At 54.9% G+C, this 489,886-nt stretch overlaps 136 protein-coding genes across 136 annotated transcripts; 70 read left to right on the top strand and 66 right to left on the bottom strand.

Annotated features, from left to right (window-relative positions):
* Positions 1 to 6,036: 6,036 nt before the first annotated feature.
* Positions 6,037 to 10,215, top strand: CH63R_09075 (Fucose permease; the record flags this gene model as incomplete). The annotated part of the gene is made up of 5 exons (XM_018304049.1): positions 6,037 to 6,043; positions 6,101 to 6,145; positions 6,654 to 7,089; positions 7,222 to 7,498; positions 7,585 to 10,215. The coding sequence occupies 5 exons, from the start codon at positions 6,037 to 6,039 to the stop codon at positions 10,213 to 10,215; spliced, it is 3,396 nt and encodes a 1,131-aa protein (XP_018156072.1).
* Positions 10,216 to 10,417: 202 nt separating this feature from the next.
* Positions 10,418 to 11,485, bottom strand: CH63R_09074 (Dihydroorotate dehydrogenase; the record flags this gene model as incomplete). Its single annotated transcript, XM_018304048.1, has 1 exon — positions 10,418 to 11,485. The coding sequence occupies one exon, from the start codon at positions 11,483 to 11,485 to the stop codon at positions 10,418 to 10,420; it is 1,068 nt and encodes a 355-aa protein (XP_018156071.1).
* A 6,195-nt stretch (positions 11,486 to 17,680) lies between these two features.
* CH63R_09073 (uncharacterized protein) lies at positions 17,681 to 18,365 on the top strand (the record flags this gene model as incomplete). The annotated part of the gene is made up of 2 exons (XM_018304047.1): positions 17,681 to 18,067; positions 18,120 to 18,365. 2 exons carry the CDS (start codon positions 17,681 to 17,683, stop codon positions 18,363 to 18,365), a joined length of 633 nt encoding a protein of 210 aa, XP_018156070.1.
* A 1,008-nt stretch (positions 18,366 to 19,373) lies between these two features.
* On the top strand, positions 19,374 to 19,972 carry CH63R_09072 (uncharacterized protein; the record flags this gene model as incomplete). Its single annotated transcript, XM_018304046.1, is given in 2 exon segments — positions 19,374 to 19,898; positions 19,904 to 19,972. Coding segments are annotated over 2 exon segments (594 nt in total).
* Positions 19,973 to 22,578: 2,606 nt separating this feature from the next.
* CH63R_09071 (Developmental regulatory protein) lies at positions 22,579 to 24,828 on the top strand (the record flags this gene model as incomplete). The annotated part of the gene is made up of 1 exon (XM_018304045.1): positions 22,579 to 24,828. One exon carries the CDS (start codon positions 22,579 to 22,581, stop codon positions 24,826 to 24,828), a length of 2,250 nt encoding a protein of 749 aa, XP_018156068.1.
* Positions 24,829 to 26,386: 1,558 nt separating this feature from the next.
* On the bottom strand, positions 26,387 to 26,575 carry CH63R_09070 (uncharacterized protein; the record flags this gene model as incomplete). The annotated part of the gene is made up of 1 exon (XM_018304044.1): positions 26,387 to 26,575. One exon carries the CDS (start codon positions 26,573 to 26,575, stop codon positions 26,387 to 26,389), a length of 189 nt encoding a protein of 62 aa, XP_018156067.1.
* Positions 26,576 to 27,052: 477 nt separating this feature from the next.
* CH63R_09069 (uncharacterized protein) lies at positions 27,053 to 27,523 on the top strand (the record flags this gene model as incomplete). The annotated part of the gene is made up of 1 exon (XM_018304043.1): positions 27,053 to 27,523. The coding sequence occupies one exon, from the start codon at positions 27,053 to 27,055 to the stop codon at positions 27,521 to 27,523; it is 471 nt and encodes a 156-aa protein (XP_018156066.1).
* A 1,507-nt stretch (positions 27,524 to 29,030) lies between these two features.
* Positions 29,031 to 29,720, top strand: CH63R_09068 (uncharacterized protein; the record flags this gene model as incomplete). Its single annotated transcript, XM_018304042.1, has 2 exons — positions 29,031 to 29,158; positions 29,222 to 29,720. 2 exons carry the CDS (start codon positions 29,031 to 29,033, stop codon positions 29,718 to 29,720), a joined length of 627 nt encoding a protein of 208 aa, XP_018156065.1.
* Positions 29,721 to 31,944: 2,224 nt separating this feature from the next.
* Positions 31,945 to 34,301, bottom strand: CH63R_09067 (Transient receptor potential ion channel; the record flags this gene model as incomplete). The annotated part of the gene is made up of 2 exons (XM_018304041.1): positions 31,945 to 31,978; positions 32,035 to 34,301. 2 exons carry the CDS (start codon positions 34,299 to 34,301, stop codon positions 31,945 to 31,947), a joined length of 2,301 nt encoding a protein of 766 aa, XP_018156064.1.
* Positions 34,302 to 36,577: 2,276 nt separating this feature from the next.
* CH63R_09066 (uncharacterized protein) lies at positions 36,578 to 37,015 on the top strand (the record flags this gene model as incomplete). Its single annotated transcript, XM_018304040.1, has 1 exon — positions 36,578 to 37,015. The coding sequence occupies one exon, from the start codon at positions 36,578 to 36,580 to the stop codon at positions 37,013 to 37,015; it is 438 nt and encodes a 145-aa protein (XP_018156063.1).
* Positions 37,016 to 39,107: 2,092 nt separating this feature from the next.
* CH63R_09065 (uncharacterized protein) lies at positions 39,108 to 41,702 on the bottom strand (the record flags this gene model as incomplete). The annotated part of the gene is made up of 1 exon (XM_018304039.1): positions 39,108 to 41,702. The coding sequence occupies one exon, from the start codon at positions 41,700 to 41,702 to the stop codon at positions 39,108 to 39,110; it is 2,595 nt and encodes an 864-aa protein (XP_018156062.1).
* A 4,274-nt stretch (positions 41,703 to 45,976) lies between these two features.
* Positions 45,977 to 47,386, bottom strand: CH63R_09064 (Tat pathway signal sequence; the record flags this gene model as incomplete). Its single annotated transcript, XM_018304038.1, has 2 exons — positions 45,977 to 46,719; positions 46,771 to 47,386. 2 exons carry the CDS (start codon positions 47,384 to 47,386, stop codon positions 45,977 to 45,979), a joined length of 1,359 nt encoding a protein of 452 aa, XP_018156061.1.
* Positions 47,387 to 50,178: 2,792 nt separating this feature from the next.
* On the top strand, positions 50,179 to 51,122 carry CH63R_09063 (SUR7 protein; the record flags this gene model as incomplete). Its single annotated transcript, XM_018304037.1, has 2 exons — positions 50,179 to 50,441; positions 50,519 to 51,122. 2 exons carry the CDS (start codon positions 50,179 to 50,181, stop codon positions 51,120 to 51,122), a joined length of 867 nt encoding a protein of 288 aa, XP_018156060.1.
* An 814-nt stretch (positions 51,123 to 51,936) lies between these two features.
* On the top strand, positions 51,937 to 52,808 carry CH63R_09062 (Short chain dehydrogenase/reductase family protein; the record flags this gene model as incomplete). Its single annotated transcript, XM_018304036.1, has 2 exons — positions 51,937 to 51,966; positions 52,041 to 52,808. The coding sequence occupies 2 exons, from the start codon at positions 51,937 to 51,939 to the stop codon at positions 52,806 to 52,808; spliced, it is 798 nt and encodes a 265-aa protein (XP_018156059.1).
* A 995-nt stretch (positions 52,809 to 53,803) lies between these two features.
* CH63R_09061 (Thiol methyltransferase) lies at positions 53,804 to 54,031 on the bottom strand (the record flags this gene model as incomplete). Its single annotated transcript, XM_018304035.1, has 1 exon — positions 53,804 to 54,031. One exon carries the CDS (start codon positions 54,029 to 54,031, stop codon positions 53,804 to 53,806), a length of 228 nt encoding a protein of 75 aa, XP_018156058.1.
* Positions 54,032 to 56,256: 2,225 nt separating this feature from the next.
* Positions 56,257 to 56,673, top strand: CH63R_09060 (uncharacterized protein; the record flags this gene model as incomplete). The annotated part of the gene is made up of 1 exon (XM_018304034.1): positions 56,257 to 56,673. One exon carries the CDS (start codon positions 56,257 to 56,259, stop codon positions 56,671 to 56,673), a length of 417 nt encoding a protein of 138 aa, XP_018156057.1.
* Positions 56,674 to 59,377: 2,704 nt separating this feature from the next.
* Positions 59,378 to 60,368, top strand: CH63R_09059 (Mitochondrial outer membrane protein; the record flags this gene model as incomplete). The annotated part of the gene is made up of 2 exons (XM_018304033.1): positions 59,378 to 59,584; positions 59,670 to 60,368. The coding sequence occupies 2 exons, from the start codon at positions 59,378 to 59,380 to the stop codon at positions 60,366 to 60,368; spliced, it is 906 nt and encodes a 301-aa protein (XP_018156056.1).
* Positions 60,369 to 61,151: 783 nt separating this feature from the next.
* CH63R_09058 (SPRY domain-containing protein) lies at positions 61,152 to 63,687 on the bottom strand (the record flags this gene model as incomplete). The annotated part of the gene is made up of 6 exons (XM_018304032.1): positions 61,152 to 61,303; positions 61,360 to 61,863; positions 61,913 to 62,066; positions 62,122 to 62,214; positions 62,448 to 62,802; positions 62,855 to 63,687. 6 exons carry the CDS (start codon positions 63,685 to 63,687, stop codon positions 61,152 to 61,154), a joined length of 2,091 nt encoding a protein of 696 aa, XP_018156055.1.
* A 2,213-nt stretch (positions 63,688 to 65,900) lies between these two features.
* On the bottom strand, positions 65,901 to 66,793 carry CH63R_09057 (Duf1711 domain protein; the record flags this gene model as incomplete). The annotated part of the gene is made up of 2 exons (XM_018304031.1): positions 65,901 to 66,306; positions 66,366 to 66,793. The coding sequence occupies 2 exons, from the start codon at positions 66,791 to 66,793 to the stop codon at positions 65,901 to 65,903; spliced, it is 834 nt and encodes a 277-aa protein (XP_018156054.1).
* A 3,524-nt stretch (positions 66,794 to 70,317) lies between these two features.
* Positions 70,318 to 71,223, top strand: CH63R_09056 (uncharacterized protein; the record flags this gene model as incomplete). Its single annotated transcript, XM_018304030.1, has 1 exon — positions 70,318 to 71,223. One exon carries the CDS (start codon positions 70,318 to 70,320, stop codon positions 71,221 to 71,223), a length of 906 nt encoding a protein of 301 aa, XP_018156053.1.
* Positions 71,224 to 72,615: 1,392 nt separating this feature from the next.
* Positions 72,616 to 74,257, top strand: CH63R_09055 (Indoleamine 2,3-dioxygenase; the record flags this gene model as incomplete). The annotated part of the gene is made up of 3 exons (XM_018304029.1): positions 72,616 to 72,906; positions 72,960 to 73,114; positions 73,222 to 74,257. 3 exons carry the CDS (start codon positions 72,616 to 72,618, stop codon positions 74,255 to 74,257), a joined length of 1,482 nt encoding a protein of 493 aa, XP_018156052.1.
* Positions 74,258 to 74,462: 205 nt separating this feature from the next.
* Positions 74,463 to 76,421, bottom strand: CH63R_09054 (major facilitator superfamily transporter; the record flags this gene model as incomplete). The annotated part of the gene is made up of 4 exons (XM_018304028.1): positions 74,463 to 74,721; positions 74,825 to 75,516; positions 75,579 to 75,937; positions 76,007 to 76,421. 4 exons carry the CDS (start codon positions 76,419 to 76,421, stop codon positions 74,463 to 74,465), a joined length of 1,725 nt encoding a protein of 574 aa, XP_018156051.1.
* A 1,793-nt stretch (positions 76,422 to 78,214) lies between these two features.
* CH63R_09053 (Glutamate-5-semialdehyde dehydrogenase) lies at positions 78,215 to 79,636 on the top strand (the record flags this gene model as incomplete). Its single annotated transcript, XM_018304027.1, has 2 exons — positions 78,215 to 78,515; positions 78,588 to 79,636. The coding sequence occupies 2 exons, from the start codon at positions 78,215 to 78,217 to the stop codon at positions 79,634 to 79,636; spliced, it is 1,350 nt and encodes a 449-aa protein (XP_018156050.1).
* A 1,306-nt stretch (positions 79,637 to 80,942) lies between these two features.
* On the top strand, positions 80,943 to 82,595 carry CH63R_09052 (Duf124 domain-containing protein; the record flags this gene model as incomplete). Its single annotated transcript, XM_018304026.1, has 5 exons — positions 80,943 to 80,964; positions 81,031 to 81,045; positions 81,106 to 82,265; positions 82,319 to 82,492; positions 82,548 to 82,595. 5 exons carry the CDS (start codon positions 80,943 to 80,945, stop codon positions 82,593 to 82,595), a joined length of 1,419 nt encoding a protein of 472 aa, XP_018156049.1.
* Positions 82,596 to 83,712: 1,117 nt separating this feature from the next.
* On the top strand, positions 83,713 to 84,033 carry CH63R_09051 (uncharacterized protein; the record flags this gene model as incomplete). The annotated part of the gene is made up of 1 exon (XM_018304025.1): positions 83,713 to 84,033. The coding sequence occupies one exon, from the start codon at positions 83,713 to 83,715 to the stop codon at positions 84,031 to 84,033; it is 321 nt and encodes a 106-aa protein (XP_018156048.1).
* A 2,213-nt stretch (positions 84,034 to 86,246) lies between these two features.
* On the bottom strand, positions 86,247 to 87,355 carry CH63R_09050 (Amidohydrolase; the record flags this gene model as incomplete). The annotated part of the gene is made up of 2 exons (XM_018304024.1): positions 86,247 to 86,644; positions 86,713 to 87,355. 2 exons carry the CDS (start codon positions 87,353 to 87,355, stop codon positions 86,247 to 86,249), a joined length of 1,041 nt encoding a protein of 346 aa, XP_018156047.1.
* Positions 87,356 to 88,547: 1,192 nt separating this feature from the next.
* On the bottom strand, positions 88,548 to 89,450 carry CH63R_09049 (GTP-binding protein EsdC; the record flags this gene model as incomplete). The annotated part of the gene is made up of 1 exon (XM_018304023.1): positions 88,548 to 89,450. One exon carries the CDS (start codon positions 89,448 to 89,450, stop codon positions 88,548 to 88,550), a length of 903 nt encoding a protein of 300 aa, XP_018156046.1.
* A 3,045-nt stretch (positions 89,451 to 92,495) lies between these two features.
* Positions 92,496 to 93,140, top strand: CH63R_09048 (HD domain-containing protein; the record flags this gene model as incomplete). The annotated part of the gene is made up of 1 exon (XM_018304022.1): positions 92,496 to 93,140. The coding sequence occupies one exon, from the start codon at positions 92,496 to 92,498 to the stop codon at positions 93,138 to 93,140; it is 645 nt and encodes a 214-aa protein (XP_018156045.1).
* A 218-nt stretch (positions 93,141 to 93,358) lies between these two features.
* Positions 93,359 to 94,018, bottom strand: CH63R_09047 (uncharacterized protein; the record flags this gene model as incomplete). Its single annotated transcript, XM_018304021.1, has 1 exon — positions 93,359 to 94,018. One exon carries the CDS (start codon positions 94,016 to 94,018, stop codon positions 93,359 to 93,361), a length of 660 nt encoding a protein of 219 aa, XP_018156044.1.
* Positions 94,019 to 95,976: 1,958 nt separating this feature from the next.
* On the top strand, positions 95,977 to 96,927 carry CH63R_09046 (F-box domain-containing protein; the record flags this gene model as incomplete). The annotated part of the gene is made up of 1 exon (XM_018304020.1): positions 95,977 to 96,927. The coding sequence occupies one exon, from the start codon at positions 95,977 to 95,979 to the stop codon at positions 96,925 to 96,927; it is 951 nt and encodes a 316-aa protein (XP_018156043.1).
* A 563-nt stretch (positions 96,928 to 97,490) lies between these two features.
* Positions 97,491 to 98,865, bottom strand: CH63R_09045 (Fasciclin domain-containing protein; the record flags this gene model as incomplete). Its single annotated transcript, XM_018304019.1, has 4 exons — positions 97,491 to 97,710; positions 97,767 to 97,913; positions 97,971 to 98,183; positions 98,237 to 98,865. 4 exons carry the CDS (start codon positions 98,863 to 98,865, stop codon positions 97,491 to 97,493), a joined length of 1,209 nt encoding a protein of 402 aa, XP_018156042.1.
* Positions 98,866 to 101,205: 2,340 nt separating this feature from the next.
* On the top strand, positions 101,206 to 102,051 carry CH63R_09044 (Collagen-like protein mcl1; the record flags this gene model as incomplete). Its single annotated transcript, XM_018304018.1, has 2 exons — positions 101,206 to 101,448; positions 101,503 to 102,051. The coding sequence occupies 2 exons, from the start codon at positions 101,206 to 101,208 to the stop codon at positions 102,049 to 102,051; spliced, it is 792 nt and encodes a 263-aa protein (XP_018156041.1).
* Positions 102,052 to 102,664: 613 nt separating this feature from the next.
* Positions 102,665 to 103,308, bottom strand: CH63R_09043 (Glutathione-dependent formaldehyde-activating enzyme; the record flags this gene model as incomplete). Its single annotated transcript, XM_018304017.1, has 3 exons — positions 102,665 to 102,745; positions 102,871 to 103,079; positions 103,188 to 103,308. 3 exons carry the CDS (start codon positions 103,306 to 103,308, stop codon positions 102,665 to 102,667), a joined length of 411 nt encoding a protein of 136 aa, XP_018156040.1.
* A 2,528-nt stretch (positions 103,309 to 105,836) lies between these two features.
* On the bottom strand, positions 105,837 to 107,804 carry CH63R_09042 (uncharacterized protein; the record flags this gene model as incomplete). Its single annotated transcript, XM_018304016.1, has 2 exons — positions 105,837 to 107,156; positions 107,238 to 107,804. The coding sequence occupies 2 exons, from the start codon at positions 107,802 to 107,804 to the stop codon at positions 105,837 to 105,839; spliced, it is 1,887 nt and encodes a 628-aa protein (XP_018156039.1).
* Positions 107,805 to 109,358: 1,554 nt separating this feature from the next.
* CH63R_09041 (Nicotianamine synthase) lies at positions 109,359 to 110,513 on the bottom strand (the record flags this gene model as incomplete). Its single annotated transcript, XM_018304015.1, has 3 exons — positions 109,359 to 109,869; positions 109,958 to 110,139; positions 110,214 to 110,513. The coding sequence occupies 3 exons, from the start codon at positions 110,511 to 110,513 to the stop codon at positions 109,359 to 109,361; spliced, it is 993 nt and encodes a 330-aa protein (XP_018156038.1).
* A 2,067-nt stretch (positions 110,514 to 112,580) lies between these two features.
* On the top strand, positions 112,581 to 113,703 carry CH63R_09040 (Membrane protein; the record flags this gene model as incomplete). The annotated part of the gene is made up of 2 exons (XM_018304014.1): positions 112,581 to 113,219; positions 113,293 to 113,703. The coding sequence occupies 2 exons, from the start codon at positions 112,581 to 112,583 to the stop codon at positions 113,701 to 113,703; spliced, it is 1,050 nt and encodes a 349-aa protein (XP_018156037.1).
* Positions 113,704 to 115,316: 1,613 nt separating this feature from the next.
* CH63R_09039 (Multiprotein-bridging factor 1) lies at positions 115,317 to 116,019 on the top strand (the record flags this gene model as incomplete). Its single annotated transcript, XM_018304013.1, has 2 exons — positions 115,317 to 115,472; positions 115,714 to 116,019. The coding sequence occupies 2 exons, from the start codon at positions 115,317 to 115,319 to the stop codon at positions 116,017 to 116,019; spliced, it is 462 nt and encodes a 153-aa protein (XP_018156036.1).
* A 654-nt stretch (positions 116,020 to 116,673) lies between these two features.
* CH63R_09038 (uncharacterized protein) lies at positions 116,674 to 118,212 on the bottom strand (the record flags this gene model as incomplete). The annotated part of the gene is made up of 1 exon (XM_018304012.1): positions 116,674 to 118,212. The coding sequence occupies one exon, from the start codon at positions 118,210 to 118,212 to the stop codon at positions 116,674 to 116,676; it is 1,539 nt and encodes a 512-aa protein (XP_018156035.1).
* A 1,147-nt stretch (positions 118,213 to 119,359) lies between these two features.
* CH63R_09037 (uncharacterized protein) lies at positions 119,360 to 119,596 on the bottom strand (the record flags this gene model as incomplete). The annotated part of the gene is made up of 1 exon (XM_018304011.1): positions 119,360 to 119,596. One exon carries the CDS (start codon positions 119,594 to 119,596, stop codon positions 119,360 to 119,362), a length of 237 nt encoding a protein of 78 aa, XP_018156034.1.
* A 6,261-nt stretch (positions 119,597 to 125,857) lies between these two features.
* Positions 125,858 to 126,463, top strand: CH63R_09036 (Pisatin demethylase; the record flags this gene model as incomplete). Its single annotated transcript, XM_018304010.1, has 3 exons — positions 125,858 to 125,944; positions 126,123 to 126,319; positions 126,394 to 126,463. 3 exons carry the CDS (start codon positions 125,858 to 125,860, stop codon positions 126,461 to 126,463), a joined length of 354 nt encoding a protein of 117 aa, XP_018156033.1.
* Positions 126,464 to 127,630: 1,167 nt separating this feature from the next.
* On the top strand, positions 127,631 to 128,725 carry CH63R_09035 (Glutathione S-transferase; the record flags this gene model as incomplete). Its single annotated transcript, XM_018304009.1, has 2 exons — positions 127,631 to 127,744; positions 127,799 to 128,725. 2 exons carry the CDS (start codon positions 127,631 to 127,633, stop codon positions 128,723 to 128,725), a joined length of 1,041 nt encoding a protein of 346 aa, XP_018156032.1.
* A 4,542-nt stretch (positions 128,726 to 133,267) lies between these two features.
* CH63R_09034 (BZIP transcription factor) lies at positions 133,268 to 135,039 on the top strand (the record flags this gene model as incomplete). The annotated part of the gene is made up of 2 exons (XM_018304008.1): positions 133,268 to 133,352; positions 133,451 to 135,039. The coding sequence occupies 2 exons, from the start codon at positions 133,268 to 133,270 to the stop codon at positions 135,037 to 135,039; spliced, it is 1,674 nt and encodes a 557-aa protein (XP_018156031.1).
* A 1,121-nt stretch (positions 135,040 to 136,160) lies between these two features.
* Positions 136,161 to 137,789, top strand: CH63R_09033 (Mis12-mtw1 family protein; the record flags this gene model as incomplete). The annotated part of the gene is made up of 4 exons (XM_018304007.1): positions 136,161 to 136,251; positions 136,310 to 137,083; positions 137,136 to 137,301; positions 137,354 to 137,789. 4 exons carry the CDS (start codon positions 136,161 to 136,163, stop codon positions 137,787 to 137,789), a joined length of 1,467 nt encoding a protein of 488 aa, XP_018156030.1.
* A 1,018-nt stretch (positions 137,790 to 138,807) lies between these two features.
* CH63R_09032 (Tpr repeat protein) lies at positions 138,808 to 139,620 on the top strand (the record flags this gene model as incomplete). The annotated part of the gene is made up of 2 exons (XM_018304006.1): positions 138,808 to 139,042; positions 139,148 to 139,620. The coding sequence occupies 2 exons, from the start codon at positions 138,808 to 138,810 to the stop codon at positions 139,618 to 139,620; spliced, it is 708 nt and encodes a 235-aa protein (XP_018156029.1).
* An 834-nt stretch (positions 139,621 to 140,454) lies between these two features.
* Positions 140,455 to 141,515, bottom strand: CH63R_09031 (Endoplasmic reticulum vesicle protein 25; the record flags this gene model as incomplete). The annotated part of the gene is made up of 4 exons (XM_018304005.1): positions 140,455 to 140,473; positions 140,534 to 140,837; positions 140,985 to 141,111; positions 141,300 to 141,515. 4 exons carry the CDS (start codon positions 141,513 to 141,515, stop codon positions 140,455 to 140,457), a joined length of 666 nt encoding a protein of 221 aa, XP_018156028.1.
* Positions 141,516 to 142,066: 551 nt separating this feature from the next.
* On the top strand, positions 142,067 to 142,995 carry CH63R_09030 (U1 small nuclear ribonucleoprotein C; the record flags this gene model as incomplete). The annotated part of the gene is made up of 6 exons (XM_018304004.1): positions 142,067 to 142,076; positions 142,135 to 142,140; positions 142,204 to 142,305; positions 142,376 to 142,516; positions 142,592 to 142,657; positions 142,727 to 142,995. 6 exons carry the CDS (start codon positions 142,067 to 142,069, stop codon positions 142,993 to 142,995), a joined length of 594 nt encoding a protein of 197 aa, XP_018156027.1.
* A 549-nt stretch (positions 142,996 to 143,544) lies between these two features.
* On the bottom strand, positions 143,545 to 146,643 carry CH63R_09029 (uncharacterized protein; the record flags this gene model as incomplete). Its single annotated transcript, XM_018304003.1, has 1 exon — positions 143,545 to 146,643. The coding sequence occupies one exon, from the start codon at positions 146,641 to 146,643 to the stop codon at positions 143,545 to 143,547; it is 3,099 nt and encodes a 1,032-aa protein (XP_018156026.1).
* A 4,160-nt stretch (positions 146,644 to 150,803) lies between these two features.
* Positions 150,804 to 152,381, top strand: CH63R_09028 (Agmatinase 1; the record flags this gene model as incomplete). The annotated part of the gene is made up of 8 exons (XM_018304002.1): positions 150,804 to 150,944; positions 150,994 to 151,090; positions 151,144 to 151,234; positions 151,288 to 151,371; positions 151,424 to 151,653; positions 151,706 to 152,008; positions 152,066 to 152,181; positions 152,247 to 152,381. The coding sequence occupies 8 exons, from the start codon at positions 150,804 to 150,806 to the stop codon at positions 152,379 to 152,381; spliced, it is 1,197 nt and encodes a 398-aa protein (XP_018156025.1).
* Positions 152,382 to 154,912: 2,531 nt separating this feature from the next.
* Positions 154,913 to 155,768, top strand: CH63R_09027 (uncharacterized protein; the record flags this gene model as incomplete). The annotated part of the gene is made up of 2 exons (XM_018304001.1): positions 154,913 to 154,974; positions 155,051 to 155,768. The coding sequence occupies 2 exons, from the start codon at positions 154,913 to 154,915 to the stop codon at positions 155,766 to 155,768; spliced, it is 780 nt and encodes a 259-aa protein (XP_018156024.1).
* Positions 155,769 to 156,447: 679 nt separating this feature from the next.
* Positions 156,448 to 157,827, bottom strand: CH63R_09026 (GPI anchored protein; the record flags this gene model as incomplete). Its single annotated transcript, XM_018304000.1, has 2 exons — positions 156,448 to 157,199; positions 157,257 to 157,827. The coding sequence occupies 2 exons, from the start codon at positions 157,825 to 157,827 to the stop codon at positions 156,448 to 156,450; spliced, it is 1,323 nt and encodes a 440-aa protein (XP_018156023.1).
* A 1,066-nt stretch (positions 157,828 to 158,893) lies between these two features.
* Positions 158,894 to 160,738, bottom strand: CH63R_09025 (SpoU rRNA methylase; the record flags this gene model as incomplete). Its single annotated transcript, XM_018303999.1, has 1 exon — positions 158,894 to 160,738. One exon carries the CDS (start codon positions 160,736 to 160,738, stop codon positions 158,894 to 158,896), a length of 1,845 nt encoding a protein of 614 aa, XP_018156022.1.
* Positions 160,739 to 161,311: 573 nt separating this feature from the next.
* CH63R_09024 (SNF2 family domain-containing protein) lies at positions 161,312 to 161,941 on the top strand (the record flags this gene model as incomplete). Its single annotated transcript, XM_018303998.1, has 2 exons — positions 161,312 to 161,908; positions 161,933 to 161,941. 2 exons carry the CDS (start codon positions 161,312 to 161,314, stop codon positions 161,939 to 161,941), a joined length of 606 nt encoding a protein of 201 aa, XP_018156021.1.
* Positions 161,942 to 163,017: 1,076 nt separating this feature from the next.
* CH63R_09023 (SNF2 super family protein) lies at positions 163,018 to 167,324 on the top strand (the record flags this gene model as incomplete). The annotated part of the gene is made up of 3 exons (XM_018303997.1): positions 163,018 to 165,045; positions 165,098 to 166,717; positions 166,776 to 167,324. 3 exons carry the CDS (start codon positions 163,018 to 163,020, stop codon positions 167,322 to 167,324), a joined length of 4,197 nt encoding a protein of 1,398 aa, XP_018156020.1.
* Positions 167,325 to 168,707: 1,383 nt separating this feature from the next.
* On the top strand, positions 168,708 to 170,110 carry CH63R_09022 (Chromatin remodeling complex subunit; the record flags this gene model as incomplete). The annotated part of the gene is made up of 3 exons (XM_018303996.1): positions 168,708 to 169,160; positions 169,379 to 169,844; positions 169,896 to 170,110. 3 exons carry the CDS (start codon positions 168,708 to 168,710, stop codon positions 170,108 to 170,110), a joined length of 1,134 nt encoding a protein of 377 aa, XP_018156019.1.
* Positions 170,111 to 170,368: 258 nt separating this feature from the next.
* On the bottom strand, positions 170,369 to 171,814 carry CH63R_09021 (Dihydroorotase; the record flags this gene model as incomplete). Its single annotated transcript, XM_018303995.1, has 7 exons — positions 170,369 to 170,770; positions 170,970 to 171,012; positions 171,070 to 171,099; positions 171,152 to 171,200; positions 171,258 to 171,309; positions 171,372 to 171,537; positions 171,597 to 171,814. The coding sequence occupies 7 exons, from the start codon at positions 171,812 to 171,814 to the stop codon at positions 170,369 to 170,371; spliced, it is 960 nt and encodes a 319-aa protein (XP_018156018.1).
* A 1,306-nt stretch (positions 171,815 to 173,120) lies between these two features.
* Positions 173,121 to 174,698, top strand: CH63R_09020 (COP9 signalosome complex subunit 3; the record flags this gene model as incomplete). Its single annotated transcript, XM_018303994.1, has 3 exons — positions 173,121 to 173,270; positions 173,329 to 173,538; positions 173,601 to 174,698. 3 exons carry the CDS (start codon positions 173,121 to 173,123, stop codon positions 174,696 to 174,698), a joined length of 1,458 nt encoding a protein of 485 aa, XP_018156017.1.
* A 583-nt stretch (positions 174,699 to 175,281) lies between these two features.
* On the bottom strand, positions 175,282 to 177,277 carry CH63R_09019 (Replication factor-a protein 1; the record flags this gene model as incomplete). Its single annotated transcript, XM_018303993.1, has 4 exons — positions 175,282 to 175,378; positions 175,433 to 176,866; positions 176,924 to 177,178; positions 177,240 to 177,277. The coding sequence occupies 4 exons, from the start codon at positions 177,275 to 177,277 to the stop codon at positions 175,282 to 175,284; spliced, it is 1,824 nt and encodes a 607-aa protein (XP_018156016.1).
* A 528-nt stretch (positions 177,278 to 177,805) lies between these two features.
* CH63R_09018 (Dienelactone hydrolase) lies at positions 177,806 to 178,995 on the top strand (the record flags this gene model as incomplete). The annotated part of the gene is made up of 4 exons (XM_018303992.1): positions 177,806 to 177,983; positions 178,033 to 178,082; positions 178,158 to 178,848; positions 178,901 to 178,995. 4 exons carry the CDS (start codon positions 177,806 to 177,808, stop codon positions 178,993 to 178,995), a joined length of 1,014 nt encoding a protein of 337 aa, XP_018156015.1.
* Positions 178,996 to 187,195: 8,200 nt separating this feature from the next.
* On the top strand, positions 187,196 to 187,840 carry CH63R_09017 (Mmc protein; the record flags this gene model as incomplete). Its single annotated transcript, XM_018303991.1, has 3 exons — positions 187,196 to 187,348; positions 187,513 to 187,595; positions 187,651 to 187,840. 3 exons carry the CDS (start codon positions 187,196 to 187,198, stop codon positions 187,838 to 187,840), a joined length of 426 nt encoding a protein of 141 aa, XP_018156014.1.
* A 3,662-nt stretch (positions 187,841 to 191,502) lies between these two features.
* Positions 191,503 to 193,784, top strand: CH63R_09016 (AMP-binding enzyme; the record flags this gene model as incomplete). Its single annotated transcript, XM_018303990.1, has 4 exons — positions 191,503 to 191,884; positions 191,949 to 192,478; positions 192,534 to 193,275; positions 193,342 to 193,784. 4 exons carry the CDS (start codon positions 191,503 to 191,505, stop codon positions 193,782 to 193,784), a joined length of 2,097 nt encoding a protein of 698 aa, XP_018156013.1.
* Positions 193,785 to 195,611: 1,827 nt separating this feature from the next.
* On the bottom strand, positions 195,612 to 196,536 carry CH63R_09015 (BRCA1 C Terminus domain-containing protein; the record flags this gene model as incomplete). The annotated part of the gene is made up of 2 exons (XM_018303989.1): positions 195,612 to 195,756; positions 195,812 to 196,536. The coding sequence occupies 2 exons, from the start codon at positions 196,534 to 196,536 to the stop codon at positions 195,612 to 195,614; spliced, it is 870 nt and encodes a 289-aa protein (XP_018156012.1).
* A 684-nt stretch (positions 196,537 to 197,220) lies between these two features.
* Positions 197,221 to 198,288, top strand: CH63R_09014 (uncharacterized protein; the record flags this gene model as incomplete). Its single annotated transcript, XM_018303988.1, has 3 exons — positions 197,221 to 197,384; positions 197,464 to 197,933; positions 197,984 to 198,288. The coding sequence occupies 3 exons, from the start codon at positions 197,221 to 197,223 to the stop codon at positions 198,286 to 198,288; spliced, it is 939 nt and encodes a 312-aa protein (XP_018156011.1).
* A 2,082-nt stretch (positions 198,289 to 200,370) lies between these two features.
* CH63R_09013 (uncharacterized protein) lies at positions 200,371 to 200,664 on the bottom strand (the record flags this gene model as incomplete). Its single annotated transcript, XM_018303987.1, has 1 exon — positions 200,371 to 200,664. The coding sequence occupies one exon, from the start codon at positions 200,662 to 200,664 to the stop codon at positions 200,371 to 200,373; it is 294 nt and encodes a 97-aa protein (XP_018156010.1).
* Positions 200,665 to 212,658: 11,994 nt separating this feature from the next.
* CH63R_09012 (uncharacterized protein) lies at positions 212,659 to 212,850 on the top strand (the record flags this gene model as incomplete). The annotated part of the gene is made up of 1 exon (XM_018303986.1): positions 212,659 to 212,850. One exon carries the CDS (start codon positions 212,659 to 212,661, stop codon positions 212,848 to 212,850), a length of 192 nt encoding a protein of 63 aa, XP_018156009.1.
* Positions 212,851 to 218,711: 5,861 nt separating this feature from the next.
* CH63R_09011 (KilA-N domain-containing protein) lies at positions 218,712 to 220,950 on the top strand (the record flags this gene model as incomplete). The annotated part of the gene is made up of 3 exons (XM_018303985.1): positions 218,712 to 219,366; positions 219,431 to 219,563; positions 219,615 to 220,950. The coding sequence occupies 3 exons, from the start codon at positions 218,712 to 218,714 to the stop codon at positions 220,948 to 220,950; spliced, it is 2,124 nt and encodes a 707-aa protein (XP_018156008.1).
* Positions 220,951 to 222,555: 1,605 nt separating this feature from the next.
* On the top strand, positions 222,556 to 224,659 carry CH63R_09010 (uncharacterized protein; the record flags this gene model as incomplete). Its single annotated transcript, XM_018303984.1, has 2 exons — positions 222,556 to 222,939; positions 222,998 to 224,659. 2 exons carry the CDS (start codon positions 222,556 to 222,558, stop codon positions 224,657 to 224,659), a joined length of 2,046 nt encoding a protein of 681 aa, XP_018156007.1.
* A 5,766-nt stretch (positions 224,660 to 230,425) lies between these two features.
* CH63R_09009 (Protein kinase) lies at positions 230,426 to 234,074 on the top strand (the record flags this gene model as incomplete). The annotated part of the gene is made up of 3 exons (XM_018303983.1): positions 230,426 to 232,379; positions 232,626 to 233,254; positions 233,313 to 234,074. The coding sequence occupies 3 exons, from the start codon at positions 230,426 to 230,428 to the stop codon at positions 234,072 to 234,074; spliced, it is 3,345 nt and encodes a 1,114-aa protein (XP_018156006.1).
* Positions 234,075 to 235,492: 1,418 nt separating this feature from the next.
* CH63R_09008 (Spc97/Spc98 family protein) lies at positions 235,493 to 238,249 on the bottom strand (the record flags this gene model as incomplete). The annotated part of the gene is made up of 2 exons (XM_018303982.1): positions 235,493 to 238,022; positions 238,104 to 238,249. The coding sequence occupies 2 exons, from the start codon at positions 238,247 to 238,249 to the stop codon at positions 235,493 to 235,495; spliced, it is 2,676 nt and encodes an 891-aa protein (XP_018156005.1).
* Positions 238,250 to 238,939: 690 nt separating this feature from the next.
* CH63R_09007 (Transcriptional co-activator) lies at positions 238,940 to 240,477 on the top strand (the record flags this gene model as incomplete). The annotated part of the gene is made up of 3 exons (XM_018303981.1): positions 238,940 to 239,174; positions 239,233 to 239,703; positions 239,756 to 240,477. 3 exons carry the CDS (start codon positions 238,940 to 238,942, stop codon positions 240,475 to 240,477), a joined length of 1,428 nt encoding a protein of 475 aa, XP_018156004.1.
* A 743-nt stretch (positions 240,478 to 241,220) lies between these two features.
* CH63R_09006 (AMP-binding enzyme) lies at positions 241,221 to 242,982 on the bottom strand (the record flags this gene model as incomplete). Its single annotated transcript, XM_018303980.1, has 2 exons — positions 241,221 to 241,295; positions 241,360 to 242,982. The coding sequence occupies 2 exons, from the start codon at positions 242,980 to 242,982 to the stop codon at positions 241,221 to 241,223; spliced, it is 1,698 nt and encodes a 565-aa protein (XP_018156003.1).
* A 2,231-nt stretch (positions 242,983 to 245,213) lies between these two features.
* CH63R_09005 (NADH-ubiquinone oxidoreductase 24 kDa subunit) lies at positions 245,214 to 246,326 on the top strand (the record flags this gene model as incomplete). The annotated part of the gene is made up of 3 exons (XM_018303979.1): positions 245,214 to 245,339; positions 245,483 to 245,773; positions 245,952 to 246,326. 3 exons carry the CDS (start codon positions 245,214 to 245,216, stop codon positions 246,324 to 246,326), a joined length of 792 nt encoding a protein of 263 aa, XP_018156002.1.
* A 351-nt stretch (positions 246,327 to 246,677) lies between these two features.
* CH63R_09004 (Kelch domain-containing protein) lies at positions 246,678 to 248,399 on the bottom strand (the record flags this gene model as incomplete). The annotated part of the gene is made up of 1 exon (XM_018303978.1): positions 246,678 to 248,399. One exon carries the CDS (start codon positions 248,397 to 248,399, stop codon positions 246,678 to 246,680), a length of 1,722 nt encoding a protein of 573 aa, XP_018156001.1.
* A 3,914-nt stretch (positions 248,400 to 252,313) lies between these two features.
* CH63R_09003 (C2H2 finger domain-containing protein) lies at positions 252,314 to 254,155 on the bottom strand (the record flags this gene model as incomplete). The annotated part of the gene is made up of 1 exon (XM_018303977.1): positions 252,314 to 254,155. One exon carries the CDS (start codon positions 254,153 to 254,155, stop codon positions 252,314 to 252,316), a length of 1,842 nt encoding a protein of 613 aa, XP_018156000.1.
* A 2,238-nt stretch (positions 254,156 to 256,393) lies between these two features.
* CH63R_09002 (uncharacterized protein) lies at positions 256,394 to 257,245 on the top strand (the record flags this gene model as incomplete). Its single annotated transcript, XM_018303976.1, has 1 exon — positions 256,394 to 257,245. One exon carries the CDS (start codon positions 256,394 to 256,396, stop codon positions 257,243 to 257,245), a length of 852 nt encoding a protein of 283 aa, XP_018155999.1.
* A 3,542-nt stretch (positions 257,246 to 260,787) lies between these two features.
* CH63R_09001 (C2H2 type zinc finger domain protein) lies at positions 260,788 to 263,479 on the bottom strand (the record flags this gene model as incomplete). Its single annotated transcript, XM_018303975.1, has 5 exons — positions 260,788 to 260,931; positions 260,996 to 261,626; positions 261,679 to 262,512; positions 262,567 to 262,839; positions 262,902 to 263,479. The coding sequence occupies 5 exons, from the start codon at positions 263,477 to 263,479 to the stop codon at positions 260,788 to 260,790; spliced, it is 2,460 nt and encodes an 819-aa protein (XP_018155998.1).
* Positions 263,480 to 268,893: 5,414 nt separating this feature from the next.
* On the bottom strand, positions 268,894 to 269,704 carry CH63R_09000 (Cytochrome b5-like Heme/Steroid binding domain-containing protein; the record flags this gene model as incomplete). Its single annotated transcript, XM_018303974.1, has 4 exons — positions 268,894 to 269,075; positions 269,133 to 269,190; positions 269,243 to 269,280; positions 269,614 to 269,704. 4 exons carry the CDS (start codon positions 269,702 to 269,704, stop codon positions 268,894 to 268,896), a joined length of 369 nt encoding a protein of 122 aa, XP_018155997.1.
* A 468-nt stretch (positions 269,705 to 270,172) lies between these two features.
* CH63R_08999 (TPR domain-containing protein) lies at positions 270,173 to 271,893 on the top strand (the record flags this gene model as incomplete). The annotated part of the gene is made up of 4 exons (XM_018303973.1): positions 270,173 to 270,513; positions 270,574 to 271,256; positions 271,335 to 271,439; positions 271,523 to 271,893. The coding sequence occupies 4 exons, from the start codon at positions 270,173 to 270,175 to the stop codon at positions 271,891 to 271,893; spliced, it is 1,500 nt and encodes a 499-aa protein (XP_018155996.1).
* A 6,997-nt stretch (positions 271,894 to 278,890) lies between these two features.
* On the top strand, positions 278,891 to 279,725 carry CH63R_08998 (bZIP transcription factor; the record flags this gene model as incomplete). Its single annotated transcript, XM_018303972.1, has 3 exons — positions 278,891 to 279,031; positions 279,087 to 279,272; positions 279,393 to 279,725. 3 exons carry the CDS (start codon positions 278,891 to 278,893, stop codon positions 279,723 to 279,725), a joined length of 660 nt encoding a protein of 219 aa, XP_018155995.1.
* A 5,008-nt stretch (positions 279,726 to 284,733) lies between these two features.
* Positions 284,734 to 285,078, top strand: CH63R_08997 (uncharacterized protein; the record flags this gene model as incomplete). The annotated part of the gene is given in 3 exon segments (XM_018303971.1): positions 284,734 to 284,747; positions 284,756 to 284,937; positions 284,993 to 285,078. Coding segments are annotated over 3 exon segments (282 nt in total).
* A 3,915-nt stretch (positions 285,079 to 288,993) lies between these two features.
* On the bottom strand, positions 288,994 to 290,232 carry CH63R_08996 (uncharacterized protein; the record flags this gene model as incomplete). The annotated part of the gene is made up of 2 exons (XM_018303970.1): positions 288,994 to 289,860; positions 289,912 to 290,232. The coding sequence occupies 2 exons, from the start codon at positions 290,230 to 290,232 to the stop codon at positions 288,994 to 288,996; spliced, it is 1,188 nt and encodes a 395-aa protein (XP_018155993.1).
* An 819-nt stretch (positions 290,233 to 291,051) lies between these two features.
* Positions 291,052 to 292,343, bottom strand: CH63R_08995 (CFEM domain-containing protein; the record flags this gene model as incomplete). The annotated part of the gene is made up of 3 exons (XM_018303969.1): positions 291,052 to 291,556; positions 291,609 to 292,281; positions 292,313 to 292,343. 3 exons carry the CDS (start codon positions 292,341 to 292,343, stop codon positions 291,052 to 291,054), a joined length of 1,209 nt encoding a protein of 402 aa, XP_018155992.1.
* Positions 292,344 to 292,490: 147 nt separating this feature from the next.
* Positions 292,491 to 292,804, bottom strand: CH63R_08994 (CFEM domain-containing protein; the record flags this gene model as incomplete). Its single annotated transcript, XM_018303968.1, has 2 exons — positions 292,491 to 292,713; positions 292,767 to 292,804. 2 exons carry the CDS (start codon positions 292,802 to 292,804, stop codon positions 292,491 to 292,493), a joined length of 261 nt encoding a protein of 86 aa, XP_018155991.1.
* A 1,402-nt stretch (positions 292,805 to 294,206) lies between these two features.
* On the top strand, positions 294,207 to 294,899 carry CH63R_08993 (breast carcinoma amplified sequence 2; the record flags this gene model as incomplete). Its single annotated transcript, XM_018303967.1, has 2 exons — positions 294,207 to 294,243; positions 294,310 to 294,899. 2 exons carry the CDS (start codon positions 294,207 to 294,209, stop codon positions 294,897 to 294,899), a joined length of 627 nt encoding a protein of 208 aa, XP_018155990.1.
* A 334-nt stretch (positions 294,900 to 295,233) lies between these two features.
* CH63R_08992 (cAMP-dependent protein kinase regulatory subunit) lies at positions 295,234 to 296,479 on the bottom strand (the record flags this gene model as incomplete). Its single annotated transcript, XM_018303966.1, has 2 exons — positions 295,234 to 295,935; positions 295,994 to 296,479. 2 exons carry the CDS (start codon positions 296,477 to 296,479, stop codon positions 295,234 to 295,236), a joined length of 1,188 nt encoding a protein of 395 aa, XP_018155989.1.
* Positions 296,480 to 299,798: 3,319 nt separating this feature from the next.
* CH63R_08991 (LEM3 family/CDC50 family protein) lies at positions 299,799 to 301,452 on the top strand (the record flags this gene model as incomplete). The annotated part of the gene is given in 7 exon segments (XM_018303965.1): positions 299,799 to 299,898; positions 300,035 to 300,051; positions 300,120 to 300,266; positions 300,271 to 300,664; positions 300,720 to 301,061; positions 301,115 to 301,277; positions 301,338 to 301,452. Coding segments are annotated over 7 exon segments (1,278 nt in total).
* Positions 301,453 to 302,410: 958 nt separating this feature from the next.
* CH63R_08990 (FACT complex subunit SPT16) lies at positions 302,411 to 305,797 on the bottom strand (the record flags this gene model as incomplete). Its single annotated transcript, XM_018303964.1, has 5 exons — positions 302,411 to 303,522; positions 303,577 to 305,182; positions 305,239 to 305,360; positions 305,423 to 305,507; positions 305,618 to 305,797. 5 exons carry the CDS (start codon positions 305,795 to 305,797, stop codon positions 302,411 to 302,413), a joined length of 3,105 nt encoding a protein of 1,034 aa, XP_018155987.1.
* A 642-nt stretch (positions 305,798 to 306,439) lies between these two features.
* CH63R_08989 (Carboxymuconolactone decarboxylase) lies at positions 306,440 to 307,682 on the top strand (the record flags this gene model as incomplete). Its single annotated transcript, XM_018303963.1, has 3 exons — positions 306,440 to 307,471; positions 307,530 to 307,575; positions 307,630 to 307,682. 3 exons carry the CDS (start codon positions 306,440 to 306,442, stop codon positions 307,680 to 307,682), a joined length of 1,131 nt encoding a protein of 376 aa, XP_018155986.1.
* A 608-nt stretch (positions 307,683 to 308,290) lies between these two features.
* On the bottom strand, positions 308,291 to 309,055 carry CH63R_08988 (uncharacterized protein; the record flags this gene model as incomplete). The annotated part of the gene is made up of 1 exon (XM_018303962.1): positions 308,291 to 309,055. The coding sequence occupies one exon, from the start codon at positions 309,053 to 309,055 to the stop codon at positions 308,291 to 308,293; it is 765 nt and encodes a 254-aa protein (XP_018155985.1).
* Positions 309,056 to 310,891: 1,836 nt separating this feature from the next.
* On the bottom strand, positions 310,892 to 311,501 carry CH63R_08987 (Mismatched base pair and cruciform dna recognition; the record flags this gene model as incomplete). Its single annotated transcript, XM_018303961.1, has 2 exons — positions 310,892 to 311,134; positions 311,205 to 311,501. The coding sequence occupies 2 exons, from the start codon at positions 311,499 to 311,501 to the stop codon at positions 310,892 to 310,894; spliced, it is 540 nt and encodes a 179-aa protein (XP_018155984.1).
* A 1,321-nt stretch (positions 311,502 to 312,822) lies between these two features.
* On the bottom strand, positions 312,823 to 314,549 carry CH63R_08986 (cysteine desulfurase IscS; the record flags this gene model as incomplete). Its single annotated transcript, XM_018303960.1, has 2 exons — positions 312,823 to 313,245; positions 313,449 to 314,549. 2 exons carry the CDS (start codon positions 314,547 to 314,549, stop codon positions 312,823 to 312,825), a joined length of 1,524 nt encoding a protein of 507 aa, XP_018155983.1.
* A 1,080-nt stretch (positions 314,550 to 315,629) lies between these two features.
* CH63R_08985 (BAR domain-containing protein) lies at positions 315,630 to 317,112 on the top strand (the record flags this gene model as incomplete). Its single annotated transcript, XM_018303959.1, has 3 exons — positions 315,630 to 315,665; positions 315,776 to 317,021; positions 317,090 to 317,112. 3 exons carry the CDS (start codon positions 315,630 to 315,632, stop codon positions 317,110 to 317,112), a joined length of 1,305 nt encoding a protein of 434 aa, XP_018155982.1.
* A 1,753-nt stretch (positions 317,113 to 318,865) lies between these two features.
* On the bottom strand, positions 318,866 to 321,092 carry CH63R_08984 (F-box domain-containing protein; the record flags this gene model as incomplete). Its single annotated transcript, XM_018303958.1, has 3 exons — positions 318,866 to 320,737; positions 320,856 to 320,967; positions 321,016 to 321,092. The coding sequence occupies 3 exons, from the start codon at positions 321,090 to 321,092 to the stop codon at positions 318,866 to 318,868; spliced, it is 2,061 nt and encodes a 686-aa protein (XP_018155981.1).
* Positions 321,093 to 322,394: 1,302 nt separating this feature from the next.
* CH63R_08983 (uncharacterized protein) lies at positions 322,395 to 322,732 on the bottom strand (the record flags this gene model as incomplete). Its single annotated transcript, XM_018303957.1, has 2 exons — positions 322,395 to 322,572; positions 322,656 to 322,732. The coding sequence occupies 2 exons, from the start codon at positions 322,730 to 322,732 to the stop codon at positions 322,395 to 322,397; spliced, it is 255 nt and encodes an 84-aa protein (XP_018155980.1).
* A 1,101-nt stretch (positions 322,733 to 323,833) lies between these two features.
* On the top strand, positions 323,834 to 325,547 carry CH63R_08982 (MOSC domain-containing protein; the record flags this gene model as incomplete). Its single annotated transcript, XM_018303956.1, has 2 exons — positions 323,834 to 324,053; positions 324,127 to 325,547. 2 exons carry the CDS (start codon positions 323,834 to 323,836, stop codon positions 325,545 to 325,547), a joined length of 1,641 nt encoding a protein of 546 aa, XP_018155979.1.
* Positions 325,548 to 325,921: 374 nt separating this feature from the next.
* Positions 325,922 to 326,863, top strand: CH63R_08981 (Meiotic recombination protein DMC1; the record flags this gene model as incomplete). Its single annotated transcript, XM_018303955.1, has 1 exon — positions 325,922 to 326,863. One exon carries the CDS (start codon positions 325,922 to 325,924, stop codon positions 326,861 to 326,863), a length of 942 nt encoding a protein of 313 aa, XP_018155978.1.
* A 2,363-nt stretch (positions 326,864 to 329,226) lies between these two features.
* Positions 329,227 to 331,744, top strand: CH63R_08980 (Beta-1,3-endoglucanase; the record flags this gene model as incomplete). The annotated part of the gene is made up of 5 exons (XM_018303954.1): positions 329,227 to 329,624; positions 329,690 to 329,756; positions 329,812 to 330,004; positions 330,066 to 330,104; positions 330,165 to 331,744. 5 exons carry the CDS (start codon positions 329,227 to 329,229, stop codon positions 331,742 to 331,744), a joined length of 2,277 nt encoding a protein of 758 aa, XP_018155977.1.
* Positions 331,745 to 332,480: 736 nt separating this feature from the next.
* Positions 332,481 to 336,873, bottom strand: CH63R_08979 (Transcription elongation factor SPT6; the record flags this gene model as incomplete). Its single annotated transcript, XM_018303953.1, has 4 exons — positions 332,481 to 332,740; positions 332,801 to 336,428; positions 336,481 to 336,654; positions 336,709 to 336,873. 4 exons carry the CDS (start codon positions 336,871 to 336,873, stop codon positions 332,481 to 332,483), a joined length of 4,227 nt encoding a protein of 1,408 aa, XP_018155976.1.
* Positions 336,874 to 340,448: 3,575 nt separating this feature from the next.
* On the top strand, positions 340,449 to 342,177 carry CH63R_08978 (Protein kinase byr1; the record flags this gene model as incomplete). Its single annotated transcript, XM_018303952.1, has 4 exons — positions 340,449 to 340,736; positions 340,788 to 340,945; positions 341,001 to 341,532; positions 341,590 to 342,177. The coding sequence occupies 4 exons, from the start codon at positions 340,449 to 340,451 to the stop codon at positions 342,175 to 342,177; spliced, it is 1,566 nt and encodes a 521-aa protein (XP_018155975.1).
* A 782-nt stretch (positions 342,178 to 342,959) lies between these two features.
* CH63R_08977 (Haloacid dehalogenase-like hydrolase) lies at positions 342,960 to 343,945 on the bottom strand (the record flags this gene model as incomplete). The annotated part of the gene is made up of 2 exons (XM_018303951.1): positions 342,960 to 343,617; positions 343,818 to 343,945. 2 exons carry the CDS (start codon positions 343,943 to 343,945, stop codon positions 342,960 to 342,962), a joined length of 786 nt encoding a protein of 261 aa, XP_018155974.1.
* A 710-nt stretch (positions 343,946 to 344,655) lies between these two features.
* Positions 344,656 to 348,074, top strand: CH63R_08976 (Ribosomal protein L19; the record flags this gene model as incomplete). The annotated part of the gene is made up of 4 exons (XM_018303950.1): positions 344,656 to 344,709; positions 344,781 to 346,722; positions 346,779 to 347,435; positions 347,488 to 348,074. The coding sequence occupies 4 exons, from the start codon at positions 344,656 to 344,658 to the stop codon at positions 348,072 to 348,074; spliced, it is 3,240 nt and encodes a 1,079-aa protein (XP_018155973.1).
* Positions 348,075 to 349,084: 1,010 nt separating this feature from the next.
* On the bottom strand, positions 349,085 to 351,970 carry CH63R_08975 (uncharacterized protein; the record flags this gene model as incomplete). Its single annotated transcript, XM_018303949.1, has 1 exon — positions 349,085 to 351,970. The coding sequence occupies one exon, from the start codon at positions 351,968 to 351,970 to the stop codon at positions 349,085 to 349,087; it is 2,886 nt and encodes a 961-aa protein (XP_018155972.1).
* A 2,598-nt stretch (positions 351,971 to 354,568) lies between these two features.
* On the bottom strand, positions 354,569 to 356,287 carry CH63R_08974 (uncharacterized protein; the record flags this gene model as incomplete). Its single annotated transcript, XM_018303948.1, has 1 exon — positions 354,569 to 356,287. The coding sequence occupies one exon, from the start codon at positions 356,285 to 356,287 to the stop codon at positions 354,569 to 354,571; it is 1,719 nt and encodes a 572-aa protein (XP_018155971.1).
* Positions 356,288 to 359,348: 3,061 nt separating this feature from the next.
* On the bottom strand, positions 359,349 to 360,314 carry CH63R_08973 (Ribosomal protein L10.e; the record flags this gene model as incomplete). Its single annotated transcript, XM_018303947.1, has 3 exons — positions 359,349 to 359,584; positions 359,640 to 360,024; positions 360,270 to 360,314. The coding sequence occupies 3 exons, from the start codon at positions 360,312 to 360,314 to the stop codon at positions 359,349 to 359,351; spliced, it is 666 nt and encodes a 221-aa protein (XP_018155970.1).
* Positions 360,315 to 360,736: 422 nt separating this feature from the next.
* Positions 360,737 to 361,485, top strand: CH63R_08972 (60S ribosomal protein L30; the record flags this gene model as incomplete). Its single annotated transcript, XM_018303946.1, has 6 exons — positions 360,737 to 360,768; positions 360,881 to 360,908; positions 360,959 to 360,993; positions 361,047 to 361,082; positions 361,137 to 361,239; positions 361,387 to 361,485. The coding sequence occupies 6 exons, from the start codon at positions 360,737 to 360,739 to the stop codon at positions 361,483 to 361,485; spliced, it is 333 nt and encodes a 110-aa protein (XP_018155969.1).
* A 2,194-nt stretch (positions 361,486 to 363,679) lies between these two features.
* On the top strand, positions 363,680 to 365,628 carry CH63R_08971 (M serotype; the record flags this gene model as incomplete). Its single annotated transcript, XM_018303945.1, has 2 exons — positions 363,680 to 364,307; positions 364,364 to 365,628. The coding sequence occupies 2 exons, from the start codon at positions 363,680 to 363,682 to the stop codon at positions 365,626 to 365,628; spliced, it is 1,893 nt and encodes a 630-aa protein (XP_018155968.1).
* Positions 365,629 to 367,088: 1,460 nt separating this feature from the next.
* On the bottom strand, positions 367,089 to 367,696 carry CH63R_08970 (Thioredoxin-like protein 5; the record flags this gene model as incomplete). The annotated part of the gene is made up of 3 exons (XM_018303944.1): positions 367,089 to 367,169; positions 367,277 to 367,361; positions 367,479 to 367,696. The coding sequence occupies 3 exons, from the start codon at positions 367,694 to 367,696 to the stop codon at positions 367,089 to 367,091; spliced, it is 384 nt and encodes a 127-aa protein (XP_018155967.1).
* A 2,127-nt stretch (positions 367,697 to 369,823) lies between these two features.
* CH63R_08969 (Phospholipid metabolism enzyme regulator) lies at positions 369,824 to 372,657 on the bottom strand (the record flags this gene model as incomplete). Its single annotated transcript, XM_018303943.1, has 2 exons — positions 369,824 to 371,262; positions 371,499 to 372,657. The coding sequence occupies 2 exons, from the start codon at positions 372,655 to 372,657 to the stop codon at positions 369,824 to 369,826; spliced, it is 2,598 nt and encodes an 865-aa protein (XP_018155966.1).
* Positions 372,658 to 379,322: 6,665 nt separating this feature from the next.
* On the bottom strand, positions 379,323 to 380,931 carry CH63R_08968 (rRNA adenine N(6)-methyltransferase; the record flags this gene model as incomplete). Its single annotated transcript, XM_018303942.1, has 8 exons — positions 379,323 to 379,688; positions 379,746 to 379,785; positions 379,843 to 379,877; positions 379,933 to 380,061; positions 380,122 to 380,289; positions 380,342 to 380,563; positions 380,615 to 380,752; positions 380,809 to 380,931. 8 exons carry the CDS (start codon positions 380,929 to 380,931, stop codon positions 379,323 to 379,325), a joined length of 1,221 nt encoding a protein of 406 aa, XP_018155965.1.
* A 431-nt stretch (positions 380,932 to 381,362) lies between these two features.
* Positions 381,363 to 384,197, top strand: CH63R_08967 (PRP1 splicing factor; the record flags this gene model as incomplete). Its single annotated transcript, XM_018303941.1, has 2 exons — positions 381,363 to 383,993; positions 384,051 to 384,197. 2 exons carry the CDS (start codon positions 381,363 to 381,365, stop codon positions 384,195 to 384,197), a joined length of 2,778 nt encoding a protein of 925 aa, XP_018155964.1.
* Positions 384,198 to 384,466: 269 nt separating this feature from the next.
* CH63R_08966 (uncharacterized protein) lies at positions 384,467 to 385,040 on the bottom strand (the record flags this gene model as incomplete). Its single annotated transcript, XM_018303940.1, has 3 exons — positions 384,467 to 384,634; positions 384,728 to 384,855; positions 384,929 to 385,040. The coding sequence occupies 3 exons, from the start codon at positions 385,038 to 385,040 to the stop codon at positions 384,467 to 384,469; spliced, it is 408 nt and encodes a 135-aa protein (XP_018155963.1).
* A 1,372-nt stretch (positions 385,041 to 386,412) lies between these two features.
* Positions 386,413 to 387,875, top strand: CH63R_08965 (Meiotically up-regulated 65 protein; the record flags this gene model as incomplete). The annotated part of the gene is made up of 2 exons (XM_018303939.1): positions 386,413 to 386,773; positions 386,836 to 387,875. 2 exons carry the CDS (start codon positions 386,413 to 386,415, stop codon positions 387,873 to 387,875), a joined length of 1,401 nt encoding a protein of 466 aa, XP_018155962.1.
* A 405-nt stretch (positions 387,876 to 388,280) lies between these two features.
* Positions 388,281 to 390,914, top strand: CH63R_08964 (pentatricopeptide repeat domain-containing protein; the record flags this gene model as incomplete). Its single annotated transcript, XM_018303938.1, has 1 exon — positions 388,281 to 390,914. One exon carries the CDS (start codon positions 388,281 to 388,283, stop codon positions 390,912 to 390,914), a length of 2,634 nt encoding a protein of 877 aa, XP_018155961.1.
* Positions 390,915 to 391,795: 881 nt separating this feature from the next.
* CH63R_08963 (Protein phosphatase 2C) lies at positions 391,796 to 393,948 on the bottom strand (the record flags this gene model as incomplete). The annotated part of the gene is made up of 7 exons (XM_018303937.1): positions 391,796 to 392,175; positions 392,372 to 392,632; positions 392,698 to 392,904; positions 392,964 to 393,048; positions 393,115 to 393,188; positions 393,301 to 393,610; positions 393,913 to 393,948. 7 exons carry the CDS (start codon positions 393,946 to 393,948, stop codon positions 391,796 to 391,798), a joined length of 1,353 nt encoding a protein of 450 aa, XP_018155960.1.
* Positions 393,949 to 396,343: 2,395 nt separating this feature from the next.
* On the bottom strand, positions 396,344 to 399,145 carry CH63R_08962 (Polarity establishment/cellular polarization; the record flags this gene model as incomplete). The annotated part of the gene is made up of 1 exon (XM_018303936.1): positions 396,344 to 399,145. The coding sequence occupies one exon, from the start codon at positions 399,143 to 399,145 to the stop codon at positions 396,344 to 396,346; it is 2,802 nt and encodes a 933-aa protein (XP_018155959.1).
* A 1,099-nt stretch (positions 399,146 to 400,244) lies between these two features.
* Positions 400,245 to 401,471, top strand: CH63R_08961 (uncharacterized protein; the record flags this gene model as incomplete). The annotated part of the gene is made up of 4 exons (XM_018303935.1): positions 400,245 to 400,528; positions 400,740 to 400,910; positions 400,992 to 401,105; positions 401,156 to 401,471. 4 exons carry the CDS (start codon positions 400,245 to 400,247, stop codon positions 401,469 to 401,471), a joined length of 885 nt encoding a protein of 294 aa, XP_018155958.1.
* Positions 401,472 to 405,065: 3,594 nt separating this feature from the next.
* On the top strand, positions 405,066 to 405,941 carry CH63R_08960 (Allergen Asp F7; the record flags this gene model as incomplete). Its single annotated transcript, XM_018303934.1, has 1 exon — positions 405,066 to 405,941. One exon carries the CDS (start codon positions 405,066 to 405,068, stop codon positions 405,939 to 405,941), a length of 876 nt encoding a protein of 291 aa, XP_018155957.1.
* Positions 405,942 to 407,126: 1,185 nt separating this feature from the next.
* Positions 407,127 to 408,770, bottom strand: CH63R_08959 (FAD dependent oxidoreductase; the record flags this gene model as incomplete). The annotated part of the gene is made up of 2 exons (XM_018303933.1): positions 407,127 to 408,359; positions 408,513 to 408,770. The coding sequence occupies 2 exons, from the start codon at positions 408,768 to 408,770 to the stop codon at positions 407,127 to 407,129; spliced, it is 1,491 nt and encodes a 496-aa protein (XP_018155956.1).
* A 701-nt stretch (positions 408,771 to 409,471) lies between these two features.
* CH63R_08958 (domain found in IF2B/IF5) lies at positions 409,472 to 411,007 on the bottom strand (the record flags this gene model as incomplete). Its single annotated transcript, XM_018303932.1, has 4 exons — positions 409,472 to 409,617; positions 409,682 to 409,705; positions 409,765 to 410,629; positions 410,996 to 411,007. 4 exons carry the CDS (start codon positions 411,005 to 411,007, stop codon positions 409,472 to 409,474), a joined length of 1,047 nt encoding a protein of 348 aa, XP_018155955.1.
* Positions 411,008 to 411,844: 837 nt separating this feature from the next.
* Positions 411,845 to 412,251, top strand: CH63R_08957 (uncharacterized protein; the record flags this gene model as incomplete). Its single annotated transcript, XM_018303931.1, has 2 exons — positions 411,845 to 412,073; positions 412,148 to 412,251. 2 exons carry the CDS (start codon positions 411,845 to 411,847, stop codon positions 412,249 to 412,251), a joined length of 333 nt encoding a protein of 110 aa, XP_018155954.1.
* A 720-nt stretch (positions 412,252 to 412,971) lies between these two features.
* On the bottom strand, positions 412,972 to 413,490 carry CH63R_08956 (Non-classical export protein; the record flags this gene model as incomplete). The annotated part of the gene is made up of 1 exon (XM_018303930.1): positions 412,972 to 413,490. The coding sequence occupies one exon, from the start codon at positions 413,488 to 413,490 to the stop codon at positions 412,972 to 412,974; it is 519 nt and encodes a 172-aa protein (XP_018155953.1).
* A 3,317-nt stretch (positions 413,491 to 416,807) lies between these two features.
* Positions 416,808 to 419,384, bottom strand: CH63R_08955 (uncharacterized protein; the record flags this gene model as incomplete). Its single annotated transcript, XM_018303929.1, has 1 exon — positions 416,808 to 419,384. One exon carries the CDS (start codon positions 419,382 to 419,384, stop codon positions 416,808 to 416,810), a length of 2,577 nt encoding a protein of 858 aa, XP_018155952.1.
* A 1,843-nt stretch (positions 419,385 to 421,227) lies between these two features.
* Positions 421,228 to 423,691, bottom strand: CH63R_08954 (DNA polymerase alpha/epsilon subunit B; the record flags this gene model as incomplete). The annotated part of the gene is made up of 2 exons (XM_018303928.1): positions 421,228 to 422,899; positions 422,955 to 423,691. The coding sequence occupies 2 exons, from the start codon at positions 423,689 to 423,691 to the stop codon at positions 421,228 to 421,230; spliced, it is 2,409 nt and encodes an 802-aa protein (XP_018155951.1).
* A 250-nt stretch (positions 423,692 to 423,941) lies between these two features.
* Positions 423,942 to 424,876, top strand: CH63R_08953 (uncharacterized protein; the record flags this gene model as incomplete). The annotated part of the gene is made up of 4 exons (XM_018303927.1): positions 423,942 to 424,051; positions 424,093 to 424,169; positions 424,236 to 424,746; positions 424,801 to 424,876. The coding sequence occupies 4 exons, from the start codon at positions 423,942 to 423,944 to the stop codon at positions 424,874 to 424,876; spliced, it is 774 nt and encodes a 257-aa protein (XP_018155950.1).
* A 1,777-nt stretch (positions 424,877 to 426,653) lies between these two features.
* On the top strand, positions 426,654 to 428,988 carry CH63R_08952 (Carbon catabolite derepressing protein kinase; the record flags this gene model as incomplete). Its single annotated transcript, XM_018303926.1, has 4 exons — positions 426,654 to 427,066; positions 427,123 to 427,958; positions 428,009 to 428,656; positions 428,714 to 428,988. 4 exons carry the CDS (start codon positions 426,654 to 426,656, stop codon positions 428,986 to 428,988), a joined length of 2,172 nt encoding a protein of 723 aa, XP_018155949.1.
* A 5,378-nt stretch (positions 428,989 to 434,366) lies between these two features.
* On the top strand, positions 434,367 to 434,906 carry CH63R_08951 (uncharacterized protein; the record flags this gene model as incomplete). The annotated part of the gene is made up of 1 exon (XM_018303925.1): positions 434,367 to 434,906. One exon carries the CDS (start codon positions 434,367 to 434,369, stop codon positions 434,904 to 434,906), a length of 540 nt encoding a protein of 179 aa, XP_018155948.1.
* A 323-nt stretch (positions 434,907 to 435,229) lies between these two features.
* On the bottom strand, positions 435,230 to 435,564 carry CH63R_08950 (uncharacterized protein; the record flags this gene model as incomplete). Its single annotated transcript, XM_018303924.1, has 2 exons — positions 435,230 to 435,295; positions 435,358 to 435,564. 2 exons carry the CDS (start codon positions 435,562 to 435,564, stop codon positions 435,230 to 435,232), a joined length of 273 nt encoding a protein of 90 aa, XP_018155947.1.
* Positions 435,565 to 435,896: 332 nt separating this feature from the next.
* On the bottom strand, positions 435,897 to 436,651 carry CH63R_08949 (uncharacterized protein; the record flags this gene model as incomplete). The annotated part of the gene is made up of 2 exons (XM_018303923.1): positions 435,897 to 436,231; positions 436,477 to 436,651. 2 exons carry the CDS (start codon positions 436,649 to 436,651, stop codon positions 435,897 to 435,899), a joined length of 510 nt encoding a protein of 169 aa, XP_018155946.1.
* Positions 436,652 to 437,552: 901 nt separating this feature from the next.
* CH63R_08948 (Peptide-n4-(N-acetyl-beta-glucosaminyl)asparagine amidase a) lies at positions 437,553 to 439,798 on the bottom strand (the record flags this gene model as incomplete). The annotated part of the gene is made up of 3 exons (XM_018303922.1): positions 437,553 to 438,928; positions 439,076 to 439,321; positions 439,405 to 439,798. The coding sequence occupies 3 exons, from the start codon at positions 439,796 to 439,798 to the stop codon at positions 437,553 to 437,555; spliced, it is 2,016 nt and encodes a 671-aa protein (XP_018155945.1).
* A 3,234-nt stretch (positions 439,799 to 443,032) lies between these two features.
* Positions 443,033 to 443,458, bottom strand: CH63R_08947 (uncharacterized protein; the record flags this gene model as incomplete). Its single annotated transcript, XM_018303921.1, has 1 exon — positions 443,033 to 443,458. One exon carries the CDS (start codon positions 443,456 to 443,458, stop codon positions 443,033 to 443,035), a length of 426 nt encoding a protein of 141 aa, XP_018155944.1.
* A 9,985-nt stretch (positions 443,459 to 453,443) lies between these two features.
* CH63R_08946 (Peptide alpha-N-acetyltransferase Nat2) lies at positions 453,444 to 454,329 on the bottom strand (the record flags this gene model as incomplete). Its single annotated transcript, XM_018303920.1, has 3 exons — positions 453,444 to 453,589; positions 453,674 to 453,868; positions 453,924 to 454,329. 3 exons carry the CDS (start codon positions 454,327 to 454,329, stop codon positions 453,444 to 453,446), a joined length of 747 nt encoding a protein of 248 aa, XP_018155943.1.
* A 3,689-nt stretch (positions 454,330 to 458,018) lies between these two features.
* Positions 458,019 to 458,545, bottom strand: CH63R_08945 (uncharacterized protein; the record flags this gene model as incomplete). The annotated part of the gene is made up of 2 exons (XM_018303919.1): positions 458,019 to 458,344; positions 458,401 to 458,545. The coding sequence occupies 2 exons, from the start codon at positions 458,543 to 458,545 to the stop codon at positions 458,019 to 458,021; spliced, it is 471 nt and encodes a 156-aa protein (XP_018155942.1).
* A 6,759-nt stretch (positions 458,546 to 465,304) lies between these two features.
* Positions 465,305 to 467,819, top strand: CH63R_08944 (Trehalase; the record flags this gene model as incomplete). Its single annotated transcript, XM_018303918.1, has 5 exons — positions 465,305 to 465,448; positions 465,535 to 465,625; positions 465,670 to 465,794; positions 465,871 to 467,612; positions 467,672 to 467,819. 5 exons carry the CDS (start codon positions 465,305 to 465,307, stop codon positions 467,817 to 467,819), a joined length of 2,250 nt encoding a protein of 749 aa, XP_018155941.1.
* A 2,253-nt stretch (positions 467,820 to 470,072) lies between these two features.
* Positions 470,073 to 471,844, top strand: CH63R_08943 (Isocitrate lyase; the record flags this gene model as incomplete). Its single annotated transcript, XM_018303917.1, has 3 exons — positions 470,073 to 470,459; positions 470,510 to 471,414; positions 471,487 to 471,844. 3 exons carry the CDS (start codon positions 470,073 to 470,075, stop codon positions 471,842 to 471,844), a joined length of 1,650 nt encoding a protein of 549 aa, XP_018155940.1.
* Positions 471,845 to 472,577: 733 nt separating this feature from the next.
* Positions 472,578 to 473,777, top strand: CH63R_08942 (FAD dependent oxidoreductase; the record flags this gene model as incomplete). Its single annotated transcript, XM_018303916.1, has 1 exon — positions 472,578 to 473,777. The coding sequence occupies one exon, from the start codon at positions 472,578 to 472,580 to the stop codon at positions 473,775 to 473,777; it is 1,200 nt and encodes a 399-aa protein (XP_018155939.1).
* A 1,176-nt stretch (positions 473,778 to 474,953) lies between these two features.
* Positions 474,954 to 477,014, bottom strand: CH63R_08941 (Leukotriene A(4) hydrolase; the record flags this gene model as incomplete). The annotated part of the gene is made up of 3 exons (XM_018303915.1): positions 474,954 to 475,732; positions 475,792 to 475,898; positions 475,960 to 477,014. 3 exons carry the CDS (start codon positions 477,012 to 477,014, stop codon positions 474,954 to 474,956), a joined length of 1,941 nt encoding a protein of 646 aa, XP_018155938.1.
* Positions 477,015 to 478,438: 1,424 nt separating this feature from the next.
* CH63R_08940 (uncharacterized protein) lies at positions 478,439 to 478,950 on the bottom strand (the record flags this gene model as incomplete). The annotated part of the gene is made up of 2 exons (XM_018303914.1): positions 478,439 to 478,670; positions 478,727 to 478,950. The coding sequence occupies 2 exons, from the start codon at positions 478,948 to 478,950 to the stop codon at positions 478,439 to 478,441; spliced, it is 456 nt and encodes a 151-aa protein (XP_018155937.1).
* Positions 478,951 to 489,886: the final 10,936 nt, after the last annotated feature.

The following is a 489,886-nucleotide window of genomic DNA, read 5'->3' as shown; positions in this document are numbered from 1 at the left end:
CCTGCTTGGACACGGGCGTGCTCTATTGCACGGGCTTTGTTGTCGCAGACACTGGGATATTACTTGTAGCCCATTACATGCCATTGAAAGGCCTTGCCTGTGGCTAGACTGGCGCCCTTGGTCGTCAGAACGCACTGTCATGATGTGTTCATGAGGACTGAAACAGCTTTTCTGCAGAGCGGCCGTCTGCCTAGCCAAGCGAACCCTCGCCAAGAGATGGCTCCCTCAACTGAAAACCAGCCCACAGCGTCAACTAGAGCCTTGAAATCCCCAGAGAGAATCAAAATTCAACAACTACGATTTCGAAGTCACTGCGCGTCTCGTCTCGATTCAGCGCCAAGTAAGGCTCTCCTTTGTCGTCATGATTGGTCTTGACGGACATAGCTGATAGAAAGCTGCGAGAACCTATGCGAATAGAAGCGGGGGAAGCGGCCGGTCGAAGGCACGTCTTAATGTACTTTGGCTACTGGGAAGCATTCCTGTCAGTACTTTTTGACTTTAGTATGAGTTAGTGCGCTGGCCCAAAGGGAGAATGGCTCATGTTCGACAGAGCCAAGTTCTGGTCATTCAGAGCCAGGAGTTGCTTCCGCAGACGAGATCCCCGGCTACGATGCGCACCAGAGGCGTCAGATGGACGAGTGCCACCGGAGTCGAGTGGCACTCGCGTCTACTCCGCAAATCTCCTTGGTCCTCCAGCTTTCTCCATGTCACAGACAAGCCCGGGTGTCTATATTGGCAGCACCAGGACAACGTCGCATGCCAGCCAATGGCGCCGAGACCACACAAGGCCAGGCGTACCTTGGAGAATGTTTGTAAAATGATGTAGCACCTATGAAGCTTCCTTTTGACTTGAAAGGATGTCACTCTGGCTTGTGGGGAGGGGAAGCATTTGAGTCCTTCAGGCCTCTTTTTTCTTAGAAGTAGCATCGGGGACTGCCACGGATTGTCCACGATAATGATGCCAAAGAGATAAGCCCGAACGAAACAGTGCATTTAAGCAAAACCGCAGCAACGCTGAAACAGGGCAGCATGAGTTTGTAGATCAAGCAGATGAGGAGGCTGCCGCAGTCAACGCCATAAACAAGTCGACGGCTTGCGGCATCCATCTGAACCCTGACGAAGTCTTAAACTATGTAGTTGCCTTTAGAGGGTTTGGGTAAAAGGTAAATATAATGACCTGAAACCTGGCCCGGCGGCAAACAAACCCAAATTGCCAGCCACAGACGAGAAGGTACTACAGGTGTACAAAACGAGATAGTTGGCCCCGGTGGCTGCTGCCGCGAGCTGGAGTGTCTGACATCTCATACTTCGTCATCAATCAATCAACAAACTATACGGAATGACATATTGATTGGAGAATAGTTCGGTTGTTAGAACGACATGATGCCACAGGGTACCTAGTCCGATGGCTCCCTATCAACTGATACTTGTACCGGATCTCGTTGTCGGCATGGAGAACCTAATCGCAACTAGACCGATATGACTTGTCGGTAGAAGGCCATGACGGTGGTACTTGAGCACAACAGCAATTCCTCAAGTCTACTGTCACAGACCCGAGTCCGCCAGATACTCGAGCCCTTCACCACTCGTGACTGTCACTACTGAAGGGGTGGTTCTCGAAACATTGTCCAGCTAGGTGAGCCGGGCCACCCTGACGAGTCAGACGGGCCGAGATAAGGTAGCATGCGGCTGAAAGGTTAAAAAGACATGAAGTTTATCATGATGTCCACCTTATCAGACAACGAGTCAACTCCCGATTCTCATAGAAGCAAGCCTACCTTGTCAACAGGGACCATCACAAACGTAAATGTGAGCTCTTCAATCCCGGCATTTGCTCAGTGTATGTTGATGTTGTGGGGACAGGAAGTGCCCATCACAATGTGATGACCCGGTTTGACAAAATAGGTCATGACGTCCGGAAACAATCCTCCCCCGCCATCATCGGTACTCTTACACCAAGAAAAGAGAGCCAACTTTGGATATGATGCCCCTGTGAGAAGGGGATGAGTTGCTTACAACTTGTAAAAAAAAGGATCCAATGTTGCACGGTGCAACTGCGATAGGAACGTGCGCGCAGGCAACGATGCATGGGCATGTTTGCTGTTTGGAGTCTTTGAGAAGCGCCGGTCACGGGGATGTCTGCCGTGTTGACAAGTTTCCGTGCCTTGTTCTGATCCGATCAGCGGCAGCGGAGCGGACATTGACCGTGAGTTCGCGCAGCAAAAGGGCAGACAGACAGGGTAGGATGCCTGCCGGGGCTATTGAGCGCTTCGATTGCGTTTGGTCAAAGGACAGTGATACTAATTGCTTGGCATCGGAAGTCTTTGCAAGGGGGGGTTAGAGTCGTACGAGGCTGGGCGCTTTCGCGGTGACTGACTCGCAGAGCAGTGGAAATGCTTGGCAGAGGACGCCAAACGGTCAATCCAGCCCAGCAGGTTGCAGGGCTCAACGGCGGTACCATGCATGCGTCCAAACGACTGAGAGGATTCGTAAGAATCACAACATCGATCAAGTCCCTCAACTAGGGAGATCAGAATTTTCAGCCAACCCATCATCTTGAAACCCCCAGAGTTGCAGTGGGTGGGAACTGCTCGGTGGATTGGATCCATGGCGATCTGATGTATGGTGCCGATGGTCTGCAGCGGTCGCAGCTTTACCGTAAGGTTGTCGTCGATGGCCTTCATTCGTACACCATACTCCTGTTTCCGCGTAATGCGTACGCCGAAGGCTGCTGGCGTGGGGTTGGCGTAGTATCCGGCTGATTGAAGTGGATTGCGAATTGGCTACGACGGGACATGGAAACGGCGGGACAGATGATGGAAGAGAAGGTTCCTTTCCGACGGTTCGGATGACGTTGTTTCGTCATGGTAAGAGGCACTAAATTGATGAGGGTTGGTTTCGGAAGAGGACCATCTCTTGGCTCGAGCCGAGGGCTGGTTGCCACGATTGTTGGCCGCGTCGTAGGTTTTGACCGTCTTCGCGCATGACTTGATGATGATCGAACTGGAGCCGAAGAGAGTTTCTGGCACACTGGAAGACCTGAAGTCAATTGCATGGGATGGCTGAGTAAGCCGGTGTCTAGGCCGCATGGCGGCCCAAAGTAGGACTCCAGTGCGACCTGGGAGGCGTCAAACGATCAGATGGTACCGCGGACTATTTGTTCGCAATATCTTTGGGAAGCTAGCTGTCTGTTCTTTATTTTGACACAGACGCCGCCGCTACGTGTCACAAAGCCAAAAACCGCCCACACACCGGAACGGCCGCGGGGGATAACGGTTCCGGGGTGAATTGCAGACCCGGAACAAGGGCTGTGGGGACATCGGCAATGGCGTCTGAGACAATAGGATTGTGTTGGTGTTGTACGTACTTGCTGACTGTTGTACGACGTAGATGGGTGGCGGCGGTGCATTAAACTTTGTGCGACGACGTTGAATGGCGCAGGCAGGGCAAAGACAGCCATCTATCCATACCTGGACCAAGGGACGGATTTGACGGAAAGTTTGTAGGTCGCATTCAATGGCCGTTGCCGACGTGTGGAGTGACGGACCATTGGTAACTTGACGGGTTGTTTATGGTTGAAATACCCGAAAGCGAGTCTGAAGTGAAATCACGCATCCGCACATACCTGGGAATGAATACCTAGGAACCTACCTAGGGAGGCAAGGTAGTTACAAAAAGCACTGCTTTGTATCCGAATGGACATGGCATTTTCATCTCTGAACCATCGTCAGTGGCAGGCGCATGTTGTCAACCCTTCCTTCCTGCCTTCCATCCCAAGCATGGCAGGCACAGCAGGCGCACTGGCGCACGCACCTACCACCACACACCAACCAACGCACGTCGCACGAGATGCCATGCCACCTGTTCCCTCTCTGCAAGTTCCTACGGGCCACGGACTGCGACGACGGTCCCCTTCCCATTCAAGCGACGGTTCCTTACTGGCTGGCGCCATCACGAGCGGTTCCTCCCACCCCTTCAAATCGATCGGCAAAGGGGTCCGACCAGTGACCATTGAATTGGCACGTAGGTAGGTGAGGTGATTAGACGATTCGTTGGCATTGTCCTCCGTACTTCGGTCGCGCCATAGGTACCGCCATCGACACGGGCCAAGCATTTTCGCCAATGAGTGCATTGAGCAACTGACAGCGACGTCTTGGCATCGGGGCTCAGCCATGGATTCGGCGAAGAGCCTTTGTATTATTATTTTACTTCCTTCCTTTCCCCCCCCTCTCTTTCTTTCTTCCCCCAGTTCAAAATGGAAGCGAAGTGACGTCTCTCCACTTTATCATCTCACCATCAGACGGCGGTGGGAACGCGGCGACGCTCCGACTTTTCTCACCTACATTTCGCCGAATCAAAACCTTCGGGGCACACACAACCGGAGCATCACCGCACCAAGGGAATCGCAATACCTCAAGAGTCAGAAGGGGGGAACGCCTAAAATGAAGAGAATAGGGACACGCGAGATCAACTTTAAAACAAAGAGAGGGGGCCCTGGAGCGGAGAGGGGCTTTTGGTGGCAAAGATGCCGACTAAGTTTGGATTGCTGTTCCCAGCGAGCCGGTTTCTGCTCTGGGGGACTGTGGTCTGTGGTCGGGACTGGAGTCACTGGACGACAAGACTTCGGACACGCACCCTCTAAAAGGCAAGAAGCGGGATGCTTTTTTCCTCTTCCACTGTTACTTGTTCTGTCTTGTTACCTACATCGTACATTACAACACGGAGCTGCCAGCCAGAAGAAGCCGCTGAGGGGAAAAGGAGGAGTTGCGAGGAGAGGGGCAGGCGGCCCACCAGACTGCGGGTTCCTCAAGGTACCTACTTTCACAATCCGCACCACCGAGTGGTGAGTACAGTACTCGGTACTCTATACAGAGTACACTATCACCGAATGCGCGCTCCCCCTCCCCCCTTTCTCTGTCTTGTCCCCGAGACGCTTACCGCCCAGTGCTCTTGTCCCCCTTCCGGTTGTGGTCCCCCGTGAGTCGCGGCCGCGCCCATGGAACGGAAGCCCGGTCTCATAGTCTTGCCCTGGAGACATTGGAACGTGGGTGCTCGTGTGAGTGCGCCTAGGCCCCCAGCCCGCCCAGATATGGATCATGGCAGGCGTCCGTGGCAGGCCGCAGGCGTCTTATCGAGTTTGGCCCGAAAAGGCCCAGAATCCGGGGTAGTCCCGCCTTCAACGGGTGGCTGATTGGCTTCCAGCGCGCCGAGGATCGACGTTTCTATGTCATCGCCCACCGCCCATAAATGCGCCAGTCCGCAGTAATGCTAAACCCGCTACGAATGCAGGGCACATATACTTAGGTACGGAGCATTGGGCTCCTGTCCCGCCGCAATAACAAGTCCGTTCTGCTCGAGTTCCCGCGTCAGAGGGCGAGGTACGTACCTTTCGCTACCTGTGCTGCCTGCGCCATTCCGCTGTCAAGGAATCTCTTTCCGCTCCCTTGCCTGTTTCTGTCCTCCCATAATAAATACCTGGATACCTAGGTAAGGTTAGTGCCAAGGTAGGTAGGTAGACACAGACAGTTCGCCCAAGAGAGTGAACGGACGGGAGACTGACGACACTTTTGGATCGGACAACCGACACGCCTAGGAGGGTCTTGTTCATTCACAGTCGCCGCTGGCAGGGCTATCATGCCTAGTCAATCGCGCAACAGGCAGTTAGTCACCCAGTCGCCCAGTCACCGCCGCAGTGGATTCCCGCAGCGATGCTGGGAGTCTTTAGTCGGCTGTCTTGGGGGGCCTGCCATGCGTGTGCAGCACTGCTGCCGCCTGCGGAGGGGCCCACGGCTAATCTCGCTCTGCCACGCCCACGAGCTGAGCCCGCCACGACCGCCCTGTCTCGAGCCGGGGCCAGGATCCCCACCGATTCGCATCATCGCCCACTGAGATGCTCCGTTGATCTCAAGGCGCTCCATAGGACATAGCATCTGCGCGGCGCAAACCAGAGAATCCCCATAGGCCTTTGTCCTGGATCGGAAAACTCTGCAACGACCGCCACAGGACGGTGGGGCTGGGACAGGACACCAGGACACCATGTCAGGTCGGTCTGCTTTGCTTTGCTTTGGACGGAAGACTGTACGATGTACGATGTACAAAGTGGGAATCCACGCACCAACGCTTCACTGGGCGATACCTGCAGAGAGTATGTAAGCATCTTGCATCATGTACTGTACATAAGTCGCTCTGTACAAAACAATGTGCCAGGTCACAGGTATCTCTAAGTACTTTCAACGGCTCCGACTCCGCCCACACAAACACAACCTAGTCCATCCAACCGGCCAAAAGACAAGCATCAAGCCCCCTCCCGAGGCCCAGCATAACTAAACCTGTTGTTGGCTTACCGAGCCGCCTCTCTTTGTTCAAGCTATCCGTAACCCATCTCATATTTTCAACAATTCTATTCTTATTCTCTCTCTTTCTCTCTTCCTCTGTCCTCCCCTATCCCCCCCTCCCCTCTCCCCCTCCCCTCTCCTTCCGCCATTGCCTCGCTCCTCCCCCTCGCTTGCGGTCAAGGTTCAGCCAACCCCAGGTTGCCGCTCAAGCTTGCCAGACGCCGCCGCCTTGTATGACGGTGCGCCGTCCGGTCTTCTACCAATTACGCGCCGCGGCTTTGTCGGACACCCACACCGATTGAACTGCCGGCCATTAAGATATTCGCGCAAGCTTGCAGCTAGAAGGATTAGATGACTGCTCCGACGACGCTCAAACTTCCAACTTTTCCCACCCCGGCTGTCTGCATTCCGCCCGGTTCATTAGCTTGACCCGCGTCCACCACAGCCCGATTCACGCCACCTCGAATCTCGCTACGTCTATTCTCCAGCACCACGACCCCGATTCCTGCCAGATCAAAGCCTCAGCGATCCTCCGCGACCCTCCTCGCGTGCTCGGCCATCGTCCCACCACCATCTACCGCCTCGCACCGCACCGCACCGCACCGCACCGCACCGCACCGTCGCCGTCACCGTCACCATCACCGCCAAACGTAGCCGTACCCGAGTATCTCGACATCGAGCGAAATTGCGCGCCCAACACCAACACCCCCGACTGCGTCCATGTGTCAGAGCCTCAAGTCATGGCATGGTTGTCGTCAGTGTCCAGTTAACCACCTTGCACTTCTCGCCAAACCCCCGTGGTGGTGAACGCCCCTCCGTCCTCCCCCTTTGGTCGCCTCGCCTCCTTGTCGCCGAGCATGTCATCTGCGAATGCCACAGATGACAGTGTCCCGGATCGCGGTCCGGCAGTCTTCGCCGTGACGATCGCGACCTTCGTCTTGGCCACTGTCATGGTCGCCGCCCGTCTATTTTGCAGACGCTTCATTGTCAGAAACGTCAGTTGGGACGATAAGACCATGTTTTTGGCTTGGCTGATTGCTTTTGGACTGTCTTTTACCATCTGTTTTGGCACCCGCAAGGGCCTTGGACGCTATGATGAAGATATATCACGAGGGCATCAGGGTTCGTTGCGAGCGTGTGAATATGTGTTTTCGATTCTATACGTGAGTTCCTTCGCTGCGCCGAGGTCCCGGCCTCGCATGCGACCCCCGCCAGCGACCCCCGCCACTTTTTGCTTACATTGCCGCAGAATCCCGCCCTCATGGCGACGAAAACCAGCGTGTTGATCTTCTACTTGCGCCTTTCCAAGAACACCAAGAAGGTGCTTAGGTTTGCCTCTTGGGTTACGCTGGGCATCGTCAACCTCGCCGGCACTGTCCTCACACTCATCAACATTTTCCAATGCCGGCCGGTCCAGGCTGCGTGGGAGATATGGCCCAGCAACGCGCAATGTATTCCGCTTCTCACCGAGTTTATCTGCTCCGCCCCAATCAACATCGTTACCGACCTGGCCATTCTGGCCCTGCCGATCCCGGTTCTCACGGGAATGAGATTGCCGCCGAGGCAAAAAATCATCCTCGTACTCACCTTTACTCTCGGTATCTTCGTCACCATCGTGGACGTGGTCCGAATATACTATCTTCAGCAGGCCGTGACGTCCGTGCCTACCGGCGTCTCCACGGATCCCGGCTCCCACTTTGGCGGAACGCCCGACTTTGCTTGGAACTCGTCCTTGTCCTTCATGTGGTCGGCTGTGGAGGTGAATGTAGGAATGGCGTGTGCCTGTATCCCGACACTCAAACCCCTCATCATCAAGATTCTTCCCGCCATGATCATTGATCCTGATGGCACGCGGTCGAGCACCAACACTGAAAAGGATGCCCCCGAAAGCCCCAGAAACCGGACCGGCAGCGACGGTCTTGTGCCACTCACCAATCCGAACCATCGTGGCTCGGTCAACATCCAGGAGCCCCCGACGACGATCCGCGCCAGCCGCGACTTCAATGGAGCTACCAACGTGGACGACAATGGCATGTCGGCGCTGGAATTTCTCACGACGCCGGACATGACATTGGCCGAGTTCGAGGCAACTGGGGCGAGCAGACTTCGAGGCGTCCATACAAGAACCTCAATGGCGACGAGCAGGGAAAACACCATCTATTTCGGTTTCGTCAACATGAAGCGGCCGAAAAGCATGGTCAAGTGCGATGCTCACGAATCGTTTCGTTACTGCCTCGTTGTCACCATCCTCTTCCTCATGTGGGGTATCTCGTACGGTCTCCTAAATACCCTAAACAACGTCATTTCCAATGTGTCCAACATGACGGTTGCGCAGACTCTGGGTCTCACCACCGCCTATTTTGGTGGTGGCTATTTTTTCGGCCCCTTGCTGGTAGGGGAATGGATCCTGAGGCGAGACGAGCACCATCGAAGAAACCGCAAGAACAACAAACAAGACGCCGAGAGCGTGGGGGGCTTCAAAGTCACCTTCATCGTCGGACTCTGTTTCTACGGTGTTGGAACCATCATATTCTGGCCATCCGCCGTCACCAAGTCCTGGGGTGGCTTCCTGCTCAGCAACTTCGTCGTCGGCTTCGGCCTGTCTGTGCTGGAGACGGGCGCCAATGCGTTCCTCATCTTGTGCGGTCCGCCGGAGTACGGTGAGACGCGATTGCTTCTCGCTCAAGGCGTCCAGGGCATTGGGGCCGTTCTGAGCGGCCTCATGGCCCAACGTGTCTTTTTCACCAAAATCACAAACCAGGGCGGGTCCGACTCGACGACGCTACTCAACGTGCAATGGACATATCTGGCCATCACGCTACTTTGCGTAGCACTCGGCCTCTTCTTCTATTATATGCCCCTCCCGGAATTGAACGACAACGAACTGCAGGAATCGGCAGATCGACTCCCCGTCAACCCCCAGAAGCGAAGCATCGGCGGTCTGCAACTCCGCACGTGGAGTTTGATTCTGGCCGTCCTTGCGCAATGGACATATGTTGCTTGCCAGGAAAGCAACAACATCTTCTTCCGATCCCTCATCATCGCCGTCCTTCCCAACCAGGAGGACTCGGGCGCGGGTGCAACAAATGCCGACACGAACCCGGGAGAGAACAGCGACAAGCCACCCGGCCTCACAATAGGGGTCACCGACTATCATCTCGTCGCCCACAGCGTGTTCACAATTTCGCGGTTCATGGTCGCCTTTCTGACATATATGTCAGTCCGCAAGCCGCGCATGCCGAAACCAAGAACGTGGCTGGCCATCAGCGTTGGCCTGTCTATCCTGTTCGCCCTCCTCACCGTCGTCTGGAAACCGGCGGACCCCAACATGCTGATGGTCGCCGTGATCCTCTTCTATTTCGCTGAAGGCCCCGTCTGGCCCCTCATTTTCGCAATCGGTCTCCGTGGCCAAGGCCGACGTACTAAGCGTGCGGCTGCCTTCATCACCATGGGTGGCTCCGGCGCAGCCTTCTTCCCCTATGTCGTGTATGCCATCATCAACAACGGCGCCACGGTGCAGCTCTCGTTCGTTGTCATTGTGGCCCTTTTCGCCCTCACGGCCTTCTATCCCATCTGGCTGTCTTTCGTGCACGACGCCAAGACCATGACGGACCCTGCGCACTCATACATCTCTCCAGAGGAGCGTGTTGCGGGTCAAGACGAGATAGACATGAACCGGGAGGTGAGAAGGCGGCGGAGGACAATGTCCACGATCGCGGCCAAGAGCAAGCGTGGCAGCATCTTCAGCAAGATCTCCAACCTTGGCAGGACCAACGGCGAAAGCGTCACGCCGCCGGCAGTGGAGCATTCCGAAGAGAAGAATGCCTCCAGTAAGGCGTCTGAGGGCAGCGACGACACCCATCGGACGCAGACAGTATGAGCGGGCAAACCTTTTGAATATTTGCACAGCGCACAAGGCATCTGCTAAGCCTTTATAATTAATTGCTATATACCCAATGATAATGATGTTCAATGAATAGAAAAAAAGCTTATGATCCAACACTGAAGTCGTGTGCATGGTATCTGTGTGTGTATGCGAATGTCAGCCCCGAAATGGAGTACCCCCCCCCCGCCCCCCCCCTTTACTTGTTGCCCTCTACTACCTCTAGTCCAGATGCAATTTTCTCGAACACCTCGACTCCCTCCCTTCCCAAAGCCGTGCCCACACCTACGGCATACGCGCCAACGCTCTTCATCCGCCTGAATCCGTCCGTGTCCGAGACGCCGCCGACCCCAATGACCTTGATGTGCAACAACTCGGGCTCCCGCGAGACCAGGTCCGTGATGGTCTTGACGTTCCCCAGCGCCAACGGATGCAGCGGCGTGCCGGCCATGCCGCCCAACCCCGATCCCGGCAGCCGCGGGTCCCATTCTCCGTCGCCGGCGCTCTCGAGCAGCAGGCACGAGCCGAGCGTGTTGACGGCGGTGATGAAGCTGATCCTGCTGGGCACCTTGAGAATCGACTTGGGCGACACGACGGTGGCGTCCTGGCGCAACGCGGCGATGAGCTCCGAGTAGTGCGCGGGGTGGGTGTAGGGCGGCGTCTTGAGGCCGACGGGGATCTCGGGGTGACGCGGCAGCGCGTCGAGGTAGGCCAGCAGCTGGGCGCGGTCCGAGGCCGGGGGCGCGGCGTCGGCGATGTTGGGACACGAGAGGTTCACCTCCATAGCGAGCGGGTGCGGCGTGGTGCGGGAGAAGCGGGCGATGAGGCGGTAGCACTCGGCAACCTCGGCCGGGGAGCCGGTGACGGAGATGATGATGAGTTTGCGATGGCGGTGGCGGCCGCCCGGAATCTTGCGGTCCGGCAGCCGGCGGACGAAGTCGAGGTAGGTCTCGAGCGGGAGCGGGGAGTAGCCCAGGTTGTTGAGGGACGCGACGTTCTCGGCGCCGATGTCCGGCGGGGCCTTGTGCGTCGAGGCGTTGGGCGCCGGGGAGGGCCGGGCGGTGCTGGGGTCGAAGAAGGCGTACTGGTGGGAGGCGTCGTCGTGCGGGAAGCCGGCGCCGCCGACCAGGGAGGTGCGGGTCGTGAGGGCGCCGGTGTGAGGGGAGGCGTGCAGGCGCTCGAGGTCGTGGAAGGTTGTGCACCATGGGTTGGCGGAGTTGAGGAGGGGCGGGTTGATCTTGAGCTCGGGAGGTGGAGGGCTGTCCATGACTTCTTTTCTTTTGTGTGTTTTCTACTGTTCGTGGCCTCTTTCTACCTTTGGCCTATGGTTTGCAAACAGGGGTGAGACCAGGCCAGGGGGGGGCGTTTACCGGGCTGGATATGTGAGTGGGCGTGATGGGGGATGAGTGTGAGCAGGTTGTAGATGTGAGTATGTGGGCGACAAGGATGGATGTGGTATGAGCTGTGAGACGTTGTCTGTCGACGAGGAGGGACTCGGGAAGGGGCGGGGTCGGAGCTTGTGGCTCTGATAAGATAAGACGTCCGGCGACGTCCGAGGACGGAGGTGGGGCGGGGGAGCCGGTTCGTCCGACCCTTGAATGCTCGGACCGGACGTTTCCCCGCGTGTCACGGGTTTTGAGTACATGCGACGTTTTGTTTTCCCTCCCGGTCTTGCCGCTTGGGCGATTTTTGAATGCGAAGGAGTTCCTCAAACATATATATCAGCAAGCAAGCTTCTCCGTACATCTTTTGGATTAGGATGGGTCTATGAACCTCAACACACACATGAAGTATTGAATGCTAGAGCAAAGCAGCGCATGTCTCCTTGGACGAAAATCATGGTGCGTGTTCAGATGTTGAACAGGGAACTTTGATCTACCGTCAGTCAGTTTAGCACAAAACACAGCCGGATCCACCTATCTTCACAAGACATCCAGCAAAGCCGCCACCAACGTCTGCTGTCGAGAGATTATCATCAGCCGCATGGTATTCACTACTTGTGGGCGCGTCGTCACAAGCGACATGTACTTCAGCGGCGCATGTCCGCTTCTCTGCCCCGAGTTTAGGATTCCGCTGTTTTGCATGCTAGAGTTTGGGTGTTGTGGTCTTCAACCCTTTTCGGCACGATACCACAACTGAGAGCTAGATAAATTCAACGATGAGGCGTGTGTCTACCGGGGAGGTATGTCGAGGGGGTATAACGAGGCGGCTCTAGGTTGCTATCGCTCCGGCTGTGTCAGCCAGACCTGTAGGGGTTCCTTTGCGAGCCGGATCCCAACCCATTTCAATTCGGACTACAGCCGAATTCTGCAGATTGCCCCCTGGTCCCTAGGAAGTATCACGATCACCAAACCCCGTCTCCCTGCGTACCCTCTCCGTATCTTCCCTGGCGGGTGCCCGCCAACGATCCTCCCGTGGGAATGGACACAGGAGCCCGGATCCTACTCGAGTGGAGGGCGTACGTAAACCCCCGTAACTGAGCAATAAACCCCTACGATATTGTCGGAAAGCCCCTGATTGGGGATTCGCGTAGCTACAACGCCGGAGAAAAAAGTTCTTAGCTTCTGATCTGAGGGACACCACGCACTGTATGTATGTATAACTGCTTGTTTTTGTGGCGTCGCATCTGGTATTGAAAACGTCCCGTAAGCTCTATATATCGAGGCTCGGGAATGACGCTCGTCAGGCTCCCAAGAGAAAGAAGGCGGGAGCATCGCGTGCCGATACGGTTGCATCATGTATTCTCGGCTTTCCGCCGGCAGCTTCATCTCCAACTGCACGGCGAAGAAAGTACATTATGTCCCTGGCGTAGTGCTGCGACTCCCCGTACTAACGGAAAGGTCCGGTCGATCGTGGTGCGCCGGAGCACGACGGCTGCTCTAGTCGCCCAGATGGTATCGGCCGCACAGGGAAGCAGAGCCGCGATTTGGGGCGGGGGCGGGGGGGGGGGGGGGTTCCATTAGTTTCGGAATTCCTTCTCGAGGGGTTGGTGGTCTTCATCTGCCAGAATGGGGGCCCGTGGCAGCAGTTGAAGCGGCGGTCGAGGGTGGAAAAGTGACGAGCCAACAAACGGACGATATCAACAAGGACGCATCCGGCAACTGTCTCTACCTTGTGCTGAGACTCCGGGCGGCCAGGCTTTACCGGCAGCAGAACCTCTCGCTGTGTGACGTTGATGGTAGGCGTCACTCGCGTACGCCGTTGACCCCTTGACTCTCCCACCGGGCTGCCAGGCAACGTCACGCATTTCCTTTCCTTCAGCAGAACAAGGCAATATCACTACGCAAAGCAGCTTTGGCCTTGAACAAGATGTCGATCATGTCGGTTTCCGCAACTTCGCATCATGACGCATCCAGGACCTGTCGTCACTGCTCTGCCTACCCATATAGGTAGGCCAGTCATACCGCCCACCGCTGCTCTCCACCGCGTGCTCGTCCTTGAATGGCGGGGCAATTCTCGGCCGAGAAAGACTCACGAAAAAACCCATGCAAAGATGGGATTTACGGCTCATTCGGCAACTCAACCACACCCAAAAAGAGACGCTCTCTGCTCCAGACGGCGGGATGCTGGCCTTGAATACCAGAAACAGTATCGTGCCCGGCAGTTGAGCAGCCAAGTCGGAGTGCCTCGGCAGTTCCCAACGGGTAATCGCTGGACTTGTCTCACCCGATGTCTAGGCCAGGCACAGCCGCTATCGAAAGACATTTACAGAGTGGCGCACCAGTTCATCGATTTTGAGTTACGTGCGAGAGCAGGCCGGCGTCCATATGATCCGGCGGGTTATGACAAAGGCCGCGCGGAAGTTAATACCTCTGGAGCACAGGCGACTCGGCTTTAAAATCCGTACCCAAAACCACTCGATCGCGCTACGATTCCAGCTGACCGAGTTGGTCCGTAGATGGTCAATACCCTGAGCCACTGCTCAATACCCGGCTGGGGATTCGACACAGAGTGCAATGGTTGAGAATCTAACAGACCTGACCATCAGTAGCCCATATCCTCTAGCCTGAAGTCAGAACTTTGTGTTGACTACTGTTCCAGCTAAGGGTTCCATTGTAGAGTTGGCGTTACGCCCGAGAGTGAACATAAATGTAGACGCGACTCGATATAGTCTTTTGAGACAGTCAAGCGCCATTGCAGCCCGTCTAGAAACAAGCGTCAATGCGATGGCGAGCAAGTAACATGGTATGATTGTGCAGATCAGATCTTCGTGAAGGAAGCGCTGACGGTGAAACAGCCCATGGCGTCGTTCGAAGATTGGAATGATGTTGCATAGACGCGTTCTGGCCAGTGCCAACCCGGTCCCTATCGGAAAGGGAAACGCTGTCGCGCGTGAGGGCAAACATTAGCAGTAAGACCGCTTCACGATCGAGAGATGCGGACGCCTGTGGATTCGAGACGAAACCTGACGTCGACGTCTCGTGGTTGACTACGACGATCTTTCAATCGTTGTGATCGTTGACATGCGGGACCGGTTGTGGGCGGACATGGTGCGGCCGACGTGCTCGAGTCAGTTGTATAAGCCTGGTAATTAATCTTTGCATGTCGCCAGTTGCCCCGGTGGTCTGACATAGATGAGGTTGACGTGAGGTTTTGGGCGCTGGGGGAGCGTTTAGACACTTGACCACAGGACCTCACAGCTTGTTGACGATTGGTCTTAATATCCAGGGTTGATTGGCCGTTGATCTTGTTCCTCTGCAGGTCGCCAGACGTCCCGTTGGCGAATTCTAGCGTGAGATTCTGACAGACCAGGGCTTCGGTGGTCGGTGTCTGCCGGGGTCTGAACGTCGATGACGTGCAAGAGAGACAGACGGTCGCAGATACACACCAAAGTTACTTCCTCAGGGTCCCAGACGGCTGATGTCAGGGGTTCCTTGTGCTCGAGATGTGGGGATGGAGAGCGAGAGCTAAGCGGACAAACCATCTCCTCAGCTATGAATCTTCGATATCCGCAGTAATCCATCTGTTTATAGTGCAAGGTCTGGGCCTGCTGGGCGGGGCGAGCATCGACCACAAAATCCACTATCAAGCGGATATGATGATCATGTCCAGGGGGGGGGCAATGAAAGGATGGACAAAGCTGCTGGGCCTACCTTGATCCTCGCTCACAGTGGCCCGAGATGATGAACAGAAGCGCTTGTAGTCTCTGCATCTCTGCATTGTGTTCTAGTAATTAATCGCATGGGACCAGTTTCTGTACTACTATCGTACACTACTAGTTGCAGTCTCTAGTGCCATGGGAATTTGTTCCCTCACTGTTGAAGCGGGCGCGATGGCTATTTCTGAACCGGACGATGTCGAGTCGTCTGATGTGTAGAGGCTGGGCGCATTGATGGGAGGGAATAGAGGCATCCGAAGCCTCAATCGACGTTCCGGGAACTTGGATTGACACGCTTTGGCAGTTTCGGAGCCAATGTCGACCTCTTGTTGTAATTGTGCCCATTGCGCAGTGCCTCAGTCCCCGGGTGCCCATGTAGTTCTGAAGGGTTTGGACAAACTATGGGGGTGTTACCACAGAGCAGACCTGTAACTCCGAATGAACAGGGCAATCTCGGATCCCTCCCAAGAATTCACGAACCCAGGGTTGATGGTTCGTTCGTGAAGGGTAAGAAGGTAAGACGGAGATGACTCGATGCCTGTGAAGCCCGAGTGCTTGAATGGGAACGGATCAGTGCAATAGTCTCTGTGTGTTTTGCAGGGTGTAACCGTCGCGAATACGTACATACAGTTGTACACACCGAAGGGATGTTTCGATTGAGCCCTGGGCTTGTTTGCTGGCAGCGCTTTGTGCAACGACTGCCTGCCTCATATCAACAATGGCGTGCATTCCCTTGCCCGGACTCCTCCTGGAGACTGAACTTGAACTCTTGGAAGAGGGGGCGAGAGAGAGAGAAAGAGAGAGAGGTGGCGTTAGGAGGCGTCCGTGGCCACATGGCAGAGAAAGTACTGTCTCGGGCTGCAATCGAATAAGAAACCTTGGTGCTGCTTTAGCAGTAGGATGCAGGCGCGGAACGAGACGCAGCGTGCAGCTCGTAGACAGGCAACTGTTACAGTCACATATGCATATGGGAGCGCGTCTGATACTCTACAGTCATGGGCGGCAGGTGTCTGAGGCAAAGGCTGAGAGACAACAGTTTGTTCTAGCGATTCTCGAAGGCAACCGGGCAGCATCGTGACATGGATAGTGGCCAAGCTAAGGCAGTTCGGTCTCGGAGTCGATGCGTCCAAGCGCCCGGCTGGCTGCTTGGTCTCACCCCCATCACACGATGCTGTGATGATAAGGTGCCGCCGACGTTGCGTCGAACCTTTTTCCGCCATGAGACCTTGGGTACGACACAGCGAGATGAACGAAATACGCGAAGGGATTGTGCTTACATCCATTTGTGATGGCCAAGCATCGGAAGGGTCCCTCGGGTTTTGTTTAGTTTCGACAATGAATCAGCCAACCGACTGCCCAGTTCACAATACACCGGAAGTAAATAGGTGGTCACGGCCCAGCAGAAAGAATCAAGGGGGCAAATTCGCCCACGCGATGGGTCGAGTCTCCGCATTCTTGGGAAAAGCGTGCGACACTGGTCATTCAGGTACAGGTAGAATGCGTGTGTGTCTTGGGATTCGACGAGGCCCCCTTTGTGGTACCAAAGTTGAAAGAAAGAGCCGCGGCCAGAGCGACTGGTTTGCGCTGGATCGGATGCCGCCCTCGGCCCCTCGCTGGCCTGGCCTGGCCTGGCCTGGCCTGCCCGATTGGGATTGGTGCAGTGATTCTACCTTCCCCAGGTCGGTACGTACCTGGGTATAATCAGCCCCATCTGTCTTCCTTCCGTTTGGGACGGGGCAAGAACTGAGGTCTTGCTATTTTTCATCACCCAACTTTCGAGCACATTGGAAGGAGAAGGGGAAAAAGAGTATCCGTCCATGTAAGGTATGGTGAAGGTCAAGGTGAGCAGCTAGGTACGGGGCTAGCAAAAGATCCACAACTATAAACGAAAGTCCGAGGGTCTACCGAAAAAGGCAGGGTGATGATGTTCACAGTTCAGGTCACCAGCCCGTCGGTCGGTCGCTCCTTCCTGGGCCCGTCATCCAATCTCCCAAGGTCAGTGCCCCCCCCCCTCCTTTTTCTCGGGGCGTTTTGACTCAGCCGTCAGACCCAGAGCATTGGGTGCCAGTACCGCACCGTTTCCCACGGTTTTGGAGCTTGTTCTGACGCTGCCCAGCGTCTGCCGTCTGCAGTCTGCACGCCTTTGGCGATCCTTTGCGCCAACCACCCCTTCCCTCATTTTCTTTTTCCGTGACCGCGTCCATGCCACCGGGTGCAGTGCCTGTCATTGGATGCCCTTCAGCCAACCGTCTAGAGCCCCAGGGGCCAGTCGCTATCTCAGCTCCCTTTGATTCAATGGTCGGCTGTACAGACAACTATCCCGGGTTCTCTCCTGGTTGACTCCTCACCGGCTCCAGCATCATTATGGTTCATGAACCTCAATCCAAACACCCGCAACACTCGACACACTCCGGCCTGGCTCTCAACGAATTAGGCCATCTGCCCTTCAGCCTTCGAGTCGAGAGTCGGGAACCAAGGACGAAGTGGCCCAGCGAAGCACTCTCGTCCCTGCTTGTCCCCGTCGGGAAAGCCTCAAGCAGTCCTTGGGATCCCCATCAGAGCTCCTCCCGAAGCCCCTCGACTTTCGGTCGAACCCCTTTAACAAGTCTAGCTAGCCTTCTGCTCCTCGACGTCCAAGGCGACCTTGCTTCTCTCGGCCGCCCAGGGTCAGTCAACCCTCGCTCGACTCAAGCAGGCCAAGCACGGCAGTCTCTGCAATACCCTGGAGCGTTACCGACCACGATCATGCGCGTACAGTACCCGTATTTCACTCACACACACACACTCACACACAACAAGACAGCGCTCAGCCTCGATTCATGCCATCACCCATCAGTGGCGGAACACGCACCCCGAAAACGTGCTGCAACCCTACAAATTCATCCCTGAGCCGCTGTTCCTCCGTCCTCGCCATTTCCCGGCCAGCGGCTTTCACGCAGTCCTACCGTCGTGTCGCCAAACCAATCCTAGCCCCCTCACCTTTGTGCAACCATTCTCCTTGTTCCCCTCCACTGTCTCCAGAGAAACCTGGTCCACGCTAGCGAACTAGTAGTGCCGGCCATACGGTTTACGGATACTGCTTGGCTTGATACTGTATACCGGCACCGGTTCCATGATACCTTACACACATTGCGCCCACCACCCACGCACCGCACCAAGCGCCCCCCTAGTTCTGCGACTCTCGTCGTCTCTGCCAAGATATAGGTGCTTCATCCAGTTCGAGCCCACTCACTCACCACAGCTACACCAGCTGGGCCACCAGCCTATGCGACGCTACACCGGAAAACTACCTGCTCACCTCTCTTCGTCCTCTAGCCATCCCTCGACTGGGACCGCCCCGACAAACCTGATTTACATCTCCTTGCTCCCACTTTGCTTACCGAATGGTGGCGTGTTCCCTCGCCCTCCGTCTTCATCCCTCACGGTACAGTCTCCTAGGGGGCATCGTAGCAAACCTCCCTCTGTGATCGCTTTCGAACGGCCGGCTTGGGTGGACGCCGACGACACATGACAGCAGCACCTCGCCGTCGTCGCCCGGTGTTTGCACCCGAACCTCAACACCGCCGCAACGTCATTCATGCTACTGCTAGCACTCTCTATTTCAGACCATCTTAGCACTCACACTTGGCCTTTTGTGGCTGCCACGGCGCCTTTTCGTTCAATCCTTAGCGCCCCTGTGGATGCCTTCATAATACCAACCCGCCCCCCCAACTGCGAGCTTTTCCTGGTTACTGTCCTTGCCCTTTCCCGGGAAACTGAAGGCCAACAGATCTTCTCACGTTCTCGGCGATTGTCAGAGACAGACATGTTCGATCACTTCACAATAGGAACTCAGGCGCGCTCAGCTGTCGACGGCAATAGCGAGGAGCCGCACTTGTCGCCGAGACAATGCCCACGAGAAATACATAGGCCAGCCGAAGCAGTCGCAGCCTCCTTATCGGCTTCATCACTCTCTTACAGTGAGACCTCGGTTCCGCCACAACCAATCGACAGTCTTGCACATGAGCTCAGCAGGCAGACTTTGATTCCCAAACTACGCCAACCAAATATCTTGACGATGGCGACGGTAACCGGAGCATCCACATTCACTGTCGCTGAATTGTCCATGGCCGCTCTGGAGGTTGATGAGGACTGTAGTATGGACCTCGCAATAGACGACAGTAAGGAACACCAACCAGTTGCGGATTGGAAAAGAGCACGGCGCCAGCGCTATGGCCGCTTTGTCAACAACCCGATCAACGCACGCGCGATAGAGGCCCGCGTGAAGGACATGATCTCGGATGAGTCCCAGTGCAACATCCGCCTGGCCCCATCTCTTCCCTCTCTACCGTTCAAGGTCCCCACGTATCCGTATTCGCGATCACCTCAGATCGAAGCAGGCGCGTCCCCCAGTATTGACTCATCGGCGAGTGGCTTGGAAGTGGACGAGGGCTTTTGCGACGATGACGAAGAGCTCGCTCTCATGCAGAGAGCCTTGGCCGTTGACAAAGACAAGCTGATAGGCATGTCGGGCGCCTTGCGGAAATTCGGCCCGTTGAGATTCAGAGGCTCGACCGAAGCAGCTCTTTGGTGCCAAAACGTTGTCAGACAGCGACCAAGGATGCGCCGACGGAAGGGACCAGGGCCATCACAGGAGCCGCGGCCGACACGAGCTAATGAGGCTTGAAGAGCTTGACCCAACGACGACGGGTATCGTCACATCATTTCAGCTTCACTGTACGAGCGATGGGAGAGGGGGGCTTCAACGATATACCCAAAGGACCGGAGCAGCTGGCGTTTGGCCTCGGCAAAGGCGTTCATACCAGTTGGCGTTGGGATAGGTCTGGACGACTCAAAAATGTTATTATGACACAGAAGCCCAAAGGGGGTTTCGGGATCCAAGGACTCCAGGCAATTGGAAAGTCAATCGGCGTTTTGGTTCTGTCCGGCGCGACACAGGAGGCTCTGGCGTTCTTCTTACTCACCTTGCGATAAGTCGCCTTTTTGTTCTTTTTTTTTTATTGCCTTTTCTGCATCTTCACACACTTGAACCCGGTGTCGGAGTCACCATTGGCTCCTACGGATGCGGATGGGCGGAGTTCGTTGCGGAGTCGGAGACGGCCGAACTTCATGTCCCACTGTCGGGCGCCCGCTCATAGCCTTCAGGACTGCAGGAAAAAGGCGCCAATAATATGTATGTTCATGACTGGAGAAGGCGCTTCTCGGCGGGGCGCATAATCTCATCATCTTCCTTCAGACTATTAATGAAGCCGGATCACTGGAGTGGTTTAGGGACTTGTCGAAAACAACATTACAGGCCCCCCAACACATTGGGAGGTGTTGCAGTTTGCAACTTGGCCCGTTTTCAAATACAGCCAAATCGATGACTAAGACTCGAGTTTATGCAGGATACAGATGTTTTCAGAGCACCGTTCATATGAGTGGTTGGGGAAACGCGTGCGACACAACGGTTATACATCGCGAGCGAGTTGCCCCGGCAGACTGGAAAGCTATTGTGACCAAAGCAGACTTCGGAGGGGCTCTCTATTGATGCAAGCGGCACAATAGACAACGATCCCCGTTCCCCCTTACCCAGGACAAGCAACGTGGGTCATCACTCACCAACGCTCTATCGCTCACCGGACCTTTGCAACCCCTCCTTGTCCAGGCGTGATGAGGGGAGAGGGGTTCGGAAAGACTACGGCGACATTCCAGTCATCACCCAGAGAACACGCGCCACACTTACACCCCCTCACATTGCACGATCTATCCCTTCCGTGGTCCATCGGCCAAAAGAGCTCACAAGCAATCGAAACTGTACGCCAGATTAGACTTTAAGGCGACAACCTTTTCCAGTCGAGAGCGGAGAAGGCACACGCAGTAGTGCCTTCTGGGACAGCATTCAACAGCCTAATCAGATACGACCTGTCGCGGTGGCAGCCGTGGGTGGCCTGATAGGTCGCGGAGGGCCGGAATACTATGGCTTGAAGGGCAGAGTCAGTCACAGCCGAGAGGCCTGGACCAGTTTGCGGTCCGGCCGTGGGAGGCGTCGTTCCTTGCATTTTGGCACCGCCATCGCTCTGAGCCGGCAGCGCCCTTACTTTCTCGAAATATCTCCGTTCCCTTGTTTGTCGCTGCAACACCCTTGTCCAACGCACCTTTCGAAATGGCACACCTCCCTCCTCAGCGGAGAGAGGACTATAGGAAAGATGAGAAGGAGAGAGGCCCAGATCTTCATGTACTCTCGGCACCACGACAGGGCTTTATTGGCCGGGCACATGACGAAATGTAGGTGTGCTCCGACTGTGGCGCTCTCCAAACGGACGATATCCACCACAGCGCATCAGCGATTCGGAATACGTGATATCAAGGTGCGGTTGGTCGCCCTGATCAATTGAAGCGTGTGGCAGTGAGCAGGAGACGATGTGCGGGCCTGCCTTCGAGGTACGACGTGACGCCTCTTTGTTGTCCTCGTTGGCCCTGGCTGGGAGGGCGAGGCGAGGGATTGTTTCCTGGGAGCTTTCGCTTCCCGACAAACAGATGTTGCCATGAAAGAAAGAGGAGCCGGGTTTTCTTTGACGTCGCTGTCTCTCCGTCCCATCTACCCCAGCTCTGTCAGGTACAGAATGGGAGACGGTCGCAATGACTGGAATGCGGACATGCTGCTGGGTCACTAGACGACGTGGGTTGCATTCCTTTGGCCAGCCAGATGCTGGCAGCATCCCTCGCCGGAAGCACGGTGATCTCTGTCCTCCCAATTCCAGTGCCGCCCGTCTCCGTGCTGCCTCCATTTCTCGAGCAGTAGTTGCTGTGGCAGGGTCAGAGACATGAAACTGGGCGGTATTTGTTGACACTGGCCCCCTCCACCTGATGCGGACTTGCAACCATCGACGGCTTTCTTTTCCGTACAAGAATCCCATTCTTGGATGGTTATACCCCAGTTCTGTGGCCAACTTTCCCTCACTCCTTTCTACACCTTTTTCTTCTTCTTGTGTATGCTGAAAACGAACATTGTAACATCCCTCCGTCACCTTTCCTTTGCTATAGGCCCGCCTTGTCTCGTTCGTTCCACTCGCAGCCTCGCATCATTACATACCCACGCTACAACAGACTGGGTCCTCCCCGTTGGCCTTAACCTACCACTTCTGTTCCTGTTCCTGGCCAGCCCTGCCTGGCCTTGGCTCTCGGTCGCTTGCGGAACTAGAGACTGATAGTCGGCAGACCGAGACAGAGACAGACAGAGACAGACAGAGAAAGAGGCAGAGATTGGGACATAGGAGAGCATGACTGTGGCCGTCTCACATTGGACGAGGAGCCCCGCCGAGAGTATCAGTCTCAGCTCGCACCCGACAGACTACGGCGACATGGCCTACTCGGAGGTACAGTTCTCGATGGACGAGGACAAAGACGGTAGCGGGGGACAGTCTCACCTGGCATGGGGGGGAGAAGTGACAGAGAGGCCTGGCGGCGGAGGGGGGCCGGGATCGGGTGCTGTCCACCACCACGACACGCTCCTCTTCGAGGAATTTGTCGACCTCGAAAGGCTTTCGACGGCCGGGGGTGACGAGATGCCACCACCCGCCTTGACCGACTCGTTCTTCTTCAACATGCCACTCCCCGCACACGGGTCCACGTCTACGACAAGCGCATCGGACGATCTGGACGACCTGCTAAGTTGCCACTCGCAGCCGGTCGTGGAAGCTAGGACTAGCGCCGCAGCAGGTCCCGCTGCCACAGTAGTGCCATCATCAGCAGCCGCTAGAGTAGCGGCGGCGGTGACCGCAGACGCCTTGGTACTATCTGCTGTGGGCGTCCCGGGGCTCCAGTCTTCGTGGTCGATCGACCGCGACGACGGACAAAGAAAAGCTTCGACCTATCCGGACACAGCTCACGCAGGAGGGTCTGAGTCGATCTCTGACTCTGAGCTCCTGCGCCTGGAAGGCATATCGTTGAAAGCGTCGCCATCTCGCGCACCACCTGTCGTCGTTTCTCATCCTCCTACTCCTCTTCCTCAAGCTTCGTCCGCTACCAGCAGCAACATCAAACTCCACCTCGCCGTCAGCAGCGGTAGTCAGAGTAACACCGTTGGAAGCAGCAGCAACAGCAACAGCAACAGCAACAGCAACAGCACCAACGGTGGTCGTAAGCCCAGCAACTTCTTCAAAGTTGTCGCATCCAAACTGCAGCAGAAAGCTGCGTCTGTCCGCCATAAACAGCCGCCCAACATGTCTTCCCTCGCCGTCGAAACCAGGGGACCCCTTTCGCCCAGCGTCTCGCCTCGCAAATCTTTCAAGCTCCGCCCCGAGCAGCTCGGCCTCGCCGGCCCTCCGTCCGCAAGACTTCCCCTCTCCCCTCCCAACAGTGCCACCATCCCTCAGGACCTGCCTTCCGGATCGTCGGCCGGGAGCAACGGTATGCCCTTTTGCGGTGGTTACGTGGATGACCCTTTCTTCGATGCTGGCGTTGCCGGAGCTCACGTACCAATGTTCCGCCGCGGCGACCCCACCACGCCCATGGACACTCCTGTCCTTGACGACAAGGGCGGCATGTTCTACCAGCAGCAGCAGATGAGCTCCGGCAATGTTGCCAACACCAGCAAGGCCACATGGCCAATGGCCACAACGACTCCTCAGACCGACTCTCACGTCGCTTGGTCCAACGCCTATGCCTCGGACGGCCTCGACAACCAATGGTGGGATGGAAGCCACATGGATTTGTCGTCCAACTCGCCATATCAGGCCCAGAACGCCCGTAACGCTACCTTCAACCTCGCCATGCACACACAACACAGCGAGCTGCCGTATGAGTACAACACCCTCGCCGCCGCCGGTTCCGAGATGTCTGGACTCATGATTCACATGCCTCAGCCCCGTGCCACGTCGTCGCCGGTCGTCCACTACCAGCCCCCCCAACAGCATCATCATCATCATCAACAACAACAACAACAGCAGCAGCAACAACAACAACAACAACAACAACAACAACAACAACAATCACAGCAACAGCAGCTCCACCACCAGCAACATCCGCAACAGATGACCGAGCGCCGGCCTCGCATGCCCCGTGCCCCTTCAGCAGGCACTCGTCACATGTGCATGTCGACGCCGATGCGCAAGACTCGCAACACGAGCCGCACACGTCAACCCAGCCGCGAATCCTCGACGTCGCCTACTCCCACGAACCGCTCCCGTCACAGCAGCGGCGGGTCGCTTTCCAGCATCGGAGGCGGCGCGGCCCTGAGCGCAAGCGTTAAGAAGCGGCGGTCATGGTCGAGACGCGAGAGCTTGCGCACACCGTCCATCGGAAGCGGCCTCGGCGGCGCGCCCGAAGGCGTCGGATTCGTCAACTTCACTCCCAGCGACAAGAACATCCTCATGACAGGCGTGGCGCCGAGCGGGAGCTCCAAGACCAAGGCCCGCCGCGAGAAGGAGGCCATGGAGAAGCGCCGACGGCTAAGCGAAGCGGCCATCAAAGCCGTCAAGGCCGCGGGAGGGGACGTCGACAAGCTGGTCGAAGAAGGGTTCGTCTTCTAGGGCGGGCTGTTTTCCTCATGTATTCATGAAAAAGTGACCTGAGACTCGCAGCAACATAGGCATGGGAGCGCTTTGGGAGTTTTTCATTTTCATTTTTTCTTTCTTTTTGGACTGGACTGGATAGGCTTGGTTAAGGGCCTTAGGGGATACCAAATGTACGCGAATGATCCGCGGCTTTCCTTGATTTCATTCCCAACTTCTCTTCATCGTTCTCTTCTTCCACTACTACCACTATCATTGCAGAGCGGCATAGGAGCGTTAGCTTCGAATGTCGCCTTACCTGGTTATCGACGATGGCCGCTTTACTCTCTTCACAACATCAAACAGCACTTACTCAACTAGTTAATCCCGTTTTCTTTATGTTGGTACCATTCAAAATCACAGGCTGGAGCCCAGGGTACGAGATGCGGAGGAAGGGGGGGACTGGATACCTATCCTAGCAGAACAGACTCAATATCAAAAATGACATATTTCAAAAACACACACACTCTCTCTCTCTCTATCTCTCTCTCTATCTCTCACACTTACACTTACACACTAACACACAACTTCTCAAGTCTGTCGAAACGCACAGTTTCTACGTCTTACGGATCTTTCCCGGCGTTGGGTTTTGTCATCACGTTGATCGCCAACATCCTTATCTCGAACCAAACGGTGACATACGATTCGTCCCGTGTCTTTTACTCAAAACAAAAATAACAACAACAACAATCAGTCAGCAGTACGCCGGTCCACGAACCGGTGCCTTGTGGTCACTGAACGAGTGACGCCTCGCGCAGCCCTTTTCAGATCCCAGCCCAGAGGGCCGGGGCAGCCTCTCATCACGCAGGTACTTGGGTGCCGCTACGTGCGCCCGTCGCGCAAACCATCCGTTAGTCCATCTACACCGGGCGGAAGCCCCCCCTCTCTCGAGACCCAGGGTGGGCCGGAGGGGGGGCTCCTCCTCCTGTCTTCCCTTTGACTACCTTAGGCCGCCATGTCTGTGCGATAGCCCCTGTCCGTGCTTTCCCGTACTCCCGTACTCACTCGACGGGCGATGGTGTGCAACTGCTGGAGAAGGAGGAGGAGGAGGAGGAGGAGGATCAGGGCGATCAGCCGCCTTGCGGGAGTCAACACAGACCATCATCCGACGACGATACGGCCCCGGAAGTGTACCTGCCAAAACAGCATACAAGGTCCAGACCCCGAAATTGTGGCTTCTCGGCTTTTGAAGGCATCTGGAGTTTGTTAAAGATACCATATAGGTAGGAAAGGGTGTGTGTACTGACTGACTGGGAGGGAGGGGGTGGGTGAGCGAGGGTGTGTATATTGTAAGTGGGCTGGCCTGTGTCGGTCTCTTGCGTTGTTTGTAATCCAAAATATCCGCCGCAAACAGATAGCTTTCCCTCCTTCTTTCTGTTACCCTCCTTTCCTTATCCCCGATCAGAGACTTGGCTTTCTACATGCACCTCACTCAGCACCGAGACGCCTCCCCCTCCCCCTCCTCCCCCTCCTCCCCCTCCTCCTCCTCCTCATCCTCGAGATGGACCGCTAAGCCCTACCTCGCCCTCACCGTCGTCTACTGATCCATCCGCACTTCCACAACGCCTCCATCGCACTCCTCGCAATGAAAAGCGGGATTGTATGACGAGAGCTTCGGGACGGGCAACCTGCGGCCGACGACGGGGGAGATGATCGGCTTACTTCCCAGTCCCAGAACGACGCGGAACTGAACAGCCACAAGCTCGCCTGTCTGGTTCTCTGCCATTCACTCAGCCGGTCTGCCTGCCGCCTGCCGCCTGCCTGCCCGCCCGCCCGCCCATCCGACCGCACGACCCCTTAGGGGAGACTAGTGCAAGATCCCCGTTGCAGAATCTCGCAGTTCATCGCGTCTGCCCCGGCTATCCGTTTGCTACACTAACCCATAAACTGATAGGTGCCAGGAGCAATGACGGATCAAGGGGGGGTGTCTTTTGCGTACGAATGTCTCAAGTGCGGAAATCTGCCTCTGACAGCAGCTGGCGTTTTTCACCCCCACCCCCACCCACCACTTACTCTTCTTTTCTCTCTCCCTCCCCCCATCATGACCTCTCTCGCCTTTACAATCTCACACTCGCTGGAATTTCCAAAGTAGGACAAGCCTGGCTCGTCTGGACCCCCCTCTCTCGTCTTCACTTGAACACACCCCCTTCCGGAAACGGTCTTCTATTAGTCTGCCCATTGCCCATGGCCCTACCCATAGTCCATGTCATGGCAGCCGCGCTTGATCTCGACCACCATCAACGACTCAACACCCCTCCGCCTCATCCAACGTTTGCTGTTCAAGCTGAATGCAGGTACCGCCTACATGACAGGCAAGACACAGCCCTCCCATCTGGTACCATCTCCCCCCAACGGGTACCATACCTGCCGGGGCGGCCTGGCTTTGCATAACCGCGATGTGGAGGTTGCCCAGCCGCAGCCGCCCGGCGAGATGCTGCACTCTCGACCGGAAGCAGCAGCGAGGGGAGCCCCCCGCCGCCCCGCGATGGCCGACGTCAACCCGCCACGGAATGAGGGAAAAGATCTCGCCCCCTCGGCGGCCGCGAGCCTTGTCTCAGTTGCATCATCCGAAAGACCGAGACCCTCTCCCGAGAGACGCGCAGCTCTGTCCTCGCAACCTCGAAATCCTAAGACACTGTCAGGGTCTTGCGCCTCTGCCCAAAATATTGAGTAAGGGGGCAAGACAAGGGGCGTTCAAGAGGTCGAGGAACGTCAAAGGAGTCGCTAAATGCCGCGGCCCTTGGCCTTACGGCGGGCCACGTTCTGTTGACGATGTCTCAACCGCCTCGGTGGCCAGCCCAGGTAGAGAGTCACGCAGACAGGGATGACATATTACATCTTCGCTCGCGAGCAAGACATGCCTTTGGTATCGTCATCAAATCCTCCAGAGTGGGAAACCATGAGGTAGGGCTGCCATCGTACCCCGCTTCGAGAACCCTCTAAAACTCCCGGCAGGCTTCATGATCCGAGATGATCACCATCGCCCGTCCTGCCCAGTTCGGCCCTTCCCGCCCATAGTCTTAGGTCATGGTAAAACATGATCAACATCCAAAAAAGACATCATGGTTTCTGAGTCGTCTGCCAGTCAGTCAGTCAGCCAGTCAGTCGCCTACACAGCAGCCAGAGGAGAACTTCTGCACGGAAAGAGAGTTGTGACTTGCCGCTGGCCCGAATATGGCCAAGTTCCATCTTCCGTCTCGTTCCTTGGCCAATGATATTTCCCCCGAACACAGCTTGGGTTCGTCTGGCTGTGTGACTGACTAGCTTGAGCATTTGCCGTGCGTCAAATCCAAAGAACCAAAGGAGGACACGGGTGGGAAACTCGCGGCCATGGCCCAATCCGGACGAAAACAGACTTTCTAGGTGTGTCGCTTCTCGGTCAGTCCAGAGTGTCTCACTCGGGGGGCCCATATTCCGAGCCGCTGCTCACCCTCCACCCTTGGACGACTCGGCATGCCCAGGGCAGGCAGACTCTGGGGAGGGCGGCCGTCGTCAACTCAGGCTAGTCCGGTCCATGACAGGCATCCTACCTTTGGCAGACCTCCTGCGTCTGCGTTCACCCTCAGCTCCCGTCGTCATGACAGCTGCCGGCTTGCACAGCGAAGACATGATGAACACAGTAGCTCGTGGGTTACACCATGCGCTTTCCCCTTTTCCCACACTCAGCCCGACAGAGGCGTCCGCCATATACACGAGCCACAGTTTGTCCTCTCCGTCTCGCTATCATTTCGGACAAGCTGGCCAAATGCAGTCTTCCCCAGGTGGGCGCGGCACTGCGGCTTGATCAAACCCAGAGAAGACCGTTATTCTCCGGGCCAGAATGTCCGTGACATCCACACATCTCTTAAGGCTGCGGGCCAGATGTCAAGCGGCTTCAATGTTGTAGTCGGCGCCACGCGGTTCTTGTCGCTAGTCTACGCGCCTTCCCGGCAGCTTCTGGCTGTCTAATGGCCCGTGGGCAAACGACGCAGCAGCCAAGTTGACCAGCCAACAGTTAGAAACGGTCCAGAAACCCCTGCGAGGCACACAGTAGGGAGACACCAAGCCGGGCTCCTCTTCAACGATAACGAGAACTCGACAACCCGGTGCTTGTGCTAGCCAGCGGCCGCTGAGGGGGGGAGGGGGGGTTCCAAATACTCTGCCACCTGGATGACCAGCCAGGTATCCCGAAAAAGCCTACGATGATACGTCTTCTCCTCCTCCTCCTCCTCCTCCTCCTCCTCCTCCTCCTCCCCCTCCTCCTCCTCCTCCCCCTCCTCAAGGAAGTCCACGATCTGTTCAGCCGCCCCGCACTACTTGTCAAGCGAAAGTCTTGAACCCAATTCAAGGCCGGCTCGAGTGACAAGCGACTCCCACCAGACACCCAGTGAAGCGAGGTGATCAAGAACGGCCTGCCTCTCTACCGTGATCTAACGGCGCCTCAAGGCTGGAACATCAAACAGCGCTGCCAGGACCGTCTCGTCATCATCTTTGCAACTGCCGAGGCGCGCCACACTCTTTGCCGGGAGACAATTCGCCCCGTCGCGGCCCAAAGAAACCAAAGCCCCAGCCCCAGAGACGTCAAAGTGAGTGAGTGCCTGCATTTGACATTCTCCGGGTTCCGTGTCACCCACCTCCTCCTAGCCCCTGCATGTGAAGCCTTACGGGCACCTCCCAAAAAGACTCAAGCCACGGCAAACCACCGCGCCACAAGCCCCTCCGCCTGGCAAGACATAGCCCTAGCATATTCGAGGGGATGCGGAGGTTTAGCATCCGCAACATCCGCTCTCCTCCTCGTCGAGGGCTTTCCCCTCTCTCCTCGACCTGGCTGTTACGCCCTCGTCTCCAGCGAACAAAGTCATGAACACCGGATTCTAAGCGCCCTCCGATGACTGCGGTGGGGGAAGGGGGGGCTCTTTCAGCCATCCAGGACCTCACTCCTTCTCTGTGTGCTTCTGTCTCTGCCTTGGTGTCCTCTCCCACCTTACTCCCCGCTCTCTACGCGAGAGAGAGATAGAGAGAGAGCCACTCCCTCTCGCCTGTTGCTTCCCAGTTGGAAATAGCTCCATCGTATTTTGCAAACGTGCTTCCTTCCTTAACCCCCCCCCCCCCCCCCCCCCCCGAGCGAGTGTCCTCCTGTCACACTGACTGCCCACCAAAGCCAAGAGGCACATGCGTGGCCAAGAAAGCCATTTCTTTCTCAACGTCGAGAGGCCAAGAGGCGTCGTCAGGCTTGCATTATCCGACGGCCAGACCTGGACTTCGTAAAGTCTAACATGATCCGATAACATTGCAATGATCCCAAGGCCGAGGGGGGGGGGGGGTTCTCCAACTCGATCGGTGAATTCCCCCCCTTTCGTCATCCATCTACCTCATCACGCCGGGGGGGGATCCGTCACATCCCTTCCCTTCGGGCTTTCTGCGCGCCGGATCGACGATCAAACACTCTTGCTCTTCTCACCACACCACCACCCGTACACCACCCGCGGGTCAATGACCGTTGCACGGACAAAGAAATGGCAAACCAGTCGGTCGCCTGCCCCGCCCTCCGGATCCGTGTTAGCCCGGAAAGTCGTCCCACCCGTCGATAGGCAACCTCCGGGGCCTGCTCCGCCTTGCCTCCCCCCCCCCCCCTCCACCTGGCCTTTTCCTCTCCTGGCTCTCGTTCTCCCCCACCACGCCATCCTACACCACCTTCACCGTGACCCCCTTTCGCTCCGCCTCCTCCTCCCCTCCATCTCCCCACTCCGGACCGAATATCAGTCAACTCCGGCCCTCCGGTACGGACGTACCGCTCAGGCCGACCACACCCATCCCACCTTCACCCTCGCCTTCACCTTCACCCCATCCCCACCCTTCGAGTCCCTGTTTGCCCCGGTCACGGTCGGATGATTCGGAACCGCCGGCCGACAGAACTGAACTCATTCTCTCTCTCTCTATCCCCCCCCCCTTCCCGGCTCGCTTCCCACCTCGTCTCGGCCGAATCTCATAAACCTTGTTTCTTTTTCAACTCGCGGCCGGCCACCGCCAATGAGACGGATCGAAAATAGACTCTTTCCCCCTTCACCGATTACTCCTCCTCGTCTCGGTTGCCGTACGAGTCGTCGTGGCGGCGGCCGAGAGAGGGCGAGGTTCCAATGTACTAAGCCTCCTTCTCCTCATCCACCGAATTTGCTCATCTCTAACCCCCCCCCCCCCCCCCCCCCCCACCCTTTCCCACATACCACCGCCCGGTCATCCATCAGAGACATCTTTGCTGACGGAAACCCCGCGCGTCGAGTGCCCCTGTAGTATCCGTAGACAGCGGCCGACGACGAGTCATAGACCCGGCTGCTGAGCCATGAATGTGTCCTGTTCGTTCCTCGCCCATCGGCCAAACACTTCCTTTCCTTCCATGCTCCGCCCCCCCTGAGATAACACACCAATCAATGGTAATTGTCAGCCTTACTTGCAAAAGCCGTATTGCATCGGACAAGACAAGAGCTCGACTGGGAAAGGTCGTTATGGTGACAGAGAGAATTCATTAGCTATTTTTATATGGCTTTTGTTGTTTTATCCTTGTCCAGGGGGTACGAAGATTCGACATCTTCTTCGTCCCCAGGCTGGTCCTTTTGGACCCCGTATTCCGATCCTCCAATCCATCATCATGGCTGCTGCTACTGGTTGCCGTGATGTGAGAATGACATCTCTCCATCAGCCAGCTGCAACGTGTTTCCGAATATCAAAAATCCCAATCCAGCGCAGCAACCACCCTGGTTGGCGTGTCCGGCGGTCCCATATAAACAACAAATCAACGCCGTGATCTTGGGACGCCGTCCTCGATGCCAGAGAGACAAGAGTTATAAGTTGAACAGTGTGATAAAGCAAGGAAAACATAAGAAAGATACCACTCCGTCCGTGCTGTGCCTCTATGCTCGCCACAACTGAAGAAAAGGGCCCCACCTCTTCTCACATGTCCGGTGCGTCAATACGGAACTGAGCCTGGTCGAGTCCCAGAGAGCTGGTATGACCAACTGTACTGTCATCACGAGCCATGCCATCCAACAACAAAGGCCCAGCAGACCGTGCGGAATGGTATCTTCCGTCAAAACAATTTATCATCATGGTAAGTCATATCTAGTGGTCATAACCGGCACCTCGCTGCCAAGGGCTGTTGGAGAATTAGCCGTCGTTCCGTTCCATTCATCTGTCCAAGTGGGATCTTACCTAGCGTTGTTTTGTGATCTGTATTGTGCGGGGCTGGCGTTGTTTTGTTGCCTGAACTGGTTGGGGTTGCCATTGGCAGCGAGTGTGGATGCAGAGCCGTTGTACGGGCTAGGAGTTCTTGTCGGGGCCTGTCCGTAAGGGTTGCGGTTGTCGGCCGGGAACAGAGGCATCGAGGGATCCACCGGAGAATGGGGCGCCTGGCCGTTCTGGCCGCCGGGTCTCTGCAGAGAGTGCTGAGACTGTGCTGCCGACTGCGGCACGCCAACGCCCGAAGCATCCGCGCGGCGACGCAAGGACTCGGACGAGATGGAGTCATTGTCGTCGTCGAGGTCAAGTCCCTTGTTGTAGTGCGCCTTATCACCTCGGGCGGTGGCGGCCAGGGCATCCAGTTCCGTCGTCGTATTGAGCTGAGTCTGCGATTTCATGAACGAGGCGCGGTCGTCCGCCATGAACTGGTAGCGAGCATCCGGATTCTTGCGGAAGTAGATCAAAGTGCTGCTAACGATGACGAGGAGCAGGAGAATCAAAGCGAAGGCCGCGTTGGCGATGAAGAGCACAACACCAACGATTCCATTGACCAAGGCCGGGGCGCCGAAGACGTCCGAGAAGATGAGTAGGAAGATGGCGTTGAGGAAGTTCATGACGCAAATGGCAATGTTGAACGAGTTGGTGCTCTTGTCCATCCAGGGGCGGAGGACGCTGGCAGCGATGAGAGCCGCCGCCTCGATGATGACAAACGCAATAGCCTGGATGGTTCCGTTGCGCTGGGCGAACGCGACGAACATGCCCTTGACAACGGTGTAGCCAAGCATAGGCACAATAAAGTAGTAGGCCGATGCGCGGAACTGAACGTAGAGGAAACCCCACTTGTTCAGAGCCTGGGGATCCGAGAACAGGATGTAGGCCGGGTTGCGATGCATGGCAACAGACCGGCGGGCGATGCGAATGACCTTGAAGGAGGCCCAGCCAAGGGTGAGAGCCATGCCGAAGAGGAAGAAGACGGCGAGGACGACCTCGGCGGCGGAGTCGACCTGAGTGAACTCCCAGAGGCAGAGGATCGTCATCTGAGGGAAACCAATCAGAGTCATGCGGAAGAGGATGCCCTTCAAGACGGTGAACCATCCGTTGCGGAACTCGAAGAACTTCTCGCTCTTCATCCACTTCTGTCGGACTGCCAACTCGCAAAATCCCTTGAAGGCAGCGACGCCAAGGACGGTAAAGATGACGAAGATGCAGAAGAAGGTCAATCCGGTCATGAAGAGGTTGGTCGATTCGATCTTGGCTCGGAAGGCGACTCGTTGGATACCGAAGACGATGTAGCTGCCGGAAGACAGCTGGATGTTGGCTCTCTTGGCGACAACAGAAGCACCTGCCTCGATACCGCGCCTGGCCATCCTGGCGGCGGAAACGGCCCAATCCAGGGAACGCTTCTCAACTTGAACAGACGTGGTCGTCAGAGAGTTCAGGAGGGTGGCCGGCGTTCCACCCGTGGCCCGCTGGTACCAGGTGAAGATGTCTTGCATGAATTGGACGCGGATGATGCCCATAGACCACACGAAGTCCTGAGTCCAGGATTGGACAATGGGAGGCAGGTGTACACCGGTCAGGCCGACGATGGCCTGAGACTGAAAGTAGCCAAAGAGCGACAGGGTGTTGGCAGCAACGTGGGCGGCAGTGTTGGTGTGACCCAGACCTGAAATGATGGCAGAGGAAATCAAACCCAGGCCGGCAATGATCGCGGTGGCCCATTTGACTCCAATCAAGTCGACAGTCTTTCCGTTTGAGATGTCGGCCTCGACACAAGCCACACTCTCGTCGGTATCGGTCAAGTTGACAAAGACACGGACAGTGGCGTCGAGATCGGGAATGTTGTAGGCGATGCCGGGAATCTGTCCGACAGCGTCCTCGCCGACGGGGAGGTTGAAGTTCATGGTGATCTTTCCAGCAGTCATGGGGCACAGACCAGCGAGGTTGATGCTGCAGGGGTCAACGGTACGCCTCAGAAATTCGTAACCATAAGCCGAGATGGAGACATCGAAAACGATGCTGCCCTGGACGGAGGAAACGGCAACAATGTTAATGGCAGCACTCCCGTTGCTAGGGGTGAAGACGACGTTGAACAGACTGGCCGTGAAACTCGAGTCATCCTGACAAGTGTTGAGTGAGTTGGACTGCAGCAACTGCTCGGCGGCCATGACGGGGGTGGTAAGATAGGCGGCCAGAGAGCCGAGCAGGAGCAGCGGCTTTGCGAATGACAACCGCATCATGGGCGATTGTTCGTCGTTGCCGTCTAGGTGAGGGTCAAGTGGTCCGCTTTACGGAGGGCGGAAGTCGTGGGGATTAGACGGCGGAAAGCGAAGGAATGGGAAAGTTGGAAAGCGTCTAGTCCAAGGTTAAGGCAATCATAGAATCCGGGTCGTTCCAGACGGGAAGTGTTGATGGCAGAAGGAGAAGAAGAGGGCGAATAGAAGCGAAGGGGATAGCTGATGCGGTCGATCGAAGGAACGAATCGTCTTAGGCGATGCGTCGCAGGGAGGTGACTTTTCGTGGCAGGGGAAAAAGGGTGCAAGCGAAGGTTATCTGCCGATGATTCTCGGGTTGGCGCGGTGCGAGTCCTCTCGAGTTCCAGGTCGCTCAGGGCGAAGTCCTTCTTCCAGCAAAAACAAAAACGAAGCGAAGGGTCGAGGGTTTGGGGAGGGCGTCCCTCTCAAAGGCGCCGGGTAGAGAAGCGTGGAGCCGTATCGTGGTCGTAGGCTCAGTCGTTTCGCTGGGGCGGCGGCGGCTTCGTCGTCGTCGTTGTCGTCGTCGTGGATATGGCGGGGTGGACGAGGACGAGGGACGGGGGAAACGGGTATGCGGAGGGATTCAGTGGTTTTGTTTGTTGTTTGTTATATTCGTACGTAGTAGAAGAAAGAGCTGAGAAATGGAAGGGAGGGAAAGGGAAGGAGAGATCGCCAAGCAAAGGGGTGGACGGGGTGGGAAGGCGGAGTGAATGAGTGCGTGAGTGATGAAAGGAGGCGCTGGGCGGTCCGGTCGGTTGAGAGCAGTCGCTGACTGTTGCTGGGCTCGATGCAAGGTGGTTCGGATTTCAGGGAAAAACTGGGCAAGGGCCAGAATCAGACACAGAACACGGGGGTGGAAGAGGGAAGGGGGGTAGCGCAGTGGTGGACCTGGTGGTGGCACTGGTGTGGGAGAGGGAAGGAGCGCCGCGCAACAGCAGGAATCCATCATGCTGTGGACTTGATGTGGATGGTGGGTCACGCATCATGGGCAGACAGGGGTAACGACGGTAGGCTAGGCCCGGTATTCGTACGCGGTGCCAGGCGGTGCCGGCACAAGTCGCTGGCTGCGAAAGGGTTAATTTCCTTCTGGAGAGGGGAGCAACACGCGCCCAATGGGACAGAGATGAGGGAGGTACTGCTTGGTATGCCCCTTTTTGGCGAGGCTGGAACGCACGGCCCGGCAACAGCGGGAGTACATTCTGCATGCGCGCTGCATGCACTCGGCATCAAGTATCCCCGCCGTACGGCTGCTTTCGACACTCGACTCAGCTCGTATCGCTCCTAACAGAAATACGAGGGCTGGGCGAGGCGCGTAAACAGCTCGGGAACGGCTCAGGCGACAGGCATCCAGTCGCTGAGAAAGCCACTCACTTACTTACTCAGTCACTGTACGAATTAGCCAAGGCACGCATGCCAGGCCAACACGACGTGCTGCAGAGACTAAGTAAGTGAGTGTATTTTTACGAGCCAACCCTGTTGGTCACTCACAAAGGGAAGTCGACATGCCGAAGGGATGATTTTCTGCAACACATCGACATCTCTCTGGCGACCACAGGCGAACATCACTCGTGGGCCGTTTGATACCGCTACTGCTGCTCCCGACTATCAGTCCCTATATTCTTGTCACCATGCCGACACGGCAGCAGCAACAGCATCAACACCTGTACCACCCACTGCACCAACACCGGCACCGGCAAACACTGACAGGATCGTCGTTGTGCATGGCGGAATCCCGCAATCAAAGCGTCATTCAAGCCATCCGAATTCCCCATCTGCGTGTATGCAAGTCTGAAAGTCTACAAGGCCAAGGCCGCCAAGGTTATTCACCCACATGCGCCCCCGTCCGATCTCTTCCCGCCTCCCGTCTTTTGCTGTTCGTCCGTCCACTTGTTGCTTTCCTTTCCTGTCCAGCTTCTGTTCGGCCATATGGCGAGGCCGCTTTCGGGACGCACTCTCAGCCGACCGTGTGCCGCTGGCATATTCCCTCGGCCGCTCTCATTTCACGCACCTCCGCGACATCAACTGTTTGGGCGCCGCCGTCCAGCCTCAAACAACAGAGACTCTATAGCGACCGCTAGACCCGACCGCCTGAGAGACAGACCAACTCATTGCTCATTTTAACTAGCGTACTGGTTCCCCCCATCGTCTTAACTCTCTGCACTGCCACGACTGCTCTCCCCTCCGCAGGAGTCAAGAGACGACGAGCCTAAGACATGGCGGGAACGCATACGTATGCATTGCTCCGGCGATTCCAGCAAACCATGCCTGGCCGGGGCCACAAGCGTTGGCGCACGGCGGAACACCTGAACAGCCGGCATCCGGCATACAAACCGCGAGCGACTCTTCACCAGACTGCCCAATGCCCACTAAACAGGCTCGACGTCACCGATGCGTCCCTCCGCCCCCCCCCTCCAGCTTGCGTGGTTTCGTCTGGAACCGCGCCCCTGAGACGTCTAAAAATGGCCCTGGTCGCCGCAAGGGTCACCTGCGAGGCGGGACTCAATTGGACAACGGGCGGCCCTCGTGCTGTGTGGGCGATTGAGAGATGGATGAGACTCAAGACAGATGCTGTCGTCCGTTCTTGTCCTGCAACACATCCGGCCACACCATGGTTTTCCGTCATCCTTAACTCTCTTTCCTCCTCACCTCTTTCTATCCGCGTCCTTACTCTGTTCCTCACCGACGCACACCGAGCCTGATTCCATGCGTTCACAACGCTCCGAGACCAAGGGCTGGCGATCGGCGAGAGTCCAATGTTTCGGGGCCAAGGAACTGCTGGGGCCCGTCGTTGCACCATTGTCCCTAGTGAGCGAACATCCCAACTTTGTCCAATTCCTGTTCCATGCCTGGGCGAAGGAGGCTGTGTTCTTGTTGTCGACACGAAGAAACCCAACTGCAACGCTTTCCCACACAAGCCAACCTCCCCAAAATTCCTACCTACCCCGTTCTTTACTCGCACAGGCCCCTCTCTTCCCCCCTCCTCCGTCGGCTTCGAGACGCAGATCCTCCTCTCCTGGCACCGCCACGATTCGAGATTTCGCCCTCGAGCGTTCCGGTTCTAGACGGCCGCACATCAAACATCGCTCAGAATTTCAGAAACAAGACCCATCTCTCTCTCCCTCGCTCTCCCTCTCTCCGCAAGCCCACATTTTTCCGCGATGTTCCCAAACGGCCGCGTTCCCGCCGACAACACTTTACAACGCGTGCTTTTGGGTTTGCCTTCGCGGGATTTTGACGGCTACTCCCCGTCCTCCGTCCCCCCCCCGGTGCCCCCGGTTGCGCTGTAAATCACACACAAATCCTTCCCGGCGTTGGATAGGCGGACTCGGTCTCCAGTCGTTTTAATCAAATAAACATTGTTGGTGGGCACGCAGATTCCACATGTCGGCTCATCTCACTTTCCAATGGCCCGCATGCCATCAATCTTTTCTCCTCCACCCCCCTTGCAAGTAGCAATCCTGCGCGAGACGGTCGCAGTGTACAGATGGTTTGTGTTGTCCTGTTATTTTCCTGCTGTCTTGCTTTCCCTCACCGGGGCACCCCGGGCACTGTTGATGTTGATGTTGAGAGAGAGAGAGACACACACACTGAGAGCACTCCATTAATGCTTTCCACTTTACAATTACACCAATCAATCGACAACCTTAATCTGCGTCGTCCTGCACTATCCCAGAAAGATGCCGGCCTGGGAGAGGATGACAAAAACAAGGAAACGAATAAATGGAAAACCGGCGCTGTTCTCGGAAGCCCGCAGACGAACGGTTCGCCCGACAGTACCTCACCAGACTTGTCTTGCAGGCTTGTTCTTCATATCTGCCTGCCCTGTGTTATTCTGCCAGGGTCTCCTCTTCTTCCTCTCTTCTCTTCCCCCGCATGCTCGTTCTCGTCATTTATTTGTGCGACCCGAACGACGGGTGTTGTTCGCTTCTGGCATCCTCCGGTTGCTTGCGTCCCTCCCAAGCAGAATGGTGTTAAATGGCGTAGAACCCCGGCATCGGCAGAGCGGAAAGGGATCGATAGGTTGGCTTGGATGGCATGCATGCATACACCACCACCACCGAGCGAGCAGTCGTTGACCTCGCGACGATGTCGACGACGACAGACGGACACAGCATAACAAACACCACTACCACCACCAGCAGCAGCAATGGTGGCGAAGAGCCACTCCCGCCGACTAACGCCGGGATCGACAGGGCACCCGACAACCGTTTCCTCCCTTACTTGCTTCATTCGTCGCCGGTCGTTGGGCTAACCGGTACCGTCACAAGCAAAGCGAGTGGGCAAATGTTCTTTACGCAAAAATGCATTGTTCGTGACATTTGATTGACCCTTCACATTCGTCCTCCCTCTCCCCAACGCCCAAGCCGCAAACAAGGAAACAACAACAAACCAAAACTGCCCGTGGGCGTCCGAACTGTGAGGGTTTCCGTCCCGCCCCTCGAAATGCTTTCGTAATGACGATGCTCTAAAACCGCCCATTAACATGTATCAGCCGTTCCCCAACGACCCGACCGTTTTCACGTTTCCCTAACTCCCTAATGCCCCTTCTTGCCTCCCTCTCTATCCCGTCCCCTGAAACGGAGACGGGTGTGTTGTGAACGCCTCTTCCCCCAGTGTGTGTTTCGATCGTTCGTATATGCAATTCAGTCTCCAGGCAGCAGTTTAGGGGGGCTTAAGGGAAAGTAAGCCCCCTCCCCTGTCATCGGAACCCCGCGACATCCGCAATCTCATCTCTCTTTCTTTCTCTCTCTCTCTCTCTCTCTCCCCCCCCCTCACCAACGCCCACCCACCTCAATCATACGAATCCCACTGCTGGTTCCACGGCTTGTTGGTGCCCTGGAAGTCCATGCCGTGCTTGTAGTAGCCGAGAAGGTTCTCCTGGTCCACGCCGCAGTGCGTTTGCCCGTCGCGACCCTCGAGCCAGCCCAGCCCGTACGTCTTGCCAAGCCCCTCTAGGTGCCGTACCATGCCGGCGTTGCTGAGCTTGGACGTGCCGACAAAGTCGTAAATCATCTTGCTCTGGTGGATGAAGGCCAAGTGCGACGAGATAGTGCTGGGTTGCCGCGGCAGGAACGGATGCCGCCGGCGGAGGAACACGATCGTCGCCACCGTACCCATGTACAGTAGGATGAAGGTGGCCATGCCGTACGAAACCCAGAACGACGCCACCGTCTCCTGGCCCGCGTTGATGCCGCCCAGCTTGGGGTCGTCAGGCCGGTCCGGCGGCGAGTAGGCGGCTTCGAGGAACTCTGTGCCCACGACAGTCGCCAAGCTCGTTAGCAGCACCGTCAGCACCTCGGCCATCATGCTGCCGAACCCGACCAAGAACATAAGGAGGTGGCCGTTGAGAAAGGCGTGGAACGGCATTAGGGCGAACGGCATGGCCGTGTAGTCTAGGGTGAGTGTCTTGGCCGGCGAATGTCTCTTTGACAAGATGTAATAGGGCTCCATCATCCGCATGTCAGTCTCAAGACCCCCCCAACCAAGCTTAATACAGACGGCTAAGGCGGTCACGACCCATGGTGCCTTGGCCGTGATGATGCTGGCGTTGGAGAAGAGGAAGACCGGGATGAAGCCCAGAAAGAGGGCGATGCCAATGACGAACGGCAGGAACCCGTCGAGACGCAGCGAACGCGGGTGGGGGTTCTGGGACAGGTGGTCGTCACGGTACTTGTCAGTATCCTGCGACGAGACGGGGTTCTCGTCGTCGGGGGCCAGCGATGCGTTTCGGAGAACATAGCGGTGGTGCTTGAGCTTAGCGTGAATGTCGCGGTGGCTCACGACGTCTAGGTCCGCAAAGTCGACGAGGATATGGCTGACGACGGCCATCGACGCGAGGCCCGCGATGCCCTTAACGTCGGCCAGCAGGCCAGATCTTCTCTTCTGGAGGATGTAGAAGAGGATGCAGCCGCATAAGGCGCAAACGCACAGGGTTGACGAGAGCAGCCTCGACCACACAGCCTGAAGGCGGATCTCCTTCTCGCCGTCTGGGTGCGCAAGTCGCGTGGCCCGGTCAGGATACAGAACAAAAGAGGCGGCGCCGAACGTGGGCACTAGAGAGACGGCCAGCGAGGTCGCGACGGATGAAACGGCGACGGCAAAATGCCGCAGCTTGATGGCTCGGATAGGCCGCAGCCAGCTGAGGCTGGTCACGTAGTCGACATTGATGGACTCAGCTGCGAGTGCACCACCCTCTTTCGACAGCTGGTAGTAGGCCTCAAGACGCTTGACTTCGAAGTCGGTGACTTGCCACAGAACACCGTACGTAACGGAGAGAATCGTCGGCAGGAACTTGACGGCAAAATACTCGAGCCCCGGAACCTCGGCCGGAAACCGGAAACTGATCAGCGGGTGAGTGCGCGATCTCTGGTAGAGGAACTCTACCATGATGGCCAGAGCGATGGACAGGCTGATGAGCGCTGTGAGGTAGGGCCATCTCATGGAGAAAGGCTTCCAGTTGGGCTGTGGGTAAAAGATTTGAGTCTTTTGGCTCTTGTTGACGGGGAACGTGGCCTGCCGCATATTGACGCCATCGTCGCCGGCAATGCTGGGGCCTGCGACGACGCTGAGGTCGACCTGGTCAAGCTGCCGCGGGAGTTCATCGGCCGGCTCTTCTATGATGACCTCTATGACCTCTCCCCTCTTGTTAGCCTCATCCTGACCGCGGTTCTTTATCGTCTCCCGACGACCCAGTCCCTGCCTGCGAGTGAAAGACCGCGTAAGGGATCTCTTTGGCGATGGGGGCGATGCCAGGAGATCCTCGCCCTTAATCGTGGTATCCGGTCTGAAGCCAGTCCCGAGACCGCCGGTGAGATGCCCGCTCGCCTCCTGTTCCTGCAATCTTTTGACAAAGGCCTCATCTTGGTAGCCCATCGGCCCCAGGGCGGCAGTGACGTCGAAAACGGGCTCGTTGTCCTGCACCGACGCGTATTGCGACGGCGAGCGACCGTAGGGCGCGGCGGAGCGCAAAAGAGAGAGGTCGTGCTCCTCTTCGGGAATGGTCTCCTGGCCCCGTCGCGAGGTGGCGCGTGCCACTTTCCGGGACGCATGTGAGGATATTCTCGAGGGCGCGCCTGATGAAGGCGGCAACGACTCATAGCCAGTTGCGCCGGTATACGAGAAGGGCGCAGACCATGACGAGGTTGCCGACGGTCGGCCGTTGAGTTCGTCCGATTCCTGTGGCTCGTGCAGTGACGGCGAAGTATGGTTTGAGTAGGACTGGAGCGAAACCAGGGAATCCCTCCCGCGAATCGTAGCCGAGGGTCCATCGTATGTGTAGCAGTCGATATCGCTAACCTCGGTCACGTTGGAAAACCGGTGGTTGAGCCTGGGTTCGGTCGCATCAGGAGGTTGATAGGACGCGCCAAAGCCTCCGTGATGCGCCATTGTTTACCGAGTTCTCATGTCGCGAGGACGGGGTTGTCGATGTCGGGTGTCGTTCTGCTTTCCCCCGTGGAGTTTGGAGTAAGCTCCGCAAGTGGAACGCGGTCGATCGCCAAGTTTGGTGTGTGTAAGTCAACCGCCGAAAGCAAACGGACGGCAGGGCGGTAAGAGAACGATCGAAGGAAGCGTGAGAGACAAAGAAGAAGAGGTGGGGGAGGAGGAAGAAGAAGAAGAACAAGAAGAAGAAGAAGCAGAAAATGAATTCACCAACTCGCTCAAGCGACAGCCGACATCTACGGCGCCTAGTTGCCTACCTACCTAGGCAGCTAAAGGAAAGTAAGGGGGAAGGGAAACCGAGATGCGGACGCTACTAGACAGAGCGACATGGGGCAGCTGAGAGGAGAAACGTTGTAGGGCTGCTGGGGGAGCGCCTTTGGTGGTGGAGGTGCAGCTCGCAATTGGTGGAGGCGCATGGGAACGAACGTCTTTAGAGGAACTTCCAGCATGGGGTCCCGCTAGCGGACAAAACTTGGCACAAACCCTTATCCCACCAGGCGACACAAGTCAGGGACCGAGGCGACCATACGCCAGACTTGTCTTTAGGGGGATTCGGCAGGACTGACCTGAGGGAGGATGGATGATATGGAGCGAGAAGCGAGGTAGAGAAGGCCGGAATGAAGAACAAACGGCGCCAAAAATCGTGCGGTTCATCTGGCTTCAGCGGCTTCGATGTTTCAGATGTCCCCAGTTTGGTTCATCTCATCCACGCAGATTACCCGCTAAGGGCTAAAGTACTAAGGGGGAACACCGGCCCATTTCCCCCCCTTCGGAAGGCATGCCTCTGGTCGTCCCTGTAATCCGACCTCGCCCAGATGAAGCGTTGCACTGACAGTGGGGGAAACGGGGGGGACTGATCATCCATGGGACAGGACCACAGACCATAGCTTGATGACTGAGTATCTGCCAGTGTACGGCCTGCTGCCTCTCTGCTGCAGTCAACATGCAGGGCAATCGATAGTCGGTGTCACACCCCAAGCCACCGGGCCTGATCTAACGCTGTCATGCGGCTGCAGCTGGCCTCCGAAGGCGACTGGCTGGAGCGAAACATACATCTGCCCCTTTTGGGCTTCTCTGGCCGCCTCTTTGCTGCGGCCATTCGTACTAGTCAAGTATGTCTGGGCTATGTTCAGCACTCGCCGCCAAATTCCTTGTCGTGGCGTCACCAGGAGCTTGGCATACACTGGATCGTTGCCGAGCATACGATACGAGTGTGGTGTTCAGCGGATGGTGCTTCAGAGCGGATACCCCCGATGCAGGTGCCCCTGGGAGGGACACGACATCACCATCCACCCCGTTCCTTGCTGAAATCCCGCGACGCAAGGCTGGCCGACCGAGCCTCATTCAGGAAACGGGCCCTCTGACATGGCTGTCACATTGAGGTTCTTTGTTCAGGGAAGAGGATCAATCAGCTGAGAGCGCATTTTTTGGGGTTTAAAGCACCGCCGTCGTGACTTCTTCCGAGTCGTCGTAGTGCCACTCCTTCTCTCTCCAAATCGCCAGCATTCGTGCCTCCCGCGCAGCAATGTTCATCTGCCTCATTCTCTTTTCTGCGCGTTCCTTCAAGTGTCGAAAGGATGAGGTAGAGCCCCCTCAACAGTGTGTTAGTCTTGATGACCCTTAACCAAGGTTCATCCACTAAGTACTTACCTGTTCACTATCGTCTTGGGGAAAGCGACACAAATAGAGTGGGGCTAGAGAACTGGATGCTCGGCTTGCTTCGGAAACTCGGCTACATCAATTGACGTTTTCCCCTACTCCCCAACAACAGCTAGCAAGCTGGTCGGTTAGCTCAGTTGGTTAGAGCGTGGTACTAATATTTCATCCGGAATGTTGTGTAATGCCAAGGCCGGGAGTTCAAGCCTCCCACTGATCACATTATTTTTTTCAATTTTTGACCTTATGACTCGATTTCATTGGACAACTAACTGCTTTTGTTCCTCGTCTTTTTTTCTTGCAGAAAACATTTTTCTTAAACACCTTTCAGACGCATTAGAACGCTTAATAATACACGTACATAGCTTTTATAAACATCTAGAGGGAAGGGACCTCAAGTGGTCCGTCCATATTGTGAGAAACTTCTTGCCTGTTAAAAGTAACTCAAGATCTCAATACTTTCTTTCTCAGCTTGCGGCTTGGGGCAACTTCACGGACTATATTTCTCAGCGTATAAATATAGTGCAGATAAATGACGAGTGACGTTGCCTGTAACTGAACAGCTTCCTCAGTTCTTGGACTGTATGGGACGTCTGCGACGTCTAGGCATGCAAGCAGTGTGGACAGCAGTGCTGGCAAGCTTGCCAGCCAGCGCCAACGCATCTTTTGAACCATGGGCGCGCATAGGTCGATTAGTCTAAGCGCGCACCCATGCGCTGGAAGGTCTATTGGGCAGAACGTCACTGTCAACGTCCTGTTACAATCTCTCACTCTCCACTTTATAGAGCAGGCGCAACAACGCCGAATTCCCTCTGCCTAGGTACCCCAGGTCTAGTCACGCTTGGATCGGCTTTCCGATTTCTGCTTGCGTTTACAGCAGCTATAATTGTAAAGTATGGCTAGTATGTTGTGAGATGCGTTACCTGATCTCGCCGAGCTCTTGGGGCAATGTTTATTCAGGGTGGGTCGACCAGCGATCTAAGCCGTCGTAGATATCGGTTACAAGCTTGAGGTTTTCGTGAGAAGCTGTTACTGGTAGACGCACACAAGCATCAAGGCACATGAAGATATTCGTAAAAGTTGGATAGCACAAGAACGAAAGAAGAAAAGGGAGCTGCGCTAGAGATTAAGCAATACGAGCTAGGGAGGGGCCAGCGAGGTTTGAGCCAGCGGGAACGAGACTTCAACAACCTCGACCACCCGCTCCAATGGCTGATGTTGTTATTGTTGTTCTCGTTGGTGGTGGTGCGGGGGGACGAGCGATTGTTTCTTGTAAGGGAGGAATGGTGATGGGAACAATCGTTGATGTTGAAAGAGAAAAGTGAAAGAAAAAGGAATTAACCATGCTGAATCGAAGTATACGAGCCAAGGACGGGCCAGGGGAAATCAAGCCGGCGGGAACAAGAGCTTCAGCACCACTCGACCACCTGGTCAAATGATTGTTGTTGAAACGAATGAGGTCAATCCTTCTCCTATGAGAGAAGAGGCTCTCGAGTGTATTCGCCAAGATGAGGCAGGTCCTGGTTCTCTTGTGTGCCCTCCATGGTTCAGGGAGGAAACTGCCTGGCACGCGCTGATTTCGTGCCTTTCCGCAGCCGTGACAAAACATCACCACTTTTCAGCCTTGTAGCCTTGTTTAGGTTTCTAGATAGAATACACTTACACTCGGGAACACGTCGACACACTACGGCGATGATTCCTGCAAGGAAGGCGGGTTCTCAGGGACCTGCGCAGATGGCAGCCACTTGCCGGTAAGGAGAAAACCACCCAGCCCCAAAATCACACACGAACCAAACAACTCCCCAAAGTAGCCGGTGGCGTAGCATTGGTTGTGTTGTCTCTGTGTGTGAGAGAGACGTCACAGTTCTTTTGCAATTCTCAAAGATTAGGTGCTGGAGGGGGAACAACGGCCACAGGCCAAGGAAGGTCGAGCTCAACAAGCCACAAGGCCTTGAGCATTAGAGAGAGTAAACAGAGAAGAAGGCAATCAATTGCCAAGGACTTGTAAGATGATACGATGTCTGCAGTAGTAACCTTGGCGAGGAAGAGAGAGGGAGGGAGAAGTGTCGTTGACCGTCCTCTCGTTACGATTTTATTGACATGGGGAAAGCTCCCACCAGCTCGGTAGGGACATGATCAGACATGACCAGACGCATCATCTCGAACAAACCGCCCAAAACAAACCAGCACCGACAGGGAACATAAACGTACATCGGAAGCCACACATAACCCAAACACCAGATGGTCCAGACTACTGCTAAGACTTCATTGGAACTAGGGACCGCACAGGGTTCTTACTGGTTGAAAGCAAATGCTGGTTACCTCAGAGTCACACAACGGCTACCCTCGTTCTTTGTGACACGTTTGTATTCTGTAGCATTTATGCCGTGTAAGCGATCCGTCCCCAGTCTATGTGATAAATATAAGATCGACAATGCAGAGTCTTCCATATCCACAAACCCAAGTTACCAGTCTATGCATAACCGCCGTTCCCCAAACTCCTGACACGCTGTATCATTGGATCAAAATTACCAAGAAGACATTAAAAATTGACACTCGTCCTCTCAGATCAGCAATAGCGCGCATGCGAGAGCCATCCCCAAAACCATCGCTGACGCGGCCGGACGTCCCGGTGACGCGCCGGTGACCTTGCCACAACAATCGCGGGTGTACGTGACGTTGTTCATGCGCGCCTGGACCTCGAACACAGAGCCCGGGTAGCCGCCATAGTTGTAATAGTCGACGTTCAAGATCTTAGGCGGGCGATCCCATTGGTCGGTGCACTGCTGGGCGCTGACGCCGAGGGAGCCGTAGCCGGTGACATTATTGGTCTCGTTGAGCAGAGAGACGGCGGGGACAAGAATGGAGGCGCCGAAGATGTTGTACTCAGCGTTAAGGTTGTGGTTCATGAGATAGAGACGGTCACGGGCAGCCTCGTCGGGCAGGTCAGGGGGGCGCTGGACGGTGCAGGGGAAAGTGCGGTCCATAGGGTCAAAGGGGCTTTCCCACATCTGTGAAAACTGGTCGAGCAGCCAGGGAAACTTCTGCTGGTCGGCCATGTAGTCGAGGAACATAACGACGCGCTTGCCGCCTAGGATCATCTGAGAGAGGGTCGGCCAGTCCTCGACGGTCATGGGGAGAAAAGGGGGCTCGTAGGCGTATTGGAGGATGCCCGTGGACTCGATAAAGGGGGCGTACAGGTCGGGCGTCGAATAGTTGCCGTTGCCGAGGAGGATGGTTACGACGTCGTATGGATGGGCGGCGACCCATTCGCGGACGGTGGTGAGCCACTCGGTGATGGGGCCGACTGTGGTACGTTAGTTGCGGCTCTGCAGGTACGTCAGGGGGCGGCGCTCACCATCCAAGATGTCGCACGAAGAATGGCAGAAGTGCGGCTTCGTGCCGTTGGTGGGCCATTGGATCTGGGCCTGGAGGAAACGGACGCCGTCGTTAAGCTGGGTGGTGACATCGAGGGCTTGGTTGGAGGCTGAGTTGCCGGGGCGCACGAAGGGGGAGTTGTGGCAGCCGACTTCGGTGATGTTGCTGTACTTGCGGTCGCAGAATTCGACATAGTTGTTGCACGGTTGGGTGTTGGTCGGGCCGGCGGCGGAGGTGGTAGTCTGGGTCGAGTTTCCGGTGACGGTGGAGGTGACGACGGAGGTCTGGCCCGAGATGATGACGACGGACTGGCCGACCGAGTTGGTGGTTGTCTGGGTGACGTTGCCGGTGAAGGTCATGGTCCCGGTCATGGTAGAGAGGTCGCCATTTGTGAGGGTGATCCTCGAGGTGTAGGTCGCATAGGGTCCCGTTGGCGTTCTAGGCTGGGTGACAGGAATGGTCCTGGTACCCGACAGGAAGGTAACGTCTTCGGTGTTGGAGAGTGTGATGTGACTGGTGCTGCCATCTTGAGCCACGGCGGGAGTTGCGATGAGGGACAGAACGCCGAGGGTGAGGGACAGAAGACGTCCTGCCATGGTAGGCGAAGCTGCCTCTCACGAGGGCTTGCAGGTGTATTGTTTGGGTATCGTCTGATTACGTCGTATATACGGGTGTCAGAGTCGACGACAGCGAAAGGAGTGGGTGAAAGATTGTTGCCGTCGATGATGAGAAGAACCGGGTTGAGATGGGTTGTTTGTATTCCGTGATCGGTCAATTGGCATTCAGATGGCAGCGAGACGCAAGGATCACCATGTGCCACTCAGGAGAGGATTAAGTTGAGCGAGGGACGGGAGAAATGCAAAGAAAAACGCGTTATCGGACGAGGGACGATGAACGACGTTGGTACCAGTTCGGAAGGTTTCGATGACGATCCTCAAGCAATATCATCAACAATTAGTGCAATACCCGTCCAGATAGTGCGCGAGTTAAAGCACGAGAAGGGACCGTCGTTTCTTCCTTTCCTGGGAGGAGTAGCAGCAGCAGCAGCAGCAGTAAAGAAACTGGAAAAGGGCCGTCCCTCGCGCCTATGACATAATTTTTGTGTTGTACTCTTGGCGCCTTAAGGTCTCCTGGGGTGGCCCCAGACACTTCTTTTTTGGAGGTGGTCCGGGCATCCAGACAACGCTACGGCGCGTCCGCAAGAAACAAGACCACATCACCAAATCCGAATCGCTGAAGGGCTCCATCCGGGCGGGTCGGGACCATCCACCTCACCGGAAGCTGCTGCGAGGATCGCTGGGGATTTGCCGGGTTGCTGTTGGCCTTCTTTTGTACGCGGTCATCCCGTCGGCAGCACCCAGCTGGACAGGGGTCATCACCCCCGTCTAAATCTCGTCAAGCTACATGAAATGAGGAGGCTCGCAAGAGATAAAGATGAGCCACTGCCAGTGAGGAACGACATCGGCAGTGGTTTCAGGGTCGACAACAGCAGCAGCACGGATCGTGTTTGACGGGGTTGCGGTGGGTGACACAACAGGGGAGGGGAAACAAAGGATCCAACATGGACGGACACCCCCTAGCGATCGCCGGCTCTTGTGCCGGCGCGGCGGGGCGGACGCGTGTGCAGCATGACCTTGCTCGCCGCGCCTTGTCTCGGTCCTGTGGCTTCTGGAAAACCAGGAAGGGAGTCGTGCAGTGCCAGAATGGTGTGCTTCAAGCTTGTCTTGTGAATGATACGATGTAGAGAGAGAGATGGGCCACATAAACAGAGTTTTATGCTCAGCACCAGGCCGTCCATCCTCATTTCGTTCGTTCGATTCAAGATGTTGGGTCTTGCCGGGGTTATTGGGCGGGATCGTCAGCGGCCCTTGATGCTACTACGGGGGATAAAGAAAAAACAATTTACGACACTGTCGATGCTACAACGGTCAGTCGGTGTCCCCGGCTTGTTTCCTCAACAAAGCCTGAGCATCACTCAGGTAAGGCGGCTGAGGCCCGTGAGCCCGGGACTCTGGTTGGCGGTGCAACGGCTCCCGTTGGCATCGCAGTTCGTACATGTCGCTGCCGTTGACCATGATCCGGTTCTCAGCTAGGAAAGGATGCTACTTTGTCATCGACGGCCCAACGGGGACGACGAGTGACACGACGGCCCGGTGGACTGGAGCGGACTTCTTCAAGGCTGTGCTGGCTGTATTCGCAAGTTACGGGACATCCTTTCTCCCACGGCAAAAGGAGACAAGTCCTCGGGCCCTCGGGCCCCGGAAATACATCTGAATTCTTGCCGTAAACGGAAAGGGGAAACTTGGCTCTGCTGCAGCAGAGCATGTATGTGGACAGCAGACTTATGTGCCGTGGGCGGCGGTGCATGTCGATGGCCAGCACAACACTTGCTAGTTCTTCATCTCGCCTCTTTTCTTTGGATGTCGACTCTGGGAAGAATTGGGACGTGACATGGATGGACATGGGCCAGGACCCGCCAAGACCCGCTAGCCGGGGCGCCGCTAATGTCGCGAAAAAAGATGGCCTTACCGGCAAAGCAGAAGCAAAAAGGGAGGAGCAAGGGAGAGGACCACCGATTGGCCGGCGTTGCTACTACGTCATTCTCCCTGCCGGGATTGTCAGTGATCCTCTGCTCCAAGCCCAACCTAGCGGTGATGTGCCTCTCTATGCCTTGCCTGTTTACCAGTCTGTCTGTTTTTCCTCATTTGTCTTTCTATACAGAGTATTACAGTCGGTAATTCCAGGTGCCCGTATTTCCTAACCGGGGGGTTCTTTTGAAGCTGCCGTCCCGTTCTGGCCTGGCCTGGTCTTTTTATTCCATTTCTTTTTATGAAGATCCTTACTTGCTTGTTCATATTCTTGACTCAACTCCGACCCTCCCCAGAATTTTAGAACCGGCCTCTAGAGTATCTTGTGGACTCGGTTGACTTAAGCGTGTATCCATCGTATCCGTCGTATTCTCTGCCTACCGTCGCAGTCACCGACTTCTCGACGTCTTTCTTCGGTCCGTCACTGAACCCTCGATAATCCCTACAAACCAGAAGACCAAACGATCGACCCTTTCCTTAGTCCCTGGAGGAGGAAGCTTGGTCCAAGACAATTGCTTGATTTCGAGCTGTTGGCCAACCCCCTCAAGCCCAATAACAACTACCGGAACCCAGAACCTTTCCTCTTTTCCCCTCCTGCGGACCCTTGGTGAAGACGAAGCTCCGTAAAACGCGTCATCTCGTCTCTCATCCGCACACTCGCTCTCGGTAGATATCTGGGGAAGGGGACCACCACCGGCACTCGCTGCTCTCCATCTCTCTCGGATTCAGACCTGGTCCCACGTCCGGTTGCCTCTCCCGACGACCTCACTTCTCGGTCCCCGCAGCCTCACCCGCCCGCCATGGCAAAGGTCCGCCGGAACAGCGCCATCACGGCCGCCGTGTGCTATTTTCTCGCCATTATCTTCCTCATTCTCGTCATCATCGGCAACACCTCCATCAAGCCCGTCCTGACCGACATTTACTTCTTCAAGCTAGACGTCAGCGACATCATCCCCCTCTCGTCCGCCAACGCCGTCCTCCTCAACTCCGTGGCGAGGAGCCTGGGCCTCCACGACTTTTACCAGGTCGGCCTGTGGAACTTTTGTGAGGGCTACAACGATGAGTGAGTGCCAGATACCCCCCCATTCCTCTCACACTGCATCGCACCGAACCACCCGTACTCACATCGACACTCTTCAGGGGCGTCACCTACTGCTCGACCCCCAAGCGCATGTGGTGGTTCAACCCTATTGAGATCATGACCAACGAGCTACTCGCCGGCGCCACCATCGCCCTGCCCTCCCAGGTCACCACCATCCTTAACATCCTCCGCATCGGCCAGCAGGTCATGTTTGGCCTCTTCATCTCGGGCATTTCTCTCGCCGCCGCCCTCCTCCTCGCGACGCCGGTCGTCATGCGCTCGCGCTGGTGGAGCCTGCCTGTCGCCATCTTCGCCGCCATCGCCGGGCTGCTCGTCACTGTCGCCTCCATCATCGGCACCGTTATGAGCGTCGGCGCCCGCATCGCCCTCACCCAGCAGCAGGAGCTCAACATCAGCGCCATCCTGGGCGTGCGCATGTTCGTCTTCATGTGGCTCGCCAGCGCCTTTGTCGACGTCGCCGCCATCCTCCACATGGCCATGGGCTGCTGCTGCTCGCCCCGCAAGGAGAGGGAGGCCGCCGCCGCCGCCGCCGCCGCCAACGGCACCCCCGAGAAGACGACCCAGACGACTGAGACCAGCGAAAAGTCGTCGAGGTTACCGGCGTTTATGAGAAAGCGTAGCCCGAGGTCGTCGACGTCGTGAGTCGGCCATCGCTCGGGGCACTGTCGAACGCTAGGTGCGCCCCATCTCGGCTGACGCTCCTCTTCAGCGCGAAGCTGGACTACGATGAACGGTGAAAGAGAAGGAACAGATGTTAGTACATACGTTGAAAGACACTCGGGCCTGTGTCGGGTCCTCCCGTTACCCGCCCGCATGGACAAACAATGGAAATTGAAATTGAAACTGAGCAATGGCGTTGGTGGTTGCGGCGAAACGGGATAATCATGACAATAGACTTCTAGCGAAGGTTTCTGCTCCAGTGTAGTTGTAGAGAGGCGGAAGAACATGCATGCGCATGCATAGGCGGGCATTGGTCCACCGCGTATTTCATAATCATTATCGATTCTCCTGCTACAAACAAGAACTGCGTGCAAGGTTTTTGGGACAGTCAGACAGGCGTTCGGACGGTGGAAAGGGGGGGCATTGAAGAAAAGAAGAGGCTCACAACGTCGCGTCCTAAGTCTCGACGACCAGGTCGCGCAGCATGATGTGATGTACATTGGATCACATAGTGATGTGGGTGGTTATGGAAGTACTCCTTATCGCGCATCGACCTAGACCCCTCCAATTTTGTGCCTCGGCTCGTCTCAGACGGCCGAAGCTCGCTCAAGAACCCCCAGCCGAAGCTCCCCATCCCCGTCCAGCTTGACCTTCCCCTCGTCCAGATACTTGATAAACCACCTCGTCGTTGAAATCTCGAGGATTCCCTTCACACGTGCAAAGGCGAATCAAGAAAAAAGAAGAAGAAGAAAAAGAAGAAGAAGGAAAGCCTGCATTACCAAACACAACAGCCATCATGGACGCGGCATCTCTCTTCAACGTCAAGGTAGCCAGCCCTCACTCTCACCCCTATACTCATCATGGAGACCTCGGCTGACCAAAGGACCTCCCCCACCCTAGGACAAGATCGTCCTCGTGACGGGCGGCGCAAAGGGGATCGGCTACATGATCTCCGAGGGCTTCGTCGCCAACGGCGCCACCGTGTACATCTCGTCCCGCGACGCCGCCGCCTGCGAGGCCGCCGCCGCGGCCCTGACCGCCCGCGGGCCCGGCACCGCCCACGCCATCCCCGCCGACCTCCAGAAGCTCGACGACTGCCGCCGCCTCGTCTCGTCCCTCTCGTCCCGCACCGGCGGCCGCCTCCACGTGCTCGTCAACAACTCGGGCGCCGCCTGGGGCGACGCCTTCGACACCTACCCGGACGCCGCCTGGACCAAGCTCCTCACCCTGAACCTCCACCGCGTCTTCACCCTGACCCAGCTCGCGGCGCCCCTTCTCGAGGCCGCCGCCGCCCCCGCCGAGGGCGACCCGGCCCGCGTCATCAACATCGGCAGCGTCGACGGCCTGCGCGTGCCGCTGATGAGCAGCTTCGCCTACAGCGCCAGCAAGGCCGGCTTGCACCACCTGTCGCGCGCGCTGGCCCGCGAGCTGGGGCCCCGCGGCGTCACGAGCAACACGCTCGCGTGCGGGCCTTTTGAGAGCAAGATGATGCAGGCCACGCTCGACTCCATGCGGGACACCATCGAGGCCGAGATCCCCCTGCGCCGCATCGGCACGCCCCAGGACGTTGCCGGCGCGTGCCTGTTCCTGAGCGGCCGCGCAGGCGCCTTTGTCACGGGCGCGACCATCACCGTCGATGGCGGCATCGTGCTCGCCTCCAAGCTGTGAGGAGGTCGGGCGGCCCTGGTGGTGATGTCTGAGGGTCATGGTTGTGTAAGGCGAAGGAACGAGATGGGAAGGAAAGTCACGGTCCTTCCCCCCTCCCCTCCATCTCGGAAACTGTCGGGAGAGAAGTCTTTAGACGCGGACGATGGGCGATGAGATGCACTGAGATGTATGTGGCCAAGTTCGTCACGATGCTATGGCAAGACGGAGGGTGGATTTGTAAGATTTAAAAATAGACCAGAGAGTCTCTGGCCATGGTGTTTCTTCCAAACGTGCAAAACTAGAAATTTAGGTAGGACAGTAATTGTCCTCCGAGTTGGTATTCATACAGTAAAAAAGAGGAGGGAAACCGAGAAAAACTGGTGGGCGAGGATTCAATCAGACGACGGGTTGGCTGGTGATATACCCTACCCGAGTCTTCCCCCCCATTGTATACTCAACGCCTCATAGACTCCGTATGTGTAGAAATTCGTCATGATCCCCTTAATGTGAGATGTTACCTCCCAAACCCCGCAATGCAACAATGCCGTTTCCCGTGATGCGCCGATGTAGGTTATCATGAAAATAAAAAGAAAAAACAACTGATGTGGGAAACCTCTGTCTATCCCCCAAGTTCTCCGCCTGATCCCGGAGAAGAATGCGAAACCGATAGAGAACCTTTCATGTTGATTAAATACCGTAGCGAGGCGAGGTAAAAGGTCGAGTGATGAGAATGAGAGGGCGGCGGGAGACACGGCCGAGCACCAAAATAATTACGGTAACTCTTGTCGAATCTCCCCTTTGCCTAGTCCCCCGAAATCGTCGTAAGAGATCACCGTTCGCGGGGTTTCGGCATTCCCTCGGGTCCGCACTGTTTCAGCGGCTCCTCCCATCCATCCGATATCTCGCTCAGGATGTCTGGCAGTATGGTCCGAGCCCCAAGGGAACGGGGGATAGAGTAATAAAAAAAAGGCTTCCCGGGACGACCGGCAGACGGAGACGGTTTTCAGGCTGCGCGTCTATGACAGACCGCAAGACTCAAAGTCGCGCATCATAACAGCCATTTGGGCGCGTTTCGCCGCCTCGGCGACGAGGGTAAAGTCTCGGAGGAAGGCTTCGGTGGATGGGGCGGCTTGGCCGGTGGCCTGGGGCGGCGGGACCATTTGGTTCGTCGACATGTGCGAGGACGACGACAAAACCGAGGACGTGGAGTCCTGGCGCTTGGGAGACTGAATCGGTGCGTTCATGGTTAAGGTGTGTGTATGTGTGTATGTATGCCGTGGTGGTAGTGGGTGATTTGATTGCAGTGATGATTTTCCCTTGATGGCGAGAGAATTGCGATGACCAAAAGGGCGGGAAAGTGAGGTGGTCAAATGGCAGAAGTAGGTCGGACGGAGCGATGGTTGGTGGTATTATATTCCCCAGATCTTCGATTTCGGGGCGCCGATCTTCACTCTATATGCGAGACCCAAGCAGAGGTACCTGAACCGAGGTGATGTCAAGCGCGGGGGGAGGGGGACGCAAGCCGGGAGCCGAAAGGACGAAATGAGGCGTCGACAGAAGAGTGAGCGTACGGCGATCTTGGTCTCTTTTCAGAGAAAAGGCGAAGTGTGTGTGTGTGTGTGTGTGTGGGTGGGTGTGCGTGCGTGTTTGTCTGAGATTCCGTGAAGGCAAGAAATATGAGCGGGATGGCCGTGTGTTGAGGCGAGCGGCTGCGTTTAAAGTGATCGTGGGACGACCGTGGGCCTGCTGGGTTGACTGAGGCTAATTGCGGGACCGGCTTGTCTTGCTTGTAGCAATATTGGATTGCAATATTGGCTTCTCGGCGCGATTGCGGATAACCAACCCCTGGCAGGTCAAGCGGGCGGGTAACAACAGCCAACAGTGGTGTCGGTGGAACAGATTGGGGGAGGGACGTCGACAAGGGGGGGAGGGAAACGAGAGAGAGGCAGATGGGCCAAGTCCTTCCTGATCCGAAAGAGGGAGATGAGAGAGAACAAGTAGCAGGAGCAGCAGCAGCAGTAGCAGGAGAGTGAGACAGGTAGGAAGTGGGATCGACTAGACCACACACAGGCGCGGAGGGATGTCGGGACTCTTATGCGTGGAATAGCGTTTGAGAGATAAGGTCAGGTAGTAGTGGCAGCAACTCTGCCAAGTCCTTTTCCAAGAGAAGACTCGAGAATCGGTAGTCGATGTGTAGCTGGTGCGAGGTGGGCTGCGGGATGATGGTGTGGTGTGGGAAGCAGCAGCCTTTTCTTGCGCGAGGAGAGCTGGAGTGTATCTTTACTGTAGGATCCTGGACCGAAGAAGAAGGCTGGAGGAAGTAGGTAATAGAATGGGGTGTGTGGGCGTGCGTCTGCGTCTGCGTTTGCGTATACGCATAAGAGAGGCGGGAGAGCGATGATGTGATGATGGGCTTGACTCTCGATTGGGGCTGGTTGGTTGGTTCCAGGCCTTTTCCACTTGACTTGCTTTTGATCCAAAGTAAGTGCTTGCGGGTGGGTGGTGTCACTGGTGTGGCCTTGGTGTATGTGTGTATGTGTGTTTGGGTGGGTGGGATGTGGGATGGCGTGTGGGAGGGATCAATAATAAATGGCAGAGAAAGTTGGGGGGTTTGGTGGCGGGCGACTCGAGGATAAAGAATCTGGATTGGGTGTCTGTGACTCTGTCTTGTGTCTTGTGCCTTGTGGTTTCCGAGATGGTTGCACGGATAGAGAATTATCTTTTTCCCTCTTTTTTTTTTTCTTGCTCCAAAAGTACGGATACGATTGCAAGAGAAAGAATCCATCCTATCTCCAGTTCTTTCCCACCGTCTCATCCATGACGCTCAATGCCCCCCTTACCTAGACGGAGACTTGTCCAACTCCAGGAGCCGCGATAATAGGTCCGAAGATGGAGATGGTGGAGGAGGACCCGATCTTGGTATGACGCCGAATCCTCGTCCCACTCTGCCTGGATTTTCTCTGTGTGGCTGTTCTCTCTTCCTGGTAGTATCTTTTCCTTGTGCATCGTGCCGCTCGCTCTTGCCTCGGAGTTGCCCAGCATGCCCAGCGATGAGAACATCGCCAGCTGCGCGTGCTTGCTTGCTTGCCATGGCGGGGAAGGGGAGGGTCGATGAGGTACTACCTACCTACCTACCTACCTACCTACCCACCTCACCTTGCCTTGCCTGCTTACCTACAGTAGAGAGGTACTTTTCGGTGACAGACGCAAGTAAAGCAAAGCCTTGCGGTTAAGGTCGCCAGAAAGAGTAATCAGAAAGCCTCCCCATGTGCCAAGTATCAGTACATGCCCCCCCGTCCGAGGCGGGGGGAGGGGACGGGACTTGTCGCGACTCAGTTCAGAGGCTCAGGGTCTTTGCGGATCAGCGGCTCGAGCGACCGCAACACCCACGGTTCGTTCGGGGGGAGGTCGTCGGTCTTCTCGCCGGTGAGCGTTTCGCCGTGTGGGGAAAGAAAGAGGGCGGCATGTCATGCTGGGGGGCGCGTGGGCTGGCACAGCATGGCGTATCCGCTCCAAGTACCGGTACCTGCTTCTCTCTGTCCCCTCCTCTCTGTCGCTGGCTTTTATTTTGCCATCTCTCCCATTTCTCCGCATTGTAGGTACAGCGGTACATTACTGGATCGCTTCAAAACCGGCCCTGAAGCCCAGTGTCTCGTTTGATTCCGTCAAGGATGAAGGGGAGGGAGGGAGGGAACAGCCCGACGATGACATGCTCCTGCTCCACTCGGCAGACCAAGATTGCGCTGCTGTTGTCCCGCCCTGCCTTGCTGCGGAATGTCTTCCCTTCGTCGTGCGCGAGGACGGAATCGCGGATGGGTCCACAGAGACGGCGCAACGCACACACGCGTTCTCGGTAGGTATGGGTTCACATACAGAGTATCTGTAGATATGTACCTATGTCGTCAGACATGGGCGAGACCAGCGGCTTGGAATGTATGTTGCGTTGGGTGTTGGTGCGGGCTGAACTCTATCTTAGACGAGATTGCGGGGGAGGGACGCACAATCACAAGCTTCGATGGACCAAACGAGACCCGACGGAGAGTGAGAGAACCTTGGGAATCTGCCAAAGAGAGACGGGACAGGGGGAGAGGGGGGGGGGGGGGGGGCACAGAGACAGAGAGTCGGAAACCCAAAATGGAGGCTCTGTTGTTTATTTGCTTGTGATTCTCCGTTACCAGGTCCTTGGTGGCTGAAGCCATCGTCTCGCCATGCCTTGCCTTTTGCTGGAAAGGAAAGTAACCAGATACACACACAAGGATACACAGACAGACAGAAAGACAGCGATTCGCCGCTAGGAAAGCCCAGGTGGCCGGCTTTGGTGGAGACATGTGAAGATTAACCAAACGACTGTGTTGACGGGAAACCCATTTTCCCCTTCCTTTTCGTCCCCCTCCCCTACCCACATGGAGTCTGCGTCTCCCGCGCATCGCCTCGCCTCGCCTCGCCTCGCGTCCTGCCTTAGCTTCGTCCTTGGTCCTTCGCCGACCTCTCGCCCGTCGTCCGACGCTTCGATGCGGAAAATCTCGGGACAGACATCTCCCACGTTGGCTTCCCGTCCACTTTTCTCTCTTTCGCCCTCTCTTGGAGGTTTTCCCCGGCCCCGCCCCCCACGTCGGACTTCTGCCAGTTCTCCATCGAGAGAGGGGGCCTTTGAGCTCGGAATACCTTCGGCATGAGAATGCACCGGGGATGATGCTCAAAAGGGACCACTCTCTTCTGATCCAGCGGCGAGAATCGCGCAATCCCGTTTGATGGCGAAACATGGAAAATTTTATCCATGCCTTGATGCCTATTCGTCTTCTCTCTCTCTCTCCCTCCCTCCCTCCCTCTCCCCATTCTTTTCTGTTTTTGTTGTTCATCTGTTCTGTCGTCTTCCCGGACCACCGTTTTTTGATCCCCATGCCATCGCCATAGAATGCACCTCCAGCACGCACATCGTTCGACTAGACTAGACTGGCCTTTTCTACTGCGAAGATAGCTCGCTGGTCCGAGTCGAGATCCTAAGTCCACCACAGTCATCAAAAAACTGGTGTAAGGGACTGCGAAAAAAAAGGCGTGTGGATGGGCGGGGGCTTGGTGGGATCGATCGATGGGCCACACACCTGGTGTTGGCCTGGCGCAAGCGCAGGCGCAGGCGCATGCACTTGCATCTCATGCACGAGTCGCGGCAGCGCATCTCAGGATCTGGGCCGCTCGTGCCTGTTGGAGTGCCCATCACGTCACTTGGTTATCTGTCTGTCTGTCTGTCTGTCTTTCTTGTGCTGTGTGTACTTGCCCGCTGTCGGCGTGAGGAGAATAACATCCGCCTCTCGTCCTGCGGGCGGGTCGAAATCCCTTCACAAGTTCATGCAACCGCTCGAGCGCCCGTCGGGAAACCCGGTGAGCGAAGAATTGGACCGAGAGCAGCGAAGGTGGACGAGACTTGAACTCATTTCACCTCGCAAACCCCGGGCGGCCGGCGAGAAATCCCTCTCGAAATTCGCCGTGATTGATCCGGAGCCACTTTCACCGACCGGGGTGCGCCGACCTCTCTCTCTCTCTCTCTCTCTCTCTTTCACACACTTTCGGGCCTCGGGAGGCCGCTCTAGTGTTGGGCGAGATTCCCATCTCTCTCCAGCCAGTGCGCCGCGTCCCTGCTGCATGATCCAGTACGGATACAGCATCCGGTGATCTCTACTCACGAGTCTAGTCTGAACTGAAGCTGCGTGATTGCATCGGCGTCAGGAAGAGAAGGGAAGGAGATTGTAGAAATGCGACAGGGGACCACAGTGAAATCCAGGGTCCATCCACAGCGCCGCAAACCCGCTCAACCACCTGGGTAGGTGCTGTGCTTGTACTCTACTGTACCGTAGATACCTTGCCTACCTAGCTAAGTAGGTAGGTAGGTAAGTACCTTAGGTCGGCAAGCGAGCGACTGTGCAGTACGAGCTGCAGCCGCCCGGCGGCTTTAATTCAAAACGAATGTCTCCATTTGTTCCATTTCCGCATGGGCCCGAGGCGGAAGAAAACACCGTTGGAGAAAAAAATCCCATGCCACCAGCCAACTCCAACCCACGATCCACTCAATCAAAACCCCTGGGCGGCACCTTGACGGCTGGACTGGAGTGACTCTTATCTCACACGGCGGAACGCGACAGTTTGCTCCGAAAGTGCAGGGTGGTATGCAGATGCCGGATAGGCGGTGTGGGAAAAGAGAGAGAAAGAGCAGCAGCAGCAGCAGCGTGTCGCAATAAATCCTCCTCCGCCTGGCGTGGTGTGTCCCCCATTGAAACCCCCTCCGATCAGCCAACCACGAGCCGTAATTCCCCCGGAAACACCACCACCGCCACTCTCCCACGGACCAACGAGGAAAAGGCAACGCCGCAAGCCCCAACGGACCGCGCTGCTGCAACCTCCGAGGCACGACACCGCATACCTCCGAGGCACGACACCGCATACCTCCGTTCACCGGCGCCACATACCTCGGCCCATCCACCATCGTCACGCCGTCAAGCTCCTCGCTCAACAGCTCTCCGCCCCTTCGGCCTCGCCGGCCGCCACCCCCGACACACACATACACACATACACACAACACGCACGCGCCCACGACCATGTCGGACCACGCGAGAAGCTGGTTCGCCGTCCCCGCCCCCGTAGCCGCCCTCTTCCGCCGCTTCCCCTTGGCCGTCTACCCCGCCAACGACCTGCCCCTCCGCTCCCCCTCCCGCGCCGACCTGCCGACCCTCTATGTCTTCGTTGCCGACGATGATGCCCCGAGGGGCCGGCCCAGCTTCAACCCATCATGTCTAAAGTGGCAGGTCCGTCGATCACCCCCATCCCCCCCCCCCCCCTTCGACCGGTACGCTGTTTTGCGAAGAAACCTGCTGACACCTCCGAACCCAGACGTTCCTCAAAATCGCCGGCGTCGAATTCCGCATCCTTCCCTCTACCAACCACGCCTCCCCCTCCGGCGCCCTCCCCTACCTCCAACCCCCTTCTCCCCTCCGCCCTGTCGCCGGCGCCGGCAGGCTTGAAGCCTACGCCCTCGACAACTCCCTCCTTCCCGCCGAGAAGCGGCCGCCACCGCCTGCTCCCTCCGACCGTCTCTGCGCTTACGAGTCCCTCCTCGACACCCGCCTCCGCACCGCCTGGCTCCACGCCCTCTACCTTGCCCCGGATAACGCTCCGCTGCTGTCGCGCCTGTACCTCCGCCCGGCCTCCAGCAGCCCCCTGGTCCGCCTCGCACTCGCTCACCAGGTTCGCTCCGCCGCCGAGGCGGAGGTCCTCAAGTCCACCCGCAGCGCCCTCGTCGACCCGGTAAGGATCTACGCCGACGCCCGCGCCGCCCTCGAGGCCCTCGCCGCGCTGCTCGACGAGAACACCGGGGTCGGGGAGGAGGACGGCCCCTGGTTCTTCGGCTCCCCACGGCCGACCCTCTTCGACGCCTCCGTCTTCGCCTACACGCATCTCCTCCTCGACACCGAATTCGGCTGGCTGGACAGCACCCTGCCCCAGATCCTGGCCGGCTTTCCCGGTCTGGTGAGGCACCGCGAGAGGCTACTGGAGCGGTGCTTTCCCGACGACGAGGGGGTCCTCGTGTAAAAATACCGACTTGGAAGACAGCACAGACGACTGGGAGCAGATGAGAGAAGACTAAGAAAGAGAAAGAAAAAGAGAGGAGGGGCAAGACGAGGAAAGGGATTCCTTCGAATAATACCAAAAAACATCGTCTAGGGACGAAGTCGTAGACCAAGTGATTGAGTGGTGCTGGCACGTCACATCACACCACACCACACCACATAGAATATTTGCCCATGCAGGCGGCCTTTCAACAGCTCTTGAAAACGCAACACTGGCGACCAACAGCACGACGATAGGAATGAAACTGTGGGGGGGGGGGGGGTTGTTTTCCAAGTCTTATTTCCTTCCGGCTATGACTGTTCCTGCCACCTTAGCCGTCATCCATGATGGCTACGTTAGCTACGTTAGCCACGGTATACTGCAAGTATTTCCAAGGAACCGGTGGGGGCAGGCTCATAAGAGAAGCAAACACCAAACGGCGAGACACTCATTGATAACGTATTCATTTGTGCGGTGGCGTCAGACGCCCCAAGTGAAGCCTATGTGGACTACCCTACCCACCCGCCGCATCAGCCAATGCAGGAACCCTTAAAGCCGGCTGTAGAGTTACCTTTCCCACTCCATAACTAAGCCTGACGCCGATGATATGATTGTAAAGAAAAGGAAGGTGAGGGGTTGGAAAGCAAAGCATGGTCTAAATGTCACACAAAAGTGGAATGCCATCTGAAGTAGCCCGGCAACCTTGGGGGGGAGGGCGCTCTTTGGAAACGCGTCGAGTCAAGGCTTTCGGAGCCGCCAAACCCTCTAAAAAGGCTGAGATTTCGGTATCTCTTCAATGACGTCCTGTAAAGAGACGAAGGCGCCTGGTCCGCCATTTTCCCGCAGGTCATCCAACAGGACGCTCGTCTGAGCGTAAATCTTTTCGAGAGCCGCACGAGAGGATTTGCCCAACGACACTGTGCGCAATTAGTAAAGAGCACACAGCTGGGTCAGTCTGGCGCATGAAACTTACAAAGAATCGCCGAGTTGAGCTCCTCTGCGACTGCCAGACGGCCTTTTCTGTCGAGTAGGTGGACGACGTCCTTCTCTTTCAGAGGGTTTGCATACGCAAGAAGGGCATAAATGTTCGCCAAGTGCTTGGTGACCTCTCGTCTGGGGTCGTCCTTGAACTCGGCGTGAAGCTCCTGCCCGTACTGTAGAGTCGCAATCTCGAGCTCGTTGATGTCGAGAGGGACCTCGGTGGAGTCTTCCGTGTCCATTTGATCCCAGGCCCCATTCTCGGTGCCATTAGCATCAAGATCCATTGCCTGGGCGCTGATGTCGATGTTGTGGCCATTGCTCTTCTTTGTCTCCGACGCGGCTCTCATTTCAGCGGCGGTCCGGACCATCTCAATGAATTTACGGCACCGTAACCGGAAGTAAACCTGCTCGTTGTCTTTGAGAACTTGAGGGTAAAACGCGTTGGTGTGCTTAAGCGCCCTGTCGATATCACCCTCTAGTACGGCTCGTCGGATCCCTGCAGTCGTTAGTCAAGTCGAAACTATCTAGGCCACATGCAGACTTACGTTGTCGCTTGTTGGCATGCTCGTCGTCCTTAACATTGATGCCTTCAATGGGAGCATCCGGGTCGAGGCTCAGTGCCTTCTTTTCGGCATTGATTTCTTCCGCAAATGCCCTCGCCGTCTCGACGTAACCATCGTGCTGGAGGAATTGCAGAACCTGGCTGCGGGTCAGTTTTGTGTTATACCACAAACCATTGCAAAGCATCACTTACAAGTGCCTGAATCAGCTCAGTCTCATTCATCGCTGGCACCAGGCTCGCCGTGCTAGTCTGCGAGATTTCACTCTGAATCCGCTGTTTTTCTTGCTGTAACCCATCAGTCAGCCATTTCCCTGTCAAACGCAAGGCAAGATCCGTGAGTAGTCCGCCCGCCTCTCCGATACCAAGCCATAGCTGCTTCCGTAACCCTGTTGGTACTACCCTCAATAGACGCCGCCGAGCAGCGTCGCCATGATGTGGAAGGACCGGTTTAGCAGCCTGGCCGGATCACCGGAGTGTGTAGGTGCGGGAGTGGATGAGAATGGTGATTCTAGACTCACCGTCATCATGCCGTCAATATCGAAAAAGAAGGGCGTCTGACCGAAGTTGACACGGATGTGTTCTCCCGACTTCTTCAATCCAACTGTCGGGTAAAGGCTACATGCTTTTCCCACTTCGCGAAAAGCAATGCCCAAATGGACACCGTTCTTTGTGAAGAAAACCTCGCCAGTCCGGAAATTGACGCCACAGCCGATCACATCAGACGCCGTGAAGGAGGGTCCGTAAGGCTTTCCGGCGGTTTGACCGGCATAGCAGTGACCGTCATCACTGTGATAGCCCCAAGAATCCGCTTCCCAACCTGGGGGTCTGGCAAGTCCCACGCTCTTGCCTGAAAATCCGATAACGATAGTCATGCTGTAAAGGATGTTAGAACTGCGGCCCTTCATATGGACTGAGGGAAACCTACTCATCACGCTTGCCCGATAATACATTGACCTCGAAGTAGTAAATGCCACACTGCGGGGGCATGGGGTTGTCGGCACGTATGCAGAACGCCTCGTGATCGCGCTCCGTCTGGCCCCTAGGGCCGATGTACCTGACCTCGAGGCCGTCTGAGAGGATATCCAAAGCACCATACTTGTCGAGGCTGTTCCATCTCATGGGTAGCGGGGCCAACGCTTCGTCTTCCTCAAAGGCGGGGGGTTTCTCAATGACATCGTAATTCACCCCTCGATGGGCACCCGGCTTGCTGTGAAGACTGACGCTGCTTGCGCTCGTAGGCAAGCTCACACCAGACTGGGCCTGGGTTGCCTGGGACTCCTTCTGCGCCCGCAACTTTGCCAAGTGTGTCTCCTCCAACCGCTGGACATATGTCGATCCTGCGAGGTAGGACGGGACGAAGAAGCCGCCCCCTAGTGTGCTGCCAGAGCCTGCAGCTTCGCCTGCAGGGTTCGCCATGAACATATCAAAGGCCCTCGAGAATGAAGGCAGCTGGCTGCCGCGCGACGACCTCACGGACGCGCCATTTGGGCTGGTGCCGTTCCTATCAGCGTCCATGTCGTCGCTCCTGATCGGTTCGTAGTAGCCCGAGGCCGGTTCGAAGGTGATGTCGTCGGAGTTGTTGAGAATCTGGGAGATGACCGAAGTTCGGCCGGGGTGCGAGAGGTAGGGTGGGCTGTGGTGTGGCGGTGCCCCCGAGACGATTGAAGCGTAGGGGAAGCGGCGTGGGAGAAGACCAGAGCTTCCCGTGGGTGTGTTTGTATCGATGTGGTGTGCAGAAGCATGGAACGGGTTTGTCATGGTGAGGGGTCGAGGATCGTAAAGTAGTCGGCGAGCTCGGCGTACCTGTGACGTCTATTACGCAACAGGAGCTTCGCGAAAGCCCCGAGAAGCCGCAGTCGGACCTTCTCAGGATAAGTAATTGGCGGCAACTATGTCCCTTCCCTGGCGTCAACGTTGGCGTATCGAACGAATCGTCAAAGGTGGTCGGCCTCGGTCTGGGGGACGACAAGGTGGCCAGGTGCAACGGGCAATCGGCTTCGAAATGGCGTGCTGGGGACAAGAGGTTCAGGTCGAGTAGTCGCACTATTACGAGGGGCGTGGAGATGGTCTAACGGATGAATCCGGGTGTCAAGGTTTATTTCGCTCTACCAAAGGGACTGCAACGGCACGGAGGAAACGAGACTCGTCGGGGGTGCTAAAATGCGGCGCAGGACAGCTCGATTATCATGATAACGCAGTTGATGAGAGGTCGAAGGATGGGGGTTTGAGTCGAGGTCTATCGCTCTGTGGAGACGGGGGCGGAGAGGATGGACGGTACGAGTGTACCGGCAAGGTACTGGTGTGAGGTGGTGGACGGAGCGTTGTGGAGGGTTGAGGTGCATCCATGCGAAAGTCACAGTGCAGGAGCGGAGTGGTGCAGTGACGAAAGGACGAAAGGTAAGGTCCAGCGCGCGAGGACGAATGATAGGCGGGCGTCTTTGCTTCGATTCGCCGGGCTTGGCCTGTCCCGAGCGTGGCCGCCGTCGTCCCAGTTGCCAGACACCGCTAAACAATCACGAGGGCAGGTCATTGTTAGAGGCTAACTGGCTATTTGAGGCGCCAAACGGCGTGGCCCCTCACACCAGCCGCCTCTCCCCTAACTGTAACCTACCTGAACGAGAGGTACTGCGGACAGATAAGGCTCGCCAGGGATCGGCACGGTGCTATCGGGAGACTGGTGTCTCTATTCACTGTCCCCTTCTGCCTTGTCTTCAAGCCCATCCATAGTCTTGCAAACCGAGGCGTCGAAACACAAACATGGGAAGAAGATCATACACTAGAATGATGGGAGAATGATAAGCTTCCCCTGTGGAAGACCCAATATCTTAGGGGCTAGGCAGTCGTACCCCTCGTGGACAAAGCGCTGTCCGCTCCAAGTGAGACGCTGACTGCGAGACCCTCGAAAGAACCTAGAGAGAAACTGGAAACGCTGTCGTCATGCAGTGTCATTCTCACACTGTACAGACTTCACTGCTGCTGCCGGGAAACAAGCAACCGGCGTGCCTGACCCACGCACCTTGCCTTAACCGTCCAGTCTGGGGACAGTTGGCTTATGTAATGTCACGTGGTCGACACCAACCACCAACGTCGCTTTTCCCGGCCTCTTCCATCACAAGGAAGCAAACGACGAGTTGGATGGGGGGGGGATCGAGAAAGGAGGGACCAAGGCTTTTTTTTTCTCACCTTCCCTGCGCACTTTACCAATGGCGGTTCCCACATGTCTCGGGCCATCCATCAATTAATCAATCACATCAGCAACGCTACGTGTCCTGCGACCCCAACAGATCCTCCCGGCTCCTGAGCTCAATCATCACGGGTTTCCCGATGCACTCGAGCCGAAGGGGCACACAGCGAGGCCTAAAAGTGCGGCGCCACCTGGGTTGCACCACCAGTCAATGCAGGCAGTCCCCAAGCCCAATCTGCATCGATATTCTCCCCTCCCCCGACCAAATATTCGGTTTACGCACCGCGACATCGCATCCATGGTTCATGGTTCATCTCCGATTTGGGTGGAACTTTCTCCGTCCAAGGGTCTCGGCACTCCCCAACCGGCCACCTTCGTCCGAGTCAAACTATCTCGCAATTGCATCACGCACACTCTCGGGCGGAACACACAACGTTGACATGAAAATGGCATCGACTGTATTGCCAGTCGAAAATCTCGACATGCTTGCGCTGACTCTGTAGTATACACTCTGTGCCTCCGTTCCGGGCAAACGCCCCTCTACCCCTTGCCCGCTTCCGCGCTGAATCAAATACCCCGTATCCTTAACGCCGGCGGGCTAATGCCGCGCAAGAAGGTCTGTCCAAAGACTGCAAAGGCGATTTATGCCTTGTGAAATGCCTTCTGTCCGAGACACCTTCTCCCTGAAACCTCAAACTCCAAGCTATTGTGTACACGTGTGGCATAAACCATCTTTGAATTCTGGCGATGGCACAAAACAAATGAAAATGGCGCGCACCCGAACGCCTCATGACGCGGCGGTAATGGCCATCGGCGCGGGCGAGCTCGCTGGAACGCTGCCGGGAGCGCTCCGCATCTCAACGTCGGCGCCGCTGTTGGCCGCACTGTTAGCATCGCTTTTGACCTGGTCGTTCTCCTTGTTCTCCTTGGAACTGCTGTCGACAGAAGCTGCAGCAGAGTCTTCGGTGCTGGACTCGGGTACGGTCTTGGGCGGCGCGACCCATCGAGGTACCTCCCAGACGATGCCCGTAAAACTCTTGAGCGTAAAACCGCCCTTCGCCCACTTGCGGCAAGGCTTGCCAGACCGGTCGAGAGCCCGCAGGCCAGCGTTGATGGCACCTTGGTTCGCCTTTGGTCCCAGCTTATGTCCAGCAGCACCAGCGCGGGCATTCGGATCGATTGTGCCGTCCTCACTGTAGGAATACCGTTAGCATGGATTGACGTAGCCAAGTCGCCAAAGGGGTGAACGTACAGTCTCGCCTTCTTCTTAGGTCCTGGTTTACCTCGGATCTTGGGCTGCCCATCGGGACCAAGTCCGTTGACAGCAGTAGCGCTACGCTTGGTGCCCTTCTTCTTGACTCCCTCCGTGGGAGGTCCCATTGACGTGGGTGCGGGAGTGCCATCACCGGCAGGCGTGCCGGGGTTCGAGTCGGATGCTGTCTCGCCGTTCGTGGCGACCGGGGCAGGCAACGTCGTTGACGTGGCAGGCGAGTCCTGCGACTCTTGCGTCTCCTTCGTCCCATTTGTTTCCTCGATGTCCATCTTGACGGGCGAATCTTCCTCAACGGGACTGGGGTCGAGGATCTGCTTCAACCTGTCTGCGCTGACAGCGAGGGTGACGACGAGGCCGCCCTTGCCTCCGTTCGACTTGCGTCGGCTGACGGATGGAGTGGGAGACATTTCGGTGGGTTGGCTGCTGTGTAATGGATGGGGTGGATATGGGTCGGGCGTGGAAATCAAAGGTGAAGAGCGGGAGTTCGATGGGGAGGCGGCGGAAAGCTCAAGAGGGAGCGTTGGCTTTGTCAGATATGGCTGCTTCGATGAATGGGGCGACGGTCGAGCCAGTCATCCAATGGGCCGCGGGTGGTGATCCGGGGGGGTGATGGATTAGGCAAGGTTTTTGGGCGGTGCGTTGCTGTTGCTATTGCTGTTGTGGTTGGGTTTGGTGTGCGGTGCGGTGGTACGGTGCGGTCTGGTCTCTCGAGCTCGTCGACGGCAGATTATTTCGCATCGGCGACTCGCACAGTCGACGGCGGCGAGGTGATGATGGCTTGGGTTGGCGATGGATGGAATGGGAGGGTGGATGGAAAGACGAGATGGGGAGAGGAGAGAAGAGAGAGAATTTTTATTTTATGGGGGAGTCCATCTGGTAAGTTTGGCGTCTCATTTTCGAGAGAGCGCCAGACCAGGCGGCGTGACAATAAACGGTTCTCATGCTGGGTTGGGTGCGGTGCGGTGCTGGGTGCGTGGTGCTGGGCTCTCGCTCAAGAATTGACCTCCAGCTTTCGCTTCCTCTCGCGCACCTGCCACGCCCACACTGCGCGCAGCAGCCAGCGCCGCGGACAGATGTGGGTAAACGAAGGACCTCTGAACCAATGACCTAAGAGCACCGTGGCAGCGGCCGGAAAGGGATGGGTGCACGGGTGGATTTTCACCCTTTCCAGAGAGGTACGAAGGTACATCCGGCGTCCCCTTCCTTCCTTCCTCCGCCCATTTTATCTGCACCTTGAGCAGAGAGACAGGTACGTACCGCGGCACACTCCGCCGGCCGGCCGCACACTCTCACGCGCTTTCTCAGGCTCAGGCTCACACATCACTCCAACTCCCATTGAATGCATCTCACTGGATCCGGGATCTTGGAAGTTGGCTGGCCTCTGACCTCAGCAGAAACTGGGGATAGCAACCTCAGTAATGACACCCGCCACACACACCCCCGATTATGTGCTTCCCCCCTTTCCTGCCTTCTTTTTCTCCTCGTCCGAAGCTCCTCCCTCCTTTTCTGCCTTCTCCCTACCTAGGTAGGTAGTCTATACTTTGCCTCACTTTTGTCTTTTGTTCGTGTTGTCGTGCCTCAGACCAGGGGGCGCTGGTTGTGTATCCGTAGTCTCCTCTCATTGAATCATCCCGTCTACCTGTCAGGGCAAAGGCGAAACACTTGGACTCTTCGCGACATGGCCCAGCTGCCACTTACCCATTCCAGCATGGCTTGACTCGAAAAATGGCGATAGCACGCTACATTTTGCTCTCTCTCCACAACAACTCTCGGGACACCGGACGATGATCCATGGCCCTTTCAGACTTTGTGTATGGGGTATTGCGAATTATTTCCCTCAGGGCTACCTATGCACAGCACGACCATGCTACCTTGGGCACGCACCATTACGACTCAGATCACCAGAAGGACACCGCACCGGCGATACTCTATGAGCGATGCATAGAGCCCAAGTTTACCTAGCAAACCGCGAACCAATTGTCACAAATCCCAACTCTGTGTAAAGCGCCTGCGATAGGTTCTTGTTGAGGTCGTTTTTGCGGATGCGCCTTGCAGGAACTTGGAAGTCTCAGCGGGACCAACAGGTTCGGACAATCAACGAGGATCAAGGGCATAGCAGATAAGTCTCAAGCTCGCACAAACACCACCAAACCCGAAAGCTCATGCCCATGCTTGGCTGGCGCACTCCGGCACTTTGTTCAAGGCGACCTAGAACTCTCTCTGAATTGCAACTGGCATGCTGAGACCGCTACAGCCAAAGGACCATAGGCGGATATAAAAGCCGGTGCATCGCCCCAGCTCATTAACTCTGATGCGACAACAACAACATCGTTGAAAGAATACCATCCGAGACCAAGAATCCAGCGGAATGGCGGCCAGACCAGATCGCGAACAAGGCGCGGTATCCGACCGAACCTGACATGTAGCAAGCTGAACCGGAGGAGTTCTGTCGGCTCTGATGTGGGCGCCAAGTTGACCGAGGAACCTTCGTAATCTGCCTTTCTCATTTCACCGTGCGAAAGGGGCAGTTTCTCGAGATGATTACGATCCACTTCAGGGGGACTCTACATCTACAATTCTCGGCTTGCTATCGCACCTTTGCGAGCTCTGCAAATGACCCAAAACCAAAGGCAGACAGGGCCATTTGCATCATCGGCGCGGGGCGGCAGAAGCATCTGACGCGTTCTCTACTCGGAGTTAGAAGCCCTAACTACGGATAAAGATGATGTGGAAAGGGTGACACGAAAACCTCCCGCATCTGCCGTGGTGACTGGCCACACCTCCCTGTCAGGGTTAGATGGATACAAACCAAAAAATTGCTTTGAGCCCAAACTCCAATCCCACTCGACGAGAGCCAATCGTACTTCCGAGGATCAGACATGCCAACCCCGACACATAGAAAAAAAACAAGAAGCCAAGTGGCGCAACCCCGACTGGAGATGAGACCAGAGCTCCGCGCCGCTCAATCCACCTGGCTTGCTTCCCAGTTTGATGCATCTCACGTAACAAACGAAGTAGATGGACATGCTGTTGTTCTGACAGCATCCCATACCAATCCATCTGCCGTTAGGCCTCCACGAAGCCAAGATAACAAAGAACAAAGAGCGTCCACCCTCTTACTAAATCCCAGTCAATCAATGGGGAAGGGGAGAGCGGGCGGCTTCTGCCCGTCCACCCCGATCGGAGGGGGAGTGTCATCTCCGACATTGAAGAGGGGGGGAAGACCAAACGATGACCATCTATCCGCACAGCAGGCTGTTTCAACACAACCGTGCGACCACCGTCGACGTTTGTCATGGAATCATACCGTCAAACACCGAGCCTCGATCCGTACGAGCCGTAACCCAAAAGCGACAGTGCATCTCAGGGATGTTCTTACCTCTTCGTCATAATCGCTATCGCCTGGCCGATCACCCATCAACGACCAGTGCCAGCAGGAACTCGTGTTGTCGTCATCCCAAAGCCAAACTTCGTTGTGCATCCCCGAAATCACCCTTACGCCCTGCAACGCTCCACAAACCCAGTAGTTACTTCCGTGAACGGCATCATCACCATGACTCTTGCGCGTCACGCTTTATGCTTTGCCATCCCGGCCCACCATCACGGCAGTCGCTGAAGTCACGACAAAAATGCAAAGTGTCTTGCGCAAAGGCCACGGAAGAGATCCGTCTGCGCATGTATTGGGTATCGATTCTTGGAAAGACGCAAGTATTGCTCTTCTTAATCAAGGCCCAGTCACGACCCGCCATTGACCGAGAGACGGCGCCGCAGGAGGAATGCACCCGCATCAGCGGTGACCAAACGGTCTCTGGAATGCGTTGCTATTGTTTTGTCTGTCCCAACGCCACACAACTATATCATGAGCTCGAGAAGTCTCGAGCCTGCCACGCCTGATGGGTGAACCATCTCTTACTCACCTAAACATTCCAACATGCATTTCATCACCAAGATTATTTACGCCTGTGTCGCCTTACACGTCGCCTTCCAGGGCGCGATCGGTGCAATCCTTCGTGGACGGACTAGCGGTGCTGACTCGGTTCAGCTTCCAGCAAGCGACATCCACGCCCTGAGTCTAGCTGCCGAGGACCTCGATGTTGAACTGGAGAGTTTCCTAAGGAAATGGGGCGGTGGCCATCGCAAACCCGACATTGTTGATATTGCAAACATGGTAAAGAGGCAAGCGGGCAGCATCCAGATCTCACCACAAGACCTTCAGGATCTTTTGAGGCTCATCCAGTCCATCGAGCGGCAGCTTGCGGCCATCATTGCATCTGGAGGCAGTCCGGCGAGCGGAACTGCCGTTCCGCCTCCGTCCAACACGGTTAGTAACTCGGGCCCGATCGGTTCGTCGCCGGCGCTGTCGAACGGACAGCCGACTGCCACTGGAAATGACCCAGCCAGCCCCGGGGTAAGTCCCCCCACCCCCAGTTCCTTTCTGACAAGCAGCGACCCGGGAAATGGTGAGCCTCTTACTACGACATACGTGACATCCGTTTTGACTACTTCGCAATGCAAGACGACCGTCACTCAAACATTCACGGAGTATTTGTACGAGGACGGTCCATCAGCGGTTCCTAGAGTCGTCCGGTCAGTGGTCGAGGTCGACGAGCATGATACCGAGGACTCGGATCCCGATGCGACACAGGATTCTGACCATGATGACGATTGGGAGCCTTGGACCGAATTTGATGGAACAACGGTGGAGGACGACGGTTCAGATGTCGGATTCACCACGCGCGACACCTGGGCTTCCTTGGGCGTGACACGCCGCGACCCTGGAGGGGCCCCCAACGATTCTGAATCCCTCGTCGGTCGTGGAATAGAAGAAGATGTTTGAAGGCAGGCTTCTGTCCCAAGGTGGGCTTCCTGGCTGCCGCACATCAGGCACTATTGCTCACGGCTCGCAGGGCATCGAGCATTGTGGAGGCTGAAAGTGAACAAGAATGGATAACGACGGACAACGACATGTAACGATGGAAAGAATTCATGAGATGATTTTTACGACTTTTAACGACATTCATTTCGACAAGGGAAGCAAACGAGGAGGATTTGGTATCTGGGGGGGCTGTTATCTCTCTCAACAAGACCCGAGACGGCGAGGAATTCGCCGGTCATGTGTCGCATCTTCAACAGATGAGCTCTCAGACTGGCCTATCACAGAGCACTCATTAATACCACACCGCACTTTTTCTTATCGGCTTAACAGTCGGCTGCCTCATTTATGTGTGAAACCTGTTAGCGTCTCAGCCCGTCCAGTCCGGGTCCGTGTGCCAAGAGGCCGGAACGGTTCCGGCCACACCGGCCTCAATCGGCAAAAAAGCGGGACATGGGGAATCCATTACTCAACCACCCTCCAACTGCAAGTCGCCTGCACCGGCCTCTCAGAACCACAAAACTCGGCATCTCGAACAACAAAACGGCGCGACATCACCCGGAGGGGGAACCACTCTATTAACGTTTACTGCATTCTGCAAGAAGGAAAAGTTTGCCAACTGGCCCAACGGGGTCTGCGATGGGGCATGTCTGGGATGTGGGAGCCTGTGGGATGCAGAGGAATGCTGCTTATCGCGGCCGACGAGCGGTGGATGCAAGGGCTCGACCAGCTAAAAAGGAAAAGCAAACCCCTTGGTTGGTCTTGGGGGTTATCCGGAGGAGCCCGCGTGACCAGAGATTGGGATGATATGACAAACAGAAATGGGACGGGCACGGCGAACGGGGGCTTCGTGTCATGCTCTGCGGCCGGCGCGAGAAGGACACCCCCTCACTTGAGGCCGGAATCGATTCCGGCCACGAAGTATATACGCGGCGCCGAGTGGCGGGAGGTCAACAATCCGAACTTGCACTCGCATCCATCCAGCACCTGCACCGAAAAAGCATTCTCTGGGCTCTGCAGCAATTTATTTGGCAATTTTTGCGATTTCCCCCCGTCATTTCGCATACCCATATCATCACTTACACGCACTTCTTCGACTCGTGTAAGTCAACTTACACGACTTTACTCCCATCCCCCCCCCAAACAACCCAAACCCGTCTATCCATCACAAGCATACAGACAACCCTGCAAACACAACAAAATCAACACCGCCGTCACTCCGTAACCCACAACTTCAACTAACGCGCGCACACACACACACACACACACACACAAACACACTTCCTCTCTCCCTTTCCCCATATCCATTCATCCATCCACTTACCCCACGCTATCTCCCCCAAATCTTTCTTCGCAATGGGATCGATCGACTCCACCCCTTTTCCCGTCCTCGACGACCCCCGTCCCGAGGACAACTCCCTCCCCGCCTTCATGGTCTCCACCACCCGCGGCTTCCTCCCTCGTGCCGACCCCGTTGCCGTTTTGCCCTCCGAGTTTGCCCCGCTTGAGGACATACTTTCCCGCATGCCCGTCAAGAAGCTCGACGGCACGCCGGGCCTGCTGGCGTCGTCCACGCTGGGCGAGACGGTCGACGCCGAGTTCCCCGACCTCACCCACGCCATCGACAAGTACAAGGACAACCTGCCGGTATGTACCAGTCCCCAATTGTCTCTCTTCCTTGGTTCTAACTGTGGAACCAGTTGATGAACGCCTTGTACCGCGACTACTCGTTCCTCGCGTCCGCCTATCTGCTCGAGCCTTGCCATGAGCGCTTCGTCAGGGGCGAGGGATACGGCCTCGCGAGGGATCGCTTGCCCAGGAGCATCTCGCTGCCTATCGCGCGCTGCGCCGACCTGTACGTGACTCTCATGATTACCCTCCTCTCTATGCACATTTCAAAATTTGTCTCTTTTCACCCCGTCCATCGCAGCCTGCCTTGCCGCAATCGCTAACAGCGTCAAGCACCGGCTTTAAGCCCTGGATGGAGTACGCCGGCTCCTACGCTCTCTACAACTACCGTCTCGAAGACCCTTCAAAGGGCATGGAGTACTCCAACGTCCGGCTCATCCGCGCCTTTGAGAAGGGTTTGGACCCGACCTCGTCCGAGGCTGGCTTCGTGCTCGTCCACATCGCCATGGTGAAGCACACCGGCGGCCTGGTGAAGGGCACAGTGGACGCGCTCCGCTCGTCCGGCTCGCCCGGCTCCCCCTTCGACCGCGCCGGCCTCAACCGCGGGCTCTCTGAGGTCCTCGCGGCCCTCCGGACGATCAACAACACGATGGAGACCATGTGGGACAAGTCGCGGCCGCAGAGCTACACCAGCTTCCGCACCTTCATCTTCGGCATCACCAGCCAGAGCATGTTCCCCAACGGCGTCGTCTACGAGGGCGTCAACAACGACGAGCCCATGTCCTTCCGCGGCGAGTCGGGCGCCAACGACTCCATCGTGCCTCTCATGGACAACCTCCTCCAGGTGCCCATGCCCGACACGCCCCTCACCGAGATCCTCAAGGACTTCCGGTCGTACCGCCCCAGCAACCACCGCCAGTTCCTGCTGCACGTCAAGGACCGCTCCCTCGAGGTCGGCCTCAAGAACGCCGCGCTCGCCGCCAAACTGTCGGCCGAAGGCCTCGCCGAGGACGAGAGGGAGGCCATCCGCGAGTCCCGCCGCCTTTGGCTGCTCATCCTGCACCAGGTCCGCGACTTCCGCTGGCGCCACTGGTGCTTCGCCCGCGAGTACATCCTCAAGCGCACATCTCACCCGACGGCCACCGGCGGCAGCCCCATCGTCACCTGGCTGCCGAACCAGCTCGAGGCCATCCTCGTCGAGATGGAGGACCTGTACGAGGCCGTGGGCGGCGGCGCCAGGGGGGATTGGGACCTCGGCGAGGAGCTGCGGGATGTCATGGACTTGGTGTCGCGGCAGAAGCAGACGCTGCGGAAGGAGGTGGCCAAGTACTGCGCCGAGCGCGGCGTCGGCTCGCCCATGTCGTCGTGAACAAAGGAGCTGCGGGCGTAGACCGTCATCGTGGACGGGTGTGGCACATAGGAAAGAACGCTATAGGCAGAACGTACAAATCAAAAGGAAACAAATTAGGGCATTCGGCTGATTTCACAATTGATCTCGCGCGCACGCGCTATAATACGCTTATCATGAGACCATGCCTTGCGGGCGCGCTAGATACGGAAGTGCGCCGTCGGGCTTAGTTGTTCATCGCCTTATCCATACTCTCCCTCCACCTGGGGGCGTTCCTCCTCAGAGTCCAGACGCAGACATAACCCGAGATCCACGTGAAGATGCCCAATATGGTGAATAGCCAGCCGTTCCCGATGGCGCTGATGACGGGCTGCGCGGCGACCGCGCCTACGCAACTGAAAATGTTCCTGACAAAGTTGTTGACCGCCACGCCGCCCGAGCTCCGCTTGGGCATGAACTCGGTCAGCATGGTAGTGGCGGCGCCGCTGTGGGAAGAAGCAATGTTAGCCGGTAGCTCGATGCGATGATGATAAGAAGCAGAGGCGGCACACGAGACCATCTGACGGCGGCGGGGGAATGGGGACTTACAAGACGAGCATGGAACTGGCTCCGAAAGTAAAGAGGCCGATGCACGGCACGAACCAGAAGAGGCCCTTCTCCACCACCCAGCCGTAGTAGATCAGGGAGGCGGGGTACACCGTGGCGGCGATCCAAATGTTCTCGCGCATCCTGTCCTCCGGGAGCATGACGAGCTTGCCATCGGCGTCGTAGCGGCCGGCTTTGCGGGCCTCGCGGGCCATGATGACGTCGAGCCAGCGGCCGCCGAGGAGCGAGGCAAGGAAGTAGCCCAGCCCCGCGGGGAAGTAGAACAGGCCGACGATAAGCTCGGTGAAGCCATACGGCGCCTCAGAGAGCGTGGCCTGGACCGAGATGTTGACGAAGAAGAGGGCGCCGAAGGTAATGGCGGCAAAGAAGACGGTGATGGCGACGGGGGGGAAGCGCAGGTAGAGTAGCACCGACAGCGGGTCGACGAGAGACTTTTTGAGGAGCGCCGCCGCCCTCTTGGAGTGCACCTTGACCGACTCGGTCGTCCTGGTCCGTGAGAGGGCCACCTTATCGCCGGCGGACGCGGCACGGGGCGGGGCCGCGGGCTTGGGTCGCGCCAGGGTCTCCGGGAGGCAAAAGAGTATCATGAAGAGGACCAGGCCGCCATAGATGGCCAGCGCCCACATCGTCGACTGCCATCCGAAGCGCTGCGATAGTGCTCCGCCGATGATGGGCTACGAGAGGAGAGCCGGGGTCAGGATCTGAATCATCAAGAGGGTGTGGGCGTGAGACTCACAGCCAAGAGAGGCCCCGTCAGGGGACCGAGGTAGAAGATACTCATGGCACGGCCTCTTTCACGCGGCTCCCAGATATCGGCAATGGTACCGGCCCCGACCGCCTGCACACTGGCGCTTGCTCCGCCGCCGAAGAGGCGCATGACGATGAGCATGCTGATGTTGACGCTCACGGCGCTGAGAATGGAGAAGACCACGAAAAGGGTGAACGACAGCAGGTAGATGGTCCGGCGGCCCAGGGTCTCGGAAAAGGACGACCACCACAGTGGGAAGATGGCCATGGCCAGCATGTAAAACGCCACGGACAAGTTGGTGATGGTAGGCGAGACGTCGAATTCCTTGGACATCTCAGGCAGGGCAGCTTTTTTGTGCGTTTGTCAATGGCAGTTCACAGACTAAAGGCGCTGGGGTTGCGTTCGCTGCAGCTTACGATAAAAGATGGAGGATCCCATAGGGGACACGGCGGCGGCGAGGGCGATGATCAAGGTAATTGTCCATTTCGTCTTATCCGCGTAGTTATAGGGGTTGTCCACTTCCGGGATGGCTGCCAGCTGGGCAAAAAGGCCGCGTCTCTTGGACCTGGCGACGACAGAGAGGGCGCGGGAGCGGGTGGAGGAGGCACGGGACCGCGTTCGCGCCGGGGCGTCGCCGGCCGATGGGTCTCCGCCGGCCGGGTCGGCGTCTGCGGGTCTACGGGACGTGTCCCCATCCCGACCAATCTCGGTGATTGCTTCCTCATCGTCGCTGTCGCTCGACCGACTCTGGTCATCACCACGACTGCGGGCGTCGTCTGCTGGGAAAGAATCCTTTTCCGGGTCGCGTGGTGTGGCGGCAGCGGCGGCCATTGCTGAATGCCGAGTCGGTGCCGAAGGATGGGTTCTTCACAAAGCTCCGGGTTCGGCCTCCAAGGTGCAGGGTCGGAGCGGATGACGCGCAGCTGAACAAGAAGGAGGAGCGTGAACTTCGAGGCCCACGAGGAAATCCAAGCAGAAACATCAGGAATATGAGAGGAGAAGCGCAACGCGAAGATGACGACAGGAATTGCCGGGGCGTCTCCGATTTTTGAATCGGGTGTTGTCCGGCTTTCGCACCCCACATAACCTCCCAGGGCCTGGTCATGATGGCTAGACTAGCCTCTTCATGGACAGCCCATCCAGAATATCTTGGGTCGGGTACCGTTCCGCAGTGGAGTGGATCGGCACCGCGCTCGGCTCTGGGCACCCGATGCTTCGAGGGCGTAAAGATGCCTCGGCCGTCGTGGGGCGGGTGGCGGGCCATCGTTGCGGACATCCAGGCCGGCCCGCACAAGAGGCATAACTCACACTCACTCTAAGGAGCGGTGCGTCAACCAAACATGAGGCCGGCGGAGAAATGGCACGAAGCACTTGCGAGTGTTCTTGGTAAACACCCAGAAGGTGGATGATCGGCGCTGGCCGTCTACAGTAGGACCGCGGGAGAAGCCCGGTTTCCGTTCTATATCCGCTTGCGTAGGTGTGCGGACAGTGTGACCACGACCAATCTGGCAGGCCCGAATCCTCTGGGGTTCGTTCTTATCGAAGGCTCGCTCCTTATCTGGCGGAACGGGAAGCTCCTGCGACTACGGCCAGTGCGTGGCCGTCGCGGGGGGCATGTGTCGCGGCTACCTCCATGCTTGGCGGCGTTCGGGCGGTAGGATACCGGAAAGCAGGAGAAACCGTTGACACACGGAAGTGAGATGAAGGGTGGTGGGTGAAGGAAGAGTGGGCGAAAGATGGATGCTGTTGCCGCAACATATCCGTACCTCGGCTGGGTGGGGCACGTGGGAAGTTCGACCGACCATGAAAGAAGACGCCAGCCCTTCATGACTCAGGGTCACTGCTGCTTTGGTAGCATTTCCAACGAAAGACAGCAAGCAGTTGTAATGCAGACGACCTCCAGGCAGCGAGAGGCCATATGTTGTTGCAGAGACTGACAAAGATGCGAATGATGGTGACTTCTTCAGGTACCTACTTGCCTACCTTACTTGTGTACCCAGGCTACTAGGTAGGTGGTGTACATAGCGCGGGTTGGGTACAGTAGGGCTTTCAGCGGGTCCATTGGCCACTGAAGACCCCTGTTCGTGACATGACTTGAGACTGAGCTGCCCAAAAGGGAGATGGATGGCTGACTGTGTTTTCGACTCCTGGCTTTTACTTATACAATGCAAGGTAGTCGAATAAGACCACTGTACATCGTACCATCACAGTCTCCTAACTGTCTGTGTCGGTTCGAATAAGGTTGTTCGGTTGGGCGTTCTGTCACTGGGATTGGCAAGGTTGACAAAATTGACTCTAACTCAATCACACAACAAGTTACCTGAGGTACCTGAGGGTACACGTCGCTTTGGTGGGTACCGAGGTACTGGGAGAGGTACCAACTTGATCATCCCTCCGTCCTCCCGCTCCGAGTGCGGGGCTCCAAATTTTCATGGCTAAATGTGCTACCCGCCGGGGCACCAGCCAACCAACAATACTGACTCCCAACGGCTGTAAGATCTCATAGTTATTGACTCATCCGGATTGCCTGGACTTGTAAGTGCGGGAAGCCTTGCATTTTGCGCATCTCATACCCCAAATCCTCACTTTTCACCGCCCAATCCCAGTCAATCTCACCCACAATCATGTCCCTGACCAACGCCTCCCCCGTCGACGCCGCAAAGGGTGCGAAGTCGGCCTCTCACATCCTCGCGACCCTCCCTGCCGAAGCCCGCAACGACGCGCTCACGGCCATTCACGCCGCCCTCGCCGAAGCCAAAGATGACATCCTGGCCGCTAATGCGCGAGACCTGGACCTGGCCCGCAAGGCCGCCGCCGACGGCCATTTGAGCCAGAGTCTGGTGTCCCGCCTCGACCTGGGCAAAAAGGGCAAGTTCGAGGATATGCTCAAGGGAATTTTGGATGTGCGGGGGCTCGAGGACCCGGGTATGTATACGCTCTCTCTCTCCTTCGTGCATCAAATCGCAGGCCTCCGCTCGCTCCTCTGACACGGCACAGTTGGAAAGGTCACTCTGAGAACTAAGCTGGATGATGGCCTCGTCCTCGAAAGGGTCACCTGCCCCATCGGCGTCCTTCTCATCATTTTCGAGGCCCGCCCCGAGGTCATCGCCAACATCGCCTCCCTAGCCATCAAGTCAGGCAACGCCGCCATCTTGAAGGGCGGCAAGGAGTCCACCGAGTCCTTCATTGCCATCTCCAAGGTCATCTCCGCCGCCCTCGACCGCTCCAAGGTTCCCAACTCGGCCATCCAGCTCGTCACCACCCGCGATGTCATCCCCCAGCTCCTGGCTCTCGACCAGTACATCGACCTCGTTGTGCCCCGCGGCTCCAACGAGCTCGTTCGCTACATCAAAGAGTCCACCAAGATCCCCGTCCTGGGCCACGCTGACGGGCTGTGTTCCATCTACCTCACCGACTCCGCCGACCCCGCCATGGCCGCCGGCGTCATCGTCGACTCCAAAACGAGCTATCCGGCCGCCTGCAACAGCTTGGAGACCCTGCTTGTCCAAGAATCGGCCCTCGAGTCCGTCTTCCCCTCCGCCGCCGAGGCCCTGATCGCAAAGGGCGTCACCCTGCATTGTGATGCCAAGTCCAAAGCCACTCTGCAGTCCAAGATCTCCGGAGAGGCTGCCGCCAGGGTGGTTGAAGCCAAAGATGCCGACTACGACACCGAATTCCTTTCCCTTGATCTCGCCGTCAAGGTCGTTGCGTCGCTAGACGATGCCATTGAGCACATCAACGCCCACGGTTCCAAGCACACCGAGGCCATCCTCACCTCGTCGTCCGACGACGCCGAGAGGTTCATGGCGGCCGTCGACGCGGCCGGCGTCTACTGGAATGCCTCTACGCGCATGGCTGACGGCATGCGTTACGGCTTCGGTACCGAGGTTGGCATCAGCACCAACAAGATTCATTCACGCGGTCCCGTCGGGCTGGAGGGTCTCATGATTTACAAGTACAAGATCAGGGGCCAGGGCCAAGTGTCGCTGGCGTACGGTGAGGCCGAGGGCCAGAAGCCTTTCAAGCACGAGAAGTTGCCGTTCTGAAAAGCGAAAGTACAAAAGAGCATGGTCACCCGGCGTTAGTCAGGCGTTGCGGAATTCAAGAAATTAAACAAATGAAAAGTTGAACAAAACTACATGTCCCCAAGGGCAGTTTTCAAACGACGTTGTAAGTCCTGTTGTGGCTTGCTCTTCGTCGTCACTGGTCGTCGTGACGGCGCTCGGCCCCACATTGGTCGGAGGCCTGCCGGTTCGGGACGGCCCTGGCGGTCGAGAAGCCGGGGTCTTGCTGTATCGCCATACCACATGTCACAGGCCTGAGAAGCCCCGTATCTGGTGGTTCAGCCATAGCCTCATACTTCCCGCTTTTTGTTTTGCTGCAGGAATGTCTGGGCAAAGTCTGGGCAACGCCTCCAGCTCATCTGACATACCTTTCTGCCCTTGGGCATTTCGGACACCGCGCGAAGAAGCTTGTCTCAACAACTTCAACGTGCTTCGGAAAGACACTCTTCAAATTTAACCTTCAAGACAGTGTCCCCTCAGGAATGATAATGATGACATGAAAATCAATAGCCAAGAATGCGAGAAAAGTGAACGAGAGGGAGGAAGAAAATCAGACCAATGACAGGGCGGCACTCTTATTGCTGGGCTCTAAGCGCCGCCCCTCTTCACCTGGCGCCCAAACGAGTTAGGGACTCTCCTCGTCCCTCTGGGCGGCCCCCAACGATTGGACGGACCTTGGCCAAGCATCCCATCCATCCCCATCAGGTCGAATTAGAAGCAGAATCGATCTTTGGGTGAAGCTCTCCAATGCCACTTACCCTACCACACTATCATATGTGTGCAGGAAGACGGGAAGCTGGGACGCGATGCGGCCACATCTCGTGGCCACCCCCCGAGCCATGGCAGGGGTTCCGGCGGAGCTCTCTTGCATGGCGCGTGAAGCTCCCCCCCTCTTCTTTAACTGAACTGAACCCGAAGCGCGTCGTCCACTGTCTCTCTTCTCTGCGCAACAAATGTTTCCTTCTTCCTTCGAGATATTCCTCAAAATCTGTTAGAGCGCCTCAATCATTCCAGCCCAATCGGAAACCGGCATTCCTCTCGTGAAACTTGAATATTGATGTTCGTGCTACTTGCGCTTTGCATCAACACGTGGGCTGTAAGTGCGGGGCAGCGATGCGATGCGACCGGCAGAAGGCAACTGATTGAATGGCTGACTTGAATACAGATCGGTCTACCGCTCTCCTCGACTTCTCCTCTTCGTCGTTCGCCCTCGAGGCTACTCGTTACCTCCCTGTAGTCCCTTCAATCTTGACGACGTCCCCGAAAACACGCCACGTTCCCCGTGGCCATGTCTGCGCAGTACTATCCCCGTGAGTCGCCCGTTTACCTACCTCGCCAGAGGAACATGAACAGCTCGCGCTGACAACATCCCACAGCTCCCCCATCGGGAGGTACGTTTTTCTGGACTTTACAAAGTTATCTAATGCGACGTTTGCTGACCAAACTCTAAGGCCAATCTCAGCAGAATTATCCTCCGCCTCCGCAATCGCCGCCGGCGAACCAGACCAAGTTCTCCTACCCTGCTCCTCCCTCGCAACCTCAGCACAACCATAGTATGAGCTACCCTCCACCTCAGCCCTCGCCAGGCCAGTCGCAGAACTACCCGCCCCCTCCTCAAGCTCCGCAGACGCAGAATTACCCTCCCCCTCCTCCCGCCCAGTCAAGCACGCCTCAGAACTACCCGTTCCCTCCTCAGTCTCCGTCCGGACAGACCACGAGCTACCCTCCCCCCCAGCAGGCGTCTCCAAGCCAGGGAAGGACGTATCCCCCGCCTCCTCAGGCTACTACGTCGCCTGCGCCAGCTCAGCAATACCCCCCGCCTCCAGGCCTTTCCCAAGGACAGCCTCAACAACAACATTATCAACAACAGCAGTACCAGTCGCCTCCTCAGGCGTCACCGCAGCCGTCACCTCAGCACCAGCAATACCAGGAGACGCACCAACAGGCGCAACTTCCCTTGCGACAACCAGAAACTCCGGATTCACAGCCTCAGTTCTCTCCTCCGCCTCCCAACTTTGACGGCCCGCCCGAATCCTCCAGCCTGCCGGAGAAGCAATATGTCGAGGAAACACCAATCGATACGAGCAACCCGTCCAACCTCGTCGGAGGCGCACCCCCCACGACGCATTTCATAGGAGCCACGGCCGCCGTCGATGACGTCGGCACCTTCAACGGCGGGAGCTACCGCATCAGTCACAGGGACAGCAACACCATCCTCACCGTTCAACTGGCCATGGGATGCCCGTTGCAGGCGAAGCCAGGTGTCATGGTGGCCATGTCGCACTCGATCACGCTCAGGGGCCAGCTCAAGTTTAGCATGAAGAAGCTTGTGGCCGGTGCCGAGATGGCCAGTTCCACCTTTGTCGGGCCCGGCGAGCTTCTCCTGGCCCCGCCCATGCTCGGCGACATCACCAGTCTGCGTCTTACGGGCCAGGAGACGTGGTCGGTCGGACAGGACGCGTACCTGGCTTCCACTCAAGGTGTCATCAAAGACTACAAGCGCCAAGGTCTTAGTAAGGCCATTTTCAGTGGCGAGGGCCTGTACGTGTACAAAATTAGCGGCACCGGCCTGCTTTGGCTCACCAGCTTTGGCGCCATCATTCGTAAAGACGTGAGTGAGCCTCCGCGATGACGACGGCGCACCGAAGGCTGACTTTGATCTAGCTCATGGACGGTGAGAAATATGTCGTGGACAACGGCCACTTGGTGGCATGGAACGTCAAGTACATCATGGAGCGAGTCGCCTCTGGAGGTATCATCTCGGGCCTTTCCTCGGGCGAGGGTCTGGTTTGCAAGTTCACGGGCCCCGGAACTGTCTTCATGCAGACAAGGAATGCGGTAAGTTTTCCATGGCCCATTGACCATTTGATCGTGCTGATGTATTGGGCTACAGAAACACTTCAGCGCCTATCTTTCCGGACAGGCAAATCAGACGGTGTAAGGGTGCTTGGATTGTTTACTTGTATCTCGACAGGTGTGCTGTGACTTGCTTCAGGAAGAAGTGGCATTGAAAACCCGGACAGATTACAGAGTCAGAGGGCGATTCTCTTGGGTGGTTGGTATTGAGCGTGTGCTGGAATTGATATTCTCTAAATGTCTCCGCTAAATGACTCCGCAAGATGGTCAGCAATGATTGATGCCCTCTCATTTTGAACTCGAGGAAAGAATTACCGAACACAAAATAATTTCTAGAGTCTGTACCTCTGTGCCATCAGACAAAGGTTTGATGGTTCGGAAGGTGGATGACAGTGAGTGCTTCCTTCCCTAGACGTGAGGCTCACAAGCCCGGAAAGACCATCTCGAGATCGCCCTCCTTTCCCTGCCTACCTGCCTACCTATTTACCTAAATTGCGGAGCAAGTCGCCCGGAATACAAACTACTCGTCCAAGTCCGCCGTCCTTCCCACTTCCCTCCACTCTCCACATCCTCCATCGACATCACCCATCGCATCACCTCAGTCCCGCCCTTTTTGGACGCTTCTTTGCAGACTTACAGGTTTCAGCCTAGAGCGCATGATTTTTACACCAGCGAGGAAGTCCAACCACATTACAGGCGCGCGAGCCGTCTCTCGAGAGTGGACCATCGTTGTTCTCCGATTTCCCGATTTCGTCGTCCTACATCACCTGTTCGGCGAGACAACAACATTGCGCGGTAAACTCTGAACATACCAGCCGACCAGAATACCTACCACACATTCACCGCCGCACATACACCACTTTGCTTCGGCTGTTATATGCGGAATTTCCTAGGCAGTCGTGCGCTTTCTTGGACTCCCATCAACTTCACTTGCTCGAAACCCCCGCGTGTGCCTTGACGACAACTAAATCATCCCTCGGCCACGTGAGATCGGTATCTCTTTCTACCCAAACTCCATGCACAATCACCTGGCGTCTCAACTGCATCGGGAAAGTAGTCAATTGCCCAACCTACGAGTCTGAACGACGCTCGTCATCGCCCTACCAGCTCGTAAGTTCGTTACCTGGTCTTCACGAGATTCTGTATGTCCCCTTCCTTTTTCTACACTGCGACGGAGCCTCGCTGACCAAATCACAGTCGCAATGGGGAAAGTCACTTCACCGTTGAGTACCGCCAACTGGCGCAGACCGCAGTTCTCTCACGACCAGCATACTCACCAGGTCAAGATGCCAAGGAAGCGAAAGCCATCGACCTCTGCCACCGAGTTTGACGTGACAGATGCAGCTACCCACTGTCGAAAGCCCGTCGCCGGTGTTGACTCTTTACACAGCGCAACCGATCCGATGTCTGCGGGGGATCAGCATATCCTGAAGAAGCTTGACGGCAATCCCTCGGCCAAGGCCAAATGTGCCGTGGCCAGTGCCGTTCCTGTTGCCAGCGATGGGAGCAAGATGTCCTCCTAGAAGCAGGACCCCACAACATTCGTCCTGGATGTGTTCATCCACGAATGCAATGATCCCAAGTGCAAGGAGCACGACAGCCTGTTCCGCAATGCCGAAATCCGCAGCACTAGAAATTCAAACCGCTTCAGATCCAAGGAGCGTGACGATCGAGTGTCCGAGTTCGACAAGCAATTACATGCTGTCAGAGTCACCCCTCGCAAATTGTCCAAGATCGATCTCACAATGCCTTGCAAGCATGAGAGGGATAACATTTTGATCGGCAAGAATCATCCCAAGGAATTGCAAGAACAGCCGAAGCAAAGCCAAGTCGCAGTCATATGCGACCCAGCCATTATCAACATAGTTGATCGGGATCTGAAGCCGGCGAGCGAAGAGACCACATCTGGCCGAGCTGACCGGTTCCAAGAACTTCTGCGGAAACTTCAACGCTCTTCGCAAGTTCGCCAGTCAACTTCCATGGCCAAAAAAAAGCCTGGCGAGAATCGTCCAAGGCAAGACTCTGGTGATTCCGGTAACTCTGGTGACTCTGGTGTCGACGTCGGAAGCTCAACAAAGACTCGACCTCTCAACCCTATGGCAAAGGAGTTCTCGGTGTCAGGCCCCAAGCAAGACCCAGTTGTGGTAAAAGCGCCCGAAGAAACGTCTATCAACATTCCTCTATCGATGCTCAAAAGGATATTGGGCAGCAGTGACGCCTCCAAGATCGTCGACGCTCCTCAGCATCATCTGGATGAAATCGTCGCCAACACACTCCAACGGTATGGCATTCCAGAAATGCAACAACATCGCATTGCGTCGCCTCCCACTTTGTCACCTTTGGTGCCAAGTCCGACCTTCCAGTCGTCTTTTCTGCAGCATATTTCTCCACCATCCATTGGCCCAACTTTTGGACTCCAGGACAACGCGATGATGCCCCAGTTTGGCGTTCCTCCTCAGATCCCTGTTGTTCCGCTAGATCCATCTGCCGCAGGCTTCACACCGTCTGTCACAAGGAATTTGGTTAGCATCCCTCCTCCGCCGCCGTCTGTTTCGCATTTCTACCAGCCAACCTACATCCAACCTCCGTCTGGAAACAACGCCCAGTTGGATACCTACATGCGAACTCCCGACTATGGTCGACAGATGCCCAATGTTCAACCGCCCGTTTCTGGGCTTGGACCGAATCCAGAAACTTCTTTTTTCCAGGCGCAGCCGTCGATGCCAAACCAAGGACATGTCTTCAACGGAAACAAAACTCCGGTATTTGGTACTGGAATCAACCCAAGACCCGCTCGCAAGCCGCGGGTGCCTGATGCATTTGGCCAACAGAGCTATGAGGCTTACATCGAATGGCGCAAAGCGAACGAGCCCGGATACGCCCTTGAATGCAAGGCAAGGCAGGCCAAGAGGGCCTTTCGATCTAATGGGCCTGATTCACAGCTTCCATCAACTGGCCTGGTAGCTCAAACCTCTTCTTAGTCCTGTGAAACACAACCCTAAGGACGCGTGGTTTCCGGATAAATCATTGTAGCGACTAGAGTCTGGATTCCCACTGTCCATGATGAGAGACATTTTTAGGCTGAGAATATTTGGTATCGATTACTGGAGGTTGGTCGAGGTGTAATGCAAGGGTACTTGAAACAGGCAGGATTGTCTGCTATTGGGAACTGTAGGATTATGGCTGGGGACCAAACTCAATGACTATGGCGGAAAGGATTATGACGCGAAACTTGGAGCAGCTAGCGTCCAAGTAAGTCTCTGAGCCGATCGGGGCTGTTTGTTTGTACATGTTTAGATCAACAGATGGGTCACCATTCTTCTCTTCCGAGCAAGTAAGCAAAGCAAACGAGCAAAAAAGCCCCCTTATTTATTTAAATATACCCTGCTCAGTAACGAGGCTGGCAAAGTGCGCTATAGGCGGGAAATCACCATGACGTAAACCCGCCATAGACCGATGCAAAAACAGTCTCAAGATGAAGGACAGCAGCATAAATCATGTTGTTTTTGGTATCTGTGTGCAAAAGCTACTCCTTCCTTGCCAACGTCATCCTGGCGCCGGCCTCAAGTCGTAAAAACGGTGGCGAACTTTCTCTCTCTCTCTCTCTCTCTCTCTCTCTCTCTCTCTCTCTCTCTCTCTCTCCACGAAAAGCTGGTCAACCTCATGCCAGAGGTACACCTCCCAAAGTCATGATTTCACCATCATATATATAGGGTTCAATCGATATCGATACAAACTAAACGCCTTCAATGCCGTACGCCTTGAGGGCAGTTCCACCAAACAAGGCGGCCTGGTCCTCAGGCTCAAGGGTGGCCATGTAGCACGTGCGCTCGACCAGGAGCTTCCACTTGCGCCATGCCTCATCGACGCCGACGGTGCAGACAGGCCAATCGCTACCGAACATTGTGCGGCGGGTGCCAAAGGTGGCGAGCACGACGCCGAGCCAGGGGAAGATGGCCTCGAAGATGGCGTTGGGGTCCTGGCCCTTGAGAGAATCGGGCATCTCGGAGAAGCCGCCCGAGAGCTTCATGTAGGTATTGGAGCACTTTGAGAGGGCGTAGATGGCGGTGCGCCAGTGGACAAAAGAGGGGTCTGTTGTGTTTATGATGCCGAGGTCGGGCTTGCACAGGTGGTCTGGGATTGTGGTTGATTATTAGCAGGTGGTTCGCAGTGAAACAAGGACGACGGAGGTGGTGACTGACTGACGACGAAGGTAACCTTCTCCTCCTCAGGGACTCCTTCGTGAGCGCGGGAGATGATCTCCAACGCCTCATCGAGCTGCTTGTTACCGCGGCGATGCTGGTCGACGCCGAGGTCGAAGGCGAAGCCCCGCTTGCCCAGGAGCTTCAGGCTGGCGATGAAGTCGTCCGTCAGGCCGGTTCCGTGGGGCTTGTCCTGCAGCAGGTAGCGAAAGCCCCTGATCTTGGGCCAAACGTTCTCGCCGGCGACGTCCTTGACATGGTCGAGGTACTTCTCCATGGCGGCGGGACCCGAGGGCAGCGGGGCCCAGGGAACGATGCCGAGACACAGGCTGCTCTGGTCGGGCGTGTGACCCTCGCCGTCGCGGGGTTTGCCCTCAGCGATGCGGCGAAGCCAGGCAACCTCCATGAGCGGGAACTCCCATCCAGAGGCGTCGCGGGCGCCCAACTCGAGGTCGTGCTTGCGGTCCGTTTCGAGGAAGATGAAGCCCTTGAGGTTCGATGGCGAGCCGGTGGCGGCGACATAGTCGGAGACGGAGCGCTGCGTCGCGATAGGGTTGCCCGGCTTCGCCCAAGCGAGAGTCTCGATCTCCGTTTCCGGGTAGAGGTGGATGTGCGAGTCGACAATGGGGTAGTCGGCGGCCATGATGGGCTTCTGGGACGGCTTGCGAGCGTAGCAGTCTTTTGGCGGGACGGAGGGTCTAGCGAACGAGCTTGTGGTCTTGTATCAAGAGCGAAATGGACATTCGGTCGAGAAGACAGAATTAGAATCAAAGCCGACCGAGGATCGATCGGGAGCTAGCTAGGTAGATAGGTAGGTAGCTCTGTGCAGGATATGTTTGAGCTAAGCTCGAAAAGTTGACCCGAGAAGGAGGTGAAGTCCCCGCACCTGCTCCTGACATCGCGGGGTCACAGCAGTGACCACTGACTACCGCCCCGCCGCCCCACCAACTCGCCCTCACCTACCACCTTACTGTGTGGTTGCCCCCACCGACCCTTTTTGTGATGTTACTGGCCCCGCAGACTTCAGGGGTTCATTCCCCCGAACACCGACGGCTCTTTGTGGAAAGGGGATCCTGGCCATGGCCCACGGCGGTAGGAACTTGCACCTACACCGGCCGGCCGGCTTCAGTCACGTCATTCGGCACCCGTTCAGTGACTCTGGCATCTAACAGCCATTTAGAACTAGGTTTCAGGCCACAGTTGGGAAACACTCGACATGTCACTTTTGGAATGGTTTTGGTTTGGAATGGTTTTGGTTGTGTTTATTGTTGAATAGATTCAAGAGGCATCTACCCAATCCGCCTGTGGCGGCAGCTTCGCTGTCTACATGGGGCGGCTTGCCCGGGCCTTCCAAAGCCCAGCCCGGGGCCGCGAAAATGGTCCATCCCCAGGAGCGACGGCGGCGGCGGAGGCGGCAGAGACGGTGGGTGTATCTGCTGCTATTGCTGCCGCACACTCCTTTTCCATCCCCTGGAGTCTCGGTCCCGCATTCTCCCTTGAACGGAGGGATGCGAGGATGCTCCGTTGTTGTCAGTGTGGAGACGTGACAAACGAAACGGGAGTTCACGCGCGGCCCGGACAGGCGGCCGCGGCGCGGGGTCGCAGCATCGACCCATTGGGAACGAGGGGGCGGGCGTGCCGAGACCGGCTCGGCCGCACCGCTCCCTCGGTGCATGCAATGATTAGCCGTCGGCGAGTGCCGGCTCGCTGCCGTCACAGAGGCGGACGGCAGCGGCGGGGCAGCATCGCGCGACGAAATGAATGTACGGCCACGTAGGACCTTCTTCTTCGTGTTTTTCTCTCGGTGGTCCCTTCCCAGGGCAGGATTGGGCTCTTCATCGCACGACGATGCCGTGGCGGCGAGTGGAGGGGACGTACTCCTCCTCCTCCTCGGAGTCGGAGCAGTCGGAGCTGTCGTCGTAGCCGCAGCGGGCGCCGCCGCAGTCGATCTTGACGCGGTCGCCCTTGCGGGTGATGCCGTAGCGCTCGCAGGTGCAGGTGCTGACGTCGGAGCCGGGGGTGCTGTAGCCGGACAAGGAGGAGCTCGGGCTGGAGCTGTCGGAGCGGTAGGACAGGCTGGAGCCGGTGGATGAGACGGGGGAGCTGGAGAAGTCGGTGACGATGTCCTCCTCGTCAAAGCCGGCGGCGCCGAAGCGGGCGGTGAGCTCCTCGATGGTCTCGTCGTCGCAGTAGTCGCTGTTGAGGATGTGCTGGGTAGCGTGGGGCGACATGGGCTTGGGGGCCTTAATCTGGGACACGGACAGGGGGCGACCCTTGGGGATGTCGCGAGACGAGGAGCGGTGGCGGCTGGACTTGCTCTCCTTGTCCTTGGAGGAGTGGCGGGAGCTGCGAGACGAGGAGTGGGAAGAGGACTTGGAGGACGACTTAGAGCTGCTGGAGCTGCTGGACTTTGAGCTCGACTTGCTCGACGACTTTCCGCTGGACGGCAGATCGAGGATGTTCAGCTCGCGGCCAGTGGTGGGCTCAACGGTGGAGGCTACGCTGGGGTTGTGGGCGACGTGGTAGCCGTCAATGATGTAGTAGTACCAGTAGCGCTGGCCGGCGGACAGAGTGGAGCCGCCGAACTTGAAGGTGCCCTTCCACGAGCCGGACTTGGACGAAGACTTGTCCTTGGAGAGGGGAAGCTGGCCGACGTAGTTGTCCCAGGAGCCGAGCAGATGCACGGTCTTGACACCAGAGGAAACACGGAGGGAGAAGGAGAGTTGAGTGGACGACATTATTGCGGTTTTTTGACAACAGGTGCTGCGATTAAGTGACGATTGGCCAATAATGTGCGTGTTGAGCAAGAAATTCCAGATTTCCGTTTATTTGGGGGGTAACAAGTTGACCGGCAACTTTGGTGATGGTGTTTTGAAAAGGCTGGGTATTAGTTTGGAGTGTGAATTAAGATAGAGACCGGCTCTATGGAAAGAAAGAAGAACAAACGGGGGGGGAGGAAAACGAAAAACTGAAATTAGTTGTTTGAAAGCTTGCTGAAGAGGAGGAAGAGAAAAGGAAGACGGAAAGGGAAGATGGGAGGCTTCCATTATATGGCTTGAGCGGCCGTCCCTAGAGGCCAACGCGAGGCCGCTGGTTGCGGGCCACTATCCTCTCTTCCTTCGCTCCCCTGCCCTTCCCGTCTGGTGGGTTCGTGGAAAGCCACTCGAGATGCCGTGCTACTCGTGCCGCCCACCGCATGGTTGGGGGCAACGAGATGGGTTGTCAGTGGAGTGGAGTATGCGAAAGAAAGCATCGTTCGACAGAGGCCAATGGGAGGACGGCTGGGGACGGCGATGCCTGTGTATGGCCGATGCAAGCAGCCAGCCAATATCACACTGGTGATGTGCTCCGCGGGCGACGTTGGGAGGATCAGCCACCCGGAGGGGGGTTTCCCCTCGTCCATGAATGAGCTGGGCACTTTGTCGATCTGTGTGTGTGTGTCCGAGGTGTGTTTGACAAATGGGAACGAGAACTCTCCTCTGTCAAGGCCCTTCCCCCTCGTCTTGCCCATCACCGTCACCTTTTTGTGGCGTCCCCATCTCTGCTTTCCCGCTAACAGGTTGTTGCCATGCTTTAGTGGTACTACCACAAGAGAGATGGCCGCCGGGATGGGCCAGGTCTGCAAGCTGGGCGGTTAAGCATGGTGAAGGAGAGGGGTTTCTTGGACAAGCGTCGGCGAAAATAGAACGTTGTGAAGGAAAAGAGTGGGTCGCTTCGGGAGTAAATCACGATACAATCGGTACGTCCCTTCCGTCCTCCGTGTGCTCCAAGTGGTCCAGAGCCGGCCGCCCTCTTCCGGCTTCCAACTGGGCGTCTAAATCCCTGTCGTCATTGGCCAATAGCTCACGCACATCGTCTTCCTGTGCCCCTGTCGCTTGTCACCCATCACCAAGTGATGTGCTGCAGGTCAGGCCAATCAGGACTTTGGACGCTCGATGCAGCTTTGCGAGAGCATCACCAAGCTCACGAGGCTTCCCAGCTCTTCTGATGGCTCTCTAGTGGCGCGGATTGGCCCATTCCCGTGGGTGCGAGATGAGCAGAAGAAGCCACTATTCAGTTCCTGCACGGTATTCGCCGGTTCATCCGCATCAGTAAGAAAGTGAACTGACATGTTGCATCATGCACCGAGTCAACATGCAAGTGGTCTGCATGTAGATGCGCAAGCTCTGAGAGATTTGGCAAGTCTCTCTCCCATTGGGAATACCGTGGTTGACCATCTTTCACCAGCCGCTTGGCCAAAGTCCTAGGAACCAAAGATCGCGCGAGTCGGAAGAAAGGGAAGCAAACACGATGCCAGAAGCCATGTGCCTGGTTCCCTGGGTGACCTTGCGGACGGCTCTGATTGCTCCGGTTCGTCAGTTGCTTTCCGTACCTGCTTAGACATTGAATCGTGGCATGAGTTCTCAAGATATGGCAAAGCGGGCGACTCGGGGTCAGTTCCTGTTGATGGAGCTTGATTTAAAATGGCCAGGAATGAGACAAGAGTCGAGGGGGAAAAACCAACAACTTGGGCTACAAGGAGATCAAACACTACCGAGAACCGGAGCCGGAAATGGTACAGAAGCCGGGGGGTGCAACTCTAAAGTGCCTGCTAAAGTGCCTGCTTCGTTGCCTGCATTGCCCCTGGCTGTGTGGCCTGTCTCTACACTGTCGACGTGGCCGGGCGTGGTTGCGGATCGCCAAGTGCAAACTGCCGTCCTCTGCCTTCGGTCGACATCCGCCTATCTGCGTGGTCTTGGTGCCCACACCACCACACCTCGGAGGATGAGATGGTAAGGAACGGCATGGTTCTGCCGTCCTCCCTCGGTACAGTATCGAGGTGCGTCATCCGGCCGTGTGCGTCTCTAGCCTCGGCGGGTATGTGAGCCCATCACACACGGACGGAACCATGCCCCGCTGGTGAGAATGACAACCTCCGCCGTAAGGTTCCCTTCCTCACATCTGGGATCTAGGATCCAGTCTGCAGGTGCAAATGATTCTGGACCGCGAAGGGCGGTTCATCACAATCATCCCTCCGTCTTGTCGAGCACGAGACTTGGAAGGGGCGAGGACTTGCGAGCAGGTAGCGATTCAGGATATCGATCGTGGCCCCGTTATCGGCGAATGTCTCATAGACGACTGCAGATGTGAAGCGGTCTGACCTCAGCATAGTGAGATCGGCCTGTCGGCTGACTGGCTGTGCACTTTTGAGTGCTACGCTGCCTGTGTTGCGGCATCACAACAGATGAACCCGGGACGCATTCTTCCAAAGTGTGGTCATCCGATCTGGGTACGAAGATGTGGTGATGTCGGTAAGGCGTCTGATGGGTGACGGGAGTACACCTGGCGGGACACAGCGGGATCGCCCGTGACCAAGTTCGACCAATTCCCTCTGTAACTCCACATTTGCAACTGGTTACCTAATTTACCGATCACGTGATAGCGCGTTTGCGAATCGCGAGGTTTTGGGAGGGAATTGGGAGACCGTGAAGTGTTTTCTAGCTTCGCGGTTGGCGCCAGTTACCTTCCTTAAACGGTCCGTGTGAGTCAACATCTCAAGGCAGCAGCCCTTCTCTCACCAAACTGACCCTCCTTCCTTGCCGGGGTGCTCTGGGAAAAGTACTCTAGCAGAGGCCGGATTACCAATCCCTTCGGAAGCAGGAAGGCTTGCCATCGTTGATAAAGACTGCCTGCCGTATGCTGTTCAGTTGATTTGCGATCTCTCGTTGAAACGGTTCGCTGCAGTACAATAATCTGTGGCAGAGCGAGTTTGGCTCCAAAGCATCACCCAAAAAATCCAAACAATGGCACAAGCCCCGACAACCACCAACGACGAACTTGTCGCCAAGGTCACTGAGTACGTCAAGGAGTACATGTCAAAGTACGACGCATCCCATGACTTCAACCACATCAGACGCGTCGTCTCACTCGCCCACCGCATCTACGCTCAATCCCCTGCCACGCCGGCCCTGGATAAGCACACCATCACCCTCGCCGCTCTCCTGCATGACGTTGGCGACCGCAAGTACTTGCAGCCCGGCGAAGACGCCTCGACTCTTGTTTCCACCGTCCTCCAGTCTCTCGGCGTCGATGCCGAACTCGCCGCCCGCGTGCAAGCCATCTGTCTCGGCGTCAGCTACTCCAGCGAGATCAAAGATCCGACTCGGGTCCGCACGCTGATCGCTGCGCATCCGGAGCTGGCGGTCGTGCAGGATGCGGATCGTCTGGACGCCATCGGTGCCGTGGGCGTAGGCCGCTGCTTCACCTTTGGCGGCGCAAAGGGCTCGCGGAGCCTGGACGACTCCATTCTGCACTTCGAGGAGAAGTTGGTCAAGCTTGAGGGAATGATGAAGACGGATGCGGGGCGGGAGCTGGCGCGGGAACGGACGAGGAGAATCCAGACGTTCATGGAGTGGTGGCAGGACGAGGCCGGTCCTGTAAGTGCATGAGAAGATGGCTAGATGATTATGGACGTGTCACGGGGGGGTGGGGGTTACGGAGGCGCCGTGTATTTCCGATTCAACTCGATACCCGGAATTTGTTTGTTGAAATACCGCAGTCCATGTTTAACTCGGACAGCCATTACACGATTACTCGAAAGAGAACTTGAGCTTCTCTGAAGATGCGTATACTCTACGCCGTTTCCTTTCTTCCCAGCCCCCTTCCGTCAAAGCAACTCAACCCTGCGCTTCTCCATCTCGGCCATTACTACGCTATTCCGAGCCCGCCTGTACCGCCAAGCCCAGTCGATCAACCCAAGAATCGGCAAGACCAGCACGTCCATAGCCCTGATGGAGGTTCGCAGGGCGAAATCGTCGGGCACGCGGTGCCGGCCAAAGGAAGAGCAGAGCGTGTTAACCCAATACAGGCAGACGTCCCGAAGCAGTTCGCGCCCTTCGAAGTTGTACAGGAACTCGAACCCGCTGCCGTCCTGCCAGGGCAGCGTCTGCCTCCGCACTCTCTTTTCCACCACCACGCGCCAGTTGCTGTCCCGTGCCAGCATGAATACGGCGACGGCGGCGCGGCGCATGAGCTGCCTGTCCGGGCCGTCGAACCAGATGAAGGTTGCTGCGAGACAGGCCCACGGCAGCCGATCCTTGAGGCGGAAGTAGTACAAGAAGGACGCGTACAGGTAGACGACGCAGCAGGTGCTGATGGCGGTGGTGAAGTCAAAGCCGCTGGTGGAGAAGTAAAGGATGACCATCAGGGGGTAGGTCGCCATAAGGAGACGGAGCTGGTTGGTGACGGAGACCCACCCTTCCCATACGATGCCGGCCAGGACCTCCCAGATGATTGCGGGGAGATCTCCGATGGCCCGGAGTATCATAACCGACACATGGGTCCCCCCTCCCGACGGTCGTTGAAGCCCCATCTGCAGCGGCGGCGGCGGCGGCGGCGGTGGCGGCTGCTGTGATGGTGGTGGTTGGCGTCGTCCGGTAGTGTTGAATGGGGATGACGCCGGTGCTTCTGTTGTCGTTCCGGAACGAGACGCAAGGGTTATTTGATTAAAGGCTGCCGGTCTCATGACTTGAATAGGAGGAGTTGTAATTGCTGGACGCGTATATCCGGCCTATCTGTCTGTTGTTTTTGTCCCCTTCATTTCTCGGAGGGGGGAGGGGGAAGGAGGCAAGGTTCAATAACATGTTGATGCGAAGCAAGGGAAACATAGCAAGAAGATCATGTCTGACCATTTCCCTCCCTTAGCTTCCCACGAACCCCCCACGTAAACACACCAAGAGGCGCCACAAAATATGATCTCAATTTCCGGGATTGACAAACCAGGAGGATTCTTAAGGCTGGCCCGCAGAAAGTGACGTAGAAGTAGAATCAGCGAGCTTGGACACCCGACTAACCTCAACCGACAAAGCCCCATCCGCCCAACCCGATAGACCGACCGATCCGAAGCTCACGTAGCACGAGGCTTCCCAATTCCGTCTTCGGAAAATTACGCAGAGTCACTCACCCCTTGTTCGTAGGTACGGACAGGACGCAATGGCTCCCATTCGAACGTCCTCGAATGATTCATCTCTTGGTATGATCTCGTCTGCCGTGAAGTCGAGCCCTCCCCAACACCAACAACCAGCCACCAAAGCATAGTAGGACGATGTGCTCAGACCTCAGCTGGAGCCGGTCCTTATCGCTCACAGACTAACAACCCCCTCCCTTCTTCGTCCAGGGGCCAATGTTGGGACACCACGTACCGATGCAGGCGTTGCGAAATTGAGCACGCTCTTTAGGTGTGTTGCCGGGCCAGAACACGTGCGTCGAGTCAAATTCCAGGCGGCCAATGAAGATGCTAGAATTGAACGTTATCGTGAGCTGAAGCTAGCTCTGGTGTCATGCCTGGCTCTGGCCCATGTGTGAACTGGCCTTGGAGCCATCCTAGGTAGGAGTCGTCCTGGCAGGACGACAGGCACCGGCACTCCGTCGAGTAAACGGTAGACACGGCAACGTGTAGACTTTCATTCCTTCCCGAAGGCTAGATTTCTCACCGCTTCTCGTGTCCACAGAATCGCATCAGAGAAGAAGCTACGATGTATGGCGTTGCGAGAGGCGGCAAGTTGCTTCTTCACGACCTAGAGTAGAGACGCTTATCCCGGCCGATTCTTTCACGTATGAACAATTCCTACCTATGAGTTCGATGGTTTCTAAAGCTTGTCGATATCTCTTGATCTGATATTTCGCCTTCCCCGTTCGGTGCTGGGTTAAAGACTTAGCAAAAACTGCCAGTTCTTATGCGCATAAACCATGTTGCTTTTGGAAACAAAAAAAAAACACAAACGGCTCGCGTACGAGCTTCTTTTTGTCAAGACGAGCTCGCCATCTTCGCAAAGGAATACACCCAAGCCTACGATTTGACTGGATCTCAAATTAAATTCGCGGCGTCTGGGGTAGAGCTCAGCTACATAGCCAGATGTTCAACCGGGTATTATTACCGGAATCCGGTGCATATCCCTACCGATGCTATCTATCATTTACAAACAAGTCGAGACCTCGTTCGGACTTGAGATCCACGGCTATCTGTTGTTAGTTGAATGTGCCATCACTCAATAAATTAGGGTATGCTCAGCTGTGGGAGGTCTAGACTTTGTGTGAACTGTGTAATCGAAGCCCATGCCAGCAAGGTATCGTCACCTGGAGGGACCAAGGAGTCAACGGGCCACTTCAGCTCCCGCTAAGAAGCAGGCACATGGTATTTGGCTCCCTGATTTTATTTCAAAGCTGTGTATTATTTCCACAACAAAAGACCACCAGCTCAGTTCTTCATGGCTGTACTACCAAACAATGGCTTCCGGAGCTCTCCAAACGGGCTGTGTGGCACCCCCGGCGGCCCTCAACGCCATGCCGATTGAGATACTTGATCTCATATTGGCCCCCCTTCCGCCTGTTCAGCTCTGGCGCCTCCGTAGAGTGTCCAAACGCTTCAACGCCATCCTCCACAGGCGTCTCCTATCGACCCTTCGTGCCAAAGCCGACCCCCTCCCGCTGACCCTCATCAAAGATACCGCGCCCGTGCCCCTGTCATTCATCTACAACCTCGTCCTCGCTATCTTGGGCGAGGACGAAGGCCGCAAGCTGTGGGGCAAGATCTTCCCCTCCCGAGACACGTCGCCGGAGAACCCACATTCCTCCTGGCTGCCTGCCACGCCGCCGCCTCTCTCGACACCGTCGCTGCTGGACCCGGACCCCTCGGTGGCGACCGTATGCCGCCAAAACCAACTCAGGGCCTATCCGGACCTCTTCGCCCCGCACCTCCGTGCCTCCTCCCCTTCGCTCGCCAACCTGCGTAGGATACACTTCTGGAGTATTCTCCTCTGGTACAAAGAATGGTCCTCCGTTTCCGCGGACGCCCAGACCGAAGCGGCCCGCAAGAGGCGTCTCCGATGGGCCTACAAGCAGGACCGGAACAACTACGAAAAGAGGCCCGGGGACACGCCGGCCATCGTGGAAGAGTTCACGAGGACGTACATCCTGCGCCACCACTTTGACCAACCACCCCCGACGCCGCCGGCGAGGGAACGCGGGTCGTTGCACATGAGGTCGGTGTTGCCGCCGTACTCCGGTCGGCGCCTCCCGGGGCCGAAGCACTGGGTCTACGGCGTCACCATGCGGGACAGGCCCACCGACTTCCGGATCCCGTTTCGGATGAGACGAAGGCCGCGGCACGACGACGAGTATTACGAAGTGAGGGAGCTGGTTTTCGCGAACCTAGCTGATGTAGAACGAGATGGCTGAGTATGTCTTGCCGACAAGCTGAGGAAGGGCAGCAATGATATAAGCGAGTGTGAGGATGTGCGAACCTACTTGAGGGTCTCGGCAACCTGCCGGTTTTGAAGTCTAGGGCTTAAGCCAAGCCAATCTGCGCTGTTCATTCCTGGGCCATATCGACAGGTGGCTTACCTGTTTCCTCCCCTCCCCCCGCATCTCGACGAAGGTACTCGTTGTGTCGAGGAGTGGTCTGCTTGTGCAATGTATCTTACCTAGCATGATCTAATGTTCACCTAAGGATATAGGATGAAAGGTGCCAAGAGGGGCTTTTGTATTGTTATATTTACTACTAGAAACGTAAAGGTCTCTCTACAAATTGAGCTTCACCTCTCCGGTTTGGATGGTAGCTGTAATGAGTGTGCCTAGATTCAACCAGCTCGATCCTGGTTGTCTGTTCCCCTCGCGGAAGCTTGCAACGATTTCATGTTTCCCATTTTGTCCCATACTATCGGAGAGAGCATACACCTTCCTTTCTTACATTAATAGCCTTGTTTGGAATCGGGAAAAACTTCTCCCGCAAGCAACTGATCTCAGACAAGCATTAAGCCGGCCGCAAGAGCAATAACAGCCGCGGCATGCATGTTGCCCTTGACAGTGTTACCGGCGCTGGGGGGCGCATTGGTCGAGGAGGGGCTGGCAGTGCTCGATCCTGACGGGGAAGCCGTGGACGACGGCAGATCTGAAGAAGAGGGCCCGGTGGCATTCGGAGACATCACGCGGTCCAGAATATGGATGAGTCCGTTGTTCGTCCTGTTAGGGCCGATTAGTTCCAGGATCTGAGTTTATCATGCAAATGTTTATCTTACAGAACGTTAGGGCTGACGACTTTCGCGTCGTTGAACCAGACCCCGTCGTCTCTGACAGTGACCCTTACGGTAAGATTGGCAAGCGAGGTAAATACCTGACCGTCCTCCAAAAAGTTGCTGTAAGCTACTTGAGGTAGTGTGTGGAAGCTATTGAACGTCAGTCCGCCCCCGAGAAAACCATGGGTATCAAGCTTAGAAACATACAGCAAAGCGTTTGTGAGGTCCTGGTTTCCAAGTGATTTCTCCGGGCTGCCGGCCTCGTTGAAGGCTGCCGTGTTCGGGCCCAGACACGTGACATTGCCAGTAGTATCCAGTGCCTTCCATAGCTTGGTCTTGTCCAATGCATCCCTCAGAGAAGACAACGAGCCCGAGAGCTTCTTGATTGTTGTCGAGCAGGGCCTTGGTGCCTCCAACACACTTTTGAACAAGTTAGCACCACTGTGAGAAATTTTGCTGTCCATGCAACTTACGTATCAATGGACTGGAAGTAGCCCCCATCCCATTCCCCGTCTATGGCAGTGAGCTCTGCAGTTTGGCCTAGACCGGCTCGCAGGTTTGCTGTATTGTCGCCAGACGAGGAACTTTGTCTCACTCTGAGTTTTATCGGGTTGATGGTGTCTCGTGAAACGTAGAGAACCTGGCCCTGGGCCTCGTCGCCGAACTGGCTGATGAGGGCAGAACCGGGACTTCTCAGGTTATAGAGCTCGTCGCGAAGTTTTGTGGGAACTGTAAGGCCTCTTGGAGAACTGAAGTTCGTGGAAGTCAAGGGCGCGTCTAGAGTGTGGTATTGGAACACGGTTAGAAGCTGCTTGACGGGGAGCTGGCTTATATCGGTGGCATTAGACAGTTTGAGGAAGTTTGCGAATGCATCATTGGTGGGCACCAGAAGTGTGATCTTGTTGTCAGCCCCAGCCGTGATATTGTCGACGATGCTGGGGTAGTTGCTCAAGAGCTGGTTGAAAGCCGACAGGTCTGCATGTTTCGACAGCGCATTGCTGAGGCTTTGCTGAGCCTGCCGCGGGGACACCAAAGGATCGCCGGCTGAAGCAAATGGCGCGATACTGACAGCAGCCAAGGCAAAGGTCTCTAGGAAGTGCATGGTTTCCGCAATATATTCCGGGTCGCGTGTAGGACCGAGAGCGCAAGCATTCTTGACTCGGATGATGCGTTGGGCAAAGGTCGTCTTTTAATGCTTTCGAAACACGGAAACGCGTGCCATGCCTGTCAGCTGCAGAAATAGCTAAAATACAACTGAGCACTCTTGCAGGTGGCTTTCTTCACCTTCATCCAGCCCATCAGCTTCATTGTATGCACTTTGTTCGGCCACCAACCTAGTCAATCCAAGCCTGGCGCCCAGAAGGAAGCTAAGGGGGTTGGTGTGTTACTCTAGAAGGCTAGCGGAATGCAGTGGCGCCACGGAAGTAACCGACTTGTTAACGCGGGTCGAAAGGACGGAGTTGTGACAACAAATCGTACGCTTCAACAGTCAAGGCAATAGCTTCCTGTGCCCTCAAGCAGGCTCTCCGATGCGTCCGCCTATCCGTCTCAGGTCATGCTTACGGCGGCGAGGGCTATCGGTCGATATTGAGGCAGGCTGTGGTTGTTACGGACAAAGTTGATATCTGCTGGTGGTTGAGTATGTCCGGCAAAGCGCGCCAGTAAGGCTGAGGGCTGGGAGGAGGCAAGTGGCGTCGAATCCGGTGCGACAACGACACCCCGCAGTGCATCTGTTATGCTGCATTCATTTTCTTTATTGGATACCGAGGGGAAGTGTAACAGCTTCGCCTCGACGGAATGCAAGTCGATGCGCCATCAGAGCTCGAGAAGGTTGGCCCGTTCTGTATGGGACTTCTCGAGCCTCATCTATTCCTGTCCAAGACGCTAAGGAAGGTTTACACTCAGGGTAAGACGTGTTTGTCGTCAGGCAGATCGGCGCACGATCCACTGTTTGGAGATGCCCACAGTGACTGACAGGCAGGCTAGACCTTGCTCGAGGAAGCAAGCTTAAATGACCCCTGAAGTTCAGGGTAAAAGTTTAACAAAGCTCGTGGAGACGTATCTTGAAAAGCCTGAGTCCATTGCCCCATACTCGTGGTGGTTCTGCGTTAAGCCTACGGCGACAAAAAATGCAGGTTTGGGCACTAACGGCACTGCTGTGTTGCGATGCTAAGTTACGGCGTACAACTGAAAGCAGGAATGGACGTGAGGTATCTGCCTGGCGAAAAGGTGCTGTTGTTGATGAAGCCCCAAGGAAAGAACGAGATAATGTCTACCATCGACTTCTTCTTGAGTGACTGTTGTTTCCATGAGGTGTGGTAGGCCACACGGGCAGCCAAAACGGAAGGACTCCGTCACTTCATCAGCAACCGGAAAACGAGTGCCACTTGAACCCTCAGCACAAGAGAGTACGTGTTGGTAACAACAGCAGGTAAGGCAATAAATGGCACATACCCGCGGAGCCGGATAGATGTTCGGCTGCTTCTCCCGTTGTGGGGGCAGCAAGAAGCGGCCATTGATAATATTCTTGCATGGAGGGGAAAAAGGCGAAAAAAGAGAAGGCAAACAGCCCGGGAAGAGGCAAACGAAGGGCGACGACAATCAATCGAGAAGGGCGCCGGGATGCTTTCCCTGGCAGCATGCATCCAAGCTCCACGTTGTTGCCCGATCAATTGACGGATGGACAGCCCCTATCACACTAATCCTATTCTAGGAAAGCGTTTTCGATGGGCTATCTCGGCTCGAGATGTTCCTCCGCCGTGACTGGACGAATCCCTGGCGTGTCTAGTCACCCACAGGCTACCTACCCAACTGTGCCGCTGTGCCAATTTCCGCCGGTCTGAGCAATCGTCGATTTTGGGAAAATTCCCAACAAACAGTTGACGGCAATGCCGGCTAAACATATTCCAACATGCCTCAGCGTGAGCCCGAAAGGAATGGCCCAGCACCAAAGTACCAATTCCTCCGTGTGACGACTTCCTTTCCGGCCCCATCTGTAAGCCTGCAGTACTACGTCTCGCTCTTACCCCGGCTTATCGCCAGAGATGCCACCATCTTCAAGGCAAACGGGGAAGCTAAGACGGGCGAGTTAAGGTAAGGTACCAACGTGCAATTTTTTCAAATCGGGTAGGTGGGCAAGGTATCGTACAGCAGCTTCCCTTGGCATGAGTCCATCGTCGGACAATGGTCTTGTCCTTTTCTACGGTTCTCCCGCCCGTCGTTGTCGTCCATCTCTTCTTCTTCCCATCACCATCTTCACAGCACTCATCATCATCTTCACAGCACTCATCATCGACTCTTCACAGCCCAGTTACGCCAACAGATCAACACCAGTTTTGGACTCTTGACATCCACTACACAGGCATCAATTCCCTTAAATAGCTTTTTTGTCTGTACCACATCACCTCCTCTCCCAGCTCGTCACAGCACCAACTGGACCAAAATGAGACAGACGACCTTTGTCACCGGCCTCGCCGCTATGCTGCCCTCTGCCGCTCAGGCCTGGTCTGTCCCAGCACTTCTCGACTCCCGTCAGAACAGCCCGCCTTACCAAGACGTTGTTTGCAAGCCCAAGACTGGCTCCAGTGGCCAGCTTCCCCCTTGCGTCCAGATTGAGAACATTGAGATCGCTTGCAAGCCCAATGGCACTGACCCGATTCACTTCGAGGCTCATGCTCAATGCATGGTGAGTCCAGGCAGTCCTGCCTCATGGGAAGAAATGGACTGACGACCAAGCCAGTGCGGCGGATCCTTCTTCGCTGAGAAGCTGGGTTGCGAGAGATGCCTGTTCGTCCACGGCCTTCGCAGCGAGCGGTCCTTGGCTTACTACAGCGGCGTTCTCTCATCCGCCTCGAATGCTCTGTGCACTGGCACGCCTACTGCCGATTTCGCCACCATCTACTCCAACATCGAGGTTGCTGCTACTCCCGTTACCACTGGTGCCACGGCTTCGAGTGATCAAGCTCCCAGCGACACGGCCATCTCGCTCTACTATACGGCTAGCGGCCTTCAGGGTCCCGGTAGCATCACTGGCGAAGCTGCTAGCGCTACCGGCACCAGCAAGAGCACAACGGCCAAGCCGACCACCACTGCGATTGGCTCAACTACAGGAGGCGGTGCCTTCACCCGTGCCTCGACCACCGCTGGGACCACTGCTGCTGCCAGTGGTACGGCTACCGGCGACGCTGCCACCACCTCGCCCGCGTCTGGCAATGGCGCGATGCCCACGTACGCTGCAGGTGGCCTCATGATGGGTGCTGCCGGTCTGGCGGTGCTTGCAGGGTTGTAAAAGAGACTACGTTATTGTCGAAGGGAGGGAGTAATGGGTGCGGAAACCAGTGCCGGGTTGTAGGGTTAATGGGTACTGTCGATGCTGTAGCACGAATCAAGCACTAATGAATAATGCAAGAATGCACTCTTCCTGCCTTTGTCATCCAAGCCATGCTGGATTACATCTTGGTATTCGAGTTTAAGGTATGCAGTAAGCAACCAGGTAACCCACGTTAAATCATGTGGCTGGTCGGTACAAACCACTGCGCGAAACTTGAATATGGTTTGTAAAGATTATGACCGGGACGAACTCATTGGAACGACTTCTATTCAAGGTTGACAAACTGCTTCCTTGGCCAATGTCAGAGGCAAGGTGTGGTACTTGGGTAACGATGGACGTGGGTCAATCTGGGTTGGGTCGCCGGCTCCAGGTCTCCATCATACCTCATAACCCTCCAGGTTCTCACGCCAGTCCACATACACGGGTAACCCTCCACACATGGCCATCCTAGCCCGGCCCGTCCCCTCGAACGCAGCATTTAAGTTGGATGTCGAACCCTCCTGTCCCGAACCTGGGTATTCTATTCCGTCCGTTGTTCAAAATTTTCAACACTTGGCTTGCACGACCAAGTTTACTGGGGCATGTGCTCGAACGGCTTGGCCAGCTTCTCCTGGCAAAACGGCAGCTTTCCCACGGTCCAAATCTCGGTGTCCTGTAGATGGCGTTAGCTTTGGCTACTTCAACCGTACGTCTCCCCGAGATATTGCAGCCAGCACTGAGCATTTCAAGACTCGATTGCATTACACCTCGGCGAAGGAAGGGCATGGCACTGCTTACGGGCTTCAGGTTCTTCTTGATCTCGGTATCGAGGGTACCCGCCTTGAGAGCGATGATCTCGGGAGCCGCATCGGGGTCGTGGGCGATCGGGGAGCCACACTCAGAGCAGAAGATGCGGTGGACGTCTTTGCCCGAGGAGCCCTTGCCAGCCCAGCTCTTGGTGGGGCCGTTGATGGTAAGCTTGTCCTTGGGGACAACAGCGACGAGGGCTACACCGACGTGGTCAGCTTGTATTCGGGTCTTTCAGTCGACGATGGACCGTTCGGTTTGCAATACGACGCCAATTGACCAAAAAGGTCGGACTTGATGACACTCACAGTACGTTGAGCCACTCTGGCGTTGGCAATCGTCGCAGTGGTCATAGCCGGTGAGGAGCGGGGCGTCGACGTCAACCTTGTAGGTGACGGCCTTGCAGAGGCAGTGTCCGGTGAGAGGCATGTTGAATAGGAGGTTAAAGAACCGAAAAATTTCTTTTCGTCTCTATGATTTGGAGAAGTATGATTCTGACTTGTTGGCAGACAATGGAGTGCAGCGAGCTTTGACAAGAACGACACTGGTTCGCAATGACAGACGGGAACAGGCCCTTTATGTTCTGGCGATGGAGGGGGCGGGGTATCTTTCTGGTTGCCGCCTCAAGCTTTAGCTGGTGGCTTTCCGACGCTACCTCACCTCAGGCACTGACATATTCCTGACGACGTCACTTAACCTATCGAGGTACCCTGGGGGTCAAAACCGGGTGAGCGGGGAGAGTGGCCGAAACCGTGGGGAAAGTTCCGATGGCGAGATGGATGCGACCGAAGGACTCGAGTTACCCATATGTCAACGAAAAGGTTTCCGAAGATGGCGTTTGTAGGGCCTGAATTGGTCGAGAGCACGATACTCATGGGAACAACAGAACGGACGAGGGACGACGCAGTCCCTTTGTGTGCGCCCGAGGGAATCTTCTTCCAAGCTTCGAGAGTGCCCCGTCCTGACTCCTCGGCGACTTGCGATACTTTCCGGATCGAAGCCAGTACCTCGACGCGACCCAAACCTGGAACATCGAGCTAGGGCAACTATCAGGGAGCGATGAGGAGAAGGGGTCCACCAGATCCCAGGAAACGTTTCTGTCAGCGCTGCAGGCCACGAGGATCCTCGACCCCGTGGCCCAAGGGGGACAGCAGCCTATCCTTGCTCCTAACGCTTCAGCTGCGGGCAGTAGGACGCGAGGTTTGCTCAGGAATCGACGACAGGGCTCCAGCACCGTGTTCCCGGGGACTCTCTTTCCATGGGCAGAATTCCAGCACTCTTGAAGCAAGCTGTGGCACGACTTGGAATAATCGTGCCGAGGGTTTGGCTACCCATGTCTCAAACCCGAACATTCAATCCCGGAGAGGGGGGAGGGAGATGGATGAGTCCGGGGCAGAGGGAGATCAAGCCAGTGCTTGGTTCAGACCGGACGTTACAACGGCCCCGACACGCCTCGTCCCCGTGGTCAATTGGGGTGGAAATTCCAAGATGTCGAGTTTGATCAAAGGTGCTGTTCGCTGGCAAGGGAGAACCGAGACTTGAAGAGGTACGCATTGGTCAGGTTCTCCCGCCGGATGCAACCCCGCGCTGGAGGCCCTGACGATTTGGAATTCGATGCGGGACCACGTTAGTGCAGCAGCAGCTCCCCCGGTCGGTCCCTTCGCCCCGCGCACTTCGGCACCTCGAGTCGAGTCCAGGCTGGCTGGGATGGACCCCACTGGCCGGATGGCTTGCGATTTGCAACTTGCAAGCCTGCTAGCTGCATGTCTGCCCCTAGCCAAGTGGCCCGGCAAAAGGAGTCTCGCAAATCTTTTGCAAATCGAGCAATAACAGCCACCAGATGCGGCCCAGGACACTATCATGGGGCGAGCCGTGTTTTGGAGGAGCCGGTGACGTTCGATTGTTGATAATACCTCCACCTTCCAGCTTTCCCCGATCTCTCGGAAGTCGGGGGAAACGAAGCACGGTGCGGGGGAAGAGAGGAGCGGGCAGCAGATGCGTCTGTATGGCATGTCATTGTGAACGACGCCTGGAGGCTGGGACTGTGGCATGAAGTGGGATCATTCCCGTCAGTCCGTCGGACAGAAATATCTGACGGACGAATTTCATTCCCCAAAGACCCAGCCCAGATAAGACAGCACGCTGATTGACGGCCACAACACAAATACTCTAGACGGACAGGGTGCAACCTACCCCTCCAACATCCTGCCAGACACTTTAAACTACCCACATAAGGTAGCTTAGGGGCGTGACTAAAAGAGGTGGGATACTGCACCAAGACAAACCCATCCAGGCAAGGTACCGCATGCAGGAGTTGCAATCCGGCGTCACCGCTCGTCCACGACTTAGGTAGTTGATTAATCAATAGAACCCGCCAAACGTGCGCATGCAATGCTGGACGTATTTCAAATACCATCCGTCCCGTCCCCCAAGAACTCTCGCATTGCATGGGAGCTCCACACATAATGCATCTACCCACTGGCATCACCGAGTCCTCAAATGCAAACATGGGATGTGATTTCTGTCTGTCTGTCTCCTGCCTTTTCCGCCTGCTGCACTGGTGTCTAGTAAGCAAACAGATGGACATTTTCATCCTGCGGGGGGTGATCTGTGAACTCCTTTCCCCCTCGGCCTTATCTGCGGCGGGAATCTTTCTCCCTCCCAATGGGCGGCGGGGACCATGGGAAAGACAGGTTACGACGCGGGCGGCCGCATGTGCGATGGCCGCGGACGTACGTCGAGGCTGGGATCGGCCAGAGACGCTGGATCTGACACACTCTCTATGATGAAGACCGCCCGTTTCGGTGGGGGTACTCTCTATGGATATTATTTCTGAATTATTCGTCTGCCTTTGCCCAAGTGCCTACACGGCCGCCGTGTCCGTGAGGCATGCCTATGTAAGCCGGTGAGCGAACGTACATGCACGCCGCTTACTGAGAACACCGCGACATTTGGCCTCATAACCTCGCGAGCGGGGCGACCAGCGACGACAGGACCCAGGCAACGCCCGCTCGCAGGATGAAGTGTTGCAGGCCCAGGAGCTCCACGCTCCCCAGAGCCAGGCGGTCGGCGAGGAACGTCCGCAGCACGAGCGACCTGTACGCACCCCGCACCCGCGCGTCGGACCGCCCAAGGACGAAGCCGTCCATGGACGAGATGCGAAAGTCGCGGATGTCCACCTTCCGCACGCCGGCGCCGTCTCGCTCGCCTCCGCCCGGCGGCGCGGCCGACGTGAGGGGCCGCTCGATGCGTTCCGGCCTCTGCCGCAGGGCGCGGATGGCCCTGAAGCAGACAAAGTCGGCGATGTTCGTCGTCCTGAGGGGCGGCGCGGGCCTCTTGAGGATGAACTTCGGGAGGAGGTCCGGCCGCGAGACCCAGATTGTGCCGTTGTCCTGGAACTCGCAGCACACGGCCTCGAGGTCGTGGGCGTAGTGCACGAAGCGGGTGTAGAAGGCCGGTGTGAGTACCTTGAAGTCGAGTTCCTCGGCGCGTTTGGGATTCCTCTCCGCGGCCGGGGATCGCATCACCTCGGGCTCGGTCGAGTGGATGCCGGCGGGAATGTACCGGACGGTGACGGCGGCCGTCGATTGCTCCACGAGGTGGCCGAGGTAGGCCCGGAATATGGGCTCGAGCCGGCTCTCCGTCGCGTCGGCGCGGCGGCCGATGGACTCCTTCAGCGGCTCCGGGCGGTACCATACGTGCAGCCCCCTGCGGAAGAAGAGGGTGGAGGCCTCCTTGACGATGCGGGGGAAGGTCACGAAGCCGACCCACCACCAGCGGCACAGAAAGGCCAGCTTGTGCGGCGCCGACATGGAGCCCGGGTCGATGGCCGGGGCCGAGTTGAAGAGGCGGGCGACGATCTTAGGGTGGTCCTTGGACGACTTGAGGGTGATTGTATTGTCGAGGGTATAAGCCCCGCGGGCGTCGAGTCCGAGGAAGTCGGTTGCCGAGAGGGAGTAGTCGCCCTTGCGCGAGTTGAAGGGGGAGACGTGGAAGTCCTTCGGCCACTGTTTGGTCATCCTCGCCGCCGCGGGCCTCTTGACGGCGGGCTCGGCGACGTTGTCGCCTCGGTCGAGACGCTGCTCCGACGGGACGGCGTCCGTGGCGAGGAAGTACATCCTGCGCTCGCCAAAGGTATTGTTCACCTCAAGGATCATGGCCGTCAGCTCGTCGTCTCTGGAGTAAAGGTACCAGAAGGAGACCGGGTTAAAGTGGTATCCCATGAATCTGGCCGCAGTGACGAGGTACGCGCCGGGATACTGCGCCGGGTCGGCCCCCTGGACTGTGTTAGCTACACGACACCCTTTCTTAGCGAAGGGATGGAGAGAAAGTTTATGTTTGTTAATGTATCAGCATACCTGAGACTCAAGATACGCATCCAGCTTTCCCCTGAGTCCGAGATGGCCGTTTCCCCTCTCGAGATAGTCGGCGGGGTTGACATCGAACCACCCTTTGCCGGGCTGCGGCGCCAGCGAGAAGCACGACGCCCAGCTAGGCGCGTCGACGCCGCTTGAGACCATGCCGGCGTAGGTGCCCCTCCACCCGACGGGGATGCCGACGACGAGGTACGAGTAGGTAAAGGCGTGCTTCTCCGGGAACGTCCGACGGTGCGTCGTCGTACAGGGGATCAGCAGAGGCCTCGCGGGCGACGTCCATTTCGTCACGTCCCTGGTCTCCGTGAGGGCCAGGACGAAGCGGACGATCTGAAGGATGACGAAGCCGAGGACGAAACCCGGGAGGAGGAGGAGCTGGTTGCGTAGGGTTTGCGCGTCGATGTAGGGGGAGACGAGGTCCGTGAGAGCGTGCCTGCTGCGGAGTGCCGAAAAGAGGAGGAGAAGGGCGGTGTCGAGGCGGCCGCCGAGGAGGGAGTAGTAGACGAAGCCTGCTAGGAGGATGAAAGGCCGGAGGCCCGGGTTGGCGGACATGTTTGGGCTGTGCTACCCGGGGTGTGGGAATGCCGAGGGCGATGAGCGGAACGGGGCCAAGTACGGCGCAGTTGTGCCGTTTACTGGGTAGGTGTGTGATGTTTACGGCGACGACGAAGTCATGTTTTGATCACCACGGGAAAATGCACGATGGACACAACCAGATGGTCGTCCGATATCTTTTCCGCCAGCTTCCTGGTTTTTTTCTTTCTGGGGATTTATTATTTGGGGAGAGGGGTTTCCTTTGAAATGAAGGACGTCATGCGGCTCCCATGAAGAGTCACGAAGCTTTGCCGGGGCTCCTTCTTACTAGATCGGGGGGGCTGGCTCGGTGGAAGAAGGGCGGGTTGTGCGCTCACCTGAGATGTCCGAGTCCCGATGGTGAGCTTAGTCATCCATAAGACAAAGTTGGGAAATTTTGTTAGTACGGAATGAACGGGTTCGCAGGTGCTGAAGGCATGAATGACATGCATTCGGGGGGGGCTCCTCGCTATTTAAGAGACAGAGAGATACCAAAACAAAACAAAAAAGAGAGAAAAAATTGCAATCGATCCCAACCGAATACGCCTTCGGGTCCCAAAGAAACAACAAACAGAGCGATCAACTGAAGTCGCACAACGGCAAAGCAAATACCAAGTGACGGGGACTCGGCTGCTAAGCGGCGAGTGGGGGATGGCAATCCGGTCGCTGGAGGCCTGCTCCCGGATCCCATCGGGCTGACCCGGCGACTCCATCAAGACGGCCGAGTTTCTCTACGGGCGGGAAACTGGGCCTCTCAAGGTACCAAAATCGATCAGTTGCAGGGCGAGATCCGAGTGGTGTATGCGGAGGAAGAGTACATGTGGTATCACAGGGTCACTCGAGTGAACGAACGGCTCCATAGTACAAGTATGAGGTTATTCGTGGATTCTGTGGGTTGCAGCAGAGAGGATCTAACTTGAAGGGCAGCAATCGACGGAGGCCGTGATAGGAGACGGACCCATTCTGACGGAGGTGGATTTATGTGATCTGATTGGCCAAGTCTGGCTCTATTGTCTCCATTTTCCCATCGCGATAATCCGGTCGTCATTCCAACAGTACGCTTGACCTTTATGGGCCCCTACTGACCGGCTGAGTCATCGGCGACAATGTCACCCTTTTTTCCACGAACTTAACCAGCAGTTGCTGTCTGCTGTAACACCCTGACATTCCAACAGTACACGAACCGCGCTGAGACGGCAGTCGACTGGCATCTTCCAAGGCCACTGAAATCATCGAATTGCAACTCACTGTGATTGTCGAAATCCAGACTGCCCGCAATGGCCCTGTCTCGATTCTTTGCCTCAACATACCAGGGCGCGTGCAGAACTACACCTTGTCAGTCAACAGACCAGTGCGTGTTCGCGGAGAGGAAACAAGGCCCATTCCAGACTGAGTTGGTAATGCGACAGGCGATCTGAACGTCAACACTAGCAAAGCCTGGAAACTGGACCTGGCATGGCACTGGGCGGGTATTGAGCGCATTTTATCATCATGAATCTATTTGTTTCAGACGAGACAACACAAAGCAACGTCTTAGTCGACAACAAGAACGATGCTTGTCAAGCTGGTCGACTTCCCAAAATACCGTGTTGCAACAACAGGGGTCAAGACGTCCAGCACGTCCGAGTTGTCCGTGTCGATTTTAGGGTAAAGGCACTGCCTAAGGCTGTCGGTGCTCCGCAGCATGATAAGGGCGCCCTTCTTCATAGCCCTCGCAACGCAAAGCAGCAGGTCAAGTTTCTGCTCCTCATCCCCGCCAATAAGGGCCGCAAAGTGCACCACGTCGCAGTCCTGGAGGTCATTCGGCACTGAGGCTACGTCAGCCTTAACAAAGCGCATATTGTCGCCAAGGCAACGGGCCACAAGGGCTCCATGCTGAATAGCCTCTTCGCTGCGGTCAATGTTAATAATCTCCACGTTGTCGCCCAGCCTCGGCCTCATGCAGAGCGCAGTAAAGGGCGTAGGGCCCGAGCCGAGGAAGGCAATCTTGCGAGGGTGTGAGAGCTGAGTCTCGCCAATAGCTGTGTCGAGTGTATTGGCCTCCCTGTGTAGTGATCGCTAATTAGTCGGCTGAAAGGAGGGAGAGAGAAAAAGGGGGGTGGTGGGAGCCAGAGTGTTTGTATTTGACTCACATGCGCGCCAACTGGTAGTATTGGTCCAGGTAGGGAAACGACTTGAACATCTGCTGGCACTCTGCCCTTGAGCCTCCATTGATGACTTTGCGAGCAAACTCAAGCTCAAGGAGGTACTCGCCATCGCCCCAAATTTGACGAAGCTCTGGGAGAATTGTAGTCACGCGTGCGTCAGTCATAATCTATCCAAGAAAGAAAATTAGTTAGCAAAAGGGGGAACGCAGACAGAGGAGGAGGGCTGATATTGTAGGCTCACCTTTTCTTCCTGCGCCTTGGTAGTCTTAGAGGATGTGACCAGGTCGAAAAGCTGGTTAAAGATGGCCCCGTTGACGGGGTCGGGGTACAGGCTCCCAAGGCCCTTCATGCGCTTGAAGAGCTCAACGATTCCGAGAACAGTACGTTCGCTGGGATCATCATGGTACGGTAGCTTGCTTGAAACTCGCTGCACGCCGGACCAGTCGCCCGTCAAGGGCTTGTCAATCGCGGCAGCCATGTGGTTTGCGTCGGAACAGGCGTGCTGCGCCTGGCGAGCGGCGGAATACGTTTCAACAGCCATATCTTTTTCTGGTGTCGAAGAATCGTAACGCGGCAATGAATGAGAAAGTAGAAAGAGCTGGATGTCGAGGGAAGACGGTCTTGGGTCGTGGAGGAAGGGTGTGTGGTAGTGTGAAATAGTCTAGTGCTAAGGCAAGCAGACAGTTTACCAGCCCCATTTTTGCGACTTGCACTCGAGGGCCTCGTCATGGGACCTACCAACATGCATGTGATCTACTAACATGAGCTATTTTCCTTCTACTAAGGATGCAAACTGCCCGCTGTTTCTCTCGCATCTCAGCTTAAAGTCCTTGTTTATCAGTGCCACTCACATGCTTGCAAGATGAGTACAGAAATACAACTGCCATGGTTCAAGGTGTCAGACTGTTGCATCCTTAATCTTACACAGTACTGGATGCGTAATTTGTATGTCGTATTTCTAGAGAAATGAAACTTTAGGGAAGCTCTACATCCAAGGCTACTGGACTGTAGTATTTCATGACAAGATTTCGATATACGAATGCAACCTAGAGATATCTAGACCTAGTTGTATAAGCGAGCATTAACCCGCGTTGACTGTTTTGTAGGGGATGTTCCGACCTTTAAGAGGGAGTGGGGGAGGGTTGAGGCAGAGCAGTCACAGCGTAAAGAACAAGTGGCAAGATTGAAGGTGTGGACATAATAAGGCCCTGGGACATGCAAATGAATCAGCCTGACCTTACTTGTTGAACTTGACAGCTGCTTCGGGATTGCTTGAGGATTTGTTCTAGGGAGTTGGCTGCGTAGAGGTCTCAGGTAAGATCCCTGACTTTGAGAAGGTTGTGTTTCTGGATTCCAAGTGTATCCGTAGGTTGAAATGGAGTTATGCCAGATATACAACCAGGCACCTTGAAGGACAGACAGAAACCTTCCTAAGCCGTTTTCCCTGTTTTGTCAAGTGCGGCTATCATAATGTGGAGTTGTAAGACTTGGCAGTCGTTTCCAGCATGACTGTTGGTTTAAGCTTCGTACTTTGGGAGACCAGAGAAAAGAGTTTGTAATATGGACGCAGCAGAAATTGTGATTGACCAGATGTCCGAGGTGATTGATTAGATATGCGTTTGATTGATTAGATGCGCAGTGTGGTTGATTAAAGTTCATCAGATAAGGGACACACCCTTGTCTTAGAAGGGTACCTTGATGGTGCTGGGCGACTCCTTGTAAAGTTGTATGTAATGGATCTAACACGAAATGATTATAAGGTTGTGTAGTTTTCTGACTAACAGTAACTCGTATGAAAACCTTGACATTGATCGGCGCTAAACTGCCTCAACCTAAGCTGTGCAATAGTTCTGTATGGCCTACTATTTATGCTTTGTAATTCCTACACTGTTTCTCTCTTGCAAAAATTCTTTTGAAAACTCTGATGATGCTCATAATCTTTTGTCTTGTTCTATCTAAGTCATTCTCTCGCAGCTAGCAGGGAAAATAGCTGTTTCAAGCACCGTCTTATCAAGAAAGCCTAATCTGCAGCAAATTCAAATAGCGACATCGTACCAATAATCAGTTGAAAAAGAAGCGCGCGCTTCCAAAGACGCCACGCGTCGGCTACGTAGTTGGCATCCACCTTCGTCCCAATGGCAGCCGCTATGTCATCTAAGGATGGCGACACCATCGAGCTAGCGACAGCGCCCGGACACAACTCACGTGACCACGACGAGCACAAGGCCGGGCCAGATGTCGACCAGGCTTACCTGGCTAGCAGGGGCTTCGGCAAATTTTTCCGCAGCGTCCTCTTCCAGGTCATCCTGTTCGGTTGTATCAGCTTCGTCGGGCCTTCCATTTTCGACGCCATCTCCAACTTGGGTGGAGGTGGGCTTTCGACGCCGTACCTGGCCAACCTGGCCACCACCCTGAACTATGTAGGTCCGGCTCTGTCCTCTCCCCTTGTAGCGCCTTATGACTAGAGCTTCTTCTCACCCTTTTTCTTTGTTAGGTATCAGGTAGTTTAGTTACCCTCTTTGGCGGGCCCCTTATCAACAAGATAGGCATCAAGTGGTCCAGCTTTATAGCCACGCTAGCGTTCCCGCTTGTTGGGTCTGGGTACTATATGTCGGCCCGGTATAGCGTGGACTGGTACTTGCTTGTTGTTACTACTATCAATGGGCTAACAGCAGGCTTCCTGTATGTCAGCTCAACGACAGCCATGCAGACATACCCAGACCAGAGGGACCGCGGGTGGTACCTCGGCTTATGGTCGGCCATGATGAACTCGGGTGCTGTTGTTGGGGGTATCATCAACTTCGCCATCAACTACCGCCGCTCTAGCGCCGGCGGTGTGGCCTGGTTCACGTACCTTATCTTCCTTGGCCTTGAGTGCACAGGTTTCATCTGGGCCCTCCTCTTGTCGCCGACGGCGCGGGTCCGGCGCAAGGACGGGACGCGGCCGGACCTGTCGGGGCGCAATATCACCTGGAAGGGCGAGTTTGAGGCGCTCTGGGCGCATGCCCGGCAGAAGACGTCGTGGCTCGTTTTTGTTCCTGCCTTTTACTCCTTCTTTTACGGCGGCACCATGGGCACCTACCTCACCCTCCACTTCTCCGTGCGCGCACGCGCGCTGTCCACCATGGTCACGCCTATGTGCACCGTTCCTATGGTTATGGTCTACGGGAAGCTGCTTGACATGCAGCGTTTGTCTCAGAAGACCCGGGCTTGGGTTGCTCTGTGCTCCTGGGTGCTTCCTCAAGCTGTAAGCCTTTAAGAACTGCAAATTGATATAGCTAGCCATGGATCTTGTCCTCGTCTCTAACAGAATCATATAGGCATCCTTTGTATGGCTTGGAGTTGAGTACCACAAGTTTGGAACTGGCAGCTCTACAGGGTTAGACCCTGTTGTCAACAGCCGCCGCTGGGCTGAGGCCTACCTGCCATTCCTCATTATATTCACGACAGGCTACTGGACGCAGCTCTCACTTTACTGGATTCTAGGCACCTTTGCTATTGATGTCAAGTCGACGGCGCGGTCGACCGGGTTGTTCCGCGCCTTCACGACGTGCGGGATGGCTGTGTCATACGGCATCAACTCGAGCGCAAGCTTAGATCCTCGCGTACCATTGTGCATCAATGCCGCTCTTATCGCGCTGGTCATACCCTGCATGATTGCACTTATTCGTCTGATTCCAGAGAAAGTTGATACAAGCCCGGACGAGGAGCAGGAGAAGACTTCTGCCTGAACCACCGCTGCGGCGCTGCCCCGGGATCGGTATGCACGCGGTGAAGGCTTTGGAGTGACAGAGTCCGGTAAATCGAGTTGTCCATATGTCGCAGGCAGACGCCCAGAAATAGGCATTAAGTGCGGCTGTGTCGTAAGGACTCTAGGAGATAGGATTCTAATGAGTGAATGAGTAAGATACTCCTTGGAAAGTCCTTCCTGCGGCATACGTCCGAGGGCCGCGGGCCGGGCATACCCCTGTCACAACATGCCTATGTCATTTGCACAGATGAACCACTAAAGAAAGCACCGATTAACTCAAAATCAGGGCCTTCGATGCTTTCATCGTTATCCAACACTGCTGGCCTATTAATAATACTCCCTATACTATCTTACTTGAATATCCATTATGTACGCCGTCAAGCCTTAGATCATGCACGCAATACGCTGCCGTTGACAACGCGGGACCCAAGATGATACACACGGCCTCGATGCGGAAGTTCACATTAGAAGTTGGAGGTTCACGATACTTAACAGAGCGGGGTAATTGATGAGATGCACATTAAATAAGCCTATGCTAGCAAATAGCACAGGCTCATTCGGATTCCATTGCTACCAGTGATTAGTTGTTTGAATGTCAAGGCCGGCCGGCCTCGGCGCCATACAAGTGATCGGAGGACGGGACGGAGGCGCGTAGTAAGGGAGGGGGGGCCGCCGGGGGGTATCAGGCCCACTAGTGCCTCAACAAAGGGGCTCGGGAGATCATTAGTCCGTTAAGAGATATGAGATAAGATTAGATATCTGAGATAAGAACAGGATAAGAGAGATAAGAAATGTAGGCAGAGAGTGTGTGTTCTTGTAGATTAAAATTGTAAGGTAAGAAGACAAGAAATCCTCTTGTTTATATACTTTTGCCAATGTAGAAAAATCTTTCATTTATCCTTTAAGTTATATGGATTATGTTACAGCCCTCCTGGCAGCCTGTTGCAGGCTGACATGTGTAATAGGCTGCGCGACGGCCGGGCTGATGGCCAGGCAGTGCAGTGTGGCTGTGACGCTAGGCTGATGGCCAGCGGAGGGCTGCTGACTTACATAGCTGTTGCGTGTAAGGAAGCAAAAACAAAATAAAGCAAAAGGCAAAAGGCAGGTATAATCAAGTATGTCTCTTTATGGGTCTGTCTGTCTCTTGCTCTGGGGCAGCTCTGGGGCAGCTTCTCGACTTTCTCTCTTGCTGCGGCGTTAGGCACTTAGCTATGCAGGGATGCGCCACCCACCCTCTTCTTACCTCCGCGCCGCCGGTTGACTCAGTCCTCCCCCCCTCCACTGTCCCCCACCAAGCATTTCCGCCATTCCATTGCCTTCCATATTTATTGCCGACCAACCTGTCCTCAAAATCCACAACTCCACCCTCTCTCAGACTCTCTTTGCGCACCAGCCACAAAGAGCCCGAACAAGGACCCCCAAAAACTGACGCAACAGAACCCTCTTTTGCGCAACTTCCTCTCTAACAACCCAACAAACATCACCACCACCAAACGAACAAGAGAAAAGAACAGCACTGGTCCCCTGCCACTCAACTGCCAATACCAACAAGTCACATACCTATCACACATACACACATATACATCGCCCACCATGGATGACTGGGACACTGCCACCAAGATCGGCTCCAAGGTCCGCGGCGGAGGAACGCAGAGAGAGACCGTTATCAAGGGCAAGAGCGCCCTCAACGCCGCCCAGCGCAGCGGTTCCGTTATTGGCACCGAGAAGAAGTACGCCGCTGGCAATGCTGTATGTGATCACTCAGTCCCTCAACAACCGACTGCCTTTGATGATCGCCCCCCTCCCACCACACTTGACATCATGAACCCTCCCTTCACCCCTCCATTCTCCACTATTCTCAGAAGTGGTGGTGGTGATGATGGGAGGTTTGCAAACATGGACAAAGACAGCACTCACTCATACTCTCCTCTCCCCCAAAACTTCCAAGTTCGGCACCCAGAGATCATTGACTGACATTTCTACCCCTCAGGCTACCAAGCCCGGCGTCGAGGGCCAGCGCCTGACAAAGGTCGACCGCTCCGACGACATCATTAAGCCCAACACGGTCGGCAAGGAAGTCGGCGATGCCATCTCCCAGACGCGCCAGAAGATGGAGCCCAAGATGACCCAGAAGGACCTCGCAACCAAGTGCAACACCACCCAGTCCATCGTCGCCGACTTTGAGCGCGGCTCCGCCGCCCCCGACCAGAAGATTCTCGCCGCCATGGAGCGCGTTCTCAACGTCAAGCTGCGCGGCAACGACATTGGCGCCCCCCGGTTCGCCAAGAAGAAATGAGGGGGCTTGCCCTCCATGGAAAACGGAGGCCTCTGATCTTATTCTCGCACTCTTTTGTGTGTCGAAACCCGAACGGTGGGAAAATGTTACGGGGGTTGGGGGAGGAGGTCCGGGGGGAGGGAAATCCTGCGAGAGAGAGCGCTCGCGGCTCGCCTATCCAACCTACCTACCTACTTATCTTTTGCGCTGGGAGTCTGGTCTTGGGATGGGCGTAAAAAGAGGTCATATTTAACGACCCAGCTGGTTGCATAGCACGAACAAGACTGGAAAAAATCAAAAGGCTTGAAATTGCCTTCAGAGGATGGCTCGCTATACCAGGTTTTATGGTTCCTAGACACGTCGTTTTGCAGCACAATAGATGAATGCGCTGGCATTGCATATGCTGACGATTACACTTCATCCATTCATTACCTGCGATACTCTCTCTCTCTCTCTCTATGAATGTGGGTTGCAAACCGCATCCAGAGTGCCCAAACCAGTTGGCTCGCCCCTTTTGCCACAAACCTTTACAGTGTATCAACCATCCACTTCTCCTCCCTTCGTGGTATCTCCCAAACTCCGCATGTAAAAAAGCCAAAAAACGCCATGCCATGCCATACAAACGTCCGACCTTGATATAACTACACAACGTCTCCAACAAGTACAAATCGCCTTCTATACAGAGAGCCTGCTCACCCGCGTTGCGATCTCCGCGTCATACGGCTTCCGCCTCGTCTGGATGACGACGTGTTCCCTGCCACCCAAGCTGGCGACCCTTAGCCACTCCGGCGCAATCTCGTTGGCGAGAATGCGCACCGTCTGGATGCCCTCCTCCACGGGCATGGGCACCCGCACGGAATCCTTCAGCTTCTGCTGGAGTGCAGGCATTGTGAATGACATGACCAGCTGGCCGGCCGAATTCGAAGCAGAGACGAGCATCGAGATGATGGCGGCGATGTCGACAACACGTGCCAGCGCTCGCTTCCTCGCAAGCTCGGGGCCCGTCGGTTGCTGGATGTGGGCATTGGCCTCTTCCTTGGCACGCAACCTGTCAAGAAGGCTCATCTTGGTGCCGTCGGGATTTAGTGCTGGGAACTCTGTGGCCATGGCTTGGGCATCCTTCTGTTGCTTCTTCTGAGCGATGCCACTCTTGAGTTCGTTCAAGGCACGCTGGCCTTTGGCGAAAACAGGGTTTTGCGAGATGGTCGTGTGGCGGACGGTTATGTCCGACTTGGGGAGGTCATTGAACGTCAGGTTTTCGAAGCAGAGGTCGAGCTCCGACATCTCGTCCGTTGCTCGTTCGGCGCACATGATGTGCAAGGTCTCCTCGAACTGGCGGCAGAGCTGGTCATCGTCGATGCGGCTGGCGCCCTTGGTCAGGTCCATTTCGAGGCAGAGCTTGCCGCGACCGTAGTCCGTCACAATGAATGGAGAACCCAGAAACTCATGCTCCCGGCCAGCAGGCTTCGCATCCTGAATTGCAATGCATGTCCGGATGTCGTCGACTGTGACCTTCCGCTTGCCCCAGGTGCGAGCGACGTGGGGAGTGATACTACTGATGTCGAGAGGTGCGTTGTTGTTCTGGTGGACTAGCTGGAGAGAAACTGTTTTCAAAATGGCCCGTTGGAGGTCCAGAAGATCAAGGAGCTCGACTGGCAGTTGGTTTCTGGCCGCTTCATTTTTGGCCTCGGGCTCAATGGATGCATTGTCCTTCCTCGACCGCTTGACCCTTTGGTTGGCCTTACGGACCTCGGTCTTTGCTTGAGAGATGACGTCCAACTTGCGTATCCTTCTGCGGCTGTCGACAATAGTAGATGGGATGACCTTAGGCGAAGGGGTCGTTGTTGCGGACCTCGGCTCCTCTTCGACAGGGACAGGCTCATTCTTGATGAGACGCTGACGCTTCAGAATTTGGGGCAACGGGACGTTTGTTTTTGTTTCCCTGGCAGGGGCGTCCTCCTCTATCGATCTCGCTTTGCGCTTCCTAGAGGAGCTCGGTGTGGGAGGAGGGGAGAGGGTCCTCTCGGGGCTGGACTCGATCTTGGGATGTGTCTCGACGGGGCGGGAGCTGTGCAGCTCGATGAAGAAGGCTTTCTTCACAGATTCGTTCGCGGAAGCAGGCTGTGTCTTGGAAACGCGACCGTACTTGCTAATGAGGTTGGTCGCCGGTGCGGAAGCAGGCTTAACCTGCCGACGGGGAACTGCACGAGCCATTGCGTCGTGGCGTGCAACTACTGAATATCTTGACGGGTATACGACGTGAAGGAACGGTCGAGGGGATTAACAGAGTGTAGCTGGACGATGTATAGTGTAGTGCGGTCGATTGGCAAGCGTGATGAAAGTCTCAATAGGTGCAGATGGTATAGTGTGAAGCTATGGGAAGTCACGACGAAGTGTGAAGAGGTTTTGTATATTGGAAGGGGAGTGGGGAGCGGAAATGATGGAGCAACGACAGCAGCAACGCGCCCGGTCAGGGGGTCGCGGACCGCGACTGACGCGTTTTTTGGCTGTGAATCACGATGGAAAGTCGCGTTAAGTGGTGGAGCGCGCTGTTGTCTCTGGTCCGTGCTTCCGCGACGGGGCAACCTCGGCAACATCCCTTTAGGCGAGTAGCTGCTCTAGCTTATTGTAGTATGTACCTCCAATTTTTCAATGGGCCAGGTCTGGGCAACAAACGGGAAGCACAATGCTGGAAAGGCACAGGGACGAGTTAAGAACCCAAGAGGGAAAAAAAAGGAAAGAGAAAAACAAATAAGAAAGACAGGGGTTATCAACACTTGGCAATTTTCTTGCCCAACGTTCATTCCCATCGTTGCTTTAGGGCTTCAGTACGTGTTCACGCTCGCCTCAGATCAATCCGTTAGCACGCACAACAGGGATCAAGCTCTTCGGTCCACTTTGTTCCACACATGGGACGGCCCTTTCCCCAGCGAACAGCTCACTTCCGGCGAGTCACCCATCGTCAGGACTACTTAGTAGCTGCAAACCACACAAGATGAGGGCGATATCGCCAAGGGATGTTTGTTATCAATGTCATTCCGTAGCTCCGAAGACAATTTCCTCAGTACGCACGAATGCAGACACAATTACGAGCGATCCGTGGATGCCCTTCGTCCCCAGCCAACACCACACTGTTTTACTGCCATTGCCAATACCATGTGCAGACCAAGAAGAAAAATTCCATGCTGTTACCTGCGGTGCTTATGGTGTTAACCCTGTTCGCGAACCAAATGACTTTTTCTCCGTATCCCGTTTCGCCCTTACTCCCATGATGATCCATGCTGATTGTACAAGTGAAGAAACCCGCCCGTGTCGAGCAAAGGGTAGGGTATCGCTTTGCTGTAGACCTGGTCGGATCGATCTAGCGGCGGATCGATGATTGCCAGTGCTCCGCGGCGAAGGAGACGGGACTCGGCGGCGGAGGAGCGGGTACGCTGTAGTCGTTCTCTTGGATCATGTGTACAGGCGTAACCGGGCGGTGCGTTGTTGAGGCGAGAGATGCGTTGAGGCTGGCGTAGAGGTCCTGGCCCGTCATCAGGCGCAGATTCCTCCGCTGGGGAGGAATGGGCAGAGGGGAGGCGATCTGGCTGGCCGGCATCTTGATTGGGTTGTAGCGTTGTTGTAGTGGTGGAGGGTGAAAAGCTGTTGCGCAGTGTCAGGGACGGCTACGTCTCAATGATGCTATAGATCGTCGACGGAGGTCCACGTACCGACGAGAATGGGGCCCGATGAGCAGGTCTGGGGAAGAGGCGGGAATTGATGGAGGCGGTGGGGGTTGTACTTCTTTATTGCTTTGATAGGCGCTGGCGAGGCTGGAAGCGGTGCCGAGACGGTAGAGTGGAGTGCTGTTCTTGTAGATCTAAGATGGGAGGTGTAGATAGGGGAGAAAGCCGGGTCCAGATGGAGGTGCAGATGATGGAATATTTAAGCTGGGGAGGCTCGAGGCAGTGATCAGAGACAGAGACCGAGAAGCGCAGGACCAAAAGCAAAAGGGTGCGACGGGGGCGTTCGTGCGCGATCCATAACAGAGATTTCACAATTCCTTCCGTGTATAGTAGACGCCCCCCCCCTCCCAGGTCTGGTAAAGTCGATGCGTAAACACAGCAAGGGTGGTGGAATGCGTGGTAGGGGGAAGAGAGACAAGAGAGAGTAAAAGGACCCAACCGAACGGTCGAGAGTGTGGACTATGGGCAGAGCGAATCGACGGAGACGCGGGTAAGGTTGCAGTAGCCCGGGGTGCGTTCAACGGAAGCGTGGGGAAAGGTCAGGGGTTGGAACGAAGAAGGGAGATGAGCAAAGACACAGTCTCACAGATGGGAAAGTCTGGGGCGGAGAGGGGAGGAAAGAAGAGGAGGGAGGGAGAGAGATTGAGAGGAAGGGAGGGAGGGAACATACACTAGAACTTGCGAGCCGTCAGGATCAGAAGCTGCCAGATGCCCTTGTGCCCCGGAAAGTGATAGGGACTTTGACGGGGCTTGCAAGACAGGCATAAGCAAGAGGGAGGAGAGTGTAAGTACTTAAGGTAAGTGAGTACCTACCTCACTGCGTTTAAAACGGACTCAGGACTAGACAAGCATCGAAGATAAGGACAGGACAGGTACGGGGGGTTACCAGGCGGCTTGATTGGTCTGCGGAACTGGCCACGCGGGGCTTGTGATGTTGCAATCTAAGGCAGAATATAAGATGGGAGAGGATGCACTTGAGTATTACATACTTGGACGATGGGGCCGGGGCTGGATGGTGCTGGCTGGCTTGTATCATGACGGGACGAATGCGCAAGATGATTGTCTCAGTGGCATTGGCCGGGCTTTTGTTGCCATCATTTGCTCCGGATGGGCTATTCAGCCAGCCAAGCGCTTACCCTCTCGCCGAGTAGAAGGACTATTACGATGTACATTGATGCAAGATGCATATGTAAAATATACCTTCCCCCTCCCCTCGGTACACGTTTTTGACTTCAGGCATACCAGCTAGGCCACAACAACAACAACATTGCACACACAACATGCTGTGCCGCGTCCAGTGTTTCCTGTTGTGCGGCAATCTGTTTGTTTGTGTCGGCTACTTATTAGGCTCTAACCCCAAGCAAGCTCCCCATCTCCAGAAGATGATCCCCCCGGCTTTTACGGGTGGGCGCTGGAAGGGGGGAGGAATGTTCCATGACAGCTAGGGTGGGGTGGTGGGTGGATGGCCGCCCCCCCTGCTAGAGGCCAGGGTCAGGGCTGCATTGCCCCTTTGAGAGAAGGGCGAGCCCACCTCAGGGAGGCTGACCGTTCGGGTATTCGGTGTAAGCAGGTGGTGTAAAGTGTCGGGATCCCCCCAAATCAACCGGAGGATGTAGGGCATGGGGACAATCATAGAAGTCAAAGGGGAAGTCATATATACACCGGTATTCCTCTCCCTCACCTCTATCCCCCGCTTGAGTCCCTATTATTGGGCGGATAATGGGACTGGCCGGCGACACAACACTTTTCATAAAGAGACGGAAAAGGAATGCTGCGGGATAGTCGGCGAGTTGGTTGTAGAGTTTAAGTAGAGAGAGCATGGAACGCAGGAAGCAGGGGTGCCTCCTCGTCTTTTGCAGCCTACCAGCATCTTCCACGCCTTGGGTTATCCCTGCGGTCGTCTCCTGTCTTATTATTTTTTTGTCGTCTTGAAACCAAATTTCTCGACAACTGAAAGATTTCGTTCTTCCCTCTCTTTCCCTTTACTTGTTTTCTCAGTTGCGAATTTCCTTGCTTATGCGGATACAAAATGAACCCTATGATGGCTTGGACCTTACGTTGAGGGCTTGCAAGCCAAACGGATCGACTGACTCTGGGGGGCCTGTGCATAGTCGTCCTATCTGCCGTAAATCGAAACCTGTTCCTTCTTCTTCTTTTTCTTTTTCTCCCTCTACCTCAACGCACTCTACAGGGACCGGAGGAACCTTGTGCCAATGACCTCGGTGTTGAAGCAAAGTCGCTTCGTACCTCCGAGGTCTCTCTTCCCATGGCCCTAAAGCCTCCGCAGCTTCAGTCTGCATCGTGGCCTGTGGTACCGGTACATCATTCCCATCTCATCTGACATGGCGTGCCCCTACCTATGTGTCTAGAGCTTCCCCATTTGGCTTGATTGTCGAAGATGAGACGGAACTGAAGAGATCAGCGGCCTTACCTTTGTGATAAGCATCGAAAGCCCCCAACGAGCACTGGAATACAGAGATGGAAATCACTGGTTTCAGTGGCCCCCTGGCTGATTGCAGAAGCGACGGCACAGGAAAAAAATACCCTCCAATCGACGTGGTTGATGCTGATGAGAGGACGGACCCCTTGTCGCCGTCGGACTCCACTCTTTTGGGAGCATCTACTGTACCTACCTAGGTGCTCAGGGATGTACCTACCTTAGGTGCGAAAGGGGAATGTGGGGTCGTCCTACAGTTTGCGGAGAAGTCGCTAAAGTCGGTAAGGAATTCTCAACTTCCTGCACTCCCCAAACTCAAAGTCGAGCCAGAACTGAGTGACGGACAGGACTCCAGACTCCAGGCTGAGCATTCTGTCACCCCTGTGTCAACAACACAGAATCTCTGCCACGAGGCGGCCTGGGCCTGGAGACTACACTTTCATGTCCCTCACCCACCTCGCCCTACTACTCGCCGCCCCTGTGACGGTATTTCTGGCCCAAGCAATATCACATTGGCAACTAGTCTCCTGGGACAGGGGCATCATTACCGAGCATGCTTATACCTAGGGCAGCTTCCAGGGAGAGGTCCAAAGAGACGTGGCCCTTCCGTCACTCACATCTGTTCAGCAGCCACCTCGTCGCCAGAGCTGGACAACCCTGAGCAAATGTTGTTCAGTCCACGTCGTGCAACCAAGCAGCCATTCGTATATATGGCTTCACGACGAACACACGACGTAAAGTGGTCTCTCCGTCCAGGGGTGGCATCCTCCGCTCTGGCTCACGCCCCTCCAAGCCCCGGCTGGCCTTGACTTCTTTTCTGCCACTCTGCCCTCGGCCGCCTGGCGTTTCCGACACATTCGGGGCGTTTCCATTGTGCCCAAAGCATGCATACTCAACCATAATCTCCGTTTCTTCGTGGTGCAAACCAAGGCCGTTAGCGTCACGGCGCTGCCCATCCCAGGACGGGAAACCCACCAAACATCTGAGGCTTCATCCTCCTTCTTATGCCAGCTGCCATTATGGTTGGGTCACAAACTTTCTCCTGCTTTCTCTCTTCGGCCTAGGGAATTCGACCCGGTGCGACAAGGGTGTGCTGTTCAACCGGGCGCTTCTGGTTTCCCCAGCCTATCCGTGTCACCGGCAGTAATACGCGCTGCAATGCGAGTGGCTTGGTTTAGGCCGTCGGACTCAGCCTGCCGTTCCGCTTGGCTCGGACGATTGGGATTGACGTTCCGGAGACCATGCCCTCAGTCAGTCAACCACACCTCTTTTGGCATCTTTCCATCTGAACTGCAGTGCTCCCGGCCTCTGGGAGCTCACCTTCGCCAGGACGAGTTGCAGTGTGCAGCTTGCCTATGGTACCTGACTGGCTCTGTCGTGTCTGCTGTGACCATCCGGCACCTCCAGGTCACCTTCAGAAACAGATTCACATTTTCAAAGGCGGTGTGCACAGTTAGTAATGTATCGACGCATTCATTGTGTTGCACTTGCGGCTGCCCGTCATCAGACTAATGTTGTCTCGTCCGCTACGGGGAGCTGGCGACCCTACTACATACTCCCGTTCCCCGCGTTTCCGCCCCAGACCCTCATTCCCTCCCGTCTCACAGCTCAGACATGCAGCCTAGCTCTTACTGTCATACCATGATTACGTCGCGGAATGCTTCTCTGCGCTTGAGTACGGCTTCCTCGGGTGCCGTCGCAAGTCAACGGTCCCAATCTCGCATCAGTTTCGTTGCGGGGATGACGGCCAGGACCCTCTATTCCATTTCAAACTCGACTGGATGCTGGTTTGTGGTTAATCGAGGCTTTGGCAGGGTGGTGGCCTCGGGTTAGGATCTGGAACAACACCAAGACGACATTCCAGGCATCCAGAAAGTTCTGTTCGTGACAACTTGCCGGTTCGAAGTGAATTACCGTTCCAGACAAGAAAACAGTCAGAGGATCCTGTTCCCCAGAGATGAGACTCCACTTTATGGTCTCCTTGCGATCCAATGGAAGTGGTTGAGGATCAAGGCCGCTACAACTATGGTTATCGTGGTCTGAAAACGGTGCGTTGCTGACAAGGCCCTGGCTTGGAGAAAGCGCCGCCGAGGGTTACCGATTGTTATTGTACCGGGTCAAACGATGCAGACAAGCCTGAAAACCTGTTGAGATCGTCAACAAGAGAAGATCTTTGGATGTGGGCAGACACGTTCCCGTCACCCAGGTTCTCCCATTTCGGAGCTGGTCCGGTTTCTGTCGGGGCTGAGATGACTCAGAAACGTTGAATGACTCCTGGGATGGCCGCTCCTCGACGCCAATATTCCGATTCGCTGGGGCTCGCATCCGTACGCTTACATTAAGGCTCAGGGGAAGCAGGAAGAAATTCAAACACGGACGGGCTGCGGTCAGAGTGGATCTGAGCTGTCGGCACCGGTTCCGTTGCATGCCCCGCCCCCCTCCCGGCTACTGGGATATCTCCGGGCTTCGGTTTACAGCACGACGTCTTTGAAGGCTCGAAATACAACATAAAGCCGTGGGTATGCGGAATAAGACCGCACAGGTATGCTCGTTGGTTTGGCCCAAAACGTATATACTGGTATGGATTCTGTACCAAAGGCCCCTTTACCCACCCTGGTTCTGCTTCATCAGAGTACTTGGACCGCAGCTTCCGTCGTCCAGCAAGCCCTTTCTTCAGTGCATACAGTCGAAGCAATAAATCTGCCTTTGATATGGCACTGTTGAGAGACACCGTTCTCTTTCATGCTTTTACGCCCATGGCTCTTACTGCAGGCGGAGTTCCGAGTTGACCGCCGGTGAACTGTCGAACCCGAGGGTCTTCGCAAAGGCCCAACAGCCGGCTGGCCTGGCCGGGAGGTGGGCCATAGAGAGCAGTTTTATGAGGTCTCGGCCTCTCGTATAAGCTTCCGATCAAAAAGTGACATCGTGCTCACCGTTTAAAACTTGGTGATCTATTGCCTCATACATTTCGCTTTCGTACAGCTTACCGACCGGTGTCTCTTTATCCTGCTTTCGTTCACTGTACTTCACAAGGGAGGGGAACAGGCCAACGTCAACGTCCGTCTTCGGCCATTCGCGGTAACGCCCCATGAAATGCCCGGGCTACTTGGCAAGATTGGGGTTTGCATCGGTTCCTGTTCATCCGCCCTGCCGCAACTGGCAGGTTGGAGACCTGTCTCAGACGTTGAGATTGATAACGGCACAGCCAACTACAGCAGTAGGTTAAAGCATGCTCTATGGTGCGTTCGGGAGAGCCAAGTTGAATTATGACAAAACATGTTTGTCGAGCTGTGACTGTCGCGATCAACAAGATACTATGCCCGGCACCGGAATATTCGGTCATCTTCGAACGGTCAGAAAAAGACCCATTCCCTGCAACCGAGCTGAGGACACTCAGAGCTGACGCGATGATCTGGGAGCTGACGACCTACTCAACTTCTTACAGTGTCAAGTATCTCACTAGAGCCACCCAGTGTTCCATCCTGATTTTAGCCAGAAATATGGTGAGTTTTTGACCACGGACGCCTATGATTCATCACCCGCCTCTCGACAAACACAGTGCCACGAATTCTAAATGCTTTCCTAAAGCCTTGCAGGGTCTCTCGTGCGAATTAGCCTCAATGAGCTCCTAAACGAAGACTCGGAGCTTGTGAGGCGCATGCGAAGCCACTATCGTCGTTCAAACTAGTACGACGGCATGCGCTTCAACCAGGGCAAGAACAACGTCCTGCAGTGGAGGGACGCGGATAAGAACTTCAAGCTTCGGTCCAAGATGGCGGCTGGTGTAAGCCATAGACACTCCGGCCACTCGCTCCACGTCCTCTTTAACCTTACCTGACAAGAGAAAACACCGTGGCTGACTCTACCCAGTACTCCGGTCGTGAGGTAGAAATCCCCACACAAAAGGTCGATGACAACCTGCTGGGGCTCCTCAGGCTCATTGAAGACCATATGGCCGCAAGGCACAGTTCTTCACCCTGGACGTCATCTCAGACCTTGCGTTCGACCAGCCGTTCGGCTTCATGGAGACCGACTCGGACGTGTACGAGCATATCAAGACAACGGAGGAGAGCCTGACCATGTTCATGGAGATGACCGTGATCTGTTCGGTGATACTGGCGTCGGACAAGGACCAGCTAGGGTTCGGAAAGATCATGGAGTGAGACGCGTTCCATGGGCCTTCGCACGGGATGGTGCTGGGATCGAACCTTTTTGAATGACGGCCGTCTACAGGATTGACAAAAAGTTCGCCGCTGAGCGTTTCGGGCCCGAAAAGAAGGTCCGGAGGAACATTTTATGCTGATTCGTCACGCATGGCTTCACGCAGGAAGAGGCCGAATCCGAGATCCCCCTCGCTTTGATAATGGACAGATGAATCGTGTTGCTCACGTGGTCCTCGGCAGCTGCTTCTATGGTATGACCTCGCCGTATGCGACCCGCTGAAACCCTTGGAGACATTTCACTGCGGAATTCACGCTCAGTCGAACTTCTGGATCGGGGCGCGTCGAAAGGAGTAGGACATAGACGCTGGAGTCCCTTTACCACAATGTCATCAGAATCAATATATCGGCTGGTGAAGCTGCTGATTTCAAGTTTGGATAGCGCCGGCGCTCAAAAAAGTGTATTCTAAGAGAAAGGGGCGGGGACGATGATACTCTTCTTGACTTGTGACGTTCCAATTGCCTGTTTTGATTGCCAGTCGTCGAATCATACAGGCCAATTCGGTTGTCAAGAAAATGAGCAATGACAACGTGCAAGGCGTAGCCGCAGGCAAACCTTCTATACTTACCCTGTACGCTGGGGACGAGTCTTTCTCGTGTTCGAGTGGCCAAAGGCTGCAAGAACCAATAAACATTGGCACATGTGTGTCAGTCGTGATTCCGGGGTGGTTCCGGGGTGGGTTGGTGACTAGACATGTCCGTGTGAAGTACGAGTCGGCCACCGCTCCTTTTCTCTGTCCCTAAAATCGATGCAAGATCACCCTGCGACTATCCTCGAAGCCACGCGAGGGAGATAGTAGATCTTCCCCCTGGTTTTCAACTTCCCGAGCTAGGGGTTCTCTTCGCCAGCGAAGTCGGAAGTGTAACACCCAATTGGCTAGCTCACCTCGGTGATTCGCCCCATAAACCCACACCATTGGTCTCTCCGCGCAATGCGAGCCCCCCCCCTCGCGCATTGGCCAAGCAGCCTTGGCCTGGGATGTGCCTCGGCATCTCTCTCACCTTATCTCGGCTCCTGAATTTCTCTCTTCACGTCACTCAAACGGCAAACACACCGCGTGATCTCTTCAACTCTAGCATCTACAAGCGCATCGATAGCAATCCGTCTATTTCCTGCACGATCTCCACCGAAACCGGGTATCTTACTTCGTCGTAACCGCTCCGGGTTGGTTTAGCTCTGTATTGCGTTTTCAGCTTCGTATCCCACCACATCGTACCACAGCCACGATACTTGGAGGATTCGGTCCATAATGGCTTCATCCGACGAGGATAAAAAGATCGTCCTATACCACTACTCCGCCTCGCCGTACGCGAGGCGGATCGTGTGGTACCTCGCTCTCAGGGGCATTCCCTATGTCCAATGCGTAGGTCTACTGGTGTCGTCCACTCAAGAACCATGCACTTATACGATATGTCAGATGCAACCCCCGGTCCTCCCTCGCCCGGATGTCGAGAAGCTAGGCATCGTACACCGCCGCATCCCGATACTCACCATCGGGCGCGACATTTACCTCGACACGCGACTTATGCTCCGCAAGCTTGAGCAGCTCTATCCCTCGCGCGCGCGCCTGGGCGCCGAGGGCCCGGAACACGCAGCTGTGGAGCGCCTCCTCGAGGGCCATATCATTGACGGCGGCGTCTTCTCCAACGCCATCAATGTGCTCCCGACGAACCTGCCGATGCTCCAGGACCCCAATCGAACTTGGTTCAAGGATCGCGAGGGTTACGTGGGCGGCAAACTTTCTGTAGAGACAATGCAGCGTGGGCGGCCGACGGCTATCAACGAGATCCGCCGCACGATGGAGCTGCTTGAGACGACGCTGCTCGCCGACGGGCGGGATTGGGTTCTCAAGACAGAGGGCCCCAGGCTGGCGGACATCGAGGCCGTGTGGTTGCCGCACTGGCTCGCGAGCATCCCTGGCGCGCTACCGAAGGAGCAGATTTCGGCTGAGAAGTTCCCAAGAGTGTTTGCCTGGATCGAGCGCTTTCAGAAAACCATCTCAGAGGCGAAGAAAGCAGCGCCAAAGGTCGCGACGGTCTCTGGGGATGAGGCGGCAAGCATTGTCGCCTCGTCGCCGTACAATGAGGCAGGGGGCCGGGTCGACGCCGAGGACGCCCTTGTCGCTGCCGAAGGGCTCAAAGCCGGCGACGAGATCATCCTATGGCCGGCCGACACAGGTGCATCACACAAGGACACTGGAAAGCTCTTAAGCCTCGACGGGGACGAGGTGGTGATCGAGGTTCAGGGGCACAAGGGGTCGGCGAGGGTGCATGCGCCGAGACATGGCTTCCGAGTGGAGAAGCTGGACAAGTTCAAGGCACGCAGAGGTTCCGCGAAATTATAGACACCCACCCGGCCGATTTGTGGGAGGTTGGAGGGCTTGCTGCAATTGCCATCAGACAGGACAAGTTTCTCCCTGGCTTTGGAACGGGATGAAAGACGGGAAATTCTTCTCACCGGGCTCGGTGTGACAATGTGTCAAGCGGCCTCGGTCGAGACACGTGATGTTACTGCGAGAGATCATCATCGGGAACTGGGTATCGAGTATTACGAGCCCATCTGAGTTAGGATAGAGGGCCAAAAATGTGATCGCCCACGCCGCACAAAACATACCAGACCGCAACCGGTGATACGTTGCGAGGGATGTGTAGATGTGCTATTGTAGACTGTCCACCTTGATGATGTGCAGCTTTCACATCATCCCTATCGAACGACAAGCTGTTGTCGTAGTTGTTACCAAGTCGCACATATTCTGAAACCAGTAACCAAAATTTGCAAGCCCATCTCTGCCATGCTGGGGCTGTCGGCCATGTATTTTCGAAGTTCTGCCACGTATGGCACATGATGACCCTGAAGCGGAACAGCTTTGCGTAGTAGGATTGACCGTCGGGTTGTAAACTCTTGAGAGATGGTGTACAGTAAAATACGGCAGGGTTTAAGAATGCAATGTCTGCGCCAGAGTGCAACCATACTCGGATCTCGGTGGTTCGTGTTGGGAAGCACGGCCGATCAGATCAGAAAATCGACGATATTGGCCGAAGATGTTCGGACGAGATGCTCCACCAGGGGGGCCCCAGTGCCGAAGTGTGAGACGAGGCTTAGCCAGGCACTAGTGGCGCTGCTCTTGTGGCGCCAACCCGAGGGAACGGGCGGCGCAGACGGTGCGCTAGACAGAACGATAGGCCAAAGCTGAAGAACGCAGTGCTCGTGCTATTGTTAAGCGCTTGGCTCTCCCGATGAGTGACATGGGCGTGCTTCTGGGTCTGAATTCCCATCTGACATTCTTGATCCGAAAGAGCAGTATCGAGCCTCCCATCTGGTGAACCGATAGTGCCAACCGCTAGACGTGCCGTTACATCAACTGATCGGGGGATCTCCGTCATTGTTCCGTCAGTGTTCTTGCTGAGGCTTGAAAGGCTGATTGTTTGTCCCAGCCAAAACGAGTCCGTCCATTGGCATACCGAGGTGAATAGGCCAAGTCGCCGTAAGGAGGTCTACGGTCAAGGATGGGACGGGCAGATTGCCCGGACAGTGCGTCACGACACGGGCGCGAAGTGCAAAGTTTGAGCACAGTGCGTGTGCCCGCGTGGTGTGGGAATAGTGGAGTAGACATGCAGACCGCAGGGGTTGTACTCCGGGGCTAGTGCGTCATAATTCGGTAACCGACTGAGCTATCGACAAGGTGCTTCTGTTCCGGAGGTACGTATCTGTTCTGCTGCTGCTGGTTCAAGTCGAGAAGCCCCCCCTTCCTCCCCCCAAAAATTGAAAGAGCCCACGCGTGAAGTAGGAAAGGGCGGGAGCAGGTGGTCGAGGGGGTTCGGAGCGAACCTGTGGGCCATCTTCGAGCATTTAGAGACCCAGAGTATCCGTTCTCTTTACGGACGCTCGTACACCAAGCGACTTGGAACACCACCGTCGGTTGTCCTCGTGGATCAAGTCCTGTCAAGATCGCAACCCACCGTCGATGAGATCGGTCTCATGTACGATGTATGGGCCGTCCAGGCCTCCTCAACCTTTGAGTTCATCCACCTTTAGGACACCTCGTCAAGATGTATCGCCGACCGTGCCGGACGACCAGTGTGGGCGACAGCAACGTTGATTTTTATCCTCTTGGCTCGTAGGGACCACAAAAGTAATCCATTCGCCGATAGCTTAACGAGACACAATTACGTCATGTTTGATGACGCCACCAATGGGATACAGAATTTGCAAAGGGTCGGGACAGTGCGCACCTCTGTTAAAGCCGTGGCCGTCGAGTGCTCGCATCTAAGGCTGTTTTCGAGAACTCTATCATTCGTCTCCGTCTCAAGCTAAAAGCCGACCGTGTCTTATAAAGCTGTGACGTCAGGAGCGATTAACAAGAAAGAAGTACAAGCGACGGTGACAAGCCAGCTATTTTTGCCTGGCCGACGACGGTATTAATCGATTGTAAGATAACCATTGTTGTAAATCCATGTCAGAAACGATGGTTGAGCAACAAAAGCTCTCGATATCTAAAGTGGCCAAACGAAGCCGCATGGCGACAGGTCGCTTGGTCGCTTGCCAGAAGTGCGAAGGGGGGGAAACGGCGTGATCCTGCATGTCTGCATTTCCGTGTCTGGATCTCGGAACGGACTCAAAAGACGTGGCCAGACTTGTGCTAGTGTGGGTTGTGACGCAATTTGTCGAATCCAATCAGAGCCGCCAAGTAAGGCGGGGACCGGGTGCCGGGCCCCTCACCTTTTCACTGCGCTGCGCAGCATCTCATTGGAGGGCAGCGACGGTAATTTGCCACTCCGGTTGGCAGTCGCGTTGAATCCCTATTGGTATGCAGCTTAGAAATACAGAAGAGCAGCTGCCCATCGAGGCCTGGTGTTCTAAGTTATGTCTAAACGAGGAATGGATGTGTCGATCATTTCACCGTCACGTTTTTGTCCATGGCCGGATTCCTGGCGACGATATGACGGCAGCCATTTGGACGCCTTGCGCGACACACGGTGTGGGTGGTTCGATGGCGCTGACTGGTCTAGAACTTACGGAAGGCGACGCAAGGGTGTTGCGAATGACTGATATCGTCGAATAGGGCTATGGTTGAAGAGATTGAAACCATGAGCGACTGGAGTTGATGTGAGTCCAACTTTCGGGAACGCGATGAAGAATTGGAGTCTAAACGTTCGTGGGGCCTAGCTATGTACCACAATATAGGAAGATAAAAAGAGGTTGGCGAGCGAGCGAGAAGCGATGATTGCGACAGGAAGGAAAGTGATGCAATCAATGCAGGGGTTGGGGGCCTGTTGGGGGGTGGGGGTGGAGTGCCCACCGAGTGAAGACGTGCAGTCACAGTGAAAAACGCAGGCTATATACACTGGCTGAGGGGGCCCTGGACTTGCGATCTTACATTCCTGACCACCAACACGACGGCTTCCAACTCGGGCAAAGGCGGAGTAGACGGCACGCGTACAGTGCGGACGCTGAGCATCGGCCGATTTGGTCCGCGTTCTGTTTCTGTACAGTACGTATTGCTGACTTGTGGTTACTTGGAGAGAAGCTACGCGAGAACGGAGAGAATTACTGTGAGACGGAGACGGAAAGCCTAGTGCAGCGCAGTCATGACCAAGGGCTTGCAACGGTCTAAACACTTTTCTTCCGCTGATAAATCAAAGATAAGGCGAGGGCGAAAGGTAAATCTATGCACTAGATGAGCGGATGGGACCACAAAATCCGAATGAGAGAGATGGTGCGCGCTGTCGAAAGCGAGTCTACCGTCCAGCCTATTGCTTGGAACAGAGAAATGGAACGGGATATGATGGGGTACCTTTGCTATGGTTGTATGTTGTTCGTCGATTTCGGCAGTGAAAGTTGTCAGGTAGATGACGAAGAGGACTCGCAGCCAAACGCAAAAGAGACAAGGTGAGGCTGGTCGGCGTTCGTTACCAAGAAGACGCCCGGGGACGAAACGTAAGTAGACGGTGGTCGCTTCAAGAGGTAGTAGGTACGACATCTACCTGAGATAGGTGTGTGTGTGGGTCGGACGCCATCTCCATTCGTAAGCCATTCTTGGGTGTCCTGGATTGGCTGCTCTACAGTGCGGAACACGGAGCCCCACACATACCAGCGTTTCTCAGCGAAACGGGGAAAGAGCAGAAAGGCAGCAGGAAGCGTCGAAACGCAACAGTACAGGAACAAGCTGTCGAGCGACTGGACCGGGGGGGGCGATTTTGGAAAAAAAGGGTGGGCGTGATGGGATGTGGACATGGACATGGAGGCGGGCGTTCTGGTGTCAGAGTGTGTGCCGCTGCCCACCCTTTTTCTTTTCTCTCGCGCGCCCTCGCCCTTTTTTTTTTTTTATAATCAACCACCGCGCAACGTCATACTTGACCTGTGACGTCTGCCGTTTTTTCCACCCAACAACCTATTCTCACTTTCGATACTCGCTTTGCACCCCCCTCCCCCGATCTTAGCACGTCCCCGTGTACGCATTCAGAGAGGCCACAACTACGCAATACCTCTGTTTTTGCTGGCGGCCACAGAGAGACAACATTTCCTCCCCAATCTTCGCGTCGTCGATCGTTGAAAGTTACTCCATTCCCGTGCCGCTTCCAACTCAGAGGAGCGCTGCTATAGCGTAGCTGCTGCCTCTGACGGACTAACCAACCTTCTTTGCCGTCGCCGTCGCTGCTTTGCCTGTCTCGTCCGCGTTGTGCACGAGGATCGGGTCTTTCTCTTCCCCTTCCTCGCTTTCATTCAAGCTCTCCCGCTGCGTGTTGTCCTCTGACCTCATTCGGCTTTTTACCACCGCCATACATCATCCCTACCCTGCTACTGTCACCTTTTTGCCTTCGGCGCCCACCCCACAAACGTCAACAACCCTCTTTTCACCTTAGTATAATACATCATCGTCGTCATCATGGGGACTTCGCCGAACGATGCCTCGACCAGGGGTGATACGAAGTCGCCCAAACAATCCAACAATGCCACTCCGCCGCGGCAAGGTACGTTCAATCTTTTTTTTTTTTGGTGCATCGCAATACTCGTCTCTCACAAAGACCATCGTCGTTTCGCTGTACACACGCTCATCATAACTACACAGATTCCATCCCCGAAGTGAAACAGCCCGACCCAAGCTTGAAGCCCGATGCTGACGGCGCGAAACCTCTCGGTCCTCCCCCTCGACCTGGACAGACCACTGGAAATACTCCTGACTACTTCGGCGGCGGAGCCGCTGGATCTCTCAGCCTGGAGCCCAATCCTTTTGAGCAGTCTTTCGGCGGAGGCGCGCCAGAGACACCCGGTGGTACGAAGTTGCCGTCTGTTGCTGCTCTGACTTCGCCCTCTTCTTTGCTTCCCGGCAGTGGCGCGACTCCATTCAACTGGGGAGGTGGTTCTTTGCGAACTGGCCCCCTAAGCCCGGCCATGTTGTCGGGTCCGACGAGCGACTACTTCAGCGACTCGCATCATCTTCGAGGCGGGTTCCCGACTCCGAACGAGTCCTCATTGAGGACTGGCTTGACTCCGGGCGGCAGCGGTTCCATGTTTCCTGCTCCGAGTCCCAATTCTCAACAACTGTTTGCCCAGCTCGCCAGCGGCGGTGCCACACCTAGCACCATCGATTTCCACCGTACTGCATTGAGTGCTGCGGCCAAGCGTGAAAACCAGAATCAAAACCAGAGTCAGCAACAGCCTGCGGTTACCTCACAACCCCAAGATATGCCCAACGGTGCGCCTACTGTCAAGGCCGAAGCAAAGCAATTTGATCCACACGACAACGACGCTGCGAACGGTCTGTTTATGCTCGCTCAAGGCAGAAACGGCGCCCAAGCTCCTGTATATGCGAATACAACGCAACCCCAGTCCCAGGCTCAGGCCCAGACTCAAACTCAGTCACAGTCCCAGTCCCAGCCGCACCCGGCTGCCGCTCCTCCAAAGAGAATCGACACGTCTCCCCAGATGAGTGTCAACGGTGCTGGGTCAGTAGGCGCCGGATCTTCAGTGCGAGGTGTCAGCGAGGGCGGGAGCGCCATGTCAGACGAGAGTGAGCAAGCCCGTCCCTCTGCTAGGGGCAAGGGCAAGCGTAATTCGACTGGAGGTGCCTCGACGAATGGCCGCCGGAAAGCCGAGGAGCCCCTGGCTAAGGGCCCCCCAAGCAAGAAGTCCAAGCCGAACAACGCACCTCCCCCTGACATGAACGGCGATGACAGCCACTCCGACGATGATGACGACATGAAACATGAGAATGGGGAAGGTGGATCCAAGTCCAAAATGACAGATGAGGAAAAACGCAAGAACTTTTTGGAGCGCAACAGGTATGCTATTATCCACGCTACCTATCATTGTTATGCCGCCGCTAATGGTCATGTCAGAGTTGCTGCCCTTAAATGCCGCCAGCGCAAGAAGCAATGGTTGGCCAACCTTCAGTCAAAGGTTGAGTTGTTTAGCAGCGAAAATGATGCCTTGACGGCTCAGATAACACAGTTGCGAGAGGAGGTTGTCAATCTCAAGACATTACTTCTCGCCCATAAGGATTGTCCCGTCACCCAGCAACAGGGCCTACACGGTGCTTTCATGCAACAGGCAATGGAGCCCTTCAATCCGCAGATGAACCCGTACGGCATGGCCGCTCCTATGTCGAACCAGCAGGTTCTCGCAGCAGGGCAGGGTGTGCAGCGACGCTTTTCATAGGATGACAAGGTGTCGTGCGACTGCACCTTTGACCCTGAGGAGATCGAACAGATGGAGTTTTCGTCGTATCCTTGATCATCTTGCAGCAATCACTGTTCTCAGCATGTGCTCAGCTAACATCCGGATGTCGAGTTTTACGCTGTTTCTTTCTTTTTGGCTCAGCCTCGACTTGCGGTTTAACTGTATCATTTTTTTACGACACTCGTGCCCCACCATCTCACCATGGCTTCGCTTCTCCTGCTTGCTTACGGGGACTGGATGAGGTTGGGCTGTACAGTAACAGGAGCAGTCCTCCTCGGGCTGGAGGGAGGAGGTCGGCTGGCGTCATTGGCTTGGGTTGCCGGGATTGCATTCGCCCTTCATTGAAAGGTGCTGGATGTGAGGCACATACATTAAAAGGAGTTAACGGTTTGGCAATGTACTGAAAGGCGGGAGGCGTCGAGGGGTGGAAGCCGGAATTACATCGTCTTCCGCTGGTTTGGCTGATTTGATTTTCATTTTGAACGTGGCAATGGTAACAATAGCTGCATGATTGGCAATGCCTTGGAATAAATTACTTTGATCCAACACTTCAGATCGGGGGAGAAAAACAACGCTTGTGTCTGAACAGACCACGCACGTCCTGCCGTATAAATCGTGATGCATCTATCAAGGGGTCAAGTATTCAATTTTCTGCGCGCCATTAGATACGTGGAATTTCGCGACATGAATGGTGAACGTTATTGAATCAGTCTTTCGAGAGCCATGAGATGATGTGGTGAGACGGGTGCCCTGAACTATGAGTGGCTGATTGTATTTCCCAAAAGGGCTTAGCGCATCTACTGGGGTAAGTCGTCCCTCATGTAAACAACATCGTCGAGAAGCTGCACCTCACCACCGCATTTGCGCCTTGAACTACGTACCCCAGCAGACAAACGCGACGCCCACGACAGGACCCCGCCGACCTGCTGCCCAGCAGCACCACGTCCAGTACGACCGCGCGACGATTCTTTCGCGGCATTGCCTATTGCGCGCTGATTGACGCTGTTTTCATCATTTAGGAGCGCGACTTGCTTGGGGTTCTCTAAATCCCAGCTCCGGCTTCTACGTCTTAACCACATGCTATCTGTCACGCGCCACCCATGACGACTGTCATTCGCACCCGTCATCCGTTGCAAGTCATCAGAATGAGCAACGAGCAGCCAGCACGAAGGAAAAGCAAGCGTCTTGCAGGTAAGTCGAAGTAACGTAGGAAGGAAGTTGCGACGATTGCTAAAAAGAAAACGCGCAGAAACGGCGGTATACGACGAGCAAGATGACGACTTTCACTTCACCCGCGGATCGAGATCCAAACGAGTCAAAAACGCAGAATCCGAGCCAGAAGCCGAACCAGAGCCTGCGCCACCGCCTGCGAAAAAGTCTGGACGAGGAAGGCCCTCAAAAGGACGCGCTTCAGCGGCTGCGAGGGCTCATGAACCGGCGCCATCGGTAACGACACCCAAGGCCGCGACATCATCGAGACTACGAACGCGTCGAACAGCAAGTTTACTACCGGTAGAGGAGGACGAACCCCAATTGATTGCGCCTAAGCGGACGACGCGCCGAAGCAGTCGCAACTTGACGGAGAAACCAGAGAAGGAAAAGCCGGTCAGAAGACCGGCGACTGTAGCGGAAGAAGATGATGACATGGCAATTGCGGCACCGATGGAAGTGGAAAGACAGAGAACGCCGTGCGTCATGGAAGAGCCAGTTGAGTCGGCGAAGATAACACTCCCCATAAGCGATACGCCAGTTATCAATCGTAACAAGGAAATGCGGAAAAAAGGAGGTGGTAATCGGCGAAGCAGTACGGGCATGCGCGGCAGGAGAGCAAGTTCTTTGATCGAGAGCGGACACAATGCGATTCCCCATCGGGAGGTTGATTCGGCGGAGTTCTATAAGCATATCGAGTCGGAAGGTCTAATGGAGCCGAGGCGGATGAAGCAGCTGTTGACCTGGTGCGGCGAACGAGCGCTGCTGGAAAAACCACCGCACGGTCAAGCGGATTCTAATACGGTACTGGGTGGTAAGCTCGGGTATGATTCTAACAAATCTCTTCAGCTGCTGACTTTGCCCAGCTCGTTACATCCAGGAGCAATTATTGAAAGACTTCTCCACGAAGTCAGAGTTTTCAGACTGGTTCAGTCGGGAAGAGGGGCCAAAGAAACCTGTGGTGTACCAGCCAAATCCACGCAACATCGAGCACCAACAAAAGATCGAGCAATTGGAACAGAAAGTCAAGAGGTAGTGTCTGCCATATATGGTCACTCGGGCAATGAATACTAACAAGTTGCAGGCTAAAAGAAGAAAAGAAGAAGTGGCTGGCGCTGAAGAAATCGCGCATGGACATACCACCATTATTTCCGGAAACAGACACGGCACAAACAGCAACAGTCGATGCATCATTGCTCGAATCAAACGAGGCTGAAATGCTCAGTTGGCTCACCAATCCGACGTCTTCCTTTGAAAACGTCCGCGCCAAGACGCTCACACGCCTTCAAAACACTCAGTCAACACTGGAGTTTAAGGTGGACCAGCTCGCAGACGGCATTCACAAGCTCTCGCAACGAGTCGACACGGCAGGCCGAGAAGCGGATAGGGTACTCTCTCTCAGCGCCGCAAGGCTCAAGGAGCGAGAGACGAGGGAGAAGGCCAACGCGGGCACTAAAGAGATGCCTGTCATGGAGGTGCTCCGCAGCCTAGGCAGGATATTACCGGAGGGCGGGGAGTAAAGAATAATGTATACACGAGCACCCCCTTTTCTTCATGAAGATAATGACCGGTATGCGATTGTGTGGCTTGGAGGGGCTCAGTCTGCCCGTGTTTGTTCCCCCCCCTTTTGTTAGGCTTGAACAGGAACCATGAAGCCTTGTGGAACGGATTGGGCTGGCGAACAAACATATAGTTCTTGTTTTTCCCCCTGCTTGATGCATGGTATGGATTGGGGTTTCGGGAAGGGGTGTTAGGGAAGATGTGACGGCAGATTGCATCTCGATTGGAGTTTTCAGTTAGCCAATACCCACGTCGTCTTTTGCCAAGAAGTGTTGTTGCGTGCGTGTCGAATGTTGAGCCCACGACAAGCTTTATTGCCTGCTCAACTGACTTGACCAGGCCGAACAACTGCACTTACCCGCCCTAGGTCCCACACTGAACCCTTGAGAGCTTTGTGATTGGGTGGTAGCTTAGTATTGAAGTCGTTGACTATGCGTGAAGACGGTAACTGTTCGTCTAAGTCCTCTAGCTTGCGACCTGTTTATGCGAAATGTTGGTACTTGAGGAATATTTAGGCTGAGAGAGGATTGCAGCCAAGTTTTCAGGGCTATGCGACCGAAAGATCCCTCTACAGCCTCGGCGATAGCTGCATGTAATGGTGTCAATGATCTGTCTCAGCAAAGAAATTGGGCAAGGTACCTAGCTAGCATCATTTTACAGAATTCAAGTCCGTCAAGATCGAACCGTCATACAGTGCGGAAGTCACAATTACTGTACGTGCCTACACAGTCCATGCGCGAGCACACGAAGACGAATCCCAGTATTCTTTATCGATGGCGAACTAATACGGCCTATCGTCGTCTACCTCGGTAAGGGAAACCAGCCTTCCACCCTGTCAAGTCTGTCAATTACTCATACAACCATTTTATTCCCCTCGAAGGAGCACTTTACTACGCACCTGGACATCACCGTTCTTTAATCTCGTAGTACAGCACGGAGACTCAACAAAACAACTACCAGACAGCATCGCAGCGAAAAATGTCGACATTAGCCCGCGCCCTCCGCCCGGCTCGCCGCCTCCGAATCGCACCGCCCGCGCAGCGGGGCATGCCCCTCGTCGCCCAGCGGTGCTTCGCCGACAAGCCGCCCGTCCAGACCGAGTCCACTACCAACGCCGAGTTGGGCGTGGGCGAGTTCGAGGGCATCAAGTTCCGCGTCGAGCCGCTGCGCCGCGTGGGCGAGGACGAGCGCACCATGCGTGCCCGCCTTCTTTGTATGTTTTTCTTTCTCCATCCATCTAGACTCCACGAGGTCTGTTTCCGGCATACAACTTTAGGAGGGAACGAGTAGACTAATGGGGGAACCCTTTCTGCGACAGACCAGTCCCGTAAGCGTGGTACCCTCGAGTCCGACCTCCTTATGTCGACCTTCGCCAACGAGCACCTCCCACACATGACAAAGGCGCAGATGCAGCAGTACGACCTGTTCCTCGACGAGAACGACTGGGACATCTACTACTGGGCTACGCAGGAGGACGCCCCCTCAAACTCGGCCCCGACGCAGAAGCCCTTGGCAGAGACCGCCCAGACCAAGCCCGCCGAAGACATCCGCACGCAGCCGCAGCGCGCCGGGGAGTGGGCCAACACCATCGGCACCTTCAAGGCGCAGTACCGGCCCGTTCCCGTGCGGTGGCAAGATAGCGAGATCCTCGAGATGCTGAGGGCCCATGTCCGCAGCCGCCGCGCCGACGGCACCGTTGGCGTGCACCGCGACGTGCAGGAGCGCAAGGAGGGCGGACTCGGGTTCATGCCGCCCCTATTCGACGTTGACAGGGCGGGCGGCAGGAACTGAAGCTAGCGGGGATCGTTTGGGCCAGTGGATGGGCGCGAGGATCCAAGACTGCAGAAGTAGAGGACCGCCAGAGCAAGGGGATTTGTAACACCACATCTATCAGGAGCATTATCACAACGGCGGAGAGACAGAGAGACAGAGATGGGCAGTCAAGGAGGGGGCAATAGTACACGGCATTTTCAGCTTCGTTGGAGGCTTTTGCACATAGTCATGGACGGAGCACATATGTGCAAGGTGATGAAGGGAAAGGTGGGAAATATGAGAGAAAGGTGGCGGCCTCCTTTCTTTGGAGGCTGGCTATCACGCCCCGCGCCCCGGGACGATGTTGTACAACAAACCTGTAATTTGACAGCGGAAGACGACGCCTGTAGGTATGGGCTCAGCGATGTGCACCTAGGCAACACGTCACTTGACAGTGCCCCCAATCTAAATCTTGCAGTCAATTGAGATCAGCCTCGGCATCAACTGACGTAAATGCCGATACGTGAGGACTACTATAACACGGACCAAGACTTACGGGGTGTTCGTCCTCTTGGTTCCGGCTGCGCACCCCACTTGAGTGGACATGTCATTTTTGCGGCAGAGACAAGAGCGTGATGTGATGTCCGTTATATCATTCATGGCTTTTAAATGGCGACCGTGGTATGTATGTATACACTACTACGCACTGGGAAACCCTCCCGAGGTGCTTGTATCCTTTTCCGAATAGCATCATCAGAGACTCGTCACCGCCCGTTCCACGCCCAGCACAACATCTCGTCTTTCCCGTAAACGGCTTGCGGCTTTGTTAAGCCGTTTGGTCGACTCGCTTGCTTACCCCACCAAAGAAGGACTCTAAATAAGGTGCTTGGATCTGCAATTGTTTGCACTCATTAGCTTTAGAGCCCCAAAGACTCAGACTGCAGCCACAAACCTGAAGTACGCCCGCAGGTACATAATCTGCCAGGCCCACAGGCCGACGAGTATCAACGTAGTACCGATGCCGAACCACTTAACACGGGTGTTGGTGCTCTCATTGGTGTCGCGCAGCTTATGCTCGCGAGAGCGCAGGTAATCCATCTCGCTGTTGATCTCGCCGACAAGCTCCTCGATGCGCCGCAGCTCCGCCTCGACGGGCTTGAGCTTCTCCGTCGCCTGGATGGCGTTCCAGTCCTTTGCGTCGGCGCCGATATCGATGTCGAGCTCGATGTGACGACTCGTGGCGCCGCTGCGTCCGGCTTTTTATTTCTCACGTCAGCTTTGCTCAAAAGGATCTTCATGGAAAAGCCATATGGCTAAAGATTCGTTTCCGATGCGTTTATCGTCAAAAGGTTATACAACCCTCAGGGCGCATGCATAACAGGTGGAGGGGAGAGGCCACGTACAGCCAGAGAGGATGTTCTCGAAGCAAACGTCAAAGGCAGCGTCGGCGTGGGAGGTGAAGACAATGCGTTTCTCGCCGCCCGCAATATCCTTAGGCTTGCCGTAGTCGTTGCCAACAGCGTCCTTGATCTGTAAAGCAATGCGCGGTCAGCCATCCAATTCCAGACTCAGTTGTGGTCGTCTCCCTCTTCTCCCTGTCTTCCTCCTTGCTGTTCTCTCCCCGCCTCCGAAGAATGGTCTGGAAGAATCAAGTCTTTTTCCCCGTGCTCCAATTCCAAGAATTCAAGAGGTGGGAGGGTGTACTTGGGGCCACATACGTGCATATTGACGGTCATGCCATCACCCTTCTGACCGTCCACAATGGCCGTGACGACAACGAGGGTGTCCCGAGCGACAAAGTTACGGATGCATCGCTCCTTCTTGCCCTCATGAGGGCTTGTGGCCTGCAGGTCGAACCTGAGCGCCCGGGCGCAGCAGGCGAAGAGGACTAGGCTGCACACGTAGTGCAGCAACGATCTTGTCGGCGCCATCATTCGCACAGTTTTCGCAAATCTGTGGCAGCTGAGCCAGGAAGAATTCTCGATCGATCGGTTCGGGCCAGTTCAAGCGGCGGGAGTAAAGGGTCGATTGTGGATAGGGCGAGGGGGGAGGAGCCGGGCGTGGGTTGAATTGTCGAAAGCTGGTCGTTAAAGGAGCTCCCTGGGCTAGCAATAGGACAGCTACGGTCTCCAGGAACCACCTCTGGGGGTTTTTTGGAAATCTGTCGCGTTCGAAAGCCTGGGCCACTCAAGGACCCTTGTCGATAACCCAGGTATGCTTTGGCCAATCATCACCTCAATGAGGGGCAGCCTTGCTCTTGGCACTCACGTGCGGCGGCAGCCTTGCAACTTTTCCAGGTGTGGCGTCCGTCGCGCGCGCGCTCGCTGCAGCGATCTGCCACAGGTCAAGCCTTCTCCTTGCGAATGCGACGAGCCTCTTTACACGGAACAAGGCGATACATCGAGGAACACTACTTTTGTTTCCTGCATCTCAAGTGCCGTGTTAAACAACTTCACTGTCCTTTCCTGGAGAGCCACCCGCCAAGATGCCCAAGTGTAAGTGTCTACCACCTCCATCAATGCCAACAAGTCCAAAGCTAACTCGTCATTCCAGTCTTCTGTATGTCTCCCCTCCGCCGCCCCTTCCCACGTTCGATCGCGATCAACTAACACGACCTCGTAGGTGACTACTGCGATGTCTACCTGACCCACGACTCTATGAGCGTGCGAAAGGCGCACAACAGCGGTCGAAACCACCTGCGCAACGTCGTCGACTACTACCAACGTACGGCTACCCTATCCCCCACCCTTCGCCCCGCGGACACGAGAGCTAACCCTGTCCTACTCAATTTCAGAAATCGGCCACGAAAAAGCGCAGTCCGTCATTGACTCCATCACCTCATCATACGCTGCCGAAGGCCAGGCACACAACAACCCTATGCTGCCGCAAAACCAGCCGGGGCAGGCCTTCCCGCCCCCCTTCCCCTTCCCCGGAGGTTCGTCCGCTTCCCCCACGCCCGCACACTCATTTTCTGTCAATCAACCGCAATGCTAATGTCAACGTCACACAGGTATCCCGCCCCCATTCCCCGGCATGCCCGCCGGCGCGCCTCCTTTCCCACAGGGCATGATCCCACGTAAGTACCACCGGTCTCCCACGAACAAAGTCTATTCGAAAAGCTTGAGACTGATATGCGCGCCAACAGCTCCTGGTCCAGGCGGCCGCGGAATGCCACCCATGCCCCCCTTCGCCCCGGGCCCCAACGGCTCGCCCATGCCTCCTGGCGGTCTCCCCTTTCCTCCGCCAGGTGGCCTCCCGGCCGGCTTGCCGTTTCCCCCTCCCGGCGCACCGGGTGGCCTTCCACCCAACTTCCAGTTCCCTGGCATGCCGCCGCCAGGTGCTGGCGGATTCCCGCCCGGTCCCCCTGGGCCGTTCCCCCCTGGTGGTGGACCCCCGGGACGTGACCAGCGGTAAGACTTCGCAGGCATAGCATTTGCTCACAGAAGGGCGCGTACGTGTGTTGTTACGGTAGAATACGGTGTTTAGGCGTATAATCAGGGAATGGCAAAACTCATGGCATGTAAAGGTACGAACTCATACCAAAATCACATTCAAAACGCGTTTGGAAAAGTACACCAGTGTACTAGAGCGCCTAGGTTCCTTGTCTCGAACCTGTGCAAATTTGGTATCTTCTCGAGCAATTTCTATATGGTACAACAATACTATTTCCCAGTGTTCTCGTAACAGAACTCATGTATTCGCCTAGGCAGCGAGTTCTCATCAGTGTCGTTGCAAGTCCTCGAGTCGATTCCATCCCGAAATGCATTCCGGAAACCGCGAGGTTCGTCTTTGATCGTGAAAGTTCTGTCGTCGTAAATGATGTCTGTTCGTAACGGTCGTAATGATATTCACACCTCCTAAAAGACCCTTCCTACACCCTGATGGTGTCATAATCCCAAATGTATTACGCGTAATTACTCCAGGCATGAAATTCTGGTTGCTGAAAATCTGTACGTTAACGCTTCAAAAATGGTGAGTCGACAAGTCGGTTTGTTGATGCGAGTCGCGGTATGTGTTTCGTCGGATGACATCTCCTACGCCATCCCTCACTTCCCGAGGGCCACTGATCTTCTGGCGTAGCTCTTTTGTCCTCTTTTCTCGCTTGCGTTCGTTCATCTGTCTCGGAAGGTTCTGTAACCCTTCCAACGCGCCCGAGATAGAAAAGCGTCTCCTTCTCTTCGGGCCAGCTTCCTTCCTATTGTCGCGTTCACTATCGGCGTTCAGGTAAGAGCCAGAATTAGTAGGCTGATCGCGAAGAGAGTCCAGGCTGCTCCGGCGTCGCATTACACGCAGGTTTCCGCTGTCCGTCCGGCGTATGGTGCGTCGATCAAGCTCATCCCGTGTCCCCGACGAGTAGAAGTCATCCTCGCCGCGGTTGGGAAGAATGGCAAATGTCTTTTTCATCCGCGCGCTGATGCTCCTCCGCGGAAGTGGTGGGCGATTATCGATCGGAGGATACCGATAGACCTGGCTGATAGGCTCGTCCTCCATTTCTCTTTCCCATATGTCATCATCCTGATCGGCGTAGGCAGGACGCCAGTGAGGATGAAGTCGGTCGTCCTCGGGGAGTGGGGCTTCGCAGTCCGGACATGAGCAAGGGCCTCCTACAGGAGAGTGCTTTTTGGGGTTTGCACCTCTACGCGTGAGAGAGAAGGTCCTCGTCAATAGTCCCGATTTACCAGTGCTGGGCGGATATGTCTCCGAGTTCCGTCGTCGGGCCAGAGCCCTACGGACAATAGATACACTTCTCTGAGGCTGCTCATCGACCATTGTCTCGAAATAATTGCCCATGTTGCGCTGCCTCTCGTGATGAGGTGTTAGTCCTGAAGGAGTTGCAGGGATGAACTGGATGGCAGGAGGTAGGACGGGAGGCACTGGCGGAGCAGCTCGAGGGTTACGGAGCGGCGAGTCCACGTCATCCATGGTGTGTTGGGCCTGCGGGGGCGTTGCAGGTCCTTCCCCGTCTGGTCCAGTAGTGATTATCGTAGGCCTCCAGGGAGTTTGTAAGAGTTCCTTATCCGTCTGGGACGCGTCGGAGCTCTCTGAAGGCTTGTTGGAGTGGTTTACTACGAGGACGGACGAATTCTGGTGAGGGTACAGGCTCACAGCCTTCGCTTCCGACACTTCATGTGCAGTACCACTTGTCTCCACGGAAGCTGCTGAGAAAGGAGTGTTCTGGGTGGATAGCCGTTTGCCAAAGAAGGGGTCTCCGTGACGGTCTACGTTGAGCTTATGGTCTCGGTGATGGTGGCCGTTGTCGGTCTCGGATGAGGTGGCCCTTTGAAGGGTCAAGGCGGGTGCTCTCGTTTCATGTCCTGACTGTTGATTCAACAAAGCGTTTTGAGCCTTCAGGCTATCCGTAGTGAGCGAACCATCGCGGGATGTATTGCGGCTGGTCGGTGCAGATAGTGAAGAAGACCGCTTCGGGATGACAGGTGGATAGTCAATCGTCCGCTGATCCGAGCCATCTGACTCTGACATGGATCGGGTTTTCCGCCCTGGCCGCTCGAACACCGGGGTCGCTAAATTGTGGCCCTCTGATCCATTGGCACGAGTTGCTGAACTCAAGCTTGCACTTCTCTTGGATCTTCGACTGCTTGTAGATCTTAGGGATGGCTCCCTGCTGGACTTCGACTTGACGGACGATCGACGGTGCGGAACAACAATCACCGGAATGCCACCACTCTTCCAGATCTCCCTGCGAGCTTTTCCGCTCGAGATGGAATTGGAAGTTGCGTCCGAAGCGCAGCTGTTGTGGCGGCTGTCGCTGGGGCGAGCCAGCGACCTTGGACGACGCGGAGAGCCTTCCAATTGAACGGCTGGGTTGGTGGCGGAGCTGACAGAGGAACAATCGGGACCAGAATCTCTCAAAACGAGTTGCTTGCGCACATGCCTGAGGGTTTGTCGCCTTTGCGGAATTGAAGGGGCATCCACCAAGATCGCCTCGACAACAGTCGAAGGATTTGATCTCGTTGACTTGATGGTTTTGGCAGACATACCCGAGAGTCTCCGAGCATCGACATTGGCTGGGGATTCCGAGGTTGGCGTGTTGGACCAGGCGATCTCACTCGGAGCATAAAAGGCTGCTCGGTCGCGCTGAGACATTGCACGTAACGCCTTTGTCGCGTTGGTGGGCGTGACCACACGGTCTTCAATAATTTCGACCTTTCGTCTCCCAGCCCGAGGTAGGCCTTTTGGGCCTTGACGTCTTTTCCTCACCGTCACGGCCCTGCCCAGATTATCATCCCATTCTTGGTCCACTTCGTTGGTCGAGGCCCATTCCCCATCAAAAGCGCCAAAGTCGCCCTTCGCCTTCGGGGTTGCAGCGTCCTCCGTGAGAGACTCCAGGCCCAGACCTAGCCCAACAGGTGTTGGCGATTTCGATCGAGTATCTGAGGCGCGACGAACAGTGCTCTGGGAAGTTCGCGCAGATAATGTGTTTGGCCGGACGGTCGATTGCATTTCGTCCTCCTCAGAGGAATAGGGCTCTTCTCTAGCAGTTCTGAAGGACTCGGCGCGCGACTCAGCCGTGGTAGCTTTCGAGACTGTGCGATCGATGGGGGCCGGCCGAACAGCTTTGGGGTAATTAGCGGGTTGCGGAGGCGTCACGTCTGGAGTTGGCGGGCTTTGCTGGTTCGGAGGAGTGACAGGTGCACGCGCCGGTGTCGTCGGTGTCTGCGACACCGTTTCTCCCAGCGTCGGGCTTGGGGGCTGAACCGAGTGACTGCTCGACGAGGTTCGCGAGTGTGAAGGCGGTGTTGGAGGCAAATCCGGACCGCTGCTTATTCGCTTCGGCTGGTGTCTCAGCGTCTGGGGGCTCGGTTGTTGCGGCGCGTCCATCTGGGGCGGGACAGAGTCAACAATGAGATCATGCCCCCTGGGAGTTGATCGTACTTCGTAAGAACTCGCGGTATCGCTCCTGTGTCTCTTAGGATGAGGCAGGACTTTGTGCTTTTTGAACATTCTCTGCCCCGACAGGGCATCATCGTTAGAGCCCAAGGCGTAGTTTTTGTGTCGAACTGACATATCGGGGAGGGGCTTCGGAGTTGCGGCGACAGTCATCCTAGACCACGTCTGCCGCTGATTTGCGTTCTATCGGAATTTGACGCGTGTCAAATGCACACAGGATGACCCTTCGCAGGCTAGCGAGGATGCGAGAAGGCCAAAGTCGTTTGCATGCTGGGTAGAACAAGGTTCATGGACGTGGTTGAGCCCAAGATGAGGAAGAGAGGAAGGATGGCAGAATGCGTGAGGTCCGACAGCGGGGGGTGTCGGAGAAGAGAATGAACGGATGGATGTTGAAAGCCAAGGGGTTATCGAGGAGAAGGTGTCTTAAGGTAAGGGTGAGACATTGAAACTCGAGAGGCTTTGATGGTGAATCGCGTCAGGGTCCAACGGCGTCCAGTTAGAGTCGACCACAGTCGCGAGTGGCAAGAGAACCGATGAGACGGGACACAAGTCTCTATGCCGTTCAGTCAAGTGGCATGAGACGGGGCTCTGTGGTTCAACAAGCAGAAAACCCCAGTCCGATTCGTTCGAGGGGGGGCGAGTGGTCTCGGTGGTCACGATGTCAGGCCCGGTTTTGGTTTTGCGCGCGCGCGCGCGCGTATGAGTGAGAAAGAGTGGATGAGCGAGGGAGAAGGCGAGGCCGAGGACTCGGTCGAGGCCTGATCAAGACGTGGGATGCGATTTGATCGGGACAAAGTCGCACAGACTGAAGTAGGGAAACGAGATGGGACGATATGTGAGATTAATGCTGAACTTTGGCCGGCCCGAGTGAGAGCAACAAGACGAGAGAACGGCGATCCAGGGCTTGCGGACGGACGCTGGCGCTATTTTGGTGCTGGACACGGCTCCAAGGAGGTTGAGATGATGGAGACAGACGACGGTTCAGGAGAGACGGGAAGGATGATTGGCAGGGCGGGAAAGGGGTCTGATGCATGGAAAGAGAAATGCGCCGTAGGTGAGATAAGACAGAGTAGAGATGGAGCGGCAACTGCCAGATGCAGAGGATGATGATGCGTGGCGGCAGAAGATCTGGGTAGGGAGGCACGAGGGGAAAGCTGGCGATAGGCGGGGCGCGCACCCGGTAAATGGGTACGCGAAACTGCCCCCCCTCTGTTCGTGGACAGAGTGAGGTCAGGCAGGCGGTCCAAGGTACTTACTTCCCTGGGGCGCAGTGCTGTGAAGGTACCTACCAACCTTTCTTCTCTCAATATGGGGCATGGGTGACGAATGCACTTGAGAAGAGAAAAAGGCCCAAAAAAATCAAGTGGCAGGAAAGAAACACACAAACCTCATCCCTCCTCCGTGATCACTGCCACTTACCTACCTAGGCAGGTAAGTAGCTACGGCTTCCCTTCCAACAGGTTCCATTCCAGCCAAGGCAAACTTGCTTGCATTTTGCAAACTTTTCTCGACCTTTTTTTTTTCTCTCCCCACCTTCTCTTTCTCTATGGCCCTTCGCAGTTGCATTCGTCCCGTGATACGCAACTATTGCAAGGAAGGTGCGTGTACCTACTGTAGGTAGCCAGTGGTAGGCGGTAAGTACGTGTACCTCGCTCCGTCAGGGGGCCGAATGAGGGAACTCATCCACCATCCCGACTGCGCTGTACACAGTAGCGCCCTGCGCGGTCTGAGGGAGACCGGGCAAAGTGGGGCCGTTTCTTTCCCGTCCTCCAACAGCTTGCACTGCTCTAGGCAGTAACAACCTCCCATAGGCTGCTTCTGCTTTTAGTGGTTGCATCGTGCTGCGGCGTGGTTTCCTTCTTCTGCAAAGCCATGCCAACTTTCTGCCGCCCTTTTTTCTCTTCTCCTTCCCCTCTCCTATCCACTCCCCTCCCACCACTGGCGTCCAGTCCCACGCCTCCATACTCCTCTTCTCCTTTGTCTTCCCCCTTCTTTTGGCCTCCTCCGACTGGTCCGGGCGATGGATGCTCATCATCGCCCTATTCACCTCTGTCTTTTGCTGGCCGTACAACCACATGCCCTGCAACTCTGCACGTCTGGTAGCGTGCCGCCGCATCGCGGTTGCAACACTGACCACAGGATCGCTTCTGCGTGCCCTGCTAACTGTGTAGGGACACTGTCAGCAGATCCCAACGCTGAACATCCAGGCCGGAATCGAAGCTGTCGGAGACTAATGTGACCCAGTTTGCGCTCCCCCAATCGCACCTGAGATGGCAGCAACAAACCATCGCACAGTAAACCCTGGCGATATCAGTGATTCTACCGTACATCTCATGATAGTGCAACTGCAGAGCGTAGAGAGATCGCCCCGAGACAAATCTAAGTTACGAGACGGCTCAAAGCCCCCGGCGCTTTGTTCTCAGACCTGCATGGCCTCCAACAAGCCCAGGGCAAATCAGCGGTCTGTCATGGCTCGCTGCATGAGACGACCTGCAGACTCGGAAACGGAAGCCACTCCTGGAGCTGCACAAAGATGGCAATTTGGCGACTGTGGTGCGTAACGTGCCAGTGGCGCAAGGGTGTCTTTTCCGGTGAGGATCGAAAATTCCTTCGCATGAAGGAGGCCCCCGATTCGGCTCAAAAGTTGTTGCTCGCCTGCACTCAAGGTTTTAATTAGGAAGCACCTCTTGCGATCCTTCTAGTCCCTTGAGTTGTGTGTCTACATACCGTCATGATGGAAAGTTTGTCAAGATTTCTTTAGCTCTGTTAGCCTAGTCGGCATGTTTCAGCCGGAAGCGCCCGTCGGACTGCCGGTACCACCGGAGCGGAGTACTTCCGGCCCCAGGCGTATAACTCGCGACGTACTCGGCCGGCTTAGTCCGTCACAGGTAGGTCATGACCACCCGAAATGTTTCGGTCGTCAATTTAGTGGTGTTGGGTATCAATCCCAATAACATGCTGGTGATGGGTAGCCATGACATACGAATGAGCAACCAAACGGGAAATCGTACCTGATCAGACGCGGGAGAGGGTGGATGAATTTATATTTGCCGCCAAAGTGTCGCCGGTTAATAGTCGATGCAAGTGTAGCCGGAAGCGATGGGTCCTTATCTGTTCGAAACCTTGAGTAAGTCATGAAGCCGATGGCATGGGAAATAAAACTCTTATCTACACTCCGGCCTTGACCTTGCGACCTCATCATCTCCTTGTCGCCCTCGCTTCAGGCGAGCAGCCTGCGGAACGTGCATGACGGACTACAAGCGCACCGAGGTAGCCGTTACTGCTCGTTTTCCTATTGGGGTAAGCGTCTAGCACAGCTTGCATGTTTTAGCGTGTCGTAGCTTTATCTTATCAGCCCCGCGTGAGAGTTGCCCCACGTCATTGAAGGGAACTACCATCCTGTGAGTCTTCGTCAACGCATCTCCTCTGAAGAAGATCATGGGGGAAGATGATCGTTTGCGCATTCAACGATTCATGAACACACCCAGGGTCCTTTTATTGGGCATTGAACATCTGGTCGTTCCACGTCGACGGGCGTTCCCCCCTCCCCCCGCGGAACTAGTGTAAGGTTGTGGTGTAACGGCTCCTTCGTTCTCCAAGACCAAGCTTGACGGCCCTGCAGAAGATGCATCTCAGGACCCCATTCGGGCTTATCTATTTCAGAGTTTGCATCACAACATCGACAACTCTCTGACCCACCCCCCGCCTTATTCGTCGTGTTCAGATTGTCCAAAACTCGTACGTGGTTGTGCTTCACGTGAATGGTGTCGAGACACCGCCTCGAGTGGTAGGTAGGACCCTGCTACGACGTGCACCGGGCACTTGGTTTTGAGGTTTCCATCCGGAGTGTAGAGCCGACAGACCAATAGAAGCTCCAGCCGAATATCTGCGCTCATCCTGTAAGCATCATGGCACTGGGGAGGGAGGGAGCTTTATCTCTGCCCCGCACTGCCAACGTCTCTGCCGTGGCCCTGGTCTTTACCTAACGCCAACACGTTAATGGGTTTTCTACTCAAAACTGAATCCGATGCTTCCCATTGACCAGTCCCGTCACAGGGAGCTCCTCTCGGTGTGGTCAAAACGCCGTTGATAAGCTTGTGAGCTTGTCCTGAACCATGCGTCGTGCTGCAATCGATCATCACGCGTGGAGAAAAGCTGTCGCAGCTGGCAGCCAATCTGCTTCCGACAAGACTTCGGGTCTTGCAGCAGGACGAGACTGATAAAAGGATGGACTTTCCCTCCTTTCGGTCTTGTTTTGTTACCCCGATCATCAGCTGCAATTTGAAGTTGCCACACAATCAAGCCTCAACACAATGGTCTCACGAAGCATCCTCGCCCTTTGCCTCGCGGCAACCGTCTACGGCCATGGTGATCATGACGACCACCAGAAGTCCATAGCCGGACCCCATAAATCTCTCTGGTATAACACTCTTCCTGGCGACGGTGGCACTCAGGTATATGTTCCAATTGCCCGCTACAGGGCTTGTGTCTGACTTGTAACAGGCCGACTCGGTGTTCTCCGGCATCTCGACTTTTGGCCGGCTGCCTTACCAGCCGTGCTTGGGAGCACAGGATGTTAGATACGACATTGCCTTTATCGGTAGGTAGCACTATGAGACTTGCCTGTCTTTCAACGTTGCTAAAAATGGCCAGGCGCCCCCTTTGACACTGGCACTTCGTACCGCCCTGGTGCTCGCTTCGGTCCTTCAGGAATCCGTCAGGGCTCTCGCCGCCTGAACCTTTAGTACGTCTAGTCATGAGAGGCGTGCATGAGAGAAATACTTACAATTCTCGCAGCGGAGGATACAACGTACCATTGGCCACGAACCCCTTCAACAGCTGGGCTACCGTGCTGGATTGTGGAGATATCCCAGTTACATCGTAAGGGGCGATTCCCTCAGAGCTCTACCAGCCTATACTGATGAACCACCAGATACGACAACACATGGGCCCTGCACCAGATCGAAGAGGGTCATTTCAACATTCTGTCTCGCCAGCCGGCAACCGATGCGGCAAAGAAGGGGCCTGCAAAGAACGAACGGACTCTGCCTCGTGTCATCACTCTGGGCGGTGATCACACCATTACCCTGCCTCTGCTGCGCTCCATCAACCGCGCATACGGCCCCGTGTCTGTAATCCACTTTGACAGCCATCTCGACACATGTGAGTCATGAACCGTCAGTCACAAAAACGGTACAGGGCTAACCATAGTCAGGGCGTCCCAAGGTCTTTGGCGGCTCCCCGTCCGAGGTCGCCAGTATCAACCACGGCACATACTTCTACCATGCGTCGCAGGAGGGTCTCCTACGCAACGACTCCAACATTCACGCCGGCATCCGCACGACGCTCAGCGGACCCAGCGACTACGAGAACGACGGGTACTGCGGTTTCGAGATCGTCGAAGCCCGCGAGATCGACACGATTGGCACCGACGGCATCATCAAGCGTATCATCGAGCGCGTCGGCACCAAGAACCCCGTCTACCTGTCCCTGGACATTGACACCCTCGACCCTGCCTGTAAGAGTAGCCTGCTGAAAGTTGATTGAGGGGCTGAGACTGACGAGTGTTAAACAGTCGCTCCCGCGACCGGCACCCCTGAGACGGGCGGCTGGTCCACGCGTGAGCTCCGCACGATCCTGCGCGGGTTGGAGAGCCTGAACCTGATTGCTGCCGACATTGTCGAGGTTGCTGTAGGTTTTATGTCCTTTACTTTCCAGAAGTTGTCATTCAGGTGGCTAATTGCATGAACGAACAGCCCGCCTACGACACCAACGCCGAGCACACCACCATGGCTGCCGCCGACGCCCTGTACGAGATCATGAGCATTATGGTCAAGCGCGGCCCTCTCAGCGCCATGGTCAACCAGACTGAGGCCTATGAGGAGTTGTAAGCCAGAGGCATACATGTTGGGAAAGGGTTGCGAATAGAGCGGCGGGCTAGCGGGGTTCAGTGATACTGACAGCTGCAATCAGTCAAGGTTTTCTGATGTTGATAGGCGTTGTCGGCAGTTAGGGTCGCCAGCAGAAACGTCGGTGGTCGGTGGTTGTTCCTGAAAAGCGAGTATGTGTCATTGATGCCAATGTAGCTCGGCGAGCTGCAAACGAAGAGAATGCTTTTTGTGAGCTGCGATGCTTCATTCTGCTCTGGCTGTGAAATGGGGTGCAGACACAACAAGGAGGGGTAGCAACGACATGTTTCGAGGCAATCAATCAGTCGCCCGGCAGCATAGCCCACAGCTCTGCCGTGTCGACTGAAGGAAGAAACTCAGTGGGCAATTTTCCATGCCCAACCTGCCCATCCCTCAGCTCCAAGACAGCCAGTTGATGGAATGATTGGCATACGCGAGCTGACCCTGGCCGTACTTTGGTGGGCCCTTCCGGCAGTGGCCAGCGCGTGGCGCTCTAGCTGGCAGGGGCTTTAAGTGTTTCTATTTTGGTTGCAGGGTTGCGGGTGGGTGCATTCCAGTCGTCTGCTGCCAACCAGGGCCAGCTGTCAGGCACTTTTCAGGCACTGCCAGCCGCACTCGCCTAGTCGCAACGATTCTGCAATCGATGAACGATTAGTGGCTTGGGCGACACGAGACGAATCGAAACGGGGAGAAGTACGACGTTGCCGGCTCAGCTCTGGTCCAGAAGCAGGGCAAGGATCATGTCGGTTCCACGCCGCGTGAAAGAATCGCTGAAGGCAGAGGTGGCAATAGATTAAGGGCGGAACGAACACGACGAATTGTCAAGTCGCCATCGCGTTTCTTTTTACGAACCCTCAGGTCTCAGGCGCGCCGTATCGCATGTGTAACGAGGTGGTGTCGGAGTTGAGTCTGAGGGTTAATATCTGACTTGAGGAAGCTCATCGAATCTCATGTATTGTATGACAAGCTAATCTCTCGCCTAGAGGCGTGACAGCTGTGTGAAGTGATGCACGCCGGCTCTTCGGACGGCTGTAGCGTTCCGACTGCAACCAAATCATCCGCACCCTCGCGATGGTTCTCGAAGGGGGGACCGCTTTGGGACGTGAGGTCACCGCGTTCCTTCGACCCCGGCCACTTTCAGGTTTGCATCGTATGCTGACTGTCTCACCCCAGTCTACCTGCGGCGTCTCGTGCCGGTTCGCGAAACAAGAAGCAAGGAAAAAAGGAAAGAGGATGGATGGTCTAGTAGGCCGTCGCCGTCAGAAAAGCAGCGTCAAGATGATTGCTGGCCACCCATCCGGTCTGTTTTGGGTTTCTGTGGTTGGGAAGCTGCTTTGCGCTCATCCAGTTCTCCGTAAGCCCGTCAGAGCCGATTTCGGCTCAGGAAAATCACGGGTGAGATTCTTGTTTGCAACGCTCTGGGTAACCCGAATGCGCCGTACGCAAAAGGCGATGATCCATCTGCTGTCGTGGGGAATGCGTCGGCGCGAGAGGCTGGAAGCCGCCCCTCCTCGTGGTTTCAGCGACACGATGCCGTTCAATGTCTCTGAGAGTTCGCTGGTGACGGCGCAGCGATCCATGCTAGCCGTTGCCCCGGCCTTCCGTCTCGCATTCCTCGGCCATCCCTTCTCTGCAAGATGACGGACTCATCCCAAGATCCGGGGAGTAGCGCAACACCACAAATTCAGCCGCCCATCCAGATATCCGCGTGATATACGGAGTAGTTAGGCCAACATCTCTATGCTGTATCGCGCAATCAAAGGAAGGTGTGTGTTCCTTTCCCCTGCAAACGCTACACCTGCGCCATCGGGCAGAATATCGATCTCGGACACCTTGAGCGACGTGACGTCTAACATGAACAGTGAATGGGGATGGCAGACGTGACTAGATAGCCTACGAAAAATAAGCAATGCTCTCCGGTCTGTCTTTTTCTGTTTTACATCTCTCACATGTAGGTACACGTACATGTACAGAAAACGTTTCCGAAAGAGGACGCTGACGACATCCCCATTCGTCCAACGGCCGGCACGCACACCAGCGCCGCTACCAGCCTCGTTCAGGCTTCGCCATTCCGGTCGTCCTTGTCTTAGACGCATACTTATGTGATATTTCCGAGCCCAGCTATCTCTTTCTGAATCTCGACCGGTTGTTTGCTTGCTTGCGGTAGCCTTCAAACCCATCCCCAGCCCCTCTGATACGAACCCTTCTTCTTCGTGTCTGAAGATGGCTTCGACGCAGACTCTGCGGTCCATGGCTGCGTGTCTTACACAATGTATATATGGACGACCTCTTGCCTCCCACTTCCAGTTCTTTCGGGTCATCAGCTTTCATCCCTCACCACCACCACTACCACCAACAATACCACCACATCCACAACCACTTCGTTCCACAGCACTACTATCATATCACTCTTGTGTGAGACCTCGGCTATACAAAATTCCCGCCCCATCGTCCTCCTCCCTTACACTGTGCCGTCGACCCTATCAGGCTATTCAACCCCTAAGCCCGTCAACATGAAGACATCAGCAACGCTCGTCCTCGCTGCCTCGGCACTGGCCTCTGCCCAAGTCACTTAGTACGTCGCTTTCCCCCTCACCATGTCCTCCCATTCCCCTTGTAGCCTGGGCCCTTGACTAACACCCTTCTCTCAGCAACTCCACGACGAACGAGTACGTCTGCTCCCGCCCCAACTCGGCCTTCTGCGCCGGCGACTCGTTCGGCACCAGCATCATCATCCGCTGCGACGCCAACGGCCGCGGCCAGCCCGGCTCCTGCACCAACAACCTCGCCGGACAGTTCCCTGTGGGCGTTCAGCCCGCCTTGTGCTGGCAGTCCCAGCCCCAGGCCGGCGATGCCGCTTGCGAGAAGAACTGTGTCGTCTACGCCGACCGGCCCTTCCGCCTCCCCGCCGCCGTCTGCACTCCCTATGCGACGCCCTCCGGCACCGCGGCGCCCACGACCACGTACCCCTTCGGCCCATTTCCGTCCGCGAACAACGGCACCAGCAGCCGGACGACCGCGCTCTCCAGCACGGTGAGGTTCCCGTCCTCTTCGAGAGTGACTTCTGCGCCGCGATCTACCGGTACGGGCACTGGCGGCACAGGTGGTGGTCCCGTCCCTTCTGGCAACAGCACCACGCCGACGAGCAGCCGTGGCGGCGGCAGCAACAGCACCGCGCCAACAAGCAGCCGTGGTGGTGGCGGCGGCGGCAGCGGCAGTGCGTCGGGCACGCGCACCCCTATCCCGCCCTCCGGCTCTGCCACCGGTGGCCCCACTACCGGCCCCACTACTGTGCCAACCGCCGGTGCTGCGCAGAATGCCGTCGGGTCCCTCGCCATTGCTGGCCTCGTGGCCGCGTTCTTTATCTAGGCTTCTGTTCCTCGCCGCCACCCTCACTGGAGACGGGCTCAGGGGTAAGGTACGGTGCCACCGTATCCCCGACGTCCGCCCCTCGTCTGGCCACGGAGGTCCGCCTCCATGAGACTTACAACCCATTCTTAATACTAATCGAAAACCGTATCGACGGAGGCACACAGAGCCGTCCTGTACTTAATAGCGCATGGAGTTCCTGGCAATTGGGAGTTTTTTCAAATTGTTTCTTAGAAGGGACGATACTCAAAAAAGGAGGTTACACAGAATTACGGGCATTATACGCACTGCAGCCTGAGCTGGGATTGCGGGCCATGGAAATCATCGTTTTGTACTTGGAGGCGAAGAGAGTGTATAGTGTGAGATGCCTGGAAGTATTGGATTAACACTAATGCACAACTCAAACAAACTGTCATTTTCACATTTAACATTTAACATTTAACGTACGCTTGGCAGCGGAAGCGCACATCAGCCGGTTTCGACTGTCACTCAGCTTGTACATTTGAATCATAGGATATTTGATTTCCCTATGTGCAATCTTATACCGAGGGGTTTCGTAATAGCCGAACCATGTAGGCAAACCCCGTGTCCATCGCGTTCTCTCATACATCCTGATATCGTTTTCCCTAATGCTTCCCAATTCCACTTGTAAACGCCGCCCAATGCATTACGACGAATCTTAAAGCAACGCAAACACGAATGATACGACCGCAAGGGCCAGGGATGACGCGGCTTTCGATCCCCCATTCGGGAAATGCTTTTGAATTTCGCCCGTCTCGCTGGGTGAGACACTAGAACAACTCGCGGTTCCGCACTGGTACCCACTCGGACAGCAGCCGGGGATGGGGCCGCCATCCTCACCACACAAAAACCAGCCGCTGGCGCACGTCTCGGTCGCCTGCGGCTCTGGCACGTCGCTGACAGGTACGACGACAGTGACGCCGTTGCTGACGATGGTGGTCGAGGGCGTGGGCGGGCACGACGTAGTGGCGCAATCACGGCCGGTCTGGCAGCAACCGCCACCGGCGCGCGCGAGACAGGCGTAAAAGCCGGTTGGACAGTATGCCGACGTGATGGGCGGGATGTCGCCCTCACCCGAGTTGGCGGATGTGGGTCGGAAAGGGGGCACGGCGTCCGAAGCACTCGAGGTCGGGGGGATGTCCGAAGCTGTCGTCGGGGTCTCAACGGGGGGTTCGGTGGTGGTCGTGGATCTTCTCGTGGTGGCGGTGCCAGGATTCACTGTGACTATGATCGTAACAAGAACGGTCGTCGTTCGGCCGTCTGCTAGTGTCGTCGTGGAGACGGTGGTGGTAGTGACGGTCTCCCGGACTGTCGTACCGCCTGACCCACCACTGCCGCCGCCGCCGCCTCCTCCGTTAGTGGCGGTTTGGGTGGGCGCAGTACTCGGCGCCGGTGGAGGTCTGGGCACACCTAGAGAGAGTCAGCTCAATGCCATACTATGACCCGCATCGCAACGTCAAGACTCACAGCCAACACCCTGGCAGACATAGCCCGGGATGCAACATCCACCACTGAGCTCCGCATCGCAGCTCGTCGTGCCGCTAGGGCATGCGCCAACGGCTCCGCTGCAAGAAGCACCCTTCGGACAGCAGGCCACGTTCCCAACCCGTTCATCCTGAACCCTCACACACGCCTCATTGCTCATGCAGCACTTGTTTGGCGAGCCAATGTTCTCGCAGCTATTCATGTTTGTGGGGCAAGACTGTCTGCTTTCGAGGATATGAAGAACCTCGGCGGCGCGTCGCAGGTGTTCCCAGCCCTGGTTGGCGCTCTTGAGGTGCTCCGCAAAGGGCGGGCGGTAGGGGAACGAGGCGTTGTAGAGGAACGGGTCGTCCACCATGCGGGCGGCGAGGAGTTCTTCGCTGGGCGACAGCGGGGTGGTGAAGGTATCGTCGGAGAAGGCGAGGTCGTGGGGCAGGAGCTTCTCGCCGGCGTTGGGTGACATCTTGCGGATGGCCATCGGGTGCTCTGCGTTGACGTGGGCTGCTATGAGAAACAGGAGCGAGGAGGGGAGGCCGATAAGCGAGAGGGAACGCATGGTGCTGAGATTGAGGCCAGAGCTTTTGTCTCGGCTACGAGAATCGCCTTGCTCTTCGTACGAAACTGTAACTGGGTTAGAGAGGTGGCGAGCCGGTCCAAGCTTCGTGTGTAGAGCTTCAGTCGCGTCTTGTCACTCGAGCTCTCACACGATCGCGATGGCCGTGGACCATGAAGTTTGAAGTGTGTGTGTCAACGTGCAAAGAAAGGAGGGATTCCTCGATCGGGTAGATGGACAGAAGAAGAAAGGGCTGGCTTGGAAATTAGTGAGGCGTTGAGGGCCATCGAGTTTCGTGGGATCACGCCAGTGCGGAAATCGGTGGCTGGGCGAGCGTGGGTGGACTGGGACTGGTTAGGACCACTTCAGCATCCCACCTGCAAGATGATGGAGCTGCGAGCGCTCGAGGCGGGCAGCTGCGACACCTCACCGCCCCCCGACCTGGTCCTCTCGTATCCGACCGCTATCATTGTGTTGTCTGTGACCCCGCAGCTGCGACACATCAAGCTCGAGGCCCGAACATCAACAATACGTTTGTTTGTTTGCGTTTGCTGTTGTGGTTGTTCTTGTCTAGGTCGCGTTTGCTTCAGTGCCATTAGCCTTGGTACGTGCCGTCCAGGTCAGGGATCACATAAGGGGCTGGAGCTGGTTGACAGTTGCAAAAAAGGACGTCATCAGGGGTCTAGGAGGGTCGGCGGCCGTTGTCAGGCCCGCGGGAGAAACACAGACCTGGACGCTGTCAGGGGTTCAGCTCTAAGGTTTGGCAGGGATCAACGGGTAGCTATATTTTATTTTTTTTGGAGAGGGGGGGGGGGGGGGGAGGCGCCGCTACCAGGACAACCACGCCGCGCTAATGGAATCACGTCAGCCGATCGCTGCATGAAGTCAAACATAGGAAAGGGCATCCGTCACCAGTTGGCTCAGTTCAGCGACGAAGACAGCTCGTGGTTTACAGTCACGATTAGGACATCGCTTTCTATACTCTAGATGCTTTTTGTTGATTTTCCTTACAGGTAGTCGTACATATATGATACATGTTGTTACATTATCGACCTCTCTCGCCCGCCGTTCAAAACAGACTCTCGCCGCCATCTGCCTTGCGAGCTTCCTTCTGTAGCTTCTCGGTGAGCGTAAATGGCTCCTGCACACCTCTCAGGAATGAATTGCAAAGCAGCGCCGTAGCCACGCTGACATTCAAGCTGTCCACCGAACTCGATGTGACCAGGCGCGGTATCGTGATTTCACGGGTGGCCTTCTTCCTGATATCGTAGGGAAGGCCACTGCCCTCATTTCCAAGGATTAGGATGGTTGGCTCCTTGACGAGAGGCTTGGAGTCCTCAATGCTTTCGGGTGTCCATTGGCGGTTGTCCTTGCGCAATCCCGCTGTTGGTGCCACCGCTGCGTACGACGTCCAACCCGCCTTTTGGGAGGCGTCCAGGAACGCAACGGGGTCCTCAACCGAGAAAAGTCTCAACTCCTCAGCCGCTCCTGCCGCCGCCTTCAGCACCGTAGAAGTGATGGTCGATGATGTCCTTTGCGTGATGGCAACCGCCGAGACACCAAGGAACCGAGCGGTGCGGAGGATGGCGCCCAGGTTGCCGGGGTCCAGTATCTCGTTCAAGAGGAGCACGAGCGGCCGCGGAGACCCAGGCCGGCAAGGTATGAAGCCTTCGGTGCCGTTGATCTCGGTTTCCTCCTTGGATTGACGAGCCACATAAACGGGGTAACCTTTCGGCTCGCTTGACTCGGCACCAAGGCCTGTTAGCGGCAGCTGAGGCAGAGGCGATGCCTCGATGACGATGCCGTTGTGCGGTCGACCCTTGCTCATCTTGTCGAGCAGCTTCTGGTCGTTTTCATAGATAATAGTGATCTTGACCTTCTTCTTCTCAGCCATAGCCAGAATCCAGCCATCGTCCTTGGTGCTGTTCTTGTTGCTTCCTTGGTAGACGTAGAGGTGGTAGAGCTTGCGTCTTGAGTTTTTGAGGGCTGCCTTCACGACGGAACGACCAAAGAGAAATTGAGATGCAGCAGTCGTGTACTGTATTGAGACTGGAAAATCCGAGGTCCTCTTCGCAGACGAGTCGTCTTCGGACCGTCTGGAGTCGAACCGCCGCCGAGGGGCATCTCCATCCTCCAGCTCCCTGCGCGCACCGGATCTCATGGCATTCATCCCGCCATGGGAGAATGTCGGTCTTTGGGCCGAACGGTCGTGTTGGCGGTTCCGGAACCGGTCTTGGGGGCGATCATCACGGCGGTTGGGTTGTCGGCCGCTTCGGTCGTCACGATCGTCACGGCGTCCATCTTGATAGTTAGTCGGACGGTCAGGTCGACGGTCGTTACGACGTCCATCTTGGCCATCGTCTCGGCGAACAGGTTGGAAAGGCGGCTTTGAAAGATCCTCATCACGCGTATCCTTCTTCTTCTCCAGTAGCTTCGAAACGTTGTCCTTCAACTCGCCTCGGTTGAGTTGGTACACCAGACTCTTCTTTCCGAAGGAAAACTCAGGATCGTTGAACCGCTTACTCCGTGACTTTCTTCCTCCTTCTTCCTCCTTCTCCTGCATTTTCTGAAAGGCCTTCTTCGGCTTGAAGTGCTGTCGTGGCTCGCGGTCTCGGGGACCATCTCGGTGGCTCCCAACGGCGCGTGAAAAACGCTCGCTAAAAGCATCGGGCCTGGATTCGGCTGCATCCCTAGGACGGGTACGCCCTCGCGATTCCGTAAAACGTGGCCGAGAGTCAGGCTTACTCGTGCGGCCATTGCGAGACCCCTTCTCAGAACTCCATATTCCGCGGTGGATCGCAGAAAGCGACGCACTGCGCGCGTGGCCAGAGAGCAGTGGACTGCGGAAGAGGGCAGTTGCTCTTTGAGATGTAAAGAATGGGCGAGAAGCGCTCCATGTTGAAAGGGCACTCATTGCATTGCGTAAATGGGATGGGCCCAGGAGTTGATGATTTTGTTTGGGTGCAACATGACGAACAACGTTGGAGGTGCATGGCTATGCACGAAATCCGAGCACTCGCCTTCGGTGACTTTTTTTTTTCTGCCGCTTAGCTGCTCGGCAGGGTCTAGGCGGTAAGGCTCAACTACAACAGCTCCTGGGTTTGATTGGTTGATTGGGTGAAGTGGATTGATGCTCTGGATGCGTAATAAGCCACCACCCTTGGCCAGCATACAGGGTACGTACTTCCCTCATTCGTACCTTCCTAGAAACTAAGTTTAATGGAGCAACGCGGTTTCGAGCGCCGACGCGTTGGATATCGAAGGCCACCCATCAACGCCTCGACAACGAGCGACCTTCAACTTGTGCCATTCGTCACCCCACGACAGCCTCTTGCGGATACGAAATTGGAAAGCAGCAGTTGGATCAGTCGGCAATCAATTGTTTCTTCTTGGTTCTTACATTGCGTTAGCGACAACTTGAAGATTCCCGTTTTCCTTGCTGACCACCCCACATTTCAAATGCGCCAACATCACAACCTGCTGCATCATGGACGACTTTTCGACCGGCGCTGACGATGATCTCGTTCAGCCACTAGGCTCTCCGAGTGACGCTCTTTTTGGACTCGATAACCCAGACTACGACAACCCTAGCAAACCCATATCGACCGGCACTCCTGCTGACGAACGCATGCCCGACGATAATGCCGACGAAGCCATCGTGGATTTCGACCGAGGCGACTTCTCTAACAACGGCGAGATCGCCGACATTGCCCGAGAGCCTGTATCTTCGACGAAAAAAGACATACAAACTTCAACACACATCGATGTCGGGAACGACAAGCGCATTTTCTCCACTGCAGTCGGGGTCGAGCTCGACATTTCCACTGCTGTCATGTCTGATCTGACCAGTGTCTCCTCGATCGTTGAGCCGGAGGATGGTCACCAGATCGAGGAGAGCGAACTACAGACTCCCAAGTTGCGTACTTCTAATTTCGAGATCATCCTTCCATGCTTGTCGTCAGAAGAACGCGCGCATTATACCTCCATCACCAGCGATGTCGTCAACGAGATCATCGAGGAGGTCCTTGGCCCGGAAGGCGAAGTGTGGTACAAAATGGAGTTCACGGATGGCCGGCAGGATGTTGTAAGTCTAGTCTCCCCTTCCTAGAGTATTTAACCCCCCCCCCCTCAATTACCTTTTCAACACACCCAAGACTGTCACATCTCTCTCTTCTCACCTGCTGTTAATTTCCCTTCTTACTTAATATGGCCTGAGACCATATCACTTTCCATTATCTACCTAGCTACCGGCCTACAGTATCTTTCTTTTCTTCCATTGCCGGTCATATAGTTCCCTTTCACCTAGTCTGGTCTGTCCAGGGCCTCTTTTTACTAACCAAATTGTCAACCCAATCCTCCTCTCTTCCCAAGCCAGTTGCCAACCTTCGTTCTTGCCTAATACCAAAACCAACTACCTCCTCCTCAACCCCGACCATCAGAATCACCCCTTGGTTGCTCCTTTTATATACCGAGCCCCTTCTGTTTCTTTCCCCGGCCTTTTGTCACTTTTCCCTTTTACCTAATCTTTTGATTATTTACCTTGTTCAACCTGGGCCTTCTGAATCACCCTTGGTTGCTCTTTCCGCATACTGCGCTGTTTCCGTCTTTCACCTCTTGCTTTTCGTCAGCTTTTCACCTCACCCAACCTTTCCGTTAACTACCTCATTCAACCTGGGCATTCTAAATCACTCTCAGTTACTCTTTCCTCATACTGCGCCCCTCCCTTCTCTCACCTCTCACCTTTTGTTAACTTTTCTTCCCGCCCAATCTGATCTAAGGCCATTCTGTCAATCAACTACCTCACCTTCAACCGAAACCTTCCGAAGCATCTCACACTATTGCCTACTTTTGACTTCTTCATTACACTCTTGCTTTATCGTCCGGTTCCTCAACTTCATCTACTGGGGTGTCTCCTACCTTTCTCCCAGTAACCTGCACTTGGCCTGCTTACTTTTGCCTAGTTGGCAAGTGGCTGACCAAGTGAATTGCAAGCTGGTTTCCCACCGCATTCCTTTGCCTTCTCATATCGTCTTTATTGTTGCAAACAAGGTCTCTTCTCGGATACACCTTGGCCAACAAGCATTTCACCATCTACAAATTCATAAGAACATCAACTAACAGTCAAAGATTCCATTTGAGGATCTACTTTCATACGAAAACGCACAATCTGCCCTCAGGAGATTTGAAGGCAACATGGCTGATAGTAACGAAAGTGCCAGCGCTCACAACTACGACAACACAGTGAAGAAGAGGTTGTGGAAAGAAACCTGGGATGAGTCGGTTACCAGTTCCAATACCAAAATCAATACCATGGCGCTTGCTGAAGATGAATCTTCCGGCTATCCTCACCTCCAGCGCAATTCAGCTCAGGGTCAGACCTATCAAGACTCTGTGCTGGACTCTGATGAAGATGTGGCTCCCCGTCGCTCAAAACGCCAGCGCACCTCTACAAGCGATGACACGCGCCACAACTCAGTTCTCATCTCAGATAATGAAAACATGGGCGAAACCCGCCCGCAAGGCCGCCAACTCAGAGAACGCACTCAGAAGCAGCTCAAGTTAACCAGCATGGCCTTCACCAACTTGCCTTTGTCTCGCGATGACGATATGGATGAACTGTCTCAGGATCTTCCCCGCCAGGCGTCTGAAGAAGATGACGATGACTTTCAGATAATCACTTCTGACCTTCTGCCCAAGCCCTCCTCATCTCGGCGTAAAAAATCCCGGCGACTCAGAGCGAAAGTTAAGCCTGTCCAGCACCCCAGGTCACGAGGCTCCTCGATTGAGTTTGAGGACCGCCGCCGGTCTGGTAGATCAACCCGAAACAAGGCCAGTATGCTGGACGAAGCACTCATGGACGATGAATCGTTTTATGTCGAGGACACAGCACTAGCCAGTACACCACGGGTCATCAACATCAAAGAAGTCTTCAAACCATTGAAGCATGACTCGTCATTCAACCAATTCCACTCTAACATCTGTGGCACCTGCAGCACTGGCTCTGCACACAAGGGCGCATTGATTGGATGCCAGGGCTGCTCCATGTCTTTCCACAAGGGTTGTATCGGATACAGATCGGCTCGAGAGCATATCGTCACTAAGATTGGTGTTGACGACTTCGTTCTTCAGTGCAAGTATTGCATCAGATTCTACGACAAGAAGGACAAGAACAGCCCAAGACACGATCGTTGCCAGCAGTGCAAAGGTTCAGGGCGCTCGTGCGCCGCATTTTCATCCAGAAAGACCCCAAAGCAGGAGGAGAAGATTCGTCTTGAAAATGGTGGCGAGGACCCCATTACACCTGTGGACCCCTCTCTGGTCAACAATGCCGACAACCTCCTGTTCCGGTGCACCATGTGTAAACGTGGTTGGCATTATGAGCATCTGCCTTCGTCTCAGATGGACTTGGACTCGTCGGATCTCCGTCAACAGCGTCTCTCGGAATACTCCGTCGACTGGAAGTGCATCGACTGCGGCACGCTATCCGAAACGATTCAGACCTTGGTAGCCTGGCGGCCTGCTGATCAGAAGCCTCTTGACCCCGAGACGACACACAGCGACTTGAGAGAGGACGAGAAGGATTACCTTGTCAAATGGAAGGGCAGGTCATACTTCCACTGCACTTGGATGCCTGGCGCTTGGGTTTTCCACATCGCCGCGGGAGTCATGCGCAATGCCTTTGCGAAGAAGGATGCGGGTCAAAACTTAGCTCTGCACTTCACCAAATCCGAGGCGATTCCTCAGGAGTACCTTCTCATCGATGTCATCTTTCAGGCCAAGGTCAAGGGCTCAGCAAGGGGGTCTCTGGAGGATGAAATGGATCGCATTGGCAATGTTGACAAGATCTACGTCAAATTCCAAGGCCTTGGCTACGACGAGACCGTCTGGGACACGCCACCAAAGCCAGATGCCAAAGAACTCTACAGCGCTTTCAAGGTTGCATACTACGAATACCTCACTGGCAAGTACTTCAGCAGCCCCCCGAATGGAAAGATGAAGGAGCGGGTGACCAAGTGGAAAAGCGAGGATTTCGTCAAGCTGGACCACCAACCGCCTGGCCTCCGTCGCGGCAAATTGATGGAGTACCAGATCGAGGGTGTTAATTGGATGTTATGGAACTACCACGAAAACAAAAACGTCATTCTCGCTGACGAGATGGGCTTGGGCAAGACGGTTCAAGTTATTGGCTTGATTTCGACGCTTGTCCACGGCGATCCAAAGGTACGTGCTTGCTGCATACGACAACATGTCCCAGTGCTAATGAGTTTTCCAGTGCTGGCCGTTCCTCATCGTCGTCCCGAACTCCACTTGTCCAAACTGGCGGCGTGAAATCAAGCAGTGGGCCCCAGAGCTCCGAGTTGTCACTTATCACGGCGGCAAGCAAGCACAGGACTTGGCATACCAGTTTGAGCTTTTCCCGAACAACTCTCAGAGCATCAAGGCACATATCGTTGTCATGTCGTACGACTCTGCTCAGGACGATCGGACAAAACACAAGTTCGCCTCCGTCCAGTGGGCCGGGTTGGTTGTCGACGAAGGTCAGCGTTTGAAGAACGACCAGAGTCTGTTGTACACTGCTCTGCGCTCGATGCGCTTCCCCTTTCGGCTCCTTTTGACGGGCACACCTCTGCAGAACAACAAGCGAGAGCTATTCAACCTGCTGCAGTTTGTCGACCCTTCTCAAAACGCAGCGAAACTCGACGAAGAGTTCCAGGAGCTGAACGGACAGAACCTGCCTGAGCTCCATGGCCGAATCAAGCAGTACTTCCTTCGAAGAACAAAGGCCCAGGTTCTGAAGTTTTTGCCTCCCATGGCACAAATCATCGTTCCTGTCTCCATGTCGATCTTGCAAGAGAAGCTTTGCAAATCGATCATCGCCAAAAGCCCCGATCTGATCAAGGCCATCTTCGCAGATGACAAGATCAACAAGAAAGAACGCGGGAGCTTGAACAACATCCTCATGCAACTCAGAAAGTGCCTTTGCCATCCATTCATGTACAGCGAGGCGGTGGAGGAGCGATCGGCGGACCATGCCAAGATGCATCAGAATCTCGTTTCGGCATCCGGCAAGCTCATGCTTTTGAATATCATGCTGCCAAAGCTGAAGGAAAGAGGCCATCGTGTCCTCATCTTCAGTCAGTTTCTGCATCAGCTGGACATCATTGAGGACTTCTTGAATGGTCTTGGCTTCCAGCACAGACGACTCGACGGCAAGATCAATTCCTTGGAGAAGCAAAAGCACATTGATGCGTTCAACGAGCCGGACTCTGAAATCTTTGCCTTCCTCCTCTCGACCAGAGCTGGAGGCGTGGGCATCAACCTAGCGACGGCGGACACTGTCATCATTTTAGACCCAGACTTCAACCCTCATCAGGACATTCAGGCCATCTCTCGAGCTCATCGCATCGGCCAGAAGAACAAAGTTCTCTGCTTCCAGCTGATGACGAAGAACTCGGCCGAGGAGAAAATCATGCAGATTGGCCGGAAGAAGATGGCCCTTGACCATGTTCTGATTGAGGCCATGGACGACGAAGGTGAACCGGATGACCTAGAGTCGATTTTGAAGTTTGGGGCGTCTGCACTGTTCAGCGAAGACCAGGATGACAAGGATATCGTTCGTTATGACGACACGAGCGTCGACAAGCTTCTTGATCGGTCTGATATCGAGCAGACCAAGACTGGTGACGACGAGTCCGCTGAGTCGCAGTTCTCTTTTGCGCGTGTTTGGGCCAATGACAAGGCTGCGTTCGAAGACACCCTGGCGGAGGAAAACGAACCCACGGTCAACCCGAATGTATGGGAGGAGATTTTGGCAGAGCGCGAGGCCGAAGCCAAGCGAATCGCCGAGTTGAACAAAGAGGTCCTCGGCCGCGGTGGTCGGCGCCGTCGTCAGGTAAATGGGTACATCCGAACCTCTTGGGATCTCGAGCGTACTGACATGAATATCTTAGGCGATCAACTACAAGACCAATGGTGCCTCGGGTATCATTACTGACATTGCCGCCGAAAAAAGCGAAAGCTCCGATAACGACGGAGAGTTTGTCGGCGAAGATGATGATGATGAGCAGGATACTGACACTGAGAACAGGACTTTGGGAACTGGTTCCAAAGGTAAAGCTGGAATTTCTGCTTCTTCTCGTTCCGCTCGAAAAAGGACAAGCGCCAGTAAGAAACAGCAAGTTAACAAAGCCACTCCACAGAAGACACGCCGACGCAGGACGCCAAAGACCGACGACGTGCCATCCAGCAAGACGAAAACGACGACCTCGCTGAAATCAACCCCGCAAAAACAGCCGCTTCGAAAGCAAAACTCGCAAAACCCAGCGCAGGTCAAGGCAGCTTCCTCAAATATAACCTCAATTCAGGGCAGAGTCACCAAGCCGCAGGCCCTGGACCAGCCCGAGGCAGCGGAGAAGCTGGCGGCGTCTCTGCCCAGCCCGACATCACAAATCACCACTCTGCCAACTTTGGGCAAGGAGACCTTGGTGGTAAACCTTTGAAGTATGACATGGTCTGGCTGGATACTTTGCGAAACCCGACTGCAGCAGCCGGCTATCCCATGACCACAGCTCAACAAGGCGGTTATGCAGCTCAGCAACAGTCAAACCCATTCTCAGCACAGCCAGTAGCCTCAGTCAATGCTTACGTGCCAACCCAGGCGCGAAAACGTTCGTTCGGTTTGACCCAGATACATCCTAATGCACCTACATGTGCAAGCTGCGGCTTGCGGCATCTTTCAGTTTCCTGCCCAACATTCACTTCAGAAGTTGAGTTACGCTTAGCTCTTGACCATATGAAGCACTGGTCATCAAGCGCTAGGAACCCCGTTGCAGAACAAAACCTCATTGCGAAGTTACGCTACATAGCCACAACGAGTGGTCGTCGAAGAAAGACATGATGATTTTAACATACTTGCTATACAGAGAACACTGCCGACACAGGCCTCTATATCGAGGTTTTCAAGGATGGCATTGGAAGGATGGAAAGAAATGAAGGAGGGCGTAAGCCTCTGGATCAGGATTTTTAGGAGGGAAAGCGTTCGTTGGGAGGTAGAGGCATATTCTTGCTGGATGACGACGCAGTTGGCACTAATGCTACGCATGGCTAAACTGGCATCAAACTAGAAGCTTGAAGACAGGGCAAATACACTAGACCAACTTTGTTCTACTTTGATAATCCCTGAATGAAACCCCAACGGTTACGCCTTGTTGTGCTTTTTCAACCGCAGAAGACAGCTGTTTGTCACGTGTTGAGGTACAGGTCAAAGCTGCAGGCAACCGGGCGAATGCAGCGGATCTTATTTCAGTCAAGCAAACAAACAGCCATCAACGAATGCCTTTTCTTCTTCCCCTTCTTTTTCCTCTCTCTGGCTTTTGTTGTGATTCAAGGGCTTAGTGTCCAAGGCATCGGAGTCTCACGTATGAGAAGTCTTTGGAGCCTTGGTCTGGGACCCCTATCTGCCTTGCACGCAGTGGGCGGCATTAAAGTAGTCTTTTGAGCAGAGAGGAAGTCCATCTTGACGCGCCAGAGTTGGTCATCACGGTCAACGGCATTGCTGATCAGGTAGAGGGAGCTCCGGCCTACTTGCCCGTTTGCAAAGCGGTCCAAACCCTCCGTTTATTTCCCGCGTCCTGATCTGGACCTTCTTCAACATTTTCTCCCCTTCCCTTCTGCAACTGCTTCCAACGCAGTTTCTTCCCCTTCGACTACATAACTTTCTTTTTTTCAGAATGGAAGCGAACTTGAACAATTCATCTTCCGACAAATCGTGCTCTCCGCCTGGTTCCCGAGGCTCTACGCGCGATACCACTCCTGATTTCGGCCCTTCCGTATCTCACACTTTCTCGAACCTGGGAATCGAAAGCTTCTCTTGCAGTTCCCACATGGACGCTTCGACAGGCCGTTACAAAAACCCTCAGATGGTGTTCCGTCCTCCCAACTGCCACATCGAAGATCCCAATTCTGCGGCGCCTCGCCGCGTCGATGCCATAAGCTGGCGGGGAGACTATGGGATGGGACCTGGTCAAGGTCGAACTCAGAGGCACTACCATTCGCTAAGCTCAGCAAGGGGCCCCGACTACCTGATGATGGCATCGCCGGTTCTAGAGCGTCAGATGGGCAGAGAGGCAGATGTAAACACAACAGGCTTCTTTGCCTATTGCTTGGACCGCGGAAACGGCAACTACACTCGGCTCATACCTGCTGACTTGCTGCCGCCTTTGATGGGTATCCCGGCTGTTCAAGATGGTACTCATGGCATGCTTGCTCTCCCTCCCCCTCAGGGACTGGACCCTCAAGACCCGGGTGCCATTCCTGTTCAGCCTGTTGCTTTCAAGGTATGCATGTCCCATTTGTTGTCTCTATATATTTTCAAGCACCAGATCATTGGCGCTGAACGCATCAGACACCTCCACCATCACCGGCACCAGTATCTGATGCTCTTCAGGTAATGCTTATTGTTTTTCCTTTAAACGTCTCTCCTTTTGTTTCTTTGGTATGCTGCTTGATGTGACATGTTCGCTTTGTACTAACAAAGATACTTCTGAAATTGTAGAGAAGAATCGACCATATCGTAGCCTCCACCCCCACACCACCAAAGAAGCCGAAGATCTACTGCGACAAGTGGGTTCACGAGGGTGTTTGTGCCTTCACGCAGCAAGGCTGCAAGTACAAGCATGAGATGCCACTGGACAGGGCAACGCAGAACTCTCTGGGTCTGTTTCATGGATTGCCAGCATGGTGGAAGAAGCAGCAGGCCGAGCTTCAGCGGCAGCAGTCACAGGCATTGCTGGAGCAGAACAATGATACTGAAGCGTTCTTCGATGCTCGTCAGCATCAAACACAACAGCAACAGCAAAGTGGCCTTGTCTCACCCATTAAAGGTGAAAAGGGCCATACTGGTCCAGCGAGAGCTGCACAGTCTTGGCGAAGGACCGAGGGTGTCCGACTTGAGTCTCAGGGGCAAATGAGCTCCATGCCATTATCCACAAGACAGACTGGAGGATACAGACACTCTTCTGGTACTTTCTCGATTCTCTGTTTCGCAGCCTCTAAACTAACACAATAAGCAGAGCAGCGGCCTGCGTACCATCAGAATATTGATTCTCCGGCCTCATCCTGTGTCTGGGGACCGATTGGTCCCCCTTCGAAGCAGACACTTGGTCAGGGCCAGATATATCCTCAAAGTCCGGGCAACTTCAGCGCGGCTAACAACTTTGCGCTGCTGCGCACATTAGAGGACAGTTTGGGCGAGAGGGACGATGACGTCTCATTTGAGTCTTACTAGCCAGTAGCTATCGTCAAGCCTCTTGGGCCAGGCTGATTTGGGCTGGGGGGACTTCGAAAACGGTATGAGATATGAGGTATGAACGACAGGGAATATCATCTAGACCTTGCATTTTTCCGGCTTTAGAGAAAGTATTTATGATAGAAAGAACGGGCCAGCAATGAAGGCGGCCGGACAAGCATCGAACCAAGCATACAGAGTAGCGCTTGTGTGCTCCTATGTACTCACCTCTCATGAGCAGGCCCCTCTAAGAGCCGTTTACATCCACTGCAGGCTCCAAGTCTCTTTGCCCGCACGGAATGGTACAACCTGAATTCCCGCGCCCTCGAACATCTGATCGACAACGGCGCCGCCGCGTGTGAGGCGGACGCGCTCCTTGCGGACGTCCTCAGTGCCGTAGAACTTGCGGCCGTAGCCGCTGACGAAGCCCTCAAGGCCCTCTTGGGTGATTTCCTCGTCCCGGAGCTCGCCGCGGGCGACGGCGTCGTCGAGGGCCGCGAGGAGGTACTGCACGGCGTAAGGTTGAGTGAAGACGCCGGCAGCAGCCTTGGAAGGGCCCGTCTTGGAGGTGATGGGGTGCGGGGCCGAGTCGGTGCCAAGGAAGAACTTTCCGTTGCTGTGGGCGACGGCATTAAGGAGGGCTTTGCGGTCGGCGGGGAGCTGTGGCAGGTGTTTAATTCGGTGTGGTCTATTGGGTACTGGCACGACAAAAAGGGGGGTATATGTTCTTCACAGGGGTCGAGTGAGGCCTACCTTGGCAACAGGCTTGCAGAAGTTCAGCTACATGCCTCCATGTCAGTGCCATGTAATATTGAAAAAGGAAGAGAAGAAACAAGGAGGGGGCGCTAATCAATCGTACCGCGTCACCGACAACATCGTCGATGGTGATGAAGAGGTGGTGGCTGTAAAGTAAGCATGGATCTCTCCTTTGTGTCCTGGCTGGTTCAAATAAAACGTACCAGGTGATGGTGCCAGAGACGTTAGGGCCGCTTGAGGTATTGTTAGTTCAAGCTTGTTCTCACTCGGACTCCGTGAACCTACCATGCTTTGACGGCCTCGACAGCCTCGGCGGTTGTGCAGTGCTCGAGAACTTCAGGAATTAGTTAGCCCCATCTTTCTCAGGTCTCCATAGGTGAGTATTTCTTACTGATTCTGAGCTTGGGGTACTTGGCATGGAGTGCCTTAAGGGTAGGAAGAAACTGGAGGAGAGGTGTCAGTGAGCATATTGCAACGTGACGCACTCCTGGGCCCGTCTGCTCACCTTTGACTCGGCGTTGAGAGTGGTGATGTCGCTGCCGGCATGAGACGGACACTCTCCGTGGAGACACAAAATGAGATCGACCTCCTCCATGGTCTTGAAGACCTCGTGGAAGGCGTCATAGTCCACGACGCCGGCGGAGCTGTTGGTAGTGACGCCGGCGGGATAACTGGACGCGGGTGAGAAAAGTGGCTTGAGGGTGAGGCGATGCGTGAGTATGTGACCAACCTCTTGACGGCGGCAACACCAGCCTTCTTCGCCTCTCTGACGGTCTCGGGGGTGACGTCCGGGTGGAGGTAGAGGGTCATGAGGAGGTCGACCTCGTCCTTTCCCAGGGCCTGCTTGATACGCGCAGAGTAGTCCAGAGCCATCTTGACCGTTGTCACGGGGGTAGGTGCCAGGTTTGGCATGATCAGGGCCAGCAAGAGTGTTAGTGACGGTGCCATCTCAGTGTCGGGCGTATGTGTGTGCGGTTTACCTGGTTCACTCCACCCTGGCGGACCGTCGGGGCAACGATCTGGGAGAATCAGTCGGTTGGTGTGCTCAAGAGTCTGTATGTTGGCTGCACTTCAAAATACCTTGCACATGTCGCCATCACGCAGGTGAACGTGGGCGTCGAAGCCAGCGGGTAGCTCGACGGTGTCAGGGAGAGGCATTGTGGACGGTTGGGTACTAGTGGACGGGAAAGCGGTGCAAGTCGAAGTGAAGAACCCAAAAAGAGTCTAAATTCAATATTAGAAAACGCAGGGCTTGGAAGATCGAGAGATCACTGAACATTCGGTAACCTTTGGGGCCAGAGTGTACGTACTGCTTGATCTCGCTTGATATTTTCGGATCCGTCGTCTCAGAGGTTGAATGAGTCTGAGTCCCTATCTCGAAATGTTTTTTCGAGTCTCCATGGTGGGGGCGGGGTAAACAGACCAGGTTCGTTCCCCAAGTTCCTGAAACCAAAGAAACAGAGCAAGAGACGAGAACTCCAACAACGGGGGTTCACAATCCTCTATCCTCAATCTACGACAATAGTGCTAGTGTTTCAGACCCTCAATGTCAAGCGACTAAACGAAGGCTTTAGTGAATAGTGCAAGGTGGATGATGCGGTTCACAGTCATCTTAGGGTCTACTACCAATTCATTGCTCCTTTCAGCCTATCAAACCTGCAGTCTGGCAGTCCCTGTTCTGTTCCGTTCTCGCTAGCCTTTCTGGTGCCCCAGTTAAGAGTATTTCTCATCCATCTACTACGTTTTCTCGCGTGGCATTTCAATCTCCCGTTCATTACCTTGATTCAAGAGCTTAGTAACTTGGGATAGAAAGTGACAAGGAGAGGAATGATCCAGAGCTTGCATCTGGCGTTTTTGTGATTGGCTTGGAGGGGGATGGACGATGCCCCACTATGTGCTCAGCTCAGAGGTACGTGGGTCTTCAGCCGAGAATTAGGCGACCGTATCATCCTGGTCGTGGTGCACTGACCGTCAACCCCCACCAGCGAACGACCTTGGGACAACTTCCGTGGGTACCTCTCCCACTGGCGCCTGAGCTTCGTACGATCATCCCAAGCTGCGCCCCGTGTTTGTGAACCTCCGACTTTCTCTCGATCGAGATATTCCGTGCCGTCTGCTCAGTCTTGTCCCTTGGAAATATCAGTTCCAAGTCGCACTTTGGGATTTTCGCGGCCTCCGCCTCAGGTTCGTCGGAGCGCAAGTTCGCCGCCTCTGCTCAGCGTCTCTACGGCTAGGTGCCCCAACCGCCGGCAAAATGGAAGAGGTACTCCTCTACTTCGAGCACGAGAACCATGCTACCGACGAGGTCTACGATAAGACTGTGAAGAACCACATCACGAGAATCACCCGTCTATTCAAGGACCAGGCGCCTGCTATTGTGGCCAGCGCTCCGCGCCTGCTAGAGGTCCGTGGGTGCCGTCTCCTGTTGCTCGTATGGTGTTGCTAACTGGGGCGTTCTACAGATTGTCAACCCCGCCAACCACTCGATCTCGCATCTTGCGATTCTGAACACGCTCAAGCATATTGAAGAGGCTTCCCTCCCGATATCAATCGACGTCTTTCGCGAGTATGTTGCTCGGTTCTTGCTGTCATACGACGCTCGGCAGATACGCTACGTTGGTGACGTCTTCTACGATTTGGTCAAGGATGTCTCCGAGTGCAAGCTCTTCCCGGTAAGATACCTCCCGCGTCCGCGCATGCGTCATTGTACTGACGATGTTATTGTCCGCGATAGGCACGCCAGTCAATCGAGATCGTTGTTGCCGCCTTGGGGCGACTTGACCCAGATTCCGCCATGCTCACAAGCCTCCACCTCGCTGTGGTCAAGCTGGCATACGAAACGGCAAACTGGGACGAGATACTGCCAATCATAGAAAAGTCTTGGGTCTTTCTTCCGGGCATGAAGGACCAGGCCCGTTCAAAGTATCTCTGCGACCTGACGGCTTCACCAGCGGCCTACATCAGCCCATCTACACAACTGACAGATTACCTGACCCGCGAAGGAGTAATGGAACACGAGTACATCTCTGCTATGATCTTCACGGCGAAGCATAAATGGGCGAAAGCACACGAGGCCTACCAGAGAATCGTCACCTGGCCCTCAAGAGAGTCGTCCGTGAGCAAGTTGATGACCGATTCTCACAAGCGGTGGATTCTTACCGGCCTTTTGGCCCTCGGCCAGGCACCGATACTACCATCCCACATCAGCTCGAGTGTCCAAAAATCCTACGCAGCCCTTTCGAAGCCCTATGCGGACGTGGCAGCCCAGTTCTCGACCGCCAACGTGGAACAGCTCAGGACTGAGATCGAGAAAGGAGCAGAGACATGGGTGACCGACCAGACGACCACCCTTATAAAGGAAGTTGTCTTGGCGTATCAGAAATGGCAAATCCTCGGCCTTGCGGACGTGTACCTTAAGATCAGCGTCCCGGAGATCCGTCAGCAGACGTTCAGCGCCGAAACGGCCCAGAACCTCGAGACCGATGACGAGGTCGAGGGGCTTTTACAGGAGATGGTCAATATCGGAATGCTCCAAGGATCGCTAGAGATCAGTCCTGATGGCACGAAATGCCTTACTTTCCTCTCACGCGACGAGGAAATTGAGTACACCGAGTACCAGAAGAAGATCAAAGATGACACGCGAATCAAGACTTTCAACAAGCTCACTCAGGAGAGCGACGCTCGTCTGGCCTCCTCCAAGGACTTCGCCAAGCACATTCTTCGCGAGCAGAAGCGGCTGGACAAGGATGGCGGTCAGTCCCAGAATGTCGAGCTCGGCTTTGATGCATCCATCGAGGATGAGGACCTTATGTCGGGTCTCCGTCAGGATTGAACGGCCAGGCTCAGTGGGCCTAAATAGCTCGACGTTTTTTGCCGAGGGCGAGGCGTTGAAATTTTCAAGACGTCTCTGTGTCTTATTTTCACGAAGTAACGAAGACATTGGGAGCGGGGGAGGGGAGGGATCTCTCCATGATAAAACTGAGAGGCCGACATCGTGATGGCGCGGGGGTTGCGTTCGACATGGACTCGAGAGATTGTCGTTACGAGAGATGGGTGGCATCAGGCCGGCGTTACGTGATCAGGTGCATCAGGGGAAATCACTGTGCCTACCAACATGAAGCATTTCCACCATACATCAAGACGAGCTCGGGTCTGTAAGACTCGGAAACTAGGCAAGGCCAGACAAAAATGGTATTATCGTCTGCCATTCATTCTTATCCCGCGCATTAAAAACATGTATTGGACAGTTGTGTGACCACCGATCTTTTGCCTCGTAGCTCATCAAATTCTGTCCACCCCTGCCCGCCAAATTTCTGTTCATTCTGCATGCATAGATGCAATTTTTCCGCCTACAATCTCTGTACAGATACAGTCCCCCCCCCCCCTTTTCTGCACAATGCACGCACACCGGTGCCTTACGAGCTGATACCAAACTGCTTGATAAGATCCGCAAGCTTGGCTCCCTCGGCCTTGTAATCAATCGGGCTCGCGCTCATGACTTGATAGCGTACCCTAAAAAAAAGTCAGTGTCATCAGACTTTGGAAACAAAAAATGTGGTGGCGTACCTCTGAGACTCGCCGAAGGTATCCATCTTGGCACGGCATCGGAAGTTGAGCTTGCGGCAATTCGCATCCTCGAAGGCCTGAGCCATCTTTGTCTCGTCCTCTTCCCGCAGGTTCGTAAGCTGATCAGCCGACATGCCCATGATAACGCGGCCGACATCGTCGAAGCAGCTGAGCCACAGCTGGTTCGTGTGATCGCACACGTTGACGGACATGATGTAACGGTACTCGGGCTTGGGGTGGGAGACGTCACACTTCTCGCAACGCCAAGCCCCTTCGCCCGTCTCAGTGACTTTCTTGTTGCAGCCCTCATTCATACACGCGGGGTAGGCGAAGTTGTCTTGCTTGATGTAGACAATGGTAGCCTTGAGGTTGAAGTAGTCCTGTTGCTCCATGCCGAGGTTCTCTTCTTTCACCTGGAGAATGGACTTGTCCTGGTCCTTGCGACCAGTAGCGTTTCCCATGCTGACCATGTTGTTGTGGTTGCTGAAGGTGTCGTTACGGCCAGAAGAGTCGTACCAGCCCTTCAAGCGGTGGGCATCGGGAATATCGGGGTCGATAGACATCGTGCCCGAAGAAAGCAGACTGAGACTACGGCCACCAAAGTCCGACACTTTGGTGCCCTTGAATGCCACCACAGACTCGGGCTTGGCGTCAAAGTTAGTGGCGCTCTTACCCCAGATGGTGACGCGCACGGAGTAGTTCGTGTCGTCCACGAGGGTGAGCTCGCGCTTCTCGTAGGGCTTGCCAGTCGATTTGGAGACGATTTGGGACACCTCATCAACGTCCTTCAAAACGCCAATGATATCCACGGTCGCATCCTTCTCGACCTCCTGGAGTTCTTGGATGTTGCAGAAGTTAAACCGCACTTGAGGAACATTGCTCTGGTCCTCGGCCTTCTCGATCTGGGTATCGCGCTCGAATGTGAGCTCGTAGTCGTTCGGCAAGTTTGTGAACTGCTTTTTGGCAAGTTGGACCTTGCAGGGGCTGGAAATATAGTAGACGCCTCCCTCCTGGAGAAGATCATAATACTGGTCGACCTGCTCGTTGAAGCCGGTTGCCTTGATCTCACCACTCTCGTCGAGCAGGTTCACACTGAAGAGCTTTCCCTCGCCACTAGGCTTGTGCCATGTCCGAATGTCCGACTTTTGTGTGACACGGGCTTTGATGGTCCACTTGTGAGCGTAGGGAGAGAGGGCTTCGATGGGGTAGATGTTGCTGCTGCCGTGTTGGCCGGTCGCTCCTCCAGCAGAGCGCGAGGGTATCGATTGTTGGGGCTTGGGCTTCGTCTCCTCTTGCTTGACGCCGTAGAAGTTCTGTCCGCCAATGGTTGTATTCGCAGGCGCGGGAGGCTTTGCTTCGAAGGCTTGGGGCTCGCCAATCTTGTCTGGGGTGCCCAACTGTTCAATGACCTCGAGGCCAAGGATGATCAAGATGCTGGAATATGGTTAGTATGCTTACCAAAAGTTGATAGAGGGGAATTTCAGTAAGTACTTCTTTCCCTTGACGGAGTTTGCCTGGTACTGAGTGATCCGCACGATGCAGTTCCTGACCAGCTTGTTCTCGTGTATGACGTGGTTCACTTGCGTGGCCAGCATGCACTGTACGTAGTTGTTGACATCACTCAGCACAATGCGGTATCTCTCAGCACCACCTCCTGTTTGGGCGGCCAAGGGCTTGATCTGCAGGCACTGAAGAACGGGCACCGGGAACTTCACGTTGGCCCCTTCAGGGTCGTTGAAGATGGCGCTGGAGAGGCGGAATCAGTACAAGTGACAGCAGAGTATATGGATCCAAGAAATGCACTTACTCCAAGGCACCTTTCGTGATCTTCGATTCAACATCCATTTTGAAATCAGACGATATCGTGAATTTGCTGGTGCAGTCTGTCGGCCAAAATTGGGTGTGGGCGAGAGGGATGCTGCAAGTTCTTGCGCGAGATGCGAGATGGCAAAGACGCGTCGACCGCGTTCCAATTAATTAAGAATAGAGGGGTCCTTAGGTAAGCTGGCCGATGAGGGGTCCGTGTCGCGTATCTTAGTGTGGAAAAGGAGAAACTCGGTACGTACCGACAACAGGCAACTGAACCTACCACCTCTGCTCGCGGGGCAGCTGCAAGCATCAAGCTGAGACGTCATCCCTGGCAGCGTTCCTAGCTACCTAGGTATGTACACGTACTCAACACACACCCGATCCAGATCCAAAGGCTGCGCCAAGGGAGACAAATAGCTAGGTTGACAGTATCCGTCGCAATTTTCGGGCCATCTTCGACATCGCTGTCGCTTCATTCAACTGTTCCCAAACCTCCCGTCTTCGCAGCTCTTTACCCCTACATCCCCGTGCTCCGCACAGATACCCATACCCCCGCCCACCAAGATGACCCAGCTCGACATTGCAACGAGAGCTCCCGAGAGCGATGCCGCCGAGACCATCACCGAGCCCGTGACCGAGAACACTTCTGCTGCTGACACGCCAGCCCAGTCAACCAGCCCTACTACGACTACGGGAGGCGCTGGTGAACACAGCGAACACTGCGTATCGGATCGACCAGCTCGTGAGTGCTGGAAGTCTCAGACCATTTGCGCAATACTGACTTGCATCAGCGGCCGGCCAGTCCTCGACTGGCGAGATCATCAAGATCAACGATGTCGACGTCAGTGGAGATCTCTGCTTTCTTAATATATTTTGCAACTGCCAGCTACCTCGATCATATACTGACCCAGCACAGTCATACATCTCGAAACCCGCCGACTATCCTCATGCACCAGCCAGACTCCTTCTCCTCTTGACGGGGGGCACAGGCCTGAAGTCAGTAAACAACCAACTCCAGGCCGACAAATTCGCCAGCGAGGGCTTCGTAGTGGTCATGCCTGACCTTTTCAACGGCGACCCCGCACCCAACTCTTCTACGATCGAGAGCAGCGAGGACAACAGCTCGTTCCTGGATACCTTTAAGATGAAAATCGTCGAAACCGCAAAGAGCTTTCAGATCGACATGTGGCTGGCGCGACACACGGAGGAGAAGGTCCTGCCGATCTTGTACAAGGTCATCGAGGGTGCTAAAGAGAAGTTTGATGACGCCGTGAAGAACGGCGACGGAATCTACGCGGTCGGCTACTGCATCGGAGGTCGCTACATTCTGCACCTAGGCTCCGACAAGAAGGTTGCGACCGGAGGTCAGGAGCCTGCTGATGCCGAAGCCGGCGAAGTTAAGACTGGTCCTTTCATCAAGGTCGGCGCGATAGCACATGGCGCGTCTGTCATTCCTGACGACTTCACCGGCGTCAAAGTGCCCATATCTTTTATCTGCGTCGAGAATGACCCTCTCTTCCCCGAGGAGGTCAGAACGCATGGTGAGGATGTCATGTCCAAGGCGAACTTGGAGCACGAAGTCCAGGTCTACCCTGGCGTGCCGCACGGTAAGGCTGGTGTTGCTAAGCCAGTATACAGTACTAACTAACAGTGGCACAGGCTTCGCCGTTGTTGGCGAATATCAGGATGCGTCTATCAAGGATGCTCAGAGCACCGCATACGAGCAAATGCTGAAATGGATCAAGGAGCACTAGAATGATGATGAGAGATGATTTGCGCCTGTGCTTTTCTTATAGCCTCCGCTTCTGGTAGACGGACGAAATTCGCGACCTACGATTATCAAGGTTCTCTGGACGAGCCTCATTTACAGTTCAAATAGGTATTGTATCAATGCTACGCAACTTACCTCGTATGCCTGCTCCTATAGTACCCGGTGACATCCAACATGCAGTCATCGTTTCGCAGATTCTCCCAGTTGTCACCCATACTGATTGCGTTGTCTATTGTTGCGTAGAATTTTGGTTTACAGAACTGGAGAATGTCAAGAACTGCGCTGCTGCTGCTGTGCGAATGTCACGTTGCGCAAACCATCGCTTGCGCAGGAACGTCCACACTACCTAGCTACCGACACTCAACATGGTAAAAACGCCAAGCTTCTTCCTCATCTCAAGGTCCAACTCGTAAAACGGTAACGGGACTCCTTTCTTGTCTTACCAGTCCCCATGAGTGAGCCAGGTCCGTTGACTCTGGATGAAGCTCAGAACAATTAAGATGAAACTGCCAAAGGTATCGCAGGCCAGCGTCAGCCAGACTGAGATCTAGAACCTTTGTAAGGGGAGATGCGGAGGAAGTAAGACTAGGAAGGCAATTTCCATGACGAAAAGGTAAAGACACAGAGCGCCTGATCAATCCAGAGTTACGAAATCCTGGCTGTTCTTCTTGTCTCAAAGCCACATCTTGGTGCTGGTCCTGGGAAAGGTCGTGTCACGAGCGTGCAGAGGCGGGCATGACACACCCCGGATGACGAGGCGGCTTGAAAGGGGTCATATGTTGGGATGGCACTGGCAATCAACCACAAGCACATACTAGCTAACATAAGTCTAGAAAAGATGAACAAGAGCCAGGGCCCCCTTGGCACCCTTTGGAAGAATGGAGGCGTTTCAGACCAACGCAATTGCACCTCGCTCACCGGATGCCCGGGACACAAGCCTAGCAAAGCCCGGCTCACGGGGAGAACACGGCACCCAAAGGGCTCGCTCCCTGAAGGCTAGCCATGTTCAAATTGTGTGTTGAAAAATCACGAGAATGAGAAAACACTGGGACTCCTTATCCCTAAGAAATTGTACAGATAATCTTGCCCGAGTTCTTGTTCGCCTCCAGAAGCCCATGAGCATCCTGAATCTTCTCCCACGGCAGCACTGTGTCAATGATGACCTTGAGCTTTCCAGTCTTGAAGTGCGGCACATACTCCTCCAGCCGGTCCCTCAGCTTGCCCTGGTACTCGACGTCCCTGCTCCGCAACGTGCTGCCCTCGAGCCTGATACGCTTGTACAGTAGTGGGCCGATGTTGGCCCCCTCAATGTTGGGACCACCCAGTAGGCCCAGCAGCACGATGCGCGCGTCCCGCGCCGCGACGTCGAGGTTCTTCTGGAAGTAACCGCCGCCGACGAAATCGACAATCACGTCGACGCCCTTGCCACCCGTCGCCTCCTTGACCTTCTCGGCCCAGTCCTCCTCTTTGTAGTTGAAGGCCGCGGTGGCGCCGACCTCGTTAACAACGAAGTCGCACTTATCCTTGGAGCCTGCCGTCGCGTAGATGGCGGACGCGCCAGCGTCTTTGGCCAGTTGGATGCCCGCGATGGAGACGCCTGAGGCGCCGGCGTGCCAGAGGACCGACTTGCCCTTGGAGAACTCGCCCACGAGGAAGAGTGCCTGCGTCGCCGTGATCCAGGTCTGTTTTGTTTTCTGTCATTCTTTTGACTCTTCGCAGGAACGGGGGGGGGGGGTTTCCCCAGAAAAGATGCTCACCTCTGGGATGCCGGCAGCCTGCTCCCACGACAGGAAATCAGGTTTATGCAGCAGCATCTTACTGTCGACGGCGATGAACTCGGCATATGCGCCGCCGTACGCGAGGCCAAAGACCTCGTCTCCAACCTTGAAATCGCCGTGGCTGCCGTCACCGAAAGACTCGATGGTCCCGCTGAACTCAACACCCAGGGTCTTTGGCGCTTGAGGCGGGAGTGGGTACATGCCAAGACGCTGGATCTGGTCCATGCGGTTGATCCCAAAGGCCTTGATCTTGATCAGGGCCTCGCCGCTGCCCGCTGTCGGCTTCGGTGTGTCATCGTTGATGAAAAGGTTCTCCTTGGGTCCCTTTCCATCCTTGATGTCTGTTGTATTTGTCAGCCTGGGGTAGACGAGTTCACGATGCAGGAGCAAAGCAACATACCAATTGCTCTCATTTTGGAAGCCATTTTCTCGAGACACGATAATTTCAGATGTCAAGAAGGTGCACCTGCAATGTTGCTTAATGAGAAACTGATTAATGTCCTTCGTCAAGTAGTTGCCATCTCACCGAGGCTTCCGTGTGGTTCCCCTCAATGACGTTCATCAGGGTCCACTGACTAATCCACTCGGGGCGTCGCCGTGCCCCTCCGTGATCGACGCCGATATTTCCGTGCCGTATCCGTCCGCAATCCAACCGTTCCTCCGTCCCGACATGACTGTTGCCGATCGCCATCAGCCCTATGAACGGTGCTTGGCCAAGGTTCAATAACCCAACATCCACATCATTTGGCACAACCCGGAATGCTTCCGAGCGGTCGTTCTGTGGGGACATGGGGTGATGAGCCGATGGCTACGTTGGGCTTCTAGGCCCCTCGTCGTAGCTCACGCTTTCCAGACGCCCCTGGCACCTGTCTCGTCCTGATCAACCTCGTAAACAGGACAAAAGTGAACGGTGGCACGTGCCGACCTGATAGCCATATAGGTCAATTTCAGCCCATGACGACAGCCTTTTCCATTGCAGTTGTCTTTATGGCCTGAGAAATGTGCAACCACTTGTTCGCAGAAGCCCGTGTCACATGTGACATGCGTGAACATAAAAGGTTCTTCGAGATGGTCACCGTCAACCAGTGCCAGTGCAGCCGTTCTTGGACACTATAGGCAGAACAATGTGCTCGTCAAATAATGGCCACCTGGCCGTTGTGATTTAGACGTTCCGTACCAGCCGCTACTGATGGGATAACAGTTGCATGTCGGTATACCGGTGCAAACAAACCTTCCGTGACTTTTAAGTACAGACGATTTGCCATCTGCGACGCATAAACCATCGCCATGTTGTGGCCATACCAACCGAAGGACATGGGAGGGCCGCCGAAGTCTCTGGCAACAATTTTGTCGCAAAGCCGCCGTGCAGTTATTCGAGCAAAAGAAGAGAAAAAAGTTCGTGCTAAATGCCGTGTCTCTCAAACCGTGTTGGTTGTCCGCTGGGGTTTGTGCAAGTGCTTTCGAACCATCCTGGCCATGACTGCATGATGTGCGAATCAATATAGCCGGGGCTGAAGCAAGTCGGGCACGTCGCCGCCGCACGATCGGAAGCCAGCAAGCGTAGGCGGGCCTTGGAGCCGATAGACAAGAGACGATGTGACTTCCCCGGACAAGAGCGAGCTTTACGTTGATGCAAACATCCACAAACTGGGCTGTCCAAACAGACAGCCTGATTCCGCCATGTCGGTGATGAGTGTTCGAATCATGCCAGGAACGACTCGTGGAAAAGGTGACGAGGCAATCTCAGATCAGTTGCTGATGCGGCATCATCTCGGAGATGGGCTACCAGCCCGCCGTGGACTCGAAGGAACATACGAAGCTGACCATGAGAGTTCACAAGGATTACTCGATAGAACATGCGTCAGACGCCAATGTCCAGGTACAGTGACGCGAAAAGGGTGGTCTCAGTCGAATTTCTATGCCTAGCAGACAAGCTGGTTCGGGATGATTGATTCATGAGGGCCGCAAGGTAGAAGGAAACTGCAAAGTAAGCTGCAAGATGCAGGTACAATCTTATCTCACCCATCCTAGGTATCCCGTATGCAAGCTGATGGAAGAGGAGAAGGATAACGGGGATGAGGGGTGGCAGCCAGTCAAAGGCCCTATCTGAGATATTATCCAGAGGGCTGTGTTTTTGTGGAAATTAGATGATGGCCCGCCCGTAGGTGTGTGTGGTGCAGGTGCTGCAGGCTGCACCCCGGACGAGCCAGGCCACTTCCACTACCTAGGTAGGTACCCAGGTATTATTGCACAGGCCACCACACCACCACCGCACTGAACATCACTACAAGTAACCGGGGCAAGCGACTCACCATTGCATTCTGGGTCGTCGACGGTGAAAGTGCCCATTTTGGTCATTGGCGCTTCCGGGCTCGTGATTCCGGAAGAACTGAATTCGCTCGAATGCATCTACAGTAACAAACGGCTTGGAAATCCAAAGCAGGCCGAGCCCTGCGAGGGGGCTAAGTGCGGAGCTGCCGCCGCCTCCCGAATCCCAAGAGCCCAAGATAGCCGGCCGAACCGGGTATCGACTCCAATAGTGGTTCTAGCCGAACCATTGCCAATGGTCAGTGCCTTGGTTGTGTCTTGTCATCATGGCTGCGCCAGAGGATACGGACGACATCGGGAAAGCTGCAGTTATATGGGATGTCAGATGCTTCGTCGAACTCCTTTGCTCCCACGACCGGGAGATGGCGGATGGGAGACAAATGCATTGAGCCCGCACAGAAGCAGCCACTGCCGTAACGGGAGGGGGGAATCACTTCGGGGCCCAAACTATGATGTTCGGAGCGGAAGGTAAGGTCTTGCGCAAGACGTCGATGTTGGCTGATGTTGAGATTCTGTTGACTACCGACGTCGTTCGAGGTCCGTGGACAGGCAGCGCGCTGATGCAACACTCTACAACTTGGCACCAGATCTCGATACGACAACAGACGACGACCCCGGTTGATCAAACTTGATTTCCTCCGAGCGATCACTGTATTATGTTCTCCGCCTTTCGTCTCCGCTGAGCGCAATGGCGTCAACTCAAACAACGGGATACCAGAGCTCTAGAATAGTATCAGGACCCAGCGAGCAGTCTTGGAGTTGTCTTGGACGACAAGGGAGTTTGGAGCTGCGACGACGGTGGTGCCGGGGCCCCGGGGGCCTCGGGGAGCCGTTCGACCACTCTACTTCCCTGCGCTGATGGGAACTCTGGCATATGCAAAACGAAGACAAAAGACATGAGGATCGTGCTTGATGGTGCCCTGGCCCACTAGCCTAGGGCGGATAAGGGTGAGACCTCCGACCTGACGTTTCTCCTTGCCTCAGGGCAGGACCAGATGCGAGGCAATCGGTCCAGCGTTTGCATCTTACCGCGTGGTTCTCGGACGAACAGTATCTAATTAAAACACCGTTTCTCAGGGGCGGAGTCGTTCGGCAACTTTTGCTTGGGGGATTTGTTTTCTTCCGTGGGAAAGTTCTGGTCTCTCGGCAAGCGTCTCCAACATGTCTCGCTCCGCTGGTGGTGGAATACGGGAAACTTGGTTTCCTCGTGCGTCAGACGAGTCCGTCAGACTCTTTGAACCGAAATCTATATTCCTGCAATGGATGCAACTGTTATAAACTTGACTAAAACGGGCATGATTAAATGCGCGACTGAGAAAGAAGCGCGGCTGATAGGCGGGCACGTTCACCCGTAAAACACATTCGCGAAAAGGCAGTATTCGAACACTCTCCGTCGGTACCTAGATCCGTGAGTACTGTATCCACTTTCCGACATTGAAAGCTCAGGTCGCGCCCCTGACCCTGACTCGGCTGCGGCATAATATTCCCGCTTCGTTGACGGCGAGGCCAACCCGCACCCGGCCATGTATGCCTGTACCTTTTTCTTTTCCTTGGTGCAACTTGCAAGAGCAGCCGTTGTTCCCGCTCTCGAAAGGGCAGCTTCTCCACCAGCGCTTCCACTGCATAGCCAACCACAACTCTTACAAGTCCAATTTCCCCTGAAATTACCCTGTCACTACGTACCCTCGGCCTTACACCGTTCCCCAGCATCTCCAGTTTGATCTCCCTTCTTCCCCCTCTTCGTCCCACGCTCACCTATCAACTGCTGCACAATGTGTTCGTAATGACAACACAGCTGCAACGGCAACTATGCTACCCCTCGTCTATCCCCGTGCACACAGCAAGGCTTGGAAGCGGAAGTGGGAGTGAGAAACACCACGAGCATCAGCCCTGCCACCTCGCTGGCGCGGCATAGCACCGGCACGATAGTCTTTCCAACGGTTTCACTCGAAGTGAACGGACAAAGCTCATGGTGGTAGTGGCTTGTCACTGCCGCCTGAGCCTGACCAACTGGATCGCGAGCCTAATAACCGGCGTCGACCTGTGCTCCATCGGGGCCAAGACACAAGTCTTGGCTTTCGATAACTTCTTCCCAGCAGCCACGAGGTGATCTCTACCAGAGACATGCTATTACTGACTAGCAGTGGTCCCGGTCTATTTATTTTTGTCACCGCCAGGAAACCTCGCGATTTGAGCTGGAACAGCACACAGCTCCCCAGCTCATCCGTCTCCGCCTCCAGTGCTGCTATGTGTCGACGGCAACGCTGCATAGTACCTGCATTAGTGCCAGGTGTAGTTCCTGGGTTGTATGCTGCTCATGCTCATGCTCATGCTCATGACGCAGGTCAGTCAAGCGTCAGCCGTCAGCACCCGCCCCGGCGGCGGCGGCAAAACGTCTGCGGGCACAGCTGCAATCACACTGACGATGGCGCATCTCTCTGCGAGCCTGGCGCGTCCCTCTGCCATATCCGTAGGACGACACGAATGAAAAGGGTGACCCACCGAGAGCGGTCTGGATTCTCGGATCACGGCTGCACGTCAAGCAAACAAACCCCGCCTTGCAGCAGGCACATCTGCCCAGAAACAGGTGGCCAGTGATATTGGACCATTGGACATGTCAGGAAAAGCGTTGCGTACGTGTGCATCGGTTGGCAGCTCTTGTGCTTGACGACTGGCTGATGACCGACCCGCCAAAATTACTCAAGCCTACGGATGGATACCTCCTAGTGTGTCTGTTTCTGCGAGTGGGCTCGAGTCATCTCATCTCGCTCGCCCGAACTCCCTGCAGATTTGGGACGACCCAATGGGAATGGGGCCTCCACTGACAACGAGGACGCGGTTTCTCAACGCAAGGAGCTGCTGGAAAGGGTGTTCTCGAATACGGGCAGAAAGCAAAAACCCAGGCGATCAACGGACGATCGGGCAAAGCAAGTGCTTCCTGGTTCGGTACCTACTAGTAGTTGTTAGCCAGTGAGAAGTTCTGGTCTGTTCCGTCGTGCTCATCAAGATGCAATTCTGAGTGGTCAGTCTGTCTTTAGTGGGGTTGACGGTTAAATGATTCTCACACCTCAATTCTCGCTCCTCCAAGGATTCTCCCCTTTCTGTGCATATCCTACATCCGCTTTCACTACCCCCTGATTCCATCCCGTATCCACGACTTGGTAGTTCCGAGCAGGGTACAGAGTACATGCCTCCCTATCGACTGCCTAGCTTCCAGCCAGTCTTTTCAGCTTCTTTCCTGGTTTTTTCTTTTCGCTATCTGCGCAACCACGCATCCAGGAGACACACAACGACCACCACATTGCTTTGGCCAAGGGGGGGGGTGCCACACACTTAGTGTGTTCAGTCGGCCCCCAAGCCAATCCGATTTTCAACTGGCAAAGCCACCAGCGAAGAGAAGCCGACAAGGAGAAGAGTGGTCAACCGCCCACCCCCCTTTCCCGTCTGTTCGCACACCACACTCACAATGGTCTTCTTTCCATGTTCGACCCCCCTCCCCCCCTCGGGCCACCAACCCTCGCTCGGATGCCTTGCTTCTGAATGGTCCAAAGTAAAATAAGCCGGTTCGTGAAATGCAAGAGAGAATAAAAAGTCGCGGCGCCTGTCCAGCCATGAATAGCGCCCATCTTAGCAGGGGACCAAGGGTACGGGGGAGAGAAAGGCGGCGTGTGCTCTCTTCGCCTTCCCGGTCCAGCTCCTCTTCTCATCTCCAGGCCCAGGAGATGTGATGCTCCACCCGTCCTGGGCAAAGGTACCGTCCCTGAACCGTCCCATCCATTACTGCAAGGCAAAGTGGCACGCCCACAAGTCGGCACTAACGCCCTGAGTCTGCGGATAGAGAGTCCACCGTCCATCCCAGTCCCCATGTCGTGTTGCGTCCATCTCTGTATATAAATCCATTTCCTCCGGCCCCTTCCACCTGTTGTTTCCCTCCCTCTCCTCACCCACACTCACTCACTCATTACCGACCCAGACTTTTTAGTCGCTTTCATTCGTTAACCCCAACCCAGCTAATCGTCAACTCGCAACCACAACTCTCTCGAGTCTTAATAACCAAACACCCTCCAAACCGTCAAAATGAAGTTCTCCGCTGCTGCCCTTGTCCTCGCCGCCGGCGCCATGGCCCACAAGAACGTCACCTACGTTACTGAGGTCGTCTCTTCGTACACCACCTACTGCCCTGGTCCCACTGTCATCACCCACGCTGACAAGACCTACACCATCACCTCGGTATGTCGATCCCTGAAGACGGACAGACGGACAGTTTTCTAGAGTTTTTTTTTGGGCAAAGTCTCGGGGCCCCTGGCGTACATGGTCTCGAGACTGCCTGAACGACCGTCCTCGGCACTCGTCGGTACCGACAACAACCAGATCGATCAGCTAACACATTCCAGGCCACCACCCTGACCATCACCGACTGCCCTTGCACCGTCACCAAGCCCATCATCACCTCCTCTGTGGTCAAGTGCGACAACTGGTTCGCTTTGTCTATATCCGCTTCGCAATGTGTCACCAGCTAACCATGACGATAGCGTTCACCCCACCAAGAACGCCACTCTCCCCGTCGCCACCCCCCCTGTCAGCAAGACCACCATTGCCGGCACCGCCGCTATCACTCCCACCAAGCCCATCTCGGTCCCCACCGCCGGTGCCGGCAAGGCCGCCGCCCTCTCCGGTGCCGGCTTGGCCGGTGTCCTCGGTCTCGCTGCTTTCGTTCTCTAAATCAACCATTTTCACGTCCCGCCATCCACGTCTCCCCCTGCGATCTTGGGCATACGATAATCTCGTGATTCGTGGGAGCCTACGACACCTTATGACTGGAGCGCGCTTGTGAAACATCCAACCAACTGGGTGGATGGGGGTTTTTTTTTTCGTTGATGCTACGGACGGGAGTTTGGGGAGTGAAGTATCTCCTCAGACTGAGCTTGGGAGGACCAAAAACGACGGAGCGAAGCGACGCGCCCACGGAAGAATACCTGGTACATTTTCTTGCCTGCATGGCGCCATGGAGTGCCTCCCTTGAGGCATGGCCAAGCCATCGCAGCTCACACAACCCTGTCGATATTGCAACTTCATGTACTTGCTTTACAGGCCCTACAAACGGTTCTTGGCTACGGTACTCCGTCCATCGCCCACGAGGAGCATTTCCCCGTGCGGCGGTATATACCACTTTTTTTTCTCGGGGGGCTTAACGGGAATATAATGCGACCATGATAGGTTATTCTGTTGTATTTGTTCCCCCTCACGGCAGATTACTTGTTGACAAAGTCCCAATTTCACTTATATTCTTCTCCCGATTGAAGCGCGCACGCTTTTGCTTCTGTGAATGTTCGCCCGTCACAACCAAAGATTCTACCATCTGTCCTTGTGCACATTCTCTTCATGTCGATTAGGTTGACGTTGCGGGCGAGCATCCTGAGCCCTGGCTCTTTCGGGGGAGACGAGCAAACTTGCTGAATGTTTTTATGGTCCTTTGTCACACCTCCAATGTCTTTCCGTAGAAGCACTCTGGGATATGGCAACATTGCCGAGAGACCGGTTTTGGTCCAGCAACCAAAACTCTCTGTTCAACGTGATATGCGTGAAGATGACGATTTCCCCTTACCACTGTCAACTCCGGGGCTATACTTTGCAGATGTCGTAGTCCGCGACCTTTCTGAGGAAGCGGAGACGCCGGCCGGATGGGGGCTGCGTCGACCGCCATGATTACGGATTCGTCGTCGCAGGTGTTCAACGCCTGCCACGGTTCATGCTGAAACTTCCTACTACTGAGCATTTGACAAAACAAAGTTTCTCCATTGAGACTGAGCGCCATGTCATCCTCGCGCGTTCGCCAATATTGGAGGAGGGGGGCGAGACACCAATGGCCCAATTTTCCACGGCGGGCCCGTTTGAGGAAGAAGCGCCATCTGCGTCACTCTCGACGTTGCGTCCCGTGCTTTGGTAATCACCCACACTCGGTCCCTCGGGGGGAAGTTCCATTTGCGCTAACACTGGGGAAATCGTGTACAAAAATAAGTTTGGTGGGGGCAGGAAAGAAGAAAACCGGATGAATGGTCTAAACCTGAGCGCCGGGCGGAAGATGAACACGGGCTGTGTGTCCGTACGGGTGGGTAGTGGAATAGCAGTGACTGAGAGTGGGAGAGAGAGTGGGTGAGAGCGATGGGGGGGATGAGTTCGCGGCTTCATTTCGCTTGCGCTGGGCGCCCTTCTTGGAAGGCTCGTAGGAACGAGTGTTGTATGGATGCGTTTTTGAGGGGCGACTGACGGCCGTCTTGCCGTGCCGCATTCCTCGGGGGAGGGGCATGCAAGAGAGTCAGACACGTCACGCCAATCGCCTTACCCAAGGATGAGTGACGGTAGGGGTGGACGAAGCCTGGAGATGAGCTGAGATGTCGTTGCATCGCCTTGATTAAGGTTGTTTTGTTTACTGGTTCCTGAAAAGGAGGGTGGTGGTTGCAGGTGGGTGTGGCGTGGGGCCCGGTTTTTTTCTTCCAGGGGAACCGACCGTCCAATGCTTACAGGTCCCCTTTTCCCTTTGTCCTCGTGCGCCGTACCTGCATCCTACAGCGCTTGGGCGTGCGCCGCGCTGTTGCCGTGGGTTTGTGTCTTGTGAGTGTGGACCACTGCTGAGCAATTTTCGGGCCAGACCGCGTTTGCTCTTATTCCGTCCTGTGTTTGATAGGGGGGGTGAACTGATTGGTTCCCAGATTTTCATGGACAGTAATCTGTGGCATTGTCCGCATTCCAAAGGATGGCAAACAAGGGTATTGTTCAGTGGCTACGATGATATGGGATGATCCGAAGAGAGTTTCCTTTTTTTCCCCAAAAGGTATTCCAGTACCCGTTCGTCTGCACTCACTCTCACGACGGGTACGGATACAACACTACACGTATATGCGCATAAGAGATAAGAAAGACCCCGATGCAACAACAACAACAACAACAACAAAAAACCGCAACAAGATACGAGATGGATCCAAGCGAGATTAACAACCCCTCTGGGTTTTTCTATGCCGATCGCCATTGACAGGATTTCCACGAATGTCAAGAGCATACAGGGTCGAGGGGAACACGGAACGTTCAGATGCATCTGTGTCCTGGGGTCTTCCCTGGGCAAACAGGCACAGGCACAGGCATAGTCTTTGCCTGGACCGGTGTCTGCATGATGACTGAACTCTGGCAGACTGGGCACCCCTTCCCTTCTCCTACGTCTGTCTCGTCGACAGCCGACAGAGCCGGGCGCTGAGTGTGTGATACATCGTCCTCGAAGACCCTTGCTTGGCTGAGCTTTCTTCTTCTTCTTCTTGCTGGGCTTCTAGACCTTTCTTTTCTGTCCCTTGCGTCTGGCTTGTCGCGCAATCAGTCGGGCAACGAGCTGGTCAGGGGCCATGGAGTCCGTTTGCGAGTCCCTTGGCTCTCCAAGCAATAGCATGGTAGTTCAGAGGGCATCAACACCCGTAGCGACATCCGATGCTCTTTCACCACCGTCGGGGTTTCTTTTGTCCAGGATTAGACGGCAGGCTGGTTGCGGAGAGCCGAGTCATTTTTCAGGCCAACCATGCTCTCACGTCCTGCCTCACCGAAGCTCCTCTGGGGAGGCGGGGGGGCTGCAGAGTGTATGGGTCTTGCGGGGAGCCGTAGTGGGGACCGCGATCGCGGGATGATGACTTGGGTCTGGATCTATGGGGTAAAATCAGTATCGCTTCATCGTCGATATCATGACTGAGTCGATAATAGACCCTCACATGCTGGGTTCGAAAGCCAGTAACGACAGGCACGTGGAATTTGGTAGTGCTTTTGGGGTTCACGAGTATTTTGTTCGTAAAATTGCAAATGATGGGTTTCGCCAACTGTCGTATGCACACTCCATCCGGTCACTTCATGAAAGCGCCTCGCACATTCGCCTAGTAGGAACGCATTTCCTATCCCATCCCCGCAGCCGAGAAATGTTTTCAAGAAAAAATGCCGTTGGGAACAAATCCATATCCGTGTGGCAACCGATTTAAAGAAGCCAAGTTCGGCTGTCGATGTTGTGGTGGTCGGCAATGACGGCCGGTCCCTTTGCCCCGGGTCAACGGAATGCGGGGAAACCTCCTCATCCATCCCCCATGGTCATCGACCCCAACCGTCCATAGTCAGCAAGCAGCTGCACACCGATGTCCATGTCTTGTATCCCAACTTTTGTTTCGACTTCAAGACATTCTTCCAGCCGCCCAATTCAAAGACCCGAGACCGACATTTTACTGGTCCCAGACTTTCGTGTTGGTGGTGTCCTCGTGTGAAATATATCCATCGCGTGCCGGCCTTGATTGTACCCTCGTTGTCTCACAACCTCATTTGCAATTTGTTTTATCCAGCAAAGTCATTGCACCGCTTCTGCGATGGGCGACTTACACCCTCAAGACGAGGTCCTGCGCCGTTCCCTCGAGGACCCCGAGGGGTTCTGGGCCCACCAGGCCGAGCATCTGCACTGGCACAAGAAACCCTCGTCCGCATTGAAAGTCTCCAAAAAGACGCTCAAGGGCGGCATCACACACGACACATGGGAATGGTTCCCGGACGGCGAGATCTCGACCTGCTTCAACTGCGTCGACCGCCACGTCCACGACGGCAAAGGCGATGCCCCGGCGATCTTCTACGACAGCCCCGTTACCAACACAAAACAGACAATTACGTACAAACAGCTACTTGACGAGGTTGAGGTGCTTGCCGGAGCGCTGCGGGAGGAAGGCGTAAAGAAAGGCGACGTCGTTTTGGTTTACAGTAAGTCTCATCCTCGTCAGAACAATACGAGATAAGCTTCGAGACAGGCTCACACACGACCCAGTGCCAATGATCCCCGCGGCGTTAATTGGAATCCTCGCCGCCGGCCGTCTGGGCGCCATCCACGCCGTGGTCTTTGGTGGTTTCGCCCCCAACGCCCTCGCCCAGCGCATAGAAGCCTCCCAGCCCGTGGCCATCCTGACAGCCTCGTGCGGCATCGACGGCAACAAGCCGCCCATGAGCTACAAGCCCCTCGTCGAGGAGGCCTGCCGCATCTCCACGCACAAGCCCGACAAGGTCATCGTCTGGCAGCGCGAGCAGGTGCGCTGGCACCCCATCCGGAGGAACGACGGCGAGCGGAACTGGCAGAGCATCGTTAATAGCTGCCGCGCGAGGGGCGTCAGGGCTGACTGCGTGCCGGTCAAGTCGACAGATCCGATCTACATCATCCACACCTCGGGGACGACAGGGTCGCCCAAGGGGGTGTTGAGGGATGCTGCCGGGCACGCCGTGGGCTTGCACCTTTCCATTAGTTATCTCTTCAACATTCACGGCCCTGGGTGTGTGTCCTTCACAGCGTCCGATATTGGCTGGGTATGTTGCTGCAAAAGTCGTTTATGCATATGGGCTATCTCTGACAGTGGCACAGGTTGTCGGTCACAGCTATATCGCATATGCCCCCTTGTTAACGGGCGCCGCCACCGTTCTCTACGAAGGCAAACCGGTGGGGACCCCGGACGCCTCGGCTTTTTGGCGCGTTGTGGAGGAGTACAAGGTCAACACCATGTTCACGGCCCCCACGGCCCTGAGAGCCATCAAGCGCGACGATCCCGAGAATAAGTTCTTCAGGCAGGCCGGAGAAAGGGGTGGCCTCAGAACGCTCAATGCGCTTTTCCTCGCCGGCGAGCGTTCCGAGCCGGCCATCATCACCATGTATCAGGAGCTTCTCGAAAACTACTGCGCCACCGACGCCCACGTCGTGGACAACTGGTGGTCGACGGAGGCGGGCTCACCCATCACCGGGAGGGCTCTGGTACCGCACGCCGGCAAAGACCGGGGGACGGATGTTCGGGACCACCCTCCCCCCAAGATCAAGCCGGGCAGTGCCGGCAAAGGCATGCCCGGGTTCGACGTACGGATCGTGGACGACGACGGCAACGAGGTTTCCAGGGGCACAATGGGCAACATCGTACTGGGACTACCCCTCGCTCCTACGGCGTTCAGGACGCTGTGGCGGGACGAAGAGCGGTTTTATAAAGGATACCTGAAGCGTTTTGACGGAAAGTGGCTTGACACTGGGGACGCGGGCTATATCGACGCCGAGGGCTACGTCAATGTCATGTCCCGCAACGACGACGTCCTGAACGTCAGCGCCCATCGGCTCTCGAGCGGTGAGTCAACCGTCCTTTCCCTTGAAGCCCTCAGCTTGAAGTACTCCCGATGCTAAAACCCCGCAGGTGGCCTCGAACAGGCCATAACCTCGCATCCCCTCGTCGCCGAGGCCTGCGTGGTGGGCATCCCCGACGCGCTCAAGGGCCAGGTGCCATTCGCCTTCATCACGCTGTCGACGCCTGAGCACCCGGCCTCGGCAGTGCCCGACACGAAGATCGCCGACGAGGTCAACGCGCTCGTGCGATCGCAGGTCGGCGCCATTGCGACGCTGGGCGGGCTCGTCCAGGGGAAGGGGATGATCCCCAAGACGCGGAGCGGCAAGACGCTGCGGCGCGTCCTGAGAGAGCTGCTGGAGAACGCGGTGCACGGCGACTTCGACAAGGAGGTGCAGGTGCCTAGCACAGTCGAGGACGCCGGGGCGGTGGAGGTCGCAAAGGCCAAGGTGAAGGAGTATTGGGAGGTTAGGGGGAACGAGCATAAGAGTACGGAGGCTAGGGCGAAGCTGTAAATGGGCTCAAAGCCCGTACATAAATGCATAGCGACGGTAGCAACCGGCAGAGACATTGATATTGTGCCTTGGCACGCTTACTACGTTCTCTCCCATGCTTTTGAGTCAATGTTTGAAATAGTACTGTCTTGGGACAGTTGTAGTTCCGTTACCGTCATTGGTTCAACGAATTAGGAGAATATCGTTTGCATTGGTCTGTTTTGGTATTGGATCTGTTCCATTAATTTACAGCCGAGCTGGATAGCTGGGTGGAGGAAGCAACGACACAACGACGATGAAGGGAGGCTCAGAAGAACATGGTGATCAAAAAAGCATTTCAAGAGGACGACAGTATTGGGTTTGGCTATATGGAGACGAAGCAATTGCAACAGGGAAACAATGGTTTCCATCCACGATGAAGCTCTGCTAATCCACAGGAAGCATGCCTTGCGACCATGCCTCTTGGGTAGGCAACTTGGACCCTATCCTTTTTGCACGCCATCGACAGTTCGATGGCTTCTTAGAGTATGAACTGCCTCCATCACATGAAGGGTGGCCATCACCACAGAAGTAGTGCCTTGAGATCAATGGTAATGAAACACCAGACACACCCATCTCAAAAGGATTCCATTCTTGAAAGCGTGTAGCACAACCCGCAAAAGGCGCTTGCCCAGCGACGCCAGTAGGAAATGTAACTCCCCTACCTCAAGCAGGCTCATCAGAACCATTTTCACGGCGTGATTAAAACCGCAATCCATACTTTCTACTGCATATTGTTACATGAAATCGTCGGGTCTTCTTCACATCACTCGACCATCCAGCTACAAGTTTGTATTTCATGGACGGGATGGTAACAAGGGTCTGGAAGCAAGAGTACAGAAAATCGCAGATGGCCAGAAGACCATCCGTTCCCCCAGTCCGTCTTCTTTGGCATAGGGACCAGTCCATTCCGTCAGGGTCCTTTGCAAAAATTTCTTATTCGGGGGACACAAATAGGCCCTCGTGTATTCCAAGGTATCCTGTCAGCGCCAGGGGCAGCCGCCTATCCAAGGAGACCATCTTCAACATCTTTTCGGTTATGATGCAAGAGCCTGATCGAACGAGGTCTCCAAATGGTGCATCCCAGATACGAGAGATATCCGCCAGCAAGATTCATTGTGCGACACAAAACCGTCACCGCACGCAACACGCGCCCGCAGGGCCTCGTGACAATTCGACAGGTTCCGTACTGTATTACCTTCCTCTCGTTCACGATCCATTGGGCCGCGCCTCCCGCCCCTCGGTCCCTCGTCGTTGTGGCCCTGTGCGAGGACTTTCGGTATGGGTCCTAATAACGCGTGCCAGTCTGTAGCCGTGACAGAAAGGACGAGGGCTGGGGATACCAAACACCCGCAACACCCGCAACACCCGTACCGAGTCGCGTCGTCGTACCATGTTTGCCAATGAGCCGTCCGGCGTGTAGCCCTCTTGTCCAAGGCCGAGGCGTGGAGTGGGAGGCAAGGTGACTTGCTACTCTTTGGTGGTCGTCGGGCAAGGAGGTGAGTGGGATTATCGCCACAGAGATTCTGCGCCAGATGTGTCACAAGGCAAATCGACGACGGAGGCTGGTCTGTTCGTCGCGGGACGAGAATTTACGGGTATGTTGTAATTCAAGAACGCGACCCAAAACACGAATGACTCCCAACCAATGCGTCGTATGCTGAACCGCCATATGCCCGTACTCCGTGCCTGGTTGTCGTTGCGCCCCCCAGTCCCATTCCCGACACTTTCCATCAAAAAAAGAGCCTCTCATAGAGGCGGTCTCTAGAGAGTCGTCGTACATTTTAAACATCCTGGACAGGAGGCTGCTTAACTTGCCAACTCCGTGGAAGGCGCCTTGATGGACCGGCTCCCATACATGCCATAGATGCTCCTTTGGCCTTCCCGGGCAATTTTGAGGGGTGAAAACCGCGCTTCTGGCAGCCTGATCCCCGCCTTCAGGCTCTCCATAATCCTAGACGGGACGTTAGCGAGAGCGCTTTCGAGAAAAGGAAACGGAGGGAACTGACCACTCAACGCCGACATATTTCACGGCACACCCGCCGATCTTGCGGACTTCCTTTTCCAGCTTACCGCCCGCGAGCCCTCCGCCAGCCCCGGACCCTATGCCTGCCGGTCTCCCGACAATGACGTGCGTGACCTGCCTCCGGCCGAGGTGGATGGACACCCGCGCGCCGTTCTCGACCAGCACGCGCTTCAATCTGTGATCGGAGATGGTGGGGTGTGTACTCCCGTTGACGTAGACCGTGACGCCGTCGAACAAACCCCGGCCGACGGCCTTCTTCGCCGCTTTCTCCTCGTCCTCCCTCCGGCGAGCCTCGAGTATCTCCTCGTCACTCATTTTGGGGTTTCCACCTGTAGCAGATGTATTGGATGCCAGTGACCCCGCCTCGGAGATGGAGGAGCCGCTCTTCATCAGCCCCGGTCGAGCGAGCATATCGGCGACGCTCATCTTCGCCCTCGCCTTCACGTCCTTGGGAACGACCATCTTCAGTCTCTCGTCAAAGTCCTCGCTGCCAGCGCCATAGGTGTCGCTCATGCGAATGCCACCCGAGTTCCCGCTGGCGAACTGCTCCGAGAGCTTACGGGCCCGGCTGGTCCGCCATCCCGTCGTCGCGCCCGGGGTGTTTTCTGGACGCTGGTGGCCGGTGGCGTTGGAGTTGTAGGGATCGAAGTTGTTACTGAAGCGGGGCTTCGCCGCAGGCGGGACGCGGGACTTCTCCGGCAGCGGCATGTCTGTTAGGCTCTGGACCGTAACCCCCGTGACTGGGTTTTTCTTCTTCTTCTTCTTCTGCCTCTTGCTGGGATGTGTCGAGCAACTTGTGCAGAAATGGTGCTACGATGCAGGTTCATGTGCTCGAAGTGCTGATCAAACCTATGTGGTGGGTGTAAAAACGGCAGGCCATTTCTGAATGGGAAGTTTTTTTTATTATAGGATTCTTTTTTTTCCACCTTTGATGTCTCTACGGGAAAACAAAGGGGTGAACGTTTGCCTGTCACTAGCGAAACGCGAACCACGCGGCGTCGCAAACTAGAGAAGTCGAGCGCATCATCCTCATCACCCAGGCACGTACCTATCGCGCAGTCACATGACTCTGTGAATGACTAAGAAACACCCGGCTCCCACCTTGCATCCAAACACATTCTCTCACCGAGCTGTCTGTGAACTCTTTGCTTCGCTGCTTCATGAGCAGCTACCACATACTACGCGTCTCCGTCTCACCTCGCGAAGGTAAAGCATGGAGGGCAGCGTACCCGACGAAATCTTCTTGAGTAAGTTGAAGTTTATCCGACTGTGGAAGATGGCCAGTCTGAGTCGCTGTGTGACGTCTCACAGTAGAGCAGCAGCAGCAGCAGCAGCAGCAGCAGCAACAACAACAACTTCGGTCCGCAACCGGATGCCGTCATTCCCAAAAAAATGCATGTGCACGTCAAAGTCACCTGGAACCTTCTTGTCGCGAGATCAAACGCTTCGACCTCAGGGGACCTTTCAACTCACCTCCAACCTCTCAATCTCCTGCAGGTCCCGACATCAGGCCCAAACACCGGACCGGTCACACCCTCTACCTATCCACCGTACAGGTACGCCGTACACCACACACGAGCCCACGGAATGGGAACCTGAACTGTCAATGTGAACCGGGGCTTTGAAGATGGACAGACCTTGGGGTAATCGAAAGAAAGGGTCCAACCACCCTTTCCTGCCTCTGCTTTGGCAGTCCGCGGGTCTGGCAGGTCTCAGCAAATGCGGGTGCGAATCTCAGGCCCTTCGTCCTGTTACGGCCATCATCCTCACTTACTGCTTCGTATCGTCGTATGCCGCTCCTTTTTACGCCCCTCCCCCCACCCCTCCGTCCGACTCAACAGAAGGTTTTCCCCTCCGCCCACCACCAGACAACCCCAATCGATCGTTTCCGCGTCCGGACTTGTGGTGCACACACCAACCAAGGAAACATACTTTTTGCTCTCTTGATCGTCTCTTCGGCACTCGGGTCCTTTGGCGCATCAACGTCACCCAATCGGCGCCCGACATCGTCCGCGGTGGCATCTCCCACAGACGCTGCCAGTCATGCACAACACGACCCCCCCATCGGCCGAAGCTTACTTACACCATGGAGGGTGAGGGAGAAGGTTCGTACAGCGCCGGCGTGCCAGAGAGGTAACGGAAAGTTGAAGAAAAGCTTGGTATCCGAGCTCCCTCCCCCAAGGAAAGGAGCACCTAGCTTCGGAAGACGAATTGACTTGCATCGCCAAACCTGCCGCGCGGCGGGAGGCTGGAAACACCAAACGAATGGATCACATTGCCCGCCCCGGTCCTGGTCTGGCACACTGGGCGGACTCGGGGACTCCCATGTCTGCCATCTTCGCCCCTTCCCAGACCACTGCACTTGTTTGGCCCTGCATGTCCGCCCGCTGCTTCCAGGAAATGCAGGCTTCCTTGTTCATGAAACTTTCCCTTCGCCGTTCTGGGGAGGGAGTTATTTAATTTCCCCGATCCTCCCCAGGTCAACCCTGGAAAACGCAACCAGCAGGCGGTGCTCCGTCACATGTATAACACATTCCATCCATCCTTATCATGCCGTACCAGGAGTTCATGCACGATGCCCGCTGCACCGCTGCCCTCCGCGCTACCTACCAAACCTACTTTCCGAGCCTCTTCCATTCCCGCCGCAATTTCGCGGCTAGCTTCCATAGAACAGGGCTGGAGGTGAAGGAGGGACCCCGGGGAAGAAGGGGGGGCATCGATGTGATGTACATCGTACTTCTGCCCTGCCGCCCATACATCAAACCACCGACATGCCAGTTACTGAAAACTCTGAGAAATGACAAGACGACAAATCGTCCCGGAAAAAGAAAGCCGACATCGGCAAGAGACCGAGGCTTGCATGTTCTGCGCGCTGCGCGCGCCGCATTCTTCAACGCTTTGCTGCACAAGTCACTAAACTCCCGCTATGCAATCCTGCCTTGGACAACCATGATGGAGAAGGAATCCAACTCGCAATTTCGTCAGTCCGACCGGAATAAAGGCAAGGCAAGGTAAGACAAGACAGGGTTCCGGGGGCAGCCGTTTCCAAGCAAGGCAAGACACTCCGAAGAGGTCCTCGGAAACTTAACCTCACGCCGGCGAGGCCCCAAACTCCCAGTTCCTTCCCCTCACTCATGTGATATTGTAATCAGGGACACGAGCATGAGTGCAGGGGCCACGGAGGAGGGAGGGGCGGCCGGTTTCAAGCTTCCAAGTTCTATCCCGACTCGACGATTCATCCAGTGTTGAGCTTGATATGACAGAAAAGGTAAAGGAAGGAATCTCGGCTCCAGCGAGCGAGGTTCCATGTCACTTGCACTCGACCCCGACCCTGACAGACTATGGATACCTGTACAGTTACCAAGATACGTAGCCAAGGCGATCCCTCTTGAGTGCGGACAGAGTAACATTTCGCCCGCCTGCTGCCCAGGTGCGCAAGAGCCATCTTTCGACACTTGCTCCGTCTCCTCTAGGGTCCCCGTGGCTTCGTGAGGCCTGACTTGCCCGATGGGCGAGGTTTCAGGGCTCCTCTGCGATCCGTCGCCGCCGCCACCCCATGTTGGAGCAGCATGCATACCCGAACGCGCGCATGTATGTACATCGTAGGCGATCGACCCTCACCCCCTCCTCTCCCGCGTGGACGGACAGAGCGAAAGAGCTGCCTGGCTTGACCGGCCTGGGCCAGCCAAGCTGGTACTGGTTTGTTTACGTCTGGCATCCACTTCGCGCAGCGGCCGACCAGGTCGTGATAAGAGGACGCGACGAGCGGGGATTCTCAGGTTGCGTGGGACATGTCAAGGAGGGCTGGCCAGAACCGACCACTCCAACCCCTCGAACATCGCATCGCCAATATTGTTGTCATACTTATCATCATTCCACCATCCTGGCTCACGCCGGTCGTGTCCCAGACAGAAAGGTTGTGTGTCTCGCCTCGGGAGCTAAAATTCGGGATCGGTTCGAGAGGAGGAAAACCGACAGACCAAGTGAGTGAGAGATGGATGTACCCTCACCCCCCCCCCCCCTCTCATCATCCTCCTTTGGGGAAAACAGGACAGAAAGGCCGCATCGTCGGACTGAATACGTACCCCGGCGCAAAGACTGTGCACGGCACCGCTAGGAGCGTGGGCGGCTACCAGAAGTCATACTGCAGCCGAGGTTTACTGATGACGCTGCTCGCTCTCTCTCTCTCTTCCCCCCCTTCCCTCCCTGCCTGATTCCTCAGCGGTGGAAGCAGAGAGTACGCGAGGAGAGAGAAGAGAATAAAGCCTCGACCTCGTGCGCTACAAATGGGGGGGCAGCAGTCCAACAACGGACGACGACATATGAACAAGTTTCGCAGCGTCTCTAGGTGCCGTACCCAAAGGCACCGAAGCTGCTGCTACTGTTGGTGGTGCATCGACTTGCCTTGCATGATACTCGTGCCAGTACGGAAATACATACACTAGCATTAAAGGGCACATATGCGAAGCATACTTGCATCCGGTACGCGGTGATTGGGCCTGTACGCCAACGCCGGCGGACGTCGGTTCCTACAGAAAGACCTCAATCTCGCCGTCCCCTTTCGGTCGACGATACATGGGTGACAGACGTTCCCGCCATCGAGGTCTTTGGCTTAGCAAATGCAATGATGTACGGATAGTGGCTTGCGGCTTCTGCTGCTGCTGCGGCGGCGGCGGCGGCGGCAAAGTCCACCTCCCCGTCGTAGCGGTGGCGGAGCTGGGAGGGGTATCTCGCGATTTCGCGATTTCGCCGCCGCTCTAGCCCTCTCCAGGAGAACTCTCTGCCCGGGCTCATCAAACCCGCAACGAAAACACAGGTCTCGTCGTACTGCGGCATCTTTCTGCACGTACGGGTGTCTCTTGGATCTCGAATTTATCCCTCCCTGCTCCCCCCGCCCATACCCATCCACGTCCACAACAAGCTAGCGCTTGCCAATCTGACATGTTACCACCCGAGACGCGGCGGCGGCGACAGCGCGCATCTGCCCACGGACACTTCACGGGCGCATGGGGGGGAGGGGTGGGTTGAGTGAGCGAGTGTGAGAATGCCACCAACCAACCTCCAGCACATTGACCGACGACAGCGGCGTCCTCGTCCGCCCCCCCCCAGTCTCCAGGCAGGCAGTGTGGATGGATGGAAGAGAGGGAGAGCGAGAGAAGGAAGGGGCAATAAAAATGGGACTGGGTTTGCGAATGCAACGCAGGCTCAACAAGCGAGGCGTCCGTCCCGCCCATCACCCGCCCGCTGCTGCTGCGCGTGCAGCAAAGGACTTCAGTGCAGGCTGCCAGAGAGGGTCAACCTCGTCTTTACGCCGGGGAAGAGGTCCGGCGGGAGCAGAGCGGCGATGGCAAACTTGGCGGCCAGCTGGGGTGTGAAGGTGAATGTGAATGAGGGGGAGGGGGACCATCTGCCTGGACGACCTGTTCTGGTTCAACGACAACTCAGCATTCTTGCGACAAGCAAAGCCGGCAGCAGCGGCTTGCCTGGTCGAAGTACGCCAAAGATAAAAGGGAGGGGCTTGGTTGGAATAAGATTCGAAATAGAGAGGGAAAAAAGAGGAGGGGGAGCTGATGTGTATGCGTGCCGCGGGAGTTGCTCCCGCCAACGACACCACGACAACCCTTTGCTCTTCACATCATTGTAGATACCTACCCTGTGTGATTCAAGATAACATAAGGACGGTGCTCCCCCCCTCCCCCCCCCCTCCCCCTTCCAATCTTTTATTAATATTGTTATGATTTTTTTGCTACCTCTGTGACTTGACCTTGTGCGACGGTGGTACACGCACCTGACGCACGCTATCTGCTTCATGCGGCTGTAGAAATGGATTCCTCAAGGGGGGCGGCAATGCGAGCTGCGAAGCAAACGAGACGGGCCCAGCAAGCCAGCAAGCAAGCAAGCAAGCAAACAAGCGAGGTCAGGTCAGTTAGTTAGAAAGAGAGAGAGAGAGAGAGAGAGAGAGAGAGAGTGTGTGTGTGTGTGTTAGTGAGAGAGTGAAAGCGAGGCCAATTGAGACCAAGCCAAGCAAGCAAGCAAACCAATACACACATATACAGATACACGCACGCACGCACGCAGACATATGCTCATCCCAGGCGCAGCGCAGCTCTCCGCACAATAACGCAACAATGCAGCCTAAAGACAGGGCAATCAGGCTAGGGTCAGGGCTCCCGCGTGAGAGTACCAGCTAGCTACTGCCGCTGCCGCTGGTGCTGATGTAAGGAGGGGGGGGGGAGCACTAATGTAGGACATGTAGATTCTCATCAGATCTCTTCCAGCACACACATGCGAGGCTACGGGACGCACGCAGCTATCCCGACACATGCACAAGACGGATACGCGGGCGGGAGAATGGGGAGGGAGGGGTTGGGCCATGATCCCAGATTAGGTTGGTTGGCGGCCAAGCGGTATCGTGAGAGCGGCAGCGGTAGCAACACGGAGTCGTACTAGCTAGAACACAACCGTGCTGACCCTCTGTCGTTGGATCGTGGGGCTGCCTACCTCTCTCTATTCGTACCCATTTTACCTCCCTGCCTACCGGTCCGTGTCTTGCGGTGCACAAGCAGAGTCAGGACAAGACCAGGACATGTGTGGACACTGCTGCGGCTGAAATGCGGGCTCGATGTCATCACGATACGATGACGATGGCCAGACGAACCCCCCCTCCCCTCTTGTCCTAGCAAAGCCCAAGGCTTTGCCAGAGCCTCATCTGGAAAGTGGGCGGCCACCAACCACCACGCGTGTCATCAAAGACATCTAACGGGCGGTCGTCAAGTCAAGATAGGTAACCGGGGGGGGGCACCAACAGCGAATTGTTCCCTCGATGCAGCGACGTCTTTCGTCAAAATGTCTCACCTCAATCTCCACTGGATTGAAATTATAGGGAATCAATGACAAGGGAAAGGGGACGGCGGCTTGCCGAAACAAATGAACTGAAGTGACTGATGATCCGATGGCTTTGTGCAACGCAACAAGGGGGGCGAAGAGTTGACACGAGACAAGACGAAGAGGAGCAATTGCTCGAGGGGACTCGAAGGAACTGTGACGGAGAGAAAGAGGGGGTGAGAGAGCCGGTGTGTGAGGAAGAAGGATTGAAAAAGCCGTGGCTGGAACAGACCGATCACCGCCGCGGCCTCCGCTGTCATCCGCTCGCCCCATGTCTTGCGGCGTTGGCAGTTCTCCAATCCTACGCCCCCCCCCCCCCCCCCCCCGTTTGGCTCATCGAAGTTGGAGAGCAGACCGACCGGGCCAAAGAAGAAGTTCAAATCTCGGCATGGGCGTGCGGTTGCGCGATTTCCCAGGATGGGGTTTGCTCTTGTGTGTGTGTGTGTGTGTGTGTGTGTGTGTGTGTAAAAGAAGGCTTGAACTGGACAAGGGCAAACTGAAAGATGGACTGATGGAGATACAGGATACCCGGCGGGGGTAGAAAAAGGTAAGACAAGAGTGAGGGGAGGGTTGGCTCATCGCGGTGCTCAAGACCCCCCCCCCCCCCCCCCCCCCCCCCCCCCCCTCCTCCCTCTCACTTTCCTCCTCCGCCATCGTATCGTGTGCTATTCGCCTCCACGTGAAAACTGCAGGCAAAGACTCTCTGAACGTTCAGCAAGAGCGGCTGGCTAGAGGAGAGTGGGCAAGGTAGCCCTGCCAGCGCATCGCGGTTCCCAAGTGGGGGGTCAGCAAGCCATCTCTTTCAGGCATAGAGCTAGTGGCTCGTCTACGTATGGCGAAGAAGCAAGCGATGATGGATGGATGTGTGTGGCCCCTCCGGAGACTCAGGCCTGGGCCACTATCCCCCCCCCGCTGGCTGCTGAGTGTGTCGTTATTACCACGTCCAGATCCCGGTAGAACGCAAGAGCCAGCGTGTGGGTGAGGCCGGGGAGAGAAGAGGAGAGGGTGTCGCTGTAAACAGACCACAGGAGTAGCGGTGAAGAGAGTGCTAAACCCAATCAGTGAAGCCGATATCACCTCTGCCAACCTCGCCCGAGGCGCCTCAACGCCACGTTGTCGAGAGACGACATCATCGCTCGTGTCTTCGCCAAACCAGTGCCATACACCTGTATCTGATGCAAACCCCAACTTGTCTCGGCCATCTCCAAAGCTTTGCTCCTTGTGTCGAAGAAATATGTACGAATACCAATCACGGAAGGTAAAACTGGCACTTGTAGCGTCTAAGACAGCTAGCACACTGGTTCTGGTACACGTTGCCGCTTATTGCACTAGACAAGTCGGCGTGTACAGTTGAGGCTCGTTCTAGAAAGGCCACCATCAACCTCGCAACAAGAGCTGCTGCTGCTGCTGCTGCTGCCGCCGCCGCCGGTGCACTGCGTCCCGGTCGAGGCTTCTGTCGGGAGATTACCCCAGTCTCGTGTGAGTCGTTTGTCTCGACCCTTGAGTGGCTGACAAGACCTGACCGCTAGCAGCCATCTATCCATGTCATGTCGCGCAGACCTGTAGGCAGGTAGGGTAGGTACGAATAGTTGCAGTTCCTAGCCCCCCCGGCCACGTTCCCATTGGGCGGCTAGAGCCAGCGTCGTCGACGACGTCGACGTGGAATTACCCATTGGGACGGGACGGTCGCTCATTGTCAGACTTCATCACCCTACGCCACGCTCATTTGACCTACTACTGTGTATACAAGGGTACTCAGTAGCCCACGGCTGCGGGAGGAACTCCTCGTGCTTCTCATGTACAGCGGAAAACGGTCCGCTCATGCATGTCCATTGGCAAATGACAGCGGTAAGGGACGGCCTGTGAACTACGGCTTTGCATGAGGTCGTCTTCTCTCTTCAAGGAACTTCCTGCCGGCAGGGAAACGTAGTTCTCCGCGAAGGGAAACTGGACATCAACCAAAAGGGCCAATTCGGTAAAGCTGGTAGGTGAGCCAAGCTGTTGTTGTGGGCACAGGCATCGGATGAGTTGCTAGTGACAGATCCGTACGGACCTAGGCTCCAGCCGGCAGCTGAGCCGGGCAAAAGGTTCCCAGAACATTGTCGAACAGGACACACGGAGCGACTTCAGCAAAACCGGCTGGACATGTTGTGAGTGAATCTCACTGGCAGACACGTCGACAAATTTGGGTGAAGAGTCCCGAGACGTAGCAGACAGCTTTGCTGCGTGGCTGTAGGCGTGATGGTTGGAAGATTCAATTGTGTTGTTTTATGGTGTGGTAGCCGACGACGTGGTTTGCTCTGATTCGCCTGATTGCAGGAACTGTGCCATCATCCCCGGTCAGTCATCGAAGATGGCGCGAGCCTGATGAGCTAAAGCGCCAAGTATGCTGCAAGCTCCTGCCCGGGGGGGAGGGTTGGCAAACCCGGCTACATAGCTTTTGTCGACTCTTCCTAACTTGTATGCATGCCGGACCCTGAGCGCATTACTTCTGTTCCTGGCACGACACCTTTTCGCTGCCGTTTCAATACTTGATCAAAACTACTTTCAGGGCCTCGGGAAGAAGACAGAAAGACAACGTGTGTGTGTGTGTGTGCTACTGGCACAGTACATGGGAACGAAGTTATTTCTCGCCGGCGATGGAAGGACAGGGAGCCAGAGAGCGCAGCAAAGGTCGACGAGTGGAAGGTTGAGCATGCAGTACGTACCCAGTACCCCCTGCAGTGGAATAATTGACGGGTGGGCTAAGGTGGCTAGCGAAGGATGCAGTCTTTCCGCCAATACTGACTGACATTGGGGAGGTATTCTAGGTTCTAAAGTGGCAAGTGGCTCGTACACAGTAAATCATAACAGCCGGTGGAGAAGCGATGTGGATATTCCGATTATCCTTTCTTTTTCTTTTCGATTTGTGAAAGCCAGTTGCCGCCGACGAAGTGTTTTTATCGTTGATGTAGACGTAATTACCTTTACTCGGCTTCCGGTATAGATCACTCCTTTAGCAGGGGACGGGCGAGCGGGTTCGACCCGTTGTCAAAGGTCCTTGAGTTGTCGTTCGGAGTTGACGGGGTGGGAAAAAAAAAACCCCCCGTCAGCAAGAACCTTTACATGGCGATCTTAAGAGTTCCCGTTGTGTTTGCCTGGGTTGTCTACCCACGTACCTTCGTTACAGTTGGTATGTAGGTACGGATACTCCTAGAGGCATCTTCCCAAGTGCGTTCCATACTACCAAGGTCGCTCTGCAGCTGGAACCGATGTATCCTGGGTACGAGCTAAAAACAGTTGCTGATGGGGAGGGAGGGGGGGGAGGGGGGAAGGCGGGCACTGAAACGCACCCCTCCCTCCTTGATGACGAGCCGGGACCACTCATTGGCCATGTTTTAGAGCTGCTTAGCCGCCTTGCAGCTGGGTCATGCAAGTGCCCAAGCCAGCATCAGCATCACACCCTAACCCCTGTTGAATCTACCACCTTTGGCAGCCCAAGATTTTAAGATGTCTGCAGGGTCTGGACGACGACGACGACGACGACGACGACGTGGGAACCGGGGCTGCCTGCTGCTGGATGCCATGCCATCTTTGCGGATACTGTGCCGCCGTACATAAGGTTGCTGGTGGTATCCGCCCCGGCTGCGCTGCTGCATCTACGAAATGGCATAGGTATGGTTGACAGCGCCGGGTTATTCCCCATTGCAGCTTGCCTGTAGAAGCGTGTCTTCTCAATGCCAAACCAACAACAGAGTCGGACACCAGGCTGTACAACCATCGAACTCGAAGTCTCGGACGGACTTCGTCATCAGGACGTAATGAACAACATCGCAGAAACGTTCGACCTCTCCCAGGTGATACCGTAATTCTATCTGGGGTGTCGCTTCCCCGAGCGGTCTGAAGAATTGGGTGACGGATGGCTACTGCGTATGCCATCTCGAAATTCAGCCGATACTGACAACATCGGGTCGCAGCTTATTTCGGTGCTTTGGGTTCGATCGAAGTGAGAAGCTGAAGCTTATGTTTGAACCTTCTCGAAAATGCTCCCCTACGAAGACCGCTACCGCTGCCCCATCTTGTCACTAGGCGCTCTCCCGATCTGCTGTGTGCCTACAGCATCTCTGGATCCTGCCGGCTTCAAGTTTGTCGGATATATCCATCAACACCTGTAACGGTTTCCAATCGTGCAATTGGATGTAGTTACGTGTGATAGAGACCGTAAGAGCAATCATCCGTAACGGCAAAAGACCAGTTGACTGTCCTTTGCGTCGGAAGCGAGGGGGTGGATGAAGTTGGGCGTACGGCCCTGGACGTTCATTCTCGACGCATTGACTCGACAAAGACAATCGACATTTGCTTGTTTAGCGAATCTTTGTTTGATAGCCATCCAATCCATTTTTAATTTATTTTTTAGATTTTGGTTTCGAAAAACGGGTGGGGGGATAGGCATGCGGTAGCTCGTTGGATGATGGAGCGCCTGTGCGAGTCTGTATGAATGAATGGATGTCACCATACCACCGCGGCAAGCACGCGGCGACTGCCGCGGCGGCTGCCGTCGGGCGTCCCTTTTAGTGAGCTGTCCAACCAGCCAAGACAGACAAAGCCGGGAGGGGAAGGAAACAAAGGGCCCTAGGTCGAGTCTCAAACGGCCATGGCCCATTGGCAACGTCTGGACATGTGCCTGTGAGACACAAACGGGCCAACGGGCCCAGTTGTGCTGTTCTGACGGAGACGACTTGGTGAAATGGCGCTGTTCGCTGATCCTTTTGGGTGACACCTTGGGCATACCAAGGCCGCTGCCACCGCCGGCACTTCCAACCAGTCTGGATCGGCCAAGAAATCGGGTGGCCACGCTGTCAAGCCTCCAAGTTTGGGAAGATGGTGCACCAGATCTCTCAATGGCTGGGTTTCTCAGCCGACACTGGCGACATTTTCGGCCCTCTGACCATCAGTCTCATTCACTTCGGCGCTCTGACAGACAAACCATCAACTGCGCCGCATCGCACTGGACTTGTGTCGTTTCGCCATGTTTAGTCGGGTCAGCTCGGAGAAGCGCGCTGCCAGACCCTCCATCTGCTACATCGGATTGCCGAATGGCAACTGCGCCTCTTCAGTTTTGATCTTGATAGAAATTCCAATAGAGTATCCGTGCTATGTCCATCAGATGCCGCCACTGATAATGACCATTGCTAGATAGGTTAGGTGGCTTGCCCGTGTCGACGAGATTCTCCACCGGGCGTGACTGGAGAAACGAAACTTACCGAGGATTGGTCGCCTGCCTTGCATTTCTTTCAGGGCAGTCACGGTACAGACAGGGACGTACCCTCACAGCTGATTTCGTCGTCTCCATATTCCGAACCGCTGATACTTCTTGAGATCGCGCACAGTAAGCGGCTGTCCCGACTCAAAAAGGCATCAGGATCTCCACTGTTGAACTCGGAAACCGTCTTCGTCAAGCGAAAACCCAACCACCATCGAGTCTTATCTATACTTGTGTTGGATCGTCGATGGCGAAAACTTATCCATCTACAGCCTCCTTTGGTTCATGGACGAAAACCTTCGTCGGTCGCATCGGCCAAGTGTCGGCTCATGCTGTTCAACTGCCTTCGAGGCTTGAGATGCTCTTCAAGGAGATCAATCGTGGCGGAGAAAAATGCTTATTCACCACTGCTGCAGAGACCGAGATGGTAGCATCCAAGCAAGGTGTATGTATGTACGAGCCGCAGCGTACAGGACGGAATCTTGCATTGGGACGCACATGCCCCTACACAAGCTTCTGCACTGCACCGGGTCAGAAGCAACAACACACACACACACACACACACATCCACCGCTACTCGCAATGCGACCAGCCCCGCATCGGCCTATTCAATAACCGCGTGCCTGAGTGCCTGCGTGTGTCGGTCTTCGCATGTCTCTCGGCTGGAACAAGGCGGTCTTCCTCAGCCGTGCCATGGGCGGCTGGGACTTGAGGGGCCGACTTGTCGAGCAACTGAGACTCTTCCCGTCGAACTCATGGTCGCGCGGGTGTGATGCATCGACGGCGCACGGCAATGTACCGGATCTGGCTTCTCTCCAAAACTGACAGGTAAGGCTAGATATTACCTGATAACCCTCCAAGTGCAGGATGGGCATGAAGCATGTCCAGTCCACATCACATGGACGCAGGTGCATGCTTCATTGGGACGCATGGATAGACCTCCGACTTGTCGTCAACACCCATCTCCAGATCTATTGCTCTCTCGCCCACGTTGGTGGGATTCCAGCCATGGCAACGCGGCGGACCTCTGGGGGGTCTTTGACGGAAACCAAGAGAAATGTGGAACCAGACAACTTGTGTCCTCGCCGGGCTCCGCCGTGGCTTTCATGAGAGGTCCATGAACAGCAGGTATAAAGACGGGCTAGGATATGTCGTCAGTAACATTAAGCCCAAGTAGCACAAACCTTGAACCCGGGAAACCTGGTATCGTGGTGGTATCGGAACCAGCCCAGATAGACCGCGAACGTACATACGTCCATACATCCATATATACATGGCCGGCGGGTAGATGATGTTCCTGCATTTTATGGGTCGTTCTCCTACTTCCACTGCATGAAGCTAGAGAGGAAGTTTGTGCGCCACGGGGGTATAGGCATCGTGTTGCACCACACCAGCTCGTCTTTGTGTGCGGTATCAAGCCATCAAAGTCGTACCGGCACGCAGTGTTCAGTTGTGTTGCGTCTATGATGGCCATCGAGTTCGCCAAGCAGGACATATGAGTCTGCTTACTGCCGAAAGTTGAAGGAAAGAGTCGAAAGAGGTGAGTAGTTTGCAAGGACGCACAGAGGCCGTTACCGGGTTGAAAGCTTTGTATTCGTACCCAACCCACGCCCTCTGCAGGAATCTTGCATTGCAGAAAGCTGGGTCCTCGGAGCATTTTTTTTCTCCCCTTCGATCGCGAAGGCTTACTATGTTGATCATTGCAACTACAGTAGATCACCGAAGTGCCAAATCGCTGGCCAATTGATATTGACTGCTCGCAGTGAACCATGTTGATTCCTTCGCAGCACCTTGTAGCGCCGAATTCGAATTCCGCGCCACCATAGCCACGGATGGACACATCTGATTTTGTTTTTTTTTGATTGTCTTATTTCTGTAATTGCCAAGTCGACTTTTGAGCAGCAGCAGCAGCAGCCACTTCGAGCGCCGTGTCGACCCGCGCATTGGTGCAGTCTCTTGATACGTGGCACCTAGCACCACAGGATCAACGTGATGAATCAACCGGTCGGCGTTCGATCACGAGCAACAGACCAACGCCCATGAATCCAACCTGGCACTGTGCAACGGTTTTTGCATTCGCATCGAATGGATTCAATCTCGGGCCGCCTGTCCTGTTTCCTTTCAAAACAGTCTCGTCAGAGGCATATCGCAAAGAAGGGAAATGTATGATTGCAGCTTGTCCCGGTATCTCAACCTCTCTCAGTATTACTACATTACATGGCGATGCCGTGTACATATAAATGGCGGGGTAATGAGATAAATTGGGGTGGCGTAATGGTGAAAAGTGAGATGCATCTGGTAGGGCCTATTACAGTGAGTCGGAGGCCCACCATCATCGGTTTGACCGACCAGTAGACGTGCATGCTCGTAGATGCGGCCGTGCTGTCCGTAAGAGCGCCTCTCCGCGCTTCGAACAGCAGCGGCCAGAAGTGGCCGGGAAGACTAAGCTGTCGATGCGATCATGGCGATTTGGTCAAAGAAAGCGACCCGAGAAGAAAATATTGATGATGGTACGAGGTCGCGACGGGAGTGGTTGCAGTCTGGACCAGGTACTAGAAATAATAGCCTCGGATGGGGGTGAAGTGACGGTGTTTCTTTTCTCGTCTCTTGCTTGGCAGCCGTTGGTCGTTCGTTACCTGTCGTCGTCGCCGCCGTTCGCCCGGTGGAGAAACGATTGTGGACTTGTGGTGCGGTCTTTTCTGGGCCTGGACGAGAATGAGTGTCTGTTTCACTGGCTGATGGCTTCGGCGGTAAACCCGGCGTCCATAACCAGCAGTCTCGCCCTCTCTCTCTCTCTCTCTCGTCATGGGTACCATGGGCTAAACGCCTGGACTAGAAGAGGATCCGTGGAAGCTAGCTGGGGGCAGAGCAGGGTACAGATGAAAGAGGTGGCAGGTAGACGAGTGGGTGGTGTGGCCCGTGATGTCGATGTTTGTTCAAGGGAGGTTGGGCGAACCATGCCGGCTGCGGGGTGGTGCAATCACACAAGTGTTTCCATAAAGGCACCGGGCCTACAGCGGGCCACGGGTCGCCCGCAAGACCGGGTTGAAGGTGAATCGGATTGGCGAGATCCTTGGATGGGGACATTCAAGTCGACGCCGATACTGTACTTCGTAACCAGGCCGAAGCTCCAGGATAAGGTCTAGAAGCCGAGGAATCAAGTCGATCACCAATTGTCCCCTCTGCGCTCACGTCGATGACGAAACGCCAGCAATCACACAGGCATAGAACGAAAGCATTTTGACGTTGGCGCGGCTGAATGCGCACACTGGTCTGGAACAGCTCTCGCCAGCAGCCACTGGTACCTCGAGATGAGAGACTGGGCATGCTATCCGGAACAGTGCTGTGAGACGGTGAGACCAGACGCGACAAAGGGCAGTCATAAGTAGCCCCCACCACACTCAGGGGATAATATATCAGCAGTCTGGGCTCGTGCAACGGCAAGTCAAACTCGTCGTGTAGGGTACGGGAAGCTCGGGAAACATCGAAAGATTGCCAGTCAACACGTCTTGCGGTTTATCTTTATTCAACTTGGGCCCTGTAACCAAGCAAGCGTATCGGTGGTGTTCCCGGCGGGGGAAACACACGTGCATCGTCGTCGCTGTGGCTATCGCTGCCGTTCCACACGAAGTCTGCTGCGTACGGATACCGTGACCCTTCGGAAGATGGAGGGATGGAGTGGTGGCCATTTCGGGTGGGCAAAGCGCCAAAGGATGGATCTGCTTGAAATGGCGCGCAACGAGTTGTTGAGAAGTCGGCGGTGTGAGACAATGACACAACATGAAAAAAAGAAACGTGATTGAAAGCCGATTAGCCAGTAATCTTTCTCTCGTTCTTTGGGGCTCGTTTTGATTCTCTGGCCGAGACCATGATGGGGTTCCCCAGCAAGTCGAGTGAAGGAGGATGGAAGCTAGTGCAAGGTACGAAAACACTTCGCAAATATTGTAAGGTATCCATCATAGCGTCGTCGTGTGTACACGCACCCGGAGTGCGGTGATTATGGAGTCGGAGCGGCGTCCCTAACGGCATCATCTTCGCTGGTTTTTGCTCGTGAGTCGTCGATATGTCCAGCTGTTCGTCTTTACCCAATGGCGAGCTCTTGGAGGGTTGTCTGACATTCTTTCCCAGGTTGAACGAGTCCGACGGCTGCTCATATCACGAAGGGAAACTTAAGTGAAATTAGGGAACTGCAGGCAAGTCTGGGCTCGTAAGGGTTCCTGAAGTATTCTATGTCCGTACAGTTACACTGACACAGAGACTCAACAGCATCCAAGGGGGAGGGAGGGGTTCAATTCTCGATTGTCGACAGTATCTACCTACCTAGGCGCGCTAGGCAGGGACGGGGACGGAAGGTGCCTGCTGGTAGGTCATGCCGGAAGAAGCTCCTTCTCTTGCCGTCGGCTGAGTTTTCTTCTTTTCTTTCTTTCTCTTTACTTTTTCTCTCTTCTTTGGCGGCAGTAACAGCTTCTTGTTGAGTTGGATTGAGAAGATGCACCTGCCTGCCCGCTGCCAGCCACCACCTAACCGCGACGGGACCCTGCCCGTGTTGCTCTTTCGCTCTCTTGTCTTGGGTCCACTTACATGATCCACACAGGCAAGGCATCTACTCACTTGGGGAAGCACACAGGGTGCGGCGGGGCTAGGGCGGATAAGGCAGGCAATCATGGACTTATGGAACCCGACTTGACAGGGAATAGTCAAACATGGAGGCATCGCAAAGGCGACGTGGTGCACATGGTCTGGTTTTGTCACTCACCGTTCACTGGCCAGTCGAGGAGAAGAAGAAGAAGACGAGGAGGAGGAAGGAGAAGAGGAAGAAGAAGAAGAAGAAGAAGAAGAAGAAGAAGAAGAAGGAAGAAAACCAACAAAGTAGTCAGATAGTGTTTTGGTACTAAGGCAAGTATTTATGGGAAGATGCTCTATCTTGGGTTCCAAGGGAGACAGGCAACACGACAAGACGAGGATGCCACAGGGTCAGCCAAAGTAGCGTTGCAAGATCTGCCATTTGACATGCGCGCGCATGGCTCTGCCGCACAGTGCAGCAAACGTCTGTGCCCTCGAGCGTCAAGGTTGGGAGCCCCAGCCAGCGCCGACGGATGCTAGTGCGTAGTGCAAGATCATACCTAGATCCATTCTGCCGTGTCTCGATGTGCTGTGGTAAGATGACCTTGGTCCCCCGGGGGAGGGGGCTGAGGCAGTAAGCTAATTGCGGCATAGTCAGCTATCCAAGCCGGTCCAGAGTCGTTGCTAGGTTCGGCAATCGTCAACACAGACGAGCCTTGCCTTCCTGCCTTCCTTCCCTCCTGCTTGGCTCCGTGGACTAAATCGACGGCGTTGTGCGTAGTGGACAGAAGAAGCGTCGAGAAGGCGACGAAGCGCCAACAACTCTCTTGTTCCCCCACCACCATCTTCCGCCTTTGTCTTCTTTTTTTATCCCGTCACCTAGTTTCTTAACTCGCAACGGTGTTTGCAGGGTCGAGTTGAAGAGCTGCGACAGTCAGTGCAGCTGTTGCTGTGCGGACAGAAGCCGCGCCGTCGGAAGCACGTCCAAATCTCAGCTTGCGTCGGCGGCCAAAGGAATGATAACATGCTCTTTCGTGGTACCGCGCGCATGGAAGGGGCCCTTCCACTCGACGCAGTGGACACCCGAACCCTACCTCCTCCGACCAGATGACATGTCGTTGCATTTGCGACGGATCTCAAGCTTGCGGTGGATGTGTATGAGGGGGGAAGGGGGATGGCGTTTGAACATGCCGTGCATTGTAGGCGGCGGAAACATCCAGCCTGCAACAAAAAACACAGCCCTCCAGGGTCCGACAGACTTTCAACGTCCGGTCCAGCAATAAAGGTCACAACAATGACACAGGCATTGAATCAAAAGAGACGAACGAGGCAACGCCAAGTCCGAGGCCCAAGGGCGGATGGACAAGATGGATCGAGGAGCACGGCCGCCCGGGACAGTGTGTCAACCAGCAAAAACGCGTCCGCCTTGTCGTATGGCGTCAACCGCTGTTGCCGCTGCGGCCACCGTCTCTGCCTGCTGAACCGCTTGGGACGCTTTCAACTACTACTCGACCGGCCGGACCTGACTGCGGGCTCACAGGCTGTGTTGGTACCCAGGCCCGAGTGACGTGAGTTGAAGCCGGACAGGACCGTTATTGAGGGCATGGAAAGGCCATGTCCAAAGCGGCTTGCGGACTTCGACTTTCGCTGTGCGATGGCGATGCGACGGGCGCTGCGGAGCTACGGTGATGATGAGTGGTCACTGCGCTACTGATGACCTGGAACCGATAGCCGACGACCTATGTGTGAATGGAGGGGGGGCTGTGCCCGGGGCTTCGAGGACACACCCAGCCTCTGTGAGCCAAGAGAGCAACCGCACTCCAGAGCCGGCCGATGACTTCGGATTGGCCATTACTCCAAGACCACAAAGGGGGTTTCAACCTTTTTCGACGAGAGCTGACAGTTGCTTGAGCTGCCATGCTCTGTGCGCTCTGTGCAGAGGACCAGAGGTACACGAGACGCCACTTTTCACATGGAGAGAAGAAAGACGAGGGAGAATGGACGACGTAACACGAGCGAGACTGGAGAGAGTCGAGAGGCAGAAAGCGACGGGATCGGAATCCACCGCCGCCGCATCTTCACCAACAAGGGCCACTTGATCCTTCGGAGTCGACTGGAGTTGGCGGACACACATTGGAAGGCTCAAGACCGGACCCACCGCAACTCACCTCTCTGCTCTCCTACCTATTCGTAAGCAGTGTGCACTACGAAAAATTCGTACACAGTACTCCCTCCGATGCCCAGGTCCAGGTCGAGGCCCGGTCCATGTTCCCATGTCCCGTCGGGGTCCTGGATCGCCATGTCTGATTTGTGTGTTTGTGCGAAAAGGTTACCCACTGTCCACACGGTGACCCTCGCACCCAGTTCGCCGGGGGGTCGAGTTGTCATGGTCTCATTGATCCGTAGGGTGGGAGCGGGACTCTAGGGTCGGTCGAGGTCGGTTGGTCCAGTCCCGTCCACGTCCACGTCCACAATCCATAACCCACGTCCATTTCAGTCGCAGTTGCGGTCGGGTGAGGTAAAGATTCTCAAAGGTATCGGTACCTCGTCTCGGAAGGGTACTTGAGATTGGTACGGATATTGGATTTGATACAGTTCAGGCCAGACTCTCTCGATTCTCTGACAGCCCGTAACTCTGCCAGGTCACGCTGCGCTAAGTCGTTCATACCTGGTATTGTCTCTTTTGACACGGTTCTTCGTCCTTGAATTTATCCGTCCCCCCCTTCCTCCCGACTGGTTGGTCTTCCACGTCGCCCGTACGCTCGAATGTGTGAGAGAGAGACTGTGCTTGTAGCGTGTTGTGTGTGTGTGTGTGTGTGTGTGTGTACTAAGTATGTGTATTCGTACGGACAGCCCAGCGTTATCGAGGTGTCCCCTCTGAAAGGCCGACAGACCGACCGCGACCGACCGCGACTGACTGGGTGGGGGGGGGAGCCTTGACCTCAGGCCATTGGCCACCCTAGCCGGTGCCAACAGACCCCTCTCCTCTACTGTTACGCTGCTCCAAACACGCCCAGGCCCTTCGCACCATTGCTCTCGTTGCACGCCCCCCTTTCCGGACCTTTCCCTCTGGACCACCACCCACCGAACCGCGACAGTTGGCCTAGCTCCTTGACCGTACCACCCTTCAAGCTAGCTGAGAAATCCCCAGCCCGACACTGTGGTCAAGACCGAAGACGAGACGAAAAAGAGACGCGAAGGGCCGACAGTAAAGTAAAGTCGCTTACCGACGCAGTCGCGGGCCTATGTGACATGGAGGACAAGAAACAGGTACCTCGGGGGGAGGAAGGTCAATATCTAACACCAAAGAAGCATGGCACTTTTTAGTATTTTTATTTTGTTGTCTGTAACCTCACCCCTCCAAGAAGAAGAAGAAGAAGAAGAAGAAGTAGAGGAGGATGAGGAGGAGGAGAAGGGGGAAGGACGGCCGCGCTGCTAACTAAGGCAAGGTACGAAAAGGTAATGCGAGGCGAGGGTGTCTTGTTGTGAGTTAAGTCCCGTATGACCAGAGCCAAGTCACGATACGGACGGGCAGTTGAGGACATAAATTACGAGTCAAACACTCTACCTCCCCGCCGAAGGCTTCTGATTCCCTCCATCCAACTGCTGGGTAAGAGAGGGAGGGGCACAAAACGACGAAAAGAGGTACAGATACGCAAACGAGAGAGACCCCGAAGGCATTGATATCGTTATGGTAGAGTAATAGTGTGGGCGAGTGCGGGACGGTACCTAGATACAGTGCACCCCATTGCCCATGCACGCCTAATGCCATTCAGACAAGGTGCGAATCAGCGATACTGGCACAACAAGACATCGCGAGATAGCAAACAGGTGGGGAGCAACGAGCATGAGAGAAAAAGAACCACGGACAGAGGAGGTAGACCAGACCATACGCCCGTAGCTCCGGGCCCAAGAGCCGACATGGCAATATGTTCCAGTGGGCACGTTGTTGTTCGAGTGCAAGTGCACGTACGATGTATGGTTCTGATACTGGTGCTGCTCTTCGGAGTGATTGAAGCGCGTGCGCGCGCCCACTGACGGAGGTACGTAGCGGTCTTCCTCTCATGTTGCCTGTTTTGATTTCATGTCAATTTTCACAGGTTGTGTTCCCTGGGCCAGTTGAATTGAAGGTACCCGAGTTAGGTAGCCAGCTGCACCCCATACAAAGTACACAGCTAGCTTTGCCTTGTTTTCCGTCGTGCACCCTCTTCTCCGCCCTCCTCCCTCCTCTTCTCCTCCCATCCCATCCCACCACCCAACCCACCTTCGTCCCACTTGGTGGAAAGCCCCCCCGGTCTCCGAGCTGCGGTACCTTGGTCCTTAGCCTCGCCCTCTGGCGTCCTTGTCCTCAGTAACCCCAGTCGGGCGGACCGTCCACTCAGCGGCGGCAAAAAACGGCCAAGGCCACCCACTCGGGGACAATTCGCCTGTGCCATTTCCGATCAAAGCCTACCTTGTCGACCGCTACCACAGCGTGTACCTTTTGCCCGCAAGATACTACTACTTTTACCGCGGTAAATATCTTGGGAGGACAAACCAGAAAGAGAGAGAAATAAAGAAAGAAAGAGGGAGAGAGAGAGACAACGAGAGAGAGAGAGAGAGAGAGAGTGTGTGTGTGTGTGTGTTTTGTTGATGGATATATGAGAGAGAGGACTCAGAGAGCGTTGCTGGTTCTTCTGGTCTGCCAGTGCTAGTGCCACTGACTGCTCGGATTCGACCTTACGGTGCCCATGCCCATATCCATGCCCATACCCATGCTCCCCCCCCCTTCTCCTCTCCCACCCCCATGCCACGCTCAAGGGCCATGCCCCATGCTTTTCGAGCGAGCTCTTCTCCGTACCGCTACTGTCGTGCCCTTTTACCGCACCAGCATGGGCAAAGTGCGGACATCGCAGTACCCCGGTACCTTTTTTTTATTTAATTTTTTACCTCAACCTGCACCTGCACCCTGCACCTTCTTGCGCCGGCCGGGGTGGGCGTGTGGATTGTGGGTTATGGATGGATGGACTTCGACCTGCCTCCTCTTCTTTTCTCACCACCAGAAACAAAACCTTCCCACGCCCGTCTTCTTTCTTTTCTTTCTATCTCTCACGACTCCACCAACCACCTCCAATATTTCCACTCAGGACCAGCCAAAGAGGCCAGGACGGTAATTCAGACTTCTTCTACGCCTGCGTCTCCCAATGCTTCTTCATCACTTTACATCCTCTTACTCCTCACCTTAGACCTTCCCCAAAATTTAACACCCTTCTCTCCGCCTCCCCAGCATTCATCTGCCGCATCTCTTCTGCACAACCCGCCACCTTCTGCGCTCTTATACGCCAAAACCTCTAGCTAATGTACCTGCATTAGAAGAGTTGGCCGAGCTCGACGAAAGAGAAAGAGAAGAAAGCAAGGTTGACCAACACGATCCCTCTGCTCTCGAGCGTTTGTCTGGTGTCTGGTGCAAATCTGCCTGTCTGAATAGACCTTACAAACGGCCTCCACCACTTGTAACCCAGCTCCCGATTTCTGCACCCAGCAAGAAAAAAAACGGGCATTCCCTCGCTTCGTATCGTCACCGTCCTCGGCGCCTTTTGTGCAACCGGCCTTGCAACCAAATACAGACCACCTTGTCCCCCCCCTCTTCTGCCACTGGGACAAACGGACATCGCCATCACTCAACCTGCACTTCCCGCCGAACCTACACTGCCATCTAGACAACACATCAATCACAGTTGTCTACGAACCTGCCATCAGATGTCCTAAACACGCACACAAAAAGGTTCTGATTTTAACGACTGCTTACGACGACCACGACCGTCCTGATTCGTTCTCTCTCGAAAGGTTGTCGTATCACAACGACCGTACTACTTTTCTTCCCGGTAGCACTCACTGTCTCGAGCACTCTTGCAATCTTGAGCGCCGCTTCGACCCTCGCTCATCGGTCTTGACCAACCCCTCAATCACGCTGCGATAGGGCTTGGACGCTTCGAAGGAAACGTTGCCCTCACTCGACAACCAACTCTTTGCTACTACAGTCACGAGGCTCGCTTGCCGACTCGTGCTTTACTCGACTCTGGTGCTTGCTTGGTGCTAGGAACCCTAGGGGCAAACCGTGAAGCTGGATCTGCCGTCGATTTCTCAAGTCCAAAACCGGGGACCGACCGACGTGTCGTATTACAACGCTCACGTTGCTCAGAGGCCATTTTACATGAGCAGCGATAGAGTTCCGTCTCTGCCATTGCCAGCTCCGCACCAGGCGTACTCGTCGGGTACCTCATCCCCTCGGGTCAGTTCCATTGGCTCTATTTCGAGCTCTCACATAGGCTCTAGTTCGTCTTTCACGTCGGCCGCATCCTCAAACGGTCCCAAAACGCCTTCTCCCACCCTGCCCATCAACTCGGCAATTCCTGGACCATCCAGCCAAACCATCGGCGGATACGAACATTACTCCGCCATGAATCAACCTGCAGCAGACATGTACTATTCGCAACATATGTCTGCCGGTCAGGCGCCGCCGCCCCAGACTGTCACCTCCGGCAACATGTCTTACCACCAACCCCCGCCGTTACAGCCAAGCCACTTGCCTCAATACGCCCAGCAGACCCAGTACGCCCAGCCGTACGGGTACACCAATGGCCTGACTTCGCCTCAGAACGCTCCTCCCGCTGTTAACAACGGAATGGGTGGCCAGAACGTCCTTCCTCTGCCTGGTGTTTCTAACCAGGGCTTTCAGGGCTTTGACACGACCGGCCAAGTAGCACCGCCTGGCATGAAGCCCAGAGTGACGGCTACCCTGTGGGAGGATGAGGGAAGTTTGTGCTTTCAGGTTGAGGCCAGAGGAATCTGCGTCGCGCGCAGAGAGGGTGAGTTCGGCCGACACGACGCTGGCCTGACTGTTGACCACCTTGCTGACTGACACCGCGCTAGACAATCACATGATCAATGGCACCAAACTGTTGAACGTTGCGGGAATGACCCGTGGTCGCCGCGATGGCATTCTCAAGAGCGAGAAAGTGAGACATGTCGTCAAGATTGGCCCCATGCACTTGAAGGGTGTTTGGTACGTTCCACATTCCATGGTATCCTCGGTCTCTTGCTAACGATGAATAAGGATCCCGTTTGAGCGGGCTTTGGACTTCGCCAACAAGGAGAAGATCACCGAGCTACTCTATCCCCTATTCGTTCATAACATTGGTGCCTTGTTGTACCACCCTACGAACCAGACCCGCACCAACCAGGTCATGGCTGCTGCTGAACGTCGTAAACAAGAACAGAGCCAGATGCGTGGTGCTCCCCAAACAGGAGGGCCTGGTCTGCCGTCGATTCAGCAGCATCATCACCACTCTATGGGCCTGCCAGGACCCCAGCAGTCCCTGCCATCCCATGCCAACATTGGCCGTCCCACTCTGGACCGGGCACACACATTCCCTACACCCCCCACCAGCGCCTCCAGCGTGATGGGTGGCAGTATGGGCACTTCAGACAACGGCTTCCAATGGGCCCAGTCTCAGGGCATGACCAATGCCCAGGCTCAAAACCCCATGTCTATTGATACGGGCTTGAGCAACGCTCGATCCATGCCCGCAACACCTGCTTCGACACCGCCGGGCTCGACTATCCAAAACATGCAGCCCTACCAGCAGTCTGGCACCCAACAATATGACAACTCGCGGCCTATGTACAACCAATCTGCTCAGCAGTCCCCCTACCAGACCACCAACCAGGCCTCGCAAGACCGCTCTGTCTACGGGCAGAACGATCCGTATGCCAAAAACGACATGGGTCCTCCGTCAGCACGGCCTGCCACCTCTGGTGCCCCTCAGGACCAAAAGCCCCCGAACGGCATGATGCACTCTGATCAGAGTGCTTCCCAGCCCGCTGGCGAGGAAGAGGCAGAGCATGATCACGATGCCGAGTACACTCATGACAGTGGCGCCTACGATGCCAATCGTGGTTCCTACAACTACTCTGCCCCTGCCGTTGGAACGCTTCCTGCTGAGCATCAACATTTGTCTCCCGAGATGACGGGCTCGCCTGGGCACCCGCCCGCATCTGGTCGTGCCACTCCCCGCACCGCCGCCGCACCCCAGCCCTACTATTCTCAGCAGGCTGGCTACAGCACTCCCCCGCGGGTCGCCCAACAGTCGTCCAGCAACCTGTACAACGTCATGAGCAACGACCGCAACTCGGCTGCTGCAGGTGGTAGTGACGTTTACCAACCCCAAGCGGATATGGGCTCCATGTCAAATGGATATCCCTCCCAGCTTAATGGCTCCGCCAGTGGCATCAAGCGCAGTCGCGACGATGACGACGACCTTCAGCGTCCGCTCAGCGGCGGTGGCATGGATCTCAAGCGCAGGAAGACTTTGATCAACGCGGCCGTTCCTGCTTACGACACCATGGCTCGAGCTCCTCCTGTGATGGCCCAACAACCCCAGCGAAGGTAACGGCGACGTCTCTGGGCGACAGTAACCCCAAATCCAGCCTTCCGTCAGTCCCCCCCTGATGGCGTTGTGGCTGCAATCGGTACGAGGCACGATCAGTCACGAGAATCTGATTTGATGATCTTGAAGCTCCAACAAACGAAGCTTCTCGGCAGTCCTTGCACACCATTTTTTCTTTTCTGTCTTTGTATTTGCAAGACGACTTATCGGCATCGACGATCCTCGGGAGACGACGCTGACGAGTTGACGACTTCCTCATTCCCTGTTTTTTAAACGTCCATCACGGCTGTAGATGCTGATGAATTACGCCTTGCATGGAGGACTTAATCCTAAAGACTCGACCATTCTTCTTTTTCCGGACCTCTTCTGGGCAACATACACGAAAGAGCATGGTGGGGTTGGATACACGGCTTGCTGACCCGTTACGACACTCGGGCAAAGCAGCATGCAAACACCACCTCGGAGGACCGAACATCAACATTACCAACATTTTCCTTTGCCTCAGTTTCGAATACAGCGGGGGATCATCTGACACGAGTGTGTGTGTGCCAGGGATGGGGGATTAGGATGATGACCTTATGACGACTCTTGTTCCTTTCACAAAAGGGTGAGACGCGTGTTGGAGACTGTCTCTTTTAGGTAACGACTTGATGAACGGAATAAAAAAAGCTTTCGCTGCTTCAGAAGCCTTGTAGCCATGTTTCCGGCTCCCCGCCGCGAGCCTTATGTGATTGCAAACTCAAGTGACGTATTCTAGCCACGGCATCAGATGGGCTGGCTTGGTGACCGATGGGAGTTCGCCTTGCGAAGTGACTTGCTTGACCCAGACAGGGCAGTCGTAACCCGGATACAGTGACTGGTTCGAAAGCTGGCACTCGACGCACGTGAGGTAAGCTTGGCCATGTATTCCTGCGAAAGTCTTGGGCCCTCGAAAACTTATCAGACACAAGGGCCGAGACTACAAATTTACAACCGGATTGACTCGGCCGCGTGTTGAATGCAGTGCATGAAGGCGGCCAGTGCTGATACCTCATTCACCAAAGGTACCTACCTACCTGCGATGCAATTTTCGGGTTGCTTGACGTCAATCACTTGAAAGGCACAGTACCAGGCAGGTCATTTCCAGCCGAGACAAGAACCCATCATATAAAACCCCAAAGTGGAATCCGGCATGAATGGATGGCATAGAACAGTTCCCTTGTGTCTAGATAGATACTCTGTACAAAAGTCCACGGATGATGCCAACCAGTTAGCCAGCCCTACCACCTCAAGGAAGATAAGGCACAACCGGCTAAATACCGGGGCGTGACTCCACTATCGACTCGACCTCAGGACGTGGTCAGTCGCAGGCCACTCACTAGCTCTGCCCTTTGCTACATACCGATTTTGTACTCGAGCCCAACCTCGAGCTCCCGTCTTCAACACTTGATCCTCACATTTGCGTCACCCATTGGCTTCTTGGCCCAAACCCGAGATTGAAGGCAAACCATCGAGAAGCCAATTAATGGTCGCAAGCATATCAGTAGAATCTTGCGGTGCGGCGGCATCATTCCACCGAGTCATCCTGCGAATTCACGGACGCTCTCGACCAAGCGACCGACTTGCACCATGGCGACCCCGACCCAGCTGAAGCATGCGGCCTCGCAGCAGGGCAGGACCCCTTCGCAGCTTACCGCAGCGACTCCTCCTGTATCCACGCCATTTTCGGCGTCGCAAGCCCACGCAGCCTTTTCGCCTAGAGGACCTAGGTCGTCGCCTCAGCAGTTTAAGAAATCGCCCGCGACCTCAACCACCCTGATGGGCCACCCCGCGAATGGCGCCCTTAACTTCGACAGTCCTTCTGCAGCAGCTGCCATGGGCGCGCTTGGCATCAGTGGCGGACTGGACATTGGTCTGGATCACGTCGGCGTCGGAGGGTTTGGCGGCCTGGGGGCACTAGGCAGCGAGGACGATAAGATCAAGAGGCTAGATGCGGTTATTGAAATTCTCGGGGTAGGTCAAGATGTCATATGCCGTCCTTTTGAACGAAGACTGACCCATTGTCTTGCAGAAGGCTAAAGGACGAGTTAGCGAAGCCGGACTCGAGCGACTCACGCTTCGAACAGGTCTTACTAGCATGTGGGACGAGCATAGGTCGCCCGATGGCAGGAAAACGAGGATGTTGGTCATCGCCGGTCAAGCTCTGACGATCGATATCGAGCTGAACAACAACATCGTGGAAAACGTTTCGCTAGGGTTTCCGGAATCGGGCCCCATCGTCACAAGACACAAGGATCGCGCGGGGAACATCCTCCTTAAGGATTTGCAGCTTCGCCCCGACCAGAGCCCGTTAACCAAGACTTTGGAAAAGTTCTCTGCGAACTTGGAGCGCCTGGCAAACCTCGACAAGCTCAGCGTCATTCCCGGACTCGACTGCCAGGAGGCCTTGGCCGGCATCTTCGAGAGTCTTGAGAGACTCCACAAGTGGGAGCTGTCGAAGCTGCGAGAAGACCCTGCCATGGGCGGCAAGCCAGACCGGTTTCTCGAAACAACCATCATGTGCACCAAGAGCGGACGGCCCATGATGCACACGAGAGACACGGTGGGACTTAGCATCGAGTATTGGACTGAGAGACGCCATGTCATTCCCAAAAATACAGAGACGATGCGCTACTGCGAGACTAGGGAGAAGGTTTGGGTGATTCTCATAGGCTGCAAGGCCTTGGATGGAAACATGTTTCCTCCAGTCCGGGTGTCAGAGAACTGGATTTCCCAGAAGGTGGAAAAAGCCGAACCTGGACCCGAGGACATTCTCGTTGCTGCTTCTGGACCGGCTCTCGACTGGCTAGAGCCGGAGCCCACCACGCTACCCCAGACTGACGATAATAAGGATCCAGGCATTGACGTGGTGCAGCCGGATGGCACAACGCACAAATATCCAAATGTCAAGTTTGTAGCAACGCTTACCCCCTCAGTGATCGTGCCACAGTCGGTGTGGAACACGCTGCACACCCTCACAGGAGCACAGGCCCAGCCCATGCCTTTGCCTACCTACACGTTCGACAGCATTTCCTTCCCGATACCCGAGGGCAGCAACCATGACGCAAGCGAGCTCCGGGTTATCTCCTGCAAGAGAAATGTTCAGGTTCAGGTCCCTGGTGACGGCAACACCGTATCGTCGCGGAAGCACAAGAACACGCTGCTTATATACAAGCCTGTGTATGGCCAGACGGTAACGGAACTCTCCTTCTCGCATCCACGGCAACTGGTGGCAATGCTTCCTATTCTCCGCCAGTACGCTTTTATATCAACTCTACTCGAGAGAAGTTTCGGCTCCAACATTGCCGGCGAGATCGTACCGGACGTCAACGATTCCATCATCATCAACGATACCATAACGACGCAAGCCGAGTACGACAGGTTCATGTCTCGGACATACGATACCAATGAGCAAGAGCTTACACTTGACGTGGTACTGACCGTTCACCCGTCGGCCGGCCTCCATGTCGTCTTCCCTTTCCGAAACGCCACAGCCAACATTGACCTGCAAATCCAGCAAAATGGACTGGTACACGTCGTTTCACAGAACGTTGTTCCTGTCAACGGCGAAGATGTGGCAGAAACGGACAAGGGCAAACACAAACAGCTTACCCCGCAAGACCTGGGAAGGCTACTGGAAGTGATGGAAGACCTTTGCTCCTGGGCAGAATGGATTCGAAAGAATCTATCGTAACTCTCGGATGCTGGCAGACGCTAAGACAAACCCCATACGGCATGACCTTTGGGTACTATTTTGACTTTGTTTTTGTTTGTTCTGTACAATTGATACCCAGAGGGAGGACCTTTTCTTGCTCATCAGACAGGGCCATCAGCTCCTAGATGGGTCGGGGGTTTTCCCCCCTTGAATCAGAGAAAAGGAAGGTTCAGGATCCCCAAGTGTACAAATCTTGGAAGAGAGCTGGGGGGTTTTGGGCAATGTAACTTTGCCTTCATGCTCATGGCGTTGGGTTATTGGGAGGAAGAGAAGCAGCGGCGGCCTGGTCTGTATTTTGGTAACTAGCTGGCTGGCGGCTGACATTAGGAGCTATTCACTGGCAGGTAACCCAAACAAAGGTAATGCAGAGCCGCTTAGTGAGCAGACAGAAAGGAACATTCATCCATTGGCTCCTGCCGGTCCACAGCCCGCAAAGAAAGAAAGACAGTAATGAAGTTAGTTATGATGACGCTTCTTGTTTCCTGCGGTACACTAGTGGGATCTCTTGCGCATACATAGGCGGGATTAGGACTGATGTTGGTTGTTGGGGTCGATCGACAGGTGCCTCTTTGCCTTGCTCAGCTTACTGTGACGTCTCCTCTCCCTAGTCCGATTGTTGGTTCATATTTTTGCTTTACGGCCAGTGGGGCTGATGACGATGGTAAATATGATGGAGACCGAGATGCGTGCCCAGAGGCGGTCCGGTCTCTCCCAAGGTAGCACAGGTACACAATCTGGAAACCACGGTGGAAAACAAAGCAAAAGTGATGTGCCTAACATTGAACAGATGATCAAGATGACGTTGGTTACCGTGTTGAGATGCTGGCCTGGACTCCTGGCTTCTCTTTTGGATACGTCAGTTGTCAAGTCACCCCCCTCCCCTCAGGCTCAGATTGCGGTTTTGACACCAGAGATCAAGTTGGGAAACATCAGGCTGGATCGGTCCCCAGACGCAGGACGCATCATCTCCACCCTCTCCTCTCCCCTCCGACTCCCCCCCGCCCCGCCGTCCACTCGGGTCCGCCTGATTTAATATCACACCATGTCTCGAGCTGCGGCCGGAAAGGGACAATTCGCCTCGGGCGTCTCGGGAGGGATGTCGCAGACATTTCGACACAATAGATCACAAATAGTTTGATGTTTGGAAGGGGGGAGGGAGGCGACGGAAATAAGGGAGGATGGCAGGAGGGTGCGGGAGGAAAAGCAAAGATATCCTACAAGAAAGCTTCAGAAAAGGACGGATGAACCACCCCGGGGACGAAGCGTCGGGTGGCGGCGCCGGACCACGGCCAGGTCGCACGGGGCTGGGGGCGCTACCTTTCCTTCCTTCCACTCTGGGCCTGGAGGGTGAGACGGGAGCTAGACGCACCCTGCAAGAGCGGTCGCTTGTTTGATGTTTTTTATATTCTAAAACCCTTTTTACTTTTTATTTATTTATCGACTAGGTGCTTGTAAGTGCTACCACCCTTTGGTCCGGATGTCTTTTGAGTCGAGACAATGGTCAGTCCAAATGAACGACTTCAACGGGTGTCGTCTGATTCCCCCCACCCACCCTTCCTTCCTCTTTAATCCCCCTTCTACTTTGTCCATGTCCTCTTGTCACATTGTGCGGGAGTCTGTGCTGTTCCATGCCTGCGTCCTGCCTCAGGAAGTCGGAGGGGGGCAGGCGGGAGAGCCACAGAGGGGGATCGAAGAGGGGGAAGGGGACCGAATAGAAAGCGGGAGGGGCGGTATCGATAGGAGGATATGATTGTTTTTGATCGGAAGTCAATAAACAATGGGAAAGTCAACAAATCGGCCCCAAACAAAACATTGAAAACCCCGTCCCGTCCCCAGAAGCGAGATTGGCGGGGGACCACACAGGCTGTGCTGGACAGGTACCCTTGTATCGTTTTGTTTGGTGAAAGGTGATGTGAGTACAGGGTCGGGTGCCATCTTTACCCGTACCTACCACGGCATCGGAATGGAACCTGGTGGACAGAAACTGGAGGTCATTCTGAGGGGGGGGGAAAAACGACACCTCTGTCTGTCTAGTCGGCCAGTCGGTCTGTGTGCGTCCCCAATACGATGCTGCATCGCATCACAGATTTGATAGCCACAGAGGAAGGGCTCGGCCGGCCCACTTCTTCTTCCAATACTCCCCCCAAGTCGAAAGGTCAACGCGTCTCCTTCAATTTTTCCTGTTGTTCGTGTTCTGGTTCATGTGTGCAATATTGGTGTAACTCTTGCCTGACACCTCGACTTTTAGACTTGCATTCCCGTCGTCCGTTCCCCTTGTGATGCGACGGCGAGTCCTTTCCTGCCGGAGCCCGCTCCACCTCCCCAACCCCGGGAGGAACCTGGTTGTCTCCTGTACGTAGTAGGTCGTCCCTGCGTTATCCACCAACTCCCGGCGAGAGTCAAAGAGTGTCCGAGCTTTCGAGGCTCGAACATCGATTCCAACCTCCCCGCGATGGTGGACCGAACAGGCGTGATCCTGTCACCGGACTTCTCTCGCGTCCGTTTTGTTCTTGAAATTGAGGCAGCCCGTTGAAAATGGGAGATCTAGTCGATGACTGAGAAGAGCCAATGCGATTAAAAGATGGAGAAACACCAGTTTCTTCTTGGAGTAAAATCCAGTAGAGCCGCTGCCGTGTCCCAAGTGCCTGGTTTATCGTGTCTCAAGAGCTCTACCGGAGGGGGGAGGGGGGCAGGAAAGGAGATTGGAGGGAGACTGGAAGAGAGCTTCTCGTGTCCCGGGCTGGAAAGACTGCGCATTCACCCATTCCATTGACTTTCCACCGCAGGCCATCTGTCACCCGCAGTCACGTCCAAGAACATCCCAGAGGGATCCGAGCACGTTGTGGCGTCATCCCCGGATTACGAGTAGAAGCGACGCGATGCAGCAGTACAACTATAAAGCATGAATTCGTAATATCAGACGCAATCAATCGGTGACCCAGTTACTCCCCTATTGAGACCTCAGTCCTGCGAAGCGGCTGTGGGGAGAAACTGGCCGAGATAGGGAGCGACTGGCAAGACCGGTCTGAATGGCCCGGGAAATTGGGGAGGGAATCGATGGGGCAAGGTCAATCAATGGCTGTTGGCTGGTCTGGGTGGTCATGACGATGGTAACAACGGTGACGTCCCTGGCCAAAATTAGACAAGCGTGGAGGAGGCAAAGTACCTTGGAGGTGGTGGACTGTGTTGAAGTGTTTGTTTTGTTGGTGTTGGTGTTTTTGTTTTGTTTTGGTTCGCGGCGGTGGCTTGTCGCGTTTGTTCAGTGGCCCAGGTCCAGGTCCATGGACCAGCCGTCGTACCCCCTACAAGTATCCTTGTCCACCTTTTCTCGCCAAATTGCGGCCACTCGTCCCCTCGGCGAGCTGGTGTAAGCCAGCCATGACGATTCGGAATGGTGGGAAAAAGAAGTATAACTGCTGCATCTCGACGGAGTCCTAATAAACAAGTGGCAGTTGAAATCCAGGGGGCCTTTTCGACTCTGCAGACTGCAGCTACTACTGCAGAGTGTGGCTGTGACCGTGACTGGCAATGATCAAGGCGAACGAACAAGAGGAGGCGTTGGCAGACAGGGAAGGGCGTGTCAACAATATCTTGAAGGAATACGGGCGCCTTTTCCATCAGAGGGATGGAAGTGCGCAAGCCTCGACTATTCGTCTGGTCTTGGTTGGGCCATGTAGTGCGGACGCTTGATGTGCGACGCACAGGACAGGAGAGAAAAACGGATACGTAGTTGAGCTATGTGCCTATACCTTAGCGGTCAGCTTTTGCAGTCTCGTCTTCCAAGCGTCTCCATAACGTGTTGATCTCCCTTGTTGTTTTGCCCATTTTCCCCTTCTGTCGTGAGGTCGGGTTGCATGAGACCTCAGACGCGTGGGCGGGACCCTGCAGACAGAGGGGGGGAATGCGGCCAATGAGTGCTGGCAGCAGACCCCCAATCAACGTCCCCCCAGTTCAAGCTGCCCCCCCTGGCCTGCTTTGCACACTCGCCTGCCAGACCGTTGGGTAAGTGATGTCAGGGTTAGAAAGAGGCCGTGGGTCTTTGTTGTGTGGGCTTTCTGACATGTTAGAGTGTGTCTGATAACGCAAGACAAAAGACACAGAGTTCCAAGCTGGGGTTCGATGCGAAGAAGCAAGACATGTTACAGCCTCGAGATTCTTCAGTTGAGACGTCTGCATGTCTAGACCCAGGTGACGAGATTTGTTTACCTCAATCCGGGACCTGCAGCTTCAACCCGGCGTCTCTCGAACGGCCTCAGTCCGAGTCTCGTTCTAACAGAGAGCCCCCACTTTGCAACGCGCAATCACGTGGAAGCTAGCCCCTTTTGGAAGAATTGTAAACAACATACGCCTCGCGCGCCATCGCGAAAAGCAGCGGCAAGAGGCACTCCATGCTTCCACCGCACACACTTTCCACGTCCCTCTCTTTTCCCCGTTCTAGAGCACCTCTAGCCAGTCAGATCCCGGCTTTGACTGCAAAAAAGTATCCATCCTGACTGCGATCCCCCCAGCTTAGACGTGCCATTTCTGCCCGCCCACCCACCTACCTGCTTTGCCATCCATCCCATCTTCCCTCTCTACCTCTTCTCTCTCTATCTCTGTACGGATACCTGGGTAGTGTACCTATCCCGCGCGCCCGCCCACCCACTCGTCGTCGGCTCGCGCAGCGCTGCACTTACACCCGCATCCGCACCCGCACCCAGCCATCCACCCACTTGCGCACACAACTCGCCATACATACTCACCGCGCATCACATTCCCTTCCCCAACCCCATTGCGCCGGCCTCTCTCACACCTTCACCCATCCCAACTTTCCCTCCCCCTTCCGTTTGGTGTGTTGCGTGTATCTACTGCGCGTGTTTCCAGGTTTTTGGATCTCTTCCCAAACCGAGTTGCCTCGCACCAAGGGCCTGATTCGCCACCCGCGCGCATCAGATAACCCCGACCATCACCTACGAGGAAGACCATCTACCGCTCCTTCATGCGATGACTTGAATGAGTCGGCTGTCGATCACGAATCGCGACTGAAGGGGAATGGAGATGCGAAGCAAGACGCATACCTGAACGTTCCTGCTTGCCAAATACCCCAAGGCCCTAGCGCCATGCAGTAGATGCACTTGCGCTCTCGTCCCGTCCCTTCTTTCTCTGCTCTCGCCTCGCTTCGCCCTCCTCTTGTCCGGGCCCTCTCCCTCCTTTTCTCAGCCTTCTTTCCTGCAACATCGCGCATCCCGCCCCCATCATCCTACCAAGAAAGAGGGCGCCCTTCCCCGGCTGACCAGGCCACTTCGCCCCGTCCACGTGCAACCAGTCCTGGATACCAGGGCTCCCCAAAAACGCCCTTTCGTCGTCTCTATCGCCATTTGGGACGGATACCCTCAAACATCGACGACACGACCCTGCGCTCCCACGGCCAGCATCCTTCAGGTCTTCTCTCTGTCGGCCTCCTGCAGAAACACGGATAGCATCACGCGCTACACCCTTCAACCTACGGCATATCCCTCCACCGACGCTCTCGGCCACCACCCACCTACGTCCCTACAGTCAACAGCGAAACAGTATACGACGACAGATACCAGCGACAGATTCTTTGGTAGTAGGACTGCTTCATTGCTTGCTGGGCCTACACCAAATCGCATTGTGTGACTCAGCTCTTTGTATTTCGACAGCGAACAACAGCAACAGCAACACACTCAAAAGAAGACAAACCAACCAACCAACCAGGACAGCACGCGAAAGAACACCATCACCATGTCGTTCTCCAACAGCAGTGGCGGAACCCTTACTGTTCCCAGCCCCACGCACGCCCACCATGTCGACGTGCTTGCATCCTCAGTCAGGAGCCTCCGACGGTCCCTGTCTCGATCACCATCAAAGTTTAGCCTGGCGCGTACAGACTCCCCCAGCTCCGAGAGCTCTCACAGCGGATCCCATACTCCTGTGCAGCAACAGTCGCCATGCCGACGATACACACCAACCCCGACTCCTCCCAGCAGCAGCCACAACAACAACACTACCGCTTACGGGGAGTTATTCCAAAGCCAGACTCCAGCGGGGCTCCCTCCCTCGATGACCTCGACGACTCCCTTCAGCTCCCCTCCGAGCCTTGCAACACCTTTTCGCCCCAGCGTTCGGCTTTCTCTACGCTCTGCAAAGTCATCCAAGGTGACGGGCAGTCCTTCGAGGCCGGCTACCCGACTTCGGACATCGCCCAAATCCCCCCTCAAACGCGCACTCAACGCTACAACAGAATCGGGGGTAAATTCCACTCCTTCCTCATCTTCAAACTCGGTGGCTTCGGGCCAGGAAAATAACCAGTCTTCTGCACAACAGAGCCCGCACTCGCGATCGTCGACTCAGAAAGCATCTCGCCATAGCCTACACCTCGACGTATCCGGCCACGCCCAGCAGACGAATATTTTCAAGCATCTAGAGGCTCAGGGTGACCCGCAGGGGGCCCCGGGATCGGGCGCACTCAAGCGCAGCGACGCCATCATGAACCTGGACCAGGCCTCTCTGGGCAGTCCGGTCGCGAAGCGACGAAGTTTACATGGTATCTCGAGTTTTAGCCAAAACACATCTGATTTCAACATCTTCGACAACACTAGCAGCACTCCAGCCAAGACCGGGTTTGATATTCACGACGAAGCTAGCCGAGAGCGTGAGTACGAGCTTTTCGGTTCTAGTGCTGCTGCTCGGGAACCCCTCCCCTCGCCAACCCCGCCTCCTCAGATCCCCAGAAGAACCGGTTCGCTTCGCCGGTCGACGCTCCAGCAAAGACAGCACGATCGGAGCTCTTGGGGACGAAAGTCTGGTGCGAACCACTTGGCTCAGATGGGCGGAGAGTTCTCTACTCCCAACGTCAAGAATCGGCCGCGTCTCTCGATGGATCAATTCCTCCCTCCTCAAATTCCTCGGGACAGCCCCTTCACCTCGAACGGGCCACTGCCCAACCCTTCTGCTCACCCGGTTGAGCGACATTCCCATCAGCCTCACCCTCTGTCCAAGACGCTGGTAACTTCAACGTCCGGCAATAGTCTCGAGGAGCAGAACAACAGCATGCCTCCTCCCTACGTTTTTGAGAGACCACGAGCTCCCCTCAACTTTGCCAAGTCGATGCCTTACGGTTCCTCCCGGCCATCCTTCATGCAGGACGAGGGCGAGAACGTCACCCCTTTCAAGTCTGCCAAGCCTTGGGCGGGAGCCTTCATGTCGACTGGCCTCGTTTCCAAGGTGAACCGTAATCCCGAGGAGGACAATAAGCTGACGATGCCCGACACCCCTTGCAAGAAGCCCACCAACGGCTTCGCGACTTTCCCGCCACCACCTGGCAGTGCAATCAAGAAGAGCAATCGGTACTCTTTTGGTGGCATGCCTTCCACTCCTTTCAATGCTCCAGGGGCCCCATCTCGGAGCACATTCGGCAATCCTGGAAAGGGCCTGGGCATCTTCCAGCGGCTCGGATCACGTCATGCACGCCGAGGCAGTGTCCTGAGCCTGGATGAAGATAAGAAATTCTCCCTTGACACAAACTTCAATGTCGGTCTTGGGGTTGAAAATGATGCCCCTCCGACTCCTACCAAGCAGGGTCTAACCCCCAGCTTCAGCAACCTGAGCGAACAGAGCATCGAGAGCCCCAGCGCCAAGAGGACACTTCCGCCTCCCATGTCTGCTGTACGGCCAATGATCTCCCGAGAATCTACTGGTAAGTGTACATCCCTGGAACGGTCCGACGACAGGGCTGTCAGTGGCCAGCCGAGCTCTCGGCTTGGTACTGCCATCTCTCCCACCGGCGGACTGTCTCCAACCCAGCGTTTTTCTCTGCCGTCTTTTGGTCGTTCGAGGTTGGGAAGGGGTTTCAGGGCTCCTTCACCCTTGCGAACTCGACTAAGCAGTGCGGCTCTCGATCATCAAATGAACATGTTGGCTAAGACTACCACTCAAAATATAGCAAGCCCAGTGGAACAACGCTCCCCGCGAACTCCTTCGACTCACGTCGTTCTTCCCGATGCCAGCTGCCTATCGATCTCGAACCCTGCTGAGTCGAAGAGCGCTGCTACCCCGGTCACGCCTTCTGGGCGTGACTCTTTGCAAAGCACCACCACTCAGCTCATGACTCCTGTCAATGCTGGTCGTGCCAACTCGGACGCTGACGACTCACTTTACTCTCGTTTTGACAAGGTCGAGATGATTGGCAAGGGAGAGTTTTCTTCCGTATACCGCGTGGTCAAGGCTGGGTACTCTCGCGCCTCGTTTCTTTCCGTTTTTAGTGGAACCCCTACCAAGAACCCTCGCGAAAGCCCCGAGCCAGACCGCATTTACGCCGTGAAGAAGGCCCGTCGCCAATTCACGGGACCCAAGGACCGCTTGTCCAAGCTCAGAGAAGTCCATGCGCTTCAGGCCCTTACACACGCAGACCACGTTGTTCACTACGTCGACAGCTGGGAGTACAACCAATACCTTTACATCCAGACGGAATACTGCGACGAAGGTACACTGGACAAATTTCTCAGCAATGTCGGTCGTAAAGGCAGACTAGATGACTTCCGCATCTGGAAGGTCATCCACGACGTTGGCTTGGTATGTTGACACGGCGTTTCCACAGAGTCGGACAATCAGAACTAACGCTCCGGCACAGGGTCTGCAAAGTATTCACGAAGCTGGGTTCATTCATCTCGACTTAAAGCCGGCAAACATCCTTATCACCTTTGAAGGCATCCTCAAGATTGGCGATTTCGGCCTAGCAACGGAGTGGCCCGCCGCCAAGGGTGTTGACGCGGAAGGTGACAGAGAATACATCGGCCCTGAAATCCTACGCGGCGACTTCAACAAGCCCGCAGACATTTTCTCGCTCGGTTTGATCACGATCGAGATGGCCGCCAACGTTGTCCTCCCCGATAACGGCCCTACCTGGGTTGCTCTCCGTTCCGGTGACCTCTCCGAAGTCCCCAGCTTGACCTTCAGCGCCACTACTGCGACCAGCGCTCATCGGGACGCAGCGGGGGTCCCTACCATGCAGTCATTTGATGACCCGTTGCTCGGCCAAACTAGCGCTCCGGACATCAGCCTGCATTTGGGAGCTGCCCCTACTCGGGTGAGCGTGGTCATGGATGACGAGAGCCCTTTCATCACGCGCAAGCGCACCGAGCTCAGATCCCCTCCGGACTTCATGAGCGATCCCTTCCACCCTAGCTCTCTTGATCAAATCGTCCGATGGATGATTAGCCCCGAGCCGAGCGAGCGACCCACCATTCAACAATTGCTGTCTACGCCCTCGATGACTTGGGTTGCTCAACGTCGCAGATCAGCTGCGACTGTCTTCGAAGGTGTCTGGGGACCTAGCGAGTCGACCGCACTCCCTACCTTGGTGGACGAAGACACCGAAATGATGGACGTTTGAATACGTTCCATACGCACCTACCTTAGATGCCGCACCAGTCGGCTTGGAATCCGCTCGCCGCTCAGGATATGCACAGTGTGCGTAGAGCTTCTGAGGCGTTTTATCTGGATTGAACGATTCTGGCTGGATCGCTCCTGAAGTGGATACGGCGAAATGGAGTTGGAATTCTGGAACATGGCGTTGGGACACGAGCCCGCGTCTCGTGGTCTTTTGATGGATTAAGGATCTCTTTACTGCGGCGGCGTTCGACTTACGATATGACGATGCTACGGTTCAGTCTTGCGATGAGATGTGTTCAGCAAGGCCTGTTGCGGATGTTGTTTTTGTCGTTCTTGATTAACCGCCTCACGATGTGTTAAAAACGTTCGATCGTTCGGCTCGGCAAACGACTTTCGACAAAACAAACTCGGCATACACACCAATCAATCGGCATTGCTTAGCAAAGCATCGCCAAAGTTATTTGTTCGAAGCAATCAATTGGAAGTCCGGTGGCTCCGGAGCACGGCTCAACGACTGGGCCATTTTCTTTTGTCACAGCTCCAGCCGAACCAGACTTTCGTGTATAGACTACATTTGTATTCTTTTCGAGACGCGACAGAGAGTCCAGAGGCTAGGCAGCACACTCGGCGTCGAGCACGAGAACCAAAAAACGGAAATCAGGGGGGAAATACTTTGAAGAGGCTCATGAGTCTCGTTTCGGCTTCGTCTCTGAATAACGGCATTGTGCAGGGCGTCTCTGACGATAACCGGAGGCCACATGCTGCATTTCGGATGCCTCGCATTATGTATATATGGGTAATTGTGTCAGTATCGTCGGGCGATTAGGAGAGAGGAGGAAAGGAAAAGGGGTTTTGTTTTTGTCGTGAGCCTTGGAGCCCACCCACCGTCCTGGTTATGGGGGCGAGGTTTCCCCCCTCCCTTGTAAGGAACACTGCATGGTAGCCGTATCACGCGGACTTACCCAAAGATCAGATAGATCATCTCCTGGCCAGACTGCGCCTGTTCCCTTTGTCATGGGGAGGTTGCAATCTTTTTTTTGGCTCATGATTCCATGACGAAATGCCATGATAGTTATGAACTTTCCATTCAAATCGACCCTAAAGCCTCTTCTAGCATGACTTGAGTTTTCTTGCCACAAACTGTGACTCGTAGTCTTGGTACGCCATGCATTCCTCCCGAGGCACAGAGACAAGTCCACGCACGCGAACTACTGTCACACGACAAACAAAATTTAATGTCAGATATCGCAATGATGGATAGGTAGTTCGTCATTCATAGGGGCTCTCTGGTTCATCTGCGCAAAGGCTCCAACCAAATGGGCTTGTGCTTCACACTTTAAGAGGGAAAGCCATTACCCACGACCCGTGGCAATCCTAGGTCCATCCCCTTCCCACATCGATAACAGATTCCATTCCACCTCACGCCCTGGAAGTGTTGGCAGAGGCTGTCGAGGTCGTCTTGCTCCGTCTCCTCGAGGGCTGGTAGACGTCGTTAAAGTTCATGGCGACGCCGAGGAAACGCATGTCCACGTCAGGCTGATAAGCGAGGTCGCCGAGCAGGATCTGGAGACGGGAGCGGAACGTGGCGCCGAGCTGGCGCAGGCGGTCCTGAAGAACGGGGAACTCCGAAGCGACGGCCGGGTTGTCGTCCTCGCCATCGCCGCCCGGCTCCGACGGCTTCTTCTGATGCCGGACGCCGCGGGTCGACATGCGCATGACGTCAGCCTCTTGTCGGCGTGTGAAGTCGGAGACGCTCCAGCTGTATAGGCCGTCGACGGAGTCACGATAACTGAGCATGGCGCGCAGAAGGTCGCCAAGCTGAGAGAGGTAAGAGGTGCGGTCGTCTTCGCCAGTCGCCATGTCGGCATGTCGGATGCTGCGCCGCGCCCCGAGGAGCCCTTTGTGGGTGATGTCGTTGAGGTAGCGGGTATGGGCCTTGATGAGGTCATCTAGCGTGCAGCCTTCGCGATGTACGCGCTTCTGAAGTTCGTTCCAAGATGACTCGATGACCTCGAACAGGATATAGTATTGGAGCTGGCCGATGAAGTGAATCATTTCTGCGAGGATGCCACGGGTTGACTTCCAGGTCTGCACGACGACTGGATCCGAGTTCTGGAGCACTCCACGCGAGCCCGTCATACACTTGCGCCACGTCGAGGCCAGGGCAAACTCGACGCGCTTGATGCGCCACAAGAAGTTGAAAACCTTGAGGTATTGGCGATTGCCCCAATCTGTGACCACGACATCCACTGGCGCGTCGACCTTATATTCGAGCGTAAAACAGTCCCACCCAATGTCGCCATGTGATAGCTGAAGCATACGTGCATCGAGGCGGCGGAGAACTTCGGGAGAGTCGTACTGGGCGTTGGAGCCGCGGATGGCATGTTCGAGCTGTGCTGTAAGTGTGTGTCGGTATTGTGCACCGGCAGGACGATCGAGATTCGCAGCAAGAGATTCCATGAGAAGAGCGATAAAGTCACCTTGTCCGAGAAGAATGTAGTTCTTCAAGGCTTGAAGATGCTCAAAAAGGTGGAACTTGTTCGCCATCAGGTCAATAAGACGCTTCATCGTCGTCTTGTAGGCCTCGTCGATCCAAGCCTCAAGGGTAGCGGTGTCGCCGTAGCGTAACTCCTTCGAGGCCGCCTTGGAGTAGTCCTCGACCCATTGGGAGTCGCCACAGCTATGCCTGATGAAGTTGAGAGACTTGCCGATGAGGAAGACCTTTTGCGCGAAGTCTTGGGTTATGATGCTGGGGACCATGTCCTTGTCAATCTCATACTTGTCTTCCCAAACGCTGCTGCCTCCTGTCTTGGGCTCGTCTGTCTGCTTCTGTTCCTTGACAAAAAATTCGCAGAAAGGGTCGAGAAGCTCGCCATCGTATATCCACCGGCGCAGAATGTCGTAAAACGGGCGTGTTACGTGGACAAGCAACCGTTCAGCGAACGCCGCTACCATGGGGTCGCCGTGTGATGATGAAAACCCATGGATGAGAGAGATGAGCTGGCCGCCTCGTTTGCTCTCCGACTCCTCGGCAATGAGACTCATGAGCCTCAGACCCATCGTTGCCTCCCGTGTCCACACGACGCATCTTTTCAAGGTCACGCCCGACTTCCCAATTCCGCCTCTTGGCGCAGAATCGTCCAGCGAGGACAATGCTCTTCGGATCTGGCCTTCAAGAGTCGCGACTAAGCTAAGGTAGGACCGTAACTCTCCACCTATTGCGGCTCGGATGCTTTGCCTCAGCAACCCTTGTGCTGGGGACTTGACAAAGATGTCAAGACGCCGATACAACAAAGACGGCTCAGACACCGTGTGCAAGAGCGAGATGATTGGAGATGGTAATGTCGGGGGCAACGTAATAGTGTCTGGTTTTGAGAAAGGTAAGGTCGTGGATGACAGCCCTTGTAAAGTAAAGGGGAGGTCCCGTAACAGAATGGTCTCGGAAGGCTTGATCTCGGTGTAGTTGTCGGCGAGCAGTGTGTATTTCAAATCGACCTTTCGTTTGTTCGCCTCAACCTCGTCTGCCTCGTTTCCCTTCTCCTGCTCATTTTCCCTTTCGTCGGCTGACCGGTTCTTGGGCTGTTTCGGCGGGAATTTCTTCAAACCCTCGGGTGCAAAAGCATCGTTGAACTGTTCCTCTTCTTGCCTTGAAATTGGCGTCGAGTTCTTAGAAGAACGGTCTCTTTCATGTTTCCGGAACGGGTCGCGTTGTACTTGCGAAGGGGGGTTCGGCGGGGGCAGGGGCAGTGGCTCATTTGGATCCGGGGAATCGGCGAGCTGGTAAAGGAGGTACAGGATGGCCCATTTCTGCCCCAGCACGGGTAGAGAGAGAAGCCGGGTGTATAGATTCGAGAAGCGCAGCGCTTGTGTCGGGTTGCTTTGTATGAGCTTCCTCTTGATCAGGTCCGAAGCGTGATTGACATCTGAGGAAATGGCGGGGGACGCGGGGCTGCGGGACGGCGTTGGTCAATGACAAGGACCAAGATAGGTACGGGATCGCACAGTGTCTTGGGGCGTTTTCGAGACTCACGCTTCCAATATTGACTTCACCAACTCAAAGCAGTTGTCATGTCGTTCCTGGGCAGCAGCATCATCCTCGTGGGGGTCGTTGGGTATCAGGTGTGCGATTAGGCTGTCGACAGCGCCGGCAATGCGATGCTCGCGGTTGGCCGACATTATGGCATTGCCGAAGATGGGTCAAGTCAAAAACCGGGAGGAAGGCGAGACCTGCTCGAGCAAATCCCCCAAAATGAGAGTGAGAGAGGCTTTCGTCGTGACGGAGCGGTATCGACTTCGGTATGTGTATTCGCAGCGAATGCAGCACGCTGTGCGACGCGCCGGACGCGACTTCACAGTGTTGCTGATGCCAATTGCAAGCCGTCCACAGGGGCACAAGGGGAGTGGTCAAAGCGCTCGATGAAGTACCCTGAACTCTCAGGACCATACAAATCGCGCGTCTTCCTCAGTCTCCTCTACCTCTTCCCCAGGCTCGGCCCTCTCTGTTGGCATTTGTCGTCAGACAGTTCGGCAAAATTTCCATCGACAACGCAGTGCAGCACCTCTCAATCGCATCCCGTCTTCCTCCACTATCCGCAATCGAGTGACCGAGACGGACCCAACCACGGGACCACTTCCCCCCAACCTTCGCCATCACGCCAGCGACCACAACATGTCCCGTTCATCGAGATAACAACGAATTTGCGATCGCATCGTCTACCTCTTTCGCTGACTACCACTCATGAACATATTTCTCGCCTTGCGCCCAGTCGTCCGCCCGCCGTTGCTGCTCCCGCCCAAGCAAGTGTCGCTCAGCTCCACTAATACGCTTGACGACGTGATCTGCCTCTCTGGCATCCCGTCGTCGCAATGCCCGACATCGACCCCGCGGCCTTGAGCAGCCGCCCATCTGTGAATCTTTCAACACCGACTCTGTCCACCAAGACCATCACCGTACAACCCCCCGGGTCCCTCAAAACCTCCAAAACAAGCCAGATCATTCCCGCCCGCATTGACCTTGAGCCGCTATATACCGCTTTGAAGCAGGCCATCGGCCCCGAAGCATGGGTCGTGTACAAGGAGTCAACAACAGAGTTCCTCGTCGGTACGCAGCCCCCGACACCTGCGCATTCACTTTCCTGATTGCTAATCTCCTTTTCCAGGCCGATTGAACCAGACCGAGTACTCAGAACGAATCGATCCCATCCTCGCATCCCCGAATGGCGAAAGAGAACACCTCCATAATCAGCTAATAGCTGCTATATACGGCAATGTCACGAGGGAGATGCCGGATCAGGGGCTTGCCCCTTGGGTCAGCGCCAATGACAAGCCCGCCGCTCCCGTCGGCAGTAAGCCTGTGTCTGGCGACGCTGCGGAGCGTCGTCTCAAGGGCGATGTCATGCAGCTGCCCACAAAAGACCGTCGGCGCATCAAGGATCTGGCTTCAAACGATGTCGGTTCCCATGTTATTGTCTCTGTCTCCGTTCCTCCGTCACTTCTTGCTGACAATGGTCTTGCCCAGTTCGATCCTCACGAGAGCCTTTCCAACGTGTTTCTCGATAGTCATAGGCGACAGCCTAAGCCGGCCGAAGTACCGCCCAGCGCAGGAGGCATTGGCGGTATCAATAAGATGAGTATGTGGAAATTCAAACTTGTTCTGAAAGCCGAGTGCTGATGGCAATGCAGATTTTGATTTGGAAATTCGCAAGCGCTTTGCACAGCCATTGGCTGTGGAGTCGGGCGAATTCCCGGACGCCGCTGTAGTTGAAGGCAGGATGCTACCGTTCTGCTATGAAGCAGGACTTACAAGCGGCCATGTTCAAGAAGCGCCACACTTTATGTCTGTTGCGACAGAAACGTTCATTAAGGAATCGCTGGCGGCTATATTCTCCAAGACAAGGAGCAATGGCCCAGGGGAGGGCGGAACTGCCGGTTTCGGCGCCGGTACACAGTGGATTCAAACACACAAGTATCGGCATCAGCTGGTGAAAGAAGAGGATGCTGCTCTACGAGGAGAGCTTACGCGCGATAAGAGCGGGTTGTTACCCATCGAGTCCAAAGCCGCGAGCGAGCGCGGGCCCCTTGGCATGGCAGATGTACGGATCGCTCTCGAGATGGCAGACAGCGGCTTGGCACAGTTCCCCATCATCAACACAGCAATATCGTACGGGTACCGTGAAGGGGAGCTTGAGAACTGGCACGACTATACCTGGCTTCCAGGCCACGAGCCAATTGGATCCAAGACAGGAGAAGCCCCCTCCGTCAAGCCGCTAGCTGCCGAACAGCTATCAAACGGGCACGTGGATGCCATGGATATCGACTCGGAGTCGTGGTGGGAAGGCGCAGGTCCTCAAGATATGGGCGCTCTTGACTCCGTGCTGGAGTCGTGTCTGGCGGTTGGGTCATAGTACGGACAGCCACCACAACGATCATCATGGGTTTCTAACAGGGACAACCTCTACTCAAAGCGCTTTCTTCAGGGCATTCGTCCCATCTATAAGGACTGGGCGCGCTTATGGGGTTGGAGAAGAAAGAAAAGGCATGTTTCAACTCGTTCCCGGAATGATAAAGGGGGGAAGGGGAAGATGAATACATAGTAAGGTTGTTTTGCTGGGTTTTGGAAGTTGGGGATATCCAGCATTGCCCCACGTCAGCATTAGCATCAGGAAAGGCGTCGTTGGTTCTTTTTTTCTTTTTTTTTGCCATTTTTGGCACTTCGGTCGGTTTCTACATACTCTCTTATTGACTTTCCCGAGATAGGATATCAGAGGAAGGGGGGGGAGGGGCTCGTACGCTTTCAACGTCATCAAAGAAACCAAGGAGGCGTTTAGGGTTCTTTGGCAAAGGAAGGGTTCTGTACAGTAAGGACGATACCCTATTACTTGCTCTCTGTGAGCCTGCAAGCACGGAAAGATGGCGAATAGGGTGGCTTCAGTTAGCGGAACGTGACAGGTTACTTAATGCAACATACATCACAGGCTTCTTCTCCTGGTCCCTAAAGAGTCCACCACTGTATTCTTCTTTCTGGAGCTGATATTTCACTTTGAAGCTATATATGTATGCAGTGAGCTCTATCTGTCTGTGGAGATGCCGCTAGATCTGGTAACTACAATCAGCTTATTGCCTTGTCGAAACTCTCTTCTTCCTATAGCTATAGCTTTGAAACAGAATTGCCAACTTCCTGCTTGGCCTTGTCTCTAAGCATCTTTCGCAAGATCTTGCCGGACTAGCCGTGTAATATGATTAGCCTGCCTGCCTGGACTGCAAAAGATGGGAAACAAGACACTTACAGGGTTTTTGGGGATGACATCTGTAAACGCAACCCCGCCCTTGAGGCGCTTGTGTTTGGAAACCCGTTTCTCCAACCACTTGGCTATTTCCTCGCCTGTGGCGTTGGTCCCAGGCGACCGGACAATGTATGCCCGCGGTAACTCCTCTCCGTCGAGAGTGACACCGACGACGGCAGCGTCAGCGACGTCCTGCCGCTCGAGAAGAAGAGCCTCGAGCTCGGCGGGAGCGACCTGGTTTCCCTTGACTTTGATGAGCTCCTTCATGCGGTCGACGATAAAGAAGAGACCGCCTGTCTTGTACTCTTGGACGTATGCGACGTCTCCCGTGCGCAGCCAGCGGTTGCCCTCGGCGTCTGTGACGATCGTCTCCTTGGTCGCATTAGGGTTGCGCCAGTAGCCGCGCATGACAGTCGGGCCCGTGACCCAGAGTTCGCCGGGCACCTTGGCCTCGGTGATCTCCTTGCCGTCCTCGCCAACGAGCTTCGCCTGGTAGTTGGGCATGAGTTCGCCGACGGAGGAGCTGCGCTCCAGGCGCGTCGGGTCCCAGGTCATGGCGGTGCAGGTGACTTCGGTCATGCCCCAGCCCTGGCGAACGATGAGATCGTCCTTCTTGAGAATGCGCTCCGTTTGGCGAGCAACATCGGCTGGGAGAGGTGCGGCGCCAGAGCCGACGCTCTCGAGACTGCTGAGGTCGAACTTTGCGGTGATGGGGTGTTTGGTCAGGGCGACGAGGATGGGGGGCACGCTGACGAGCTGGGTGACGCGGTAGCGCTGGATGTAGGTGAGCATCTTGACGAAATCGAAACCCGCCATGATGTAGACGGGAATGCCCTGCTTGGCGAAGTTGGCGACGAAGTACGTCTGGGCGTAGGTGTGGTAGAGGGGCAAGAAACAAAGGCCAACGGAGCGGGCGAGAGATGCCTCATGGTCCTGTTCCAGAGCCGATACCTTGACAACGCCAGTGCCATTGGCGACATAGCTGTAGTGTGAAATCTCGACGCCTTTGGGTACGCCAGTCGTGCCGGAGCTATAGTTGAGACAGCACGTCGTAGTGCGGGCGTCAGAAGGCTCAACCCATTCGAACTTCTCAGCCTGCAACCGAGGGGCGATCAGCTCGGTCCAGTGGCGGGCACCATCCCGCGCGGGCTTCTCGGCCTTGCCAGAGCCGGGAATTGTAGTATCGAAGACGAAGACGTTGCTCGTGGGCATGGAGACCTGCTTCGCGGCTTCCAGGGCGGTGTCGAGACTGCCCTCGGCGGCGACCATAAAGGTCGCGCCGCTGTCCTTGAGCTGATATGCGAGCTCGCGGGTGACAAATCCAGGATTGGCGCCGGTGAAGATACCACCGGCCATCAGGACGCCAAGGAAGAGGACAGGGAAGAAGAGGTTGTTGCCCGAGAAGAGCAGCACGCGGTCACCGGGTTTGAGGCCCGCGGCCTTGAGACCGATGGCGATCTGCTTGGCCACGGTGCGGTAGTCGGAGAAGGTTAGGTAGTGGGTGTCTGGACGGTCGGCATCATAGAAAGCCTTGCGGTCAGAGAGAGGGTTAAAAAAGGAGCCGAAAATCCATGTCTGCAAGGAGCAGTTGGGAATGGGCTCCGACCACCGTGATTTTATTGGCATCTTTGCTGTTTGCCGTGTACCTTCGTTGGATTGGAAAAGCTGTTAATATGAAGGCTGCAGTGGGAGATGTTCTTTTTCACACGCGTCGAGGCCTAGTGCGGTTCGTACGTAGTAGACGTAGGAGCTCTCCGTCGAGCTGGCGGATCGTAGCGTGTCAGGATGTCAGCCGATAGGAATGTCCTGCTTCAACAAGGTTTGTAGCTTCTTTTCGAGATCCCAGTCTCTGTCCAAGCAGCAGGTCTCTTACTCGGAGCAATGGAGGATGCCTGAGCTCGAGTCAATGGTTTAAGATCATTTTGTTTCGGACTATTCCCGGGCCTGTAACTTACTCAAGCAACTAAGAAACCTACTTGTTGAATGTAGGAGGGAGAGAGAATGGAATCCGTGGGATTCAAGCCGACAACAGTGAGGAAGGAGACGGGCGGGACGGATACGGAGAAGTGGGATTTGCGGATCCCATATACAGTATTGGTTCGACCTAGGTAGTCGAAAGACTCCAGACGAAACCACGCATCCCCGCGCCATTCCGTCCAATGGTCACGGCTCTCCAGCGAGACTATGGCTTGCAATTGATGCAATCCAAACATGGGGGGGGGGGGGGGGGGTGCGGTAGAGCACCTTCGTGACGCTAGATCTCCGCATCAAACCCCTGTCGAATGCGGGGGGCCTCGAGGAGAAAAAGCTGGGGGAATCGACAAGCCGAGGTACGAGCCTCCGAGAAAGTTGGGAGGAGAAGAATGGTAAGCAACGACGACACCTCGCACTTCCCAAAAGGGTTTACATGTCGTTCTGGCGTGCTCAACTTTGCCGGCGGAACGCCACGTTCTTTACCGGGCGGGCGAAGGTCTAAGAGGGGGAGTGACGCGGAGGTTGGATGGATGCCAGCCGATCCCGGCCCTGGAAGCTCGCTTATTTGGATTCCAGAATTGAGTGAGCGTGAGATGGAGTGACTGTCCACTGGAAGCTCCCAATATCGTGCACCACTGTGTATGTTTGAGACGTCGAAGAAACAACCCATTGGAGGCCACCGGTATGAAAGCGAACCTGTCATCGCTCGACGAATGTATCAAAAGATAAAAGCCGACAACACCCTGCCTGTCCTGTGACCCTTCATTGACTTTGCTGTCTCGCGCCGGCGAGAATGTTTTCATCTGAGGATTTGGGATCTGCCAGATAATCTACTGAGGTTGCACAGCGATCGAGGACTTGATTCAAACTTGCATTGTCCAATTGGCGTTTGCGTGGTTGACTTCTCGCCTCGGTAACAGGGTCTCGCTCATCCTATCGACTCAATGGTGTAAGAATCAGCCCACGTCTCGCTTTTGAGCCGCCTACGCCCGAGGTAGAGTTCGGTTGTGTGACGAGGTTCGCGAGATTTGAGATAGGTTTGATGGCCAGTCTTTGATTCACCTCGATTGGCTTTGCTCTGCGGCTCACTCAATACCGCGCAGCAAGACTGCCGCCAGTTACCTGTATTTCTCCGAGGACCTGGTATTTTTGAAGGTACGTACGCCTATCTATACCTGCGAGATGCATCGGCCTGCAGTTCTGAGCCGGCCTTTAATGTGGTTCGTAAGCAGCCGCGTACTTTTGCTCTCCGCGCCTTGCAGATTCAACGTCACCGAAACCCACCCACTGGAGCAGGATGCAGTTTTTCTCTGATCGTATGAATGTTAACATATATGCCAACCCTGATAAGAAGTAAACATCAACATTCAGTGCCCTTCTGTTCGAGCCTCTACGTTCTCAATTTGTCAGCGTGTTCGACTTGCCGCTTGGCATTCACAACCATAGGATTGTGTAGACACACGACAAGCAGTCATTACTTTTCTGGTGACTGAGTTGTTCTTGGAATGGACAGTGCAGCATCGGCCGCCAAAGGGGATAATTTTGTTGCACGTCGTGGGATTTTCCCGTCTGGATGTGAAGAACGAGCGGTCTGAACGCGCGGTTCCACGCACAGCAGCATACGGATAATTCACAATGACTTATGCAATCTCTAATGACGCTCACTGGCCTAGTTTTGCCTCCTGTGCATTCGCTGCCCCATATCATTACATAATCAAGTTGCGGTCTGTTCAACCAATCATAACGATGCATTATCCAAGCAGAAGCTCACGACTTTTGAACCTCCCGAATCTGAACAGCGCAAGATATCCGCAAATCAACCTCTCCCGTCCGCCCGCCCGCTCGCCCATCGTCAATTGAGCAGCCACCACAAGTCCCTCGCCATGGCCTCCAGACTCTCACCCCTCCTCTTCAGATCAGCCCTCCGCTCGGCGACGTGTCGAGCGGCGAGGCCCCAATTCCGCGCCTTCTCCCTCACAGCCGTCCGCCCAAGCGACACACTTCAAGTGGTAAGCACACCCTTTCACCCTTCCCCTCCCGACGTCAATTGCCTATATGGCGATCCCCTGGAGCGAACTAAAAACGAGGATGTGACGGTGCGGGCGTCCTCCGTCGAGACACAATTGCTAATCAGCCGCCTCGTCCCGAATAGCACCGCGACTCCCCGAAGAACAACGCCGACATCCCCTTTAAGTTCACCAAGGAGAACGAGGCCGTTATCGACGAGATCCTCAAGCGTTATCCGCCGCAGTACAAGAAGGCCGCCGTTATGCCCATCCTGGACCTCGGCCAGCGTCAGCACGGTTTCACCAGCATCAGCGTCATGAACGAGGTCGCCCGCCTCCTCGAGATGCCCCCCCAACGCGTCTACGAAGTCGCCTCCTTCTACACCATGTACAACCGCACTCCCGTCGGGAAGTACTTTATCCAGGCCTGCACGACCGTGAGTTCAACCCTCCTCACGAAATACGTACCATCTCTCAAACCCTCTATTCTCCGAGTTTCCCGTGGCCGGGCCAGAGACTGGGAGCCGTTTCTGTTCGGCGCCATTGCCGTGCCAGGGCTACGGGGGCTGGTGCCATTCTGAGTGAACGGATTGTTTGCTGACAAGTAACCCGCAGACTCCATGCCAGCTTGGTGGTGTCGGCTCCGACGTGATTGTCAAGGCCATCATCGACCACCTCGGTATCAAGCAGGGCGAGACCACCAAGGACGGCCTCTTCACTCTCCTCGAAGTTGAGTGCCTCGGCGCTTGCGTCAACGCTCCCATGGTCCAGATCAACGACGACTACTACGAGGACCTTACCCCCGAGACCACTGTCCAGCTGCTTGACGCCCTCAAGGCCACTGCGACCGCCACCGGTGGCGCCGCCGCTGCCCAGGTTCCCAAGCCCGGCCCTATCAACAGCGGCCGCCAAACCTGCGAAAACAGCAAAGGCCTGACAAACCTCACCTCCGAGCCGTGGGGCCCCGAGGTGACGAGGAGCGATTTGTAAGACAAAACCGGGACCAGGAGAGCGAGCGAAGAGGTTGAGGAGAGTTTTTAGCGCGTGCGCGAAAGTCGAAGGGGACACCCCCACGAATGGGCCGAGCGGACGGAATAGAGCCGGAGCATGGTCGGGCTTGTATATAAAACACAATGTGCTGTATTCGAAATGCATGGGAGAAACGCTTTAGAGATACACGGGACTCTCCTGAAACTCCTGTGCCCGACCGAGGGTACTTGCTTGTGTTTCTTTGGTTTAAAGGTGATGGTTTTGCTATGCGCTCAAATATGTGGTGTTTGAATGGGAGGGGGGATCGGAAGCAAAAATGCGTCAAGCAGAGTCGGGTTTCCAGAGAGTGTCTTACTCGGGGATCCTCAAAATCCAACCGTCCTTCAGTCTCTTGTTCTCAGAGCTCAGTCCTCCCCAGACAACAACACCAGCCTCCTCCACATCCCCCATTGGTGCTGTTGCAAACCAACCGCGCGGCGCTGGCTCACCATCATCGTTGTCATCATCATACGGCTCCGTCACGAGTTTTGTCCACTTGCCCTCACCCGTCGGCCGACCAATGGCCTGCAACATAGCATCCCGCACGCTAGCAGCGGTCATGCCAATAGGCGGTACCTGGAAAGCCCAGACATCGTCCCACATGGCGCCGGCGCCGGAGTGACCATTCGAGCTGGGTTCGCGCTCACCCATGATGAGCAACAAGTACTCGCGTCCGGCACCAACGGTGACGGCCTCGAGACCCGCCACACTTCTGTTTCCGGGCCACGTCTGACCCGGAATGAGGTGGATTTCCTGCTCGCCAGAGTTGGCACCCTGGACAATGCTCTGCCAACCGCCACGGCCGTGGACTGCGATTTCACCCTTGGAAACACCGTCGTCGAAGGTGTCCATCTCAAGGTGGATGAAATCAAGCTGTCCGCCAATCTCAGTTTTGCCATCAAAGCCGCCGAAGCGAAATAGCCGGCTCTTGCTGACTGTGATGGCGGCGCCGCCACGCGCCGGTCCGGGCGCCGAAGGCAGCTGGCTCCACACTCGGGACCGCACGTCGAAGGCCCAAAGGTCATTAGTGCGCTCGCCGCTCGCCAGGCAACCGGCATGCACGAAGAAAGTGCCATAGCCATCATCCTCTTCGTCCGTGGCATTGACGGCAGCGTGGCCAACAATGGGAGCTTGAGGAATACCCACCTCGGCGCTGTCGCCTTGGGCCCAGGCCCTCCAGGTTTGCTTGCCACGCGCATGCTTGGGAACAAAGTCGCGAGGACGATCAGTCGCGGCGGCTGAGTGGTAGCTGCGCGCCGAGGGCATCGGCAAGATGGTCACTCCGGGAGCGGGTGGCACAGGATCGAGGAAGGACCAAGTATTGATACGGGTGTCAAAGACCCAGACGCGACCACCCTCTTCAAGGGGTTTCATGTCCGGTCCTCCGCGACCTCCATAGAGGAAGATACGACTCCCAATGACGGCGGTGGCATGGCCGACACGGGGAGACGGTACATCACCAAGAGAGGGAGTTTCGGCAAGAGCCGGGCCTTTGCCTTTGTCCAAGACAGGATCCGAGGATGTGCTTCCCGCGCCGGTCTCGGCGGACAAATCTTCGTCGTCTCCTGCGACGCCCGGTGAAGCAAGGGAAACCTCGTCGAGGAGCTGTTCCTTCAGCGCGGCCTTTTCCGCGACGTTCGGGGCGTCGGCCGGCTCCTCAACCGTCTCGTCGGTTTTCTTCTCGACGGGCGGGATGTATTGCTTCGTCGGGGCGGACTTGATCTTGTAGTAATCAGCGCCTGCACTGTTGTAAGGCAGTCTGATGACATGGACATCGTTGTCGACGGGCTCCCGAGGGTTGATCTCGCCGCCGAAGACGTAGGCAGAACCGTTGACGACGCTGACGGTGTGGGAGGAACGGGCGAGGGGCGGGACGTCGATTCGCTCCCAAGTGGCCTTCATAGCCTTTGGGCCTTTACCGCTCGACAGAGACGGTCTCTTCACGTTGGGTATGTTCGGCATGGCGGGAAGGTTCTGGGGAAGGGATTGTAGGATCTCGGTCGTCCGACGCTTGAGAGCTCCAAAAGACTCCATGGTTGCTGAGGTAGGTAGGTCGTTTGTCCACACAAATACGGATGTCAATAGTCGATGGGGAAGAGGGTGGAAGACGGAGAGAAATAGTGGACGGGATTGCGTGTGGATGAGGTCAAGTTTGTATGCTGACAACTTCGATCTTACGGTCAGGACGGACGACCTTGACAATATGACGTAGCAAGCAAGCAACGCTCACCTCAGCCGGGGGGAGGAGCTATTTTTGGTGGGTTGTAAGCGGGCAGTGAAGGCAGGCGCCGGATGCGGATAGAGATCGAGACGAGAAACAACGGGGAAAAGGCGGTGGTCCCGAAGGGCGAAGAAATGCTTTGTTGTTGTTATGGAATGGAAGACAAAAGGGAAGGGAGAAAAGAAAGTTTCCCTCCCACATTACTCCTACCCTCGCCTTCCCTCGTATCACCCACCCAGCGCTTGTTTTCAGCAGCAACGGGCGGGCTTTGTACGTAGGTAGATAGTACGATGGAGGATGGCTCAGCTTGCAGTGGGAAGCGGGGGAGCGGGCTTCCCTGAGCTCCTGCCGTCCTATCAAGAGCCCGGCAACGGCCGACGCACATACCTCCAGTGGCACCCGTCGCCTGTCGCCCTATTGCGTAGTCACCTTAGTCCTCGGCAGTGTTATTGGTGGGGTAGGCAGGTACCAGTTCGCCGGCTCCATTGGATTGGGGAGCCGGGTACTGAGGGGTCTTCTTACACCAGGACCTGATAATTGCTTATGCAGGACCCTGATTTTGTTTCTTCGCCAGGTTAGCAGCAACACTCATTTTCATCGCCGGAAGGAGACACCTTGCTCTCGAAACTTCATCGTTGGTTGGGAACTCCCCCAGTTATACCATTGGCGTCGATCCAATGTCCAACCGGCAGAACCCAACGGTGCTACAACAGCAAATATCCGTTCCTCAGCATGACTCAACGTACATCCCACCTGCGCCCCTCAATCGCCGTATACTGGGGACGTGAGAACCCAATCACGAGCCGCGGTCGTCAACAAAGGCCAACGAGGTGCCCAGCACACAACCCATGTCGACTGATCGATCCCCTTGCAATTATCACTGTTGCTCTGCGTTCTACATTTCCGGGCTTGGATGAACTCCAACAACGGTGGCCGCACCGGGCACCGTTTGAACCCGACGCTTATGCGACGCATGCTCCTTGGAGAGATCGTCATCACTTCCCTCAACTCTTTATATAGGCGGGTGGCAACAGATCGGTTCATACCACATCGGTCAGGGAAGTCATGAATCCGATAGTTCTTGTCCGAGATATGACGGGGGCTCGTGTGATGTGCTTCGCAGTTCCCGATGTCTCTAACTCAGGCGCCGCGGCAGGTGATCGGCCCCATCGGTATACGGGACCCACTCATCGGCGCCGTCCCTGGGTCTTGGGGTGGATGGTCCCGACTATTGTCACCTTCCTGGGAACATCTGTGTACGCGACTCCATCCCTCGAGCTGGATCGCTGCAGCTACAATTCGACTGGAGCTGACGGCTGTTCAGCTGTGACCAGAAGGGCCCGGCTGGATTCAACTCCCTGCCACAACGATGTCGACTTCTTGTTCGTGACGTTTGCTCTGCCCTATTTCGGTCTATTCATACTCCAGCTCCATCCAAACCGTTCCATGGTTGGGTCGGCTTACGTTTCTACCAGTTCAGCTCATTTGTCTTTCCCCTGTACATCTACAGACTTCGGGTTCCTCGTATGGCGGACAACCCTACTGCTAGCCATGACGCACGCACCCTGAAAGATCACATGGCGAGAATGGCCTCTAGGGGCCAGACATCTCCATCAAGTCTGTACAAGAAGCCTTGTCGACGAAAGAAAGTCGAGAAATGGGAACATAATGGCTGCTTCCTGCGCCCCGAACACGAGGCGGAATGGTGCAGCCAACATGCAACAGCGGAGGAATGCAGTCACAACTGGACAATCCTTGTTCAGCCCCCAGCCGCAGACCGTTGTACTACATCCCGTCTAAATCTCTCCCCCTTCATCATTGTTCCACTTCTGACCATACCAATAAAGTACTCTCAGAGCCTGGGAATGGTTATGATGGGCCCGGCCACATGGTATGTCGGGGGCCGTGCCACGCAGCCTACCATGGCGGAAGTGCACTGCCGCGACTCTATCTCGATACAGTCCAGAGACGTGAGTGGATTTTTGGAAAAGGTACCGGACAGCTGTGTTGTCGGATGGTGTACCCATGTGCCTCTCCTCCCTTCTCTTTGCGGCGCAGTCGCCCATCAGACCGAACCGGCCTATGGTTGTGGGCGCTCCTACGCAGATGGATGCTCAATCCTTAGCCGCAGGAGCCGTTGGTTGGCATCTGAAAGCTGCAGTCTGCGTGGCTGTGTGTCCCGGTGTCATCACTCTATCCCACCAAGCCAGCTGCAGGACCCGCCGGTGTCCCACGGGTACTAGTGCTGACAGCGTCCATGCTTAGTACCTCGTTGGCTGCGTTCCCTCCCACGAAATCAAGTCGTTCGCGGAGCGGGACGAGGGTGAAAATCAGGTTTCCATGGGCGTTGGGGGCCAAACTGACACCCAAGGCTTCCGTAGGCGCATCTGGTTCTTTTCTGACACCCCACCCCCTTTTCGGCCCTGCAGGAGGAGAAGCAGGGTGGATATGCAGGATTAGAGGAATGTCGCCGGCGACTTGGGATCGGGGAGGGTGGACAACAGATTCGCTGCCTGACAGATGAGACTGGACGAACCAGACCGGACCAAAAGTCGGGCCTGCCCCAGGGCGGGAGAAGGACCCGATACGTATGTGCATCTTCTTCTTGCGCGCACCCCTCCATTTAGTAGGGTCAGAAGCGCTACCCGTCAACCCCTCTACCCGGAGCCCAGACTAGTCCCGTCCTACCAATGCCCATGACGGGTGTGTCGGTTAGCGCCAGGGCGAGCCTTTTTGAGCCGCGTGGCTCAGGGTTTGCGGGCTGCCCCGGCTCCCAGTCGCTACCTACCTTGTCTCTGGAGACTCTTGCGCGACGGGGTTTGTGAGTTGGAGGGCTGGTCGATCGGCGGCTGGCCGTGTAAGTGACCGTTTAAGCCAAACGGGCATGAGCCTCCTAGCTCGTTACCGCCGATACCAAATACACAGAGCCGCCTCTCTGGCGTCTTCTTCAGCTTTGAGGAGAGGGATAGGCGATTACATCGAGGCGCCTACGTGAATTTTGGTGGGATATCTGGCGGCTAGCATCCCTCCAGTCTCATGGGTTGTTCACGACTGTCTCGGCTATCAGTCTGCTCGGTAGTGGAACGGTAATCTACTGGATCGAAGGACCAGTCTCCATGCTCGGCCAACGTTCAGTGTCTCTATGCGGTCTCTCATACCGAAGACCCTCGCATTCACAGAGATACCAAGCATCGCCAGACAGGTCTGGTGGGTCGCAGCGAAACCAGTGTCATCTTTCAATGGGGAGCCGCTCTGGTCACCCTAAAGACTCGGGCGAAGATTTTGTCACTCTGTCATGTAGCAGACTGATGACTTGAAACCATCTTCACGTGAGCAAACGATCAAGCCATTATCGCGCAGGAGTAACAAATTGGTATCAAATATCTGGTGCTATCATAGCAGAACAAGTCGTAACTATTCATCAGGTTTCTCCACATGTTTGTCCATGTAAGCCGGTTCTACCTCTTTCGCAATATGGTTGTCCACTTTACTTCCCTCGTAACATTGTGCCAAGACAGGCAAATCCAAGATCCCCCCCGTGCATAATTCCATGGTGCTGATAGAACGACAAAAGGAAGAAGCAAATGAAAAAGAGGTATCTAATACGGTGATGTCAAACGCACAATCCGAATCACCAAGCGCCTGACACGCCAATAGGGCATCTGTAGAAAAGCCAACGTATGGATGTTGAAAAGGGTCGGCGGAAGAGACTATGTGATGGAGTTGATCACTCCTCTTCCTCGCCCTCAGCGTCTTCGTCGGAGCAGGCGGCGACAACAATCTCCTTGAGGGAAGACAATGCTTTACCGCCGCTGTTGCCCCCTTTTCCATTGCCCGAGGAAGGCCCAATCTCTCCTTTGAGTGGGTTTATGAGCTCCCAATTGCCGGGGGTATCGGTCTGCCGTACGACGTAGACACCAGGACTTGACGCCCACTGCGTGAGCGTTAGGTCGGTCTCGCCACCGAAGTGAACCGTGGGCTCCTTGCCGTCAGCTGCGCGCTCGAGGTGGCGCGCGACGTGCTCCATACGCTCGTCCCAGGCTTGCGGGCCGTTGAACTCATGTCCACAGTCACCGGCAGGACAGCGCATGTACTGAGGTAGGTCGCAGCGTGTCTGTTCTGCTTCTGCTTGGAGGTCCTTAAGGTGATCGTCCCATTCAGGAGTGGGCTTCTTCAGCTTCTGGGCTTTCCTGACATGAGGGGGAACGTGCATGCGGCGGACATGTTGGGTGTAGAGGTCTTTGCGATTGAATATGGCGCCGTTTGGCAAGGCGGGCGGTGTTGGCGAGACGGAGCAGGAGGAAGAGGAGGAGGAATGCCGGTTAATCGGAGGGTTGGTGGTCTTTGAGCAGCCATCTTGGACACAGAGCCAGTATTGGAGTGCCAGGTGCTGGGAGCTTACGTGACGTTTCCATTCATTCTTGCTGGCAAATGTGGATGGGCAGCCGGCGTAGTTGAAAATGCATGCGAAGGGACGGGTGTGGTGTTGCTTCATGTGCTTCTGGTAGGTGCTCTCATCGGAAAAGGGAGTCTTGCACTCTGTACAGACAATTTTGGGGTTCCGCGTAGAATGGATAGGCGCGTTGAGCCGACTTGGGGGAAGACCACTGGTATCGCTATTGACCCTCGGTCTCTTTCTTTCCTGTGTTGAGCCAGGGCTATATGCCTGTCTGGTATGGGTATTACGGGAGCGCTTTCGTGTATGGTGCTCAGGCCTGTAATCCGAGTCCTTTTTGTCGTCGAAAGAGATGAGGGGCTCGATCTTGGTTGTCGATTCAAGGGAGTCTTGCTCACTCAGTTCAGGGTCGGGGTAGCTTTGTTGGTAAGATGACTCAGCCGTGGGAAGCTCTTTCTTGACGATGGATTCGAGAGCTTCCGGTGTCATTTCACGAGACGAGAAAGCTGACTGCTGGGGAATGCTCGACTCATCAGAGTCTGAACAACAGAAACTGAAGGTACGGCTGTGATCGAAAGGGGCCGGCATGGCCTCCTCTTCGAATATGGCTTGAGAAATATTGACCTCGTGGGGATTGACGAAAACGGTACCCTGTTTGCCAAGGCCAAGCAGCGTATGAGACCGATACTGCTGGGTCTCCCAGTCGCCGGTGTACTGCTTGTGTTGCATGAAAGGGGAAGTGGCAGAACAGTCTGGAGGGGTTGCGGGTAGAACATCGCTTTCCGTCGGCGGGCTGTTGGAGTCGCTGCTGGACAGCGTCTGTTGAGAGCAGGGGGAACCATGTCTTCGCTGCGAAGCTGGAGGTAGTGTGGTTGATTCTTGAGCCGGACGGGCTATGTCGTGGAATACCTGGGCATATTCAGGGACAAAAAAGGCAGTCCGTGGACCTTCCATGTATTGTTGAATCTGATGGGTCTGGTTCACCGGCCATGGCGTCTGGTATTGCGGCTCAGGGGGGTAGGATGCAAAACTCGGGTCGACCGGTGTGGAGGAGTCCGAGGACGACGAAGACTCAAGGTAGGACATGGGCATCTGGCTGAAGCTTTGATGCCCGTAGTATAGCTGCTCATCAGGAAGATGTCCTCCTTGGACATGTTCGTAGAAGTAGGCCATCTTGTGGGATTCCCCCCTGCTGTGGAAGTCGACACGTCAAGGAAGCGATTGTCTCTTGAGCAAGCCTGGAGCCAAATAGTGGCAGGAGGTTCTTCCAGATAGTTGAGCCCTGGGTAGCAGGCAGGTAACTAGACGAAAGAACAGCAGCGTCGGTATAAGTTGAACACCCAGTCTGACAAATGAGATGTCCAAGCTAAGACCACACAAGACTGTTGCCTTTGAAGAAAATCGAAGGTTGCATAGAATTAAGGAGAAGGCCGATGTGAGAACAGAGTGGTAAAAGAAAACAAATGCTCAAGTTTTCAAATTAACAAGGGGCTGTTGTCTTGATGTCTGTTGTGGCCATCGAGACCCTAAATAATGACATCGAAGACCTAGCAACATGGCGATGCTAGGTGTATATAAGTTCACGGGGTAACTCGGGTGACTAGCGGCACAGCAAATGCGCCAGGGCAGCTAGCTAGGCTCTCCCAAAGCAAAGAGCTCTGGGGGAAGGGACAAAACCCCATCAACGAAGATACGTATCTCTTGCAGAGCCGCATGGCAGAGACAAGAAGCCGGCTATAGGTGGGAGGGCAAAATGAACAGGTGTGAAAGAAGAGGCAAGGATGTGCAGTGGAGGGCCATCCTCATCAGACGCTGCGGATGTACATATGCACACCCCTGAAGTCCGAGACTGCGGCAGGGAATATGTATGGTGTGGGCTGGTCCACAACAACGCCTAGCGTCTGGTGGCTGCAGGAGCATCTGTATAAAATTATACAAATGCGTTGTGTGCTGTTGTTTCTTTGGCGGATGGTACGCAGGCCACACCATCTTGCCCACCGGCGGAAGGTGGAAGATGACGGTAGTGGGCGAAAGGAGCCGCCATGGCTGTGCCTTGGTCTGTCTGCCTTTCCGACTCCGTGGCCGACGGGACGAGTAGGTGTTGGGTTTTTGTCTCTCCTAGGTAAGCTGGCTCAGACATGCCTTCTGTTGTCTCCAGGCAGATGCGGACGCCTTGCGCTCCAGTTGCCTCGTCGTCGCCAGCAAATCACCAAGAGCCCCGAGTGACCATTCCCAGACCTGTCAGTCTCCATACATCCACGTGCTGTGTTTGTGCATGTCGCCTACTGTCGGTTCGGCGGCGAAGCATCGAGATTTGTCTGTTTTGACTGCCACAGCCGCCATCTTGGGATGTACTTGAGGACGCATTGCCAACGTCACCGACGGTCGTCATTCGGAATATTGGTCAATTGTGGTTTGGTGTTAGCGAGGCAGCTTGCAAACGTAATTTTACTGCTGCCCGTGTAGGAGTGTATATTTATTTGAGCAACCTTAAAACAGGAAGGGTATGCGTTCGAAGCGGGATTGGACGAGATGCACGCCCAACATACGAAGCATTGTTTTGCCCTGATGACGCTCGAGATGTTAGGCAGGCCTATAACTTTTTAAGCGAAACTTGAGGCTTTCAATAACGGAGACAGGCTCACGACATGCCTCTCAGTTGAGGAATGAATCATCGGTAGGTGGTTGGTCATGAGGGGCAGAGTCTGTGTCTCGAATCTCTAGACTTGCCCGTCATGTCTGCTCTACTGAAGAACAACCGCGGCCGAAGGACTAAGACTGAGGATTCAGATGCTCCTTAGGTGCCATGGAGAAAGCCGCAAGGGGGTTTGCATCTCGTCAGCGGCCAAAAGTAAATATGACACCCGGATTTGGAGTAGCCAGTGACGACGGGGGAGCACGAGGAGAAGAATAGAAGATGATGTGGAGGCCAAAAGTCGTGATGTAGGTAAATTTCGAAATCTGGGCCAGTCTGCGCCTCTTGTCTTGGGCGAGGGGATGTGACAGGGCTGGCCGGCGAGAGAAGGAGAAGCGGAGGCCGGAAATGTGCAGGGGGAGAAGAGGAGGGCGGAAGTCGAGGGGCGAAGACGGGGAGGGTGATAGGCGGATGGGCAACGGATCACGGCCGAGAAGGAGTAGAAGATTGCGTAGAGAGACAGCATCGCGCACTTGGACCGGGCAAGCATTTCTACATACCCATGTAAGCCACGCGATTGGCCGCTCTCCGCCCCCCCACCCCCCACGAGGCGTACCCCAAGCAAGGCAGCCACAGGCTGACTAGCACGGTGGCATCAAGAGATACCATTCCGCCCCCCAACCCTTCCGAAGGGGGAGGGGCGCGCATGCGGATGTGGACATGGAGTTAACGGAAGACGCCCCTCTCTAAGTCCCAACGCAGCAGGGCAACTGCTTATGGATGACACCCCCGATTCCAACTTTATGCGTGGTACTAGAGATCCAAATCTAAGGACATTCATGTACGGTCCCACCCAGGTAGTAGGTATCTTGATTACTATTAATAAGATGCCTCAAGTCGCTGCCTTGATTATCATGTCCCTCCGACCTGTAAAGGTTTTGCGGAAGGCTGGAGACAGGAAAGGAGCTTTACCGAATGGCACTGCCGTTCCCAAACGGGCAGAAGAAGCGGCCAGCCACTGGGCAGCAAAAACTAGAACAAAGAACCCAAACCCGACATCACCTGCTAGATTCCCATCCCATCTCACCCCATTGCATCCTAACAGCTTTCGATCAGGCCAGCAGCGAGTAACGTACTTCTTGTGTAACCTCCTACAATTATCCACAGCGCATCCACTTCACCACCCGAGGTCCGTCCCGCAAACGTGCTCCATGCTCCAGACTACAACGTTCCCTGCCTGGCCGCCCTTGCCCTTTCAAGCTGGGCCCAGCCCGCGATATCCCTGTTGGTTTTCGACATCACTCCATGCGCTCGCGAAACAACAACTCTCTCGGCCGCCCGATTTCCAACGTCGACACTTCCCAGTCCGCACCATGACAGATGGCACACCGTTTTCCGAGTCTTCCATTAAGTGGCTGTTCATCAGGAAGCTACATACCCATGACTGGGCCGGTCACAATTCCGCCGCCCGGCCAGCCTCCCAACTTGTCACAGTCACCGGACCATCGATCCCTTTCTGGACGTTCATGCAAGACCTGCACTGCAACGATGGCGTGAACCCATTTCCACCTCACCTCAACCATGCTCCTTTCAATAACCGCAACCCTTGGCAAAACAGCCAGTCCTGAAGACCCGCTTGTTCTTGGGCCACTCACTTCTCTTTCGCACTCGTCCTGTCTGCTACTCCCGATCGATTGGGTTGTCGGCCCATGAGTACTGTACACGTGCGATCACGCACGCTACGCTACCACGCCGCTGATTATCTCAAAGACCGCCCGGTTTGCCAGGCCGCTCCTACGCAGATGCATGGAAACCAACATCCCAGCACATCAGGGCCACTCACCAGCATCCTATTGGATAACATGCGAAGGGTCTAGAACTAGAATACCCTGGCTTCTTCGGACTTGCCTGTCGATCGGTTGAGGGAACCAACCCGGCCAACATTGCGATAACCTGTCTGTCCGCCTGGATGGGGTCGTATCTCACCCCAAAGATGATGCGCTTATTCGCGTCCCTGTCTGCACAATTGCCTGCCGCATGACAATGGGATTTTGCATCGCCGTTTTTCGTAGTCCACGAGCAAGCCCGTAATAAGCCACCAACGAAGGCTCATGCCGTAGTGCCACAAATCTGTCTGGTCTGTACAGATACTCAGCATTGCATGGTCTTCAAACCGCTGTTTATTGCCTCCTTGACGGAAAAATGCACTGAGGAGAAACGCGGCGAAAAGGCGTTGCCGGCGGCAAGCGACGTCTGACTTTGGCGAAAGGTTTCGCTCCTGGCAATCTCTCTCAGTTTCCGGGCCTGTCTATGGGCGGCCAATAGAGAGCTCCTCCTTTCGGGGCCCCATTATCTGGAACAAGAGATGCATGTCCCAAAGACCATTGGAGGGCCATGTCAGAGCTGAAGATACCATCACTGAGCGGCAGCAACCCTACCCGGCCCGCCGGCCATTGCGATCTCTTGATGACTTGCTATCCGAATCCGAACTCCGCTTGATCCTTGGCTCCTATCCTTGTAGCCGAACCCGACTCGACCACATGGCACACACTTTGACAGTGTCTCTATGGTGGAGGGTTAGAGATGATATGAGTGCCAGTGTGCTGAGCTGCGCTCTCCACCTTGTGCCGCAAGGTTTACGGCGGATATGTCTTGGAAGTCTCAAATCCCCACCATGGTTGCGAGCCCACGTATCTCTTGGATCTTGAGCTACGAATGCATGTCTCAAGTACATGGCTCCAGCAACGTCGGATCGTTTGTGTGTTTTCAGCCCCGCACAAGTCGCGCAACTGACAGCGAGGCAGACAAAGGCGCAAACTGGCTCGGGTCGAGCAGCATGTCCATTCTTGAACACACCATTGCACGCACGAGGTCTGTGGTATCCACAATCGTCAATGGCGCTGAATCCCTCTCCCTGGTTAGGCATTAGGTTTCAGAGACTTGCGTCCTCGGTTTGCCAGCCCCTTGCCTCTAGAATGGGCAGATCAGAAATGGAACCGATCTCTGATGCTCTGATCAGCTTCCTCCCCCAGCAAGACAGACACGAAGAGGTCCCTCAGTAGTGATAGACGTTCCACAGGCATTGTCGGGGAGAGCCCCCTTCCCCCCAACGGCCTGATGGAGAAAACACGTCCGCCAGTGTCGATTCCAGCTCGTTGGTAGCGTCATTCTCATGGTTCGGTACCTTTGTTTTTCACAATTGGTGTTCAAAGGCGCCCAGTCCAAATACAATCGCAGGTGGCATTAGCACCCGGAAAGCCCTAGTTCGATCTTGGACATATTTTCAACATAACGTGTTTGGATTTACAACTGGTATTACTGGGATATGGGCGGCCCTCCCCGTTGCCAACGACGAAGGACCTGTACGGCGGCAGATGGGGTTTGGTTTCCTGAAACACCTCATGACGGGACGCCAACCAAGACCAAGACTTTCGGTATGGTCGAGTAATCGTTGGTGGCAGTTCTGCATGATCTCCGTCGAAATTCGCAATTAGCTACAGATGCGGCAGGGCTGACAAGTCGCCTCCTCCGACACCAGGTCGAAGCAGCTAGCCAGTCCTGCAGCCACTACAGAAAAGACCTGTCCCAAAGTTGAATGTTGTTGGCCCAGAATTATCTCCCCAACCATCACGTCGTCTCGTTCACTGTTCAACAATCTAGAGCAGAGTCTTGTGACCCGAGCTACCATGCCAAGCACTCATACCAGGTGCTAGCCTGGCCTCATTTTGACGACATCCTGACGAACCCTCCGTGGTCAAAATCTGGGGATCTGCGTGTCTATTTTCATCAAATCACTGCGGCGCTCTTCCTCGGCTGAAACATGAACCATCGCGTCTGCTCAGCCGCACAGAGACATCACGCCAGCATCTTGCCGACACTTCCCGCATGTGCCTCCTTCCCTTTTTACGACATCTTTCTTCACTCACGTCTCAACGCCACCTCCCGATCAGTAGAAATGGGGAAATGAGAAGGAAACATGCATCTCCGCATGTCTGTGCTCCGTGAGCATGTTCCATATACATCATTATAACGCCCCTGCCGCGTTGTTTGCTACTTCCCCTACCACTCAGGGCAGGTCGAGTCCAGCCTTGCTTTACCATACCACCCCCCCCCCCCCCCCCCCGCCTCCATCCTTTCCTTCTCTATGTAGATACCCCCGGCTGACACCACCCTCTTCCAGAGAGATGGCCCGATGTTCCTCGGACTGCGGACCAGAACCTTGTTGTTGCTTGCTTCCGTCAAGAAACTAACTCTTTGCTGGCCCCAATAACACATAGTCCGTGGAGGAGGGAGGCTGATATGAAATGCTGAACAACGGGCTACATTACATGTCAGGGGTGGGTGGGAGTGTACGATGTAAGTAGAGGATCAGACAAGAGGGTGAAAGATGGAAGAAGGAGTGGCGTTGGACGGCCGGTGATCAAGACATGGAGCCCATGATGAATTCCAATGTCAACTTACCCCCCCCCCCCCCCCCCCACTCCTGCCCCACCCTTCCCCTAGACCACTGCCCGACGCGGCTTCCATGATAGAAGCAAACCTGAAGACCCGAACCCCAGATTCGGATCGCTGCTGTGGAATAACAGCCCTATCAAAGACCCGACGCATCTACGGGACCTCCCTTTGACTGGTAGTCCAATCTAGTCCTGAGCTCCTGGGCCTAGAGCTTCTCGCATTGTGACCACCGAGTAGTGGTGGGACTGGAAGTCTTGTGGCCTCACGGTGCAGGGTTGCGGCCCCCAGGGGGAGCTGATATGTGATGCCAGGGGTGTTACCTAGTCGTATGTTGGTAAGACACAACGGAAAATAGTCGCAACTTGCCGACCGGAAGTGCTGTTTTCGTCCAGGCGGAGATTGCGAAGGTATGACGAAGAATTACGCCGGTTGAGATTTAACACAAGTGATGAATACAATCACTAATAGCAGATACTACCAGAGAAAACTGCCTTCTCTTGGTCTGTTGCAATGATGAAGGGGCATCAAAGAATTGGGATGCTTTGGAAATCCTACTCAAGTCTACAAAGGCTGGGATGCATACCTTTGTTTCGCAACAACTCTCCGCCATGTTCCGTAACTCCAATACCGTCATAAAAAAAAAAAAACCTACAGTATGCACAAGGATACTGCAGGGGATATCATCGTTATCTAGTTCATCTCAAGTTACAACCCTCTACTCCTGACTCTGGGCGGGACGGCCAGCATTGTTGTTGTCCTGAGACGTAATACAGTCTACATCGCAGTTGCTGCATCGCATGTGGGAGCAGGCGATGCAGCTGGCGTTCACTTCGTAGACGAGTTCCCATTGACATGTGCACTGTTAAGATATCTTGTCAGCAAGGATTCATTGCAACACACAATGGTGAACGAGGGTTACCCACACAACGCCACATGTACGTCCTCGCCTGCTTAGAATTGGGTCGTTCGTCGTCGTCACCCAGACTCCTCTTTCTCGTCTGACCACTCATGCCCTGGGGTAATCGCGAGGCGACAGCAACAAGATTTTCATCGACCGATTCCGCGTCGCTCGAGGCATCGGAAGACCTAGTGAGGACAACATCGGGCAGCTCGGGACCGACGGGTATCCAGTCAGAGTGGTTTTTTTTAGAAAGATTATTTCGGCCCGCATAGTGGTTATCAATGTGGTCGAACCTCTCGGCCCAGGCGTTAGGGCCTTTTTGGGTGATGTCGACAATCTTGACGCAGAAGCCGCACCAGAATCTTGGCTCGCCGTCGCGGCCAACGCGGCACTTCTCGAGTTCCTTGTCAACTTGCGAGGATTCTTTCATCTTATGTTCCCTTAAAAGGTGGCTCCGGAAGGTCTCCCGGCGGAGGCAGACTTTGCCGCAACTCTCGTTCTCATTATCAGCCCTCTTCTCGTGGCACTGCCACATTTCCACCTGGAAATGCTGGCTGTTCTCATGTCGCTTCCAATCGTTCTTGCTGCCGAACCTCTTAAAACAGCTGGGGAACGTGCACCCGTACGGCTTAAGATGCCGCTTCATGTGCTTCCTGTCTCTGTATTAGCGCAGTATTCGAATGGGATATGGTGGAGATTACATACTTGAGCTCGCATTTGCGATTGAAAGGCTTTCGACAGTCCGAATGTGGGCAGTGATGTGGGCTATTTGCATTGATACTTGGAGCTGACGCGCGCTTCTGGGGGGCGGCTTCAGCCTGGGACTTTAAGTATGTCTCGATGACATTCTTAGGCATCTGTGAAAGATAATTGAACATGGCTTGTTGACTCAGGCCCTTGTCCGGGAGACCCGAAGGAAAGCGATGCATCGACACCTTCTCTTGAGGAAAGTCTTGGTCGACAGACTGTTCCTCCCTAATGGATGTGGTAGGTTCTTGATGAACTGGATCATCAGCGGCAGCGTCGCAGTCCATGCTATCCGTTGGGGAGCCTTCAAAGGTCCTGTCTCGGGCTTTGGTCGAGTCAGAGACGTCTTGTTTCAAGCACGAGCTCGGGTTGATTAAGGTGTACTGAAGCTGGTTCGCACATATTCCATCGGAGCCATCGTCTTCCAGCTCACTAACAGCGGCCTTCGGAGATGGTGCTCTCGTAATATTCTTGGGTTGTACGAAGTCGTGACCGGTAAGCTCACAAAATGATTCGGAAATTTGGTTCTGCAACTGTGCCTTGGGCACGACCATGCCTGTGTCAAGAGATACGTCCGATGTTGGCCCGTCGACACTTTTCAGTGATGGATCGAGGATGAGGTCCATGGATTCTGGCCGTTCTTCTTGCGGAGATAGCTGTATATCCTCAAAGACAGGTGGTCGACTATCCCAGACGATAGGACATTCGCTGGAGAGTTCCGAGCCAACACCTTCCAATGCATCTTGCGCATTTTGTTGAAATGAATCGTCATGAGGCCTCTGGGGTATTTGCCTACGCTGGTGTTAGGTTTCATACCCGACAACAGACCAATACAGAAGCACTTACGACAGCATGAACCTGCTTAGGTCATCCTCGGGGTTAAAAATCTGGCGATGCACACGTTTCAAATGTTGCCTGAAGTTGTCTGCCCTAGGCCAAATTTTGTCCTTGGTCTGACAAGAGCCAATGATGCAACGATATCGAGGGCCTGCGTTGAAGATACCGGGATGCACACTGCCCTTGTGTCGGTCAAGGTCGTTTAGCGTACCGAAGCCCTCTGTGCGGGTACACCCGGGAACATCGCATTTGTGCGCTTTGCGATGCCGCTGATGGTGTTTGCTTGGAGACATGTCAGCACGCTTTTTTCGGGACTAACAACGTCCGTCCGTGTGCAAACTCACTTTAACTCCGACCGAGTCTTGCAAGGTGATTGACAGCCCGGGCATATTAATATGTTCTCAGCGGCGCTGGTTTGGGATGCAGGAACGGGGATTGGTGTTGCAGCCATGTCCCAATTGCCATCGCTGGGGGTCAAGCCAAAGGGGTGATACTCCATTATCTGCCCCGAGAGGCTCTGGGTGTCCTGGCTTCGGTCCACATCATTGAAGACGGACGTGTTTTCGATGCTATGTTTTGTCCTGCTTTCATAACCGGAGTCGGAAGGCGGGAATCCGGTGTCGCATTCCGAAGGGAGAGTGCTTCGCCACCCTTGGAAGCCATTTGGTGTTCGTCTCTGCGTGCTCGGTGCCGATGCTTGTCGGTCCTGATGAGATGCGCCAAAGATGCCGGGAGGAACCCACGGCTGCTCGCTGCCATAGAAGTTCATCAAACCCCATGGCATCGGCGGTGTTTTCTGATGGAAGAGCTGGCCCGAAGGGTTTGATATGTTGACCCCGGTCTCTTGGCCTTGTGGAGAAACCATCTGGCCTTGTTTCGCGGGATCCATCTCCATATCCGTTGCCTTGGGCAGGTTTGCCATTGTTAATGGGTCGTCGTTGAGGCGAGGAGCCAGCAAGGGAGTCGACTCGAGCTGTCAGCTGCAATAGGCGACTAATTACATGTTAGAGAACGGATATGTAAATGGCGACCCTGCGGGTATTTGCATATGGGGCAGCAGGCACTGGCCTGATTCCACAAGGCAATACTGCCAGTGATGCTTGAAGTGATGGGCACGGAAGGGAACGAGGGTCACCCACTCGAGCCCGAGCCCGAGTCCAGCCAGACAGGAATGGTTTTCGGCTCTTGGGGCTTAAAGTCGGTCGGCGTTCTTTGATAGGGGAGAAAGGCCGGCTACTAGGAATAGGGATGTTGTCAAAGCGAAATGAAGCCCGGATGGCCGAGTCAAAAGACAACTTGATAAACCTCAATTGCCGGTCCGATAGTGGGTCGGTCGGGGCCGGAAGGTGACGACGGCTGACTCCGGGCACTAGGAAGACATGGGTGGCTGGACAAACGAAGGCTGCTTGCTGGCTGAAGACGGACCAAATGGAAGAAACTAAAGGGTTCAGTCAGGCGACATGGACATGGAGAGTTGAGAACTTGTAGTCATTCGGACGGGAAGAAACAGCGAAGGATGGGCAAGAAAGAGTTTGAGAATGAGGAACCGGCGTGACTACCGTAACGTGAGGGAAGATGAGGTGCTATTGGGGGGCACTCACACGTTGAGGGAGCTGGGCGAGGGCGCGGTCCATTCGCTAGTTCGCCTTGCTTTTTGGGCGACTCTCGGTGAGCAGCACACGTCGTCGCCCGGTTCCAGCCAATCGGCGCCCGGAAATACGCCAGGCAGCGACACAAGGCAACCAGCAAGGCAGCCAAGTGCCATGGAAATGGGTCGCATTTGCCTCCGCTTTTGACCTAGCATACAAACCGCCCAGAACATAGTCACGTCTCGCTCTGTTGCACAATCCACCGTCAAACACCAAAGTGCTTGACGGCTACGACATGAAGCAGGCCGTACAAAATTCTGCAGACTGACATTCACGAACGGTTTGAATCCAAGTTTTGATTCTACGGCTCATCCCCATCGGTCACTTATCGCGCTTTCGGCGTTCGCTGCACTTTTCGGGACAAGCATCAACGGTATCTGCAGTGGGAGTGACTATCAGTTGGTAGCCATTTCGGAGCCAACGGTGCTCTAGATGGGTTGATGCTACAGGACACCAGAGTGTAAAGGATTACGCTATCCTCGCTTATGCTCACCATTTCCACAGCGGCAAATGTCTCAGCTGGCACAATTGAGCCGCCCACTTCCGAGGTCTAGGGCCATTAACAGAGGGCAAAACGGTAACGGAACACTTAATCTTGAGCTGCCGCACCGTTGGTGACTTCTTAGACATTTCGGCTTTTCGGTGATGTTCTTCCAAGGAGACCCAGCTCTTTCCTAAGGCGATTTGGCCTCTTGATTCGGAATCAGTAAACCCGTCTACCGGATTTCGTACACTTCGAGATTGAAAATGTCCTTCGACATCAAGCTTGTGCCAAGGTATTCGTTATCACTCTCACATTGCCTGTAGTGCCACCTCGAGCAGCGCGAGGCTCACATGCTCGGTTTCACGAATATCCCTCTGAGCAAGTACATTATTGAGAGAAACAAACGCCTCCCCCTCCCTTCTCCGCCCTTGCATACGTGTCCTTAGAGATTATCTCACATGATATAATGGATCCGATACCGATTGGGCACTGGACTGATGGAACACGCGACCGTCACTCAAGATGTGACACATGATTATTATTATTTCAATGTCGTCGTCCGGTTAGGCGTAAACGGCTCATGTGCTGTCAGCTTCACTTCAGATGTGTTCCTTCACGTTTGGAATACCCAAGTACTTGAGGGAACATACATGGTCTGGCTGCGGGATGTCTGGTGAGCGGGGCCGTCCCTTGTTGCACAGTATTACTATGAGTGCAGCTTTCTTGTGCAAGAACCGTGACAGATGGTCACTCTCGTTCACACCGCGCAACCATCTGTATCTGCTCCACTATCCAAAAGCAAGACTCTTTGAAATTCGTGATAGTCGGGAGACTGTTCGGCCGTATCTTTAGTTTGCGTTGTGGTCTCGTCCGCTATGCAGTTGTTCCATGTTTGCTCTACGCCAAGGAACGAGCCTACATGTCAGCTAGGTAAACCCGCCTATCGGGCCGCTCCGCAAGATGCAAGTGGCTTGGGTCGGAAGCAGATGTCCTCCAACTGATTGGGTACTGCAGACAACATTTTCTCCATCGACAAGAGGAGTTGACGTTCATTGTGCCACACGACGTACGACTTTCAGAAAGCCCGGAGAAAAACAGGACGAGGCCGGTCATCTTACGTCGACAGGAACTCGGAGATACAATTCGACGAATCAATCTGGCATCGGGTGAACGCATCGACGACATCTTAGTGGTATAGGGACTACCACCTCAATCTTGTTTGAACACCAAACCCTCCCAAGGGATATTAAACGTCCATCGATTGCTCTTGATAGCGATGTTCTGCCGAGACCAGAACAAGAAATTAGTGCCCTGGGAAGCAGCAGTATACCTCTTTCTGGACGGATACGGACTGCTGACGGAGCGAATAATCTGGATCGAACTTGTGGACATTTGGATTCTCCTATCAAACAAATTTCTTGTTGATACCAGGTACCTAGCTCGGCACTACAGGCCAAATTCCGAGGTATTTGTAGAGGGAGGGGTGTGGTAGTTCCTGCATCGCCATCTTCCTACCGCGCTTGGAATCTGCAGCCTCTTCTTCCGGGGATGCACAATCAACTTCCCTCCCGGTCCAAGGCTAAACTTCATGTGGTATCTGCTGAAGCCCGTACGAGGTGACCATTTAGATGAACGCCCCGCATCACATCTAGGCTTACATACCATCCTCGCGAACAAGCATATCGTCAATGCGCGACACCAGCACATCAGGTAGGGATGCACACACAGTGTCCATGTGGCTAGACATGTCGATGGCCTGGAGCAAGTCTTTTTTACATCCAGTTGCATATTAACGTTCACCCCTCATGATAACGATGTCTGGACACCGGCCTGTGAAGCGAGGCCCTTGGGCGAAGCATCTATAAAAAGGGGTTGACTGTCCAGACCAAGTCATGCTCCATTCTCTATTGCGACTCAGTTCTTTACATTCAATAGCAATACTCGTACCAAAAAGCACTCGGCGCCACATACTACCCGGTTTCCAGCATCAACTTAGATTGAAAGAGGAGAAGAACTCTTCACCAGCATCGACAGAACTAGCTGAGCGTTCCATCGGTATGTTTCCAAACGCTGCCAGAGTTCTCAGACCACCCAACGTTCTGAACTGATGCTGTAGACATCTATTCTCAAAATAATCCAAAAGGAACAGTAGCATCCTTTGGCCCCATTCTTGCAATATGTGCGACTGGGAGGAGTTTCTCTTCACCTGTAACCACTCTATTGTACGGCTGAAATCGTATTGCCACTTCGCCCGCAATGACCCGAACCACCAATGCTTCGGCGTCAAAGTCCTCCGCAACTCGTGGAAGCAGAGCGTTCCGTGCGACAATTGCATCTTGGCCTGGCACAGTGGGGGGCACCCGAGCTTCCCTGCCGGCCTAGAGTGCATTGATGGCCAGAGTCGCCGTCGTTGAGTTGGAAAGTACCATCGGCAGCAGCGTTCATGTTCCATGGAAAGGATGTTTACCCCACATGTATCTCTTCCAGGGTGTCAAAGTGGGCTTGTACGAAACCGAGATTGGGTCTGAAGGTGGATTCAGTGTGGCCCGGCGAAGGGAGAGCGTGCCTTCATATGCACATGTAACTCCCATGTTTAAACAGTGTTTGTAAGGTGCAGGAAACTGACTAAAATGTCAGTTCATATGCCTACGAGAGGCTTTTACAGGTTGTGTTGCTCCAAAATCGCCGTTCCGGCTTTGGATGATTCGTAAATCAAGCCGTATTTACCCTCTACATTCAACTGCCCGAGTCGGCCGGATGACGGCCTTTCCCCGTTCCTACAGAGTAATAGACAGACTGAAAACCTTTAAGTACATTTATGGTGTTCCATTATCAATCAAACGATGCATACAGATCCTGCATCGAGATGAACCTGAAACGAAGTGGCGTGGGAACCCGATACAGGCAAGCCTGCTCTCACCTGATTTCGGTACTGAAAAGAGGTGAGATATTAGAGAGAGACTGGTTATGTGACAGTTCAGCTAGCCCTGATTATCAATGTAGAGTTGCTCGACATGCCTACGTAGCTTCACTGGAGGGGTTGCAGTGATTGGGGGTTTCAAGGGTAGGCGAGGCTCCCGCAAAATACGTGTGATATTCTCTCATACTTGCCAAATAGGTTTGCTTCGGATAGCAGCATATAATACGCAGAAAAAATCAAGAAGATGGTACCACCTGCATTCGTATAGAAAGTGAGCCTTGGTTGTTGACCAGACTTGAATGTTGGTTTCTCATTTTTTGAGGAATCTTCTTGATCTGTACCTCAACGCTCCACTCTACTTCGTTAGGCCTAATCAGAAAAAGACCTTAGGCAACAGACACTATGTTCGGTTACTTGCCCTCAGAAGCTATTCTACTCTTTGGGTGTATTTAGATGGTATATCATCACTAGTCTTGAGATTTGAGGCGTTCGTATCCACGTTTCAAACCAGCTGGAGCACTGCAACGGCAACCAACATGTGCAACGCCCTTTTGTACGACAGGACAGCAAGAGGGTCATACTCCATAGAAACGACTGTCGGGAAACTGCAGGACATATGGCTCTAAGTGGTCAGAGCCGGAAAGGGGGGCAGAGAAACAGTCTCGAGGGCCGAGACGTAGACTGTTGTAATTATTGTCGTGCAATAAAAATATTGAGCAGAAGGGTGAGGTGGATGGCGCGAGACGCGCCACTCATTTCTCGTATGTAGACTTCAGATCTTTTCAAGTCGATGCGACTTTATTATGTTTGGTCTCGACAAAGTTGGGTTCTGCAGAGAAATGAGTGAGACCCCTCTTTGACACAGCTGGGTTCCAATTGATGCCCAATGATCCAGCAACCACCAGGTCTGTATTCTGGTAAGGACGTCATACGAGAATAGTAGCATCACACGTGAACGTCAGGATTTGCGCGAGGCTCTTTTTATGGAAGAGAGCGTATCATTATGTCTTTCACGGATAAGGATTATCATAGGAGGGCCTGATATGGAGCTGCCAAGTTGCAATTGAGATCAATGTCGGTGTTTCTCGGCCAGAGGCGAGGGGAGAGAAATCAGGAGGAGGGAAACAACGTTCGGAGGTTTTGATGTGGTGCCGTTATGCAAAGGGCTCATGACATTTCTTACGTCTACGCTCGCTTACGGCAACATCACACCTGCGGATGATGGTTATCTTTGGCCTCCTATCTTCTCCCCATTTCATCCATCAATTCTTGCCTCCTGCCCTTCACTCCGTGTTGGTTGCTCCGGCAACGCGGCCGACAACGTTGTACCGCTTGGAGAAGAAGGTGACCCAGTCGCTGAGGGTTCCCTTCTCCTTGTCGGGGAGATCTTGCCACTCGGGACTGACGTCCTCAGCCTTTGTTGAGGTTTTACCGAGAGCGCGGGAGGCATCCTTCCCGGCGAAGACTAAATAGGCGTCAGTTTGGGAGCTTCTTTGGGTCTAGGGAGCGTTCAAGAGCCTACCGTTATAGGAACCGCCTGGTTGGTATGCCTTGTTGCCTGTCACGTCATAGACGATACCCTGTAACAGAACATCAGACACGGCTCGCAGATTAACGAGGCCTGAAATCTACCTTAATCGCAACGTATGTCTTTCCATTGGGATCCGAGCCTGCGATGTTGTCAGTTTCATCGGCATTGTGTGAGGTAAGATGCGTTTGCAAGTGATTCGAATGGCCTAGATCGCGGCGACTGGAAATGAATTTTGAGAGCTACTGGCGAATGTTTCTTGAATCAGAGAGACAAAAAGGACCTGGCTTCGTCCAAAAGTTGGCCGCAGTGCCCGTCATCGATGCCACGCCACGGCGTGCAGCAGTGGTTTCCCAGGGCACACAACAAGCATCTTCACTCAAAGTAAAGTACACGTCGCTCGATGGTTCTTCTATGAGGAAGATTACACCGTAGAGATTTCAAATCAAGCTTATCGAAAGTAAGAGCAACTTACCATCGGCCTTGGCCAACTCATCGAGGGTAATGGGGTCGTCCTTGGGAGGAGCCAGGTTGACGGGTACCTTGGGTTCGAACTTTCCAGCCATTTTCTTGGACCTGAATGAGATGGGATATGATACAGAGAGAGTACCGATAGTGCGTCGCTGCTGTTGAGGCGTTGAGTGTGAGTTGCAGGGTTGAAGAAGCAAGTGAGTCGGGTTTCCCTTACAGAGACGGTGAATGGCGGGGGAAGAAGCTCGACATTTGCCCCTCTGATTCCGAAGCTTCTCCACGATCCGAGTGGGGCACCTGCGAGAGATGGCATGGCTGGGTGAGCCTCGGTGTAACTTCCTTCTTCTGATTCGCTGCGCATTGACATTGTGGACCCACCATAGCAAGAGCTCTTGAACCGTTCCATCCTTCATTTAAATTTTGTTGCTAAAATACGTCACTCGACAATCGCCTCAAAACGACCAACAACGACATGTGCCGTTGACCAGCTTCGTCCGACAGCCAGCTGCGAAACTCACACCTTTACGATCACATTGTAAGCGGTTCTTCGATTGATTATCATAATGGCGGCGTCGCGCATAACGGCATGTCGGGCTATCGACAGCCTGTGCCGTCGTCAGGTCATCCGATCGCCCTCGGCGTCCGCCGTAAAACTGCGAGCCGGTGTCTATCCGAGTGCTGCCATAGTATGCAGGCATGTCCAACTGAGACAGCATAGCACGTCTGGTTCATCGCACAATGGCACCAAGAAGACAAACGCTCCGGCCCCTCCACCGCCGTCTTCCCAAGCACGCCAGCTTTGGAGAGCCTTGTCCTTTCGCTCGCTTTTGTCTTCCATGACACCGAGAGGGATGAAAAAGATGTTCAGAGAGAGTCCCGAGGAGCTTATTCTGGCCTTGGCTATGTGAGTTGTCCGGCATTACCGCTATCACTGAGCTGTGCCGCTGACTTGCCTGCGCCCAAGTCTCACTGGTTTGGCAGGTGTGTCAATATACATTGTCAAGCTTTACTTCGACTACTTCATGGCTCGTCAATTCACCAAGTATCCTAAGCCGATCGCAAAGTCTCTCCGTCGAGCGCTATACTACACCAACATCAAGCCCGACCCGAACTTGGCGAGGAAATATTATAAGCAAGCCTTGGAGCAGTGCAACGAGCTCCAGCTGGACCCATTCTCCGACGATGTACTGGGCATTAGAATCCAAACGGCCGCTTGGCTTGAGAAGATTGAAAATTATCAGGGAGCCATAACTGTATTAGACTCGGTAATGAGGGACTGCCTCAGGTGGGTGGAGTGGATGGAGAAGTCCGTCGCGGACGGTACAGTCGATAAGTCGGGAAAGCCACCTACCGTCAAAGTAATGCCGGAGGAAAAGCGTCCGGTCGTCGCAGAGAATGGCGAAGAGGTTGTTGTTGAAAACTTATGGCACAAACGCACGCGATTGCTGGCCAAGGCTGTTGGCACCAGCACCAAACTCGGCGCTCTCTACTCAGACGAACACGTCTTGGAGCCAGAAAATGCCCAGGCCCGCTTGACGTGGGCTGTCGAGACTGCCTTGACAGAGTCACGGCGTCGTCGCGAAGAAGGTGTCAAGGAGGAAGAGGGCCCTTGGATGAGCCCAGAGGAGATTGGAGGGGCCATGGAATGTATGTTGCCATCTATCCATCATTATCTGACTTACTACAATCAGCTTTCGGCGACATCGTACTGACTTTCTATCCCAGCCCTGGCTCACCACTACGAGTCCAAGTCTCAGTTTCATCTAGCAGTACCACTATTCTTCCAGGCATTGCGTCTCTGCGCCAGCCCCTGTCACCGAGTTACTATCAGTAGGTTGCTGTCTCATCGCACTCACCTATTCTGAGCGCTGCCCCCAAAATGTATATTTGGATCCGGCTGACATGTCTTGCAGTGAACAATTTGGCCGTGGCCTTTGCGCAGCATCCTCTTCAAACCCCGCTAGGTATCGTCCCGAATGCCCCTGCAACATCCAACGCAATCGTCAGCCCTGATATGCCAACGGACCGTGCCGGGTTTCTGGAAGCCGCCAAGAACTGGGCTGGCAATGCTTACTCACACTCTAAGGACATCCAAGGTGATGAGCGCACAGAGGAGTGTGACGAGGCTTGTGCTGTGGCTTTGGTCAACATGGGTGACATCGCTGCTATGTCGGGAAAGAAAGAAGTCGCCAGGAAACGCTTTCAACAGGCCATCGACATGAGTAAGAAGATTGGCTTCGCTTCCGGGGTCTCTCAGGCCGAAGCGGGTCTTCAGGAGCTCTAAGATGTCCTCAGGACACACTCGCTTCGTCCGCTCTAACGCATCTGTTCCGCTGCTCCTCGATACGCCAGGACTTGAGGACCCCGTACTCGATACAACGGTACCACCTTCGACGTTGACAGGGCAGTGGCGTTTTAGACACCCTCGTTCATGTCCGCAAAGTCCCTGCATAGGGCTGGAGCTAAGCAAGAAAAGATAGGAGCTCGCTTCTGCTGCTATTACTCAGCCGTGCCGCTTCTCAGTCACCTTGATTCTAAGATCCTTGACCTTTTTCAGATGTTGATGTCTTACTACCTTCTGGTATTGACCCTTGGAACCTTTGACAGGGACGGCTGTAGCGGCGGAAGAATGTCATGCCGGCATACATGACCTCGCCTATTTCTGGCCAGCAACATGCGAGCCTCACAGGAGCCCGGCAAGCATTGTATTTGTTAGAGCCACCGCCCACTCAGAATGATGGCGGATCAGCTGCCGTGCTAGAGAGCTGGCCGCGGTTTCAATAAACCTGGACTCAATTGATGACTATCACAAGACACCGCAATGCCATGGTAAAACCTGCAGGTAATGGGAAACAAGTCAGCTGTCCAAGTCGTTGTTATTGCAGCCGAAGTACTTGTTGCTGCCGAAATGCCTAACTTGTCACCGTGGGACTGGGAACGAAGTTCGGATGAGGGACAGGCTGCGCTTCGCCCTCTCCACGATGCCTTGTTCCGGTTCAGGTCCAGAAGTCGTGAAAAACTGAAATCAGAAATGGGGCATTTGCATGACTCTGTAAATACCGCGAAATTGCCTGTTCACGATTCAACCTCAAAAAGGCTTGTGCCAACGTACCCCCAAGCAACAATTCGGACCCCAAATATGTCGTCGCCAATCGCGTGGCCGGGCCATAGCGGCTCGGCGTTCCAGCGGACGCATGTCGACGGGTTCGGTTCAGTCCCCTGCATGCTCACCCTGGCACAACCCCATCACTGCACTCGAGCGGAAAATTGCCCTTTTGGGAAAATAGATGGTCTCTAGTGGAGAAGTGCCCGGTTGGGCGAGGAGGGGCGGCCACCGCTTGACCCATTGGACAAATTTGAAAGATGGATACTGCAAATCCAAGGCGAACTTGCAAAGATTCCTTCTGCCTAGTTGACTGTGGAAAATGGTGTCATCTGGTACTCGCGAAGCCGAGTACATCATCAACACCTTGGCGCAAAACGGAGCCTAATTCGGCTCCGTTCACCAAGACCTGTGCAGTGCGGGGGCTTGGAGCACCAACTCACTTGTTCAGTGGCCATTACGCTTGACCTTTATGGGCCCCAACTAACGGCCTGAGTCATTGGCGAAAAAACACCCTTTAATCCACGAACTCAACCAGCAGTTACTGTCTGCTTCAGTGGCCATTACTCCGACCATTGTCGTACGGATCAAACCGGTGATCCTCGCCAGTGGCTGACCCCGGATCTGCATGATGGCACATTCCAAATACTCGGACGTGGAGGTTCGGAGTAGAGGTGCACTGCCATGCCCTTGCGAACTAAACTGGTGGGCAGAGGCGGTCAGTGAGGTGGGCTTCTCGAGGAAGCCAAAAATTATCGCGCGCCCGGGTAGCAAGTATGCCCAGACACGCCCCTTCACGGATATCTGGTGGTGCTCGACGAGCTTCGGTTCAAGTGAAAGCGAAGTAGGGAGCTGTTTTCTACTTCTCTCTATGCATGTGTTTATCGGACCGGCAACTTCTACCGCACCAACCAACCAGGATTTTCGACTTCGATAGATCACGCCTGGTTTAGTTCACATCTGAAAACACACAATGAGTATAGAGCATGTGCAAAACAGATATTGCGGAAAGCGGAAGATACAATGCGAACCTCTGCGCCTCCACGTGGTCGCTTGCTCGTCAGGGTAGCCGTTGCATGTCACTGCACTTTGCGGGATTGCGGGCGACCACGCCGGTCTCTTTTAGCCTGAGGTATTTGGGAACGTAGCATCTCATTACAGTGGTCGAGCCTCATGGCAGATACCCCATTTCTCATTTCTGGTGGTCTCTTGCTGCATGCATGTCGCAAGAAGAAGGCGATTTGCATCCAATGGATGCTTGCCAGCCGGACATCCCGATATCTTCTCTTCTTGCACATAAGCGCGTGTTGGGTTCACCAGGCAAAACTTTGCAATGGCTACTTATGCCTGGCAGTGTCACATTGTTCTTCCAGTTCGAATCAGACTGCACTGCGATATTGTTAAATGGGTATATACAGACACAGAACTCTGCGGGCGGCGAGAGCGGTCCGTTTTCTGCCCCCCCGGGCCGTGGCCATACATGCGAAGCAACGTTGGAGCAACATGGAAATTTGCCTCAACGTTTTCAAACGGAGTTCCGCCCGACTAGTGGTGTCTAGACTCGAAGAGTCTTGCCCATCCATGCTGCAGGCGAAATCGGACACAAGGGGGCCTCTCAGTGCAAGAAATAATGGGACGGCAATAATCTGATAGCATTCAATCCTCGACCATCAGTTGTTGGACCTTTGAGGCAACATATGAATGAGGGTTGAGGCGGAAAGAAAGAGGATGCGCCCTTGTGGTGCTCCGTCAGCAACTTAAATTACCTAGTTTGGCAATAAGGGGGGCCGTCCGCTTAAAATAGATTCGACTCGGCCGAACCCCAGCTTCTTCTGCTCCGGCAAACACCCAGCTACACACGGCCCAGGGGCCTAGTGGCCAAATGAGGGGATGATGGAGGACTGGACGATGAGACCGAACGGGCCAGTGAAGTGGCATCATCTGATCATTTCCTTCACCAAATTATGGACTACAGCAACTATTTTCTTTGCCAAAGGGCCGGATTCGAATCCAGCCCTCTTCGTACTACGGGGGCCGCGATGTCTGAATACCCTGCCCTGTATCCGTACGGATCTAGAAGTTGCTTAGGTCAGTGTATGGTCCCCATGAGATATGATATGGGGACGCTCATAGCGCTAGCAGCTGCAGCAGCATGACAAAAACAGACCGTGCTTCTGATTGGACCGTTCGTAACAGTGCAGAGAGCTGAGGTTCAAAAATCACCACGATGGAGACAAACCCCCAAGCCCAGTCAGCCACTGGAACCCCGCCAAATTCATCGTAGTGGGAGGTATGTAACGATACCGGGGAGTGCTCGAGCAGGGACAATTATGGCTGCCTGATCAGTTCCCGGTTGGAGCGGGACTCATGAAGGGGTGTTTTTTTTTTTTCCCTTTCTGTTTTTGGAGAACTTGAGAAGCCCAACCCAGAACCGACAGGCTTCGCGCGCACATGCGGGCGGTACGGTGGCAGTCGTCTCCTTGATCTGCTATTTCCGGCTCAGCAGCGGAGTTTCTCATGACCTTTGGTGAGGTGATTGACGGCAGTTTCCGGCTTTTTGATGTGGAGTTCCATCCAGGGGAGGCGGACTGCAGTGCCAGGATTCGGCTCCGGGGCGGGACAGGATTGCTTGCTGATCGTCGGTCGCCCGAGCTTAAAGGTTATTTGACGGCGGCAGCACAGGTCTGTTCAGTGCCAGAGCACCTGTGGATCAGGTGAACGGCAGAACAAAACAAAAAAAAAAACCTAGAAGGGGGCATTGGGTGACTTGAGGGCAACGGAGATGCCACCCCTAACGAGAGTCATCTAGCCTGGGCTTGTGCAGATAATCGACGGAAGTAGTAAAACGGCACGGCTCGGAAACGGTTCCCGATTGGAGCCCTAATCCCTTCAAACGTTGCAACCCGAACCCCGCTGGGCCTAATTACTAGTGCGGCGGAATTCCACGACGTCGAACAAACGTCACACATGGCGTTGGTAAACACAGTACCATCTTTGCGGTGCAATCAGACGGACCTTCTTTGAACAACCGTCAACGAGTATTTACCACAGACCGTATTTCAAACCTCTCCGAGACTCTCTTCTCCGTTCTACAGAAACTGTCACAACAAAGGTTATTGTTGCTCAAGCCTTGAACGCACTCAGCTGCGTGTGACTTCGACGCAATTTGCCCTGCACCGACCCAGGCCACACGTCCTAGGCCACACGTAATGGGGCCACCGCTTATCAGATGGAGTTCCGTACCGCTGCGACAAGGGTATGTCACTCTATCTCATCTGTGGGATCCAATAGCCCGCTCTTGCACTGGGGGGGAGGAGCAGACGTATGAAAATACAAAGCCATTCCCGTGTGGTCTAGAAAGTGGGCCACACAGCACTGCACTGCAGAACCAGATCCCACAGCCTGCGCCCAACATCGCCTGCTCGTCCACGTTTACCATCCCCGGATTCAGAAACGACGGGCAAAAAGGTGATGGGATTACTGGGGGAAGATGGCAATCCCCATGTTTCCCCCCTCGCACATTTCACACCACCTTCTCCCGGATTGCGGCGAGATGAATGGCCCCCCGAACCAAAGTACAGTCCCGCTCGGCGTCGTAACACGAAGCACAAGGTTTCTTGACACGCGCGGTTGAACTCTGCGATTGACCAAACCAGACCGGGCCATTCGGCCGTTCTTGACGAAAATTGAGTTGGGGCTTGTCTGCGGGAGCATGATTGTGTATTCCTCTCTCCCTCCCTCCCCTATGCTGGGAAACCCTCGCTACCTACGGTATGCCCGGTCTATGGCCGAGCCAAAGTTTGTTCGGAACCTCTCCGACAATAAAGCATCAACCATCGCGGGAGTCTTGGTGTACCTGAGTAAGGAAGCAAAGCACCCGCTCGCCTTTATCTACAACGAGGACCCGTGGAGGCTTCTATTGTTGGCATTGCGGAGTACCTTAGCCTTAGGCTAGGGCGCTGGGCCAGCCTGGCAAGGCAACGCTCCCCTGCCACATGCACTGGTGCGGTGATCGTGCCGCCGCCCTGCATGCCGTTCGTGGTTCCTACCAAAACTGCATTCGAACAGGATCACGGAAGTGTAAAGCCTCTTGGGACCCTGAGGAAAGATTGACACAGAGTTGTAGACACCCACGACGGCTAGTTCATGTGAGGACGGTGCATCAATAGTCATCACTGTCGTCATACTGCACCGGCACAGCTCGAGATGGGGAGGCTGACATGCTGCCGCATTCCCGAGACTGGCCCGATAATGACTGACTGTTGGTCAGCGAGGAATTCATCATCACGGGCGGGCAAGCGTAGCCGTTGCTGTCGATTGCGCTCAACTTACCTAGCATCAAAGAGACACGACTCCATCCAATTTCGGGATGATGTCCTCTTCGACACTCGATGAGACAATGCAAGGAATACAATGGACGCAAAGTCGCACTAGACATCTCTTCTTCGAGTGGTACGAAAGAAAAGCGACCGAAAGTCGGCGTGCATCAGACGCTGCCGTCGTCCTATGCATACGCCCTTGCCATGCTGGCCCCCCACAGCCATTCGAATCCGAATTGGGCTCCGCCCTTCCGCCGCTAGATTTCCACCAAGAATGAAGCTTCGCTGCTGTGAAGCGATCCGAAAAGGCGGGATTGTGACTGCTACGCTTAGCGGCACCACCTCGTTGGTTTTCCGGTACCCCTCTCCCTGCTCTTGGCCGTGAACGACTCGCAAACAACGAGATAACACCTGCAATTTCGGGGTGTAGCCTTTTCCTTCTTCTTTCCTTCCCCTTACTTTTTAAGAAATAAAAATCAGTAAACTTCCGAGGCTTCGACAGTTATGTTAGACAAGATGGCCTGTCGATAAACGCTTGCGAGGTCAGGGCTGCACAAGTCGCCCTTAGTTCGTGGCGAACATTTGTGTCTGGACACCGAAGCGAGTCTAGCCAACTTGAGGGCACGGCCAGAACAATGTCAAGTCCGTCGTGCAATGTGTATACCGAAGAGGCGAGACCGCGGAGAAGAGTATCTTCGCCCCCACCGTGTTCTCAAGCTTTTTCGTCTTGTAGGGCTGGGACGAATTGATCACCTTGACTATGACACACGGAGAAGATGATTCTGGCTGTGGCGGCGATGCTGTCGTAAACCTACCGTCTGAAGTCTAGCCAGCCACAAAATGGGGAGAGATAAATGGTGGTTACGAGGAGTTGTCCCATCTCACCCTACGAGGCGTCGTCGGCAGGAAGGCTCAGCATCATGCAACGGCGGCAGGTTCAAAGCTTAACGGCGCCGCGTCGGCTGCTCTCGACCCCTCACCTCCTCCGTCTTTGCCCACCGTCTTCCGTCCTACTTATCCTCCCCCGGTAGGATCTGGCTCCGTTCTTGCAAGGGTCCCTTGCAACCTTGTCGCAGCCCGTTCAAGCCGTAACTTGGAGCGCAAATGTAGACAAGACAGCGGGCGGCTGTCTCCAATTCCACCCCTGCCCGCAAATACCACCACCACCACCAACCCATTAGCGTACAAGCTCTTCACCAAGCCCAAATAGGTGGCGGCGACGGCGATTCTTCTCGTGCTCTTCGCTTTCCTTCCCCATCGCGCAACCTTGACCACCACCAGGGGACCAGGAACAGGAGTGTGGACAGGCGGTCGCGCCATGCGCCTAAGCAACCCGGGAAGTGCGCTATCTGGGGTCCAATCCGACAGGTGGCCTGCTGGCTTGCTGCGTTACCGGTGTGTGCATTCGTCGTCCTCAAAAGAGTCTGCCAGAAACGTTGCTTACCTACGTACTTACGAACCACACGCAGGGCCCGGCTTTTGCACATGCGTGCGTGTGGGTACCGCCCTGCTGCTGCTTCCTCAACCCTTCACATAGACTACGTACCGATACCTTGTCTTGGGGAGGGGGGGCATGCCTTCGTGGTGCTTCTTCCACTCCGAGCGCCTTATATAATTCCTCTCAGCCCGGTTGCAAATCCTTATGGCGTAGCTTAGATTGCCTTACACATCACTCTTCAGACACAGATCCAGACCACGCATTGCCCTCCCTTGCTTCTGTATATATCGTCCCAACCCTCATCTTGACCTCCAATCTCTCGCAACTCGCGTCAACATCAAACCTGGCCTGCTCGTACACTAGCCACCTATCTCAACCTACCATCCCCATCCTTGGCTCCTCCGGCACCCAATTGCTACACATGGATCACTCGCTGCCGCTCAACATGTACGACGACGTGGATGCCTTCTTGGACATGGACGCGCCCTATATCTATGATGAGCCTGAACAATATCTGGACACAGCCAGCTCATCTGAGTCTACGAGTCCCATCATGTCAAGCGTGAGTTGGCTCATCTCGAACTTCGGGGACATAGACTGACTTAAACTCGCCCTAGTTTGATACGACCTTTGTGAATGACTTCAATGGCGTGGACCAGAGCATGTATCCCAGCCCCATGAGCTCGAATCGCGACACAGCATCACCGCAACCAACTTCGGACGATAAGGCGACTACCGCCAAAGCACCCGCCAAGAGGAAGCGCGAGAACCGCTATAAGAATGCCCCGCCATCAGTCCTTTCGGTAAGTCTCGAACCTTCCTCGGCATGCCGCCATGTGCCCCCCCCCCCCCCCCCCCCCCCACAAATAGCGCTGCTTTACAAGACCCTTCGGCTGTAGACTAACACATCCTGTTCTTTGTAGCGCCGTCGGGCACAGAACAGGGCCTCGCAACGCGCGTATCGCGAGCGCAAAGACCAGCGTATCAAGGACCTCGAGGTCATGCTTTCCGAGCAGAAGCAGAAGAACGATTCCCTCGGTCAAGCCTACTCGTCCCTTCATGCCGAGTACCTCAAGCTCCGGGGCTTGCAGTCGAGGACGCAACAGGTTCCGCGGCAACACACTGCACCACCAATGTCTTACGACGCAACCGCTGCCGCCGCCGCCGCTCACATGGTCATGCCCACGCATACAGGGACAATGGATTTTGCCGACAACATGTATATGTTTCAAGATATGCAGAGTTATACCCTTTGAGCGGGGTATATATCTGACTGTGGCTAGAAAAGTAATGGACACGTACGGCAAGGAAACATACGCAAAGGCTGACTCTCTGTTGATTTTTCTGGCGAGATGAGTCTTGCTGCTTTGTCTTACTGGGGTCTTGGAAAGGAGCAATGGGATTACGACGGTCACGCAAACAAACGAACGGAAAACGACCGATTGGTTCTACGGACATGGGGGCTCGACTGATTTTGATGCTCTGGTTCTTTGGGTTTGGTTCTTTTTGTTTCTGGGTCCCGGCGTGCTTGATTCCTTTGGCTGGCTCTGTTACTAGATGGCGAGGTATCGGCAGGCAGGCATCGGGTCCATGTTGTTGTCATGGCGTTTCTTTGGGTGTGGAGTTCTTTTGTTTTGTTTCTTTGAATTGACGTTTATCCTCGAGAGAAGCTCGCTGCAGTTAATTGCCACAATGCGCGAAGGTGGGGGGGGGGGGGGGGGGGGGGGGAGGGCTGACCTTGACAATCGTGCGCACATACTCGAGGATGTACAAGATGGAAAAGGCTTAAGGGAGATAGTCGAGAAAGAAAGCATGAATAAAAAACACGTGAGAATCCTATCTTCACAAGCACTGCCAATCCAAAGAATCTCGAGGGACTTCTTGTCTGCCAGGGCCACCTTGGTGGAGGACGACCCCGCAACTCGATAACAGGATCTCGGTCTGAGTAACCGAAGAGGAGACCACCAGGGAATCCGGGGTTTGGCCTCTGCTTCTCTCGTTCTGGGAACCTTGTTTGTTGGATGAGGTTATAAATATCGCCATTACACGACGAGAGTGCGGGGGTCGTGTTCCCAATCGGACGGGGAACGAAGTGGTTCGACCGACTGGGGACCTCCCGAAAGGATGGCAGGTTTGCTGTCTAAATTTCCTAGGTCGGGCCAAAAGCTGTGTGTGTGCCAGGGCCATCTCAGGATCAGCCCCGTTCGTGTAGAGTTCCTCCAAGCTTTCGGGCGCCTTCAAACCGCATGTAGGAAGGCTTGGCCTGCTCTTCGTCGTCTCCTTTGATACCAGATCTGGCTTCACCGGCAGCACAGCAACCCTGTCTTCAGCCCTGTAGGGGGGGTCACCGTGGTCGTTGGGTGTTAGTTACTCAGCATCGCCTCACGTCAGCACCCTGTTTCCCTGCCGTTATCCACGAGGGCGAACATTTTTAGTGTCGTGCCTTCGCCGCTTTGGGGTCCACGGTATGGATCTCGGAGCCAAATCCGGGGTCTTGGGATTTTTGGGGGTTCACTTGACGCGCTGGATCCTCAGAATGATCATCTCTTTTAAGCTTCCATGGCTCTCGACGGTCCGTTTACTGAGCGCATGTGAGGCAATGGAGCTTGCAGGCCCAAGCCTCCCTCCGTGCGGAGACCTTGACGTGAGCACCATGGGAAACAAGCTTTTTCTAAGATTGGAATGACAGTTTGCAAGCGCCGCTTGAGGTGAAACAAGTGGCTGTGGGGGGTAGACGCGGCTGGGCTTCGTGTGCGTGGTTGCTCCCGTGAACGTGTGGCAATGTTTGAGATGATCCGAGAAGCTGGGTTTGCGAGCTTACGTTGATGGTCGTTGATGAACGGCCCGGCGTGGCGTGGCATGGCCGTGCGAGTTCAGCTCGACAGGAATGACAAAAGTAAATCTGTGGAGGTACGGGGATTCCGGGCACGAGCCCGGGAAGGTGTGAGAGTCGGACGCTGCAGATGGGCGTGGACACGGTTCGCGGTCAGTTCGAGTCTGGTATCCTATGACTTGCCTGCTTGCTAATCTATTGCCGTATCGGGGAACCATGCAGCTTCATGCCATCCACGTCTTTAAAGAAATTGCGTCGCGGCCGGTTTTCTCCGCGTAAATGATGTCAGTCTGGGGGTTTCCCCATGCGAGGCAAACGAGGTTTCCTGCGCCATTTCCATGCGATCGGGGAATACGCAATACGGGTTTCGGCATGCTACGTTGCTCTCAGCGGTGATGTTCTGTGTGCTGTGCCGCACATGCGCTGCGGGTTCTCGGCATGTCGGTGTCGCCGAGGATGGATGAAATGACAGAGTCGGGCCGGGTGAAGCTGATTGCTCTCTTACCAAAGGGATAAAAAAAAAAATTCAAGTTCACCATGTTCACTGTACTGACCTCGGAGGGAGGGGAACAGCTCAAACGGTGACTTATTCCTGGAAATCATCCGAAGGGGGGAAAGGGGTTGAGACAGATGTGCAGACGCCAGAAGGTATTCCACCAAAAACAAAAACAAAAACTCGAAAAACCTGTGTGCGAGCGCCAGTAGTTGGTTGGCACGCCGATCCGAAGCCCTTTGGCCCTATCCTGAAGTTAACAGTGTGACCCTATCATCGCATTCGATGCTGTTTATAGTCGCTTGTAGAAGCCCTGGCTGTCGACATTGAATGAGTTGCCATGTCCTACCAGTAAACATCTGAACCACCCGCTTTTGTGCCAGAACCGAGCTCAATGTTTCGGGAACGTCCCCTAAAACGTCTGGACGCCAATTTGTGTTTCGAGCAGCGCTAAGGCTTTGGTCTAGGAATGGTAAGTTCATTGTCAAAACAACACGGCTCCCAGTTTCCATCTTCGCGATGGACTCTTTATGGTCTGCGACGCGGCCTAGAGATAGAACGCTATCTCGGCAGTCATCAGGAAACCCGCGCTGGAATGTCGTAAAACTGTTCTTAGAGCCTCTCTGGACGACGTGCGTCAAGTTGCAACCATCGCGCCCGGTGTCTGTTGTGCGAGCCTTTTGCCCCCCGGAAACCGACTTCACCTCCAGCTATCGCCCCAATTCTACGAGAAATTTGTTCGAAGCCGTTGCTTACGAGATTTTATCTCTAGATGTGTTGGTAAGGAGAGAGTTCCATCTGCAGACGTGGTTCTTTACTCAGCTGTCGTAGGCCCATGAACCATGTGATGACAGGAAGTAATGACACTAAATGGGCTGCTGTTATGCGGAATCAGCCCTTCTCAAGGGTGTCAAGTTGCTATCAGTATAGAGAAGGCAAGTATCAAAGGCCAATGTATCTTGGCCTTCTTGTGTTCAAGGAGCTAATGCAATCTTCTTCTCGCAGCTCACAGTCGTCAGCAGGAGAGACTACCAGATAAACAAAAGCATTAGTTAATGAATAAGAGACCATATACACAATGACAATCCACTCAACAGAAAACCACATGACAGTTAACTCATGCAATGAAGGGAAAGATGGCGGATGTCACTCGGCAGCTGGGGTGAGAGTGAGGACATGAACCTCAGCACTGGTAACAAACCGCAAAGACTTCTCTTATGCACTCAGTAACATACATTTGACCGCAGTTGTGTTGTTATGGAAGCATTTTCAAGCGAAGTACAGAGCCGTCGGTCACATTGTCATAGTCGATGCAGCCTCGGTTGCCCCTGATCACTCGCCTCTCAGCGTGTTTGCCATTGTCTACCTATCTCCTGACAACGTGCCGTGTTTCGAGTCATATGAATCTAGGAGGCTTCAGTCCACTGGCTGTTCTAAAACAAGGTTATATACACCTAACCAGTTCCGATAACTTGAATAGTCGCGATGGACACACTCATATTTCCAACCTAAGAAGACATTACGACACATGTTCATATCGTGCCAGTTGGGCGTGTCGAGATTTGAAGAAAAAGTAAGCCCATCTCCCAGATTGAGGCATTTGTCATCTCCCAGTCCATTGTCGAACCAAAACGAGGCAGAAAGAGATCTAGAGCTGCATTTTCGATGATTACACGCGGGTGTCATTGAGGCCATTTGTCTCTATCTATGGTGTGGTGATATAGAGTCGAACGTTCTCGAACATGTTACTCTAAGCTTGCCTCACCGTGGACAATCACAGAGCAGTGTTCTTCTCTTCGAACACTTATTATTACTGACACAGAATATTAGCAAGTGACTTTCTTATCAAGCTGGAGACACCATGTTACTTTGCGAAGCCTTTGGAAGAGACTTGACAACGGAGCATTGCATTTCTTCATCTGGGAGATTTCAGGCTGCTTGCAAGAGCGGTTCTCAAGCATGGCGACATCTGAATAACTGAGCGGCGGCACTTGAGGCACAATGCAAGTTGAGGGCTGACATTTGCAACGTGTCCTCAACATAGATAGGCTGAATCGGAGATAGCTGTTGATAGTACTGAGGCGACTAGAGTCTTATTCAGCGTCTCCGACAACAACGGTGGTCGGTGGTAAGCTGGTCTAGAACCTTCGAGCCGGCATCACCTCAACAAAGATCCACGTCGTGCTTCTTGTGTCGTCAAACGAAGGGTGATAATCGCGCGATCTGAGCTCGGGCTCTTGCCATGCCCTGCGAGAAGCTCGAGTCAACTTGAGAGTCGTGTGTTGTGGAAATTGGGCGAAGGTTCGATGACTCAGTGGCACGACGACGTATCTACTTGGTGCTACTTACCGTTTCCGGACTGCCCACAAGGCGTGGCGAATCGTCATGATACAACCTGGAAGCTTGGCTCACTCGATAGACCACCAGCACTGACGGGTCGGGACCTGCCGATGTGCGGAAGAGGGTGCAAAAGGAATCGGTTAGCATGATGATCACGGGACCTGTGGGGAAGCCGAGACCCCGCCGGTTGCCAGCAGCATGCTTCGTCAATATCGCGGACCCCGCCTCAGAGGCGGTTCACAAGATGGACAATTCTCTCTGGCTTGCCTACTACCTATCTGATTGTCCACCTATTTGACTCTCATGACTCTTGCAATAGCAAAAATCTTGGAAACACCCGCTCCTCCGTCACTGACGTGACTTGACATCCACAATTGGTGACTGCACACGTGCATTGTAGGGGTCCTCAGACCCAAGAGCACTTGAACAAGTTAGCTGATCGGACTAGACAGAGTCAAGAGGTCCGATGGTCGAGCCTCGGTACGGAGCCGGAGGCCGTTTGAGCTGATCGGGGGGAACCGCCGTTAGCCGACGAATGAGACGGCAGCATTGAGAGGAATGCGGCAGGTAAAATGTGAACCACGTCAAACGCGCTGTCATGGCGGTTGACCTGTTAGTAGATCAGAGGGGCTAAGGGCACAGACGGCGGAGAACCGAATTGCGCGAGTCAAGGGGGTATATTCTGCTATCGTTCTCGGGACGTTCAGTCTTTGCGTCGTATCGAAACAGCGGCAGAAAAAGCGGGCAGATGACGAGTCTCCTAGGCAGAAGTTTGGTGTGCTGATGATGACCCATATGAGAGGTGCAGTCCAAAAGCATTGCGACATCAATGGAATGGTGACTGACATGGCGGGCAGATGTTCGCTTCGAGGGAGCTCCAGAAAGCTCTCCGACTGGACCGAGTGGGCCCCATTGGTCAATTGGATGTGGCTCGGCGACCTGACGAGCTTGGCGGGTTCAGGGGTTTTGGGGACCGAGATTGAAACGCGGAACTCCAGTCATACGGGTCATGTCCAGCAAGATGCATCAGCATTCCAGACTTGTTGAGGAAGAAATGGTTTGGGGGGAGGATCCGGAATCGGGGCAGGAACTGGCCAGCTGACGATGGAGAAGACCCATCAGAGCCCATTCCCCATCGTTGAAGCTGAGATTATTGTCGTGGAGCTTCGTATGGTCTCTGTAGGTAGGCAGATGTCACTTGTGTAACTTATGACAAACGCAACTGGGAGAGAGTGCGAGGAGCGGCAGTCGCCGAGCGTAAGTATGGTCATGTGCCACGTCGCTGCAGACTGTCACGATGGAGTCGTTGCAAGGAGCCATGCTCGGGCCAAAACGGTCGAGCTGCCACATGGCCCTAAGATGAAGCGAGGGAATAACAGCCTCAGCCACGCCCGGCGGGTTCTTTGGGCCATCCGACGTCGGAAACCCGCAGCACAAACGACACGCTTTTTGGTATTCGGCGGCAGGTGTCCTTAGGCTGATGTCAACGGTCAAGGAAAGGCCGGAGGTGTCGATATTCAAACGGGTGGGCGGTAGTAACGATAGGAGCAGGAAGCCGGCATGGGACCCTGACGATGGGCAGTTTACTCCGAGTTGCGGCGTCGAAGTGGCTCGATGGCTTGTCGGAGCAGGGGTTCGCGGGTACCGGTCGCATGCTGCACCGGTACTTGCGTAGCTGCTGCGGCTAGGTGAGTCGGAACAGGTAGCGAGCTAGCGGCGATTGGTACTCTATGTACCCACTACCCCGCAATCTGGCCACCAGTCCCAGCTGCGCGCTGGTACCTGAGACCCCGGATCCTGAGTGGGCCCCCTTTGCGTCACTCTGCTCCCGTGGTCGAAATGGAAGGGGGAACTACTCTGCAGGAAAGGCTGAGGAAAGAATAACGAGAGCGATCTGCTGCTTCCAACGGGGTCACCACCGAAAGAGTCGGTCAAGATGCTATTATGTCAAACAAAGAATAACAAAAAACAGATTCAAAAAGAAATGGCCGATATCCCAAAGAAAGACGGCTACGCCAAGGACAGGCCAAGCAAGAACATAGGTGGTGCCATAGATCAGGTAGAGAGAGGGAGCAGGCAAAGGAGAACATATGCCTGCCTGACCAACAAACAATTGCAAGAAAGCTCAGCGGCATACCTATGGAGGTTTACTCTGGCGTCAGTCCACGCCCATCTCCCCTCTCCTGGGGGTGGGAAGGCAGTTCAAGCCGGCCGGCCCCCGATGCAGCCCACTTTCTGCATCGTTGCTTCCCTTGCAAGTTGCAACAAGCCCCTCCGCTGCAGCAGGTCACGCGATCCGGCTTTCTCTACCGATCCATCAAAGGACCCAAACCCCCCCAACCCAGGCTTTCCGGACCTGCGAGATGCAACCCGCCCTTGCTCTGCACCTCATTGGGCAAGCTGTCTGATGATCGCGTGATGTGATAGGCTGTCATATCTCTCGAGCCTTCGACCTTTAAAAGCATCCCGCGCAGGTCTCCTCGTCTACATATCTTCCCCTCTCCCCCCTCCATCCTCACCTTCCATCGACAATTCACCAACGAGCTTCTCTCTCCAATCCATCAAATCAACTCATCAACGACGATCCCTTTCCTGGGCATCATCAACAACAAACACTCGACCATCATATCCATTCCGCTTAACCGAGTCTTTCCAAACAACACGTACAACGATTTCACCTCACTAACTACCAATTACTCCAACAGTACGTAACCCTCCTCGCCCTCTCGCTTCTCAAAAGCTCTCATCTGCCCCGCACCACAATCACTCTCCTGTAACGTCCTTCAACCCTCCTTCCCTTTCACCAATTTACGTCCCTCGAGATGACCACAGATGTTCCAACCCCATTGACATCCATACCCAAAAATCCATTTTGACAACAGCCAATTGCCTGTCTGATACATGGGTATTCATCTTACTAACAACTTCCCCCCAGTGACTCGCTCTCACAAGTTCAACGACCGTGACCATGCTGGTTTGGCCGACGGAACTGCTTCCCCCCAGGAGCACCTGCCTCGCTACTTCGCAAAGCACGGTCACGAGGGTGTCGACCCCAAAAAGGTGAAGAAGAACGGTGGTGGCAGAAGTAACTGGTATGTTTGGACCCCTTTCTACTCCATTTACACGCACCTCTATTCCGCTTGGCGTGTCATAGCACCGACCTATGCCCTCAAAGACTGTATTGCCTTCGTTTGATACAAAGTTCGTCTGGCTGATATGACTGCCTAGGGGCAACGCCGGCGAGGAGGTCGTTGACGAGGACTTCCGCTTCACTAACGCTCGCCGCCGCACAAACAGCAGTGGCTTCGCCGACAACATCGCGGCTTTCAAGACCAAGTTCGATGTCAACGAGCCTGAGCCCGTCTTCGAGGAGTCTGTCCACGGCCCTGCCGAGGAGGACGGCGAAGACCTCACCAAGACCGAGTCTTCCGAGAGTGGCCGCTCCTCGGCCTACGGTGACGACAAGGTCATCAAGCACTAATCTGTGACATCTCACTTACTACAATGTCTTCAACTCGTGTGCATTCCCTCTCGTAACCGCTGTTTCCGGCACGGCAGTCATCTTACCCACGGCTTCCCTTATCTTGGGGGGAGTTTCACCACAACAATTTAAACAAAACACACCTTGCAAAGGAGGGCAGGTAGTAGTATATGCTTCTGGTTCTATGCTTCGGGCAGATTCGGCGACATACGGCTTTGTATTATGAGGAAACCGGAGACGGGGATCAAATGGGAATCCTCGCTCAAAGATTGACTGCCTCGGCGGCGGATGACAGCATGCATCACGAACTCTCATGACCTGGCGACGAAAAGTGTCGCTTTTGTATTATCAAACCAAAAATGGCCCATGATCTTGAGAATAGATCCATGCCTTGTAACACTTTGAGATTCCTCGTCGTCTTGTGAAGCTTGACTTGCATCTTGGAGTGCTGTAACTGATGCTTTGATGCCCCCACCACTACCCAGCTGGGTTTGAAGCTTTTGTTTGGTTAGGATTGAGGCCGCCTGCACCCCCTCTCACTTTGCATCCCCTCACGGCCAGCCAGGTACCAATGACGAACCTCAACACTGCCTGGATTTGGCACCAATACTGGTTTCCCATCACAACACTAACTACTATTTCCCTTTAGGAGCATGGACAATGGCCGCTCCGACTTATAGATGGTGATGGTAAGATATATAGATTTCATCACCTAGCCATGTACGTTTTTGTTCTTCGCAAACCTCCTGGTATTCTTGAGCAAAGTTCACCATCCTACACTTGAACCCCTAAATGGGTAGCGTCCTCGTCATGACCCCTCATCTGGGGATAGAGCCCAGTGGGTATACACCACCCTGACGAAACAAATGACTGCAACCCCCGCTTTTGGCCACTCTCTTCAGAATATGGCTCTTCACCACTCGACTCCGAGTACGCATAGCCGCTTAACAAACGGAGACTAGCCGAATGTCAACGTAAGACGAGCGTACAGCATCTGCTCCTCCAGTATTCTGAGTCCATTGGTCTCCATCATAGTAACTTCTCTCCATGAAGAAGGCGAAACTACGGGAGCAGGAGACATCTTCGCCCCATCCAGTGTCTCCGGCTCCGGTCTCGGGGGGTTGGACATGGTGGGGGGGAAGAAGAGCTCGCTCCAGGCCTCGTCACTCCAGACAAGCTTCCCCTGAACAACGCATCCTGTTTCGTCTGCCAGAGTACCCATTATACGGGGGTTTAGAACGAGAGGATTCTCCTTCATGCAATTCTTGCACGTCGCGGATGATTGGTTTGCATATAGGGGTACTCCACAACTAAGGATGAACGACTAATGAGCTTCTAAATCCTCTACAATAACGAACACATCGGGAAGAAGAGAACTCACCACTCTGCACTGCACATCATATCTCTTCGATGGAGCTCCAGCAGGTTGAACTCAAGAATGGCAAGATTCAATTTGCCGGTAAAGTCCGTGTCCGGGTCGCTACGGGCGAAGTCGTCCACTTCGGCAAGGGTAAAAAGAGGCCGGAAGGGACCATGAACAGCGTTCTCTGCATCCCAGAGGCCTTTCGGGAAAGACAAATACACGCCCTCCTTCCTGACTCTGTTCTTCACCCATTCTCGAAGCCACTTGGCATCCTGGAAGTCTGGATCAACATCAACGAGTGTGTTGTAGTTTAGGCTGATGCCTGCGCTCCAATGCATTGGCTTCGTGTCTCGCGGAGGCACGAGCTTTGGACTCGTAAGAAGCAGAATTGTTTCGCTGGGCTTCCATAGCTTCGCGGAATTGGCTTTGTCCTCCCAGAGAGTCAGGACGCAGCTGGCGGTGTCGTCATAAACTGTAATTTCGAGCAGCGCAACCTCTCTCGTGCGGTCTTGTATCATGATAAGTTTGCGGGCGCCGACGTTCTTGACACAGACCAAGATGCGAGCTCCCTGGATGTCATGTCCTGTCTTGAGGTATTGGCCTAGAGTCATGAGGCCAGGGAGCGGCTTCGGGTTCTGCGTGTCGATATCATCATACTCTAGGGGGGCCCGGCACAGTCGCTGGTTCTGTGGAGTATCGGGCAAGAACTGAATGAACTGTTTCGTACCTGCGTCTGACGGGTTGATTGGCGTGTACATCGTCACAAAGGGAATGTTCCCATGATTCGGACCGGCCGCGGTACTTGCCCAACTAGCCCAGACGGTGACGAGCTTTCCTATAATCAAAAGAGAGGCCGGTATGCCAATAGGAATAAGCCTGACCTATGTAGAATTTAGCCACTGTAGCGTTCGGGTAGCAGCACAAGTATGTACCCCTATAGCGCCGGTGCCATCTGCGACAACTAACTGATGTGCCGGACGGCTATAGGTGTTCTTGGTGCCAAGGAAAGCCGCAGCGTAGTTGACAATGCGACCAGTGAAGCGGATGCAGGTTGGGCCCGGTTGGATATGGCCGATACAGACCTTTTCGTAGACCTCTGTTGGATTCCATGGACGCTTCAAAGGGTTATGTCCGGCCTCGACCTCTGCCTGTGTGAAAGCAACATCATTCGTTGATGACTTCATGGCCAGGGTGATTTCTGACGAAGGCAGGGGCTCCTTTTGATAAAACGCTTGGATGGAGAATGTTGACATTGTTAGACAAGGAACTGTTAAGAAAACAGTGGAGATGCTTCGATACGGAAATACAATCAGAATGAAGGTTGACTCATTGGGCGTAATATTTTTCGTCGAAATGTGCCTTGAAAGGGAAACGAACCCAGTCCCTCCTGGGGAAGGGGGCAGGCAAGGAAAAGGGGTATTGAGATATTCGAGGGAAGGGGCACCTCCATCCTCGTGCCTGCCTCGTCATTGGTGTCGGCACATCTTCCCAACTCCACGACTTTTACGGAGATATATCATTCGGAATATGGCCTGAAATACCAAGGCAACCAACCGAGCATGTGAAGTGATTTTAGGAGGGGTTCGAAAGGAAGAAGACACTTTGAGAAGGCTTGTTGGGATAGATGCTGCATAGTCAGTAGAGGAGGGTCACCCCGAAAAGGCCGCATGCCACAGGCTGAGAGCCGCCCAGAAAAAAAGTTTTCTCATTTGATATATCGTGGGAATTGTGTGCGCGAATGCTTTAAATCTCTGTGTCTTCCATGCGGATTATCTCCCTCCTTCCCTCAGAATGTTCAGCGTTCTCGAAAATATTTCTTCACTAATAAAACCCCAACCTAACGACCAAGTCCCATGTACCAATGCCTATAGGCACGAACAGGATATCACTTTGTCGTAGCTCCTAACGCCTGCGTAGTGTTTCCAATTGCCATCCTATAACCGGCACTTTTGGTTGTTGTTGGTGTACGCTGCTAGCGAGCATGGCATCTCTCCACCTTTTCAATCCACGAGCCTTTGCCAAATCAAGTTCATATAACTTTACACATTCTGTTTCCAGGGCGCTCTGACTACCTACCTCCGTGTGGATACTGCTTGGTCCGACATCGCGATGGAGGAGCGTGAGGGCGACGATGATCTATGGCTTCGAGACATGCTATCCTTGGCGCTCCCCGCCTCTAATTCTGTCATTGCAAACAAACTCGAAGAGTCGTGAGCCTCGACCGCAGACTTTCCGGCGTATACGACATTTTTGGAGTTCTGCGGAGCCGGTTGGAGGTCGGTAGTCGAGCACTCCGGAACCGGGACGCGAGAAATTCGATTACGGCTCCGGCTCCGGTCCTCCTCGTTTGAGGGAACTGCATACTTTTTTGAATTGTGGCGCTCGGTGAGCTTCCCGAAGAGCCTCGGGAACGACTTTATGAGAATGAGACGCATAGCCGGCATACAGCAGCAGACTATCCCGGTAGGGACCTCGAGACATGTCCAAAAGGCGATTCCATATTGATCCCATGTAGGGTTCTTAGAATTCGCGAAGCGAACCAGCGACTGGAGTCTCAGAATGCTGATAATGGTTACGCTGAATGTTGTTAGGTCGCCGTGCTCGAATGGAAATAACGTGAATAACTTACAAAGTACCGACACAGAACATGAGCGTAACGGCGATCTTCTTCCACCAATGAAGATTCAGAGTCCGGATCCTTGACAGGGGCAGGAAAAGCATCCAAAGATCCAAAGCAATGCTGATGATGGCGTTCACCCAGGGAACCGCATTGATGTTGATACAAGTGCCCTTTCCCTCGCCATCCCACCTCGTCCAGTAGAACGAGATAGGGGTACATTGGAAGACGCCGACGAGGACGAAGACGACAGTGTTGACAGCGTTGAAGACAACCGTGGCCCATAAAAGGGTTCTAAGGCCGGCGCGGTCAAAGATGCGCATGTAGAAGCATAAGATTGCCATCTTAACCAAGCCCATCTGGATGAAATACATGGGCTCCAAAAGGTAGAACCAATAACCGAAACTCTCGATTTGACGTGGCGTAAGGGTCCATATGTCCTTGCCTAACCCGGCGGGAATTAGGCCGACAACGTTGATGATGAAGGACGGAAGAACAGCGAGGTAGGCTAGCAAAGTGAAAAGGTCATCGAGTCCGAGCTGTGCCGACGAGAAGGACTTGTATATCAAGCGGGCAGCTACAACGAAAGTAGTAAGACCTAGTAATACCCAGGTCAAACGAGCATACTCCGGGCTATGGTCCCTCTGGGGTCTGTTGCAGGTTGTCTCGAAGACGTTCTTGGCATCTGCTTCGCTGTTAGCCCGTTTTCCAGGGACCTTGGAAGGCACCGCAACTAACGGAGAGCATCTTTAATGGGGCATGCTGATGTTATACAGCCCTCGGTCGTGGATTCAAATTGCGAATCAGAGCAGACGCAAGTCGCGTTCGTCGACACACACGGTGAGCCTTGGACTGCCGACAGAATACAAGCAACCTGAAGAGCTGTAAGAAAAGCTACAGAGAGAGTGTGAGCTTCAAAAGAAGCGCGGAGCTTACGGCGCAAGTAGGAAGCTGTGCTACAGCATCTGTGATGCTGTTGACTTTCTGGGCTGCCACTAAAGACACTGGTAATGCTAGGAGTGTAAACACTCCGAATGTGAGAGACGTCAAGAGCCGCATGATGCCCGATGTATGCCCGTAGTCTCGTTGAACAAGTCTCGGACGCCGTTCCGGGATCCTGGATCTCGTAAGAGGATATGTTTGTCGTTTTGAGGAGCAGGAATGACATACCAAAACCGTGATCCCGTTCTACGCAATCGTCCAAACATGGAAAAAGGACCCCATGAAAGGGGGAAGTGTGGGCGTTGCTGACAGCATTTAAGGGTAGCCAGGAGTCATGTTTCGGGAGTTACAACCCGGAACTCCTTTCAGAATAACATGATGTGCCGCATGCGATGGTCAAGTCTGGCGTGCGCCACGCCGAGCCAATACTAACAAGGCGCGCGAGGCGGCCGCCCTCTAGCTCCTTCACGTGGTGGATGCGCTGCTAGAGCATGACGAAATCGCAATAGAGCGTAGGCGGGCCACTGCTTCCGGTAAGACTAGTGGCAGCTACCTTTTCTCTAACGGGTGTAAGGGGTTCGAGACAAGGGTGAGCACACTATAGCAGCCGGCTTTTGACAGGCAGAACACTTTTCGACCCCTCCTCTCCGCTTGCTCGAGGAACCAGGCGCCGGGCTAGGATAGCTCCTCGACGACGGCCATCCACAAAGATCCGAGTGGCGGAATTCTGACTCTGATTGGGGCAGAAGACTGTCCATACTGTGAAATGAGCCTTGAGTGGGACATAATAGGTAGATGGTCATTAGTTGGTCAAAATGCATTGGTATGGACTGTGAGAAAGAGGCCCATTATGAGCAGAAATGGTTGCGAAGATAAGTCTACGTGACCGACAGAGGAAAATCAAAGAGCGAGAGGGGGGGCGATGGAGATGTGGTGTTCCTTGTTTTTTTCTTCTTTTTTCTTTTGTTATTTGTTTGCTTGCCATGACATGACATCGTCCCTCCTCAGTAGGGAAGACGTCTGGAATGGAACGAAAACGCATAGGCTCGGCCATACGCCGGTTCGGGTCTTCTGCTCCTAGTGTTTCTCGGCACTAGAAGTATCAAAGAAAACAACAGGTTGCATCAAAGAGGTAGGTGTATGTCCGTCAAGTATCCCTCCTTCAGGTACAGATAACCAGAGTCAGTTGAGATAAGAAGGAAGAGAGAGGCACAAAAGAAGAAGTAGAAGAAAAAGAAGGAAAGGCCATGGTCGGCAGGCTGCCAAAAGACGATCGCCAACTAACGCTATGCTTGCACGTCAGGTTTCCCCTCGGTCTGCCCTGGAACTTGGAAGCTGGGGGTCGGACGGACAAGCACGGACCCAGGCCAATCATCGCTGTTGGATGACCGTGCCTCTACATGGTACATTCCACTTGTGCCATTTGGCAAACAGGGGGCTCACTTCCTTGTAGCCAGCTTATCTGCTTATCGGGCGGCCCAAGTCCCAAATTTCTGAACCTCAGTTCATGGCAGCCTCGCGCGCATTTTGGTTGACGTCGACAGATTGAATTACGCCATCGTCCATAACCCTCGAAACTGCTTCGTTGGCATTTGATCGGCTCGATTGATACTATATCTTTGGCACTCTTCTCAATTCAGCGCTGTTCCATCGGAATTTCTTCGCACAATGTCCGCCCTGAACGCCTTCCACGAGTCTCTTCCATGTATGTTGTTATTCGCATGCTACGCCACGCGCGCTCGCCCTCTCAACTAACATCACACGTCCGCAGACATTGATGACGAGCCCACACCAGCGGAACGCGAAGCTGCCGAGTCCCTGATCAGGGCCGAGCTATCCAGATCTTCACCGAAACCTGCACCGACTTACGAAGAACCAACCTTCTCTCCTCTTATCGAGCTCGAGCTCGAGCGTATTGCCTCCCAACAACCCCTCAAGGCCGTCGACCTCGAACGCTACCAAACACAGGAGCCTTTCGCGGACTCCGGGGAACTATCGACACCAGAGGACCGCCAGCGTCTTGCCGACGCTCTTCAAAAGGCATACATTTCCTATACCTATCTCGATGCCCGTGCTCAGAACCTCAGTTTGCTGGACAAATGGGGCAAGAATGCCTGGCTAATTGGCAACTGGGAACTCGAGAATGAACTCAAGACTCTCGAGCGGGATCTCGCCGAAACGAGGCGTTTGATTGATGTATTGACTGTTGCTCGTCGGCGGCAGCAGGAGGAGGTGGCAGCTGAGATGAAGGGGCTAGAAGAGACTTGGAAGAAGGGGGTTGGAAGAACTTTGGAGACCGAGATTGCCGTGGAGCAACTGAGGAGGGATGTCCTGGAAGAGTTGAGAGTAAGAGGGGCTTAATGCGATCCGCTTTGCGCCAGCGCGTGAGCAGGGACAAGGTCGTGCTGGTTGATGAGGATTGCCAGCTCGTTCTTCACTTTACATGTACCAACAAGAAGCAATGATACCAGGGGGACCTCCCAACCCTCAAATCACGCACTGTCAGAGCTAAGTTGTGGATGAACTATTCTTTACTAACAGGTATCTGGACGTCACTAGCCGTGTCTCTTAGGAAGCGAGGGTAAGGGGTTTCCGCTAACGCCGTTGTGAATCTTCACGGTCCACTCTCAACCTTCCCAAAGCCTGCCATCCAATCTTGGATAAAACGAAAAAACCTACCACACCTCTATCCCCTTTAGGCCGCTTGGAGCGGATCCATCTCCTCGACACCAGTTTTGACGCCTTCGTACTTCGTCCGTCTCATGATGCCTTCGACGGGACCAAGAAGCCTCTGGAAGGCGTTCTTGCCCAGGCTAGCAACCTTGACATCCGTCGTCGCAGCAATGCTAGCGGCACGAGGAGCGTCATTCAGAAGCGCGAGCTCGCCGAAGAAGTCTCCCTTGCTGTAGTGCTTGACGGATTCTTTGCTGTCACCCTTGTACGCATCGGCCTCGCCGCTCTCCAGAAGGAAGAACGAGTGTCCGGGGTCTCCCTCCCTGATAATGATCTCCCCAGGAGCGTACTTTTGGGTCTCCAGCGCATCGGCAATCTTGGATCGCTCATACGGCGTAAGACTCTGCAACAAGGGTACCTCTTCGAGGAAACTCTCGTACATTCGTCGCCGAGCAAACGTCGACTCCATGAGAATGCGGCGGAAAGTAAGACGGTCAAGCGCCCAAAGGGTACATCCGGACTCGGCCGAGATGACAGTTGCAGCGCGAGGAGCGTTGTACATTAGGGCCAATTCACCGAAGGAGCCGCCGGCTTGAATAGTCCCGACTTTTTGGCCCATGCCTTCGGGACCAGGCTGCAAGTTGCCGCTGCTGTTGACATACACATCGAAAGATCCCTTCTCCACTACGTAGAAAAAGTCGCCAGCGTCGCCCTGGCTAATAACCTATCGTGAATTGTCAGAACCCGGCTCGAGCGCCATGCAGACACGGAGGTCATCTTACCTTGATATCCTTAGCAGGAATGGGCTTTTCGTTTAGAGCACCCAGAATCTGAGCGCTCTGTTCATCATCCAGATGACTGAACAGGAAGTTGCCTTCAATGGCAGTTTGCAGACGGCCCAGCTGCTCCTTGCTCTTCTGATGGTAAGGCGGTGACCAATTATCATAAGTATCTGCGCTGGGCTTCAACGACTCAGCCGAGACCGAGGTTCGGCGGCCAAAGTTGTATTGGGCGGGATAGCTCTCTGGATTGGGCGGGCTTCTGAGCGCAGACGGCGGGGCGTCATTGGCCGCATCGCCTCCAAATGGGCCGCTGAACATTGAACCTGCGTTCATGCCGAAATTTGGTGACGTAGGAGACGTGACGGTGTCGTTCTCCTCTTCCTCGACGACTCGATGGATGGCGTTGCCTCCCGCCGGGGCCCCGTCGCTGGGCCCTCCGAAAGGGTTGGCGTTAGCCCCGAAAGGACTCTTGAACATGCCCGACATTATTCTGGTGTGTGACGCCTTTGTCCAAACAAGTTCGTTTCGTAAATGGGATTTTCGTTTCGTGGGGCTAGCTGCTAAGGGGTCGGTACGAGTCGGCGCAGAGTTCAAGGGCGTTGAACGGAGGTGTTTTGTATAAGAATAGGGCCTGAGGACTCGTCCTGTTTTGGTCAATGTTAGCTGGGGAAATTTGGGCAGAAGCAATGGGAAGGAATGCTGGATAGTTGCCCCGTCTCTGAGGTTATCAGGGTGGTGGACAAAGAATGTGGTAAAATTGGTGGGGTTATTGAGCAGGGTGCAAGCGTAGGTCTACCTGGTGCTTCGTCCCCGCGTTTGAGCTGCAGGACCCGAGCTGATCACGGCTCCTTGGCTACAACTCGAAGAGCCCAAGAGGATAATGACGCAGATCTCAGTGGGAGAACAACACTGATCGTGCAAGGGTGACGCAGAGGGGTGACTACATGCCCAAATGTTGCCCCAAGGAAGTGACAGAAGGGGGTCAGGGGGGCAGGAACAAGATAGGAATTACAACTGAACGCTTCCGATTTGTGTGTCGATGATGAAAGAAACCGGCGAACGCAACAATCATGCTACAATACAATGAAGCCGACGGAGAAACGGGATGACAAGAAATAGGGAGCCGATGGTGAACGGATTGAACTATCGAACGTGGGCTGGATCGGCGCGTGGCCACGAAAGGAGCTATCACTTACTGGAGGACAGTGTACAAAGCTAGCTAGTGGACGATGGCGAGTCGGAGTGGGGAGCTCGACAGCATCCGTGATATTGACCACGGAATCTTGAGAGTAGGGAGTTGTGGTTAACCAGATCCTTAGACGAAGGACTGGCAAGACCGAAGAGGCTGTCAACCAAGAGAAAATGCTTGGCGACTTGGTTGAGTGGGTTGAAGAGGAGGGGAGGAGAGAGAAGAAAGATCACGGCGTGCGGTGTAGCAATGAAGATCCGGGACGAGGGTGCGGCCAGTATGTAAAGGAGGGGCCGGGGGGGGGTGTGTGGTAAGCGGCCGGTTTCTGTATCTACTGCTCTCGTACTGTCGTCCGGGTGCGAGACGAGGCCACGAGGATAGCGTTCGCTTGAGTGCCTTGATCGAGGAAAGCGGGAGGAGGTGACGGGATGGGGGCACGAAATGGAGGAGCACAGGAAGCGGAAGGGCCAAGGGAAGGGAAGCTTTTTGGGTTCGGTTTGGGACGAGGATTGCTCTGGGATGGGGGGAAGAAGGTGGGGAGTCGAGAAGCAGGAGGAGGCACGGAGGGCTCCTTTGACGCATCGCTGCTTCCAGTCAAACACAGCGGCAGAGAAGCAGGTGCTCCCCTCCTTTTGGTGCTCCTCAATGCTGCTCCTTCCCCTCCTCCTTCCTCAAGGTGACGGTAAGGTCCTAGCTTTTGAGGGGCCTTGCTGCCCCGGCCGACCAGTCACGGGCGTCGAAGGGTTCTAGAAGGCGCACGGATCATTTCGTGGTCCGCTTCTGTTCTCCTTCCCTGCAGCCCGAAGTGTCCGGGCATCAGCTTCCACGTCCAAGCCGCTTCGGTTGCCATTCTGTGCAGCTCTCAACGCCACCTCTGACTGGCTCACCTTTCCTCGCGTCAGCAATTACCTCTTTTTGGAGGGATGGACAGGCATGGGTACGTACCGGTTTCCTCGCTCTCCCGTCTCTCCAAGGAAGGCATCAAGCTCATGGCACCTTGGGTCCCCTGGTTTCGGCCATGTCATCATGGGGACAGCCTCCCGTGGAATTTCAGGGCGCTTTCGGTGGGCCTACCCCGTCCGCCCGCAAATGCCCCTCACTGAAACTCGGCTGTCAGTGGCTCGTTCATTCGATAGCCCGTTGATCACGGTACGGCCATTTTTGGGTTGTGGCCAAGGGAAGCCCGATCCCTTTCCCAGCAGAGGTCTCGTCTCAGCATGCTGCTTTCGCCTGGTAAACCTGGGCTACTTGTCGATTTCATCTCAGACAGCCAAGTCTTCGTGTAACCAAAGCCAGCCACGTTGCGATTGATGACAACACCCAATGTTGGCTTGCGAATGCGTCGTTTCGTGTTTTTGTTCCAGCATATATGATGAGGGATTTCAGCCGCCGACAAATCTGTTTTGGAAACAGATCTTCGTAGACGCTTGAAGGTTCTGTCCACTTTTGTCCAGCTTTGTCATAACTGCAAACCAGAAACCGTCAACTTTTGTTGACCAGTTTCTCGCCTAAAGCAACACCATGCAAATGCCAATATCATCAAACCTAGTGTTTCACTGGGCCCTGCATGAATGCGCGTTCTCGATGCACGACGTGACGACTAATAAAACAACAAGTAGGCCGGCAGCACAATGTTTGGTTCCGCACTTCTGACATCTCATCACTACTTTTGATTGCTTCTCAGTTCTTCTAGCCGTGTAGCGCATTAGAGCAGTCTTGACTAGTGACGGAAAGAAAGGAGGAGGGACACGGGCGTGTCCCTCAACCTTGATCGCGTATTTCCGTACACGTTTCATTATAAAATGAACGAGTAAGGGGGCAAAGATAAAATGATTCCTGTAATAATGCCAGACGTGCACGAACCATAGTACAAGAAGTGTTCCACTGCTTGGCTTGACCATGAGTCACAGTTTTATAATGGAAGAAAACGGAAATAAAAGGTTGGAAACAAAATGTTGAATTCAATCCTCAATTATGAGGACTATGTGTGTGCTTTCCCTCTGCCTAATGTGACATGTTAAGAGCCCAGCTTGGAGATCCAATAATAACTGTCTGCTTGTCTTCTTTAACACCTGCAGTGTTTTATCATGCACGTCAGTTATATATGCCTACTCTACTCTACTGTATCTAGCCTTTCCAGGGTTGAATGTCATTGCAAAGCTGCGTGGTGGAGCAGTGGAGTTCTATCGAAATGATATTATTAGATCAGAACAGGGTACCTCATTCACTGTCAGCATCCTGTCTGTCAGCGCTACTCTACTACCAGTCTTTGTGTTTGCTGAATGCAGAGGTGTTTCTTAGTCTCCTACGCATGTGGATTATATTGAGCTTGGTTGTTAAAGAAGTGAGTGCATTTATGCACTGTGATCAAGAACTTTGTAGAGCCTGCCGCCTGTACTCGTGACTGACTGACTGACTGACGAACAGTGGTCCGCTAAGCCACAGCGCTAGGCTCAATCCATGCATTGAATGCCAAGCCACGCTCCTGCTGACTTCCAACCCTTCTGTCCTGCCGGGCAAGTGCGTCCCAAGCCCAGACTTCCTTGACAGCAATTGATTCCCTTCGTCAACATTTCAATCGCGCGCCCCCCAAACAAGAGTGCACGATTGCCCAAGATGCCCGAACCATCGCCTGGTGTCAACCACGCTGACTCCATCGACCCGCAACATGATACAGGGAAGAAGGACGACAAGAAGAAGAGCCGCCGACCGGCAAGTATGTGGAAGCCCCGGAACAATGCCAACCTCCTCCTCTCGGCGGTCGCGGAAGCGGAAGCGTTGGGGTTCAAACGCAATGAAGATATCAGTGCTGACACTGAGGCTCTTGGTTAGATACGGCATTTCGGCAGCAGCGTTTGAAGGCATGGCAGTAAGTTAGAGAGGTTTGCTCTGCGGCGACAAATCGTCGCAAAAGACCTCGGTGGCTGACCGTTGTAGACCAATCTTGACACCCAAAACTGTCTTGCCTCTGTTCTTCATTATCGGCATCATATTCGCTCCCATCGGTGGATTGTTACTCTACGCAAGTTCGAAAGTAGGTTTCGCACTTTCTTAGTTCTGGAGCGATCGCTCACCAATGCGCCCGTAGGTCAAGGAGATTCGGATCGATTACACCAACTGCCTTACTGAAGCGACAGAGAACCTCGAGGCCATGGACTCAAAGTACATTAGCACTGCGTTCAGTAGCGATGCCCAGACAAAGAACGCTCTGTGGGCTGTAAGGGACATCGAAGTCAAAGACGGACCGATCACCTACCCGGCGAAGCAATGCACAATTCAATTCTATATCCCCGAGCCGATGGGACCCCCGGTGTTGTTCTACTATCACCTTACAAACTTCTACCAGAATCACCGGCGATACGTCGCGTCCTTTTACGACAAGCAGCTCAAGGGCAATGCGGAATCCGCCAGCAATGTCAACAGCTCCTCCTGCGAGCCCCTCGAGTGGGATTCGGAAGCCCAGAAGCCTTACTATCCCTGTGGTAAGGCCTGACACTATCTTCGAGTTCTCCCGTCCGTAGGCTAACAAGCTGCTAGGTTTGATTGCAAACTCCATGTTCAACGACACATTCACCTCGCCCCGCTGGTTGCAGGGGGACTCGATATACCCGATGTCAACTGAGGAGAACATCGCCTGGGCGTCCGATTCCGACCTTTACGGCAAAACCCAGTACAACCCCGAAGATATTGTGCCGCCGCCGAACTGGAGAGTCCGCTACCCGAACTACACCGCTGATCACCTTCCGCCGGACATCTCCAAGTGGCCTGCTTTCCAGGTTTGGATGAGAACCGCTGGATTGCCGACTTTCAGCAAGTTGTACCAGCGGAACGACGACGAGAGCATGGTGACAGGTAATTACGAAGTCAACATCACGGACAGTGAGTTACCCTGGAAGGTTTTGTACTGCGCAGCCATGTCTGACATCTTCTAGATTTCCCAACAACGGAGTACAAGGGAACCAAGTCAATTGTCATCACCACGCGTACAATCATGGGCGGTAGAAACCCTTTCCTTGGAATTGCATACGTCGTCGTCGGTGGCATGTGCATTCTTCTAGGCGTTGTCTTCACAGTCACCCATCTTATCAAGCCGAGGTGAGTAGCCATATCCCCCGTATCTTGAAGCCAGAGAGGCAAACGCTGACCCCCGAATAGAAAGCTGGGCGACCACACCTATCTTTCATGGAATAACGCGCCCGGGTCCAAGCAGGGCGCCGGTGCCAGCTCAGCAGTGGCATCAGGTCGCGACGCACGACCCGGCGATGCCTAGAAGGCCCAGGATGAGTCGCAGCGCCCTCTCCGCAACCGCACAGTCTCCAACGCCACCAACCCTTCCACGGCATCGACTGCTTTGGCATACAGCGTCACCGCATCGTCGGTCGTGGAACAGCGTCGCGTTCTTCCCCTGTCGCCTTTGTGAGGCCGGCGGGCGGTGGACTTGCGGGGGCATGGCCTGCGGCGTTTTGTACGGAATGACATGAAATTTGTATGAGTAATGGGGGCCTAAGGATTTACTCGGCCCATCCCCCCTCCCCTACATCACCCACGCCTCCCGCTGCCTAGGAGAGGACTCAAACGGGGAGGTATTTCTTTGTTATTTGCTGCTCCTCACCAGCTTGTCAACAACGTGCGTTGCTTTTTCCCATCCCCAAATGACTTGTTGGGGGTTTCATTCCTGCGCGTGCCGTCTTCGCGTGGGCTCCTTTCACCCCACACCACAAGAACTAGGGCGAGGTAGGGAATCGGCAGGAAATGGAACAGAAACCAAACCCTCTTTAGCTTACCAAGGAATCCGGAGTTTATGGACTCAATATAAGATAGACCGGCAAACCATCACGGTCCTATCCCATTAGCCACCAATGCATGCCGCGTGAAACGAGTGACGTATGCTGTTGACATGCACACGCCACTAGTCATTGCTTCATACCTTGTGTATGGAAACACCGCGATGGGGACGAGATAGTAGTTGGAACGGCCGGCTTATCCATGCAGGAATATTTTATTAAAAAAGAAAGCTATCTGTTTCGTCGTTCCACCGCCCATGGGAGGCGGACTTTTATGATCACCAAAAGAACTTTCCTCCCCTCATTCCAAGACGCCTACACAACAATTTTGATGTTACAATTGACGTGATAATAAAAACAACGCACTCGCGGAGGTCGCCTCTGGCCTTATCGACGGCACACTTAATCTTCGTGTTATACCAGAGACGAGGAAGATGACCTTGCTTAGTGCTTCCGCTTCTTGCGGCCGCGGGCCTCGTCTTCGTCGACACCGCCGCGGGCATCCTCGCGGTCACGCTTCTTGGCCTTGGCCTCAAGCTCATCCCAGTCCTCGCCCTCGTCTTCGTCGCTCATCTCGGCGTCATCCTCTTCGTCGGAAACGTTGGAGCCGAAGTCAGAATCCTCTTCGCTCGACTCCGAAGCCTCTTCGAGTTCGTCGGATTCAATCTCGAAGTTGCTCTCCTGTTCCTCAGATCCCGCATCCTCGTCGTCGGAATCGGCTTGCAAGAAGGACCAACCTCCGTCGATGAAGAACTGATGGGTATCGGCCGTGACCGTCTTCATGATCGTCGGCCAGTTCAGGTTGAGAGGACCCTCGGAGTAGGCAATGTCGGAGGAGTCCAGGAATTCCTTGACGTGATCCAAGAATTCAACTGGAATGGTGTTGACGTGGTACGGTGGCCGTGTAAAGTCTTTGAAGACGAATACGAGATCAAAGTTTTTGAGACCGAACTGGACACGTTCCAAATGGGCAACCTCGATGTCCTCCAGGGTGATGACCATGAACGGCGGTTCGACGACTTGGATTAGGCACTCGGTAGTAGGCTGGATAAAGACGTTGCTTCGGAACGGCACGCCGTGGAAGCCGAGATCCCTTATAGGCACGTCCACCTCGAGGTTCTCGTTCTTTCCGGCCTCGGCCATTTTCTGGGCGAAGCCTTGAAACAGGCGGTCAAGTTCGGCGCGGCGCCGGCGCTCCTCCTGTTCCTGTTCAAACTCGTCCTCGTCACCGTAACGGTACTTCCTCTTGCGGTTGCCCGTCTCATCGAATTGGATGTCCGTTGCCTCCCGGTAGAATTGAACATCCTTGGTCTTCTTCTTGTTGGCAACCATGATGGGATCTTTTAGATGGATATGAATAATGACAATCAACTCGTGCTGGCATGGCTGGAAGAAGAGGTGGCGGACGTTTGAGAACAGAATGTCGACACGTTGCTGGGTGCTCAACGGGGATTGGTAGCGGATACCATTCTGGTGAATTTCCACTTTGCCAGGAACCCGCTTGCCTTCCATCGCGGGGCGGATGAAGACGTTGTCAAGCACGGCGGGACGACGATCTGGTCACTTTGTTAGAAACAGCGCGAGGGCTTTTGCAAAGAGATTCAACTCACTTCTTATCTCGACAAGCTTGTCTTGCTCGACAACGTCCTCCAGCTCTTTCTTCTCCTGCTCCTTCTTGTTCACATCCCGCTTCATGTTCGAGATCTGGGTCGCAATTTCTTGGTAGCGATCACCATCTGTGGAACGGAAAGTCAAGCTTCTGACAAAATGAGCCGAAGCGTCCTCAAAAGGCTGGTCGTCTTTCCGACCTACACCCTGACCAGGAGACAGGAAGTTGATTCGCAGGAACGACCAGTCACCCTCGTCACTCTTGCTCGCATTCTTGATCGTGTTGATATGGAAGGGAACAGGCCGGCCCATGACGGGCAAAACGACCGTGTCGTTTCTCGCATCGACAACGATCTGCAGATCGCGGACCTTGGGGGGGAACTGGTTGTCACGTTTGTACGAGTCGAAACGCTTGAACTTCTTCACCTCGGTGCCGTTCTGCCCGCTGGTAGACTCGGAGAAACGCGCGAGGCCTTCCTTCTGCTTCTTTGTGGCCAACTCCTTCTGATGTTCGCGACGCCTCTTGTCCGCGTCATCATCGACGGTTGTGGTTCGCTCAGATCTCAGCCTCGTAGAAGTGATATTTTTCGTGGCAACAGCGCCAACTCGAGAATCCTTCTTCTCCTTCTTTGGCGTCGGCTGGGCCTCTTCCTCGTCCTTGAAGAAAAAGGAATTCGAATCCGCATCAATAGGAGTCTCGCCGGTAAAGACAACAGCCTCACTTGCCGTGACACGAATTGTGTCGGTAATGACCAAGGAGTAGATCTTGCTGTTCTTGTCCTGGGGTTGGGGGTTCTCGATGTCGCTAAAGCCGGTCGTGATGACAAGAGTCATTCCGTCCTTCAGTGCTCGTGAGTTCTTCGCGTTGAGGATCAAGGTCGGGTCCCTATTCTCCAGGCCGACGCCCCAGCCGACGTTCTTCAGGAAGTGTTTCTCCAGGTCAGGCTTCTTGGCCTTGATCATGCTCAGGGCCTTGTTGTAGACCTCCTTGATGACGACACCGTCACGAACTTCCTTGAGGATCATATTGTGGATATTGAAGAGAAGCTTGTAGTTGCTCTCTTGCGACTTGTTCGGATCCACCAGGTAGGTACGAGCGATGGCAGAGCAGTACGACTTATAGCGCAGGCCCATAGCAGCAACAATAGTGCCGGGATGCAAAATATCGTCGTTACTCTCTGAGTTCATCTTCAGATCGTACTTGCCACCGCTCTGCACTAGCGGACCCAGAACCCAGTCCAGCTGTGCAGGGTCGAGGTCCTGAGGAAGCTTGGTCTTGTTGGGGAGCTCGACCGTCTTCCAGAACTTGGTGTCATCGAGCTTCTTATCGACTTTGTCTGCCAATGCGCTGTGCTTGACCTTCTTCTCCTTATCAAGAATGTCCGACATTTCCTCGAGGAAAAAGGGGGTCATCAAGGCGACGCAGGCCTTGGACGCAGTTCGCATGGCTCGGAGCTCGGTTTCGTCCTTTACAGAGAAGGCGTGTTGGGAAAGTGCCTGGGAAACGTCGACCTCTTCGACATCCTTGCACTGGTCGGCGAAGACCTTCTTCCACTCCTCGACGAAGGGGCCCTTGGAGGTGTCCTTGGCGATGGTGCCAACCTTGTTCTGCAAGCCTGAGTTAGTGGTAGTTGAGGCATGTGGAATTGAGGGCAACAGCTTACGCCCGAAGTTTTGATGACTTCGGCAAGCTTGACAAACAGCTTCTCATTCTCGGCTGCGTCCTTGCCTCGAACGAGAACCTCGAGCGGGAATCGACCGTTCTTCAGCTGCTCAAGATGTTTCGCTGTATTAACGTCAGCCGGTGTTTGTCGCACGTGTGACGCAGTGATGGCGAAAACTCCTCACCCTTCTTCGCAGTCGTCAGAATGTATATTTTGTCGGTCGTCAGCAACATCATCGTCGTAGGAAACTCGTAGCCAAGAAGCCAAAACTATTGTTACGAATAAGGAAAAAGGTCAGTTCTCTTGTTTTCTGCACCGTATGATGACAGACGCAATTGGACAGCTCGCGCCGTTGTGGGTGGGAGGGAATGCGACTGACATGCATGGCGTTGTTCTTGTGCAGCTCGGGTGTCTCCTCCACCTTGCCCATCATGACAACGATGGACGAGGCGCCATGGAAGATGTTGCCATCCTTGGATCGCAGGTCGTTCTTCCAGGCGCCCGCAAGGCGCGTAACGCGCTCGTGGAAAGCCTTGCTGTCGATTTTAATCTCCGCCATCGTCGCTGCGAGGTGAGTGACGGATAGGGTGGCAGGGAAGGGGTTGAAGAACGAAAGGATCCAGGTTGCTGCTGGGGCGACGCGAGATCCGAAAAATCCACCGCGTAAATTGGGCGAGGCAGTAGCTGTTCACGTGACCGCGTCGCGCCTCCCTTTTCCTGGCTTGGGTTAGGTACCTTAGGTAGGTAGGTGCCTAAAGTTCAGTGCGTGAGCGTTTGTTAGTGGACGAGAAAGGAGCTGTTCCAGGGCGAGTTTGCCCGAAGCGTAAGGAAGCCAAAGATTCAACACCGTACCTAATTTTCGCGAGATCTTCGCAGACATCTATCACTGAGGATTCTAACAATCACAGATTTGTATGCAGGCGGGGTCATGAGAAAGTCGGCGCCTCCTCCGCCGCCAATTTTATATTTTGTGGTGCGCATTAGGTGGACTCGATGCTATGATGTTAGAACCGCAATGACTGTCAGTGGATATTGCACCTGATCAACTCTCCAATGTTTTCTTGCACCCTTCACCCAGGGAGGTAGGTCGGCAGGTGTCTCTGTGATGGGTTCGTTGAGCTGGAACCTTCATGGTGAAGCTTCTTAATTACAGGACCTTGCAAATTCGAAACCAGGCGTCTAGCCACTTAGATACCCGGATATGCTTGGCTGGTCGGGCTTGCGGCGCTGTGCTACATATCGCAGTGGCAATCGGTTCATAGCCGAAAAGCTGTACAAAGCCGTCTACTCGCAGCATTTCACTAGACTTGTCACGCGAACTCCAATACTTTCCCCAGGCGTGTCATCCAGTTCTCCACTGGAAATCGCCTGCCATTACCGACATTCCAACGGACATCTTCCCAGCCTCGCCGGGGCCAGAATCAATGGCGAACCGACACCGACAAAGTGCCGGGACAGCATTCAACCGGATGGTAGAGAAGGGGAGAGGGGGAAGAACGCTTGCTCGGCCCGCCCGATTTTCGGGATGTGGAGACGGGATTTACAACCCCGCGCTCCTCCGGAATACATCAATATAAGATATCAAGAGTCAGGGCCTTACACATCAACTCAGACCTGCATCTTCAAGCTCATTTCCTCCCATAGAGATTCTTACATGCCCCCCCTTTCTAGGTTTCTGAACCTCTTCAAAAGGATAGCACTTCTTCAGCCAACGACAAAACCCGTCGCCTCCAGACGCAAAATGCGCATCCCTTACGTCCCCAACCCGCCACCGACCTCTACCCCCGAGGAGGCCGCTATCGTCTCCCGGATCCAGGCCCGTCGCAACCCGCGGCCATTGCAACCTCTAGACCTGGCCTTGCTCCACGCCCCGCCCGTTGCTGATGGCTGGAACTCCTTCCTTGGGGCTATTCGCACGCAGACCACCATCCCTGCCGACCTACGCGAGCTCGCCATCTCGCGCGTCGCCGTTGTCAACCGGGCCTGGTATGAGTGGGGTCACCACGCGCCGCTGGCCGTCGCCGCCGGTGTCTCGGCAGATGCCATGGACGCGGTCAAGGCCGAGTCGCCGCTAGAGCTCGACGCCCGACCGGCCCTGTATCTAAACGAGAAGCAGTGGGCCGTGCTGGTGTACACGGACGAAATGACGAGGAATGTCAGGGTCAAGGATGAGACCTTTGAAAAGCTGAAGGCCTTATTTAGCGAGCGGGAGGTTGTAGAAATTACAACGACGGTAAGTGAGACTGATCAATGGCTTAGAAGACGGGGCGTGGGCTGACAAACTGATGCAGGTTGCATGCTACAACTGCGTGAGCCGGTTCTTGGTGGCCCTAGATGGTAAGACGATGATCTCCAGTGCCCGATACGCAACCACTTCTAACAAACATGTAGTTGGCGAGAGGAACAGTACTGGTCCCGACGATGTCTCACTTACTGGCCATTGAGCTCCTTCAGAGGTGGGTCTCAGCGTTGAGGACTTATGCGAGGTAAGTCGGGGTTGAGGGTCATAATCTTTGGCCTGAAGAGGCAAAGGAAAGGAGACTGATAGGTGAGGTACAGTGTAGATTGTGCCATATGGGCCAAAAGGGGGTTAATGATGCCGTGAAAAGGGGTATCTCATCTACCTACGTGAAGCGATATGTAGGTTCTCCCAAAGAAACGGCGAACCCAATTAAAAAGAAAGCCATATCCGCCCAAGAGCCCAACCCGCTCCGCTGTGGTGTCCCCGTGCGCCTATCTTCAAACCCCCATCCGTGGTTTTGTTCATAATTCGTGTCTGCGATCGAAGGTGCAGAAATGCAAAATGCGAGCAAGTGATATTGATGTCGTCAAACAATATGCCGTACTGGCCCTGGTATTGAGCGTGGCTAAGACCCTGTGCCATCCGCCCTGGAGGCATATGCAATGGTTCATACATCGTGCATACCATGTTATCTGTAGTCGTAAGCCGGTTGTATCGTTGTTTCGTCATTGTTCGTGGGCCCGTGGTCGCCGCCGTCTGCACTCGCAACCGTCTGCTGCGACAAGCAACGCCTTTTCAACCCATCGCAGCTCAGATTGTCAGCTTGGCATTCGCCAGCTCCTGCTCGATGGACCTTTCGATGGAAGAGCGTCGTTTGTGCATCCGAGGACTCTTTTGTAATTCCTGGACCACACCCGCCCACCCAAACTTGTGCCCTGTTCCGGTGTTTTCGCGATGACCGATGGCCTGGGTGGTTAACCTCCTCAGCGGTGGCCTCTCGCGGATCTCCTCCGTCAGCGCGCGCGTCAAATTGGCGTTCACCGCGTTCATGGGCGGCGTGAAAGGAGACACGGGCGTCTTCTCCGTGTCTCTTTGTGGCGTCAACACGGGCGCCTGTCGTTCCGCGGTGGTACTCGCCCGCTCTGCAACCACACCCATGTACACGACGAGGAAGCGCATTTTCACAAGATCTAGCCGGCGGACGCGTTCCTCGAGGTCGCGGCGCCTGCTGGCCCAGAGAAGCCGCGCGCTCATGTGCAGGGTGGCGGTGTCATTGGAGAGGAGCATTGAGTTGATGTCCTCGCGCAAGTCGTCGCCGCCCTTCTGGATCTCACGCAGCAGGCGGCCCAAACGGAGCTTATCCTCGAGACGCTGGACTTTAGCAACGTCGCGATCGTAACTCTCATTCTCCTCGACCGAGAAGTCCACAGCATCGATGAAGGAGGTGATTTCGTTGGGAGCGGCACGGTAGGCGGTGGCGTATGTTGTCAGGATCTGGGAGAGAACGACGAAGGAAAGGACGAGTGCGGACAGGATCAGGACGATCGTCCACTGGCGGGCCTCGGTCTCGGCCATGGCAGAGAATGAAGCACGGGAGAGGAGAGTGTAAGCGGCGGGACAACTGGCAGCGGGCTACTACCACGACATGATGCAACGGAGCAGCGTTTGATGGTCGGAATATGAGTCTGTGAATGTGCGCGATATGCAACGCGGAGGGAAATGAAGCGAGATGGAACGGGGCAAAACGGAAGGGGAAGAGGAGGCAACGAGGATGACGATAGAAGTGCGCACATGAGGGCAAGGAGGGCTCGCGGCGGAAGGAAGGGTAGTGAATGGCACAGAGAGGTACGTACGAATAGAGGTAGCAATGTGTGCGCCAGTACGACGTTAGGGTCTGTAAGTCGATTCCAGACGCTGTCGCAATCAGATAATGCCTCCTCTTCCCTACTTCTCTCCGCCCCTCTTCGGTGCGCATCTCCCTTGCATCTTCTTGTTGTGACATGCAGCCACTGGGCGGCATGAGCCAATAATACCATCGAGACTGCTCTCGTACGGAGACCGTTCGTGGACGTGGGATGCGACGCCCCGATGGTTGGTAATTTGTTGCCCTCCCCTGCAGCTGCAGGTGAAAGCGAGTCACCTGTCACTGGACAGCAGGTGAGGGACCAACATATCTGTATCCAGCAGCATGGCTTCACTGTGACTCGAGCGTGGCTCTAGAACCGATCCGCTGGTGCCGGCGCCCTCTTGGGAACTCGAGAATGGCGAGATGGGCCACCCATCAACGAGGGCTGGACGTGTGACCAACGGTAGTAGCACATATTGTCATTAGCACCGACCTCGTTGTGGCCCTCGTTTTCGGGGCTTCGTTCTGTGCATAGATGATGGATGTATGTATTCGCTCACTGCGCTGCATGTCATGGACCAAGGCCCCCATGTTCCCCCCTCACTTGGAGAGGAAAAGAAGCAGCAATTTTGGCGCCGGGTGGTTGCTTTTTGATAGCCACTAGAAGACGGGGCTGGGAGGGGGCTAGAACCCGGAACGCAGCATTGCGGTGGGCAGCGGGCGAGGGGCCGACGTTCAGCGGTCAAGGAAGACATCGAAATGGCATAGTATGTCTGGTTCTGGTGCGCTTTGCTTGCCGAAACCACGATGGGGAGGGATGGAAATGGGAGACTGTGCAACGTTGGGAAGTGCTGTCTTGTCTCCAGCACCTTAATCTCAGGTACCTTACATGCTTTCCAGCGCCATAGTGTGCCATCCGAACGCTGCAAGCTACGGTCGATATTTGGATCCCTGCACTAAGTCACTATAATTACCAAGGTCTGCAAGAGGCTGAAGACAGCGTGTTTCGGCGGCGTCCAGATTGTTTTTCATGCACTTGCGCTGCAAAGCCAGGTCAGCGGGGATGCTTAGCTCCTTGTGATCGCCGGTAGGTGCATTAGAAAAAAATCGAGGGCGCCAAAGGTGTGGTGGTGTCGATCGATGTTCGTTTTGTCGCCCATCCTCCTTGTTGTGAGCAAATGAAATCAGACCCCATTATCCATCGGCTTGCCGCTTATCGTTTGCCCCTTCTAGAAACATGTCAATATGCAGTGCGTTTCTGGCGAGAACACTGGATCACCATTCACATCCCACCAACCCACTTTCCCAATCTGGAAGGCGCGGCAATGTGTCTGGGAAACCGGGTTCCCATTTCTTAAATGCACAATCGTACTTCACATCACAGCAACGTACCCCGAGGAACCAACGCGTGAGGCGGATGAAATGATTCATCATCTACCTGTAGGACTATTTAAAAGTATGCATTTTTCTCTCTGGTGCAGGGGGGTATCAAATTTCATATGTGTGTAATCACACCAGCCATCGCTCATGCCAGTCAAATCGTGAGACGCAACAGAGTCCATACTCTACTGCTTGGCCTCAGCCTGCTTCTGAATGTCGTGCTCAGCACCACGCTGCTGCGTCTTGCCCGTGTCGTGCAGACCCTGGTAGTGCTCCTGGCCAGCCTTGTCACCAGTGAGGCCAGCGACGGCGCTACCGATGGTTCCCTGAACACGGTTGCCAATGCCAGAAGTGTAATCGTTGAGCTGGCCCTTGGCCTCCTGCGACTGACCCTCAAGATTCTGCTCGCGACCTTGCTGCTTGAGATTCTGTAGGTGCAAATGTCAGCTTCTTTTCAACGATGGTATTCGCTGGTGGGTGTGACTTGAAAAATCTTACCTCGGAGCCAACGAGACCACCAACAGTCTCCTTAGCAGAGCCGACGGTCTGGTTCCAGGAACCGCTGGCACGATCAGGGTCGTCCTTGCTCACACCTTGGGCGGTAGCAGTGAATCCAGGAAGCTTGGCGGTAGCGTGGGACGCATCGTGCTCGACCTGCCCCTTGTCCTGCTTGGCCTCGCCCTTGTTCTGGTCGGCAGTGCTGCCGGTGAGGGAGCCAACGAAGTTTTGGGCAGCGCCGGTGGCAGAGTCAACGTAGGACTTAAGGGTGGAGGTGTTATCGTTAGAGGCAGACATAGTGATGTTTAGGTTGTTTGGCTTGGTGGGACTGGTTGATTGGTTGGTCGATGGGTTGATCTGTCTGTATGTAGGTAATCTGTTGAACTGTTGTGTGGTTCAAGAAGTGATTTGGAGCTGAGGGGGAGGGATCGGTATTTATCTACTCAAGAGCCGGGGAACCCCCAGGGCCTCAGTACCTAGTCCTGAGGTAGCCAGCATATGCAACATGTGAAATATCGTCAATTCTGGCAATCGCGATCGTGGTTGTCAGGCTGAGCGGAAGGTGTGATGTCATGTTGGAGAAGGCCCTTCCGGATGCAAAAGCGCGAAGGGGGGTAGGGGCTCCATGTGGAGAGGAACGTGGGAAGGAGGGGCAACTTTGGACCTTGCACGCCGCACATGATGTCATTTCACGAATTCAACCTCCTTCTACTAGCCAACAACGCCATCGACGCCCCCTTCCCGAGACAACTTCTCCCTGTTGGCCGTCTGAAAAAGCTCAGACGTATTGCAGTGGCCATGTGAGCCCACGAAAGACGTAATGAGGGCCTTCTCCTTACCCAGCCTGTCGCCAAATAAGGAATTGTAGATGATGCACATCTGCCGTCCGCCTTGGCAAGGTGCATCCCGGGCAATCAGACAATTGGACGCGAGCATGGCGCAACAACGCAACTGACTGTCAGCCTGGATCGCGTGAACACGAACTTTCGCATTCGTATGGGAAGCACTATCCGTTGCTTGTATTACGTCGGGGAACTAAATCGCCCCACCCTCAGACTGCCTCTTCATGAGCTCAAGGCTTATTGTGTACGTATCCGAGTGGAAAACACAGTGCTAGTGCATTCCGGAGCACTGGCAGCTTTAGGCGCCCAATAGCACGGAATCAATCCGGTGATGCGCTTGCTTTTTCTCGGAGCATGGACATCGCCCTGGCAACTTAGCAACGTCGCAGGCTCATACCGTTTGCCTAATCTACCAGATGGTTCGTTGCCCAGGGTGTCTTGATTGTCATTCATGCTAGTGATAGGTAATGTATAGGTAGTAGTGTACAAGGTCAAGTTCCTCAACAATGGCCTATTGTCACCCTGTTGAGCTCGAGCGCCGGTGGACATTCCGGTCAAATTTCCCATTTCCCTTTGGTCGCCCCAATCCCAACTCCAATATCCCCGAGCACAAAAACGAAAAGCCGGCTGTTTAGGTATCTCAAATGTGGGTTTTAATACAAGCAACTCCGGTTTGGAGAGATGCGAGCGACGTCCTGCGCGAACCTCGCTCGTGGACTCTAAGCGGTATTGACGAGGTCGGATGCGCCGGTGCGCGTAATGTGCAGAACCATGCTTTAATGCTGGCTCCACTGGATTGTGTTGAGGTCAACACCTTCCTGAACCAATTCCCAGAGCGGACTCAGTTCACGTAGGAAGTCAACCCTCTCCTTGACGGCCTTGAGCACGTAGTCAATCTCCTGCTCGGTCGTGAAACGCCCAATACCGAATCTGATACTGCTGTGGGCGCTCTCGTCGCTGTTGCCCAAAGCACGCAAGACGTAGCTGGGCTCTAACGAGGCAGAAGTGCAAGCACTGCCGGAAGACAAGGCAATGTCCTTCAAAGCCATGAGTAAGGACTCGCCCTCAACGTAGGCGAACGAAACGTTGACACAACCAGGGTAAAAATGCTCGGGATCACCATTCTGAGTTGTGTGTTCCAGGGAGAGGAGACCGTTGAGGAGGCGGTCAGACAGCGCCTTGATGCGCTTCGAGTCGTACTGGAACATTTGTCAGTAATTTCTCGGCACACTGGCAGCCAAAATGACAGATGACGGATAAATGGATCAGAGACGGTGCTATGAAGCAACATGGGCGTCCTTGTCACGGGACATTCAGAAAGCCATGCATGTATAGAGCGAATCATCATCCAGGGAGGGCAGAAAAGGCAACGAGCGAGCAACAAATTCAAACCAGAACGTACCTCCATCTCCTCATACGCGATGCGGCACGCCTCACCGAAGCCAGCAACCAGTGGCGGGGCGAGAGTACCACTGCGCAGCCCTCTCTCCTGTCCACCTCCACTAATGATAGGGTCGAGCCTAACTCTAGGCCGGCGGCGGACGTAGCAAGCTCCGATGCCCTTGGGACCGTAAATCTTGTGGGACGAGATAGACATCAAGTCAATGTTCATAGCGTTTACGTCCATTGGTATCTTGCCGACGGCTTGCGCTGCGTCGGTGTGAAAGAAAGTTTTCTTCTCTCGGCAGAGTTTGCCGATCTGCTCCAGGGGCTGGATGACGCCGATTTCGTTGTTGACGGACATGATGCTGACGAGAGCGGTATCCGGGCGGATGGCGGCAGCCAGTTCGTCCATGTCGATCAAACCAGAGTTCTTGACAGGAAGGTATGTGACCTCAAAGCCTTCGTCCTGAAGATGTCTGCAGCTGTCGAGAACGCACTTGTGCTCAGTCTGCGACGTGACGATATGCCTCTTCTTGCCTGATCTGCCAAAGAACCTCGCAACACCCTTAATGCTCATGTTGTTGCTCTCGGTGGCGCCGCTGGTGAAGATAATTTCTTTGGAGTCAGCACCGATAAGCTTCGCAATATGCTCTCGTGCTTTCTCAACGGCCTCTTCACTCTCCCAGCCATAGGCGTGTGTTCTCGAGTGCGGGTTTCCAAAAATACCAGTGTAGAATGGTAGCATGGCGTCGAGGACGCGGGGGTCGACAGGAGTCGTGGCTTGCATGTCGAGATAGATGGGTCGCTGGCCCTCCTCCATCGTCGTGACTTGCTTCAGCACTTCAGCCATGGGGCTAACCATGACATTTGGCGCATCGGGCGATTGAGGGACGACGTCGATGAAGTCCTTCTTGTCAAGTTTGATGGCGGTCTCAACATTGACTTGAGCATTATCACGCTTCGTCTCGGAAACATATCTGCGTTGCTGAGATACCCTCTGCGCAGGGGCTGTCGTCACCCTTGATAATGAGGAAATGCCTCGCGAGGTGATCCCAGGCCCGGTTGTGTGTCGGCAGAGGCGACCTGCCTGCTTGAAGGCGGTGGATGTGATGCTAGCCATGATGTGGTCGATGGTGATGGCGTCGGGAAGAAAAGGGAAACAAGCTTCAAGGAGAGAGGGGGGAGAAAAAAGATGGGAGCAATGAATTTCTAGGAGAAGCTGACACCCTCGCTATTGGTATTTTTTTTTTGCCATCTCGATCGGGTCTCCGACCGCCTCGGGGTCGGGGATAAACAAGTGAGCCGTGATTGGTCAGATATCGGCTTCCCCTCCAGTTGATGACGTTCCCCATTCAGATGTGGGCCTGTCAAGGGGGCGGTTTCGGTCACGGCGCCTGTCAAGACCGACCCTCCGAGAAGCAGAGGCCAAAGATTGGGCCGACCTTCAATGCCCAGGGCTGGTGCACTGATCTGATACTGAAGAAATAGCGTCGGCATTATTGATTACCTAAACAGAACGTTCACTAGCACACTGGGTAGGCCTCTCTGGGTCAAGCATTGGTCCTTTGCTAGATGCGGACTGGGTACGAGGTTCTTTTGGTGGGAAACGGGACGTGCTCTCGGAGTCGCCTTGATACGTTAGTGAGCATGTCAGCCAGCCCACCGCAATCGCCGCGACCGAACAAGTGTATTCCGCTTGCTCTTTTGCTTTGCATTACTCAATTTCCCAGTTCGACACTCTGAATATCTTCAAGCTTCTACTTCTTTCCTTGCATCCAACCTTCATTCTCGCTCCACCCGTTCCGCCTACAGAATCCCACGAGTCATCACCGCAGAACACGTTTGTTGCCTCACAGACTCACCGTGCTTCCGTCCTTGCCGTTCGTTCCCCGCCAGGCACCTACTTTGGGTACCTTAGCTCCCAAACAACAAGGCCTTAGCTCCTGTCCATCGGCATCGCATGCGCCACAGCCAAGCGGTCTTGCGCAGAAGCTGACCGACACAGCCACGTCTACGTCGTCACCAGCGACAATCAGGTTGCGAGAGCCCACTCCTCATAAGGTTGGACGTGGAATACCCTCAAACAACGAATACCCACGCCGTGACCTTATCCCGCGGCAACCACTGCCGCTGCCCTTCACTGGCACAACTTTTCTGCAACACCTAATCCGCTACATCACAACCATAATCCCACCCCGCCATGAGCTTCCGGGGCTTCCAGAAAAGCGTCATTCGGGTATGTGTTTCCACTAATTGAGGGGCCTTCCCGTCTATTCCGCGCTGTGACGTGACAATGGAATACACGAGATTGCTGACTGTTGATGCCTCTTTTCTCGTCGCGAACAGGCGCCCCAGCAATTCAAGTCCCGCTTCAACATAGGCGAGCACACAAAGGATGCTGTCTACATCGATTCCGAGCGCAGGTTCCAGGAGCTCGAGACCGAGACCAAGCGATTACACGATGAGTCCAAGAAGTATTTCGAAGCCATCAACGGCATGCTCAGCCACCAAATCGAGTTCAGCAAGGCCATGACCGAGATTTACAAGCCCATTTCCGGTCGCATGTCGGATCCCGACAGCCTGGAGGTCCGCGGCAATCCCGAGGGTATCCGTGCCTGCGAAGAGTATGAGGCCGTCGTCAAAGACCTGCAAGAGACTCTTGCGCCGGAGCTGGAGATGATCGAAAGTAGGGTTATTCGCCCGGCTAACGAACTGCTTGACGTCGTCAAGGTCATTCGTAAGACGGCAGCCAAGCGCGAACACAAGAAGCTCGACTACGACCGACACCGGCAAACCCTCAAGAAGCTGCAGGACAAGAAGGAACGGAGCGCCAAGGACGAAAAGGCTTTGTGGAAAGCTGAGAATGACGTCGAGCAAGCGACGCAAGAGTTCAACTACTTCAATGATCTCCTCAAGGAGGAGCTGCCGCGCCTTTTCGCCCTCGAACAGCAGTTCATCCAGCCCCTCTTCCAGTCTTTCTACTACATGCAGCTTAACATCTTTTACACGCTACACGAGAAGATGCAGCATTGCGATATTGGCTACTTCGATCTGACCCTTGACGTGCTGGAGGCGTTCCACAAGAAACGGGGCGATATCCAGGAGCAGGCCGAGAGCCTGTCCATTGTGAAGTTCAAGACGACTGGCCAAAGGCGCCCACCAAAATATGGCCGTCCCGCGATCGAAAGCAAGCCGCAGCACCTGCTTACCGCCGGACCTTCCTCCTCATCAACCTCCGTAGCAACAACCTCTGCGCCACCCTCCAAGTTTGGTGGTTACACTCGGCAAGGCGAAACCTCCGACGTTAACCCTCCGCCTCCATACTCTCCGCCGGCAACAAACGGGACTTCGGGCGGTGGACTCGCCGCCATCGCTGCAGCAAAGTCGAAGCCCCCTCCACCCAAGCCCAAGCCCAGCCGTCTCAGCGGCGTACCTGCTGCAGAAACCGTCACTGCCTTGTACGATTATGCCGCACAAGCAGAGGGCGACTTGAGCTTCAGGGCCGGAGATGTCATCGAGATCGTCAGTCGCACAAAGAACGAAAACGAATGGTGGACAGGCAGGTTGAATGGAAAGTCTGGCCAGTTCCCAGGTAAATATCCGCCTGTTGTTCCTTCGGTCTTATTGAGAACAGAGATTAACCAAACGTCGTCTACACAGGAAACTACGTCAAGCTGAATTGAGCCACCAATGTGGTTCGCACTCGCCAACTACAACTGACATCTCTGATCTTCGCCCGAATACACTGTGTTGCAGAGGCACATTAATGAACGACCGTTGGGACACCGAGGGGGATAGCGCGAAACACTTGCATTTGGGGTCTTCGGCGTACGCAGAAGGGATTGCCTGTCATTTCGAGTCGGAAAAGAATTGGGTGAAGAGGGAAAGGGATGGAAGACAGGGTGGGTAGTAGAGGAGGGATACACTTGGATGTAGGGCGAGAAAGGGGAGAAGGCTAGGAGATAAGTCGCTTTCGTTGCGTTCCGCGTGACACAAACCCGTAGCCTCACTTTCCCAGAAGGCTTTTCGGTGGTAAGAGGGGTGGTAGTGGGCATAGTAAAGGGGGGTCTTTTGATCCATACCTACTTTTCTTTTGTTTTTCAACCACTGTGCTGCTGTCAATCACAAACCTTCTGGCTGCGAGTATCGGTCTTTGTCACGTCTTCCGTGGCGTTTTTCTCCACAACATCAATGCGAGTGTCCATCTGCAAAAAAGCAGTGGTTACACGTATGTGATCCCTGGAAACACGCTCAAAATTGAATAGTTGGCTTCCTGTCGTCATTTCTCAGGTAGCAGTGGTGTGTCTGGTGATTCACGAGCCTGCTGTGTCCAAGAAAGCGCGGTGCTTGGGCATGAATGAGGCTTTTCCGTCGTTGGAGCGGAAGAAGGGCAGAGCCTGCATTTAGCATATTGCGTGGTACCCCAGGGTTTCTGCTGAGGCTCTGCAAACGTGTCTTGTGTATGATCATACCCCTTATTCGTGGGGCTTGATGAGTGCGTGAGGCGGCATGGAGGGGATGCTGTATGCATGAGACTGGCCTCCTCTTCGTAACCCTCACCCCCTTGGGCCCTGGTGTATCATACGGGCAATGCGCGCAAGCTTTACTTTCCCCTTCCACGCAGGCGCGGATGCTTCTTGGGGCACTCTACCCCAACAAAGTGCACCTTTCTCCATCTCACTTGCTTGCTACCCATGGCCGTTGAATGCAGCCGTAGAGGGGAAGCTCTCTCTCAATCGGCCGCCAGGGAGAGCTAGTAATGAAAGCGGTCCAGACCGTGCAATTCTTGGGAGGACATAATGATGGATGTATGAGACCTAACGATAGAGTCCAGACGCCGCTAGCTGTCCCAAGCTCCCGCCGTGACTACCTACATCAAGCGGGAGACCAGCTCTGCTTGTACACGCCACGCGCGGTTAGTCACTTGCGTTTCAGTTCAGAGTATCTGTAGATTCTTACAACTACAGATGATAGATGGATCTTGTGGCCCTGTCTCTCGCTTAAGGCGTAACCCCTTCTTCAAACAGGGGGTAATGTCAGTAGGTCGCAAAGCTAACGCAAGGCGAACATCCCCATTGTGCGAACCACCGCCGCCGAGCGGCCGCAAGCGGGGGTGAGCAAGGAGCTCGGGAAACAAGGCAATTGGCGTCCCCCCTTCCTACCACTAAACCATAAGCAAGCATGTCCGGCGATACAATTGCTGCGACCGGGCTCTGATGAGGACTGTTTGTAGGAGAAGCCCAGTCGTCCACCCACGTCCGAGTCTCCATCCAACGCGTCCCTTCGGCAAGGTACTTTTACGCCACGGAATATCCGTTTGGAACAGCCTGCTTAAGGATGCCCGAGTGTGGATCTGGCCCTGGCCCGAAGATGAGTGACACGCCTAGGGCCTTTGATGGACATGGGGAGAATGCAGCCGTCGGCAGGCTCTCCGTTCTAACTTCGAGACGATGCCGAATTGTGCCCGCTGTAAGCGAAGTCATAGCCGAATGGCTTCCCAGGAGTGCAAGCTCTCTGCAAGTACGCGGCTGGAGCTCTCCTTATCCAAGTTGAGGCTCCGGCCTTGCATAATTCTGACTGTATGTCGGGTGATGGTCGTCTTGGGCCAGGGTATGACCCCTCACTGAAAGAGGAGTTCCTTGAGGCAGGCCCCGAGACCGGCAGCGACTGCGGTGTGGGATAGTGACAGGGGCTTGTCACGTCGTCCCCCTGTGCCTTGGACTGAGTTCGTGGTGGTGTCGTTGGGCCACCGGGCCAGTTGTTGAGGTTTGGAAGCCTAATAGCGGGATCGAATGAGATGAACACCAGCGGCCGCGTACTATGGGGTGCCCGTGGTCCGACGGCATAGACTATCGAGCGGTCGTCCATGACCCCTGAGATAGGACTGTACGCATTGTGGCCTTTGGGGTTGAGAATGCTATCCAACTCTGAGAGGCACACGTTTTTCTGCCTTGTATCGGTTTTTGGTGGCCACCACGAGATCTTATTTAGCGTACAGGGTTGGAGATCCCCTCGCCCCGCGCCGTCTGCAGGTGACCATTGAAGACCGTGGTTGTTTCTGGCGTGGCTAAAACGGGATATTGAACGTAGCTGCGGCCTTCGCATCATAGAATCGGAAGCAACAGGGTCGTTGACCAGGTCGATAAACGTTTCGCAGGAATGGTTATAAGAACGTATGAAACATTGGCTAAGAGTTATTGCTGGGGTCGTTGAGCCGTCATCGCCTCTGTGAAACGTTGAAGACTCGCGCTGTTTGTTGGCTTGGACTACTGTACCAGTTGAGCATGAATGAGTGGGTGGAACTTCGTTGCTTTCGGCATCGCTTTCGGGGTCGGAATCGGAGTCTGAGTCGTTTGCACGGTTGCGTCGATTAGAAAAGATAAGCTCTGTCCGATACGATGTTCTCGTGCTTGAACACTCGTCGACAAGCCATTCTCTTCGACATTCCGAAACCATGATATTCCCAGTAACCTGGTCCTTTTCAAGTTGCAAAGTGCTCCATCTATCATCAATGGGTCCCTCTTCGTGTTGCCGGCGCCACATGGCATTTTCCGATGTTAGCTGCATGTCCTTGGCCTCTAAACTTCCCACCGGTAAACGAAAGCCGCAATAGTGTGAGGTCCAATCAGCTTCGTAGACATCAAAAGTGTTCAGGCTTGAGATTCCATAAAAGTTATTGTCGATGACTTCAAAGCAAACAGTAGAGCCGACGTCTGATCCGACTAGGTCCTCGAGGTCCAAACGGCCTGCAGCCCATTGTTCCTTGCAGATGTCGAATCGCCTCAGAACCCATCTTTTGAAGCCGTCATCTCCAATCATTGAGTGGGTGCCATAGTAGAGACATTCCTTGTTGTTGCGTGCAAACAGCTTGGATGTTGATTCGAGAACATGGGCTGTTAGAAGCTTCCTTTGCCGCACATCTATAATGACAAGTCGGCTTCGACCTCCTGTCTTTGGTGGATTGTAAAGACAGCTTACAATCCCGCAGGCGAAGTGTACTGGCCGGAACTTGAACTTGCTATTCCCAATGCCCAGTCCTGGGATAGACAACAGTAGCGTACGGATGTCGATAACGATCTCCGAGTCCGCAGATCCATGTAGATGGAGAAGGCGGAGCGACTCATAGCCTTGGGTGTAGCAAAGCATTCCATCACAGTATATGAAGTCATCCGCATGAGCAGCAATTGCGGCGGAGTACGGCGCGGCGGTAGCGACAGCATTCTGGATCTTGACCAGTCGCCGCAAGCAACGGGCGTATTGCTTGGAGGAGCGTGCATCTTGGACGTCGGCTGAGTACGGGGCATTGGTCTAATTCACTCAGTCAGCATGGCATAAAAAGGCTTTTACTGGATGAGGGATATCTTGCTTCAAGTGCGGCCCGACAGATATCGTCGTTGACTACGAGATATCTGAACTGGGAACAAACCAGGCTGAGATTGAACGTATCGTGTAAGTCCAGGGAGTTTGCTATGTATGTCATGATCTCGATAGGCAACCGTTGCATCCTGGTGAAGCTGACGGCCGCCTTGAGACCGTCTCTCTATCATCCGAGTGAAAGTGAGTATTGTGCGGGAGAATGATGGTACAAGGCGAGACGGATACTGGAAAAGGGCCGCATCAGGATCAGGCGGATGATGTAACCCAACAGAATGCCATCGAGCATACTTTCTGTGGGAGAGAGGGGACAGCAAAGGACAGGTTTTAATTACACCCTAAAGCAGAGCCGCATGGACTTATTCGGTAAGGGGTGGTTGTAGACTGAAGAAACACCTCGGCCTCCGAAGCTGTTTTCGTGTGCTACCTAGGTTAAAGGGTGCTTAAGCACAGCCTCGTTAGGTAGGTAGTACTGCACATTCGTTTGAGCGTTGAGCTGGGTCATTGCAGTCCTGCATGGGGTCAACAAGGTAGATGGACTTCATCTTGCGGCAGCCTGACCTGGAGTACACATTTACGAGCCGGTCGGCTCCCCCTTGGCTGATATCGCATTTGTGACGTTAAAGAATTCGATGCTCATAGACATGACTATCATGATTCTCTTAGGGGTTTTGAATTACAGAAAAACCGGAAAAAGGGAGGGGGTTGAGGGTGATGCGGCTCTAGGGACAACTCTTGGGTGAGAGGCCAGGAGTTCCCTGCTCCGGTCAGCTTCAAAAATAGGTACGAGGTACCTGCACTTGTAGATACCTCCTAGGTTCTTCAGGCAGGTAGGTACTGTGGGTACCTGGGCATGTACTCTGTATATGTAGCAAGTAAGGGCACTGCATTCCCGTCCTGGCTTTACCTGACCTGCTTGTCTAAGCCTCGTCCAATAATTGAGCAGAAATGGCTCCACTGTTGAGGCTCTTTTCACTCTTCCGGAATGCATGGCTGCCACTTGTTCCTTCCCTCATTGCGGCTCAAAAACAGATAGATCTTTACCGCTCATAACATCACCTGGGCACCAGCCTGCCTACAGTAGCGTCGCTCACCCCGCCGCTTCCAACAACCCTCCCGGCGTGTCTCTTCTAGTGGCTTAGAGCAGCTTCCAGGTTTTATGCCGTGAAAGACGCGGCTCTCCACCAACTGGATTACCAAATTGAAACTCAGGTTATCTGACATCTTGGTTGCGCCCGTTTCTGCCGCCACTCGGCTGACGACATTCCTTGAAGAGCCTCACTTGCCTTGCGGAGTTCCTCTCAGTGATGGAGTATCATCCTGCTATGGGCCAACCTATGCCAGCTTGTTTGAGGCTGGCGCCATCAGCATCGTAGGGCTTGTGTCGTCTTTGGGGATTTGCCTGCTCGCAATGCGCTTCTGCCTCACTCGCTGCCATTAATGCCACCCCCAAGACGGCCGAACAGTCCGTGGGGACACTTGTTCAACGATTCAACTACAGGCCGTGTCGCACCCGTGAGCAAAGTGCGTGGCGTCGCCTCATTCGTGGGGCGTTTCTCGGAAATTGGTGGCTCGCACAAGACATCAAGCGTTACTTCGGGCAGAGTTCGACAAGAAGCGCTCGACATGAAGGTGTGGAGCTCACTTGGCCAGCCATGGCTATCTGACGCAGCGCAATTTCGAGGCCTGAAAGTGCAGGGGAAAACGTACACATCGATGTCATTGAACTCGTATTGCTTTCCGAATGGACGTGACACTCTGGCCTAACACTGGACAAGTTAGTAACAGTAGGTATAAAGAGACCTTGAATCGTGGCTCTAGGTCCCAGAGGAGTTACAGGAAAGAGCGTCACCGACGACATGCAACCGACGGCGTACAAGCCGTCGACCTCGGATTTTTCGTCAGCAGGCTGTTAACTAATACAGGCATGCTGGCTGGCAAGAAGACTGCTGCTTGACCGATTCGAAAAACCGACAGCCATTGTCTGGAAAGGAAAAGCACCCGTTGAGATATTACCGTTGTACTCAGACTATCGAGTATGCGCCCCCTGGCTGTTGAGAATTCAAGAGGGGAAATTGCCCCAGTGCTTCGCTTTTTGACCTGGTTGTGGTCCGGAGAAATCCGCAGCAGGAACCCATACATCGGCCATGATGAGGCTCTTTCCTCAAGATAACAAAGAAGTCGTGTGCCGGCCTGCCAAGCGGGTAGCCTTATGAACAGGTGTTGTTGAATGTGAACGACACCATCAACTCTGCTGCCGTAGTGTAACCTCCCTCGACGACCCTGTCGCCGGCGCAGGGGGTCCACTTTGCGCGGGCAATCCGGCAGGTGGACCAGACTTGACTACCTACCTACCTTAGTGCTGACTATGTATGTCACGGAAAAGCAAAAAGGACGAGCCTCTTCAAAGGCTGCCTCTTAGCAACTCCCCTGGCCCCTAATACATATTTGGAAATCATTGCAGTATTTCCAATAAGGGGCGCGGAACAGACCCGCTAATAGCGAAGTAACGGCCGCAGGAAACTCAGCCAGGTTCTCTTGCGGGAGAATCAATTATGATTGGTGTTATTCCCCCGGAGATCTCATACTCAAGGATGGCAGGCAAGATGCATTCTCGCGCATGGAATCGATACGCCATGTCAGGTTTCTTGACGGGAGGAGGACGGATGGAATTTACACATTGTGTTCTGCCGCAACAGGCCTTTGGTTATCTCACCTTGCATCAAATCGATATCTGCAGCTGCACACCTTATCCAGCTGCTACAATGATGAACTCACTTCCGAGGACTTCAGAGCACGGTGCGTCTTAGCGAGGTAGTGTCAGCGAGAACACTGTGCGTATCATAATTGATACAGTCCATCATCATAGGATGCAGCCGAATACGACTTAGCGTAGCTTCCTTCCAATTCATCTTCCACTTCACCTTCTGATTTGCTTCCATCTTCTCGTTTCTCTCAAAAACACATCTTTCAATTCCCTCATCCCTACAGTTTTAATTCACCCATTCTATATGCGTTACAATATCAGTCATGAGCTCTACACAAGAGGTCGACCTATGGTCGCCATTTACCAGCGACATTCTGTTGGAGGTCCGGACTGGCGTGATGACAAAAATGCCAGGGCTCGAAGTCACATCAGGAATAGACAAGAGCTTGAGGGAAGGGCCAGTTCACGTGGCTTCACTGGGCCTTGAGCTGGACGAGCATGACCCAACATTCCATGGAGGCCCCGACAAAGCCATTCACAGCTGTAAGCAGTTCACCTGCTTCCCCTGGGTTTCTTTTCTTTCGACAAGTTACAGTTTTGACAACCATTTATCCAGATTGCTCGTCACATTATCCTGGTTGGAGAAAGGAGTACCCCATGGCAGCAGATCGCTTCAAACCGGGCGCTTTTGGTGAGAACTTTGTCACCAAGCACATGAATGAGCGGAATGTCTGCATCGGCGATATCATCCATGTTGGCGACGAGGTTGTACTGCAAGTCAGCCTGCCACGCCAACCGTGCTACAAGCTTAACCACCGATTCCAGCTGAAGAACTTTGCCCCGAAAACTTTCGAGACCAGCAGGACTGGTTGGTATTATCGAGTCCTTCAGGGAGGCAAGGTCAAGGCTGGCGATAAGATTAGGCTCATTGAGCGGAAGTGGCCCAAGTGGACCATTGAGAGAATTCAGGAATACCTGCACAGAAACCAGAATGACTTGGCCATGAACGAGGAATTAGCGACGATCGAAGAGTTGGGGAAAGAGTGTCGCGGTGCCTTTCAGAGACGAGTAGCCAAGGCCCAGGCCCAGGAGAAGAGAGTAAAGGGCGACGTATGGCGCGATTTCAAGATCGTCAAAAAGACGACGCAAACGCCGCGAATTTCCTCGTTCGTTCTCGAAGCCGTCAGCATGAGGGAGGACCCGGGGGATCTAAACCCAGGCGCCCACGCAAAGCTTAAGCTTCCCAATGGCCTACTGCGGTCTTACTCAATTGTCTCGGGAGATCGCAACAAATTCGAACTCGGAATTGCCCTGAATGACAGCAGTCGGGGAGGTTCCCGCTACCTCCACGAGTCCATGGCTGTCGGAGACGTCCTCCGTGTTGGGAGAATCACCACCGACGTGAAGATGTCCAGCGCGTCGAGCAACCACGTCTTCATAGTGGGCGGCATCGGCGTTACCGCCTTCCTTGCTCTCGCTGAGGGCTATCACGAGATTCACTACAACTTCGAGATGCACTACGCGGTGCGCTCTGCTAACGACATACCTTTCCAATCGCGTTTGGAAGTCTTTGGCCGCAGTGTGCGGCTGTATGACGGGTCTAAAGGAGAGAGGATGGACGTTGACGACATCATGCGGACGCTTAAGTGGAACAGCCATGTCTACGTCTGTGGACCTACGCGATTAATGGAGGCAGTGAGGAAAGCGGCAGAGCAGTGTGCTCTCGATGAAAACGACGTGCACTATGAAGCATTCGCCGCAGACACGTCGGGAGACCCGTTCGAGGTGGAGGTCGTGAACCGCGATGGCAAGATCTTGAAGGTGGGAGAGGAAGAAACGCTGTTGGAGGTGCTCAAGCGAGAGGTCGGAGGAGATGTTGCGAGTAGCTGTGAGGTCGGCAATTGTGGGACATGCAAGGTCGGACTGAAAGCAGGCCGGGTTGATCACAGAGGCACGGCGTTGACGTCTACGGACAAGGTTGAGTCGATGCTGAGCTGCGTGAGCCGTGGAATTGGAAGAATCTCCATTGAAATATGACGGCGTTGGTATTCAATTATCCACCGTATTCGAGCACTGGAGGACGGCTTCTAGAGCCAGTAGCGAGGGAGGGTAGGGTGCCACACAGAGGATATGTGAGATCAGTACCAGGCAATTCAATCAGACCAGATTCGGGCTGCAGTACAGACTAAAATCCTTCTGTAAAGGACTTCGCTCGGCGTGCATAGGCATGGAGAATCCACAACAGATAAGAAGAGCACTGTTCACATCTTTAGAACTAGCCAATAGGAAACTGTTTAGATAAGGATAGATGCCCCACCTTTGCTTTTTCTTTGGCTTGGATCCGGCGAGAATTTTGGCAGATTCTCGTGGACGTCAAGCAAAATTCTTGGTGTAGGCCACATCCCGCCACCATGTCATCCGTCGAGTCCCAACAAGATGGCTTCATCACCCTGCCTGTGAAGCTTCCGGCTCTTGCATCTTGCCCCATCACCGCCCTTCACGAAATCCGTGTTCGACGGAATACGCCCAAGATCCCAACCGAGATCGACGACCGGAGTCTTTTCCTCAAGAACGTCCCTGTCGACAGTACCGAAGCCCACTTCCGTCAAGTGTTTGCGGCTCTAATTGGACCCGGTCGATTTGAGAGCATCGCCTTCGAGGATGAACGGAAGACTGTCACAGCCATTGACCCGGCTCAGGCCGTGAAGGTGACGGGTTTCGGCAAGAAGCGCAAGCGTGACGAGCAAGAAGCAGAAGAGAGGGCAATGGAGGAAGAGGTTGCTCGGCTGCCCGATATCTGGACAAGGAGGCTTCGGAAAAGTGGCAGCAGCGCCATTGTTCTCTTGGCCGACGAGAAGAGCGTGGACCTCGTGATGAGGGCCATCAAGAAAGCGAACAAATCGAAGAAGTTCCCTGTCTGGGGAGACGGTGTTTCCGACGACCTTCCCGAGCTCGGCTCGCAGTGGATCTCGGCACATATCCAGCTGGCCCGCTGCGACAAGGCGGCGACGCAGAAGTCCGTACACGCCTTCTTCAACGTCTTCAACCGCAAAGAGAAGGAGGCGGCAGAAATGGCCAAGCGGTTACGTAACGAGCCGGACGAGGACGGGTTCGTCACAGTCGTCCGCGGCGGCCGCGTGGCGCCGGCAAACAAGACCGAGGCAGAGGAGGCTCGGCAGAAGATGGTGGACAAGGCGGAGAAGAAGAAGTCGGAAACCACTGACTTCTACCGCTTTCAGCTGCGCGAGCGTCGCAAGGCGGAGCAGGCCGCGTTGATGAAGCGGTTCGATGAGGACCGTAAGAAGGTCGACGCGATGAAGGAGAAGCGTGGGAAATTCAGACCCGAGACATGATCCTGCCGTGAAACGTCTCGCCAACCAACCAAACAAGATACCCATTTACACAACACTGTTCTAACTGTAAGTTGACCTTCTCTCTCATACCCGTTTCTTCCTTCCACATGATGACGCACGCGGGGCCAGCGAAGCACCTTGAGGTAATGGGCTTGTCCTAGATCCGACGGTGTAATGTCGACAAAAACCGCGCTACAATATCTTCTCAACCTTGTCTGAAAAGCATGGAAGAAAGCCTTTTTATCACAATCATAGTCGGTTGAATACCAGACACTAACTTGGTATCAGATTACGAAGGTCAGAGGACCCGCCAAAGGTACGCCAGTAGAGGCGTGACGATTCGCCTGTTGGCCATCAGAATCGGCAGTGTTCTCTGTACCCATGAATAGAAAACATTCCACACAGATGCTCCTCTGGCTAGAACCGAGGTGGACCTGACGAAAAAGAAGATTCTTGAGCTGAGACTTGAAATGGCACACCGGCGCAGATAGTCATGAGCTATATTGGTCCCAACGACCGAGACGAGGGCCAGCGTCTTCGGCAGAAACAATGCAAAGCCACCTGTGTGTCTACAAGTTTACGAACCAGTTACGGCACCCCCCTTTTCGAAAATTCTTCGTTGCTAGCATGTTCTGGGCACCCTACTTCCAATCAAACGGCTCTGAATAGCCTAGCCCTACCTTCCCTTTCGTCGGGTTTTCACTTTAGCCATAAGGGCTATAGCGTCGAAACCGCTGTATCATATTTCTCAGCCGGTCCCAGTGAACAAACCACTCGGCGCGACAACATGGGGCTGGCTCTCAAGCTGACGGATGACTGCTCGCTGTGATTCACGAAGTGACTAGAGGACTTTCAACTTCATGGGACCGCATGGAGCCCCGCCTCGAACGCTTACAAAAGATCCTTTTTCATTGTTCACCCATGCTTGTAAGTTGCTTGCTCCGTGCCGCATGACGACGTCTGTCTTATTCAACAGACCCTGGTGCGATGCGGGTTTTCGGCGATCGTAGCCGACCTCGCAACCCGCGAGCCTCCTGGCTCGGCGCTGAGGCCGGAATCGTTATAGCTCGAGGTAGGAATCCCGAATTGTGCTGCAGGGCATCTACCAACGCAACGACCCAGCAGCTCCCCCCCTCTACTTCATTTCATAACCTTTCCCTTCCCCATTTCCCTCTCCTCGAGCGCTGGGACCTTGCCAAGCGATGTCCGTTATTGCGCCCCGACGGCTTGTCAGGCTCAGCTCCGTCCAAGAATAGCAGCCCGTCAAGGAGGCTAGTGCGATCGCCTTCGCCTGCAGTTTGACGTGAGGGTGAGGGCAGCAATATGCCGCTTTTCACACGGACAGTGACGTGTAGAGCCGCGGTTGCCATCAAGGGGAGGTGGTGATAATGTCAGAGTGGGAAAAGACGACTCGTGACCCAGACACCAGCGTGCGTGGGGAGGGAGAAAGTACTTTTTCGCGGCACAGCGCGTGCAATTACGGGAACCCCTGTTTTCCAGCTGTTATCGTGTACCTGCATAAGACATTGCGCCAACGCCAACCTGCAATATCATCACCCCATTGGAACATGGGAATCGAATCAACTGCGGCTATATCAAGTCGCGGTGAGAGTCCTTTCTGCCGCAAAGCCACCAAGTCCAGCCGCTGCTGGCTTCTTTCGGTTGGTACCAGGTTCTAATAGTCGCGAGCCAACATCCTCTTCTAGTTAGCCCGTCGACCGATGCAAGTGAAAACTACCACGCCGCTCGACGCACTCGGCAGCCATTGCGAAATCCCCCCAATCACCGTCAATCGCCGCCCTTTTGTGCAATTCCCCGGGCCCCTTTCTCGCATCTGATCGGGGACCTCCCACCGCCGCCTACTCGCCCGGACCTCGTGATGCTTGGCCCCGGCTGCCTTCATGGAGTCTTGCATGCGCAGTTGACACCATGACGGCTTCCTCACAGTTGTCCTTTCCCTTCCGGGACGCACAGACTGCGAGGCCAATACAGCCCGGCCGCACCAAGTAAAAGATTTGCTGGCTGGGCTTGGCCCTCGGGATGTGGTTTTCAGCATGAGGGAGCCACGATGCCGCTGGGCCTCTGGGGCGCGTAAGTGACTAATTACCCAGCGGCACAGGAGAGATGCCCGAGCACTCACGATGGAAAAGCGTGGGGATCATAAGCAGCTCGTTGTCCGCCCGATACGAGAATGAAGCTGTCCCCCTTCTTTCCACACAGCACAAATCAGCCAACGACCGTGCCGTCCAGCAACCCCTAGAGCTGTCTTGCTCGTCCCACGACGTATCTCACGTCAAGTCATTCATTTTGAACCCATTCGACTTATACCAAGTCTCTCATTCCTTAATAATAATACAGCCATCATGGCCCCTTCACTCCTTGCCATTGGCACAGCTGCTCTGGCCTTGGCTGGTGACGCTGCTGCCAAGCAGTTTGTGCTCGACGACACCTACGACTCGACAAATTTCTTTGACAAGTTCGACTTCTTCGAGAGCAGATACGGAACCGGAGACTACAACGATGTTGATCTCACCTCGGGTTACATCAACTACCGGACCAGAGCTGATGCTCAGAAGCTGGGCCTCATCAGCAACGCCGGTGGTGAGGTCTACCTAGGCCCTGATGCCCACAATGTCACCGAGTTTCCCGGCGTTGGCCGTTCCAGTGTGAGGCTCGAGAGCAAGGCCATTTACAACAAGTCACTCATGGTTGCTCGCTTCTCTCACCTGCCCAAGCCTGTCTGCGGTGCTTGGTCTGCTTTGTAAGTCCTCCCATACCCTGAAAAGTTTCTAATGGGTACTCATCGATCAACTAACATGACCGAAGCTGGTCTTACGGTGCCCCGTGGCCCAAGAAGGGTGAGCTTGACTGGTTTGAGGGCTGGAACAACGCGGTAAGAACATTAGCCACCGTGCCCCATATGTGTCCCTTTGCTGAGAGCGTCGTAGGCTGCCAACAAGCCCGCTGCCCACACCTACCACTCGTCCGAGCAGGGCCAGTGTATCATCACCGAGGCTGGCCAGACCTCCAAGGTCAACACACCCAACTGTGACCAGTGGGCTCCGGGTCAATATCAGAACGAGGGTTGTACTACAACTGCCACCTCTGCCGATCCCTGGGGCTCTTCTGATGGTGGTATCTGTAAGTCAAACCGGACGGGTTCCCCGAGTCTCAAGATCACTGTTCTTAACGCCTTTCACAGACGCTGTCGAGTGGACCGACGACTACATCAAGTTCTTCTGTAAGTACAAAACTAGACAACCTGTACTTTTAACAGCCAGCTAATCTGGCTTCTACCTAGCCTGGACTCACGGTGCTGCCCCCAAGGACGTCGGCTCCGACTCCCCGGACACCTCCTCCTGGGGAACCCCCTCCATGCTGATCTCTAACGACAAGTGCAACATCAACAGCCACTTCTCGGACCAGAGGCTCGTGATAAACATCGATTTCTGTGGTGTTCTCGCTGGCAACGAGTACATCTGGAAGGACCAATGTGCAGCGTCTACCGGGCACGCCGTCTGCTCTACTTATGTTGCGCAGAACCCTTCAGCCTACAAGGATACCTACTTCAAGATCAAGGATATTCGCATTTTTAAGGAAGGTACCAAGCCTGTGATATCGACTTCAACCTCGTCTTCGGCCACTTCCTCGGCCACTTCCTCGGCGTCCGTGTCTGCCAGCACCAACCACTCCACTTCCGTGACCGACTCTGCGTCAGCATCGGCATCAGCATCGGCATCAGCATCGGCATCGGCATCTGCCTCTGCCTCTGCCTCTGCCTCTGCCTCTGCCTCTGCCTCTGCCTCTGCCTCCGTGTCGCCCTCAGCATCTGCATCTGCAAGTACCAGCCATCCTGCCTCCGCGAGTAGGTCTTACTCGGAGACGAGCACGGCCAAGGTCACCGACAAGTCCGCAAGCGTCTCTGACTCTCAGGCTGCTACGGGCACTGCCTCTGCCTCTGCTTCCGCCTCTGTTACCGGCACCATCACCGCGAGCGCCAGTTTCACCGAATCCTCGTCTGCCAGTGGCTCGAGCTCCATCTCCGTTAAGTCCAACAGCATGACTGACGAGGACGTCTGCACCGAGGACGACGACGACGTCATTACCAAGACTCCCATCACCACCAAGGACGCCATCATCACCAAGAGCGCCGTCGCCACCGGAAGCGACATCACCGGCAAGCAGACTCAACTTGTCTCCTCGACGGCCCCTGTCCAGCTGACCACCTCGACCGTCTACACCACCAAGGTTTCAACGATCACAGCTTGCCCCCCCGCCGTTACAGACTGCCCCGACCGTATTGGCAAGGTCACTACGCAGACCATTGCTCTTTACACTACCGTATGCCCCGTTTCGTCGGTCCCTGCTCCCAAGCCCACGGAATCGGTCAAGGATAACAACAAACCCCATCCCGGTCCTGACGTTTCAACCACCACCTTTACTACCGTATACACCATCACGAAGTGCCCGTCTTCCGTCCCGAACTGCCCTATCGGGAGCGTCACCACCAAGATTCTCACGACGTCGATCCCCGCCGCCGGCCCTTCCGTGCCCATCGTCACCAAGCTCGTCGTTCCCTCTGGCCCTGACTCCGTACCCGGCGTGACCAAGACACTCTCCCTGGTCTCTTCCTCCGGTATCCCACTGAAGCCCAGCGCTCCCGGTGGCAAGCCTCCTGGCTACAACTCCACCATCTCGGTAGCCAAGCCCTCCACCCTGAACCCCTCTAAGCCCTCAGGCACCGCCCCTGGCGCTTCCACCACCGGCTGCTCTGGCGCCAGCTGCCCAACCAAGCCGGTCATTGTTGTCAACGCCGCCGTCCAGGCCGGCGCCAGCTTTGTACTCATGGCTCTTGGCGCGTTCGCCGTCTTTGCATTGTAGACGTTTACACGTAAATGCTGAGTGAAGACAGACGTTAGAGCAATGTTTCAACGTGTGATCGAGTATGGATCTAGTCAGACATTCTTGCCGGCACAGGACACCTCCTGTTTTTGTTTGTTGAAAAGAAAGTGTGTATATCCACAATTTGTTTTGGAAACGCATTGATGCAGGACGGACAGTAATAGATTTGGCTTACACAGTCACGAAGAGTCATTTGTGTGAAAGGAGAACCTGAATGCGATACGTCACAATTGCACGGCTTGCTGACTTCTCAAAAAGACGTGTTGAAACAACGATACCGAAAAGCTTTATGTTGCCGACGCATGTAGGAGTTTTCTTGTGAAGTTTTCTTTTGAGGCAAAAATGAGTTGGATGGTCGCTGCCGTCATGAGAGTCCAAATTTTATCTAATGGCCTTTTGGTCTTCGAGGGCCGATTTTACTAATCTACATGAACGAATGATGCTGCTCAACTCCCCCCTCTGCTCCCATTGAAATTGTAGGAGACCGAAGGAATTGCTAAATAAAACACTCCATTTCCGCTCACTCACTACAAAACAGTCCTTTTTTTTCTGCCCTGACTGGTTTTTTTCTTCCGTTCCTTCATAACCAAATGTCTTCACTGTTTTGTTGTCCAGCTCAGTAGTAGCTCCCGAGCGACAAGCCGCCGTTGTCGTAATTTCTCATTCCGGGAAGATCTCCGGACCCATGGGAATTCCGCGTGCCATGAACAGGAGCCTATCTACCGCCCTTCTGCATCTTAGTGATTTCCGTCTGGTACCGAATCTTAAAGCCGTTGCACAGCGCTCTCATATCAGGGTAAGCCTGCTTGAGCAGCTCGAAACCGCCGGGAATGACACGGACCGGCCACGAGTTGACACGCGATGAGCGACTGGCCTTGAAGCAGAGCCAGAAGTAGCCGGGGTGCTTAGGGTCGATGCAGAAAGCGTAGTCGGAGCGGTCGGGGTTGGCCTCCATATACGTGGTGAGCCATTTCTCTGCAGTGAATGTCAGTCATGCTCTCAGCTACGAAGTCCATAGACCGCAGAAAAACTTACCGAGATCCGTCTTGGACCGCTTCTCAAACTTTTTATGCTGCATCATCTCGTCCACCTTCCTTGACATAGCCTCTATGTGCTCATGGATCAATTCGTCCAAATCTTTGTAAGTGAATTTGCCGCCGACCCTGAGCAGCTTGCCGACGGAGAACTCGGTCTCCTTTTGGAGCTCAAGGACATCGACGTGCTGAAAGACACCATCGGCGACCTTCCAGGTGATAGCTAGATGATCATTACCCTTTGAGGAGGGACGAATAATAACCTCACCAGCGGCCTGGGTGCCGAGCCATTGCTCTGCCTCTAAACCGTTGAAAGGCTTGAACAGAGGGTGCTTGATGACTCGCTGGGTGCGGCCAGTACTCTTGTCCTTTTCGCGGAGCTCCTCCCTGTCCGCCGCCTCCAGCCTCTCGTCCCACTGCCCATGGCCATGGTACAGCGGGCGCTTATACGGTCGTTTGACCTCGGCATCTCTCGCAGAGAGCTTGGCAAGAAAGTCTTTGTAATTTATCTCGAGAACCTTGGCCTGCACCGTCTGCCCATTTGTCAAAAGACCCCTGACCCGTACGCCGTCGGGACCATCGTGTGACTCGATGCGGCCCTCTATGCCGCAGTCCAGTTTGACGATGGCGAAATCGTCTTTAACTACGCGTACGTTGACAGGGATGATCATGCCTTGAGCAAGAGTATCCTTCGTCTCACCGGTGAACATGGTGAAGATATCGTGAGGTCCAAGAGGTGCAAAGTTGCGGCGTAACTCTTCGTATGGCGCCTGAAGCTCAGCGCGGATGGTTTCAAGTGTGGCACGCTTCCTCTGGCTGTAGTTCCGTTCGAGTTGCTCTGCGTATTCCTCCAGGATGAGTTCGTTAACCTTCTCCTGTTCGTCTTCCTTGAACAGCTTGCGGACAATAGCCCCTGGACCGTTGTGATCAGTCTCCGCCTTAACATCTTCCTCGTCAAGTTCCAAAGCGTCAGCTGCCATCTTGCGGCCCAGCTCGTAATCCTCGGGATGAACACGAGTGTTGTCGAGAGGGTCTGAGGTGGGATTCGTTGCGTCGTAGTCGATGAACAGAAAGCTGGCGCAGTTGTTCCACACTCTGGGGCCCACCACCGGAAGCTTTCCGCTGTCGGGGTCGCCGACAAGCTCGTCTCTGCTGCTGACGGCTCCGCCGTTTGCATTGATGGCTTTGATAACACTCGTGGCTTTTCGGGGACCGAGACCCGCGACATACGGTAGCAGGTTAGCCGTATAGGAGTCGCCCACGGCCTCGTTGATATTTACACCGCAGAGGTTGACCATGTCGACCATTGCCGACTCAAGGTGCTTGAGCAACTTCTCTTGGGGCAGCAGGTTTTGACAGGGATGGAAAGCCAGGGAAGTGACGTCCTTTCCGAGGGCTGCATACTCCTTGAGCGGGTTCTGCATGTAGTGAGCCAAGGCAATGCAGTATCTTGTGAGGGAACTGAGGGTAGGGTGCTCGGCGACTGCTCGAGGACTGTCCTTGTATAGACGAGCCACTTCGTCATTCACGACAATGACTTCGAGCGGCTCGGTGCGGTACTCGCCAAGCTCAGGGTCATCGAACTCGGGCCCCATCAGGCCCTTCTCGCTGATCAAGCTCTCCAAGTCTCTGACGAGCTTCTGGGTATCGGCGGACCACCCGCTCACACCAATGGCATCAGGGCGGCGTCTATTGACAATCTCAACAAACTCTTCACGAGCACGTTCGTCACGAGCCAGATTGCCCAGTTTGCCCTGCTCAATGACCCGGCCGTCTTCCTCAACCGAGGCCCAACATGTGGGGTCACGAGCTGGATCCGCCATGCCGTTGGACAAAGTGATGATGCGAGGCACCGTGCCCAGAATCATGCCCTTGGGTTTGTACGGTGCTTGGTCGAGCCTCTTGGAGTATTCCTCACGGCAGGTTTTGAGGACCTCCTCCTGGCAGGCAGTGCGAAGCGACTCCTTGACACCCTTGGCGATAATCTTGGACAAACGGGGGACGACAAGGTCGAGGACCTTTTGGCGTTCCTCGTTCCATCGATCAGCGAGCTCACTGTAGTTGTCTGAGATGAACTCCTGGCGCAATTGACGCTTGAACCCATCGTCGTTCTCCAATGTAAGTTTGACCTCAATGAGGCCTTCCTCTTCAGCCTTCATCATCTTGAGATATAGATCCGGCTGGCGAGCGACATCGGCAATGGTTTGATTGATGAGATATTTGACCTCATAGAACGGGTGCGATTCATCAATCTTCTTCAAGCCCTTCTCTGTCCGACGACAACTGATCTCGCCCATTTGATAAAAGTTGACCCTGAAATGCTTGCGCATACGAGGGTTGACGAAGAGTTCTTCTGCGTACATTTGGCGAGCAGCGTACATGACTGTATCGCCAGTTTGAAACTCCTCATCGGTAAGAGAGTCCGCAAGATCGTCTGGAAGTTGGCTGTCGTCGTCGGCCCAAACCTTGTTCCCTTCGCGAAGCGTGTTTTGGGCGAACCGATCCGGAGTGATACCGTAAGCGCGGACGAAACCGAAGGCCTTGCTCCGCCTGACTCTGTCGAAAAGATTTGATTTTGAGCCTGGGCGCTTCATCTGACTACCATTGCCGTTGATCGAGGACATATCCTTGAGCTCGGAGGCGTACTGGAAATGAAGGTAGTCTTGAAGGTCTTGCAGTTCCTCCATTGTTGCAGCCTGAGGAATCATGTCCTCGAGCACGGCGTCCTTGAAGCTCGAAGTCGACTTGAGGTTCTCGAGCGTCTTCTCCAGAGCATTCCGCTTCTCGATGAGTGACCGGAACTTGATGTCGAGTTCTAGGATGCGCCACAGATCGTCCTGGGTGAGCAATTTGTCTGCACTGACAATCCACTCAGGGGCGTCAGGATCATCGCGGTGGTCTGGGTTTTTCGTCTTCTTCGCGTGAATCAGATAGTCCTTGCGATGCTGGAAAACATAGGGGACCTCTACGTCATCGACGACGAAGAACTCCAGAACCTTGCCGATGGCCTTAGTGAAAGGTCCATGCAGCTCGGATTGAAGTAGCTTTTTGGGCCACATCAGGCCCGCAATCCACCGAGCCTCTTCCTTGAATTGCTCAGCGCTGATTTGCAAATGCTTGAAGGGCTTCCGATCCAGCTGGAACCTTTCAGGCTCGTCCGTAAACCGGATCTGGTTGTCCTCGTCGGTCAAGAGCTTCTCCTTGAGTTGCGACGGCTCGAAGACATCTTTGAGCTCAATGACCTGCTCCTCGCGCTCACGATCTTCTTCTTCGTCCTCCATCTGAAGAGCCCAGTCATAGTCTTCTCCGTTTCCGAAGATGGCCTCCATATCCTCCAAAGCGTCTTTATCAAGACCAGCGGTATCGACGACACCTCCCACCCCCTTGTCACGAGGTCGGGCAACCTCGGCATCTTCAAGTTGGCGCGCGCGTTCGTCTTCGTCCTCCGGGTAGTCTTCTTCAATAAAGTCGTCGAATTCATCGGCTTGGGATCGGTAGTTGGAGCGGTTGTAGGGTCGAGACTCGTTGGCTTCTTCATCGTCATCGGAAAACATGTCCTCCAAGCCGCGTCGCTCCGGGCCACGGTCATCTTCGTCGCGATGGCCCCGTTTGAGACGCTTGAACTTAGGCTACAGTGTACATTAGCAAGATGTCTTAAAGTTCGCTTCCATGATATCGTACCTGTGTGGGCGCACGGCGTTCGATTTGTTCTCCGATTAGCTCCAAATCATCCTCATCTAGCTGCTCTTCCTCTTCTCTGTCGCGGTGCTCTCGTTTTCGCTTTCGCTCGTGGGCATCCTCGTCCTCGCCTTCTTCCTCTTCTTCGTCCTCATCGACGATGAATCCTTCGCGAATCTGCAAGTGTCAGAATAGTGCGTCACAAAATCGACATTGGAAAATATTGCCTACTTTACGCGCCTCCTCCTCGTCTTCGTCGTCCTCTTCCTCTTCAGAAGAATCCTCCGGAGCCGCATTCCTTCTGCGCGAAGAAACCACGTCTTCGTCTATGGACTCCTCATCCTCATCGTCGATCTCGGCCTCGCCATCGACGAAATCTCGCATTGAGTTGCTCATCTTCAAGTAGCCAGGAGTGCAGGTCGCAGCGCGTGTTGAAAGTCACGTCGTGTCCGATAGGGATCTTGGGGGCGCGTTGTGCTGGCTGGCGTCAACCGGCCAGACTTAAACCCGAAAACAGAAATAGAACCCCACGTCTGTTTAATCGAAGTCGGGACGTGGTTCCGAGATGATCGAAGAAAATGTATGTGGCCAAAAGTTGACAGAAGGCGTCCTAGCCCAGGCAAATTTCAGTCGCCGCTGCTCAGGCTTGCGCTGGAATAATTGAGAGCTTGGACCCCCCTAAGTTGCTCCAGCGCGCCTTCTAAGTCAAGGACCCAGGCTTCAGCCTCGTCTGGCTGCTCAGCCCTACTGAGGCTGGTGAGGGGGTTGATCCGTCCACGGAGGCCAAAAGACTTATCTTATCGGTTTATCCGATGTCATATATTTCACGTGCAACCAGCTTTGATTCCCCATCCCTTGCTCGCTATCGTGAATCCCAGATTTCCGAAAACTAGCTACCCCAGGCTCACTTACCCACATCCCGCCGCTCAAGGACCTCATTCATGACTCTACTGGATACTGCACCCAGGACTAGGGTCACAGCGTTGCGACTTGCAAAAAAACGAGCCGTGCTTATCAACCCACTAAGGAGGAAGGTACTTAAGTCAGCAGCTCGTGCTTCTCTTAACAGGTAGCAGCATGCATTGCTGGAGAGGCACTAGGCTGTTATCGGCACCGCCAGTAGTGAGGGTTCCAAAAACGAAGCTGCCTTGGGTCGGCTGTATGCTTCGGTACGAGACTGCTGACTTGGATCTCCTGCTTCAGCCCGGCCCATGCCGACCACGAATCCAAGCATGCCCATCAGAAGGAGGGGACAACACAATAGAGGATAAGTACCCGATGCATCCCCCCCTGTGATGCTGTTTCGAGTTCGAGATTAGAAGTATAGCCAAAAGGGAGTCGAATAGGAGCACCTCATGGTTTTCTACTAAAATTTTGTCCATCAACATGACACAGGCAAGGGGGTCGCAGGGAAGGAAGCGCTTTTACAACACCAAGTAGTACGCCACAGATCCATTATGCGGCGACTAGCTGGCAACTTTCGCGCTTGGACAGCCATCTATCTGGAGCCTGTCAGGAAGCAGACAAGACAAGGCACACAGGCATGCAATGATGCTAATTGATTTGGGGTGTGAGAAACCAATGGGGGCGGGCGGCAAGACGCTGAGACACCAGGCCGTTTTGCGATTCAAGGCCCTGGTGTAAGGACAAAGTGGGATTTCTTCAGTGCCTCACCAGCGTTGACCCAAATGCCGAGGTTGCCTCATGACACACAGTGTGGCAGTCCTCGGCTTACATGAGGCGTAAAGACGACGCCCAGATCCCCTGCCGGCGGGCCAGGCTCTGGAGTGATGGGTCATGAGTGTGATGGAGACGGCGATTCGATTGGACTCGATTGTTGTGTGAAGGAGAGTGAAGCCCGAAGGATGGGCGATCATTGATGGACACTGACAAGAACGGACGAGGAACACTTCTATTCTTAGACGAGAGACAGGGCGCGCGTGTATCTCATAGGCGCTTTGGGCTGTGTCCAGGTACACTAATACTATGTTGTATGGATGACAGAATTTTCTCCTTTTGCTCCCTGCCAAATTATTGCATTGGCGGTTGTCGGACCAGGAGAGAACGGCATGTTGAAGAGACAGGCGGCATTAGTGCTGTTCACGTCGTTGGGGTTGTTTCTCAGGTGTCTCGAACCTACCCGTGCTAAGCGATAGATCAAAAGGCCAAGTCTGGTCGTTGAAGAGTCGAGGTGAAGCGGTGCCCGGCTCGACTTGCAAGAGAATAAGATGAAGCGATGGACTGTGCTGACTCTGTACAGCTGAAATCTCGGGCAGGTAGGTGTCAGTGGCCATGAAGTAGGATAGGAGGCCCTTCCCTGACTTCTCCCGAGGCCCCTGGCACCTGGCTCCCTGGTCTCGACAAGGTTGAGAGATCCATTCCCATCCCACCTCGTCGCTCAGTCGTGGACTCGTGGATCGTACCTCAGTCGTTGCTGGCTCCACGGAACTGCAGGGTCCCCTAGGAATTCAGGCGGTTTGCTGCTACTGTGGCTCTAAAACGTGCGTCAAGTCACCTTTATTCCGTACTCCGGAGCTGGGTCTCGACGTTTTTCAAACACTGGCCCCGTCTAGCGCCTCTGACCCGTTTGGATCTTGTCGCTTTGTCCAGATCTTGGCACGACTTTTCTATCGTACTCGAGGAACGAAAGAGAACCATTTTCTTCCAGTCAGTCGAAGGCGAAAATAAGACCAACTCCGTCTGAAAGGACAGGAAAAGGGGAAGGATAAGAAGAAAAGCCCAGTTCCTACTGGCGCTGTCGCCGGCGCGGGGATTGGTACCTGAAGCCAACCCCCCGGGGATGCCCAGGTTCAGGTCTCGAACAAGAAATACGGATACAGCAAGCCGCCTTTAGATCCGAAACCATTTCTGAGCCCTCATTTGTTGACTTGATGTGCTGGAGACCTGTGTCTTGACACTAGACCGGACGGGACCGGACTGGACCGTGGCTCTGGTGGGCTGCTCTGGCTACACCTGGGCTCCTGACACAATGTACCATCCTCCTGGTGGGTGGGTGTGTGTGCTGGCCGTGTCAAAGTGAAAGCGAACCTTTGTTTGACCCGACCGACACCACTCTCTTCCTCACCTCTTACCTTCCGCACCTGGTTTTTCTGCTTCTTCTGCTCGGCCATGTACTAGGTTGTGTGGCCACTCTATCCGTACTTCTAAACCCCCTCTTCCCCCTCCTCTCCTCTTTTCAACATCCCGTCCCGACCCACGTATCACCGATTTACTGATCGAGAGCAACCTCATTTACTTCCACCAGGCTTTCTCATTTACTCCTATCCAGCAACACGGAGCACGTTGCCTATTTCTTGCTCGTTTGCCCCTCCCCCCTCGCCCATTCTCGGAGTCGCCTCCCTACCTCCTTACCTCCCAACCCCACCTTGGCCGAAACGGGGACACCATCGAGAACAATCACACCGATAAATTTCGAGCCATCCTAACGCCCCTCTTGGCCCCCTTTCCTGCAGCCACTTGTCGACCTCGGATACTGTCCATCACTTCATCGCCAGATACTAAAACTCGCCTCGGACCTCGTCGGCACGCAAGTCGCTCTACACTCACACACTGACCTCAGTACTCTCGACCATTCGCACCTTGCCCTCGCCCCCCTTCTTCGCCGACCAGCGCCGATAGTCGCGACTTCAGTGGCAATCCGGATTGCTATACCGATCAGGCGGAGCGACTACTATCTTGTATCTTCCTCCAGCCAGTGTTCAGCCTCCTCTGCGATATAACCACTGCGCAGCACGCATCCGTCACGACTGCCGACGACTTGGAAATCAGAGACAGCAGACACAGTTCTAGATACGGCGCGGGAAAACACTTCTTCGGGGAGCATACAACTTTCCTCGACCGGCCAGCAAGGTATGACAGCGACCTCTTAGTCGTCGGAATTGCTGGTGTACTTCAGCTTCACTTTCGGTTCGTTTTATTTCCACTCTCCGAGCGAGAATCCGTAGCCCAACATGGCCGATCCTTTTGCGCCTCGATCTATGAAGCGCAAGAACGTCAAGGGTCTCGCTTTGACGCCTGCTGCGCCCAAGCCGCCCCCAACCGCTGAGACCAGCAGAGCTGGATACGATCCTCGCGATAAGGATGGTGGGGACCAGTCGGCGCAGTTGGAAATTGGCATCGAGTACAAGCTGGACCTGCGACCAGAGGACCTCGAGATTCTGAAGGAGCTTGGCTCAGGAAATGGAGGCACCGTCAGCAAAGTCAGGCATGTTTTGACTGGAACCGTTATGGCACGCAAGGTCAGTGGTCTCATTGAATACATGTATGAACTCGACATTGACCGATTCTAGGTTATCCACGTGGAAGCCAAGAAAGAGATGCGTAAGCGCATTGTTCGTGAGCTCCAGATCATGCATGGTTGCTCGTCCGAGTATATTGTCAACTTCTACGGCGCTTTCCTGAACGATCACAACGATGTCATCATGTGTATGGAATATATGGACGTCGGGTAAGTTTGGCTTTGTTTCAAATGGCCTTGCAATCTAATATTAATTCGTATGCAGTGCCCTTGATCGAGTTTCGAAGGTCTTTGGCCCGGTTCGAGTCGATGTGCTGGGCAAAATCGCAGTGGCGACGCTGGGAGGTCTGACCTACCTCTACTCGAAGCACCACATTATGCACCGGGATATCAAGCCGTCCAACATCCTTGTCAACTCCAGAGGAAGCATCAAGCTGTGCGACTTTGGCGTTTCTGGTGAACTTATCAACTCCGTTGCAGATACCTTTGTCGGAACATCGACATACATGGCCCCCGAGCGAATTCAGGGTGAGAAGTACACAGTCAAGTCGGATGTCTGGAGTTTCGGTCTCACCATAATGGAGATGGCTATTGGAAAGTTTCCTTTCAACGCGAGCGAGCAACTTTCGGACGGCGAGTGTGCACCGGCAGGTATTCTGGATCTTCTGCAGCAAATCGTACACGAGCCCGCGCCGAGACTACCAAAGAGCGATGCATTTCCCTCAATCTTGGAAGACATGATTCAAAAGTGTCTGTCAAAGGTTCCCGACGAACGGCCGACTCCCCAGGAACTTTTTGTAAGTCTAAAGCCAAACATAATAACCTGAATCCTTCCGTTGACATTTACCCTGTAGGACCGTGACCCGTTTGTCCAAGCTGCCAAGAGAACACCGGTCGACTTGAGAGAATGGGCTGTCGGAATGATGGAGAGAGACAACCGCAAGTCTCATTTGGCACCTCAACTGTCACCGGCCACTCGCGATCTCCTGAATTCGAGCGACTCTCCGACCTACCACGGCGGGTCTGGAAATGATCGATCCCTCGACACGCCGACTTCGGGAGAGATCCCCATTGCGGGCGCTGGCATCATCTCTCCGCGAGAACCCGTTAGCCACTCTAATCGCTCCCCCACTCGAAACGGGCTCAACACCATGAGCAGTCGACAGCCGGGTGGGCATCCTGGCATGGGACAGAGGATTGTTACAACCAATTCGATCCCAAAAGCTGGCGAGTATCCGAACAGCGCAGGGCCCGTGAGCGCCAACGCTGCTTCCTTCAGCCTGCCTGTTCGCCCGGCACCTGGCGGCCCCCTGCCGCCGGCCCCTCCACGTAAGAGCACTCCTGACGACCCAAGACGCGAGAACAGGCGACAGGCAACCTTTGGTATGCCCCCGGCACCCAGGAGCTACGCGAGCGATGTGTACAATGGTACCTCCAACTAGTCGCAGGAGGGCTTCAACTATACACAAAGCGATGTGCCTCAGCCATACCAAGAAACAGCACCGCATAATAGAGCACTGGGCCGCGCTGTTTCGCTCCAACAACCAGAGTTATCTTTCGATCCAGGACCGAGGACCTACAATTTGTCTGCGCAGACAGCTTTTCGGCCCGCATATGATAATCCAGCGGAACGCGCGATCGCGTCAGCCCCGATCTACCCGTCTCAGCGGGTACCGGCACTCGATATCAGAAGCCGTAGAAAGTGTCGCGCAGACAATATTGCTGGTTTGGAAGACCCTTTTATCTAGAAACAACCCAAAGACTGTCGGACTTCTATATCACCGCGAAGGCCCAACTGCCGGGCAGGTGGCCTGCCCACAGTAAAGTTTTCTTCGCTCTCTTCATCGGCATCATTCGGCGTATGCATGATATCATCCTGTCTCTTGCAAATATGGGCGTCATGAAGTTGCCGATGGTTAAGCCATTTTGCTGGCTTGGACAGAATGACCTTGATCAGCTGGGGCCAGGACGGTATGGATTTTGTCGCAAAAGGGCCACCCATGTAAGGGACCACGTATCTGGCATGCTTGGAGGACGGATTTCATTGGAGGCGTACTCTACTCTCTAGACAAAGTGATGAACGCTTGGGCATTCATTGTGCATTTCCTACCCTGTGTGACCTTTCATTGCTGCCCGAGGACGTGTCATTGAGATGACTGACCAGCCAAGGATTGTATAAGTCAGTAGAAAGCCGTCTGGAAAGCACCACCCGAATACTGCTTTTTCACGTTGAAAACGCCAACTCTCTGCCACTGAACCCCTCTTCGAGAATGGGGATCAGCTCGTCCAGCCGATGAATCACCAAATCAGTGTGCTCATGGTCAGCCAGATGCAGATTCACGTCGTTGGCAAGCAACACCGTCGCCGCGCCAGCCCTTCGGCCCGCCGTCATGTCGTCGATGGAGTCTCCAACCATGATCAACTCGCTAGCATCGCCTAGGGGGCCTTCGGCTCCAGGTGCAATTCCGCTTCTAGGCTCCCGATCTGCCTCTGACTTTGCCGGCTTGACCAGTCCCCAGGTCCGAGCGATATGGAGAATACCGGCTGGATCGGGTTTGGGTGGGCGGAAGTCACGTGTGACGACGGGCTCGAAGAGCGAGCCCTCGAGGAACTTGCCGAGCAGATGGGCGACAGGGGCGTCGAAGTTGCGGGTGCAGATGCCTTTGCGCACACCGCGGCTGTCGAGGTAGGACATGAGTTCGGTGAGACCCGGCTGAGCAACCTGGGAAGCCATTGCGGTACGCTCAATCTGGCGGATGGATTCCATGGCCGTCTCCTGAGCCTCCTTTGTGGGGAGGGCGTAGATGTGGTCGAGGATGTCGATGGATTTGGTGATGCCGAGTGCCTGGCGCATCTCACTAAACATATAGTTTTGGGGCTCACTGAATCTTGGTCAGTAAAGTGCAGAGAGCACTGGGAGCTTGCCTGGGCATCAAGGCCTAGATGGGCCTTTCATGTGCCAGATGCTTGTCGAAGGAGACGGGAGGGTCTGGAGTCGACTCGAGCAAAGGCCGCATTTCTCGGTTGAGACCGGAGAAAACATGAGGCTGATTCACTACAGACAGTCGGGATTCAAACATACCATAATGTCCCGTCCACGTCAAAGACAATGCCCTTCAGTCGGGGTGCGTTTGAGTTGGGTGCAGCGCCAGGCTTCAGCGGAGCAAACCGGCGGGGAGCTGCCGTCATACTTGAAATAAACCTCTTCATAAAAAAGCTGTGTTGTCACCGACGGCTTATGACGGCCAAAGATTGGGAAGGGAAAGATCTATGTGCCTTGGTTTCGGAACATTGTTGGCCGACTGGGGGGGTTTTTTTTTTGGGCAATGTTATTTAGAGAAGTCGACATGAGTATTTAAACTCTCTTAAGCCGAATCGAGAATGACGATTGTGAGGACAGTGCCGGTATAGTTGGGCGGGTGTTTTTACACAGTCCTGATCCCGTCATTGGGCAGGTGGAATCTTCTCAAAGGTGAGAGAAGGTCTGGGTCTGGGTGGGGTGGAGGAGAGCTTTCTCATTCCATGCGACGTGCCCAACCTCTACTCAATAGTACAGAACTCTAGATCAGCAGTAACCGTTGCGCGCATGACCGGCCGTTGAGTTTCTTGTCTAGACACCCTGCAGCTGGCAATAGGGCCTGATAGTGTTGATTGAAGCAGCAGTCATTTTCTTGGGAAGATTGAACTTCACATGGCTTACATCCAATAAACCTAGACGCTGCCGCCACACGTTCATCCCTCTTACATACCTACCCTACCTGTATTACGTTATACACAGACCTACCTACCTACCACCTACCTACCTACCTACCTACCTAGTAGAGACAGCTCCCGCAAAGCTCCCTTGTCGAGAGCGCGTCTTCATCCCACGGTTGCTCCAACACGGCTAACGGCTGGGTGCGGCGGAACACCAGACCGTGATGAGCTCGTCGAACGGCAGCCAGTGGCCACCTAGGCGGCCGTCGAAACGGAGCGTGAGTGATGTGATGTTGGGACTAGAAGTGCGCTTGCCGAGATCCTTAGCTAACGCGCGATGCTATTGCAGAAGCTCCGAAATGGCACTTTCATCGTCCCGGGCACCGGCGAACGCAGCCGCCGTCAATTTTCCCTTCGCGGATCGAGCATCGAGATACCCCAGCCCGAGGTGAACGGATACCGATCCCTGTTGACCGCCGAGTCCGCGGGCGAGTCCATTGATGTGGTTAAACATAACATCAAGGCCACCGCCCTACACTTCTGGGATTGGCTCCTGTCCCCGGCAGGGAAGGGCGTGGTGAAATGCACCGTCGCATACTTGCTGGGAAGCATGGCGACGTTCCTCTCGCCCATTTCGACCTTTCTGGGCAAGCCCGATGGAAAGCACGTTGTCGCGACGTTGACGGTCTATTTCCACGCCAGTCGCACGTGGGGTTCCATGGTTGAGGCTGTCGCCATCGCCACCATCGCCGTTCTGTATGCAGAACTTGTGTCCGTGCTCGCCATGGCCTTCTCTGTCGTTGTCGGAGGGCAGCTCGGTCTCATTCCGTTGTCGCACGTTCTCATCTTGACGTTTTGCATCGGTGGCGGCATGGGCTTCATCGGATGGGTGAAGCAAAGGCTGAACAATCCACTGGTCAACGTGGGCTGCACGCTGTCCTCAATCGCCATCATCGCCGTGATCACTAGAGAGGAGGCCATCCATGAGGGGCATTTTTCCGAGGCCAAGATTGTGCAAGTCCTGAAGATGCTGGTCATGGGTATCACCATCACCGCAACAGTCAATTTCCTCATATGGAGGGTATCGGCGAGGGCGCTTCTGCGCGCCTCCATGAATTCTGCCGCCGTCTCGCTTGCGGATATGCTGTCCATGATCACGCGCGGCTTTCTGAACGGCTCCGAAAGCGAGATCATGTCGGGTGATTTTTCTCAGGTTGCGAGACTGTACAAAACCACGTACGGTAAGATGACGAAGAGTCTTAGAGAGTCCAAACTGGAGCACTGGGTCCTGGGTCGCGAGAAAATTTACAACCTAGAAAAGGCCCTGGTGAAATCGCTCGAGTCACTTTCGCAGGCTATAGGAGGCCTGAGGAGTGCTGCCAACACGCAGTTCACCCTACTTAAGGAAATGCCGCAGGACCCCATGGCCGGACAGTTGTCTCCTGGGAGCACAGTGTTCTCTCCGACGCTATCTCGTGCTATGTCTCAATATCTTAAGGGGGCTCGAGACCGGTTTGCGACCTTGGCATCAATTGAGGAGGACGACGAGATCGACGATTTCGACAGCCATCCAAGCCCTGAGGAAACGCCAGATGAGCCGCCGGCGCCGCTACCCACGTTCCGATCGCCCTCAGAGATCTTTGAGCTCTTCATAGCGCTGCTGGGCCCCTCGATGAAATCTTTGGCATACACCCTCTCAGAAATCCTGAGGGAACAAGCTTTCGCCAAGGGGGCAGATTCTACGATAACAGTCAACCCTCACTTCAAGCACAGCTTGCAGGATGCCATGGCGTTGTACAGCAATGCGAGGACCCATGCCTTGCAAGAGCTTTACAATAGTATCGAACTGGGCAGAGCAAGATCGGAGAAGATTCAGGCAGATATCGAAGAGGTCGCCGCCGCCTGCGGACACTTCAGTTTCAGTCTGCAGCATGTCGCCGAGGACATTGATGCTTATCTGACAGCTCTGGAAGACTTGAAGTACGCCCGCGAGACGGGTTCCCGCAGCTGGAACTGGCTCAGGATCTGGAATTACTTTTCATCGCCCACAAAACCCAGGCAAGCTGATCCTAATAACTTGGACACCGAGCGCTTGTTGCAACAGCCAATGGAACCCACCGAGCAACCTGTGCGCCCCATCAGGAAGTCGGCCTTGCCGAGAGGAATTCCAGATACCATGATCAAGCAAAGGGATACCTTCAGCTGGAACGCCGCGCCCAATGCAAGTACCATCATGAGGTTTATGTCGCAGCAGCTTCTTAGATGTCTGAGAGTCTTAGCCCGCGATGATAGTAAGTGGACGGGAGTCCGATCAGCCGTTTAAACGTAGTTAACAGATGTTGTACAGTTCGATTCGGTGTTAAAGTAGGCTTCGGTGCCATGGTGTGGGCAGCCTGTGCCTTCATTCCGGCAACAAGACCGACGTATCAACACTGGCGAGGCGAGTGGGGCTTGCTTTCTTTCATGATTGTCGCGTCCATGACGGTGGGAGCGGCCAACACCACCGGAACTGCGAGGTTCATCGGCACGATTGCTGGGGTCACCTTTGCTCTCACAGCCTGGGTCATCAGCCAAGGAAATGGCGTGGTCCTCGCGTTATTGGGCTGGATGGTCAGCTTTTTCAGTTTCTACATGATGTTGGTCAAGAACAACGCTCCCTTCGGCAGGATTACGCTTCTTGCATGGAACGTCACTGTTCTCTATGCATATTCGTTGTCGCAAAAGGTGGATGATGACGACGACGACGAGGGCGGTTCTAATCCTCTCATGTTTGAAATCTGCTACCACAGATTCGTTGCCGTCTCGCTGGGAATCCTCTGGGGCATCTTCGTGTGCCGGGCGATCTGGCCCATCTCAGGCAGGAAGAAGTTCAAGGAGGGTCTATCAGTGCTTTATCTCCAGCTGGGACTCATCTGGAAAAGAGGTCCGCTGGCTATACTTCTGAGGAGCGACAACACAAGGTCGTATATGAAGGCAGGCGAAGAACAAGCGCTGCAGCGCTATGGTAAGTAGCCGCCTATAACGCCAGGACCTAACCACGCTAACACATGGCCCAGCCTTCAAACTCGAAGCTTTGCGTAACTCGGCAAAGAGCGAATTCGAACTTCGCGGCCCCTTTCCCGATGCCGCCTACGCCCGCATCATGCAATCCACCGGCAAGATACTGGATGGTTTCCATGCCATGCGACTGGTGACCTCTAGAAGAGGTCAATTGTCCGCTGGTGAGAAGGCGCTGCTCGAATACACGGCGCCAGAGCGCGCACAGCTTTGCGACCGCATCTGCCACGTATTCCAAGTGCTCGCCAGTTCCATGATGCTCGAGTATCCGCTCACCGACGCGATTCCTTCGGTCGTGGGCAACAAGGACCGGTTGTTGGGCAAGATTTACCAGTTCCGCAAAGACCACCAGCCGCCGTCCCCTAGGATCGGAAACGGCGAGGGGGAGGAAGAATCGCAGGGCGACAGCAACGGATACAACATGCAGATTGCGAAGAACAACGTGGTCGTGGAGGAGAAGGACTACGCACTGTTGTACGCGTACACCCTGGTCACGGCCCAGGTCGCGCAGGAGCTGGAGTATGTGCAGAGGGAGATTGAGAACTTGTTTGGCGTGTTGAACACCGAGGCGCTGTTGCTGCAGTAGCTGGATGTGTGTTTGCACACGTGCGGGGGGACGGAGACTGACAAGAGACCCTCTCGAGGAAGATAGTGTGTTTGGTAATGTGGTCTCGGAAGCGGGGAGCAAAGACAAGAACGAAAAAAGAGTCGAGTGGGGGGACAAAACAGTCGTCCTTAACTGGTGTTGGATCAACTACATACAGACCAATGTCGACGAGTAAGGTGGATATATTTTTCCGGCCCTGGATTCACGATGTTTGAATCCTGCCTCCCCGTTTGGTGGGCTGGATGCGCGACAAATGAGCACGGGAGTCAACGCATACATACCTACTTACACACACACATACATACATACATACATACATACATACATCAACTAGTCGTAGTAGTCATTAAACATTGGTATGCGCCTTTTCTCTCGACCTGAACGTGATCTTTCGAGTCTGTCCTTTCAGATTGTCCGTAACGCGGCATGGAGCAGAAAATTGAAGCATGCAGGTCGCGCGGACGGGGGCCAAGTGATATATTCATGTCCAACTCTGGCGATATCACGCCGCAGTGTTGGGCGCTGGCGACGAGGCCCGGACGTTACGGGTTGCAAACTGTATCATTTGGAGGAGTTTCTGTTCTAGTTATACAACAAGGAGGAGTATCAAAGCCGGGTGTGGCCGCGGGGCGTTCCAGCTTGCCCAGTTATCATGACATACGGCAAAACAACCAACTTTTCCAAGGATCCGTCAAATCAGCATACAACCCAACAGACGTACGGTCTTATGCAAACGAAGATGTAGCTTCTCCGGCCTCCTCCTTCAAACTAACTGAAGAAACCCGTATCGACATCTCCTCATTGTCTAGTCGCTGTTGGATCGCACCCCAAGGAAAAGCAGCCGAGCCTAAGGACTGCATGACTCCTCTTGAACGCCCGCGAGAAATGCCAATGTATATGGTTGATATAACAGTTCAAAGTCCCAAACTCGCTGCGTCATCGTCATTAAGTAAGTGGCAAAATGTGTGAGAAAATCAACAATTTCTTCCCTAGTTCCAGCCTTGCATCCGATCGTTATCTTCGTGAATGCGGAAGCCGACTTCACCATCGGTGCCAGGGACCTGCCAGCCGCGCTGAGTACTGGGATACTCAGACGGCTGGCTGCTCACTTCTGAGTGGACATCGTCTTCGGCTGTCGGGGAGAAGAGTGGGTCGATATTCTCGCCGTCCGATATATGGTCCTGGTCCTCGATGCCTGGCCAAGGCTCATCCTCAGGCAACTGGATTTGCCGCGCATATGATGAATCGCGTTCCTGTACTGGTACTGGTTGAGCCACCATCTCGACGCTGTAATTGCTCTCCTCGTCGTCATCATACGGGTTCGTGCTTCCGTAGTCAGGGTCCAGGTTTTCGTCATCTTCCGTGGGAGAACCGTCCACGATACCGCCCGAACCGCGCGGACGTGTCTCAGTTAGAGGCGCGTTGCTGTATGGCGTAGCGTAGTAGTGTGGCGTGATACCGCGAGTCGATGGGTGGCGCTCTTCGGAGGGTATCACACCAGGCATAGGACTTGGCGATATGGTCCAGCGCGGCGTATTAAGGGGACGGCTTGGAGATCGGGTTCGGCGTCGTTTGTAAGCTGTTGAAATATTTGGAGGGCTGGTTCGCATATGAATAGCTGCTCTTTGTTGTCCGAAGGACGACACGCGACGTTTTATTTGCTGCGACGGTGAAAAGGTCGCCGGAACTGCGGGAGGTAGCGAGGCGGTGCGGATAAACGGAAGTTTGGAGGCTCTTCTCTCCTTCGCGGGTGTCTGGCCACGGTTTATCATGGGACTAGAGGACCGCATTGAAGATTGCATCGCGATTTGGTGTAAGGAAGGAGAAGCTGGCACCCGCTGACCGGCTTGTCGTATGCTGAGAGACGACTGTGCGCTTGGGGTCTCGTCGAGCTGATCGTTCCACACCCAGTAGTCCTCTCGTGCATCAGCCTCGGGTACAGTTGCATGTAAGTCTGGGTAAAATCGGCTGATCTCTCGGAGGCGTTGCCAGTTCCAGCCACTCTCGTATGCGGGCAGATCCTGGAGATAGGCATCCGGTTGGGTGATGAAAAGACGAGGCTCGGAGGACCGCATGATGACCGAATTGAGAAACGAGACATCCCAGATAGCAGGCGTGATCATCTCTGCCGGGGTCAAGAATCGGAGTCGTGAGTCTTTGTGAATCTTGCGGAGGGGAACCCATGGTTGTTGTAAGCCCAAAAAGCGGCTCGTCTTGCTGTCAAGACTGCGCTGTCGTGAAGTCGAACGTGAGCTGTCCGATAGCTCGGAAAAGGTGGTACCAAAGGCAGCGTGCATTGCGGCCTGTACACTTCTGGCATCGGATCCCTTGACGGAGATAGTTCGCACGAGGCCGCGGCTTTCCAGTCTCTTGTTGATGATGCTCGTAGGACTACACGCCTTGGCCATCAGCCATTCATAGTCATGGCCGGGATCAGCCCACTCGGCGCAAAAGGGCGACTGTGCCCTCAGAGTCGCGGAACTCATGGTGTTGGGCATTTGTGTCCACTCGTCCAAGCTCGACGGACCATCCGACTTGAAATCCAAAAGCTCCTGCCAGATCTTCTTCAATGGGAAAGGTAGAAACACAACCTCGATTTCCCAAGGTCGAGCAGTCGTAGGAAGTAGCGACTGAAGCTGGGAAATCTGAGCCTGCAAGGATTCAATCTGACCGAGTATCTCGCCCGAGTGGCCGGCCCGGGCAGTGGTGGTGCTGGTCGCAACTGAGAGGACACTGTTGGTAGACTCGTCAAATGTTTGGCGGTCGGCACGGTGGACTGTAGTACTACCATTATCGTTCATGAGCTTTTCAACCTCCTCGACGCGGACTTCAAGGTCAGTCACGCGGAGGTCAGTAGCGTCGTGCTTCTCGTGGCACTCCTCGTGGCCAGCAGCGGAGAAGGAAACATTTTCCAGCCTCTCGAGCCGGTGTTCGTGTCCTTGAACAGTATCGGAAAGGTGTCGAAAGGTATCTCGGGAAGGTCCAGCAAATACGGCGTCAACTTTTTCAACGGCGCAAGGAAATTGCGGAGCCCTAAGAGTATCCTCGCCGTGCTCGCTGTGAGGAGCCGCTGTCCCGGTATCGTCCTTGGCCGATTGATCATGTTCGGTGGCTGTATTAGCGTCGTGGAACGTGTCCCTTTGTGGAGATCGCATATGAGATGCAGCAACACCACTTAGTGTCTGGAGGCCTTTCCCAGCAAACGGACGAAGGTAACGGGCCTGACTGGATGATGCTGCGGAGCTGGGCTGAGATTGCATTAGACACTGGGCCGGTATGGGCGGTAACGCAGTATGTCCGGGCTGGGACTGGACGAAATCGCCCCAGCTTAACGTGTCCTGAAGAGTCGATTCCGGACGAGGTGTAGAATCATCCTGTCGAAGAGGCCTGGGTTCCTTGGATTTGTTTGGGGATAGTATCATGGCAGTATCCAGGTTCATGAATTCCATGGTCGGCGCGAATCCTGCAGGCATCCGAAAGGACATATCCGGCAGCTGGACGGGACTGAGGGGCTCTCTGGGCATCTTTGGTCTCTCGTTCTCATGGCCGACAACCTGCGCTACAGGCGTGGGGATGAATGCGGGCGCCGGCGCTTCGCTCGCGGCGCGTCCGTCATCGTGAAAGCAGGCGTGATGCGAACACATACACCAAACGGAGTTGTCAGTACCCAGGTTATCCGTATACATCCTCCCAACGGCGAAACGGCTCCAGAAACGACGGCATCCACACTTGGCTCCACTAGCACCGGGCGTCAAGTCCACGTAGTTGCAGGCTCCTCCGGGCAGAGGGACGGGGCTGCGCTGGGCAACGCCATCATTGTAGATGTCGAAGAATGAGGAACCCGGCAGAGGGGGGTCAAGTGGTGTCGTTGCCATTGGCGGCAGCGATATTCATCGGGGAGGTTGGGCAGTGGGGATCGGACGGAGACAGGGCGGGCGCGGGAGCTCGAGGTTGATGAGATGAACTGAGATGGGATGTCGACGATGTTGATGTTTGAGGTTGGGAGAAGGAGATGTCGGAAGAGAAGAGGAAGAGAAAATCCCTACGCGGCCCAAAGTAAGGCCCGGCAGGGTCGCAATCCGAGAGACCTAGAACATTGCAGCTGCTATGGCCGTTAGCTCGATGTCCGCTGTCCTGGTACGGTATAAATGTCCAGATTAGGTTGGAAATTTGGCATTCGCAAGCCGATCGGGATGATCCTCAGGTTCAAAGCACACGCACCCGCAACGGATTAATTATACGAAAGATAGGTCTGGTGCAGCAGAACAAACTGCGGAAGGGGATCGTCTTTTATATTTGCATGCGCCAATTTTTGGGAATAGGTGCGCAAGTCGTGAAAAGTAACAGGCGGACAAACAAGCCTGGCGGACGACGCAGTGGTGGACGACGAGGTGTTGTTGATCGAAAGTAAGGCGGCCACTGGATTGGGCAGCAGGAGCACTAGGTACGGACGGGAGCGAGGACGTTGGTTGATGATGGTGGGGGAAGGAACGCGCGCAACGGAGAAAATATGGAGAAAATGAACAGTTCAAGGAACTCTCCCAAGATCACAGTCTTTTCGGGAGGAGCATGGCTGCCAATGCAGGTGCAGGCTGGCAGGATGACTCGACGAAGAGCTGCAGGTTTCCTCGTAATCCAAGTCCTGTCCCAAGCCTTTTCGTTTGCTGTCTGTCAGAACAGGCTTGTCGCCATGTGCGTATAAGTGGAAGCCCACGATAAGCATGGCGCATAACCCGTTTACTTTGTCCCTCTTACTATGCGGCAGGTGGCCGTAGTCCGCTATGGAAGGTGTGCATCCACAGGCGATCCCGCTCCAGTTCCTTAACCGACCACGACGGTTGCAAAGGTCCCAAGCAGGGGGATGAGGAATAGACTGTATTTCCACCACCAGAACGCGTCTCGCTGCCGTAAGTTAAAGTGTGCTGGTGGCTTGCGTACCCTTGTTACGCATCCAATTGGTCAAATATCCCCCACCCTGTGTGACTCCGACCCGTCCTCGCGCTCTCATACTTGCTGCCTACCTAAGTGCCTCAGAGATAACTGGATACTAACACAATGGGCATCCAGGTAGTGTACGGTATTGCTTGTTTTTCTCCATCCCAGCGTCCTTGGGATGCAGAGGATGGTTTGTATATTTAAGAGTTGCAGCTCCGACAATATAGCTTGCCATCATCAGACACCAGGAGTTGATTCTCCTGCAATGACTTACCTCTCCTCTCCCCTTGTCCTCTATCCTAGCCCCAAATAACGCGTCCTACAATCCAGTTGCACGACGCGGACCAACCTTTGAGGGATGGGCGTGAAGGGGGTGGGTGGAAAGCCGAAAAAGCAACGACGAGACCGCTTGTTCCATTCCAGGGATGGAAGGACGCAACAGGCATGGCAGTCATTGACTCGGTTTGGTTAGATTACCGGAGCGCCCGACCTTTTTCTTTTCTTTTCTTTTCTTTTGTAATCAGAGTATGGGGCTGTGGCAAGCACGCCTTTTCCGCTTGGTGAATTGCGCCTTCCCCCGTCCCTTCAATCCTCGAGGCGGCAAGACCAGGTGACGAGCGGTGGATGAAGGACCTACCTAAGTAGATATGCATATTGCATGGGGGCCTCCCAGGTGCCAGGATGACACTCGGTGACGCTCTCCATTTGAAGCCATAAGGCGTCCGCCCCGTCGACCCGTTCAAGGCGAGGCGTCCGACATGACTGGCCGGGACGTGGCTGGCCTCGCCCGTCAGACGGGTTGTGCAATTTCAGCCAAAGCCTCGGAATACATCGTTGGCTCGGTGCAATCGATGGGAGGGAGATGGCGATGAGGAGAATATCCCTGTGTCTTACGACGAATAGTACAGGGTGGACAGCTGCGGATGTTTAGACGACGAATTGAGGGATGAACAATGCGCATTTTGGGACGCGTCTCTGTGAACCACGCAAGCCACGCCGTACGGTCATGTCGTGAGAGAGATCTGTTCGGTCACACGCGTGCGCACGCTGACACGCCATCACTTCCTTCCCGTCCGTAGTCTGGCCCGGAGCCAAGATCCGCATCTGCCACTGTCCGGTCGGTACTTCCGAAAGAAGGATCGGTGGAATGGGCTATTCATTTACGGCATGGCATGTCTTCTTACCTGTTGAGGTAAGTAGTGACATTCTAACCCACCGTCTACTATGTGTGTATCACCCGCAGATGGCGTTGTTTGCCAAGCTTATGTCACCAGTTATGATTGTGCAGTAATGATGAAGATACCCTTTTATTACGGAGACCTGACATCGTTTACCTATTCTCTATAGGAACGCCTAATAACCAACTCTAACCAAATCTTTGTGGTTGTAATAATATGCGAATGCTAGCCCCCCCTTAAAACACCCATTGAGAACATAAGACTTCTCGTCGACTCCTGCTGATCCATGTAATAATACACATGTGTAGTGAATAAAGTAGCGAATAACTCCCAACCCCTGCCGTGGAATATCTGGTGTGCTCAGACCTCGCCCCAGCTTCCCATGGGGCCAACCGAAGCGATAACTGACCCCGTACCAAGGGAACCCCCAATATCCCAGTAGTGACGAGACGAAACGCTGCTGCGTCTCGCCGACCTCCGTGTGCTCTGGCTGGCACAGCTAGACGCGTGCCGCATAGCAGCGGGGCTAGACGGTGTTGTCGCCTTGAACGTCCTGCGCTCCACTGGTCGGGCTCGGGAGACGAGCGGGTGATGCTGGCGCACCCGCGCGGCCTTAGCTGCTGTGTCTGGCGTGCTTGAGGTGGCAAGGTGGGAAGTACCGGTTGTAAAGGCAGAGGATGGTGCCGACCGCGAACTGAAGCGGGATCGCAGGTATCTGAAGACGAGGTTGACGTCCAGGTCTTGCTCCCACTCCTCTTGTGTGAAAGACGCGGGTAATGGGGTTGACTCATCCCTAGTCAGCGGGACGGGAGGATCCGACTGGGCCCGGGAGGGGATGTTGATGGGGCGCGCGTGTTGAACCATTGTTGGTTGGAACTCGGGCATCTTTGTGGACACTTCCTGTGCCCGGGGAGCAATTGGCGTGTTAGCGCCCGATTCTGGAATGACCGGCAAGCCGGCATATGGAATGGGCATCTGTTGCATGCCAGTGTATGTCGAGAAGGCCCCAGGATGGTGATGCGACAGCTGGTTGACCATCAGGCCGAGCTCTTTTGCGATGCGATCCAACGCCCGCAGCTGCCAAGATGAGTCATTGGTCTCCTGAGTGGGCGTGCTAGGCAATCCTGCGCCCGCCGTGGGTGTCGTTGACAAGTCATCATCTGACAAAAGTCGCTCTCCGAGCAGAATCGAGAGTAACCTCTCGTCAATGCCCAGGTCGTTTAGGACCTTACGGGTAATTTTGACGAGTAGCCCTCGCTCGTCGTCCTTGGTGTCAGTCGGCTCATAGTGCCAGTCCATGCTGTCGGCATCGTCTTCGTTCCCGATCGCACTTAGGCTTGCAACATCCTCGGCCACCTTCTCCTCGGCCGTCACGGTTGGCCTGACAGAGGCCATCGACAGGCGGCGGCGTCTAGTCTCCCTGCTGATCTCTTCCAGAAGGATGCGACTCTGCTCCAGACGCCAGGCCTCAATCCTCTGCATCTTGTGTGTCTCTTGCTCTTGCTCGACTTCCATCTCAAGATGGGCCAGCTCGAGGCTCTCACGACGCCTTCGCACGCGCTTAGGGTTGAATCTCTCAAAGGCGTAGATCTGCTCCTGCACCTCGGGGCTATCTAACCTGAAAGAGCCCAAACCATCATGGGCAGGAAGCACAGGGACGCTTTGGGCCGCGGCAGCACCCGCAGACTGTGTATAGAGGCTTGGGACTGTCCGAAACTCGGGCAGGTGACTGTCAAGACTGTCGAGTTCGGCGTCATCTTCGACTGACTCTTCGTCAATAGCACTGGAAAGGGCGCCCGACTGCCGCGACTCGGTGTCGCGGGCCGAGTGTAAGAAAGTATTGAGGCTGCCTATATCACTAAGCCTTGACCGGCCCGGCGTGGGGAGCGACTCCGCCTCTTCGCTGAGATAAGAGGTTGTTGTCGCGTCATCGGCGGGCTCGAATAGCACCCACGAGTGGGAAGTGTCGGCGGCAACTGGGTCTTGAACATGGAGCTGGGGAACGTCTCGCTCCTCGTCGTGCAAAGGACGAGCGGCACGTAGCTGGGACGGCCGCCGGGTAGGTTGATGGAAAGCCATGTTGTACGCTTTATTGCCAACTCGTCAAGTTGGCCGAAGGGAGGAAACAACCAGAGGCCGGAGGTAGAAAGGTAGGTATGGATGTGTTCGTTCGATAAGGAAGGGGAAGCAACTACGATAAGGCTCCCCAGTCCCAGTCACGATATCGCAGTGACGTCTCGATAGCGGCGCGCCGTATCCGTAGCGTGTCGTCCGTTCGTTGTTTGACAACGTCTCGGTATCGATGGAATCTGGGAACGAGTTCACGTTCGAGGCGGGTCAAAAGGTTCAAAATAGGAGAGAGGTCAAAGATCGGTCAGATGCAGGCTACACGGCGGATATATGTGGCAGCAAACTACTGGGACCAACAAACGACAAGAAGGAAGAATGCGGGATGGGTGATAAGAGGATAAGGGCCCTTGGGGGGGTAGGGAGGGGTGGGTTCTCTTGGGGGCCGGACCAAACAGAGAGAGAGAGGGGATGACGGACTGGGTCTGTCACTGTCACTGATTAAGGCGTCACCGAAGAGCGGGCCAAGTACCGCACCTCCCACTTCGGTCATGTACCTTGGAACCGCGCGCCGTTACGAGTAACCCCGAAGTATATGGGCGAACTCGGAGGGACGGCGGGACAGGCGCGGTGTTCCCAGACAACACATGTCCAGCCAGGAGATTCGGAGGGAGGGTAGATTGAGAGATTGGGGGAGCCATAGGATGCCACTGGAAGGGGGGCAAGGGCGCGCAGAGTCAGACCAGAGATAAGTGGTGGGTGGATGATGTGATCGCGTGCAGCGGGCAAGGGATCCAAGGACAAACCATAATCAACTCCTTTCTCCTCCAAGGAACCTTTGGCTTTAATTCATGGCTCTACTTAGGACATTCAACGGACTTGAGAGGAAGAGGCAGTAAACAAACAAACGAAAAAGGAAGAGGGAGAAAAAAAGGGGGCATGACGAGTTCTGAGAAGCGGAGGCAAGCAAGAAAGAGATCACCATTTTGATGGACGGCCGTGTCCTGACACTGACAACCCACTCACCAGGGCAGCTAGGCATGAACCAACTGACGCTGCGCGCTGCACCTTGCTGGGATGGCGTGTTGGGGCCCCTCTTCAGGCTGCCTGGCCACTGGTTGCGCTGAGCAAGTCTGCCACACCTTCCCGTCAGCAATACTTCGGATGCGCTCTGAGCGGCGCACCATGCTGAGACATGGCGGTAGGACTTGAATGGGGAGGGAAAGCTATGAACTCTGTTTGTTTCTTGAATACTAGCTCTTTCGTGTCCGGACAGCGGAACCAAGCAAGGTCAAATAATGTTCATGTCATTTCTAGCTTTCTATGAATCACTCTTGCAGGCCAGAACCACAAGTGCCTCCTTGCCTGGACTTTCTCTCACTTGCCTCCATCCATCCCGCTGCCAAACTTGTACGAACTGGAGATATGAGTGGTGGTGGACTGCCATACTGGCTCAACCAAACGATGTCGGGGGGGGTCACGTTGACGGCAATATTTGCCCCCCAAAACAAGCATATCCATGCCATGCCGCGATGCACATTTGCGTGCCCCATTCGCGAATTCTAGAGAAGTCGCTAGGCCAGGAGTCCCATACCAAGTCCATCAACTTATCACCGAGATCAATGCCCTTCCATTCCGAGGCTTCGGCCCTTCGACGAGAAAAATGGAAGGGGAAAAGAAGAGGGGCAAGACTCGTCCAACGGCCCCCCGTCCCACTCCGATGCGCCCAGGACTGACTCTCGCACATCCTCGGACTGTCATCGCCCCCTATCCCGACTTTCGGGGCAAGCTTGGGAAGAATTCTCGAACCTGTCGCGAGTCGTGAACCTGAGGAAAAGCAAGGCCCAACGCTCCAGTACCGAATTTGCCTCAACCAACAAACCCGAAAAAACCATCAAGAGGTGTTCCAAGGTTCTTTTGGTGGCATCTCAGCGTGCTCCAAGCCTCAATCAAGGTCTCAAAGTCCCCAAGTCTCACACCGAACACCATCCGAAATCCCGATAACGTCATTCAGGTCACCTGGGATCTCGGTGGGACCTGATCGCCGCCCATCGCCGCCGCCGCCCCTTCGAGCACTGAACATTAGCTCTCTGAAAGTCGCTACGGCAGCATTCAACCTCCACGCGCTGTTCCGTGGGCGTCTGCACGTCGTCCCATCCCCACTAACGTTTGGGCGCCAGTAGACATCGCCCTTGCCGTTTGCCCAGGTGGTCTGCAATCTGCCCGTCTGCACCTGCGCTTGCACCTATCTGCACCCCTGGCAGGGGCTGAAAGGTTCAGGCGGTTGGCCGTGCTGTTCCTGCACTGGCTCCTAAAGAAAACAGGTCGCACTGGAAGGCAGTATATATGGTGAGGAGCCATCGTTTTCGTGCAACTGTTGGTTGTTGTAGCCTATGTGGAATCCCAGCTTGAGGCGGTTTTTTCTTCTTCTTTTTTTCTTTGTCGCTGCTCTTGCTAGATCACTGTCAGTCATTTCGCGGATCCAGAAACTCTACCACTCGACCAATGTCTGGACACTGTCGTTATTGCCTCCAATAGCCTCCATCGCGTACACCAAAGCTTCAAATTGCGCTTCATTTCTGTTGCTCAGATGGAGGGAGCCCCCACCGTAGCCCCTTTCAAAGATTCCCCTCGTTGAGACATCTAGGCGCAGCGCAGCTGGGCAGATGGGGTTTGTCTGCGTGACCCAGACAAGAACGTGTCCACATGGTGTCATTCTATGCCACACGGATGATCCACGGGCCAAACCGTCCTCACCCGACACGTACGGTTCGAGATTGACATCATCGCGTCTACTTGTCCCGGAAATTTGTCAAGGATGTTTCGTCAGCCCGATATGTTCTTCATATTCAGCCTCCTGCGAAGCCTGCCTACTATCCTAATCCGCGAATCATATTTCCCATAGTCCAGATCTCGTTCGTCGTGAAGGTAGAGGGGCAAGTCTGTCAAGTGCCAATGATTGAATTCCTATCTAGAGTATGCCGCAGCATGACTCCCATCATGTTGACATGCAACCACTTTAGACGCCAGCCTGTAGAAACCCAAATCCCGAAAGAAACACGAATCCCACACCTTAAGCCTCAGAGGCAAAGGCATCGGGGAAGCGCTTCATGTTTTGCTCGAGAGAGCCGTGGTTGGCAAGGAACTGGACGTAAGCACCGTCGACCTTGACGCGGCCAGCAGCCTTCTTCTCGAGGTACTCCTCGCGGCGGAGGGGGGTGAAGCCCCAGTTCTTGGAGATAATGATTTTCTGGCGACCGGGGAACTTGTACTGGGAGCGGCGAAGAGCCTCGAGAGCGACGGCCTTGTCTGCAGAAGAGCATTAGTGACGTCGTTCAGCGTGAACAGTTTAGGTAAAACGTACTGGAGTCACGAGTGCGGACGCTCATGATGATCTGGCCAATGTTGACACGGGCGACAGTGCCGTTGGGCTTACCCCAGGCACCGCGCATACCAGTCTGAAGTCTATCGGCACCGGCGCAAGACAACATCTTGTTGATACGGACGACGTGGAAGGGGTGGGCGCGGACGCGAAGGTGGAACGACTCCTTTCCGGCGGTCTTGACGAAGTACTTGTTGGCGCAAATGCGGGCGGCCTCAAGAGCCTCGGAGCTCAGCTGCTCGTACTCGTTCGAGACCATGTGGATGCAGAGAGGGAAGTCATCGACGGTAGCCTTCTTGCGGCCAAGATCGAAGATGCGGATCTTGGGGTCGGGGACACCACGGTTGAAACGGGACTTGGGGTACGGCTGAGAGGCGGGAGAGGTTAGTATGTCTTGTTTCGGAAGAGGGCATCCCCGGAAACCGCGACGAGCACCCTTATCCATCGCAAATATTTCACGTCGCTGCATCATGTCGATCCAGTTGCTCCATCGTGTAATGCCAGCCTTTCTCGGTGACCAGGTCCAAATCCTCCTCTTTCGATGCGCAAACTTGTCGTAGTAGGATCTCGGACGTCGTCGCGGGGAACCAGGGTGTGATGGAATCGGCTCACCTTGTTCTTGCAGTACCGGTAGCAACGAGCGGGACGACGGGCCATCTTGACGGTATTGAGATCTCACGGGATCACTCGTTACTGCTGTTGGTGGTTGGTTAGTGGGATGGGTGTCGAACTCGACCGGAATTTGGGCGTCACTCACTTTTGTAAAGGTTGCTACGATGCGTCAGACCGAAAAGCAGTTTTGATTTCAAAGCAGAACGCTGGGTAAGCAACCGGTGGCCAAACAGTACCCACTTTGGGCTCGCGTAATTGCCGGCGTTAGGGTTTCTACATGGCAAGTACCAAGAACGAGATCTGATTGGCCAAGACGGAAGAAGTCGGTGCGGGGCGAGCTTCACTTTCAACAAAACCAAACTTTGAAAATTCGCCTTGTTGAATGCTTCTCATGACCATCGACGACAATCACCGCCCAGCGCCCATCGACCAATCTACCCGCCAAACCCCCCTTACAATCATCCAAGATGGCCCCCGTCAAGAAGAGCAAGAAGGACCAGTAAGTTATCCTGATCTCATGGCTTCCCGAAGCACCACTTTCGCTTTGAATTTTTGCTTGCATCGCGTTTTTTACATCGATCGACATGTCCACGTGCTAACAAGAAGAAAAGGAACTCCATCAACTCCAAGCTTGCCTTGGTACGTGCAGAACGACGATGTTTCGAGACGGTCATAGTAACAATTCCTAGGTCATCAAGTCTGGCAAGGTCACTCTTGGCTACAAGTAAGCATGCACTGCGGTCAATTCTACGGATCCTGCGACTAACGACAACATAGGTCCACGCTGAAGTCTCTGCGCACCGGCAAGGCCAAGTACGCTTTCCACATACAGCTTGTTAATGTGAGCCCAATATTAACACTCCGCAGGCTCATCCTCATCGCTGGCAACACCCCTCCTCTTCGCAAGTCCGAATTGGAGTACTACGCCATGTTGGCCAAGACGCCCGTCCACCACTTCAGCGGCACCAACGTAAGTTGAACCTCCTTTACTCGAACTGAGCGCATTGCTCAATGTCTTGCTACGGACCTCGCGGATCACTGGTCCCATGGTCAACCCAGCGAAGAAGTCTAGTAGACTTCGGAGGGCGAACAACTGCTTACCTAGTGTCCCACACAGATTGAGATGGGTACGGCTCTGGGAAAGATCTTCCGATGCGGCACCATGGCGGTCCTCGACGCCGGTGACTCTGACATCCTCAGCGACCAGGTCGCTTAAGTGGATGGAGCACAAATTGGCTGGGAACGGCGTTGGGGAACATGGTCAACAAAATAAGGAAAATGCGATTCGCAACTTGGGACCGCGGCTTGGGATATGCCTTTATGATACCTCAGTCTTGTCGCCAGAACAAGACTAATGATGACCAGAGGTACTTTCAATCGAAAATACTCGCCTGTTACCCCGCCATGTAACGAGTCCCACTTGTGAAACTGTTCCTCCGTTCCTGTTGTCAGCAAGTTTATTTCGCAGCGTAGCATGTGAACTCTTTTCTAACTTTATCGTTATAACGTTGTGTGTATGCGTCAAATTCCGGGACCGAAGCTCAGGTCAAAAATGATGTCGGACAAAGTGATGTTCCATTTAATCGACGGCATGGCAGATATCCAATGAGGGGGGGGTTAAAACAAGATTGGTTGGCTAATTGTCAAAAGTGAAGGAGCGGTTCCTAATCTCATCGGGAATGCCGTCGCGAGTCTTGCATTGATGGCAACATGAAGATAATTTCTCAGTTCCCACCGAGGTGAGTACTGACCGGTCTCATCGAAATTGTCACCCAATGGCCCGGGGAACCCCTTGGGTACAAAGACGGGCCGAGCCCACTTTCTTCGATTGGCTCCGCACTCTACTTGTGAGAGAGCATGGTGGGAATAGATGGGGCGCATGGCGTGAAGGACTCATGTCAATTTCATGTTCTTTTAGGACAACTTGGCCGCTGTCTGCGTACGGGATTCAAACTACATTGTTCTCTTGGAAAGCAAACAAGCTGGCCAAAGTGAAGTGAGCAGTCCAAGACGAAGCAGGTCAAGGGGCTGTATGTCCAAAGGGCAATCAATGCCTGGCTCTTAACAATCCAGACTATAGCATGCTCTTATTCGCAGGGAACGTTTTACACGGTCTATCTCCATGTTATCGTCATTGAGAATGTGATGCTAGAGTTGCATCCAAACGCTATGGGATATCTGAAAGTTTGTCCTTCATGCAGCAAAAAGTTACGGTCCTACCATCTATCTGCCAGTAATAAAGAAAAGGCCTAGACTGGAAGGGGGCTGCTGACAGGAGGAAGATTGCCGACAGGCTGCTACCATCCGTCGCATCTCATGTGAAGACGAGACGGCGTGTGCGGCATCTCATTCGCCGCGTTGGCCACCCACAGCCTGTCACTGGTAGCCATCTCCCGTCATCCACCTAAGCTACAAGCGTCGGGCTTCGAAGGGATGGGACTGAAACGAGTGCTTCGCCACGGGTTCCAGCTGAACGCCTGAGAACAACATCGATCGAGAATAGCATGCGCATGGCACGTAGCACAAGGTTATCGTTGCCTGACCTACCACGCTAGTCAGACCAATATGGACTGGCACGAAAGTGCCAATCCGAAAGATAGGCTTTGTGGATATGGGGAGGGGCCGACTCTGTTTGTTTGTTCGTTCGTTCTGCAGCGCTCAAGCAACGCGAAGAACGATTAGCGGCCCGGGTCGGGACTTGGGAGAGCAAGAGAAGAAAAAAAGCATTGTTCTCGTTCCATATCCCGTTTCCTAGTTAGGCCACGTCCTTAATACTGAACACTCTAGCGAATTGGACCCCCTGGAACCGCCCCAAAATATCGGAGATTCACTGGAACAACCTGTGGACTGGACAACCGACACAGACACATGCACCCGCATGCTGTACCTCCTGTCGCCAACCAGGATCCAACAGGCCAACGCGAAAGACCCAACTGTGCTTACCGGGGCTGAGGCCGTCTGACACCGACTTAAGCTTGCAAAGCTGCTGCTGCTGCACACCCTCCCGTTCTGCACCGCACTCCTATTTGACACTCACATTTTCTGGGTAGCCCAACGATCAACAACTCTCTGCTGTTGTGTTTCCTCGCCGTCTGTTGTTCCAAGAATAGAGAATTACATACGTCTGGTAGGATAGGCTTTTTTTCTTCTTCTTCTTCTTCTTCTTCTTCTTCTTCTTCTTCTTCTTCTTCTTCTTCTCTCTCTCTCTCTCTCTCTCTCTCTCTCTCCGCGTGGAATGTAACGTCGTCACTACAGAAATAACCCACCCGGCACCGCACCTAGACCGCTGCCTCTTTTTTTCTTTCCTTACCGTTCGACGAGGTCCCCCGCTTACCCTCCGTTTCCCCAGGTTACCCTCCGCCGCGAACTGCATCAACAACAACCACAACAACAAGCCCTCTGCGACTATCATGTCCGCTGCCACCGCAAAGAAACCGCCCGCTGCGGGCGTCGGTCGCGTGTCTTCGACAGATTCCGCGTCGTCGCCTTCTGTATCTCCCGCGAGAACACCCACACGGTCCTCCACGCCCACCGCTGCTTCTGCTGCGCGTAGAGCGCCGGCTCGATCAGGGACACCTGTGTCCGCCCGGGCAGCTGCTGCCAGAAGAGATTCCGTCCTGAGCAACGGCAACGGCAACGGCAACGCCGAAGCCGAGGAGGCTGCGAGGGCCGAGACCGTTGCGCTGTTGGATGACCTCAAGGAGCGACTCTCCAAGGCCGAGATCTCTTCCGACCAATATAGGAAACAGGCTGAAGTGCTGCAGACGAGACTTGACGATGCGATTAAGGAATCCTCCAAACTGGAGGAGAGGGTGCACGAGGCAGAAGAGCAGATTGAGACACTGCAAAACGAGAAGAGGGACGCCGCCAAGAAGATGCGCGAGATGGAAGCGATTTATGAGGCCGAGCGGAGCTCAATGACCAAGGAGAAGGAAGAGATGTCCAACAGAGAGGAGGAGATGCAGACCATCATCCAGAGACTGAAAGACACCCTGTCGCAACGGGCCAATGACGAAGACGGTCGTCCGTCACGGCAATGTAAGTTTCACCTCACCAGGCCACCGTTGAGAAAACAGAAGCTGACAAGTCCCAAGCCGCAGCATCGTCACCTAACGTCGACAACGGTAGCTTCGCTCCTCCTTCGTCTCTGAACCGCAGCGACTCCCGGAACAACTCCAAGATCTTGCTGCAAAAAGACAAGCTGATTGAGTCGTTGAGACTGGAACTCGCCGAGGCCCAGATCAAGCTGGTGGAGTCCGAGAACCAGGGCGGCGGCAGGCTGCAGGAGGTAGAACGCCTTTTGATGGAAGCCCGCATGGCCAACGCCCGTCTGATGGAAGACAACGAAAGCTACCAGCTGCTTCTCCAGGAGAAAACTCTCAACGGCGATTTCTCCAAGAATGATTTCAGCTATATGGGGGTGTCCGCCAACCAGGATGCGCTCAACGCTCTCGAGGGCCGGTCTGGCGGCGCGAGCCTGGCGGACGAGCTGTCCGAGGATGCATCCGACGCTGGCAACGACAACGAAGTGGTCCGCCGCCTCGAGTCAGAGCTCAAGTCCATGAAAGATCAGAACAAGGCGCTTACGCTCTACATCAACAAGATTATTGAGAGACTTCTCCAACACCAGGATTTTGAGCACATTCTGGACACATCCAGCGAGCCCAAGCCACTGACCGCCAACACCAACAAAGACCTCCCGCCCCCACCGCCAAAGGAGGGCGCTTCCGGAGCGTCGCTGTTGCAAAGGGCCAAGACCATGGCCGTCGGCCCGAATAAGCCCAGACCGAGGCCCATGTCTTACATGCCTTCGGCACAGCCAGCCAATTCAGCACACACTGATCCGGAGACAGCGCCTAGCATTCCTATCGGGAATCTGACTCGATCTTCCAGCACTCGCCGTGCGCGCCCGATGAGTGAGCAGTTCACCGGCGTCAACCTGGTCAACCAGATGTATAGGGGACCAGACGGCCCCATCTCCCCGCCCCTGGGCTCCCCTCGCACCCCGCGAACTTCGCAGACCTTTTTCGGCGGCAACCCCAACGCGGCGGCACGGGCACCCAGCGGCCAGCAAGCGCCAACGGCAGGAAACTTCCCTGGCATGCGCAGTGAAACATCGAGCACGAGCGGCGACTCGAATGACCTGACCACGCCTCCATCGCAGTCGCCTCCGCGGTCCCATCACGAGAAGCAAACCACCTTTGCGGGCAACAAACCCCGCCCTCTGCGCCTGGTGCAGGAGAACAACGAAGCCAAACTGGAGAACAACAAGCGAACCAGTTGGATAGGATGGGCCTCCGGCTGGGGCAAGAAGGACGAGTCCCCCCCAGCGGCATCCAATGAAGCTATTCCCGAGTAATCGGCACATAATTACGTCGTTATGTTTATGACCTTTGCTCTGCTACGCATCGATTTATCTCTCTCGGTTACAGCACGCTTGACTTTTGTTGGATAAGATGAAAAGATCTAAAACAGGGCGGGATGCCATCACTCTTCCTCCCCCCCCCCCCCTTTTCCTCACGCCCAAGACACTTCTTGTCTTCCTTATGCACTGCTGGAGTTTCACTTCTTCGCACATGGTGTCTAGGTCGGGCATCACAGGTAGAATGCCGACAAACCATTGGGACCGGAGGCGCTTTCCATCCACCTCGCAGATGCCCGCTGTCTACTTATACTTTTCTCTTATGGCTACGTCTATATTCTTTCTGTCAAACCAACACATCACATCTACTCCTTCAGCATTGGTCACTTGGAGAGCCGGGGGTGGGAAGGAGTGATGACATTGTTTTGACGCTACTGGAAATGTGAAGGTGGCTCTTTTCTCTCGCTGGCGGTGGGTTTTTGGGGGTGTGGTTTTCTTTTCTTAATCATGATTACCAGCATTTCCTAGTAAGTGCTAGATATTTGATGACAGGCGCGTCTGCTTTTTATAAATGACTTCGTGGACTGCCAAGTGAGTCCTTGGGCTTGTAATCTAGCTAGACGCAATGTTGGATAGATACATGAGTAATGCAGAGATGGCTTGATGTTAGAACGGTATCTGCCTCCTTGCCTCGTGAGCGTCAGTGTGGGACGCTGCAATACGAGATAGATATTTTCTACACTTTGTTGTGAGTTGATCAAAGTTGGTCTGTGTATCTCTGCACAAAGAGACAGTCAGTCGGTCGTCATTACGAACATTCCCTCGGCTTACCTCTTCGGGTAATCAATCGTGTCTCTGTGTATGGATGGCTTTTTACCAACTGATTGTCTATTCTAGATAGCTATAGCTAGGCAAGGACTTGGGCGTGAAGCACACAGCTAGGAGACAACCGAGAGAGCCCACTGTGACCAATACAGGAAGTAATTACTCTGTTCTGGTTCTTGCTTTTCTCATATGCATCGATAACTACTTCATGTCCGTTTGGCTCTCGCCAAGGAAACTTGAGCTGACTCGCCCAGCCGAGTGCCTGCTCTCCATGGACGCAACCCTCTGAGGCTTTGTTATTTTGATAAGCCACGTAGAACTCCAACCTTCGCGGCCCGACTTCATGGCGAGATAATTCCCCCGGTCTGTATTAATCCCGTAATAGTTGCTACCTGGTCAGTATGAACCTCTCCAACAGAATACATTTTGTGTGTTTGTCTCGGTCTGAATGTGAGGTTTCAATGAGATCGGGCCAATACTGACGACCCTTTATGCACTCGCCCGCGCCCTACACATGGTATCACAACCCTGTCGACAAGGGACGATAGGTGGACGATATCTTACCCGCTGGAAGATGCAAATGCTTTACACTTTTTATTCTTCTTTTCTATCGAGCTTGCTTGTATGGATACTCACAGGCGGCTGTTGCCGCCGACGAAGGCGTCGAGTTTCTTCTGGTCGTAGACATCCGCCTCAACAAGCTTTTCCCACTTCTGATACTCACATGTCAGCGGCGTCATGTTGGGGATGACGTTGTGAGAAGTCGCGAGGGCGGACGGTTGTGTAGGTCGCGGCCCTCTGGGGCACGGGCAAGACTCACCTTTTCGCCAGAAACTTTGATCAGGGTAGGCAGGTTCGTGACGTTGAACGGCGCCTGTCTCCACGGGTTCTCTTTTGTCCTCCACCTGTAGCCCCGGCGTCAGCAACAGCAACATCGGCGCGGCATGCGACTCCGTTTGGCGATTTCACATGCGCACTAGGTGTGCGCAAATGGGGACGAGGGGAGGGTTCGATCCACTCACTCCTCGGGCAAGCCCGCATAGACGACCCGAACGGTGTTCTCGTCGCCGCCAAACTTCTTCTCAATGTATGGCTCGGCCGCCGTACAATCGCCGCACCACGAGCGTCCGTTACGGTGCGAGGCGTAGACGACGAGGTACGCCGGCTTGGCCTCGCTGGCCTCGGCCTTGAGGGCGTCGGCGACGGCTGAGGCGGACTCCTTGGTGGTGATGACAGGCATTTTACGCGTAAACGTGTGTCTGTTAAGCCTTGGTTCTCCCCCCTGAAAGAGCTGGAAGTATGGAATCTAAACAAACTCGGAGAAAATGCCCCTCGCTTTTCCTTCTTATTATTTTTGGTTGAGTGGTGGGCGAAGGAGCGTTGGACCCGTGTTATATGACTCGTTGAGAACGCTAATGGCACAATTCGTACAATTATTTGCGTTATCTGACGGTAGGAGAATGCGTCCCGAAATTTAACCGAGTGTACGGAAGTGACTGATACTTGCGCGCAAACTAAACCCCCATAGAATCACCTCGAGCGCGTCGTTGGATTGCTGCCTCTGTTCGGGCCTCTCTCCAACCATACGACTTCATGACATTCTAAAGTGGTTGGCCCCATGGAAGCGGTCTTAAGGAAGGTTCAACAGCGCTGGAGTGAATGTCGGAAGAGAGCAGACGTGAGTGAATGATGTGCTAGAAGGAAGTCCTTCTGGTGACCATATCATACAACCAAACAACCAGCTATCCTGCCTTGGTAAGGAACATCTGGCTAAAATGTCTGAGGCAAAGAGGAACAAAAGAAGACGGGGGTCGGGAGCAGGGAGAGGCTCTAGAAAGCCGTCAAAAAGTAATTTGACAACTGTGAGATTCGAACTCACGCCTCTTTCGAGACCAGAATGCTCCCTGATCAACAGGGAAGACGTAGGCGTTGGAGCGCCGTTATCTTGAGTCTGGCGCCTTAGACCGCTCGGCCAAGTTGCCCGCTTCCTACCAGGTGGTACATCGAGTGGATCAACTGTGGATGCGAATAATTGAAGGGAAAGAGGCTCAAGTAGCCCTCCACTACCTGCCCACTAGTATTTTCTGGTTGCCTCTGCCATCTCTCCTCTTTCGCTTCACTGAAATCAACGACGCACACTAACGGTGTCCCCGGATGGGTATCTTCTCCGCAACCCAAGGCTAACAAACGATAGAATGACCAGAGTGAGACAAGATGCCATGGTGGGTTCAGTTGGGCTCCGATCGGAGACGAAGTTTCCAAGGCGACGAAGGATTGGAAGGACAAACCGCAATGAACCACAAATCCCCACGTTGCTTGGGGGGCCTGTTTACTTTACCCACGAATCATCCCCTTTCTGACGTTCACTGAAGGCGGTCAACGTTTTTATCGGAAGTGCCAGACTGGTTGTGGTCTCACGACTGTTTGATGACGGCCAGCGGACGGGGACACTTTTTGGCATTCTGTTTAGCTACTCCAACCTGCACTTGGTTGTCCGGAGAGACCAGAAACACAGATAGACAATGTAGAGCGAAAGCGGTGTGCCTCGACGTCATTGCTGGTCGACATGTTGCCTACCCAGAGATTGAGGTCATTTTCATGTTTCAAGCAGGTGAGATGACGAGGCTTGTCTACTAAACAAATATGTGGTTGGTGTTATCACCCTCAGGCCGTATCTGAGTCTGTTCACATTGACGCTTTCATTACCAGCCTCTCAATATCGCAATCTGCATTGCCATTGTATACCTTTGCTGTTGTTGGGTGTAATTTCTCTCCCAGTCAACCGCTTCTGTGGGCGCAACTGATCCTTCGTCCACTTTTCTCCCTCCTCCTACTCATCAAGTTTCGTTACAATTACAACAGTGTAGTTGCCACTTTTCCCCTTCTAATGCGAAAATGTGAAATAAAATATGAACCCCTGGAGTGTGAAATGGCCGTATTGGACAAGGAAAAACCTAGTCCGCTAAAAGGAAAACTACTGGGTGGAAAGTGAGCCCCAGAGCTGCCTCCTATAGTAGGAAAAGCCCTGTCCCTGAAGGAGTGTGATATGCCTCCTGATGCGCTATGCCGACTGGATAAGGGCATGTTTTCCACAAGTGGATGGAGGGTGAGGGAAAGCAACGCAAGAGTATGCCTGCGCAAATACGCAGGCTCAAGATAGAAGAAGAGCCATCATCATTGATGACAGTCTCATCAAGAGATGTATGTATGTACAGGTCGCTTTTGTCTTTGTTCCAAAGCCCTTATTGCTGAGAGATCCCACTCAACGCCACTTTTACCTCGAAATGCTAGCCATGCCATGCACGCTCAATATACAGTTGACAAAGGAAATAAGGGGGTGGTTGTGTTGACTGCCAGTGAAAGGGCCCTACGGTTCAAGACCCGGTACCTCACCGGGCAAGGTTGTGTTTGGTCGAAGGGATGGATCGTTGGCAGAATTGGGCTTGACTGTCGTTCTTCCAGATATCGGTGCACTTCGTACCCGCTGGCTCAAAGGTAGGGAGTAGCGAACGACACCTTTGATGATCAAATCGAACTCATCCTGAATAATCCGGCCCCAGCGCTCGGAGCCCCCAGCAGAATGGTTACCTGGGAGATGGAGCCTCATGGTGCCTGTCGATGCTGAAACACCCTTATTAAAGAAGGATCCTTCAAAAGATAATGGGCTGTCAAACTCGGTGATGGTACCCAGGCGCATGTTTGGCGCAGCATCATCGTCTGGCGGGTCGTCGGGAGGATCATCCCGGACATGCATATCTGGGTCCTCGGAATCTATTTCCTTCCCGTCATGTGGCCGCTTCCACCAGTCAAAGTCCGTTCCGGCGTGAGGTGACTTGGCGAATATTTCAAGATTCGCCTGATCGATCGACACCACTACGATGTTAGGGTTGTGAGCTTTCACCGTCAAATCAAACATGAGTTCCGGATCGCTAGATAGGACGTTCTTGATAGAAACCAGCTGAATGTCCGTGAGCGGTTGTGACGTGGCGAACATAAAGCCAATAGCGCCGGTAATGACGAGGAGTAGCATCATTGTCACCACTAAACAGGCGGCAAACCGGTTCAAATAAGACGGTTGTTGCCTGTATGCCTGCGATTCGAGGTTCCGCATGTTGGTGGGTTGACGCCGGCTTCTTCGCGCAGACCGAACGGTGGATGATATCAGCGGAGTACGCTCGTCGTCTGCCCCAGTAGTTGTGGTGTCATCGGCTGCGTCGTAACGAGCCATCTGTATCGAAGATCGCTTTCCGAGAGCATGCGAGCCACCTCTGGCAGAACTGGCAACCCTAGGACTAGGAGGGCCGGACGACTGCCTTGAGGTGTTTCCCGACAGTTTCGATCGTGCAGCGTTGGGGAACAGCGACTCGTTATCGAAGAGAGAGGGATGTGAGCTACCAGGCTGTCGTCCCCACCGTCCAAAATGATTGTGGTGATGGTGCCTGGTGGTGCCTCGGCCCGAGCCAGGTCCAACGCTTCTGCCGCTGCCCTTGCCATCTTCATCGACGCCCAGGGTCTCAGCTCCGTTGCTGTTGAAAGTATTGACGAATTTCATGCTCTTCTTCAGGCCGACCGCTGCGGCACCGCCGCCCTGCAAAGCTTCGTGGATCGAGCGCATGCCCATGCCACCGGGCCTGTCCGCCTGGCTTATCATTGAAGTGGCACTTGGGGTTCGGGAATGGAACCGGCGCCTATCCCCTACATCAGGGGGGTTGGAATCATAAACGAAAGTCTCCTCCGAGTCCGAGGTGTTGGCCTCATCAACTGCGCTAGCCACTTTGGCCTCAAAAATGTCTGCTTTAGAGGAAGCTGAATGACGTATCGTCAGTAAATTTCTCGCAAACGAGGAAAACTCCCAAAATAGGCAAATTCCCAAAGGATTACACGTTGAGAGCCGAAACATGGGTCCCGCGGGCTGCCGCGAAACCACCGCCAGCTTCCGTTCCGCCCCCAGGGAAAAAAGTTTCAGTGGGCGGCGGAAGATGGATTGCTGCGGATACTGTCCGCAGGCGCTGGGGAAATGTAGAGATGGAATTGCGTCTCACCATTGCCAGAGTTGACAGTCGGTTGCTTCCGGCTGGTCTTCTTTTTGTCCTTCTTGGGTCGAATTGTCTCGGTGCTAGGCTTTGCCTTGAGTGTGCCGGTCCCAGCTTCTAACTTAGAAGCGGGCGCCAGTGCCACCTGGGGAATGGAGGACACTGTTTCCGTCTCGACGATGAGGGAGGATCCTTCTCCCGTCGCCTTGCTTTTCCCCTGCTTGTTCGACAGCACGCTGGACTGCCGCGTCACAGTTGCTACCGGTGCAGAGCTCTGGGATCGCACTCTGAGCGTTGCGTTATCGCCCGTCTCGGTAGCTTGAAGGGAGCCTCTGCTGAGCCGAACTGTCCGGTTGTTGTATGTTTGGGTGAGGTTGTCGGCGCTAGCAGCTGCCTCTTGGGCCAACTTCTCGTTGACCTTTTCCAACGTGGAGTCCATCTGTCCTGGTGAGTTCGGCAAGCTGACTTCCTGCACTGTTTCTAAAGCCGATCCGTTTACAGTAACCGGTGTTCTCACACCAGAGGCGACTTGCGAATCGTCCGTCTCGCTCTCGGACATGGAAGGGAGGGGATCTGGTTGAGGAGAAGGAGAGGCTCTCGTGAGGTTGATTCTCGGCGTCTCTTCCTCGCCCCGGCGTGGCGCGGGCGGGTTTTGAGGCTTGTTAAGCTGCGGAGGAGGCGAGCGCAAGCGAGGTGACACCGGCCAGCGAGGACTATCTCTCGTCTGGGCCACCTCGATGTTGAGAGGCGCCTTTTGGGGGTTGATGGATTTAAGAAAGGATTCTTGCGAGTTTGGAAGGAGGGTAGGAGTGGTGGCTGCGGAAAGAACCCTTGAAGATGTCGGCGGGCCTGGTATGCTGCTGCTGGACCTGGCCGTCCGGACTGCGGTCAAGTCCTGCTGACTGCTCTTGCGCGACCTCAGCCCGGGGGTAGAGGACGGCTTAGGTGCAATCGTGGGCTTTGAGGACTGTCTTGAGGGCGAAGTGTCGCGGGAGTTGTACGGCGATGGTGTTAAGGATGTGGTGGCCGAGGATTCCTTGGAGCGCGGCTGGGGTTCGGCGGTGGTGGTAGGAGTGTTGGAGGGAGGAGTGACAGACGCCCCTGCGTGTACTAATCGCGACTGGCTTGCGTCAGAGGACCCGTTCGTGGTGATGGGTGTCTTTTCCATGGCCGAGGATTGTCAAGTGAGACAGCAAAGGGAATGGAGGCTCGTCTAGTCCTCATACCAATCGAATGTGGTTGGGTTTTGTTAACTCGGGAGCCGGCAGTCGTGGTTCGGAACCAGGCCTATCATGATGTTCGGCAATGCGACGTGGGATGCAATGGGATTCTGTGCGGGAGGATGCGGTCCTACTAGGGATCTGGAAATGTCGTCTCGGCGGGTTGTTGTGCTGCTCAAGGCTGGGTTGACGCAAGACGAATGCGCCGTCGTGTTGGGGTTCGTAGTCGATGAGTTGCTAAGCTGCGGGCGAGTTGGCTGCTGTGTATTTGTTTGGCAGGACACAAGAGTGAGAGTGAGCCGCAGAACGGTAACTGCTATAGATTATGGCTTTGGCAACGAAGACTAAGAAGCTCTAAATGAGGGGAAGGGAGGGATCAAAAGTGGTGGTGCAAGATTAAACGGGAGTGTGAGTGTGTGTGGTGGTGGTGTGTCTGATGTAAAAGACGAAGACGAAGACGGCTGAGGTTGGTGGAGGTCGGTGGTGGTTGTGGGAGACCAGACGGGAATGAGGTCAGTAACGCTGTCAGTGCAAAGCCAAAGAAAAAGTAAAACGGAGGGGGTAATGGACAATGCTAGGTGTGTTGGCGCTGGCACGTAGGTACGGGAGGTACCTATTTTTCGTTGGTGCTGCTGATTTGGGCAATTAGGTGAGGTATCAGTGGCGTACCTCATCGACCAGTCAATACCTAGGTAAGGTGACGCCTATCGCTGGCCTCCTCAGCAAGCGACTACTAGAGACCTGAGCAGCACCGAAAGAAGCAGTGCCTTGTTTTGCAAGGGGGCAGGTACATTGTTCAAGGTCTGACGGTACGTAGCGCAAGTACTTTACCATCTGACGAGACCCATGCGCTTCGCGAGTTGTCAGGGGCCATCAGGCGGTCATCAACAAACCAGGTACCGAGCGACGTCCAAGTCGACATAGGGTGAAGGACACTCTCCTTCTCATGCCACAGCTGCTTCCGCTGGCGTCTGCCGAGGAGCAAAGAGGAGGGGATGGTAGAAAGGTATGATGAGCTGACGATTATGGGCATTTCTAATTGTGTCTGCTTGGCTAATGAAAACGCACTCTTTTCATCACCATTTTGTTATGCAAGTACCTCGTATAAAGTAAGCATTGTGCCTATTGCTGGCACTGCTGTCACTGCTGTCACTGTTGCCAAAACAGATAGAAAGTCATGGCTCTTTCGTTCAATCGTCGGAAGATATGGAATACAAGATATACACAACACGCACACATTCATTCATTCTAATTGTAGACACCCCCCCTTGAGATACCTTGTGCTGTCCGACCAACCACGAAGCAGGTTACCTTTTGAAGGAACGGCACGGATGGGATGCAAACAAAACCTCTAACAGGTCCGGAGCGAAGCCCCTCGCCTGTTTCCTGCGGGCAAAGCGACAAAGGTCGGGAACCACGAAAAGGACGAGAGCTCGGGAGGGGGCGCAAAGACAAAGCAGACGAGTAAGTTGCACCAAGGCAAACAACCACCAAGAAACCTACGTTATTTGTACGAAAATTAAAAACTAAAAATGCATACTATGCACACGGGTACTGATTCACGAAGGGATGGGCATCCGCCCCCCACCTCCAAATGTGTTTCTCTAGGAATCATGAATTCCCCTTCGCGGAACGAGATATCTCAATTGCAGCTACTGCCGTCCGTCCCTGTCTCCCTCCGTTCCTAGCCCCTTCCTTCCTTGTCCCTTATGTTTGCACTGGTTAGGCAGTCTCTAGTCTTCTAGCTCCATCCTAGCATAAATATGTTTCTGCTCAACTTCGCCGTCTCGTTGAGGTGGGGGAGGGGGCAAACAACGAAGGCTTGGACAGGTTCTGGGTCTGGGTCTGGGTCTGGGTCTGGGAGCTTGGTGCGCATGGCACCGCGGAAGCGTCCCTGACAGTCCGCAGCAATCAGAAGCTTTGTGTCAGGACCCATCAGAACAGGTCAGCAATGGGCTTCCCCCCTCACCAGATTCTACCTTTCGGTTCTCTCCTAACGGGTTGTGGTTGACTAACTAGTGTGGACTGCGCAGACTGGTCACGGTTGTTAGCCATCCTGGGCATCCTCTTCTCCTCTCCTCTCCTCTCCGCTGAACAGGAAAACCGGAGCATTGGAAGAGGGGCGGCGCCGCGGACGGATATTCCTTCAAGCCAACGCGAGAAATGGACCCGACTTGCTGCAGGTCCCAGCATAGCGTCACCAAGGACCAAAGACGGAGGGGAGGGCCAGGCGAGGAAACGTATTCTGCCACGGCGAAGGGGTAAAGACTGAGAGGAGGAGCCGCGACAGGTCCCACAATACAATTCGCCAGACGGCATGGCCAGGCACAGCGTTAACATCATCGGAGTTCGCAGCTGGAGTGTCCGGGCCACCATCCATGATATGTACTTTTTCTCCCGCTAGACATGGACCACTCAGGCGGGGGAAGAGTTCCGTTTTCCAAAAAGGTACTAGATACGAGGGTACGAGTAGACCGATAAGTCCAAGGCAAGGTAGGCGGTACTCTGCGCACTTGCGCTTGCCCTGCCTCAACTCTCACAACTCCTTCTTCCTGCTGCCTTCTGGACTGGGGCGATTGCTTTGGGCCGATTCATCGAAGAAAGAGACCCATGCCTCCTAGCCCCTGAAACCACACGGGAGACAATGCCTCAGACCGCAACTTCTCTACTAGATGACTTTCTCCAGATTGATTCGTTCTTTTTGGGTTGCGGTCCTGTGGATGAAAGTGGGTGATGAGTGCAGCCCGAAACCCGCTGCCTCCAAAGCCAAGGTACCCTATCTATCTACTTAGGTACCTAGGTATCTTTCAGGCTGTGATGTACCTACGGTAGGTAGGTAGGTAGGTACAATGTAGTTAACCCCCAAACTCCTCTATCCTCCGCCTGGAATTTTGCTTGATTCAACTTTTGTGGTCGCTCCCAAACACACCGGGCACAAAGCAAGGCAAACCCGGGACATACCGCGCAGCTGATCCCCATCCATGACCCACTCGGCTTTCTTTTTTCCCTTCCATTTTTTCCCTTCTTTTTTTCTGTTGCACCAGCGGCGGGCTGTCATCCAGTTTCCCCGCCGCCATCACCGCTGTTTGGGATCGGGCTTTTGGAACCTCGGGACGCCGCTCTTCCAATAAGAGCCCCTGCTTTGCATGTTGTCCCTCTCTCTCGCCCCTTGTTCCCGGACGGTGGACAAGAGTGAATTCCGGGTTCGATGGAACTCTCACTGCCGCTTGCGCCGCCACTCGCCTCTCTCGACACTAATCAACTATTCCCCAGCTTCTAGATTCTTCCTTCTTCTCTAACAGCAGTGCTGTTATGAACTCACTGCCAGGGCTAAGGGGACGAAGGGCATATATGGGACTTGCAATTTGGTGTGTTTCCTGCTTCAAAACTGCGCTATTTCCAAATCTCGGATGCCATGGCAGGAAATGGATTTCAGGGCACTACGGTGACTCCCTTTGATTGCAGTCATTTCGCTACGAGTCTGCCCTGCCCGACGAAGATGTGCGGTGGGAGCTCATTGCTTGCGAGATCACCGGAGAAGAAGTCTAGCTACCCATTCTGATGTGCTATTGTCGTCGATTACCTGCTACAGGCGCGACACCGCTCGGAAGAATATGTACTCTTGTGTGGCATGCCAAATCAGATGCGATTACGTGGGCGTCGGACCCGGGGCCGAACGACATCCAAATCTCATGTTCACGCATGTCGCTTGTCTTAACGAGAGTCGGGACCATAACAGTAGTCAACTCCAACACAACTTGCGCACTCCAGCCTTCACAGACTATGGATCGTGGTGCCCGCCGCGAACGGATGTTTGGCCCTCAAATGATCAATCCATATGATGGCATCTAGGCATACAGCAGACCCCATCATGTCGAAAACTGGTACATTGAGACTTTTCTCCCGGACCCGTCGTTCCGATGCTTCGGTTTGGCCGTTGTGGCCAAGGAGGTTCAACACCAACAAAGTGTGTCGAATCCAATGCCCTAGAAACAAAGTACGGGCATAGCTTGCATACGCCATCAACACCGCTTGTCCTCATTCTGTATCCTATCCTCTACAGCCAACCCCTCCCCCCCCCCTGCGCTTCACGCAAACACCGACTCAACTTGTGACGCCAGGCTTTCTGAGCCTCTCACAAGCGGCCAAGTGGACGACATGGCAGGCACGCGACTGGCTGCGTCTTCATGTGCGGCCAATCTCGGGCTCTTGGGGGGCACCTTCGTCTTTGGTTCTGGAAAACCCAAGACATTCCCCCAAACGAGAGTAGGACAGCGGCCCCCCCGGCCCCTCGACTAAATGTCATAGTGGACTGAACCCACCTGCTCACGGGGCAATTACCTGCGCGTCCCAGACAGATCCTCAATGGGACCGTACTGGCTTGTTGTTGTTGTTATTGGGGGGGGGCAAAGTAAGGCCCAGAAGGGCACTGGTACGCTACCGAGACGTCTTGTTCTTTACTTGTTTTACTTGTTATTCACCGTCAGTCAACCCCCTCGCGGTGATGGTTGTTCTTTGACAGGATCCGGGCTCGCCTTACCAGACCGTTCCTGGTGTCTTCTCATCAACGCCTATCCCCATCGGGCTGGTCAATGGTTTTGCCCACCGTATGATGGATCATGACAGGCCCGCAAGAAACTGACAGGTTTTCCCGTTGCGCGCCCTGACCGAGGTATTCACCGGCCGCCGTGATGCTTGAAAAGCCGAAGCCCGACTAATAGCTGATCTGACAGCTGATGCTGTGGGACGTGAGCGACGAGCATACGCCGACAGCTACTGCTCCAGCTTGAGCCCAGGTTGCATCGAAGATGCCCCCTACAGAGTAATACAAGGGAGGAACACTCAAGGGTGGCTCAGTCGGGCGCAGAGATGAGGGCGTCGACGTACTTGAGGCTTCGTTATCACGCAACATAATGCCAGTGCCGAAAAGAGGGCACCGGGAGGATCGGTAAGTAGGTTTCACACTCCCGTGTGAGTGTGCCGAAGTACTGAGCAGTTTCCAACTGGGAATTTCCAGCCGGCCCCTTGGGCTAACTGTATTACAATGAACACGAAGAAAAACCAGGCGCTGTTAAAAGACCAAAATCGTTGCCCAGTATCCTATTCATTTCCTGCTTTGTACCTTGCCTCATACGCAAATTTTCAGGTTCCCACGTCTATACCGCTTCTCGCCAGCGCGTGATATGAAAAACCCAATGAGTATTTTCAACCATAGGCTAAACGCTTGATGGGCGTTGATCATCTGCGCAGGAACCCGGAAGTCTAATAGGTTGGGACAACGAAGGATAGCACGGGGAGAGGACTGAGCCATGACGTGCCGCACCTCTCTCGGGCAGCTCTAGGCGGCCAGACGAGGCGAGACAGGACATGACAGCCAACCCACTTGGCGTTGGATTCAACCCGCCTTCCTGGATGGCGGGCACCTGTCAGATGGGACAGGGCTTGCTCGTCTCGTCGCGATGCGTTGGCGGTAAGAACCTACGCGGGTAGGGCAGCCTTCCTCACTATTCATCTATACAGTTCCGGGTGTGATGGGTGGTCTACTTGCAAGGCGCAGCAAGGTATGTGTGTTGGCGTGCATGTTTTCTGTCCAGTAGTTTTTCGGAACTGCATGCAGCAAGCCACACCTCACTCGTTCCTGTTCCTATCGGCGATGTATACCCATGTGAGAAGAATATGATATATGCCTCAAATGGAAAGTGTTCCCTGCCGGTGAGTACCTCATTGCAGAAGAAAAGGAAGAAGAGGAAGAAGAAGAAATTGCCCGCTTCTTCCACTGGCCCAATCCGGATTGGACGAGCGACATGGTCGGTAACTCATGCCTTTTATTTGTGGAAAGCGGTTTCCATTTCAATGATCATCCAAACCTTCCGTGCCTGCCCAGCTGGCTTGCGCAGAGAAATCCTAGCCGACATGCAGCAGTGTGCGTCCCTTTGCAAGGCGCATGATGATGACGGCCTGATGGCCTGACGGGAAAATCACCAGCCCACCCCCGTCAGCTACTACCAGCGCCGTCCCCCCCTCTTCACGGAAGGAATGGACGAGGTGTGGACATGTATATCTCTTTCTACATGGGACGGTAAGAGGTTTTGTACGGGCTCTGCCTGCTTCAGTACGCGGCGGGTTGACGCGAGGGAGGCTCTTGTTGCAGAGAACGAAAATTCAGGCTTGCGATGTGGACATGTGACCTCGCCGGATGCTTCCTTGAGATTTGCGAAAGCGTCGAGGGGGGGGGGGGGAGAAGCAGCCGAACCTCCTCCCTCCTCGCATCAGTTTAATCGAATAAATCGGGCCGATGGAAGGTTGGACGAAATGAGTGTCTTGTTACCCCCGTACGACGGTCGAACCCTGCCTCGTGGTGCATATAAACACTTTTTTTTTTATGATATTCGAGCGATGTTCACCGGAATAATGCGAAGCAGAGTGTAATCGCAGGTAAGCGCGGTGCATCTCCGTCGAGATTGTGAATGTTCTACCTGCCCTATATCATCATTCTATACCCGCAACCTGATATCCTTCTCCGTCTAGTGCTTTTTTGTACGCCCAAACGCCAGGCCTTCAAATGCCATCCAAGGTAAATGACACCCCTCCTCCCCCTCACCAGGCTACTAGATTAAGCAAAGTGGATGCCCTCGGAGTTGAGGGCGGACAGAAGCTTCAAAAAGTCCGTTTCGTCGCACGAGCGCGCGCGCTTCTCCAGCAGACCGGTGCTCTCGAGCGCGCGTTCAATCTTGCTCCGGACGAGCGCGGCGACCTTTGTCTTCTTGCGCTTGCTCTTGGTCTTCTCGGGCGCCTTGCCGGCAGCGGCACCAAGCTCCTTGAAGAACTCGGGGGTGTCGTCGTCCATGGGCTCGACATCGTCATTGTCATCTGCGCCAACGTCCTCGTCGTCGTCCATCTCCATGACGTCGTCTTCATCGTCCTCGACGAGGGAATCGTCCAGGGGCACGTTGTTCATGGCTGCCCATGTGCGGTAGTTCTGTTTTGTGAGCAAATCAAAGTACCGCTGAGTAGACGGACGTCTCGAGGAACTTACCTTCTCGAGCATCTGAAGCACTTCCTTGGTACCGAGCCAGCTGGTTTTGATGTCAGAATAGTTGGCTTATGCAACATATGTACGGTATCCTTCCTACCTTGCCCTCATCGTTCTGTTCTTACGGTTGAAGCACTATCATTGATTGTTAAAGGGAGAACGCTCCAAGTCGTGCCGGTTCAGTACTCACAACGCGGAGAAGACCGTCGAACTCTTCGAAGGCGATGGTGGGACGCTCGGCTCCTTGCTTGGGCACAATGCGCACAACACAAGAGTCAACCTGTGGCGGCGGCCGGAAGTTGGCCTTGGAAACCTTCATCTACGGGGCTGTCAGTGAATTTAGTCGGGGTTAATTAGCTGTGCTGTGCCTGTCACCCACCACGTTGGAGCATGTAGCCCAGAAATTGGCGTTGACGCTCAATCTTCCGTAGAGCTTGTCTCCAGGCTTGGCAACCAGTCTCTGACCGAACTCCAGCTGGAACATAAGAATCGCTTGTCGCGGTGGCTTGGGCATGGCGAGCATCTTGAAAACGAGTGGCGACGAAATCTAGCAGTGGGTTAGCCCTGTGGTCCATGTGGCAAGATTTTGATTGACTTACCTGGTAAGGAGTGTTGGAGATCAGAACATCGAAAGGAACCCATTCAACCTGAGTTTCGCTGTTAGCAAACCCCAATTCACGGCAAGCAGGGCCGCCAGCAATCCACCATAGAGTGCCACAGTGCCTGCAAGAACCAGCCTTCGGGGCAGGGGCGAAGCTAACCTTGATAGCATCTCCGAGCATGACCTCGAGCTTGCGCTGCTCGGGCGTTCCTTGCACACGCTGTGTATCCTGTCAGTCCCTGAGCATCGTCCTGCCTGCGTGATGCCCTACCTTGGTGACTTCGGCCGCCATTCGAGGGTCAAACTCGATCGCGATGAGCTTCTTTGACTTCTCCAGTATCCTAACCGTCAAGTTACCGGTTCCGGGACCAATCTCTAGAACGGTATCCGTGGGCTTGAGCCCGGCTTTCTGAATGGATCTGTTCAGTATACGGTTCGTCGTGGGCATGGCATGTATAGGCATACATGTACAATCGCGTCCGCCACGCCGGGGTTCTTCAAGATATGTTGACCAACGTTTGTCTGCAAAGGTATTAGAACGTGTTCGAGACCATCATAGCACTTTACATACGTTGAACTTGAACACATTGTTGGTTTTTTGGGAGGGTCGAGAGTACGGGCCGGATGAGGAGGAGGCGGCGTTCCGCTTAGGAGCTTTGGCCTTCCCCATTTTGTCTGTCTCTTCGCAAACGTTGTATTAAAGGGTAAAACCTCTGCAGAGTACTCGTACGTGTACTTTTCGAAAGCGTGAGCGAATACGATCCTGGAATCTTGATGATGTCGAAGTCTGCGGTGAAGATGGAGGGGCAGCCTTTTGGAAATTTTAGTGGACCCAATCCACTAAAGGTCGTGGCGGCAGGGATTCCACACTTTAAAAACTTTAGTACCACTTCAGCCTTGCGCAGCTCTGGAGCTGCAGCCGCTCCCAAGATCTCCCTGCCTTTTCCACATCACTCCAGGCGGTGCGCATTGGGCCCAAATTTCCAGATCAACAAAGAGAGAACTGCGCACTCGATACAATGTCTGGAAGACGCGACTTTTTGAGCCAGCCGGCTCCCGAGAACTACGTTGCCGGTCTTGGTCGAGGCGCCACCGGCTTTACGACGCGATCCGATTTGGGCCCTGCGCGTGAAGGACCAACAGAAGATCAAATCAAGGAGGCTGTCGCAAAGCGGGCAGCGCAGCTTGGACTTGGAACCGACGGCAAAAAGGCGGACGACAACGAAAACGACGATGACGACCGATTCAAAGATCCCGACAACGAGGTTGGCCTGTTCGCTGGTGGCGTATACGACAAGGACGACGAGGAGGCCGATAGGATATGGAAGGAGGTAGACGAGAAGATGGCAAGGAGGCGACAAAAACAACGAGAAGCGCGCGAAAAGGCCGAGCAGGAGGAATATGAGCGGAAGAACCCCAAGATCCAGCAGCAGTTTGCAGACCTCAAGAGAGCGCTTTCGACAGTCACGGACGACGAATGGGCAAACCTCCCCGAGGTTGGAGATCTGACAGGAAAGAATCGCAGGAGCAAGCAGAACTTGCGCCAGAGATTCTATGCCGTTCCCGACAGCGTTCTTGCTGCCGCAAGAGACTCGTCCGAACTGGGCACCACCGTTGCAGAGGATGGCGCTTCATCAAGCGCAGACGCAACAGACGGTACGATGACAAATTTCGCAAAGATCGGTGCTGCGAGAGACAAAGTTCTCAAGTCAAGACTTGAACAAGCGTCCCAGGACGGTACTGAGTCGGTCGCTGGCAGCGCGTCGACAATAGATCCCAAGGGCTATATCACCAGCTTGAACAAGAGTGTCCTGAATGAGTCGCAAGCTCAAGTTGGGGACATCAACCGTGTCCGCGAGCTCTTGACCTCTGTCATCAAAACCAATCCGAACAATGCGCCAGGTTGGATCGCGGCCGCGCGGCTGGAGGAGCTGGCAGGCAAGACAGTTGCTGCGCGCAATGTAATTGCGCGGGGATGTACCCACTGCCCCAAGAGCGAGGACGTCTGGTTAGAGAACATCCGGCTTAACGAGGGCAAGAACGCCAAGATCATTGCTGCGGAAGCCATCAAGAAAAACGACCGGTCAGTGCGTCTCTGGGTCGAGGCGATGAGACTGGAGAACGAACCCAGAGCGAAAAAGAGAGTCATCAGACTCGCCCTAGACCACATTCCCGAATCCGAGGCTCTCTGGAAAGAAGCGGTCAACCTGGAAGAAGATCCGGAAGATGCTCGGCTGCTGCTGGCCAAAGCAACAGAGCTTATACCCCTATCCGTTGATCTGTGGTTGGCATTGGCAAGACTGGAAAGTCCCGAAAACGCCCAAAAGGTACTCAACAGGGCCCGCAAAGCGGTTCCCACCTCTCACGAGATTTGGATCGCTGCCGCTCGTCTGCAGGAGCAGCTGGGCGAGGGCACCAAGGTGAACGTCATGAAACGTGCCGTCGCGGTTCTCGTCAAGGAATCTGCCATGCCTAAGCGCGAGGAGTGGATTGGCGAAGCCGAGAAGTGCGAGGAGGAGGGCGCTGTCATTACCTGCGGAAACATCATCAGAGAGACCTTGGGCTACGGTCTGGACGAGGATGACGACCGCAAAGACACCTGGATGGAGGATGCAAGAAGTAGCATCAACCGCGGCATGTACGAGACTGCGCGGGCTATTTACTCCTACGCGCTACGTATTTTCGTCAACAGCAGGACATTATGGATGGCCGCCGCCGACCTGGAGAGAAACCACGGAACGAAGGAGTCTCTTGCTCAGGTCTTGGAGAAGGCTGTCGAAGCATGCCCCAAGAGCGAGGTATTGTGGATGATGCTGGCCAAGGAGAAGTGGCAAGCTGGCGAAGTCGACAATGCCAGGCTGGTGCTTGCCAGAGCCTTCAAGTCAAATCCGGACAACGAAGACATTTGGCTCGCCGCCGTCAAGCTCGAAGCTGAGAATGGGGAAACCGAGCGCGCACGAAAGCTACTGGAGGAAGCGCGGGACCAGGCCCCCACAGACCGCGTGTGGATGAAGAGCGTGGTGTTCGAGAGAGTGCTGGGCAACAGCGACGCAGCGTTGGACCTCGTTCAACGGGCTCTGCAGTACTTCCCGGCCACGGCTAAGTTGTGGATGCTCAAGGGACAAATCTACGAAGACCTTGATAAGGTCGGTCAGGCGCGGGAGGCGTACAGCACAGGCGTTAAGGCGGTACCCAAATCGGTCCCCCTGTGGCTCCTTTACTCCCGCCTGGAAGAGAAGGCCGGACTGGTTGTCAAGGCTCGGAGCGTTCTTGACCGAGCCCGATTGGCCGTTCCCAAGTCGCCAGAGCTATGGTGCGAGTCTGTCCGCATCGAGCGACGTGCGGGAAACATCAATCAGGCCAAGTCGCTCATGGCCAAGGCACTTCAAGAAGTACCGAAGAGTGGTATCCTTTGGAGTGAGCAGATCTGGCACCTGGAGCCACGCACGCAGCGGAAGCCACGGTCACTGGAGGCCATCAAGAAGGTGGATAACGACCCGATCCTTTTTGTGGCCGTGGCCCGTATCTTCTGGGGTGAACGCAAGCTCGAGAAGGCTCAGAATTGGTTCGAAAAGGCGCTGGTGCTGGACAGCGACAACGGCGACACCTGGGCTTGGTATTACAAGTTCCTGCTCCAGCACGGCACAGACGTACGTTTCCCGTTCACCAGGCCGAAGCTTAACGTTCATAAACTAACTGGATCCCAGGAGAAACGAGCGGACGTCATTAACAAGTGCGTCTTGAACGAGCCTCGACACGGGGAATACTGGCAGGCGATCGCCAAGCAGCCTGCCAATGCTCGGAAAGGCACCGAAGAAATTCTTAAGATGGTGGCAGAAAGGTTAGAGAAATGATATCATGTAAATGTATGTGTATTCGACCAAAATCCTGCTGCGTCGAGAGAAGAAATGAACAAGTCACGCAACAACGTTGCCAGGCGCTAGGCAATGAAAATCGATGGGAAGCCAACAGACTTATATTCAGCGAATTGAGACAACCTATTAGAATTGGTTCATATCACACAAGACTCCTATCCCCGAGTTGAAATCGCAACCGATGCCCCGTGTCATGATGGATCCGTATAAACAGGTTTGAAAGGAAGAAACGCCATAACCCTGCGAGCTTATTTGCCGCCGAACCAGCTGGAGATGCCGCTCTTGGCTTTTGCGGCCTCGTCCTCGACCTTTTTATCAAAGGCGTCAACCTTCTTCAGGGCCTCCGCCTTCGCGTCCTTGGCGTAAGCCTCAACGTTGCTCTTGGTCGCGGAGAACTTCTTGTCGGCCTCAGCAACCTGTGAGAGTGATTAGTCGGCCGACAAAACCGAGTTCACCTAAAAGATGGCAGGGTAATGAAAACGGGAAAACATGAAAACGGGAAAACCCACAGCAGAGTCGAGCTTCGCGCCGGCCTCGTCCAGTTTGGCACCGACCTGGGCGCCCTTGTTCTGGGCGTCAGGGGTGCGACCGCCGGGGAGGTGCGACTTGACCTCGGCGGATGCCTTGTGTACGTCACCTATTGACGCATTGGTTAGGACCTCGAGGCTTTTGTGCGGCCAAAGAGATAGCGAGTGATGAGGTGGACGTACTTTCAAACTTAGCCTCGGCGGCCTTGGGGTTGCCGCCTGCGCTGTAGAGGTAGTAGCCGATGCCACCAGCGGCGGAGAGACCGAGGAAGATGGGAGCCTTGGACTTGGACATGTTTGTGGATTGTGGATGTCTGTAGAGGAAGGTGACTAGTCGTTTCTCGGAGCGAATGGGCTGTATATGTAACTTGTTTGTCGAGATGGGCGAACTATGATTGATTGAATTGTAAGAGGAAGAAAGAGAGGAACAGAAGCCGTCTTGGAGGATGGCACGATGTATTAGTACGGTCGAATCACGGGCGCCACAAGCCCTTGCCTCATTCCGCGCGGTTACATCCTTCTCCCACTTCTGCACTTCTGGCGCATTTCGCACCAGTGAGCGACCATAACTCACCTAACTGGCTAGGCAAGGAATTTCAAGCAACGGAAGCTCCTGGTTGACGTGAGGGTGTGAGAGATACATGACGTAGAGCAACATGAATGCGGGGAATGGTAGGTAGCTTTCCCCAGCCGCTCCTGGCCGAATCCTGCACCCAAGCGGGAACCACAACCAGCGTGCACAGGCCATATGTTTAGAAGGGACAAACTCGGTACCTTGATCCCCCCCTTTCCACGCCGCACAGAGACATTCTTTCCAGGTCTAATGCCAAACCCACTCCAGTTTGTCATAGCTGTCATACCGATGATATTTCTTTTTCTTCTCGTCTCGACAACACCTCACTGAGTCGTAGCCCGATCATCTTGGTTGACTCCTACGCCGGCTGAAAGGCCGCCCTGTGGCTCCCGAATCACCCATTGCGTCCTGCCGCGGCACATTTCGATTCGGCAGCGTTGGTCTGGGCTAATAGGCTCTCTGGCATGCAGAGCTGACGACAAGGGTGCTCGACGCCTCGAAAAACATTGTGACATCGCAGGCATTACATCATCAACGGGACCTGAGGACCCGCCGCTTCATGCCCTGGCCTTACCTCTGTTTCTCGCCTCTCCGACCAAGCCCGCTGCGCCCTCCCGCCGCACAGCTCGCGCATTGTACTAACCTTGTCCGGCGTCTTCGGTTGGCTACTACCAGGCTGGTGACGATTTAGCTCATGCTGCCTTGGTCCGAAAGCGCGGTTCCCGACTGATTTCCTCATACAACTGGCCTGTAGTGTAGAACCATCCACTTCACAGCGCATCCAGTCCGTAGCCTCGTTATCTGGGGCTTCTTCCTCACTACGACCTTTTTGCCCCCTTTCCACCCCTTGACGGTGCGCCTGGGAAAACCGTCCCTCTACAGTCGTGGGTTGGCAATGTCTGGGTAGCCCAGTCTCTATTCGTGTGTTCCAACATCCCAGGATCAGTGCCGTCATTAGCTCTGCGAAGCTAGATCATGCCCAGCTTGGTACTGCATTTCTCCACTTGCGTCTCCCTTTGCGGCGTCGGGTCTTGGGGCCGCGTGATAGTGGTAACCGTTTGACGTCCGGCACACGAAGCTCTGACACGTAGCGATGCCATCGTTTCGAAGCTCTCGACGGGTTACCGGCCTAAAAGACAGTGATTACGACCACGAAATTAACCTCGTCAACCACGACGAACGCGTTGCATCGCCGAGCATTGAGACCATTGGTGGAGCTACCCGTGTCTCGACAGGATCACAACTGCTTCGGGACGAAAACGAAGAGGGTGACCATGATGCCAACACAAATACGAACGGCGAAACAGGCCACAACGCTGGCGTCGCCGACTCCCCTAGGCAATCGATAGATCAAGAACGGAACCAGCACCCCAAACCCGCAAAGCGGCAAAAGGCGTCAGCGCTCGAGCTTCAAGTTACAACGGCTACTACGGCGCCTTCAATCGAAATCGAAGGTAAGCCCATTGCGTGCCACTCGGAAAACTGAGATCAACTCCTGACGTTTCTCTCGATGTAGGACCTACGCCGCATGAGGCTTCAGTGCCCGCACGAAGTGGCACTCAAAGAACAAGACCGACCACGGCGGAACGGGAAACGGCCGTTGATGTGCTGTGGGAGAACGAGAGAGGTTGTATAGCTTGCGGTGTCGCCCTCTTTTCTGGGAAGGCTCTGGGTAGCCTCGACCCCTCGCCATGGCAGAACCAGTTTCACAAGACGAGTCCCACAACGACGAAGACAGCCCAAGTCCCCGATCCATCCTGGGAATGGGCATGGCCTGAGTGGAGAGTACATCGTCCAGAAGGTGTGGCCATGGATCAGTTTGGGTGGCAATACTCCTTCATGTTCTCCAAGAAGTTCTCGTGGCATGGGCCAAAGTGGTGGAATTCCTTTGTTCGCAAAAGGTGCTGGGTTCGCAAGCGAATCAAGAAGAAGCCCGAGGATATTTCAGACGACCCGCATATGCTGAACTCAGACTATTTCACCGTCATGCCTGCTAATCATAGCCGCTCTTCTAGTATTGCTGGCAGCCGGCGAGGGAGCATCAGCAAGACGAGCGTACAGACGAGCATGGCGGAGGAGGAAAAGCCCGATATTGAAGACGTCCGGACGTTGATGGCGGTCTTGCGAGCTTCCCGAATTGACCGCGAGAAGATCGAGGCCGTCGAAAACTACCTATCCCATGCCAGAGACAACCTCGAGCACTTGCAGGACGAGATGCACGACATCATGGGCATCTTTGTGTTTCAGGCCTCGAGGAGGCTTCTGCTGAGTCGCTTGACGCAGATTTATGACGACGCAGTCGCCACAGATGAGCAGCAGGGGGGTATGGACAAGGCAAAAGAGAGAAAGGAACACCTTGCCGCTGCGATTAAGCATGCTGACGAGGAGGTAAAAAGATTGTCATATTGGAGCGATGTTAAGGGTCTGGCAGAGAACGGCGAGGCTAAGCACGCTGTCGCAGAAGACGAAGGATGGAACGAGGGCTGGCAGGGTGTGGACCAGAGTGGCCCAGCCCACGCCAACTTTGGCGCCCTACCTGGGTCGCCCAAAAAGTAATAATGATGAGGGGAGACTTATTTTCTTGTATACCCGGCTTTATATATACAGTTTTGTTAGTCGTCGTTGTTATCCTGGGACAAGCAGCTGCTTACCTCTTGAGTGTGAAGCGTTGCAACTGACTCGGCACTTCATTAGCCTACAGAGTATGTACGTACCCTGGGTAGTTGATACCTTAGATACTAGTGCAGGTAGACAACCTGGTACTGTGGGGTGACGACTCAAAAAATGGGACCGGGATCAATCGGCGCGATGTGGAAATTTCTCTCTCCTTACTGAATTGCATGTCTTCGTACCTGAAAGTACCTACTTGCCAAGATAGCCAGCCTTGCAACCTCAACTCCTACCAAATCTCAGATGCGACAAACTGTGAGCCCAGCATTCAACATGGGCCATTCATAGCCAATGTCCCTGGGAGTCACGCTACCATGGAGAGCCCGATCCCACTGCATTGGCGTCTCTGGGATCTCTCTGATTCCCAGGGGCCCTCGAAGATGGTCTCGGGCGTCTCCGGCTCAACTATCGCTCTCTCGCTTTTGGATACACTCATCTTCCGAAGCCGCCAAGTGCAGTCCCCGAAATGCCATCGCACCACGACACAAAGCAAATGCAGAGAGTCCAGCTGAGCCAGCGAGTCACGGCAATCCCACAGTGGGGACAGGCGAGCAACCGGTGGTCGACGCTGGCAACCTCTCACCAGAAAGACGGACCAACCAGGTGAGAGGAGTCGAGGATGTCGATCGGGCTTTTGAGACACGAGAAAACGAACCACAGCCCTCGCCAGCTACAGCAGCATCTACCTCCGCGGGCGAGATGCGAAAGCCCCTAGTGGTCCGAAAAACCCGGCCTCTCAATTCCTTTAACAAGGACTATGGGAAGTTTGTCGTACGAACGAGCAAGCCCGATAGAAGGGCCTCTCAGAAGAACAAGGAGATGCCCAAAGAGACCGCCGTTACCCCCGAACAACGCGATCCTGTGCTGGTTGCGCCAGCCATACAATACAATGCCCCGCGCGAGACGCAGACGAGTTATCAGCGATCTTCGCAGGGCTCATTCAGACAGCTGCGGCTCCAGGCTATCCGATATATCAAGCAGGAGCCCCTCACCAACTGGCGCGCAACTTTGGAAATTATGCGGCTGCGGACCCGGCCGCTCAAGAGCCCCTGGCAGACTCGTGCACGCAAGATTTCAGTTGATCCAGAACTTGGGAACAAGTTGTTATACGAGGTTGACCACACCATTTGGGATATACAAGAGCAGACGCGATGCCATATCGAGCTTCTTTGGCCCGAAGACGCTAACGGCAGAGAGTCCAATGATGGGATTCACTTGCTACTTTCGGGAGACGAGGATGCTCTGGAGCATGCAAGCGAAGAGATCCTTCGGCTTGCCTCTCAAGGTGGCAGCAATATAAGCATCGACGGAGTCATCGACAGCACACTCTCGACTACCAAAACCGAAGAGTCGTCGTCGTGTACGATAGAGAGGCTGTGGGAAAGTTCCGTGGAAAGCCAGCGTCCGGGCTATGTGGGCCATTATACATATTACAGGCCGTATCACAAGATTTCGAAGCCGCTAAAGTGGACTCCTCAGACGTTCCTTGCCTATATCACTGCCATCACGAACGTAAGACTCCCTGAGCGTTTCGTGTCAAGGTATTACCGTTCAGGTACTGCGGCAAACGAGGCAGCAATTTCCCTCCTCCATGCTGCTTTTGAGGACAAAGCTACAAGCAAGGCACACTCGGTCCGCGCATTCAAAAAGGCGCTGCAATTCATGGAGCTGCACGGTCATTCTCATCGCGACGACGCCCGCGAGTTTTTAAGGAAACGAACGGAATCTGCCCTGCCAATTGATACTGGCACATTCAACATCGTTTTGAGCGGAAGCGTCAAGGTCAAAGACTTGTACAACTTTGACTCTGTCCTGAAGCTGATGATTCATTATGGTTGCCTACCGAATGCACAAACTTGGTCATTGTTCCTTGAACTCACGGAGTCCGAGCAAGTCCGCCGCCATGCGATCCACATCATGCATAGACTTGGCCTGTTCACCGACCCCGTCGCCATCCGACTCATCGCGAAGACTCTCGTCGTACACGAGATCCACCGCGTCCAGGATAGCTGGCCCGGTATTCGCGAGTTCATCCGGAGCCAGAACGCCAAGTACGGCACATCTTGGGTCTCGAGAGGTGCCATGAACAAGATGATGAATGAGCTCGGGCGCCTGGGTCACTTCGCCTGCTGTCAAGACTTACTCGATATCATGGCCCAGTTGCCTTCGACAACCCCCACCTCTCTGACGATCAACACAATTCTGCATCATGCGCGATCTCAACGCAACTTCACCATCGCCCTATTAGTTCTGCGCAGGGCGAATGAGCTCAAGATCGCGCTCAATGAGCAATCGTACCACGAGCTGTTCAGCTTAGCCTTCAGGCTCCGCAAACCAAACGCACTGGGTCTTATCTGGCGCTACGCCTGTATGGAAGGCAAGACCAGCTGGTATATGCGTCGTCGCGTTTCCGATTTGATGGAAGAGCGCCCAGAAGGGCAAACAACGACAGGCGGCAAGCGGACCGCGGATGATTTCCCGGCACTGCCTACTTTCCATGAGGAGAATATGGCGCCGCGGCCCCTCAAGCACCTTGGCCCCTGGGTGGCTCGCCGTTTGTACTCTCGATACATAACGCATCGTGCCGAGAAGCCCCTTCACGAGCTCCTGGAGTTGTCGCGCGAAATTGACAACCGGATCCACCAGGTAGTCAAGCAAGCCAAGCAGCAGAGTGACCGAGCGATTAGGACTACTGTTCCAGGCATGCGGATATACCTCCGCCAGAGGATATGGATGCCTGACTTGAAGATTTGGGGACCTAACCTTGAGTCCTTCAGACGTCCCTGCATCGAAATGACGGTTACGCATCTGGCTCCAGAGTGTAGCCTACCGGCTGCAGACGACGGCGAGAATGCGTCCCCTGACCGGAACCTCGATGCCACGAAAGGGCCAGATCTAGAAACCATTCATGGGCACTCCAAATAACTTTTCAAACTGCCGAAGCTAGAAAGGCTTCGACGAGCATGTACAAAGAAACTTTCCTGTACAACAATAACAGCGACGACGACGACAACAACAACAACGACAACCACCATCTCCCATTATTCGCTCGACAATACCCATAGACTCTGTATAAACTTAAGCATTCTGACTTCCTCTTTTGGGACGACCCATTCCCCGCCACTATCTAGACGAATGCCGCTCGCGCGCGCGTGTGTGTGTGTGTGTGTGTGTGTGTGTGTGTGTGTGTGTTGTTCCGCAACCAGTATGTTGGGACCTCGTTGACCTCGTCTCGAATGAAGACTTTTGATCGCGGAACGATGCAAGCCATCCGGTCTGTCGGCCTGCCCCATCCAACGACGGTGCTACAAGTCGGCATGGTCTGTTTTGGGATGAGCGGCTCGTCGAGTTGCTTCCGCCCTCCCTCGTCAACTTGCTAGCACACTGGAGACCCCCCCCCCGGGCAGTCTTGTTACGACATGGCTCAGCGACAAAAGCGAATTGGTTTATGCAAATGATTTCATGTGTAAAACGTGTTACTAGGTAGGCCCATGGAGGCCAATACCTGGCGACACGCATGGATGAGTTCGTCTCTCAGCCCTCTTAACCAGCGGCCATTCCTTCCTTCAGCCGCAGCGACCGCTTCAGCCTCCCACCCCTCGCAAATCTGTCGACGGCCCAGGCACCCAATATGATGAAGAAAACAAGAGGAAACATTCATTCATCCCATCCCAGCCAAGCCGTGTAAAGTCTTTCGAGCCCTCTTTAAGTCATACGGAAGCGCAGTCCGATCATTTCCGAGCCAATATGCACGTCCATGCCACATCATTCGTCAAGGTAAAAGTCGACGTCGTCAGCCGCTGATATCACTTCTCCTTGCTGTCGATCTTCTGCGACTCTGTCGACTGCGAAGTTGCGGCCGGCTTTGTCTCCTCCTGGGCCTTGTCCACGCCTGCCTTGCTCTCCTGCTCTGCCTTCGTGGCCGACTTATTATCAGTCTCGCCATCCTTGCTTGATGCAGAGGAGGCCTTGGAGACCTGACTCTCGAGATCCTTGTCTTCCTCCGCGTTGTCGAACATCTCGGTGTCGTCGGAATCAGTCAGGACCTCAGTGCCGTCGCCAAGGAAGATTATGCGACCCTTGTAGCCGCCAATGCCAAAGGGCTTGCCCTTATTCTCAACATCCACGTCGTAGCCGCTGTCGCTGTCGTCAAAGTTGTGGTGAACTCCGGGGCCACGGAATTCAGCTAGTTGCAGGCTACGGATCAGCTCTCCCTCCTTTTAAAAGAATGAAAAAGAAAACTGGGACACGAAACAAATGTACTGTAACAGGGGGGGAAAACGGTTGTATTAAAAGGGAATGAGAGCGAGGTCTCAGAACAATGTGTGGAGGTATCGGCGCGCGTCCAACGCCTTAAGAGGTGGATTCAGGTTCAGTCGTACCGTATTCGGGAGGGGCGCAAGGTCCGTCTCCAGCAGCAACCCGTTTGGCAATCTCCTCGTACCACTCTTCCTTGGTCTTGCCGCGCAAGAGACCAATGATGACCATGGTCATGTTGTCGCAGCCGACGCCACCAGTCTCCGAGTTAGAAGCCAAGCAGTTGTCCATCATGTTCTCGCAGATCTTGTCCAGCTCCTGCTTGGCCGCAATGCCACGTCGAACGAATTCGACAACCGCCTGAGAGGACTGGCAGTCCCAGATGCCTGCAGAAAAACACATCAGCCATTGGTTCCCAGATCTACACGCAAGACCAGCTTGTTCTGCTTACCGTCGCAAGCGATGACCAAGAACTCGTCGTCATCGCTGATCTCGTGGGTCTCGACATCGGGGAAAGCGGTGACGATCTGGGCCTCGGGGGAGAGCTCTGCGCTCTTCTTGAACTCGAAGTCGCCAATGGCACGGGAGAGTGCCAGATTGCCGTTAACGCGGCCAAAGTCGACGAAGCCACCGGCGGCTGTGATACGGGACTTCTCGGCTAGAGGGTTGCAGGTCAGCGTTGGGAAGTCGCGCATGCCACGGGCGTCGAGGACTCACCCTCGAGCTGGGGCTTGTGGTCCTGGGACAGGGGCTTAGCCCGTCCCTTGATACCAAGGACGCTTCTCGAGTCGCCGGCGTTTGCCTATTCGTGGGGTTGTCAGTCAGTAATGCGGACACATGGCGCGTGGCCCGGCCTGTTCCAACGTACCACGTAGATCTTGCTATCGGAGATCAAGCCAACGCAGGCAGTGCAGCCGGATACTTCCTCCTCGTACTTGGGATCTGGAGAAACCCAAAGATTAGCACACGCATCCTTGGCAGGGGCAATGGGCGGCCATGGCTGCAGGACCGAGACGCCCAGAACGTTGTAGAATTGAGGGGTTCGAAGTATTACCGTTGAGGATCGCACGGTCCGTCGCCAAAAAACCATCCTTCAACGCCTGTTCATAGTTGCCCTTCTTGAAGGTCTCCTGCTTCTTGATGATGTCGTGAATGTGCTCTCCGGCGAATAAAGCCACTTTGTCGCCACCATGACCGTCAAAGACTCCAAAGAAGGAGAGTTTCGACTCGTGCTTCTTGGCTTCGTCGCTACCGGGAGGAAGAAGATCGAGGACGGTAGTGTGGGCATCCTCCATGCTTATGCGCCAGCCCTGCATGGCCGAGACGCCGTAAAGAAGGCGCTCATCTTCGCCCTTGGCCGAGCTCTGTAGTGATGATAATGAGATCAGTGGGATGCAAATTGTCAAAGGTTTGGTGGTACGTCATCATGGGCGAATAATGCCGAATGTGGTTCCCCGAGCCACCTGGCCATGTCGCCAGCGCAAGCGGTATCACCGGGTGTAGAGGACAAGGCAAGCGGGGTTCGGGGTTCTCTCCATGGCTTGCAGCGTCCAAAAGCAGGAGGAAATATGAAGGTAGGGAGGGTGATGAGGAGACAGCGCATTGCCAGAGCTGATCTGGGCAGAGCTGGGCCAAGGTAGACGCAGGAGGGAGGGTCATGACATACCTTCTCGACAACTGGCTCGGAGAGAGTTTGACCCATGGTGATGGATGGGATGTGTTGGCAGCACAACTACCGGGGTGGACAGGTGTTCGGTCGGTCAATTTCTGGTAGGGTGCAGTTTGATATTGCAGCCAGGAAGAGTTTTCAAAGCCTGTCGTGCAGTGCGCAAGAAGGCTGAGAAAAAAAAGAGGCGAGGTGAAGGAAGGTGGTGCAGGGCGGTGCGGTGCAGTGCGGTAGCAAAAGGTTCTAGATCGCGCACACTCGGGGCCAGGAAGCGGGGTATCCGAATCGCAAGGGAAATAGCAGGGGACAGGCGTCGATCCCTAAGTGTTGTTGGGTATTGTTTTCTAGGAGAGGGAGAAAGGGTCGAGGTCGGAGGAGGGAATTGTTGCGCGGAAACGGTCTTGTTGCGCAGGAGGGAGAGGGAGGAAGGAAGAGGGAGAAAGGAGCCGAACTCAATCGTGGCTCGGTGTGGTGTGGGTGAGGTTGTGAGTTGAAAGAGTTTTCCACACAGATGGTGAAGGCAAGAGGTAAGAGGTAGGTCAGGTCGCGTGCAGTGTACTCTCTCGGGGGAGTTGGTGTTGTACGATAGGTACGGGGAGGCGCAAGCAGCAACAGAGGAAGGGGCGGGACAGGCAGGCCAGGCCAGGCTGGAGAGGGTGTCCAAGGTTGGTTGCTTGCCTCTTTCTCTCTACTGCCCGGCGGCTGGCTGCGATGACTCCCAGAACGGTACGTACCCCTCGCGAAACTACCTACCTACCTACCTACCTACCTAACTACCTAGGTAGGTGCCTAGGTACCTTTCCTGGTACCTACCTACCTCCCTCACACTAACCAAGTAGTATGTACAACTACCAGTCGACTACAACGATAGGTAGGTAGGGAAGGGGCCAAATTTTGTTACTCGTCAGAAGGACACCCTGACTGATGACTGAATGGTAAAGGTGGCACTGTGTTGCTGGCTCGTGTCGTTGTCTCCACCCCCTTGCACCAACAACACCAACAATGCCATAGGAGGGAGTCACCTCGCCTAAGCTGACCTGTCCTCAGTATTTTATCCTCACGGTGGCCGGGAAAGACAGGGCATACAGAGAGCCGCCGAAACTGGTCCACTTGCTCTGCGAGTATCACCAGGCCTGCCTCGAGCCTATGTCGGGTGAGACGGAGCAGGGAGCCCTCGACTTTTCACGGCAATGCTGTGGGCAGAGCCAATATTGCCTATCCCGTCAGTAAACTAACAACTAAACGTGGATAGAAGGGCTTTCCGCGCCTCTTCCCCATCTCTCTCTCCTCCTCTCGCTGTAACTTGCATTTTGCCCCAGTATCCAACGGCCAGGCCAGCCAATAGAACGGCGAATGGGATCGCACAGGAAAGCGGCAATTGCAGTATCGTCATTTATCAGCAGTTGACATCCTAGGTGCAGGTGCTACGGCTCCGACACGGAAAGAATTTTTGTATTTTCTGTCCATCCTCTTCCTGTAGTTGCGTCATACTTAAGTCGGATAGATGCTGACCCTACCTCGTACCAACTCCATCTACCTAACTGTCCGAGTTGCGCCACAAGAAAGCCCGTGATGATCTGTATATTTCAAGAGAGAGAGAGAAACGTCTCTCTTTATCGAAGCATATGGGTTCGTGCCTCTGCAGTGATTAACTGATAGTCACACAGACTTCCATCATCGTGTTCAATCAAGCCGACCTACCCACCCACCTGCCATATCTGCTGCCCCGTGCTCATGCAAGGGCCCCTCCCGCCCCAAAAACAGAGAATCCCATATCTTCCCCTCCCTCGCCCTCTCCCCTTTTCAGATGTGCCAGTGTTTCTGTTCCCTCTTGGCCCGAGCGAGGCTAAGACCTGAAGCAGACGAAAATGGGCAGGAAAATTAGGCCCAAGCTCTCCTCTGCCCTCGGGAAATCCGATCCAAGCCCCAAATGCTTGGCCCTGTGGCCCCTCCCCGGCGGCCCAACGGTGGGGTTTTCTTCCTTCCTAGGTAATACATTCCTGGTGCGTCAAGAGACGCTAGTCTATTTGCGACAGCTTAGCTAAGCTGTGGCTGAGCCCCCACCGGTCGGCGTAGTGTGCGCGGATGGCCCTCCCCCCTGCCCAAACCTTTCAGGCAGGCTTGTTTTGCTCAAGCCTCAAGACGACAAAGGAAGTGGAAAAAGGGGGTCCGCGGGGAACCATTCATCGAGATAAACTTTTGTGGCATCGTCAATTCAACATTACGGTCTGGGTACCCTGTTCAGGGTTGTGGATGTTTGCTCTTTCCCACTTATCTCAGAATCCCAAATCCCCTAATTCCTTGCTCCACAACTGGTAAAAAACAGAATGAATAAGACACCGAGCATCGAGCTGACCGGCGGGTATAACAAATCGCAACGCTTCCAAACGAGAGACGATTGTGGTTTTTGACAAGAGGGGACGAGTGCCTCTCACATGAATACACGAAAATCCTCATTGCTGCTCAGCCGACTCCGAGGACCCTTTTTCCCCACTGTTCCCGCCTCCGTCACCCAGTCAGAGCCTTCCGAGTCATGTCCTGAAGAGTATCGGGCCAACCCCTTCCCTTTGCCCAGTACTTCGCTACTCGCCCTTGACGACGGGTAATCCGGACGGTTTGCAGCAGCGCCCTGCTGCATAAAAGAGTCTCGGTTCCAATGGCCCGCTATGATGTTGGAACTGGACGACGACTTCCGTGACAGAGGCGTCTGCTTCCCTACTCGGCTGTCTCTTGTATATCTCGGCCCGCCTGAATCTTTCTTGACAATGCTGAGGGGTCGAGGCGAAAGAGATGGCGTATGTCTCATGAACGGAGAGCTCCGGGTCAACTCATCATACGCGATGCCGAGCGAATCCCTAGGGGGTATCGTTTGCCAGTTTTCTGTTCCTCTCGCCGGTTGTAAAGAGTCGGAGTCGTCACTGTCCAAGTTGTATCGGTTGCGAGATGGCACAACCGACCGCCCGCCGAAGAAGGGGCTCGAATCTGACTTCCTGCTGATCGGCCGTGAGAGTGAACCGGAACGTGATGCTGGCTCCGAGCCCTGTCGCCCGAGTCTGCCACGTCCTGACCCGGATCTGGAGCTGCGGAAGCTACTCTGTGTTCCCGAATCATTCAAGATAGTGAATCTTTTCCTTGGGCGTTGCGAGGGCGAGAACCTCCTTCCATGTGTGGGGTTCGATCCCAATGGCGTGAGCTGTTCTGGTATGGATGCCAGGCTATCGGAACCAGATGCGGCAGGCAGTAGCAGTGACCGATCGAGAGCCAACCTGGAAGGTTCTCCCCACGGGCTCGTGTATGCCAACTCGGGCGTTGCTTGGATGCTGCTCGGCTCGTCCTCCATGGATGGGATGGTGATGTCCAATACGCTTCGGAATGAATCGTCCCGTTGGCTTTGGAGAAAGCCGGACGAGCCTGAAAGTAGATCACTCGGACCATCGTAGGTGCTTGTCGATTGCTGCTGCGCGTGTTGAGGCTGGAATAGCACGCCCTCGGTACGCCAAGAAGACGTGAAGGATGGGGATCTTGGCGTCGGGCTTCGTTCGGATCCTCTCCATAGATAAGAGGAGCGGTTGTTTGACTCGGACATACGGGAACCAGTGATGGTCGAGAGCGTTCTCGATTGCCTCATCCTCTGTACGGCCGAGTTGAAGTACCCCCTACTGCGCCGATTGGTTTCGGGCGCCTTCATCATCTCAACAACGGAATGATCGGATCCGCCTCTGCTGTGCGGCCCGCTGTTCATCACGAATGTTCCGGGTATAGGTTGTGAAATCTTGCTTTTTAGGTTGTCATGGGCGGAATCTCGCCGCCTCCTTTTGCGGCAGCAGACAATCAGGAGAACAATAATGGCAAGAAGGAGCAGAGGGAGCAATATTGCGAGGGCAATATAGCCGGCTTTCAGACCTTGTGTTGAGCCGTCGCTGACAGCCGGATTTGTTGGCTTCGCTGAAGTTGTAGGAGTAGTTGAAGAAACAGCTGGTGCGGGCAGTAAGCCGAGGTCCACGGTAGCCGTATCGGATTCTTGTGAGCTCTTCGATGTTGCCTTGACGAGGATCTTGATGTTGTCGGGTGACGCGGTCTTGGGTGGGGTGCCTGATAAAACCAGTCCCTCGAGCTTGATCCAATCCTCCGGAGAGTCGATTTCTAGCTCAATGTCTGAAGGTACCCAAAGGTAAGGTTCAATATCAAATGAGAATGCCCCCCCCGGCGTGGCTTCGAACCCCATGGTTGTACTACGGAAGATTTTTGTTACGATGGTGACAGATAGAAGAATGTCGAGAGTGCTGGAGTACTTGTCTCGGAAAATGAGCGTCGAATTTGATGGCTGTGCGTTATCGGGAGGGTTTCCTTGTATCTCGAATGTTGTATCATCAACCAAGAGCCAGCTCGGTAGTCCTGATGTAGTAAGATTAAGGTCAGCTGGCACAACAGCATTGCCATCCGATTTGATACTGCTGGCCAGCGCCGTGTAGGAAACCTTGGTCCCCTGAGTCGCGTTGAGTCGGATGACGGGTGTATCTGTTGTGAGTCTGTGGGTGCCGACGATGATGGAGAATACGACGGAGACGGCCGAAAATCCAACGATGTCAGACCCAACCAAACTGAAGTCGAATTTCTGGGGCGGTTGGACCAGTGACTCGAATGGTGGCGTCTTTCCCGTGAAGGTAAGGCTGGTGGCATCGAACTTGATCCAGGAAGGCAGAGGACTATTGTTGGCCGAGGTTGCATAGTAGTTCAGGCCATTTCCGGCGTAGGAGAACGTATCTTTGGCGAAGGAAAATGAGAAATCGGACGCAGGAAAGGCCACGACAGCAGACGGTGACGCTGTCTCGCCAAACTGCTGTATCTGTTCGGATAGCGGCTTGTTGAGCCTGGGCGTTGGTCTTCTCGTTACCACCAGCGTGGCTGTCATTGTCGCCGAGCCCGAACTGTCTGTCGCAATGATGTCCACCGGTATCCCCACCACCTCGCCTGGTGGCACATCGTCATCCTGGGGTGTCCCGAAGAGACGGCCGGTGTTGGCATCTATTGAGAGCCACGATGGTGCATTTCGAAGGCTGTATGAGAATTGATACTGGGAGGCAAATGTCTGCGGGGAAAGAGTGTATGAAAATGGTTCGGATATCCTCGTCGCAGGTGGTAATTGGGAGTTGAATGGAAAGTATACTACTGGCACTGCTTCCGCAAGCACAGCTAGAAACGGGAATACATACAGCATCGCGTACAGTGCCATGGCTGATGCGTTGTACGAAATGAGCGGCACCTGCGAGCCAGAGAAACGGAAAACAAAAACAAAATCAGTCAGAGAAGGGCATGGCAAGCAGGAGGTAATCTCGTCAGAAACGAGAGGAGCGTAGGACGATTCCCGTTAAGGACATACTAAGCGCGAATCCCAGTGTCTATGGCTCTTGATGCCTTGTGCTTGATGTCTCCCTTCGTGCCAACGTTCGCGCCCTCGCAAAGGAATCGCGGATGGGCGCGTGCTGCACACTACTGACGCCCTTCCATGTGGGTGACCTTGTAGCACGCTTCTTCATTTGGAGGAGACACCCGCTGCCACAATTTCAGAGTGGCTGAAGTCGACTTGCCCTGCTTGAAGGTTCGGAAGGGAACTACTGATCGAAGCCCGCATTCCGGCGATGGGTTGAAGGGCTTCGAGGGCGTTTGGGAGCTGGTCTGGGATCGAGTAATAGAGGGAGGCGGGATGAGACATATCCACCCGGGACTTGGGCTTCGGCGACGTGTGGAATGCGATCTCCGCGCCCGAAGGGTCAGCAGAGTACCTCTTTGGTCGGCGCAGTCACTTTAATATTACATGGGAGGCGGAACCTTTCTTCTAGTTGGAGACATCAAAAGGGGGAACCGCAAGCCGAAATCACACTTCTTGGGCATCGGGCAGGCTTGGTACTGCAAGGGTATGATGGAGGTCACTTGGTCCCGACTTCCTCTCCAAATCAGTGTGAGGCTCAATTGAGACGTCGTTGTTGACCAGATGGGAAAGAGAGCCGGGCGATCGAACTGGGGAAGGCGCAAATAATAGAGAGAGGAAGGGGCAACCCCGCTTGAGGCAAACGCACCTCCCCTTATCGGAAAGTCTAGATTGTCATCGGCCTCAACCAGTAAAAAAATTAGAACAAACCCACGCCAGGGATACCGCTCTTTGCTCCTATGTTTAATAGCTCTGCATCTTTCCTGAAAATCACTGCCTACCTAAGAGAAACAAGTCCTCCTTGTTTGCTTGTGCCACCGTGTCGTCAAGATCCTGCTCGACTCGCCTCAGCCCACCGTACCTACTTTTCACTCGTGTTCTCACGAGGGCAAACCATAGTAACATGAGAATTCTTAACACGCCCCTCATCCCCGAGCAAATGGAGTCCGCCGACCGGTCTCCCTCGCCCGAGTTTTCGCCCTTGGCCATCGGCGAGGATCTCACACCGCTCCCCGCCTACAAGGTCGCTCAAACGTCGTCCTACAACATTTGTGGTCTTCTTTCGACTCCCCTCAAATTACATGAAGACCTCGCTTCAGGATGTGGCGGTCAGACCTGGCCGGCAGGCATGGTGCTTACCAAACATATGCTGCGGTACCATCGGGCAGCTCTGAAAGGAGCGAGAATGTTAGTCACCTTGCTCCATCCCATCCCACTGTCGTCTGCCACGATCCCTGCCCCTCTTCCCCCTCCCGGGGCCATTCGCAACGTTCTACCACTGCTGCATGTGCATCACCGGTGTGCTTGTGAGGGCCCGAACACTGCGTGCCAAAGAAAGTGCCAAAGACTTGTCGTGTGAGAAAGAGAGAGCTGACTTGTGGCTTTTCGGGTCAAACAGACTGGAGTTGGGTGCTGGCGGTGGACTCGTTGGTCTCGCTGTCGCTTTGGGTTGTGAACTTCAGCAGACACCGCTGTACCTTACAGACCAGGACGAAATGTTCGAGCTGATGGGCAGAAACACCGAGTTGAACAACCTCCAAAACAAGGTTAAACCGTTTGTCCTGAACTGGTGCGTAATTTCCTCCTAGGATGCCCAAATCTAGCCGTGCGTGAGCTTCCTCTGAGGCCCTGACCCTGGACTTTGACAAAGCTGGTGCCAGGGCGGTGGCTACATGCATAGTGGCCATCGCATTCTTCGAAAACCACGAGCGATTCACTACTGCGCTGCAGAAATGCAGTGGGAGTTAAAGCTCAGGCGGGCTCAGTGCGTGCTGTATATCAGCTGATGTACGAGTTACTAATGAATCGAGACAGGGGCGGGCCGTTGGCACAAGACGTCGTCGATTTCAAGCCAAACGTCATCTTGGCAGCTGATTGCGTCTACTTTGAGCCGGCCTTCCCGCTGTTGCTGGAGACTCTGACAAACTTGTTGTCCCTGGAGCCCGATGCGACGGTCTATTTCTGCTTCAAGAAGAGACGACGTGCAGATATGCAATTCCTCAAGAAGGCCCAAAAGACGTTCCAAGTGACGGAGATTATTGACGACGATCGGCCAATATTTAGCAGGGAGGGCCTATTCCTCTACACCTTCACGAGTAAGAAGCCGACAACGAGCGGCAATCGACAATAATGATTGTCGATCGATGATGTGTTATTCGTGGGCAGTCGTCAAGGGATGCGGACAACACCGAGCTTGAGTCGTGGAGGCGAAGCTTCAGCTAGGGTCAACGGACCTTGGCTAGACGACAACGAGTCTGACGAGCGCTCAAGCCGAGACTAGTGGGCCCAAAGTTGGTGCTCGGGATCATCAGTCTGTTGCACCAAGTGGCTCTCAACCTGGCTGCCGAAGAGAAATAGTTTCGACTGTCGAGTTGGCTTCGCAGAGACAGGCGACTGATCTATGCCGTACACCTCTCGAGAGAACAACACTTGACGGCTATGTTCCCTTCCCAACATTATATGGAAAAACTGTGACGGTAGCGAATTACTTGTTGGAGTTATCAGGGTAAATGAGTTCCGGAAACCCATACAAAAAAAGTTAATGAGTATTTGGCCAAACAATCCATACTGTCATCAAGAGTTCATGCGCAGACGGGACCGAGGCAGCGTCGATCGACAGAGACAGTGGAGACAATTGATGGCCTAGAACAATGTCAGCGGGCCCAGTTGCGTTCTTGATGGACGAAGATTTGAGGAGACACAGCACCTGCGGTGGACAACTGTTTGTTCCCTTTCTGGCCAAGTGTTGCAAGGGAGACCCCCCCCCCCCCCCCCCCAAAGGTAGTCAGTGATTACTCAATCACTGGCCGAGTCTGAAGCCGTCCAAGGCGTGAGGGGTTTTCTCGTCTTCTCTCAAGCTGCAGGTCTGCTGCAAGTCGTTAACCATCCGCCCAGTGAGCGACTGGGGTAGAGAAAATCTCTGCGTCCGCCGACGTCGTGGAACTCGGAACTCAGCCCAGCGTGCCGGCATACCCATCAACTACTACTGCAGGCAGGCAGGCAGGCCCAGAAGCAACCCTCACCTTTCAGCCCAATGTCAATACTCAAGAGATAGAGGGGGTGAGGACAGATGAACCGGAATTGGCATCGCTGGACAAGCCCCGTGGTCGAGTGGTCGACTGATGTGGCATTGCCTGTGTTAGCTGATCGCCCGGGATCAGAGCCGGACAGGGGAGACCTAGGGCCTAGATGGGCTGTGATGATTGGGCTTAGAGAGGGGGTTTATAGCAGAGCCAAATTGTGATTGGCGCGTACCTTGCATCCATCTGCAAGGAACCCGCGCAGGCTGAGTTTGCTCGGGCGTCGCTTCTCCGGTTCGTTTCTATTGTTGCATCATTCCAACTTTTCTCCCCCCCCCCCTTCCTTCGCTCCAAGCAAGGACAGGTTAAGCCTTAGGCACAGACAGCAAAAGAAAGAAGGCCATTTTGGATGACGGTGCAGCCGCGGCGTGCTAAGGTCGCATTTCAAGTTCTCGACCACAGGGTTGTTTACCCTCGTTTCCATGCGCATTGTCAGGTCAATGGTGCATAGCAGCCGCCGTGGCGCCGGCTGATTCGACCGCAGACCGTCGCCTGGCCAGAGGTCGTGCAGTCGCATGTGCGCAAAGGTTGTTGGCCGAGCAGGTACCCCATCACTGGCTCCCTCCCCGGGGCCACCGGCTGATCGTCGTCCTTGGGACCTGGCCCCTCTCCACCGCCATTCTCCCCCAAGCCCCTCCCCTCTTGAACCTGGGAAAAGGCTGGAGCCCTCTTCCCAGTGGCCGCGTGTTTCAAGGAACAAGCACTCCTCCGGCGGTTCGCCTAGTTGTGAATTGCCGAGGGAGGATATGGGGGCGAGACAGAATGACAAGCGACAACGACAGACTGGACGAATGGATTTTGAGGGCCCAGAGAGAGCACGAGGCGAAAGGAAGGGTTGAATGAGTGGGCAGTTTGACAAGGTCGCGCAGGGGTAAGTGAGCTTGCTTCAGCCGTCAAGAACACCAGACGGTGACGCAACGACCGATGCCGAAGGGAACAGTTTGGCCCCAGGCACATGTGATGGCCGACTTGGTAAGGGCTGTTACGGCTCCGAGACTGTCTGCCGGCTGTTCTCTGCCATCACGGCCATCACGGCCATGGACCACGACCTGCGCCTCGCTACCCACCTCGTCTTGTCCATCCCTTCCGCTGCCTGGCAACCAACCCAGTCCTCGAACCGGGCTTCTAGCAATACTACCAAGACGTTGCTGATTCAATGAGTTGGCCAGGCTAATGGACGATGGGTGTTTCCTCGACGCCAATGCCTTCAGTTGTCTGATGTTTGGGTAGTTTGCAGATAGTCCGCCCTACTTGTCCCGACCAACGAACCTCCAGACAAGGAAGAACGGCTTGGGGTCCGGTTCACCTGGTGGATCGGTCGAGCCCTAGAGGGCCAAGAAGGGGGGGGGGGGGGGGGCTTGCAAGTTGTGCAACAAATGGGGCCCAAGGCACGATTTTGTTTTTATTTTCGTGCGTGGATTCGCTGTTACGGGTGGGCAAAGCGGTGGTGGCTGCGCTACGCATATCCACAGATCCTGGGGCTGTTCTTGCGCTCTTTGGGCGTTGGCTCGTCCTGTGTCGGTACGTCTTCTTTTGGACCCGGAGGACCAGAAGGAAACCAGCTGGAGTTGGAACTTGGCAACGGTCCCAGTCGAACAGTGTGGTATCCATACGAATGTTATAGATGCATGGCAGCAAAACAGGCATTGATCAAAGTCCCTCTTTTCCTCTCTCCACTCTTTGCTTTTTTTACTCCCCTCTCGGGGCTTTTGCGATTTTGCTGGACGCTATCCGTTTCGACGGCGCAGCGCTTGCTCAATCCTCGTCAGGTACCTTGCCGATGGCACTTGACGTGGCGGCCCCCTGGACTGGGCGGCCCCAGGGGGCCCAGCAGCCAGGTACTTAGGTACCTTTCTCGTTACGCCCAGTCCAGTACGAGTATCCTGTGTACTAGCTTGTATCCTTCGAGGACGAGGACTCGGCGTTTTTGGTGCCACCATCTGCAGGCCTCCACTTCCCCCTCCCGGTCAGCCAGTCTCGCCAGTCCCAAAGTGGATCGCGCGCTGTTCACCCTGGAACTTGTTTGCTCGTCGTGTTGTAAGTGTGTGTGTGTGTGCCTGTCGTCTGGGTCTGACCGAGTCGTTGCATGGGATACAAATCCTAGCTAGCATCCGCTTCCTACGTCGACTTTCCATTTCGGTCCTTCTCTTTTCTCTCTTTCCATCCAACAACGCTCCCTCTTGTTCGACCAAAAAACCACCCATTCATTCCTTTTTTTCTGGACCCTTGAGCAGTGCTCGACCGACTACCAGTCCAAACATTCATTCTTTCCAACACTCTGTTTCGAGGTTCATCCAAACTACCTACCTAGGTACCCAGCAGCAGCCAACGGATCCATCCCGTCTTTTCGCACAGAGCAAGCAGTTCAGTGAACTACCCCTTTCGTCCCATCTTTACAGCCTGCCAGCAAACATCGACACTCAAAAGAGTACATACCAAGGCGCGCCCCGAGCTCCTATCACCGACCCTGAACCCGACACAGCTTCGCACGCTGTCACAAGCACATTCCCTGATTGAGAGGCTTAGCCCATCGCATTCATTTCGCTTCTAGCCCGTCCGCTACCGAAGAGAGCATCACCACTACCAAGAGGACGGTACAAGTCTCCAAGACAACGCAGCATATTGAGCAACTCTGAAGATCCAACATGAAGACCACCACCTTCCTTTGCGCCGTCCTGGCTTCCACTGCTATCGCCCAGCCTCACCAGCACGCCAACAAGCGTCGCCATGTCCACGGCAAGCACCAGAAGCGCGCTCTCGTCACTGAGTGGGTTACAGAAACTGCCTACGTGACCGAGTGGGTTGATTCGACCACTACCGTCTGGGTCGACCCCGACGTCTCGTCCACCAGCTCTGCCGTCCCGACCACCTCGGTTCCCGCCCAATTTTTCGAGCCTGCCAACCAGCCCGTCTACAACACCTTGTCCACCTCCACGAAGCCCTCCCCCGTCGCTTCCCCCGTCAAGGAGCCCGTCTCGCAGGCCCCGCCTCCCGTACCTACCACTTCCACTTCCACGTCCGCTCCTGCGCCCGCTCCTCAGACTCCGACTCCCGAGCTTGTCCAGCCTTCCACCCCCGTCTACGTTGCTCCTCCGCCTGTCCCTACCACGTCTTCCGCCCCCGCCCCCGCTCCTCAGCCCACCACCGAGGCTGCTTCCCCTAGTGCCACACCAACTAGCCCCTCAGGCGGCTCAGGCGGCTCTGGCGGCGATGTTCACTCCGGTGATCTGACCTACTACGCCGTCGGCCTGGGTGCCTGCGGAGAGGACGACAGCGGTAAGGACCGGACTGAGAATATCGTTGCTATCTCCCACCTTGTTATGGGTGCCCAGTCCAACGGCAACCCGTACTGCGGCAGGAAAGTCAAGATCAGCGTCAACGGCAAAACTACCACCGCCACTGTCCGCGACAAGTGCATGGGCTGCAAAGCTGAGGACATTGACGTCAGCGAGAAGTGCTTCCTCGAGATGTTCGACAGCCTCGGCGTCGGCCGTCAGACTGTCGAGTGGTCTTTCGTCTAAGCGCCCCATTGCGCATGATTTTTCCCCCATTCAGCCTCAAAGAGCTCGTCGTGGGTTCTACGTGCCGTCATTCGCCTTCGGCCATGTGCCGCTTTCCCAGTGGAGGCGCCTTATTCATTAGGTGCTCCCAATCATTACGAATTCAAAGAGCCTCCAATCATTTTCTCTCAACCCGAATTCCCAACAAATAACAAGCTTGGTTATACATCAGCCCCTTTGGCCTCGTCCGAGGGACCGAGCCTGGCTCAACAGCACGGGTCCGGGTTGTATGACAAAGGACAATGAACGAAACTCCGGTTTTGATGACGTGATGACAATTATCTATATACCTGTGGATGTGTATCCCATTCTTCTCGGGTCCATCTTGGGCGGAAACAAACGGTGTTTTTCTTTTGTGGACATTTTCTGCCGACCGGCTTATAGACGTAAACTTCAATGTATGTATTTACGAGGGAGAGGCTCGTGAGCCTCCCAATTGGGGTTGCTTGGTGCCACAACGGGCACCGGAATAAGAGAAGAAAATTAAAATGAAATAACCCCCCCCCCCCCCCAATAACAAGCGGACGCAAATATTTGAAAGTCAATCACTATGTCTGTCTCAGTACTTGAGATCGAGTGTCTGATGTGATCAACATGACAACATGCCTCCTACCTAGGTATTAGGCGGAGCTCCAAGCCGACCCACGCTCAATTTCAATGAAAATGACGGGGGCTCGCTGAAATGTCAACGGCATACGAAGGACAGCCCGGGCGCTGTCTATTCAGAGGCAACAGATACTACATTCCAGCGACTGGCTCAGGTGACGTCGAGAAACAGGAGATAGTAGCATCCTGAATCGCAGTTTACACTGTGGCTGCACAATGAGAATGTGTGCTGATGAACCCTACACACCTTCCCCAGAGTGTCTCGCTAAGCAACAATCCAGATTGCCCTGGGACCGGCGAGCTAGCCTCAGCATTCCCTCCTCCACCGCCCTCTTCGGCGCCTCCCCGGAGATCTCGAGCAGTGTCCGCCTCACGGTGCGGCCAAGTCTCGCTCTGCGCCCAAACATTCCTTTTCCACCCCCCTGCCGTCCATTCTTCGCGCGGTGATCCAGATGCTCGGCAGGTCGCCACCGTAGTCTTACACAAGACGCCTATCGCAAGCGGCGAAAACGGGGGTTTCGGGGCTCTGGGGCCACGAGGCTACAGGAGGAACATGTCCAGATCGTCCATCTCCTTGATCGAAGGCAAGGCCCTGGCCTTCTCGGCCCTCTCCTCGCTGACCAAGAACTCGGCCGGGATGCCCAGCTCGAGGCCCCGCGATCCGGTCATCATCCCGGCCACCGCGCGCCCGCACAGCGCCGCCTGCGGCATGCCGTGCCCCGTGTACCCAGCACAGACCCACAATCCGTCTCCGCCGCCGAGGACGGGACCTGACGGCACGGCGCCGACCCATGGCCGCCCGTCGCGCGAGAAGGCCATGATGCCCGTCCACTCATAGCTCGCCCTCAGCTCTTCCTTGGGGCCACCGGCCTCGCCCCTCTCCCCAGGCCTCAGGTCGACATTCGTCACCCCGGCCCGACGCAGGTACGCCGCGACGACAGGGTCGACCTTGTCGTCGTCCGAAACACCCACGCCCCTTGACGCGCCGCGCGCCCGCCCGCCACCGAGGATCAGTTCCAGCCCGGGACTGGGCCGCTGGATCAGGTAGTCGTCCTGGTTTGGCTCGCCCCTGGCAGCGTCGGAGCTCGCCATGAACACGTAGCTCCGCCCCAGCTCAGCGCGGGGCTCGGGCAGGAGCGCGGCGACCTGCCCCCGCACGGGGACGACGAGGTCTGCAAACGAGGGGAGGAGCCGGCTCGTGTAGGCGTTGGATGCAAGGAGGACTTTACTAGCGGCGACCTGCCCGCGGTCCGTGTGGACGACCCACGATGCCTCGCCGGAGGGAGAAGAGGTGCGGCCGCTGCTGGGTAGGCGCTGGAGGCGGGTCACGGGAGTGTTGGTTTGAATGTTGAACCACCCATTCTCCGATTCTGTCGTCTCCGCCCCGGACCCGGACTTTGACCGAGGACCGGGCCCGAAGCGTCGCAGCAGATCCTCGAAGATCCACGCGACGAGCTTGTAGGGCCACACGCTCGCCGCCCTCTCCTGCACGACAGCGCCCGCCGCATTGGGGACCTTTAGGGTTCTCAGTTCCCCCGGGTCGGTGACCAGCCTCGCAAGCCCCGAAAGGCGAGGCGGCAGCGCCGCGATCTGCTCCGCGGCGGCGGTGACGAGGTCCGGCGTCAGGAGGGCGTGGACGCCCTGTAGGGGCACCCAGTCGCAAGGGATGGCGTTGGCGGCGATAAGGTCGGCGAGATGGGTGTAGTTGCGGAGCTCAAAGTCCGCGATGGTGGTGTTGGGGTTGTAGGCCACTGGCTGGCAGTGGCCGCCGTTCTGTGAGTGGTGGATTTAGTTTCCCGAGCGGTTGCAGTTGGATTTATGCATCACGGTGGTGGATGAACGATGAGATGCTCATGAAAACAATGACCAATGAATTAAGAACCACCCGCAAGACGCAATCAGAAAAATAGGAAAAGGTTGGCTCACCCGCCCGGTAGCACCCCAACAGATCTCCCGCGCCTCGAGGAGAAGTACCGTCTTCCCCGCCTGCCGCTCTAGCAGCTCCTTGGTGGCGAAGGCGCCCGTGATGCCGCTACCAATAACGACGATGTCTGCAGTCGGGGGCAAGGCACCGGTGGTCCTCTGGCCGAGGAGCGCCGCTGAGGGCTCGCGGTGCCAATAGGACGCAGTGCTCTTGGCCGAGGGGAGGTCGGCTTGGCCTGGTTGGAGGGTTGCGCCCGTCATGGTCGTCTTCCTATTCAGCCCTAGATGTGGAGGGCGAAGGAGTACATGTAGATGGAGTGAGCGATAATGTTGCGGCCAAACTCAGACCAATGTCACTTTTTCGGAACTGTGTGCTTCGACACCTTGACGGGTAGATGTTCTCGAATTCTTGGTCGTTTGCAAGTTGGTCGCGTGGTCGGTTGAGTCATGTGCCAGCTCATGTATGTGTGTTGAAGGAGCGAGCGAGGGGGTTGATCATCCGCGTCCGGCCCTATCTCCGGCCAAGCGAGGTCGGTCGGCTTTCGCCCGCCACTCCGGCCTTGCATCCCATCAGCGCACACGCAAACCCAAGAGTGTATGAGGTACTCTCCACATACGTCGCAGGCGGGTTGCTGGTGCGACATCCACGGGGTTCAGAGCATAATACTCAGATGCAGAGTCCACAAATGAGGGAATCAACAATTTGACATTACTGTCCAGCCTCTGCACAACTTTTAGGGTGAAAACGCCATTTGTTACTCTATTGTGCCATCCATCCATCGGCCATCCCGGAGAGCGTCACAGCCCTTGATTTGCTGCACCGCGCACTGCTGGCCCAGCAAAGGCCATATCTACCAGACAAGAGTACGCTAAAGGACGTAAATAGCGCAGAATAAAATTCCCTCTCCAACTCTTCTCTTGTTCGTCGTCCGTAGGGCTGCATGGTTTCTTGTCGCAGGTTTTTAACCCTGCATCTTTCTTCTCTTGCCGATCTGGGCAGAGAAACCGGTCTTGATGGCGGTGACGGAACGTCTCGAACCGCAAGAGTTGCAGGTGATGAAGTACAGACGGTTCTCTCCCTTGGACAGCTCGGTGTCGGCGGATTTACCTGGAAGATTATGTCAGCAATCTGCAGCTCGTGTTGACAGTGGAGTGAGATTTTGGTCACTTACAGGTCTTGCAGGTGACGTACTCGACTGTAAAGAAGAAGATTTGTTAGTTACAGCGTGGCACAAGCGCCGGGACCAGAGCTTACTGATATACTTGCGCAGCACGTTCTCGAGCTGCTTCTGCTGGAAACGACCCTTGATGACAAGGCGTCTGCTACCGTCGACGGAACCGCTGGTACCCAACTCGGAGAAGAGGTAGGCGGTGACATGCTCCTCGGTTCTCTTCATGCGCTTGCAGATCTCGGCAATGTTCGCGAAGATGGTCTTCTTGTTGCCTTCACGCATGCACTGCGGGGGAGGGATCTTGTAGCTCTTCGAACCGCTAAGGGCGTGGTCGGGGTTCTTCTGGGAGAGCTGGTGGAAGAAGCGGTTCAGGAGCAGGCTGTAGCTCAGAGCCTTGGTCTCGTCGTGCTGCCAGATGCCGGTACCGGCATCCATGTCGCCGTCGTCGGCGGTGGCCTCGGTGGCCTCGCCGCCCTCCTGATTGCCTTCGAGGTCCAGGGCCTTGAGCTTGGCAGCAAACTCGTCCTCCTCACCATCCTCGGCGGCCTTCTTCTTCTTCTTCTTCTTCTTCATGGTCAGATCCAGGCCGCCGTCCTCGCCGGCAGGGGCGTCCTCAGCGGCGTCGTCACCGTCCTTGGGAACCTTCTTCTTCTTCTTCTTCTTCATCGACAGGTCGAGACCGCCGTCCTCGACAGCGGCTTCGGGGGCAGGGGCCGTCGCATCTTCGGCTCCAGCTTGAGAATTGGCATCAGCATGTAAGGCTTCAAGGGCTGCGGTAAGCGGCGGCGTACGGGGCGTGTGCGACTGGGCTGTCTCCTTGGGTTCCTCGGTGGCGTTGACCATCGTGACTGATCCGTCGGCGTCGACGACTACTTGCTCGTCCGTGAAGGCGACTGATTTACGCTGTTTACGATCGGGAACGGGGGTTGTGTCCTGTTGACGAGGCACCTATGTTAGAATACGACGAGAAAGGAAAAAACGACAATGGTATTTTCCCTCTTTCCGTTGAGGGATAAAGTACCAAAATTTTTTTGGATCGGAGGGGAGTGGAGGGTCGTAAAGGGGGGAAGGGGAGAACAACGTCAGGCGGTGATGTATTGCAACTTCGGCAATTTGAGGTTGAGTTGAGTCACGGAAAATGTTCTGTTCAAATCGTGTCTGGTTCCGGTTCGAAGCGCAGTGGGGTAATTAATGATGGATTGGTGGAGGGGTGAGTGGGTGGTGTGTGCGCGGTGGGTGGTAGTGCTCAAGAGTGCGTATGAGGGAGGGCTAACAAACTACCTTACTCGACAGTAAGTAGGTAGGGAAACTTACTTCGACATCCATGATTGCGGCCTGTGTCTCACTAAAACCAGAGTCTCGGTTAGGTATCCTGGTGCGTGTCCTGGGCGCGTTCTGGCCTGGGTGAATTTCTGGAGTGGTCCGGGGAGGGGACGGTTGGCCGTTGAACAGGTCGCGTACCGTCGGGCGCAAATAGTGCAGAAGTTCCAAGCGAGCGGTCTGTAGATGTCGAACGAGACAAGCTTGGTCCGTAATTTGTGAGAGGAGAGATTGGAATTGGCTGCAGCACTGCAAGATTTCTTGAGGGATGCGAGTGTGACGTGAGGGTGGTGGAATGAAGCAGCCAGTACTGTCGCTCGCTGTGGTGCTGTGCACACCCAGGCTTGGGCGACGGTGGGCTGTGACTCAATGATGGAACAAGTCATGTGACTTATGGGTACCTACCTAGGCATGCAACGTGCTCTCACCAGTCCGGAGTACGCAAGAGGGGGACCCATTATTCCGATCACTACACCCAATCATCATCCACAATCCCAACGTCCGTGGCTGAAGGAGAGGGGGAGCTCCAGGCCGCCAGGCGCTCCGACCCTTACTGGCACCTCCAGCTGACAGCTGCATGGCTTCAATCATCGGAGGCATCGCGGTCCTTGATTCAACCCCTCCCCCCGCGAACGCCCATCCGGTAGATCGCCCTGTATTGCCGACGGCTACGAACATCAAATCACGCCTTCAGGTTGTATAGCCTGTCGACCACCGTGAAATAAGGCACCGAAACCTGTTCCCGATATCCCTCCCTTTCACTCCCCCCGGCTCGTCGAACGCATACCCCAAGCTCAACAGCCGAGCGCCGACCAAACAGTCGACGTCGCCCTTCTCTCCGACATGATGGCGTCCACCGACTCCTTTGTCCTCCACGACGACGTCTCTCCTTCCTCCGACAACGATGAGCTCGACTCGCTTCCCTCAATATCTAGCAGTGTGCTAGACTCCGAAGATGAATCAGACGCCCAGGAGGAATGGGAGCGCAGTCTCGAGCAGATCCAGTTACTGCTGACCATGGTCATTGTGCCGTTCGCCGGCAAATACTTTGGCCGAAAGTTCGCATACTGGAGTAAGCTGCAGCCCGGCTGCCCTTCTCGTCGCCGCTATTGTTGCTGTTCAGTCGCTGACGATTGTTTACAACAGGCTGGTCACGGTACATGGAATGGATGCACAACGTTGAGGTGCGGTGGACAAACAAGGGCGCCTTCAAGGCTGCCGGAGCGGCAGAGGCTGCGGCAACATTATAAGAGATGTATCAAGGCCTGCAGGTCCGGCCACCAACGCGTGGTCTTTGCATCATTGAACCAGAGGCATCGACACAATGCTCGGCGTGTACATATAATTTTGGCGTTGAGGAAAGCCGTCATAGCAAACAGGGCGGCACTTAAAGAGGTGAGGCATCTAGCCTGACCACATAGATTTGAATATTTACGTTTGTCTTACCTACTTCAGCTTCGAGAAGTATGTGCGACTGTGTTTTCTGTGCTCTCATTGCGTGCCCACAACACTGACACTCCCATCACATTTGGATGATGCGTCAAATGGTCATCGGCACGTGTTTCAAGGTTTCCGGCCAAGTGCAAACCAGATCTTGTACGTAGTGGTATCATTTCGCAGTGTTGTACTACATGAAGTTGTTCATAGCCCTGCGGCTATTTACCGCAGCTTCCAAAGCATTGTAGTTGTAAGCCCCGCCGTACCCATAACAGCCTAACCATGTCATCCCATATTCCGTATCCATACTCTGTATCCCATATCCTATCATTCATTACTACGACATGCCGTCGTGAAAGGTAGAAACAACCTGCCGCCAATGCCGTTGGACCCAACCAGCCATCCGAAGAAATGGTAAGAAAGCCGTGTCAAGCCCCAGTTGCGGCATCTGTTAGGGACGCCGAACTGATTGCGTTGTAACGTGGCAACGTCTGTCGTGGCCACTAAAGGGCGAGATGTCAAGCGCTTCAGCTTTAGACGCCGACCTGCGCCATGCTGGGCCGAGAACTGCGCACAGAGCCGCCGCCGCGACGGAAGTTCATAAACGTGAAGAACGCGCCTGCGCAGAAGCTGGCGAACAGGAACCACATGAAGACTGTGCTGGCCTGGATCTCGCGGCAACGCTTCTCATTGTCGGCAGAGCCCCAGACTATGTAGTCGCCCGGCAAGTCGCCCCTGTCCAGCGACCCGCAGTTGACGACTCGGAGCTTGGCCGACAAGACGATGGCGTCTATGAAGGTGAAGAGGACAGCAGCGCCGTCAAGGGCCAGCAACACGATGGGGACGGAAATGGCCGAGACGAAGACGGCGGCTAGGCCGTACAGAGAGGCAAGCCAGCAGACGACCGCGACGAACATGGAGAAGTTGATGGCAGCCATTGCGGAGCCGGCGCCGTTGATGTTGAGGGCAATGACATTGCCGATCAATGCAGTAACCAGCAGGACCCAAAGGAGCTGGAGGCCCCGGACGAGGACTTGCAACATTGATTCCATTGTGACGAGCAGCCTGGTGGACCGGTGATTGCGATAGGTAGGGTTTGTTTTGGTAAGGGAATTCTCCGAAGTTCGAATGGAATGTAGTTGACGTCGATTTATCTAAATGCGCCGAGGATCCACACTTATCTGTGTGCAGCAGCGTAAGCGGTTCTCGGTGATGATGAGTCTTTGCAAGTCTGTTCTGTAAAGCAGTTGAGAAATGGTCTTGGATGACTGGGACTGCGTTTACGATGCGATGAGGAAGCGGAAATCGAGAGCGGCCGTGGAGCAGTCTGAGTAGGGTGGCGCAGGACAAATAATACAGCTGTTTCTGATGTGGTTGTCGGGTGAGTAGGGTCGCGTACAGCAGAAGCAACAGCGGGCCAGGGTATCTTTAATGGCATGAGGGAGGGCGGGATGGATTCGATCGAGAAGGGGACTTCCCAGGCCGTGGCATACTGGACACTACATGGATGATGGAAGGGGACTCTGGGCGCAGCACACGCGCTGCTGCGGCTGCACGCAGACATGAGCCAGAGGTAGCGGCAGCGGTCGACTGGCAGAGAGCAGAGCCTTTCGATGACTTCCGTGAAGATCGGCACTTGCGGGAAGTATGACCTCACCAGCCAATGCCTTCCGTCCCACGCACACGCACACGCACACACAAACACACAGACACGGACACCAGACAGGTACGTACCGGATCATCTGTGCCGTGGGCTGTTGCTCTTGTGCCTTTCTGCTTGGTCAGGTTCGGGTGCTCGGGCGCCTGACGTCTCTAGGGATGTTCAATGGCATCATCCAAGGGTCCAAGACGGCGCCGAAGCAGCCGCTAAACATCTTGGACGAGGCCGCGTTCAGCTAACATCCGCAACCGTCGCCCACTGGGCCCAGCGAGTTGTTCTCTGCGATCCAGCAGACTACCTAGACGAAACCAGTAGTGGAAAAAGTGGTGGTGCCTCTCCCGACATGTCCGAAGCTTTCCAGGCCCCGAGCCCGACACAACCTTGAACCCCCCCAATGGGCGAGGAGGCTGTGAGTGATGTCTGCATCTCGCATAGTTCCTGGAGTCACGTCCGTTCCCATTCGACGTTCTCCATGGACGAGAAAGTGAAACTTGAAGGATCTTGGCCTGAGCCAGGGCGCCTGGCAGGAGGGGGAACAAACGACAAAAAAGTTTTGTTGTCCCTCTCCCTCTCCCTCTTTCGTTTTGTTTGGCGCCCCAAGGCCCCTGTCAACTAACTTTCCCTGCCGGTGGGGCGAATGCTGGTTTCGCGAGTGGATGTCGAGCCTCGCAGCGTCCCTCTCTCTTGTTTTGGCAACTTTTTGAGTCTTGTGCCCCTCTTTCTGGCCCCTTCTGCCGGTCTGTCTCCCCTCGTCCCTGCAGCAAAACCCATTCCGATCCGATGGCAGCCTTCCCCGGCCATTCGCTGTCCCGGAAGGAAACACAATCCTGGCCCAGCAACCCCCAGAAGGAAACATCTGCATCCCCTGGCTCCGATCGCTGTCGTCGTATCAAATCCTCAACGACTTCCTCGGTGAAACAAGGTGAGCCACCACATCCGCAAGCGCGAGCCTGTAGAGTCGAACTCTACTGGCACACCTCGAGAGTCTCAGGAGTCAGTTATAACCCACACGCGCGAAGGTGACGGAAGGGCTCCAAGTGCGAAGGATATCGCGAGGCTCGGTGAGGACGAACACCAAACAAGCCAGACCGCAGTAATTTGGGAACGTTAATTTTTATTTTGGGTTGCCTGGGTATTTTCGACGTAATTGGAGTAATACTCAACAGAATTGACAACACTAGAACACTAACAATTTCCAATCCATGACTTTGGTCTTCTGGAAACCCTGTCCGAAGCGGGTCCTTTCACGGCGCGCATGGGAAACTCCGGCGAACATTCATCATCTTATCTCTAGACAACGCCCGTCTTAAAAGCATAGTCTCTTTGAGTCCTGGCCCAACTGCAGCTCGGCGCTATCCGCTCGGAAAAAGTGATCCTCACCCGACTCTCCGCTCGTCCTGTCCGTGCCATGGCCATGAGCCTGGCTTCTTTGTAATTGTGTTATGGTTCGAGTAGCCCTCTGTCCTGCTTACTTTACTCCCCAGACTCTGATCGTCTTCTCCTACATCAGACTGAGAGTCGCCCACCGGCAGCATCTACCCGGAACTTGATCTCCGATGTCACAGTCCTAGCAGTGTCCCTCGATGTTTCCTCTACTGGACTGTGCTGTTCGGAAGCTGGCGTCAGTCCGAAAGAGGTTATCAACGATCACCGAATTTCTTCGTTTCTCGCCACTGCCATAAACCGCAACACTTCACAGTCGACTATCCACGTTCATGTGGTTCAATCGACTGTATCGAAGCTCAGAACGTCGAAATACCTCCCGTACTCCCCAACCCCCCCGTCGCAAGCTTGAGTCAAGTGTTCAACCAACCTGCCGAACGTTGAATAAAATGGTGAGACACGGACCGTTGAAGCCCCGAAAGCATGCCACAGAAGCACTGTGAGGAGCCTCAAGAGACATCTCGTTGCCACCATGTCCGCCATTGGGACAGACTTAGATGTTAAATAGAGAACGAGTTCCTCGAGAGTGTTGTAAACGAATTGATGCAGCCATAGGAGGATCTTGAACGGCTCACTCGATCGAGACCTAACCCTGATTCTAACCTATGGAGCCTGTCTGATCCTCTGTACCACGGCCGTTCTTGTCGAGTCATATACAAACTCTAGGCAGGGTAGTAGTTGGAACCCAAAATGGACTCATCAGATGATTTCTGCTGTTTTCCAGGCCTGACAGTGGGACACCACGGTGCACCTTGGCATCGATTGCTACGTGTGGAACCAACAATTTCCCAGAGAGAGAGAGAGAGAGAGAGAGAGAGAGAGAGAGTGTGTGTGTGTCTACGTATGTGTGTGTATCTGTCTCTCTGCCTATGACAAAACACCAAAATCGCAACGTCTTTATTGAAGCCGCATCGCTAGCAAGCGTTGTGGCGGCGAAACGGTGCTTGCTCATCGCTATCTTGGCGAAAGCGCGGGTGCTCTTGGGTAGCAAGGGCGAAAAGGAATTTATTCGGCATAAGGTTTGCACATCGTCATCGAGCATGACAAGTGTCGTTCAATAGCGTCACCAGCGCAGTAGACTCATCGTGGTCACGAATGGAGAACGGCGGACTTGTGGCTACCAACGGCATAGTTGGGCCGCCTCTCATCGTAATATGGAACAAATCATGTTACTAGCATACCCTCCCTACTATCCTTGCGTATGTTTGCCTCACCACGATGCCATAGCGGTACTGCTGGACAGGCTCCCGCCCAAGACTGGCACCCTTACCGGCTAAAGTTCAGTAGTCCCTCAATATACTTGCGCGTATCAATGCCAATCCCCGACGCCAGACGGCCCGCGCCGTCGCCCCACCCCGTTCCCGCTCCTGCTCCGCTGGCCTCGGCGTATGACGAGCTCACGCCGCGGTAGCCCGCATGGTCACTCGCCCTGCGGATCAGAAATATCTCCTTGCTAACCGTTGGGCTGGGCAAGGGGGACGGGGATGGCCTCTGAGTGCTGGAGCCATCGCCGCTCATGGTCAACGACTCCTCGCTCTCGGAGGCTGGCGCGTCGCCATCATCTTCGTTCCCCGAGTATCGGTTTGCCGCGGTCGCGTTTGTGTGTCGATCCAGGATACGCTGCCACACTACCCACCACCCGCGGTTTGTCTTGCAGGTCCGCTCCAGCTGATTAATCTCCTGCCGGGTGAGGTTGAAAATGTTGAGGAGTTGCATGTGTGTGTTCATCGCCTCGACGCGCGACCAAGCTAGCTGTGTGTTTGACTGAAGCATTTGTGCGTGATCGGGTATATTGGGTATGGTGGAGAGCACAGTCATGGCCTCGGCATCCCATATGAGGTCGTAAATATTTGACGCTGGGGAACCCACATCTGGCTTTTCTGGCCTGTAATGGATGGAAGACCGCAGCGGTTTTTGGATAGACGCAAGCTGGCAATGCAGCGATTTGTAGAATGAGTCCCAAGCCAGCGAATCGGTCCTCAACTCGAATAGGAAGGTGAAAATGAATGGCCTATTGACATAAACAACGACGCGCATCTTGCTCGCCTTGTTGGAGTCCTGATTTCCGAACAGCGGGTTCGAGCTCACGTCGTTGGCCCCAAGAGGGGTAACCTCGTTCGTCAGGCTGCCGAGGTCCTTCACGATATCTGCTTCGGCGCGGTTCTGTCCCGTCTTTTCGAGCTCGACATGGATGGTGCGAAGCATGGTACGAGAGTTCGGCTCAATGTTATCAGCATCATCGGAGCCCTTGCCGTCTTCGCCTTCACCGCCACTGCCCTCCTCAACGTCACCTATCAGCCCGATGAGGTAGTGACCGGCATCGTCGTCTATCGGCTTAGGCTTTCGTGCCGCAGTGGAGGCACGCTTGGAAGACTCCCCGCTTCCCAAGGCGGCGGCGGCGGCGGCCAATTGGTTCTTGTCTGCAGGTGACGATGAGCCTGACTTGCCAATCGACCAGTAGGTGCCGTACCCAAGCTTCATGTACGTCATGAGCTTATCCATGTGCCCGTCTCCCTCTTCATGCGCTGGTAGACCTACGGTAGGGGCAGAAGGAGTGGCGGTAGCGGCGATGTCCCCCTTAGTGGATTCTGTCCGCTTGGCTTCCTTCACGATGCCAATCACCCGACCACGCCGTTCTGCGAGTGTCTTCGTAGACCCCGAGCTTCCATACCCGGAGCCGGAGTCAGAGCGATTGCCATCGGACTGATTTGGAGGCCGAACTGGAGCGTTCCGGTTCTTCGATGACTTGGTTACCGAAGCCGAAGCCGGCGCCTGTGCAGCTTTCCTCGAACGTCGGGCGGCGCGCAGAGAAGTCGGACTCTCGATCACACCATAGGCGTTTTCACCCCAAGTGTACAAGTCCTCCATCCAATGCGACAGATCTCTGACCGAGTTCCGAGACAAAGCTCCTGTTCCTAGGAAAATCGCACCATCCTCGGGGCCTGGATCCTGCCCTGTGCCCAACCACGGCCTCTGCCGCTCCTTGCCATTTCTGGGCTCGTCGTCGGCGTCGAAAGATCCGAACTTGGAAACAACGAGGTCGACAAGGCCCTCAACCCTGCCAACAAGGCCTTCTAATACCTCTCGTTCTCCGCTGCCTCGCTCTTCTTCACCGACGCCGATGCCCAGTTCGCCGGAAGCGGCAATATTGATACCGCCAAAGATGGTGCGTGCCGGATTACCCTGCAACATGACGTTCCATGTCGACAAGAACAGATCCCAATATCGGCCGAGAAGGCTGAGAAAATTGGTCCTCCGAGAACGGACAAACAAAGCGCTGAGCGAGGTGCCGTGGTGAAGCAGGAAGGTGGAATGAGCACGAAGCATGTCTTGCAACAGAAGAGATGCGGGCTTGATTTCCTTAGATGAAAACTCAACAACCTCTTCTGCAGATTCTTGGGTCTTCCCAGTCTGCAACTTGGGAGGCAAGGGAATGCGGGTGAGATCGATGGACTGCGGACAATCAGCAAGTGAACGGGACCGCGTGGATGAGGTCAGACGCACAGCAAGAACCCACCAACCTGGCTCCAGTTCGTGGAGAATCACACGCGACTTCTCCGTATCAATGGAGTCAACAGGCTGGCCGCCAGAGAAACTCTTGCTGAACTCAACCATGCCCTGGGCAAGGCCAATCTGGCGCAGGCGCTCATTGCGTTCCTCTTGAGAGATGTTCTCTGTGGGCTTGGCGCGAGAGCGGTGACGACGCTTCTGTCGCTGAGTGCTCACCGAGGCGTAGTAGACAATTTGGTCGTCAAGCGTCTCATCCGTACTGCCCAGGGACGGATTGAAGATGGCAAGGAAGCCCAACTGAGCCGGGACGATGCCTTCGGGTGACAATGCCATGACCGGGGTGATGGCAGAAGAGGCAAGTTATTCCAAGGGCTCACTGAGAGCGGTTACAGCGGTAGGGAAGTGTGGTGTCGTCGGGATCCATAAACGCCAGTGAGACGGGTGCAATGTCAGAAGCAGCGGAGGCGGGCGGACGCTCGATACAGCATGTAGCACGGCTGTGCGAGCTACAACTGAAGATGAGGGACAAGACGGAAGAGCCGTCAAATCGTGGGAGGTGGCGTTTGCAAAGAGACGGTAGGAAGATTCGCCATATGCTCTCAAAACGATGTTGGGCGACGGCAGCAGGCGAGCAAGCAGGGGGGCGGATGACGATACACGTAAGAAGGGGGAGGAGGCTGCCCACATAAAACAGAGCAAAGCAAGCGCGTGGCGGTGGCGGTTGGTGTTCGTGATGCCGTTGATGGCTTGAAAGTGCTGTCGTTGTGAAGGAACTGCGATGGTCAAGGCCTTTGGGGGCGAAATGGGACCTTGCCCGGATGATGTATGAAAATGGTGAGATCTCGATCAGACACCCCACGATGCACGGCGCCAGGACATTGAAAGACGAGAAGGTGCGGTAACTTGGCCCGGGCCCCTAGTGGACCGCCTGCCGAGTAGTTACGACCTACCTATCTTCCTAGGTACCGAGGTACCTACCTCCGGATAGAGATACTGAACAGGGCCACTAGCACTTAGTGGGAAATGTATTGTGCCCCGATCGCCCGCAAGAAGAAGGAGATCCAGAACTTGCTACCGCACTCTGATCAATTCGGTCTCAGCGGCGGTCAAGCGCATTCACGGGCGAAAAAGGCACTATTCGAGCAAAGGTCTGGGCTATTCCAAAAGGACGAACCCCCCCCCCCCACTCAATAGACGCACACGCAAACACCATCACGGCCCTCGGGCACGAGACAAGTGTCATCCTTCATCGGAACGAACGGTGGTATGGTTGCATGATGCCATTACAAGTCTGAATCCGCATGAAGGTGGTTCATCCGCCGCGCCAAAGGGATCCGCCTCGAACCCAAGCTGGCCTGCAAAGACTCGCCCAACACGAATGGAACTGGACGGGCACTCTCATCGCTGTGTCTATTAGCATTCGTTGTTGAGATAATGCCTCATATCACCTACCATGTCAAGTTGCTATTGACCGTAATGAATACTCCTTCATTGAGCTACGGCATTGTTCTGGAATACTATCTTGAATACACAACTAAGAATTACCATTCTAGACTCGAGACAGGATGTCCAACGTTGGCCACCTCGCCGACTATAGGCTACCAGGTTAAACATTGCTGCAACTGTCATACAGTGTGCTGGTTGCTCCGTGCACTGCCTTGAATTTTTCGACTAGCAATACGTTCATAAACGTTTGTGTCGCTGTCGGAATTCTTGCTAGAAAACACTAGAATATTCGACAAAGAGTTTAATAGCTACGCGGTGCATGAGGAATAGGGGGGAAAGCGGCGGTGACTTGAAGAAGATGCATGCGCACCACGAGGGTACGGTGCGTGTAGCTTGCCATCTCTACTTGCCATAACGCCTGGTTCGGGCAGAAACGAGGCGGAGCACCATCGAGCAAATCCACTCGCGTTCTTTGCGATAAAAGATCATTTGAAATCAAACCCGCAATGCCAGTACACCTTGCCTGGCCGCACGTGTTTTCTGATCCGGAGCACATCTTCGAGACTTTCGTACATCTCAACGGGAGGAAATTCTGTTCTGTGACGAAGGTTTCGATAGCCTTTCCTTGTAGGCATCAATCATTATAATCGACATCATCAGCTACAAAGCTGAACTGCCTCCGTGACACCCTATCTGCAAACATGGCAAGCCATGCGCCTGGCTTGCCACCTCAAAAGGTCGTCTCCCGCAGCTTCCCAATCTTCCCAATCTCATACTCTATCCAACGGCCAACCCGCGTCCGGCCGGGAACGAGGATGCTGCCCGGGTTCATGACGTGACAGCCCTCGTACGTGACGCAGAACGGCGGTGCCGTCGTGTCCACGAGTACCATGGACGTCGGCAGCGGGTAGAGGTGCAGCGCCGTCGCATAGTCCCAGTGCACGGGACGGATCGATTGGCGGAACGGCGACAGGTACCCCTGGTCCAGGACCGTCTTGACAAGTTTCCGCGCCGTGTGCACGTCCTGCGGGACGCTCGAGTTGACCTGCTTGACGGCAGGCTTCTTGCTGGGTATGTCGACGTCCATAGCCTCCTCTTCAGCGGCGGTCTCGATGGGGCCGCTGCCGCCCATGACAACGTCATCCGCGCCGTCTTCGGCCTCGGGGACCTGGTTTTCTTCGTCTTGGCCCCGGCTTTGTTTCGGCGTCTTAAGGCGTACGGCTGCGCGACGCAGGCGGGCTGAGATGTCGTCGCGGAAGACGACGACTTCGTGGTTCGGACCGAACAGTGTCATACGACTGGGGTTTGACGTCCAGATAGCCTCTCCGTCGCTCTTGGAGCCGACTTCCGCGTTGGCCGCGGCGAAGACGCGCCGGATACGTGACGTGAAGACGTCCGGGGCCCCTTTCCGGGGTAGCGGGGTCGCAGCTCCCGCGGTGAAGGACGACACCCAGCCGTCATTATCGCCGGGGACGAAGACAAAGGTAGAAGTCTGTAGAAGAGCGGGGAATTCGGATAGTGTCGAAGCCAAGGCGTCGAAGTATTCCTTGTATTCGATACTACCGCCGCTGCCACCTCTCGCGAGCACGGCGTGCTGCGTGAAGTTTCCCGTGATGACGAAGCTCATGGGCGTGGCGCCTTCGGGTTCGGCTGCATATATCGTGAGGATCCTCCGCAAGGCCTGCAACGACCGCGGCTGGTCGAGGTTCAGCTCGCCGAGAATAACCATTCTGCCCCTGCTGGGGACCTCTTCGGCAGAATGCCGGGGTAGCAGACGTTGCTCGAGCTTCCGCATCTTGAATCCAACAGCCCGCTCACTGCCCACACCGAGGAAGTCGATCCAGCCGAACCCGCCTCCTATGGTGTGGTCCTGGCCGCCGTCCGGGCCGCTGACACCCAACGTGGCTTTCCTCTTCTCGCAGGGTGGCTGGCCGATGAAGAAGGCTTGAAACCTGCCGCCGAGCGTTCCACCTACACCGCTGCTTCCGCTCAGACCCTTTCCGACGGACTCTTCTTCCTCTTCGTAGACACCGTCCACAAGCACGATCATGCCTGGCGAGAACCACGCCGAGTCCTCGGGAATCGCAACTGCTTGAGACACGTCGAGCGCAATTGTGGCTGACAGGTCGCTGATTGCGAGACCGCCCGCTGGTAGAATATTCAGCATACCCAGAAGCATGTGATGGCTTCCATGCCGACCTAAGAGGTTCGCAATTGGTGTGATCTTATGGTTCAGTTGGTTTGACGCGGAACGTTTGAGCGAAGGTGCTCTTGCGCTTGCAACGGCTGATGTTTGAAAGGACTCATTCCTGAGTAGCCTTTGGTGTATGACATTATACCTATTCCGGAACAGAGCAGTCTTGTGAGCTGCTGGTGGCAGTAGGGAGGGTTTCGACGTTTCTCTGTTACTGCGTCAGCCAAGCGAGTTATCGTCACAGGAAACACATCGTCCCCTACCTTTCGAAATGCTTCTTTGCAACGTTGTAAGAGAATCTCGGTTGGTCGTATGCGTCGATGATGTTGAGCCACTTCCGAGGATCCCTGACGTTATCCTCGTCATCCTCCTCCTCCACCCCAAGACTGGACATGCCGAAGCTCTGTTGACTATCCTCTCGCACCAAAGACGACTGTGCTGGCCGTAACCCTAGTCTCGTGTTCGACATGTCCGCATCTTTCCCCGGTTCGTTCAAAAGACTATTCTGTCGACTCAGACCCCTTGCGCCAGTCACAATCTTGCCCCCGCTCATGTTGCCTTCCAAAGTCTTCAATATGTCCTTCAGCTCTGGGCTGGCGCCGTCGACAATGACGCCGCCATTGCGATTCTTCCACGACTTGGCCACCTCTTCCAAAACCTTCTCTGCCAAGCCCTCTTCCCGCCATGACGAGCCACAATGGCGGCCGATAAAGGTTGCGAGTTCTTGGAGGGCAGTCGAGGACAGCGTCAAGCTGTGTTTCTTGGTAAACGTCCGAAATGCCAAGGGTCGGAGGGTGGCTGGTGGGAGTATGATTGGGAGAATCGCGTGCTTTGAAGGTGCTGACACTTTGAACGGCTTCAGGGGGTGTACTGGGGTGCCAAATGCGGGTGAGGATGAGGGTATCGAAGAAGAGGGAGGGGCAGGTGTCTTTGCGGCGAAGATATTAGCCATGGGCATTTTTTGCTTGCGCTTCGGAGAAATTGACGGCGGTGGATCCATAGTTGAGACGGTGCTCTTTCGTACGTTTCGAGTTACTATAGCTCAATATGACGAGAACAAATCTGAGTTGAAGTCGCTCTGACGGTTTGTCGCAATGGGTAATCAACCGCCGTCGCGAGTCTGGTTCCTGATCTGGATGGGGGGCACGTTTAATTGAGGCGCGTCTGATTCTAAGGACCGCGACTGGCGAATCACTGGCGTTGCGTTGCACGCCCCACAGCAATGGGAATTTAGTGGCTGTGTTTCTGTAATGTGGCTGAAGCTCTGGTCGATTTCCAGACATGTCGTCATTATTGGACCGGAAAACAGCCGTCCCCCTTCGACAACAGAGCTTCGGAATCGAGGTACTGCTGTTTTGAAGTAATCGTCGCCCTGCAACACCATAATGCTAGCACTGGCAGTTCGGTTTCTCCCGAGGTTCGTCTCGAGGACATCATTTTCCCGCCCAGTTTCCACTCTCTCGTCGAATCCACGCATTGTGAGTCTTTTTCAGACGGCGCGACCACGAAAGACGCTAATCAGTGTCACATTACTGTACAGAAAGTTTTCCCCGCCGATGCATCGAGAGCTTCCTTTCTTTTGTCATATCTTGAAGATGATCCGCCCAACCAGAGGCTAGCCATCGGCTTCTCTACGACAGACCCGCCGACGCCGGGCTCCTTTGTCGAAAATCAGACATTCAGCAAGATACTGTACGAAGTACTTTCCGAGCACGCTCACAAGGACAAGGACCTCTTGGCACAGGCGCAAGCTTTTGCTGGTCCTGGAGGAGCCACTCTTGGGTCGGGAGGCGCGTTTTTCTCGCAGAAGAACAAGAATCGTTCAAACAAAGTTGGCGGCGGCGGCGGCGCCGGAGGTGCCAGTGCCCAAGGAGGTGCCGGTGGAGGCGGACATGGTGGTTATGTCCATCTCAGCGACTCGAGGAACCCTCCAGACTTCGGCCGAATTGCATGGCCCGAGGATATCTTGGGCAGCATTGAGGTTGATCAGAGCGGCAACATCATCGGGAAGCTCGAGCCTAGCGGGACATATCGTATCATCACCAATGAGGGAATGTAAGTGAAGGGCTCGGGATGCTTGGGACGGAATGCATAGCTAACAGCATACAGCCTCGGGCTGAGTCCCTTCCTAGCAGAGAAGCTGGTTGAGAGACTCCGTGCCGAAGACAAGAAGGACAAGTCATAGGTGTTCTTGCACGATGAGTGGAAATCCATGGGCATTCAGCCCACTTCGCTAGGTCCCACTCTGTATAATTCGACGCTTGGAGTGTAAACCCGGTTTTCTATTTGGGATCGCAGATGATTCTGGGACGCTTTGAACTGAGGCAAGATAATCGCAGCCGGTTCCGCCGAATCGTGCTGTTCCAAAGGCGATGAATTGTAACTTTGGGCTAAGAGGAAAGGAGCCCCAAGCAGGGAGATTCTACGTGGGCACATTCGGCGAACCCCACTTACCTCCACTTGGACTACTATTTCGGCAGGGAATAAGCACGCGGAAGGGATCGCGAACTTGCCCTCGCAACCTCGGGACTGGAGTCGCTGAAGAATCTTTTGTCTTGCAGACACGGGTTCCCCCCACAACCCCGTACTCGACTCCCGCTGTAGGTCGACGAAAGGAGAACGAGACAAAAACGGGCACATGCACCCGAGTCCATCCCATCCAAGTAGACCGCCGATTCGAAATTTCCCTTCCGGGCATGGGCCGCCGATGGCGCCGATAAAACCTGGAAGGCTTTTCTCCCTGTTCCAAGGCCTCGAATCATCTTGAGCCTATATTTTCGTCTCGTCTCGTCTCTTTCCACTTTCTTGTAGCTCCGACGACGCCCCTGGAGCTTTCGGGCCTATTGAGATTCGATGCCATTGGCCCCATGTGTGGCAGGTTGATCTGGGTTCTTTTGGCCTGTCCAGAGGTGCAGCGGCGCCTTGACCGATTCGTGCTCTGAGCAGGCGGGCCGTCGAAGAGATGACATGCAGGCGGGCGGCGATCCGTCAAGCTCGGTTTTTTGTTGCCTCGAGTCAAGGCGACTAGGGATTTTCGGCGGCCAAGAGCGCATCATTGTGTCAAAGGGTAGCAGTGTACTAATGGGTGTAGGGAGAGGGGTATGGGCTGCCGTTTCTCCGACATTTGTTGGCTGTCCTCGTTACCAGTTGATCCTCGAATGTGCCAGGTCTATAGTAGTTGCGACGGCTGATGACTCGACATTCGAAGGTGTGTTGAGACGATGCACCGACAACCAAAGCCACATCTGGTGCCGTTGTCAGATTAGGATTGTCGGGGCAGATGGACCCATCTGTTGTCGAATTCAACGCAGCCACAGGGCAGTCACGAGTCTGGCATTGCTGGTGATCCTATGCCTTTGAAGTCGGCCCGGCTCGCTCACCACAGGCACATGAGCTGTCACTTATCAGCATTCACCGAACGAAGTCTGGGGAACTTGGTCAACTTGAGCCATCCCATGCCTCCATGAGTCCATGGCGAGCCCAAATCTGTGCAGCTGCACCGTTCAGAATACATATGCGCGCACGCACCACACATACACACACACGAGTCAGTCCAATGAGCAGAAAGCTACGCGATTCGCGCCAAATCTATCTGGATTCTTTAGCTGGCTGTCCCTCCGCTGACTTCCCCGAAATTGACATCGGAAATGCACAGACCACAGCCAGTCTCCCCACCATATGTGGCGGGCAGGCAGGTGAGAGGTGAGAGTTGAGAGTGCAGTGTGGCACCTGGCAGGCCACTTAGTCACCAGCTGGTCAGTCACGACGAATCGAAATCCTACCAGCAGCAGCACCAGGGAGCTTCTTGGCACTCACTCCACCTAGCCATTCCATGTTCCCCTCCACAATCCACCCACATCCAACTTCGTCATGCCCACTTGAGAGTGGTTCAAAGGCTTGCTCCGGCCACAACCCATTTAAACAAAAACGACCCTCCCCCCCCCCTCCCCCCGACCGACAACATGGCTTCCGGTTTCGATGAGGAGGAGCTCCATATCAGCCTCTCGCCATCCCAGATCCGTCGTCGCTCCCAGCAGCACGGTGCTGCCGCCGCCGATGCTGCTGCCGCCGCCGGTAGTCACCAAGTTCAACCACCTTTGCCCGACGCCGCCAACATGGGACCTCCCATCGACACGACCGCCCCGCTGCGGGATAAGATCAAGACGGAGCAGCGCATCGGCGCATACAAGATCATCAAGACCCTGGGCGAGGGCTCCTTTGGGAAGGTGAAGCTGGCCATACACAACGGCACTGGACAGCAGGTCGCTCTCAAGATTATCGCCAGGAAGAAGCTCATTAGTCGCGACATGGCCGGCCGGGTTGAGCGCGAAATCGAATACCTCCAGCTCTTGCGCCACCCTCATATTATTAAGCTGTACGTCGTCGTAAGCCTTCGTAATCCAAACCTCTCACTAATCCGGATGGCCGCAGGTATACTGTCATCAAGACGCCCAACGAGATTATCATGGTCCTCGAGTATGCCGGCGGCGAGCTCTTCGATTACATCGTGCAGAACGGACGTATGAAGGAACCCGAAGCTCGCCGCTTCTTCCAGCAGATGCTCTGCGCCGTTGAATACTGCCACCGACACAAAATCGTCCACCGCGACTTGAAGCCCGAGAACCTGCTGTTGGACGACAATCTCAATGTCAAGATTGCCGATTTTGGCTTGAGTAATATCATGACGGACGGAAACTTCCTCAAGACGAGCTGCGGAAGCCCCAACTACGCAGCACCCGAAGTGATTGGTGGGAAGCTCTATGCTGGCCCAGAGGTGGACGTCTGGAGTTGCGGCGTCATTCTTTATGTTCTGCTCGTTGGCAGACTGCCATTCGATGACGAACATATCCCCAGTCTCTTCGCAAAGATTGCCCGCGGAACGTACAGCATACCGCAATGGATGAACTCGGGCGCCGCAACACTCATTAAGAAGATGCTGGTTGTTAACCCCGTACAGCGTGCCACAATTGACGACATCAGACAGGACCCCTGGTTCATGATAGACCTACCCGCCTACTTGGCGCCGCCGGTGGAGGAATTCTTTAACACGGGCGTGGATCCTAACAAGGCCATTCAGAAGAGCGATATTGCCCCCAACGCCCCTCCAAGAGTGCAGGAGAAGCTACACAACGAGGTCACGGAGAAGATCAGCAAGACTATGGGATATGGAAAGAAGGATGTCGAGGAGGCCTTGCAAGCCGCGGAACCATCCGCCATCAAGGATGCTTACATGATTGTCCGCGAGAACAAGCTTATGCAAGTGAATGGTACGTTTCGTGCAAGACGTTTGGTATGTTCCGTTCTGACGCCTTCGCAGAGGCCATGTCCTCGCTCTCAGTCGATCAGGACGGGTCAAGTAGCCCCCTACCTAGTGCTTCATCAGCTAGATCGGGTGGGTCTACTGTGGGCGGACAGCGCCCTTACATCAGCAAGATCGGTATCCTGCCGAGCAGTTTGCCGGCGTACCATAAGGAATACGTCGAACGTGAAAAGGGAGGCTTCGAAGATCATCCGACGCCCACTATTGTGGTCGACGAACCAGGGCTCTCGGCCCGTACGGACGCCGAGAGGGAAGAGACAGCCCGGCATCTGAAACCTCACTCGAGAAACAGCCAAGTGCGCCTCGACGACTCAGCCAAACGACCTCAGGGTATGACACCTGTCGTTCAAGCTAAGAAGACGAAACCGGTTAGATGGCAATTTGGCATCCGCTCTCGCAACGCACCCTGGGAAGCCTTGCTTTGCATTCATAAAGCACTCAACAAGCTGGGCGCAACCTACGTGCCTGATGAGGACTTCGAGAAAGTTCATGGTGCAGAAACGGATCAGCCCAGCAACGAAGGTAGCTTTGTCGACGACTATGCATCCCAGGGGGGCAATGACTCAACTAGTAGTATAGATCCCCTCAAGCGATACAAATTGCCTGCCGACCCGTGGCATATCAAGGTCCGCTGGGAAACACAGAGTAAGCCGTTCTGTGCCATCCGTTCAACATGAGAGATTGTTACTGAGTAGACCACAGCGCTGCGGAAAACGTCAGGAACCCCCACAGAAGGAAGCAAGACGCCCGATAGCTATCATGTCGTCGGCGACGACGAGGTCAAGCGTGACTTTGTGGCCTTGCATATGGATATCCAGATATACGAGATGGAGCACGGTGTCTATCTCGTGGACTTCAAATGCTCCGGCTACGAGACGGCCGACAGGAGACTTCTCGAAGAGAAGGATGTTACAAGTCCTTTCCCGTTCTTGGACATGGCCGCCCGCTTGATCATGCAACTAGCCGAAGCGGACTGAGGATTCCTTATTTTCTTCCTTTCCTCTTTTTCTTTTAAGTCATGCTCCGTTATCACTCTTGGCGGGGTGTCTTCCGTTTTGAAAAGGAAAAGAAAACACTTCAAAACGGTGAACTCGGCGATTGGTATGGCAAGGTAAGGCTGGTCGGTTGGTCACGTAGCAGCGTTAGGTTATGAGGACAGGGGAGTTTGGGTGGGCTGGAGATGTATGGGCGTGTTGTTTTCCCCTCTTTGTTTGTACACAGAGGAATGTTGTGGCTCTGCTTTGCCTCGTTCTGGCTGAAGCGACGAAGGGCATTTTGTATTCCCTGCCGCTGGGCCGAGATGCACGGGATGGCAGATTATGCTCAAACATGGCAGGGGGGGTGATTTAAGACAAAAATTTGTTACCATGTCGAATCGGCTTCGAACCAGACAAGCATCAACACTGTTCTTGACGGCTTGACTGCGGCGCAATATTGAGAGGTCTTGTCTTGATCGGAGAAGATGTGGAATCCGATACCCACCCGCACCGACAGGTTTTCATCCGGAGACCGCAATAGAGCCTCACGGCGTCGGGAGTGCGGTACGAGGAAACAATCAACCATGGGAGACGATACGCAAAGGCGGCGAGAAACTTGACTGGAAGTGGCAGCCGGCTCCGTGGTGTGTGCATATGTGTTGCTTGGTGTCTAGCGTGCCGCACATCTCCGATCGCACACCATGGGCCGTGTGATACATGACATTTACTGAACCCTCGGGGCGTGTTGTCGCAGAGCCTCATGAAAACGAGCGCCAAGAACAAAACCGAAGTGTGAACGGTTTGGATGTCTTCCCCCCTTACCCCCCTTCAACAATAGGGGGATGGGGGGGATACCGAAGTCGAGGCTCAATCACTCGTTGCCGGAGCCATGGGAAATGCTCAAAACAGAAGCCAGCTCCGTCCGGACGGCGATACGGCAAAGTCAAAATAAAGGGCTGACAGGGAGGCAGGCAGCGGGCACTGGACCCTGAAGGAGGTAAGTGTCAGTTTCACGGGCTACGATGGTGATTCCTCGTCCCATGGCAGAGGGACAAGAGAGGGGGGGATTGCGGCATCTAGCCCCCTTCTGACGGGGAAAACCCTTTCCCTCCTGTCTGCCTCCCTGCCTCCCTCCAGCCGCCCGGGGCCCTCACGAATTCATGGGACGTCGCGGAAAACTTCAGACGATACACTAGGTCGTTCAGGGCCCCGGGACAGAGAGAGACTCGCGTCAGACACAACACACATACACGTAACGCGAGATGCGGTCTGAGCTCATGCTATTGTTCCCGGCCACGGTCGACCGGACAAGAGGAGGTTTCGGCGAAGTTCCAGCCAGTTGCGGGACCCCCTGAAGTCTAGGACTCACGGCAGTAATCTCCGGACCAGCCGCGATTGCTCTCTCCTTCTCCGCCGTGTAAGGTGGAGGATGCCCCGCCTACGGGGGACGCTCCTCTCCTCCATTCTTTCCTTCCACCCTTCCCTCTCTTCTTCTTGGTCGCACGACCATCTGCCGAACTCAGAATGTCGACCGGGATGCGAGCGCTTGGCATCGTCCTTCGCGATGCGGCCCTGGGAAAACTTTGTTACTCTCCGACATCGATCCGCCCTCCCCACTGGTCGACCGTCGTGTGCCATGGCGTCCGTCGATCCATCTATTCATCTTAGTGATGCTGACAATATCAAACAACCCCACGTCGTGACGTCTACACTGCATACCTGATGTCACGGGCGGTGCTTCGTCCAAGTTTTCCTCCCCAACTCTACACCCCACGCACGATTACCCATAACGCCAATGACGGATTACCAAATGGGTGAGAGGAGGGATGAGTTCGGGACGGGAAGTGGGATACAGATTTCTGCAGGCCACCGAAGATCAGAACAGAGCCAAGGGACGACCGAAAACGGGACGAAACGTGCTCTACACAGATATTTTACCTACCCCTATAACCTTGTACGTCTGGTCTCGGCCAGGCCCCTGGGCATTCTCTGCCCCCCCTTCTCTTTATGACTGGATTGCGCCACACATTGCGTGGTCGTGCATTGCCTCAAGGTTTTGTCGACTTGCAAGTTTGAATCCACCACAAAAACCTTCTCCTTTCTCTCGACGGAGCAACATGGTTTTGGTTCATCCCACACTGGTCCCGAGCGCTTCCCTCTCTTTTACGAAACACGACTTGGGAAGGAGAGACACGAAGGGGGTGCTGGCGGCATGTGGCGCGGTGGCGAATGGTAAGAGAGTTTGATACATGACGGAAGAGAGAGTCTTGTCCTGTTTCTTGCTTCCGCGTCACCGCGTCGTAAGTGTCTGTCTGATTACCCAGCCCTTAGTACAAGGATTATAGTTCAGTCGGGAAAGTTCAGCTCGGTCGTCAGAGGCCGAGCAGCTAGCATCAACAACACGTTCTCACGCCTTCTCACTGTGGCCGGCCGACCTGTTCAGTTGCTTCTCGTTCAGGCAAGTAGGTATTGCGGTCACGAAGTCGTCTGGGATTGCCTAGTGCCCCCTTGCGTTTCATTTTTGCTTAGGCAACCGGAATCGACTCCGACGAGCGTTCCTTCGTTCAGCATTACGATTACGACTCGCGTGCAATTTTCGGCTTAGTGGCGGTGTTAGTTATTGAAGTTTCGGCCGTAAACGCCACACACACACCTATTTCACGATAGTTCGAACTTAACGGCCTCGAGAAGAACGCACCCCCCCCCCTTTGCCCACTGTCTTTTCCGACGGTGGGCTTACAAGTCTATCATCAATGACAGGTTTTAACTCTGATGGTGCAGCATGGCCAGCGGCTCGCCGCGCCGCAAGGCTGTTGACGGCGACGCCACACTGCGCTATGCAAACTCAACGTGGAACATGGTGTGCAGCCACGCCCCTCACCTCCCTTCACCTTAGCGACAATTGCTCGCACAATCAACTTCGAATCTCCACGAAGCTGAGTGGTGTGGTCTTGCCTGCCGGCATCCCGTTGGTACGGTTGGGGCAAGGGGTGTGGCGCGGGCAGAATATCTTCCTTGACCGGTCTGTCAGCACGCTATGGACGATTTCCGTCAACTGCCCAAAACAAGGTTTTCTCCCTATTGCGTAAAGAAAGAGTGTATGCTTCACACGAATGTCATGAGGCGTTGGATGATACACTATTCGACTTTGATTACCCAAGTCCGGTTGGGCGAAAGTCCGGAGCAACACCAACACCGGTACCAACATGAACCTCAATATCAACATCACACAGCTAGTGCCTACCCCTGATTACGTTCAGCCAAAACAAAGCCTGCACGGTCGAAAGAGAAAGTATGTCTCATCCGTCTCTGGTTTGTGTCTCCATTTTCCTTTCTCCAGCCTCCCCGCGGTCCCTGGAAGGTATGCTTTTTGCACGGCCGGAAACTACCCTTCGGACTCGCCTACTAACTCTTTTTGTACACTCGTAAATCGAGTAGAGTTTCAACCAGCCAAGACAACAGCAGAAGCGAATGCAATAGTCATTTCCACCCCTATACTCTAGAGATTTCTTTAGACTTCCTAAGTAAGTGCATAGTTCACCTTTATAAGCCCTAACTAATAGCCTAAGCTATTAGTAGAAAAAACACCATTTCAAGATATTAACTAAGTCTTTTAAGTAAATAATTATTAGCTGAAATAACAGGGAAATTTAAATTTCAATTAGATAAGTATCTATTAAGAAGTATTTTAACCTTCTTAATTAACTCTAAATACTAATTACTCTAGTAAAAGTATAAGATAGGCAGAAGGGGTTAGTTAGTAGGGATGTAGAAAGTAGCTAATTATGCACTAGGATATAATTTCACACATTATTTCACACAGAGCCAAACGAACGCACAAAGGCTGACAACAAAAAGGGTTCAGGAATAAAGAAATAGATGCAAAACGTAAAAAGGTCTGACGGTGCCGCTCGGACAGGATGAACATGCCATCTGCGGCAGATGTCATGCATTACAGCGCCCGCTCTGCCTTGCCAGCACCTCCTCTCCACACACTGATGTGCTATCCGTACTCTACTTCAACTTGGCCACCTATACACCGGGTGGTTGGCTATCGAACCCACCCATCAGATGCTCAGAGATATCGTACGGAACACAAACTAAAGCCACCCCAGCTGACTGCCAACCTGCCTCTGAAGCCTTGCGCCTCCATCTCCAGTCTTGTTCTTATCCATACCAATACCGCGAGACTCCGGCACGAGGTTTGCAGCAGTGCTACGCTAGATCACCAGACATGACCTGCCCCTTCTTGCGGGAGCTACCTGCGGAAGACAGCTGCAGTGTCTCCTCTGTTATGCTGCCAAGAAAAGGCGAGATGTGCGGCCTGAACTGATCTTCCCTCGTCAAGTTACGTCCCCCCTTAGTCACTCACCCCCCTCACATCAAGCACACTAGAGCTGGGCTGGACTCATGTACGTGAACGTTTTGGTAATTAAGGTTCTGGCCCGTCCTCCTTCCTCACACGTCCATCCTCTTCTCACACCCCTCCCCTGACCCTCTCACACATCGTCGCCTCGTGCTGTCGGTATGTAGGTAGTAGGTTCGACCAGCCACCCCCGAGGAAAACCCCACGACGAGAGAAGTCAGGATCGCACGCCATCTTCCCAGAGCCTTTGTCTTCTCGTCAGACGTCGCGTTTGATGTTGTTCTCTTCGCTCTTCGCCTTTCTCGTCGTTTGGCCACGCCATAGATGCGCTTCTGCCAGCGGCCAGGGAGATGGGGGGAAATATTACCATGATACCGGTACACCATAGATGATGGTCCCTCCCCTGTCGATGCTGCAGTTACATGTGTACTACTGATGCCTGAGATGCTGGAAATGTGTACAAGGTCGGCATGCACACGCCCCTCCTCCTCAGAATGCAATACGGCTGGACCGTCTTGCTCCACTGATGCAAAACCAAAGAACCTACAGATGCAGCATGTACACATATCCCGCGGCGTCGGTGGTTGACACTGGCCCCGGCGGCGTCCGGCGTCGGCACCGACACCGGCAGTAGCAGCCTTTCCGCAACGACTACCTCCCCTTCTTCCCTCCTCCAGCCTGGCCATGCAATCTAGACTCTCGCGTCCAGATGGATGTCACGTCTGAGCCGGCAGGTGGATTACTTTCAAGCGATGGCTGCGCTCGCGCAACGGCGATGCCGCGCGCCAAAAAATACCCCTCCACAAAAAAAAAAAAAAAAAGACGGAGAAAAAGAGACAAACACCATGCCAAATGCGGTTCCAGCAGAAGGGCAAATCTGTGGTCCGTGAGAGAGAGTTTAACCTCCATGTCTCGTACGCATGCGAAAACCGCTCCGACGAACACACACCCTGTATTGTATGGGGTTCTACACTCCGTGTCCGTAGGAAGAACAAGGGAGACGCGAGGCAGCATGGTCCGAACCGGCCCGACCCCGGCCCAGTCAGAAGGTGTAGATGTTCACGGCATCCACGACAAGCCCGACGAGTTGCTGGGCGTCCCGATCTCCCTCATTCGAGAAACCCCCCTAGAGAAGACAAAGAATACGACCGGGAACACACGCACATCTATATGGCACGGTCACTTAGACTTTTTATACTTTCGGTGGGTGGAGGAAGATCCGCCCTGCTTTCAACCCGGCCGGCCCTCGCGTATTGACTTATGGGTCGCCTCGACTGCCCCTCTGCGGCGGACCGCGTCCCGCGGCCTACCTCCCCCCCGAGACCGCGCTGCCACGTACCGATGGGGGTTTGTCTGCGCCGCCGGGACTGAAGAACTGCCGCCGGACGCCGTTCACCTTCCCACAACCGCACCCCACCGATCGAAGTTGACTCGAACCACTGTTGGGTTCCGTGCTTCACGTCGCGTTGTCCAAGTCCAGAACGGAACGAAGGATGTAGATGCAAAAGAACAAGAACGAGATTGTCTGCATCTGCACTCACGGCGGCTCTAAACCTTCTTTTCACTGACCCCCACCTCCATGTTTTCCCGTCCGCTCTGGACCAGCCTGTTTGTAGTGTAAGCTGAGAAAAGGGCATGCAAAGAGGGGGGGGGGGGGGGGTCCAGTCTGGTTTGTCGACTCAAAAAATTGGAAGAGGGCCAGAAGATCATACTCCAATCACCAGCCCAGTTTTCGCCTCAACTTAGCAATATATGTAATAGTCCCCGGTTTTGGGAGGCAGTAAGGTCGGCTATTCGTCTCCAAGGGTGTTGTTCAGCAACAGGGAGTGCGTACAGACAAGTACAAGGCAGAAACAGGGAGGACGAGAGGGCCCATCATTGGCCAGGAGCAAGCAGGGAATACAGCCGAAAGCCTGCCTGGCTGGCCATTCTGGTCAGTACCTGCAGTACAAGGAGGAGGAAGAAGAAGAAGAGAAACAAACGGCGCCAAGACACAGCCGTACAGAGGCGACGACAGAGCTGCGCGAGGCGTGTTGTGAGCCGTCCAACGAAGCGACGGGAAGAAGGGGGCCCCAGGAGAAGCACACGCCAATATGCGCCGTCGTCTCGTCGTGACCTTGTCCGTCCCAGAACAAGGAGCGGCCGCCCGGTAGCGTGGTGTTCTGGCTGAGCGGCACCCACTTCGTGATCGATCGCTGGGGCGTCGCCATGTTTCGATATGAGAGGAAGCGTGGAGCACGACAAGATGTACAGATGGAACCACCCCCCTCATCTCTCTTAGGGTTATTCTTTCTCTCTCTCTCTCTCGCCCATCTTAGGGAAATTTGTCCGCCGAAGCTTATCTGGGACCGGGTCGTTGAGGATCTGACGACCCGTGACCCCCTTGAGACAGGGCCCGTAGAGTTCGAGTCCGAGGCGAGCAGTGGGAGTGCGAGCGAGAGATGAATGATAGGAGGAGGTCTGAGGCATGCATGGGAGGGGAAGGGGAAGGGCAAGGAGGAGGAAGTATTAAGGTTTTGACGATAGTACTTGGCATTGTATATTAACGATCGACGATGCTCTGTGGCGGCGATGGACCCTCCTCCTTCTCCCTCGCTGCGTTGCCCAGCTGGAAATGCAACTTGTGAGCGAGGAAGGGGGTGTGTGTACAATGGTTGCTGTTCTGTGTGAGGGATGGCAGCAGATCAAAAAGTCTAACGCCACACACACCCCTCTGGGGGCTGTCGCTCTCCGTTCCCCTCTGCTTCCTCGAACTTGACTGGTCTGTGAAGGCTTGCAGAGGTGTGAGAAAGGAGAGGGATGGAGGGTTCGTCCTTTCCCCAGACTGCCGGGCTTCGTGTGATGTATGAGGCTTGGGATCGAGGCGTTTGTGATTCCCTACCAGGCATGATATATATATATAGAGAGAGAGAGAGAGAAAGCGAGGCTGGTGTCATATACATGTATGTAAGTATGTATGTATGTGTATGCACACCTCTGTATGAGTAAGCACTGGATGGGAAGTGAGGAATGACAGGAATCTTGGGACGGACGATGGTACCGGGAGTGGAACAGAGCGTCCACGCAGGCAGCCAGCTGAACCCTCCCTCGCCTTGACACCGACCGTCCCTATTCACGCTTACTAATTACCAGCGGAAGACTCACCCATGGGATTTTTGATCCGCCGTGGGATTTGCATCCTGTATTTTTAGAGTTTGGCAGCGCTTGGAATCCCCCCCCCCTCCACCGGGCAAAAAGCACCTTAGGGCCGCGATCCCGTACGAAGAGGGCAAAATGCCGTGGCCATCCATCGTTCATCCATCCTCTTCCGCCTCCGGTTGCCACTTTGTAGATGGATTACGGTCCCGTGGCCATACCTTTTTGTGCTCCTGCATGCCGCGCTGTGATGCGCTGTGATGCGCTGTGATGCGCTGTGATGCGATGCGATGCGATGCAACTCAGCCAACCTACCCTACCCACCCAGATTCGTTGGAGATCGCTACCGGGAGTTCAGGGGGCGGAAGGGGAACGAGGTTTGGCAGGCGCGCCATAAAAGCTTAATCCGAGGAACGTCACTTGTGTAGGCTGTGCTCACTCTGTTCCACTCTCTCCCTCTTCCCTCTCCCTTGTCAGAACTGGATGGGTTTGGGGGGGGGGGGGGGGGGGGCTGATCTTTGGCACCGGCCTCTTTGGCGTTCGGCCCTTGCATGTCCTCTCTCATTCTCTCTCTAGTCTCTGGGCTCCGCACCCCCAGTGACAAGTCGCTAATAGAAGAACAAGTGAACAACCCAGGTAGGTGTTATACTTACTATGTAGGTGTAGGACATGGACCCAAACATGATTACCGACTACCTAGACTAGACCGGAGGGGCCAGAAGGCAGAGGCTAGGAGGAAGGCTGTATGGCCGTTTGCTTTCTAACCCCGAAAGTTTAAAAAGCAAATCCCGAGTTCGACTTCGCTTGAGGTTGAGACATATCCTCACTTTTGCCCATAACGGGGCTAGCGCAAGCGTGTGCGCGTGTCCTAGCGCACCCGGACCAGCTGGACGGAGCTCGTGGGCGCTTCTCATCTCTCTCTGTCTCCATTTCTCTTCCATCTGTCCAGTCGGTGCAACCCGGAGTCCGACATGTCATGTTTGTCCATGTTGCTCTGCCCCTCAGGCAGCTTTCCCTTCCACCTGTGGCTGATGCCGACCGAACCCTCTATCCATCGCCTGGCTTAAATGGCGCCTCCTGAAAGGCTTGGGACGGACAAAACTCTCCCCCGGCCATCGGCAGACCTTTCTTCGTCCGACACCACCGTGTTGTTGCTGGCCTTTACACTCCTCATATACAACTCGACATCACGTGCCCCGTCCCGACCACCGCTGAACCGGAACACCTGCCGTGTCGTGCCAGTCGCAGAACTGCTTTTCATGTCGGCCGGCATGTTGAAAACGGCCGTGCCGTTGCGAAATGTCGACAGCTTTGACACGCTGTACCGCGTACCCTGCCCCTGCCTGCCGCGGTTCGGCGCGTTGTAGGCCTCTAGGCCCGTCGGGTACACGCCCGCGCCCTCGACCTCCAGCCTGAGCTCCTGGAAGAGCGTGGCGTCCAGGCTGAGGTCGCCGGCCGCCGTCATGTTGGCGGTCTGGTTGACGATCAGCGGGTACGAGTACGTCGATTGGTACCTGACCAGCCCGTTGAGCAGCGCGTCGGTTCCCGCGATGACGAAGTTGTTGAAGCCGTTGCGGCCGAACTGGCCCAGTGATGCCTTGTTGCTGTAGGACAAGTTCTGGGTCCACTCGGGCCTCTTGGTCCCCTTTTTGGAGACCACCTCGCCCTTGACCGATATGGAGCGCGTCACGTCGAGGTTGAAGACGAGCGTCTCGTTGGCGCCGGTCGAGTTCTTCCCGACGGCGCGACCCGATATCCGGATCTCGGGGTCGCGGACGGAGACCGTGGGCGGTTTACCAGTCGTGACAGAACCCTCGTCGTCGAGCCAGACAAAGATCTTGCCCGACACAACCCAGTAATTACCGACGGTGGTATTAACAAACACACGGTCTCCCTGGTCGGCAATGCCAGCGACCTTGATCTTGAAGGTGTGCTCCTTGCCGTCGCTCAGGACTGGGAGCCAGGGGGAGATGTCAATCTCGTGTTCCCGCAGATCGTAGGCGTCCAGGCCGACGAGCGGCCGGTGGAAGCTGGGCACGACACCCCCGGTGAAAATGACGGGAAAGGGCCACTGGACTCCGGCGAGCTGGTCGTCGATGATGACCTGAACCTCGCGCCAGGGGCTTCCGGCGGGGGCCATGCCGACGGTGGCGTTGAAGGCGGCGGCATCGCTCTCGAGCACGTTGCTCCACCAGAACTCCTCGGTGCCTTGGCCGTTGGCCGAGACGGAGAAGACTGCTCGATTGGCATTGCGCGGAAATTGGACGGTGCTGACGGCCTCACGCTCCGGCACTTGCCAGGCACTCCCCGTGTTGGAGGATGCGTTCCGCGACGAGATGGGGATGATGAGGTCAGCGGGTGGTGCACTGTCGATCTCCACGTCGGTCCTGAAGAAGGTTGCCGTCAGGGTGCAGTTGAAGGGCCCCGTATATCTGTCGTCTTGGCAGCATTAGCCGTTTTGGCCCCCACTCCGATGTCTCCGAGGAGGAGGAGGGAAGGGGGTTTGAGTTGGTTTGGTCTGGTTAAGACTAGGTAGAACGGTTGTGGTTGTGGTTGGATTAGGGGCATGGCTTGAGAATATCTTACCGATGAGGTTGGGCAGGTCAAAAATAATCTTTTGGGGAGATTTCCAGAGGCTAAGGTACGGTGTCATGTCCTTCCAATAGGTCCAGATGATGCCGGGCGCCGCTCTGGGCTCCGCTGTGGATGTTCTCCACACCTCCGTGTCGCCGAGATACCACAAGGCCAGCCGGTCCAGCTGGCGGCCTGCAGACGTGGCAGTAAAGTTTACAATGACGCGGTTGAAGTCGCAGCCGGGAGGTGCGTACTCGCCTATCAACACCAAGTCAGGATATGAATTTCCGCCCCCTGCGTGTGCCCCGTCCGTCCTGTCATATGCTGCGCTGCGAGCTTACCAACGAAAGGCTTGCCGAAGCTGGTACCAAACGAGTGGTCCATGAGCTGCACCCGACATTCTTTGCTGTCCGCCGGCGGTTTCCCCTTGTCACCACCACCACCGTCCCCCCCCATAAGGCTCCCGCGGGCTACCTCTTGGTAGATAGGGCCACGGGGTCCCAGCACTGGCTGCGCGACTTGAAAACATTCCAGAGGCCGTTGCCGTCCGCCTTGGTCAGCATCTGTCTGAGAACCCGATCGCGTCGGAGTGTCGGCAATGATCCCCTGGTGACGGGTGGCATAATCTGACAGGGCCGCCTCTGGTATCAGATTGCGCGAAGCCACGTAACCCGTGTTCAGAGCGAGGACAAAGAGTGAGAAGGCGAGCGCCCTAGTGACCGCACGAGTGGCCATTGGAGAGCCCTTCCAGAGAGGGAGGCCGGGGGGGTTGCTGGCCTGACCGCTTACACTCTGCAACCTTAAGGCCGGTTTGCCCTACAACTCCCGACTAGGCGGGCTGGTGGTTTGGTGTTAGAACCCGCGTGACAAAAGACAAGGTGTGGGAAAAACGGCGCATCGAGCGAGGAGAAAGCCACCAAATCCCAGGCAGTCGGTCAGAGCGAATGGAGGGGGAGGGGAGGGGTCGGAGGAGTGTAAGCTCGATGAACGCCACCGAAAGGCAAAATGTGAGGACAGGCGCCGGTGCAAGCAGCTGATTGACGCTAGAGGCTTGGGTGGCGCCATGCACGCCATGAGGGAGGGTGGCAGAGAGAGAGAGAGAGAGAGAGTGAGTGAGAGAGAAAGACCCGGGGAAGGGCCACAATACGCGGATCTGCATCTATCGGAAGTATAACGGTTTGGGCGGTGGCGGCGGCGGCAGGCAGGCAAGCCAGTGGAGAGGCTGTAGGCCGAACCACAAGCGGTTTGGCACTTGGTGCTGACGGTGCGTGGGGTGTCTTGTACTCACTACAGTGTAGGTACCCGAGGATTGGGAAGGATGACACTATCGCCCGGGGGAGGAGTGAACGAACAAGGTATCGAGATGAGGTGGAACAGGTCCGACACCATGCGTGGTCCAAGGCAGATTGCGAGAAGACACAAGTTAGCAAATAGCCCAAGAATGAAATTGAGCTCCAGGTACGAGCGAGGAGCGCCGTCCAAAGGTTAAAAGGGAAAATCCGAAAAAAAGCACGAGGTGCTATGATGTTGAGGACCCGGGCGGAAGCAGAAGAGCGGTGACGAGCGTCAATCAACCAGATCGAGGCCAAGAGTCAGAGAGCCAAGAGGAGAGATGAGAATGGGCGGCGGCAATGGTTGGAGTAAAAAAGGCCTGGCGGACCCCCCCCCCCTCCCGGTTACCGAATCCGAGAAGAGGACGGCCGAGGAGGAATCACTTACCAACAGGATATTGAGTTATGGTTTCGATGGGGTTGTTTCGCGGCTGAGCCGGAGGGAAGAATTGGCGGTAAACTCATCAGGGCGAAAACCGAGTTGTTTCGCTGGATGTGTGTCGAATGGTCGCCATGCTTCCCCCCCCCTCAAACCAGGCGAGATTTATGCCCGTGCTGTTCGGCACTCAAAACATGAGCGGTGACACTGTTTTTGCGACAGGAGCAGACTGCAAACAGACTTCTTGCTGTACGGCTAGACCAACAGCCTACACACAGGTTGCCTCACTCCCCCCTTCCTGGTGTGTTATGGAGGCAAACACAACACCGAATAACCTTAAATCGCTCTTGCGAGAGGAAAGCGTCATCCTACCTGGGCTATGGGCTGGGGCCGCCTACCACCTACATTACATACCCACGGTACAGATACAGCCTATAGGTCGCTCTGAGGACAAAAAGTGAGCAGATGGCGCAATGGGCTAGGAAGTCAAGCGTTGATCAGTCACGAGAGAATGAATGTTGTTGGTCGAAGGCAACTAGATTTCCGCCCATGTGAGGATGTCTGCACATCTTGATGCTACAGTCAACAAAGCGGCCCAGGAAGTATGTGTGTGGGTGTACGTGTGTGCGAGTGAGAGACGAGAAAGAGGAGGGAGAGGGAAAGGTGTAGTAAAGGTCATGCATGAATCGAAAATCGTATCCAATTGACGCCCAACATCAGGAATGATGTCTATGTAGTACAGGAAGCGAACCAAGCATGCCATGCTGCTCTGTCTGTTTACGGCCAGGCAGAGTAAAATCATAAAATGAAAACTAGAAACAGCCTCGTTCCCGAGGCGCCAAACACTCGCAAACGTGATGCTGAGGCGCCACATGCATGCCCTTGATTTTCCCATTTCGCTTTACGCCGGCCGTCCGACGTAATCATTCCAATGTCGCACGCGCACAGCAACACCACTCCGCAATAGCCTTTCCTCACCTCCGGCTCCAAGTCTAATAAAAGACTGCCACGGCCGATCCCATCATCGCCCGCGCATTCCACGGTCCCAAAGACACTCGGCCTGGCCACAAATGCCAGTGGTGGTTTGAATGGCCATCGGCAACCAGTGATCCGAAACCAACAAGTCGTCCCGAACGACTCGGGCCAGGCTCCATTCGTCCCAAACAAGGAAGCGATACCACTTCCAGGCCAAAGCGTGCGGGGTAGTATGCTCGACAGTGAGCAGTGTTGTGGCGGTGCGAGAACATGCGAGCTCTCGTCCAAGTGACGCACTCACCTCGGCAGAGAGGCGGTTCCATGTCTGGTACCAACCGAGGGTCTAACGCGTATCTTCCCGACGGTGCTAGATGTGTCGAGTGGTGCAGTGTCTTTGGATTTGGCCCTGCTGTTCGCCAGGACGAGCTGGACTAGGAGAAACAGATGGATGTTGGTCGTGAAGACCAGCATCATCCTGTCATTCACCAAAGGCCATGACGTTCGGACCGGGTTGCAGCACCACACTCCAAAGCCGTCGTTTTCCAGCAGGCTTCGTGGCATTGCCTTATGCTGGAACCAAGTCTCCCTGCCTCTTCTTCTCAGTCTTCTCTGCCTGAGTGCGGGCAGCGCCGTGACGTTCGCCGCGCAGTTGGGCAGGGGGAAGACAGTGAGGTGAAGGGCTCTGTATTTGGGGAAGGGGTGTGGCTTTTGGAGACGAAGGGGGCAGTAGGCGTCAAGACCCACACCAATCTTCCCTATTCGCTAGTGATGGCCCAGAACAAGGGGGTTTTGGTCTGATGAGTGGGTTCTCCTCGGGTATTAGGGCGGATATATGCGTCCGGTGGGGTTTTCTGTTGTAGGTGGGCCGATGAGATGATAGGATGGATAAGGGGACCGCGGCGCTCCCAGAGAGCCAAGACTTGGATTCTCGGGTACGGCAAGCACCTCGACAAGGCCCCTGCAAAAAGGACGGCGGAATCGGTTACTCCCCCAAGTGCCTGTGCATGGCTGGAGCACAAGTTGATGGCGATCATCCTTGGGGGCGTATCTGATGATTGTAGGTGTGTATGTGTGTGCGTTTGACACTTTCCGGCCGGGAGACAGAATGACGGAATGCCAAACGGGGAGAGGGAACGCTCCTTAGGTTCGCAGCTGCGATGGCAAGAGTTGCCGCTCGCGGATCCGGCGCCTGATGAGCCTTCTCTCAAGAAGAGCGCGGAGGGACTGGAAAGAGAGAGAGAGAGGAGAGAGTGTGGTCTCTTAGCAAAGTCGGGGTCTTGGGAGTCACGCGCGGGCGTTGTCCCAGTAGCGCTTTCGCGCGGCCATGGCAATCTTGTTGCCAGTAAAGCGGTGCTGGAAGTAGTTGAAGACGGCAAACTCATCGCGGTTCATGACATACGACTCGGGTTGCGCGGTTACTTTGGACCAGATCTGACTGATAGCGCTCTCCAGGATGCTGCTAACAGTCGGATCTGAAGCGCCATCGGGGCTCTCCCTGGCGATTTCGAGAGCTTGGGCGACGCTGGCGGCGTCCTTGATAGACACTGCCGTCGCCGACGTGTTACCAACGTGGAGGCTGTGGCCCATGCTGCTGGCGAGGGAGCTGAGGAAGGGCAAGTCGTCGACGGGCCGGCTCGGGGAGGACAGCGATCTAAAGGGCAGGTAGAGGGACTGGCTGTGGTGGTCTCCTTGAGGTGTGATGGACAGCATCGTAGTGTGGTGGTAGGACGAGAGGTGACGAGTGCGTGTGTTTATATAAGTGTATGTGTGTATGTGTGTATGTGTGATTGCGTATGTGTGAATAAATGACCCAAGGTGTGTTGATCCTTTGGAAGGAGGCGAGTGTGGCTAAGATGGTGGAAGAACTGGGAGGATGAGAGATGATATATAATGTGATGACCGAGTCCGATCTGGCCTAGGTGACGGGGAGGGGGCGACGATATTTAATGAAATGTCCGGGGCCACCAACGAGGGAGGTACCAGAACCACAAAAAAAAATTGTATACACGGGATGCTGGGAATTCCTCCAATTCAGAAGCGCACAGCTGTTTGACGTCGTGCCTTGGCTTGCGATGTCTGTTGCAGGGGAGAGCTGGAGCTGAGCTTGCGTTGCTGTGGGTTCAATGTACGATACAAATACACCGATCCGACGAAAGACTCCAACCCCGGATTAGACACTTCTCTTATAGCAACTGACTTTGCCGCTGCGGCGGATGAGGGAGCGGATGGGCAGCCGCCCAGGACAGGTACGGGTACGGATAGTCAGGCATGGGTTGTAAAAAGTGTAATCGTCCGTATCAAGGGTACGTAGCTGGAAGGAAGTGGGTGATTCTGAGTTCGAATCGGGAGGAGGGGGGGTGCAGCAAGAATGAGTGACAAGTGCGGAAAAAGAGTGTGGGCGTGCGTGTGGGAAGGGGTGTGGGAAGGGGTGTGTGTTTGTGTGAGGGACAGAGGAGGGGTGTGCAAGATCAGAGGGGAGGGAGTGTATGAGTAGTGAGTTTCCCGTAGGGTAAGGAAGATTGCCAGTTTCCAGCCCGTCCAATCCAAGTCGTGGGCCGTGGCAGTAAAACGAGACGAGGAAACAGATGGGCGGGCTCTCCTTTGACAGTAATGCGACCTGCATCCCGTCACCAGGGAGGGAGGGGGACTCTAGTGCAAGCATCCAACCGCCATGTACTCAAAGAGTGTATCCGAAGTGTGGCGGCAGTCATTAGCCTCGCACTTGGTCTTGGCATCGAGAGCATGTGTTGCACAGGCTGGCAGCCGTGCCACAGATTGCAGTAATGGCCAGTAGATATGTGAGAAGCTTAGAGATCATAGCAAAAGCGACACACCATGGGTTGGTTGCATGGCCAAACGGTCCAGTACTTCGTGGGGAGGTAGCGTGGACGGACGAGAGATCCCAACCCACAGGGAAGTGGAGAGATGTGATGAGCATGGAGAAGGGAGGGCGTGTAGCAGAGTGGAGATTCTGGTGGGTGAAGTAATGGGTAAAAGGGCAAGAGACAGGGGGAGCAAGGGAGTCAGGGGGGGAGGGGAGGGGTGGAGATGTGTGGTCGAGGACGTGAAAGGTTAATGAACCTAGCCAGCAAGCGGCGGCGGCGGCGACGACAACAACGACAACACCATGGACCAACGGTAGGTAGGTAATAATGCCTGACGGACGAAGGCGACGAAGGAACCAACCAAACTCTAACATAGACTGACCCTCGCCGTCGGAAGGGGGGGGGGAGACGTTCGGTATATCTACTTGAGTCACGGGTTAAACCACATCGCATTCGAGTCCCGTAGTGAATTCATAGACCGGACAGCCACCCGTCAGCATTTCAACCCGTCTTTTCAAGGAGAAGAGAAGCAGGCAGGCCGGCTGTTCACTCGAGCTTCGATGCAAGCTCACAGATGTTGTAACGAGCCTTGATGTATTGCCGTCTGCCCACCCGCCCGGTGCTGGCACTGGCACTGGAGATGTTGTGGTGCACGTGTGCGGCGGTGGTGCTGCGATGGAAATGAAATGCCCATGCCTCTCTGCTGCCTGCCTGCCGCCTTGCCCGAAATGCGCAGTCGAGGCCAAATGACGGTGGAATTCTATTTGTGCCGCAGGCAGTGTGGTGAAAACGGATGGACGACGAAAGGACGCGAATACTAATCACCCCTTGGACGGGATAGACATGAGAGGCGTATGTTGACTCCACATGGGCAAAAGTCTCTGCGACACAGCCAGAACGGAGGTATTTCCGTTTTGGACCAAGCTGTTTGGGATTGCGATCGCCTGCGTGCGAATGCAATTCAGAGTACCCGACGGTTATTCGTATAGAGTCTCTGAGGAGGATGGAGGGGTATGTCAGGATGCGAGTGTGATTCTAAGAGTTGAGACGGAGCACAAACACCGGCTTGTGCATATGGTAAGCCGTGAGAGAGAGTCCGGCAAGGGGGGGTAAGACTGAAGGTGAGACTGGGAGTGAGACTGAGGGCAAAAGAGTGAGTGTGTGTCAACATTTGCGCCAAGTATGATGTAAGGTAAGTGTGTGTAAGTTGTAGAAGAAAAAAAGTATGTGTTCGGCTGGGCCGTCAAAAAGTCAAGGCCTTGTGGCGAAGGGGAGCGGCAAACGTGGAGGGAGGCACAGCGATGAGGCCGGAATACGGAAGTGTGGGTGTGCAAGATGGCGTTCCACGACCTCTGGTAAAGGATGAGACACCGTTGTATCGGGTTTATCGGTGAGTGAATGGGAGTGAAAAAGAAGAGAGTTAGAGAAGTACGGAGGACGAATGGGGAAGGCGGGGCACCCTCCTGCAGCTTGCCTGTGCCTCCAGCTGTCAACCTCGTGCAAGCAAACAAGCAGCAAAGCCGCATTTTAGTCACCGTAGCTGGGAAGAAAAGGTCTAGAAGCATGCTCCTGAGCATTACACGGCCAGTCCTGGCTGAGTGGGTGGGCAGAAAGGAATAGGGGGCAGAAACGGGCTGCGGACGCACCCATTGATTGACCAGCTCGGTCTAGGTGAGCGAGCCATTTGAGCAGAAAGCAGAATAACTGCCCAGTGGCTGCAAGAGCGAGGACGGATGCTGCCATGAGTCTCCTGGGTGTCTCTCATTCTCTTTAGCCTCTTGTCCGGGGCGGCGGGCATGCAGACAGAATACAGAGAGCCGAGAGGCCTAACGCTATCAGACAGATGCAAACACAAACGGGAGGGTTACAAGGTAGCAGCAGTTGTGGCTAAGTGGCTAAACCTTTATGGCCCTTGCTCGCAGTAGGGGAACTGCTGGTGAGTCGGCAGCCACTCACCTGCTCGGCGACTGAAATCGGGTGCGTGTGTACAGGTAATTGACTACAGTCCAAGTGAGGAACGACTGACGGGAGAGACTGAGAGAGACCGAAGACGAAGGGGGAGAGACAGAGAAAGAGTTAGAGGCCAGAGACGTGGCAGTCATACTCGTGTTCCGGGAACCAATCAGAAAGAGGCTTGATTCAATGCAGTGTCACTGGCATCCTTGGAATGGTCAGGGCAGGCAAAAGGCGGGTCCGGGAAAAATGGTCCAATTTCGTCCCAGGAACCCCCTCCCCCCATTTCCCAGGCAGGTATTAGGATCGGTACCTAGCTAGGTGTCCGAACTTCTTACCCACATGTCCTTAGTCATGCTCGTCTCGCGCGGCCCCCGCCCCGGGGGGGCTTACAAGTTTACGGTAGGCGGATAGACATCTCTCGACTGCATATTACTATGTACATACGATATGGCCATGGTTTCTGTCATCCTTCACTCCTGTCTTGTCCTAGAGCTCAGCTTACCAGGGCAACCAGTACGGTACGTACAACACCGCGGAGACAATTCCAGTGTCTCTGATTCGATACCGCCATGGCTGCATGCTGTCTACATACCTCCCGTTGTTGGAATGACGCTGGTCGGTTGATTGTGACTCGCTCCTATGGCTTGTTGCTGTAACCTTATTCTGAGCCCTGTCATTCGCAACCCACTAACCACCGGAATGGGGGCATTCGCGCTCAGCCCACCGCTCTCCTCAGCTCTACTGTGTCTTCGGCTCTGCTTTTGGCTTTGACCTTGGCCAAGGTTGACGAGTGAGCGGGTGGCACAGAAGAGGAGAGGGGGGCGATCGTGGTGTCCTAGGGATGTTAGAAGGTGACACTTGAAAAGAAAACGGAAAAAACAACAAAACTCTACGCCCGGTTCATCGTCTCATCCACGGAGCTTGCTGTCCAGCTAAACAACTAACCTCAAGGCTATTCATCCTGTGCCAATGCAATAACCATTGCACCCTAAAGCATGTACTGCAGTGCTGCGCAAACTGGAAGACGTATGGGGTATCCGGGGGCTGAAGACAATTGAGCCACTGGGCGGCCGCCCTCCTAGCCCCAGCCCCCTCCTTCACCTCGCGCCTTTCTCGCGTCTTCACCCCCATGCGGCGACGCCCATCGTCTCATGGACCAGTAGGTTACCTCCTGTGGCTTTCGACTCAGGAAAACGTTCTTTGCGCTAAATAGGGTCCACGGACTCGCAAGGGGCAAGCTCGACAATCAACCCAGCTGCTGGAAACCCAAAAACCTCTCTGTTTCTCTCCTTCTCTCGACATCGCATCCGTTGAGTATCTACCACGCCTGCTCCTCCATTGCTACCCTAGGTCCCGCGACATACGTAAGTGCGTATGTCCAAGAGCCTAAAGTGCGGATACCCTTACCAGGATCCAACCTGGAGCCTGTCTCGTCACGACATGCACCCTCTTAACAGAGATAATACATTGCATACCGATTTCGTCCACCAAGCACGCACTTGTGTGCACCCCGGCCCGGATCCTTCAAACGCCCACCCTGCGTGTTATCAGTCCACCACCACCACGAGTCTCGGACTCGATGAAGCTGTGCACCCCTCTGCTCGCTCCGTATCCGTGTCTTACCTAACAATTGGCAAGCCGACGACCTACTAGGAATTGTATCCCTTCAACCGCGTACGGAAACTGTTTCATTGCCTATGTCCGGTGGGTGACCAGACAGGTATCAGATGCCAGACAGCGAAAGAGGAAACGTTTACAAAAGGAGAAAGGGATCTGCCGCGACCCGTCCAATATCCCTGGCCTATGACACTATAAGGTGTCGACCACTAGAGGTTGGGGGCCATACGCGACGCAGTCAATCAGTCAATCAAGATTGCCAGCCGGGGGAGTCATTGTCGCTGCAGTTGCTAGCACGGATATTAATGTATATGAATACACACACACACATGGATGCCTATCTCAACCGCGACGGAGTTGCGATCCGTTTTGGCCACGTCTTGCAGCAGCATTCATGTGTACCAGTAAACTAGCCACAAAAGACAACCCCTTCCAGCTCCGAGTCCCCTGAATCTGTCGGACCAGGACACCCGTCCTGCGTAGTATAATGTACGTTCTGTGATGGTGACCTTCTAATTCTCCATTGTGTCATATTATCCGCTCAACCTATCCGTATTGATCAACTCTCCACGGTCATTGTCGGAAGCCAGGTCAATCGCTCCCTCCCCAGTTCCCCTTCAATAGCTTCCCCCGGTCCCTTGCCAGTTCTTGTGCATCCCAGGGCATGCCCTGACAGCTCTCTCATTCAGTCATTCTCATTCAGTCTCTCTGCTGCCTCGCCTGACACCAATATCTCTCGAGTTACGCTGGCAGCAGGGGACTCAGGGAGCAACGCCGCAAGGAATGTGGAAATTTGCTGTCTGCATGGACAGCGAGGTGCCTTGTTTTACCGTAAACTCTATCTTTCCGAGTTGCTGGGAGGTAGCGAGCCGACTTCCGACCCGGGATTGACGAGTCGCGGCGGGACGGAGGAGACACTGGATTGGGGGGGGAGGGAGGGGTCTCGAGGGAGTGGCCCTACGTGGGGAGTATTTTTCGAACATACGACGGCTGAAGAGCCAAGCTTCCATCCCTCCCCCTCGCCCCCCCTTCGACATTCCCGTCGTTGCCCCCAGCGTCTTCCTCAGCTGCGTGGTGGAGGCGACGTCGTCATTTCACGCTCCTGACAACCACCTCGGACTTTTCTCTCAGCGCACCTCGTTTTCGTGGCTGTGTCAGTTCCCTTCGCCTCCCAACCGCGTTGTCACCACATCCCGAAATTCAACACTCTGATCTCAAGGACATGCTCCCGATTAGGACAACACTCCGCCGCTGAATGGCTGGATGGGGGTTTTCTCGTCGTCGAGAGTCAGACGAGGCCCTGCCATGACACAAACTCTCTTTTGATTGTCCTTCTCCAAACAACTCGTTGTCACCAGCCTGTTACCCAGTTTTAACACACCTCGGCTCCTCTGACTGCTGCGCCTGAATGTGTCGACCTGGCCAAACTAACTTGCCAGCCGGGGGGGGGGCTCAGTACGGATACACTAAACAACTGCCATACTTGCATTCGGCTTTTGACCGAGGCCAGCCCCATGAGTGCGATCATCCAGCGCCTCACCCACCAAAGCCGGGCTGACCCTTCATCATCCATCTGTGGCGTAACATTGAGGGACACAGTAGCAAGGAACCCTGAGATTGCGAGATTCCGTTTTGAACTTTGCGTGAGCTAGCTACCCTTTGTTCCGTGCCAACCTACTCGCCCATAGTACAAAACTATGCCGGGCCACCTCATTACCGCCACCAACCATTCTTTGCATACCATACCTGCCTGCACTACGTTCAAAATAGAGAGCGAAAGCCTTTGTATCTGTCGTGTCATTGGATCATTATGTCGAAATGGGATTTCTTGGGTCGGTCGCCTCTTTTGGCAGTTGCCCATGTTCCAGCCTTGCCTTTGCGCGGACCCTGAAGATGGCCTGGGACTGCCGTATCCGTACTTCTCTCTCTTTGCTATGAAACCTCGGGCGCGTGCGTGACTCTTCATCGCCAGGAAAATGACCTTGACTCTTACGTGAGATAACTAGCTCGCTCGTAACCCGGAGTTGTGAGATCGACAGAGAGTTGTCTCCAGTCTCCCCTGTCCTGCGATGGGCCGTTTTTTGGCCCCCGTCTCAAGCGCCTCTCGAAATCAAAAACATGGTGGACGAACAACCCGAATCATCCCCGCTGTGGAGTTCTGCCATTGTAGGCGTGCGTGGGCTTTCGACTGGTTGAACGCGCCCAGGGCATGGGAGTTGGACAGCGGCGGAGAGCAATCAGAAAGACGTCTTGGCTTCCCTACGAAACCTCGAAACCATTACCACACTTAGTCGACATCTCCGTTCCTTAGCCTGGTACGGCAGCGAGTGGTGCCACCACACCCGGACCGCGGTGGCAGGATTGATACCGCTGCGCTCTAGTACGTAACAGCGTTAGCCTGCCTGAACCCCCTTCTGAACCCCTTCCCTCCCCGGGGCAGCTCTCGATCTCTGATCTAGCCGACAACTCGAGCCCCGCATAGTGCCACGAGCCCGTTTGTTCAGATGGCCGACGACTAACAGGTTTTCACGACGACGACGACGATGATGATGATGATGACCAGCCCGTTAAGTCTAAAGATGGACTCTAGCCAAGCCGACTGGAAAGAATAGCTGAAAAACACAGGCAGTCGACGAAAGTTTCGAACCATTGGCGGTGGCGCCATGCGTGTGCGTGCGTACGTCCGTACAAATCACGTTATGTTTTGATTTGTTTTTATGTGGCTCTTCTTCTTTTCTTCTCATGATGCAACATCCTATTTCCGGACCAAGAGGCAACGGACATGACGGCTCCGACGCTACGGCCCCCCCACCCCCTTAACGGCAGATGCAAATCTCGCTATTAGTCAACGCCGGGGAACCGGCGGGATTGCGCTGACGACGGCACGGAAGGAGGGAAGGGGATGGACGCGGCCGAGGGAGGTCGTCGTGAAACAGGCTCGACAACTGAGCGTCGGTCGCTCACCACGGAGGTGTGTCCCGTTTGGGAAATAGTAGTCGGTCCGCTGAAAAGGTAAAACGGCATCCTGTCTTCCCTCACGGATCGGCCGCCTCTTCGTTCAGAGTTTGTTTCTGAACAACGGGTTTTCCGGACCGGCTGTGGAGTTCGGTCATCGTCTCCTCTGGCACGCCTGGCCACTTTGCCTCGTTTTGCAGACTTGCCTTGGAGCTCCACGCTTGCTGGGCACGGAACGGCACAGGCAAGGTGGGAAGGATGGGGTCATCAGATCAGGCGGAACTGGGAGGGGAGGGGAGGGGAGGGGGGGTGGTTCGTCAGTCAGAACTCGTGTGATGATGACCCGGCCGAAGGACCGGGTCGGTGTACTATCCGACACGACTCTGGGCCAACGGACGGTATGACGGTTGGGTCCCTGATACCTTTGGTCAATTCAGACGCCGAAGGGGAAGGGGTAGGGACCAAGTTCAGATCCCGAGGTTGCTAGGGGGGCCCCGGGTCCCGCGAAGGAAACAGAGTTTTGGTTCAAAACTTAGACAGCTTGTGTGGCTTCCACATGGTCGTCATTTTTGGAAACCCCATCTCACTCATCGCTGACAACGACAGACGACAAAAGTCAGAAAGAAGGGCTCTGCTCCGTGGAAAATCGGGGCGAGTCAGCGTTCGACGGTCCACCAGTTCCCACCAGTTCCCACCGATTGGACGTGCTGCCCTGGTCCCCATTCTAGAAGACCGAGAACTTTAAATTCTGGAGAAAAGACGGAGCCGGGCCTGGGTGATCATGCAGAGGCCTGACAGGCAGGCACAGAACCAACAGTGAGTGACACGGCAGATGTGAGGACTGGTGGATGCCTCTCGTTTGAGATAGAACGTCAGGTCCCGGTCCCGGCTGGCGGTGAACCAGGGAGTTGTGATCCAGCAACCCAGTGAGTGTGTGTGTGTGTGTGTGTGTGTGTGTGTTGGAGAGAATGATGATGAGACTTAACTCAACCATCGTGAAGTCACAAAGTGTACCGGCCAGCCAACTCTTGCTCCCGGGCCCGGGGTTCGGCTCCTGATGTGTGGAGTCTACGTTCGTTTGCTTACACCACCTCCGCAACATTGCTATCATCCGGACCCACGGGATTTCCGAGGGGCGAGGGGGGGTGAGGCGAGTCGTGGAGCGAGGAGAAATGCACACCATGGCATCATTCCGCACCTGGGCCTCCCCTCGCCATCGTAGAAATCTTCAAGGGCCTGGACGCCTCCATACAGACACTTCGGGAGATTGTGGGCGGGTCACCTCGTACGGGAGGCACATCGTGGCCACCTGCTGCTTCCTCATCCCGCGGCTAGCGTTCACTATTGGAGTATGGGTGTTGAAACCTCCGCCCCTGTATCGGCAACATTCCGATGCCCACTCCAGCCACCACCTTCCAATGCTTGGTGTGCCCACGGTGCGGCCATGCCGCGGTCATGCCATGATGCCAGAGAGCTGCGTCACCATTATCGATACGGCACTCAAAGCCGGCTGGGAATACCCTCGCGGAGTCGGTCCAACCTTGGCCATGACCCGACGCGGTCCGGACGTCCTGGTGGCCAAAACTTGTGTACCAAAGGTCCAACGAGAACAGGGAATCAGAGGGGGGGGGGTAAGAAGATAAATAAGAAATAGAGAGAGAAAGAAAAGAAGAAGAAAAAGGAGGGAAAAAAGGGCCCACCAGGGATCGAAGCCTAACTAGCAACCCTGGATTGAATCGAGCATATTTCTCGAAGTCCGGAAGAACATCTCTTTAGCGCAACTTGTTACATGCGCTTGGACGATGCATGCTTTGCCCCTCGCGTGCCAATCCGCACGCCAAGCATCTTCATTCGGCCTTGACTTTCTGGAATATGGCATTTGACAATGGGCGGCTGAGTGATTAAAAATAAAAAGGAAAAGGAAAAGAGTTTGGATGCTCCCAACCATCCGGGATTTACGGCTCCATGACCAAGCCTGGCCAAGTCTGCATTGCGAATAAAATTTTGAAAATAATAAAAAGAAATAAAACTTTGGTCCGTCTGTTGACCGCCGTGCCGCGCGCTCCGGTAGCATTTACACTGAAGCAAATCCTATCGAGCCAAGCCAAACTGTGTTATGTACGAAGGACAAATGTTCACATAGAGTTTGCGTATAGTGTTCATGACCGTCTTGGTCTATGGGTGAGTGGACCTTTACACGTCTATAAGCTGTCAATAAAAATACAGGACCGAGTCGTTCGCCAATCCCGACAGCAAGGCGAGCCCGGCCGGCATTTTAGGGGCTCCCGACCCCGTCGACCAGGTGGAGGCTGGGCAACGCGGTGAAGTCTCCGTATCGCGGCTCACTTACTCCGCCGTTTGCCGATCTGCCATCCCCAAGACCTAAGCACCTTGACAACCTTTGGTGTCACCGCTGCGGTCAGAGGCACTCTGAGGAAGATGAAACTTTTGTGGATTGCGTAGGCCAACGCCAGCTGAGTTCCCAGGCCTGCGACAAAGTCAGTTCTGGAGCTGTTACCCACCCCCCGGACCTGTGGTTGCTGTCATGTCTCAAGCAGCGGCATGTACTTACTGGCTTCTGCTTTGTTGCGCCGTTCGGCCTCCTCGACCCCCCAACCCGCCATTTCGACGGCCTCGCTGATATCATCGCTTCCCAGCTGCTCGGTTTCAGCCTTGCTCAGTGCAGCCCGGTATTCGGACCACCGGTTCTGGACCGAATCAGGGATCACTTTCTTGGCATTAGAGACGATCCAATGCTCAAGTCGTCCTGCCGCGCGTTTGTCAATACCAACTCGCCACAAACAGATGCGCGTGTCGCTTACCAATCCTGTCCGTGCCGACTATCCTGACAAGCAAGAAGCAAAACGGGAAGTCAAGAACGCTCAAGGCCAGGTATACGCCCACAGCCGACCAGCCATATTCCCTCGAAAGTTTCTTTAGCCTTTGACTCAGCGAAAGCGACTCCTGTGCCGTGGCGTCCTTTGCGTTTCTCTGCCGGGCGGAGAACCGAAATGTCCGGCGCGACGAGGAAAACATAGTTTCCAGACGAGAGGCAATCCAGTTCGAAGTGTAGGTTTGAGACCATCGCGACGTTCGCTGGCTTGCTGTCTTGAGCGCTCTCCTCGGCGCGGTAGGTTGCTTCTTCCACACTGCTTCCCATGCACTCTGCCTCGATGCCGGTATCGCTCGGCGGGGGATCGTAGCCAATTGGAAAGCCGGTCGCATCATGTTGATGTTTGAGAGAGTCAGGCCACCGGGTTCCAATAAAGAATGTGTTCCTCGAGTGAGTGGGCTGTCGGATCGAGTTGAGGATAGCAGAAAATGGCCGAGATGGGGACGCGCCGATTCCGATAAACCTTGGCTGGAGGTAGAGTTAGTGTTGGGAGCTTGTCACGACTTGCTGAGACCGAATCGCCGTAAACTCCGCGTGGATGGGCGACCTTCTCCGATACGCTTCCGGGGGGGGAGAGGCGCAGGCACAATTAGCCCAAAGGTTCGCAGAAAGGCTCCGTCGTATGATCAGAGCAAGTGATACTTTCGTGACGCTCCGCTATGGTAGCCAAATCGCGAATCGTTCCTTTGGCCGTGGGTTCGGAGGAAAAATCTGACGAAAATGGAGCTCTGCCGGTGTATTGCCCAGCTGCAATGGCGTCGGCAGCCGGCAGACGCGGAACATTGAGCGGAACATGCCGCCAGTGCGTCAGAGTCCCTTCTGTCCAGTCACGTGTTCAAAATCGGAACAGACTAGTCCCGGCCTCCGACTCCATCTCCGATTTCCGGAAGTCGGCCCGGTGAACAGATAGAGACACGTACGTACCGCACCAGCTGCCATGGGAGCTGGAAAACCTTACTCTCACTTCAGTCCGCGCGGTAACTGCTTACCGCGTATCCGTATACGTAACACATCTGAGGATCGGCCAAATCTACCGCCGCCCACATACATAACCCTCTCGCACAGACTGGTCCGTTCTTTACACTTGCTGCAGGCTGAAGTCACCAGCGGCGATACGGAAAGTCATGATTAAAAGTTGTGTGTTTGCAACCTACTTTACCAGTCTTGGCGCAAGCGCCGCGCTTTGTTGTCTTCGCACTGGCTCGTGTGAGTCTCGTCCTAGGTCAGGAATCAAGATTCAATGGATTTGGTAGGCAGATTTCAAGGCGTCTGAGAGCCAACATCCTTCGTCTTGAAAAAGGTTCACGTACGTGTTTTCTCCCTCAAGATCTCGCCGGTGCCCCACGATCCACTCCGGGCTGGGGGTTGTGACGAAAGGACCCGGGGTGTAAGTGTGTACGAAGCAGGGGCTCCCACATCGCAAGCTCCCTGATGGCTCAAGCTTCGTGACATGTTGGAGTATCAACAGGCCCGGCTGCACCACTCTCCGTCCAAAGCTTCTCAGTAATCCTCGGCTCTCTTGCGTAAGATGGCATTCACTGCGCAGCCTGTCTTGCCTGGCTGGTAGTAGCGATGCGGTCGCCGATGGAATCATCCATGGATGACAATTACTTCCTTTGGAAAGCAAGCAAGCACCAGGCATCTCCACGCAAACTTTATACGGACATTGGTCAAGAGCTGTCAACTTCCAAGTTTTAGGCCAAACTCTGGAGCGCGATCCGTGGGACTCGCTGAGAATACGACAGAGCCGAAAGAAAACCAAGGGGATTGCTTACGTAGTGGGACATGCTTGGGATAAATGGAATCAGGACGATCAGCATTGCCGATCCCGCCCTGGTATCTCCGTGGAGCTCAAACACAGACGGTCCAAACCGTGTCCCAGGTTCCAGCTCCTTTCTACCGAAGTCAGCTATGGGGGCCCGGCCGCTCGCCGTTCTGCGATTCCACCAACCGACGGCGCTTCCGTCCCCGATAGCCGGAATTCGGGCCCCAGAGGAATCTGGCCAGCCCGGGTTGCCGTGGTCGACCGTGGTCGAGCATACTGGCTCTAGAGGGTCTCTTATATCACCATGGCAAACTCTGAATATCGGTCGAAGCATCCAACGTTCATCATTGGCGTTTCAGCTCAGCCTTGTTGACCGCTACAAGTACGACCAAACTCTGCAGGCGGCAGGTGATCATGGTGATCACGTCTCTCAGTCCAGGATGGGTTAGTTGGAGGGCATCAATAGCGCAAACCTTCTCAAGGACCCTTCCTCATTCCCGACCAGGGCCTAGCGAAGTACTGGCGATAGGCCGTGCAGGGGCCGACAAGCAGCAAGGGGGGGAAGCCTGATGAGGACAAGGTTTTGAGATGCAAAGTAGTGTAGTACAAGCGCTTACTTGTAAGTTATGACCAGGGATGCAAAACTCAAAATGCTGCCAGGCCCCGCCGAGCTGAAAGGTTAGGACGCTCTCGTGATTCCACATTACTCACAGCTTTGCTTTTCAGGGCCTTCGCCGCCAGGCGAGTATTTTTGCCGTTAGTTGGAAATCGCGAAAGACCACGCCGTATGCAAAGTTGGTCTTGGCAAAACCCGAGCTCCTCCGAACCGGTTGGTGCAACTCGGGTCCGGGTCGCAGTGGATGAGCATCTGGGTCCCTGATGCAATGCCACCCACATACCCCCACTACGGATAATTTTCTTGGCGGCAACCCGGATCGGGGACATGTGTGTGGACGAGGGGTGAACATAGAACTGTTCAGTGTGTGGGGGAAGGGGGGGGGTGCTGTCGGAGCATGTGGTTGAAATCTGTGGGTGAGTGTGTGCAACTGTGCGCCCCTGGATGAGTGACTTGCAGGTTGCTGAGTGCTGAAGGCTGATGATGACACAGGCACAGATCTCGATAGTTCGGATGGTTTATATTTGTAAGGCTTTGTCACCACCGTGGTTTTTCCGCGTGTGGCGGCTGTCGCGGGAGTCAGGTCAACGGCACTCCCCCCCCCTCGCCCCCTCACAAAAGCATTCGGACCTTTCTTGCCCTCTCTGTGTCTGAAGGCCTCCGGGAGCGGGTTGTCGCCATTGCCGAGACCGTCTGGAAGTCTAAACTATGAGGACGGCAATGCCTAGCAAACTGTCAAGAGTGTGTTGCGATTCATTGTACCAATCGGTCCTAGTTTAGCATTTCCTTTCGTCCATTTCGATCTGTGCAATATTCACCGGTCGGTCCACTTGGCGGCGGGTATCGTGCATCGTATTCGATACTTTGAGGGAATGTACGGATACAGTACACGCAGCTCCCCCGCTGTTCTAGATCCATGATTCCACATGGCTGCAAGTTTGCCTGCCGGACGTGGACGGTGTCTTCTCCCAAGACTGATAGTGGCTAGAATCGACCCTGGTTAGAACCCCCTGAGCAAGAGGAGGCCCCGCTAAATGATGGTGAGAGATGGCAACCCGGCAATCATTGACATAAGTTGCGGCGTATTGGGCGTCTCTCTCGAGTCAAGCAGCGAGCTCTAAATGGGTCCCACTGTCAAGCGCCCAGCAGCTCATTCCGTTGGCGTGGGCTGGTTTATACCGCGTAAATTACTAATGCCTGGTGGAAACTATGTAGGACCCTTCCCAGCCGTTTATTACGCGACAAGAAACGGACTACCTGTACGGATGCTGGGCTTTCGTCTGGATCAGCAACCGCGCCCCCGTCCGACAGAGAGCGTCCGACAGGGGCGGGCCCGTCAGGCGATGGCCGAAGCAATCCCGAGTCGCGCTCCTCAAGGGCTGACTCGCTTCTTGGGGCGTCCCAATATGGCAAGCTTCTAGAAGCGCGGCAAGTGATGTTTCAGATACGTATTGCTGACAAAGGCTGAGAAGGGCTTTGCTCTGCTCGGGGTGGATTTGGGGGGGGGGGGGGGTTGAACTGGGTTGCGCAAGAGGCGTCCTCTCCTGTTTTCGGCTTTAGACTCTGGAAGGAATTACCCCAATCGTGAAATGCCCCGAATCCAAAATGCCATCGTCGTGACATCTGACCGGACGAGTTTTGTTTCACGTCATCCGGAAATCCTGCCCAAAATTGGCAGCAGGAAGAATCGCAAGTCTCTCGCTGTCCACGATTTCGTCGGTGGCTGCGTGCGGACCGGGCGGCAAGATTCCCGGGATCGACCCCCACAGGGTCTCGATTCTGCGGTGTGGTGTTGACTGAGATGGTGTGTCCGGCCGTTGCTCACCCGTGCTTCCACGTGTAACAACAGAGGTAGCCGTATCCTGACTGACGTATGCAGGGTGGCAGGTAGGGTCATGGTAGGTATTCACGTTGGTCCTCATGACACATCTCGAGAGTGACTTGCCGGTACGTGACACCCTCTGCGAACCTAAAATTGCGGTTCAGGTAGAATCGGTATCGGGCATTGACCGCACCGAGCCTTACACGTGTAGGGTCCCTCGGTTTCAATGAGCCCTGCTCCTGGTCGCTTCATCGAACAAGCTTTCGAGTTAATCAAATCAGTCGCCTGTCCGTTCAAGTCGCCCTTTTCCTCACGGCAATGCCAAGACTTTTCATCGTCGAATGTCATTAATATGGGAAGCCATGTCGTTGCCTCGTATTACAATGGAACTCTCTGAGCATCTCAGCCCCTCCAAGAAAGTTACAGCACACAGAAAATTGGCTGCGTAGATAACGACTTCCAGTGTAACATAACGACCGGGCCGGGCGTCTGCGATCGCATTGCCTCTTTCGGGCATGCATGTCATACTTGGCTCGCAGTCGTCCCTCCTGGCCGTGATGTGGGGGCGCGTTGTTCTCCCTTTCTCATCTTTTTTTGCTCTTCGCCTTTACCGGAGCACCTGCTGCGAGAGGCGAGGCCCCCGTGGAACCTTCGAGCTTCTGGACGGGATCCGTTGTCCAATGTTTGCCAGCCGGAACAGATTTCGTGGAAACCGGAGCGGGATTGCGTGCAGCTGCCAAAAGGTTAAATCCAAGTTGTGGTGTGTAGTCAAACACGGATTGGTGCGTGTGTGTGCGTGTCAAACATCGTCATGTGTCATCCAGGATCAAACCCCGGAAAGCATCTTTTTCAAAACCCGAAACTAGGTTACATTGCTATGGTGGGAGCTCAGAGTTTCCTCAAACCAGGCAGATTCTGCTGCGCCACGGAGACAGAGAGTGTGTGTGCGTGTGTGTGTGACAGCTAGAAAGCCTGCTGCTTCTTAGGTGCGGGTGACATGGCACCCCAGAACTTTGGATGCACGCTCAATGCCATCAAGATTTTATGTATTGCAAATTCTTAGACTTTTCTCCCAAACCTAGTAAAGCCGTTGATTTTCCGTTGGTTTCTGGTCACGCCTCTCATTCCATATGCCGATCTAGTTCGTTCTACTAGGAAACAGTTGTAAGACATTAGGCAGAGTCAGCAGAATGCTATACCATAATTACCCTTGCAATATTCACTCTACAGAGCTGACCCATGGTGATTGCGACTAATCAGAAATTATCCAGTCAGTCGAACCTTGACGGAAGATGGGATATGCCTTTGTGCGCTCTGTACAGATTGTGGGAACTAGCAGCCGGTGGTACATTAACTCACCCCTCGACTCAAGATGCAATAAGCCACGTCTTTCTATCATAGCTTTACTACACGGTCTCAATTTCAGACGGGGTCGTTCGAGCGACGGAGTGCGCGAAAGACTCGCAGTGAAAACTATGGAAGCAACCGACTGCACCAACATCACACCATAATGATGTTTTTACCCACTGTGACAAGAAGCTCGTCACAGATGGGGAAGTTGGCGGAACGGGGGATACCCGGTTTTGGCACGGCTCGAGAACCTGATGGAGGGGCTTCGAGAACTTCGGAAAGCGTGTCGTGGAAGCTTTCATCGGATACGGGACAGCTGACCAAATACTGGACCTGAGTCGGTGGCTGACAATATCCCTGCAGCCTGTGGCAGAACACCAAACTGCCCAGAGCCTGCGTCATGGTTCTTCCGAGGATAAAGACGATTTGGTAAGACTGGGCAAGTTCTGTCGACTCTTTGCAAGGACCACTCGGTTCCTAACCCTTAGTCAGATCCTTTGCGGTTGACACGTCGGTGATCTGTGCAGGTGGGTGCAACCCAGAACGCACAATTTAAGGTTGAAGATAACCCCACGCATCTACATGAGCAGATCCACTTGGAAACAGTGAGTTACGACTCAAGAGATCTGCTTGCATGTAATAATGGTATCAATATGACGTTATGTTGGACTGTTACGTGAAAGATCTTCTCTTGAACTGACGTAGTTGGTCCCAGTTGTCTCTGGAGACAACGGGGTGCAGTGACGTAGTTTAGGCTGGTTGGCTATGGAGACAACTCGAGTTGCCGTTCTCAAAACGATGCTGATCTCTGAGTGCAGAAGTAGTTGCAAGCGCAGTTGCGTCTCGCTGGAAAGTCCTTCTTAAATAACATCACTGCCACTCAACGGGTCAACAAATATGATGGCGCTTAGCCCTACCTTGTCGTAAACCGGGCGCTGAATCGTTGTTATTAGACACACCCGTCTTTCCGAGTCGGGTGAACGTTAGACATGAACTCATATAGACACATCTTTCCGCCGGAGGGGACACCGGTGTAACAAGCTTTGACTACGGTTGTGCCATACTAATTAATTTCGGGTTTCCCATGGGCTGGAGAGAGGGTAGACCCAGCCTTTTAATGCCTGGAATTCGAAACCGGATATTGCGGACCCAGCAGCATGACCCAGAGCAAACTCTGAACATCGTAAGTAAGACGTTGACCTCTAGGCATGAGTGCGATGCGCTTGGCATTTACAAAATCTTTCATCACGCATTTTGCTTGGAATCCAAGCCGCAGCTTTTGGAAGGAGGCATGCGCGTTTAGGGAAGACTTTGAATACGGTGTAAATTTTGCTTACAGAAGGGCCGGCCTAGACCAATTTTGGTGGGAAATACTCACTTGGTTTTGTCCATGACACCCTTCGGATGGCAGAGTCAAATCATCCATCGGCTTGCGGCTTGTTTGGGCAGCCATTGTCCAGTCTTGTGTGTTGACGAGGGCCCATCGATTCTCGAGTGATTGGAGCTCAGCTCGAGGTACTCGGCCTTTCGGAGGGAGTGTTGTGGAAACATTTGGCTTGTTTACGGGCTGAGGCCGACCCATGGACGACAACCCTCAGGACAAGTTATCAAGACTGCAAATACAGCTTTGACTTGAATATGTGACATGAACCGGCGAAACCTACAATAACATTGCAGGCTCAGGCAAGACCTTTCTCGTTAACGAAACGCGCATGTGCAATATTGATGATCAGCGATGATACATTCACAGTGACTAAGAATTAGATATCTTAACATCAAGAACCGCATTGATACTGAATTGAATGATTATGGCAGCATATCTAGTCAGACTCATTGGGCATTCGCGTGACCTGTCGGGATCGTGAAAGGATCCGATGAAGTCTTGGCCAAGAGATGAGTTCTGACATAGGTAACAACAGGAACTGCCGCATGGTCTAGACTGATACTCATCCATATGCTTCGAGGTTTTACATTTGAAGTACTAAAGACTGATATTGGGAGAAACATTAGATTCGAATGGCATTGATTCGTCTCTATCGTAAGGTTCTGAAAGCCAGTCTTCACTTCCCAATGCCTGCTGCCCCTCAGGCGTGGTCATGATCCCCCTGACTCCAGCCGGCTCTCAGACACAAGTTGATTCTCGCACAAGGCGTCATTCTCGGCTCCAACGAGTTAAATTTGAAAACATTATCATTGAGAGCGACTTGACCGATTCATCGGTCTCTGGAGTGGATGAGGCGGCGGGCACTTGCTGGACTGGGTTCGTTTCAAACCAGTCCAAAATCAATGCTTATGTATGACTCCCCATGTCTTGCGACAGTTTTGCAAGTCTAATTGGAAAAGCCATTGCATTTATTGAGTACGGCCGATCTATTCAACTACATACTCAGATGAAGCTTTCAACGCCGGCTGTTCATTGCAGCACTATAAGCAAAGCCATGAGGACTGGTGAAACATGCTCCCGACCCCAACGTCTCCAATCTAACAATGGCTTCGCTCAAAACTTCGGCCAAGACGCTGTTCAACAACCTGAAGGTAGTATCTCACACTACCTGCGGAGATGTCGATGTTTACGCTAGGACAATATGTGATGAAGCGGAAGACGCCCTATACTCTCATCAAGACATCCTAAGATGAGACCACTGAGAGGCTACTTTTATTGCACCCGATAAAGAAGACGTTCATAAGTTTTTTGGGTACTGAGGTTGTTATATCCACGCGTATTTATTGAAGGTTCCAGCCACTTGGTTGGTGTGCCCTGGACATGAGGCACTCGGACTGAGAAAGTTCGTATCTCAATCTAGGAGGTGGCCAGGGGAAAGTCTCACCCTTCGTCCTGTAATTTGAGACCAAAGGGTTCTAGTATCTGCGAGGCCGAACTTGACGAAGTTGAAGTGGATAGAGGGCTGCGGCTTGTCCTGACATAAGTATCGATACCGTTATGTGCGACAACAGTAGGGGCTCGAGTGTTTTGAGCATCAGTAGCTGTGTCGAGGATCGATAGTCCCACAACCGGGCTAGAATTCAGGGTTCTTTGGTGTGAAAGCATGAGTCGAGATCCAACTTGAGTAACATGTTGGAATTTATCTTATGGAAACAACGAGCGGGAAGATGTTACGGCCAGAAGAGCCCAGGGTTTGGCGCAAGCTATGAGCGGCTCTTCAGAACAATCCCCCCAAGTCACTTGACTGCGAAGCAACTCGTGAAGGAGTCAAAGCGGCATCTCAGACATAATGAATATTGCTGCAAAGCCACTATTTTGAGTCTCAGGCGAGACCAAACTTGAGCATCCTAATGCGAGAGAGTCCAGACTTGTTTCTTCGTCCGAGGCCAGGTGCGAGGACTATTGCTTAACACGACTAACAACGTAATACGAAGTGGACAGGGAGCAGATAGGCAACCCTAGTTACTGTCTGAGTCTATTTTACCCCGGTAATAACCCGAAGGCCAAATTTGGTATCATGTAGACCTATCAAGGTAAATAGAGAAACCTTCAGGCGGCAGTCTTCTGTCACAATTTGTTGCGTATCCTGGGATGGGTCCTGGGTCGATGCGAGAGGCGAGACTCAGGACCCGGAGGAGACCAATCTCAAGAGTTGAACCAGAAACCGGCGAACGCGACTGGAAAGTAATTGTTGGGTCGTTCGTTGTCTCGGCCTTCCCATACATTCATCGGCCGGAGGCAGTGTTTGTCTACAAGATTCGCCGCCTCCTGACGTGAGACACCCTTTACACTCGTAAGCCAAGCGAACAATGTAGATCACGAAACGCCTCGGTCAACGGCAGTTGCCCTTCACATCCCGACGATGCTTGACAACGAACACCTGCTCCCTATGGCCACTGGTAGTATCCTTATACGGACAATTGCACTAGCCTGGCCATGGGAGACGATGTTCGATCAACACACTCTCGTACAGCGGTTATGAAAGAACGCTGATAATGTCTCTCTCTCAATGGCACTACGAGAGTTGGCTACCTCATCAACATCAGTCAAACTTGCGCCAAAGCCAACACTTCGGGCTTCTACTAGGGGTTGGAACCGTCAGTGAGAACCATCCACACTCCACAGATGGAATGATCCTAGGGTGCGGGGTAAGTCTTGCTAGTTGGGAATCTATATTGAATAGTCAGTCACTGGACTTATGCTTCCATGAATGCTCTGTTCAGTGGGAAAGTTCGGTTGGTTAGATGGCATCGCAGACACCGGCCAAGTCGGCTGATTCCTGAACGACCAGATGTATCCATTTCAATGCTACAATGAACGAGGGCTTGATTTTAAGAGATTGTTGGTAGTATAGACCAACCAGGCGCCTGCGTCCTGGAGAAGAAACCCCGCCGCCCATGTGACCCGGGTGCAATTACCAGAATATCGCAACTGTCCATGTAAGTGCGACGGGGACAGCTCCTAGAGTTGATGAACGGAAATTGCGGTCTCGTACACCGGCAAAGCTATGACGGGTGAGACCGGAAAAAACAAAGAGGAGTTGCAGGTAAAGCCGTTGCCGAGAGTTTGGTCGGTGTAGAAGGAAAGACCCGAGTTGGCGACACGTCAACGGAGACTCATCTCACCGGGCAACCAAGTCGTCGTACCCACTACCTGGGTATCCAAAGGATGTTACGTGAGGCCCAGTTCCGTTCGACTCGGTTGCAACGAGCGTCGACAAGCTTCTGCGATGCCAGTAGCGATTCGACGAAGGGTCTGGAGCCTTGGATGTCTTGGTAGGAAATTGCCGCTGGACCAGATCGGGGGGTGACACAGCAGTAAGATCGGGCCCACCACATACGTCGGCAATGAATGCTGTGATTGGTGGCTGAGGTCAGGAGTGGGACGGATGCGGCTGATTGGTCGGTACCTGGGCACCAGCTGCACCCAGCTGAGAGCTTAGCTGGTACACCAGTGCGATGCCGTTGGCGCCCTGCAGGAGCCGGAGCTGAGGCGAGGTGATGTGGTGTTTGGTGGTGTTACTGGTGCATGGATCCCCACCGGGCGTGGGGGAGACCGCTGGCAGCGATATCGTCATTGGAACCTCATGGAGAGCGAGAGGCCCAAATTCTTGGAATTAAAAGTGGTGAATACCTTCGTTGGGGATCTCTGAGTTTTCCATGTGACGACGACGGAAGAGCCTGGCATTATCTTGGTAGCTACCTAGGTATCTTTGCTGCTCCAACGACAAGCGGGTAGAAGGGCCAACGTCTCCTCTGCAAACGTCCAACTCCCCTCTCTCCTCTTTCTCTTACTGTCACCTATTACAGCACGGCCTGCACGAACCCCCCTTACCCCCAAACTTAGCTCTGTACCTTGCGTGCTTGCTTGAGCTGCTACCCCATCCTACCTACCTACCTGAAGTATCAGCCTATTACTTGTCAACCCTGGCCCCTCTTGCCGCATTGCTGAGCTGAGAGACGGTGAGACCGCAGCGCATCGGCCACTATCCATCCCACGCCGCCGCCCTTGTCTCTCCCATACAATCCGGGGCCTCGTGACACTCAATTCTCACACAACAAATTTCCCCCCATTGCTCACCGAGCCAACGACGCCGCCACGACTCAGACGCAGCACGACTTTCTCTTTGCCTTATTCTGTTTTCGACACCCTTTCCAATTCGGCTTTGATCAGACCAGCAGTCATCGCATCTACTCGCACCTATATCGACCATCCTCGCTCGTCCCGCCAGAGTCAATTCTCAATCGCAGCATCCCATCCCGTATTTGTCACCAAACAATCGCCCTCCCCGACCCCGCCGAGGCTGTTCGACCATGACATCCCCGACGAGCCAACGCCGTCCCCGTGGCTCCAGCGAGGACCACGGCGCCGGTGTTTTCGACGATGCCAAAACCTACTACACCTCGGAAGAGCGCCACGTCAACCGCGCTGGCCCTCGAACCCGGACCTACTCGCAGGTATGATTACGCTGTCGACCTCCCATCCCTGACCGCCTGTCACCGCACATCGCACCTTGAGCAAGGATGAGCTAACTCGACTCCAGAACAGCTTATTCCAGCAGTTTGAGCGCATGGGGCTTCGCGAACCCTTCCGTCGAGGCAGTCACGGTCAGTTCGGCCCCCCGAACATGAATGGTTTGCTGTGTAATGGCCGAATTGCTGACCATGATTTTATTCAGACGAATCCACGATCCCTCACAACCGAAAGTTCCTCATCCAGGTAGACGAGACGCTCAAGAGCTTGCAGGCCCAGGAGGATACCGACGGGAACATGCAGATTACCATTGAGGACAATGGCCCCAAGGTATGTACATGCACGTTGGCCCGTCTTCCCGCTCCAACATTGCATTGAAATCTGAGTTGACATGGTTTTTGTGCAGGTGTGGTCTTTGAGGACCGCCGCGTCCGCGGGCCACAACCGTTTCGACGTCCGAGGCACCTACATGCTCTCCAACCTGTTGCAGGAGCTCTCGCTGGCCAAGGAATACGGCCGCAAGCAGATCATCCTTGACGAGGGTCGGTTGAACGAGAACCCCGTCAACCGATTGTCGAGACTTATTCGTGACCACTTCTGGGAAGGATTGACGAGAAGAATCGATGCCTCGTCCGTCGAGATTGCGGCCAAGGACCCCAAGGACTGGACCGACGATCCTCGCCCTCGCATTTACGTTCCGGCCGGGGCCCCCGAGCAGCTAGAGTTCTACACCAAGGTTGCCAAGGACAGGCCGGAGATTCGCTTGGACGTCCAGAAGCTCCCCGAGGTTATCACTCCCGAGCTGGTTCGCGACATGAATGCCAAGCCGGGCCTCCTCGCCGTCGAGATGGAGAAGATCAAGGACCCCAAGACGGGCGAGGAAACACTGAGGGGCCTCCCCTTTGTCGTGCCCGGGGGCCGTTTCAACGAATTGTACGGCTGGGACAGCTACATGGAGTCTCTGGGACTACTTGTTAATGACAAGGTCCATCTCGCCAAGTCCATGGTGCAGAACTTCTGCTTCTGCATTCGACACTATGGCAAGATCCTGAACGCTACCCGCTCCTATTATCTGTGCCGTTCTCAGCCGCCGTTCCTCACGGACATGGCCCTCCGCGTCTACGAAAAGATCAAGCATGAGCCTGACGCCAAGGAGTTCCTCCGAACATCCATGCTCGCTGCCATCAAGGAGTACCACAGCGTCTGGGTCGCCGAACCTCGCCTGGACCCTGTGACGGGCCTCTCGAGATACCGGCCGGAAGGGCTGGGAGTCCCACCCGAAACCGAGGCGGGCCACTTTGTCCACGTTCTCGAGCCCTACGCAGAGAAGCATGGCATAAGCTGGCAGGAGTTTGTGCAGGCCTACAACAGTGGTAAGATCAAGGAGCCCGAGTTGGATGAGTACTTTTTGCACGACCGAGCCGTGCGCGAGTCAGGCCACGACACATCATACCGGCTCGAAAAGGTCTGCGCCAATCTGGCCACCATCGACCTGAACTCGCTCCTGTTCAAGTACGAGACAGACATTGCGCGCACGATCCGCAACGTGTTCAACGACAAGCTGGTGATCCCGGCCGAGTTTGCTGTCGGACCGCTCAAGGCCGGCGAGGTGGTGACGTCTGCCATCTGGGACCGCCGGGCAAAGCGCAGAAAGCTGGCCATTGACAAGTACCTCTGGAACGAGGAAGAGGGCATGTACTTCGACTACAACACGGTCGAGAAGGAGCAGTGTACGTACGAAAGCTGCACAACCTTTTGGGCCTTGTGGGCGGGTGTGGCGTCGCCCAAGCAAGCAGCGACGATGGTGCAAAAGGCCCTGCCCAAGTTCGAGGCCGTCGGCGGTCTCTTGTCGGGCACAGAAGAATCTCGCGGCGTGGTGGGTCTGGAGAGGCCCAACCGTCAATGGGACTACCCTTACGGCTGGGCGCCGCAGCAGATGCTCGCGTGGACGGGACTGGTACGGTACAGCTTCACCGACGAGGCCGAGCGTCTGGCGTACAAATGGCTGTTCATGATCACCAAGGCGTTTGTCGACTTCAACGGGGTAGTGGTGGAGAAGTACGACGTGACGCGCCCGATTGACCCCCACAGAGTCGATGCCGAGTACGGCAATCAGGGCCTCGACTTCAAGGGCGTGGCCAAGGAAGGGTAAGTTGTCGGGTGAGGCGATGTATTTGGCGTGATCAGCGGTACTGACGGGAGACCAGATTCGGATGGGTGAATGCCAGCTACGTCTACGGCCTGCAAATCGTCAACGCGCACATGCGGCGTGCTCTGGGTACACTCACGCCGTACAATACCTTCCACGATGCGATCGAGCAGAACAACGAGAAGCATCTGGCCGAGCTTTCCTGAGTGCGTGTCGGTGTGGATAGAGGTCGTAATGGTTGGTGGAGGTGCAAAGTGGACGCTTTGAGCGCGGTCGTCCAGTACCAACCAATGCTCATCCAAGTGGGATGTTTGTGAGCATACGGGTTGCTTTGCCTCAGACCAAGTGTCGTATTCTTTTTGTGCGTTGTTGCCGCGGCATGTCGGGTATTGGAGGTTGGGAAAGGAGTTGGCAAGGGACCGAAGTTGAATGTTGTTGTATGCATGGTACTTGAGCTTGATTGATTGTGTGAAGGCACGGCTGTCTGTTAAGAATGTTCAAAAGAGGTTAGAGTGGCTGCGAAGCCAGACCAAGACAGACATGCACCCAATGCGATGAATCAATCAGCCTTGGAGAAATTGTAATGTGAAAAGTTGGGGAAACGGGGATGGGCCGAGGGGAACAAAGAGGCGGTGCGGCACGTGTCGATCGGGCAAGTTCCGTGTCATCTTGGTGCTCAGTCGAGGTATGGAAGGAGGACGAGGACCAAGGTGGGTGTGGGTGGGTGGCTGAGGCAAGGCATGTGACTGACAGGAGGACATTCGGAGCATGGCGCGGTTTTATGGTAGGGTGATTCCGGGAAATCATGGTCGCGTGGGCGGCTGGGTTCGGGCGGAATATTCGGTGCGATGCCAGTGAGGGCCGAGGTACCTTTCTGGGGAGGGAGGAGGAGAAGGAAAGAGGTAGCTGAGGGCGGAATGTGTGACACGCACCAGGAGCGTCATCCATCACTCATCAGCCTCTCCGTCCCCCGACTCGAATCGACTCGACTCGGGCACAACGAGTCTTCACATGCTCGCTCGAGGGCGCTACTACCCCGCAAAGCAAAGGTTGTCCCCTCCCCCCCCCCCTCTTCTTCGTTAGGTAGCTCAGGTACCAGTATACCGGGACGGGGAGAAGCTCTCGCTCGGGCGGTATCAGGCAAGACAAGGCTTTATTCCAGCCAGGTGCGGCCCAAGAAAGTATGCGTGACTGCCTGGGACTGATGATCCTGTGTTGCAAACAAACCAGGACGTTAGGTAAATGCATGCTGCAAGCCTGCAATCCCTCGAGCATCAGGCGTGTCGCCGAGGCGGCGTTGCAGAAGGTCGGCATCGGCAGACGTCAGAGTCGACAGCGTGCGGATGGCATGTATGTAGTTTGGCAGTCCGCAGACTATCTCCCATGGCCCGGCCGGCTGCACTGCACAGGGGACAGACACTAACACCGGCCGACCGCAGGGCACAGCGGGAAGAGAGAGATGGGGGGATGGAGAGAAAGAGAGAAAGAGGGTCACGGTCACGGCAGCATGGCGGGGCACGGCGGGGCAAGATGCAAGGAGCTTCGGCAACTTGGCCAATGACGGCAATGGGGAAAGAAGCCAGCCACATGCGGTTTCGCCCCCTAGCCTGTTCTGTCTCCCCCTTTGAGCCGAATCCAGACTGACACTGACACGACGACGACGACGACCAAGACCGGCCAACCTCACGTCACTTTCGAGGACTGACCACGACCCCGGGCATCCATTCCGTAGGCATTCCGTCTCCCCCCCACACCAGGAGACGACCATGGACTATTGTGTACACAGTAGTGTACTAGCAACGGACGAGACAAAAAAAGGTACACTGTACCTACCTCAACTGCTTCCGAGGTTTCTTGTTTTACCCTTTACCCACGGTCATGGCCTCGACACGCCGACCAGGCACAGATGAGCGAGCAACCGGAAGAGTCTCTCACACTACACACTGTTCAATAGCTGGCCAGCGCCCAAGGTCAAAGGTACTTGTCTCGAAACAGGTGTAAGACGATTGGTCCAGGAACGCCTTTTGGCCGAACACTGCCGGCGGCCCTCATGCCTTGTCCTGCTAGTGCTTGCTCCGACTTCCTTTATTGTTATTTATGTCTGCCGCATGTTCTTGGGTTTCCTACCTTTTTTTTTTTTGCTTGTGACTCTTGCGAGATTGACTTTCCCCCCTCCCTTCCATCTTCCCCTCCGAAACCCCTCCTTCCCATATCCATCCTTCATCTCTCCGTCTGCCATCAATTGAGCTCTGAATAGCATCATTAGTCTGGTGCTATCCTACACTACAAGTCTTGTCACTGGCCTGCCAAGTCTCTAGGTGTTTGTCGCACCTCCGCTCCCATTCTTCGATTGCTACAACATCGTCTCGAGGCATCTTCCCGAGCAAACCTCTTTTCTCCGCGTCCCTTCGGAATAGCGTCATCTTCCCGGCAGATACAAGCCGCCCACATCACCCATCATGGCTGCCAACAACATGGTCAACCCCGCTGTGGATCCCAGTGTCGAGGACGACCTCTTCCAGAAGGAGGTCGACCAAGTGAAGCAGTGGTGGAGCGAGCCGCGATGGAGAAACACCAAGCGGCCCTTCACTGCCGAGCAGATCGTTTCCAAGAGAGGCCACCTCAAGATTGAGTACCCGAGCAACGCCCAGTCCAAGAAGCTGTTCGACATTCTCGAGAAGCGCTTCAAGAACAGGGACGCCAGCTACACTTACGGCTGTCTGGAGCCCACAATGGTCACCCAGATGGCCAAGTACCTCGACACCGTCTACGTCTCTGGCTGGCAGTCATCCTCGACCGCCTCCGCCTCGGATGAACCTGGCCCGGATCTGGCAGATTACCCCTACGTGAGCCATTCGTCCGTGTCTCCTCGGCTCCCCCCTTTGTTGCTGACCAGCCCTCGCAGACGACCGTCCCTAACAAGGTCGCCCATCTGTTCATGGCCCAGCTCTTTCACGACCGGAAGCAGCGACAAGAGCGCCTGAGCGTCCCGAAGGAGGCCCGCGCCAAGCTCGCCAATGTCGACTACCTCAGACCCATCATCGCCGACGCCGATACCGGCCACGGCGGTCTGACCGCCGTCATGAAGCTCACCAAGCTCTTCATTGAGAAGGGCGCCGCCGGCATCCACATCGAAGACCAGGCCCCCGGCACCAAGAAGTGTGGCCACATGGCCGGCAAGGTCCTCGTGCCGATCCAGGAGCACATCAATCGCCTCGTCGCCATCCGCGCCCAGGCCGACATCATGGGCTCCAACCTCATCGCTGTCGCCCGCACCGACGCCGAGGCTGCCACCCTCCTCAGCACGAACATTGACCCCCGCGACCACGCCTTCATCCTCGGTTCCACCAACCCCAGCCTCCAGCCCCTGAATGACCTTATGATCGCCGCCGAGCTGGCCGGCAAGAACGGCGAGCAGCTCCAGGCCATTGAGGACAACTGGCTCAAGCAGGCCAATCTCAAGCGCTTCGACGAGGCCGTCGTCGATGCCATCAAGGCCAGCCCCCAGCCCAACAAGGACGGCTTGGTCCAGAAGTACCTCTCGGCTGCCAAAGGCAAGAGCAACGTCGAGGCCCGCGCCCTTGCGAAGGGAATCCTCGGTGCCGACGTTCACTTCGACTGGGACTCCCCGCGCACGCGCGAGGGCTACTACCGCCTCAAGGGCGGCTGCGATTGCGCTATCAACCGTGCCATCGCCTACGCACCTTACTGCGATGCCATTTGGATGGAGAGCAAGCTGCCAGACTTCAAGCAGGCCCAGGAGTTTGCCAAGGGCGTCCACGCCGTGTGGCCCGAGCAGAAGTAAGTTGCAACGAGAACAAGCCAAAGCTTTCAGGCAACCGGATACTAACATGTGATTCCTCTTCCGTGTAGGCTCGCTTACAACCTCTCGCCCTCGTTCAACTGGAAGACGGCGATGCCTCGTGCCGAGCAGGAAACGTACATCCGCCGCCTCGCGTCGCTCGGCTACTGCTGGCAGTTCATTACGCTCGCTGGCCTGCACACGACGGCGCTCATCAGCGACAAGTTTGCCAAGGCGTACAGCCAACAGGGTATGCGGGCGTACGGCGAGCTCGTGCAGGAGCCCGAGATGGACTCGGGCGTCGATGTAGTCAAGCATCAGAAGTGGAGCGGTGCGACGTACGTCGACGAGCTGCAGAAGATGGTCACGGGCGGTATCAGCAGTACCGCTGCCATGGGAAAGGGCGTAACGGAGGACCAGTTTCATTAGTGAGACGAACGGATTACGGAGGGCGTGAATTTCTGGGTTACCTATGCAAGGTGCGATGAGACTGTATATTGGAAACGTAACTAGGAATATCTTCGGTAGCATTTCAGTTGAAATGGTCATTTGTTTTACCTGGCTTGACGTAACCTGTCAGCTACTTGGTGAGATCCCCTTACCGCCCGGCATCCTCCGGCACTTGGAACTGACCGGGCCCGCTCCGTCCCGCATGCACGTATCCACAGCGCCGATTCCGGAGGACCGGACGACGGGAGAGTGAGGGAGGCTAAATGTATCCGCAACGGGTCCACAATGACGCCTTCCCCTTCATCTTTTACTCGAAGCGAGGCCTGCGAGACTCGCAGATGCGACTCGCGACAGGCTCCACTCGACGCATTTGGTCAAAAGGTGGGCACGGTAGCCGGCCCGTTCCCACTTCGACTCATCCTCCCTAACAGCCACCACCAACATGGACGTCTCGATGGTTTAAAAACATAACAAGCCCGATTTCCACGCTTTGATCGCAGCTCACTCCGATATTTTTCTTGTTGCAATTCTCTAGTTTGTCACTCGCAGGCTCACTCATCCACACTCGTTTTGTGTAGGAAGTTAAGGCTTTCGGGGCTCGGATTCGACCTGGTCTACATTTGACACCGTCCACTGTAACTCGTCTCACACTTTCTCACCTCACCTCAACACAAACACACACACACACAAACTTATACAATCCTACCTGAAAATGCCACCTAAATCCGCCCCCGTGCTCATCGTCGGCGCCGGCGTCTTCGGCCTAAGCCTCGCTCATGAGCTCGCCGCCAATAGGGGCTACACCTCTGTCACGATCCTCGACCGCTTCCTTCCGCCTGTCCCGGACGGAAGCTCCGTCGACGTCTCACGCATCATCCGCACCGAGTACGCCGACCCGCTGTACTCGTCCTTGGCGACCGACGCACTCCAAGGCTGGCGCACCTCCGAGGTGTACAGCCCGCACTACCATGAGTCCGGCTTCGTCATGATGGCTGACGAGAGGGAGCGCCCGAGCCCTTACTTTGAAAAGTACCGCCAGTGGAAAACGGCCCAGGATAGAGAGAGGCCGCTCGAATTCTTCGAGCCGCCGCACGCCGACGACGAGGTCAAGAGGCTGTACAGGGGCGTGCAGGCGGACCTGCGGGAGTTCGCGGCCACGCACAATAGGGCGGGCGGATGGGCCGACGCGGCGGGCGCCATCCGCACGCTGGCGGGCCGGTGCACCCTCGCGGGGGTCTCGTTCGTCACGGGCGCCCAGGGGACGGTCGTGTCGCTGCTGCGGCGGCGGGGGGCGGGGGGGGAAGAGCGGGTGACGGGCGTGCGGACGGCGGCAGGGATGACGCTGGAGGCGGAGAGGGTCGTGCTCGCGACGGGCGCGTGGACGAACCGCGTGGTGCCGGGCGTCGGCCACGCGGTCGCGGCGTCGGCGCAGCCGGTGGGGTTCATCCGGCTGTCGGACGACGAGGCCGAGAGGGTGAGGGACATGCCGGTCATGGTGAACATGAGCACGGGCGTCTTCTGCTTCCCGCCGACGCCGGGGACGAACCTGCTCAAGGTCGCGAGGCACGGTTTCGGGTACGCGACCGAGTTCGAGGCCGAGGCGCCGACCGTGGCGAGCCATGGGGATGATGGTGACGGGAACGGGAACAGGGAGGCGGCGGGTGGTGGGATGAGGAGAACGGTGTCAAGCCCAAAGCTGGTGGGGAGCAACGCCGCGTCCGGGTTCCTGCCGCGGGACGCGGACGAGGGGCTGCGGGACGGCGTGCGGCTGTTCTTCCCCGAGTTCGCCGAGAGGGAATGGGTCTACCGCCGGTTGTGCTGGTACACCGACACGCCCGAGGGTGACTTCGTGGTGGATTACCACCCCGACTTGGAGGGTTTGTTTTTCGCGACCGGTGGTGCTGGACAGTGAGTGTTCCCCCACCCGCTTCCTTTCTGGCGTTTCCATTTTCCACGGATCGGTTGATATTTCGAGGGGAAGAGGAGGAGGAAACACGTGTGTGTGTGTGTGTGTGTGTGTGAGAGAGAGAGAGAGAGAGAGAGTTTGCTGATTCAGAGAACCACAGTGCTTTCAAGTTCCTCCCGGTCATCGGCACACACGTCGCGGACTGCTTCGAGCGCAAGGCGTCGACGGCGTTGCGGGACAAGTGGAGGCTGAGAAGGGCCGTCGGCGGGGAGACGACGTTGCGGATGGCCGGTGACGGCAGCCGGGCTGGGCCGGCGCTGCGGAAGCTTTCGCCGCAGGAGCAGGCCAAGTTGTGAAGGAACAACGACCCCCCTTTCGTCTCTACGGGTGGGGTGGGGTGGGGGGCGGCATATTTCCCTTGTAGCGTAATGGTCGCGTTTTTTCTCATGCTCGACTGCCCGCGATGCCGAACGCCGACGCCGATAAGCGTGAGACCTCCAGGGCGAACGAGCGGGCGGAAGAAGGTTAGCTGGAGGTGCGTCAGTTGCGTGAGGACGCGAGCAGCAATACCTTGGGCGTATCTAATGGAAAGACAGAGACCAAACCTTCATGATGGCAAGGGTCGCCGTCCAACGCCGTCAGTTTGTTCAAACAAACAGAGTTGCACGCCTTGGAAAGTAGATGCTTGTTTGTGATTATCCAGTTCCCCGGGGACATTCCTCCTTGTAGTTTGTGGTGGTTGTACCGCAAGCTTGTGATTGTGTGAGGTGCAACCTGCACCATAAGACGTCTGGACGACGGCTGACTGTAGTATGCATCAAGAGAGCTCATAAACAGGCAGTAGCGGGGATGAAGGGATGTTGTGGTCGAAGTCAAATGGAATAGGTATTCGGTTCTTCAAGTGCGTACTTGCGCAGGGTGAACGTCATGGGGGACCATCTTTGGAGAAGTTTCAGCACTGAAAAGACATCAGTTTCGATTCCATGGCTTGCTTCGTCCCGTTAATACGTCTTTTGACAATGATTCGTGATCTGTCGTCGGGTACAATAAAACGCCCAACGTACCGGGATAGGTAGAATACAGACCACTCCATCCCTTCTTGTTACGCGGGTATGTTTGATCCTCCCTTTTTGCTATTTTCTTTTTATTGAGGGAGGGGGGGCGGCGGCCGATTTTACTACTTTACACAAGACCAAGATCCTTCTCCACCATTCCCCTGCAGATAGGGTGGTAAAAGTCCCTGTTCTTCTCGAACGTCTTGAGCGCAAGCTCGCGGTCGACCTTGTTCAGCGAGCGGAACAGGGGCCTCACGAACTTCATGCGGCCGACGTTGCCCAGCAGGTCGGCGGCGCCCTGGTACGCGGATGAGTCCTCGGCGGCGAGGGCGATTTTATAGTAGGCCGTCTTGAGTTCGGCGTTGCGCGACGAGACGAGGTCGTACGTGGTTCCCAGAAGGCGCGCGCGGTCGGCGGACAGGGGGCTGGGGAACTTCTCGATGGTTTCGAGCAGGACCAGCTTCTGGTTTCCGGAGAAGGAGGCGACGTCCTCGGGAGAGGGCTTGAAGCTCTCGTCCTTCCAGTTCTCGGCGAGCTTGTAGCAGACATCCGCCAGGGTTGTATCGAACTCGGGCTTGGGCGGCAGACCGGGCTGGTAGAACCACTTGTCCCAGTCGACGGAGGTAACCTTGTTCTTGATCTCCTCGTCGCCGAGGCCGTTGAAGAAGGCGAGGAAGGTCTCCTTGAACTCGAAAGAGTCGAGGGACTTGCGAGACCACTTGGTGAAGTAGTGGGGAATGAACTTGTCAAAGGCATCGCGGCCAACAAGGCCCTCGAGGTAGTAGAGAAAATGGAACCCCTTCTCATAAGGGACGGTGCTGAAGGCATCGTCGGGGTCGATGCCCTTGTGGTTGATGATGAGCTTGGTGAATTCGGAATCCTGGCCGAAAAGAGCGACGGCGTCCTCTGCGTAACCAGTCAGTATGATTGCTGTCGCCTGAAGCGGGAAGAACCCTTTGACGTACCGAGAGCCTTCCAGCCAATAATGGCAGAAAAGTCGCGCTCCGCGTCGCCATGAACAGCCATGCCAATACGGCGCTCGAGGTACGTGGTCCATCCCTCGTTGAGCCAGCTGGAATGGCATTGTTAGTATCGGTCCCACCACTGACATCTCGCCAGCGTCTACAACTCACAAGTGCTCCCAGCTGCAGCTGGTGACCAGGTTTCCACTCCAAGAGTGACTCAGCTCATGGGCGATGACGTCCACGTTCTGCTTGTCGCCGCTGATGATGGTCGGGGTCGCAAAGGTGTAGATGGGGTTCTCCATGCCTCCGTAGGGGAAGCTGGGCGGGAGCACCAGCACGTTGTACTGGCCCCATCGGTAGGGGAACACGAGCTTCTCGGCGACCTCCATGAACTTCTCCATGTCGTTCTGCAGCTCCCACTGCGACTCCTTGAGCTCGTCGGGTCCCGTAGCGACGATGCTGCGAGGGCCTATGGGCGCCGTTGCGATGTCGCCGGATGCCAGCGCGAACAGATACGATGGGATCGGAACCTTCTGCTCGAAACGGTACACCGTGTCATCGCCCTTCTTCTCGGCCTCGCCCTCGACGAGGACGCCGCTGGCAACGACAGGCAGTGGCGACGCGAGGACAAAGGTGTACGTCGACTTGACGTCTGGAGTGTCCTGGCAGGGGAAAAGCGAGCGAGCATGGATGGCCTGACACTGCGAGAACATGTACGGATGCTTCTTGTTGCTCGTCTGGGCGGGCGTGAGCCACTGCAGCGCGGTGCACTTGTCCGTGGTGGCCAGGTCGACATCCACCTTGACGATGTCGCCCTTTGCGGCGCCCTGGGGCACAAAGACATGCAGTGGTGCGCCGTAGGGCTCCACACGGTCCTTGAGCTCCCAGGTGGAGGTGGCGGCGTTGACCTTGACGCCCGAGATTGAGAGGAAGCTCGAGTCGAGGATAATCTCCTTGCTCTGCTTATCCGTCAGGGACTCGAGCTCGAGCGTGACGGAGCCCTTGAGGGACTTGTCCTTGAAGTCGATGGTGAAGTTGGCCGTGGTGTGCTTGGTCAGCCAGGCACCGTAGTTGGAGAGGGTGTTTGGGTCCCTGTTTCCCGAGGTGGTCGCCATCTTTGCGGTAGTGGTGCCGAAGGCGGCTGCGTGGCTCTGGGGGCTGGTGAGGCGGGTGAAACTTGCTCTGAGCGGAATCGATCCCTTTGACAGAAGAGATCGCAACATGTGTGGGTGTCAACTGCTGAGTTTGCGGAGCTCAGTCTCCAGAAATCTGATATCTCGAACTCCTCTCGTGATGTGGTTGGAAGCACTTGCCACATTTGGACTAGAGGGGTAGCTCCAGCCACGCAAAGTCAAGCTCCATTGCGCCAAGCCACACTCAACGCCACATACAGAAGGCCCGTTCCCGGCATGGCTCCACTCAACGTTTGTTTTCACCGGCTGGAAATCATCCCTGGTATTACTCAAGTTTCCGTCCAAGGCAATCAAGATGACAATGAACACAATTAACATCAACTAACCCTTTTCTTCAGCAACCCAGCCAATGCCACGACCATGTGCGACTTTCTGGACTTATCAGCATTACCTGCAACGCAAGCCACACCTCGCCAATGGGCCGCTATTTTATTAAGCTCTGCAAACTCCAGGCACGAGAAACTCAACCGTCGATAGGCTCACACGAGCTCAGCACGGGACATCTGCGGGCTGTGATCCAAGTACAATACCGTTACAATTACCATCACAGCGCACACACACACACAGCGTGACACTGGACCTGCAGGACGGGACGGCCAACATCCTGAAACGGCGCTGCCTCTCCGGGATGGGATCTCCCTGCGTGACGTCGGAATCTGGCCCCGGGCTAAGGCATGTGCCTGCCCCCGTACCTTGTGCCTGCTGGGCATCCCGGGGTCGATGCCATGTAACCCACCCCGTCTCTACCTGTCCCAGGAACACGCCCACGCGCACACACACACAGATAAGCGCACCGAATATTTCCGCAGGCCGACAGACAAAAGACGAAAGGGGGGGAGTAAAGGCGCCCTCCCGTCCTTTTCAAGTGTGAGAAACCGGATGAAAAGTCTCCTTCGTGACCCGGTCCTGGTGTCAAGGCCTACGGGTAGACCTGGAAACTGCGTGCCAGCTAGTTCGTTCGAAGTATCTGGTCTAGGCCCTGGCCCATATCTGAAAAAGGTTTCGAAACCGTCCATTCGACGCAGACTCCTTCAGCCGGCGGAGGGCCTCGCCACATGCCCACGGGGTCGACCGTGACGACAGTCTTGCTCCCGGACGCGTGCTGGTGCATTCAGGCCGTCTGTCCCCTTGAGGTCGAGCAACGGGCGCCCTCTCGATTGGGGGCTTGTCACGATGTGCCGCCTCCTTTTCGTCTCCCCTCTCTGGACCCCTGGCTCCGAGCACTTGCCAAAATGAGAAAAGAAGATGGAAGAAAAAATCTCCTTCATCTGCAAGCATCCGTAAGAAGCCTCGCAGGATACCCCCTCCTGCCCCTTTTCGACTCGGTCCTCGCGCAGCGCCTTTCCCCCCAGCGAGCCCTCCCCGAAGTCCTCAACGGGGCAGCGCCGGGAGCAAGGGTCTCGCGTCTACAAATCCGTCGTCGCGGGCTTTCACTGCGCTACTGCTCGTCGCGGTCACACCGGCGGCGCGGCATGGCGTGAGCTGTGGAGCCGACCGTTCCAGCATCCCCGGGGTGTGGCTGGCCCCGTCGTCGTGAGCTGCTCCCGGCTAAAAAGGGTCGGGTGCGAAGAGATATGTGACAGAGCCTGCATCATCGTGACTGTTGCCACGACCATATCCAAGGGGCGGGCGAGATTTGCAGAGCGATTCGTAATGCCCGGCTGGCCTGCGCGTGGGCAAATCCCACTTTGGGATGCGCGTGCGTGACACTTCGGCAGGACACGTATATGGGTTCAACTCACAGGAGAGCTTTGATATGTTTCTGCAATATCGCTTCGCACGGCTGGAGACCGAGAAACCCATCCTCATCCCGGGCCATGTTCTCAGAACGATAAGGGCTCCCGAAATTGAAGCCGAAGACACCGTAATCACCGACCGTCTTGAGCCCGAGTCCCGTGGCCAATCCAACAATATCAACAGGAATAATCCATCCATCGCCGATAACAGAGGGACCAGTCTTGCTCATGGACAAGTACAGATACAGTACTCTGTATCCTTACCCCACATTCGATTGAAAAGGGGGGGCAGCAGCAATGTCAAGACCCGAGACTCAGTCGTGTGAGTGAAACCCGCATTCTTCTGGAAGCCTGCGTCCAACCAGAGCGCAAGCAGCAGACAGGGGCCCGGCCGCTTCCTGGTGAAAGGCCAGGAGGGGTTCCAGATTGGAAAGGGGAGAGCGGTGCCACATCTTCGCTCCCATCACAAAACATATATGCCACGCCGCCCAAGTTAGGATCCGAGCCATCGCTCTGGGAACTGCCGCCCCGGTTGTTCAACAACACTTGCCCGCGCTTGCTTTGTGCGGTCCCTGTGCGAGATGTGGCGGTCCCTGAGATCTACCTGGTCTAGTCTGGGCTGTGCAAAGATCCAGGGGAGAGAGATCTTGTCCGTCGTTTAAAACAGCTTCAATGGATGCGGCCGCCGTCGGCCCAATCGTTTCCTGGATAATGGGAGAAACATCATGAAATCTACCCCATTCTCTCTCTCTACCCAGGGCACTTCGCATGGCGGCTTGAGGGGAGGGTCTGGACCGAACCCCGGCCTGTCAGCTTTGACAAACAAAAACCTTCAGGGCGCGCTTTCGATAGCTGCGCGTGTACATCGTATGGGTAAGGCCGTGAGGGCTCGCCGCTCAATTGCTCCCCCTCCCCCTCCCCCAAACTCTGTATGTCCTAGCCTCTCGACTGGCCGCATGATTTGCCAGGGGGCACATCTGGCAAGTCGTGACATCCGCAGCAAAGATTCCAGCCCACGGAGGAAGTGCACCTTTCGAGTATGGCCAAGTCGGATGGATCGCAGTTTCGCACCACTGCAGGTGTGTGACGACCTTGACCATTGAGGTTCGTTGAACAGCTCCAGCAGCAGAAGCCGCGGAGCGCTCCCGCGGAACAGTAAAGACCGGGGATAACCCAGTAGAGCGGCCTGTCCCCCCCTCTCCAAGTCTAGCTTACTCGACGCGACATGGTGCGGCGCGGCGTGACCAAATGGCGATGGGGGGTTCCTGGGCCGTGGAACGCGCTAGATGGTATCCGTACAAGGTAGTAGTCTACGTGGTGGGTGCCCCCCCTCCTTCTCCCAAGCTGGAGGGACGCTATAATTCAAGCTCGGCACGGAGTTTTGTGCCAGATCTTCAGGCACCGCGCGTGGCTTTTATGGATTGGCATTTTACGCCGGGCGCGCGCCGTCACTAGCGATGGCGGCCGGCCGGGTTCGTTAAAAGGAGGGGGCCAAACAGGCGCGGCGGCGGCATCCTGATCACAGACTACCTAGATCGGTGCCGACTGACCGAAGGCCGGGTATAAACGTGTGCGAATGCTGTCCGAAACGAGGGCTTTGATCCTCTGGTCCTGCGGGGATGAAGTAGCCTGGGCGTCGAGCAAAGTCGGTGCCGAGGCGACGGGATTGCATTGCCTTCGTAGGAGAGGCCCGAGTTCGGGCGTTGCGAGGCGCTTCGTCCTACTTACGCCAACAGCTGCGAGCTGCTGTCATGCATAATGCATGGTGCATCGCGTACTGTCGACCGCGATAAACGTGGGACAACACAACACCCCCTCCCTCGGTTAAGGGACCGACCGGCGGTGGGATGCCCCTCGATTGCTCCTCCGGTGCGCCAACTACAACAATGCTTGAGGGGCGCCGTAAGATTTTGACATGATGGCTTGGCGCCGTTGGCCAAACCTTAGCAACAACGATTTAATCAAAACGAAGCTTGTCGTCTGTGTGCTGTTGAAGAGGATCCCGCCCCGGCCCCTCATCCCGTCCCCTCTCCACCGGCCTCCGACGCCTCTGCAACCACGATGGCTCTTGTCATGCAGGAGCAGCACTGAGCTCATCATGACTGGTTGGCTTTGGAAGGGGCGTGACGTCTATCAATCGGATCGTCCGTCATTTGTTGAGTTGACCACGCTGGGGAAGAGATAGAGATAGCCCAGCTAACCATGGGGCGCCGGCATTTGTCCTCCTGCACGTACTAGTCGTCGGAGAAAAACTGCCACGTTGGTTGGAGACCGACTGCTGATCTTCACAGAATGGTTTATACGACGACAAGAACCTTCCGCGGCGGCGTGGACATATTGATCAACCCCCAACCGACCAACCTATCCAGCTTTCTGCAACCAAGCCAATCATCAGGATCCGAACTTGTCGCTTTGGCCTTAAACGGGGCCTTCGAGGAAGTATTTGCCTTGACTCCCTTAGCCAAAAGGAGGCATGTCGTAACCTTGCGCTCGTCTTCCCTGCCGTTGTTTGAAGGAAGGGTGGATTGTTGATAGCCATTGGCGAATCGTAGGCCAGGGGCGAATGATAGAGCGGCCGTCCTGGATGAGCTGCTGTTTCAACCCCGCACTCGTATGGAGCAGGGTGTGTTAACGCGACCCAGATCTGTCTCTTCTTTGGGAGAGAGGGCTGTGATCAGACGTCGGTGAGCCACGGGAGTGACCTGTCCCATCTTACAGGACGGTTCATGCCAGGCTTGGACTGGAGGTCTGGGCGCCCGAAGGGCCTCGAGAAGCGTGCACAATCAATTCGGCGTACGTCTCGCCCATGATGTCTCCGAGGGTTACTTTGGCCTTCTCATCGCTCTGGTGTTGGGTTGTATACGAGTGTGCTCGTCAGCCAAGTGACCATCTGCCCCCCCCCCTGACGAGTTATACTCGCGACATGCAAGGCGCCTGGCTTGCCGAAGCCAGAGTCCAATCTGGAAGAGTCCCATGATGGCTCTGAAAGCAGGCAGGCGGGATAATCCCATGTAGCCGTATCTCTCTCGCGGGGGTTGCCGCAGGGCGAGTTTCGGGAGAGCTGTTAAGCGATGAAAGATATCAGCGCTAACCAGGGGGTTGCGACGAACATGATTCTGGCTTGCCTACATCAACATGCATGTGTTATAGGTCGACGTCTCAGGGATCTCAGAGCGATCACATTTTGTCTCAAAGTCTAATCCATACTTCTCTCAGGCTCAGTGGATGGGGGATGCCTGCTGTAGTGTTTGCGCTGCAAAATGGCAACAAATCCGAGTGACACCCCTTCGTGCTCGGCTGTGCATTGTTTGGTCGCCTCTCGGGAGGATTTCGTTCCCATCACTTTGAAAGATTGCTTTCCGTCGTCTCTAATCCTCGAGCTACTACCGCTACGGTCCCACTAAGGAGGTTGTATATAAAGCTTGTTTCCGGCATACGATGTTTCTCCCTGGCGGACCTGGGGTCCGGATGAGGGGCCTCCCGAAGGACGAAAGAAATGTCCTTTGGTGACATGATGGTCCCGATAGACTTCACTTCGCTGCAGCGCTATCCCATAAGTCTCGTGGACCAGGCGTCCGTTCGGCACTGAGTATAGCCTGGGGGGAAAAACTAGAGGTGCATAGTACGGTACGGCGACGACATGCTCGTTATCTTACATCAAATCGCCTATGCCTAACCGTATCCTGTGACAATTTACAGCTGCAACGATGGGAGCAATGGCCACGGAAGTAACACAGCGTTCATGTTGGTCAATTGTTATCTTTGGTAGCGGGAAGAAGAGCGATCGCTGACGGGTCATCCCAAAGAGCCAGGATATCGACATTGAAACCCTCACCAGGACTAGCCAGGGGGCCCTAAGATCCGAAGTCTCAGACACCTGCCAGAACCCCGGAGACTCACTCGCCTGGGGTAACGTCGTGGTGGCACACCATCTGTACCGAAAAAGAAGAAAAAAAGGTACGGTCGTACGCGTGAATGCTGTGGAGTTGCCGGCACTTGTCCTGTGGAGAGCCGTTGACCCCGACAACACAAACAACGTGTACGTATGTATATAGTGTAGCGTGTGCCGATGGCGTAGGCATGAGATCGGCGGCGGTTCCCTTCAACTGTCCGAATCACGGAGCATCGGTTAGACGCTATCACTCAGTCCATTACCCCGAGCAACGGTCCAAACGACCAGCAATGGGCTCTGTAGAGACACCACCGAGGCCCCGGGCCATGAGTTCTTCATGTCAAGTGTCAACGTAACTTTGAAGTCCCTCAATCGTCGAGTTGGGTGTGGTGCGCGGGCCCAACCTCCACAAGCGATGCAACATTTGCATCAAGACGTTGCAGTTTGCGTCCTCCATTCTTTTGGCACTTGGTCCCATGACTGACCTACTTGTGTGCGTGTGCAGTCCTGTAAGGTCCACACACATTTTCTCTCTCTCTCTCTCTCTCTCTCTCTCTCTCTCTCTCTCTCTCTCTCTCTCTCTCTCTCTCTCTCTCTCTCTCTCTCTCTCAATCGCGACTCATTTGCATACAAGCGAGGTGAAGAATACGACGTCGTCGCAGATACGGACTCCCTCGCAGCGCCCGGCAGGGTAATGGACCAGGTTGTAGCGGGCCGATCGCAACGCCGGGTGAGTCCGCGCACACTGACCACATGTCCCGATAGCATCGGCTTGTCCACCTGGCGGTGGCTGTGGACCACACGCGGCAGCACCGTTGCACACCAACGACACTGTTTCGTGACAATGGTCGGTGGATGACGCCTCTTGCGCCTGTGTCGTATGTACGTCTCCCCAACAGACGAATGCGCACCGACCTGGCCCATTCCATTCAATATTACGGCGCGATATTGACATCATTGACCACCCACGATCCCATTCATCATAGCAGAACCCACTCGACTGGGTTAAGTATTGTTCTGTCACCGTCCGTGGAATGGCCAAGTCCCCTACGTAGGTGTTTGCTAACTGGAGCTGAGAGCTCCCATCCAGCCAATACCGAGACGTTGTCTTGACAAGGGGAGCTTCGTCGGAGCCTGAAGACCAGGCACCCTGGTCGCTATATGAAGAAGGGAGGGAGGATGGGGAACGGAGAGGGAACCCATTCCAGACGTTTCGCGCTGCACCCGCAAGGGTGTCGGAGAGAACTGCTTTGCGTACGGAGCCGGAGATGGAAAGGAGGTCGACAAATCCAGCCAAATATTCCCGTTTCGGCCCAGTGAAATGAGATGTCGGACGAACGTCGCATGCAATATGCGGGAACGCAGCCATGTTGCGCTGCGGGAGGCGAAGCTGTTTTTCCCACGACGTCAAGACCCGGGTCTCTTTCTACTGTCAACTATTGGAACATGAACTATTGGAACACAATGTAACGGCCGGGATGACAAATGGGGCGAACTCAACCTGACGTTAATCGCCATCAAGCGACTGCTCCTGGTCCACTGAACTATCGCGTTGTGCTGGGGCGTGGTTTTAAGCTTGCGAGACAAGCCATGCGTAACTGTCAAGCGGTAATCTCGCAGGTCGTTGGTTCCAACTTCCAGGTCAGTGCAAGCCATGTGTGGCTAGGGTATCAAGGATCGCTCCTCGTGAGCACGACATACGAATGAATACGTGCAAGTGAACATGGCGTGCTTGAGACCTGTCCCGTGCTTGCGCCCCATCGTCAACTTAGAATGCCTTGTAAAGCCAATCCACTGCTCGTACATTTGTATGCAGCGTGGAGCTCCTAGATAGATAGCAGCACGTGGTTTCGAAAATGGATTGCAGCTGCAATGTCTCGAGTCAAGTCTGGCTTGGGTCGACTCTTACACATCCGGGTGCGCCATCCCACCCTCAGCAGTCTCTGCGTAGCAGGAGAAGGTCGTAGGTACTCTGACTGGTCGGGTCACTCTGGGGGGGGGGGGGGGGGGGGGGAATGCGATGTAGAGGCGTGGTAGGCAGGATGATCTTAAGGACAGGGTTGCTGCTGGGTACGTACCGGGGGCCCCTACCTCGGGAACGAAGCCCGGCCAACACTTGCAGCCAGGCCTCCCTGGCGATGGACAGACCCAAAAAAAGAAAAAGGAAGAACCCATAGTGGGCTGGCGGGAGACCATCAACTGTCGATGGCGACAGTCCTGCCTCAGCGGGGTGACGGTGGAGGGTGGGGATTAGCATGCCGCCGAATGACCGATAGCGAGATTCGCAGCATTTCTTTTATGGGGAAGATGACCGCTAAGGAGACCGCTTCGGAAAGCGTCTGACCCAAAGCGGGTGTTGAGTTCTGCACAATGTGCGCTTTGTCCCTATCAAGTGGATGAAGTCGCCTGCAGGCGGCTGTTTGTGATACGAGATGAATTCAGAGTAGTTGGGCCGAAGTCCCCGTGGACATGGACCCTATCAATCAATCTCCACGTCGAAGAAGAGGAGAGAGAGAAAAAAGACTTGGGTGCGCTTTGACGTTTTTGACCGGCCCAACTGTCATTTTGAGCATGGCGCGCCCTCCGCGCCTTTTCGCTGCCGCGCCCGATTGGGGGGGGAGACGGTGTCAGGGCGGACAAAATTATTGGGATTCGCGGTGTTGGGTTGCACAGCCTGGGAGGGTCCTAGGCAGTACAGCGATCCAGAAGCCGCGCCGTTGTTTCCTTGGATGCCCCCATTGGTGATGCGGTTTACCTAGGGTGCGGATACGTGAAGACCGGGGGAACGTTGAAAGGCTCGCTGGGCCGATAGTAGCGCTGGGCCGAGAAAGCTTGGCGGCTGGAATTCGGCGGACGTTCCGAGCGGGAGTTGCAACTTGCAAGGCGAATTAAGGTGAAACAAGCTGGCCAGACACAGCAAAGACAAGCATCCGTAGAGGCCCAAGGAAAGAGCTGACGGCAAGATGGATGGACCTTTATCCGCCACGTAGCGCAAGCATGTTGCTGCGACAGACTGATAGCCGAGTGGAAGCAGAGTCAGGACGGACATCCATGAGGCTTGCTTGCTGACGGTCTCGTGGCACTGGAGTGGGCGTGCCAGTACCTATGCAACTGACAGAAGTTTAAATAGCCGAGAATCGAAGCTAACGGGCGAGTCTAGAATAACTTAACATCGACCGCCTTAGCGTACCGCCAGAATAACCGTCCACGAGAACGCTACTTACGCCACTTGGTGCTGAGATGGCCGCTGGGCGTTTGACAAAGCCCAAAGCCACGACGTCAATCTTTTCTTGCTAGCGCCTTCGGGTCCCAAGCCATAGCTTTGGCTTCTGCTTCCCGAGTCTCCGAACAAAAGTCTCGCTAGTGGAAGCTCCAAAAACGTAGGGCGTGGACTTCCCCACACCGCCCGTTTGGGGGAGCTACGGGTTGATGAAGAACTAATGTGGACGATGAGCCATTGAAGCATTGAACCCTGAAGAGCCCAGGTTGTCGCTGCTCAGTCATGATTCTGCAACAAGTGGCGGATGCTTCTAAGTCAGCATCTCATTACGTTGTGAGTGGCTCTTTTCCTGATATGCTTGTTCCGTCGTCCAATCCGGCTCGTCCCTTTTGGGCTCATCATTCATGCGACTTCATGCGAAGTATCCCCGCCGAAGGCCTGTGCGAGTTTGACGTCCGGTCAATACCGTAAATTCTCCGGTTCGTATGGTTGGGTTGCCAGGTCGTTCCTGGCGCGAGCGGAGGTGTTTAGTGGTGGTGGTGTCTTCAACCGCGGAGCCTGAGCGCCGAGAACGATCCAGGTCGAGCAACTTGCCGCGTGGGTGGCTATTCAGGCGGAGACAATCCATGCAAACCCTTTAACTGGCGCCGTCAGTTTCCAACCTGTGAGGGACGATGCTACGTCGTTGTCTTGTTTGTTTCTGTCGAACCGTATAGATGGCATCTGCGACAGGCCATTCGACGGCGTGGTCTCGCCGGAGCAGCTGTAATTGGGACAGGGGGCAGTTCAGTCGTAAGCCTGGCAGGTTGTCTAGTTGAGTGAAGCGTGCGGGGCTACACCAGGGACGATGCACTCCATAGACACAAGTGGTCCGAGTACTTCCGATGAGCCGCGACTTTGCTTTAGATGAAGCTTTGAAGGCAGACTGTGAGACGGTGGCGGCTTTCGACTTGCAGCTCGACATGAGAAAGGCGACGGCCGGTATCGTCTCCGAGGCCTCGTCACACCGGCTGCGCTTGGAGGGACGTGCGAACCAAACAATGATGATGCGGTGGCTGATGGATGTCAAAGTTGAGGGAGGCAGGGAGCCCGTGGTTAAAGAGAGGTACATAAGCCGTGTGCTGTGCAGGGTACCGCTCGCAGCCCCCCTTGTTGCATACACACGGGCAGCGTCCAAGTTTTGACATGCCTGGCACAAAGATTATTTCCAACAACAGATGTCTACGGCTAGCGGACAGGCAAGTTTGTCGTGTTGCAGTCGATTACAGGGTTCGAGCGGACTCGGGGTTGAGTGTTGGTGACCAGCTCAACCCCATGTACACCACCAGCACGCCAGATGGATGGATAGGTGTTGTTGTTGTTGTTGCTGTTGTTGTTAGGATGCTGAATGGCTTGTCAAATAAGAGAGGAAGTGGGCTTCCAATGCAAGCGAGTGGCGCTCGGGTGGTGTCGTCTTGTTTTGGTATGGTGATGACGCGCTGCGCGCCCACATGGCGTGGGGAGAGAGTCATGGCTCAGGGTCAGGCGGTCTCGAGGCGAGGTTGGATAAACCCATTGGAGCGATCTCCAGAAGGAACAAGCAAGTAAGGCGAGAGGGCGTGAGTCGTTGATTAGCGCGATCCCCAACTCTCGTGTCGGTGGCAGCGGTGCCGCGGGACGGCCATAGCAGAGAGGGGCAAGACAAGAGACGACAAAAGACGCATGGATGTGGGCGAGATGTGTCGTGGAGGTTATTTAGTGCGGTTGAAGCCGAGACAGGACAGGACAAGACATTGTCGAGCAAGCCCCCCTCCTCACTTTGAGTTTGGGATTTGCAGAAAAAACAGAGAGGCAACTACCCGGTCAAAAGAAGAAAACGCGAGTCGCAACATCTGTGCGTTACTATTACTACTGTTGTTACTGTTGTTATTGGACAGAACCGGTGGTCGTCTTGCCGGAAGGGCCTAGGCCAGCCAGCCAGCCATGACGTCTTCACGACTGGAAGGAATGGTCAGCTATGCAGTCTGGGTCCATCCTTTTTTCATGGCAACTCTGGACACGAGAACAGCCTACAGGAGCCTGAATCACGAAGGGAGACAAGAGACCAAGACAAGTTGCCTCGTTGAGACGAGACGATACGATTCGCCAGGGTTGTTGCTTATCTGTCAGCGTCTCGTTTCGGCAACTCTTCAACTGCTCACATAATGTGCGACAGCATATCTACTTGGGTAGGTGGATGGGTGTATGCGTACATATGCAGATATGTATATAGCGGGATATGACGGGCAGCTGGTCAGATGTCCCTACGCAGCCAGCACCCAGCTAGATCAGAGAATGAAGGTTATCACGCTGGGCTCGCGGTACGGATATCGACCAGCCAAACGGGGCATCGGTTACTCGGACAAGTAGCGAGGGAAGTGGAGCAGACACTGTAGGTGTCTTCCTCCTGATAAACATCCCGGGCTAACAAGGTGCTGGCTAGGGAAGTTCAAGTTAGGGTGGACCGTGAGATGGCGAGAGGGGCGATGGATACATCGCGCTAGTAGGGCTTCACCCCTGTCATTATACGTACCGCAAACCCTGTCTTTCCCAGGTTGACGTTTCTCCCAGACGCCAAAAACTCCATCGTTCTCAAGTGGGACGCTAGTCCCGATAAATGGGGTTGCTAGTCCTCGGAGGGGTTCAGCGGTTGCCCCCCTTCTCCTCGAGTGTTGGTGCTACAGGTGCTTCTCTCTGCCATTTCCCCTGCTTCATGACCACCCAAGCTATACCTGGCTTTGGTTCTCCTTCTCAAGCCCGTTTCAACTTGCCCCCCCTCCCCACACCCCATGCAGGTGTAGATGCAGATGTAGAGCGACGCAGCAAGATTGCATTCGACTTGCACATCTTTCCCCCTTTGCACATCTGTGCCTTTTTTTCTCTCTCTCTAATTGTCAAAATCAGAAAAGACATGATCAGACACACACACGCACACACGCACACACGCACACACGCACACACGCACACACACACACACACACACACTGACGTTTCTCTCCTTTACTTCCCACCCTCACTCTCTCCGCCGCTCCCACACCTTCTTTGTCTTCTTCGCTCCTTCTTCTCACCTCCTCCGCCGCCGCTTGCCGGACCCCTGGTATCTTTCCGGCCTGCCACCCCTACCGTAATGCTGCCCTATTCCCAATCTTGCTTCTTTCTCCGGCAGTCGAACACTGCGTCCCTCGTGTTTCGCCTAGGTCCGGTAGGGATTCGACCGGGTATCGAGATGCAATTTCGGCCCTGTCCTGTCTTGAAGAAGTCCTAGTGAAGCGCGTTGGAAGCAACGCCTCGGTCTCTCCTGTCTGGTTCCGTACCCGTCGTCCCCGTCCTGCAGTGCAGTCGCAGTTGCGGCAGGTGCAAGTACAGGTGCAGGTGTAGGTGCAGGCCTCTGCTTAGCACTTACACGCAAGTACCTCTCTACCTAGAGATACTCAGGAAGTCTAAATCTCAGACAGACAGAACGTATGCGGCACGGAACATCCATACTTAAGGTATATGGGTTCCGTACCGCACCTGCTCCTCATGGAACCCCGGTGGTCCCGTTGCCTCCAAGCACACTCCCATCCGCAGCTGTCTACCTGCTGTCTGCCCTTTTATTTTCCTCATTCCCGTCCTTCATCCAGAGGTCTTTGGAAAAAGAGAAACCCGAGAACGTTCACTTCTTCCCGCCGCATCCTAACCTGGAAACCTAAAAGTCCTGGTTTCTTGACTGAACCCAGCTCATTGTCACTTTCACATTCTCTGGTTCCTTCCCCCGTTCGCCCCAACTCGTGCTGCCCCCCCACACCCCCCCAGCAACTTTCGTAGGTACGGATACTTGTCCCTCTCCCAGTCTCTCTGCCCGTCCCACCCCTTCACGTACCCCCCCATGCTGCCAGTCCAGGGCCCATAACCTCCCGGCCCAGAGAGACAGACTGAGAGAGAGAGAGAGAGGAAGAAAGAAAGAGTCAGGGCTCCCTGTCAAAAAACAGACCGACGTGCATATCGAAGCAGCCAAGGGGGCCCCTTGTCAAGTGCAAGTTCGAGCTTTTTTCCT

The sequence above is a fragment of the Colletotrichum higginsianum genome, chromosome 6 (genome assembly GCF_001672515.1).
Source record: "Colletotrichum higginsianum IMI 349063 chromosome 6, whole genome shotgun sequence".
NCBI lineage: Eukaryota > Fungi > Ascomycota > Sordariomycetes > Glomerellales > Glomerellaceae > Colletotrichum > Colletotrichum higginsianum.
Note: the sequence above shows the minus strand (reverse complement) of the source record. Positions and strands in the feature narration are given on the sequence as shown.